At 45.5% G+C, this 576,716-nt stretch overlaps 4 protein-coding genes and 1 long non-coding RNA gene across 16 annotated transcripts; 2 read left to right on the top strand and 3 right to left on the bottom strand.

The window, feature by feature from the left end:
- Nucleotides 1-263: 263 nt before the first annotated feature.
- CD99L2 (CD99 molecule like 2) lies at nt 264-139,639 on the top strand. The gene is made up of 10 exons (XM_070290596.1): nt 264-453; nt 639-1,194; nt 96,984-97,046; nt 114,788-114,856; nt 114,974-115,069; nt 117,398-117,463; nt 129,401-129,439; nt 129,574-129,693; nt 134,394-134,459; nt 136,100-139,639. The coding sequence occupies exons 2-10, from the start codon at nt 1,128-1,130 to the stop codon at nt 136,162-136,164; spliced, it is 651 nt and encodes a 216-aa protein (XP_070146697.1). The 5' UTR covers nt 264-453; nt 639-1,127; the 3' UTR covers nt 136,165-139,639.
- Nucleotides 139,640-139,887: 248 nt separating this feature from the next.
- MTMR1 (myotubularin related protein 1) lies at nt 139,888-201,160 on the bottom strand. 5 transcript variants are annotated; one of them, XM_070290595.1, is made up of 17 exons: nt 200,833-201,141; nt 194,956-195,061; nt 184,138-184,161; nt 183,487-183,513; nt 178,103-178,178; nt 175,591-175,685; nt 175,076-175,183; nt 171,569-171,670; nt 171,168-171,251; nt 170,175-170,324; nt 168,545-168,733; nt 158,892-159,077; nt 158,021-158,227; nt 154,489-154,581; nt 149,476-149,589; nt 144,757-144,933; nt 139,888-141,997 (listed from the first exon to the last, which is right to left on the bottom strand). In XM_070290595.1, exons 1-17 carry the CDS (start codon nt 201,000-201,002, stop codon nt 141,836-141,838), a joined length of 2,070 nt encoding a protein of 689 aa, XP_070146696.1. In that variant the 5' UTR covers nt 201,003-201,141; the 3' UTR covers nt 139,888-141,835. The 5 variants fall into 5 exon arrangements, with proteins under 5 accessions (XP_070146696.1, XP_070146692.1, XP_070146693.1 ...); XM_070290591.1 differs by lacking the exon at nt 184,138-184,161 and having other exon boundaries at nt 200,833-201,140; XM_070290592.1 differs by lacking the exon at nt 183,487-183,513 and having other exon boundaries at nt 200,833-201,140.
- LOC138930403 (uncharacterized) lies at nt 144,548-148,459 on the top strand. Its single transcript, XR_011446179.1, has 2 exons — nt 144,548-145,277; nt 147,352-148,459. It is a non-coding gene; the product is annotated as an uncharacterized lncRNA (long non-coding RNA).
- Nucleotides 201,161-207,565: 6,405 nt separating the features above from the next.
- On the bottom strand, nt 207,566-390,589 carry MTM1 (myotubularin 1). Of its 5 annotated transcripts, none has more exons than XM_070290605.1 (15): nt 390,530-390,589; nt 273,692-273,764; nt 271,888-271,960; nt 270,037-270,131; nt 257,572-257,682; nt 253,209-253,310; nt 234,105-234,188; nt 231,484-231,633; nt 226,979-227,167; nt 222,648-222,833; nt 220,970-221,176; nt 220,069-220,161; nt 219,346-219,459; nt 215,323-215,499; nt 207,566-208,644 (listed from the first exon to the last, which is right to left on the bottom strand). In XM_070290605.1, the coding sequence occupies exons 2-15, from the start codon at nt 273,752-273,754 to the stop codon at nt 208,477-208,479; spliced, it is 1,812 nt and encodes a 603-aa protein (XP_070146706.1). In that variant the 5' UTR covers nt 273,755-273,764; nt 390,530-390,589; the 3' UTR covers nt 207,566-208,476. The 5 variants fall into 5 exon arrangements, with proteins under 5 accessions (XP_070146706.1, XP_070146702.1, XP_070146705.1 ...); XM_070290601.1 differs by lacking the exon at nt 390,530-390,589 and adding an exon at nt 297,064-297,131 and having other exon boundaries at nt 207,566-208,641; XM_070290604.1 differs by lacking the exon at nt 390,530-390,589 and adding an exon at nt 297,064-297,131.
- MAMLD1 (mastermind like domain containing 1) lies at nt 352,435-469,247 on the bottom strand. Of its 4 annotated transcripts, none has more exons than XM_070290599.1 (6): nt 468,870-469,247; nt 409,389-409,547; nt 390,530-392,206; nt 361,980-362,223; nt 355,817-355,901; nt 352,435-354,842 (listed from the first exon to the last, which is right to left on the bottom strand). In XM_070290599.1, the coding sequence occupies exons 2-5, from the start codon at nt 409,482-409,484 to the stop codon at nt 355,861-355,863; spliced, it is 2,058 nt and encodes a 685-aa protein (XP_070146700.1). In that variant the 5' UTR covers nt 409,485-409,547; nt 468,870-469,247; the 3' UTR covers nt 352,435-354,842; nt 355,817-355,860. The 4 variants fall into 4 exon arrangements, with proteins under 4 accessions (XP_070146700.1, XP_070146701.1, XP_070146699.1 ...); XM_070290600.1 differs by lacking the exons at nt 409,389-409,547; nt 468,870-469,247 and adding exons at nt 388,303-388,428; nt 468,215-468,479; XM_070290598.1 differs by lacking the exon at nt 468,870-469,247 and adding an exon at nt 468,215-468,412.
- Nucleotides 469,248-576,716: the final 107,469 nt, after the last annotated feature.

The following is a 576,716-nucleotide window of genomic DNA, read 5'->3' on the forward strand; positions in this document are numbered from 1 at the left end:
CATTTACAGATCGCCGCTGCAGATGTGAACTGGCGCTTTCAGTGCATTCATCAAAGCCTCGGGGAGCTGACCCTGGCCCTCTTTCGTCCCCGGGGCCCGCGGCGCTCTGGCTGCAGGTCGCCCCTCAACTTCCCTCTAGCCTGAACCTGCGGCCCCCGGCCTCAGGCTCACTTCCTCAAGACGTGCCGCTGTTTGCCAGCCATCAAAACGGGTTGTTTTTTTTTTTTTTTTCCCATCTCTGGGCAGGGCTCTACTGCAGGATCAGCCAAGTCTGAGTGCAGCCATGGTTCTGACAAGCAAGTTCGGCCAAGGTGACAGGGGCAGGAGCGCGGGTGCCCGGTCCTGGCGCCGCAGCTGGAGGGACCCCCAGGGAACAGCTCTTGACCGGGAGGACACCAAGGCCACAAGGGGAAGAGCCCTGTCCAAGGTCACCAGGCTGGCAGAACGCACCAGGTTCGTGCGCCGCCTCGGGTCCAGCTTCTGACCCTGGAGGTGTCCCGCGCGCCAGGTGGAAATCACTGCACACCTTCGCTGCCGGCGCCTCCGGCTCCCCAGTCACTTAAAAAAATTTTTTTTTTATTAATTAATTTTAATTGGAGTCCCCAGTCACTTTTTTTTTCTTTTTTTTTTTTTCCCAGTCACTTTTGACTCACAGCTCCAGGGCCGCAGGGCCCACCTCCAAGACTTCCTTCTCGAGGGCGGGGTGTGACTGGGCCCGCAAGTCGCGCGCCGGCGCTGGCCAGGACCCAGACCGTTCAACCTGCTGGTGCCCGCGGACCACGCCCCTCAAGCGCCAGCACCGCCCGCAGGCTGCGGCCCCGCCCCCCGCGCCGCCGTCCCGCCCCCGAGGCTGCAGGCTCGCCCCGCCCCTCGCGCCACAGTCGCGGTCCCGCCCCACCTCACCGGTCCGGCACGCCCTGGCTCCAGAGCTCGTGCGCGCCCCCATCCGCCCTCTCAGGGCCGCGCCGCGCGCGCGCGGCGCTTTTGGGCGGGGCCCTGCAGTGAGGGGAGGGCTCCTCCCCTTTCTGCTCCTCCTCCTCCTCCTTCCCCGCTCCTCCCAGACCTTCCCCCTCGGGCTCTCTCGCGCTCACTGTGCTCCTCTGGGCCCCGTCCGCCGGCTCCCAGCCATGGTGGCCTGGCGCTGGGCGTGCCTCATCTGCCTCGCTTTCTCCTTGGCCACACTTGTCCAGAGAGGTAAGGCGGGCCGGGGGCACGCGGGGTCCCCGCCCTGTAGGCCGGCGGGGCTGGGGGCCGGTGCCCCAAGGGCCCGGTGGTGCGCATGAGCGGCGCGGCCCCCGCGTGAGGGCCGTCTGCGGAGGCCGCCGGGGGGCAGGCGGGGCCGTGCAGGACGTTGGGTTAGAACTGCGAGTAGAGGGCCGACCCTGCTGTGACCCCTGTGGTGGGTGGGAAGAGACCCGGACCCTTCCTGGTGCCCGGCTACAGAGAGCGATAGCGTCCCCCCTTAAAATCCTGAACAGGGTTTCTCCACCAGTGACAACAGCTGTCCCCGGGAGATTGCCGTTGGGAAAACGAAGAGAGCACTCGTTCCCTTGAGCAAGGCTTCTCCAAAGGTGTTTCTAGGCCACCTGCAGCAGAAGCACCCGAGGAGCCTCTGGGGCTCACTCCTACTTTGTCAGGATCTTGGCGGGGATGGGGGTGGACGGGGAACGGCGGTGTGGAAGTCCGAGCCCCCGCAGCTGCTTCTGGCACCCCTTCCAGTTTTCGAGCCACTGGTGATGTTTTCTCCAGGAGAAGGAGAGAGCAAGTCTACCAGATCAAGAAAGCAAGTTCCAAGACCCGCAGCATCATCGTCTGGGACTAGTGAGGGATGCCGCATCCCAGGCCCCGCCCCTGACCTGCTGAGTCAGATTCTGCTTTTACTACCTCCCCAGGTCACAGGCACATTCAAGTTTGACAAGCATCTTAGAATAAATGCAGTCTGTGGCTAAAAATAGGGTCGCCAAGGAGTCCCAGCAAAATGTTCTTAGCTTGCTTATCTCATTTCCTCTTCAGAAAAAGAGGTTGAGGAAAACATTGGAGTTGAGCGCAGAATTGTGCTCTGAGCTCTCCTGACACAAGGGCAGATTTAGCTAGTGAAAAACACATGAGCTCAGCAAAAACAAAATCGTGTCCTATAACTGCATTCTAGTGTGGGTTATTTTATTATAAGGAACACTGGGAAACAGTAGACAGTCCAAGGCAGTTTTGCAAAAGATGCAGAAATGTTTCTCATGTGGTCAACCCTCCTGGAGTCTAGAAAAGAAGGACCATTCAGCATTCTACAAAGGTGCCATTCTAGACACGGATGCTGCAGCAGTGGACGAACTTCAGGCTCTGTCCTTGTGGAGCTGACATCTTGGTGGGGGAGAAAATGAGCACAGACTGATCATAGTCTATATACTATGTTGTCAGCACAGTGAAGCAAAACAAAGCAGGTTACAGGGTTGTTGACTTTTGTTCCATTTTTTTCTTTGGAGTTACAATTTTTATTTTGCTTATGATCCATTTGTGGCAAAAAAAAAAAAGTTTGATCACTTGATTGACATGCATCTAATGATATGGAACAGCTGGAAGTGGAAGCCCAAAAAAGTTAGAAAACGGATACTGCCTTCAAGGCTGTCTTCTGCAAGTCTTCAACATGGTAGGCACTTTGAGAAGATGAGGAATTTAAGTGATCGGGTCTCAGGTTTTCACCATCATGGGTTACACTGGGTGATTTATAGAGTGGTGGAGGAAATTGCGAAGGGGTGCAGCCAGCTTACAGAGGAAGAAGCAGAGGCACACAGGTGAAGTAACTTGCCTCAGGTGGCAGAGCTGAAATTTGATTCCAGGCTGTCTAATTCCAGTTCTTGCTTTTAAGCGCTAGGCATAATGCCTTTACACCTGGAGGTGGCCCTCCTACGCCTTACTGGCCAAGTGCCCTTGGGAAAGCCAGAACGTGACTTGGTTTGCTCATCCAGTTTCACATACAGACACACGCTTTAACTGCCCCAGGAGTTTGGCTTCTTAGGTACTATCCCCACTTACCAGATGAGAGGCCCCTGGAGACCCAGGATCACACCCATTTAGGATGGCTTCCTAGTGATCTTTTTACATTTCAATTAACGCTGAACCAGAACGATCTTTTGCTTCAAGGTAGGGACTCAGTTTCCTGGTTCTTTTGTGCAGATCAAGGTGACAAATCTGGGTTTTGCATTGGTGGTCCCCTCGGGGGATCCGAGCACTTTCAGAGCTGGTCTCAGGTCCCCACTGACTCTCCGGAAGCCCCAAAGTGGTGGATCAGGTGTGCCTGTCCAAGAGCCATTTTCTTCTTGGTCCTCAGTAATGAAGTGTGACTTAGAGAGCCCGGCAGGACTCAGAAAATGCTCAGAACCTCGAAGCAATGTGTGAAATCCTTCCAGGCTCTGGCATGTCAAGACAGACTTTAGGCTCCCAGGAGTTGAGAAGGCGGTTAAGGCATTCCTGTTAGTCCACTGTGTATTTTACTAGTTTTGAAAAATTGAGGACAGGTATGTCACCTGTCTGTACCGACAGAAATGGGAAGCTGTGCTTTTGACTTTCTGGGAGAAGGATCTCAGTGGTACAGGTGGGTGACAATCGCACAAGAGCTCCACTCCCTCTGTGTCTTCCACGTGCCAGGCCCTTAGTGCCTCACTCATTTACATTTCCTAACTACCCCCACAGTGGCTGTTTGCATACAGCCTTGAAAAGTAACTGAGTGGTAACCCATAGCTTGGATGAAAAACACGTGGTCCAGAAAGGTTTTGGACTTGAACTCAGGTTTATCTGCATAAGCAAAGGAGGGATTGTAAATGCAGATATACCCAGGGATGGAGCACGTCCTAGAAATGTGAGACGTGGTGAAGAATTTATGATGAACGTGTTGGCAGATAGCCAAGTGCCTGCTACCTTAAAGAAAGGTAGCCCAGGGACTTCCCTGGTGGTCCAGTGGTTAAGGCTCTGAGCCCAATGTCTGGGACATAGGTTCAGTCCCTGCTTGGGGAGCTAAGATCCCACATGCTACATACCTCGCCCCCCACCAAAAAACCTGTTTGTTTGTTTATTTGTTTTTTTAAAGAAGTAGCCCAGCCAAGAGGGCTGCAGAGCCAGCCTGCCCAGCCAGAACTACCATGACGCAGGGCAAGTCACTTAAATTCTTGGTGCCTCAGTTTCCTCATCTAGAAAAAATGGGGATAATATCACCATCTGCCTCATGGAATTGTTATTATGATTAAATGAGGACAAAGGGATGAAGCACTTAGCACAACACCTGGCTCCAAGTGAGCTCTGTGTCAGTAACTATTATTGCAAAATTTACACAGTGCAAACTTTGAAAATATTATACTAAATGAAGCCAGACACCAAAGCACACATATGGCATGATTCCATTTAGATGTAATGTCCAGAGCTGGCAAATCCATAGAGACGAAAAGTAGATTAGTGGTTGCTGGGGTCTGAGGAGAATGAAAAGTGACTGCTGAATAGGTACAGGGTTTCCTTTCAGGGTGATGGAAATGTTCTGGAAGTGGATAGAGGTGGTAGGTGTACAACCTTGTGAATGTACCAGGACTACTAAATTGTGTACTTTAAAAGAGTGAGTGGTATGTGGATTATTGTGTTGTTTAGTTGTTCAGTCATGTCAGACTCTTGTGACCCTATGGACTGTAGCTCCCCAGGCTCCTCTGGCCTTGGGATTCTCCAGGCAAGAATACTGGAGTGGGTTGCCATTCCTTCCTCCAGGGGATCTACCTTACCCAGGGATTGAACCTGGGTCTCCTGCATTGGAGGCAGATTCTTTACCATCTGAGCCACTGCCGACCAATATGTGGATTATATTTCTGTTTGAAACAAATTCACTCTAGTCCAAGCAGAAGAGATGAAGGAGGTGGCAGCATGTGACTCTGGCGCTGGTTGGGCAAGGGAGTGCATGTGTGCACAGGTTGGCCTCAAGTGCTGGTGGTGCTGGGATTCAGGCAGAAGCCCTGTGGGCTGACTTGGGCTGTTGAGTTTGAGCCAGACAGGCTGCAGGGGCATCTGCAGTGTGCCCTGGGACTGCCTCACCCTGCTTGCCTGAGTGCAGGAATGGTCCCTGCAAAGGTGCATCCTAGGCAGGGGGGACCCTTCCCTGTCCTGCATGGCTCAGGGATGCCCTTATGCACCCCAGTCATTGCACTGGACTAGCAGGCTCTAGGGACTCTTTGCCTTTTAGTTTGCCCTGTTTTGATTGGTTTTCAACCCCTTCCTCACTGGCAAAGGTCCCATCCTCGACCCCTCCATCACTTTGGATACCAGGTAACAAAAATGTGTGTGTTTGTTAAACACACACACAGAAATTGGCCAGGAGCTGGTGTCACCAGGCACTGAGGAAGAGCCTCAAGCTGCGTCCAGCAGAGATGACTCTGATGAAGGTAACAAGGCTCTTTGGCTGAGCAGGGAAGTGTGGGGAGCAGTTGATTTTTGGTTTTGTGAGTTCAGGAAAGATCCTTTCCAGGTGAGCTAACTTTCCTGTTCTGGGTTCTTCCCCAACCTGGTGTTGGTGCTTTCCTTGTTATGTGCCTGCTCCTACCCTTTGCACTCGATGTTATTCCTCTTCTGCTCTGTGTGTCGAGGTAGGGGGCGAGCTGTGGGGCTTTCTGTTCACCAACCCAGGCTTGGCCCTCCCTGAGGCTGCCTCACAGATTCACTGACTGGCCAGGCTTGGTTTGCATGTAACAGCCGAAAGCCATCCTAAACAGGTAGTAGAAATGGGTGAGAAAACCTTTTATGCACGTCAGGATTCCAAATGTTGGCAGCTCGGAAGCTATAGGGGCTTCCCAGGTGGCACTGGTGGTAAAGAACCGGCCTGCCATTGCAGGAGACATAAAGGACGTGGGTTCAGTCCCTAAGTTGGAAAGATCCCCCAGAGAAGGAAATGGGAACCCACTCCAGTATTCTTGCCTGGGAAATGCCATGGACAGAGGAGCCTGGTGGGCTACAGTCCATGGGGTCACACAGAGTCAGACATGACTGAAGAGACTTTAGCATGCCGAGCACGCCCAGGAAGCTATAGGAGGCAGAATTCTAATGGCTCCCAAAGATGTCTCTGGAACTTCTGACTGCTTGAGTTTACATAGTGATTTTGGCAGGCAAGGAGACGTTGGTCCTTGTCTTCTTTGAAGAGAGAATTCAACAGACAGACCAAGATTGCAAAGCAGCTACAGAATTTGTTAGAAACACAGGACACGTGAGAGAGCACACGGACCAACTTGTGGAGTAGGGTAGCTATGTCTTGGGTGACCCTCCTTTTGTGTCCCCTATGATCGTGTCATTTGCAGTTCATTATTTGGGCTTCCACCAAGCACAATTTTGGATCTTTTCCAGTGAGCACCAGAGCAGAACCCTCTGGGAGGAGAGGAAGCCACAATGTTGATCTTATAATATTACAGTGTGTCCAAGGTTACTAGAGGATGACTTGGGGCCCTTTCTGTGTGTGTGTCAAGCTGGTAACTGTCGACCACAAAAATGAGGCGGCTGCTGTAGGCTGCTTTGTCTTTTATCCAGTCAGGGTGCTTAATCCCTATTGGTAGTTTATGTCAAAGGATCAGCATGAAACTGGTTGCAGCAGGTTAACCCAGGGCCTATCTGTCTCCTCCCCCAATAGTAAAGGGGAATTAAGGTAGCAGATGAAATTAGGTTGCTGATCAGCTGAGCTTCAAATAAGATTCTCCTGGGTTATGCTGGCCAATGAAAGGGCAAGATTCCTTTAAATATGGAGAAATCACGGTCAATGTGATGTCCTGAGAGAAAGGTTCAGCTGGCTGGGGTCAGCTCTGAAGATGGAAGGAGCCAAGGAACACACACACAAACTCTCCCTTAGAGCTTCCAGAAGGAATGAAGCCCTGGTGACACCTTAATGTAGCCCAGTGAGACTACGGACTTTTGACCTCCCAAACTGTAAGAAAAAAGCATGTGTTATTTTAGGGCATTACATTTGGCATCATTTGTTACAGCAGCAAGAGGAAGCTAGGAGAAGCTAAGGGTAGATCTTGAAAAAACATAGCTTGTGATTTTCCTTTGTATTGTTTTCATCTGCCATTTAATTAACTTATTTGGCTGCACCAGGTCTTTGTTGAGGCATGTGGGATGTTGTTCCCTGACCAAGGAGGGGCGGAACCCAAGCCTCCTCTGTTGTCTTAGCCACTGGACTGTTGGGACCTAACAAACGCCATGATAGGCTTCAGGGACTAAGGTAGGACTCACAGGAAAGGCTGAGTCATTGCCCAGTGAGGTCATCCCTGCGGATGCCAGGACTTGTCTAATCAGCATACTCCCCGTAACCTGGTTTGAGTTTATCAGGACGTAAAAGACATCCCCCTGCAGCCAATAGCCAATTAGTAAATACCAGGAAACCCCTGCAGCCAATAAAGATTAGCCAATTAGTAAATACTAGGAAACTCCTGCAGCCAATCAGCCCTTGCCAACTCTCTGTTCTAAAACCTATAAATACTGCTGTAAATCTGGGCTTGGGGCTCCTTGCTCCACTCCACTGTATTGGATGTGGCAGGAGCCCTAGCTCGAGCTAGAAATAAAACCCCTTTATGCTTTTGCATTGCTATGGACGTCTTATTCTCTCAGTTTTGGGGACTCGGACTCTGGGCATAAAATGGACCATCAGGCAAGGCCCTATTTTGCCATTTTAAATCAATCCCCAATCTACTCAGAGTTCAGGATTTTAAAATAAATGTGCAGAAAATTGGATTGTGGTTAGGGCTTTCCAGGTGTCTCAGTGTTAAAGAACCCGCCTGCCAATGGAGGAGGCACGGGTTTGATCCCCAGAGTCAGGAAGAAGGAAGTGGCAACCCACTCCAGTCTCCTTGCTTGGGAAATCCCATGGGCAAGAGGAGCCTGGCAGGCTATAGCTCATGGGGTCGCAAAGAGTCGGACATGACTGAGGGCCTGAACACGACGTTCCTGGTGCAGCAGTGAACACTTTGAAACATCTAGAGGTCGCGCAGAGTCAGACACGACTGAAGCGACTTAGCAGCAGCAGCAGCAGTATGAGGGCTCTGAAAAGCGGTCTGTGGTCTTTTGCCTGGCTTTGATTTTAAACTGCTTCACAAGAAGATTTCAGACTGTGCCCTGTGTGGGGGGCCACCTGTATCCAGGGTCCCAGGATGTGTCCCCTGAAGGCCTTGCTCCCCCTCCTGTCCTAACAGCTGCACTGAAAGCAGGTGCAGTCTGTGGCCAGCAGCCAGGCCTTCTTTGTCTGGGTGGTGCCTGCCCCTTTGCTGAGGAGGTGGGCTGTGCTGCAGGCTCCCCTCTGTCCCCAGGCAGGTTGGGGGAGAGGACCACAGCAGGACTGGGTGGGCCTGGACGGCCACTGCACCTTCAGGTGGTTTTCAGCTCTGTTTTTGTTCATTTCCTACCTGGGTCTGCTCATCCGATGTCCGAGGGTTCTGTAACTTTGAAAGGAAAACACTTTGAAAACTGTTGTGGAAGCCCACAGAGTGCCCCGCCCAGTGAACATCTGTTTAAAGGAGCAGCCAGACAGCATCTGGCTGGCATTGCAAGGTGGTTCTGTGTGGGATTATTTTCCAAATGAGAGGTGGTACCCTCAGCAGGAAGCATTGTTGCAGTGCAGAATTCATGACCCCCCAAACAGTGCCAAGGCCACAGGCAGCTTGTTCTGACCTCCTTTTCACATTTATTGCTGCTTCAACTAGCCTGGGATGACGGAATGAACACAGGGCCTGCATTCCAGTGTGGCCCCACCATTTGCTGGCGACAGTTGCCTTATCTGCACCAAGAGGCTGCTGACCTCTCTGCTTTTTTGGCCTCACAGAATTGTTGGAGTAGCCAATTAACTGCTACTGCAAACAGGATGTGTTATCAAGATAATTAGCAAAGTTAGGCTCCCGGGAGGGGAGGAGAATGGGAAAGAGGCCACCTGCCCAAGGGCCACTTTTCTTGCTTGCTAGCCTGAGTTCTAATGAGCATTCAGGGTTTCCATTTACAAAAGTTTTTATTGACCAGAGCCAAAGTGCCCGCTGAATGAGTGAGCTGGGTTGAGTCCCAATGAGCTGAGAGGAAGAACTGTCCCAGGAGCAATTCTAATTTTGTTGTTCTTCATATCCCCTTGGCCTCTTGCAGAGTTCTAGGCTATCTTTTCTTTCTCACCATTCATTCATTTGCTTCTGTCAGTTCAGTTCAGTCGCTCAGTCGTGTCTGACTCTTTGTGACCCCGTGAATCGCAGCACGCCAGGCCTCCCTGTCCATCACCAACTCCCGGAGTTCACTCAGATTCACGTCCATCAAGTCAGTGATGCCATTCAGCCATCTCATCCTCTGTCGTCTCCTTCTTCTATAATCTAGCTAAAAAACAAAGGTCGGGTGGAGGGGAGCAAAAATCCAAAGTAGTAATACCTAAAAAGAAAGGAACAAAAACTGTTTCAATCTTTTGTTGGTAAAATACACCATACCATGTGGACTTGTAGTAGTTTGGGAGTCCCATTAATTTCTTTCTCACACTTGACCTCACAGCCCTCTCCCACAGCTGCTCCTGGCCAAGGTCAATGAAAACTTCAGTGTGGCTAAAGCGCAGGGTCATCTGACACCTCTGATCACGCCCTCCCCTGGAAGCACTTTCTCCTCTTGACTTCTGTAAGCCACAGTGGTCATTCCTTGCCATCTCATTCTTCTTCTCCTCTCTGCCTCAGGGCTCCTGGGCATGTCTTGGACATAGTCCACCTGCTTTACCTGTGCTTGCTTCTCAGGTGCTTTCAGCAGCCTCATGGCTTGAACTGAAATCCCATCTGCATGCTTTTGACTCTTCAGTTTCTATCCCCAGTCCTGATCTCTCTTGACCTTCAGGCTCCTGCATTCACCCTCCCCACATGGTCGTCTGATGCCTTGCTGGTGTTAAAAGTTATTGAAATCCTTCCATTTCAGCTCTTCTCTCCCACCAAGTCCTCACTATTTCCTCAGGATTTCCAGACTTCCTCACAATCCAGCAACCAAACGACCTGTGCCCTGCACAGCCATGTTAACTTATTTTAACATGATCCCTGCTCATTGGCATCACAGAAGACCCGGTGAGAGCCTAAGCTGCTGCTGGCTGCCTACAGACCTGCTCCTCCCACCTGTGTAACTGGCAATCCGTCCTGCTAGGGGCTTTGGCCACTTTTCCATGGCTATTTTCCTTATAGCCCGCATCTGAACTGTCAGAAGACTCACCTGTGACCACCCTCAACTCATCCAGACTTCCACCTCTCTTGACTTCCTCTCTGGCTACCTCCCTTGGCTGGGCCACCGTACCCTCTCATTGGAGCCCTGGCTGTGACTGGCAGTGACTTTCCCACAAGTGTCTCTGAGTCCACTTCTGCCCCCTACACTCCAGCCTCCACGCAGCAACAGAACCCTCCAACAGCTTCCAGTTGTAATGACAATAAATCTAAATCCCTACTGTGACCTACAAGTCCCAACAGAATGGGCACTACCCATTCTCTGACCTTGGCTCCCACCCCTGCCTGGGGCTGGCTTGCTGGTCCTCCAATATGCTAAGCACTCCATTGCTCTGGCATCTTCATGTTTGTCCTCCCCTCTGGCTAGAAGTTCCTCCCCCAGGTAGTTGCATGGTGGGTCTCAAGGGCTTTTGGAGCACTGCTGTCAAGGGGGAACAGCGTGGGGATTTGCCTTTCTCCGCCAATCGCTGTTTCCACGTGGAGAAGGGTCATGGAAGGTTGAGCACTTTTTACCCCCAGTTCAGTCCAGTTGCTCAGTCGTGTCAGACTCTTTGTGACCCCATGGACTGCAGCACACCAGGCTTCCCTGTCCATCACTAACTCCCAGAGCTTGCTCAAACTCATGTCCATTGAGTCGGTGATGCCATCCAACCATCTTATCCCCTGTTATTTCCTTCTCCTCCTGCCTTCAATCTTTCACAGCATCAGAGTCTTTTTTCCACTGAGTCAGTTCTTCGCATCAGATGGCAAAAGTATTGGAGCTTCAACTTCAGCATCAGTCCTTTCAATGAATATTCAGGACTGATTTCCTTTAGGGTGGACTGATTTGATCTCCTTGCTTTCCAAGAGACTCTCAAGAGTCTTCTCCAACACCACAGTTCAAAAGCATCAATTTGTTGGCACTCAGCTTTCTTTATGGTCCAACTCTTACATTCATACATAACTACTGGAAAAACTGTAGCAGCTATTGATCAGGGTTTCTCAACCATGGCACTGTTGACATTTAGGATTGGAGAAGTCATTGGCAGTGGCCTCTCCTGTGCATCATAAGATACTTAGCATTCTTGGCTTCTCCCCACTAGATGCCAGGAGTCCCCCCCACAAGTCTGCCAACCCCAGATGAATCCAGACATTTCCCAGTGCCTCCTGGGGACAGAGCCACCAAGGCTGAGACCGGCTGCTGTAGAGATTCTTTGTGACTGCACTCTTCATTTTCAGTATTTCTCATGAGTCACTGAAGTTCTGTCATTGTCACATTGCCCCAGGATACACGTTAGAGAAAAGCAGATCACAGCTAACCTTTATGGAGTGGTAGCAGCTCAAGCTGACTCTAGGAAAGCACGGTCAGCTCCTTGGTGAGCTTTGAGCTCATCCCGGTTTGATCAGGCACATCACCAATTTCCTTAGGTAGCTATTTTCTGCATAGATTCCCACAGGTGGCTCGTCTATTTTGTGTTCATCCTTATTAGTTTTCAATTTTAGCTGATGACCTTGTCTTTTTAAATATGTTTTACAATTTTCTGAGAACTGTTGAAAAAGAATAAGCAGAAAAATGAGCCAAAGACTTGACCAGGCAATTCATAGAAGAAGAAATCAAATTGGACAACAAACATGAAAAGATATTCAACCTCATTAGTAATTGGTGAGTTGCAAATTAAAGTGTAATAAGATAAAATTGCATACCCTCCTGTAAGCTAAAAATTATAATGAAGTCTGACAATACTAGGTGTTTACATGGTTACAAAAGTAATATGTGCTTTTTGTAGTAAACTTGGAAAATGTGGAAAACCCAAGGTTAACCGCTCTTAACATATTGGAATACAGTCTTTCTTTTTTTTGGCTGCGCTGTGTGGCTCACAGAATCTTAGTTCCCCAGTCAGGGACTAAATCGGGGCCCTGGCAGTGACAATGCTGAGTCCTAACCACTTGGCTGCCAGGGAATTCCCTAGAATACAGTATTTCAAAAGCATTTTTTTCTCTGTAGAAATATGTATTCCACATTATTAGTATTGAACTGTGTATAGCTTTTCCCCTTATTGTGAAATATGGCATATAGAAAAGTGTGCAAGGCCTTTAACAAACAAGTATAAAGTGAAGATCTGTGTCATCACCAGTCAGGCCAAGAAATAGAATGTTGACAGTACCCAGTGGACCTCTGTGTGCCCTACTGGTCACAGCCCCATCCTCCCCTCAGAGCTGACACTAGCCTGCCTTTTCTGTAGTCTTTTTTTTTTTTTTTTTGCTTTATTCTTCTACCATGTATCATGTGGCCCCGAATAATACAGTCTAGTTTGGCCTGTCCTCTAGCCTTGTAGAAATGGAATTACACTCTATATAGGCTTTTGACTTTTGCCTCTTTTCCCTCAGCATTACTAATGATCTGTTGTGTGTATTTGTGGCTCATTAATTTTCATTGCTATGCGTTCTTCCACTGTTTGAATATACCACAAGTAAAAAATTCATTATCTTATTGATGGCCTTTTGGGTTGTTTCCAGGTTTTGAACGTTTCAAACAGTTCTGGCATAACTATTCTTATGCAGATATCTACAAGTTCCTCTGGGGTACTGGTTCTTTTTTAATTTATTGAAGTATAGTTGATTTAGAACATTGTGTTAATTTCTTCTGTAGAGCAAAGTGACTCAGTTATACATATGTGTATATATATATATATTTTTTTTCACTATGGTTTATCATAGGATTTTGAATATAGCTCCCTATGCAATACAGTAGGACCTTATTGTTTACCCATTCTATATACACCAGTTTGCTTCTGCCAATTCCAAACCCCCACTGCATCCCTCCTGCATCCCTTCCTTGGTAACCACAAGTCTGTTCTCTGTGAGTCTGTTTTTATATCATAGATAGGTTCATTTGTCCCATATTTCAGATTCCACATATAACTGATACCATATAGTATTTCTCTTTCTCGTTCTGACTTCACATAGTATGATAAACTGTAGGTTCACCCATGTTGCTGCAAATGACATTTCATTCGTTCTTATGGCTGATTAGTATTCCATTGTATATATGCGTCTAGGGTACTGGTTCTTAAACTGTGGTCTGGGGACGCTTGGAGGACCCCCAAGGCCTTTTCAGGAGTCCACAAGATCTAGCTATTTTCATAATAACACTAAGATGTTAAATGCATTTTGCATTGTTTTCTAGTGTGTGTACAGTGTTTTCCGAAGTTGATATGACATGTAATAACGTTACTCTGGTGGCTAATGGAACATGTGCTTGTGTCTTCTTGTGGTTTAGATTTTTCTCAGATTTACTTTCTAAAGGATAAGTATCAATGGATATAAATCACATAAACAAAAGCTTTTTGAGATTCTCGATTTTTGAGTGAGAGAGCATTGCTGTCCTTGGGTTCTACTGAGGAGTGGCATTTCTGGGTAAAGTAGTCAATGTTTGTACCTTCAGTCTTATCAAGTGATGCCATACCATCTTCCAGAATGAGGTGGAAGTGAAAGTCACTCAGTTGTATCTGACTCTTTGTGACCCCCTGGACTAATACAGTCCATAGAATTCTCCAGGCCAGATTACTGGAGTGTATAGCCTTTCCCTTCTCCAAGGGATCTTCTATAAAATGGTTGTACCATTTTATATTCCTATCAACAGCATAGATATGTTTATGTTGAGTCACACCCCTCACCAACACTTGGTACTGTCAGACTTCAGTATGATTTTAGTTACTAGTGGGTGTGATTTTATATTTTTATGGTTTCATTTGCATCATTCTGGTTACTAATAAAGTTGGGCATCTTTTCATATGTTTATTGTCCAATTTGACTTTTTTACCAATAATCTAGTCAAGTCTTGGCTTGTTTTTATATTCTTTTTCTATGGTTCTCACTCTGTTGCTGATTAGTTGCTAAGTTGTGTCTGACTCTTGGTGACCCCATGGACTGTAGCCCTCCAGGCTCCTCTGTCTATGAAATTCTTCAGGCAAGAATACTGGATTGGGATTCCATTGCCTTCTCCAGGGGATCTTCTCAACCCAGGCATTGAACTCCAGTCTCCTGCATTGCAGGCAGATTCTTTACCACTGACCCACCAGGGAAGATTTATTTCCTCATGTGCTTGGTTATTTTTGGCTGTGTATTACTATTGCCCTTGAAATATTTATGTGGGGATTCTTTGAAGCCTAAGTCTAGGATAAATGTACCTTCTTCCAGAGAAGATTTCTATTTGACTTTGTCAGCTGCCTTAGGATATTTATTAGCCTGGGACCACCTAAAACAAATGTCTAATTATTTCTCTTTGTTTCCATAGCACCAAGGCAGCTTTCTTGCAGTCCTGTGGAGGTTGAATTGGGAGGGGGCAAGTTTGTTTGAGAGTCACTCTTAACCCCAAGGATGTGGTCCTCTGGTGTCCCAGTTTGATGTGAAAAGAATTTTCTATTAAATAGTTTCCTCAATTTAGGTAGCCATGGTCCTAAACTACAGTCCCCTTTCCTGTCTTGGAAGGTTGCCAAAATCAAAGACAAAATTTGTCCAGCACGGGTTCCTACATCTCTGGATTTCCTGCTGTCTCTTAGGTTTTGCCATCCATGCTTGTTATTGTTTTACCATTTTGCGAGTTCTTCAGGGCCATTAAGGGTATGTGTTTTAAAATCGCCCATTTTCAGTTCAGTTCAGTCTCTCAGTCGTGTCCAACTCTTTGCAACCCCATGAACTATAGCACGCCAGCCCTCCCTATCCATCACCAACTCTCAGAGTCCACCCAAACCCATGTCCATTGAGTTGGTGATGCCATCCAACCATCTCATCCTCCGTCGTTCCCTTCTTCTCCTGCCCTCAATCTTTCCCAGCAACAGGGACTTTTCAAATGATTCAGCTCTCTGCATCAGGTGGCCAAAGTATTGGAGTTTCAGCTTCAACATCAGTCCCTCCAGTGAACACCCAGGACTGATCTCCTTTAGGATGGACTGGTTGGATCTCCTTGCAGTCCAAGGGACTCTCAAGGGTCTTCTCCAACACCACAGTTCAAAAGCATCAATTCGTTGGTGCTCAGCTTTCTTGGTAGTCCAACTCTCACATCCATACATGACTACTGGAAAAACTATAGCCTTGACTAGACAGACCTTTGTTGGCAAAGTAATGCTTCTGCCTTTTAATATGCTGTCTAGGTTGGTCATAACTTTCCTTCCAAGGAGTAAGGGTCTTTTAATTTCATGGCTGCAATCACCATCTGCAGTGATTTTGGAGCCCAGAAAAATAAAGTCAGCCACTGTTTCCCCATCTATTTGTCATGAAATGATGGGACTGGATACCATGATCTTCGTTTTCTGAATGCTGAGCTTCAAGCCAACTTTTTCACTCTCCTCTTTCACTTTCATCAAGAGGCTCTTTAGTTCTTCTTCACTTTCTGCCGTAAGGGTGGTGTCATTTGTTCTTAATTGGAAGGGAGCTCCAAATAATCTATCCTGCTCTTACTAGAAACACAGATTGATGTATCTTTATCTTGTTTATGTGTGTAACCTTATATTGTATTTTCTTATGCAGTTAAAATAGTTTTCAGTACGTGACTTCTGATGGATATTAAGGTGGACTCTGGGTCTTTGCTTTTATAAATTACATTTCAGTAAACATTTGTGCATCATATTTGACTGAGGATAATGACAGGATGGCTGAGAGGCTGGTAGAGAGACGGTATGAATCTTAGTCAGTGCTCCATTCATGTCAGCTGTTGTTCCTGTTCTTATCACGTACACACATGAGGTGGCTGAGGGACCTGTGGAGGAGGAGACAGTCTTGTGCTGGGCTGTGAGGAACCAGCCAGACAGTTTCGGGTTAAAAGGAGTCATGCCAGGTGACAAAGGGAGCTGATTAAGGAATGTGATTGCTGAAGTACTCTAGGGGCCTGGCTTGAGTCACAAACCCTGACCTGGCAGCTGAGCCAATCCCAGTTAGCACAGGGATGTGAGACCTGCTACTGCGCCAAGATGCCACCCCAGAATGCAGCCAGGCTCCTCCACGAGGTGTGTTGATTCAGTGCCTCCAGGCACCCTGCTGTGTGCTGAATCAATGTGGAAGACTCTAGCACTGGCCTCGCTTTCAGAAGCTCCTAATGTGGTGGGTTCTCCTCTTGAAGTTGCAGATTGGCAGGGTGAGAGCAGAAGTTGTGACAGGGATGGCTGATGCTGGCTTGGATGTCTGCCATGACTGCGCTGGGACGGTGCCAGTTGGGAAAGGAAGAGGAGTCAGTCGAAGGCCCCACGGAGAGCAGGAGGGGCTGGCACAGGGCTGCCTAGCAGGCTCTGTAGGTCTGTTGTGGCAGGAGGTCTGGGCAGGATTGCCAGGAAAGGGCCCAAGCCAGAGAGTGGGATATGCAAGGCAGTGCAGTTCATCATGTAGAATAGAGATGGAGTTTCCTCTAGCCAGGTGAACATGCATCAGTATCTCATGCCTTTTTATAGGTCAGTAGTTTTCCATTGTATTGGTACAACACTTTATCCATTCATCAGATGATGGACACTTGAGTTATTTCTACTCTTTGGCTACTGTGAATACTGCGGTAAATATTTATGTACAGATTTTTGTGTGGACATATGTTTTCAAGAAGACTCTTGAGAGTCCTTTGGACAGCAAGGAGATCAAACCAGTCAATCCTAAAGGAAATCAACCCTGAATATTCCTTGGAAGGACTGGTGCTGAAGCTGAAACTCCAGTACTTTGGCCACCTGATGTGAAGAGTTGACTCATTGGAAGAGACCCTGATGCTGGGAAAGATTGAGGGTAGGAGGAGAAGGGGGTGACAGAGGATGAGATGGTTGGATGGCATCATCAACTCAATGGACATGAGTTTGATCAAGCCCCAGGAGATGGTACAAGACAGGGAAGCTTGGCATGCTGCTGTTTGTGGAGTCACAAAGAATCAGACACAACTTACCAACTGAGCAAAAACAATGCTTTCAGTTATCTTGGGTAGAATTGCTAGGTCATACGATAATGCTGTGTTATACCTCTTAAGGAACTGTCAGGTGAGTTTATATTCTTACCAACAGTGTGTGAGGGTTCCAGTTTCTCCCCATTCTCACCAGTGCTTATTTTCTGTTGTTTTGAGAAAAACATCCTAATGACTGTGCAGTAGTATCTCATTGTGGTTTTGTATTTCCCTGATGACTAATGAAGTTGAATGTCACCCCCTTCTCCTCCTACCCTCAATCTTTCCCAGCATCAGGGTCTCTTCCAATGAGTCAACTCTTCACATCAGGTGGCCAAAGTACTGGAGCTTCAGGTTCAGCACCAGTCCTTCCAAGGAATATTCAGGGTTGATTTACTTTAGGATTGACTGGTTTCCTGTGTTCATTGGGTCATATTCTTGAGTGAAAGTCTATCCAATGCAGAGAGTACTAAAGTGGGAACCAGGAGGTCTTGAGCTAACCATAGCCATGATCTGGTCCAAAATGGGCACTTCATATGGCTTGTTAGATTGATAGATTCCCAGGTACTTTATGGTATGTTGTTCCTGTTAGACTTATTCCCAAGTACTTTATATTCTTGTTGTAAATGTGATTTCCCCAGTTAAAATTTTAAGTAATGATTGTTGGCATTTAAGAAAGCTACTATCAGTAGTAGAAGAAATGGAGTAGACCTCATAGTCAACAAAAGAGTTCGAAATGCAATACTTGGATGCAGTCTCAAAAATGGCAGAATGATCTCTGTTCGTTTTGAAGGCAAACCATTCAATATCACAGTAATCCAAGTCTATGCCCCAACCAGTAACGCTGAAGAAGCTGAAGTTGAATGGTTCTATGAAGACCTACAAGACCTTTTAGAACTAACACCCAAAAAAGATGTCCTTTTCTTTATAGGGGACTGGAATGCAAAAGTAGGAAGTCAAGAAACACCTGGGGTAACAGGCAAATTTGGCCTTGGAATACGGAATGAAGCAAGGCAAAGGCGAACAGAGTTTTGCCAAGAGAATGCACTGGTCATAGCAAACACCCTCTTCCAACAACACAAGAGAAGACTCTACACATGGATATCACCAGATGGTCAACACCAAAATCAGATTGATTATATTCTTTACAGCCAAAGATGGAGAAGCTCTATACAGTCAGCAAAAACAAGACTGGGAGCTGACTGTGGCTCAGATCATGAACTCCTTATTGCCAAATTCAGACTTAAAGAAAGTGGGGAAAACCACTAGACCATTCAAGTATGACCTAAATCAAATCCCTTATGATTATACAGTGGAAGTGAGAAATAGATTTAAGGGACTAGGTCTGATAGATAGAATGCCTGATGAACTATGGATGGAGGTTGGTGACATTATACAGGAGACAGGGATCAAGATCATCCCCATGGAAAAGAAATGCAAACAAGCAAAATGGCTGTCTAAGGAGGCCTTACAAATAGCTGTGAAAAGAAGAGAAGTGAAAAGCAAAGGAGAAAAGGAAAGATATAAGCATCTGAATGCAGAGTTCCAAAGAATAGCAAGAAGAGATAAGAAAGCCTTCTTCAGCGATCAATGCAAAGAAATAGAGGAAAACAATAGAATGGGAAAGACTAGAGATCTCTTCAAGAAAATTAGGGATACCAAGGGAACATTTCATGCAAAGATGGGCTCGAAAAAGGACAGAAATGGAATGGACCTAATAGAAGCAGAAAATATTAAGAAGAGGTGGCAAGAATACACAGAACTGTACAAAAAAGAGCTTAATGACCAAGATAATCACGACGGTGTGATCACTCACCTAGAGTCAGACATCCTGGAATGGGAAGTGAAGTGGGCCTTAGAAAGCATCACTATGAACAAAGCTAGTGGAGGTGATGGAATTCCAGTTGAACTATTTCAAATCCTGAAAGATGCTGCTGTGAAAGTGCTGCACTCAATATGCCAGCAAATTTGGAAAACTCAGCAGTGGCCACAGGACTGGAAAAGGTCAGTTTTCATTCCAATCCCAAAGAAAGGCAATGCCAAAGAATGCTCAAACTACTGCACAATTGCACTCATCTCACACACTACTAAAGTAATGCTCAAAATTCTCCAAGCCAGGCTTCAGCAATACGTGAACCGTGAACTCCTTGATGTTCAAGCTGGTTTTAGAAGAGGCAGAGGAACCAGAGATCAAATTGGCAACATCCACTGGATCATGGAAAAAGCAAGACAGTTCCAGAAAAACATCTATTTCTGCTTTATTGATGATGCCAAAGCCTTTGACTGTGTGGATAACAATAAACTGTGGAAAATTCTGAAAGAGATGAGAATACCAGACCACCTGGTCTGCCTCTTGAGAAACCTATATGCAGCTCAGGAAGCAACAGTTAGAACGGACATGGAACAACAACCTGATTCCAAATAGGAAAAGGAATAGGTCAAGGCTGTATATTGTCACCCTGCTTATTTAACTTCTATGCAGAGTACATCACGAGAAACACTGGGCTGGGAGAAGCACAAGCTAGAATCAAGATTGCCAGGAGAAATATCAATAACCTCAGATATGCAGATGACACCACCCTTATGGCAGAAAGTGAAGAAGAACTAAAAAGCCTCTTGATGAAAGTAAAAGAGGAGAGTGAGAAAGTTGGCTTAAAGCTCAACATTCAGAAAACGAAGATCATGGCATCCGGTCCCATCACTTCATGGGAAATAGATGGGGAGACGGTGGAAACACTGTCAGACTTTTTTTGGGGGGGCTCCAAAATCACTGCAGATGGTGATTGCAGCCATGAAATTAAAAGATGCTTACTCCTTGGAAGAAAAGTTATGACCCACCTAGATAGCATATTCAAAAGCAGAGACATTATTTGCCGACTAAGGTCCATCTAGTCAAGGCTATGTTTTTTCCAGTAGTCATGTATGGATGTGAGAGTTGGACTATGAAGAAAACTGAGCACCGAAGAATTGATGCTTTTGAGCTGTGGTGTTGGAGAAGACTCCTGAGAGTCCCTTGGACTGCAAGGAGGTCCAACCAGTCCAATCTGAAGGAGATCAGTCCTGGGTGTTCTTTGGAAGGAATGATGCTAAAGCTGAAACTCCAGTACTTTGGCCACCTCATGCAAAGAGTTGACTCATTGGAAAAGACTCTGATTCTCTGAGGGATTGGGGGCAGGAGGAGAAGGGGACAACCAAGGATGAAATGGCTGGATGGCATCACCGACTCGATGGACGTGAGTCTGAGTGAACTCCGGGAGTTGGTGCTGGACAGGGAAGCCTGGCGTGCTGCGATTCATGGAGTCTCAAAGAGTCGGACACGACTGAGCAACTGAACTGAACTGATATATAAACTAAGAAGCTTCCTGCATGCATCTGCCTAAATAGCCTTACAGCGACGAGAGAGAATCACTCCCTTTCGATTCCACACCCCAGTGAGGTCACCAGTATCAATGATTTGGGGCCTGCTATTTCAGTATCTACTTTAAAAATGCATTTGCCCTGATGGCCTTAGTGAAACCTTAGAGTAGACCAATGGGGCAAATGACAGAAGCTACACTCCAGCTTGATTGAGAAAATAAAGGGAGATGAAGAGCAAAGACAGGGAGTGGAGATCTGAAGGAAAACATAAGCATGTTCTTCAGTCGGTTCAGTTCAGTCGCTCAGTCATTTCCGACTCTTTGTGACCCCATGAATCGCAGCACGCCAGGCCTCCCTGTCCATCACCAGCTCCTGGAGTTCACTCAGACTCGAGTTCATCGAGTCAGTGATGCCATTCAGCCATCTCATTCTCTGTCGTCCCCTTCTTCTCCTGCCCCCAATCCCTCCCAGCATCAAAGTCTTTTCCAATGAGCCAACTCTTTGCATGAGGTGGCCAAAGTACTGGAGTTTCAGCTTTAGAATCATTCCTTCCAAAGAACACGCAAGGCTGATCTCCTTCAGAATGGACTGGTTGGATCTCCTTGCAGTCCAAGGGTCTCTCCAGAGTCTTCTCCAACACCACAGTTTAAAAGCATCAATTCTTTGGCACTCAGCCTTCTTCACAGTCCAACTCTCACATCCATACATGACTACTGGAAAAACCATAGCCTTGACTAGATGGACCTTAGTCGGCAAATAATGTCTCTGCTTTTGAATATGCTATCTAGGTGGGTCATAACTTTTCTTCCAAGGAGTAAGCATCTTTTAATTTCATGGCTGCAATCACCATCTGCAGTGATTTTGGAGCCCCCCCCCCCCAAAAAAAAGTCTGACAGTGTTTCCACCGTCTCCCCATCTATTTCCCATGAAGTGATGGGACCGGATGCCATGATCTTCGTTTTCTGAATGTTGAGCTTTAAGCCAACTTTTTCACTCTCCTCTTTTACTTTCATCAAGAGGCTTTTTAGTTCTTCTTCACTTTCTGCCATAAGGGTGGTGTCATCTGCATATCTGAGGTTATTGATATTTCTCCTGGCAATCTTGATTCCAGCTTATGCTTCTCCCAGCCCAGCGTTTCTCATGATGTACTCGGCCTAGAAGTTAAATAAGCGGGGTGACAATATACAGCCTTGACCTATTCCTTTTCCTATTTGGAATCAGGTTGTTGTTCCATGTCCGTTCTAACTGTTGCTTCCTGAGCTGCATATAGGTTTCTCAAGAGGCAGACCAGGTGGTCTGGTATTCTCATCTCTTTCAGAATTTTCCACAGTTTATTGTGATCCACACAGTCAAAGGCTTTGGCATAGTCAGTAAAGCAGAAATAGATGTTTTTCTGGAACTGTCTTGCTTTTTCCATGATCCAGCGGATGTTGGCAATTTGATCTCTGGTTCCTCTGCCTTTTCTAAAACCAGCTTGAACATCAGGAAGTTCACAGTTCACGTGGCTTGGAGAATTTTGAGCATTACTTTACTAGCGTGTGAGATGAGTGCAATTGTGCAGTAGTTTGAGCATTCTTTGGCATTCCCTTTCTTTTGGATTGAAATAAAATCTGACCTTTTCCAGTCCTGTGGCCACTGCTGAGTTTTCCAAATTTGCTGGCATATGAGTGCAGCACTTTCACAACGTCATCTTTCAGGATATGAAATAGCTCTATGAAAGAGGGTGATGACTGAAACACAGAAAGTGATGGAATTGATTAATAGTTTAGTTTACTAGAGAGCAGGCAGTGAAAGTAGGAGTGTGGAACTGGTGGCAGGAAGTGTCTGGACTAGAGATATTCAAATAGTGGGCCCCTGAGGCCTTTGAATTGACATTGGGTTCATTGTTGTCTGTAAACACAGTAAGTGGTGCAGCTGGGTTATTCATGTACTGAAGTTAAAAATGCATTTAGATTGTTAGAACGACCTTTAGATGTTTTGATTAAACAAAATGCAGACATTTTAGAATCTCATGGGACAAGCCTTTATTAAACTATTCTTTCTAAAATTTCCTGTTTCCCTATGCATACTGTGGGTCAAAATTTCAAGTTAAAAAAGTCTATTGGGATTTTAATTGAAATTGCATTGACTAGGTTTATTTTTAGGAGAGCTGACTTTAAAAAAGCATTACATTTTCCCACCCAAACACTGGTTTCTTCACTGAGTTCTGTGTTCTTTTGCATCATATATCTTTCTTCATGTTCTATCTCACATTTCTCGTTAGACTTATTCCCAAGTACTTTATATTCTTGTTGTAAATGTGATTTTTCCCCAGTTAAGATTTTAAGTATTGATTGTTGGCATTTAAGAAAGCTACTGATTATATATATATATATATATATATATATATATATATATATATATATATATATATATATAAATAATTTTTATTGCTAATCACCTTACTAAACAAAACTTACTAAAAAACTTCTTCTAGTTTTTCACTTGATTCTCTTGGCATTTCCAGGTATATGATCATATCATCTGCAGACAGCACTGACTGGCCCTCCTCTCCAGTAATTTTCCCCTTAGTAATCTCTCACCTGATTCTCCAGGCTAGCACACCCAGGACTGTGTTAAATAACAGTGGTGCTAAGGGATATCCTTGCTTGTTTCTGACTTTGATTTGTGATATGTTGCTTTGTCTTACTAAGGATAAATCCTCACTCCTATTTTACAATCCCTATTTTGGGATTTTTGAAAAATCAGATTTAGACCCTGAATTGTATCCAGTGTTGGTCTGGTATCTCAAGATCTGTTTGTTTACCTTTAACCCATTAATATAGTAAACCCTATCCCTAGACCTCATCCTGGCAAGCGTTCCCGTGATCCCACTGTGCTTTGGTTGTGTTCTTTTTGAGTACATACTTGGGTGCTATTTGTGCACACAGTATTTTTATGTCAGTATTCAAAAGTGACATTGGTGTTCTTTTCTATGCTGCCTTTTCCAAGTGCCATTAAAAGATGGGACATTTTTATCATTTCTGTGCTCTAGAAAATTTGAACAGTAGAGAAATCATCTGTCTTTTGAGGATTACAGTAATTCTCCTGTGGATTGAGCCTGGTGCGTTCTTGTAGAGCAGTAGTCAAACATAGCTTTCTGATTTTTTTCCTCATGGTGCTCTATTTAGGTTTTCTCTTATATATGTATGTATATATACATATATATGTATATATAATATTCTGTATGTTAGGTTTTCTTTCTTCTTGGCTAATTTTTGAAAATTTATGTAGTTCTAGAATAATATCCATTTAATTCAGTTCAATATAATCTCCATAATGGCAGGATATTTTTTGTCTGTTGTGCTCACTGGTGTATCCCTAGGACCTAGAGCAAGGTAGGGCACATTGTAGGTATTTATAAATATTTGTAGTCTTTTGATTTCCTTTTGTGTTTTTTCTCATTCCTAATTCGGGTATCATTTCTTTTTCTCTTTTATTATGACTAGGTTAATGAGTGACTTAGCTCTTTTGCTGATGATTTTTTAAAATTTAGTTTTTAATTGAAGGATAATTGCTTTACAGAATTTTATTCTTTTCTGTCCAACCTCAACATGAATCAGCCATAGGTATACATACATCTCCTGCGTTTTGAACTTCCCTCCCATCTCCTTCCCCATTCCACCCCTCTAGGTTGACACAGAGCCCCTGTTTGGGTTTCCTGAGACATACAGCAAATTCCCATTGGCTATCTATTTTACATATGGTAATGTAACTTTCCATGTTCTCTCTCCATACATCTCACCCTCTCCTCCCTTCTCCCCATGTCCGTAAGTCTATTCTCTATGTTTCTCCATTGCTGCCCTGCAAATAAATTCTTCAGTACCATTTTTCTAGATTCCGTATATATGTGTTAGTATATGATATTTATCTTTCTCTTTCTGACTTAACTCCACTCTGTATAATAGGCTCTAGGTTCATCCACCTCATTAGAACTGACTCAAATTTGTTCCTTTTTATGGCTGAGTAATATGGTCCATTTAGTGAAGGCTATGGTTTTTCCAGTGGTCATGTATGGATGTGAGAGTTGGACTGTGAAGAAAGATGAGCACTGAAGAATTGATGCTCTTGAACTGTGGTGCTGGAGAAGACTCTTGAGAGTTCCTTGGACTGCAGGGAGATCCAACCAGTCCATTCTAAAGGAGATCAGCCCTGGGTGTTCTTTGGAAGGAATGATGCTAAAGCTGAAACTCCAGTACTTTGGCCACCTCATGTGAAGAGTTGACTCATTGGAAAAGACTCTGATGCTGGGAGGGATTAGGGGCAGGAGGAGAAGGGGACGACAGAGGATGAGCTGGCTGGATGGCATCACGGACTCGACGAACGTAAGTCTGAGTGAACTGCAGGAGATGGTGATGGACAGGGAGGCCTGGCGTGCTGCAATTCATGGGGTCGCAAAGAGTCGGACATGACTGAGTAACTGAACTGAACTGAATATTCTATTGTGTATATGTACCACAGCTTCTTTATCCATTCGTCTGTTGATGGACATCTAGGTTGCTTCCATGTTCTAGCTATTGTAAATAGTGCTGCAGTGAACAATGGATACATGTGTCTTTTTCAATTTTGGTTTCTTCAGGGTATATGCCTTACCATCTTCCATAGTGGCTGTATCAATTTACATTCCCACCAACAGTGCAAGAGCATTCCCTTTTTCCCACACCTTCTTCAGCATTTATTGTTTATACACTTTTTTTTCTTGGAAATTCCATGTCTTTTATTTTTTATTTTATTTTTTAAAATATAAATGTATTTATTTTAATTGGAGGTTAATTACTTTACAATATTGTATTGGTTTTGCCATACATCAACATGAATCCACCACAGGTATACACGTGTTGCCCATCCTGAACCCCCCTCCCTCCTCCCTCCTCGTACCATCCCTCTGGGTCGTCTCAGTGCACCAGCCCCACTTTTTGATGATGGCCATTCTGACTGATGTGAGTTGTTATCTCATGTAGTTTTGATTTGCATTTCTCTCAAAATGAGCGATGTTGAGCATCTTTTCACGTGTTTGTTAGCCATCTGTGTATCTTTGGAGAAATGTATGTTTAGGTCTTTTTCCCACCTTTTGATTGGGTTTTTATGGAATTGAATTGTATGAGCTGCTTGTATATTTTGGAAATTAATCCTTTGTCAGTTGTTTCCTTTGCTATTATTTTCTCCCATTCTGAGGGTTGTCTTTTCACCATGATTATAGTTTCCTTATCTGTGCAAATGCTTTTAAGTTTAATCAGATCCCACTTGTTTACTTTTATTTTTATTTCCATTACTCTAGGAGGTGGGTCATAAAGGATCTTGCTTTGATTTATGTCATCAAGTGTTCTGCCCATGTTTTCCTCTAAGAGTTTTATAGTTTCTGGTCTTATATTTAGGTCTTTAATCCATTTTGAGTTTATCTTTGTGTATGGTGTTAGGAAGTGTTCTAAATTCATTTTTTTATATGTAGCTGTCCAGTGTTCCCAGCACCATTTATTGAAGAGGCTGTCTTTTCCCCATTGTATATTCTTGCCTCCTTTGTCAAAAATAATGTACCCATAGGTGCAGGGGTTTATTTCTGGGCTTTCTATCTTATTCCATTGGTCTATATTTCTGTTTCTGTGCCAGTACCATACTGTCTTGATGACTGTAGATTAGTAGTATAATCTGAAGCCAGGAAGGTTGATTCCTCTGGCTCCATTCTTCTTTCTCAAGACTGCTTTTGCTATTCAGGGTCTTTTATGTTTCCATATGAATTGTGAAATTTTTTGTTCTAGTTCTGTGAAAAAGGCCATTGGTAGTCTGGTAGGGATCACATTGAATCTGTAGATTGCATTTGGTAGTATAGTCATTTTCACAGTATTGATTCTTCCTACCTAGGAACATGGAATATATCTCCATCTGTTTATGTCATCTTTGCTTTCTTTCATCAGTGTCTTATAATTTTCTGTGTACAGTTCTTTTGTCTCCTTAGGTAAGTTTATTCCTAGATATTTTATTCTTTTTGTTGCAATGGTGAATGGGATTGATTCCTTAATTGCTCTTTCTGATTTTTCATTGCTAGTATATAGAGATGCAAGTGATTTCTGTGTATTGATTTTGTATCCTGCAACTTTGCTAAATTCACTGATTAGCTCTAGTAATTTTCTGATACTATCTTTAGGGTTTTCTATGTACAGTATCATGTCATCTGCAAACAGTGAGAGCTTTACTTCTTTTCCAATCTTGATTCCTTTTATTTCTTAGTCTTCTCTGACTGCTGTAGCTAGGACTTCCAAACTTATGTTGAACATTAGTGGTGAAAGTGGACACCCTTGTCTTGTTCCCAGTCTTAGGGGAAATGCTTTCAGTGTTTCACCATTAAGAATAATGTTTGCTGTAGGCTTATCATATATGTTCTTTACTATGTTGAGGTAGGTTCCTTCTATGCCAATTTTTAGAAGAGTTTTCTGCATCTGTTGAGATGATCATATGGTTTTTATCTTTCAGTTTGTTAATATGGTGTATCACATTGATTGATTTGCTTATATTGAAGAATCCTTGCATCCCTGGAGTAAACCGAACTTGATCATGGTGTATGAGCTTTTTAATGTGTTGCTGAATTATGTTTGCTAAATTTTGTTGAGTGTTGCATCTATGTATATCAGTGATATTGGCTTGTAGTTTTCTTTTTGTGTGTTGTCTTTGTCTGGTTTTGGTATCAGGGTGATGGTGGCCTCGTAGAATGTGTTTGGAAGTGTTCCTTCCTCTGCAATTTTTTGAAACAGTTTTAGAAGGATAGGCATTAGCTCTTCTCTGAATGTTTGATAGAATTCTCCTGTGAAGCCATCTGGTCATGGGCTTTTGTTTTTTGGGAGATTTTTGATCATAGCTTCAATATCAGTGCTGGTAATTGGGTTGCTCATAATTTCTATTTCTTCCTGGTGCAGTTTTGGAAGATTGAACTTTTCTAAGACTCTGTCCATTTCTTCCAGGTTATCCATTTTATTCCTATATAGTTGTTCATAATAGTCTCTTATAATCCTTTGTATTTCTGCATTGTCTGTTGTAACCTCTCCTTTTTCATTTCTAATTTTGTTGATTTGATTCTTCTCTTTTTTTCTTGATGAGTCTGGCTAAAGGTTTTTCAATTTTGTTTATTGTCTCAAAGAAACAGCTTATAGTTTTATTAATCATTACTATTGTTTCTTTATTTTTTTATTATTATTATTTTTTTTTATTTTTTAATTTTAAAATCTTTAATTCTTACATGCGTTCCCAAACATGACATTGTTTCTTTTTTATTTATTTCTGGTCGGATCCTTATGATTTCTTTCCTTCTGCTAACTTTGGGTTTTTTTTTTGTTGTTGTTGTTGTTGTTCTTTTTCCACTTGTTTTAGGTTTAAGGTTAGGTTGTCTATTCCATGCTTTTATTGCTTCCTGAGGTAGGATTGTATTGCTATAAACTTCCCTCTTAGAACTGCTTTTGCTGCTTCCCATAGGTTTTGAGTTGTCATGTGTTTGTTGTCATTTATTTCTAGAAAATTGTTTATTTCCATTTAGATTTCTTCAGTAACCTGTTATTTAGAAATGTATTGTTTAATCTCCATGTGTTTGTGTTTTTGCAGTTTCTTTTTTCTTGTAATTGATATCTGGTCTCATAACATTGTGGTCGGAAAAGATGCTTGATATGATTTCAATTTTCTTACATTTACTGAGGTTTGACTTGTGACCCAAGATGTGGTCTATCCTGGAGAATGTTCCATGTGCATTTGAGAAGAAGGTGTATTCTTCTGCATTTGGATGGAATGTCCTGAAGGTATCAGTGAGATCCATTTCATCTAGTGTATCCTTAGATGAGAGTGTCAGGCCGTCTGGCTCTTAAAGGGGCACCCTGGGTAGGGTCCTCTGTAGATGAGTGCCTCAGGCTCTGATAGGGCCACCCTGGGTGGGGACCTACTCCTTAGATTGGCATGTGTGGCACTTAAAGGGGCACCCTGGGTGGTGTCCTACTGTGTAAATAGGTGGGTCTGGCTCTTAAAGGGGCACCTTAGCTGGCATCCTGCTGTGTAGATCAGTGGTTCCAGCTCTTAAAGGGGCACCGTGGGTGATGTCGTTCCAGGTAGATGGTGGCGTCAGGCTCTGAAAGGGCCACCATGGGTGGGGCCCTACTCCTTAGATGTGCACGTCAGGCACTTCAGGAGTCACCCTGGGTGGGGTCCTACTCTGTAGATTGGCGGATCAGGCTCTTAAAGGAGCACCTTGGGAGGGGTGCTACTCTGCAGATATGTGGGTCAGTCTCTTAAAGGAGCCGGTCAGGCTTTTGAAGTGGTACACAGGGTAGGGTCCTACTCTGTAGATCCAGGGTCAGGCTCTTAAAGTGGCACCCTGTTAGGTTCCTGCTCTATAGATGATAGCCTCAGGGTCTTAAACAAGCACCTTTGGTGGGGTTCTTCTCTGTACGTGGGCGTTTCAAGCACTTCAAGGGGCACCCTGTGAGGCATCCTGCTCTGTATATCAGTGTGTCAGACACTTAAAGAGGAACCCTGGGTGGGGTTCCTCTATGTACATGGGCCATTCAGGCATTTCCAGGGGCACCCTGTGAGGCATCCTGCTCTGTATATCAGCAAGTCAGACACTTAAAGGGGCACCCTGGGTGGGGACCTACTCCTTAGATGGGTGTGTCAAGTGGTTAAGGGGTCACACTGGGTGGGGTCCTACTCTGTAGGTCAGTGGGTCTGGCTCTTAAAGGGGCACCCTGGGTGGGGGTCCTTCTCTCAAGATGGGCGCCTCAGGTTCTGAAAGGGCCACCCTGAGTGGGGACCTAGTCCTTAGATCAGCGTGTGTGACACTTAAAGCACCCTGGGTGGTGTCCTACTGTGTAGATAGGTGGGTCTAGCTCTTCAAGGGGCAGCCTCGATGGTGTCCAGCTCTGTAGGTGAGTGGGTCCAGTTCTTATAGTGGCACCCAGGGTGGGGTCCTTCACTGAAGATGGGTGTGTTAGGCTCTGAAAGGGCCAACCTGGTTGGGGACCTACTCCTTAGATGGGCGTGTTAGGAACATATGGTGTCACAATGGGTGGGGTCCTACTCTGTAGATGGACAAGTCAGGCAGGTAAAGGGGCACCACAGGTGCGGCCCTACTCTTTAGTTCTGATGGTCTGGCTCTTAAAGGGGCACCCTGAGTGGGGTCCTTCTCTGTAGATGGTCGCATAATGCTGTAAAAGGGCCACCCTGGGTGGGGACGTACTCCTTAGATCGGCGTATGTGGCACTCAAGGGGGCACCTTGGGTGTTGTCCTACTCTGTAGATAGGTGGGTCTGGCTCTTAAAGGGGCACCCTCAGTGGCATCCGGCTCTGTAGATCAGTGTTTCTGGCTCTTAAAGGGGCACCGTGGATGGTGTCATTCTAGGTAGATGGTGGCGTCAGGCTCTGAAAGGGCCACCATGGGTGGGGACCTACTCCTTAGATGGGCGCATCAGGCATGTAAAAGGGCACCCCAGGTGGGGTCCTACTCTGTAGATCCATGGGTCTGTCACTAAAGGGGCACCCTGGGTGGGGTTCCTCTCTGTACATGGTGTTTCAGGGACTTCAAGGGGCACCCTGTGAGGCGGCCTGCTCTGTATATTGGTGTATCAGACACTTAAAGGGGCACCCTGGGTGGGATCCTTCTCTGTACTTGGGCCGGTCAGGCTCTTAAAGTGGTACACAGGGTAGGGTCGTACTCTGTAGATCGGTGGGTCAGGCTCTTAAAACGACACCCTGGTTGGGTTCCTGCTCTGTAGGTTGTAGCCTCAGGGTCTTAAACGGGCACCCTTGGTGGGGTTCTTCTCTGCACTTGGGTGTTTCAAGCACTTCAAGGGGCACCTTGTGAGGCGGCCTGCTCTGTATATTGGCGTGTCAGACACTTAAAGGGGCACCCTGGGTGGGGTCCTTCTCTGTACATGGGCCTTTCAGGCTCTTAAAGGGGTACCCTGGGTAGGGTCCTACTCTGTAAATCGGCAGGTCAGGCTGTTAAAGCGGCACCCTGGGTGGGTTCGTGCTCTGTAGATTGGAGCCTCAGGCTCTGAAAGGGCCACCCTGGGTGGGAGCCTACTCCTAAAATTGGCACGTGTGGCACTTAACAGGGCACCCTGGGTGGTGTTTTACTCTGTAGATAGGTGGGTCTGGCTTTTAAAGAGGCATGCTGTGTGGGGTCCTTCTCTGTAGGTTGGTGTGTCAGACACTTAAAGGGGCACCCTGGGTGAGGTGCTTCTCTGTAGATGGGTGGGTCAGGCTCTTAAAGGGGCATTCTGGGTATGGGGTCCTTCTCTGTAGATGGGCATGTCAGGATCTTAAAAGGCCACCATGGGTGTGGACCTACTCCTTAGATAGGTGTGTGAGGCACTTAAAGGGACAAGCTGGGTGGGGTCCTCCTCTGTAGATCAGCAAAGCAGGCACTTAATGGACACCTGGGTGGGGTCCTTCTGTGGAGATGGGTGCGTCAGGCACGTAAAGGGGCAACCCGTATGGGGTCCTACTCTGTAGATCGGCGGGTCAGGCTCTTCAAGGGGCACCCTGGGTGGGGTTCCTCTCTGTATCTGGCGTTTCAGGCTCTTCAAGGGGTACCCTGTGAGGCAGCCTGCTCTGTATATCAGCATGTCAGACACTTAAAGGGGCACCCTGGATGGGGACCTACTCCTTAGATGGGCATGTCAGGCACTTAAGGGGTCACCCTAGGTGGGGTCCTATTCTGTAGGTCAGCGGTCTGGCTCTTAAAGGGGCACCCTGAATGGGGTTTGTCACTTAAAGGGGCACCCTGGGTGGGGTTCCTCTCTGTAGATGGCGTTCCAGGCACTTCAAGGGGCACCCTGGGTAGGGTCCTTCTCTGTACTTAGGCCAGTCATGCTCTTAAAGTGGTACACAGGGTAGGGTCTTACTCTGTAGATCGGTGGGTCAGGCTCTTAAAACGGCACCCTGGTTGGGTTCCTGCTCTCTAGATTGTAGCCTCAGGGTCTTAAAGGGGCACTCTTGGTGGGGTTCCTCTCTGTAGATGGCATTTCAGGCATTTCAAGGGGCACCCTGTGAGGCGGTCTGCTCTGTATATCAGCGTGTCAGACACTTAAAGGGACACTCTGGGTGGCGTCATTCTCTGTACATGGGCCGTTCAGGCTCTGAAAGGGCCACCGTGCTGGGGACCTACTCAATCGATGGGTGTGTCAGGCACTTAAGGGGTTACCCTGGGTGGGGTCCTTCTCTGTAGATGGGCACCTCAGGCTCTGATAGGGCCACCCTGGGTGGGGACCTACTCCTTAGATGGGCGTGTGTGGCACTTAAAGGGGCACCGGGTGGTGTCCTACTCTTTAGATATGCAGGTCAGTCTCTTAAAGGAGCACCCTGGGTGAGAACTCTGTAGATGGGCGCTTTAGGCTCTTAAAGGGCCACCCTGTCTGGGACCCTACTCCTTAGATGGGTGTGCCAGGCACTTATGGTGTCAACCTGGGTGGGGTCCTACTCTGTAAATGGACAAGTCATGCACGTAAAGGAGCATCACGGGTGGGGTCCTACTGTGTAGTTTGGTGGGTCTGGCACTTAAAGGGGCACCCTGTGTGGGGTTCCTCTGTGTATATGGCGTGTCAGGCACTTCAAGGGGCACCCTGTGAAGCTACCTGCTCTGTATATCGCCATGTCTGACACTTAAAGGGGCACCGTGGATGGGGACTTACTCTTTAGATGGGCATGTCAGGCACTTAAGGGGTCACCCTGGGTGGGGTCCTACTGTGTAGGTCGGCGGTCTGGCTCTTAAAGGGGCACCCTGGATGTGGTATTTCTCTGTAGATGGGAGTGTCAGGCTCTTAAAGGGGCATTTTTTATGGGGGTCCTTCTCTGTAAATGGACAAGTCACGCACTTAAAGGGGCAACATGGGTGGGGTCCTACTCTGTAGGTTGGCGGTATGGTTCTTTAAGGGGCACCCTGTGTGGGGTCCTTCTCTCAAGATGGGCGCCTCAAGCTCTGAAGGGGCCACCCTGGGTGGGGATGGAGTCCTTAGATCGCCGTGTGTGGCACTAATGGAGTCAACCTGGTTTGGTTCCTCCTCTGTAGATCGGCGGGGTATGGCTCCTAAAGTGACACCCTGGGTGGGGTGCTTCTCTGTAGACGGTCGCATTAGACCTTGAAAGGGCCACCCTGGGTGAGCACCTACTCCTTAGATGGGCGCATCAACCACATCAAAGGGCACCCCCAGTGGGGTCCTACTCTGTGGATCCACGGGTCTGGGACTTAAAGGGGCACCCTGCATGGGATTCCTCTCTGTACATGGCGTTTCAGGCACTTCAGAGGGCATCCTGTGAGGTGAACTGCTCTGTATGTCCGAATTCTGACACTTAAAGGGGCACCCTGGGTGGGGACCTACTCCTTAGATGGGCGTGTCAGGCACTTAAGGAGTCACCCTGCATGCGTCCTACTCTGTAGTTTGGTGGTCTGGCTCTTAAAGGGGCTCCCTGGATGGGGTCCTTCTCTGTCAATGGGCAGGTCAGGCTCTTAAAGGGGCATTTTGTTTATGGGTGTCCATCTCTGTAGATGGGCCCATCAGGATCTTAAAAGGCCACCATGGGTGTGGAACAACTCCTTAGATGGGTGTGTGAGGCACTTAAAGGGACAAGCTGGGAGGGGTCCTCCTCTGTAGATCGGGGAAGCAGGGACTTAAATGGACACCCTGGATGGGGTCTTACTCTGTAGGTCGCTGGTCTGGTTCTTAAAGGGGCACCCTGGTCTGCAGATGGACAAATCAAGCACCTAAAGGGGCACCACAGGTAGGGTCCCACTGTGTAGTTCTGTGGGTCTAGCTCTTAAAGGGGCACCCTGAGTGGGGTCCTTCTCTGTAGTGGTCACGTCAGGCTCTGAATGGGCCTCCCTGAGTGGGGACCTAGTCCTTTCATCGGCATGTGTGGCACTTAGAGGGGCACCCTGGGTGGTGTCCTACTGTGTAGATAAGTGGGTCTGGCTCTTAAAGGGGCACCCTCGATGGTGTCTTGCTCTGTAGATCAGTGGGTCCGGTTCTTAAAGGGGCACCCTGAGTGATGTCCTTCTCTGAAGATGGGCGGGTCGGGCTCTGAAAGGGCCAACCTGGGTGGGGACCTACTCCTTAGATGGGCATGTCAGGCACTTATGGTGTCAAGCAGGGTGGAGTCCTACTCTGTAGGTCAGCGGGTATGTCTCCTAAAGGGGCACATTAGGAGTGGTCTGTCTCTGTAAATGGACAAGTCAGGCATGTAAAGGGGCACCACTGCTGGTGTCCTACTGTGTAGTTCAGTAGGTCTGGCTCTTAAAGGGGCACCCTGGGTAGGGTCCTTCACTGGAGATGGGCGCAGCAGGCTCTGAAAGGGCCACCCTGGGTGGGGACCTACTCCTTATATCGGCATGTGTGGCATTTAAAAGGGCACCCTGGGTGGTGTCCTACTCTGTTGATCAGTGGTTCCAGCTCTTAAAGGGGCAGACTGGGTGGGGTCTACCTAGGTAGATGGTGGCGTCAGGCTCTGAACGGGCCACCCTGGGTCGGGACCTACTCCTTCAATGGGCTGTCAGGCACTTAAGGGGGACACCCTGGGTGGGGTACTACTCTGTAGGTTAGGCTCTTAAAGGGGCACCCTGGTTGGGGTCCTTCTCTCAAGATGGCCGTTTTAGATTCTGAAAGGGCCACCCTGAGTAGGGACCTCGTCCTTTGGCGTGTGTATCACTTAAAGGGGCACCCTGGGTGGTGATCTACTATGTAGATTGGTGGTTCTGGCTCCTCAAAAGACACCCTCGATGGTGTCTTTCTGTGGAGATCTGTGGGTCTGGTTTTTAAAGGGGCACCCTGGTTGGGGTCCTCTGGAGATGGGCACGTCAGGCTCGAAAAGGGCCAACCTGGGTGGAGACCTCCTCCTTAGATGGGCGTGTCAGGCATTTAAGGGATCACCCTGGTTGGGGTCCTACTCTGTAGGTCGGCAATGTGGCTCTTAAAGGGGCACCCTGGATGTGATCCTCTGTTGATGGGAGGAGCAGGCTCTTAAAGGGGCAACACGGGTGGGGTCCTACTCTGCAGGTTGATGGTACGGCTCTTTAAGGGGCACCCTGTGTTGGGTTCTCCTCTCAAGATGGGTGCCTCAGGCTCTGAAGGGGCCACCCTGGGTGGGGATGGAGTCCTTAGATCGCTGTGTGTGGCACTAATGGAGTCAACCTAGATTGGTTCTTCCTCTAGATCAGTGGGTATGGCTCCTAAAGTGACACCCTGGGTGGGGTGCTTCTCTGTAGATGGTCACGTTAGACCTTGAAAGGGCCACCCTGGGTGAGCACCTACTCCTTACATGGGCACATCAACCACATCAAAGGGCACCCCCAGAGGGGTCCTACTCTGTGGATCCACGGGTCTGGGACTTAAAGGGGCACCCTGCGTGGGGTTACTCTCTGTACATGGTGTTTCAGGCACTTCAAAGGGCACCCTGTGAGGCTGACTGCTCTGTATATCCGCATTTCTGACACTTAAAGGGGCACCCTGGGTGGGGTCCTACTCTGTAGGTTTGTGTTTAGCCTCTTAAAGGGGCACACTAGTTGGGGGTCCGTCTCTCAAAATGGCCCTCTCAGGCTCTGAAAAGGCCACCATGGGTGAGCTCCTTAGATGGGCTGTCAGGCACTAAAGGGGTCACCCTGGGTGGTGTCCTACTCTGCAGATCGGCGGGTGAGGCTGTTAAAGGGGCACCTTGCGAGGGGGTCCTACTCTGTAGATATGAGGATCAGTCTCTTAAAGGAGCATCCTGGGTGGGGGCCTTCTCTAGTTGGCCCGCCTTCTCTAGTTGGCCCGCCTTCTCTAGTTGGCCCCCCTTCTCTAAGCGCTTTAGGCTCTTAAAAGGCCACCTTGTCAGGGTCCCTACTCCTTAGATGGGCGTGTCAGGCACTTAAAAGAGTCACCCTGGCTGTGGTCCTACTCTGTAGGTCCCTGGCCTGGCTCTTAAAGGGTCTCCATGAATGGGGTCTTTCTCTGTTGATGGGCGAGTCAGGCTCTTAAAGGGGCATTTTGTTTATGGGGGTCCTTCTTTGTAGATGGGCCCATCAGGATCTTAAAAGGCTACCATGGGTGTGGGACATCTCCTTAGATGGGTGTGTGAAGCACTTAAAGGGATAAGCTGGGAGGGTCCTCCTCTATAGATCAGGGAAGTAAGGACTTAAATGGACACCCTGGATGGGGTCCTACTCTGTAGGTCGCCGGTCTGGCTCTTAAGGGGGCACCCTGGGTGGGGTCCTTCTCTGCAGATGGTCGCTTCAGGCTCTGAAACGGCCACCCTGGGTGGGGACCTAGTCCTCTGATCAGCATGTGTGGCACTTAGAGGGGCACCCTGGGTGGTGTCCTACTGTGTAGATAGGTGTATCTGTCTCTTAAAGGGGCACCCTTGATGATGCCTTGCTCTGTAGATTAGTGGGTCTGGTTCTTAAAGGGGCACCCTGAGTGAGGTCCTTCTCTGAAGATGGGCGCATCAGGCTCTAAAAGAGCCACCCTGGGTGGAGACCTACTCCTTAGATGGGTGTGTCAGGCACTTATGGGGTCCAGCTGGGTGGGGTCCTACTCTGTCGGGCGGCACATATGGCTCTTAAAGGGGCACCTTGGGAGGGGGTCTGTCTCTGTAAATACACAAGTCAGGCATGTATAGGGGCACCATGGGTGGGGTCCTACTGTGTAGTTCGGTAGTTCTGGCTCTTTAAGAGGCACCGTGGGTGGGTCCTTCAGTGGAGATGGGTGCGTCAGGCACCTAAGGGGGCACCCTGTATGGGGTCCTAATCTGTAGATATGCAGGTCAGTCTCTTAAAGAAGCACACTAGGGCGGGAGACCTTCTCTAGAGATTGGCGATTTAGGCTCTTAAAGGGCCACCCTGTCTGGGGCCCTACTCCTTAGATGGGCATGTCAGGCGGTCTGGCTTTTAAAGGGTCTTCTGTGTATGGTCGTTCTCTGTAGATGGGCGCCTAAACTCTGAAGGTGGCACGCTCGGTGGCATCCTGCTCTGTAGATCAGTGGGTCCGGTTCTTAAAGGGGCAACCTGAGTGAGGTCCTCTGAAGATGGGCACATCAGGCTCTGAAAGGGCCAACCTGGGTGGGGACCTACTCCTTAGATGGTCGTGTTAGGCACTTAAAGGGTCCCCTGGTTGGGGTCTTACTCTGTAGATCAGCGCATCAGGCTCTTAAAGGGGCACTTTGGGAGGGGTTTTTCTCTCTAGATGGACAAGTCAGCCATGTAAAGGGGCATCAGGGGTGGGGTCCTACTGTGTAGTTCGGTGTGTCTGGCTCTGAAAGGGGCACCTGGCGTGGGTTCTTCTTTGTATATTGTCACGTCAGGCTGTGAAAGGGCCAAACTGGGTGGGGACCTACTCCTTAGATGGGCTGTGAGGCACGTAAAAAGGCACCCCGGAGTGGTCTTACTCTGTAGATCCGTGGGTTGGGCTCTTAAAAGGGCAACTTGCGATGGGTCCTACTCTGTAGATATGTGGGTCAGTCTCTTAAAGGAGCACTCTTGGTGGGGACCTTCTATGTATTTGGGCGCTTTAGGCTCTTAAAGGGCCACCTTGTCAGGGTCCCTACTGCTTAGATTGGCGTGTCAGGCACTTAAGGGGTCACCCTGGGTGGAGTCCTACTCTGTAGGTCGGTGTTCTGGCTTTTAAAGGGGCACACTGGATGCGTCCTTCTCTGTTGATGGGCGGGTCAGGATCTTAAAAGGCCACCATGGGTGTGGACCATCTCCTTAGATGAGTGTGTGAGGCACTTAAAGGGATAAGCTGGGTGGGGTCCTCCTCTGTAGATCAGGGAAGCAGGCACTTAAATGGACACCCTGGATGGGGTCCTACTCTGTAGGTCGCTGATCTAGCTCTTAAAGGGGCACCCTGGGTGGGGTCCTTCTCTGTAGATGGGCATGTCAGGCTCTTAAAGGGGCACATTGGGAGTGGTCCTTCTCTGCAAAAGGACAAGTCAGGCACGTAAAGGGGCACCACGGATGGGGTCCTACTGTGTACTTCGGTGGGTCTGGCTCTTAAAGGGGCACCCTGAGTGAGGTCCTTCTCTGAAGATGAGCAGGTCAGGCTCTGAAAGGGCCAACCTGTGTAGAGAGCTCTTCCTTAGATGGGCGTGTCAGGCACTTAAGGGGTCACCCTGGGTGGGGTCCTACTCTGCAAGTCGGCAGTCTGGCTCTTAAAGGGGCACCCTAGATGTGGTCCTTCTCTGTAGATGGGAGTGTCAGGCTCTTAAAGGGGCATTTTGTTTAGGGGGGGTCCTTCTCTGTAAATGGACAAGTCAGGCACTTAAAGGGGCAATACGGGTGGGGGGGGGTCCTACTCTGTAGGTCGACAGTATGGCTTTTTCAGGGGGACCTTGTGTGGGATCCTTCTCTCAAGATGGGCGCCTCAGGCTTTGAAGGGGCCACCCTGGGTGGGGATGGAGTCCTTAGATCGCCGTGTGTGGCACTAATGGAGTCAACCTGGTTTGGTTCCTCCTCTGTAGATCGGTGGGTATGGCTCCTAAAGTGACACCCTGGGTGGGGTGCTTCTCTGTAGACGGTCGCATTAGACCTTGAAAGGGCCACCCTGGGTGAGCATCTACTCCTTAGATGGGCGCATCAACCATATCAAAGGGCACCCCCAGAGGGGTCCTACTCTGTCGATCCATGGGTCTGGAACTTACAGGGGCACCCTGCATGGGATTCCTCTCTGTACATGGCGTTTCAGGCACTTCAAAGGGCACCCTGTGAGGCAGACTGCTCTGTATGTATATCTGCATTTCTGACGCTTAAAGGGGCACCCTGGGTGGGGACCTACTCCTTAGATGGGCGTGTCAGGCACTTAAGGGGTCACTCTGGGTGGGGTCCTACTCTGTTGGTTTGCGGTTAGGCTCTTAAAGGGGCACCTTAGTTGGGGTCCTTCTCTCAAGATGGCCCTCTCAGGCTCTGAAAAGGCCACTGTGGTTGAGCTCCTTAGATGGGCTGTCAGGCACTAAAGGGCTCACCCTAGGTGGAGTCCTCCTCTGCAGATGGGCATGTGAGGCTGTTAAAGGGGCACCTTGCGAGGGGTCCTACTCTGTAGATATGCAGATCAGTCTCAAAGGAGCACCCTGGGTGGGGACCTTCTCTGTAGTTGGGCGCTTTAGGCTCTTAAAAGGCCACCTTGTCAGGGTCCCTATTCCTTAGATGGGCGTGTCAGGTAGTTAAGGAATCACACTGGGTGGGGTCCTACTCTTTTGTTCAGTGGTCTGGCTCTTAAAGGGGCTCCCTGGATGGGGTCCTTCTCTGTCGATGGGCAAGTCAGGCTCTTAAAGGGGCATTTTGTTTAGTGGGGTCCTCCTTTGTAGATGGGCCCGTCAGGATCTTAAAAGGCCACCATGGGTGTGGAACATCCCCTTAGATGGGTGTGTGAGGCGCTTAAAGGGATAAGCCGGGAGGAGTCCTCCTCTGTAGATCGGGGAAGCAGGGACTTAAATGGACACCCTGGATGGGGTTCTACTCTGTAGGTCGCTGGTCTGGCTCTTAAAGGGGCACCCTGGGTGGGGCCTTACTCCCTAGATGTGCGTGTCAGGCACTTAAGAGTTCATCCTGGGTGGGTTCCTACTCTGTAGATCGACCAGTCAGGCTCTTGAAGAGGCACCTTGGGAGGGGTCCTTCTCTGCAAATGGACAAGTCGGCAGTAAAGGGGCATCACAGGTGGGGTCCTACTGTGTAGTTCTGTGGGGTCTGACTCTTAAAGGGGTACCCTGGGAGGGTTCTTCTCTGTAGATCGTCACGTCAGGCTCTGAAAGGGCCTCCCTGAGTGGGTACCTAGTCCTTTGATGGGCGTGTCAGGCCTTATGGGTTCAAGCTGGGTGGGGTCCTACTGTGTAGTTCGGTGGGTCTGGCTCTTAAAGGGACACCCTGGGTGGGGTCCTTCACTGGAGATGGGTGCATCAGGCTCTTAAAGGGGCACCTTGTGAGGGGGTCCTACTCTGTAGATATGCGGGTCAGTCTCTTAAAGAAGCACACTAGGGCACGGGACCTTCTCTAGAGATTGGCAATTTAGGCTTTTAAAGGGACAGTCTGTCTGGGCCCTACTCCTTAGATGGGTGTGTCAGGCGGTCTGGCTCGTAAAGGGGTCTCGTGTGTGGGGTCATTCTCTGTAGATGGACAAGTCAGGCATGTAAAGGGGCACCACAGTTGGGGCCCTACTCTGTAGTTCGGTAAGTCTGGCTCTTAAAGGGGCACACTGGGTGGGGTCCTTCTCTGTAGATGATCTCATCAGGCTGTGAAAGGACCACCCTGAGTGCGGACCTACTCCTTATGTCGGCATGTGTGGCATTTAAAGGGGCACCCTGGGTGGTGTCCTACTGTGTAGACAGGTGGGTTTGGCTCTTAAAGGGCACCCTTGGTGGCCTCCTGCTCAGTAGATCAGTGGTTCCAGCTCTTAGAGGGGCACACTGCGTGGGGTCTTTCTCGGTAGATGATGGCTTCAGGCTCTGAATGGGCCACCCATGGTGGGGACCTACTCCTTAGATGGCTTGTCAGGCACTTAAGGAGTCACCCTGGGTGGGGTCCTCCTCTGTAGCTCGGCTCGTATGGCTCCTAAAGTGGCACCCTGGGTGGGTCCTTCTCTGTCAATGGGCCGGTCAGGCTCTTAAAGGGGCATTTTATTTATGGGGGTCCTTCTCTGTAGATGGTTGCGTTAGGATCTTAAAAGGTCACCATGGGTGTTGAACATCTCCTTAGATGGGTGTGTGAGGCACTTAAAGGGGCAAGCTGGGATGGGTCCTCCTCCGTAGATCAAGGAAGTAGGCACTTAAAATGGACACCCTGGATGGTGTCCTACTCTGTAGGTCACCAGTCTTGCTCTTAAAGGGGCACCCTGGTTGGGGTCCTTCTCTGTAAATGGGCGCCACAGGCTCTAATAGGGCCACCCTGGGTGGGGTCCTACTCCTTAAATGTGCATGTCAGGCACTTAAGGGGTCACCCTGGGTAGGGTCCTATTCTGTAGACGGGCGTGTCATGCTCTTAAAGGGGCACATTGGGAGGGGTCCTGCTCTGCAAATGGACAAGTCAGGCACATAAAGTGGCACCACGGGTGGGGTCCTACTGTGTAGATGGTCGCGTCAGGCTCTGAAAGGGCCTCCCTGAGTGGGGACCTAGTCCTTTGATGGGCGTGTGTGGCACTTAGAGGGGCACCCTGGGTGGTGTCCTACTGTGTAGATAGGTGGGTCTGGCTCTTGAAGGGGCACCCTTGGTGGCGTCCTTTTAAGTGGTTCCGGCACTTAAAGGGGCACACTGCATGGGGTCTTTCTAGGTAGATGCTGGTGTCAGGCTCTGAAAGGGCCAACCTGGGTGGGCACCTACTCCTTAGATGGGCATGTCAGGCACTTATGGGTCCAACCTGGGTGGGTTCCTACTCTGTAGGTTGGAGGGTATGGCTCTTAAAGGGACACCTTAGGAGGGATCTGTCTGTAAATGGACAAGTCAAGCACATAAAGGGGCACCACAGGTGGGGTCCTACTGTGTAGTTCGGTGAGTCTGGCTCTTAAAGGGGCACCCTGGGTGGGGTCCTTCACTGGAGATGGGTGCATCAGGCACCTAAGGGAGCACCACTTATGGGGTCCTACTCTGTAGATCAGCGGGTCAGGCTCTTAAAGGGGCACCTTTTGAGGGGTCCTACTCTGTAGATATGCGGGTCAGTCTCTTAAAGAAGCACCCTGTGGGGGGAGCGTCTCTGGAGATTGGCTATTTAGGCTCTTAAAGGGCCACCCTGTCTAGGGCCCTACTCCTTAGATGGGCGTGTCAGGCGTTCTGGCTCTTAAAGGGTCTCCTGTGTGGGGTCCTTCTCTGTTCATGGGCACCTAAACTCTGAAAGGGGCACTCTCGGTGGGTCCTGCTCTGTAGATCAGTGGGTCCGGTTCTTAAAGGGGCACCCTGAGTGAGGTCCTTCTGTGAAGATGGGTGGGTCGGGCTCTGAAAGGGCCGACCTGGGTGGGGACCTACTCCTTAGATGACCGTGATAGGCACTTATGGCGTCACAATGGGTGGGGTGCTACTCTGTAGGTCGGCGGGTATGGCTTCTAAAGTGGCCCCCTGGGTGGGGTCGTTCTCTGTAGATGGACAAGTCAGGCATGTAAAGGGGCACCACAATTGGGGCCCTGCTCTGTAGTTCAGTAGGTCTGGCTCTTAAAGGGACACACTCGGTGGGGTCCTTCTCTATAGACGGTCACATCAGGCTGTGAAAGGGCCACCCTGGGTGGGGACTTACTCCTTATATCAGCGTGTGTGGTATTTATAGGGGCACCCTGGGTGGTGTCCTACTGTGTAGATACGTGGGTTGGCTCTTAAAGGGGCACCCTAAGTGGCGTCCTGTTCTGTAGATCAGTGGTTCCAGCTCTTAAAGGGGCACACTGGGTGGAGTCTTTCTAGGTAGATGGCGTCAGGCTCTGAATGGGCCACCCATGGTGGGGACCTACTCCTTAGATGGGCTGTCAGGCACTTAAGGGGTCACCCTGGGTGGGGGTCCTACTCTGCAGATCAGCAAGTGAGGCTCTTAAAGGGGCACCTTGGGAGGGGTCCTACTCTGTAGATATGTGGGTCAGTCTCTTTAAAGGGGCACCCAGCATGGGTCCTTCTTTGTAGATGGTCATGTCAGGCTCTGAAAGGGCCACCCTGGGTGGGGACCTACACCTTAGATGGGTGCGTCAGGCACGTAAAAGGGCACCCTGGAGGGGTCCTACTCTATAGATCCACGGGTCTGTGACTCAAAGGTGCACCCTGCTTTAGGTTCCTCTCTGTATATGGCATTTCAGGCACTTGAAGGGGCACCCTGTGTGGTGTCCTGCTCTATATTTCCACATGTCTGACACTTAAAGGGGCACCCTGGCTGGGTACCTACTCCTTAGAAGAGCATGTCAGGCACTTAACGGGTCACCCTTGGTGGGGTCCTACTCTGCAGATCAGCGAGTGAGGCCCTTAAAGGGGCACCTTGCGAGGGGTCCTACTCTGTAGATAGAAGGGTTACTCTCTTAAAGGAGCACGCTCGGTAGGGATCTTTTCTGTAGTTGGGCGCTTTAGGCTCTTAAAGGGCCACCTTGTCAGGGTCTCTACTCCTTAGATGGGCATGTCAGGTACTTAAAGGGTCACCCTGGATGGGGTCCTACACTGTAGGTCGGTGGTCTGGCTCTTAAAACGGCACCCTGGATGGGGGTCCTTCTCTTTCAATGGGCTGGTCAGGCCTTTAAAGGGGCATTTTGTTTATGGGGGTCCTTCTCTGTAGATCGGCGCATCAGGAATTTAAAAGGCCACCATGGGTGTGTGAGGCACTTAAAGGGATAAGCTGGGAGGGGTCCTCCCCTGTAGAACAGGGAAGCAGGCACTTAAATGGACACCCTAGGTGGGGTCCTTCTCTGTAGATGGTCGTGTCAGGCTCTGAAAGGGTGGGTCAGATGGTGGGGACCTAGTCCTTTGATCAGCGTGTGTGGCACTTAGTGGGGCCCCCTGGGTAGTGTCCTACTGTGTAGATAGGTGTGTCTAGCTCTTAAAGGGGCATCCTCAATGGTGTCTTGCTCTGTAGATCAGTGGGTCAGGTTCTTAAAGGGGCACCCTGAGTGAGGTCCTTCTCTAAAGATAGGCACATCAGGCCTGGATGGGGTTCTACTCCTTAGATGACCGTGATAGGCACTTATGGCATCACAATGGGTGGGTTGCTACTCTGTAGGTCGCCGGTCTGGCTCTTAAAGGGGCACCTTGAGAGGGGTCCTTCTCTGTAGATGGGCACCTCAGGCTTTGAAAGGTCTACCCTGGATCGGGCCCTACACCTTCAGTTCAGTTCAGTCACTCAGTCGTGCCTGACTTTTTGTGACCCCATGAATTGCAGCACGCCAGGCCTCCCTGTCCATTACCAATTCCCGGAGTTCACTCAAACTCATATCCATCGATTTGGTGATGCTATCCAGCCATCTCATCCTCTGTTGTCCTCTTTTCCTCCTGGCCCCAATCCTTCCCAGCATCAGACTCTTTTCCAATGAGTCAACTCTTTACACCTTAGATGGGCGTTATCAGGCACTTAAAGGGTCTCCCTGGGTGGGGTCCTACTCTGTAGATCAGTGCATCAGGCTCTTAAAGGGGCACCTTGGGAGGGGTTCTCTCTAGATGGACAAGTCAGGCACGTAATGGGTCACCAGGGGTGGGGTCCTACTGTGTAGTTCAGTGGGTCTGGCTCTGAAAGGGGTGCCTGAGGTGGGTCCTTCTTTGTAGATGGTGGTGGGTCAGGCTCTGAAAGGCCACCCTGGGTTGGGATTTACTTCTTAGATGGGCGCATCAGGCACTTGAAAGGGCACCCCAGAGGTGTCCTACTCTGTAGAGCCGCGGATCTGGCACTTAAAGGGGCACCCTGCCTAGGATTCCTCTCTGTACATGGTGTTTCAGGCACTTGAAGGGGCACCGTGTGTGGCGGCCTGCTCTGTGTATCATTGTGTCTGAAACTAAAGGGGCACCCTGAGTGCGGACCTACTCTTTAGATGGGTGTGTCAGGCACTTAAAGGGTCACCCTGGGTGGGGTCCTTCTCTGTCGATGGGCGGGTCAGGATCTTAAAAGTCCACCATGGATGTGGACCATCTCCTTAGATGAGTGTGTGAGGCACTTAAAGGGATAAGCTGGGTGGGGTCCTCCTCTGTAGATCAGGGAAGCAGGCACTTAAATGGACACCCTGGATGGGGTCCTACTCTGTAGGTCGCTGTTCTGGCTCCTAAAGGGGCACCCTGGGTGGGGTCCTTCTCTGTAGATGGGCACCTCAGGCTCTGATAGGGCCACCCTGGGTGAGGGCCGAGTCCTTAGATCGCCATGTGTGGCACTAATAGAGTCAACCTGGGTGGGTTCCTCCTCTGTAGGTCAGCGGATATGGCTCTAAAGTGACACCCTGTGTGGGGTGTGTCTCTATAGAAGGTTGCGTGAGGCTCTGAAAGGGCCACCCCGGGTGAGGACCTACTCCTTAGATGGACACATCAACTATGTAAAAGGGCACTCCCGGAGGGTTCCTACTCTGTAAATCTGCGGGTCTGGCCCTTAAAGGGTCACCCTGGATGGGGTCCTTCTCTCAAGATGGCCGTCTCAGGCTCTGAAAAGGCCACCCTGGGTGGGGACCTAGTACTTTGATCGTGTCTGTGGCACTTGAAGGGGCACCCTGGGTGGTGTCCTACTGTGTGCATAGGTGGGTCTGGCTCCTAAAGGGGCACCCTCGATGGTGTCTTACTCCATAGATCAGTGTGTCTGGTTCTTAAAGGGGCACCCTGGGTGGGGTCCATCCCTGAAGATGGGCACGTCAGGCTCTGAAAGGGCCAACCTGGGTAGGGACCTACTCCTTAGATGGGCATGTCAGGCACTTATGGGGTCCACCTGGGTGGGGTCCTACTCTGCAGCTCAGAGGGTATGGCTCTTATAGTGGCACCCTGGTTGGGGTCCTTCTCTGAAGATGGGTACATCAGGCTCTGATAGGGCCACCCTGGGTGAGGACCTACTCCTTAGATGGGCATGTTAGGCACGTAAAAGGGCACCCCCGGAGGGGTCCAACTCTGTCAAGCCACGGGTCTGGCACTTAAAGGGGCACCCTGCGTGGGGTTCCTCTCTGTACAAGGTGTTTCAGGCACTTCAAGGGGCACCCTGTGAGGCGGCCTGCTTAGTATACCAGCGTGTCTGACAATTAAAGGGGCACCCTGGGTGGGTACCTACTCCTTAGATGGGCGTGTCCGGCACTTAGGGGTCACCCTGGGTGGGGTCCTACTGTGTAGGTCGGTGGTTAGGCTCTTAAAGGGGCTCCCTGGTTGGGGTCCTTCTCTCAAGATGGCTGTCTCAAGCTGTGAAAGGGCCACCCTGGGTGGGGACGTAGTCCTTTGATCAGCGTGTGTGGCACTTGAAGGGCCACCCTGGGTGGTGTCCTACTGTGTAGATAGGTGGGTCTGGCTCCTAAAGGGGCACCCTCGATGGTGTCTTGCTCTGTGTATCAGTGGGACGAGTTTTTAAAGGGGCACCCTTGGTGGGGTCCTCTGAAATTATGTCAGGCTCTGAAAGGGCCAACCTGGGTGGGCACCTATGCCTTAGATGGGCATGTCAGGCACTTATGGGGCCAACCTGGGTGGGTTCCTACTCTGTAGGTTGGGGGGTATGGCTCTTAAAGGGGCACCTTGGGAGGGGTCCTTCTCTGTAAATGGACAAATCAGGGTCATAAAAGGGTACCACGGAAGGGATCCTACTTTGTAGTTTGTTGAGTCTGGCTCTTAAAGGGGCACCCTGGGTGGTGGTCTTCACTGGAGACGGGCTTGTCAGACACCTAAAGGGGCTCCACTTATGGGGTCCTACTATGTAGATCGGTGCTTCAGGCTCTTAAAGGGGCACCTTGTGAGGGGTCCTACTCTGTAGAAATGCAGGTCAGTCTCTTAAAGAAGCACCTGGGGCGGGGGGGTGGGGACCTTCTCTGGAGATGGGCGATTTAGGCTCTTAAAGGGCCACCCTAGGTGGGGTCTTTCTAGGTAGATGGTGGTGTCAGGCTCTGAAAGGGCCATCCTGGGTAGGGACCTACTCCTTAGATGGGCGTGTCAGGCTCTTAAAGGGGCACCTTGTGATGGGTCCTACTCTGTAGATATGCGGGTCAGTCTCTTAAAGGAGCACCCTGGATGGGGGCCTTCTCTGTTGATGGGTGCTTTAGGCTCTTAAAGGGCCACCTTGTCAGGGTCCCTACTCCTTAGATGGGCGTGTCAGGCACTTGAGGGGTCACCCTGGGTGGGGTTCTACTCTGTAGATGGGCGGGTCAGGCTCTTAAAGGGGCATCTTGGGAGGGGTCCTTCTCTGTAAATGGATAAGTCAGGCATGTAAAGGCGCACCATGGGTGGGGTCCTACTGTGTATTTCGGTAGGTCTGGCTCTTAAAGGGGCACCTGGGTGGGGACCTAGTCCTTTGATGGGCGTGTCAGGCACTTATGGGGTCACCATGGGTGGGGTCCTACTCTGTAGGTCGGTGGTTTGGCTCTTAAAGGGGCACCCTAGGTGGGCTCCTTCTCTCAAGATGGTGCCTCAGGCTCTGAACGGATCACCCTGGGTGGGGACCGAGTCCTTAGATCGCTGTGTGTGGCACTAATGGAGTCAACGTGGGTGGGTTTCTCCTCTATAGGTTGGCGGGTATGGCTCCTAAAGTGACACTCTGGGTGGGGTGCTTCTCTGTAGACGATCACGGGAGACTCTGAAAGAGCCACCCTGGGTGAGGACCTACTCCTTAGATGGACACGTTAGGCACGTAAAAGGGCACCCCCCGGCAGGGTCCTACTCTGTCAATCTGCGGGTCTGGTGCTTAAAGGGGCACTCTGTGGGGGAGGGGGGGAGTTCCTCTCTGTACATGGAGTTTCAGGCACTTCAAGGGGCACCCTGTGAGGCGGCCTGCTCTGTATAAGGGGTCACCTTGGTGAGGCCCTATTCCTTAGTTGGGCATGCCAGGCACTTAAGGTGTTACCCTGGGTAGGGTCCTACTCTGTAGGTCCATGGACTGGCTTTATAGGGGCACCACGGGTGGGGTCCTAGTTTAGTTCGATGGGTCTGGCTCTGAAAGGGGCACCCTGGGTGGGGTCCTTCTCTGTATATCCACATGTTAGACACTTAAAGGGGCACCCTGGGTGGGGTCCTTCTCTGTAGGTGGGCGTATCAGACACTTAAAGTGGTACCCCACATGAGGTGCTTCTCTGTAGATTGACGGTTCAGGGTCTTAAAGGGGCATCCTGGGAATGAGGGTCCATCTCTGTAGATGGGCACGTTAGGATCTTAAAATGCCACCATGGGTATGGACCTAGTCCTTAGATGGGCGCGTTAAGGCATGTTAATGGGCACCCTGGGGGGTGCTATTCTGTAGATCAGCAGGTCTGGCACTTAAAGGGGCACCCTGGATGGGGTTCCTCTCTGTACATGGCGTTTCAGGCACTTCAAGGGGCACTCTGTGAGGCGTCCTGCTCTGTATATCAGCATGTCAGACACTTAAAGGGGCACCCTGGGTGGGGTTCTTCTCTATAGATGGGCGGGTCAGGCTCTGAATGGGCTAACCTGGGTGCAGTCCTTTTCTGTAGATGGCTGGGTCAGGTTCTAAAGGGGTACCCTGGGTGGGGTCCTGCTCTGTATATCAGCGTGTCAGATAGTTAAAGGGGCACCCTGGTAGGTGTCCTTCTCTGTAGATGGGCACGTCAGGCAGTTAAATGGGCACCCTTTGTTGGGGCCTTCTCTGTAGATTGGAGTGTCTTGTACTTAAAGTGCCACCCTGGGTAGGGTCCTACTCTATATATTGGTGGGTCAGGCTCAAAATGGCACCCTGGGTGGGGTCCTACTCTGTGGATCAGCATGTCAGGCACTTGAAGGGGCACCCTTGATGGGGTCCTTCTCTGTAGATGGGCTTGTCAGGCACTAAAGGAGCACCATGGGTGGGGACCTACTCCTTACATGGACATGTCAGGCACTTAAAGGGGCACTCTGGGTGAGGTCTACTCTGTAGATGGGCATGTCAGGCTCTTAATGGGCCACCCTGGGTGGGGACCTACCCCTAGATGGGCCTGTGAGGTAGTTAAAGGGGTACCATGTGTGGAGTCCTGCTCTAGTTGGGTGAGCCAGATGTTTGATGGGCCAGCCTCTGTCCAGTTGCTGATGCTGGCCTGTGAGGAGAGATAGGCTATGGTGATGGCTCCACCGCCTATGCATGACTTAGCAGTATTGCCTTGCTTCCATGGCTGCCTGGTTTTCCTCCACAGGCATTTCCCACCACAGTCTCCTCCCTCATGTCCCCTCGGTCAGTCTCTCCAAGGTCAACAGCAGTCCTCACCCTGGGATAGCTCCACAGTCCCTAAGCTCCAGCTCCCAGCTACTGCACCTTCCAGGGAACCTGTGTGCCTGTCCACGGTATGTATGACTGAGGCATGGACTGTCTGATGCTCATTCCATTTAGGCCGCCGCAGATCAGATGTTTCACTCTCAGCCTTAAATGTTTCTCCTCTGACTCAGATAATTGCCCTGATGTGGGGAGTGGACCCCTGCTTCAGTTCCCCCACCCACCAAGGGTAGGTCCAGTCCTAGTAACACTCTTGTTTTCCCCCCTAGTTCCTTCGTCCTACTGAGTTTTGCATGGTTCTGTACTTTTCTGCTGGTCAGGTACTCCTGTCTACTCTCAGCTGGTGTTCTGCATGCACTTCCTTGCTGATGATTTTTAAAGAAATGTAGGCAGTAGGGAGCAAGTCATCTATTAGAGGGAAAAAAGTAAGTGCAGTTTACTTGACCCTGCTTCATGACAGTATTTGATGCCAGAAGATGTCACAGCAATACCTCTACATAATGTTAAGGGGAAAAGTTTAGGTCAGGTAGTCATTCTCATGGAGAGGTGATATAAAGGCATTCGGAATAATTGAATACTTCCTGAACCCACATGTTGATAGCTTTATTTGTAATTATCAAATGCTTGAATCAGCCCAAATCCCCTTTAATGGCTAAATTGATAAAGTGTGGTACATCTACCCTGTGGAATACTACTAAGCAATGGAAAAGGAACAAACTTGATATGCACAACAACCTAGATGAATCTCAGATGTAGTATGCTGTGTGAAAGAAGCCAGTCTTAAAAGAAGACATACTGCATTATTTCATTTCTATGATAGAAGCAAGATCCGATGCTGTAAAGAGCAATATTGCATAGGAACCTGGAATGTCAGGTCCATGAATCAAGGCAAACTGGAAGTGGTCAAACAAGAGATGGCAAGGGTGAACATCGACATTCTAGGAATCAGCAAACTAAAATGGACTGGAATGGGTGAATTTAACTCAGATGACCATTACATCTACTACTGCGGGCAGGAATCCCTCAGAAGAAATGGAGTAGCCATCATGGTCAACAGAAGAGTCTGAAATGCAATACTTGGATGCAATCTCAAAAACGACAGAATGATCTCTGTTTGTCTCCAAGGCAAACCATTCAATATCAAAGTCTATGCCCCAACCAGTAATGCTGAAGAAGCTGAAGTTGAACGGTTTTATGAAGACCTACAAGACCTTTTAGAACTAACACCCCCAAAAGATGTCCTTTTCATTATAGGGGACTGGAATGCAAAAGTAGGAGGTCAAGAAACACCTGGAGTAACAGGCAAATTTGGCCTTGGAATGCGGAATGAAGCAGGGCAAAGACTAATAGAGTTTTGCCAAGAAAATGTACTGGTCAGAGCAAACACCCTCTTCCAACAACACAAGAGAAGACTCTACACATGGACATCACCAGATGGTCAACACCGAAATCAGATTGATTATATTCTTTGCAGCCAAAGATGGAGAAGCTCTATACAGTCAGCAAAAACAAGACGGGGAGCTGACTGTGGCTCAGATCATGAACTCCTTATTACCAAATTCAGACTCAAATTGAAGAAAGTAGGGAAAACCGCTAGACCGTTCAGGTATGACCTAAATCAAATCCCTTATGATTATACAGTGGAAGTGAGAAATAGATTTAAGGGCCTAGATCTGATAGATAGAGTGCCTGATGAACTATGGAATGAGGTTCATGGCATTGTACAGGAGACAGGGATCAAGACCATCCCCATGGAAAAGAAATACAAGAAAGCAAAATGGCTGTCTGGGGAGGCCTTACAAATAGTTGTGAAAAAAAGAGAAGCGAAAAGCAAAGGAGAAAAGGAAAGACATAAGCATCTAAATGCAGAGTTCCAAAGAATAGCAAGAAGAGACAGGAACGCCTTCTTCAGTGATCAATGCAAAGAAATAGAGGAAAACAACAGAATGGGAAAGACTAGAGATCTCTTCAAGAAACTTAGAGATACCAAGGGAACATTTCATGCAAAGATGGGCTCAATAAAGGACAGAAATGGTATGGACCTAACAGAAGCAGAAGATATTAAGAAGAGGTGGCAAGAATACACAGAAGAACTGTACAAAAAAGATCTTCACAACCCAGATAATCATGATGATGTGATCACTAATCTAGAGCCAGACATCTTGGAATGTGAAGTGAAGTGGGCCTTAGAAAGCATCACTACAAACAAAGCTGGTGGAGGTGATGGAATTCCAGTTGAGCTGTTTCAAATCCTGAAAGATGATGCTGTGAAAGTGCTGCACTCAATATGCCAGCAAATTTGGAAAACTCAGCAGTGGCCACAGAACTGGAAAAGGTCAGTTTTCATTCCAATCCCAAAGAAAGGCAATGCAAAAGAATGCTCAAACTACTACACAATTGCACTCATCTCACACACTAGTAAAGTAATGCTCAAAATTCTCCAAGCCAGGCTTCAGCAATACGTGAACCATGAACTCCCTGATGTTCAAGCTGGTTTTAGAAGAGGCAGAGGAACCAGAGATCAAATTGCCAACATCCGCTGGATCATGGAAAAAGCAAGAGAGTTCCAGAAAAACATCTATTTCTGCTTTACTGACTATGCCAAAGCCTTTGACAGTGTGGATCACAATAAACTGTGGAAAATTCTGAAAGAGATGGGAATACCAGACCACCTGACTTGCCTCTTGAGAAACCTATATGCAGGTCAGGAAGCAACAGTCAGAACTGGACATGGAACAACAGACTGGTTCCAAATAGGAAAAGGAGTACGTCAAGGTTGTATATTGTCACCCTGCTTATTTAACTTCTATGCAGAGTACATCATGAGAAACGCTGGGCTGGGAGAAGCACAAGCTGGAATCGAGATTGCTGGGAGAAATATCAATAACCTCAGATATGCAGATGACACCACCCTTATGGCAGAAAGTGAAGAGGAGCTAAAAAGCCTCTTGATGAAAGTGAAAGAGGAGAGGTAAAAATTGGCTTAAAGCTCAACATTCAGAAAATGAAGATCATGGCATCTGGTCCCATCACTTCATGGGAAATAGATGGGGAAACAGTAGAAACAGTGTCAGACTTTATTTTTCTGGGCTCCAAAATCACTGCAGATGGTGATTGCAGCCATGAAATTAAGACGCTTACTCCTTGGAAGAAAAGTTATGACCAACCTAGATAGTATATTCAAAAGCAGAGACATTACTTTGCCAACTAAGGTCCGTCTAGTCAAGACTATGGTTTTTCCTGTGGTCATGTATGGATGTGAGAGTTGGACTGTGAAGGAGGCTGAGCGCCGAAGAATTGATGCTTTTGAGCTGTGGTGTTGAAGACTCTTGAGAGTCCCTTGGACTGCAAGGAGATCCAACCAGTCCATTCTAAAAGAGATCAACCCTGGGATTTCTTTGGAAGGAATGATGCTAAAGCTGAAACTCCAGTACTTTGGCCACCTGATGGGAAGAGTTGACTCATTGGAAAAGACTCTGATGCTGGGAGGGATTGGGGGCAGGAGGAGAAGGGGACGACTGAGGATGAGATGGCTGGATGGCATCACGGACTCGGTGGACGTGAGTGTGAGTGAACTCCAGGAGATGGTGATGGACAGGGAGGCCTGGTGTGCTGCAATTCATGGGGTCGCAAAGTGTTGGACCCGACTGAGCGACTGAACTGAACTGATGACATTCTTGAAATTACATCATTAAAGAGAGAACAGATTAGTGGTGGTTAGGAGTCTCAGGTAGGTGATGGGAAGAGGAAAGGTGGCAGCGAAGTGGGTATGGTAACAAAAAGGCAGCATAAGGGATACTTGTGCCAATGGAACTATTCTTTATCTTGATTGTGGTGGTCACATGAATCTACACTTGTGATAAAACTGTACCGTACTTAATAAATACAAATGAATGCAAGTAGAACTGGGGAAATCTGAATAAGAAGGGTGGCTTATATCAATGCCGGTATACTGATTGTGATAATGTAGTATTTTGCATAATATGACCTTTGGGGGAACTAGGCAAAGTATACAAGGGATCTCTTCATTTTATTTCTTAACATTTTTTAGTTAAATATACAATATTTATTATTGGAGAAGGAAATGGCAACCCACTCCAGTGTTCTTGCCTGGAGAATCCCAGGGATGGCGGAGCCTGGTGGGCTGCCATCTATGGGGTCACACAGAGTCAGACACGACTGAAGTGACTTAGCAGCAGCAGCAGCATACAATATTTATTAATATAAGAACGTAGAGTTAGGTGAAAAAATACGGATAACACTTTTTTTCTTTCGGTGTTTAAATTTTTTAAATTGAATTATAGTTGATTTACAGTGTTAAGTTTCAGATGTATAGCAAAGTGACTCAGTTATACATACATAACTATTTTTTTTCAGATTCTTTTCCCTTGTAGTTACAACAGAGTATTAAATAGAATTCCCTGTGCTATGCAGCAGGTCTTTATTGATTATCTATTTTTATATACAGTAGTGTGTATATTAATCCCAAACACCCAGTTTATCCATTCCCCCTGTATTGTTTCTTATAATTGTGTGGTAGTCTAGTTATCTCAATAAGATTTTCAGTGAAAAAATGGAATGCTTTGAAGGCTATATGTCACTCAGAAACCCTCTTGGGGACATCTAATAATAACACAAAACCACTAAGCAAGAGGTGATTCAAAGTAATGATTCTGAGCAGGGGATTTGAGAGAGGGCAGAATTGGCAGTGGGCACGGCTGCCTTCCAGCAGATCTCCGGCTGATTGATCGGGTAGAGAAAGGTGTCTGGCAGGAAACTCTGGGCCCAGAGCTCAGAACCACTTTGAATGTGGGTATTTCAGTTTGGAGTTAGGGGCAGTAAGAGCTGACATCACAGGAGGAGGTGGGATCTAGTTGGGAGAGTGGGCGAACCTGAGCGGTGGCTCTCTGGGGAGCCCCACCATTGAAGGGGTGGACAGAGTAGCTACAGAGAAGATAAGGCCCGGAGGAGGAGGGTGGCATGTGGTTTCAGAACAGTGTCTCAGGGAAGGTTGCTCAGTGGTGTCAAAGGTGGTGGAGGGTCAGAAGGAGGAGCCCTCAGGTCGGCCATGTTCCCGTCCTCCAGGTGTCGCCATTCTCAGCCATATATTCTCCTTACACTCCTCTCACCCCGAAGCCCCTCTTACCTCTCACTGCCCCTCCCTAACCTGGCCTTCCTCATCTGCAGCCTCTTCCTCTTTCTTTGTCCACTTCCAGCCACATCCACCCCTCCTGACTGCCCTGTGCTCCCTGCGAACAGCCAGCCCCTGCACCCCCGAGGCTTGACTTGGGAGGTTTCCTCTGCCCCAGGGCCCTCTCCTCTGCTCCCCTTTCTGATCTGAGCTCAGCTGCCCCCAACTCACTGCAGCCTGGCAGGTGGAGCTGGTGATGGCTGCTGTGATGTTGGGTCACCTGGCACACACAGCTGTTGTAACCCCATTTGTTTCAATAACTCCACCCTGGGCCTGAGATCAAGAACTCTGCTTTTCTCATCTTTCTCTCTCTCCCAGTCCCTGGTAGGTCTTCAGTGTTTGGTGGCTAAATAGTCCTGCCCTAACTGGTTGGTTCTATAATCCTATGAAAAGCATTCACTGAAGGATTACCTTTAATGAAAACTCTTAGGTCATTGACAATCTGATTGGATTTGCAGAAATCTGAATTCAAGCGGCAGGCTCAGAACGCTTCTGTTGTGTCCAAGCAAACCCTACCAGCCCCTGGAAGTATGCCCTGTTTTGCTTTTGGGCAGTCAGGCTCAGAGCCTGGTTAGGGGCCAGGTGTATTTATAGAGAGCAAGACAACCGCCCTCCCCTCCCTGCCCCCACTCCCTTTGTGGGCCAGTCAGCAGCCTGGTCCCCTGCATTCTCTGACTCCAGTCATCTTCCCACTGGCTTCCCCATGACTCTCATCCTGAAATTCAGATTTCCTTTTATTTAATGGCTTAAAAATTTGATGTCTAATTCATGTACCAAGAAATTCACCCCTTTAAAATATACAACTCAGCAGCACGTAGGACACTGACAGAGCTGTATAACTGTCACCTCTCTCTAGTTCCACAACATTTTCATCACCCAAAGGTGAAACCTGTATCATTAAGCAGTCAGTCTACATGCTCCCCTCCCCCTGCTCCTCAGTTCAATTGCTCAGTCATGTCCAACTCTTTGCAACCCCATGGACTGCAGGAAGCCAGGCCTCCCTGTCTATCACCAACTCCTGGAGTTCACTCAAACTCATGTCCATCACGTCAGTGTTGCCGTCCAACCATCTCATCCTCTGTCATCCCCTTCTCCTCCTGCCTTCAGTCTTTCCCAGCATCAGGGTCTTTTCCAATGAGTCGATTCTTCGCATCAGGTGGCCAAAGTATTGGAGCTTCAGTTTTAGCATCAGTCCTTCCAATTCAGGACTGATCTCCTTTAGGATGGACTGGTTGGATCTCCTTGCAGTCCAAGGGACTCTCAAGAGTCTTCTCCAATACCACAGTTCAAAAGCTCCTGGGCACCTCCAATCAGCTCCTTGTGTCTGTGGATTTACCTATTCTGGATAGGTAAATGGAATCATGCAGTGTTTGACCATTTGCATCTGGCTTTCTTTCACTTCTTATAAGGTTTTCAACGCTCATGCAGATTGTGGCCTGGCTCAGTCCTCCCTCTCCTTTTTATCACTGAATAACATTCCATTGTGTGGATAGATCACTTTCTCCTCTCTGTGAGACCACCGCTACAAGCTGCCTTGTTAGTGGACATTTCCCAGGGCTGAGGTGAGAGCCGAGGGACTAGTTATCAGATGACTAAATGGAGGGTTCCTGGTCGGCGATTCTGGGTTGTCTTCTTATTTTCTCAGTGGAGATGCCAGTGGGAATCTTCCCTTTCTGGGCTTGGCGGGTAGGCAGCTGGCACCCCAGGTGGATGGGAGCTTGCTGTGTAAGAGGGAAAGGCTGCGGCTATTGGGGCTGTGGGTGGGGAAGCGACCAGCGGACTGGCTGGAGCCAACCTGAAAAGGCTTCTCTTCCAGGTCCCAGGCCCATCTGGGTCACCAGCTCCTCTTCACCAGCTTTCCCAGTTTCTTTGGAAGGAAGATGTCCAGCTTCTCTGTGGTGAGGGGCTGCACAGAGGCCAGGGAAGCAGTAGGTCTGAGCTCGGTTCCTTAGATTCCTCCTCGTCCCTCTCCTGCCATCTTCCTCCCTCACACTGACTTGAGGAGGGGGAAAGGGGCCTTCACTACAGCTTCCACACTTCCTTCTGGACAGAGGACGTGCTCCTGAACTTAGCTCTTTCCCACATTTGTTGTCACTAATACCGTTTTTATTGGAAACATGTCATACTTAGAGATTTGGGTGAATTGGCACTTGTATGATATCACATCCCACAACCTAGTCTTTTTATTTAAGTACTCTTTTGTGTTCTTCAGTACATTTGACCCTTGAATGATGTGGGTTTGAACTGTGCAGGTCCAGTTATATATTTATATTTTTCAATAGTGAATGCTAGAACCAGTCTGTGACTGGTCGAATTCGTGGATGCAGAGGGGTGACTATATAAGTTGTATGTGGATTGATTAACCCCCGCATTGTGTGAGAATCAACCATAATGTTTTCATTTTTTTCTTCACTTAGTTCTAGTATAGTTTTAAGTATCTTTTGAAATTAAGGTATTATTTACCTACAGTACATACAAAGGGCTTTACATACACACAAAGATACATAAAAAACAATTTCCCCTTGTGGCTCAGGTGGTAAAGAATCTGTCTGCAATGGGGAGACCTGAGTTCAATCCTTGGGTTGGGAAGGTCCCCTGGAGAAGGGATAGGCTACCCACTCCAGTATTCTGGCCTGGAGAATTCCATGGACAGTATAGTCCATGGGGTTGCAAAGAGTCAGGCATGACTGAGTGACTTTCATTTACATACAATCAAATGCTCAGATACTAACATTTTCAATAATGTTCCACAGTGGTGTTTTAAATTTTTTTGTGCACTTTGTTCTAGTAAGGTTCTTAAATTTTTTTTTTTTGAGGTATGATTTACACATAGCGAAATGTGAGGGTATTGACGAATGCATGTCCAGACAGAACTTTTTCATCATCCCCAAAACTTCCCTCACATCACATAGCATCCCTCACCCAAGCAACCACTGATCTGAGTTTTATACTGTAGGTTAGTTTTGTCTCTTCTAAAATTTCATAGAAATAAACCATACCATATTTACCCTTTTGTGACAGGCTTTTCTGATACAGTATAATGTTTTTTATTATAATATATTATAATGTTATAATACATGTAAGCTGTTCCTTTTCTTGCTGAGCAGATTTCTATTCTGTGGCTGCATCAGGTTTATCCATTCCCCTGTTCACAGACTTTTGGGTTGTTTCCACTTTGCACTGTTACTGTTGGATGGAGACCTGGGAGTGAAATTGCTGACTCATGGGGTATGACTGAGCTTAACTTTTAAAGAAAGTGGTAGCTTTTCCCAAACTGGTTGTACCATTTTCCACTTCTACCACCAGCGTGTAATTGTTCCGGTCCCCCCACAACTTCAGTATTTATTTGGTGCTACTCAGTTTCTCTTACTTGGATGTCTATTCTGATCTTATCCACCTTCACTCTTTCAGAAGTTTGTCCTGGGATTGCCCATTTTCCCCCACCTTCCTTGTTCCTAGTGCTTGTCTGAATGTACTCACTTGTGTGTGCCTTTCCTGATATTCCCCACTGGTTTTGAGAGATGGGGATATAAATGTGCTTGGTGTCCACCATCTGGAACAGAAAACCTGGGCAGATTTTTCGTTATCCCAGCAGTCTCTAGAGTGGCATCATGTCTTGAAGGTCTCTGTGAGAAAGGACCAACTGTTCTCCCGTTTTGTGTTCTTCCTTTTTTCTGCATTTGTTTTCAAAGCAGCAAAGAACAAAAAAAAAATATGATTCTTGTTTCTTCAAAGCTTTCCAATAAAGGAGTATTAAACTTTCAGCCTAACTTTAGTGCAGGTCCAAGAATAACTTGCTTAAGAGGAAATGGGATTGTTGATATTTTATGTGATTTTAAATGTTAGAAATCTTTTCATGGGTAGGATTGAATAGAAAATCTCTGAGATGCAGGTTGAAGGTGAGGGGTAGGAATTGTTTCTCTAGGTTCTGGGAATACTCAGCCTGCAGCCTGCTGTCAGGTGAGTGACTGGCACCATCTCCTTCCTGGCTTTTCTTTTCCTTCTTAGGAGTAGCTGGTGCATGGTCCCCCTAGTCACATCTTCAGGAAAATAACTGATGCTTTTCCTTCCCTCCTGGGGTAATACAGGCTCTCTCCAGAGGATTCAGGACTCTGGAGCTGGTGAGGAGGGGGCACAGTGGGGTAAGGCTGTGACTATCACAGACTCTGTAAGACAGTGATAGGAGGTGTCCTTTCTTGTGGCAGCATTGCCTGGGCCAGTGGGAGTCTGTGACCAGGCATTAAAATATGTCATCACCAAATAAGTTTGGGGCTTGCAGTATTGCTGATGTTGTGATGGTGTCAGGAATAGAGCATGATACATCTTCAGAGCACGATGAACAAGTTTGTGTGGCACTAAACTGCCAGGAAGCAGTTCCATAAGCTGGAAGGTGTTGCACTTTTTTGCCCCTGCCTTTGAAAGTACAGCTCAGAATCTCTGCACTGTCATTTGTCCACCTATCTCTCGCTGTCTCTCAGCCCATCGGGAACATGTTGGAAAATACAAACATGCTGTTGGAAAGGAGTATGCCAGCCTAGGAGGGAAGCTCAGGGTGCCAGTCCAGGTTGTCTGCCTGCCAACTCTACACCCCTCCCTTCAACAGAACTTAGAGGCTGCAGGTGGGGTGGGGAGAGCAGCGAAGAAACCTAATTATGCAAATTTTGATCTTAAAGCCTTATTCATATGTTTCCTGGCAGGCTGTTCTTTAATCTCAAGAGTAAGATTGCTCAGAATTACCATATATTCCAGTTAATTGCATTAAAATTATAGCAAAGGTTGTTTTTGCTATAATCAAGAGTGATTTTGATTAATACTCATGAAATCAAATGCCTCACCAGCAGTGGGGAGAGAACACCCTTCCCAGTCTGCTGGCCCTTCTCTTTCTTACCCACCCCTTTTCCCAGAGGCCAGAGATGCAAACCTGTTTGAAAGGCGTTTCTTTTTTAAACCAACTTGCTTACATGGCTGGTCATTTGTAAAGAAAATTTCTCAAAGGGGGAGTTTGATTATTGGCCTCTGTGTTTAGTGCAAAGGTTATAAAACAGCTCTTTATTGAGGGGGGCAGAGAGAGGGCCCAAGCAGAGGTCTCAGCTGATAACAGTGACAAGAGCACGTGCCATCTTGTGGTGGGCTCTGTGTGACCTGGAGGAGATTCAGGCAATCTGTGGAGTGTCTGCTGGTAGCTCATTGAGCACCTTGGGAAAATGTGGAAGACGCATGGCTGCCCTTATGGGCAAGGCATTAGAATCACATACAGGCAAGACAGACACAAAGTGGAATGAATTCCAGAACAACGTATCCACACGGTGCTTAGTTAAAGGACCGTGGTAGTGACAGTGTGCATGAAAGAAATGGCTGGATTCCAGAGAGATTTGTTTGCAGGTGGAATGAGTGACCTCATTGATGGGTGGTGAGGGGGAGAGAGGAGTCGGGTAGCATAACACCCTCCTTTCCAACTGGAGCAGCAAGAACTAGTGGTTCCAGTTCCTCGGTTGGTATGCATTCAGGGAGCCTGGTCTGGGGAAGGAAAGGAGAATACTTGCTGTTGACCCTGTGTGGAGGCAGCCTGGGGAACCAATGGGAGACTCTGGAGTGCTGCTAGGCTGTGCCCTTTCACCCCAGGGCTGTGACTGTGCCATGCTGAGCACTGTCACTCACCAGTGAGGGCTAGGAGCAGACCCCAGCCATGGGAGTGTTTTGGGATGTGATGGAAGATGAATAATACCTCGCATGGTGCGTGAGAGGGAGGACACACTACAACACCCATGAGAAGCCTCTTCCAGGGCCTGCTGTCTGCTGTAAGAACCCCTAGAGGGAAGACAGCCTGTGATCTTCCCCATTAGCAGAGTGGTTAAGAGTTGGATTTGGCAAGGAGGCCCAGAAAGAGTTCAGCCAGTGAACGACCTGTCCGGATTGACAGGGCAATAACTTCCGAGATGTTTTGTGTTTCAGAGCCCTTTTACTTTCTGAGAATTGTACCTTGGGCTACTGTCCTGGGTACCATGTCCTTGAAATATGGCCAGCTCGAGGGAGGAGGAAGTTGAAGTTTTGCAGAGGGTCACAGGGCATGTGAGGTCAGAGCTTTGGAGTCAGCACCTCCTGTGTGGCAGGCTCAGAAGCAGCTCGGGGACCCCCATTTCCCATTCACTGGTGAGGAGACTGAGGCTTAGGGGTGAGTGTGCTCATGGTGAGGTGATGGTGGCCTGGGCTAGGGCTGTAGACAGAAGTCAGGAGGTCTCAACACGAGGTGCCAACCGAGTCATGGGCCTGGACCATATCACCGTAGGGAGGGAGTTGAAAAGGAAGGAAGGATGGAAAGGCTGCCAGCACATGTAAAGGCTGAGGCAGAGCTGCCAGTTGGGAGCCAGGGCAGGGATGGCCAGAGAGGTGGAAAGAAAATCAGAAGAAAAAGAAGTCATGTCTGTGTTCCAGCTTCCATTCCTGAGAACGGTTTTCAGGAGCGGTTGGCAAAGCCACTGTTGGCAGGGCTGGTGGCTCCCTGGCTGCTTTGGGGGACCTGTGTGTCAAAGGCAGTTCAGCTCCACAAATGGGTCCCCAGCCTAGCAGGTCCCTGTGCCTCTCCTGCTGGTCACACCAACCAAAGCCCCCTAAACTAGCCATGAGGTTCAGGTCAGGCCTACTGGTAATGACCTGTTGTACATGGGGAAACCCTTCCCTGGTGCTACTCAAATCCACAAGGGACCTCTGGAAGTGAGCAAGAAAGTTCCACAGCCAGTCCTATCTCCCTGTGTTTTCACTCTCTCATCCTGGTCCCCAGATAACACTTGTCACTGTCATCCTGTTGATCAGTTCAGTTCAATCGCTTAGTTGTGTCTGGCACTTTGTGACCCCATGGACTGAAGTACGCCAGGCCTCCCTATCCATCACTAACTCCTGGAGTTCACCCAAACTCATGTCCATTGAGTCAGTGATGCCATCCAACCATCTCATCCTCTGTTATCACCTTCTCCTCCTGCCTTCAATCTTTCCCAGCATCAGGGTCTTTTCAAATGAGTCAGCTCTTCCCATCAGGTGGCCAAAGTATTAGAGTTTCAGCTTCAACATCAGTCCTTCCAATGAACACTCAGGACTGATCTCCTTTAGGATAGACTGATTTGATCTCCTTGCAGTCCAAGGGACTCTCAAGTGTCTTCTCCAACACCACAGTTCAAAAGCATCAATTCTTCTCCGCTCAGCTTTATTCCCAGTCCAACTCTCACATCCACTCATGACTACTGGAAAAACCATAGCCTTGACTAGACAGACCTTTGTTGGCAAAGTAATGTCTCTGCTTTTGAATATGCTACCTAGGTTGCTCATAACTTTCCTTCCAAGGAGTAAGGGTCTTTTAATTTCATGGCTGCAATCACCATCTGCAGTGATTTTGGAGCCCAAAAAAAGAAAGTCTGCCACTGTTTCTACTGTTTCCCCATCTATTTCCCATGAAGTGATGGGACCAGATGCCATGATCTTAGTTTTCTGAGTGTTGAGCTTTAAGCCAACATTTTCACTCTCCTCTTTCACTTTCATCAAGAGACTCTTTAGTTCCTCTTCACTTTCTGCCATAAGGGTGGTGTCATCTGCATATCTGAGGTTATTGATATTTCTCCTGGCAATCTTGATTCCAGCTTGTGCTTCTCCCAGCCCAGCGTTTCTCATGATGTACTCTGCATAGAAGTTAAATAAGCAGGGTGACAATATACAGCCTTAACGTACTCCTTTTCCTATTTGGAACCAGTCTGTTGTTCCATGTCCAGTTCTTACTGTTGCTTCCTGACCTGCATACAGATTTCTCAAGAGGCAGACCAGGTGATCTGGTATTCCCATTTCTTTCAGAATTTTTCACAGTTTATTGTGATCCACATAGTCAAAGGCTTTGGCATAGTCAATAAAGCAGAAGTAGATGTTTTTCTGGAACTCTCTTGCTTTTTTGATGAACCAGTGGATGTTGGCAATTTGATCTCTGGTTCCTCTGTCTTTTCTAAAACCAGCCTGAACATCTGGAAGTTCACGGTTCACATATTGCTGAAGCCTGGCTTGGAGAATTTTGAACATTACTTTAGTAGTGTGTGAGATGACTGCAATTGTGTAGTAGTTTGAGCATTCTTTGGCATTGCCTTTCTTTGGGATTGGAATGAAAACTGACCTTTTCCAATTCTGTGGCCACTGCTGAATTTTCCAAATTTGCTGGCATATTGAGTGCAGCACTTTCACAGCATCATCTTTCAGGATTTGAAATAGCTCAACTAGAATTCCATCACCTCCACTAGCTTTGTTCATAGTGATTGCTTCCTGAGGCCCACTTGACTTCACATTTCAGGATGTCAAAGGCATTTCCCCATGTACAACAGGTCATTGCCCGTAGGCCTGACCTGAACCTCATGGCTAGTTTAGGGGGCTTTGGTTGGTGTGACCAGCAGGAGAGGCACAGGGACCTGCTAGGCTGGGGACCCATTTGTGGCTCTAGGTGAGTGATCACACCGTCATGATTATTTGTGTCGTGAAGATCTTTTTTGTACATTTATTCTGTGTATTCTTGTCACCTTTTCTTAATATCTTCTGCTTCTGTTAGGTCCATACCATTTCTGTCCTTCATTGAGCCCATCTTTGCATGAAATGTTCCCTTGGTATCTTTAATTTTCTTGAAGAGATTTCTAATCTTTCTCATTCTATTAATTTCCTCTATTTCTTTGCACTGATCACTGAGGAAGGCTTTCTTATGTTTCCTTGCTATTCTTTGGAACTCTGCATTCAAATGGGTATATCTTTCCTTTTCTCCTTTCCTTTTTACTTCTCTTGTTTTCACAGCTATTTGTAAGGCCTCCTCAGACAGCCATTTTGCTTTTTTGCATTTCTTTTTCTTTGGGATGGTCTTGATCCCTGTCTCCTGTACAATGTCACAAACCTCTGTCCCTAGTTCATCAGGCACTCTGTCTATCAGATGTAGTCCCTTCAATCTATTTCTCACTTCTACTGTAAGGGGTTTGATTTAGGTCATACCTGAATGGTCTAGTGGTTTTCCCTACTTTCTTCAATTTCAGTCTGAATTTGGCAGAGGAGTTCATGATCTGAGCCATAGTCAGCTCCCAGTTTTGTTTTTGCTGACTGTATAGAGCTTCTCCATCTTTGGCTGCAAAGAATATAATCAATCTGATTTCAGTGTTGACCATCTGGTGATGTCCATGTGTAGAGTCTTCTCTTGTGTTGTTGGAAGAGGGTGTGTTATGACCAGTGCATTCTCTTGGCAAAACTCTATTAGCCTTTGTCCTACTTCATTCTGTACTCCAAGGCCAAATTTGCCCGTTATTCCAGGTGTTTGTCTTCCTAGTTTTGCATTCCAGTTCCCTATAATGAAAAGGACATCTTTTTTGGGTGTTAGTTCTAGAAAATCTTGTAGGTCTCCATAGAACCGTTCAGCTTCTTCAGGAATACTGTTCGGGGGCATAGACTTGGATTACCATGATATTGAATGGTTTGCCTTGGAAACGAACAGAGATCCTTCTGTTGTTTTTGAGATTGCATCCAAGTACTGCATTTCAGACTTTTCTGTTGACTATGATGGCTACTCCATTTCTTCTAAGGGATTCTTGCCCACGGTAGTAGAGATAATGATCATCTGAGTTAAATTTACCCATTATAGTCCATTTTAGTTTGCTGATTCCTAAAATGTCGACGTTCACTCTTGCCATCTCCTGTTTGAACACTTCCAATTTGCCTTTATTCATGGACCTAACATTCCAGGTTCCTATGCAATGTTGCTCTTACGGCATCAGACCTTTATTCCATCACCAGTCTCATCCACAGCTAGGTGTTGTTTTTGCTTTGGCTCCATCCCTTCATTCCTTCTGGAGTTATTTCTCCACTGATCTCCAGTAGCATATTGGGCACCTACCAACCTGGGGAGTTCATCTTTCAGTGTGCTATCTTTTTGCCTTTTCATACAGTTCATGGGGTTCTCAAGGCAAGAATACTGAAGTGGTTTGCCATTCCCTTCTTCAGTGGATCACGTTTTGTCAGAACTCTCCACCATGACCTGTCTGTCTTGGGTGGCCCTACATGGCATGGGTCATAGTTTCATTGAGTTAGACAAGGCTGTGGTCCATGTGATTAGATTGGTCAGTTTTCTGTGATTGTGGTTTTCAGTCTGTCTGCCCTCTGATGGAGAAGGCTAAGAGGCTTATGGAAGCTTCCTGATGGGAGAGACTAACTGAGGGGGAACTGGTTCCTGTTCTGATAAGTGGGGCCATGCTCAGTAAATCTTTAACCCAATTTTCTATTGATGGGTGGAGCTGGGTTCCCTCCCTGCTATTTACCTGAGTCTAAGGACTTCCCTCGAAGAAGGCAATGGCACCCCATTCCAGTACTCTTGCCTGGAAAATCCCATGGATGGAGGAGCCTGGTAGGCTGCAGTCCATAGGGTCGCTAAGAGTCAGACACGGCTGAGCGACTTCACTTTCACTTTTCATTTTCATGCATTGGAGAAGGAAATGGCAACCCACTCCAGTGTTCTTGCCTTGAGAATCCCAGGGACAGTGGAGCCTGGTGGGCTGCCGTCTGTGGGGTCGCACAGAGTCGGACATGATTGATGTGACTTAGCAGCAAGGACTTCCCTGGTAGCTCAGATGGTAAAGTGTCTGCCTACAATGCGGAAGAGCCAGGTTCAATCCCTTGGTTTGGAAGATCGTCTGGAGAAGGAAATGACAACCCACTCCAGTACTCTTGCCTGGAAAATCCCATGGACAGAGGAGTGTGATAGGCTACAGTCCACGGGGTCGCAAAGAGTCGGACACGACTGAGCAATGTCACTCACTCACTCAAACTATGGTGGAGGTAATGAAGATAATGTTGACCGCCTTCAAGTTGTCCCATGCCATGCATGCACTGCTGCACTCAGTGCCCCCAACCCTGCAGCAGGCCACCACCAACCCACCCCTCTGCTGGAGACTCCTGGACACTCACTGGCAAGTCTGGGTCAGTTTCTTGTAGGGTCACTGCTCCTTTCTCCTGGGTCCTGGTGCACAAGGTTCTGTTTGTGCCCTCCCAGAGTCAGTTTCCCCAGTCCTGTGTAAGTTCTGGCAGCTCTATGGTGGGTTAAAGGCGACCTCCTCCAAGAGGGCTTCTGCCATACCCAGGTCTGCTGCACCCAGAGCCCCTGTCCCTGTGGCAGTCCACTGCTGACCCGTACCTCCACAGGAGATGCTCAAACACAGTTCTGTCTCAGTCTCTGTGGGGTCCCTGGGTCCTGCTGTGCACATGGTTTGTTTGAGCCCTCTTAGTGTCTCTGGTGGGAATGGGGTTTGATTCTAAATGTGAATTCACCCCTCCTACCATCTTACTGGGGCTTCTCCTTTTCCTTGGACGTGGGGTATCTCCCCACAGCTGCTCCAGCACCTACCATCTTACTGGGGCTTCTCTGACCTTGGACGTGTGGTATCTCCTCACGGCTGCTGCTGATCTTGGACGTGGAGTATCTCCTCTCAGCCACTTGCCGCAGTACCTTGGAACTCTGCCGCCTCCTCCACCTTCCCCGTTTCATTGCTAAAGTTCACCCATGCACCTGTTGTTTTTCTTTGAGGTATAATTCATGTACCATACAGCTGACCCTGAGAAAGATTTTGGTGGGAGGTTTGAATAGAGACTGCCACATTGTGCCCCCTCCCTCTTGCAGCATTGTGCTCAGCACTGCAAAGACAGTGTCTCCTGGAGTTGATGTTTTCAGTAACTACTCTTAGTTAGGATTTATTTTTCCCCTGTGTGTTTCTCCTATTTTGACTTAACTTATGAGGCCAGAGCAGGGTCTCTTTCTCCAGGCAAAGTCAGAGCTGCTGGTCACCACAACGAAGGCTAACCCAGTTTCTTCTCTTATTGACATATTAGTATAGTAGTATGCTACGTTTGGCACAATGAGCCAATATTGATACATTATTATTAAAGTCCAACCTTTTATTCAGATTTCCTTTGTTTTTCATTAATGTCTGTCTTATTCCAGGGTCTAATCCCCTCCCTGGCATTTTGCCTCTGAGAAATACTGAGCTGAAGAGTCAAGGATTCCAAGACTGCACTTCCCAGTGTCTTTGGGTCCTCCATAGCCTGAGTGGTTGAAGGTTTCCTAACTTGGATTTTTAAGAACACCTCTAGCCAAACTTCAGTGTAGGTTTCATCTTCTTTTTCTTGTTGCTGTTACAGCTGATGGAGTTCAAGGTTACTCAGTGATGCTGCTTCCAGGTATGCCTATGGGCAAGTGCATTACTGCTGGGGAGGGCAGAGTTGCCATTTCCAGAGTATCTCCTGTGCACCAGTCCCTGGGATGAGTCCAGGCCCTCTGCCTTGTTAGTCTTTCTCTCCTAGCTCTCTAGTGAGTAGAATGGAGTTCAGCTCACTCCAGAGCCCTAGCCCACTGTCACTATGGGGGCCTTGTGAGGCTGCTCTTTCCTTTTCATTGTTTCTGTGTCTCTTCATCTCCCATTCCCATGTCCTTTCCCCTCCCCTCATGAAGCACTTGTTCCTCATATGTCATTAAACACACACATGTCCCTGTGAAATTTTAGGAGTGTGTGTGATTTGCTTAAATTGGACTGTGCCCTTCTGTTCCTTGTTTGCATTCAATACTGTGTTTCCTGGATTTCTTCATCTTGCTACATTGGGTTTGTTGCTTCCAGCAGCCCTAGGGTGTGCATATATCATTGCAAGCATCGCCATGTTGTACCTCAGTGCTCTGCCAGTCATGGACCCCCACCTAAGTTGTGCCGGGTTTCCCTCCTTGCATTTGGTACTGCAGCAAGCATGCTCCTCTGTGTGTCTGTGGGTCCTATGCTTGAGACCCTCTCTGGGATACATGCCCAGGAGTGGGGCTGTGGGTCAGGGGTGCACATATGTGGATTCATCCAAGTGCTGCCCGCTTGCTTCTACAATGGCTATACTGGTTCATACGCGTACCAGCAGGACCTGTAGGATTCTTTCCAAATCCTAGCTTTATTCATCTCTTTCATTTTTGCCTTCACTATAGTATAAAGGGAACATTTCATGCAAAGATAGGCTCAATAAAGGACAGAAATGGTTTGGACCTAACAGAAGCAGAAGATATTAAGAAGAGGTGGCAAGAATACACAGAAGAACTGTACAAAAAAGATCTTCATACGATAGTGTGATCACTCACCTAGACCCAGACATCCTGGAATGTGAAGTCAAGTGGGCCTCAGGAAGCATCACTATGAACAAAGCTAGTGGAGGTGATGGAATTCCAGTTGAGCTGTTTCAAATCCTGAAAGATGATGCTGTGAAAGTGCTGCACTCAATATGCCAGCAAATTTGGAAAATTCAGCAGTGGCCACAGAATTGGAAAAGGTCAGTTTTCATTCCAATCCCAAAGAAAGGCATGCCAAAGAATGCTCAAACTACCACACGATTGCACTCATCTCACACACTACTAAAGTAATGCTCAAAATTCTCCAAGCCAGGCTTCAGCAATACGTGAACGGTGAACTTCCTGATGTTCAAGTTGGTTTTAGAAAAGACAGAGGAACCAGAGATCAAATTGCCAACATCCACTGGTTCATCAAAAAAGCAAGAGAGTTCCAGAAAAACATCTATTTCTGCTTTATTGACTATGCCAAAGCCTTTGACTGTGTGGATCACAATAAACTGTGGAAAATTCTGAAAGAGATGGGAATACCAGTCCACCTGACCTGCCTCTTGAGAAACCTATATGCAGGTCAGGAAGCAACAATTCTAACTGGACATGGAACAACAGACTGGTTCCAAATAGGAAAAGGAGTATGTCAAGGCTGTATATTGTCAACCTGCTTATTTAACTTCTATGCAGAGTACATCATGAGAAACGCTGGGCTGGGAGAAGCACAAGCTGGAATCAAGATTGCCAGGAGAAATATCAATAACCTCAGATATGCAGATGACACCACCCTTATGGCAGAAAGTGAAGAGGAACTAAAAAATCTCTTAATGAAAGTGAAAGAGGAGAATGAAAAAGTTGGCTTATAGTTCAACATTCAGAAAATTAAGATCATGGCGTCTGGTCCCATCACTTCATGGGAAATAGATGGGGAAACAGTGTCAGACTTTATTTTTGGGGGCTCCAAAATCACTGCAGATGGTGATTGCAGCTATGAAATTAAAAGATGCTTACTCCTTGGAAGGAACATTATGAGCAACCTAGATAGCATATTGAAATGCAGCGACATTACTTTGCCAACAAAGGTCTGTCTCGTGAAGGCTATGGTTTTTCCAGTGGTCATGTATGGATGTGAGAGTTGGACTCTGAAGAAAGCTGAGCACCAAATGATGTTTTTGAACTGTGGTATTGTAGAAGACTCTTGAGAATACCTTGGACTGCAAGGAGATCAAACCAGTCCTTCCTAAAGGAGATCAGTCCTGGGTGTTCATTGGAAGGAATGATGCTAAAGCTGAAACTCCAATACTTTGGCCACCTCATGTGAAGAGTTGACTCGTTGGAAAGACCCTGATGCTGGGAGGGATTGGGTGCAGGAGGAGAAGGGGACGACAGAGGATGAGATTGCTGGCTGGCATCACAAACTGGATGGACATGAGTTTGAGTGAACTCCGGGAGTTGGTGATGGACAGGGAGGCCTGGGGTGCTGTGATTCATGGGGTTGCAAAGAGTCAGACATGACTGAGTGACTGAAGTGAAATGAACTGATAGAATAAAGTGGTATCATTGTGCAGAACAGCTTTGATAAAAGTTTCACCTCCTTGGTGCTACCCATAGTGCTTCCTGCATGGGTGTGCAGGTGCTTTGCTATCTCCTAACTGGGGAGGGATTCTGTATTCTGGTCAAGGGCCCTGTGTTCCCTGTCCTTCTTCCCTCGCTGTCTCTTCCTACTTTTAGAAGCTTCTCTTAAGGTTACAGCTTCCAAGGAGTCTTACCAGATTCCCCCTACCTTCTCTACTCCTGACTCTGAATTATCCTAGAATGCTTAGGTACTGTGTGCTTGTATTGCTTACCTCAGGCTACTGTAACAAAAGACTTTGTGGTATTTTGTTATAGCACCACAAACTGGAGGACTTAAAACACCAACAGTTTATTTTCTCATGATTCTGCAGGTCTGAATTAAGGTGCTGGCAAGGCCATGCTCCTTTGCTCTTTCTGAGACTCTGAGTAGAATGCAGACTCTTCCTCACTTCTGTTGGTGGCTGTCAATCCTTGGCTTGCAGCTGCAACACTCCAGTCTTTGCCTCCATCTTCATATGGAGTTCCTCCTGTGTCTGTCCAAATTTCTCTCTTCTTATAAGAATACTGATCATTTTAACTTGATCACATCTGCAGAGACCCTGTTTCCAAACAGGGTCACATTCACATGAATTTTGGGGGGACACTATTCAACCCAGTACAGTGTTATAGGTAGATTTCATTACAGCAAATAGAAGTACAGTTGACCCTTGAACAACACAGGGGTTCAACGGCCCTGACCTCCCTCACAGTTGAATATCAGCTCTTAGTTTCTGTGGTGGCCATGTACCTGTGGTTCCTCTACACCCGTGGATCATGTAGTCCTGTAATTTTTTTATTGGTAAATAAATACTCAAGTATAGGTGGACCCACACGGTTCAAAGTCACATTGTTCAAGGGTCAACTGAACACAAAAAGCACCAAAAGAAGACTGCTCATGTCCTCATGGAGAGACAGCCTGGAAGTCCACATGGCTGCTCATCTTGAACCAGTGCTGCAAGGTGCACATGGACCTGTAAGATGGGTGCCCACTGCATTCTTGGTTTACTTGCTGCCTTCGGCTGGTTTGTGCTTTGGTCTTCTCACTTGAGAATAGGAATATAGTCAGCTTACCTTTAGGGAGTATTTTGATAATTCACAAGATTAGCAAACCAAATTCCTTGTGGATAGTTGGTCCCCACAGGAAGTTCCTCTGTGTGTTTTGGCTTAGAGTGACCAAAAGATGTTTTTCTCAGGTAAATGAAAGGCTCGGTAGTTGGACTGCTCTGTTCATTGTTGTTAGCCTTGCATTGCACAAATGCCTGGCAAGTATAGTAATTGGAGAAGGCTGCACAAGTGACAGAACAATCGTGTAATGTTCACAAATGCCAAGTTGTAGTGAAGGTCTAATAATATAGTAAATGTGAATTATGGACCATAATTATGGCCTTTGTCAGTCATATTACCCAATTAGAATATATGTAATTGCAAGTAGGTCTCTCTCTTTAAAAAAAAAAAATAATTGCTTCTTGAAATACGACATTACAGGGTTAGCAGAATAGAATACGGAAAGATTTCCAAGTGAATACTTCATGCCTGTTAAGAACAAAGGTGGACACTTGGCCTCTTTTGAGCAGATGTGGGCTGTTCTGGTGAGTTCTTCGGACAGATAATGTACTATTCTTGATATTCTCCAGGCCTTGGATAAGGTCTGACACCAAGTAGAAGCTCAGCAAAGGTATGTGGGCAGAACAGATCAACATGTACCTAGAAGAAAGGAATGGAGTATCAGTCTCCTGTAGCTGCTGTAACAACTTACCACCAACTTGGAAAGATCAGTTCAGTTCAGTCATTCAGTCGTGACCGACTCTTTGCGACCCCATGAATGGTAGCACGCCAGGCCTCCCTGTCCATCACCAACTCCCGGAGTTCACTCAAACTCATGTCCATCAAGTTGGTGATGCCATCCAGCCATCTCATCCTCTGTCGTCCCCTTCTCCTCCTGCCCCCAATCCCTCCCAGCATCAGAGTCTTTTCCAATGAGTCAACTCTTCGCATGAGGTGGCCAAAGTATTGGAGTTTCAGCTTTAGCATCATTCCTTCCAAAGAACACCCAGGACTGATCTCCTTTAGGAAGGACTGGTTTGATCTCCTTGCAGTCCAAGGTACTCTCAAGAGTCTTCTCCAACACCACAGTTCAAACGCATCAATTTTTCAGCCCTCAGCTTTCTTCATAGTCCAACTCTCATATCCATACATGACCACTGGAAAAACCATAGCCTTGTCTAGATGGTTTTTCCAGTGGTCATGTATGGTTGTGAGAGTTGGACTGTGAAGAAAGCTGAGCACCAAAGAATTCATGCGTTTGAACTGTGGTGTTGGAGAAGACTCTTGAGGGTCCCTTGGACTGCAAGGAGATCCAACCAGTGCATTCTGAAGGAGATCAACCGTGGGATTTCTTTGGAAGGAATGATGCTAAAGCTGAAGCGCCAGTACTTTGGCCACCTCATGCAAAGAGTTGACTCATTGGAAAAGACTCTGATGCTGGGAGGGATTGGGGGCAGGAGGAGAAGGGGACGACCGAGGATGAGATGGCTGGATGGCATCACTGACTCGATGGAAGTGAGTCTGAGTGAACTCCGGGAGATGGTGATGGACAGGAAGGCCTGGCGTGCTGCGATTCATGGGGTCGCAAAGAGTCAGACACGACTGAGCAACTGAACTGAACTGAACTGTCTAGACGGACCTTTGTTGGCAAAGTAATGCTTCTGCTTTTCAATATGCTATCTAGGTTGGTCATAACTTTCCTTCCAATGAGTGAGCGTCTTTTAATTTCATAGCTGCAATCACCATCTGCAGTGATTTTGGAGCCCCCAAACATAAAGTCTGACACTGTTTCCACTGTTTCCCCATCTATTTCCCATGAAGTGATGGGACCAGATGCCAGGAACACAAATATATTCTTTTACATTCTGGTGGTTGGAAGACTGACATGGGTCTCAGTGCGCTCAAATGACAAGGCTGCGTTCTTCCTGGAGGCTCTAGGGGAGAATCTCTTTGGCTTTTCCAGCATCTGGAGGTCACCTTGTCTCATGGCCTCCTTCCTTCCATCACATTGACCTTGACCCTCCCTCACCCCTGTTTTTACTGTGTGATAACCTTGGGTCTATGCAGATACTCCAGGATAATCTCCTTATGTCAGCAGCCTTCATCACGTCTGCTAAATCCCCTTTGCTATAAAAAGTTACATAGTCATAGGTTCCCAGGGTTAGGATGTGGACATGCTTGGGATCCTGCCTACCACAAGGAGTGTTGGTTGTTATAACATTGACTTTTTCATTGTGTTACATTGTTTTTGAAAAATAGTTTTGTTTTTACCTATTGAATTAATAGCTTTTCAGGAAAGAGGCATCATCCGTGGATAAATACAGCCAACATTTTGGTATATATTATTCCAGACTTTATGAAAATAAGAAATGAAAAAAAAATACAAGAGTTTCATGAGGTGGGGTGATGGGACCAGTGGGGGTTGGGGAGAGATCCTTTAGGCCTGCAAAGGCTTATTGCAAGGATTTAAACATACTTTTTTCCCCACAAGGGGTGTATATCTTATTGTTTTTAACAGCTTCACTGACGTATATTGGACATACTATAAACTGCACACATTTAAGTGTACAGTTTGATTAGTTCTGGCATATGGGTACAGCTGTGATGCCATCACTACAATCAAGGTCATGACTATCTGCAACAGCTCCAGAAGTTTCTCTGTCCCCCTAGTAATCTTTCTCTCCCCTTATCCTCATCCACAGGCAACCACTGATTTGCTTGCTGTCACCACAGTTTTTTCCATTTCCTAGCATTTTGTAGAAATGTGGTCATACAACATTTACTCTCTTTTTTCGGTCTGGCTTCTGTCACTCAACATAATTATCCTGAGATTTACCCATGTTGGTGTGTATATCAGTCATTAATTCCTTTTCCTCCCTCAAATGAGCCAAGTCTCCTTTCTGAAGGTTGATGTTAAAAAAAAAAAAAAAAGACAGGCTAGGTGACCTTGAGTGAAAAATGTGCTGAATGCCCACTGGACCCATGCCACACCCTGCATTACCTTAGACCTCTCAGACCCCCTCTCTGTGGAGAACATGACCATGAACCAAGTTAGAATTCAACTTGCTGAATCTGTTCCTTTATTTGACAAAGGCACCAAGACAATTGAATGAGTAGCACTGTGTTGCAACGTGGGTTGTGACATAGATGTCTTGACATCTGCCTGTTGTTTGCATGTACTGGTTGGGGATGCAAAGTATGTTTCTGACTGGGGGATCCATGTTAAGTGCAATTGGGGGATAAACATAGTCTAAAGTTGTTGAGGTACTTAAAGGTGAGCATGCCTGCTGCTGAGCCTGGCTTGGATCATGTTTCAAGAGGTGCATTTGTGCTGGAAAGAAGCTTAGAAAGTAGATAAGTGGGATTCCACTTCGTGGCACTCATCTAAATCCCCAGCACCCACCACCAGCGTGTCTGCAGAGGCATAAGCACAGAGTGGTAAAATAAATAAATAAATAAATAAAAAAGTGGGGGGAAGGGTCAGCTGAACAGCTGTGATTTTATTTTGCATCGTATTAATTCACTTATTTGATTTATATTCCCCCATAGAACTGGCTGATTTAGGGATTTAGTTGACCAAATCAAGCAGACACAGGCTTGGATAAGTTCTTTGAAATTGCCATATAACCCAGGATAGCAATCTCCCATTTTCCGCAGATGTGAAAAACAGCAGTGGTGGGGGCAGAGGGCCCTCACTGCTTCTGAGGATTTGTGTTGAAGGATGAGCCAGATTGATTGCCTCCTTCAGTGATAAGCTAGCCCCAGAGGGAGTGATGGAGCAGGATGTATTTATACCTACAGGCTGGCTTGTTCTGTGTTTTGACACTGTTCCTCAGATTGTTTAGTCAGTGTTTATGGAGCACCAGACAAGCGCCAAGGGCTGTGGTCCCTAATCGTGTACACAGGCACTGAATTTGAGCATGGTTGTTGATAGAAGCCACAGTCTGCCATTGGGTATATCAGGGAAAGAATTAAAGCAAGCTGTTTCCTGCTTGCTTTATGATACACACAGACAGACTCATGGAGAAAAGTTGTACAAGTGGAAGGAGGGTATTGGGGAAGAAGTGAGAAATACGGCAGGACTCAGATGTCTGAAGGAGTGTCATGGGCAATGGGACGGGCTTATTCTTTTATAATCCCAGAGCTTCAGGGCCAGGTTTGGCATAAACACAAGGAAGTTTCCAACAACCTGGCTCTTCTAATGAATGACTCAATAGCACCTGCCTGGTACCCCAACCCAGGTGATTCTGAGAGGGAAGAGGTTTCTATTCTCAGTCAGCCTGTCCCTCTTGGCTGGGAACCTCTGAGTTATATGGGGAAATGAGATTTCTGTATTTTAAGGGATGGTTGATGAGATAAGATTTCAGATTCTGCCCACAGTTAATATGCCCTGAGATGGTTGTCTGTCTGTGGGGTTTCTTTTCAAGAAACCACCACTTGCTGCTATTGCTTGCTAATTGTGGTTTAAAAAAATAAACCCACCTAACCTGAAGTTACCCTCTTAATCATTTCTGATGGTATAGTTCAGTCCTGTTAAGCATGTTCATGCTGTTGTGCAACCACATCTCCGGAATTTGGTCATCTTATAAAACTGTTCACATTAAACCACTCCCCATCCCCACTTCAGCCCCTGGCAAGCCTCATTTCACTTTCTGAATGAATCTGACAGCTCTAAAGTACCTCATGTACATGGAATTACACCATGTTTGTCCTTTTGTGATTGGTTTCTTTCACTTAGCATAATGCCCTCAAGATTCATCTATGTTATCCCTTGCTGATTTATATTTTGTCTCTCCTACGTTTTCTAAGATTTCTACAATGGACATCCCTCACTTGAAAACAAACAACAAAAATTGCATAACAATGAGAGGCATAGTACAAACAGGTAAGCAGGGGCCAGGTCCGTTGGGCCTTGCAGGTCATAGTTAGTCATATGGAGTGTATATTCCCTGTAGTGAGAAGGTCTTGGAGGGTTTTGAACAAAGAAGTGATGTGTTGTGCTATCTGTTATTTGTCTCCCTGGCTGATGTGTGGAGAATGAGTTGGGATGGGGAGCAGACCTGGAAGGACCAAGAAGGTGACTCTTGTGGTTGTCCAGGCAGAATATGATGGCTGTTGGTGGAGATGTGGGGAAGTGGTTGAGGACAGCAGAGGGCATGTGGTAGGATAGAGAGCTCCTGATGGTATGGCTTGTGGGTCTGGGAGGTATCTGTCCAGGATGACGTGCAGATTTCTGGTCTAGATGGTGGAGAAGGGGCTGTGTCACCCAGTGAAACAGATGAACACAGCCAAGGGCTCTCAATTGGAGGGGCAAGTGCAGGCATTTGGTTTTGCATGTGCTGAGTATGAGGTGGCTGTGAGACATCGAGGGCTGATTGAGAGGGGAGGGAGTTGGAAGCATCAGACATGAACACCCTTTTTATAAGTTTGGTTATGAACAGGAGGAGAGAGAAGGCAGTATTGGGATGTACAGTCAAAAGAGAGATTTGAGTATGTTTAAAATAGATAGGCTAATACTTCCCAAGTTGATTTACAGATTCAAAGCAATCCCAGTTAAAATCCCAGCTGCCTCTTTTGCAGAAATTGACAAACAGATCCTAAAACTCATATGGAAATTCAAGGGACTTAGAAGAGCCAATCAGTCTTGAAAAGCAAGAATGAAGTTAGATGGATTCACATTTACTGATTTCAAAAAACTTATTATTAATACAACACAGCAGAATTCAGGACTAGGTGGCACTGGTACAAGGATAACCATAAAGATCAAACAGACTCCAACAACATATTAAAAAGGTCATACACCATGACCAAGTGGGCTTTATCCCAGGGATGCAAGGATTCGTCAATATCCACAAATCAATCAATGTAATACACCACATTAACAAATTGAAAAATAAAAGCCATATGATTATCTCAGTAAATGCAGAGAAAGCCTTTGACAAAATTCAACATCCATTTAAGATAAAAACTCCCTGGAAAGCAGGAATAGAAGGAACATACCTCAACATAATAAAAGCTATATATGACAAACCCTCAGCAAACATTATCCTCAATGGTGAAAAATTGAAAGCATTTCCCCTAAAGTCAGGAACAAGACAAGGATGCCCAATCTCACCACTTTCAACATAGTTTTGGAAGTTTTGGCTACAGCAATCAGAGCAGAAAAAGAAATAAAAGGAATCCAGATTGGAAAAGAACTAGTACAGCCACTATGGAGAACAGTGTGGAGATTCCTTAGAAAACTGGAAATAGAACTGCCATGTGACCCAGCAATCCCACTGCTGGGCATATACACTGAGGAAACCAAAATTGAAAGAGACACGTGCACCCCAGTGTTCATCACAGCACTGTTTATAATAGCCAGAACATGGAAGCAACCTAGATGTCCATCAGCAGATGAATGGATAAGAAAGCTGTGGTACATATACACAGTGGAGTATTACTCAGCCATTAAAAAGAATACATTTGAATCAGTTCTAATGAGGTGGATGAACCTGGAGCCTATTATTCAGAGTGAAGTAAGCCAGAAAGAAAAACACCAATACAGTATACTAACGCATATATATGGAATTTAGAAAGACGGTAACAATAACCCTGTATGAGAGACAGCAAAAGAGACACAGATGTATAGAATAGTCTTTTGGACTCTGTGAGAGAGGGCAAGGGTGGGATGATATGGGAGAATGGCACTGAAACATGTAAAATATCAGATGTGAAACAAATCGCCAGTCCAGGTTTGATGCATGATACAGGGTGCTTGGGGCTGGTGCACTGGGATGACCCAGAAGGATGGGATGGGGAGGGAGGTGGGAGGGGGGTTCAGGATGGGGAACACATGTACACCCATGGTGGATTCATGTCAATGTATGGCAAAACCAATACAATATTCTAAAGTAAAATAATTAATAAAAAATATCAATGGAATAGAATTGAGACTTGGGATATAAACCCTCAAATTTATGATCAGTAGAACTTTGACAGTGGTGCCAAAACAATTCAGTGGGGGAGAGAATCTTCAATAAATGGTTCAGGGACAACTGGATTCCTATATGCAAAAAATATTGAAGTTGAACCTGTACCTCATACCATTCACAGTAACTCAAAATGGATCATAGGTCTAAATGTAACAACTAAAACGATAAAACTCTCAGAAGAAAATATAAGAATAAATGTTCATGACCTTGGTTAGGCAAGGGCTTTTTAGATAGGGCACAAAAGCACATGTGGTAAAAGAAAAATTAATTGGACTTCAAAATAAAAAAAGTTTGTGCTTCAGTAGGAATCATCCAAAAAGTGAAAAGACAAACCCCACAATGGGAGAGAACTTTTGCAATTCATGCATTTGATAAAACACTTGTATCCAGATTATATAAAGAACTCTCAGACGTCAACAAACAAATACAACCCAATTGAAAAAAGACCAAATAATCTAGACATTTCTCTTCATGGAAATTTTCCTCTTTTCTTCTCACTTGCCCTGTGGCAAGAGGACTCTTTGGTAAGGAGAGTTTTCACATCTTCTCAGACACTCATCAGGGGATATTTTCCCTGAACGTGACTTCTGTTTTCTGACTGATCCAAAGGGTTGCCACTTGATCCAAAGACAGTCAGCCTTATGACCAGGAACAAATGGACGAGTAAGGAAGCACTTCAGAATGGAGGTTTGACAAAAAATTGAGCCAGGCCTGAAGTTCAAAAATGTTACTAGGGTGCTGTCGAATTTTATCATTTAAAACAAGAAATCTGAATTAATTTTTTAAATTGTTGAACTTTAATAATAAAGAATGTTTTTTGGCAACCAAGAAGGGGTAGATAACATTTAAAGAAATAATAAAAAATAATAATTTGAGTTTTGAGGTCTATTAAATTCATTGTCTTCTAATATGCAAACACAAGCTTGTTACAAAGTTTTTTTTGAAAACCTCAGTGCTTATATGAGAAAGTGTATAGATTTCCTTGACAGAAGATCTGTCTGTTTACTAGTTAAAGAATACGTTTTTAAGTGTTGGTTCCCTGAATGTAGATGGTCTTGCATTTGCTAGAAGAGTAGGAGTTAATTTGGGGCAGTGAACTGAGTGCTATTATATAACAAGGCCTAGTGCTATGCTCCCATCTTCAAAGTTTCCAGTCATATATGAGAGTTACAGGCCCAGATGTATCTGATGCAGTTAGAGTGAAAGATGGATGACCCATGTGATAGGTTTTACTTGGCAAAGGGGGAGAGCATTAAGGAGCTCCATGGAGCAAGCATTTCTGAGGATGCTGATGGCCTCTATAGGATTTTGGTAAAGAAAGCAGTGGGTGTGGAGGCAGCAGATAATGGTTGAGTTTAGAATGGTATGCAAGGAGTTTGGACTTGATTCTGTAAGCAAGAATGAAGAGAAATTGGGAATTTTTGAGTAACCGAGGGTGACCCAACTAGGTTTTTAGATATAGCAAGATATTTTTCTGGCAGCAGAATAGAAGATGCAAACTAAGGAGGGCATTTAAAGGGCTGTTGTGTTCATTGAGATGAGACTTTAAGGGAGTGACTACAAAAGTGCAAGTGATGGAATGAATACAGAAATATTTTGGTGGTAAAATAGGCACAGTTTGGTCATGGATGATTCATAAACGAGGAAGGATGAGTCAAGAATAATGGCCATGCTGGACTTTCCTGGTGGTCCAATGGTTTAGAATCCTCCTGCCAACACAGCAGAGTTCTGGTTGTATCCTTGGCCTGGGAAGATCCACATGTCATTGAGCAACTAAACCTGCACACCCTGGAGCCCACACTCCGCAACAAGAGAAGCCACTGCAATGAGAAGTGTATACATCACAACTAGAGAAAGCCTGAGTGCAGCAACAAAGGCCCAGCGCAGCCAAAAATAAAAATAAATGAAGAATAATGGCCATGCTCCTGTCTCAGTGCCTAGGTAGGTGGTGACGCACTCACTGGAGCCCTTCTGTGTAAAGAGAGGAAGCCCAGCTGGGAAGGTGAGGGAACACAGCAGCCAGTTTGAGCATGTTTCTCTGGAGCTGTGGAAATCTCCCCTGCCAGGTCAGGTAGCATGACCTACTGTACAGTTGGATTTGGGGAGAATGGTCTGGGCTGGGGATGGCCACCTGGGGCTGACAGTGCCTTTCTCTCTTCACATTGGCCTGGTCAAGTGGTAAGGCCAAAATCTCCATGGGCCTGTCAGGTGTAGACTCGGATTTCACTGCCAATCCTACTCAGTAATGTGGATGGGGAAACCCCTTGCCAGTGCTATACCTCACGACATACTTGCATTGCCTTTGAAGTTGACTCGAACAGGTCAGGTGCTCAGTCCAGGTGGGCTCTTGCAGGGCCTATGATGCATCCTGGGCTTTATGAAAACATATGTGAACTCCATAACGAGCTGTATGTATTACAATGAGATTCTCCTTTGTTTAACAGAAACACCCCTCCCCTGCAACTATATCAACATTTTGATGGATTCTCTTTATCTGAGAAATGAGTGGGTTGGACTTGATGATCTCTGAGGTCTTGTTCAGCCCTTCCTGGCTCTGATTTGAAAACTTCCAACTATGCAACATCAACCAGAGACAGCGTCCTCATTTAAGGAATTACACAGTTTTTTTTTGAAAAAAAATTTAAGTATACCAATCTCCACTTGTGTTTATGTTCATTGGCTAAAGGGGAAGGAAATGGCATGTGCACTGCTTATCATTAGTCATGAGCTTGTGGCTTAGCAGTGTTTGAGGATGGCTTTGTAACAGTCTTGTGCCCTGATTTCCCAGGCTTAATATCACATTGGTAGGACCTGAATGTGATCTACATTTATATCAGATACTATGTAAATGTAGATCAGAATGTGGTTTTTTTCCTCTCTGCATCTATTAAGCTTTTGGACATTTTAACTCTCACCTGTAGGCTATTTATTCACACATGTTTATTTAGGGCCTTCTACTTGCATATTTGCCCTTCAATTCTACTTTACTTAATACCAAACATAATAATAACTGATAATTGAGAGACTCCTATGTTTCAGACAGTGGGCTAATCACTTTATACATAATGATCAATTTAATCCTCGCATCAACCCACTGCAGTAGAGTCTCTTGTTATCTCCATTCTACACATGAGAAAACTGAGGCACAGAGCTGTCAAGGCTCTTGTCCAAGGTGTTTCTGCTGGTGAGTGGCAGAAGGGGACCTGAACCCAGCTCTTTAAACTCCAAAGCTGCATCAGCACTGAGATCCTCACATGTTGTCTTGAAATGTCCTTGGACTAGAGTTGGGAAGCCTTAGGCTTCCTTTTTTATTTTTTTTTAAAGTTGGAGTATAATTGCTTTATGGCAACCCACTCTAGTATTCTCGCCTGGAGAATTCCATGTGCAGAGGAGCCTGGTGGGTTACAGTCCCTGGGGTCACAAAGAGTTGGACACGACTGAGTGACTAACACACTATAATTGCTTTACAATGTTGTAGTTTCTGCTGTACAACAGCATGAATCAGCTATACATATTCATATACCCTCTTCCTCTCGGACTCCCTCACACCCCAAACCCTATCCCGCCCCTCTGGGTTGTCATAGAGCACTGAGCTGAGCTCCCTGTGCTATACTGCAGCCTCCCACTAGCTACCTGGTTTACACATTACAGTGTATATATGTCAGTGCTACTCTCAATTCGTCCCACCTTCCGCTTCCCACCCCATGAGGCTCCAGTTTTTTACTTGATATCAGCAGGGCACTTAGAGTCTTGCATTGCTTCTTAGAGACTGGCCCCAAGAGCCTTTTGTTTTAGGGCTGTCCCAAGACCCCACGCCTCCTGGCACATCATCCTGACAGTTTATTTGTTCACGGTGGCTTTGTTTCCATCATGCCATCCACCTTATTGCGTTGAGGGTCAAGCAACCAGATATACCTTCAGTTTCCATATGAGGACTTCCTATGAGGTCAAGTGAACACTGCAGGACCCCCAGTCAGTGAGTGGCTGAGCTGTGACGAGACATCGGATCTGTTGGCTCCAGGACTATTTCTGTTTCCACTGCCAAATAATTAACTGCTGTGGCCCTCAGCTTCCCACCTGATCAGGTGTCTGATCTCTGAGGTCCTGGATACCCCAGTTGCAGAGCTGAATGCTGGGGGCAGTACCTGGTGAAAACTAGTACATTTAAAAATTGAGATGTAAGTTGCATAACATAAAATTCACCAGCTTAATCTGGTTTATAGTATATTCTCTAGGTTGTGCAAGCTTCACTACTATCTACCTGTAGAATATTCTCATCACCCCAGAGAGACACCACACACTTATTAGCTGTTAACCCTCATTTCCTGGGCTCCTGGTGCCCAGTCCAGTTTTTAATTAATTAATTTTATTTTTTTGGCTGAGGACTCTCCTAGATGTCAGCTTCAACTTCTGTGGAAAAGGTTATCCTTGCAGGCTTTCCAAGCACCTTTGGAATTTCCTCTGAACAGCCATCATGGGCAGCATGTACCTTTCTGTATGGAAATAAAGAAACTGTCCTTTCTATTTCTTAATCCTTTTTCTGAAACTGTCCTTTCAATCGGCAAAGTGACTTAAGCAATTTGTAAAGCAAAATTCCTCCCCCAACACTGAAAATCAAGCTACTTGCCATGTATGCAGGACACTTAGATGCTTCCTGGAAATACGTAGAGAGACTTAGCCATGTCACCTGCATCTCCATCCTTCCCTGGACTGTGCCTGGCATGAGGTGCACCCTGTGAATATGGGGTGGAACCGCAGATGTGTTGATGGCAGTGGTTGTTTGGGACTGAAATGCTGATCCCTGCTTTCTGGTAAACTATTGCCTTTGCGTCATTCTTGTCCTCTCTGGGAGTGCTTTAAATTTATTCATGAAACTGGTGGGAACTCAGGTGGCAATAGCTAAATCCGTTTAGTAATCAGAATCAGAGGGAAGCCATTTTCATGTTCCCTCACAAGGCTGCAGTGCCTAGCCAACCCAGAGAATATTAATTACTCAGCATGCTTGGAGGTGTAAAAGAGTAAATTTATCAAGACACATGCGTTTGAATCTAGACTGAGGCCACAAGATTTAAAATGGGGCAGAAATTTGGGGAAATCTGAATGAGCATAATTTAGCATTTTCGGTTTGCTCCCACCCTCTCCAGCACAAGGCAGGAGACAGAGAAAGTGTGTTCACAGAGACATTTGTAAAATTGACCATCCATGCCCATGACTTTGCGGTGGCAATTTCCCATAAGCAGTTTTCAGGAACATGCCCGTGGTCGGCAGGGAGCCCCTACTGCAGCAGGGTGGGAAGTTGTTTTTCTGACCTGCAGGTTTCCCTTTTATTACTTAGCGGCCCAATGGTCCCCTGCCAGAAAGCCAGGGAAGCACAGGGTTTTACAAGCAGCTGCATCAGCTGAGGTCTTTATCACATTAAAGTGGAACGTCCTTATTCCATGGCTCATTTCAGGTTCAATCACCCTGTGCCCCCACCCTCTGTCTGTAGGTTCAATCTTCTGGGGATGATTTTAGTCTTATCCCCTGAACCCAGATGATCAAGGGCCTTGTGCCACAGTTATGTTTACTGGGTTATGATTTGAATTTCATTCTGGCCCGTCTTCTAGTGTGGATCTTCCCTGTACTTGTTAACGACCTCGCTGGTGATCAAATTAGTTTCCTTTCAGATAAATAACTCCATTCCTTTGCAGTTGTGGTGTTGCCGCAGGCACTAGCCCCAATGTCAGGCAGGTGGATGTTGTCCAAGCTTTCTTGGACAAACTTAAATATAGTTGGAGTATTTATGGACGCTTCACTCAGACAAGTGAAATCCTAAGATTAGGCAGCCACAACTTACCAGTCTCAGACGTCCCTTGGGTTCTTATTCACCAAAAAATGGCAAGGTTTGAAAATTTGAGAACCAAAGCAGTTTAGGTGAATATTTATTCATTTAGGATTTGTACTGGACCTTTGCAAAAATATTGAAAGCTCCTTATATGAACAGAGGAAACAGGTGGAAGGGAAACCATCATTAGAGAGCAGGGTGATGGATGTGAGCGGGCATTTGAGAGGCATCCCATCTCCCTGACTGAGTTGTGGCTTTGCCTCTGACATCTCCAGTAAGCAGAGATCCTGGCTGTCCATGCAGTTCTTCATCCAGCAGTAGGGAACAGACACATTGCTCTACAGGGAGGAGCTTGCTCTTGGCATGAAACCCAAATGGATTTGTTACAAAGTAGCATCAGGTACAATCTACTGGTAGCACTCTCACAGCTTGGGGACAGTTTGGATGATCACAATGAACATACCCTTCAGGGAGCGCCTCCTTCCTGCCAGGCCCCGTGCCTGCTTCCAGCAGCTCACTGTCTAGAGCAGTGATGATGGCTGATTCTCTGTCAGCCCCTCCAAAACAGTCATCCCCAGCCAATCATGGCTGTCAAGCACTTGGAAGGTGGCTAGTGTGAGTAAGGCACTTGTTTTTAAAGTGTTTATTGAATTTTAATTAATGTGAATTGCAGCATGTAGCCAGGAGTTACCGTGGCCAGGGCAGGTCTAGAGAGAATGACTAAACAAGTGACCAGAGTGGGTGTGCTTTCAGCCTGAACTCAGTGGACAAGCGAGAGGACAACAGTGCGTGGGGTGGGGGTAGGGTGGGGGCAAGGGACAGGAAGTGATGAAATCCTCATGAAAGATACTCAAGGGGTGCATCAGTTGCATTGGCTCTCTCCTGGATTAGATGTTTCCATCAAGGCTTTGGCAAGTGCCAGATCTCAGCCACTTCATGGCAGAAGCCTCTAACAAGAGCCTGCTGTGCCTGGTTTTATAGCCCTCATTAAATGCGCCCTTAGCTTTAGACACCAGTCACCCAGGCACGGTGGGTCAGGTTGCAGTATGAGATGAAGTTTGTGTTCCCTCCCAAAGGGGGACAGTCCACTTCAGGACAGACCCGGGCTGCCGGGGTGCCAGTGGATAGAACTGGCACTTTCCTTATTATATATTTTTTCTCAAGGACATACACAGGCCCAAGGGTACCATTTCCAAAGTTTTGCCTTATGTGAAAGGATGTTTTCTGATGGGTGTAACCAGCTCACGATATGCTTTCTCCATTAAAAATTTGTGGCCCTCTGTGTTGGAAGTAACTTTTCTGCCCGATGCTGGAGCACCAGCGTCACAGGCACAGAGATTTGGGCCTTGTAAATTGAGCCTGTGATGAGTCAGCTGGTTTCGACTGCATGTCTGGCACCAGAGGGCAAATCAGTGGCCTTAGCACAGAGGATTCCTGTCTGCCTTCCACCCAAACTGAGTCATTTAGTATAGGTCACATAGAAGAGTTGTAGGATATAGCCTATATCTCTTCTTTTTTTCTGATATGGAGCTATCTCCCTGATAGTTTTATCTTTTTATTGAAGTAAAACTGATCTACAACTCTTAGTTCCAGGGGCACAGAATAGCAATTCTATATACTTCTATACATTACAGAATGATCCACAATACAGCTGTATTTAGGACCATTTGAGGTATGGTATATCTCATGAGAATGTTTCTTTCCATCTTGATTTTAGCAGCTGTGTTTGGTTGTAGGCTCTGAAGTCTTAATAGCTTGGAATGTAAATTGAAATTTTGAATGGTTTTGTCCACAGATCATTTGGGTCCACTGAATTCAGGATCAGTGAGGGGTTCATAAATCTGCAAAATTGTGTTATTCCTTTTTTTATTCAGGTATAGTTGATGTACAATGTCATATAAGTTTCAGGTATACAACATATTCATAATATTTATGAATAATTTCATTTATAGTATTAGGAAATATTGCCTATATTCTCTATGTTGTACAATATATCCTTGTAGCTTATTTATTTTATACCTAATAGTTTATACTTAATCCCCTACCCCTATCTGGCCCCTCCCCTGTTTCCTCTCTTGGCTGGTAACCACTGGTTTGTTCTCTATCAGTGAATCATTTTTGTTATACTGGTTCACTTGTGTTTTTTAGATTCCACAGTGATATCATACAGTATTTGTCTTTCTCTGGCTATTTCACTTGGGATAATGTCCTCTAAGTCTATCCATATTGTTTTAAATGACGTTATTTCATTCATTTTTATGACAAATATTCCATTATATGTGTTTATATTAGAGAGAGAGAGAGAGAGAGTGTTTTGAAGAAACATCCAATAGGATGATTGGCTTATGATAGAAAACTTTAAAAATTATTTATTATTACAAGATATATCACTTTATATATGAGATTAAAATTTTTTAAAAAAAGGATTCAAATTAATAGTAAAAGTTTTCTTTCTCTCTGACCCCTTTTCTCATTCTGTAAACATAACCACTGTTACCAGGCTGTGTGTAAGCTTCCATCCAGAAGATTTTTATGGCTATAAATGTAGATATTCATGGAAAAAAATCTCCCTGCAACTTTATTTAATACTGTATCTCGGAGCTCTCTCCCATGAGCACATAGGCTTATGCCTTTCTTCTTTTTAATAGATTTAATTTTTTATATCAGTTTTAGGCTCAGAGCAATATTGAGCAGAAGGTATATAGTTTTCTCGTATACCTCCTGACACATACACAGCCTCTCTCATTACCAACACCCCCCCTCACCAGAATGTTATCTTCATTACCATTGATTAACCTATATTGACAGTATTATCATCACCCGAAGTCCATAGTTTGAATTGTGTTTCACTCTTGGTGGTATTGAATTCTTGTCTGGGAAATCCCATGGTCAGAGGAGCCTGGCAGGCTATAGTCCGTGGAGTCCCACAGAGTTGGACATAGCTAAGCATGTAATGGCATGCATCCACCATCAGAATATCATAGAGAATAGTCTCATTGCTCTAAAAATTCTCTGTGCTCCACCTAGTCATTCTGCCCCTACACAGCCCCTGGCAACCGCTGATCCTTTTTACTGTCTTCATATTTGTCTTTCTAGAATGTCAGATAGTCGGAATCATACACTATCTTACTTTTACAATTGGCTTCTTTCTCTTAGTATGGGCATTGGAGGTTCTTCTGTATCTTTTCATGCCTTGATAGCTTATTTAATTTTAGTGCTGAATAATATTCTATTGTCTTGAATGTAACACAGTTTATTTATCTGCTCACTTACTGAGGGACAAAGAAGCCTGGTGGACTACAGTCCATGGGGTTGCAAAGAGTTAGACACGACTGAGAGACTAACATTCACTTTCTGAAGGACATCTTGGCTGTTGCCAAGCTTTCATAATTATGAATGAGGAAATTATAAACATGGTGCAGGTTTTTGTTTGGACATAAGTTTTTAACTCCTTTGGGTAAACACGAAGGAGCACAATTGGTGGATCATATGGTATGTATGTGTTCTTAGAAAACAGCAAACTGTCTTCCAAAGTGACTACCATTTTGCACTCCCAGCAGTAATATGATTTCCTTTCATTCCACAGCCTTATCAGCTCTTGGTGTTGTCCATGTTCTGGATTTTGGCCATTCTCATAGGTGTATACTGGTATTGCAGTGTTTTAATTTGAATTCCCTATTGACATATGATGTGCAACATGTTTTCCTGTGTGTATTTGCCATCTATCTGTCTTCTTTAATGTGTCAGTTAAAGTCTTTAACCCATTGTTTTCACTTGGTCTGCTTTTGTTTATGTGTATAGCTTTAGCAACCTCCTGACAAGGCATACACCAACTCTGACTCACACAGTTCATATCTTTTTTTTCTTTATCTTTTTCCACCTCAGCATGCTTAATGTATAATTGACAATGTGATGATTTGCTACATGTGTATATTGTGAAGTGACTGCCACAACAAGATTAGTTAACACATATATGCAGGTCAGGAAGCAACAGTTAGAACTGGACATGGAACAACAGACTGGTTCCAAATAGGAAAAGGAGTGCGTCAAGGCTGTATATTGTCACCCTGCTTATTTAACTTATATGCAGAGTACATCATGAGAAACACTGGACTGGAAGAAACACAAGCTGGAATCAAGATTGCCGGGAGAAATATCAATAACCTCAGATATGCAGATGACACCACCGTTAAGGCAGAAAGTGAAGAGGAACTAAAAAGCCTCTTGATGGAAGTGAAAGAGGAGAGTGAAAAAGTTGGCTTAAAGCTCAACATTCAGAAAACGAAGATCATGGCATCTGGTCCCATCACTTCATGGCAAATAGATGGGGAAACAGTGGAAATAGTGTCAGACTTTATTTTTGGGGGGGGGGGGCTCCAAAATCACTGTGGATCGTGATTGCAGCCATGAAATTAAAAGATCCTTGGAAGGAAAGTTATGACCAACCTAGATAGCATATTCAAAAGTAGAGGCATTACTTTGCGAACAAAAGTCTGTCTAGTCAAAGCTACGGTTTTTCCTGTGGTCATATATGGATGTGAAGAAGGCTGAGTGCTGAAGAATTGATGCTTTTGAACTGTGGTGTTGGAGAATACTCTTGAGAGTCCCTTGGACTGCAAGGAGATCCAACCAGTCCATTCTAAAGATCAGTCCTGGGTGTTCTTTGGAAGGAATGATGCTAAAGCTGAAACTCCAATACTTTGGCCACCTCATGTGAAGAGTTGACTCACTGGAAAAGACTGTGATACTGGGAGGGATTGGGGGCAGGAGGAGAAGGGGACGACAGAGGATGAGATGGCTGGATGGCATCACCGACTTGATGGACATGAGTTTGAGTGAAGTCCGGGAGTTGAGGATGGGCAGGGAGGCCTGGCACGCTGCAGTTCATGGGGTCGCAAAGAGTCGAACATGACTGAGCAACTGAACTGAATTGCATTTTTTTGTGTGTGTCTGGTGAGAACATTTAAGATCTACTCTCTTAACGATAGTGTATAATATTCTTGAAAATTGCTAATTATAGTTATCATACTATACCACACACTTATTAGATCCCTAGAACTTATTCATCTTGTAACTGGAAGTGTATACCCCATGGCCAACAATGATCAACATCTCCCCATTTCCCCCACCCCTGAAGTCCCTGGTGGCCAACCACCATTCTACGCTGTTTCTATGAGTTAGGTTTTTTAGACTCTATGTGCAGGTGGAATCATATAGTTATTTGTCTTCCTCTGATTTTTTTCACTTAGCATAATACCTTCTAGATATATCCATATTGTTGAAAAGGCAGAATCTCCTTCTTTTAAATGGCAAGTAAGATTCTGTGGTGTGTATGTATATACCACATTTACTTTATCCATTTGTCTATCTGTGGACGCTTAGTTTCCATATCTTGGCTATTGGGAGTAAGGCTCCAAGGAACATAGCTTGGGGAGTGGTGGTGGTGGTGCAGATATCTCTTTGAGATACTGATTTCCTTTGTTTTTGCAATATGCCCACAAGTAGGATTTGATGGACCATAATTCTGTTTTTCAATTTTTGAAGACCCTCCATATTATCTTCCAGAGTGGCTGAGCCAATTTACTTCCTACCAGCAGTGCCTAACGATTCCTTTTTCTCCACACCCTCACCAAAACTTAGCATGTTTTTTTGATTCTAGCCATTCTAACAGGTGTGAGGTGATACCTCATTCTGGCTTTGATTTGCATTTCCATGATGATGGATATTGTTCAGCATCTTTCATATACCTGTTGGCCATTTGTATATCTTCTTTGGAAAAATGTCTGTTTAGTTCCATGTGAGTGACACAAACACACATTGAAGAAAAGACAATGTCTCTTCAAAAGTGGTTCTGGGAAGACTGGACAGCTTTTACATGTAAAAGAATGAAATTAGAACATTCTCTAATGCCATATGCAAAAATAAACTCAAAATGTATTAAAGTCTGTATTAAATGTATTTATGTACAAATGTATTAAAATGTATTAAATGTAAGACTGAACACTATAAAATTCCTAGAGGAAAACATAGGTAGAACACTCTCTGTCATAAACCTCAGGAATTAATTTTTGATCTGTTTACTAAAGTAAAGGAAATAAAAGCAAAAATAAACAAATGGAACATAATTAAACTTAAAAGTTTTTGCACAGCAAAGGAAACTGTCAACAAAACAGAAACCAATGCACTATGATTCATTTTGAGTTAATGTGAAAAGTCTAAGGTCTGTGTCTGTTTTTTTTTTTTGTTCCATGTGGCTGTCCAGGTGTTGTAGCACCATTTGTTGAAAAGACTGTCTTTTCTCCATCGCATTGCCTTTGCTCCTTTGTCAAAGATCAGTTGGCTATGTTTATGTCAGTCTGTTTCTGGGCTCCCTGTTCTGTTCCATTGATCTCTTTGTCTCTTGCTAATACCACAGTATCTTAACTTTATAGTAAGTCTTGAGATGGGTATTGTCAGTCCTCTAACTTTGTTCTTTTCATTCAATATTGTATTAGCTATTCTGGATTTTCTTCCTCTCAGTATAAACTTGATCAGTTTGTCAGTATAAACTTACAAATCAGTTTGTCAGTCACAAAATCATTTGCTGACATTTCAATTGTGATTGCACTGAATCTATAATCAAATTGGGAAGAACTGACATTTTGACAGTATTGAATCTTCCTATCCATGAACATGAAATATCTCTTTTCTTTTGATTTCTTTCACTAGAGTTTTGTAGTTTTCTTTATATAGATCTTGTGCATATTTTGTTAGATTTCTCTAAGGTGTTTATTTAGGGGAGGTGCTGCTAATGTAAACAGGGTCGTGCTTTTTGTTAATATTTCAAATTCCATTCGTTCATTGCTGGTACATAGGAAATCTACTTATATACCCTGCAACCTTGCTATAGTTACTTATTAGTTCTAGGAGTTTTGAGTTTTGGGGTGGATTTTTTTCGATAATCATGTCTTCTGCAAAAACAGTTTTATTTCTTCTTTCCCAGTCTTTATACCTTTTTTCCTTTTCTTGTTTTATTGAAGTAGCTGGGGCTGACAGTATGATGTTGAAAAGCAGTGCTGAGAAGGGACATCATTGCCTTGTTCCTGATTATGTTAGCTGTAGGTTTTTTGTAGATATTCTTTATCAAGTTGAGGAAATTCTTTTAAACAGTTGAAGAATACTTCATTGTATTGAAGAACCATATTTACTTCAACTATTCTTCAGTGAACACTTGGTCTGATTCCATTTCTTCTTGTTCTTGTAAGCAGTACTGCTATAAACATCCTGTACGTACCTCTTTGGGCACATGTGCAAGTATTTTTCTGTAACATGTACCTAAAAGTACAATTGTTGAATTGAGAAATATGCATATTTAAATTATTTTAATTGTCTAAATGTTTTAAGAATTATAGACCTGCAGGAAACTTGCAAGTACAGTGCAGGGACCTTCTTTTTTCCCCCTAATAAGTTGAGAAGATGTTACCATACCCTATAATCCTTCCTCTCACAACATACTTCAGAGTGCCTTTCCTACAAACATCCTTTTGCATATCATCAATGTAACCATCTGAATCAGAAAATGAATGCAGATCCATTAATACTACCTAATTCTCAGATTCCATTCAAGTTTCACCAGTTGTTCCAATATTATCTAATACAAGGAATTCCCATTTACTATTCACCTAGATTTCCCAGTTATAGCACATTTGCTCTGGTGTACGTATTTACCTTCAAATACTTTTCTTCTGAATAATTTCAGAATCAGTCCCAAATATGATACCCATTATCTCATGATATTTCCGTATACATTTCCTAAAAATGAGGACAACCGTCCTCTATGACTATAGTACATCCATCAAGATCAGGAAATTGACAATGAGCCAGTATTACCATCTGGTCCACAGACCTCATTCAAATTTCACTCATTGTCCCACTGATTATAGTTATAGGTTCAGGATCCAGTCCAGGAATACCTGTTGAATCTATCTATCATAATTTCCCTGATCTCAGGGACTGTAGTCTCTCAATACTTGTTCAATGCTGAAAGCTGTTGCCTCATGTTTTGTTCATTTTATGGTTACTTATGATGGGAAGGCTAATCTGATACCAATTATTTCATCAAAGGAAGAATTGAAAGTCTACTTTAGAATATTAGAAGCTGGGTTATTAAGTGCATGACTTTTATTGGTGGATTATATGATTTAAACCCTAAAATATGTCACTTTTCCTCTTTAGAGGTTTAGGTCTTAAATTTTATCTTGCCTTATATCAATATTTTTTTTCCTTCCTGTTAGCACTTGTTATATCAGTTCAGTTCAGTAACTCAGTCATGTCCAACTCTCTGTGACCCCATGGACTGTAGCATGCCAGGCTTCCCTACCCATCACCAGCTCCCGGAGCTTGCTCAAACTCATGTCCATTGAGTCGGTGATGCCATCCAATCGTCTCATCCTCTGTCATCCCCTTCTCTTCCTGCCTTCATTCTTAGCATCAGGGTGTTTTCCAATGAGTCATTTCTTTGCATCACATGGCCGGAATATTGGAGCTTCAGCAGCAGTCCTTCCAATGAATATATTCTGAACTGATTTCCTTTAGGGTTGACTGGTTTGATCTCCTTGCAGTCCAATGGACTCTCAAGAGTCATCTCCAACACCATAGTTCAAAAGCATCAATTCTTTACCACTCAGCTTTCTTTATGGTCCAACACTTACATCCATACATGACTAATGGAAAAACCATAGCTTTGATGAGAAGGACCTTTGTCAGCAAAGTAATGTCTCTACTTTTTAGTGTGCTCTCTAGGTTAGTAATAGCTTCTCTTCCAGGGAACAAGCCTCTTTTAATTTCATGGGTGCAGTCACCATCTGCAGTGATTTTGGAGCTCAAGAAAATAAAGTCTGACAGTGTTTGTATTGTTTCCCCATCTATTTGCCATGAAGTGATGGGACCAGATGTCATGATCTTAGTTTCTTGAATGTTGACTTTTAAGCCAGCTTTTTCACTCTCCTCTTTCACTATTATCAAGAGGTTCTTTAGTTTCTCTTCTCTTTCTGCCATGAAGGTGGTGTCATCTACATACATGAGGTTATTGATATTTCTCCTGGAAATCTTGATTCCAGCTTGTGCTTCCTCCACTCAACATTTCTCATGATGTGCTCTGCATATAAGTTAAATAAGCAGGGTGACAATATCCAGCCTTGACATACTCTTTACCTGATTTGGAATCAGTCCATTGTTCCATGTCCAGTTCTAACTATTGCTTCTTAACCTGCATACACATTTCTCAGGATGCAGGAAAGGTGGTCTGGTATTCCCATCTCTTGAAGTATTTTCCACATTTGGTTGTGATCCACACCGTGAAAGGCTTTGGCATAGTCAATAAAGCAGAAATAGATGTTTTTTCTGGAACTCTTTTGCTTTTTCAATGATCCAATGGATGTTGGCGATTTGATCTCTGGTTCCTCTGGCTTTTCTAAATCCAGCTTGAACATCTGGAAGTTCTTCATATACTGTAGAAAGTCTTGCTTGGAGAATTTTGAGTATTTATTAGCATGTGAGATGAGTGCAATTGTGCAGTAGTTGGAATATTCTTTGGCATTGCCTTTCTTTGAGTTTGGAGTGAAAACTGACCTTTTCCAGTCCTGTAGCCACTGCTGAGTTTTCCAAATTTTCTGGCATCTTGAGTGCAGCACTTTCACAGCATCATCTTTTAGGATTTGAGATAGCTCAGCTGGAATTCTATCACCTCCACTAGCTTTGTTCTTAATGATGCTTCCTAAGGCCCACTTGACTTCAGACTCCAGGATGTCTTGCTCAGATACCATTGTGGTTATCTGGGTCATGAAGATCTTTTTTGTATAGTTCTTCTGTGTATTCTTGCCACCTCTTCTTAATATCTTCTGCTTCTGTTAGGTCCATACCATTTCTGTCCTTCATTGAGCCCATCTTTGCATGAAATGTTCCCTTGGTATCTCTAATTTTCTTGAAGAGATCTCTAGTCTTTCCCATTCTACTGTTTTCCTCTATTTCTTGGCATTGATCACTGAGGAAGGCTTTCTTCTCTCTCCTTGCTATTCTTTAGAACTCTGCATTCAGATGGGTATATCTTTCCTTTTCTCCTTTGCCTTTTGCTTCTCTTCTTTTCTCAGCTATTTGTAAGGCCTCCTCAGAAAACCATTTTGCCTTTGTTTTTCTTGGGGATGGTCTTGATCACTGCCTCCTGTACAGTGTCATGATCCTCTGTCCATAGTTCATCAGGCACTCTATCAGATCTAATCCCTTGAATCTATTTGTCACTTCCACTGTATGAAGGTAAGGGATTTGATTTAGGTCATACTTGAATGGTCTAGTGCTTTCCCCCACTTTCTTCAATTTAAGTCTGAGTTTGGCAATAAGGAGTTCATGATCTGAGCCATGGTCCACTCCTGGTCTTGTTTTTGCTGACTGTATAGAGCTTCTCCATCTTTGGCTGCAAAGAATATAATCAGTCTGATTTTGGTATTGACCATCTGGTGATGTCTATGTGTATAATTGTCTCTTGTGTTGTTGGAAGAGTGTGTTTGCTATGAACAGTGCGTTCTGTTGGCAAAACTCTGTTAGCCTTTGCCCTGCTTCTTTTTGCACTCCAAGGCCAAACTTGCCTATTGCTCCAGGTGTTTCTTGACTTCCTACTTTTTCATTACAGTCCCCTATGATGGAAAGGACATCTTTTTTTGGTGTTAGTTCTAGAAGGTCTTGTAGGACATCATAGAACCATTCAACATCAGCTTCTTCAGCATTATTGCTTGGGGCATAGACTTGGATTACTGTGATATTGAATGGTTTGCCTTGGAAAGAAACAGAGATCATTCTGTCATTTTTGAGACTGCCCCCAAGTACTGCATTTTGGACTCTTGTTCACTATGAGGGCTACGCCATTCCCTCTAAGGGATTCTTACCCACAATAGTAGGTATAATGATTATCTGAATTAAATTTACCCATTCTGGTCCATTTTAGTTCACTGATTCCTAAAATGTCGATGTTCACTCTTGCCATCTGTTTGACCACTTCCAATTTGCCTTGATTTATGGACCTGACATTCCAGGTTCCTATGTAATACTGTTCTTTACAGCATCAGACTTTACTTCCATTACCAGTCACATCCTCAACTGGGTGGTGTTTTCACTTTGGCTCTGTCTCTTCTTTCTTTCTGGACTTATTTCTCTACTCTTCTCCAGTGCCATATTGGGCACCTACCAACCTGGGGAGTTCCTCTTTCAGTATCCTATCTTTTTGCCTTTTCATCCTGTTTGTGGGGTTCTCAAGGCAAGAATACTGAAATGGTTTGCCATTCCACTGGGGATCCAGCAAAGGACTGTGAACCCCTGGGAATTTGACTTTGGAGGCCAGTGTGATTTGATAACAGAACTTCCACAGGACTGAGAAAGCAGGTTCTTGGAGGGCACAAACAAGACCTTGTGTCACCAGGAGCTGGGAGAAAAGAGCAGTCCCCACAAGAGACTGAGCCAGACTTACCTGTGAGTGTCCAGGTTTCTCCAGTGGAAGTGGGTCAACAGTAGCCTGCAGCTAATTTGCTAATAGTTATATAACTCCTTACTAAAAACTAGTAAGGGGCACCCTTTCTGCCCCGTTCTGATGTCTATGTCAAAAGCTTTCTCTATTCCTTTTATACTTTAATGAAACTTTACTACACAAAAGCTCTGAGGGATCAAGTCTCGTCACCGACCCCAGATCAAATTCTTCTCCTCCAGAGGCCAAGAATCCCGGTGTCGTTCATGGCTCATGGCAACAACCTTTCAATAGGAAATTTACTCTATTTACACTCACTTTTTATTAGCATAGTTATACATATCCTTGTGTTAGACAATATGGAAAGTCCATCTTTTTTATTTAATGTATTTTTTGTTTTTTCCATTTGGTAACTTTTGTTGAATTTTAGTTGTTGGTATTAACTTTTCATTCTTGAATAAGTTAGAGGTTATACATCCTATATCTCTTTTTTTAGTGGTTACCTTAATTTTTTTGCTATAGGAAATAGATATTTAAAAATAAATTTTTAAGAACAGTTTTAGATTTACAGTGCAAAGCTAATACAAAGAGTTCCCATGTGCTCTACACCTAGATTATTGTTATTAACATTTTATATCAGTACAGTACATATATCACAATTAATGATCCAACACTGATACACTGTTATTAAAGTCCAGATTCAGATTTTCTTAGTTTTTTACTTAAAGTCCTTTTTCTGTCCTAGGATCTGATCCAGGGTACCACGTGAATTTCCATCATTACATCTCCTTTGGCTCTTTAAGCTGTGCCAGTTTCTCAAACTTAGTTTTTGACAGCCTTGAAAGTTTTGAGGAGTATTCAGTTCAGTTCAGTTGCTCAGTCAAGTCCAACTCTTTGTGACCCCATGGACTACAGCACACCAGGCTTCCCTGTCCATCACCAACTCCCAGAGCTTGCTCACACTCATGTCTATTGAGTTGGGGATGTCATCCAACCGTCTCATCCTCTGTCGTCCCCTTCTCCTCCCGCCTTCAATTTTTCCCAGCATCAGGGTCTTTTCCAATGAGTCAGTTCTTCTCATCACATGGCCAAAGTATTAGAGTTTCACTTTCAGCATCAGTCCTTCCAATGAACATATTCTGAACCTATTTCCTTTAGGATTGGCTGGTTTGATCTCCTTGCAGTCCAATGGACTCTCAAGAGTCTTCTCCAACACCATAGTTCAAAAGCATCAATTCTTCACTGCTCAGCTTTCTGCTCCAACTCTCACATCCATACATGACTACTGGAAAAAACCATAGCTTTGACTAAAAGGACCTTTGTCGGCAAAGTCATGTCTCTGCTTTTTAATATGCCATCTAGGTTGGTCATAACTTCTCTTCCAAGGAACAAGTGTCTCTTAATTTCTGGCTGCAGTCACTACCTGCGGTGATTTTAGAGCCCAAGAAAATAAAGTCTGTCAGTGTTTCCATTGTTTCCCCATCTATTTGCCATGAAATAATGGGACTGGATGCCATGATCTTGATTTTTTGAATGTTGAGTTTTAAGCCAGCTTTTTCACTCTCCTCTTTCACTATTATCAAGAGGCTCTTTAGCTCCTCTTCTCTTTCTGCCATGAGGGTGGTGTCATCTACATATCTGAGGTTATTGATATTTCTCCTGGCAATCTTGATTCCAGCATGTGCTTATCCAGCCCAGCATTTCACTTGATTAGTCAAGTATTTTGTAGGATGTGCCTCAGTTGGAGTTCTTCTGCTCTTTTCCTTGTGATTATACTGGGGTTATGGAGTTATCCTTCCTTGAGGAAGACCACAGAGGTTTAGTGCCCTTCTCATCGTATCAAGGGAATATAGTATTGGGACTTCTGGTGGTCCAGTGTTAAGACTTGGTACTTCCACTACAGGGGGCACGGGTTCCATCCCTGGTCAGGGAACTAAGACTCCACATGCTGTACAGCAAGACCAAAAAAAAAAAAAAAAGGGCAAGGAATATAGTATCAGTATAACTCATCACTCTTAATCTTAATCTTGATCACCTGGCTGATGTAGTGTATATGTCAGTTTCTCCACTGTGAGGTTTCTTTTCTCTTCCCCACCCTTTATACTATAATGTTGGAAGGGAGTCAGCACTTATGGAGAGGAGAAATGTCTACATAAATTAATGTGAATTCTTCTGTTTTTATGTTTTTGCTCAGTCATTTATATCAGCATAGAGTCATGGATATTTATTTTATACATAGGGTCATAATCCAGTACCACTTTATTTTGCTACTTTAAATTTTTCCAGCTTTAGCAATTGAGAACTCTTTTCTGTCAGTTCTGTGCCCCTTTGACATATACCCACCAATATAAAATATTTTTAAAAGTACTTCCTAGCACTGTAAGAAGCTCAGATCTCATCTAGATATTTCCTGTCCCAATTCTAGAATCAGCTATGTCTCCAAGGAGGTCTGGTTCCTTTTATTGGAGAATTGTATTTAGAAACCAAATCTGGGTGCCAGGTGTGTTCATTGCTACTTGGGTGTTGTTGCTTCTAAGCCTTTTCATCTGACAGAGCAAGGGGATGTATATCTGAATACTAACCCCATGTATATGCACATGTTTGAATATTTCTATATATATATATATATATATATATATATATATAGCTAAACATTATTCATACTGCTGTCTCCAATTCTAGTCAACTGTCATATGAATCTCTTTCTAATTCTCTGGTCTGTAACCTCCCTCTCCAGCAGTGAGAAACCTGGCTTCTGTAATCTACTGTCCATTTACTTCAGTATACGTGCAAAGTGGTTTGCTTGAGACTTAATGTGTATACCCTGTGGGAAACTACATGCCTACCTAGAGGGAAGGAAAGCTGTCAAGTTCAGTAGCAATCAGGGTTGGGCAGATGGGTCCACTTCTGAGGATAAATTGTGAAAAACTCTTCTGCACAGCCTTTTTAGTTATGTGTCAGATACTAGCCTAGGTGTAGGTGCTGGGGTTGGTGGCGGGGAGCAGGTCCTAGGTTGCCAAAATGCCGAGTAGCCTTTGTATGAGAGTTGGGATGGGGTGAAAGAACTTGGCTCATTATCAAAAGTCATACTATGAAGAAGTTTTTTCTATAAGGTTATATTAAATACTTCATTTTTCATACACTTGAACCTTCAGTCCTCTAGTGGACTGAGGACTGGTTTTTTTTTTTTTTTTTGGTTTTGTTTTGTTTTTGCTGTTGTTTTGGAATCAATAGATTGCTTGCTGAGGGATATCAATTCAGTGTATCTTTGGGTGGCTTCAACTGATTTCCTTTTGTGGAATTGTCTTCATAACACTGTCTAAAGGGAAGTGACAGTTACAAGAGTATATTTATATTATTTTATTTCTTTCCAAAAGAGTTACATTTTAAAATCTTTTTTTTCTTTTTAATTTTCAGGATCTGGGGACACTGGTGATTTCCGTCTGGAGGATGCAGTGGAAGGAACTTCTTCAGTAAAGCGTGAGTAGTAAATCAGAATATTAAATGCATATAACAGTGCTTAATATGCACTACCCATTTAGAATACATATTCAAGGAAAACAGTAGATGGCCTGTTTCACTTAATCAAATCAGTTCAGTTCAGTTCAGTCACTCATTTGTGTCTGACTCTTTGCGACCCCATGAATTGCAGCACGCCAGACCTCCCTGTCCATCACCATCTCCCAGAGTTCACTGAGACTCACGTCCATCGAGTCCGTGATGCCATCCAGCCATCTCATCCTCGGTCGTCCCCTTCTCCTGCCCCCAATCCCTCGCAGCATCAGAGTCTTTTCCAATGAGTCAACTCTTCGCATCAGGTGGCCAAAGTACTGGAGCTTCAACTTTAGCATCATTCCTTCCAAAGAAATCCCAGGGTTGATCTCCTTCAGAATGGACTGGTTGGATCTCCTTGCAGTCCAAGAGACTCTCAAGAGTCTTCTCCAACACCACAGTTCAAAAGCATCAGTTCTTCGGCGCTCAGCCTTCTTCACAGTCCAACTCTCACATCCATACATGAACACAGGAAAAACCATAGCCTTGACTAGATGGACCTTAGTCGGCAAAGTAATGTCTCTGCTTTTGAATATACTGTCTAGGTTGGTCATAACTTTTCTTCCAAGGAGTAGGCGTCTTTTAATTTCATGGCTGCAGTCACCATCTGCAGTGATTTTGGAGCCCCCCAAAATAAAGTCTGGCACTGTTTCCACGGTTTCCCCATCTATTTCCCATGAAGTGATGGGAAGGGATGCCATGATCTTCGTTTTCTGAATGTTGAGCTTTAAGCCAACTTTTTCACTCTCCTCTTTCACTTTCATCAAGAGGCTTTTGAGTTCCTCTTCACTTTCTGCCATAAGGGTGGTGTCATCTGCATATCTGAGGTTATTGATATTTCTCCCGGCAATCTTGATTCCAGCTTATGTTTCGTCTAGCCCAGCGTTTCTCATGATGTACTCTGCATAGAAGTTAAATAAGCAGGGTGACAATATACAACCTTGACGTACTCCTTTTCCTATTTGGAACCAGTCTGTTGTTCCATGTCCATTTCTGACTGTTGCTTCCTGACCTGCATATAGGTTTCTCAAGAGGCAGGTCAGGTGGTCTGGTATTCCATGTCCTTCAGAATTTTCCACAGTTTACTGTGATCCACACAGTCAAAGGCTTTAGCATAGTCAATAAAGCAGAAATAGATGTTTTTCTGGAAGTCTCTTGCTTTTTCAATGATCCAGCGGATGTTGGCAATTTGATCTCTGGTTCCTCTGCCTTTTCTAAAACCAGCTTGAACATCAGGGAGTTCACAGTTCACGTATTGCTGAAGCCTGGCTTGGAGAATTTTGAGCATTACTTTACTAGCATGTGAGATGAGTGCAATTGTGTGGTAGTTTGAGCATTGGTTGGCATTGCCTTTCTTTGGGATTGGAATGAAAACTGACCTTTTCCAGTCCTGTGGCCACTGCTGAGTTTTCCAAATTTGCTGGCATATTGAGTGCAGCACTTTCACAGCATCATCTTTCAGGATTTGAAACAGCTCAACTGGAATTCCATTACCTCCACTAGCTTTGTTCGTAGTGATGCTTTGTAAGGCCCACTTGACTTCACATTCCAAGATGTCTGGCTCTAGATTAATCAGATATACCATGGTTATTATAATTTGAATTATTTAAAAGAAAATCTGGATATTTAAAATCCTTTGTTTCCTTTATGGAGAATACTAAAAATGTGTAATAACTGATCCAGGATTTTCTCTGACTCAAGTCATAGCCCTTGCTGGTGTGACACCCCAGCAGTGACCTCCAAGAACTAGCTTTTTCTAGCTCAGAAAAAGATACCTTGAAGTGAATAAGGGATTTGTTTCTCTTTTTAGATCTTTTTATAATGACTATTCTTTATGTCATGTCTGTGTGTAACCTCTCAAATGCTAAGCTTTATCATCAATTTCTCTTTAAATTTTTTTAAATTTAAATTTTTCTCTCAAGGTTAACCATCCTTTTTTTCTTTTAACTTTTCTTTTTTTTTAAATTTATCTTAACTGGAGGCTAATTACTTTACAGTATTGTGGTGGTTTTTGCCATACATTCATATGAATCAGCCATGGGTGTACACGTGTTCCTCATCCTGACCCTCCCTCCCACCTTTCTCCCCATCCCATCCCTCAGAGTCATCCCAGTGCACCAGCCCTGAGCACCTGGTCTCATGCATCGACCCTGGACTGGTGATCTACTTCACATATGATAATATAAATGTTTCAATGCTATTCTCTCAAATCATCCCACCCTCGCCTTCTCCCACAGAGTTCAAAAGTCTGTTCTTGCTGTCTCACATATGGGGTCATTGTTACCATCTTTCTAAATTCCATATATATGCATTAATATACTGTATTGGTGTTTTTCTTTCTGACTTACTTTGCTCTGTATAATAGGCTCCAGTTTCATCCACCTCATTAGGACTGATTCAAATGCATTCTTTTTAATAGCTGAGTAATACTCCATTGTGTATATGTATCACAGCTTTCTTATCCATTCATCTGCCAATGGAAATCTAGGTTGCTTCCATGTCCTGGCTATTGTAAACAGTGCTGCGATGAACATTGGGGTAGACGTGTCTCTTTCAATTCTGTAAACCATTCTTTTAAACATGCATGAATACTTAGAAAGTAAAGCTGATATTGCTTTGGTCCCTCCTCATCCTGTAACACCTGCTGTCATTCCCCAGAGGGAATTGCCTAAGCCAATTTGGGATATGCTGGTCCCAATTAGTTTTCTCTGCTGTTATGAACATCTATACATATAGGTTGTTCAGTGTTTTATGTTTTACCTAACATGTGTATGGCTTCTTCACTTCAGTTATATGTATATATTTCACAACTTAAAAAATTAATATGTATTGAAGACCTGAGTAAATATAGCTCTCTATGGTAGTTTCCTTTGTTACAGGATGTTGTAACAAAGTACCACAGACTGGGTGACTTAAAACCACAGAAATTTGTTCATTCCCAGTTCTGGAGGCCAGAAATCCAAAATCACAGTGTTGGCAGAACATACTCCTCTTTGAAGGCTCCAGGCGAAGAATGCTTCCTTGCCTAACCTAGCTTCTGGTGGCTCCAGGTGGTCTTCAGCTTGCAGCTGCGTGGCTCCTATCTCTGTCTCCATCTTCACTTGCCCTTCTCCTTCATGTATGTGTCTTCCTCTCAGTCTTTTATAAGGACACTTTTTGTTGAATTTAGAATCTACCTGGATAATCTCAAATGATCTCATCCCATGATCTTTACTTAATTACATCTGCAAAGACCCTTTTTTCCCCAAGTAAAGTCACATTCATAAGATTAGTACTTGGCTATATATTTTGAGAGCCACCATTCAGCATACTACATTTTATATCTCATACACAAACGTTTGCTTCATGAAACTGGCATTCCAGTGGTATGGCTTCAGCCATGGCCAGTGATGCCACTTCTTACTGGCAGACATGTGGTTTGTTTTTATTTTGCACAGTTACACATGGGACTTAAGTGAGCATTCTTGTCTGTTTCCTTCGTTCTCAAGTATAATGAAACTACAAGGCCAAAGGGTATATGTATTTTATACTTTAATAGATGCTGACAAATTGTTTCCAAAATGATTGTGCCATCACGTACTCCCACTGATACTGTTATGAGTACCTTTTTCCCCAGACCTTCATCATCACCAGATTTTACCAATTAAAAACATTTTACCAGTATGATGGACAAAAGAGATCCTATTTTTTGGCCATTTGCATTTTCCTCTTTGAATTGTCTGTTCATATCCTTCCCCCATTTTTCTGTCAGGTTGCTTGTCTTTTTTTTTTTCTAATGAGTATGAAAGGTCTCTTTGTATATTCAGGATTGAGAAAGGCAGGGACTCAGGAATTAGACTATGTGTGTCTGAACTCTGCCTCTGTCACTTATCAGCTGTTACCTTGAGTGAGTTATCTGACTTTCTTGCACCTCCATTTCCTCATCTGTTGCATGAGGTTAATAATAATAATAAATTAGTAATAATTGTAAGAGTTCAATGAGATGGCCCCTGTGAAGCGTTTAGCAGAGGGCTTGATACAAGGTGAGTGCTCAGTGTCAGCCATTATTATTGTTATTTGATTTTATTGGACGGGCTTACTGTGGCTGGGCCTCTGGTGTAAGAGTCAAACATATATGATGAATGTACACCTACTTAAACTGATCAACAAAGTCAACATAATTCCCGTTTAACCTCCAGATAGAATTTTTGCAGATATAGGCTGATCCTAAAATTCATATGCAAATTCAAGAAACCCAGGGTAGTCAAAACTGTCTTGAAAAAGATGTTGGAGGATTCACACTTCCAAATTTCAGAGCTTTACTACAAAGCTGCAGTAATCAAAATACTCTGGTATTAATCACAAAGGTAGACATAACTCAGTGGAATAGAATTGAGAGTCTAGAGATGAACTATTATATCTGTGGCCAGTTGAATTTTGACCAAGGTGCTGAGACTGTTCAGTGGGGGAAGGAATGGTCTCTTCAATAAATGGTGTTGGGACAATTGGATATCCACATACAAAAAAGTGAATTTGTACCGCTGCCTCACACCTTATACAAAAATTAACTCAAAATAGGCCATATACATAAAAATGAACTTCTAAGAGATTTATAGTTTTGTGTATGGTATGAGGTGAGAGCCTTGAGCATTCTCAGGCCTTTCCTGAGCATTTCCATAGTCTTATACATGCAGATGTCCTTTTAGATTCCCAGGAAAATCAATATAGTTAATAACAGTGATGGTTTTAATGAAATCGTTTAACATCTCCAAAACCAAACATGACCACACAACAAAACAAGCATAGTACATGTAAACACACACCCAATTTGTAAGTTTGTTAATTTCCTGATGGAGGACTTTTTAATATTTCTGTCCCTTTCTCAGTTGTGTGCCAGCCCATCTGATCTTCATCAGCGCCCATTAGCCAGTGTGTCTGGGACCACCAGAACATGTGTCTTTGGTGGAATGGCATCCTTTAAGACCAGGACAATCTGCTGTCCTTTTTTTTCTATCTTAGCTTGCTTCTCATGTGACTGAGATTTCCGAGAGATAGGCTCATCCGTCTCTCCTTGGCTTAGTTGTTTTTCCAGTTGGAGAACATTTCTCCTTTTTCCATTGTATATTTTTTATTGCAAGAGTCCCTGACACCTCGGTCAGGGTATTTGTATGTGACATCCATTCATCAATATTGAACAATGTTTACTGGGTGCTTGCTTGTTGCCAGGCACTTCCCCAGGAGCTGGGCATGCCACGTGGACTAGGGCGTTGCCCTCAGGGAGCTCTTTTCTCCAGAAGGACACAGTACATATAACAATTTCAGATGTTACGTCATCCAGTGCACTCCAGTGTTGTGGAGTGCACTGGAGCAGATGCAATAGGGTGATGGGACAGGGAGGGCCCAAAATAGGGGTGACGACTTTAGATTAAGCAGTAGAGGCCTCTTGCAGGAAGGGTGATAATATGCAGGAGCAAGAAAACAGCCTTCAAGGCCAAGTGATCAGGTCTGAGAGCTGCGAGGCAGCAAAGAACCTCATGGAGTCTGGGGCCTAGAAGGTGGCCTGTGTGGCTAGAGCATGGACAGTGTTGGAGAAAAGGAGGAGCAGTTGGCAGGGGCTGGATCATTTAGGGTGTTAGCAGGTATGGTGACCACTTTACTATAAGTACAAGGGGAAGCTCCTGGAATATTTTTAAAGCTTTATTTAGAGAGAATTCCCATACCATACAACTCACCTATTTAAAACATACAATTTGATGTTTTCTGGTGTATTCACACAGTTGTGTATCTATCACTATAGCCAATTTTAGAGCATTTTATCACCTTAGAAGAAATCTTGTTCCCTTCCCTTAGTGACCCCTGATTCCTTGATTCTTCCTCTACCCTAGACCCCTTGGCAACCACCAGTCTCCTTCCTGTCTCCCTGCATTTCCTTGTTCTGGGACATGTCAGTGGAGTCATATAATGTGTAGACTTACATTTGGCTTCTTTCACTTGGAGTAACACTTTCAGGGTTCACCTTGTTGGTTTCAGAATTTTGCCCCTCCCTCTCCCCGGCCTTCACACCCTTTTTCCTCATCTCTCCCTTTTTCACTCTGTGTGCAGTCATCTCACAGGGGGACCCGCTTTTTCTTTTGCCAAATAAAGCTTTTTATGAGTGCCCCAATTTTCTCCGAATGCCATTGGCACTGTCATAGAGCCATACCCAGGGGAAGCGGCCCAGCTTATTGACTGTTTGGTTGTGGCACACCTTACAAAGAGGCACTCCCAGCAGGAGTGCAGTGTTGCTGGCTACATTCACTGAGCATCAGAGAATCCTTGTTAAGTTTGTCATTTTGAGCGAGGCTTCACAGAAACAGATGACTATTTTAGGAGCTCACTGCTTTGATGACCTTGGCCTACTCTTCTAATTCCTTAATAAGTAGCTAGACTTTGCTCATCTCAATTGTTGATGATAATAAATCCCATTTAAAGGCTCACGATGAGAAAATCTGAAGTTAATGGTATCTTAAAAAAGTACACAAATCCAACATCATGCTCTGCATCACCACAGGCTCAGGCTCTGACAGAGCAGCTGGTTCCCTAGACATACAAGGAACATATACTCTTGAACTGGCACGTGTAGTTCTTCAGAGAAACCAGGATCCTCCAGAAACTGGGAGTAGTAGGGTAGAGTTCCACAAAGCCATCGTGATCACGATGCTATGGCATGGCTTAAGGATAGACATGTAGATCAATTGAACAGAAATTAGAGTCCCAAGTCCTTAACATCTCTGTTTTTTTTCAAGCTGGAAGAACTATTTTTTACACAAGAGCTATATGAATCATGGATTTTAAGCTAATAATATGTAAGTCACAATTGCTTTTCTGAATATTGCACAAACAGCGGTTTCAGTAATGTCATTTCTCTTTCCTAACTATGTGTGTGCTAAGTTGGCTTCATTGGTGTCTGACTCTTTGCAACCTTATGAACTGTAGCCTTCCAGGCTCCTCTGTCATGGCAATAATACTGGAGTGGGTTGCCATTTCCTACTCCAGGGGATCTTCCTGACCCTGGGATCAAACCTGCATCTCCTATGTCTCTTGCATTGGCAGGCTTTACCACTAGCACCACCTGGGAAGCTGTACATATAACTATACACATAACTATACATATCACCATAATACAAGATATACATAAAGAGCCTCATTTAGACAGGTAAGCTGTACTTCTTCATTTTTAAAAATTTTTATTTCATATTGGAGGATAGTTGATTAATAATGATGTTAGTTACAGGTGTACAGTAAATACACCTTACAGCCATACCCATACAAATATCCATTATTTTTCAAGTTATTTTCCCATTTAGGTTATTATAGCATATTGAGCTAAGTTCCCTGTGCTATATGGTAGGTCCTTGTTGGTTATCTATTTTGTACTTCTTCATTTTACAGGTACAAAGTCAAATGGAAATTATAGATATAAAACTATCTCTAAACTGATGATGTAGATTTTTTAAAAAAAAATACACAATGACAGCACATATCACTTGTGGTTCCCTTACCATAAAAATCCATCTACTGATTTGGCCTTCACATTGAAATAGGCATTACACTTCACATTGAAGTATACACAATGCCTTCCCAAGGAAGAACCTCTTTGAGATCCTGATTTCCTTTCTTTTGGATATATATCCAGAAGTAGAAATGTGTATTTAGATCTTCTACACCTTTTTTGATTGGGTTGTTTATTTTTTGATAGTGCTAATTTTAATTTTTTTGGGGAACCTCCATACTGTTTTCCATAGTGGTTACACCATTTTACATTCCTACTGACAGTGTACAAGGAGTTCCTATGCTCCACATCCTCATCAACACATTTATCTTTTTTTTTTTTTGATAGTTATCTTCCCAGCAGGTATGAGATGATGTCTCATTGTGGTTTTGATTTGCATTTCCCTGATAATTAGTGATGTGGGGATCTTTTCATGTACTCAATGGCCATTTGTATGTTTTCTTTGGAGAAATGTCTTAAGTCCTTTGCCCATTTTTAAATTGAAGTATAGTTGATGTACAATATTATGTAAGTTACAGGTGTACAATTTAGTGGTTCACAATTTTTAAAGGTTATACTCCATTTATAGTTGTTATATAATATTGGCTATATTCCATGTGTTGCACGATGATATATCCTTTGTAGCTTAGCAGTTTGTCCCTCTTAATCCCCCACCACTATCTTGTTCCTCCCCCTTCCTTCTACCCCTGGTAACTACTAGTTTGTTCTCTGTGAGTCTGTTTCTTTTTTTTTATATTCACTAGTTCTATTTTTTTAGATTCCATATATAAGTGATACAGTATTTGTCTGTCTGACTTACTACACTTAGCATAATACCATCCAAGTCCTTCTGTGTTGTTACAAATGGCAAAATTTCATTCTTTTTTATGGTTTCCATATCTTTAGCTATTATAAATAATGCAGCTATGAACATTGCTGTGCATGTATTTTTTTTTTTTTGGATTAGTGTTTTGGATTTTTCTTTTTGAAGTATACACAGAAGTGAAATTGCCAGATCATATAGTAGTTCTATTTTTAGATTTTTGAGAAGCCTCCATACTATTTTCCATAGTGGCTGCCCCAATTTACATTCCAGCAGCAGTGCACACGGGTTCCCTTTTCTTCACATTCTTGCCAACAATTTTTTGTGGTCTTTTTGATGATAGCCATTCTGACAGATGTGAGGGTAATCATTGTGGTTTTGATTGGCATTTGCCTAATGATTAGTGATATGTCTCTTTTCATGTGTCTATTGGCCATCTACATGCCTCTTTTGAAAAAAATGTCTGTTCAGTTTTTCTGCCTATTTTTTAATCAGGTTGTTGTTCTGTTGTTGAACTGTATGAGTTGTTTGTATATTTGTATGTTAATCCCTTATTGATCAAATCATCTGTGAATATTTTCTCTCATTCAGTAGGCTGTCTTTTCATTTTGTCAGTGGTTTACTTTCATATGATGTAAGTTTTAGTATGTTGTTTTTATTTTCATTCATCTCAGTGTATTTTATGATTTCCTTTGTGAGTTCTTCTTTGACCTATTGTTATTGGAAATGTACGGTGTAATTTCCATATAACTGGAAATTTTTCAAATGGCCCTATGTTAATGATTTCTGTTTTCATTCCACTGCGGTTGGAGAACACAATTTGTATGATTTCAGATTTAAAATATATTAAGATGTGTTTTGAAGCCTAGCATGTGGTCTGTCTTGGAGAATGTCCCATGTACAATTGAATAGAATGTATTTCCTGCTTGAGGGGATGTGTTCTATAGATGTCTGGTAGATCTGGTTGATTTATAGTATTGCTCAAATCTTGTATTTTCTTTTTGTTATAGCTATGATTGGAAGAATTATATTGAGATATCCAACTATTATTGTTGAACTGTCTTATGTTCCCTTCAATTTTGTCATGTTTTACTTCGTATATTTTGGGGACTCTATTGTAAGGTGCACATATGTTTAAAATTTTATGTCTTACTGCTGTGTTTATCCTTTCATCATTATAAAATGTTACTCTTCGACTCTTGTAACAATTTTTGTCTTAAAGACTATTTTATTTGATAATAAATAACTCTGGGAGAGGGAGAGGGTGGGATGATTTGGGGGAATGTCACAGAAACATGTATAATATCATATAAGAAACGAATCACGATAATAGTATCACTCTTACAGCTCTCTTAAGGTTGCTATTGGCATAGTATAACTTTATCAATCCTTGTACTTTCAACTAGTTTCTATTATTGCTGTTTTTTTTTCTGAGTAGTTGATTAATGATTGAGTGACTCCTGTGTGTAAAGCTAAACCTGTTTCATCTCTGCCTCTCCCATTACTTAAATTTCATTTCTCTCTACTACCTCTAGTTGTAGGAACAGTTACAGCATAGTCTCTTTTTTGGTTTCATTATTTTAATTTTATTCTATTTTTATTTTTTAATATAAATTTATTTATTTTAATTGGAGGCTAATTACTTTACAATATTGTATTGGTTTTGCCATACATCAACATGAATCTTCCACGGGTGTACACGTGTTCCCCATCCTGAATCCCCCTCCCACCTACCTCCCCATACCATCCCTCTGGGTCATCCCAGTGCACCAGCCCCGAGCATCCTGTATCATGCATTGAACCTGGACTGGTGATTCGTTTCTTATATGATATTATACATGTTTCTGTGACATTCCCCCAAATCATCCCACCCTCTCCCTCTCCCACAGAGTCCAAAAGACTGTTCTATACATCTGTGTCTCTTTTGCTGTCTCTCATACAGGGTTATTACCATCTCTCTAAATTCCATATATATGCATTAGTGTTTGCATATGTTTGGTGTTTTGGTGTTTTTGTGTTTTGGTGTTTTTCTTTCTGGCTTACTTCACTCTGTATAATAAGCTCCAGTTTCATCCACCTCATTAGAACTGATTCAAATGTATTCTTTTTAATGGCTGAGTAATACTCCATTGTGTATATGTACCACAGCTTTCTTATCCATTCATCTGCTGATGGACATCTAGGTTGCTTCCATGTCCTGGCTATTATAAACAGTGCTGCAATGAACATTGGGATACATGTGTCTCTTTCAATTTTGGTTTCCTCTGTGTGTATGCCCAGCAGTGGGATTGCTGGGTCATATGGTAGTTATATTTCTAGTTTTTTAAGGAATGTCCACACTCTTCTCTATAGTGGCTGTACTAGTTTGCATTCCCACCAACAGTATAAGAGGGTTCCCTTTTCTCCACACCCTCTCCAGCTTTTATTGTTTGTAGACTTTTGGATAGCAGCCGTTCTGACTGGCGTGAAATGGTACCTCATTGTGGTTTTGATTTGCATTTCTCTGATAATGAGTGATGTTGAGCATCTTTTCATGTGTTTGTTAGCCATCTGTATGTCTTCTTTGGAGAACTGTCTATTTAGTTCTTTGGCCCATTTTTTGATTGGGTCATTTATTTTTCTGGAGTTGAGCTGCAGCAGTTACTTGTATATTTTGAGATTAATTCTTTGTCAGTTGCTTTGTTTGCTATTATTTTCTCCCATTCTGAAGGCTGTCTTTTCACCTTGCTTATAGTTTCCTTTGTTGTACAGAAGTTTTTAATTAGGCTCCATTTGTTTATTTTTGCTGTTATTTCCAATATTTTGGGAGGTGGGTCATAGAGGATCCCACTGTGATTTATGTCAGAGAGTGTTTTACCCATGTTCTCCTCAAGGAGTTTTATAGCTTCTGGTCTTACGTTTAGATCTTTAATCCATTTTGAGTTTATTTTTGTGTATGGTGTTAGAAAGTGTTCTAGTTTCATTCTTTTACAAGTGGTTGACCAGTTTTCCCAGCACCAATTGTTAAAGAGATTGTTTTTTCTCCATTGTATATTCTTGCCTCCTTTGTCAAAAATAAGGTGTCCGTAGGTGCATGGATTTACCTCTGGGCTTTCTGTTTTGTTCCATTGATCTATATTTCTGTCTTTGTGCCAGTACCATACTGTCTTGATGACTGTGGCTTTGTAGTAGAGCCTGAAGTGAGGCAGGTTGATTCCTCCAGTTCCATTCTTCTTTCTCAAGATTGCTTTGGCTATTTGAGGTTTTTTGTATTTCCATACAAATTGTGAAATTATTTGTTCTAGTTCTGTGAAAAATACCATTGGTAGCTTGATAAGGATTGCATTGAATCTGTAGATTGCTTTGGGTAGTATACTCATTTTCACTATATTGATTTTTCCGATCCATGAACACAGTATATTTCTCCATCTATTAGTGTCCTCTTTGATTTCTTTCACCAGTGTTTTATAGTTTTCTATATATAGGTCTTTAGTTTCTTTAGGTAGATATATTCCTAAGTATTTTATTCTTTTCTTTGCAATGGTGAATGGAATTGTTTCCTTAATTTCTCTATTTTCTCATTATTAGTGTATAGGAATGCAAGGGATTTCTGAGTGTTGATTTTATATCCTGCAACTTTACTATATTTATTGATTAGCTCTAGTAATTTTCTGGTGGAGTCTTTAGGGTTTTCCAAGTAGAGGATCATGTCATCTGCAAACAGTGAGAGTTTTACTTCTTCTTTTCCAATTTGGATTCCTTTTATTTCTTTTACTGCTCTGATTGCTGTGGCCAAAACTATGTTGAATAGTAGCGGTGAAAGTGGGCACCCTTGTCTTGTTCCTGACTTCAGGGGTATTGCTTTCAATTTTTCACCATTGAGGATAATGTTTGCTGTGGGTTTGTCATAGATAGCTTTTATTATGTTGAGGTATGTTCCTTCTACTCCTGCTTTCTGGAGAGTTTTTATCATAAATGAATGTTGAATTTTGTCAAAGGCTTTCTCTGCATCTATTGAGATAATCATATGGCTTTTATTTTTCAATGTGTTAATGTGGTGTATTACATTGATTGATTTATGGATATTGAAGAATCCTTGCATCCCTGGGATAAAGCCCACTTGGTCATGGTGTATGATCTTTTTAATATGTTGTTGGATTCTGATTGCTAGAATTTCGTTGAGGATTTTTGCATCTATGTTCATCCGTGATATTGGCCTGTAGTTTTCTTTTTTGTGACATCTTTGTCTGGTTTTGGTATTAGGGTGATGGTGGCCTCATAGAATGAGTTTGGCAGTTTACCTTCCTCTGAAATTTTCTGGAAGAGTTTGAGTAGGATAGGTGTTAGCTCTTCTCTAAATTTTTGGTAGAATTCAGTTGTGAAGCCGTCTGGGCCTGGGCTTTTGTTTGCTGAAAGATTTCTGATAAAAGTTTTGATTTCTGTGCTTGTGATGGGTCTGTTAAGATTTTCTGTTTCTTCCTGGTTCAGTTTTGGAAAGTTGTACTTTTCTAAGAATTTGTCCATTTCTTCCAAGGTGTCCGTTTTATTGGCATATAATTGCTGATAGTGGTCTCATGATCCTTTGTATTTCTATGTTGTCTGTTGTGATCTCTCCATTTTAATTTCTAACTTTTTTTAAAAAAATTTAAATTTTATATTCAGTACAAATGTTTATTTTTGCAATGAGAACTGCACACACACACACACAAAAACTTTTAGTATGTAAGTGAAAAGTCTACGAATTCCCTTCTACAAATGTCTAAAGTGTTTAATACAAGTCTCAGATTCACTGACATAATTATTGACCAAGCGATCCATGCATACAGTATGGGCTCATACACACCTCTTGCTCTTGTATAGAACTAAGATTTCTAGTACTGTGGGAGGGGTTGGGAAGTGGCCAGAAAAATTAAATAGTAGATCCAAGTTCTAATTACAACCCAGTTAGAGAAACACCCTTCAAGGAGGTGTGGAGAGGGCCATGGCAGAGTTAAATCTTTAGAAGGAAGGTGCAGACAAAACCGTTTCTCCAGCTAAACAGACTTGGCCTGGGGAAGTTTCTGAACAAAACACAGAACAAAAAATGAGAGTGGGATGAGAAGGAAGAAACCCCATGGAACCAAAATATAAGTCACACTTGAACCAGCACAGTGGTTTGTTTCTCCCTCTGTTTCTTGATGAGTCTGGCTAATGGTTTGTCAATTTTATTTATCCTTTCAAAGAACCAGCTTTTGGCTTTGTTGATTTTTGCTATGGTCTCTTTTGTTTCTTTTGCATTTATTTCTGCCCTAATTTTTAAGATTTCTTTCCTTCTACTAACCCTGGGGTTCTTCATTTCTTCCTTTTCTAGTTGCTTTAGGTGTAGAGTTAGGTTATTTATTTGACTTTTTTCTTGTTTCTTGAGGTATGCCTGTATTGCTATGAACCTTCCCCTTAGCACTGCTTTTACAGTGTCCCACAGGTTTTGGGTTGTTGTGTTTTCATTTTCATTCGTTTCTATGCATATTTTGATTTCGTTTTTGATTTCTTCTGTGATTTGTTGGTTATTCAGCAGCGTGTTGTTTAGCGTCCATATGTTGAAATTTTTAATAGTTTTTCTCCTATAATTGAGATCTAATCTTACTGCATTGTGGTCAGAAAAGATGCTTCGAATGATTTCAATTTTTTTGAATTTACCAAGGCTAGATTTATGGCCCAGGATGTTGATCTATCCTGGAGAAGGTTCTGTGTGCTCTTGAGAAAAAGGTGAAATTCATTGTTTTGGGGGTGAAATGTCCTATAGATATCAATTAGGTCAAGCTGGTCTATTGTATCATTTAAAGTTTGAGTTTCCTTGTTAATTTTCTGTTTAGTTGATCTATCCATAGGTGTGAGTGGGGTATTAAAGTCTCCCACTATTATTGTGTTATTGTTAATTTCCCCTTTCATACTTGTTAGCATTTGTCTTACATATTGCAGTGCTCCTAGGTTGGGTGCATATATATTTATAATTGTTATATCTTCTTGGATTGATCCTTTGATCATTATGTAGTGTCCTTCTTTGTCTCTTTTCACAGCCTTTGTTTTAAAGTCTATTTTATCTGATACGAGTATTGCTACTCCTGCTTTCTTTTGGTCTCTATTTGCATGGAATATCTTTTTCCAGCCCTTCACTTTCAGTCTGTATGTGTCCCTTGTTTTGAGGTGGGTCTCTTGTAGACAATATATAGAGGGGTCTTGTTTTTGTATCCATTCAGCCAGTCTTTGTCTTTTGGTTGGGGCATTCAACCCATTTACGTTTAAGGTAATTATTGATAAGTATGATCCCATTGCCATTTACTTTATTGTTTTGGGTTCGAGTTTATACACCCTTTTTTGTGTTTCCTGTCCAGAGAAGATCCTTTAGCATTTGTTGGAGAGCTGGTTTGGTGGTGCTGAATTCTCTCAGCTTTTGCTTGTCTGTAAAGCTTTTTATTTCTCCTTCATATTTGAATGAGATCCTTGCTGGGTACAGTAATCTGGGCTGTAGGTTATTTCCTTTCATCACTTTAAGTATGACCTACCATTCCCTCCTGGCCTGAAGAGTTTCTATTGAAAGATCAGCTGTTATCCTTATGGGAACCCTCTTGTGTGTTATTTGTTATTTTTCCCTTGCTGCTTTTAATATTTGTTCTTTGTGTTTGATCTTTGTTAATTTGATTAATATATGTCTTGGGGTGTTTTGTCTTGGGTTTATCCTGTTTGGGACTCTCTGGTTTTCTTGGACTTGGGTGATTATTTCCTTCCCCTTGGGAAGTTTTCAACTACTATCTCCTCAAGTATTTTCTCATGGTCTTTTCTTTTTGTCTTCTTCTTCTGGGACTCCTATGATTCGAATGTTGGGGCATTTAACCTTGTCTTGGAGGTCTCTGAGATTGTCCTCATTTCTTTTCATTCGTTTTTCTTTTTTCCTCTCTGATACATTTATTTCTATCATTCTATTTTCTACCTCTCTCCTATCTTCTGCCTCCATTATTCTACTATTTGTTCCCTCCAGAGTGTTTCTGATCTCATTTATTGCATTATTCATTATATATATTCATTATATATTGACTCTTTTTTATTTCTTCTAGGTCCTTGTTAAACCTTTCTTGCATCTTCTCAATCCTTGGCTATTTGTCTGTGATTCCACTTTGTTGTCAAGATTTTGGATCATTTTCACTGTTATTATTTGGAATTCTTTATCAGGCAGATTCCCTATCTCTTCCTCTTTTGTTTGGTTTGGTGGGCACTTACCCTGTTCCTTTACCTGCTGGGTATTCCTCTGTCTCTTCATCCTGTTTATATTGCTGTGTTTGGGGTGGCCTTTCTGTATTCTTGCAGTTTGTGGAGTTCTCTTTATTGTGGAGTTTCCTCACTGTGGGTGTGGTTGTACGGGTGGCTTGTCAAGGTTTCTTGGTTAGGGAAGCTGGTGTCAGTGTTCTGGTAGGTGGAGCTGGATTTCTTCTCTCTGTCACTTCCAAGGCAGTTCCCTCTGTTTTAGCTTCTTCTGTTTGCTGGTCTCTTCAGTGTCTAATTTCCGCCCTGACACAAGGAAGTGGTGGTGGACACTTTTTTAGGCTCACTTGTCCAGTCATGCTGTGGGGAAGGAGGGACACTGCAAACAAATAACACTGGCGTGTGCTCACAGTGTCTCGGCCACACTGGGTTTGCCCCCGCTCACGGCGTGTGTGCTTTCCCTGTCTACACTGCTTAGGCTCTAGGTTGCTCTGCTGGGAACTGTCTGAGGCCGGCCCTGGGTTGTATGAACTTCCCAGGTCTAAGCTGCTCAGGTTCAGGTATTCGGGTAGTCCTCAGAGGCGCACTCGGTTGGGCCTGCGTTTTGTGCCCTTCCCAGATCCAAGCAGCTCAGGTGATGAGGTGTTTGGCAAGTGCAGTCACTGCGACTTATTGCCTCCCTCATCCCTGCCACTCAGATTTCTGGGTGTACAACCGGCGCACCTTCTCAGGCGGATATTGACCATCCAGAATCCCAAGAAGTCTTGGTTAGCAACGAAGCCTGCTTGCAGTTTGGTAGATAATGCCTCACCAGGGCCTTGATTGTCCCCTTCTGGCTCTGGCTGCCTGTCACCGGAGGGGGATGGTCTGCAGCCAGCTAGCTCTGCTCAGTCCTTTGTTCTGTGAGCAGGCCTGGTGGTATCTTAGGTTAGGGCTTTTCGAGTGGTAGCTCTCCCACAATCTGATTAGCTAGCCCCAGTTAGTTCCCTCAGATTGCCCTTGAGGCATTTAGGCTGGTCCTTACTCTAAGCAATGCAGCCCGTGCCTCCCTGCCCAGCCCCTGCTTGCTAGTGGCGGATGCAGACGTCTGCGCTGTTTCTCCACTGGGGGAGTTACTATTGGGCACGTAATCTGTGGATTTTATTTATTGATTTATTTTTCCTCCCAGTTATATTGCCCTCTGTGGTTCCAAGGCTCACCAGACTCGGCAGTAAGAGTGCTTCCTGGTGTTTGGAAACTTCTCTCTTTTTTAAGACTCCCTTCCCGGGACGGAGCTCCATCCCTACCTCTTTTGTCTCTTTTTTTGTCTTTTATATTTTTTCCTACCTCCTTTTGAAGACAATGGGCTGCTTTTCTGGGTGCCTGATGTCCTCTGCCAGCATTCAGAAGTTGTTTTGTGGAATTTACTCAGCGTTCAAATGTTCTTTTGATGAATTTGGGGGGAGAAAGTGATCTCCCCATCCTATTCCTCCGCCATCTTAGGACCACCTCTAATTTTATTCTATTTTTAAACAGCATAGTCTTGTTGCTTAAGGAAAGAAAGTATTGGAAAATTATGCATGGCATGTCATGTAATTAATGTGAAAAGTCCACAATTTAAAGGAATATGGTTGAGCTGAAAGACCTAGTATTACAGCAGTAACCACACTTATATAAAATATTTTGTTGGTGTTATAACCACTTTCAGTTTATGAGACACTCCCATACTCAACTGGGAACATAATGTCACTTCACCCCTGGGTGGTGTTATCTGTGACTATGGTACCAGGTTAAGAGTGGTGGAAACCAAGGCTTGGAGCTCTCAGGGGTTGTGCTCAAGCTCTGGAACCCCCTGAAGCATGTGATCATCTCCTGTAGATGTGGGCTCAAGTCCCAGCTCCACTAATCAGCAGATTAATCAAATGTGGGATCACGTCCATCTCACCATCCATCCTCTGAAGAAAAGTGAGCAGAACTTGTTTCATCTGAACCTTGCTACATCTCTTGGTCATCCTCAGAGGCCTTGGAGGGGACTCAAGGACCAGGAGTGCTGAGCTCATGCTGTGACTTCCTGACCATACCATGGCTGCTGTGTGTTGTTGCTAAATGTGCTCCTCTTGCTGTCTCCCTTCCCCCTTTTAGAGAGATGGGATCATGTCACCACCACAACCAGGAGACCTGGAGCGACCAGAGCTCCAGCAAAGCCTGCAGGTAACACGGCTGTTCTGAGGAGGGCACAAAAGAAAGATTCCGTGGAGCTCGCTGTGGGGTGGTGTCCAAATGAGTGACCTATGATTTAACCAACTGACTTTCTCATTTATGTTGTAGGGCCCCCTGCAGAAGATGATTTTAACTTGGCTGATGCCTTGGATGATCAAAATGATCATGATCATGACCGCAAAAAGCCAAGTATAGGAGGAGGAGGTAAGTCCAAGTTGGCCCAGGCCAGCACTGTAGCTTTCTGGTCAGGGTGTAGCTCCTTAAGTACAGCAACCCACAGAGCTACTCCTCCTGGCCTGGCAGGGCTGGGGGTACTTCAGGGCCCAGCAGGACCTGACAGCAGTGGCTGACAAACATTTGGTCTCAGGACTCACCAAGTTATTGAGGATCTCTATTGAGATGTGGGTCACATCTATTGATATTTATCATCTTATATTAAACCTAAAACCAGAAAAATTAATTAAACATGAACAACAATAAACACACATGTTAACATAAATAGCACATTTTATGAGAAATAACTATGGCAAGATAAAAAGACAACTTAGTGAGGAAAAGTGGCATCATTGTACCTTTTGCAGATTTCTATAATGTGTATCTTAGTAGAAGAGCTAGACTCTCACATTTCCTGATGGACTCATTTGTGATATGTTGTTATGGTTGTGTATTTGAAGGAGGTCTGGCTTCATAATAGATATGCTATTGTAAGGGGAAGAATATTTTAATAGACTTTTCAGATCATTGATTAGTATCATTTTTTTGATAAGACACCCAAACTTGACTACTGGTTGTTTCTTATAGGTTAAGTGCAGTGTAGGAGATGAAACCATATCAGTGAATTTTCCATACTCGATTTCATTAAATTCCACAGGGACTCTCTAATACCTTTTAATGGAACTTTTACCCATTCGTGGTTTTGTGCATTACACTTTGGTCATTTGGAAAATATTGATGTTCTGAGGTCTTTTGAGCTTCAAATAATGCCTTATTTCGTTATGCAGTGTCCGAAATTCACATTTGTTAATGTCACCACCCATCTCATTAGAAAAAGTCTTTACATATTAGAAAGCTGTTAAACTCACAGTGGTAGATATAGATTTTTCAAAATTCTTTTTTGTTTGAAATTTTAACAAATATTGCCAGTGGTATTTTTTAAAGGGACAGCCCCATTTTATTCATTTTCAAGAAAGCATCTGCCAAATACTCAAATTGCCATAACCATAGTTAGCACATCGTTCTTTCTTTCTAGTAAAAGTGATCTTCCATGACAGAAAGCAGCTAATACAAAGCAAAATTGAAACAGTCACACATGTGCTTCTTGAGACAACTATAGGACTTTGGAGTGGAATAGAAATGCTTTAAGCGTGCTTCGCATTTCATCACACAGAATGTTAAAAGATGTGTACTCCATGGTTGAGCTGTAATAAAATAACTTTTTTGGTTTCCTTGATTAGTTTTCTATTGTTGCATAACAGATTATCACAAATGGTTTCCTTTGGTGAGGAGTTCAGCAACAGCTAAGCTGAGTTTTCTCTTCAGGGCCTCAGGCAGCTGCAGTCATAGTGTCATCTGGGTCTGGGGTCTCAGCTGATCTTGGGTTGTCATCCAAGACTTTTTCTAATGAGATGGGTGGTGACATTAACAAATGTGAATTTCGGACACTGCATAACGAAATAAGGCATTATTTGAAGCTCAAAAGACCTCAGAACATCAATATTTTCCAAATGACCAAAGTGTAATGCACAAAACCACGAATGGGTAAAAGTTCCATTAAAAGGTATTAGAGAGTCCCTGTGGAATTTAATGAAATCGAGTATGGAAAATTCACTGATATGGTTTCATATGGTTTCATATGGTTTCATATGCTTATTGGGAGAGAACCATTATCCTTGCAGTTCTAGAATGAATGGTTTCTTGCTTCTTTAAAGCCACCAGGAGAAAAACAGAGATGAGATGGGGAGAGTAGGGAAATTGGGCAGGGGTGGAGGTGGGGGAGAGGAAGACAGTCTATTGTTTCTAGTGTGTGACCTCAGGAAGGTGTCAGCTGTGTTTTGAAGGGCTCACTCGATTAAGTTCAAGCCCCCCAGGAAAGTCTCCCTTTTGATTAATGTGAAGTCAAACTGATCTGGTTACTGTAGAGTCCCTTCATCTCAGCATATAATATCAAAATGGCAACCCACTCCAGTGTTCTTGCCTGGAGAATCCCAGGGACAGAGGAGCCTGGTAGGCTGCTGTCTATGGGGTCGCACAGTCGGATACGACTGAAGCGACTTAGCAGCAGCACCAGCATTATATGCATGGGGTGAAGCCATACCATGCATGGTCCCCCTGCATTCAAAGTCAGGGGATGCTGGGGTGTATACACTGTTGGGGAGGGATTCTGGGGGCCCCTTGAGAGTCTTGCCTAGTGCATTCATCACAAACCCTGTTCAGTGGCAATCACTTTCTGGGTATGTTAGACAACATTAAGTAACATTTCTTGTCACTGAGAAATGTTTTTGGGAACTGAGATGTGTGTTTCGTTTTCTCCAGGTTTTTCAGACAAGGATCTTGAAGACATAGTAGGGGGTGGTGACTACAAACCTGACAAGGGTAAAGGTAGGAGCATCGATTTGTCCAAATGCCTTATTCTCACTAAAGACAGGATTACACAGCAGCCAGGTTGGAAGAGTGGTTCTCAGCCAGCCCCTGGGGCTTCACTTGGAATGATGTAGGCTGTGCAGCTGTGGGGGGAGGGGGATTTACAAGACTAATTTACATGACTAAAAGCTACATATTTCCCCTGATGTTCCTTAAGCCACTGCACAGGATAATGTGTCCATACTAGCAGATGCCATTTGCCAGTTGGCACCAGTTATTGTACCTGAAGTCAGGGGACTTGTTGGGCACAGCCTTCCCAACCTGGGGAGCCTGTCACTCTTGGGATGGGAGGAGCGAATCTCATCATGAGAAGAATTATTTTTAAGACACCCATAGCAAGTCAAATATATTTTAAAATATCTTTTGATTTTGAAATAGTTTAAGGCTCACAAGAAGTTATAAAACTAAATAAATAAATTGTTCAGGAGAATTCCTGTGTACCCTTCAACCAGCTTCTCCTGATATCCTAACAAAATTATAGTTACGTTGTCAAAACCAGGAAGCCAACACTGGTACATTGCTGTTATTAAGTCATATATAGACCTTACTCAGATTTCATCAGATTTTGTATATACTCGTGTGTGTGTGAGTTGTGTGTGTGTGTATACATGGACTTATGTGTCAATGACATTTTATCACAGGTAGATTTGTGTAACTGTAACTATAGTCAGGACACAGAACTGTTCTATCACCACAGAGAAACCACCTCCTGTCAGCCCTTCATAGTGATACCCTCCTCCAAGGCCAGATACTTTTCATTCCCTCCAAGTCATGCAAAGATTTAAACCTTTAATCTTAATATGTTGTCAAGATCTGACCTTAGTATGGAGACAGTGTTAGCCAGACTTGATGTGGCAAAATTACTTGCGGTTGTAACCTGTTTTGGTGATGTTATAACTCATCATTAATGATTGAAATTTTTACAGTTGTAATTGTGATGGTAACATGTTGTGATGCTAAGTTGTGGCTGTAGCATTTTGTGGTGATTCCCTGTTGTGGTTGAGACTGTGGTTATGAGTATAACAAATTCTGAGTGTAACATGTCATGAGTATATCTAGTGTCAGCCTGCTACATTCCCCATAGTTCAGGCTGTGTGCCTTTCATGTGGGAACAGTGTTGTCTTCTAATTAAAGGATACTGTAGTCAAATCAGTCCGTCAGAACACCTTTCCAAACAGTTCCATTTTGAATAAAAAGTTCTGAAAACCTCTAAATGAAACTCACAGGTGTCAGGAGAACATGGAACATTTAAAGGGCAAACCCAGCAAATTGGCCAATTACTCCCAGTGACAAATGGTATTTCCAGATGGTGAGAAGAGAGTGGTAGCAGCGTGTGTAAGCATGCACACAAATGAAAGTCTGAGTGACATGTCAGGGGATTTCCTTATTAGCAAGGAAGAAGTGTTAGGAAATTCTTTAATTAGGCTCATATTTGAACTTCTCTTGTAAAGGATAATCAATTGTTAGCGTAAGTTATACCCTCTGTCATTATAGGTGTCAGACAAAAGAAAGTAGAGAGTCTGGGCAAAAAAATATGAGTGTGAAACTGAAACATAGGTTATGATAAGAACATGATGAAATTCTCATACACTCTCCTCTATGCAAACATGCTAATGCCATGTATGAAGATAAAACATTACATTTAAATAAATGTTGATCTTCAATATAAAACAATCCTAAATAATGAATTTTCTAACCTTGAGTTTTAGCATTTAGACTCAACCATAATTTGGGAGTGTATTTCTGAAGTAGTGTGTTATCTGTTATATATTTTTTCTCAAGAAAACATTTCTAATGGCCCTGTAGGGAAAACACAGACAGTCTCTCATCAGCAGGTCCCATCAGCTCTGGTGCCATCAGCCTCCTCCTAGTATTTTCACTGACTGCATCTCCTGATTGTCCCCTATGTGGTCTGTTCCTCAGTGTATGCAAGCCTCTACTCCTATTTCCCCAGAGCTGCTCTTTCATCTCCAGTGACTTCTTGGTGGTCACAGCCCTCTGCCCCATGTGACCTCTGCAGCATACTTTGCTGACCACCTCATTCTCCACATTCTTTATTTCTGGGTCCTTCCTGGCACTCTCCCACTTTCTTGGTCTCATTCACGTCTTCTTCCTAAATACTGCTGCCTGCTGGGTCCGTTTCCTTGGGCTTCCAGTTTGGTATGTCATTCTCTTCCCACTGAGGAAGAGAATTAGAAACCAAGATCTGGATGTTCAGTATATTCTTTAGTGGGATGTTGCTACTTCTAAACCCTTAAACTGGGCAGGCCTATGAAATAGGAAGTATATGGATGTATTTTAAACCATATACACGTATGTATCTATAATTATTTCTGTATCTATTCATCAGCATCTATGTTAACCTAAACATGAGTTCATACTTAAGCCTTTTGGCAGTAGATCACAGTTGGAGACATAGTATTCTTTTCTTATTGATCTTTAACTTCCGTCTCTGACAATGAAAAACCTACCATCCATCAACTATGTGCTTACTTGCTCAGTTCTGATACTATACATGTATATAGCACAACCAGAATTGTTCATCCTTACTCCTTGAGAAACAACTTTACCAATTACAGTCCAGTGTTTGTTTTTCTTCTTTAGGCTTTGCCTTATAGTGTCTGTCAAAATACCATTTGTTAAAAGTTGCTCACATAACTCATTTATTACCCCTCCATTCAGTGCAGTTTTTACACACATTTATAATGTAGATACATTCATTTGTCACAGTCTACATTCCATCCTGGCATCTCCCACTAACCTGGTTGATATTTTGCTTTGTTCTTTTGCTTGTATACATCATTAAAGGTTATTCCTTGTTATATGTATTCATATGGATTTTTACAAATGCATATAGTCATATGTCTACCACCCAAGTAGCATACAGAACAGTTCTATTACCATAAAAATTCTCCTATACACTCCTTTGGTACTCAGCCACTGTTTTTCCCCAACCGTAATCCATTCTCTCTTAGCGCAACCACAAATCTGTTTATCATCTCAAGAGCTTTGCCTCTTTCTAGAATGTCATATAACTGGAATCATACAGTATATAACCTTTACAGACTGGCTTATTTCACTTAGCAATGTGCATTGAAGGTCCTTTATGTTTTTTCATGGGTTGATAACTCATTTCTTTATAATAGTATTCCATTGTCTAGATATACCGCAGTTTGCCCATTCGCCTGTTGAAGGACATCTTGGTTGCATTTAGTTTTTGGTGACTATAAATAAAGCTGCTATAAATATTTATATACAGGTTTTTGTGCAGACATAAGTTTTCAGTCCACTTAGGTAAATACCTAGGTATATAATTGCTTGGTCACATGTTAAATCTAGTCTTACAACAAACCTCCCTGTGCTTAGTCGCTCAGTCATATCTGACTCTTTGTGACCCCATGGACTGTAGCCTGCCAGACTTCTCTGTCCATGGGGATTTTCCAGGCAAGAACATTGGAGCAGGTTGCCATGCCCTCCTTCATTGGATCTTCCCAACCCTGGGATCAAACCCAGGTCTCCCTCATTGCAGGCAGATTATTTACCATCTGAGACACCAGGCTATCTTCTAAAGTGACTATATCACATATACCCAGAGAAAACCATAATTAAAAAAACACATATTCACCCCAATGTTTGTTGCAGCACTGTTTACCATAGCCAAGACATGGAAGCAGCCTAAATGTCCATCAACAAATGAGTGGTTAAGATATGGTGTGCGTGCATGCAGGCTAAGTCACTTCAGTTGTGTAAAACTGCTTGCAATCCTATGGACTGTAGTCTGCCAGGCTCCTCTGTCCATGGGACTCTCCAGGCAAGAATATTGGAGTGGATTGCCATGCCCTCCTCCAAGGGATCATCCCGACCCAGGGATCGAACCTATGTCTCTTATGTCTCTTGCATTGGCAAGTGGATTCTTTACCATTAGTGCCACCTGGGAAGTCCCAAAGATGTGGTACACATATACAATTGAATGCCATTAAGTCATAAAATTCTGAAAGAGATGGGAATAGCAGACCACCTGACCTGCCTCTTGAGAAACCTATATGCAGGTCAGGAAACAACAGTTAGAACTGGACATGGAACAACAGACTGGTTCCAAATAGGAAAAGGAGTACGTCAAGGCTGTATATTGTCACCCTGCTTATTTAACTTCTATGCCGAGTACATCATGAGAAACGCTGGGCTGGGAGAAGCACAAGCTGGAATCAAGATTGCCGGGAGAAATATCAATAACCTCAGATATGCAGATGACACCACCCTTATGGCAGAAAGTGAAGAGGAGCTAAAAAGCCTCTTGATGAAAGTAAAAGAGGAGAGTGAAAAAGTTGGCTTAAAGCTCAACATTCAGAAAACGAAGATCATGGCATCCCTTCCCATCACTTCATGGGAAATAGATGGGGAAACCGTGGAAACAGTGGCAGACTTTATTTTGGGGGGCTCCAAAATCACTGCAGATGGTGATTGCAGCCATGAAATTAAAAGACCCTTACTCCTTGGAAGGAAAGTTATGACTAACCTAGATAGCATATTGAAAAGCAGAGACATTACTTTGCCAACAAAGGTCCGTCTAGTCAAGGCTATGGTTTTTCCAGTGGTCATGTATGGATGTGAGAGTTGGACTGTGAAGAAGGCTGAGCACTGAAGAATTGATGCTTTTGAACTGTGGTGTTGGAGAAGACTCTTGAGAGTCCCTTGGACTGCAAGGAGATCCAACCAGTCCATTCTAAGGGAGATCAGTCGTGGGTGTTCATTGGAAGGACTGATGCTGAAGCTGAAACTCCAATATCTTGGCCACCTGATGCGAAGAGTTGACTCATTGGAAAAGACTCTGATGCTGGGAGGGACTGGGGGCAGGAGGAGAAGGGGATGACAGAGGATGAGATGGCTGGATGGCATCACTAACTTGACGAATATGAGTTTGGGTGAACTCCAGGAGTTGGTGATGGACAGGGAGGCCTGGCGTGCTGTGGTTCATGGGGTCGCAAAGAGTCAGACACGACTGAGCAACTGAACTGAACTGAACTGAAGCCATAAAATAGCCATAAAAAGCACAGACATCACTTTGCCAACAAAGGTTCATATAGTCACAGCTATACATTTTACAGTAGTCACGTACAGATGTCAGAATTGGACCATAAAGAAGCCTGAAGGCCAAAGAATTGATGGTTTCGAATTACTGTGCTGGAGAAGACTCTTGAGATCAGACCAACCAATCCCAAAGGAAATCAACCCTGAATATTCATTGGAAGGACTGATGCTGAAGCTCCAATACTTTGGCTACTTGATGTGAAGAGCCAACTCATTGGAAAAGACCCTGCTGATGCTTTCCTTCATCTGGAAAAGATTGAGGGCAGCAGAAGAAGGTGGCAGAGGATGAGACAGTTAGATTGCATGAGTGACTCAATGCACATGAGTTTGAGCAAACCCAGGGAGACAGTGGAGAACAAGAAAGCCTGGCATGCTGTAGTCCATGGAGTCACAAAGAGTCAGATACAATTTAATGACTAAACAACAACAGCCATAAAAGGGAACAAAATTGGGTCATTTGTAGAGACATGGATGGACCTAGAGACTTATACAGAGTAAAGTAAGTCAGAAAGAGAAACGCATTGTATATTAATGCGTATATGTGGAATGTAGAGAAATGGTATAGATGATCCTACTTGCAAAACAGAGATAGAGACATAGAGAAAAATGTATGGATACCAAGAGGGAAAGGGGGGGTGGTGGGATGAATTGTCCCTAGTAAGAGTAAATTGCAGTTTGAAATATGTTGTACCAGGGATTTTCTAGTACAACAGAAGGCAAATCTAGACTCTTTGGTATGTAGTTGTGATATAAAATTGTGAACTCAGAAGGCAAGTGAGGATGCAAAACATACTGTCCGTGAAAATGAAGATCCTATCAGTGACCTGTGAAATAGCCTCTTTGAACTGTTCCTCCAGTTGTAAGCAAGTAGAGGTGGATGGATTTGCATGAGGCTTGCATGTTTTTAAACATCTTAAAAAAATCATATGAAAAATACTTATTTATTATTTCCCCATCTATGGAGACTCACTAGTAATACTCAGGGGTATATGTACACAGTACCTTCTTTTTTAAAATTTATTTGTTTATTTATTTAGTTTTGGCTATGCTGGGTCTTCAGTGCTGCATTCAGCCTTTTTCTAGTTGCGGCCAGCAGGGGCTACTCTGTACTTGTGGTGTGCAGGCTTCTCACTGCTGTGGCTTCTCTTGTGGTGCACAGGCTTCAGTAGTTGCAGTGCACAGGCTTAGTTGCCATGTGGCATGTGGAATCTTCCCAGACCAGGGGTTGAACCCATGTCCCACGAATTGACAGGTGGATTCTTAACCACTGGACCACTAGGGAAGTCCGCAGTCATGTCCGACTCTTTGCAACCCCATAAATTGCAGCACGCCAGGCCTCCCTATCCATCACCAACTCCTGGAGTTCACTCACACTCACGTCCATCAAGTCGGTGATGCCATCCGGCCATCTCATCCTCTGTCATCCCCTTCTCCTGCCCCCAATCCCTCCCAGCATCAGAGTCTTTTCCAATGAGTCAACTCTTCACATGAGGTGGCCAAAGTACTGGAGTCTCAGCTTCAGCATCAGTCTTTCCAATGAACACTCAGGACTGATCTCCTTTAGAATGGACTGCTTGGATCTCCTTGCAGTCCAAGGGACTCTCAAGAGACTTCTCCAACACCACAGTTCAAAAGCATCAATTCTTCAGTGCTCAGCCTTCTTCACAGTCCAACTCTCACATCCATACATGACCACTGGAAAAACCATAGCCTTGACTAGACGGACCTTTGTTGGCAAAGTAATGTCTCTGCTTTTCAATATGCTATCTAGGTTAGTCATAACTTTCCTTCCAAGGAGTAAGGGTCTTTTAATTTCATGGCTGCAATCACCATCTGCAGTGATTTTGGAGCCCCCCAAAATAAAGTCTGCCACTGTTTCCACGGTTTCCCCATCTATTTCCCATGAAGTGTGATGGGAAGGGATGCCATGATCTTCGTTTTCTGAATGTTGAGCTTTAAGCCAACTTTTTCACTCTCCTCTTTTACTTTCATCAAGAGGCTTTTTAGCTCCTCTTCACTTTCTGCCATAAGAGTGGTGTCATCTGCATATCTGAGGTTATTGATATTTCTCCCGGCAATCTTGATTCCAGCTTGTGCTTCTCCCAGCCCAGCGTTTCTCATGATGTACTCGGCATAGAAGTTAAATAAGCAGGGTGACAATATACAGCCTTGACGTACTCCTTTTCCTATTTGGAACCAGTCTGTTGTTCCATGTCCAGTTCTAACTGTTGTTTCCTGACCTGCATATAGGTTTCTCAAGAGGCAGGTCAGGTGGTCTTCTATTCCCATCTCTTTCAGAATTTTCCACAGTTTATTGTGATCCACACAGTCAAAGGCGTTGGTATAGTCAATAAAGCAGAAGTAGATGATTTTCTGGAACTCTCTTGCTTTTTCGATGATCCAGCAGATGTTGGCAATTTGATCTCTGGTTCCTCTGCCTTTTCTAAAACCAGCTTGAACATCTGGAATTTCACAGTTCACGTATTGCTGAAGCCTGGCTTGGAGAGTTTTGAGCATTACTTTACTAGCATTTATTAATCTTTTTAAAACCAGCTTTTTTTTTTAAATTCAGTAATAGCCTGAATATTTTTTTCTGTCATTAAGGAGTCCTGTAAAATATCATGTCAACTACTGCATAATATGTTTTGCTGTGACTTTTTTAAATGAGGACCTATACTTGTGCAGAAGGGGTTTTTCCTGCAGCTTTTTACTAGTATACACAGTAATGTGATGAACATCCTCATCACCAAAAGCACACAACCATAATCGTGTGTCAGATAAATTCCTAGAACTTGAACTGCTGGGTCACCGGAAGTGTAAATTTTTAAACATGCAACTCTTTGAGTGTACTACAAAATGGTTTTCCATGACAATTATACCAGCTGCCATTTCCACCACTAAGAAGTAAACAGTTTCCTGTTTGCTCATATACTCATCTTTATTGGATATGTTAATTTTGTCATCTTTGCAGATTAGTGAAGTGAAATAGCTGAATCGTATCTGACTCTTTACAACTCCATGGACTGTAGCCTACCCGGCTCCTCCATCCATGAGATTTTCCAGGCAAGAATACTGGAGTGGGTTGCCATTTCCTTCTCCAGGAGATCTTCCTGACCTAAGGATTGAACCCTGATCTCCCGCATTGTAGGCAGATGCTTTATGGTCTGAGCCACCAGGGAAGTCCTGTGCAAAATTCTGTCTTGTTTAAAATTTCCATTTCTTTGAATCCAAGACATGAAACATTTCACCTCTGTCTTATTAGACACTCTTACTATATTATGTGAATTGCCTGTTCATGCCTGTTGCCCCATTTTCTACTCATTTATGTGTATGGGCTTCTTTTATGTTAGGGATTATTAATCCCTTTTTATACCTTGTGAAAACATGTTATTTACCCATTCATCACTTGATGAACCTTTATATTGTTTCTGTTTTTTTGCTTTTACAACTAATGCTATGATGAAATCAGCATACCAGTTTTTGTGTGGTCATGTGTTTTCAATTCTCTTGGGTATACACATCTAGAAGTGGAATTGTCCAGCCTCATGGTAACTCTTTGTGTTTACCTTTGGGAGGAACCACCAACCTGTTTTCCACAGCAGCTGTACCATATTACATTCCCATCAGCACTCTATGAAAGATCCATTTTCTTCACATCCTTACTAACACTTATTTACCTTTTTTAGATTCTAGCCATCCTAATGTGTGTGAAGTGGTATCTCACCATGGGTTTGATTGCATTTCCCTGGTAGCTAATGGTGCTGAGCATCTTTTCATGTGTTTATTGGCTATTTGAATATCTCTCTGGAGAAATGTCTTCATTTTCTTTGTTCATTTTAAAACAGAATTCTTTGCCTTTTTACTGAGTTGTAGAATTTCTTTATTCTCAATATTCATCCCTTATCAGATATAGAATTTGCCATTGTTTTCTTCCATTCCATGGATTGTCTTTCCCTTTCTTGATAATAGGTTATGAAGTACAAAGTTAGTTGATTTTGAAGTTTAGCCATTTCCCCTTTTGTTTCTTATGCTTTTAATAGTGAAGTTTTTACTTTTGGTATGATCTTTCCTATTTCAGGCTCCAAGCTTGAGGGCCAGGTTTAGAAAGTCATTGCCTACCCCAAGACAATATAAATGTTGTTGCACATTTTCTTCTAGTGCTTCATCTATTTTATATTTATTGGAAACTTATTTCCATGGGTAGTGTTGGTTTGGATAAATCTGTTATGCCAGTGGGTCATCGGTTGTCCCAACAGCATTTTTTGCATGGTATGCCTTTTGTAAAGAAAGTGGATTCAGCCTGTGCTCAGAGGAAGTAAACAGAGCACAGTAGTCAAACAGGGATGAAAACCATGACATTGGCTTGGCTAACTTCAATGGCAAACCTTTGTGGCCAAGTTCACTTCAGATTCATGGAACTGGAAGTGGTGGGAGGAACTAGAATGACTGCAGTTTTGTTTTCCGATTGTTCTTTACCCTCACAGTATCTCAGCCCACGTGCCCATCTGAGCAATAGGTCACCCACAGGATGTGATCACATGATCACGTGGGTTTGTTTTTGAGAAGGGAATACCATTTGCTTGTCATCTTCTTAGAATAATGCTTTTGTCCAATAACTGAGGTCAGATAGGAATTCCTAGACTACAGAATTGAGCATTTGTATCTCTTTGACATCCAAGGGAAGCCCTCTATTCCCTCTGCATGCCCCTCTAGGCAGGTTTGGCAGGGGGCCTCCAGTTTTCTTTTCAAGTAACACCCTCATAGCTCATGGCCATACAGATCATGAGGTACAAGTTGTTGTAGATTCTTACGATCAAGAATTAAAAAGGAAAGAGAGACTGGGGAACACTCAGCTTCATTCCAGTTCAAGGTGAAAGAAAGAGTGGATAGAGTTGCTCATTCCTGGGCTTCCCTGATGGCTCAGACGGTAAAGCATCTGCCTGCCATGCAGGAGACCTGGGTTTGATCCCTGGGCTGGGAAGATCCCCTGGAGAAGCAAATGGCAACCCACTCCAGTATTCTTGCCCGGAGAATCCCATGGATGGAGGAGCCTGGTAGGCTACAGTCCACTGGGTTGCAAAGAGTTGGGCACAACTGAGTGACTTCAGTTTCACTTTTTACCTGGAAATCTAGTGATGTGAACACGTCAGCAGAGGACATCCGTGTGGGGGCTCACCACTACCCTTGACGATGGCCACCTTGAGCACAGAAGGAGGGAGCAGCGATGGGCCAGTGCAGCTAGACTCCAAGCCCTCACAGGCTACCTCATTGCTGACTTGTTAACATACAGGGTGACTCATGTCCTGCTCTCTGGTCTGCTTTCTCCAACAGCAGTGATACTGTTTTTGAAAATGCTGGTGCTCCTTGTTTTGTAAATACTCATTCATATCCAATCAGGGATATCCATGAAACACATTTGACTCAAGGATTCAGCCCCAGGTGGGAACATAGCAAATCTCATTTTCTCCCTCAAGATTCTTATTTTTAAAAATAGACTATTTTTTAGAGCAGTTTCACAGCAAAACTGAACATTGTACAGAGTTCCCATACCCCCCATACACCCACAGTCTCTCCATTAGCAACATCCCAAACAGGGGGTACATTTGTTACAATTCATGAACCTACAGCCCCCCACCCAGAGTCTTTGATTGGTGAAGGAAATGTCAAAGGTCATTGCCTCCGGCATCCGGGAGCAGTTTCCCCCAAGAACCCTGGGCTCTGGGAGTACAGTCTCCCTTCATTAATGGGCTTGTGTTCTGAGATGAATAGGGCACCCAGGAAAGAGCGCTCAGGGCTAATTAAATGTCCCAAATGGTATCCCTTGCTTGTCAGGGAGCTGCTGTCTGGGCTGTATGTGTGCTGGTGTGTGTGTATGTTCTCTGAAATTCAACCACGTCTAAGTTTTTGTGGCCACCACTGCAATCAAGAGAACAGTGCTGTCACTGCAAAGGTCCTTCCCATTTTTCTGTTTTAATCAGAGCCAACTGCCTCACTCTTCGCTCTCCCTAACCCCTGTCAACCACTAATCTGTTCTCCATCTCTGTGATATTTCAGAGCTTTTTGAATTTCAAAATCCTAGAGAAGGGATTGTCAGCTTGCATTGTTTTGTGTTCCACAAACAACTCACACTATATGCCAAGCTAGAAGTAGATGGCCTTAAAAAGCTCTTGATTATCACTTAATCCTGTGTACCTAAGTTACCAGAGTAGAGGCATCTGAATTTGAAGAAAAGCATGTAAAAGGGCTAAGCACAAGAGGAAAGGAAATTGAAATATTAACCATAAATCTCTTTGAATAGTAGGATGATGAATTGTTTTTATACTAGTCTTTCATCCTTTTTTAAAACAAACTTTTACATAGCCGTGATTCTGGAATTAGAAAAACAGTAAATGTATGTTACCGGAGGCACTAGGTGCACAGGACCCACAGTGTTGGCATTTAGAGTCAGGCTTGCCCCGCGTGAGCTCAGCTCTGCCACCTGCTGGCAGATTCCTCACATGCGCACCTTCACTCTGTGGGGTGTTGTGGATGGTTGCAGGGGGCACCTGCCCCTGTGTATGGCAGTGCTGCATGTAAAGAGTCAGGATACTACATGCTCTCAGTGCACGGTCACTCGTTTCAAAAATAAAAAGCTCCCCCTCAGCTTGGGCAGGTGGCAGGCATAAGGAAGCAGGTCTTGCTGTAGTCAGGGTGAAGCCCCCTGGGGCAGAGATGAAGAGGGGTCTCAGTGAGTCAGGAAGGGGCTGTCACTCCCGACCCTGAGCTGGTGGTCACAGGGGACACTGACTGCTTTTGTCCTTTATGCAGGTGGTGGCCAGTATGGTGGCGGGGACAACTCTGACTCTGGTGAGTTGGGAATCCTGAGGTTTTTGTGGAAACCACAGGGGGACACTGCTGGCTGCTTGGGTCTCTGGGCAGCCTTCCTGACCTTCCTTTGACGGCCACCTCTCTCCGTGCCTCCCCACCCACCCTCTGCCCAGGAATGTCAGCAGAGACTGGCACCATCGCCGGTGTGGCCAGTGCTCTGGCCATGGCGCTGATCGGTGCTGTATCCAGTTACATCTCCTACCAGCAGAAGAAGTTCTGCTTCAGCATACAGCGTAAGTGGACCCACCTGCGGCCATGCCCGCCCACAGCAGAAGATGAACAGAGGGCCAGGGCTTTGGAGGAGGAGAGGGCAGCACTCTGAGCAAGCTGAGATTCAGCAGACTTCCCCGGGGTGAGGTGGAGGTGGGGCTGCACTTTTTAAAGCCCTTGGAGACAGACCTAGGCTGAACTGAAGTATAAACCAGCCTGGAAGAGAGGATTGGGGTGGGCCCAATGACCTCGGTCTTCCAAGGGTGACCACCAGGCTTCTCATAGAACAGGAAAGAGCCTCTGGATTTCTATGTGGCTTCGGATCTTGCCCAAGGGGACATGGGGCCTTTGGCGACAGGAGGCAGATGTCCCCCAGACCTCTGAGTCCCAGCAGGTAGCATTGTTGGGCCTGCCAGCCCACTCCTCACCCTGGCGACCCTTCCCTCCCTCTCGGATCCCAAGGAGCCCCTGGCTGCTGCCCAGGTGCCCCTGCTCCTCCCCTGTGAGCCACAGAATCTTAAAATACATGGAATTCTGAATTATTTGAAAGGACTAGGAATGCAAGAGGAAGAGTTTTGTCATATTGGTGGCTGTCATTCTAGGTTGTAGCGTGAGTCTGTCCATGGTGTGTGAATGGAATAGTTACAGATGGAATCTGTGTCAGAAGCCCGCCTACAGGCACCCTGTGTTAAGGGATCCACACAGGGATGCCATTGAAGGCGAACAAGACCACACTCAGTTGTTTTACAAGCACGGTGTTGATGTATTGCTGTGTGCAGACTGTGTCTCTGGTTGAAGATGGGAAATCTTTAGTTCAAGTAAGGGAACCTGACTCATCCATAGTTTCCCTCTTTCCTGTGGCTCAGGACCATCTCCTGTGAAGTTTCCCCTGCCCTTGCTCTGGGCCTCTGCCCTTAATTCTAGCCTGGAGCTGAGCTTCCCAGGAAATGGACTTGGGTCCTAGAATGCTTTGCGTGTAGCTATTGCCAATGTCTCCAGCCTGATTTTCCATCTGGCCATGACATTTGGTGCTTCTACTCTTATACAATGTCCGTGACTGGGGCCACGGCATACAGCTCTGCAGGCTGTGCACGGGAGTACCCCAGGGACAGCACGTGTCTCAGTGCACAACCTGCACAGCTGTTCATGGCTGCCCTGCTATAGCTCCAGGGCTTGGTTGTGTAGAGTGGTGTGAACAGTCAGAAGGAGTACAGAACTGCAGGTGGGGTTGGCCTTAGAGCTATCACTTGTCCCAGCTCAAAAGCAAACAAGCAGCTTAAAACAACAAACCTATTGTCTCATGGTCTGGAGGTCAAAAGTTCAAGATCAAGATGGCAACAGCACTGGTTCCATCTGAAGGCTGTAGGGGGAGATCCTTTCTTCCTCTCCCAGCTTTTGGTAACCCCAAGCATTCTTTGGCTTATGGCCACATCACTCCAATCTCTCTGTGTCATCTTCTGTCTCTTAAAAGGGTACTCGTCATTGGCTGTGGGCCGCACCCTAAATCCAGGGTGATCTCATCTTGAGATCCTTAACTTAGTCACATCTGCAAAGACCCTTTTCCCAAATAAGGTCACATCCACAGGTTCCAGGGATGAGGACATGGACAGAGGCTTTGGGGGCCACAATTCACCCCAGTTCAGCATTGTAACTCTAACAGTGAGATGAGTGCAATCCATGGTTCATCAAAGACATGCCCACAGCAGAGTTTGGCCAGATGGCTCAGGGGCCACTGGGTGGCTTGGAGACTTGAAATTGCATGTTGGATAAGAGAAGAAGTAAAAGCTGGGCCTGCAGTCAGAGTCAGAATGGCTTCCCATGCTCACCAGTGCCTGACCCTGCTCAGCCTGGATCACTGCCCCAAGCACCACCACCTCCTGACGGGGCATCATGGCGGGTACCTTCAGTTTGTAGATGAGATAGCGGCTGAAGGGACTGTTGAAGGAACTCAGTGCACATGGAAAGCGATAAATCCAGAAGGAAAGAGTGCTGGTAGGTAGCAACAGGGAGGATGAGAGAGGTTGATTTCCAAACTGAATAGATGTCTAGATTGTGTCTGTCTCTGCAGAGACACTCAGGTGAAAGTACATTATTTTCCCACTTGTTTCCTAAAACAAAGAGGTGCAAGTTTCTGCTAGTTGGATTAGCAGTCAAAACCCAATAAAATTTGAGAATATGAAGGCTTTGGTACACAGAAGTCAGTGAACTGTACAGCATTTGGGGGACAATAAACCTGTGATACTGAGGTGGCAGGACGTAGATGTGACCTCTCTCAGGCCAGGGAGGGGGGCTCTAGGGGTTAGGGTGTTGCTGGGCCACGTGCTGGGGGTCCTGGCCCAGGGAAGCCAGCATGCTTGGAGGGCTGACAGGGGCTCCCAGGAAGCTCACAGAACCTGTGGGCCTCTCCCAGCCTCCCACTTGATCTGAGGGCTGGCCCCCCAGTCCTTTCCCTTCAGTCTGTCAGTGATGTCTTTGTCGTGGCTGAAACCACACCCTCCTGCGGGTACCATCATCAGCCCCGGTTTCCTTTGAAGGAAACCGAGTTCAGAGCATCCTCCACATCTGAAAAAGGCCCCCTCTTGCTTCTGTGTCTGTCCCCTGTGCTAGCAACATCTTCTTCCAAAGCTGTAAGTTGCATCTGCTCCTGTGTCCATGCCTCCCCTTATGAATCCCTCCGGCCCTCCTGGGTCCTTCTGTCCCCCCGATGTAACATCAGAGGGGTCCCCGTTCCTGGGGCTTGTGCTCTGTTCCGTTGCCAAGTCTCCTTGTCCTACATCTGGGCAGTTCCATCAGCTCCTCCCCCCGCCTGCCCTGGGCTCCCTGCCACTTCTCTCTGCTCTGAACAGCCCACGGGCCCTGTTTCAAGTGTGCAGGGACTGCTCCCCCTGGACCTCCCATGTGCCTCTGACCCAGCCCCTGAGCTTGACATTCAAAGCCCTTCATGGTATGGTTCCATCCACATCCCTTCTGCTCTCTCCCTGTGGTCCGTGTCCCCAGAAGCCTTTCTGCACAGCTGCACTGACTTCCCTGAGCATGCACCGCTCTCTCCAGCACCCTGTCCAACATGCCCTCTCCTCCCCTAGCAGCTTTCATCCTTTGGGCCTGGGACACCCTCCCGGGCCGCCTTCCTGCCCTCCAGCCTGTGGGAGGATGTCTGTCTTGCCTGCTGCCACAGCACCCTCTGCTGACCCACTGTGCAGCCCATGGCGTGGGATGGGGGCTTGTTGGTTTCTGTGTCACCACCCCATCCCATCACTCTGAACTGTCGACACCTATGGGTGCCTATGTGTGTGTTTCATCCACTGAAGTGTCCCTGGCCTCTGTGTTGGGGTAGCATCAGGAGGAGCCCTGTGGATGTGTGTAGGGGTCAATCCCCTGAGAAGCCATTACTTAGCATCTCCCATCCCCACCCTTTCTGTTAAGCCTCAGCCACTCACACAGGGAAGTAAGTCGGAGAAGGCCAAGCAAAAGCCACTCTGCACCCGGTGCACGGGGATGCCCCGGGGAACAGCACATGACTGCTAGGAGGGCCTGACCCTGCCTTGGTGCTCGGGGCCTTGCAGTCTCTCCAGCCACCAAACAGGTCCTGGCCTTGGGGACCCTCTGCTTCCCCTGTCTCTGCCCTCCAGCACCAAGGGTCAGTGTGTTGCGCGGAAAGCCCACCTGGCTTGTTGCCAGGGACTGAGTTTTTGCTCCAGGGTCCTAAGTTTTGTGTCTTGCCTTCAGATGCAGCAGAAGGTCAAGGTAACGACGTGCTCTGACTTACTCATTGTTCCCTTCTGCTTTGGTGTCTGCCCTTCATCACCCACCACCCTCCTCCCTCCCCTCCATGCTGCTCTTGTCTCCTCACCTTGCTCCACCCCATCCTGTTCCCTGGCACTCACAACCATCTTTCCTTTTCCCTGATACACGTGGGCATTTGGGCGTGGCTGTGTCTCAGAGGTGCTGGGGCTGGGGTGGAGGCCCTCTCTAGGACTCAGATGCCCACCGGCAGTCATCCCTGAGGAGCAACCAGAGCACTGCCCATGGGCAGAAGACAGTGAGGCACATGCCAGCTTGGCATCTGAGCACCCAGTCGGGAGGCCCAGGGCGCCCCTCCGTGTGCCTTGCTGGCCCAAGTGAGCGCTGACCACACCTGCTAACTAGCCACACGTCCATCTTTCCTGGGCCCGCCTGGTGTTCATCTTGAGCCCGGCAAGGCCCAGGGCAGGCAGGAACCTGAGTGCAGCCCAGGATGGTGGAGTGACTCACACTGGCGCCTGCTCAGTGGGTTCGTGAGAACCATGGCCCGATTTTCCCATAGGCCCAGGGCTCTGATGAGGTTTCTGGAGATAAGACATGGACTCTTGAGTCTCCCCAAGCAGCAGCAGCAGCAGCAGAAGACGTGGGATGTACTCAGCTTCATAGAGTCCCCAAACTGTATTTGGACGTTAAGTGAGGAGAAAGCCCCCAAACTGACTAGACCAGAACAGCTGTCAGCAGGACCTGGCTCTCCACACTGCAGCAAGGACAGACTTCTTCCCGCTGTCTGCAGGAACCCGTCCAGCTGAGAACCCCTGGCCAAGGCAGCACGTGTGGGTGGCCCAGGGTTCGGGAGTCTGAGTTCATTAAGGGGCTTGGGTTTTTTTCGCCATAATGGAGGGCTTGGTCAGGAGTTGTCCATCATAGCCAGGGACCCTTTGCTTCTGTGTCAATCACCAACTCCACCCTTGGCCTTTTGCAGAGGGTCTCAACGCAGACTACGTGAAGGGGGAGAACCTGGAGGCCGTCGTATGTGAAGAGCCCCAAGGTGAGGACTTCTAGTCACTTTCCATTGCTGAAGGCCTCCTAATGGCTGGGCCAGCACCGAGCAGAGCTGTGCTGGGAAAGCAGGGGCTCAGAGGTCTCCGTTCCTAAAACTTCCAGCCAGAAAGATGGGCTACAGAAGTCAGGGGCCCAGCACTCTGCTCTCCCCAACCAGACTCCAGCCTCCTGACACTGGGCACGCCAGGACCGCAGTCAGGGCCGTCTGCACACTGAGGGGCACCCTGTGAGTGAAAACACACACACTCCCAGCCAAATGCCCACAGAAGCTTGTGGGAAATCTCTAGATGGAGTCCCAGGCCCTTTCCATTTGAAAACTGCCAAAGGCAACAAAGAACTTATAAAAAAAACACAGACCTCCATAATGGGAGCCCCTGCTTTCCCCCACCCTGTTCTGTGTTCATCAAGCACTCCTAGGTATCAGAACGCCAGCCATGACAAGCTGTGTGGCATCAGGCTTCTGGCCCAGGGTGGCCAACCACTCAAGGCAGATGCAACCTGTGGCCCCAGAATGCCAGCAAGACGGTCAGGAAAGGCTTTGTGGAGAAGAGGGCAGGCCACTTTCCATCACCCAAGGCCCGGGGGCTTGCAGGTCAGGGTGGGTGTGAAATACAGGAGCTGGGGTGTGTCTGTCCTGGGATGGGTGCCAAGGTGGCTGCCTGGTGGGCATAGGGGTGCCCCTGGGGATGTGATGGGCAGGGCTCCATGCGGTGGCTTAGAATGGTCTGTGGCAGCGCTGCACTGTCTGGATGCAATAGCCCAGAATTTCAAACATGGGAAGATGGACTCCATAGTAGCAGTCACTGTAGTCGTTCTTTTAAACTCTTGGCTACCATCATGTGAGTATCGCCATGTACCAGGTGCTGTGTTACATGCTTTATTTAAAATACTCCTCCCAGGGACTTCCCTGGGGGTCCAATGGTTGAGACTCTGTACTTCCAATGGAAAGGGTGCAGTTTCGATCCCTGGTCGGAGAACTAAGATCCCTTGTGCCTCAAGGCCAATAAAAAGAATATAAAACAGAAGAAATATTGGAATAGATTCAGTAAAGAACATAAAAAAAAATTCTTTAAAAGATTCCTCCCTTCGAAGTTCCCCAGCTGTCCAGTGGTTAGGACTCTGTGCTTTCACTGCTGAGGGCCCAAGTTCAATCCCTGGTCAGGGAACTAAGATTCTGCAAAAAAAAAAAAAAAAAAAGAATAAGAAACTTGTCCCAGTTGCTCCAGTAGAACCATTCCCAGTTTGGGTGGGTGGTGGTTTAGTCACTAAGTCATGTCTGACTCTTGTGACCCCATGGACTGTAGCCTGCCAGGCTCCTCTGTCCATGGGTTTCTCCAGGCCAAAATACTGGAGTGGGTAGCCATTCCCTTCTCCAGGGGATCTTCCTGACCCAGGAATCGAACCCAGGTCTCCTGCATATTGCCAGTTCACAGGTGAGGAAATGGAGGCCCAGGTGGTCACAGGGTCCCTCCACTCCTTCCTTCTCTCGGGGGGTACAGCAGCTGCCACAGGCCAATCATCCAGGACAGACAGGCAGGGAGCCAGGTTTCTGTGCCCAGGGAAGGATGTGGTTGTCTCTCTCTGTCTTCATGTGGCTCCCTCCTGACGGGCATCTCATGTCCCTAGTGAAATACTCGGCCCTGCAGACGCAATCCGCGGAGCCGCCGGCCCCTGAGCCACCCCGGATCTGAGGAGCAGAGGATGCAAGGCCCCGCTCCGCTGGGCAGGCCGTGGGCACACGGGGCCGCTGCCAGAGACCCAGCTCCTTGTTTCATCTGGACCCATGGCTGCCACACCGCTCCTTCGATGTCATTGGCTTCTTGTCGTCCTCAGTTTCCCAGACATAGCTCTGGGTGTTCGTGAGTCTGGCTCGTGTGCCCACCCTGCCACTGGGCCCCCCAAGAGGCTTGCTGCCCAAATCCGAGGCTGGCCCCACTGAAAGCCAGGGCCAGCCTCGGGTGCCCAGGGTTGATGCCTCCCTAGGCCACCCTGCTCCCAGGCCTTATCAAGCTGGGGAAGGGGAGACTGAGCAGAGGGAGGGCCAGAGGATGGGCAGGAGTGTGAACCCAGGGCCCTGTGGTCCCCTCCACGCTGCATTGACTCACCAGGTGGGTTTCTGGAAAGGCTGTGGGCAGGGGCCTGGCCGCGAGGAGTGTACTGGTGAGCGCCAGGAGACAGTGCGGGCACACACACCACACCAAGGGGGGTTTTATCTCCATTCCTCTTTCCACCTCCAGCCCTTACGCTGCTGGGCTCCCTGACTTTTCATTTACTGAAGTGCAAACTTGCATGTCACAGTATCCCCGCCTGGATGTGTAGGAATCTCCTGGATGTATGTGTAGGAAGCTGTGGCTCTCAGGCCCAATTCCCCTATGATGCCAGGGCATCGACGTGGTCTCCAGTCTGACGTGATTAGTTTCAGGAATCACTTATTCTGCGGCATTGAGTTTCATACTGGGGCCGCGGAGGATTCCCCACCCCGCTCCCATGTGTGTTCTTATTTTGGTAGCAGGAGCTACACATGACAGAATGAGCGTCAGAGCCTGAAATATGCCCACTGTCTGCTTGAAGATGTCTGTGGGAGGAGGGGAAGGGGCATGGTTTTGGTGTGGGCACTCATGTGACCTGAGCACACACTGGTCATCCGCTGGCCTGCCTGTGATGGAGATTGCTTGGGGGCCTGGGGGCACCCAGACTGGAGGGTTATGTCTGTGGTGGGCTGGAGCCAGGCTGTCTTCCTGGAACTTTTCGTCTGGCCACGTGTGATCCTGATCTCCCCTGGGTGCTGCTGTCAGGCTGAGCTAGAGTCTAGAGCGCCTCTCCCCATTTATGGATGAGTTTGCAGTGTTAGAAAGCGCTTCTGGAAGCCTCATGTGAGTCTTCTTCACATGCTACAGGACGGCTGTGTGTGGACTCTTTTACATCCACCAGACTGGGACAAGACAACTCTGACTTTAGGGAGACAGTTGACATCAGAACAGACCCTGCAGGTCAGACTGCGTGTGCCTCCCTCGTGTGTTCATGTTATGGAGAGTGTGTCATGGGCCCCGCATCATGCCCATGCCAGGGGGGCTCATGCCAGGCCGGCCAGATCGTGTGTGGCCAGGGGTGAGGAACATTGAGAAGACGGCTGGAAGTGAGCCGTGGAGGCAGTGCTGGTGAGCTCAGCCTGTTTCCAGCACCTCCCTGGCCTGCCCTCGTGGACTAATGTCCCCAGCCCTGACCGGTGCTGGGCTGGAGGCCACTCTGAAGGACTTTTGCATTGGTAGCCTGCTGTCACCTAAAGAGGGTGACATCAGGGCCCCGGAGTCAGGAGGGATCAGGGCAGCACTCATCACGTTAGGAGGGCCGCTCACCACCATTTGCAGGCACTTCAGAGAAAGACACAAGGCAGCACTTGTGCGTGATAAGAGGCTCTCCCGGCCACCAAGAAGTCTGGCCGTTTATAGAGAAGTCACAGTCACAGTGGTGACTAGGAAGGGAGCCATGTGGCCTGTGGCATCCTCGGCGTGGCTGGGTGCAGTGCCCCCGGTGGGCCACCTTGGCTCTGCAGCAAGGCGCATCTTCTGGTGAAGACCCTGAAATCCTGTCGGTGATAAGAGTCAGCGCTCTCTGTGGATCCGTTTGCTCGGTACCACTGACTTGGGTTAAGAGAGACCCATCGCGCCCTTCCTTGTCTGTCTTAGTGCCCCTGCATTGAGCCTGGAGCCCAGTACCCAGCTCTGCGCTGGTGACTGGGGCATTGAAAGTCACTCAGCCATCCATTTGCAGAGCTCCCATCCTGGGGCCTGGGGCAGGGCATTGATGCTGATTCTTGGGAGCTCTCGTAGCTGTGTCCACCTGGAAGCTGTATTGACTGGCTTGGGCCCATCCCAGGTGGTAACGGAGGTAGCAAGTATGCTAGAATACTGACCATATCTAATTGCTGTCAGTTTAACTGGGGGAGAGATGGGGGACTCAGTGTTTATAACAACTCTGAGCTCCTGAAGGATGGAGGCAGGGCACCCTAAGTGTCACCCAGAGAGTGGCACCAGGCCCACCGTCTTGGCTGCTTGGGGGTTAGTCCCAGTTCTCTAAGAAACAGTGGAGACCGATAGCAGGATCCCCTATACTTTTTCTTTGCTTGTGTTTGAGGATGAATTGTAAGCTCTCTGATGTTTGCATTAAACAAAGTGGAACCTTATCGATCCCTGGTTCTGCCGGTGTGAAGGCACGCCCTTTGTTAAGTGATGCTGGTTTCCCTAATTCATTATTATGGACCCAAAGGCCTTTCTTGAGAGGGTCAGGGTTCTGGCACTTCCCCTCATGCTGAGCAGCTTAGAGTCAGCCTTCCTGGGGTGGTCCCTGCATGACAGGGAGCTGAGGTCTGGAGATGTCATGGGGGTAGGGAGGCGCAGAGGCAGGCCCCCGACTCACGACTCCTAAGCCCACAGTGTTGTCTTCTTCAAAGAAAGCCAGTAGCCAGGGTCCACTCGGGTGACATGTGACTGAGCCATAGAAAGTGGAACAGGGCCAGGGTGTGCAGGCAGAGTGGTCTGCTGGAGGTAGAGCTGCCCTTGTCACTCCATGAGGAAGATATGGGGGCTGCTGGGAGGGTCTCACAGTGTGATGGCATTTTGTGCCGTACCAACCTTGTAGTAAAATAGCACCAAGTCCTCTAAACCAAGCCCCCATGTGACTCTCCCGTGCAGAAGTTGTGGCCCTCCCAGCCTTGCTGCTCGGTGTCGCTGCTGGGGCCCCCACACCTGCGTGGAGGACAGGGACATCAGGCCTTAGAAGAAGGGGCCTTATATGCAGGGGCCAGCATGGTTTCATCCAGGCCTTTATAGCTCCCATAAAGGCCAGCACTCCCTCTGAAGACTCTGGGTGGGGACCCTGTGGCTCCCCATAAGTCTGTCCCATTTAAGCTCTAGGACTCATGGCCTGGAAAGCTGGCCTGGCCTCCTCAGGGCCAAACCTGCCTCTCAGTGGGCTCCAGCCCTGTCCTCACATCTTGAGTGTTTTCTTAAGGTGTTGCCGATTTTAGAGTAGTTACCTATTTCAGCCAACACACTCAAGTCTTAGGGTGAATAGCATTTACCACTTAGAAAATGAATTAAATCATGTAAGAGTACTTTACATGTATTGACTGTGTTTGACACATAATAAATTTTTGTGTAAGTAAAATGGGCTTTCCTGGTGGCTCAGATGGTAAAGAATCTGCCTGCCAATGCAGGAGACCCAGGTTTGATCTCTGGGTCGAGAAGATCCAATGGAGAAGGGAATGGCAACTCCCTCCCATGTTCTTGCCTGGAGAATCCCCACGGACAGAGGAGCCTGGTGGGCTATAGTCCATGGGGTCGCAAAGACTTGGACATGAATGTTTACTAATTTTCCACAAGGGAAAAATTACCAAAAATAAAGACAACAAAAAATGAGACCATGGAGCAAACATTATTTTAATTACAGATTGAAATACAGTGCATCAGATGAGGCAAATATCATACTGTACCAGTCTTTAAAAATCTGAACCATAAAGGTTTTACATTCTAGTACACTTAAATAAAACCAAGAAAGAATTGCTTACATAATAAAACTATATTTCAAGTTGTTTTAGAAACAGTTCTGTGCTAGGAAGACACAAAGGAAATGCTCTATTGTGCTGCTCTGAAACCAAATGGGAGCTTCTAGGGGTCCTCCTAGGGCCCAGCACGTGGAAGGGGGAGGGGTGGAGTGGGGCAGCTCCCTGCAGGTGCAATCCCTGTGGCAGGCTAGCTGACCTTGACTTCTCTGGTTCTCACAAACATCATCCAGTCCACAACAAGGTTAGTGGTCTTAGTGCAGCGGGGGGATTATGTATAGATATTTCCAAGGAAAAAAATGGGTCCCCGTTTGTAAGAAATCCACATATCAATGAATAATCCAGCATACCCATTCATAAATAAGGTTTTAGCTATTCTGGAAGCAGGAATCAAAAGTTACATCAATTAAAATGCAGTTTAGAAACAAATTCCCCAGATGGTAAAAATGGAGACTTTTTTTAAGGTTATCAAATTGCATAGAATAAATATACCTTACAGATACCAGATAATTTTCTATAAGAATCAGAAGGTTCCAAGTTGAAAAACATCTATTCTCTTAAGTATTTAAGTGTAAAAAAAATGTTTGTTTTCAAAACTAAGGTCAATATGGAGGGCTTTGGGTAGCATCCAGTAATTTGAAACCAACCAGATACTACCATGAAGTTGCACTCAGGTCTCCTCCACTCAAAGGCAAGCTTAATTCCTCCAGGGGGATGGGGTCTTGGGGGCTGGCGGGTATGGGCGCAGTGCTGGGCACAAGGAGGAAGAGGGCAGAGTGCAAATGTGCAAGACTCTGACTCGCCACCCAGAGCAGTTCAGAGCTCTAGTGCTAGTGGATGGAGCGTCTGATGGTCAATGAATGCCTTCTCAGACTCATGGAGTCCTGGAGCCCAGAGACAGAAGCCGTGAGATGGGCAGGAAAAGGCCCGAGAGGCTCTGAGACCAGGAAACTGAGGGAGGTGAACACTCTGCTTTTGGCATCCAAAGTCACAGTGCCGTGGTGGCTTTAAAGTACCAAAATGCAGTGACAAGAATAAACTGAGTTTGAAGGGATCTTGATGAAACGAGAACTATTACTTCAGACAGCAGGTAACAGGTGAGAGAAGACCCGCTTTGACAGTCAGCTGTCAGCAGTAGCAAGGGGGCAGGGGACAGGCGCCTGGGCTGCCTCGGGAGGCAGGTCCCACAGTCAGGGGAGGACAGGACACATGGTCCGAGGTGACCACATTCAAATGAACCACGTCAGAGTTCGCATGAGCTTAGCTTGACCGCTGCTCACCCAGTTCAGTCAAGCAGGTGTCTCCTTCGGTGACTAAACATTAAAAAAAAAAAAAAAAAAAGGACATAGGAAAATAAAGGTATGTTTCTCTTTTTAAAAAATACCTTATATGTACACACTGGTAACTGATGCAGCAGGACTGCTGGCATGGGGAAATGGTGATGGTCTGTCTTCCCCAGCCAAGAGTTAACTGTCAGGCCCCAGGGTTTGGAGCTAAGAGCCGAAAGAGGCCCTGTGGCTGGCAACACAGCCTTTAAAAGGGGGTGGTGGGTTGGTTTTTCACAAGGATGTCCCATCTTGAGCCTGAACCCTGCATTCTACTCGCCCAAGGGTCCCCCACATGGCCCTGGGCAAGTGCTGGCAGGAGGGAAAGACGTGCTGATGCCACAACAGCACTGATGAGTGGGGGCCGTCCCCTAGCACAGATCCGTCACTGGTGGGAAGTGCCACCCAGACGAGGCGGGCACAGGGCTTCATGAGGAACGTCACAGGAGCCCCGCCTGGGCCACAGGGACAGCGGTATCAGACTGACGTGTGCACGGGTGTCACTGAGTGCGATGGCGAGGAGCCCCGCTCCGACGAGGCTGAGGCGCGCGCCGCCACTTCCCGCTGCAGGTCCTCCACCCGCTTCTGCAGCTCTGCGCGGACGGCCAGCAGCTCCTTGAGGTTCTGGTGGGTGGGCGTCTGCAGGTGGAGATGCAGGTCAGCCCAGCCCCAGCCTCCTGACCCTCACCCCCCACCTCTGCCCAGGGGGCCAGGGGCCCGCCCTGGGAGTTGTGGCTTGGCTGAAGCATGGGGACTCCATTCTCCCTCCCAGGGGAGCCAGACCCCTGGAGGGGCCCAGGGCCAGGTGATCCCCTCTGGGCCTGAGCTGCCAGTTGGCAGCATGGACCTCACACTGCTGACGGAAAACCCTCCCTCCACCGTGAAACTGTGTTCGGCTTCATGAGCGAGAACAGGCACGAGCAGAAGGCCCTGGAGAGGGCAATGCTGGGAGAGGGCCCGGGCCCCCGGCCCCTTGTCCATGTTCACAAAACCTCTGGCAGCCTCACCAGCACCCCCGCCTTGCCTCACCCTCTTGGACCAAAGAGGGATGAGAGGGGCCTTACCAGGGTGGAGGTCCACCAGCCTGAAGCTTGGGGTCATGGCCCCCACGTTCTCCTGCACTCAGCTCACAAGCTCTCATCATCACCTGCCACAGCCCTTGTGAATCTCAGCAGACCGGGGTGGGCAGATTCACCAGCTGAGGGGGCACGGGGTGGGGGTCTGGGTAGCTCCCCCTTGGCCCCTGTCCATGATCTCAACAGAAGCCTCTAGCCTGGGTCCTGAGCCCCAGCCAGGCCCTGAGACGCCATGGACACCTTCCAGGTGCTTCTTCTTGCTGCCCTGAAGGTAAGACCCTGACCTTGTGTGGTCTGACCCCAGCCTGCCTCCCCTGCTCACCTTTCACTGGGCCCTGCCCCTACTCCCCTCCTTCATTCTCAAACCTCCCAGGTTTTGGCAGATGCCTTGCATTCGCTGGCCCTTCTACCTGGAGCTCTCTCTCCTCTGACCCTTTTCACTCACACACTGGGCTTCATCCTGTAGGGACTGGCTGGGTGGGAGTCCTCTCGGAGACCCATCCCTACCGGGCCTGCGTGTTTCATTGTGCCCTCCCCAGAGAGTCCGGGAGCTGTCCCATTAGGGATGTGAGTAGTGATCACCCCGGTGGAGGAAGAGGGGAAGCAGGGGACAGATGAAAAAGGGACTAGACTGAGAGTGAGTGACCAGAGACGTGAGCACATGAGAGAGATTCAAGACAGAGGGACAGGTCCAAGCAATTTGGCTAGGTGCGGTCAGGGAGGCACCTAGGTGTCTCCAACACAGTAGGGTGCTTGGGAAGCAGCCCGGAAGAGGCTTGGAGCTAACTCCTGACTTTGGCCCCAGGAAGGAGGGAGGGGGTGGTAATGTGGGAGTCTGATGGCAGAGACCCCCCCAAATAAGGAAAGTTGCCTTAGTTGCTGATTCCAGAAGCCGCTGGGGGGTGGGCAAAGCTCCTCTCTTAGCCTTGGGCCTACTTGTTATGTCCCTGCTGTGGAGGACTTGATTCCACTTGCTTTGCAATCAAGTGGCCATTACTAACCACCTGCTATCAGGGTCAGAGAGAGGAGACCATGCAGGTGAGCACACAGCTTCACACCTGCCCAGGCTGAGACACTCATCTTACACCTCCATGCAGCCTTTCATTCTGTTTTCTCATCCACTGTGTTCATTTACAATAAAGCAGAGAAAATGCCCATCTAGGAGCCAGTCACCCAGTGCTGCCATGTATGAGATGAAAGCCAAAAGGGTCCCAAAGGAAATAACACACAAGATGTCAGCAGGGCCCTCCTCCTCAGAGAAAAGATGCTTGTCCCCACCACTTACCCTCTGTCTGGCCCAGCTCCCTTCCCCCCCACTGGACACCAGCCTTCCTGCTGATCCCTGTGCCGGTCTCCACGGCCTCCCTCCTTGTTCCTGAACTGCACTGCTAGAGGGAGCTTCCTGCAACCCCAAGGGTGGCTCCTGCAGCCCCCAGATCAAGTCCAAAGGCCTGGACCTGCGCACCTTGGGCCTCCAACATCACCAAGGCCTGGCCCACTCCCCAACCTGCTCTGGGCCCAGGCCCTCCACTACAGGACTGTCACGGTGCTGACTTTGGCTGTGTGAGTTGGGAGTTGCATGAGGTGTGGGTGTCACCCACAGAGGGAAGGGGCCAGATTTGGGAACCATGCTTCTGAGGCAGTCTTTTGAAGGCCACGGCCAACTGTTAAGTGTCCACGTGCCATGGGACTAGTAAGATGGGTGCTTCTTCATACAGGCATGAGCATAGGGACTGATGGCTTCCTGGCCACAAAATTGAAAACCTGTATTTACAATACTGACCACTGACATTGTCTAACTATACTGTTAGGTTTCGTGGGAAAAGGGCTAAGACTATCTCCCTGGTTTCAGATATTCTTAATAAAAGAGCATTTTACAACTCTTAATAAAAGTTGGTTTGTTTGCTACTCAAAACATACATTCAACCCAGGATCTGGGTGGGTGGTAGGTAGAAATGTGCTCCAGCCCCAGTGATGCTCAGTGTGTCTGCGTCAGTGTGGACACGCCGGCTGCCCTCATCGCTCAGACACGGGAAGCAGCTAATGGCCTTATGTCTGTGTTAAACATTTGCCTCATGCATGGTGACAGAAGCTGGGCCCTCAGAGGGGGTGCAGGGGAGGGGCAGAAAAGGTTCTCAGGGCATCGCCTGCCAGCATGGTGAGAGGCCAAGGGCAGGGAAAGCATTCTGAGGAACGAGGCGGCGAGTGGGTAGGAAGCAGTAACTTAACAACTCTTCATCAGCTCTGTGCTTTCATATATTCTACACCACCATCTTTCCTTGGGCAGAAAGATACGCTTTTTTCAAAATGAGAAAAACATACCTGAGGCCTCATTCGTGGATTCCATCGCACGTAATAGTTTACCCATAATTCCAAATGACTCAGACTAGCAACAGGATAGAGGACATGGTTCTCATAATTCACAAAGAAGGGATTAGAAAATTCATCCAGCTGGCTATTGATATATGACCATAAAGATACAGTCTTTGTAGATACATCCTGAAAACCAAACAAGGAATACAGTGAAAAAAAATTCAACTTTCCTTCATATCCTCAAGAGCTCGTATCAAGTAGAGAAAAGGACTTGAATAATGAAGTGAGTTCAAATGATAAAATCAGGAACATTTATTAAGCCCCACCCCACCCCACTGTGTGCATGACCTAGAGGTGGAGCAGTCTCAAAAACATACTGCTGAGTGAGATGACATCTGGTGACTGTGACTATGTGAAGGCAGAACGAGAACTTTCTACCAACTGCAGGATGATGGTGCCCCTATTTAACAATACATTTTTTATTCTTTTTTGCAGCTTGCTCTTGTGACCCTTAATATTAAGGACCATAGGTAAATTTACAGATAATATTCCTTTCACTGGAACGTCATGACTATCTGAGGGTAAAGCCTTATATAGAGAACGTATCATTAAATTATAGATCACCACCTCCCAATTTTACAGTACATTGTCAAAATGACAAAATGGTGAGGCCAGGAGTGCTTTCCACCAATCTGCTGACTACTCCCCAAGTTATCTAGACAGAGGAGATTCAATTAGGACTGTTTCATATTTTATAAGAAACAGCAGCAATATTTCATGGAACCCCAAATAGCCAAAACAATCTTGGAAGAAAAGAACAAATATGGAAATCTCACACTTCCCAATTTCCAAACTTACTGCAAAGCTGCAGTAATCAATACAGGTGGTATTGGCATAAGATGGATAGACATCAATGAAACAGAATAGAGAGTACAAACTGTCACATTTATGGTCAACTGATTTTCAACAAGGATTCCGAGAAAATTCAATGGGAGACTGTTTCAACAAACAGTGCTAAGAAAACTGGATAAAGGTTCGATGCATGAGACAGGGTGCTCAGGGCTGGTGCACTGGGATGACCCTGAGGGACGAGATGGGGAGGGATGTGGGAGGGAGGTTCAGGATGGGGAACACATGTACACCTATGGCTGATTCATGTGAATGTATGGCAAAACCCACCACAATATTGTAAAGTAATTAGCCTCCAATTAAAAAAAACTGGATAACCACATGCAAATAAGTGAACCCTTACCTCCTGCCACATACAAAAAGTAACTCAAAATCGATTATATACTTAAACATAAAAGCTAAAACTATAAAATTCTTAGAAGAAAACACAGGCTTAAATTTTCATGACCTTGGCAATGAAATCTTTGATAAGTTAGACTTCATCAAAATAAAAAACTTGTGTGTTTCAAATGACACTACCAAAAACGTGAAATGACACTGCAGAGTAGAACAAAATATTTGCAAACCATATCTGATAAGGAACTTGTACATATAAAGAACACATAAGAAACTCTTCTCACTCAATAATAAAATGACATGTGTGCATGCTGTGTTGCTTCAGTCATGTCCGTCTTTGTGACCCCATGGACTGTAGCCTGGCAGGCTCCTCTGTCGAAGGGATTCTCCAGGCAAGAATACTGGAGTGGGTTACCACGCCCTCCTCACAGATAACTCAAAAATGGGCAAAGGATCTGAAGAAACATTTGTGCACAGACATATATAGATGGCCAATAAGCACGTGAAAAGATGCTCAGTATCATTAGTCATCAGAGAAACACAGATGAAAATCATGATGAAATACTCCTTCACACCCACTGGGATGGCTAGAATCAAAAAGATAAACAATAACAAGTGTCTAAAAAGATGTGAAAACAGGACCCTAAGACATTGCTTAGGGTAAATGTAAAATGTGGCAACTACTTTGGAAAAAGTCTGGTGGTTCCTCAAAGGGTTAAGCATAGAGCTCCTGGGTGTCTACCCAACAGAAGTAAAAGCATATGTCTTCACAGAACCTTGAACATGAACATTCATAGCAGCAGTATTGGTAAGAACCCAAAGTAGAAACAACCCAAATGTCTATCTGCTAATGACTGGGTAAACAAATGGTGGTCTCTCCATATAGTGGAATATTATTCACTCATAAAAAGAGGATGAGGCACTGGTATATGCTAATTATCCATGATCTTTGAGAACAGTATGCTTAGTGAAATAAGTCAGACACAGGAAGACAAATACTGTATAATTCAGTTTATATGAAATATCCAGAAGAGGTGAATCCCTAGAGACCGAAAATAGATGAGTAGTTGCTGGGGCTAGGGGGAGGGGGATTGGGGAGTGTCTGCTATTGGGTATGGGCTTTCTTTTTTGGGGGGATGAGAATTTTAAGAAATTAGATGGTGGTGATGATTACACACTGAATATACTAAAGACCACTGAATGGCCCACTTTAAAGGGATTAATTATATGGTATGTAAATTGTATCTCAAGAGAGATGATTTTTTAGACTACATTTTGATTTAAAAAAAAAAGACCAAAAGAGTTTAAATTCAACATATGAACTATATTCTTCTGTTGATTTTTTTTCTTTAAAAACAGCTTTATTATGCTGGAGAGGGTGTGGAGAAAAGGGAACCCTCCTACACTGTTGGTGGGAATGCAAACTAGTACAGCCACTATGGAGAACAGTGTGGAGATTCCTTAAAAAATTGCAAATAGAACTACCTTATGACCCAGCAATCCCACTGCTGGGCATACACACCGAGGAAACCAGAATTGAAAGAGGCACATGTACCCCAATGTTCATCACAGCACTGTTTATAATAGCCAGGACATGGAAACAACCTAGATGTCCATCAGCAGATGAATGGATAAGAAAGCTGTGGTACATATACACAATGGAGTATTACTCAGCCGTAAAAAAGAATTCATTTGAATCAGTTCTGATGAGATGGATGAAACTGGAGCCGATTATACAGAGTGAAGTAAGCCAGAAAGAAAAACACCAATACAGTATACTAACACATACATATGGAATTTAGAAAGATGGCAATGATGACCCTGTATGCAAGACAGCAAAAAAGACACAGATGTGTATAACGGACTTTTGGACTCAGAGGGAGAGGGAGAGGGTGGGATGATTTGGGAGAATGGCATTGAAACATGTCTACTATCATGTAAGAATCGAATTGCCAGTCTATGTCCGACACAGGATACAGCATGCTTGGGGCTGGTGCACGGGGATGACCCAGAGAGATGTTATGGAGAGGGAGGTTGGAGGGGGGTTCATGTTTGGGAACGCATGTACACCCGTGGTGGATTCATGTCAATGTATGGCAAAACCAATACAGTATTGCAAAGTAAAATAAAGTAAAAATAAAAATTAAAAAAAAAAAAAGAAAATACCTAGACAGCCTAAGGAGAAGTTGGTATTCTGAGCCACTGGCATTAGAATAACAGATAAAATTATCCCAGGATGTTTTCTTCAGATGCTCCCCCAGATGCAGCCCCTTCCTAATTGCACACACAACCTTTACAAATATCTATATGATGGTTCTACGTTGTGTTATGATTTATTTGTCTGTGTTATTCACAAGTACATAGCAATATATGCCCAGTGTGGACTATATGCTCAAAATACTTGTTGAATGAATAAACTAATTTTTAAATACCAAGAAAAAAAATAAAAACAGCTTTATTGAGGTAAGTCATATGCCATTGAATTCAGTCTTTTTAAATTCCTATAGGCCTGTAGGAATGTGGATTTCATCCTGACATCAGTGGGAAGCCACAGGGAGGTTTCAGGCAGAGGCCCAGAATATGATGGGACTGAAGTTGGGGAATGCCCATCTGGTTACTGTGTTTGGATTGAGTGTGGAGGTCAGAAATGCAGGGAGCCAAGCTCACTTCTGGGTAGCTGCCTTAGTCCAGATGTAAGACAGGGTTGGGGGGCTTCAACACGCTTGGAGCAGTGAGAAGCGGCCAGATTATAAATCCATCCTGGGGACAGGGCTGCCAGCACTCACTGAGGGACTGAATGTGGCAGCTGGGATGGATGGGCAGAGGTGGTACTGAGTGGTGGGATGCAAAAGAGAGAGGAACAGGAAAACAGCATTTAGATCCCTGAGATGGACGAAGTCACCTAGACAGAGAACAAGAGGAGGACCAGGGCCTGTCCAGGTGACTCCAAGTTTAGAGATGGATTAAAAGGGAAAAGACTGAATGGGGAAGGCCAGCGAGGTTGGGGAAAACCACAGAGGGTGTGGGGTGAGGGAGTCATCAGCTGTGGGGAGGCTGCTAAGAGAAGGGGAGGTGGCCACTAGGGACCTGCTCTTTTCTCCTAAGTTCTCGAATATTCCACCAGGCAGAAGTCCTTTTCTCTGAACCAGAGGACACTCTTGAAACTGCCTTCTCCCAATGCTTCCTCACTTTTGATCATCTCTGTCTTTTATCCCTAAGTGAGGAGAAAAGGAAGAAGTAAATCTAATGGAGAAGCTTGATGGAAAGCAAGTTGAGCTTGCTACCTTGAGAGAAGGGGCTAGAAGATTAGACACATGCACTGGGGCTGGTGAACCCTGGGAGGGCATTTAGTGCCAGCCCTCCATTTACAGACAACAGAGGGTGAAGCCCAATGTCCTCTCCATTCAGCCCCCTTTCTACAGTGGCATGTAAGGGACAAGGCCCTCCAGCAGTCAGCAAAGCCAGGGGATAGAATACACTTACCTCTTTGAGTCGTTGCTGTTCACAGTTGCACAAAAAAGTCCCAAAGAGACAACTATAAAGGTGATCCAAAATTGTAATCAAGAAGAGTTCATTAAACTCGAATGCTGAAGGAAACTTAAATGGAGAGAGAAATAAGGTTTAGTTTTGAAGTTCAAATTCTAGAACAAACTGGTCAAAGGCTGCTAAGCTACAACTTGGAATATAGTCAAACATGAGAAGGAAAACTGGCCCATGTAGAACTTAATTAGCTATAGTTTCCAGTTCAAGCTTATAGGTCTGGCAGAGAAACAACCTGAAGCAACAAAAACTGGTGTGCTTTTCAGTGCCTAAAAAAGCTTACGGGGCTTCCATTTCTTGCCATGATGATAGAAGAGCCTGCATTCACCCTTCTGCCAGAAACAACTGGCGAGTGGGACACTTGGCAGGGCCGTGGGACTGTGATGACTCCCTGGCCTAGAATGGAAACCAGTGAGGTAAGTCCTACTGTTGTCCTAGCTTCCCCTTTGGGGGCACATTCTGAGTGAAGAAAGTTGGGGGGGGGGGGCGGTTCCAGGGAAGCGATTCAAGAAGAAATACAATGTCTTAGCAGTATATAATGTAAAAGGGGTAACACCACATGACCAAGTGGGGTTTGTCCCAGGAATGCAAGGCTGGTTTAAGATTTGAAGATCAAGGTTACTAAAAAAAATCTATTATAGTAATTCACTATATTGTGGCTCAGCTGGTAAAGAATCCACCTGCAAAGTGGGAGACTTGGATTCAGTCCCTGGGTTGGGAAGATCCCCCGGAGAAGGGAAAGGCTATCCACTCCAGTATTCTGGCCTGGAGAATTCCATGGACTAATAAGTCCATGGGGTTGCAAACAGTCAGACATGAATGAGTGACTTTCACTTTCACTATACTAACAGAATACGGAAGAAAACCACATGATACTCTCAGTTGCCATTTTAGCTTATTCTTCATGGGACTTAGCACAATTACAGCAAAGAATGACCATTGCCAAGAGGTTCTAGCCAGTAGCTGACATTTAGTAGCCATGATAGAGATGCTTTGCAAATGGTAACAACAGTCCTAGCAACAGGTGTGTACTGGGAGCTGACCTTGTACCAGAATTCTAATTTAAAAACATACTGAAATATTCATCACCTATTCAATGAAGCAAGGCCAGTTAGAACAAAACCAAATAGAACTACTCAGCATTTTTGTGTCAAGTGTACTTTAAAGATCTGTTCCTTAATCAGAGATGTTTGCACGCTATTGCAACTAATTATGTCATCTGTAGGGTGACAACCAGGGTCACCAACAGAAAGTTTATTTTTGAAGTTTATCTTTAGTACTTTACTAGGCCAGAGACAAGCTTCTCAATTAGAAACAATGGTCAACACAGGTCTGTCCAGACTTCATCAAAAATTGTTCTTTTCCTCACTAGGCAAGCAGAAGTTCTGCTCAGCTGCCCTAGATTAAGACTTGTCTCTCTCTACATTAAGGACTGCTTTCAGAGAAACACACAACTCTCTTCTAGGGAGCCCCATGAAAATACCACTTCTTTAGAAATCTCTTGAAACTAGCTATGGATATTGTTCTAATGTTCTTAGAGGAACTAAATCAATGATGAACTAAATCAAATAAATCAGGCCAAAATGTTAAATATAGCTCCTGGTTAATCCTGTCTCAGTCTTTAAGGTTGCTCCTTGCAACTCTGTAAATGGCCTCACCTTCCAAATGGCTGTCTTTTAAAAGGCCAAGTACATTGTGTCAATTCTTCCTAGTATTTTTCCATGAAGCTTGGTTATATTCTATTAATAAGTTATTGGCACCAAGAAATTTATGAATTTTAAGCAAAATATAAGTTATGTATATTCTGAAGCTTTATTAAATAAAGGATAAAAATGGAAGGCCTGTATTTCATTTTCAAACATTTAAAAATATACATTTACCAATAGCACAGCAGAGCTTCTACTGACATAGTTTTGAAGTCATATGAGTCTTTATTCCTAACCCTGAGCCCGCAATCTGGATCTTGGAACTTGGTTCAGGGTGTTCTGTCACCACCAACCGCAAGCCTTACTCTGGTCAAGTGGTGGGGAGCAGGTGTGGGAGGTCAGGGTAGGTGGGCTCAGCCCACGCCCTTCAGCACCCACATCTACTCAAGTTAGCTCAGAAGTGCTCTTCACTTTCAAAGGGCACAGTGGTGGGAAATAGTCCATCAGCGGAAGTACCGACCTCTAGAGTGATAACAAATAAAAGAGTAAGCCTCTGGGATTCACTGTTGTTTTGGACTCTTCTGGAAGCTATACCATATACTTTAAAAAGTGTGGTCTCAAAAACCCATAGAAATCCATAATGAAATTCTGCATCTCTTGAAGGACAAAAACAACAATGATTAAACTGATCCAAAAGGGTAAAAAAGTCTGTTCAACTGGGGTTATTGCAGAATGTCTTTGAGACTGTTGTTTAGAGTCCTTCAATTACTTTTCCCCTCAATTCCTTTGATATCAGTTTGTGCACACAGACTAGCTCATTTTATTCTGATGTGTCTAAAAACGTTACACTGACATAGCTGATTTAGCAGCAGGAAACCTAAAAATAAGTTAATCTTGTCACATTAATGCAACTTTTCTAACAAGCTGCATACCTCATTCACTTGTCAATTTAGATAACGATAGTTAGACTGATCATTGATGTGCCTCATTCTAACAATTTTAAAAGAAATTAATTATACAAATTTCATGGACAGAATCTTAAAGCTGTAAGAGGCATCTGAAATCTTCTAACCCAAACCTCTCATTTTCTTAAAAATTCAGCAAACGTTACAAAAATTATATAGATTAGACGTGAAAATAGGTACTAAGCAATATGAATAATGGAAGTCAGTTTGAAGATATCTCACACACACTCTTTGTCTAGGCTTTTGGGAGGAATAAGCTACTTCACATTCACAAAATTTGGGCTGATCCCTTCAGAAACATCAGAATTATCTTCTGTGTTCAGCCATTTTATGTAATTTTTCTAAAACTTATTTCATACCTTCTAATCTTAACCTGAAGGAGAAGGCAATGGCACCCCACTCCAGTACTCTTGCCTGGAAAATCCCATGGATGGAGGAGCCTGGTGGGCTGCAGTCCATGGGGTCGCTGAGGGTTGGACACGACTGAGCAACTTCACTTTCACTTTTCACTTTCATGCATTGGAGAAGGAAATGGCACCCCACTCCAGTGTTCTTGCCTGGAGAATTCCAGGGACGGTGGAGCCTGGTGGGCTGCCGTCTATGGGGTAGCACAGAGTCGGACACGACTGAAGTGACTTAGCAACAGTAGTAGCAGTAGTCTTAACCTGAATGTAACCATCATCTACTTTTGTTGCTGACTTGGCATCAATACAAATAGCCAAGTACATGGCACTACAAAACAGTCAGACTTCAGGCCAGCCTCCATGCCTTTTGAGTATGTGTTTGCTGTTACCTGTTACTCATACCATCGGGTGCCTACCTCCGAGACCAGCCTCTTTCCATGCCCCAGCCCTCTAGCTAATTGGGTGCTTTGAATCAGCTGGGAACTGGCACTTTGATAAGGCAAGAGCCCAGTCAGCTTGGGGAAGCTAGCTTTAAAACAATCAGCCTCAGTATGCTGTTCTAAGGGAGGGCCTGAGGACTCTGTAAAATTTACTTTGGCTGCTTAGACCACCACCCCACCACAGTTTTTCTCGAATTGCCATTCTCTCGTGATCCCTGGTACTCTAGCAGCACTGCCTGGGAGCTTGTTGGGAATGCAGAGTCTCAGGCTCTTCCTTGGACCCACGAATCAGAACTGTGTTTTGGTAAGACTTCAGGGGATCTGTGTGCACCATGAAAGTTGAGCAGGATCCCTGGAGGGCTTCTGAAACAGAGTGCTGCCCGCCACCCAGTGTTATAGGTCTGGGGAAGGGCCTGAAAACCTGCATCTCTCAGTACCCGGGAGGCTGAAGCTACTGGCCTCAGGACTGCACCAGGAATCACTTGCCAGGGTTCCTGGTCCTCTCAGAAGCACCTGGGGTACTTTTAAGCAGCGCACACACCCAGGCCTCTGCCCAGGCCCAAAGAAGGGTCTCCAGGGCTGGGGCTCAAGCAAGTGCATCTTTGCTAGAAGATGGTCCTCTCCACGTGCCTGAAGCAGCCAAGGCCAGACCTCCAGCTCAACAGGAAGGCAAGAGCCCAGGCCATGCTTTACTATCCTCCCTTCCCCATAATCCCATCCAAGCAGGTGCTTGGGGAGGGCTCTGCCTTTTGTTTACTTTCTCCCTCCCACCACATCTCTGCCTCTGTTTCTGTTTCCCTCCTTTCTCTTTGGCACGCTGGCCTCACTCTCTGACTCTGATTCCAGGTCCATTTCTCTGGCACCACATCCTATGATGAGGATCAGATCCTAAGCTCAGGTTCTGATGTTGGGGATGAGGGAAGAAACAGCACATATCTTCTGGCTGAGTAGCTTGGGGAAGGGGGACCCCTGCATGGGTAATGAATGAAAGGACACTCGGCAGCCTCCCATCTGCCCCTGGCCCTGGGACACTCCCTTCCCTCCACACCGAGGGGTGGGAGGGGCTGTGGCCTGGGGCTGGGTATGGAAGGTCCTGGATTCCCTGGTCTCCACCCCTTTGTTCAGTCACATCCCCATTTCCAATACTTGGGAATCTTCCAGCACCTGCTTGGCAGGGGTCTACACATGCTCACCCTGACAGAGGGGGCAGGTAAAAGAAAGAGTAGGACGGAGGGCAGGGGCAGCTGCTGGACAGCATGACTGACCAAAAACCATATGCACAACAAAAGCACCTTTTGGTATAAAGTTGGTTGTTTCCAATTTTATGCTTATATTTCCAAGTCATTAGAATCGAACTGAGTTAAATAACAAAAGGGGTCATATTTAATACACACACACAATCTTCACTTTAAATGAACATGAAATTAAAGTTTGTCTTCAACTTTTAAGATTATGTTTGGATCAGGGTATAAAGGTCAGAAATGGACTTGAAACCTCTCACCTGTCTCGTCATTTGCCAGACACAGTCAATAAACTGAAGGAATATAGGGGATCGGTCAGCATCTGCATGGTTGTCATTGCCATGGCCCACTCGCTGAAGGGAATCAAGAGGTTAAACAATTTAATGTATGCCATGGTCCTCTCAGAAGTCACTTTAAATTGCCTAGTGGCAAGAAGCATGTCTCTTTTGTATGTCCCAAGGCCCAACAGAATTCCTGGCACATAAAGGGCTCTCAGAAATGTTCATTGCACTGAAATGACTTCCATTACTTTTAGGAAACAAAATTTCAGTTTACATGTTGATTGTTTTATAATTTTGCTTTAATATAGTTGAGATCAACAAGTTATAAGCAAATGGCCGGTCAACTTTGCACTCCAAGTGATGGGGTCAACCCCAGCCACCACACTGAGTGCTCCGTGTCAGCCTGGGATGGCAATTAGCAGCTCACAGAGCACATTATGATGGTCATTTTCTCCACAAGTGTAGTTTTCCTCCCCCATTTTTCACAAATGTCAGAAAGTTTGAGAATCAAAATAACGATTAACAGTCTACAAGTTTAAGCCAATTCAGCATGACTCAGACAATCTCAAAATCTCACTCTTGAAATGCAAATATTACCTTGCAGCAGGCCAGGTAATATCTCTGAATTTTTATTCTTCCAAGTTTTAAGATATAATGGACATCCAGCATTGTATGTCATACTTTTAAATTTTTTTGAAGCTATTAATAGATTCATATTAAAAGGTAAAAGATAATTTCAAATACATAAACAGGACTGAAAAAAACACTGGAAATGTCAACTTAAAAGACCACCCAGGAGTGAGCATTCTAACAGAAACTTCAAGTAATTTGGTGACTAAGCAAAAGGATGAGAAAGTTATGAAGATACAAGGCAATCACCACACAGGAAGAGTGACAAATACTGGGCCTATGAAACCACCACCAGCCAAGACAGAAAAAGAAATGACCAAGTCAACAATGAACATCTCAGAGGAAGTGTATTGCCTTCTTTTTTAAAAAAGACAGTTTAATTGTAAGTGAAATATGCATAAGAAATTTACCATCGTAACCATTTTAAGTGTATAGTTTAGTGGCGTTAAGTACATCACACAGTGCCATCACCAGCATCTGTCTCCAGGAGTCCCAAAACAAAAACTAGCTGGCTGACTCCCAGCTGCTGGGAGTAGGCTCACCTCAACAAGGCAGTTATAAGAAGGAAATCATCTTTTAGTAAGTTGTCTGGACTAATATATGAAGGACAGTACAGAACTGAAGTGTTGATATTTAAGCATTTATATTCTCATTCTAATAGCCATATGATCTTTTAGAGTAAGAACCAGAAGTCAGTTTTGTTTACTGGATTTTTCTTAACAGCTAGTATAATTCACAATTATGGACATTTAAGAAAGTTACTACACTTGCAAATGATTGACTCCCTATTCCCCTCCCCCAGTCCTTGGCTCCCCTCATCTTCCTTTGTCTCTACAGATTTGACTGCTCTAGATACTACAAAGGCACAGAATCGTGCAGTTTGTCCTTTTGCACTGGCTTCTTTCCTTTAACATAATGTCCTCATAGTTCATTCACATTGTAGCTGGTGTCAGAATTTCCTTCCCTTTGAAAGCTAAATAACATTCCACTATGTGGATAGACCACACTGTTTACCCCTTCATCTGTCGATGGACACTAGGTTGCTTCCACCTTTGGGCTATTAGTGAATTGTGCTGCTATGGACATGAGTGTGCAAATAAGTGTTTAAGTCTGTTTTCACTTCCTTGGGGTATATACTCAGAAGCAGAATTGCTGGATCATATGGCAACTCTATTTTTAATTTTTTGAGGCACTGCCATACTGTTTTCCAAAGTAGCTGCACACGTTGCCATATTTCTGTACTTCTCTATAATTTGTGGAAACTGCCCCTGTATTTAAGGCACATGGGGAAGTTTTACACTGACGGTTCACAATTTAAGATTTGTTCTTTCCCTTAATAGACAGGCACTGAACTCTTACAGTGCATGCAAGGCACCCCTCCTCCCAGCCCTCAGGATTTCAGGCAGTTTGATGGTATCCAGTAGAGGTACCCGGAGTATACCAAGACACATGGGACATAGCATCTGTGCTAAATCAATAATTCACTTGTGGTCTAGTCATAGGAGAAGACCTGTAAATAACAACAAAAAAAAGTGTGCCTGGAACTTCCCAGTATGAAATGGGTGTGGTAGGGCCATGGAATAAGCCAGCACCCCAGGATGGGCTGTGAGAGCGAGCTGGGTGGGACAGTCATGAGGCACAGCCCTGGTGGGAGCTTCTTTTGAGATAAAGCTTGAAAGACAAGTTTCTGACTGGCCAGGGGTAGATTCTATTAGAAGAAGTGCGGGGCGGGGGGGGGGGGGTGGTGGGGAGAGTGAGGATGCCATAAGTAGAGGGACACGGTTGAGACAAGGGAGGAAATCTGGGCACAGAAACACCAGGTATGTGTGTGCACGGACGAAAGGCAGCGTGAAGACATGGCAAGAAGGCAGCCATCTACAAGTCAAGGAGAGAGAGCTATCAGGACACACCAACCCTGACAGAACCTTGATCTTGGCCTTCCAGCCTCCAGAATGCAGACAATAAATTCCTGTTAAGCCACCCAGTCTTGTGCTACTTTGTCTGGCAAAATCTTATACACCAGTGTTCACAGCAGCATTATTCACCAAAAGGTAGCAACAACCCAAATGTCCATCAACAGGCAAATAAACAAAATGCAGTATATCCACACAATGGAATTCAGCCACGAAAAGGAATTAAAATTTGACAGATGCTATAACATGTATAAACCTTGAAAACACTGTGCTTAGTGAAATAAGCCAGTCATAGAGAGACAAATAACGTATGACTCCACTTATGTCAGAATTTAGAGTAGGCAAATTCAGGGAGATGGAAAGCAGATTAGTGGGTGTGAAAGGGAGAGGAAATGAGGAATGACTGCTTAATGTGTACAGGGTTTCCTTTCATACGTGATGAAAATGTTTTGGAACTACAGAGAGATGGTGGTTGCACAACACTGTGAAAGCACTAAACACCACTGAACTAATATTTTAAGATGGTTGATTCTATGTTATATGAATTTTACCTCAATTTTTATTTTTTTTATTTTTTTTTAGTTAATTTTTTTAATTTTAATATCTTTAATTCTTACATGCGTTCCCAAACATGAACCCCCCTCCCACCTCCCTCCCCATAACATCTCTGTGGGTCATCCCCATGCACCAGCCCCAAGCATGCTGTATCCTGCGTCAGACATAGACTGGCGATTTAATTCTTACATGATAGTATACAAAGGCATACTGACACGGAAAACAAAGACTGCCCTACCAGAGATATATTAATACAATGCTGATGTCTATAGTATTCTCTTATGGCAATTCAGTTCTCAGAGCACAAAGCCCTCGTGTATGTGTATCTGTGTGTGTGTATGAGACGTGTGATATGCATGCGCATATGATGGAACAACAAACAGTGAAACGTGCACCTCACCGTCTCAACTCACCAGTGCAAACCTATGTCCAAAGCTTATCCACTCCTTCTCTATGAGAGCCTCGAATCCTTTAATGGTGCGGTAATAACTGTCCAACATCAGCATGGCCAGAGATGTCAGCTGAGCTGTTCGGTCCCAGCCATCACTGCAGTGCACCACGACTGAGGTCTTCCCGGATTCTACTTTATCAGCAATTCTTACTGCCCCAGCAAGAAGCATCTTCAAAAAAGAAGGCACATTAAATCAGGCAACATTTAATTTCCATTACAGCAAAAAGTCCCCTGGTGGCTCAGTGGTAAAGAATCCGTCTGCCAATGCAGGAGTCCTGGGTTTGATCTCTGGGTTGGGAAGATCCCCTGGAGAAGGGCATGGCAACCCACTCTGGTATTCTTGCCTGGAGAATCCCATAGACAGAGGAGCCTGGTGGGCTACAGTCCATGGGGTTGCAAAGAGTTGGACAAGACTTAGTGACTAAACAACAACAAGAACAACAGAGCAAAAATAATTCTGTGGAGAACACTGGAAGTTCAAGTCAATAAACAAACAATGGAATCAATTTAAGAATCACTAGGAAACATTAGTATCCTGGTGGAAGTGGGGGCAGAAACTTACATTAAGGAAAAACTACACTAGTAAATAGGGTCCTTTACCAAAGGGCCACAAAATACTTTAAAAACCTGATGTGAGGAAACTATTATCCCTATTATGTCAACAAAGACCACAGTTTGGATGCTGTCTATGCAAACTATGAAAGCCCAAGTACATAGCAAAGATGCACTCATTTGCAATGCGGGGAAGACACCTGGAGAGAGACAGATAACTTTATGGCCATCCGCAGAGAAGTCTTAAGCAGATGGTGGGGAAGGACGGGCCTTCTCCATACCCGAATGTACTCTAGCCAGTGGGTCCCATCTACGTTGGACAGCCAGCGTGCCTCATCAATGGCCGGGTACGCAATCTCCTTCAGTTTTCGCAGCGACTCTCTCATGACGTGAATGTTGTGAATCTCCAGGAACATGAGTTCAGCGTTTGGGTAGGCACTTTCACTTTCATAGCCCCCACCCTTTGCCTGTGAAAACAAAAGACAGACGTCACTTCATCTCAGTGAATTTTTACTGTTCTTCTGCTGCTGCTGCTGCTAAGTCGCTTCAGTCGTGTCCGACTCTGTGCGACTTCATAGACGGCAGCCCACCAGGCTCCACCATCCCTGGAATTCTCCAGGCAAGAACACTGGAGTGGGTTGCCATTCCCTTCTCCAATGCAGGAAAGTGAAAAGTGAAAGTGAAGTCGCTCAGTCGTGTCTGACTCTTAGCGACCCCGTGGACTGCAGCCTACCAGGCTCCTCTGCCCATGGGATTCTCCAGGCAACAGTACTGGAGTGGGTTGCCAGTGCCTTCTCTGACTGTTCTTCCTAGTGCTGCCAGATAGAGGCCACTCAGAAAGCCTCAGACTCATCTGTGTATCATAATAAGCCTCCTACATCCTTGTATGAGTTTCCCATGGTTGCTGAAAGTACCACCAGCTGAGTGGCTTATAGTGACAGGAATGTCTTCTCTCTCAGTTCTGAAGGCTGGAACTCCAAAATCAAGGTACTGGCAGACCCGTGCTCCCTCAGAACCCTCTTGGAGAGGATCCTTCTTTGCCTTCTTCAGCTTCTGGTGGCCCGGGATGTTCCTGGTTTACAGATACACTAACCTCTAGCCCATCTTCACATGGTCTTCTCTTTGGGTCAGTGTCTCTTCTTATAAGGATTAGTACCCACCCTCATTCAATATGGGGGCTTCTCTGGTAGCTCAGATGGTACAGAATCTGCCTGCAATGCAGGAGACCCAGGTTTGATGACCTCCTCTTTTCACTTGATTACCCAATTACTTAATTTGCCAAGACCCTATTTCAAAGCTGGGCTGCAGCCACAGGTGCCAGGAGTTGGGACTTTAACACATAGTTTTTAAATGGAAACATAATTCGACCCACAACAATCTTCTGTCACCTGTCAGCAGTTTTAAAATGATTAACAATTAGATCTTATACAAGGTGAACTGGGTTTTAAAACCTTCTGCCATCTATCTAAATAAAAAGGTTGTACTACTGCAAATCTGTACAAAATAATTTGTAAATCTCTGAGATTTAAGTAATTTAAGTAAAATAAAATGCAAATATAACAAAAAAGACAATATGGCTCACTCTTTGGTAATCTGATAACAAAATCTTGTCCATAATTAGCTTATACTTTGTAGAGGTCAACATCCAAACCACATCTGTTATAAGAATAAGTGAAAGTAAAAGTGTTAGTCACTCAGTCACGTTCAACTCTTTGTGACCCGATGGACTGTTGCCCACCAGGCTCCCTCTGTCCATGAATTCTCCAGGCGTGAATACTGGAGGGGGTTGCCATGCCCTTCTCCAGGGCATAGAGAAACTGAAACCCCAATACATTGCTGGTAAAAGTTAAAATTATGCAGTCTCTGTAGAAAAAGATTTGCCAGTTCCTCAAAAAGTTAAACATAGAACTACCATATGACCCAGAAATTCCAGCTCCCACAGAACTAAAAACAGGTATTCACATGAAAACTTGTATGCAACAAATCGTAGCAGCGATATCCACAATAGCTAACAGCTGAAAGCAATCCAAATGTCCATCGATGAATGAGTGGAGAAACAAAGTATGCTGTATGCTTACAATGGATTATTTCTCAGCTACACAAACGAATGGAGTACTGCTTCGTGCTACAACAGAGAAACCATGAAAACATCATGCCAAGTGAAAGCAGCCAGGCACCTAAGACCAGACAGGGTATGATTCCATTTATATGAAGTGTCCAGAAGACAGCAATCCACGTGGAAAGTATTAGCGGTTGACATAGGTTGGGGAGAGGGGAGGATGGGGAGTGACTGCCAGTAGGCACAGGGTTTCCAGCTAAGGCTGTGGAAGCATTCTGGAATGAGACAGTGGTGATTGCCACATAACACTGTCAAAAGACTGGAAGGCACTGAATTGTAAAATTTGGGATGGTTTCTGGAGGAGGAACACAGCGTTGGGCTTTGGGTGATGGAGCTGTCTCGGGGAGCAGGATGCACAGCTCTGCAGCATGAATGAGGGGGCTGGGTGGTGGCTCTGGGTGTGGGTCCAGGGCTCAGGGCCAGTGTGTGTGGCCAGGACAGAAGTCAAGGTCAGAGGAAGGCCAACATTCAGGGAATGCAGAGCAAACGAGACTGAGGAGAGCAGCTAGAGACTGGAGTATAAAGAGAAAAGGGAAGAGAGTCTTTCAAAATCGAGAGGGTACTCAACTGCGTCAAAAGCTTGACAAGAAGGCACTTGGTGGCCTTACTGTAAACAGTCCGGAAACAAGAATGGTGGAGCCAGCTCCAAGGGGAAGGGGACAGGGACTGGGGAGGGCTTATCTGCACAGATGGACAGACTTCGTGGGAGCCAGTTGGCATAGGAGCAGGCTGGGCAGAGCCAGCAGCAGTCAGGGGAGGACACAGGGGTCCATGAGGAGGTGACCTTCATTTCCAGGCTGTGGGGTGCAGTGGGATGTGGGTTCCAACTGTGGGGTGCAGTGGGATGTGGGCAGGTGGGGGCAGTTCCTGTCCGAGGGCTGGTGTGTTCTGTGCAGAAGCAAACACAGCCAGCAGTCACGGATGAGAGGCGTGGGGACAGGCTGACCTGGCCCCTGGGGAGAAGGTGGGGAGCCCAGCCCTGAGCCTGAGGTTCTGCTCAGCAGTCCTGGTATGGCCCTGGGGCAGGCGGGCAGCAAGGAGCAGGGGAGCATGCCTCAGCCCGAGGGTGCAGAATAGGGGCTGCAAACACGACTGGTAGGGAAACAACAGCACGGAATGACGGAAGACTCTCCGTCCACTGCGGACAACACAGCCTATACCCTAGTCCTGCCTGTGGGGCACAGTGACGTTTTTCATAACAATATCCTTTGTACCCACTGAAGATGCTGCTGGTTGAGGGATTCAAGGCACAGGCTTTGGTGGCAGGAGCGTGGGCTTTATCATCCCAGCCCTGCCCCTCCCCCAGTAGCTCACCTTCTGTCTGAGCCTCAGATTTCTCACCTGAAATACTGCAGAGGCTCACTATGGGAATTAAATACTAACTAAATTTAAACTATCAAATGAAAGCTAATCTGTGCAAGGCTCAGCACCCCTTACCCACTACTCGGCACCTTTGTATTATGACCTCCCTCAGCACCTACCATGCAGAGCCTTGAGACAGGCAATGACTTGGACCTGGTCCCACCAAGGAAGCCTGGAGGCTGGGGCAGAGGCCCCATACCCAGTAAGTGCATGAGTGCAGAAGACACCTGCTTAGGGCTGGTATTAACCAGGAGAACCGAGTTAAAGCCAATGGGTTGCCTGAAAACTGATTACTAAAGCTCCAAATAAGACAAATAACAATCAGAAAGTGGGAGAAATAGAGCATGAGTGCCTACTCTGTGCCAGGACAGAGAGCAGGCACCTGGAGGTCTGGAGACAGAAGAGGGTAAGGAGAGTGAGAAGGGACCTGTAGGTAAAGAGCAAGTTAGCCAAGATGTCGGTGGTCAGGCAATCTCACCCCATAGCCTCTTGCTCTCACCCCACGTTTTGTAAATACATGGTTATGTAACAGCTGAGATAACTTACAGCACTGTGCATGCGTGTCATGATGTACCCGTTTGGCCATGGGCCACCCTTGCTCTGTAAATATATATAAGCTCCACCTGAAAATTCCTTGTAGGTTATGGCTGCACCTGCTGGGTCAACCACGAGAGAATACAGCATGTCTGGTGCTATGGCCACCCCACCCGCCATGAGAGAATAAATATGTCTGCAGTTCCTACAGCTCCTTGAGTTTTCTTCCAGCTCCCCTACTCACACCTTGCCTACCCTGGGTTCAGCAAACAATATGAACAGTGAGACAATTGGCAGGCTGATACAGTGAGACAGGGCCCCACATATACCCCAGCAGGAATGGAGTGGAGAGGCTCAAACTTCTGGAAGATGTGATCCTGCTGGCCAGCCCTCCCTCTATGGGGGCAAAGCAGGGTTCCAGAGAGAAGCCAGCTATGTTGGGACACTGGTCCCCACTGGCTTCCAAGTCCCCAAGAGTCAGCTCACAGCAGTGGCAGCAGGGCCATCCTCAACCCTCAGGGAAAAACAAGAGTCACAGCCCTTGGGAAGGAGGTGGCTGAAGAATGGCTCAGGTTTCATGATTACAGGCCAGCTGCTCAGTGCCTAATGAAGGCTCTTCAACCACCAGATGCAGACCCTAGGCAGTGGGGAGGATTCTCACGTGAAAATATCAAAAGTTTCACAGAGGGTGGCCAATTCCCAAAGAGGCTAGCAGGACAGGATTTCCACATACTCAGACACCAAAGGCCACACAGCTCCCCACTGCTGCAGACTGAGTGTTTATGTCCCTCCCAAAATCTCCATGTCACACTGAATCCCCAGTGGGACTGTATTAGAAGATGAGGAAGGTGGAGCCCTGACGATCGGGACAGCACCCTTCTAGGAAGAGACAGGACAGAGTCCACCCCTTTCTGCTCTGGTGGGGTGAGGACACAGCAAGAACATGGCTCTCTGCAAGCCAGGGCATGGGCTCTCAGTGCACACTAACTGCTGGCACCCTGACCTTAGATTTCCAGCTTCCAGAGCTTTGAGAAATAAGTGGTACTGTTTATAGCTACCCAGCCTATGATATTTAGTTATAACTGCCCAAGCTGACTAAGACACCCCTTCCTCTAATCTCCCCCGACACTCATCTGTTGGCATCTGGGACCTCTCCCTTCCCTTCACTGGGTTCCTCTATTACCTGCCCCAGACAGCATTTCAGGGGCTCTTGTGCCAGGGCCCTGCACCTGTGACCTACACTCCTTCAGTAACTTCATCCCCTCCTATCCAAGGCTGCAATCTCCACCTGACATGCTACCGGGCCCCGGTCTCAACCTCCAGTCTGACCTTTTTCTGAGTTCCAGAGCTGTATCCTCTCCACACAGGCTCCTCAACTTGTAACAGCTTAAAAAGAAATTCCTTCCCTTCCCTTTCACTTTCCCAAGAAGAAAGCTAACTTAAAGCTGGCCTCTGTAATGAAGTCAGGACTTCTGAATTAACATCCAGTGCCACTCACCATCAGGTCCCCCATGGAAAGACGAGCCTGCCCACCCACCAACAGCTCTTTGTTCCAGTTGGGGAGCGGCTACTGTGTGGCAGCCCAGTTCTGGGGATCCAGGTGTGCTCAGTACCCTCCAGTCCCTGCTGTTGAGGGGCAAGACACATACTGGGTGAGGAATTGGCAGTGTGCTGAGGACTACAGAAAGGAAAGAGCAAAGCACCCTGGCATGGGAGACCACCCTGGGGAAGTGACATTCCCACTGTGACCAGAAGGACGGGGCAGTGGTTAGGTGCACATGTGGAGACTGGGAGATGGCACTGGGATATGCTGAAGGAACTGAAAGGTGCCGCCACAACTGGGATGTGGGCCTCAAAGGTGTGGCAAGGCTGGAAGGAAAGGGCCTTCAGCTTGGAAGGCTTCAGAGGCCCTGTGCAGAAACTGGTTGTCATTGCCTCAAGGCACTAGGGGTGCCCAGAGCTGGACCTTTAGAAAATCCCTCTGGCCATGATATGGAGAAGGGGTGGAAGGGAGCCTCTACAGAGTACCAGCAAACTGAATCCAGCAGCATAGTAAGAAAATTATTCATCATGACCAAGTGGGATCTATCCTAGAAATGTGAGGGCTTATATGAGTACAGTACTAGGTGGCAGTAACAAAGCACCACAAAGCAGGTGCCCTAGAGTGATACATTGATCCCCTCACAGCTCTGGAGGCTAGAAGTCCAAGATTGAGTTATTGGCAGGGTTAGTTCCTTCCAGAGGCTCTGGCTTCCAGGGTCTGTGGCAACTCTGGGGGCCACTTGACATGTAGCTGCATGGCTCCAATCTCTGCCTTCACTGTCACATGGTCTGGGTCACTGTCTCTACACGACCTTCTTAGCAGGACACACATCATTGGGTTTTAGGCTTACCCTAATCCAGTCTGACCCCATATTAACTAATTGTATCTGCAAAGACACAATTTCAAAATAAGGTCCCATTCTGAGGTCCCAGAGGATCATGAATTTGGGGGACATGCTATTCATACCACTACATCAGTCTACATACAAAAATCAGCCAATGTATCGATAATACACCACATGACATAGAATGAAGGGGGAAAGTACATGATCAGATCTATTGATACAGAAAAGGCTTCTGAAAATCCAATATCCTTTTATGGTTTTTCATGATAAAACCATTCAACAAAAACCTAAGAATTGAGGGGAATTTCCTTAACCTGAACAGGGCATGTATGAAAAACCACAGCTAATATACCCAGTGTGAAAGACTGAAAACTTTCCCTTTAAGATTAGGAACATGATAAGAATTCCTGCTCTCACCACTTGTATTTAACAGGGTCCTAGAGAGTAAGTACCCTTCTGGCTGCTAGATGGGATTCTGCCAGATTCATGAATCACCTAATAAAGCCAACTGGATATTCCAAAAAATAAAACTAAAAAGCAAAACATGGTACTTGAGGTTCTTGCCAGGCAATTAGGCAAGAAGAAGAAATAAAACACATCAAGATTGGAAAGTAAGAAGAAAAACTATCTCTACTTGCAGACATGATATATATAGACAAGCTAATGGGGCCTTGGACAGATAAATATCCTTGTCTGGTTCCTAAACACATACACCACTAGAGTTGAAATCATTCTAGACGTGCAATTTGGTGTCCAGCTCCTATCCCCTCTGTGTGGGATAAAACATAATGGACTGCTCTAGCTCCATTGGATGTTTAGAGATTGCCTCCGTGAAGGTAGCTTTTATCATGTTTTTTACAATTTCCTGGGGACAGTACTACAGTAGTGACAGGAAGCACTCTCAGAAAGACCGACAGGGGTCACTGGATTCACCAGCTGTGGGGAGCCAGGGGAGCTGACTGATTAAGCATGACTTTTTATAGGAGGCTGAAAAATGCCTCCCCCTACCCCACAAAGATATATACACCAAATCCCTGGCAACTGTAAATGTGCCCCCTTTTTATAGGTATGATTGAGGTTCTTGAGGTGAAGAGAGAATCCTGGGTTATCTTGGGTGGGCCCTAACTGCCATTCCAAGCATCCTTGGAAGAGAGAAGAGAAGACACAGAGACACAGGGAGGGGGAGGCTCTGTGAAGACAGGGGCAGGCACTGGAGTGCTATGGCCGCATGCACAGAGGAGCTGCCAGAAGCCCAAAGAGGCAGGGAACGGATCTCCCCAGAAAGCTTCAGGAGGGCACTACAGCCAGATCCCAGAAGGGTATGAGGATAAAGGTGCGCTATTTTAAGCCACCAAGTTTGCGGTCCTTGGTTCAGCACCTCAGGGAACTCAGGTGCTGTCCATCTTCCTCCTTGTCCTAGTCCTCTCCCAGCTTCCCTGCCTCAGTAGCTGATACCACTGTTCATTCCTCTCACCCCATTTCCATCCTGATGCAGCCCTCTACATGAGACACCATCACCCCCACCCACCCCACCCCCTGTTACAGAAGAGGCTTCTGGAGCGGTTAGGTAACTTGCTCAGGGTTCTACCAAGCACCAAGGGGCAGAGCTGGGAGGAAACTCCAGGTGTAACTGAACGCAAAGCCAAGGGTTGTCACTACCCTGCCTCTTAGGCTGGTCTGGATATGCTTAGCTTTTGTTGCCTGGGAGACAACCAAGAGGGGATACCAACCAGATGATGGGATATAAATCCCATTTGGACCTCCGTAGGGATCAGGACGGGAGAGAAACTTGGGAGGGCAAACTCAACACAGAGGCAGTGCTGAGAGTCAGGGCGATGGAGGAGATGGCACAGGGAGATTTGGCAAAGGAGAAAAGAGGACCCAGACTGGGTTCGAGGCATGCTGCCATCTGCCAATTGGGAAGAGGGAGAGGAAGCAGGGAAGGAGGCTGAGCTGGCCAGGCTGCAGAGAGAGAGGTCGTGGGGCAAGAGATGTCATGAGAGCCAAGAGCATGGAGCCATCCACTCTGGGTCAGTAGTGAAAACGACCTGAAAGTTCAGTAGTGAAGTTAACCTGAATGAGTTCTCAGGGACAGGCACCCATACAACCTTCACATGCAGTCTAGGGAGGAGGTATGCTGTTACTCCCAGTTCAGAGGAGGTGACTGCAGTCTAAAGAGATGCAGTGCCTGCTCACAGTCACGTACAAACAACCATCTGACCACTATGCTCCCTCAGTGTGAGCTGGACATCCCCCACCCTAAGGCCCATGGTGGGGGCTGCTGGGCAGTTTGTGTGTATGGCCCATAGCGGCACACATGTTAAGGGCACACCTGATGGCTTGTTTGCTCTTTGAAGTCTTGGGAAGGGCTCCGTCCGACAGTGAGACGGGGAAGTAGGAGGTTGGCTTTTTGGAGGACGTGGGCAACAATGGAATAATCACTGAAGAAAGCAGGGGCACAAGCTGCCAAGAGAAACAAATACCTCCAAGCACTGCTGAGGTGAGGCACAGCAGGGGAGCCCTCAGGCACTCCCCTTCTTGCCCTTTTCATAAATGACATGCTCAGGCATATGTCAGATGTATCTTTCCACAGATCATCCAAAACCGCCTCAGATGCCACCTCCTCTGTGAAGCCTGGCCCAGTGGCACAAGCTCCACCAGAATGGTGAACTCTGCCTACTAGGAGCACCTTGCCTCATCTACCTTGGAGTCTCCCCAGCACTTGCTCGCTAGTATGTGCTCATCACATGTTTGTTACCCGAGTATCATTTTACAGGTAGGCATGAGTTAATGCTGGGAAAGATTGAGGGCAAGAGGAGAAGGGGAAAAAGGAGGATGAGACGGTTGGATGGCAACACCATCTCAGTGGACATGAGTTTGAGCAAGCTCTGGGAGATGCTGAAGCACAGGGAAGTCTGGCATGCTGCAGTCCATGGGGTCGCAAAGAATCGGACATGACTGAGTAGCTGAACGACAACATGAGATGGTAAGGGCTGTCCCCACCATCCCGATATCTGAAATTCCTCATGGAAGGGCCAGGACTCTGACTGCCACAGGCCTGCCAGCAGGACTGCACTGTCAGCAAGTCATATGGGGAAAATAGAAAGGACTCCACTCAGAGCCTTTCCATTGGAAAGAGGGCATTGGAGGCTGGGCCGCACAGCCCCGCCCTGTCAGCTGGTGGGATTGCATGGAGCTGGGTGCCTTGTTTCATACAGCTAACTCCGTTGGTACAGAGCTTCAGGCCAGATATGAATTGGTCAAGTAATCAAAGGTTAAAGGGACTTCCATGGGCCTCACAATCCTTTCACTAAAATGCTTACTAGATTCTCTGGGTGATCATTCTCTTTCTGGGACTTCACTTTCTGGGTCAGCAGACAGGATTGTGGAGGGGCAATGAGAAGACCAGGCTCATGAGGGCTGGAGATCTAGGAGGCCCGCTGTGGACTGCTCCACAGGAGTCCACCTTCATGGGGCTATCTGAATGGCATGATGCTTTACAAACAGTTGATAGGAAGAGCTTCTGCAGTACCTTGTTTGTGTCGGCGACGCTGTTTTGCCGGGCATCAAAGATGATGAGTTTGTGAGCCTGTGCATTAGCATCCATTATTGTTTGCAAGTACTTCTCATCTTCCTTGCAGCGCTTATCATTGGGACCCACAAGCGGCTGGCTGCAACGGGTAATTGTCGCCTGGCTTTCTGGATGAATCCATGACAACACCTAGTGTTTGAAAGCAACAAGTATTAGTATGGTCCTAAACCAATATGTGCTCTAATGTACCTGTGTGTATGCTCAGTTTCTCAGTCATGTCTGACTCTTTGCAACCCCATGAACTTAGCCCTCCAGGCTCCTCTGTCCATGCAGTTCTCCAGGCAAGAATATTAGAGTGAGTTGCCATTTTCTTCTCTAGGGGATCTTCCCAACCTAGGGATCGAACCCAGGTCTCCTGGGTCTCCTGCATTGGCAGGCAGATTCTTCAGCACTGAGCCACCAAGTTCTTAAGCACACCTGCTTTTTTTTTTTTTTTGTACTTTTGTCAAAAGGGACGGTTCAGCCTGAAGACAGTGTGAAAGTAGCCATAAGACTCAGTGTTTGGATCAGGCTGAAAGGAGTCTGACTAAGTGAACTCTAAAAAATCTCCTTTGCCTTTAAAATTCTAGGATTCTAAGAAAAACAGAAACTAAATCAAACCATGACTAACACCAAGCCCATTTCTATCTGATCAACTGATTTTGTCTTCTCATTTAAAAACACCTTTGAATCTCAACTGTGACTCAGATGGTAAACAATCCGCCTGCAATGCAAGAGACCTGGCTTTGATCCCTGAGTTGGGAAGATCCCCTGGAGAAGGGCATGGCAACCCACTCCAGTATTCTTGCCTGGAGAATCCAATGGACAGAGGAGCCTGGTGGGGTATAGTCCATGGGGTCACAAAGAGTCAGACACGATTGGGCAATTAACACTTGGATCTCAACAACGGCGTACATGGCCAGATGAGGACAAAGTAAACAGTCTCTTGTAAAATCTAAAGCTATATCCCCAAACCTACCATTTTCCTCCAGTGTCCAAGACACTTGGGGTCAACCAGATGGCACATGCAGGGCTCAAGACATGCACTCCCTCCCTAACTGTGGTTCCCTCTCTAATATGTATCCCCAGTGTACACATATATCCAAACTCACCAAACTGGATCCACTAAACATGTGCAGGGTTTTTTGTATACCAACAAATCGTTTAAAATACTTCATCCCCTGTTGGCTACTATTTCTTTCTGCAATGGTGGCCCTCCCAGTACAGGTATAGCCTTCCCCTCAGTATCTAAGAAAGAATGTATTTTCTCCAGGATGATTCAGTGACACCAGTGACACAAACTGTCAGCACACTAGCAAGCTTAGCCCTCTGCTATCTATACCATGTTTTGAAAGCATGACTGAAGTTACCCTGGTACTTAGTAACATGAACTCATGGCAGGTGGGATCATAGCAAGCAGACAAAATGCTTATATAATTAGATAGTTATTGAGAATCAAAGATATGTTCAGGTTTATAGACTTATTTTTCTACTTTCCATTTTCTTCATGAGATTTCTTCTAACTTGCTTTTCCCCATATTAGACCAAATACAGTATATGTTCATATCTAAATAACATTATTATTACTTACCGGGATTCTACCTTTTGCTCGAAATGCTGCTACTTTTGAAAGATCATCATCTTTTACACTAGTTGGCACAACAATGATGGCAGGGTAGGTGTCACAGAGCTCATAATTACTGTTTACTTTGGATATTTTCCAACTTTCATTTGGCAAGCCCTGCAAGGTGTCAGAGGAAAGTTGGTGGTGTGTGTGGGGACCATACTTTTATACTTTCAAAAAGTACTAAGCATGAACCACATCCAATTATTTTCTAGTAAAACCCATTTGTAATTCATTGTTCATTACTGCTTAAAAGATTAAATATAATTTATTTTATATAAGCCATTGCCTACCTAATTCATTTTTTTAAAAAATCTAATGAAGCATAATTTCCAAACATACTAAAACATGCAAATTATATACTTGAATTCCAGTCCTATGTATTTCTTATCATGTTTTTTATAACAAGTGAGCATAGTGTTGTTCTTTAAAAATACCCACGGAAGTCCTTTAGAGAAACAGAAACTTCTTTAAAATGTCTAAAGGAATATAAAGTCACCGTACCAAATATAAGGTGTGGACCAAGAGTAAATGTCATGAAAATAACGTCTCATTGGAATATCTTCAAACTAACAATGCACTAAAGAACTTCTAGGTAGAGAAACGCCATCAGACTGACATAGCCATGTCTTATACTTATAATCTAATTTAAGCCATTGCTTTATCCTTACTATACAACTTAGTATCAGAATACCTAATAAAAACCATCTGGTTGGTTTCTTTGTAACCCTTCCCCTCGTCCTGGTACTTCATTTGCCCTCTGAAAAAAGGAAGAACAGCGGCACAGCTGAAGGTACGGTGCAAGGAGAAGGGGCATCCAGAGCTGAAGAACCAGCAGACTAGGTGAGTTACACCCACGGACAACTTTTTGCAAAAGGTTTCTTCTCCACTACATTTCTACCATTTTAGGAAAAAGATGCTCAACCTATTATTTTCCAGTTGATAAGCATCACACTTTACCTGTCTTTTATATTCAGATACTGGATCATAAACTTTCCATCCATTCACTGGAAATTTTTCTTTATAGTTGAAGGCAAAGAGTGTCTGGATACAAAAGCACAAAATAGACATGTCAGCATCTTTGCACTGTCACATGCACACTACTAAAGCTTTTCATTCAGTTATGAGCTGAATGTATTGAGTCCTACTTTAATCTATAACATTTTGTAAAACAACAAATTTGAAGTTTTCTTCATCATTACACAGAACTGACACAGTTTAAGTACTCAATGTTAGTTACCAACAGAGGGAAAAGAGATAAAGGAAACCTCTGGAAGAAAGAATAACTAACCATGACATTTTTAGACTGCCACGAAGGCATTCAGACCCGCACAAAAAGAAGGTTATTTCCATGTACTTACCTGCCCATTGGAAAGAGGAAATGCATGTTTGTTGAGGTTTTCAAATATCCCTAGTTTACTCTGTTCTTCCTGTTTATAAGCAAGTCGCAAGTTCCTCATATCCTGTTAAACAATTAGCAAACCTCATTGATTAAACATGTATTGAGTACCTATGAGGTAGACCTCATGGTATGAAGAGACAAAATATTTTTATTCATTTCTCACAAAATGTAATTGGCCCTCCATATCTGCATGCTCCATACCCACAAATTCACCCAAGCATGGATCAAAAACATTGGGGAAAAAAGTTCCAAAACACACAACTTGTCAAGCAACTATTTACATAGCACTGACACAGCACTAGGTATTTAAAATGATGTAGAGATGATCTAAAGTACACAGGAGGATGTGCAGAGACTGTATACAAATATGATGCCATTTTACATTTGGGCATTCATGTCTCCAGATGTTGGTATTTGCTGGCGAGGGGGTGTCCTGTAACTAGTCTCTGGTGGACACCAAGTGGTGACTGGACTCCATTTTACTCCAACTAACCAAAGGCAATTCACAAAACACCTCCAACAAGATAATAAATTGAGGAAAATGGAACAAAGGGGAGGTGTTAGGGGGGAAAATTCATCAGATGGAACCAGGAGTAAGGTTAGTACATAAAAGTGGTACATCAAATGGTGTGCCCTTCTGTGCTAAAGGTGTGCCATAAAATCAGTTCTGGCTTAAGCTGCTCAAAGAATCAATTATGGAATTCACACCATCCATCAAATAGAAATCCAACAGAGGTTTCTCCTCTGAACTCGGAGCAAGGATTCTATGTCATGTAGAGACGGTGGCTCTCAGTGACTTCCTTACAGAAATTACAATGTTGCTTCTCAAGATAAGTATCTGAAAGCCCCCTGCTGCACAAGCTGTCAGCCTGAAGCCCAACTGGAAGTTGTCAGGAGCAAGGCTGACAAGGTGGTTCAAAGGGTGCAATGTCTTCCCAGGACTGGCTTGAGCACTACACCCTGACCTTTCTAAGCCTACGCTCTTTGTTAAAACAGGAATCTCATTCTTTAATCTTACATGGAATTCAAAAATAAATATGACCACAAACAAATTGAAGCAAAAGCAATTGGGGAAGTGAGGAAGGTATTGCTGTGGTATTATTTATAACAGTGAAAGAATGGAAATAACCTAAATGCCTATCAATAAATAAGGGCTGGCTCAATGAACTACAGTACTACTGATGGCATACTACAGAGCTAATGAAAACAAGAAGTGGTTCATTAGGTACTGCTAGCAAGGAATTCCAAGATAATAGTTGAGGGTGGTAAGAAAGGTACAGAACAATGAATGTAACACACGACCATTCACATTTTCAGACACAGGCTTGTATGCAGAGGCCATCTATGGAAACTGGTGCCAGTGGGTGCCTGCACAGAGTGGATCAGAGTGGCTGGAGAGAAACTTACTTTTTGCTACACACAGTTTTTGTACTTTTTGAATTGCATATCACCTGTTTAAGCATGGTCCTGGTAATTCGACACTGAAGAACATTTTTAAACTGCTTTTCACAAAGACTCACCTTGGCCACACACACACAAAAAAATATCATAGGAAAGCAACTACAGGACACCTGCCTAAGTGATGTAACTTCCTGCTGTGCCCTCCCGCCAAGCTACTCTGGCTACACACATGCTCCTCAGTTGCTGACTGAGCTGACTTGCTATATAGGATTGCTCAGTTCAGAAAGAGAAGGCAATGGCACCCCACTCCAGTACTCTTGCCTGGAAAATCCCATGGACGGAGGAGCCTGGTAGGCTGCAGTCCATGGGGTCGCGAAGAGTTGGACATGACTGAGCAACTTCACTTTCACTTTTCACTTTCATGCATTGGAGAAGGAAATGGCAACCCACTCCAGTGTTCTTGCCTGGAGAATCCCAGGGACAGGGGAGCCTGGTGGGCTGCTGTCTATGGGATCACACAGAGTCAGACATGACTGAAGCGACTTAGCAGCAGCAGCAGCTCAGAGGCAAAGGCATTGCCAGCAAAGACAGAGCATGTGTGAAGCCCCAGGAGTCTGAGTGTGGCAAGGGTTGGCGGGGTCCAAGGCAGGTGGGAGCAACTATAGGAATGGGATGGCAAGAACAAGGGGAGGTGGGCTGGAGTGGGAGCCGCCAAGGAAAGCAAGCCCGCTCACACCATGGGGTCTCCGTGTTTTCCCTCTAGCCCAAGGGCAGCTACTGAAGAGTTCTGAGTAGGTAAATGACCTGTTCCACAATTACAGAATTGACTCACCCACCCCACCCTTGGCTTTAAGTTCTGCAGAGGATTCCCACTGCTCTGCCTGTGGAGAATCCTGGAGAATCAGGACTGCCACCATGGACCCGAGGGGAGGACAGCCACATGTTGCTCGAGAGATGCTAGGAAGCCAGCAGATTTCCGACCCGGCACAGTAAAGGCTTATTTGAAAACGTGAGTTCAACTGCAGTCTAGGGCCAACCAGCAAGAGCCTCACTCAGAGATATGATGGAGGCAGATAGACTGGCAGGAATCTAATCCAAACCCCAAACTGGGAAGGGACCTGGATGGTGCTGCAGACAGGATCTCTTGCCTGGTATTTTAGGTGAGGTTGTTAGTGAACTGTATTCCACAAGGCAAAGTCATTGGAATTGAAGTAAGGTGTTTCTTAAATGACTTTGTTGTTGTTCAGTTGCTCAGTTGTGTCCTACTCTTTGCAACCCCATGGACTGCAGCTTGCCAGGCTTCTCTGTCCTCCATTGCTCAGAGTTGGCTCAAATTCATGTTCATCTTTCATTAGTCCTCATCAAAGCTGTCACACAAATTTTACTTAATCCATTGGAGGAAAGGGACAAAATCAAAATTAAGCATGGCTCAGGTGCAAATTCCAACAAGAAACTCAACTGTGTTTTTAATCACAGAATTTATGAATATTGTTGTCCCTTTAGGGATTCCTGGGTAGCTCAGTAGTAAAGAATCCACCTTCCAATGAAGGAGACACAGGGGATGTGGGTTTGGTCCCTGGGTCAGGAAGATCCCCTGGAGGAGGAATTGGCAACCCATTCCAGTATTCTTGCCTCGGAAAATCCCATGGACAGAGGAACCTGGCGGGATACAGTCCATGGGGTTGCAAAGAGTAGGACACGACTGAGCAACTGAGCACGCACATGCCCACTGTCCCTTTAGGAAGTCTCTGACTGAAAACTAGTATTATAATGACAAACTGCCAAAAAAATACTGATCTCTGCTTTCCACTTGATTTCTCTGAAATGTAACAAATCATGTCACCACCTAGGTTACAGGTCCATGTTAATTGGAACACTTCAACAGAAAAGAAGCAGTTTACTTCAACAGCTTATATAATGGTCTGAATTGGCTGATGAAAGGTTGAAGAGGTTTGTGTCCCGAAGGCATCTGAGTGACTAACGTCCAAATTATTCTTACTATCCAAGAGTCCAAGGATGTTCCAGCTGGCTGCCCCATCTCAGTTTCTCTCTGTCTGCACCGTACCTTGCACACGATCTCTATGCCACAAGAGTTGTCTCCATGGCTTTGTGCTCCAATCTTTTCAACTCTGCTGATCACTCCCAGGGGGACATCGAGGACGAAATGTGGGTCCTGGGTTCACAGATGAACATGAATGCCAATCAGTGTCAGTCAACAGAGTTTTCCAATTCAAGTCTTCACTGGCTAAAAACATGTTTGCTTCTTACTTTGATTTTCCTCTTGGTTCTGGCTAAGACACCAAGGTCTGGTTTATCACCTACTTAGTGATGTAGATGTCAAGAGTATAATTAAACCCCACCCCCACCCCCTTGTAAGTGTTACTTTAAAGTGTTACTTTACTTTAATACTTCTTTTCAACATATAAAATCTGCTTGCACATCTTATAATGGGCACATTTTAAAACTGACTCTCAGTTTCTCTCAGAGTGGTAGGATTTCAGGATACTTTTTACTATCTTCTTTATTATACGCTTTCTTCTGCAACATTTTAAAAAATAAAACCCATTTTTAAATACTCACTCTCTCTACATTCTTGAAGTACATCTTAAAGTCCGTCACTGTCAGGGTGCCAGTCACTGCTCCCACAAATGGGCAGATATACATGACGTCTTTCACTGAAAGAAAAAACCCCAAATAGCATCTAGTGCCATTGGCTTGTGTTTCAATAAATCTTAACATGAGTTTCCACAAATGCGTGATTCTAGTTTTCTAGGAATTTAAATTTTTTCATTACTTTAAATAAAGGCATAGATGGATAGTCTTCTAATAAAATTCCATTTTAAAAACAAAAGTCTTATTTGCTACCTAGTGAGGTTTTAAGTAAAGAGCCTCATAATAAGTTACATTTTGTCATTTCTTTCCAAATAGTTCACATTTTCCCTGAGTGATAAATTAATCACATTCAAAAACATATTAATTAAACTCTGAAGATCCTGGGCTACATTTCATAAATCACTACTAATGAAAACTAACTAAAGCTAAACACTGTCCCCTGAAACATCTCCAAAAAAACTGCTTTACAGATGGCAAAAACCAAACCCACATCAAGGAAGTAGGGAAAGACTTCTTTGCTTCAAATTCTTCATCAGCTTCCATATTTCTTAATGTTTGTATCAATATCAACATCCTTCATATCAAAATCAACAACACATATGACTCCTATGAACGCTGGGACGCTCACACCAGTCACAAAGATACCACATCTTCCCAATGTTCCCAAAGTGCTTTTCCACTAAAAGTGCCATTCCACTGAAAGCTCAAGAATGGACACAGTCACTGATGAATCCAAGGGGATAAATAACAGCACTAAAGCTGTCATTCAGCCAAATTCTCAAAACACTTATATTAAACTTTTATAAAACTCATTATGTACTGAGTGGCTCCTATTGTTGGGGTTCTAGGTATAAACGACAAGATTCCTTCCTACTCATCAGGTAACCCCTGAGGGATACTACACAGAAAAGCACCACAGAGCCTGATAAATGTTATCAGAACCATGTGGACTTGATGTGATAAGAGCTCAGAAAAGGAATGACTTAATTCAGCAGGGAGGCTGGAGAAGGGGAAGGGAGGAGAGGTTAACAAGTTGCCAGAGGTTAGTGTGGCTGGGTCCAAGGGTGCACGAGGACGATGGGACACGAGGCCAGAGATGACTTGTTCATCAGAGTTCATGGCAGTATTATTTGTAATAGCCAAACAACAGAAACAACCCAAGTGTCTGTCAATAGGTGAATGGATCAGCACGCTGTGATGTATCCACACAATGGAATATGACCCAGCAATGAAAAGGAATGACTGCTGACCACAGCACTCATAATATGGGTGAATATCACTACAATTAAGCAGAATGGGATAAGCAGACATAAGGACATACTCAATGATTCCATTTCTATAAAACTCGAGAAAATATCAACAACCCTCTAGAGCTTGGGAAAGGGGCAGAAGGTATGGGTGAGAGGGATTATAAAGGGCCCTAAGGAAACTTCTGGGAGGTGATAAGCATATTCATTATCTTGACTGTGATGGTGGTTTCCCAGGGGTATAAAAGTGTCAAAACTCTTCACATTCACTTTAAATCTGTGTAGTCTGTCTGTCTGGAGTAGAAGGAGAGGCATGATAGAATTAGCTCTGCATTTTAGTCCCATCATTCCCAAAACAACACAGAGGCAGGGCTAGAAATGCTCCCAGAGGAGGAAAGGCCAGAGAGGCCGGTGGAGCACCAGGAGTGGATGAAGTTCCTGAAGCCCAAGAGAGAAACCGTTTCAAAACTCAGGTTGGGATGGACAGAGCCCAGAGCCACAAAGCAGGCTATCACAGAGGAAGAATGTGCGTGAAGGTCCTGGCAGGAGAGCCCAGCTACTCAAACACAACATGACCATGCTCCAGGACTGGGCACGTGCCTCTGGGAGGGAGCCAGGAGGGAAGAAGGCGACACTGAGCCTCGCACACCAGGCTGCCAACCCTAACCCCGGCAATCGTGAGCTGAAGTGGTCCCAGCTGGCTGCCCTCCCACCCAGCCTGGCACAGTGGACCGCCAGCTCAAATGCCTAGCCATCCACTGCAGGCCTCTGCCCTTATAATCCAGGGTGGGCGCACATGCCCTTTTCCTGCACTAAAATTGTACTTTCGGGACTCTTCAAAGCCACTAAAATTTCTTTGCCAAGTTCTCAAAATTGCCATTAAAAGTATGATGTGGATCATCCCTCAGGACCTTTTCCTTCAGTGAAGGCTTCCAACAAATCATCGAACTGACATCACCGTGAGAGTCTCACTTGCCTCAGTTCATGGGGCAAAGTTGGGCCCCTCTTCTGTTGGTACTGCCACCCGAGACTCACTTGGAGCTTCAAGGGATCCTCTATAGTCCCTCGTCTCTTAAGGTCATGATGACAGGAAGAAGGACAAGGTCTCATCCATTTGTCCCCAAATTAAAAGGATTTGGCTGATCTCCAGCACATACATCACCTGTGCTTACGACTAATGTGCCATGTCATTTTACGGATCTCCATGAGCAAAATGTACTCGTTAAACTTACCAATGGCCTTGATTGATTCTCCTGGGAAAAGTGGCGCTTCTTCCATCTGTGCCAGCTTATTTCCATCCCTTAGAGCCTGGCGAGAAACCAAACACGAGTAAATCTCCCTTTCCATCTGTAAACCTGGGAAGAATGGTAGTGCTCTGTGCTCTTGCTATGAGGCTACAGAAGCGTGCAAAATGTATGCCCCCCTCCCCTTACAAGACAATTTCAAAGCTCCGCATCACAGGACACCATGCTGCATATTCGAGCAAATTGTTACACATACTTAAAGTTCACAGTTAGAAAGCATTAATACAGAGATGGTTTGACATGACAGATAGATACTGTAATCACTACACAGACAGCTATTACAAGGTGCCTCCAGAATTTGGAAATAAGGTCAAAAAAGGTTACCTTCTGAGCGTGAAACTAGTACAAATAAAATCATTAGATGCAGATGCTTAAGCAGCTGTAGAAATGGCCCAGCTATAAGAGTGTGTGGGAAACCCCAAAGTCTAATTTAAGAAAGCAGAGAGGGTCTCTTACTAAGGAAAGCCCTACTCTTAAAGCCTTATTTTATAAAATAAGAAAGCTTCCCTACTCCAACCCAGCTTCCTGCAGCTACACAATGTGTAGGAGGGAGGACAGGCGAGTATGCTTGTCAGTGTGTATACAGGCCACGAGAACGTGCCCTCAACTGGCAGACAAGAGTATTTCATCCACTCCTGGGGAGCAGGGTGTGTTGTTCATCAGGCTTTTCTCCCCTGTCAGTTCACACTGCTGATTCCACGCTTACCGAGCAAATTCCTAAAGAGGTCTCAGGGTTCCTGTTACAATATTACCAGGAAAAGGATGTCTTGGATGGCTGGAAGGATACATGCCCACATTTCTAAATGTCCAGATTGGCACTATGAACCATTAGAGCCAGTCTCTGGCAAGCCTGGTTGGATAGCACCAGATAACTCAGGGGAGCTGAGAAAATGGTGTTCTTGAACTACAGATCTAGGGACCACAGCCTGAACTTTGTGCCTATTCCAAGGTACTGCCACCTTGTCCAATACTGCCAAGAAAACTGGTCACTTTCTCTGGGGATCTCTGACATAATGTGTCATGAAGAAGAGCAAGGTGTTCAAAACCCCAGAAATTCCCAAGCTGTGTTTCATAGAGCACTAAATTCCCAAGAGATGCAAATAGGATTTATTTGGAAAAGTTTGGGAAATGCTGGGTTAAAGGAAACAAGTTTAGCTGGGTTCTTTTTTTTTTTTTTTTTTTAGTGAGACAAATCTTTAGCATGTTAATGCAGGCTGGATCCGCCAGAGGGCGCTAGAGTATGCTGCATTTCCCCTACCTCATCCATCAGGGGCTGCTTTCTCCAAAAAAATACCTGTTAACATCAGGAGGCCACTAGTGTTGGGCAGAAAACAGAGTAGATAGTCCTAAGTTTTCAACATAATTTTATGAAGCAAAATACTAAAACTTGTATCTTTTATAATTCTAGTCAAAATTATTGAAAATTCAAAATAATTATTTTTCACAGTTATAAGAATACTTCAATATATTTTATAAAGGGTCTTAAAGGTCCACTTAAAAACACTATATAATAGGTTCATCCATTTTTATAAAATAAGAAGGGAAAATGTCAAAATATAAAGAGCGAATTCAACGCTAAATGTTGGTCAAATGATATTTGTTTGGGGAGGGCACAAAAATGACACAGTTCCTCCTCCTACAGATTAGTGTTCATCATCACCTCCAAGCAATTTTACTCAGTTTAAACTTTTAGTCCAGATTGGTTTTTAAGACACTTCTCAATCAACATTTTTAGGGATGCAGAAAACTGTTAAAGGGGACACAGAGAAGTGTTTGTGGATACATTTATATTCATACCTGTTTTGGAAATACAGCTTTGACACAATAAAGCATAAACCAATATTTATACTTTTCAATGTCCAGTTTTAGAAACACTAAAAATCACCAATCTTCACAGAGGCCTTATTTTGAAAGTCTTCTTTCTTTAATTTATTGCCTAACCTAGTGACTGATTTTATAATATAGTTACAAAGGAAGAAAGCTATTTTAATCAATATTCAAGTTTTAAATAACTTCAAATGTTATACTTTTAAAGCTTATTTTAATGGCTAAATATTATCATATAGACTTAAAACCATTAACTGATATTCAAAAATAAACGGGAATAGGTTATTTTAAAATATATTTACTAAAGCAAGCTGTTCTAATCAACTGAATTTGGAAGAGGTGGGGGAAAGTCTGATTCACTTTATAGGAAGTCACTTCACACACTTTCAAGTCCTCAACCCAGGACTAACTAATAAGATGCCATTGATGGGAGGCAGCAGTGACTGGACCATTTTGAGAATGTACAAGACTCTCAAGATAGAGGCTAGGGATCAAAGGTTTCTCTTCTAACAGTGACATTAAATCTGGCATGAAATATCCGTGCATTTATATGAGGCATGAGACGTGTTGATGGGATAGACAAACCTCTCACTAAAAATAGTTAAATCTGGGACATGCTTTGTACATGATGAAAAGGCAACTATCAGAATAAAACAAATCATTGATCCCACTGCTTCAGATCTCCCTATAAAAAGTTCACTGTGTACAGGAAAGACATTCAGCTTTAGCATAGGAATTCGAGAGGAGAATGGATCTTAAAGCCTCATTGTTTTGCGAGGACAGTAGATTCCCTCTAAAAAGCCAGTGTTAGGAGATAGGACGCACACTTGTGCTATATTAAGCTTTGACTGCAACTTCCAAGTTGCACAGGACATGATTTGACCCTTGATTTATCCAACCCATGTATATCATTAAAGAGGAATGTTCTTATGGATAAAATATGTCTCGTGAATACACCCAGCCCTCTTGGGGCCTCTGCTCCAAGTGTTGCCCAGTTGAGGAATTCTCTCTGATGATCTCAGCCCAGACCTCTGCTGGTGACCTGGAAGGTCACCAACTTGCTGGCTCTCCACTGCTTTCTCCTCTTGAACCCAGGCTGCTGGGTGGATAGTTTCTGTAACAGCTGCCTGCCGAAAGCAGTGGTTTTCAAACGGGCCTCTGCAAGGTACTTCCAGAGTCACCAAAGGAGGGTGGGCTGGGCAAAGGGACAGCTGAGCACTGGGAGTTTCCCATGCTTCCCTGGAGCAGCTCCTCTAGAGGTTTCATATACTCAGTTTCTACATAAGCTTTGGGGAAAGCTCTGCTGCATTAAATCTCTCCAGAGTCCAGAGGCACTGAGCAAAGAGCAAGTACTGAAGAAACCTCGATGAATGATTTTTTTTTTCCTTCTGCAAAATACATGGACTCATTCCATAAACACCTACAGCATGCCAGGTGCTGTGCTGGGTACAGACCTTGCAAATTTGAATAAAGAAAAGTCTGCACCCTTGAGGAGCACCCTGAGTGTGTGCATCTGCCCCTCTAAGTCTTTGTGAAGGCGCTACAGAATCGTGTTGTGACTGAGGCTCATTATTCCCATCAGTAAATCTACTTGGGAAAACTGAGAGGCAGAGATGAACAAATTTCTGGTTGACAAAATGTTGGATAAACCAATTTTTGCAAATAATGTCATAATGGAATCTACCAAACTTGGACAGGAGAGTGCTACTGTAGTGGAAAAAGCATTTGCTGGTTGCCTAGAAATCTAGTATGAAATGGCTTCTAAATGCACGGTCTGTAACTACAAACAGATGAACATGTACAACTTGCCACCTGATCAGCTTCAGCTTCAGAAGGGTAGCCATTGTGTTCTTCCTGAATCTCCTGCACAGCACCAGGTGCATGGACAAGAAAAGGCAAAGGGGGGGAAAGAGAAACACGTGCAAACAGACAGGTGAAAGGACAGAAGTTCTTTCTTAAAGAGACAGTAAGCATGTAACACACCTTTCATGGTTTTGCAAATACCAATATTTTCCCCCTTGGAGTTAAGGAAGGAACGTGGAGGCCATCTATAGCATCCTCAGCCTAAAATGGAGTATCTACTCTGTGTTTGTGTTGGGGTGTAAAATGAAAAGCAACAAACATCATGGGTTACACAGAATGTACTGTCTTTTTAAAATCAAGCAATACTGCAGCGTACAGCAAAGAATCAAAATCACAGATGCATAACATGCTCATAGAAAATAAATCAGACCACAGAGACCGGGCAGCGACCAAAATCCAGCCAAAATCCAAAGGCGGTTCGTAGACATGTGTTTTTAAAAGGAACTATTATGTTGCCCAGAGGTCAATGCCACTGGAATTAACAACATTTCCACACATGCACATGTGCATATCACATGCTGGGGTCATACATATGCAAATACATACAAATGCTCTGTTACTTATTGCTTATTGCTAATTAAATACTGTGATTTATGACTCAAAATCATATTAAATCTAACTACAGTATCAATGTGCTTCAAAAAATAGCTAAAATATCACATATATTTATCTAAATTTTCTAATCCCTTTACATGTACTACTATTCTTACTTTCTTTATAGAATGAGCTTTTTAAACCCTAAAAACTTGGACTTTTAGTTTAGCCTGTGGTATAATGAGCATGAATATTGAAGATGACAAAATTATAACCCCTTTTAAAAGTTATATCAATGCCATTCTCCCATGTTGATGTATGGCAAAACCAATACAATATTGTAAAGTAAAACACAAAAAAAAATTAAAAAATAATAAATAATGTATTCCTAGGGAAAAAAAAAACAAAAAAAAGTTATATCAAGTCTCTGAGGCTGAAAATATTAAAATTTAGCATCAATATATTTTTCCTTCAAGAAACTTTGATCCCAAGGACTATATTTCTTTAAAAGGCAATCAGTGAATAAGTAGCAAAGCTTTAAAAAAAATTTACTCTTCCCCACCTTTCATTTTTGTCAGTAAAATAAAATAGTTACTTAAAATATTTTTATAGTTTATCATCAGGTTGAATTTAGTACACAGTTGGTACTGCTACCCTTCAGAGCAGGACAAATTGTTAAACACAGCCAGTTTTTTGAAATTTCCATTTTTTTAATACAAAGAAAATGGAATCATTCTTTGATAAAAATTTTAAAAACAGAAGAATGAATGACCAAACAACCAAAAAAAAAAGAAAAAAAACCCACATAGCATTTCAAAGTCCATGCAAGTGTAAAGCCAAACACTAATAGTTAACAATGTGAATCAATGAAAGAAAATGATTCCCATGAGCAAAAGAAAACATGGTGAAAACAAAATTAAACAAAGATAAACCAACTAGAATCCAAGAATTTGATTTAACCTGCTTATTTTTAAAAGTTTAAAACCAAAGTCACTAAATGATTCTGTCAAAATCCACATTGTTTTCATTTAATGGAACAAGGTTAATTTTCAACATCTGATACTCAGGTTTAAATGCATGCACATTACCAATCTTTGTCTTGCTTTATGAACATTCTGAAATAAAGGGAAGGAAAATCATGAGGAAAATATAAACTATAATCCACTAGCTATAACAGCTACGTCTGTATTTTAAGAAATACTAAATGGGGCTGATTTTGCTAAATTCATCTTCAAGATTGGCACTTCTGTTTTTGGGATTCAGCATGCAAACATGAAATCTTACTTGATCTTGTAATCAAGACTTGAAATCTTAGATTGCCTACTCAGGATGGACAACTGACCACTTTGTTGTTTTTCTTGTTAATAAATACTCTAGCATGAATTATGTGATGAACACGGTTAAATGAACAGGACTCTGTAGGCCTAGACTTATAAACCCCATGCCATGAATACCCACTTGGTCAGAATTCCTGTAACACAACAAAAGTCAGTATTGCACACTGGAAACAAATTTTAGCACCCTGCCCTCACACACATTGGCTTTTTCGCATATGAAAACATCATAACAAATAAAGCATTTCTAGTGAACACTGAAAGCTATGACACAGCAGAGCGAATTGATCTGAGTGACTCATAAAACCAGTGAGAAGGCAAAGAATACTAAATAGACTAAGTGTCCGATAAAGCACAGAGACACACAAGGCGGAGGCCCATGTGCTGAAAACCAAATATCCTTACCCTTATATCAGGCCTCCTGAAAACCTGTCAGTTAAAACACAGAACATCATCATCATGGACGCATCACTATTGACCTGTGAAAGATGCTGTTAAGTTCGCCAGCCCATGCTCTAAGAAACATCATAATACTCCAAATAAAACCCAGCAGGTCGATCCTAACATGTTTGCCCTCTAAGTTTCATTCAATATCCAATCAATCCTAACACATTTGTCCTGTAATTTGTAGGCAAGTCTATGATTTGGAGAAACTTATCGCCCTTAGCCTAAGACAAACTACATTATTTTAAACACAAACCCCTTCTGTCAAGGGCTATTACAAGACAGTGTGAACAGGCTGTGTTTGAAAAGTTCATTTGTGTGTCTGTTGGGAATACTGAACACATTTTCCCCATAGAAACAATGATATAAAAAGGTGGTTCTTCTCCCAAACCAGCCCACAGAAACAAAACAAAACCGAACCAAGAAACAACAAAAGCGTCCACAGCTGGCGTGGAGCACAGCTCAGCCACGATGTTAATGGGATCACAAAGCCTAGTTAAGCACAATCTTAATCTGGCTTCTATAGGAATTCTATTTCCAATCTGCACTTGGGACTCCAGAATTAAACCCCCCAATGTGGCCGCCTCAGAGGTAGAAGTTGCCTCCCTCACTTTAGCCCAGCCCCGACTGCTGCACATGGAAACGTGCAGGAGCATTCGGGAAACGGCCCGGAGAGCCAATGGAACTTTTGAAAAGCGAACAGTGCTGACAGTCTGAGGAAGGCTTGAATCATCTGTTCCCCACTCTTGACTCCGAAACCCGATCATCATTACATACGATAGAATGCCAGAGATTCTACAGAAAACATCATTTAAAAAAAAAAAAATCACTGGAGGGTCTTATTAGCTTCACAGGTTTTACTCAGGATAGATAAGAGGATCACGTGAATATGAGGACACACTTCAAAAAACGCTATTAAAAGAAAATACGCTTTGAAGGAAAAAAGGTGTTGGAACTAAGGGATGCTATAGCTCAAAGGGAATTAAAGCCCAGAAATCCCTAAATATAGACTATTTAGGCTAAGAAGCTTAAATCTGCCCCTTTTTTTGAGGAGGTGGTGGTGATGAATATGTTTATCTTAATTGTGGTGATAGTGCCATAAGGGGGCACCTATCAAAAACTCATCAATTTGTATACTTTAAATATGTGACATTTATCATTTGTTAATTACAACAGAAAAGTTAGTACAAAATACATAGTATACACGCTTATGTTAATTTTGAAAAAAACTCAAAATGGGACATCCACGGTAATAAAAAGTCAAAATAGAGAGGCTCCCCTCCCCAACTTCATTTGTCAGTGATAACCACATTTAATGAGAATTTTTAAAATTATGCCTCCATAACCATAAATATGGTTACATCACTACTTCTTTTTTTACTTAGTTAATATTTATTCATCTATTTCAGAAGCATAACTAAAATTGCATTAAATTCCAGCAGTACATTTCACACATATATACACAGCATACCATGAAAATGATGTATTACTTAATAATTAAAGTTTTAGTATTTATAATTAGAAACAACAGAAGAGTTCAGTGATGAGGCACAAATGTCTAAAAGATTGAGGTATTATTTATTTCAATGAGATATAGGGATAGGGAGTATCGTGACTTACGAGATAAAGTGAGCATTGTGACTAGCACATTCCTAGAACATATATGAATTTTTTATTAAAATCATTATATAAGGTGAAAATTTGTAAAAGGTAATGGTTTCATGTGTGTGTGTGTGTGTGTGTGTGTGTGTGTATGTGTAAATTAAGTTCCAAATTTGCTTTGCTATATAAATCATAAAAATTTCCTTGAAGGTAAGAACATTTTTCAGGTAGAGAGTTGGCATGCAACTTAAGATCTATATACATTTGTATATTATCCAACTATAACATAAATCATATTACCAGAATTTTTAAATGTTGACAAAAACTGAACATAAATTATAAAATTGTGGAACAGTTTGGAAAGTTTCATTGTATAATGTATAAATGATACCACTACTTCTTGACTTGTTAGTTTCAAACAGTAGCTAGTGACCTAGCTAGATGAGGAAACATGCTTTCTCACACTACTCCCTCCCTCTTCCCAATCTGCTGATTGAAATTGTAATTTCTAGTCCCTTTATTGTCCTTCTGCAGCAGCTGCATCATTAAAAAAAATCACGAAATGATTTTTCGGTGGCAGCCATTCTTCTAGGAGCCTTGTATGTACTAACATTTTATTCTCGGAACAACCTTGTGAGATAAAAACTATCATGGGCCCCATTTCCTGATGAGAAACCCAAGGTCCAGTTAAGTAATCTGGCCAAGTTCAAGGTGTAGAGCAAGTACTTATACCCAGATAGTCTGCTACACCACCTCAGTGTGGTGCCACTGTAATTAATGCACAGGAACTAAAGCCATCCAGTGTACCTCCACTCCCTGTTAACTCTCTCCAGGGTGGGTGAAGAAAGCAACAGTATGACCTCTTCCCTCGCTTCTCCTTGCTCCCTCCAAACCTCCACTCGAGCATGTTTATTTTCACATTTGCTCTGAAACTGCAATTAATTTTATAATGTTTTGTCTATAAAGAGATAGTAACAATTGACAACTAAAAAACAGCACTACAAGCAGCATCCCTGGGCCTTACATGTGAATGTGATTCTGATCAAAGGCAGAGAGCAGTGGTTTGAAGTCAGGAGGCTGAAGCCTCTCTCTGCGTGCCCACACCCAGCCTCAGTTTCTACACGTACAAAAGGAGAGGAGTCTATGAATGGCTGTGAGGTCCTGACCAGTCCCCAAACCCGAGGAGCCACTTAAGCTTCCTTGGAAGAGTTCAGAAAACTCGGTGTGGGGTTGGGGGGGCGGCAATCAGCACAATGGTTAAAGCACAGCTCAGAAGTCAAATCCTGCAACCAGTGCTAATGGCCCTCAAGACCTCAGGCAGCTTCACAGGCTGTATCATTTTTTACATCATTTATCCTATAAGGAACTGGTAAACCTGTTTACCTGGGTTCTGTCAGTTGCTCTAGCAAATGATAGCCCCCAATTTGTAGCCAAGCCAGGCAGAAGTTCCAGGTAACCTGGGAACCCACTACCTGAAACTGGAAAACTGAAGTGAGAAGTTTTGTGGACTGAGCCCTTAACCTGTGGGGTCTGCACTAACTCCAATGAGTATCAAAACCAAACTGAATCGTAGAACACTCATCTGGTGTGGGAGAATTTGCCAGTGTGGGAACAAACTGGTGTCACAAGTCTGGTGTCACAAGTGTTCTAAGTGGGTGAGGATTCCAACCTAAGCTGACTGGTGTCAGTATGATACTCTTCATCTCTACACAGCCCTACCTAAACCTGTTCCCTTTCTGAGTTGGCTGACGAAGGGCCTCAAGGCTCATGCCCAGAATGCCCTGTTCTACCTGTCTGGCTCCTCCCACCACACCTTGTTTCCTTGTCTATTGCAACCACTCACCACAGTTCAACTTGTACTGTATTTTTTTTTTGAGTCTCTTTCCTCTATTATGAATTCCATGTAGCCCAGCCCCTGTGCACATTAGGTACTCACATCATGTTTTTGGAAGTGGACCTGTGTTCAGCAATTATAATACACTCCTCTTGTACTCATTTTTACATATCATATACATTTTCATAGAGTAATAGCATACCGTAAATGAGCACTGCATGCATTTCACACATATGCTGCCCTTTTTAATACATTAAGCCTCCGCTATAACATCCACTTTACAGATGAGAACACTTGAGGCTCAGCAAGATAAAGTAACTTGTTGAGCAGCTAGTCAGGTACAGGGTGGGACTCAAGGCAAAGTGCCCTGACTCCAAATTTTATGACCTTTTTTATAAACCATATGATTCTAAGTCAAATATCAGTTTTTTAATAAATGTTATCTTTGAGCCTATGCCTCTAAGAGTTTCTTTCCATGAAAAGACTGTAATAGTGGAGTAAAAACATTCTAACATTTTTATTTGCATAACTATATGCTTCATTTAAATAATACTTCTGATATATCATGACTTGTTGGAAATATTAATCAAAATTTATTCTACATGCAATATAGAGTCATTCAGCAGTCTATAAAAATCTTGATCTTTTAAAAATTTAATTTCTAATTTTGAGATAACCGCTGATTCATAAGCAGTTGTAAGATTAAGAGAGATTCCATGTACCATGTCACCAAATTTTAGTTGTATATTATAAAACTACAGAGAACAGTACCAGAACCAGGGCCCTGACACTGACACAGCCAAGATGTAGAACAATTTCCTCATCACCTAACATTCCTCTTTTATGGCCACATCCAATTCCCTCCCAGCCCTTCCCCTTCTCAGGCCCCAGCAACCACTAATCTGTTCTCCGTTTCTATAACTTTGTCATTTGAAGACTGTTACACAAATGAAGGGCTTCCCTGAAATCTCGGATGGTAAAGAATCCACCTGCAATGCAGGAGAGCCAGGTTCGATCCCTGAGTCGGGAAGATCCCCCAGAGAAGGGAATGGAAACCCAATTCAGTATTCTTGCCTGGAGAATTCCATGAACAAAGGAGCCTGGCTGGCTATAGTCCATGGGGTCGCAGAGTGGGACATGACTGAGCTGCTAACACAGTTTCACTACACAAATGAAATCATACAGCATATGACCTTTTGGGAGTGGCAATTTTACTCTGTGTAATTCTCTCAAGATTCATTCAATTCTTTTCTCTGCCCTCTCTATTCTGCTGTTGAACCAATCCACTGAGGGTTTAGTGTTTTTCTTTCTTTTTGTGTGTGTGTTTTTTGGGGAGGAGTTTTTTCATTATTATATTTTTTAGTTTTAAATTTTCCATTTGGTTCTTATCTCATATTCTTTGCTGAAACTTTCCTATTTTTTGTCTCTCACTTTCTATATTTTTATTGCATCAAACATATCTGTAATTGTTTACTGAAGCAATTTTATGATGGCTTCTTTAAAATCTTTTTCACAGAATTCTAAAATCTGTCATCTTGGTTTTGGCATCTACTGATTCTCTTCATTCAGTTTGAGATCTTTCTGGCTCTTGGTATTATGAGTGATTTTCAATGGAAACCTGACCATTTTGAGTATTATCAGTGTGTGGGTCTTACCTAACCCTTTTGTTGTAGCTGTTTCTCTGCCACTGCTCAAGCAGGAGGAGGGTGGGGAGCAGTGCCTCATTACAGGTGGGTTGGGGTACAAGTTCAGTTTCCCCTCTCAGTCCCCACTGACATCAAAGGCCAGGGGTGTCCTAGCTATTTCTGGGAGAGGGTGAGAGTTCCAGGGTTCAGTTAGGCTTCCACTGATACCTGCCCTGCTGGGAGTGGCAGGAGCACATCTGACTGATAGCACCGATACCACAGTGGGGGTGTGGCTTCCCAGCTGATAGGTGGTGCTAAAAACCCTGACTGTCCACCAGGCCTCCCAACACCATAGCTGCCATGCTTGGTGTGCCTCGTTGCAGCCTGGTGAGGGTGAAATCTAGACTCCCCACTTGGCCTTGCTGGTGGGTGTGGGGCTGCAGCTTTTTCTATGGTGTTTGGCTGGAGCACAGTGGTTAGTGTCTGAAAGTTTTCTTTTTACTCGGCTGCCCCTTCCTGTCCTTTGGAGAGAGAGACTATGCTTTTGTTGTCTGCACCCATTGGCATTTCTGGGTTGCTGGCTTCTTCGGCAACAAGTCTGAGACATATGTTGTAAAAAAAAAAAAAAAAAAACAACCAGGGACATTACCACCCCATTGTTCCTTGGGTCCTGAGGTCCCTAACCAGTCTACCTTCTTCTACCTTTCAGGGCGTTATTTTGTTTATCTTATAGATCATGTCCAGGGTATTTATTTATACTGAGAGTGCAAAATAAGAAAAAGTACATCTGCTCCATCTTTCCAGAAGCAGAAGCCCAAACCTTGATATTTTTAAGAAATAATTCTACCTACAAGTAATCCTGAGAGATAGGACAGTACTCTGCCATTATAGTGATTACAAACTGGAGGCCTGTTGCTCAAACAGGCAGGAGCACGGTTGTTTTTATAATTAAATTGTTTCTAAGGGGACACACTGCAGTCTCCAGTTCTCTACAGATCTCACCCATGTCTGTTTAGCTTGTTAGCTCTCCCCTGTAGACATCTGTGTTTGCAAACTCTGATTTAATAAACAGATCATGAGGCCAAGCTATCAACAGTGGATTATGCCCATGGATTCAAAATGATCATGCTCAAACTTCCCTCTTTCTAGACTTGTACTCAATTTAAGAAGTATTAACTAAGATCAAACTCAAGCATAATAAAGCCTTCCCCACACACTGCATCCCACTTCCCTCCAAAGCCCTTCTGGAAATTTTTGTTCAGGATCCAGAATTTAGTCACTGTACTAACCTACTAAATGATTAAATTTAGTACAAGACCCTCTCCATTTTCTCCTTTTTGTTCAGAATATTTAAAGAAGAGATCTAGCTACTGTGTGTGTGATGATGAGAGTAGGAGAAACAGGAGGGACAGAGGGGTGATGATGATGGTGGTGATGGTGCTGATGGTGATGTTGGAGCCAGAGGAAAGAGAACGATCACATTAAAACTATGGTGTCCTAATTTCCTGAAGGCTGGCCAGAATCAAATCCTTTTGGACAAAACAAAATTGAAGAATGTTCTAGAAAGAAAGGAATTTTGAGACTTTAAATCTAATCCAAACTCTCATCTTTACACAAAAGGAAAGTGATACTCAGAGGTTATACAAGGTTACAAAGCTAACCAGTACAGTCTGTATGGCTCCACCATGTTCCCTCTTGGCCTAGTTCTGCTTTGCAAACAATGGAAGCTCATCAACTTTGTCACTTCTGCTGACAGTTCCTAAAAATGTTTCATTACAATTTATGACTGTATTTTTTTCATCTAATCTTTGGAACATTACATTCAGATCTTGTTCTTAAATGTTTTGACAAATTCAAGAGAGAGATTTGTACTCTTTCTTAGCCTGTTAAAAATGGAAGCAACTGAGTTAGTAGTAGGGTAGGCAAAGAAGACATTTTATTACATTTCTTCTAGTAGTCTTAATTATCAGGTAAATCTTCAAGATGACTTGGTATTAAGGCATACATTTATTAATTTAGTTAATCCATAATTCACATAATAGCTATCTACTCTTTCAACAGGGACAATGTTTTCCAAACTTCTGGCATCTTATTACCACCTGTACAAGTCTAGTTTGCTATACCTGTATGTCACCTGTACTAATATTAGTATTTATGTTGACTTTAAGTCCACTATTTTTTCATATTTTGCCTGGCTTTAAGCAATAACATCCATCTATTAAATCACAAGTCTGATGTGCCAGTTTTTCTACTATACATTATAATAATTATATAACTGTTAAAATATGTTCATGTGCATATCATCTTAACTCTTTTCATGTGACACCAGTGTTATTCTTGGGTGATCTGATCACCTTGGGTGATCTGACCCTAAGCTGTCAATTTATGATACGGGAAAATAATAAAGCAACTGTACTTTAAAATCTAACATGAGTGCTAATTATTCAGGTTTGTGGGAATATACCAGAAATGTATGGTATCATCATCGATTTCAACAGATACAAACCTAGGGAAGCCAAACTTTTCACAATTTATTGTACACAAGAAATACATAAGATCCACTCTTCCCTGCCCTCAGAGATTCTGATTCACTGAATGGGATGCAGACCATGGAAGCTGCATTTCTGCAGGCATCCCAGGGAACACCCAAGGGCCACATTTTGAAAAATAGTGAACAGGAAGGCAGAACAAAATTCTTAAAATCACTCTAGCTTTTCAATAGGATGACTTGGGTTCAAATCCCAAGTCTAACTGCATGATACTAGTGTTATTGCTTAGTCATGTCTGATTCTTTGCACCAGGCTCCTCTGTCCAGGGGATTTCCCAGGCAAGAATACTGGAGTAGGGTGCCATTTCCTTCTCCAGGGGATTGTCCCGACCCAGGGATCAAACCCAGTCTCCTGCATTGAAGGCAGATTCTTTACCATCTGAGCCACCACAGAACTGAGTCACTTAATCTTTCTGAGCCTTGCTTTCCTCACCTGTTAAGCGATGATTATAATAAATGCCATCTCACTGGGTTGTCTTAAGAATTAAATGGATGAGATGTCAAAAAAAACTATGACAAAACCAGAGAGCCCTACATCGGCTAGAAGGCTTACAAGGGTGAGGATGCTCTCAGCAGCTACAACTGAGAACACAATCAGCATTCCAAATCAAGATGCAAGGGCTCTGTTCCAGAAAAACATCTGCTCCCATTTCACTACCGACATTGAGTCTACTATAATAAACTAACCCCCAAATTGAGTGCCTGTTTCAAATAAGATATTTGCACAATACATAATCTCAGGTATTATTATTGACTGATGACTGCATGCTAAATCCTCAAGGAATTGTATCTAGGCCTCAGGGCCAATGCCAGGCACAGCTCCCATGCCAGAGGTGTCCCAAAGGCCTGTTTGGGATACTCTGATTTCAAGAACTACTTTATACACAGCAGGTAAAATTATCTGTGGTTTAGAAACATTTTATGCTTTTATTATTTAAAAGAACTCTCTTCTTAAAGAAAACACAACAACTCCTGAATTATTAACGTAACACCAAATTTGCAGACTTGGCTGCAGGACGAATCTAACAGACAGTGATTAAAAAAAAAATGCTCTCACAATGCTGCTGCTGCTGTTAAGTCGCTTCAGTCGTGTCCGACTCTGTGTGACCCCATAGACGGCAGCCCACCAGGCTCCTCTGTCCCTGGGATTCTCTAGGCAAGAATACTGCAGTGGGTTGCCATTTCCTTCTCCAGTGCATGCATGCATGCTAAGTTGCTTCAGCCGTGTCCAACTCTGTGTGACCCTATGGATGCAGCCCACCAGGCTCCTCTGTCCATGGGATTCTCTAGGCAAGAATACTGCAGTGGGTTGCCATTTCCTTCTCCAGCTCTCACAATAATTCATCTAAAATTTTAGCTATGATCTGATGTAGGTACTTAAAATTCAATTTTCAAAACATGGAAAAGCATTCTTTTTCTCTGAATACCATCTGTTAAACCATTCCAACATGAGCTAATTCTGCTATACAAAATTCGTAAATAGACTAAAATTTAAAAAAAAAAAACTTTAGTTGCTTCATGTTAGAGTATAGATTCAGTCTTATCTATTCATGTAGAGGTTAGATAGCTATCACATGGTCACCATTCTTTTCTAGAACCCACATAGCACTAACAACTATTCAACAATAAATTAAAGCATTACAGGTAACTCATAACTGTCCGTAAAGAAAAATTAATCCAAGGTCCGAGAGCCATTCTCTGCTAGTAGGGTACTGGAGCCTCTCACTAGTGGGGCAGTGTCTCAGCTATGGTGGGGGCAGGAGGGCACCTGGGACCGGTGGGTCAGCAGCTGTCCAGTGCCCAGCCACTCAGACACAGGTGACGCAGCAAACACTTCTCCTACCTGGAAACAGCATATCTGCGCACCAGCTCTTGTGGAACAGGAGCCCCAGCTGCTCCTACGTGGGCAAACACAAAAACCAGACAGCAGGGAAGCCTATCCAGAACTATACTGCCACTCTTTCGGCTGGGCATATTATCCAATCTCTATTCAGCCACAGCCACGCCTTCCTCTGGGAGGCATAATCGATAGTATCCGGTGGCTTGGATGAAGCAAGTCAAACACCATAGCCAAATCTCAATTACACATCCCCTGGAGTCAGTTTCTGCACTTGTTACAGGGCAAGCTAAAGAGGAAGTGAGGTGAGAGCCCTTCAACAAGGACAGCTATTAAGAATGACTTAAGATCGTTATCACAGCTCTTGAACTGCTTGTAAGATTTGATCCCTGGCAAGGGCCATGATTTTGAGAGCTGTTGACTCAGGGTACTAAAACATAATTCGTCCATACTTGTGAAAATCTATTCTCTCTTACCAGTGGGCAAAAATGACTATAATAAACTGAAACCTCAATTCAAGCAAACTCTACTACTGAAATTAAACATGGTTTCACTGAATGTACCTGTTAATAGTTCCTTGACATTAAAACAAAGTTAGTCTTTAGCCTTAATAAAGATGGAGCACACAAGCATTTTATTTGTTAATTGATTCAACAAAAATTTATGGAGCACCTGTTATGTTCCAGGATCGTGCTGAGGGAGCAGTGGTGAGAAAAAGCCCCAGTCTCTGCTGACAAGGAGCAAGGAATTTATCACTCTTAACTTTAGAATAAGCAGGGAATCCAACTTTTAAAATAAACAAGAGATTTCTCAATTCAATAAAGACTAAAAAATGAGGCTGCCCATACAATATTCTTGAGATTTTACAAGTTTTTTTTTTTTTTTTGCATTCCAGTATCACATATTAATGTTGAAAACCTACAGGTAGTATATAAATACAGAAACAAACTGTGAAGTTAGAGAAATCCTATCAGATGTTTTCTGAAATTCAGAATACTAATAAAAAATATAGGCATTTATTATAATCAAATCTAAAAATGTAATACATAATAAAATATATAATAAGATAATAAAGTGGAACTGGATTTTCAAAAGAATGATCATAATCAAGTCAACTTTTCCTCTTGGTTATGAAACTATGATCACATATACTTGATCCTGGTAAAAATGTCTCTTCTAAAGTTCAGATCTAACAACAGAGGACATTTCACCCTTGTTCCCAAGCAAATGGCCAGTGAGCATCAGGGGGCCAAAGTCTTATTTGAATTAAATTTGCAAAGCTTCTTGCCTACTCAGTATATTGAAAATGAATTAAGGACTCAATTCTGCTTACCTTGTAATCTCTGGATACATTTTCTGATGTCACTGAACCTGAAATCTGACTAGAAATTGTAGCAGCTATAAGCTGTTTACACCATTCAACATGTGATCCTGTAGGACTAAAAGAAATAGTGCAATTAAAATATTTTAAGACATAGGCTCTGAGAAAAATGAGCACGGACTAGGGATATATGTACACTTCTTTTTTCGAAAACGAACTTCAATTAGGCTATTTGGTTACCTTTACATTTACTATAAGAACTGAAATACCGACTGACAACTAGGAAGTAAGAGTAGGTTTCAAGGTGATTTGAAATAAACCAACTAATTTATTTTAAGGTTAAGATTCTAGACCTCAGACAGTTAAGCATGTTATTTTCTAGCCTTTAATGAACTATTACTCAGTTACAACTATACAGAGTGAATATTCTCAGTGTAAGTAGAAAATTAATTCTAAAATGAAATATTTATCTTACAGCATATGCTCTTCACAAGTGCAATCAATTTCATGTTGGTAGCTTTAAATCTATAAAATGAGATTAATTTCAAATGAATCAAATTGACTGTTAATGGAACAAAGCTGATTGCAGGATTTTAGAAAGAACAGATTAGAGAAGTTATGTCCTATGTGTAGTAATAATGCAACCTTACATTTCTGTAAGTGCTTTGACAACTTACAAAAGGCTCTACCAGTCCATTATTATATCAGAGTCTGACAACCACAAGTGATAAGAAGGCAGAACAGGGACGAGCCGACAGGTTTGAGATGAGAAAATTGAGGTGCAGAAGTGACAAGGCCCATCAGAAAGTGGTAGGCCTGCCTCCAGCTCCACTGGGGCTGTCCTTCCAGGATGCAATACCACCAGTAATGACCAACTCATGGAGCCAGAGGGCAAAAACCCAGGCCAGTGCCACAGATGCCCGCCACTGCCTTATACAAGAACACAACAATGCAGAGAAGACGGCATCTCCCACTTGCATGCTGCTCTCAAGTGTCCAACACATTTCTGCACATGGCCTCACCCGAGCCTCACAGTGACCCACCCTACAGAGGAGAAAACTAAGGCTCTAGTGTTTGACCAAGGTCCCGTGGTTGGTAAGTGGTCAGGCTCTTCTCACCTGACTTAAAGGACCATGTCAGCAATCTAGGCACTGAGGGAATTAAAAATGGCCCCCAGAGGCCAGGCTCCTCTCTCAACTCACGAAAGCACGGAAGAAATCAAGTTAAAGGGCATAAGATACTTATGAGAGTTTACCTCACAGGTAGCTTTCACTGCGAAGAATGTTTCAGACCTTTGAAAATCTCATCACTAATGAAATCCACACTCGTGTATTGGAAGGACAGAAAAACCTGGAATCCCTAGGCAGTGTGTAAAATCACCTAAATAGTAAAATAAAGACACTTGGCATGCTCTACCAGTGATCTAAATTATATTCTCTGACCAAGACAGCCCAGAAAAAGATAATTAAAAAATATAGGCATTTATTATAATCAAATCTAAAAATGTAATGCATAATGGTTGTCTGCGGGGCTGGAAATATAAGTCAGAATATTCACTGAATGGGCAGACATTCCTATCATACTCTAAGAGCCTATTTCCCACATTTAATAACTTAAGAGAAAGGAGGAGGGGGAAAGGAGGGAGATTGGTTTCCTTTTAAAGGCTAAGTCACCTTTATTGCCTGGTTCTATCATACTTCTCTTGGCATGCTACACTTTTTTCCGTCAGCACCCACTCCTGATAGCAAATCTAACAGTAGGAACCTGCCTGTTCACCCAACACGGGGGTGGGAGGGCTGTTGTTACCCTCTGCCAAGCATCCTCTCTCCTTCCTTCTGATAAGGATGCCTCTGAGAACTGTAGGAAATTGCCCCTCCCCATTTCATCAGCAGGAGAAGGAAGGGGACACTCCCTTCCCGCCCCCACTTGGAGGGGACTAACCCAGGTCGCCAGGCCAATCCCAAGCTTTCCCATTGGATCAGAGGTGTTCCCAGCCTCAGTGCTGCTGAAGGCCACTCCCACCTCACCACCTTGAGGAACCCACAGAGATAAAGAGTAAGACAAGGAAAAAAAAAAAAAAACAGAGAATGGGGAGCCCCAACCACAGTGCTTGCAATTCTGGCTGTAACATGCCCGTGGCCATCTTTCCCCCTGTCCGCAGCAGTGATGGAGCCAAGAAATTTCCTTCCCAGCCGGAACTAGAATGATTTGTGGTTTTTATCCCTGCAACCAAAAGCATCCTGGCCAACAGAGTTATTAACAGTGTGGTATGGTGGACTGGTAGACAGGAGGCCTGGATCCGGGTCCTGTTTCTGTCACCAGCTTGAGCAAACCACATCCTTTCGCAGGCCCACAGCTTTGTCAGCATTTAGAGAAGTACAGTATTCAGAAGAGAGAGGAGGGCCCACAGTCCACGGCTGAGCCACACCTGCAGAGCCAGGGTCTACTCTGGGCACAAGGACAGGACTGAGAAGGCCATGTTTCCTCTCCTGTCTCTGCTCTTTGCACAGCGTAATCTCCCTGCACGCTCCTGGTGACAATAGCCAGCTGCAGCCTGGGGGTCCCCAGCTTTGCTTCTCCAGCCTGGATGCTCTTGATCCAGAGGCCCAGGATCCCATGGGACAGCTCCACTAGTCAGTCCCAGAACCCCTGCCAGCTCCACGTGTCTAAACTAGTCTCAGTCACCCAGCCTGCAACCTGTTCCTCCACCCTCATGTTTCCTAAGCCAGGGAAAAGCAGAACCTCACCCAGGGACCTCAGACTCCAGGGCTGACATTTACCTTGGGGCCCATACTCCTTTTCACTCTCACATCTGAATGCTCAGGTCTTGTCACTCTTACCTGCTAAGTATCATGAGAAGGCACCTTGCCCACTCCTATTCCAACTCCCTTTTCCAGAGAGAGACACCCATCATTTGTCCGGGTTCTCCTGCCTCATGAATTTAAGCTCCACCTCTATGCCAGTGACTCCCAAATTCAGGTCTCCAAACCAGACACCACCTCTGAACTCCAGGCCTAAACAAACCAACTGCCTCTTTGATATTTGCTCTGGGACATCCAACTGACATCTCATTGCTGTTCTATCCAGGGTGAGTGCCTGCGAACTTCCTAACCCTGTTCCACTTAGAGGCTTCTCCATCTCGGCCACACCATCTTCCACAAGCTAAAGACACTGGAACTGCCCTCAATTCTCCCCTTCTCCTAGACAATTGCCACCCTGCAGCAAACCCTGCTGGCTCTACCCTGCAGATGTCCTTCAGATGATATGTTAAGCTTGACCACTTCTCCTTTCCTCCAGCCCGCGGCTCCACTCGAAGCCACCATCCTCTCTCATTCTGACGACTGCAACAGCCTCCCACCTGCTAGACTCTCTGATTCAACTCCTTCCCCTTCCGGTCTGTCATCCGCACAGCAGCCATGGAGACCTTACTGAAATCTACACCAGGTGTTGTCCCTCCTCTGCTCCACGCCACCCACTCCACCGTCTGTGGCCCCTGTGACCTGACTTTGTCCTCTGCTGCGTCTCCCCAGCATCCTCTGTGCTGGTGACACAGGCTTCAGCCTAGAGTGCTGTCACCCAGCTATGCGCATGACTAGGCCCCTCTTCAGGGGCACTACTGAAATGCCACTTCTCTCCGAAAGGCCTTCCCTGACCACCCTACACCACACTCCCAGCACTGCCCAGAGTGCACACCCCAAGCCACTTCTATCCCTCCCGGATGACTCTTGTCCCCCCACACCTATCACCATCTAACACAGAACACATGTGATTTGGTCTTTGGTTTCTCTCTCCCACTAATGGTGACCCACGAGGGCAGGGATTTGTGTGTGCGTGTTCCTAGCTATATCCTCAGGCCTAGCACAGTGCCAGACACAGAGCAGGTTCTCATATTCACAGAATAAATGACTGAGAGAGGAGCATTTCCAGAACCTACTTAACCTAACTCAATGAGACCACCCTGCCTCCAGTCCCTTCACAACACTACTGCATGGCACTTGTTCTCAAATGCAGAGGCCACCCTGTAGCTCCCCTGATGGAACTCCTCTTGTGGCCTCCGTAACTAGGTGACCATATAATTCCTTTTCCAAACCAGGACACCAGTGTGAGTTGCAGAAGGATACTACTGATAATCTCACTGGCCCAACCAGTACTCTGTATCATCTGGAGCCAAAGAGACCACACAGTCCAGTCTACTTGTAGCTAGGGTGGTTATTAAAAATGCAGAATTTCAGGCTCTACCCAGGAGGTGGTGGATCAGATTTAGGGTGGGACCCAAGAGTCTGTATTTGAATCAAGCACTAGAGGTGATTCTGACTCAGGCTCTACAGAGCTGCGTGGAGAAGCACTGGCCCAGAAGACAAAGGCATGGCTCCTTGGAAGGCACACAGGCCCCATCAGGATCTAGCCCCTGCCTTCCTACAGGCCTTTACTACCCATTCCCCACATCTAGCATCCAGCCAGGATATGACACACGTTTCACTCCAGTGGCCAAACAGTGCACCCTGTCCGTCCCTACCACTAAAAATGAAGTGAATACCCTACCTCTGGGTACCATAGTGCAGTGGATCACAACTGAGGTGGTAGAGCCCTTTTTGAAAAATTTTAACACCTAGGCCTCACCCAAATCTCCTGAATGAGAAGCCTCAGAAGTGGGGTCTGGCCACCTGGAGTTCTTAAATAGCTTCTCAGATGATTCCCATGCACATGTCATCCAGAGCGATTCCAAGCACACCTCCACCCTGGCACTTATCACATTTGGTTTCAATGGCTGTTTTATTTGTATTCTCCACTAGATGTTAAGCCAGAGTGCAAAAGCCGTCTGCCATTACTCTCCAATTCTCCAAGCACTCATACATCATAGAGTATCTACAGATAGTGCAACCCTGACCATTCCGCCCGCTATCTTAGCTGTGATTAGTTTTCAGAGAAGCTGACCACTTGGGTAATGACTTTATTAAAACATACTGTAATTACACAAAGGGAGTGTTTCTTGTTGTTCCTATGCCTTTGGAAACTCCCCAAAGTTTATCTCACTGGAGTGACTAAGGCAGGAACCAACATCTAAAACTGTCCTAGGGGCTTTAGGACCGGGATGCCTTAACTCACTCTAGTGTCAGTGAAATGCCCAAAATGAGGGAAAGCTACATACTCCAGGAGATGGGATCACCAAACTCTTGTCCTCAGAGGGTCAGGGTGGCCCTCCCACTTAGATCTGGTCGGTTTATGCTTCTAACTGCTTGATCTTAGTTCTCTGCCTGTGGGCTTAGTTCTCAGGCAGTGGCCTTACGTGTTTGTGAAAACAATGAACTGGTCCCTTCAAAGTGTGAAGAACTGAAAGTAAACGCTGATGTGTTCTTGCATCAGGAGCAGTTTGGAAGTTTTCCATCGAAATGAGGGTATCTTTGCCTCCATCTGTACCAGCTCCGACACCCACGGGGTTCCACCCCCCAGTACCCCCTCACAATCCCCACGTCAAAGCCCCCAAGCAGCGGCGGCGGGATTTGGATCTTGAGATCACTCGAGGCAAGGTCATGCGAAAAAGGGGGCGCCGTGATGAAAATGCCTCCCAACGATTTGTGGCCGGGGTATCGGCCGCCGAGGCGGCTCCCAGGTGCAGTGGGAGGCGGCCTGGGCCGCGGTTTGACAGCTGCGAAGCCCCTCGAGGTGCGGGGAAGCTTCCGCGAGCTGTGAAAACGAGCCAGGTGCGAGACCAGCGACCAGGCAGGGGTTCGCGGGGCTCCGGAGGGGACAGGGAGGGGACAGGGAAGGGGAGACGGGAGGCGGACTCCCCGGCTCGGCTTCAGGCCGGCGAGCGGGGAAGGGGCGGCCGGGCCTCGCGCGGGGCCCTCGGGAGTCGGGGAGTGGTGGGGGCGGCAGGGCCCCGCTTACCTGTCCAGAGTCTCCACGCTGGGCTGCCGGGAGCCGACGGCGGGACCCCCCGCGACCCGAGGGGGCCTCCTGCCGCCCGCCGGTCCCAGGCCCAGGCCCCCGCCGCTCTCGCAGCCCGCCGCCGCCGCCGCCGCCGCCGCCGCCGCCGCCGCCGCTGCCGCCCTGTCCATGGCGCGTCGAGCCCGCCGCCGCGGGGAAGCCGCAATCGGGAGGGGAGCGGCGCCCCGGAAGGTCCGGCAGCGCGCCTCCGGCGGCCCCGATCTGCCGCCCGCCCGGCTCAGACGGCCGCCGCCATTAGCTGTCACCTGGCGCCCGGCGTTACCCACAAGGCCGCGCGCGTGGGGGTGGGGGGCGGGGAGGGCGGTGCGCGACCCGGAGCCTGGTCCCCAGCCCCCTACCCCCAGCCCCGCCAGAGCCCCACCTGGGCCACCGGCCCGCCAGCCGGCGGGGTGAGGCCCGGGCGACCTGGACACGTCCCAAGCCACTCGGGGTCGAAATCGACCCACGACTTAGGCAGAACGCGCTTTGCTCGGGAAACTCCTAGATGCAGGGTTAAAGAAGAAAAAAAGTTTAAAGTAATTCTAGTATTCAGTACAATTCGTTTTCCATCAGTTTTCCTTCCTTAGAAAAGTTTTGCGGTGGGAGAAGCCCCAACGCCTGTGGGCCTCCCTGCTCTTGACATCTCCAACCCCGAGCAATCCCATACATTTTAGCAACCTCCCCTCACTCCGTTCTTAGCCGCCCTTTCACGCACCCACAAAGCCACCTCCCCGCCATCTGTAGGGCAACCAAGTGTTCTGATGCCGCCCTCGGAACATCCGCCCTTAGTTTATATTATCAGCAACGTGTAACTTCTGTCGGCTAAATCACCGCTTGCGGAAATCAAGTCCAAATCTGATGATAAAGGCATTTAGGATATTTGATTCCTGCTTTATATTTATTTTCCTGACCATTCTATTAGGGTTTGCATATCGAATGGGCTCACAGCCCGTTACCCACCCCTGATTTAGTTGGAGGTGGGAATGATGGCTACTGCCCCTTGCCTGTGATTGTCCTGGGTATGACTTCTGACCAAAGTCTGGCCAGTGAAATATAAAGGCAATAGTTTGCATTCTGATAAAAGGTAGACCTGTAGACAGGGAGTTATTAGTTCCCATCCCAAACCCATCTTGCCCTCTCACATTGATAACTTCCAACTGAACTGTGAGAATGTGATGCTTGAAACCCTAACAACCCAAGAGGGGATGAGACTTGGGTGAAAGGGTGGCAGGGTGAGAAGAGTTAGGAGGAAGGAAGGGCAGATTTCCAGATATACTGGAGACCCACCTCTTGCTGGCTTCTGGTTTTCCAAAATTATTAAATAAAATGCTTAAGTATTACAGATGGAATGTTTGTCTCTCCCCCTACCTCCACCATTTATATGTTGAAGCCCTAACCATCAAACTGGTATTGAGGTATTTGGAGATGAGGCCTTTGGGAGGTGATTAGGTCATAAGGCTGGTGCCCTAAAATGTTTGGATTGTGCCTTTCTAAGGAAAGATGCCAGAGAGCTTGGACTCTCCCTGCAAGGACGCACTGAGGAAAGGCCATTTGAGAACATAGCATGAAGGCAGCTCTCTGAAAGCCAGGAAAAAAGCTGTCCCAATTATCTCAACCTTGCCAGAATCTTGATCTTGGGACTTTCCAGGCTCCAGAACTGTAAGAAAATAAGTGCTCGTTGTTTAAGGCACCCAGTCTCTGGTATTTTGTTATGGCAGCCTGAGCTAAGACACCCACTTTCAGTCCAGTACTTTGTTAAAAGGAGGTATGGGCATCCTACCCTATCTGCTCTGAGCTTTGTCAGGAAGAAAATGGTGACATTTTAAACATATCCTAAGTCTCATACTCTTCAAGGAGAATCAGGCCAAAGAGGAATCCATTCAGCACACCACTGCTTGTACCTGACTACCTGAGTGATCTGCAGCCTGACAGGTCCTCTCCTGATGTCTGTTGTTTCTGTTGGTTCCCACTGAGGGCTTTCTATCTTTGCTTTTTTTATACTGTGTGTTCATTTTACTTTTAAAGTTATTTTTGAGAGTTCCTAAAGAAGCCTAGGACAAAAGTGTGTTACTAGATATTAATATTTACCAGATAATGCCAATCATCTTCAAAGCAGTCTATGAGAGTTCCTATTGGCCCATCTGGTCAATGCTTGGGATTGCCAGACTTTTCAAAGTTTTGCCAACACATGGGCGTGGGGTGGTATCACTGAGGTTCAAATGTACATTTCCCTGATGAGATATGACCAAACTCCTACTTAACTAAGAAGACTTGGTTCTTGACTGCATTCCCAAGAAATTCCTCCTTGATCCCCTATCTTGGCCCCAAAGCCACTCCCCTCCATCTGCCTCTATTGAAGCAGGTTGCACCCTGCCTGGGAATTACCAGTTAACTGGACTGTCTTCCCACTAGGCCAGACATTCCTGGAAGGAGGCCACTGTTTTATTCATTTTTGTTTCCCAACAAAGGTCAGCTGACACAGGTCTGGGTCATAGGAAACAGTATTTGTTGATAAATACTATCTAAAATATTGTCTTGGACTTTCCTGGTGGTCCAATGGCTAAGACTCCGTGCTTCCACTGCAAGGGCCATGGGTTCAATCCCTGGTTGCGGAACTAAGATCCTGCATGCGGAACTAAGATCCTGCATGCTGTGTGGTGCAGCCAAAAAATAAAATATTGTCTTAAAAACACACACACACACACACTTCTGGTTCTCTGTCGCATCTCTAAAATGATTTTTTTTTAAACCCTTAAAAACCAACCCTATCAATTTTATGTTGTGGGGAGGCTAGATAGTACCGAGTTTGGCACATATGCCACTGATACTTAGCTCCCTTTCTCCCATTCAGGGGCCAAGGGAGTTGGAGAGACGAGGATAGAAATAGGGAATAAAGTCAGAGGCAACCCAAAGTCTAAATTTTGCCTACAATGTAACTAAATGAATTGAGCTACTCATTTACCCAATTGTGAATCACTGTGGACCTAGTAACAGTAGAGTGTGTCTGACCTCTCAAGGCTTGCAGACCCACCTGCCACCTGCCACCAGGGACTGGGCTGTGTAGCAGTATCACAGCTTCCTAATACCTAGAACCTTGTCCATGTTACCTTACGCAGCAAGGGGGCATGAAGATTGCCGATTCTCTGACTCTGAGGTGGGAAGAGCAGCCTAGGTCATCCAGAGAGGCCTAATAAAACCACCGGGGTCCTTTACATGTCAACAAGTGAGGCAGAAGAGTCAGAGTTGAGAGATTTGAAGGCACCGGGCATTAGTTGCCGGAGGAAGGTGGCCACTAGAGGCTGGAAGAGGCAAGGCAAGGACTCTCCCCTAGAGCGGCCAGAGGAACACAGCCCTGCTGACACCTTGACTTTAGGCCAGGGAGGCTAACTTCAGCCCTCTGACCTCCAGAACTGTAAGAGAAGAAATGCGTGTGGAAGATAATAAATCACCACTAAGTTTGTGGTGATTTCTCACAGTGGAAATGGGAAGCTAATACATGGGGCCAATGCCCTCCTGTGCCATAAATATTGTATGTGCTAGGTGATGAAAGTGTGTTTCTGAAAAGGGCTATGTGCCTTGTAAGGAATCTTCTAGCATGAGCAGTCCCTATCCTCACTGAGCAGATGGACACTAAGGCCTCCTTGCAGGCCTCCAGATCCATGGCATCTGGGAGCTGGTAGGACCTCACATCTTCTATACAAGAAGCAGGTCCACAGCCCAGACGGAAACCCAGGTCCCCACATGGCCTGACCTGGGTTCTTACTAATACATGTTTGTGACATAAAGCACCCGAAATGAGATGAACAACCTTCTTTTGTAATTTATGTGGGATGCACTGTGGAATAGTCCATTTCGAAAGCACATACATAATGACCATTGTAAAGGAATAAGCCATGTTGTCTGCAGCTACTAGGAAAACAAACTGCTACATCTTAATGGTCATATCTAAACATTTTGACCAGGAGTGTGCAGGGAGATTGTGCTGTGCAAAGAGCAGACTTTATTAATAATTCTTTAACTAAGTTATAAATCTACCAATAAGTGTCAGAGTATCAGACTCTTATTTCAAAAATTGGTATTCTGTCCAGCAGTATGCTTTAGAGATTCTGTAAACCTAAAAGAATTCAACTGCAGTCTATTTCAACCATTAGGTTTTCCCTTGAATGTACTAATCCTCATGTTCTTATTTGCTGCATACATTTCTTTCCTTTGAGTGTCCCCAGAATTTACTTTAATAGCCATCAGTAACTATATCCTCTAGTCCTAGGTGTATATACTCTAATAAATCCCTGTATTTTAAGAACATTCCCTTTATAATAGTCCTACCAGATGGCCCTAGTGGTAAAGAATCCACCTGCCAACGTAGGAGATGTAAGAGACATGGGTTTGATCCCTGGGTCAGGAAGATTCCCCTGGAGAAGGAAATGGCTACCCACTTCAGTATTCTTGCCTGGAGAATTCCATGGACAGAGGAGCCTGGTGAGCTACAGTCCATGGGATCGCACAGAATCAGACACAACTGAAGTGATTTAGCACACACACACACACCTTTGCCTAAAGCTCCCAAAAGCCACATGAGCTGTGCACATGAGTGACAGCTGCATTCTGTAGAGAGGACTGCAAGTAAGGAAATATTGGTCAATGGACTTTCCAACTTTTGAGTATCATTCTATCCCAAATGCATGAGGAGGAGCTTTGCTGTCTTATCACAAATAAATCAGAAATACCATGACTATAGTTAGATAAAACCTGTTGTATTATCAAAAATATGTATGATTCCAATTACTTGAAGGTCTGCCCCAGAAGAGTTTATTCTATTTCATTCCAGAAGGCAGAGCTAAAGCTATTCAGTGGGAATCCAAGAGAGGTAGCACTCAGTTTGGTGCCTGCATACATCTGTTTCAGTGTTCTGGAATTTTGGGCACGTGGGTGAAGCCCTGCATCCACGGTGCTCTCCTCGGCTGAACAACAGAGACAAGAGAACACTGATGGCCGTGAAGGCACAGTGAGGGTGAAACACAGCTGTGCCTGAAGAAGAACCTGCAGAGTTCTATGAGTAAACCTACTCATAGTTTTAAGTGAGATACTTACTCTTTTAAGAGTCCTATTCAGATTTTTTAAATGGTAAGTGAACTATTATAACTATTTAGTATTCTTAGCACATGCATACATAAACAATTTCCAGTTGGCAGCATCTGAAGAATTTTCATATTTCTTACCTAAAGAGACTTTGAGTATGACTTATTTCAGTCTCTCAATCTCCCTTAATATCAACTGCTACATTCTCCATCCAGAGTCTACAGTCTCACGTCTCTGCAACCCAGCACTTTTGTGAAAGCTATCCTTATGTTAATAAAGACAGCTGTGGTTTGACACAGAAAACAGACTTGTGGTGGCCAAGGGGCAGGGGAGTGGGGGAGAGATGGGAGTGGGAGTTTGGGATTTGCAGATGCAAACTGCTATGTATAGAAGGGATAAACAACAAGGTCCTATTGTATAGCACAGTAAACTATATTCAATATCCATACTACACCATAATGCAAAAGAATAGGAAAAATATATATGTATAACTGAATCACTTTGCCATACAGAAGAAATTAATACAACATTGTAAATCAACTATACTTAACAAAATAAATTTAAAAAAACACAGGTCATTGTGTTGTGCTGTGCTTAGTTGCTCAGTTGTGCCCAACTCTTTGTGACCCCATGGAGCCTGTCAGGCTCCTCTGTCCATGGGGATTCACTAGGCAAGAATACTGGAGTGGGTTGCCATGCCCTCCTCCAGGGGATCTTCCCAACACAGGGATCGAACCCAGGTCTCCTGCATTGCAGGCAGATTCTTTACTGTCTGAGCCACCAGGGAAGCCCAAAATAAAGGCACTTGTGGCTTAAAATCTGCATTGTTAATGTACTTAAATTTCCAATATTGTTGGGATTTGGGGACAGCCCTATACAAGGTTGCTAGTAAGATAAAGAGCATGTGAAATAGATTCAGGAAAAGCAAATAAGATGGGCAACATGCACATTTAAGACACATACACTACAAAGTTACAGCCCTGGGAATAGAGTGCAATGTTTAGTTAATATATTTATTACAGCAGGTCTTTAGTCATTATTGCCATGAAACAGTTGTCATGAAATTTCACAAAATCCTTTCAGCTATTAGTATTAGCTTTTTTTTTCTTTTTATGGAGTGACACTTTGTTAATTTATGAAATATTTACAGCGTTTACAAAAAGCAAGAAACTGTTCTAATAAAACTTCTTATACATACAAAATTTATACATTTAAACTACTGCATTTGAGATGTCTTATTTGGTAAACCATTAAGCTATGACATAAAATAATTTACAAAGATATATTTAATCTCTCTTAATTCATTGAAAACAAAACCATATTAGCTATAAATAGACCTTTACAAATCATTGTAAAACACATTAATTGCTTTTTAATTCTAGCCTTAACTTTTACAAATATACTGACTAAATGAATTAGTTCAAATATCAAATAGAACTGCATTTGAAATTGCATTTAATGCTACAAAAAAAGAAAAAAAACCTGAAAAAGCAAACCGCTGGGTACTTCAAGTAAAAATCTGTAGAACCAGTTTTTATGCACTCCTGGGTGGGAAAGGGTGTCAAACACCATTGAAATTCATAAACACCATACTTTCAAGAATACGCTCAACAAATGTACATCTGCGGCTTTTATTTCAGAGGCTGCTGCTCTAGGGACAGCTCACACATCCAAGATGGTCAACCCGACACTTTGGCAGATAAGCTAGTTTGACTAGAGCAACATTTGCGAAAACATTCACATAAGCAGCATAATGCATCCAACATCTTCAAACAGTGCTAGAGAAGGGCTTTCCACCACCTGAAAACAGGTCAGAATTCTAGGCAAGCTCACGAAAGAACTTAGGAAACAGAAGTGGCAATGTTAAAAATAATCAAATCATATTTAACTGGGCCCTATCTTTTTTTTAATATAAAAATATGCTTCTCTTTGGAAATTAGGGGAAAATACTTCATATTCCAAAATTTCAAAATAATGGAAAACTCATCTACACAGCTATTTCTCAAGTCATCACACATATGATGGTGTGAAATTTGGCAATTATTTAAACACCTTGTTTTTGGATCATGCCTCGGAAGCTGAGCTCAATTTGGTTTTGGCAGGAACACACATCTTTCACATTTAGGTTCATTTTAGATCACCCAAAGCAACTATTATAAGCAGTCTGAGGAAAATCCATCTCATAAACATACATTTTCCCCCTTTAGTTAAAAATGTCATTGTTCCAATGAGGCCCACAAAGTACATATTGTACACATAATATTTCTGAAGAGGTTGAAGAGGTAAAAATGATTTAAATATTATCTTTCGAAAACCACTTTTGGAAGGTATCAGGATTTTCCAAAACCCCATCTGGGCTCCTTTCTTCCGATTGCCGTGTAGACACTGTAGTTTTCTTGCAATATGTATTCTAGAAGGCACATATTCAAGAGTTTAAGATTATGTTAGTTCAAGTTCTAAATGGAGGCAAATAGTTTAACCTACTTTGTACAGAGGCCCCAAATGAAAAGTCTGCTTTTTTCTTTATTAGAAGTGAGTCTGCACATGGGGCATCATTTGTGAAGGGCTAGAAGGTGAGGCTGAGGGATCAGAAAGCTTGGCAGAGTTGGCAAGCTGCAATTCGTCAAGGCGCTTGATGTACTCATCGCGTAGGGCCAAGAGTTCCATGTAACGCTGCTCCACTGGGTTTGGCTGCTGGACAGAAGGAAAGATGTGAGTGCTTTCTGCCCCCCATCTGCTGTGCCCCCCATCTGCTGCAGCTGCTGCTTTCTGAACAAACCCTGTCATTGGGGGTTAATAGACATCATTTCCTTCAATACTGCACAATTTGCAAATAGGGAAACGCACAAAGATTCATGATAATAAAAAGATATCCAGCTATCTGCCACCAAGAAATAACTCACACACACAGTTCCACACACATGTGTCACCATCTTTTTAAAATGCATCTATCCAGGCATAGGTCCGGGCTGCTGTGTCACTTGTCCCCGCTGCACTCTGAGAGGCAACAACCCTTCTCAGGCTGGGGTGCAGGCTTCCTTCCTGTGCAGACTTGCAACCCTTTTTCTCTAAGTGAGTATCCAGAAACAAAATACAACATTCTTTTCTACTTGGTAAAACTGGACCTCAACAGTTTTCTCTAGTTCTCAATCTACATTTTGATCTGCCACTATGTTTCTGAACTGGATCTCAGTTGAGTTCCATGGAATACATAAACCACGGCTGTTCTATCCATCCCCCACAGGGGGATAGCATCACCAGTATTACATGTGATGCTGGGCCATCACGTCTCCTCAGGCAAGTATATGAATGTTACCTGAATGAATTGTTCTGGTGGGTGGGGAAGGAACTGCTGAAGAGGACAGTATGAGCGGTTCCACTTGACCACATGCAGTCCGACTGTTCTCTGAGGGGAGGAGATAATCTTACCGTCTCACTAGTGGTGCCTGGCGGTTCCTGGTCACCAGTGCTTGGCAATGTAAAAGAAATAGTTTTTGCCAATTTGATGAGTATAACTTGGTATCTCATGGTAGGTTTAGTTTGTATCACTGTGCCCTAACACAACTTTTAACATTCTACTGTCCATATTAATGTATAGCAGAGAACACTGGCCCCAAGGGGCCGCCTAGTGTGAATCTCCAGTCTGCCAAAAGTCTACTGAAGTGCCTTTCTTTATGGCTAGTGGCTTCTAGAACTATCCTGCTTTCCACTGCATTATAGCTCAGTTGGTAAAGAATCCGCCTGCAATATAGGAGACCCCAGTTTGACTCCTGGGTCGGGAAGATCCCCTGGAGAAGGGATAGGCTACCCACTCCAATATTCTTGGGCTTCCCTGGTGGCTCAGCTGGTAAAGAATCAGCCTGCAATGTGGGAGGCCTGGGTTCGATCCCTAGGTTGGGAAGATACCCTGGAGAAGGGAAAGGCTACCCACTCCAGTATTCTGGCCTGGAGAATTCCATGGACTGTATAGTCCGCGGGGTTGCAAAGAGTTGGACACGACTGAGCAACTTTCACTTTCACTTCAAGCTGCGTGCTGAAGCTGCAAGTACCAATGAGGAAGCCATGAAGACACTATGCTGATGAAGAAGGCTACACCCTAGATCTGACTTGTAGTGCTCTTTGGGACTTGCATCAGAGAAGACAGCAGGAGCTAAGACTGTATTCATTTCCTGTGGCTGCCAGACTCTAGGGGAGGAGACTTCATTGCCTCTACCAGCTGCTGGCAGCTCCAGGCTTCCTTGGCTTATGGCCGCAGCAATGCAATCATTCTGTTTTTACACAGCCTCATCTCGTGTATGTGTCTGGCTTTCAAACCTTCCTCTCTTTTCTCTTATGAGGACACCTATCCTCGGATTTAGGGCCTGAATAAATATAGGAGGATCTCATCTTGATATTCTGAACTCAAGTGCACCTTTTTCCAAGGTCACATTCACAGGTTCCAAGTGGATGTGTGTTTCGGGGGCCCCCATTCAACCTACTACAGCCTGCCAAGACCTGACTGGTGCTCTCCTCAGCATTCTGCTTACAAAGGGGCAGGGTTTGGAGAAGTCTCCTCTTCCCTCCGAGCCCCTTCCTTCCTGTGAGCCCCTGTTCTTTTTACTGTATGGCTCTGTTTGAACAGGAATGCGTGTAGAGTGACTGATGCCCAGTAAGTGCTGTGTACCGCCCCTTGATATCCTTTGCCTGTTTTTCTCTGTATATGCTCCACTGAGAGCTGGACACTGCTCCAGGGGCTCAGGATTCAGCAGTGAATGTGCGTGCTCAGTCGTGTCTGACTCTTTGTGACCCCAGGGACTGTACAGCCCACCAGGCTCCTCTGTCCATGGGATTCTCCAGGCAAGAATACTGGAGTAGGTTGCCAGGCCCTCCTCCAGAGCATCTTCCTGACCCAGGGATCAAACCCAGGTTTCTTATGTCTCCTGCATTCCCAGGTGGGTTCTTTACCACTAGCGCCACCTAAAGGAGGCCCAAACGTCCACTTCTGTGGTGTTTCTCTTCCAGCAGGGGGAGACAAACAGCAGAAACAACGATGACCCTGGGAGGTCCACAGGATGTGGAAAAGTAAAGCATGGCGGGAGGGACAGGGACACATGGGGGTGGATGACACTCTTATTGGGGTGGTCGGGGTGAGGCACCTTGACAAGGCGACTCTTGGGGGGGCTGCGGGGAGGGAAGGGAGGTGGCCAGGCAGATGGCTGAGGGTCTCAAGGCTGAGCAAGGAGCCCAGCGTGGCCAAAGCAGGGTGTGTGAGAAAGAGGCATCAGTGAGGAGGCTGGAAGCCCTGCAAGTTCTCCTGACAGCCTGGGACAAGTGGCGAGAGAGCAGAGAGGGCGAGGATGACTGTGTGGTAAATGGAAGCTCACCTACAGGGACAGGAGTGTTTGCTGGGGATGGGTGTGTGCACGACCTCTAATGTGGTCAGAGTCTCACGTGTACAGACACATATGAACACCTACCGCACTGCACACTTTGAACATGTGCAGATTATTATGAATCAATTATACCTCAATAAGGCTGGTTTTTAAAGTGGGAGAAAAGGATGACATTCAGGTTTCTGGCCAGGGCGTGTAGGATGGAGCTGCCAAGCACTGAGATGCAGAAGCTGGTAGGAGCAGCAGGTTTGTAGAAGAGGACTCCATGTGCACTCCGTTTGCTGTGCCAGGACCATAGACCACTAAACATTTACCATCAATGGTCCATTCTTCCCCCTCCCCAGCCTCCACATCTCCGGTCTCTGTTTCTGGGTTCTGTTCTGCTTCAAATAACTCCTGACATGTGGCGGGGCAAGAGTTTCCTCAACACTCTTCTCCAAAATGCTCTTGGCTATTAAAACTTCTCTTTTCCATATGACTACTAGAATCTATTTGTTATTGTACCAGCAAGACAAGAAAAAGAAATGAGAGGTAAAACAATCATTTTTGTCAATGATGGACAAGGCTATAGAGTTAGAAAACTATTAGAAATAAAAAGATCATTCAGTCTGGTAGTGGGTACAAAAGATGTCTAGCAGTCATTAGCCTAGAGACAAAGAGAACCAATTTAGAGATATAATAGAAGGAAAGAGTCCATTTGTGACAGCATATCACAGGACAGAACAGCGAGAAATGAAATTCATAGTGAAGTGACTGTAAATCCCACACCTCAATGTGTCCCTCGGGGAATGAAGTATGAAGTAAGGAGCATGCCAGGCACAGGCAGTCAGTGGCTACACAGGTATTTTAGGCTTAAAAAGCTTTTCATATTCATATTCCTTTCTAACTTTTCTATCAGAAATAACTTAAACCCCACCCAGGTAAGCCTGTGAAGATCTGTCCTTGTTGTCATCCTAAGTAAAACAGGATCTGCCTGGGGCAACCCTGGTTCAGAGCCACGTGGAGTGCAGACGTCCCCAAAGGACAATATGCAACATACCAGCAGCTGAAGGTCTCACTTAGGTTTACGGGACTAAATTCTCCATTGGCTTTTGGCCTGAGAAACTTCCTCATATTAAATAAAAGTACCAAATTTGCTTCTTCACAGTTTGTCAAATATAAGAATTGGTCTTGTCATCAACTCTCAGTTTTGAGGTTGTAGCAAAGGCCAGTGGATTCCACTTTTAAAAAAGCACATTAGCCCTGCCTTCTTCTTGGGGAATAGCTCACTATGGGGAGAGGCTGGATATGTTTCTACATTTTTCCACACCAATAGTTTACCATAGTGCTGTGAATGCCCCCGGCATTCAACAACTGCCTGTATACCAACTGGGCCACACAACTGAAGAACAATTTCAGTAGTTAAGTATATTCTTTTAGGTTTACATTATAGAATTTGAAAAGTCCTGTGTGACTGGATTGTAATCTATTTCTGTATGAAATACTGTTCTGCATAAGATCTTTTGGGAAATGTGATGCACTTAGTTCACATTTCTCCTCGAGCTCGATCATCAACTTCTGTTCCTGGGCGCCCCTGCAGTCTGGGAGCTCCTTGTGGACAGAGACCAGCTCTTCTTAATCTCTGGGTCCCCCCAGTGCCTGATGCATGGTATTTGGCAGATGAAAATCCAAGGTGCTGAATGACATAAAGATCTGTATAGGACCCTTGACATTCAGAAAATCTATATAGGAAGGGTGACTTATTTTCTTGGAGTAAATCTCACAGATCATAATACAGACCAATCACTGTCTCAAAATAGAAACCTCAATCAAAGAAATGTTCACTCCTACCTGGCTCAGTTCCATTTGGCTCAGTTCTGGGAGAGTAAGGGGGAGAGACACATCACAGTAAGTTCTTCCAGTGATGTCGCTGAAAACCTGACTTGTCACACAATTGTCATTACCTTTGTATGCCATCAGTGAATTGCTCTAAATGCATGGAATTTCAAGAGCTTCTCTAAGTACAGATGGATGAGGAGAAGAGACTACAGAATCTGTACAGACACTATCAACATTTTCTAATCACCAACAGTTATTTTTTTAAAGCCATGATAAATACAGAAAAGGTAAAATTTATAGGACAAACAGGGCTCATTATATAGTATTTTTTAACCAGCAAAGAAATATGTCCTGTGTAACAGTGCTTAGAATCTTGGGAAAATTCCTATTTCCTCTTTATTTGATGTTCCAAATGCTCGAACTATAGCTAAATACACTCCCTCTGTGTACTTCTCAAATCCTAAACTAAACAAGTGAATGTTCTCAAGCCCTGGAATCTGTCACTTTCCAAAAAATCATACATTTCAACCATCATGAAACTGCAAAAGGCTTTCAGGCAAGCAAGCAGAGACCTTGAAACAAGAGGGCCAGCTTAAACGTGCATCTCTCTGGTGGGAACAGGGTACACACACTGGCGTGTAGCCAGCTGCCTGAGTGGAATAAACAATCCAGAGTCAGACTGAGCACCAGGCCCTTTTATTGCCTGACTATGTGTAGTGGGATTAAAGCTGACACTTATGTAAGACTGGCCTGGGAGAACAGGTATTCAACCATCCTAACCGCAGGAAAGTGTGCAAACCTTTAAAAAGAGTGATCACAAATACTTAATATTTACAGTGCTTAGAACAAATCGCTCAATGGATGTACTGCTGAGCCCTCAGCAATAGGCTGGACTTTCCTTCTGATCTTGGATGCAGTAGGAGTGGGAGAAAGCCTGACTGTGCCTTTAATAAAATGTGGAGTCTTTTGCTTCAAAAATCACCGTTTCCATGTTTGACTGATAAATGGCCAATTGACTGTACTATCCTTTGACAGATCAATTATCTTTATTTTAGAAGTAAAGACTTTCAGTAAAAAGCATTCTGATATTAGTTGACAAGTAACATACATGTGACTAGATAATAGAAAATGTTTCTTTTCCTTGAAGGATCATCTCAGCCTAGTTTCTGGAAAGAACCTTCTTATGAGGTGTAACAACTTTTAGTCATTAAAAGAAATCCTTGACTATGAAAACTCAGAAAATTTCCAGAGATTTAAATTAGTTTACATCTTATGGTATAGATGAACTTATATGCAAAGCAGAAACAGAGACACAGATGTAGAGAACAAACTTATGGATACCAAGGTGGGGGACAGGGGTGGAATGGATTGTGAGATTGGGACAGACATGTATATACTACTATGTACAAAACAGATAACTAATGAGAACTGACTGTATAGCACAGGGAACTCTACTCAATACTCTGTGGTGACCTGAATGGGAAGGAAATCCAAAAAATAGGGGATATATGTATACATATGGGCTTCCTGGTACCTCAGGTGGTAAAGAATCCGCCTGCAATGTAGGAGACGCCAGTTCGATTCCTGAGTCAGGAAGATCCCCTGGAGAAGGGACAGGCTACCCACTCCAGTATTCTTGGTCTTCCCTGGTGGCTCAGACAGTAAAGGAGCTGAATGCAATGTGGGAGACCTGGGTTTGATCCCTGAGTCGGGAAGATCCCCTGGAGGAGGCCATGGCAACCCACTCTAGTATTCTTGCCTAGAGAATCCCCATGGACAGAGGAGCCTGGTGGACTGCAGTCCATGGGGTTGCAAAGAGTCACACATGACTGAGCTTCTAAGCATAGCACATGTATACACATAGCTGAATCACTTTGCTGTACAGAGAAACTAACGCAACATTGTAAAGCAACTATACTCCAATAAAACATTAGCTTAGATTTTAGTTTTTAAAAACTGCATTACTCATATTGGCAGGAAAATATTAGTTCAACAGCAATCAAAATAAATGGTTTAGGCATTAAAAACAGTTTTTAACTGAAATTGGGATTAAAAGCAAGTGTCATTTTTTTACTCTATTTTTCCTTTCATAATATTTTTAAATAACTGCTACATAACATTATCAAAGTCCCAAGCTAGTACTCATTCGACATCACTATATTCACAATGCTACTTCACTTACTTGTTGCTTGATTCTGGGGTTCCATCTAATATAGTAATTCACCCAAAGTTCCAAGTGACGCATACTGGCAACTGGATATAACACTCGATTGATTTCCTTAGTGTAGAAGGGATTTTTGAATTTGTCTTTATTACTGTTGATCAGTGACCATAAAGAAACGGTTCTTTCTGTAACTTTCTAGATGAAAGAGAAAGTGGAAAGCCTAAGTAAAAACACACCCCAGTACACAAACCATTTTTCAGGCTGCGGCGATACGGCTGAGCGTCAACTTGAATCACACATGTACATTATCCCCATAATAGCTCAAAAAGCCTCCTGTGCCTGGAGTGCTGAGCACCACTTCCCGATATTTGCATACATAATGGCTCAAGAGCCTCTGTTTCTGCCGGAAGAGAGAGGGGCAGGATGCTGTAACATTAAATGCAATTCACTGACCTAAGAAAACTATTCCTGGCTGGGAAAACATTCACGAACAGATGGGCACCATGCTCTTTTGAATTCAGCAGCAAGGAAAAATTATCACAAGATCTCACTGACTTTTTCCATTTTTGTGTTTGTTCAAATTACAAAATCTTAACCTGGGTCTACTTGACAGTTTGCATCTAGATAGTTAGGTTAATAAAACATCCAGAGGTTTAATGCATCATGCCAATATCCAGATATTTGAAACACCTGGATACCTGACTTCAGTGAAGCTTCACTTTTTCCATCTGGTACCCATCATTTCATACAGATGTTCATATCTTCACTGATTTTCAATTATAGTTTTGTTTTTTTTTTTTTTTTACGTTCTGACCATAAATAGAGGAAAATCAAAACTTGGGAAATAAAAAGGCAAGTATTAAAACTATTGAAGGCAGAACTGGAAACTCTTCCTGGTGATGAGAGGTTCAATAGGGAAGGGACATATGTACACCTATGGCTAATTTATGGTGATATTTGACAGAGAACAACAAAATTCTGTAAAGCAATTATCCTTCAATTAAAAAATATGTAAATTTTTTTAAAAATCAAGAAGAAAGGACCAATAAGATAAAAGTGGAAGCTGAAAAGAACAGCTTGAAATAAGTGACTGAAGAAATCCCTTGAACATACAGATTTTGTGAATGTGAATAGCAATAACAGCAGCATAATTTTTCCTTCTTGGGATCCACCTAAAACTTCTTTTGACCCTTTTGGATGCCACAATCTACACTACTGCTGCTGCTGCTAAGTCACTTCAGTCGTGTCCAACTCTGTGCGACCTCATAGACGGCAGCCCACCAGGCTCCCCCATCCCTGGGATTCTCCAGGCAAGAACACTGGAGTGGGTTGCCATTTCCTTCTCCAATGCATGAAAGTGAAAAGTGAAAGTGAAGTCACTCAGTAGTGTCCAACTCTTAGCAACCCCATGGACTGAAGCCTACCAGGCTCCTGTGTCCATGGGATTTTCCAGGCAAGAGTAAAGGACTGGGGTGCCATTGCTTTCTCCACCACAATCTACACTGCCTTGTCTTTATTTGCATGCTTGTTTTTATTTTTATACATGCACACAGTTGACTTAAAGTCAAACAGCTAGACAAGGTTTGTTATGGAAAAAGCAGTCTCTCACCTTTCTCCCCCAAACAACTGTGTTTGACTTTTTAAATGTATCTGGTTATTTGGTACTTACCTCCACATCTTGGAGAAAACTATCCTCTTGCTACTTGTTGACTACACATTTACAGGCATTGACTCTTGGTACTGTCACAGGGAGAACGGCTCCCTGGTACTGTCACAGGGAGAACGGCTCCCACCCCACGCTGCTGTGCTCACACCCTCTGCCCTGCCTGGGAACCCCCAATATATACTGTAGCTTTGATGAGATCCATGTTTAGGGTTTAGATTGCTATGACTCAGCAAATCCTGAGGTCCCTCTTCTTGGGCTAGTCACTTTCTCCAGAGAAGATTCTTTCTGTTTTTTAAAAGTTCAGTGTAGTTCATATACCATAAAATTCATCATTTTAGTCTACAGTGGTAGGCTTTTAGTACTTTCTTCGTGGTGTGCAACCACCACCTCTGTCAAGTGCTAAGACATTTTCATCATTCCCAAAGGAAGGCCAGTACACACTAAGAAGGAACTCCCCATGCTCCCCTCCCTCAGCCCCCTGTCAACCACTAGTCTGCTTTCTGTTTCTATGGACTTGATTTTCTAGACATTTCAGATAAATGTAATCATATCATATGTGCCTTTTTATGTCTGACTCCTTTCAGTAAGCATATTTTCAAGGGTCATCCTTTTGTGATGTGGGTGAGAACTCCATTCCTTCTGATGGCTGGATAATATTCCATTGAATGCAGAGACCACATTTAGTTTGTCTGTTCATCAGCTGACGATGATGAGGTTGTTGAGGCCTTTTAGCTATTATGAGTAGGGCTGCCCTGCACTAAGTTTTTGCCTTACCCCTGTTTTCCTCCCTCTTGGGTACATACCCGGGAGTAGAAATGCTGGCTCTCATGATATTTTACACCCCCACCAGCAACATCCAAGGGTTCCCTTCTCTCTCCTTCCTTGCTAACAGAGAAGGCTCCTACCTGAAAGATAAGGACCTGCTGCCAGGATGTAAGGAGTCAGCAGGGGACATGGGTGGAGGCCCTCGCAGGCCAGCTGTTCCATTCACTCAACCCCTGATGACACCTGGAGACCTACCACTCTTTTTCGAGAAGAAACCTCTGTCCTCACCTCCAGAGATGGGTGGGGGTGATCCAGGAAAGCTGCCTGCTTATTCTAAACACACCTTCAGGGTATCTCATCCCTCCCCCTTTGCCCCAGAAGCCCTGAGTCATCTGGGGTTCCTGCGATGCAAAGTGGACTGGTTCTTGCCTTCCCTACTGCTGGTATGAGATTCTCAAGTGAAGTTATTTCCCACTTATCTACTATCTTTCCAGCTTCCAAGTTTGTTGCTGTGTCTCCTTTCTTATTTCCCCCTGTTCTTGTGGGTTAATACCTTTTAAAAATTTTCCCTTACTGACATTTTTATGGCGTTTTGGGAGGGTGACCTTGCACGCCTTTAATAGCCATGCTTACTCCAATAGCCAAGATATGTAAGCCACCTAAGTGTCTATCAACAGGTGAATGGGCAAATAAGATGTGCCATGTATATACAATGGACTACTACTCAGCCATAAAGAATCAAGTGCTGTCAATTGCAGCAACATGGCTGAACCTGGAGGGGACGATTATGTTTAGTGAAGTGAGAAAGAGAAATACTGTATGTTTTCACTTATATGAAGAATCTATAATACAAGTGAAGAAATGTAGTAACACAGAAACAGACTCACCAATATAGAGAACATACTAGTGATTACTAGTGGGGAGAGGGAAGGTGGGAGGGGCAGTACAAGGGTAGGGGAGTAACAGGTACAAACTAAATAAGCTACAAGGATATATAGCATTGGGAAATATAGCCATTATTTCATAATAACTTTAATGAGCTGAAGCTGAAATACCAATACTTTGGCCACCTGATGCAAAGAACTGACTCATTTGAAAAGACCCTGATGCTGGGAAAGACTGAAGGCGGGAGGAGAAGGGGACAACTGAGGATGAGATGGTTGGATGGCATCACCAACTCAATGGACATGAGTTTGAGTAAGCTCTGGGAGTTGGTGATGGACAGGGAAGCCTGGTGGACCCCATGCTGCAGTCCATGGGGTCGCAAAGAGTCAGATACGACTGAGCGGCTGAACTGAACTGAACCTTAAATGGAGTATAACCTATAAAACTATTGAATCACTGTGTTACATGCTGAAACTTACATAGTATTGTAAATTATCTATACCTCAACAAAAAAATTCTTACTCTCTGAGGGAAAAGTCAACATCTTACTCATGAAGGCCATACCACAAACTCAATAACCTCTGGTTGAAGTGAAAAAGCGTGAGGTACAAAATGAGACACTCTGCATTCACCACAAGCCAAGCTATCAAATTCTTTGTATTTCATGGCAGACTAGACACATTTTGGTGACCCTTTAACTAAAAAGATGAGCATTTTTCACTCACCTGTTTCTCGCGAGCAGATTCACAGTTGTATAAGAACGTACCAAAGCGGCAGCTATACAAATGATCCAAAATTGTAATCAAAAACCGTTCATTGAATTCGAAAGCTGTAGGGAACTAGACAGAAACAAATGGGTAAGGAACACATGAAAACCTGAGGCTGATCTCATAGAGCTCAGAAGAGGTGCATAATTGTTCTGGGGGGACAGCTGAGGCTGAGGTCTGCAGCGCCCTACGGCTCATCTGTTGGTGCTCTGCCCAGGGCTGGAGAGCATAAATGAGCATCAAGTAAAGGAATAATGAGTCAAAAAGGGAAAACAAGCCCATTTTCTGGGTTCTCCTGAGCGTACAGGATATTTGAGGTGATTTACTTATTTATAGCAGTCTAAGGGAGCAGACATGCCCATACACAAACACCAGCATAGGATAAATTGGAAAAGATGGCTGGTGGTTTCAATTGTACTGCTTTTCCATTAGCAGAGAGAGTGTAGTTAAATATTAAATTTTAAAAACTTTATTATGAAAAATTCCAGTCAATATAAATAGTAGTGAGGATTTAAAAAGTGAACCCCATGTACCCATCACCTGGTGTCCAGAATTATTTGCACATGGCCAAACTTGTTGTATCTCTAACTCTACCCTGTGTTACTCTGACACAAATCCCAGATATTGTATAAGATATTTAAAGATGAAGTCAAATGTATTTTCATCCAATGTATCTCTTACCTGCTTTGACATCTGCCATACACAATCAATAAATTGGAGAAAAATAGGAGATCGGTCAGCGTCGGCGTGGTTTTTATCACCATGACCTATTCTCTGAAAGGAATTGATGATTTGTTTTAAAACTGAGAAAGGTATAACCCACAAAATGTGACAGTCACAACTCAGTAATCTGCCTTCCAAACACCAAGTTTCTCAGAGAGTGAATAGTACTTTTCCCCATGGCAATAAAGAAAATAATGTAAGGTTTCAAAACAATGGAAATTAGGGAGATAAATTTCTATAAAATATCAATACAAACTGAGAAAGCATCAAATCTTGAAACCATATCCAAAAGGGTATGATTATTATAATTAAAAAATTCTTCTTAAAAAAGTTCTTTCTCGAAAACAAGTCAAAAACTTCACCATTAACAATGATTCTTTCTACTTAACAATGCTGTTCACAGTACTTACTTGTTCAAAATACTTATTCAAAAGGTGTCTGGAAACCAGACCTGCAAACAGACATTTTAATAGGTTCTCTTGGTCTTCAAAATATCTATCAGAAAATAGCAAAAGCCTCAACAAAAAGTCTAGCATATCTACAAATATTTGGCTCTAGTAGTTATAACATTAGTTGAGAAAGGAGTATCTTCCTTCTTTTGTACAATTTCAACTGAAACACTTTCCATATCACTTTCAAGTGAAACTGTAAATGGCACAGATGGATGAACATGTCTCCTGAAAAGACTGGCTAAACCCAAAGCGCCACATATTTTCAAACCTGCAGAGTGTTTTTTTTATAATACTACTCAGATTTTCTTTTTAAAAGGAAATCAGTGGTTTCACAAACTAGTTTTTTTTTTTTTTAAATCCCAGGTGGTAATGACCAGATAATTTAAAAATTAGTTTTGTTTACTTACAGATGCGAATTTATGTCCAAAACTGATCCATTCTTTTTGGACCAATATTTCAAAGCCCTCGATGCTCCGGTAGAAGCTGTCCAACATCAGCATGGCCAGGGACGTCAGCTGGGCTGTCCTGTCCCAACCATCACTGCAGTGCACCACCACCGAGCTCTTCCCCGAGGAAACCTTGTCTGCGACCTGGATGGCTCCCGTCAAAACAAGCTGGCAAAGAAAAACATGCGAGTAAATGGCCAGCTGGAAGGGACTGCTTAAATTTGAACTTAAAGCCTTTAACCCTAGTAAAAAGTCCTGCTTTAAAATAACTCAACGTCTAGAACGGAAAAGGTTCTGAAAATGGAAGGCCAGGAACTACAAGGCTTGTTGCTTTTCCTCTGCAGAAACTAATTTCAAAGACAAAGTGAAAGTGAAAAGTGTTAGTCACTCAGTCGTGTCCAACTCTTTGTGACTCCATGGCCTAGAGCCCGCCAGACTGCCCTGTCCGTGAATTCTCCAGGCAAGACTACTGGAATGGGTTACCATTCCCTTCTCCAAGGGATCTTCCTGACCCTGGGATCAAATCCACGTCTCCCACACTACAGGCATATTCTTCACCACCAGGGAAACTGAGGTAAGTAGGTATTAAAAAACAAGACAAACAGACACAAAGCCAAACTACATGTCAAACCTTCTTTCACATATATGATTATACAAGTTCACTAGGGCTATTGTAATAGTGTTACACAGACTGGGGGCTTAAATGACAGAAATGTATCATCTCTTAGGTCTGGAAGCTAGAAGTCCAAGATCAAGGTGTGGGCAGGGTCATGCTCCCTCTGAAGGCTCTAGGGAAGGACCTGTTCCAGGCTTGTCTCGAAGTTTCTGGTAGTTCCTGCCTTCTGGCAGCATAATTCCGATCTTCAGATGGTATCTTTCTGAGCATGTCTCTGTGTCGAAACTCCCCTTTTCATAAGGACACCAGCCTTATCGAATTAAGGGTCCACACTACCCCAGTATGAACCTGTCATAACCAATCACATCTACAATGACCCTCTTTCCAAATAAGGTCACACCCTAAGGTACTGGGGGTCAGGGTATCAACATATAAACTTTGGGAGAACACAAACGCATATATAAGCTCCCCAACCAGGGATCAAACCTGCACCCTCTGTAGCGGAAGCACAGACCCCCTAACCACTGGACCACAAGCGAAGTCCCTTGTTTGTTTACAGAAATAAATTGAAGTTTCTAAAGTTGTTAGTTTCCTCACATAGTTTCAAGTTCTTTTAAAAGAATGGAGGTTTTTGATGCCTCTATCAAGACGAAGGATTGACTATAATAAAAACACGAAACTCATTCTTTAAATTAAGTCCACTGAGATTAGTTTTAATAAAAACGATGGCTCCAGGTTCTTGAAGGTCGTATGCAGTAATGGTTACATAAACCTGGGGGAAAGGCTCAACTACTCGCTATTGATGAGTTGGAAAGTGACATCTCCACAAACTCTCAAGAATATCTTTACTTTGGGTAAGCAAATTGTAAAGAAACACAAACTGTCGGCCCTATACAAAAAATATTCTTTTTCTCACTGTTCAATTTTTTTTTTCAATTTAAGGAATTAAAACAATTTCCTGTTTCACTGAACAATTATTTTCTTTTTATATATATACATCTTTTTTTCAAAACTTATACTTGCCTTGATATGTTCCAGCCAATGAGTAGATTCCAAACTGGACAACCAATGAGATTCTTCCACATTAGGATAAACAATGTCTTTGACTTTTTTCAAAGATTCCCGCATAACATGAATGTTATGAATGTCTAAGAAGAAAAGTTCGGCGTTATGATACACATCATCACTTTCATATCCTCCTCCTGTTGCCTAAGAAACAAGATATACAAAACAGTAAGTTGGGTTTTCTATTTCTTCCATTACTTAGACAAATATTTCAAAGGTTATTAGTCCTCCAAATCTTAACCTAAAACTTTGTAACTTTGATTAAATAATTGATGTGACTCGACTTCCTATCTGACACTAGGCCTCAACAATATTAATCACACTCTGAGCTGGAAAAAAATGATGGGGAGCTGGCAATTTCTTGGGAATCTGTATTTGCAAGAAAAAATCATTTTCAAAATGTTCCCTAATTACTAGCTCTTCTTCTGGATCTGGAAAGGCAAGAGCTGGTTCTGAATGGTTCTCATCTTCTATCTGATTTTAACAGTACTCCAAGGGCAGGCTCACATGGGACACGATGAGCTAGAGGAAAAAGACAGGCTTTAGAGACAGACCCAGGTGGATAACTCAGCTTCAGCCCCTCTTTGCTGTGCAACCTGTGGCAAAGCACTTAACCTCTCTGAGCCTCAAGGTTGTCTCTTGAAGAACAGGAGATACTACTACTGAGGTCTCCTAAGATTAAAAGGAGCTGGGCTCTATAACAGCTAACACCACCCACCATTTAATGAGCCTCTCTGACATCCCAGATATGGTGATTCTTGCTTTACATCATTGTACCTAATTGTTACAACAATGCTACAAGACAGGTATTACTATCTCAATTTTGCAAATGAAAACAGATGCTATTTACCCCCAAAGTCAGAGGTAAGCAGTAGAATTTAAGTCATCTGATTTCAAAGCCTGAACCTTTTCTAGTGTCCTGTGACTGTCCAGGTGCTATGCAAAAACATCAGGGATAGTGCTGCACATGGTTGGTCCTCGAAGGACAAAAGGTTTCAAGAGGAGATGAGATGGCCGCCACCTGCCACAGTGCCTGCCAGCATCAACCTGTCAGGGTGGGCGTCACTTCCCCTTCACAGGGTCGTGAAGATGCCTGTTTTCCACAAAGACAAAAAGAAATGCTACAATTTTGTTTAGGAACTTTGCTGATTTCTGCTCAATGTTTGAAAATGCCATGGAACACATGGCCCCTGGCCTTTAAAGAAAAGGTTAAATCATTCAGGAACCTGTGAAGAAAGCAAGAAAAAATGGAAGGATGCCAATTAACATCATAAAAACATATGAATATGTAAACTCACAAGGTAAGTAAACAGTCAAAGCTGAGGACAGACAAACCACATGCCTGCCACTGCCACAGAAAACCTCTTCTCTTTTTATTTACAATAATTTGTAGCTCAGGACAGAAGGGCCAATACATCCTACAGTTCTTTCCCAGGGTTAGTCACAGAGAAGGTTTCCTGCAGTAGAAGTAAGGCTACCTACCACTTGAACTTCAAATCTAGAGACCTATGTACAAGCCAGAGGCCTTGATCTCCACAGACTCCAGGTGAGAAATTGTTATTTACTTAAATAGTAATGTGTTTTTAAAGCTTGCTACAAATAGCATCAGTAGTAGATACAAATATTCACTTTGTTTTTAAATAGCTATCAGCTAACGAATATACACACACATGGGTCACATTTCAGGGAATAACACCTTGCAGCTGCAATCAGAGGTCACAACAGGAGTATGCCTGTTCCACTGTGAACTAGCTCTGCAAGCCTCTCACACAACGACACACATCACCTTCCCATGGACACGTGGCATGTGGTTTGTAAACACTTACTGATTTTTCAAAGACATTCCGAATGCTGGAGTTCCTTTTTTAAATAACTGAAGATGATACACAGAAAAAGTAATAATTCATTGCCAAAGTTTCTGCCAAAACAGACATTAATACAGCCCCACTTTAATTCATCACAGGGTGCTGAATCTTGTCTGCCTCTGGGTTTTGTTTGTTTAATTTAAAATGCTTGTTACATCTGGGGTTGTAAATTTCTAAATATCCATAGGGGCAGAACAATTAGGTTCAAAGAGAAGTCAGAAGGGTAAAAATCTATTAGTCAAGCACAGATTGAGTTACCAAAAGTTCAAAATCTCCAATTCAGATTAGTTTTGAAGTTTTCTTTTCAGTTCTCCTCAACAGAAAAGAACAACCCAAGTTACCTAGTACAACATACAGACTGTTGCCATGGATACAGATGGCTAGAAAGACACAGCTGAGAGAGGAGGGGACCCTGAATGTGGTTTTTAAAGACTGATGCACAGATTTTTCAAGCCTAGGGTTTTTTTCCCATAATATTTTCCTTCCTTTCATTCCTAAACAGACTAGACACAAAGGCAAATTTCCTGAGTCTTAAAAAGGCATTCAATAATTCTACTGCTACAAAAATGAGCTTTAGAGTTAATATGATAAAGGTATTCATTTTATGCATTTTATATACCTTAAAATATCTGTTCTAAATACCTCATTTTAATGTTATATCATATCTGTTTCAGGCTAAATGTATACATGGAAATACTTCATTTTATGCATGTATTCAACTCTGAATTATACATGAAAGATAGCAGAAATATAAAGGTAAGGATAATACAAAAAGATATTCATATGTGGGCTGAATTTACTAAACATTTTCTTCTAATTCCTAATCTACTGATTGATTTCACTGCATGATTGCTTTATGGATAATTTCAAAATCATTTTCATTACCTAAACCCAAATCAACAGCAGTAACAAATAGCTGGTCCAAAAATACACGAGGGGCAAGGGGCTCCCCAGGAGTAAAGGTGTCAGGTGCATGATCTATGAGCAAATAATTGTGAATGGCGCTCCATACACACGCCCATGTAGAGAGACATTACAGGGTTTGTTTAGGAAACTACCACATCTAGGTGAGTTGCTTCAGGACTTGTTTTGCTTTCAGGCTCTTGCCTTATGCTTTCAATAATGCAAGATGCCAGGTAAACGACTTCGGGATAAGCAAAATATCCAAGATGATGAAATGTAAGCCTACATCTGACCAGCAGCAATAAATCTGAAAGTTGGGATGGGGCAGGCCCACTGTGAACATGTATAAGTGACAACTGGCAATGAAAAAAGGAAAAAAAAAAGTTGAAACTGAATGTCAAAGGTATTTCTGAGTCTGGGACCATGTCGTGCAGGGGCAAACAGCCTTCGCAGCAGCTGCTGAGGGGCCCTTGCAGGCAACACTGCCTTATCACTTTACTGTAGGTGCACTCAGCATACTCTGCGTAAGAAGGCCAAGGAAACCCCAGAGAAAGAGTTATCTGAAAACACTGACACCAGGGCTTCCCAGGTGGCACTAGTGGTAAAGAACCTGCCTGCCAATGCAGGAGACATAAAAGACCCAGGGTTCCATCCCTGGGTTGGGAAGATCCCCTGGAGCAGGGCACAGTGACCCACTTCAGTAATCTCACCTGGCGAATCCCATGGACAGAGGAGCCTGGCAGGCTAGAGTCCATACAGTCACAAAGAGTCAGACACGACTGAAGTGACTTGGTACGCATGCACAAATAACTGTAAAATTCATATACATGGAGCTCCTCATTTCTTGGATTATCTCATATAATTGAGAACACACATTTCTGAGTATAGAGACAAGACTGCTTAGATAAAGCTACAAATTTAGGATTTTAACAATTACAGCTTCTCACAATCCCCACAGATGCCTCCCTAGTGTATACACTGAGAATGACATAGTGTTGACATTGAGGATGACCGTCAAAAGCCTAAAGGGCTCCAAAGAGATTCTAATACATGCCTGAGATCTCAGCCAAAACTCAAGTTCATTACAGCTCTAGACTTGCCTAGTTTATCAAAAGTTGATTTTCATTTGATTTTTTTTTTGGATTTTTCTTTATGTGTACCATTTTTAAGGTCTTTTTTGAATTTGTTATAGTATTGTTTCTATTTTATGTTTTGGTTTTTGGCCATGAGGCATATGAGATCCCAGGTCCCTGACTGGGGATCAAACCCACACCCTCTGCATTGGAAGGCGAGGTCTCAACCACTGGACCACCAGGGCAGCCCCCTTCATTTGATTTTAAGGAAATCAACTTTTCAGATATGTTATGATTAAAACTACTTTCTACCTTAGTGAACTCATTTCCTGATCTAAGCAAAGTTTAATGAATTTAAATCCACATGTTGACAGCTCATGACAACAACATTCATGTAAAACACTGCACTCTGTATATAAGGTAGAACCACGTCATGAAATACACTCACCTTGTTTGCCACTGCATTGACATTGGGTCTTGCATCATAGATCGTGAGTTTGTTAACTTGTCTGTTTGTCTCCCTGATGACGTCGAGATATCTCTCATCCTCTTTATTTCGTTTACCACTCATACCAACAAGAGGCTGACTGCAACGCACAATGACGGTCTTGTTTTCGGGATGGATCCACGACAGCACCTACGGTTGGTTCAGAAATTTTAAACCATCAAGAAAACAACTAAATCTCAATTAAAACCATAAAAAAAAGAGAGCCCTAACAATCATGATGAAGTGAAACTGATTTTGCCAAAACAGGATATTTGTTCACCTCTGATTTCCCTGTGTGCCCAGAAACACATGTTTAACCGTTAGGACGATTCAGAGCCAATGAGAACAACTAATTGCTTGACTAGTCTTTTCTCAATTTGCACCACATCTAAAAATGTTAAATGCTAACCTAAAAATAGTTACATCACTTGAAATAGAAAGCTTCAGACATTTTATTTTAGTCTTGCAGCTTGCACCGGATTTGTCATCACCCAGAAACAATTTCAGTAAAAGGTGAGAGGTAAAGGAAACCAGCCCTGGTCCTGTCTCTATAATCTCATGTCTGCAAGTCATTTTCCCAATAGTCTCGATTCTAGAATCTAACACGGAAAACCCAAAGGAAGCAAACAGAACCTCAGGACAGCCATAGAGCTGCCAGGGTCTCCATAACGAAGCTTGGACATCTGCCTCCTGGGAGAGCCCTTCAAGCTTTTTCTCAGAATCAACCTTCTCTAATTTTACACACAAGCCCAGCACACTTTGCTACCTGGTATCTCAGCTCATAGCACCTAAGAAACAAGATCTGTAAAAGGAAGCTAACAATGTAACATAGCCAAAGGTACAGAACTGTCCACTTTCAATGACTGAATAGTTTGACAGGTGAACTCTATCTCAATAAAGCTGTTAAAAGAAAAAAGAAACAATACAGGAGCTGGGAGGTAAGCATGGTGGGTGACAGCATGAGCTCTGGGACAGGCACACCTCTTGTGGTGGCTCTGACCTGGGTACTGAGCTCACGGCCTCTTGTCACTTCCTTTCCCTCTTTCATAAAATATGGAGCCACGTGATGGTGTGGCACTGTTGGGAGGACAAATGGAGAACGCATGGACCCAGCAAAGGGTATAAAAACCCATGAAAATCAGGCACAAAAACCGCAGAAATGTTCGCGCTCACTTAATACAAAGCCAAGGACACTGTCATCTTTGAAGTCACCTCCCCACTCTGGCAAATTACAGGCATTGATGTCCATAAAAATGGAAGTGTATAACAGGTTAGTGAGAAGAGATTATATGGTAATATGAATGAATACTCATTCAACTGAGTCTCTGCACCTGCCAGGGCCCAGTCAAAATACCACTGTGGCCTTGACTGAGAGTCCAAAGGCTCAGGACTGCAAGCCTGGGTACAAGCTCCATTTTTTAATCTACAGTGTGGAAGTGAGACGTGCCCACCCACCTCCCATGGCTTGGCCTCCAAGAGAGAAAAGAAGTGAGATCACTTTTACGTATCTATATACTTTTTTTTCAGGTTTACTGAGATACACTTGACCTACAACAATAGGTAAATTTAAGGTATACAATATGTTGATTTGATACAAGATCACTTTTTTTTTTTTTCTGGCCACACCAGGTGGCTTGTGAGATCCTAGTTCTTTAACCAGGGATCAAACTTGGGCCCTCAGCAGTGGAAATGCAGAGTCCTAACCACTGGACAACCAGGCAATTCCCCAAATGAGATCACTTTTAAAAGAGCAAATTGCTGCATATACAAGACATGTATTATTTGACAAAGACCCTCATTCCCCAGTGCTCTCTGCTCTTCTTCCCCACTTCTCTCTGCTTGGGAGATTTAAGACTGGAATCAACAGGCCATGTTAAGAAATGCTATTCTTATGAGTTGTTTTACCTCTTACTTGCTTTTTCTTCTTCTTTTCTACCTTCATAAAAAGGATGCTTGCTATATAGCTGGACCAGGTACAAATAATATAAACTTCACAACATCAACTACCATGAGTGCTTTAAAAGTATATGCTATTATATTAGGCTATTCTTATTGAAGTTAATATGTAGAAGCCATAAATAATTAATAATGTACACAAAGATTTAGCCACCAAAACACGGTTTATAATAGCAAAAGGTTAGAAAGAAGCTAAATGTCTCACAATAGAAAACTGATTGACTCCATATACTGGCACATGAGCAGAGTCAACAGTGTGGAAGCTTCTTTCCAAGATAAATGCTAGGTAGAAAAAGCAGATTGAGACACAAACCACAGAGTAATTTCTTTTTTTTTTTTTTTAAATAAAAATGTGTATGCATAGAACAAAGTCTGGAATGACATATATCAAAATGTTAAGTGTGGTCCTCACTAGGTGGCAGTCTCCGTGATCTTTAACAGTATTTTTTAAAATGTCTAAAATAAATAAATATATGTTACTTATATGTTACAGAATTCAATAACATTAAAACCAACCTATTGGAGAACAAAGGAAAATGTACCCATTTAATGGGAACATTAATGTATATGGGTTATTTTATTATTCAGTGATATTTTATAACACCATACATCTTATTTATGGATAACATAATAAGACTGCTTTCTCATCAATTCTTTTTGTATGTTTATGAGTTTTTTTTAAAGAACTGAATATCAAATATTAATGATTTACTATTAAAAAGGAAATACATTTCCTGGGTTACATTCAAGAGTCTGGTGATTAGGAGTTGTATCTGAAAGAGTACATCATCCATTATTAGATATTATTAAGCACTGTAATCTATAGAGAGGGGATGGAGAGTTTAGCCTTAAGTTTTTTTAGGAAAAATAAATGCAAATCGGTGCCCATCACAAGGTAAGGAGGATCAATAAAATGGCTAAGTAAAAAGCTAAGCATTCTATTTGCTCTACAGTGGGTTTCCATTCACTCAGAACTGTGGGAACTGCTGAATAAACATGGCAGCCTGAGCACAGTGGACTTGGCTCAGTTGTTTCATTTCCTCTTCTGCCCTTAATCGCATGAAATTCACACACATGTACATGTGTACTCACATGTACTTTTGACACAGTAGATGTTCAATAAATACTCATTGAATGAAGGAGTGAACAAAATGAACCCACACTATCCTAACCCTTTCTCCTGTGGGCAAGGCATGTCTTAGCTACACAGCTGGCCAGAAGAGGGGTGGAGTCTGTGGCTATGGCACAGAAAAGTATGTTTCAGCAGAGCAGAAGAGGAGCGCACTGGTAACTCTGCTTCATTAGCACAGCATTCTAGCAAAATGAGCTAAAGACCATAATTCCAAGTATAATATATGCCTCATGAAGATATGAACAGACACTTGCCCTTAGCGAACCAAGTGCATTTTAAGTTACAATTCATATTATGCTGCTGCTGCTGCTGCTAAGTCGGTTAGGTCATGTCCGACTCTGTGCAACCCTATAGACGACAGCCCAACAGGCTCCCTCATCCCTGGGATTCTCCAGGCAAGAACATTGAAGTGGGTTGCCATTTCCTTCTCCAATGCATGAAAGTAAAAAGTGAAAGTGAAGTCACTCAGTCGCGTCTGACTCTTAGCGACCCCATGGACTGCAGCCTACCAGGCTCCTCCATCCATGGGATTTTCCAGGCAAGAGTACTGGAGTGGGTTGCCATTGCCTTTTCTGTATATTATGTTGATACTACACAAAAGTTTCACACAAATATTCTTTTAAGGACAAAAATGTCTAGACTTGGAAGTCAAAGGTGACATAACATTAAAGTTTAATTTCCTCAACTTCTTTTTTTCAAAATCAAAAACAATATACTTATTATGAGATGCCCTGAAAACTAACAGAGGGGAAATATTCTCTAAATTTTTAGTCAATATGATTTATAGACACTTTAGTCAATAAGATTTATAGTGCAACTCATCCATAAATATTTAAGAACCGAAATACTACTTTATGAACTAGGTCCAGTGATACTGTAACATACTGTTTGGGTTAATCTGCACTTGTCTCAATATTGCTAATGGTCTGAATGCAGCTTACAAACGTGATGCAGATAGATGAATCCTAATAAAGGTGCTAAGTAAAAGCCTGTAATTACAGGCTCCATAACACAGGGTATTTCTAGTGTTGTTTCTAACGTGTCAGCTGACACTGACCAAGAGCCTCACATCTGTTAATCACTGTGCTACAAAGAGAGAAGCCACAGAGACCCTGTCCTCCCCTCTTCCTTCTCACCTGGTGTTACCTGTTCCCTCTCCTATATAAAAACTACTTGAGTTCATGCTCTGTCCTTGACTGCAAGCTTCTATGGGGGCAGGTGACATCTTACTTCTTTCCCTATTTGGCCTGCTGCTTTGCACTCAGAAGACATTTGATGATAACTTGTGGGACTGAAATTCCAAAACAGCCTTTCTCTGAATTACTTGACTGCCATTCTCATGGCACTCTTTACAAAAGACATGAATTGCAGTACTCACTGGAATTCGGTTTCGGGATCGAAAAGTTGCAACTCTCCTAAGATCTTCATCAGAGGCACGATACGGAACCACCAAGAGAGCTGGGTAAGTGTCACACAGTTTGTAGCACTTATTAATAAAAGTGATTCTCCAATGGTGATTGGGCAAGCCCTGCAGGAGAAAAGGGAGTTCATGTCAACACGGAGGACTCCTCTCTGGGTCTGGCCATCGCTGGGTCTCCTTTCTCCTTTCGAGCAGAAGGCAAACGTGCGTCTGACAGCAGAGTGATAACACTCTACTGATTCCCAATAAGGGAACCAGATCAGTAATCCAGACAACACAACACAAGACAAAACACAGGTGGGCTCCAAAATTCTAAACTGTCATTGATAAATGCAAATTCTGTTCAACTTGAGATCTTCCTTCATTTCATGCCAAACTCTTCTCTACTTCTTGTACAGAGAAACTCAAGCTCCTCCCCCCCACTCACTCACACACCTTAAAGAAAAGTACATTGTGTAATCTTCATGTGTGTCTAACTGAGGGTAGAAAAGCTATCAGGCAACTTCTACCCCCTACTCAAAACAGGGAGAATACTTCAACCTGCTCCAAAGTAGAAAGAAGCTAAGCTTGTAAAGAAATTCACACTGTATGTCATTGTCAATGTATGGCAAAAACCACTACAAGGTTGTAAAGTAATTAGCCTCAAATTAAAATTAATTAAAAAACTAAATTCATAGAAGGGAAGTAAGGAAAACCCCTCTGGGGAGGCTCATTTTTTGGGGATGGGTGATTGCCCTATGGCTTGTGTGACAAATAGAGTCATCTGCATTTGAGGCGGCCTGCTAGTGTGACAGGGACACACGGAAGACATCTTCCATCCTACCGCCTACTCACAAAATTGGATCTAGTGGGGACAAGGTCCAGAGGTGCTGGAATAACTCCCTCCCCACACTCACAAATACAGAAGTACACACACAAAAGTGAGCCATGTGGGTGCTTGTTCTGGGAACAAGCATTGTACTTGTCTTTAGGTCTGGCCCCATAGAGTCCAGACCAAGCAGATGAGTCTGAAGTCAAGTCCAATTAGAGAGTTACAAGTCCCATCAGAAAGGTATAAGAAAAAAAGATGGAATATAATGGCAGTCTAGAACAAAATACCTTCAACAGTTCATATATGCATGCAAGCTTAAAAACAGGAATTGTTTTGCTTCAAGCTAGAAGCTTTGACCTACAAAATAAGTCTTAATACTGTCAATAATACTCCAAAATTAAGGTACAAATAGTTTAATGCATAACACTACAGAGGTCTCCAAAACATGCAAGATGTTTCAATGGTCCTTCTTCTGCCTCCATATATAACCCAGAAGACAGGTTATTAATGAGAGGTATACACAGCCTTTGAAAATGAAATAGTCTAAAGCTAGCAACAGGGCATACTACTTCATATATGTGCTCCAGAGATAAATTTCCACACCTGCATGTCTGATCAAGACTAAACAGGGAACTCAGCCAAGAGGGCTTGTAGTGGAAGTGGTGGCTTAAAGGTTCTCAAGTCTAGTGTTTTGTGATTTGACTTTATACTCACTGGGCTTGATTTGATTCTCAAACCTAATTTGACAAAACTTCCCAATTATTTTATAAGCTTTATAGAATGAGATTTAGGAAAAATCTCATCACAAAACTCCTAGCTGTCCCATGATTTAGTTATAGCAGAGGTCAAAGTGCAGCTCTTATTCCATAAAAGGCATGGGAATCTTCTTAAAAATGCCAGGAGACCTTCACCTCTGAACAGCAACAATACTCAAAGCCTCCTACTTTATTGTTGCAAATAAACATGCACATGGGTAAAGTTTACTAAGAGAGCAGTAAAGGCAATTCTCATATACAGTCATCAAAGCTTGCCTGGAAAAGTCATCATTACAGTTCTAATTCATTTGAATCTCTAAGCCAAAATGAATATAACTGAAATCTAACTGCCAGTAATAGTTACGCTCCCAAACACATAAATACATTGTGACATCAATTCCTGAGTAGTAAGATATAGAAGCTTAGCTTTTCTAGACTCTGAGTATTTGATTCATTTCATGGACAACATATAATGGATGTTCTTTGTGTAGTGCGAAGAAAACGAAGTTAGCCATGCAACTGTCAATGCAGCTTCAACATGGCCCTGTAAGAGCTTGTAGGCTTCACAGTACTAGATAGACAGAATAAGCCATGTTATACTACTGCTAGGAAAAAAGTATTTAGCAAGGGTGTTGTTGCTGCTGCTGCTGCTAAGTCACTTCAGTCATGTCCGACTCTGTGTGACCCCATAGACAGCAGCCCACCAGGCTCCCCTGTCCCTGGGATTCTCCAGGCAAGAACACTGGAGTGGGTTGCCATTTCCTTCTCCAATGCATGAAAGTGAAAAGTGAAAGTGAAGTCGCTCAGTCATGTCCGACTCTTAGTGACCGCATGGACTGCGGCCCACCAGGCTCCTCCGGCCATGGGATTTTCCAGGCAAGAGTGCTGGAGTGGGGTGCCATTGCCTTCTCTGAGCAAGGGTGTTACTGATTCTCAAAGAGCATGACCAAAGGCATATATCCTCAGCAGGCACATTTGAGATTCTTCGTGTGGTACAATATCTACTGACTTACCTGCCTTCTGTATTCTTCAACTGGATTATAAACGGTCCATCCATCCACGTTAAACTTTTCTTCATTTAAAAATGCAAATATCGGCTAGAAAAGGCAAAAAAAAAAAAAAAACAACACAGAATGTCAACTTCGGTGTAAAGGAATTAATACTCTACTAATACCACAACCTTAGATTTTTATTTTATTTTTTACCAGATTTGCCTACAATGAAATAACAACCTAATACTTTTTCTTCTTAGTTTTTTTAAACATTTACTTATTTTAATTGGAGGATAATTACTTTACGATATTGTGATGGTTTTTGCCATACATCAATATGAATTGCCCATTAAGCCAGAAATAACAATGGCAAATTCATGCTGGACTTATGCTACCCTCTATCTTGATTAACCATTACTTTTGAGACCACAGTTTTCTATGACTAAAACATGACTTTTTCTTTTTTTAAGTTTTTTTTGTAAATTAATTTATTTCTTTTAATTGGAGGCTAATTACTTTACAATAAACATGACTTTTGGTGGTTTGTTTTCAAAGTGCTGTTGCACAAAAATCAGACTTCTAGACCCAAAAATGCCTATCAATTTTAAGCAGTATTAGCAATCAGTCAGGTAAAAGACACTTTAAAAAAAGAAAGAAAAAGAAAATCCAGCAATGATTAGTAAACAGTGCCACTGTCTCAAAAGAGACCAGTGATGCATTAATCTATTTAAAAAGAGACAGAACATTAGGAAAATTCTTAATTAACTTCTCTGTGAGTTCTGAATCAATGCCCTGATCTCTGAAACGACACTCATCTCTTCTCTATGCTGATTCTCAAGGTGACATTAAGGAATTTCATGGCTTCAAATACCATCCATACCCTGGATTCCTAAATATCTATCACTCTGCAGCCCCACTGTGATCTTCAGACTTGGCCACACAAGTGACTGCACCACAGCTAGAGGACTGGGATGTTCACAACTCCCACCCAATCCTGCTCCTCCCAGTCTCCCCATTTCAGCAGATGCCAGCCCCATCCTTTGCACCTTGGCTTATCCTTATCACTTCACTGCTAGCACCCTGGTTTAAGGCTCTGCCACTTCCACTTGGATTATTATAATAACACCTCCTAACTCTGCTTTCATCTTTACACCTAAAGTCAGAGTAGTAGTGGAACAACCTAAGTCAGCTCAAATCCTTCCCCTGCCCCCAAATCCTCCTGTGGGAGCTTTTCATCTCACTTTGGGTAAAAGTGGAAGTACTTGCAATGCCCCTGTGGCCTTCGCCATCTGGCCACGTCTCCCACGATGTCTCTGCTCCTCTGCTTCGTCAGTCTGCTCCAGCCATGCTGGCTTTTAGTGCTGCTCCCCAAGAGCACTAAGTACACACCAATCTCAGGGCCTTTGTACCTGCTGTTTCAGTTGTCTGGAATCCTTGCCTTCATGGTTTCCTCCCTTATTTCTTTCACATCTCTGCTCAAATGTAACCCTAATCAACGAGCCTTTCTCTAACACCCTACAGAAAAACAACACACACCCTCCATCAACAGCACCCCTCATCCTCCTTCCCATTTTATTTCCATCACTTGTGACCATTTGACATGTATTTACTTGTTTGTTACTGCTGGACCCCTACCGTCCTCTAGACCATGGGCTCCGTGAAGGCAGACACTTGCTTTCTTCCCATCCTCAATCCCCAGTAACTGAACAGTATCTGGCCCACATAGGTGGAATACATATTTCTTGATCAAATGAAGATGGAGAGCTTTACACAGCCCCTGCACAAGCACTTTCTCTGGGGGCACTTTTCCTCTAAGTCTCTTCCTTCCATCCATCAGCCTAAGGCCTCAGGTGCCCCTGACCCCGTTATAGAGAATTATAGAGAATTTCTGGAAAATCATCACTTAGCAGCATTGGTTTTCTGTATTTAAGTGGCAAGAGGTTTAAGGTGAAAGCGGATCAGGACCATGATCTCCAGAAGATCTTCTTAAACTTTCCAAAGCATATGGCCCCCTCAGCAGGTCTCAACTCTGCACTAGGCCCCAGTGCTGTCTATTAGCAATGACACTGATCTAGCTGTACGATTATTGAGGCTTTAGGCTGATAGTGAATCCACAGCAATACTTGATTATTCAGTACCCTTGGGGAAAACAAATGATTTCTGTTAACTGACGTTTAACTCGAAGACAGAGGGACCTTTGGTGAGACGAGCACTAAGATGCATAGCACACATCTTTATCCATACACAGCATCTACAGAAGATGCCCAAGCATCCTTTTGGTGACATCATCTGAGCACCAGATACTGCACCTGTCAGGACCTTGCCTGGGTAAATACTCAAGACTGCTGAACCTTGTGCCAGTGGGATGCATGTAGATGACATGAGGCTGTACTGTCACTCGCTTTAGAAGAAAACCTAGAATCTGCTTTCTTGAAATAAGTTCCTAATTTCAACATGGTTTTTGTTCATTTTTTTTTCCTGGTTTTTAGTTATTTGCATTTTTCCAATGAAGCTTAAGCAAATATGGTGGCCATTCAAGAAGAATAAAATTACTCACTCAAAAAGGCCAGATAAAGCTTTCTCTCCAGAAAAATAATGTGTATTAATGCCAAGAGTGTCCTCTGACTTGCCAGCAGCACTTTCAATGTAACTTACTACTTCTCAACCACTAAAAATAAACCAACTCTTTCTTTGCTTCCAATATCCTCTTGCATCCTATATTAAAATTACTGGTAAGTGTAAGGTAAGTATACAAAATTGTTATCATCAGGAGCTATTTCCATAGTTTCTTTTATAACTCATATAAGAACTGTCTGTATCATATGGGAATGATACAGTGTCCTCAAGATAGCACAACCTATCAGGTGGCCTTTCTCACGAACTAGCTCTAGAATAACACGTCACACTCTGAGTGATGTCTAGATATACAGGACGAGTCCATGACTGGCATCCTTGACTCAGGAAACATACCTATGGGAACTCTGTGGTGACACTTGATGCTAAGAGCCACACTTGGACCTCAAACATTTCAGGCAAGTTTATGAATCAAATAACAGCCAGATATTTCTTGCTATGAAATACACAGCAAAACATCTAACACTGAACTGGAGCTTAAGGTGGAAAAGAACAGATGTTCAAGCCAATATTTTAACTATCCAAATAAATTAGCTTACAATTACAAGAAAATACTTTTTCAAAGTATAACTTGCTAGTTTAAATAGGAAAATACAATGTGAACACTGAGCTGTCACTAACTCTTTGGCTCTTCTGAAGTAAGCATTCTATAAGAAGCAACACTGACATTTTCTAAAGTTGAATGTACAGGAATTACTTCCCAGATATTTTAATTTCTACCCTTTTCCCCCCTTAAAGATTAAGATAAGAGAACAAAGCAAGAGTTTAAAAATACAAGCTCTCAGTCGAGTAACATAAAGGTGGATTATTACCAAAAAACTAAGACTACTAAGCATTAAAGCAAGGATATCATCACCCATTCATCTTTACCTCATTATCAAAAAGTACAGAATTCCCTACAAGTGATTACTTGTTACAAGGCTAATTACAGCTCCTGCCTGAAAATGGTAAAACCTAAAGTTAGCAGCTTACATTTCTTGAGGATTTTACCTGTTATTTATTTTCCCTTATAGACATGTAGTTTTTAAGGCTTTGCGTCTCTGAGAATTTGATTTGCAGGATGCCATTTTCCACAGTGATTCCTACCTACAGCCCTGGGTCAGGTGGGGACACTGTTTGGGAATCACGAGTTCCATGGTGGGAACCACTTCTAGAGACTGTCCCTCGTGGGAACGCACAGGGAGTCAGGTTCAAGGTTGGTGATGACGTGCCCTCAGTGACCCCTGTCCCTGCACCCATCTTGCTTCCCAAGAAGGATTCAATCTCAGCTCAGGGAGTGGGCAGGGGGTTCAGAGATGGGGTTGGGGTTTCCCCAATGTGCCAGGCACTGCCTGGGCCCCAGCTCACCTTGCTGAATCAAGACCCTCCGGGGGAGGGTGGTAATGCCCTGATCCTGAAGGCCCATGGATACACCAGAACACTAGGAATCTTCTTGAGGGGTCTGTGTGCTCAGCCTATTTGAGGGGCTGCTTGACTTTTTTCTTTTTTTACGTGATTTTTGAAATAATTATAGATTGACAAGAAGTTGCAGAGAAAGGTACAGGGAAGGCCCATGTGCCCTTTACCCCGCCTTCACACGTGAGCATCCTGCATAACCAGAGCCCAGTATCAAAGTTGGGCAACTGACATCAGAAAACAGACTCAAGTGCTCACCCTGGCTTCATATGAGCATGTCTTCCTTTATTCGGCTCTGTATGAATATTTGGGCATTTCACCAACTCAGATTCCTACTAGTCAAGAAATACCAGGCATGGAGACTTAAAAAAAAAAAAAAATCTTGTGCATTTTTCCAGGATTAAAAATAGTACAATGTAACATTTGAAAAATGTTAAAGGACAAAGTTGAGATGAAAATCTCCAATTTCACACTAGGGAAAACAACTCTGACAAAGAGAATGTAACTTGTCTTTTTAATTTAGCTCCGTTTATCACTGTTGTGTCTTGTGGGAGCAAAAATCTGAAATGACAGCAGATTCTAGCTTTCACTTAATTAGCCATCATTTTAAAATGGCACTTATATAAAGATGCACCAACTCGCTTTAAACATCTAGATTGGATTTATTGTTATTGAGTAGATTCTATAAATACGGAGTGATTCATGAGCTTCCTTCTTTGAGGAGGGAGAACTGTGTCACTGAGTTAGGATTCCTAGATCTCACAAAGGGCCTCACAGACAGCCAAAGCCTTGTCGCACTGTCTCTCAGAACTGGATTTTTGAGTGTCAGATTTAGAAGAATTAAATACCACTGAAGAGGGAGACAGTTACAGAAGAAAACAATTTTCACAGTATTCAAGGAAGTAAATTGATAAGCTCTGTAAGATATAATAGTGCTTTCAAATGATGCTGTCACCACACAAAGCATGGTCATCAGTGGACACAATTCACTGCATCTCTGAGACCTAGCTTTAAAAATTCAGGAAACCAGTCACTAACTCTTTCGGGATAGAATTCTGCAATGTTTAAACAAGAATCTGAGGTATTTTTTCGTAATCTTATTTCAAAATTGAAGACATTAGCCTTTTTCAAACTTTTCATCTACCACTGAAGGGTGCAACAATGTAAAATTATCTCAAGAAACAAGACCACTTCGTATAAGAACAATAATGCTTTCATTCAAGTTAGGAGGAAAAGTCTAAAATTTTAAGGAAGAATGATAGGAGGTGCTGAAACTTGGCAAAGTTTATAATTCTAAGCAATGGCTTCATGCTTGATACAGCTTTCAGCCCTTTACTATGATTAGACATAGTAAGAATTTGTACAACTGCATCAAAAGTAATTTCATCCAAAAGTCTGATAAAAGCCTCATAGGTCAAAAAGCAACCTGTGCATGAATTACCATTGCTACTTCTGTTTGCATAAATAATTCTCTTAGTTCTACCACTATCTTTTTCCCTGGAGAAAATGGCTTTAATATTCTTGAGTCATATAGTCACTTATTCAGGAAAGGACTACAAAAGTGCACTTGAAATGTCATTTCAATCATTTTAGAAAAAGAACATTCTTTACTATTTGTCAAAATCATAATCATTTAAGGCTGACATTTCTCAGGGTTCATATGTGACATCACTTTTCACTGTAATTCTCTCTCCTGATAACTTTGGCTATGTCAATGAAAATGCCAATGATCAAATCCAGGTCTACCAAATAAGCCTCTCCCCAGGGAAAGCTTCAGATCTATGCAGCCACTGGCCTCCCACATACCCACACCTGGTTGTCCCCTACAACCTGTGCTCAGCACAGCCAAAACGAACTTGTCTTCTCTTCTTCATTCTGTTCCTATGTTGCCCATCTTGACCACTGGCCCCACCATCAACCCATTTATCCAGGATGGATTCATCCCTATCATCCCATTTCCCCTCATAACTATAACTGTCAATCAACCAATTCTACTGATCTGATCGTCTTGATCTTTCTCAAATCTGTTCTCTACTATCCCTCTCCACTGTCCCATTTTAAGGACTCATTATCACATACCGAGGGGCAAATTATTAGAAATGATGTTAACATCCATCAACAGAGGATTAAATAAAGTATGAGACAGTAAACAGAGTATTAACAGAGTGAAGAAGCCCACTTGGTAGGCAGTATGTATTGGAAAATTTAGAAAGCAAGCCATGGAGGTGCATATGTAGCATGCTTCATTAGGGTCAAAGGAGGAAGGAATATAAATAATGAACTACCTGCATAGGTTACTATCACTGGGTGGACAGCAATATGCTGAGAATGTTAACTAAAGGGTGCTGGGAGGGAGATATTTTTACTATTTTTACTGCTGTAGTTAGTTCACTCTACTATAAGAAGATACCTGGCTTAGAAGAACAAACTAACTCTCACAGTTCTGGAGGCTGAGAAGTCTGAGGTCAAGGAGCCAGCATGGTCTAATTCTGTTGAGATCCACCTCCTGGTTTATAGAGGATGGCCTTCTTGCTGTACTGCACACGGTGAAGATGTGAAGTCTGGCCTCTTTTTAAAAGGGCACTAATCCCATCATGGGACACCACCCCCATGACTGCATCTAAAGCTAATCACTTCCCATTGCCCTGAAGGTTAGAGCTTCAACAGAAAATTTGTGGGGACACAAACATTCAGTCCTTTAATCTTTCCTTACTTTTCAACCATGCATACATTAGTCATTTAAAAAAAATCAACATAAATGCTTGCTGAATCAAAGCCCTTTCTAAACAGGATATTCTTATAGGTCACTTGGTGGCTGCTAGCTCCTGTTCATTCATTCCACTGACATTATTAGATACATTTAAGAAACATTTACTTAGCAGACACTATCTCTTATGAACAAGGTATTAAATAGATAAAAAGAGAGTAAGACACCACTACTGTCTTTAAAGAGTTAGAAATCCTCTGAAGGAGAGAGATGAGGAGGGAGCAGCTACTGTTCACGTAAAGAGAAGCAGGTTAAGTGCCCTGAAAGGTACAGATTAAGTGCCATGGGATGCCAGGGAATGCCAGAGTTACTTCTGGACAGGCAGGCCTGGAGGGGCGCTAGTGGCATGGGAGATCACCTGGAAGGGTAAGACGACTTTGGACATGGTAACTATGAGGACTACAAAAAAGTCAAAAATGGAAGAAAACACAAGGCCATCAGCAAACACCTTGGTCTGGCAGCCAGCCCACAGGTGGGTAGAAAAACAGGAGACCATGGAGAGATGGGGCCACATGGTAGACAGAACAGAGGTTTGCATTTACACTGACAGGGAGGGATGAGGGGCTGAAGTTTCAGAAGTGAAGGGGTGAAGACAGTCTGAGCTGCCTCCCAAGGGCAGCAACCTGACAGACAGCACGTGTAGAGTGGGCTGGATCAGAAACAGAAGTACAAAAATCAGCAAAGGCACCATCCCCACAGCCAGAAAAGAAGAGATGGAAACCTGAACCAAGTCGGGCTGGGCATGAAGAACACTTGGATTTAGTAAATGTTACAGAAAAGGGAAATCTCCCACTGACCCTGATTTTGGAGCAGAAGGAAGATGGGGAGAAGGAAATGCAATAGAGAAACTGGCAGTTCAAAGGAAGCTTGAGGGGAAAATGAGAGATTAATTTTTAACAAAGGTTTAGGCGTCAGCTGAAGTCACTGAGCAGCTAATGGGAAACACAAAGCCATGAAGGCAATGCTGGTCAACACAAGAACAAAAAAGACTTGGGGTAGCACAGAGCAAGGATGGACTTTTCTAGAAAACCCATATTTAGACGTCAGAAGCGAGCTGAGGAAATGGAAAAGGAGGGCCAGGAGATTGACACCTCAGAAGCCACAGGAGAGGTGTCTGCCAGCGTGATGATCTAGATGCTCTAACTGATATTTCTGCTGACAACATCTAAAACTGCTGGACAAAACAGAAACCCTTTTTAAAAATGCACTCATGAGCCTACGAGGGAAGAAGAGACTCTCAGAAGCCCAAGCCAAACTGTGAATGGAATGCAGAGAACAAGAAGAGTGGGCAGGACTGGTTTCTGCGGCCTCTTAGGCTCCAGGAGATAAGATGTAATGCCCTGGGCTGGCCAAGATGGGTGTCAAACTGGAAACTTCCTTCAATAACACTGTACCCTTAGGGCAAGGACAAACAGGAAACAAATTCCTGAGACTCAGAGGGAACTTACCTGCCTAGGTGACCTGTGCTGAGCAAGGGAGCCTACAGTACAGGGCTGCCAAAACTCATATAACTTTCATGGTCCCAAAAATATCCTGCAGAGAATTTAATCTGTGAGTGCCCCAGGCTGGGAGTGCCCCCCAAATGCCTGGCAGAAGAAAATGTAAGACTGCCTTCAATCCTGGCCCTGGAGTCTTCCCACAGATAAAGGCCCAAGGAATAAGTCCACAGGCAATCATCACCAACAACCCAAGAAAGTAGGCCCCACAAGCCAGGAGACCAGGCCTGGCTGAAGAGAGAGGTGGTGAATGAAGTGGAAGACCCAGCAGCCCCGACACAAAGGGGATGCTCTGTCAATTCTAACTTGGGACATCTGGTGGATATTTTATAAACATCTATTGCAGCTATTCAATTTAAAAACAAAAAAAAAAAAAACCTTTGAATGACAGTGCGGTGGAAGAGGCCAAGGTCTTACAGTCTACCAAGTAGGAAAACTTGTAGGGCCTGGAATCACTTTCAAAACAACAGTTTCGATGAACTTATTTGCAGGGCAGCAATGGAGATGCAGACAGAGAGAACAGACTTGTGGGCACAGTGGGGAAAGGAGAGAGAGGGACAACTGGAGAGAGTAGCATCGAAACATATACATTACCAAATATAAGATAGATAGCCAGTGGGAATTCGCTGTATGACTCAGGGAACTCAGACCAGTGCTCTGTGACAACCTAGAGGGGTGGGATGTGGTAGGAGGCGGGAGGAAGGTTCAAGATGGAGGGGATATATGTATACCTATGGCTGACTCATGTTGATGTATGGTGGAAACCAACATGGCATTAAAAATTTTTAAATTTTAATTGGAGGCTAATTACAATATTGTGGCGGTTTTTGCCATACATTCACATGAATCAGCCATGCCGTGTACATGTGTTCCCCATTCTGACCCTCCCTCCCACGTCCCTTCCCATCCCATCCCTCGGGGTATTCCCAGTGCACCAGTCCTGAGCACCCTGTCTCATGCTTTGAACCTGGACTGGAGATCTATTTCACATATGGTAATATACATGTTTCAATGCTATTCTCTCAAATCATCCCACCCTCGCCTTCTCCCACAGAGTCCAACAGACTGTTCTTTACATCTGTGTCTCTTTTGCTGTCTCACATATAGGGTCATCATTACCATCTTTCTAAATTCCATATATATGCATTAATATACTGTATTCGTGTTTTTCTTTCTGACTTACTTCGCTCTGTATAATAGGCTCCAGTTTCATCCACCTCATTACAACTGATTCAAATGCATTACTTATAGCTGAGTAATATTCCATTGTGTATATATACCACAGCTTTCTTATCCATTCATCTGCTGATGGACATCTAGGTTGCTTCCATGTCCTGGCTATTATAAACAGTGCTGCAATGAACATTGGGGTACATGTATCTCCTCAATTCTGGTTTCCTCGGTGTGTATGCCCAGCAGTGGGATTGCCAGGTCATAAGGCAGTTCTATTTTCAGTTTTTAAGGAATCTCCACACTGTTCTCCATAGTGGCTGTACTACTTTGCATTCCCATCAACAGTGTAAGAGGGTTCCCTTTTCTCTGCACCCTCTCCAGCATTTGTTGTTTGTAGACTTTTTGATAGCAGCCATTCTGACCAGAGTGAGATGGTACCTCATTGTGGTTTTGATTTGCATTTTCCTGATAATGAGTGATGTTAAACATCTTTTTATGTGTTTGTTACCCATCTGTATGTCTTCTTTGGAAAAATGTCTGCTTAGTTCTTTGGCCCATTTTTTGATTGGGTCATTTATTTTTCTGGAATTGAGCTGCATGAGCTGCTTGTATATTTTTGAGACTAATTCTTTGTCAGTTGCTTCATTTGCTATTATTTTCTCCCATTCTGAAGGCTGTCTTTTCACCTTGCTTATAGTTTCCTTCATTGTGCAAAAGCTTTTAAGTTTAATTAGGTCCCATTTGTTTATTTTTGCTTTTATTTCCATTACTCTGGGAGGTGGGTCATAGACAATCCTGCTGTGATTGATGTCAGAGAGTGTTTTGCCTATGCTTTCCTCTAGGAGTTTTATAGTTTCTGGCCTTATGTTTAGATCTTTAATCCATTTTGAGTGTATTTTCGTGTGCGGTGTTAGAAAGTGTTCTAGTTTCATTCTTTTACAAGTGGTTGACCAGTTTTCCCAGCACCACTTGTTAAAGAGATTGTCTTTTCTCTATTGTATATTCTTGCCTCCTTTGTCAAAGGTAAGGTGTCCATAGGTGTGTGGATTTATCTCTGGGCTTTCTATTTTGTTCCACTGATCTATGTTTCTGTCTTTGTGCCAGTACCATACCGTCTCAACATGGCATGTAAAGCAATTATCCTCTAATTAAAAATAAATTAATTAAAAAACAACCCTCCCCCCCCAAAAAAACCCAACAGTTCCCCCAAGTTGCAAGGCAGGGAGTGGAAGGGAGGATGTGAGCACCAGCGGTGAGCACTGTGCTTCTGGACATGGAGGGTGGCACAGGGAAGGGGAGGGACAGTCCAGCTGGGACCACAGTCCCCAGAGATGGGCACAGGGAGGATGGCTGGGCATGTCTCGAGACCAGGGGAGAGGGCAGTGGAGAGAGACAGAAAGAAGACAGAGGGCCAAGTCTTGCAGGAGGCAGGAAGGGAGGAGCTTTAAAAGCATGATTAGACCCTCTATGAGCCAAGTTTACTATTTATTTAAGAAAAAAAATGTCCTGGTTAGAAAAAGAGATGGAGAACTAAGCCACCCTTGGGTCTCAGGCCGCATCCAGGCTGAGAGGCGAGTGCACATGTGTAGCTTCTCATTCAATTCCCGGGTGAAAATGAGCTTCTGGTTGTTGGCTATTAATCTGTAATCAGCCTAGAAACAAAGAGTCTGCTCCATTTCAGTCTGGTTTACAACCTCAAAGCACAGAAAAAGTGCCCCAGGTCATTTATTCTCGGTTTGTAATATCAAAAAATAGGTGTATCCTCCCAGCCCCGTGTCGTATCCTTTATGGAATTATTTCAGTAGGCAAGCACCATGAGATGTGCCATGAGAACACAAGGGGAAATGGCACTGCTCAGACCACATGGCAGGGCAGGCTGGGGTTCAGTGAAGCCAGGAAGAAAGACAAGGGCCCTGCTCGCTGCTCTCCACAGAAAAGGCCTTGGAACCCGCAGTATCTCCTTTGGGGTCAGAGCCAGTGGATCTTCTCCCCTGGACCCAGAAGATGGTCAAATTTACTAAAGCAAACACCAGAAGACTTTGCAAGTCTCTGACTGCCAATCAGGTCACAGGAGAACAAAAAGTAGGAAATAAGGCAATACTGCAGAGCTGAATCCAGAAAGGGGGCAAGTGCAGAGACACAAACCTGAGTGAGCCATGCTACTCCGCAAGCAGTGTCACAGGTAGAAAGAACAGAAAACAACTTCTGAAGAGCTCTGTGTATTACCTGGCACCGCTGCTCATACATCCCATTTCTACTTAAGATGCTTTTTGGCTTTCATGCTCTCAAATAGAAGACTTTCAACTAATCCTTTGGCAAGGTACAAGCCCTCAGTTGGTTAATGAGACTACTAACTGTTACCTGTGGAGCACCTTTCTTTTAAAGGGCTTAAAGTGTCCCACATATGATCACAATGACTTTTTTCATATACTTGGGAAGAGTGGGTCAGAGTAATCATCCTTATTCTCACCACCTGCTGGGAAACACGGGGCGTTAAGAACAGAAGCACTGACATTTATTGGGCACTTACTGCGTGCCAGGAGCTCTTGTAAGTACTTTTCATTTAATCCTCACAAAACCCCTGTGGGGTGGAGACTGTTATTATCCCCATTGGAGATGAAAATGCTGAAGCACAGAAATATTACATGATTTTCAAAGTTGCGAAGCAGGTAAAGGACTCAGTTGGATTCACACACGGACCTCTGGATGCCTGGGCCCCATGCTGGCAACCACCCTGCAGAAGGGACCTGTGAATGACTCCTCCCACTGAGCCTCCCCGATCCAGGCCACTCGGAGCCTGGCAGCTGGGTCTCGGGCTCCATTTCTTCTAGCTCTACATTTCCCTCATGTGAATCTACAGACCATGAGTTTAATCATACACTCAAGCCCTTCATTTAAACAAATGTCAAGAAAATCCACACAGACCTAAAGATACATTTAAGCGACTGTATTAGTGCATGCTGCTGCTGATGCTGCTAAGTTGCTTAAGTCGTGTCTGACTCTTAGCAACCCTAAGGACTGCAGCCTACGAGGCTCCTCTGTCCATGGGATTTTCCAGGCAAGAGTATTGGAGTGGGGTGCCATTGCCTTCTCTTGTATTAGTGCATAAATAAACTTAAAACACAATTTATTCTACATATTCTATCATTATCAAACGTTCTAGACTATGAGTAACAGAAAGCCAAAGACTTTATACCATGATCTAGACACACACAGATAACAGATAGAGATGCTCCTAATATTTTCATGACTCAATAACAGATTGGGATTCAGAATTTAAAAAAGAAAAACTCCCATCTAAAATTTGTATTATCTCTGATTATTCCATCTGAGTAAAACAATGAGCAAACAATAAAGGAAATCAATGAAAGAGGATCTTTAGCATTGAACATACCACTCCAACAATTAAACTATTTTTCTGTAGCAGTATCAGGCTCTGTTCATATGTACACCTGCCTTTAAAAATCAACCATGATATCAGAGGCATTGTCACATTTCTTATCATAAAAATGTATCATTTCCTTAGAACTAGTATTGATTTGGAATATCGTTTGAAAAAATGGTACGATTTCTACTGTTTGAAAAGCAAAGCAAAAATAAAACAAGAAAATAAATGCCCCAGTTCAAATAGAAAGTGCAGTCTAAACAATTTTCAAGCCTTAATGGATTGACCTAATATAGAACCAATCACGGTAATGGTTTGGGATCCACTGTGTGTGGCTAAACGGCTCAAGGTCAATTCAAAGTTTCAGTCCTAACTGAACACACTGAGTGGTGAAAATACTAATGGGGAAGAAGGCAAGAGAGCCAGGGCTGGTGTGAAAGAAAAAATCTCACTCATATGCCGCTTGCCTCACAGCTCGATTTGGAACCCAGCTCTCTTGGCCTCCAGACACCATTTCACCGACACAACTGCTACGTTACTTCTGGCATCCAGTGCCAATAACAATCACTGAGATAATCTGCAGCTGCTTTAGCAGTTTCAGTAATATTAACAAAGTGCTATTTTTCAAGCAGGGGCCCTTTGTATTGTTCCATGCAATCAGGCTTAGATTACGCTTCCAGGAAATCCCTTTCTGGCACACTCTTGCATTCCCCACTGTGGCAGTTGGGAAACTTTTCTTCCCCTCCTGTCTCAGAGGAATAATTGTCCCTTCTCCTTTCCCAACCTGCCCTGCAAAATGGGCTTCATCCCACGGCCCCACCCCACCCCATTTTCTGCTCAGGAAAGAAACCCTCTTCTCTCTTGCTTTCCCCTGCCCACCATCTTCATTCACCTTTTTTGGATCCTCAGGGAAACACGTCTTCCCTCCAGCTGATTGCTACCACTACTTTGTTTTGAAACACTCTTTGCTCTCTCTTTAAACCTCCATCAACTGGCTCCCATCCCCACCACTCAGACCACCTCCTGCGATTCAAAAAAGTTTAACCAGTGTATGCCTATACTGGACACTGCGGGGGCAGGATGAGGAAAGAGTGTCCCAGCCTCAAGCAGTCCACAGTTAGGGGGTCCAGTCCCCAAGGACCTCCTCCTGAGCGTCCTTCCCACCCCCACAACCTCGCACATCCATCACCACCTTCTCAGAGCTCGCTCTGCCTTTGGCTTCCACAGACCCCAACCTGCAGGCTCTCCCCATTACCTCTCTCACCATCATTCTCCTTGCTGGCTTCTCTGGTACATACCAGAGCTCCTCAACCCAGGACCTACAAGTGAGCTTCCCAGGGGCTCCAAGTCCCCTAAAAATTTACATCCAGTTTTGTACCTAAGTGTGTCTGTCAGTGGAGGAGAAACCCTAACTTGCACCATGTTACCAAAGGAATCCATGACTCCAAACAGATGGAGCATCACAATTTCAGGTCTATACCTCTGGACTCTCTTCTAAGAGGTGGGCCTGCAATTGCTGCTGGAAACTCAAAAGGTACTAACTGGCCCTGCGAGCAAAAGAGAATTCCCCATCCCTCCTTCCTCGCCCCATCTCCTACCTGCTTCCCCAAATGAAATCCGTTTTTTACTTCCCTGCCCTGCAGGATCACGCCGCAGACCTCAGAAGGAAGGATGACTCAGCCTTCCTCCCAGTTCTCCGAGATCAAACTACAGCCCAAGCAGGTGGTCTCTGCATGCATCACCAGCATCTTGCTTGGTCCTCCCTCTGACCCCACTGCTGGCTTCATTTATTTCAAAACCTTCACTAAGTCTCCACGACTTCCCAAGGTACAAGCTCCTGAGTCAGCGGATCCCTCCACCTGATGCACCCAGCTCTTGCCCCCTCCTCCCATCCCATGCTTTCTGGCGACCCTAATAAGCACTCTTCATGCTGCCAACTTACCCTCCCTAGTGCTGAGGGTCAGGATCTTGCCTTTGCCTAAAAAACCACCTCCTCCACCATCCCTGTCCACAGGAAATGACAACCATCCTCAAGGCCCAACCCAAATGACTATCAATTCTACGCAGGCTTTTCCAGCTGGACCTGTTCCCTTTTTCCTGGGACTCCCCAGCCGGCTTCCCTGGCCTCTGAGGGCACTGGCTGTCGACCAACCTGTGTCAGAGCCACACACGTTTGTCACATCACTTCTGTCACATCCCGAGATGTAACCAGGTCGCATTCATCCTACTACAACTTCTTGTCATCTGCCTTCATGCCCCCCCCCCACTACCCTGAAATGAATTTGCCTGATGAAATACCTGCACACATTGAATGGAATAGCAGGGGCTAATATTCCAAAAGCTATGTCAATAGCTGATCTGTTTTTATCTGTATTTTCTATTGTTTTGGTGAATAGTTTGGTTTTCTTTTTTAAGATGACTTTCAGTGGTTAAAACTTAAGAGAATTTAATTTTCCACAACTTTGTATGAGCCATTCGGCTCCCGTTTTTTCCTCCAGTTTTTCACTTTGTTGTCTTCCTAAACAAAAGAGTAGGGATGCCTAGCACAGACACAAAAAATAAAGCAAAGCACCCCTCTGTGGACCACTCCAATGATAGCAACCCAGAATCCTATATCCTCTGATAACATACCCACAATATCCAGAAATCCAGCCCAAGTGTCTCCACAGAATGAAATTTTCCTTCACTTTCCTCTAAACCTGTATTCATTAAAAAAGCCGTCACCGTACATCTCCCATAAAGAAGTGATTATGCTGAGGTTAGAGAGGTAGATAAAGCCTGATCCCGCCTTGATAAGCTCACAGAATAGGAGGGGGATGGGCAATTACTACATAATTACGACAGAAGGCAGACTGAGGGAGGTAAGTGCTCCAGTAGCAGGACCTACAAAGTCCAAACAAGTGACAGGTGTGATGAACTCCAACCAGGGATCACGCATGGTGTGGAAAAGGATCTAGGACTGAGCAAAATGGTGAGGGATGGGCTCTAGAGAGATGAGGGGACCTCAGGTAGAGGTGAGGGACGGGGAAGCCAAAGACTGAGTTGAGAAAGGTCTATGTATACCAGAGGGGCACAGGGCCATCCTATGAGGTTGGAGTCTAGGGTATAAGCCATGGGAAGTCACTGAACATTTTTTGTGTGAAGGGAGGGACATAGAGTGACATGATCATACAGTACTTAAAAAAAAGACAGCAGCACTGTGGAGGATAAGTTGGAAGGGAAGTGAGTTGGGAAGCACAGGTAGACGGGAAGAAATATTCGAGAGTTACTGATAAGCAGAACCTGGGCTTCTTCTCTCGTGGCTCAGATGGTAAAGAACCCATCTGCAAGGAGACACAGGTTCCATCCCCGGGTCAGGAAGATCCCCTGGCGAAGAAAATGGCTACCCACTCCAGTATTCTTGTCTGGAGAATTCCATGGACAGAAGAGCCTGGCGGGCTCCAGTCCATGGAGTCACAAAGAGTTGGACACAACTGAGCGACTAACACACAATAAGCAGAACCTACAGGATTTGAAATTGATGCAGCTAGAGAGGCAAGGCAGGGGAATGAGAAAGCTGACTTCATAAATAAAATACATGGATGTAATGTACAGCATAAGGAATATAACCAATATTTATAATAATAAAATGGAGTATAATTGGTAAAAATACTAAATCACTATATTTTATACCTAAAACAAATATAACATTGTAAATCAACTGTACTTCAATACAATAAATAAGTTTTATGCCTGATTGGGGCAGGGTACTTGACTTCAAGTTCTTGAACCTGAGAAACTGAGGATCATCCAAATTGAGGGATATGTAGGCTGAAGAATAGTTCTGGTGAACTGCAAAGAGGTTAGGGAGATGGTGAGCTTGTGATTCTCACAGACTTCCAGAGGAAGGTGTTTGAGAGGTTCATTTAGATTCACTTGAGGCCAATGTCAAAACTAGATTTAGAAATTACCCATATGGCAATGACAGCTTAAGCTATGGATTAAACAAAATCATCAAGGCAAAGTGAGTAACAAGACAAGAGGGTTGATAGGGAACCACCACCAAGATGTCTACACTTAAGGAAAAAAACAGAGGCAGCGGACACTAGGAAGGAACAGTCAAGATGGTACAGCAACACAGAAACAGAGAGTGGTCAAAATTATTGAATGCTTGGGGGAGATCAAAAACAATGAAGACTGAAGTGAGTCACTAGATTCAGCCAGAGAGAGGTCTCAGTTCCAAGGAGGGATCTTCAATAAAACTGGATACTAGAATGGTCTGGGGGAATGAATGAACCAGAGATGTGGAGAGACTAGAATGTTCTTTCCAGAAGTTTGGACTGAAGTAAGAAATGGGATAGTAGTTTAGGGGAAAGCTGGTTCAACACTTTAACCTGTTTTTAGGGTGAAGCGAAGTGAAGTAAAAATTGTTCAGTCATGTCAGACTCTTTGCGACACCAGGGATGAAACAGTCCATGGAATTCTCCAGGACAGAATACTGGAGTGGGTAGCCATTTCCTTCTCCAGGGTCTCTTTCCAACCCAGGGATCAAATCCAGGTCTCCTGCATTGCAGGTGGATTCTTTACCGTCAAGTAAAACCAAAAGGAGGCAAGAAAATCCCAGAGAAAGGAGATGACTGATCAAGCAAGATCACACAGGAGATGGACTGAGGCCTCAGCTCCTTCACACCTGTTGTGTGAACCATCTTTACATTTCTGATTATGTAAGGCCAGATATGCAAAACTCAGGACAGAACCCATCCCCTCAATTAGTTTTCCTGGATTAGATGTACATTCTCACTTTCACAGTAATTCCAAAGATGTATTCCCATTAAACATTTTATTCTAGTCATTTAAAATGTTAATATTAAAATATCTTTTAAATCACATATTTAACCAATAACTGACAAAAGTCTTAACATGTATTCAACTCTTTGATATCATTATATTTGCTGTAAGTATCACATTTGAATCTCCAATCAACACATGACTCACAATGAGTACTCCAGATCCCCCTAGACCACCAGTCTTTGTATAACTGCCCTTTCCATTGGTCATAAATTTCCTTTGATGGAAAAACTGTTGATGAAATTCAGGCAGAAAGAAGCCATGTCTTGTTAGAAAAAAAGTCAGGCCCCTATTGCCCCAAAACAAACAAATAAGACAGGTATAGGAAGAAGAGTTTCATCACAAAGCAGTTCTTCTATTTAATGATCTCTTCCATCAGCTTCAGTCTAGCTGGAGCACTGTTTATTCTATACTTAAAGGCATATATTTATTTAAAGAATTATTCCCCTGCTCTCCCCTTGATAGATGTTTGCCTTCAAGTTTGTTTAAAGTCAAGCAGAGGATCCTGTGATAAACCAAAATGGAAACGAATACGAAAAAGTGTATATATATATATATATATATGTAATTGAATCACTTTGCTGTACAGCAGAAATTAACATGCCACTATTAAATCAACTAAACTTCAATAAATTTTTTAAAAGACATTTAGAGAAAATGCTGAGAACACTATCAAAAATAAAATCAATAAATCTTTTGAAATTTAAGTTTCAAATAAAACAACAACAACAACAAAAAAAAACAAACTCAAGCAGCAGAAGTGAAGGAGGCGTTAAAAGGACAGAAGCCAGGAAAAAAAAAAAAGAAGGCAAGATCAAGGCAGAATACAAAGAAAGATGGTTTGAAGCTTATTTCAGTCCCTCGGTAAAACAAGGTGAGATTACTAAGTCTGCTAAATAGGAAAGAAAAGTTCTAGATATACACAGCCCAAAACTTGTTATGCACTAAGTCATAGGTTATAAGCAACAAATGCAAAATAAGTCTGTCCTGCAAATATATAGTGAACCCCATGAAATGACATTCAAAGTGTCAGTCCTTAAAAATAAAGAATCTGCGCCTAAACCACAAATCCGGATTTGAGAACTACAACAGCCCTTGGGCTCAGAGCACTTGCTTCCACATATAACTGGAACCACAGAAGCCTGACCCACCTCACTCTCAGTTCCCAAGCTGAGGGCGATGAGCTCTGGGATGCGATGTCACAACACTTCACGGACATGCCTGTGGTCACCTTGCCACCTTTGGCCTTTGGGAGAGGGCTAGTCCAGGTAGAGGGCAGGTTCGGAGGTGGCAGGGGTCACTTGCACTGAGCCACCCCATACAGACTGGCAGAGGAGAGGCTTGTGCCCTCTGGGAACAGGTCAAGCTTCTGTAGTAAACAGCCTCTCACACACACCCCACTGGGGAACGCAGCAGAGGAAGCAAAGAAGGAGAACCCGGGAACCTACCAAACTGTGGGCCAGTGGGAAGGCGTATCTTGTGAGGATCTCAAACATGTCTCTTCTGCTGTGACCCTCCTGTTTCAGCGCGAACCTCAGGTTTCTCAAGTCCTGGGGGCAAAGGACAAACGTGCCAGTTCAGTCTGCAAACTGAGTCACGTTCGTTAGCAAAAAACCTATTCTGGAAGAAGATCGACTTACCTGAAGAGGCAACAAAGCTAGACCACTAAGAAAATTACTTTGTTTTGTACCATATCTTGAAATATCTGGTTTTAAGAACCCCTGAAAATATTCCCATCATCATCATGATTGTAAAGACAAGACAACTCACGTTAAAGAGAAGACGGAGTTAAAGTTCATTTGTTAAAAAGAAAAACCAAACCTTGCCTAGTGTATCACTCCTGTGTCTGTCTAACTGCTTTCTGAGGTATTTTAATAATAAAAATTTTATTCATAGGACTTTTATCAAATGTATATCTGCCAAAAATATTATTTCAAAATTGTCATTAAAATACAGAAGCTCTCTCCCTCTCCCCTCATGCTTTTCACTTTAAAGTCTCCCTTTTAAAAATTAGGAAATGACTGGCATTTTAAGCTCTCATATAAGTAACATAATATTATTTTGTTATACAATTTTACTTTTTTTGTTTAAAGAAAATCACATTTCATTGGAACGATATGGTGTAACTTAGATAAAAAGTATAAGAGCTAAAATATCTGCTGTCAGCAAATAGGAACCAGGCTGCAAACAGCCAGTTTCTCTTTAGGACTGTACAATCAGAATTTTACTTTTACAGGCTTCTATAAAGACCACCTTAAGATCTACCATAGTACGAATGACTATGCTTCTAGGAACTAAGAATTAATGCTCAAAACCAGATTTTATAGATAGTTTCCAATACATATCTCTTCAATAAGCAGGGAAACCTTCTTTCAAACTGAATTCAGTAAAGTAAGTAAAATAAAATAACCTCCCTTAAAAATCAGTTTGTATTACCCAGCAAAAGATATAACGTTCTATCATATTTTTGAAGCTGGCAGTTTTTGAGGTTGTCTCTTAAATCACTCATGGTTCTGTGGCTGAGTGATGGCCGTCACCTCCTGCATTGCACTTTCAATACTTCAGGAGTGAGACAGATCCAGCCCCTGCCCTCTCCGATTTTCCTAAGTGCTTTTTCACTTGTTATCTCAAGAGCACTCTTGAAGCTTCCTAAGTCTTCAACATGCAGGAGACAAAAGCCTTGCTATACACATCCCCAAATGCAAGGGGCAGTGAAGGGAATGTAAGGAACCAGGCTCTCAGGCCTTTCATCAACGACCCCACACCCATCTCTCTATACACATGGTATCTACTGGGCCTCGCCAGCTCCAGGAGTCCATGCTTTCGTTTTTAAAAGCACATAACTTAATAGTGGAAGACAGAGGAGCCCGGCATGCTGCAGTCCATGGCATCACAAAGAGTCAGACACAACTTAGTGACTGAACAACAACAACAAACTTTGTAATATCCCAAAACTGATTCACAACATCTTCCAAGAACATTGAGACACAAGTTGTTGTCTCGTGATGCAAAGCACTAGTCAAGTGGTAGGAAAAAAAAATCACTTCAATAAGATGATGTGCTTTTAAGGGGTTTACAAAGAGCCTGAAATACAGCAGTGGCTAGCTGAGGATCCCCAGGGCTCACAGATGCATGAAGGATCTTCTTCCCATCAGCCTTGGTCCCAAGGATAACATGATGCCCTTAACCTCTGAACCAGAAACTAGACCATTTCTAAGTAAATCTTTATTCTGGTCCATCGGTGATTCAAACCACGACTTTCAATGTGCCAAAGCACAAGTTATTTAAGTGCCTTGGTGTGGCCATCTGATTCAGGTGGAATTCAAAGACAGGGAGAATCACTACCTTGTCTTGCCAACAAGAAAACTGAAGTGGAAAAGGCAAGTGAGTCACAGGGGGCTGATCACCAAATCTGAGACAGGACTATGGGCATATACTGAGGAGTAACTTCAACCTGGTCTCCTAGAGCCTGACCTAGATGGGAAGGACACCTGGGGAAGAGCCACGTGGCAGAAAAGTCTCGCCACAAGACCCTTGGTGTTCAGCAACTGGGACACGTGGTGCTGTGCCAAGCCTCGAGATAACAGAGTAAACACAGCCCACTGCAACAGCCCGCTGCAATAGCCCTGATGAGATGGTCTGGCTCTGCTTTTTTAGTTTTTTAAGCTCCGAGTTGTTGGTAGGGGCTGGCATGGGCTTAGGGGGTAAGAATTCCTATATTTGGAGCTGTCTTCTCCTTTGTTTGTAGATGACAATCATTGGGACTTCTGTCCAGCATGAGCAAGCTGCCACTGGTAAGCAGAAATCCCCAGGTGCGGCCCTGGTGGAGACAATCTGTAGGGGTTCCACATTCTCATTTTGAGAAAGCAGCGCGGTGGGACTGTGGTTAGTGACTGCAGATGAAAGGGGACCTGCGGGAGACAGGGGCGAGCCGTGTACCACTGGAGCAGATTCTCTTTCTGTCACCCTCAGGTCTGTTCCTGAGAAAACGGAATTCGACTCTCACAATGTCCTGTGTTTCCAGGGAGATAACAGAATTAAAAGGTTGTACTACAACGTGGTTCTAGGCCACTGTCTTTGGGCTTAATACTAATTCCATGAAATATACATATGGAACATTTGAAAATTATGCCTGCCAACTTGTTCCTCAGCCCCATGTTCTTACAATACACAATCAGAGGGTAAGAATGTGCTTTGTCTTGTTGATTTGGGTGATTCATATTTAAATACAAGTTTTGCCCATTGACAAGGCAACAAATTGGATTTTTTCAATCCAATTAGAATGAGAGTCACTTTGAAATCACAGGAAAAGCAACCTCATTTTCCATGAAGTGCTGTAATGTAACAACTCTCCCCCAACAGATTCTTCTATGCAAAAGAGAAAAACCTTCCTCAAAAGTAAACCCCCAATTTCTAGGCCCCAAAGGGTAGAAAGTAGCTAGGATTATAGATGAGGTATTAAGGGAGTGTGAATTCTACCAAAATCAACAAAAGGCTGCCAAGGTGGGGACTGAGGGAGCATTTCAGTTCAAGTCTCATTATGACACAATCCTTCACTTTCTGATAGAGTGTACTAGTCTTGATCTTTTACAAACTGGCGACAAAAACGTATTATCTTCAAAATCCAAAACAAGGTACAGGAGATTGGCTTTAAGAAACCACAGTGCACAAGACCAAGAAAAGGAGACATGGGCCAGGACTGTGGCTCCTCCGTCAGCTCCCTCAGGCACCTGCAGGCAAGGAAGCCCATTGAGCAAACACCTCCTTTCTCATCCACAGAATGAAGGACTCGGACTGGCCAGAGGTCAGCACACTTCAGCCCAGGTCAGTCTTGGTGTGGTCTTCAAGCTAAGATTGTTTTTTATATTTTAAAAATAAAAATAAAAGACATTGTATTTTGTTGAAAAAATAAAATACAATGAAGAATGTATGACAGATCCTACTGGCCCACAAAACCTAAACTATGTGCTTTCTGGCCCTTTACTGATCCCTGTACTAGACTAAAGGTCCCAGCCTCTGGAACACAGCCTTCACCAATTATCTTACAGTAGGACCTGAGGTAGAACCCAAAGCTTTGCCTTTGTCAACCCAAAGAGGGCTTCCCAGGTGCCCCTCATGCATATCTAGCTGTGGGAACCACCTGGACAGATGACCTCCAAACCCCTTCTAGATCTTTCTAGGACTGGGTACTATAGTCTTCTAATATGGAATACCCAAGAAAGAAGTTTTCTGGTAAGAAGGTTTATTCTGTTGTTTGCAAAATTATTATCTCACTGGATTTGGATCCCAACTCTGCCATTAGTTGGGTCTTCTTAGCTAAGTCACCAAACTCTTCTTAGCCTCAGGCTCCACATCTACAAAATGGGGACATCACTGTTCATCTCAGAAGGCTGCCCTGAGGCTTTAATGCAAAGACCCTAGCATGTGTTTAGAATGACAGAGATGCTCAATAAACAGTTACTACTATAGCTGACTGAATGTTATCATCATTAAATCTCTGCCATTCCCCATGCCTGACATGGTGTGGAGGTGTCTGGCTAGAGACACATCACACAAAGGGACACTAGGAGCAGACTTGGGCAAAAACTGACTGGCTCAGGTCCTCATGCTTGGTGACAACAGCAGGTTTCTTTCATAGGAACTCTTTCCCTAGAAGATTCTGGAACGCTTGATCATGAAGGGAGAACCACTCCAGGGCCTTAGATGAACAAGGGTCTTTGAGTTTGTCTTTTAAACATACATTCACTTTTTACTTATCATTCAACACTAATGTGACTTTTTTTTCCCATAAGAAAGTACTGAATCTCTTACTTTACAAGTAATATCTAGCCCATAGGAGTTCTCTCCTCTACTTGTGGCGCCTCCCATTTTTTCAATTCTTGAGATCACACCCAGAGGAACATCAAGTATTAGAGCAGAATCCTGTAATGGACAAAAAGACACAAGTCAATATTTCTGTCAGTACAATTAAACAATCAAAAGCATACTTTTAAAAAACCCACGTGCTTTCAGGGCATTTTTACCTTGGTCCTTTTACCACCTTTTATGAATAAAAATATGATAGTGATCACACAGGAAAAAGCAAGCATGAGAAAGTCAGTTATGCAATCAAAATGCATCCCCTATATGGGCTTCCCTAGTGGCTCAGAATGTAAAGAATCTGCCTGCAGTGCAGGAGATGTGGGTTCAGTCCCTGGGTTGGGAAGATCCCCTGGAGAATAGAATGGCAACCCACTCTAGTATTCTCGCCTGGAGCATTCCATGGACAGAGGAGCCTGGTGGGCTACAGTCCATGGGGTCACAAAGAGTTGGACACGACTGAGCGACTTACACTAAACATGTGCCATTGTGCACTGCCTGCAGAATAAAGACTAAACTCACAGGTACACAACTCGGGGGCCCAGGATGTGGCTCCCAGCCTGCCTCTGCGGGCTGCTGTCCCACAATGTTCTACACTGCAAGTAAGTAGATACCTTCATAGTTCTCCAAATATTTTGTCTACAGTCAGGCCTACAGGCTCTGTGCACAGTGTTCTCTGCCTCACATGATCCGGCTTTCCCAACTACCAACATTCTGCCCTGGCTTCAGACCTGGCTCAGCCAGCATCACCTCTAACAATGCCCTGCTTCCCATCTGATCACAGAGTTGACCACTGCCTTCTCTTCGGTTCTACAGCACTCAGTTTGGATGTTATTACACCACTTGCTTCTAGTCTCGTCACCATGAACTTCCACGTCTGTATTCCCTCATTAGAAGCCAGGCATCCAGAAACAGTGTATATCTTAGGCACAGATGTTTTTCCCAAAGAAGGGCCTGAGTGCATTATCATGCTTCTCCATCATTCCTTACCCAATACTGGACACAAGGGGTCCAGAGGACTGCTGGCATGAAAGATGGAATAACGTCAGTAAAGGCACACCAAGATCATCACACCAAGAGAACAGCAGCTGCCATGTTCAGAATATGTCATCTGGGCCAGGAACCACAACTGGGCCTTTGACTGCATTGTCCTGACAACCACTCTGGACACAGGTGAAGTATTCCCATTGCCTGATGTCATCACCAAGGCTTTAAAAAACTTTGGCTAACTACAGGGAAAGGTTGTGATTCAAGCCAAAGTCTTGGAACATACATCAAAAGAACCATAAAAATGGTCCTAACTCTTTGAGCCCACAATGACACTCCTCTGACATTATCTTACAGCTATGGAGCAATAGGAGGAAAAGCTACATGTGTGAAGATGGAGCCAGAGGTGGCCATCAGGACAAAGAGTATTATAGTCAACTTGATGGAAGAGCACAAGCTACTAAAATAATTATGGTACATGGAAAAATAAACTGAAGTAGAAAAGAAGCAGCAAACAAAATACACTGTGACTCCAAAAATGGAAAATATATATTCATATGGACAAAGGTAGAAAGGGCTATAGAAATTTTCAGTAATCTAATATTTTCTTTAATGCTGTGTTAGATGACTTTGATAACAAAAATTTTTAAAGCTGCCTATTGGGTCTTTGTTCTTTAAAAGATGTCCTTTGTGGTAGAATACAAATAAAGGGAATTTTTGCTTTTTACCTTAAATCTCTGTAAAACAAAATACAAGAAAGTAATCATTTCTTCACAAAATAGAAATACCACTCGTGGGTATTCTAGAAATTTAAAAAGTCAGTGTTGTGTGTTCATGCCATGGACTACTGCTCAGCTACAAAGATGATGAATTACAGATACATGCAACCACCTAGAAGAATCTTGAGGACATCATGCTGACTGGATAAAACCACTCTCAAAAGCTCATGTGCTCTATGGTTCCATTCATACATTTCTTGACACAACAAAGTTGTAGAGCTAGAGAACAGAGAAGTGGCCACCAGGGCTGAGGGGAAGTAGGGCGTGGCTATAAACGGAGTTCTGCATCCACAGAGGAGCTGCATATTTTGACTGTTGGTGGTGGGAACATGAACTGACACATGGCATCAAATGTCATCAAACTCTATGCAAAAACATGGCAAAAATGAGTGTGTGCAAAACCCGTTGAAATTCAAGCACAGTCAGAGTCTTAGTTAATGTTATTGTGCCCCTGGATGTTCTGGGTTGGATAAAGCAGTACAGTTAGTGGAGAAGCTGAGTGATGGGCACCTAGGACCTCTCAGGGACTCTTCTTCCAAGTTCTTGAGAGGTCGTATTTCAAAATAAAGTTTAAAAAGTGTGACAGTATGGCTATTGCAGCACTGTTTGTAATAGCCAGGACATGGAAGCAACCTAGATGTCCATCAGCAGATGAATGGATAAGAAAGCTGCGGTACATATACACAATGGAGTATTACTCAGCCATTAAGAAGAATACATTTGAATCAGTTCTAATGAGGTGGATGAACCTGGAGCCTGTTATACACAGTGAAGTAAGCCAGATAGAAAAACACCAATATAGTATACTAACGCATATATATAGAATTTAGAAAGATGGTAACAATAACCCTGTATGCAAAATGTATAGAACAGTTTTTTGGACTCTGTGGGAGAGGGCGAGGGTGGGATGATTTGGGAGAATGGCATTGAAAAATGTATATTATCATATGTGAAACGAATCGCCAGTCCAGGTTCAACACATGATACAGGATACTCGGGGCTGGTGCACTGGGATGACCCAGAGGGATGGTACGGGGAGGGAGGTGGGAGGGGGGTTCAGGATGGGGAACACTTGTACACCCGTGGTGGATTCATGTTGATGTATGGCAAAACCAATACAATATTGTAAAGTAATTAGCCTCCAATTAAAATAAATAATTTTTTTTAAGAAGTGTGATGATATGGTTAGCATGGTGTAGAGAAAAGAGCACAAACTTGAAAGTTGGACAAAAAGAAGTGTCAAATTTGAGTTTTAATGTTTATTAGCTGGATGACTCTGGCAAGTTACTGTATCTCTCAGCTACATTTACCTGCAAAATAGGTGTGATTAGAGATAATGGACTTAAAAGTACCTGGCATGGTGCTTGGCACATGGTAGCTAGATAACAAAGGAAGTTATTATTATTATTATAAAGAATATCCTAGTATATGAAAGACATAACTGCGCTTCGCAAAAACAGTGAATCCATGCTCCAGCAAGCAGCTACAGGGCTTTGTTACATGGCTTTCCTCTTGGAAAGGAGGCATTTTCTTAACTGGCACCATGGGGTGAGACCCCTCACTCCATAACTGAATTCTAAATGCTTACAGAAAAAAGACACTTCTCAGTTACAATGTACATATGTAACTGCATATGATAATGTTTTTTCTTCTCAATATCATGTAGTTATTAAACTATCAAGCACCGTTACTACACTTAGATTATATTGAAATTTATGAGTTATGTAATTTATACAGTCTATTCCACTGCACTCCTAAATATCAAACTTGTACCTAAAAAAAACAGAGACACTAAATAAAAGTCTGATATTCTAATATCAAGATGGAAGCAAGAATGCAAATTTTAAAAACAGAAGGATTAGAAGTGAGTGAGACCGTACTGTTCTTTGCCACTGTATCAAGAAAATTCTACACTTCTGATTACCTTGATCCAACACAAAGCAGAAAATTGGACACCGAGGAGAACCAGCCAGCTCCTGACCAAAGACACCCACAGTCTAATGAGGCTACCTACCATGGTCTCCCCGAATGACAGGTTCAAGATCAAATAACCCAGCAGGCCCAACTGGAAGATCTAGGAATAGGAAAATCAGCTTAAGTCTTTAGAAACCTGAGTCACCACTATCTGAATATCATTAAATATTTAATGATTCTCAAAGGTCCATTCTAACGCTAAATTCTATGCCTCTGTACCTGTAAGTATCTAAACTAATTGAGAAGTACACATAACAGTCTAAAAGATGCAATTCTCTGCCTTCTCTCTCAAGTGCATACTGACTGTCAGAAACTGTACTGGATGCTTGGGACCACGGAGAGAAATAAGATGTACATGTCATCCTCACAAAGCTCAGGGCCCAGTCTGGGAAATGAGACACATGCACCCAAACAGCCAAAATGCCAGGTTGTAAGTGCCAACAAACCTAGACAGTATTAAAAAGCAGAGACATTACTTTGCCAACAAATGTCCATCTAGTCAAGGCTATGGTTTTTCTAGTAGTCATGTATGGATGTGAGTGTTGAACTATTAAGAAAGCTGAGCACTGAAGAACTGATGCTTTTGAGCTGTGGTGTTAGAGAAGACTCTTGAGAGTCCCTTGGACCACAAGGAGATCAAACCAGTCAATCCTCAAGGAAATCAGTCCTGAATATTCATTAGAAGGACTGATGCTAAAGCTGAAACTCCAATACTTTGGCCACCTGATGCAAAGAACTGACTCATTGGAAAAAACCCTGATACTGGGACAGAATGAAGGCAGGAGAAGGGGATGACAGAGGATGAGATGGTTGGATGGCATCACTGACTCAATGGACATGAGTTTGAACAAACTCCAAGAAATAGTGAAGGACAGGGGAGGCTGGCGTGCTTCAGTCTGTGCGGTCACAAAGAGTTGGACATGACTGAGCAACTAAACGGCAACGAAGTGCCAAGAGGCATTTTAAAAATCCAGATGAAGTGGGATGAGAGGTCCAAGATGGCAGGATGACTTCTTCCTGATTGGGTCACAGCAAGGTCCTGCTGTGATGGCAAAGTTATAGACAATCCTTAACGGGTGGAATAAAAGCAGGTGAAGGTTGGCCTTCCAAAAACAGGTCATGGTGACAGTGGCTACGCATGTGGGAAAGCATGGGAACTTTGTTTACAAAATACAAAAACAAGTGGGCTGGGTTTAAGATCGGGTAGCAGGGGAATCCCCTGTGGAGTATCCCGGAGCTTGGATCAGGGTGACTGGGATCCAGGAAATGTCTTGGGAAGCAGCCTGCAATGGCAGAATGTTGCTGCATGCAGATGCACCCAGCAGCCCTGAGTGCCCCGCACAAGCCAAGGGAGGGGATGCCCGTGCTCTGCAATCTTGGAAGCTAATGCTGCCAGTGCTGCCACATGCTAATGCTGTGCAAGTGACATGATCGCCATGAGGATCTGAGAGCAAAGAGCAACCGAGCTGGAAAGCAAGAGGAAGAGACGAGTCAGAGGGACAAATCACAGAGCAGGCCCACATGTCTGGGACAATGGTGGTCCCACCAAGAGATGTGAAGGGCACAGGGGTGGGGCTGAGAGAAAGATTAACACTGTCAATTTTAGGCACACTGGGTTTAAGCATCTAAACACAGGGAGGTTGACTGATAATCAAGTACAGATATCCAGGAGGCAGCCGGAAATGCAGAAGTGGAAAATCCCAAGGGCCCCTCAAACTCCAAATGGCCAGAACTAAAGCACACGATGTTTCTCTCTCTAAACTATACCTTCCTCTGTCAATGGCTGGCACTCCATCCACCCTGTGACAAAAGCTGGAAACCTACCGGTCACCCTTCACATTCCCTTCTCCATTAGCCTTAATCCAATCTCCAGGTTGACTTTCCTTCTTGAGTCTGTCACACATCAGGCTCTCAAGTAGTGAATAAAGAATGAAAGATTGGGTCTGGCACTATCGAGTTGGAAAGCAACTGACAAGTGAGAAAGACGACGATAAGGACAGAAATACAGTTAGGGGGTAGGAAGGAGAAATGAACTGCAATAAACGCAAAAGGCAGAAGCAAGAGAAGAGTCAAGGACGCATGCAGAAAAGGACAAAGAAGGTGGAATTAACCAACACACTACCGACTTTTCACTGCAGAGAAGGTGAAGAGCAAAGAGTCCACCAGGGTCTGCAGATCTGAGCAAGAAAAGAGGAGCTTCAACACGAAGCACGGGCCAGACCAAGAAGTGAAGGAGTTCCTAATCTTGAAGCAGCAGCAGCATGTAGGGACTCATTCTTTAAAAATCCTAGCAAGGAAGGGGCAGAAAGAGGATCGTAGTATTGGGGTAGCAGGGAGGCAAGTTGTTTTAAAACAGAGACTTGAGCAGGTCTGCGGGTCGGGGAGCCAATGAAAACCACGTGCGTAAGACACCGAACTGTGGGGCACCACGGCACCAGAGAGACTAGAAAGAGGAAGGCTCGCTTTGTAAAACAAGACCTCCTGTTCCTTCCTTGGAGATGGGGAGGAGGTGCAAAGGACAGGTGAAAGCTGATGATAGATGATAAGGGAGATTTATGGGAGCTAGGGAAGACAACTTTTAACTTTGCAACAGAGCACGAGATGAGGTCAGCAAAGGAGCTTGGAGGGGTCCATCACTGAGGTGGTGTGGGATGTGATACACTGATCTGAGATGGAGAGAACTGCCAAAGCAGCCACAAGCCCCTTCCAGGGTGTGTAAGTGCAAACTCATAGTGGAGTTCATTCCTTAAATCCACTGAGTGACTTGCAACAGGATGATGCAGTAGGACACAGCCTCTCTAGCTTGAGGACTAACAAATTGGGAATGGATGGCAACAAGGGGCAGGAGGATTTGGGGTATCAGCAGGGACTGTTTTAACCTGAAAACCTCATTCCTTTTGCAGCAGCAAAATAAAGAGATGATTTAAGACTAAAATTTAAAAGAAAAACTATAGTTCAGATCCTACGTTCCCATTGACGTTCCTACTTACAAACACACTAGGATTTTTTTTATTACAGTTTTCTTAGCATTATTTCATCTCTTTTAAAATGAAAAAAGGTGTCAAATCCATTAGACAGAAGGAACGAAAAAAGGACAATCTTGAAAAGTTTCCAACTTTTTTTTTTTTTTTTTAAGAAAAATACTACAGGAATCCTTTTGTCCATGCTTGTAATGAAGTGGCTATGCCTTCTCTCTGCAAGGGAATACACGCCTGGCTTTGAAATGTGCACAATGGGAGGTAAACTTTGCCTCCCTTCCGGGTGGCGCCCAACATTTACAGCTCCAATTATAGAAACTGTGGAACCTACTTGCTGCCACTCTTGCCAGATACCCAGCTCCTTGGTGGCACAATACCTCACACCTGGCCAATGCACATTTCAGAACCAGATATTTGAGAAGCTGAGTCTGATGGACATGAGCGCTGCCCATCCACCTTGATCCCCCCAAGTCCTGTGTGCATACTGGTAAACCATCAAAAAGCAAAGTCAACAGACTCCGTCTTGGTAGTCTCTCCCAGAAGTACTTTTACCCAGAAAAAGTTAACATGTGTTCTGTCCTCAAAGAGGGTCTTGGACGGTATTCATGAATCTGTAGCGAATACTCTGCCTAAACAATGAAATCACTGTGATCCTATCTTTTAGAGGAAACCCTAACGAAAATGTCTCCTTGAATTTAATCCAGGAGAGTTTTGGCCCAGCCAGGCGCCTGGGGTCTCTATCAGGTGGTGAGAAATGAGAAGCTGGGGGCAGAAGAAAGGTCAGTGCTAGAAAACCAGGACCAGGGCGTGAGGGAAGGGGCCGGGCAGCTGCCGTCAGATGGGCTGAGTGTGTGGGCCAAGGCTCAGCAGGCTGTGAGGAGCTTTGCTGACAATGTTATCTGGGGAGAACTGAGTGCAGCCAGGGAGTGGAGGAAGCCTCTCGGAGAATGAATAGAGAGAAGGGTGCCAAGGCCAGGGGCTGGTGGAAGGAGGACCAAGTGAGAGGCCAACGATGCTCCCATGTCCAAGGCCTGTGTTCTCCCTGGGGCTGCCGGTGACCTTCCCCAAACCTCCCCGGAGCCCCTGTTCCTTTTTTATCTCACTGAACCTTGCAACGTTTCACTCTGTGGCCCACTCCCTTCCTTCTAGATATTTCTCTCTCCTCCCAAGCGCCCACTCCCTGTCTGAGCCGGTCCTCTGTTCTGACTGTGGCTTCTGCTCTTGCCCACCCCACCCCCCCACAGATGCGGTCCCTGCCCTCAGGCTCCCTCCACAGCTGCATATCCGCTGGTCTCATGGCCCCCCAGGAAATCCTGTATGTGCACCCGCTACTGCTGTGACACCCGTGTGCTTGGACTTCCGCGGCTTCAGACTCCTGTTCTCAAGGCTCCTGAGCCACTTATTTACAGCTTGCACTCGCACAGCTGTCATTCTGCATACGCACACATGTCTCCCACAGCCGAGGCTTCAAGCCCCTCCTTCTCCTCTGATGTCTATTTCCATGGATGGGAGCAGCTCCGACCACTCAAGCCCAAGACCACAGGGATCATCCTTAATTCTACTCTTCTCTTTGGCTCCCAGCTCCAAATGCTACCCAGCCTTGCTCACAGTGGTTCCTTCCTTTCTACTGCAACCCAGACTCGCGTAGGACAAGCTCGCTTAGAAAACAAAGATAACTTCCTGGATGGTCTCTCCGCCTCCAGTCTTCCCTCCCCTAATCTGTCACACACGCTGAGACCTGACTTCCCTTCCTGAAACACACATGGGCTGTGTTGTTCCCCACGTGACACAGACACTGGTGATTTACGAGCCGCTCAAGGCTGGCAATGCTTCCAGCTTCATCTCTCCCCTCCCCATCCATGCTCCCGCTCTAGCACAGCCCTCAGCCAGTCACCAGACACTGGGCTCCTCCATAGCACTGTACATGCACCCTGTGGAGGCTCCTCTCTCTCTCCCTCCTGTTCAGGTAATGGTCTCCATTCACCAAGACTTGGTTCCCACATCACCTCCTCTAGAAGGCATTCCATGACTCAGCACACAGTTACCCTGCTTCTGTCCTGTAATCTAACAGCATGATGCACCCTTTGCAGGCTCTGCCAGCTGACACCACACTTGCTCATCTCTGTGTTATGCACCCAGCACCATGGCAGATTCACCCTGGTGCTGAGTGTCTCTGGAATGAGGATACAGCCGCCTGAATGAACATAGGGTTAATCTGTTTTGTTCATGAACCTGAGCACCTGAGCTGAAGTATTCCTGGGAGGGAAACTGGAAGTGGTGCTGCTCCAGGAGTCCGCAGACAACAAGAGTATTACAGGCCTAACCAGCCCTACTGGAGTCACGAGATCGAAGCCAAGCCCAACCTCGAGCACCAAGGTCAAAAGGAGGAAACAGGATTTCTCAACTCAAAAGCAATGGTGGTGTTCAGGATGCCATGACTAAGTGCTGTCCACGCTGCCTGCTGCCTCCCCATCACTTAGAGCACAATGCTGTTGAGTACCTCCTGTCTACATGGAGGACCAGGAGGACCCCCCATTACTGATGGCCACAGAGACATTGGCACATAGATACAGCTGAAATCCTTCACTGCCACACGCCATGCTCTGTCCTAGGTCTCAAGAGCACAGCAGTGAAAAGACACAAGGCACCCCTGGCCTCAGATGGACTGGAATGAGGCTAAGCAGTAAAATATATAAAGTAGGAGACAGTGAAGAAACGAATAAACATGAAAGGGGGAAAGGAAGAGGGGGAGGGATGTTAGACGTTCAGAGTGGGCAGGGGAGGTACCCAGTAGTAAGTCTTAATGTGGGAACAGGCACTCAGAGAGGGAGTGAGGGCCATGATGGAAGCTGGTAAAGGCTCTAGGGAGGACATGATTTTTCAGTGGGTTCTGAGGGACAAGAGGGCATCCAGGCACAGAAGGAACAGCCCAGAAGGGCCTCACAGGCAGGGAAGAGACGATGGCACAGGGAGAAGCGCTGTGAGTTGAGGGAAGAGAACTAAGAAGGATTTTTCTTTCCCATGAAGGAGAGTGGATTTTATTCTGTGGGCAACAGAGATCCAACAAGAATTTCCAGTAAGCCAGTCAGAGTAGAGTAGGGAGACCCCAGAGGAGGCCCAGGGGAAGAAGGCCGAGTGGCAGCCCAAAGACCACTGTGTCCACCAGCCCAGGACATCACCTGATGAAACAAGACACCTGACTCCCGAGTCTGGCCGTGCTCCCACTGCAGTGTTTACATACCTGAACCACACAGGTATCCGCTTCCAAAGGCCAGGGACATGACGGCTCTTTGTCAAATATACACGAAACATTCACATTTTGCAGCAGAATCCACAATTAATGTTTGTATTTAGGACTTCGAGAGACACTATGATGACTATGTTTTGAGGCCTCTGCATAATCCCCCAAATGGCTTGCTTTATACTATGTTTTCTGCCATTAGCTGCTTGCTTTTATACTTGGACTAAATGCTGTGGCCAATTGGTCAAAATGTTTATGTAAAACTTGGTGGAAGAAGAAAAAGATAAGCAGTTGGTATCAAGTGGGTCTTTTCTTCACCCACTGCGTGCTAATCCCTGGCCTCTGGAGTGCCATATAATGACAAAATAAATAATGCCAGCTAAGAGCTCATCCAATTACAAAAGTAATGCCTGCTCCCTCCAAGTGGGAGGAGGGAAACAAGCATGTCCAAATATCCCAAGTATTAACACTCTTGGTGTATTTCTTTCTGCTCTCTTTTTGACATACAGTTTTTGTTTGTTTTCCACAGTTGAGATCACAGAACAGACACAATCCTGTCACAGCACTGCAGTTTAAATAATTTCCCCAGTTCATCAACAGTGACAGCACGAAATGGAACCAGGCCTGTGTGGCTGGTCAACAACCTGCTCTAATTTCATTTTTGATGATTATTGCATACATTAGCATAAAATCTCTCAGTGTGTCCCAATTTGACACTTGGGAGCTGTACAGAATGAGTCTCACTTTGGCTGGCCATATTATATTGTGTAGTATAATACAGTATTGTACTGCATTGTACTGTATTATAATTAGTTCAGCCTATATGTCTATTAACTTTTTAATCCATCCCACCTGATTACTGGCTCAGATAAGCTTGAGCCCCTGTAAAGACAGACCTCTTCCGCCCTTCACCGATACTACTGGTTTTTATGAACTAAATGTTACCTACACTAAATTTTACATTAGTAGTTTCACTCCAATATCTTAGATTAAAACTACTTCAAACCCCTTCCCCTTCCCTTTAACCACCTTCTGAGTCAAAGGCTTGATGCCAGTTACAGAGTCTATAGCTCCACCGAAGTGTACTGCCACCATGTTTCTTTGTCAGGGTCAGGCATATGCTTTGATTCAATCAAGACAATGTGTCAGTAGCACTCCCAATGGGTTTCTTTCTTTCCTGGTACTTAATCACCTGTTCAAATGATTAATTCTATGATACAACTGCTGCCAAGGGTTGAGGGCATCCCTGGTGGCTCAGAGAGTAAAGAATGCGCCTGCAATGCGGGAGACCTGGGGATTGGGAATGGCTACCCACATTCAGCTCACTGCTCTGTTACGTTTCAGAATCTTTCACATTCTGGAAAACTAGAACATGTGCTCAGCTCCACTCTTACTTAGAGGTCTGAATAGATTCACAAAAATAAAAGACCAAATCTCAGGACCATGTGGACCTAGAAACACGACAGAAGTGGGCTCCCATAGCGAAGGCAATAAGAGTAATAAACAGCATTTTTCAGAATTTGGACACAAAAATGAAAATAATATTTTTAAAAATCAAAAGATGCAAACTAATCCAGATTAGAACTGTTCAAAAGAAGTTGTGGGGTAAAAACAGTAAAACAAAAGCTAGATTTCCCCCCCCCCAACAGTCTCAACATCTCCTGTTTATAAGCTGATGTTCAGCTCCTCTTTCATGTGCCCCAGACCTATTCATCCTTGGCTTGGTCCACCTCATCAAAATACAACTGGCCCTTCAGGCTGACCTGGGTAATGGGAACCCACCACATCCACCATAGGCCCTTCTGGGACAGCCATAGCGGCTGTTCATTCACTCTTTCCCTTCTGGAGCATCTCATGTCCAACTCATTGTTCCATCAGTGGAACATTCCTTGAAATGCCATGCAATAAAAGGTAGAGTGGTACTCAGCCACACCACAGACATCCTAATTTTAAACCACTACCTGGTGTTCTGTAATTGAACACTTGGAAAATTCTAGACCAGTGGGCCTACACAAGGGACTCACATCAGCATCCTTGTCTGTGATGTTTTAAAAAAAAATGAGCACTGTGCTTGGACCACAGACCTGGACATTTGGATGCAGTATCTCACAGCATCTGTAATGGCTGCTAAGTGCCACAAGTGGTTCTCAACGGTGCTTCTGGTAAAGAACCACTGTTCTCCGCCTAAGGAATCTCTCCAAACGAGCAAACAGGTACAGTTACCAAATCCCCCTCACCATATTATGAAGGACAAAACTTATTTTAATTCACTCTATTCCTACATTTACAGGTGTTAGTGTTAACATGAGCTTTGCATAAGCCAAAAATTAAGAGTTGAGAAGCAAATATATCCCCCATGTTAATCTGATCCACAGCCAATCTTGCAAGGTAGAAGAGAAACAGTTTAGCATTATCTTTAACATTTAGGGTCATCTTTATGGTCTTAGATTTTACTTACCGTTTCCAAACTTCTTAAATAAAGACGATAATTTGTGATGTAAACTCTTCCCTTAATGGGGCCATTGAAAGGACATATGTAAATAACTTCTTTGTCTATTAAGATAAAAAAAGTACCCTAAAATAATGGAAATATATACCAAGATACACAACAAATGGCACTACTTTAATATAAACTATTTGGCTAAGAATAACTACAATTTAAAAAATCACTGAAAATGTCTAAAGCAAGCACTGGCAATGTTTCTACATTACCATGCTAGGTAGAGTGGAGCTGAGGGAGAACAGGGGGAGGCAGGGCACATATCACCTGAGCTTACCCACCATGCTGCCACTACCTAAGGACAAGACCCTAACAGCTAGAGAGCAGAAGTGAATAAGGGTACTGGTGCTGCTACCTTCTGGTGGTTGTCAAGGTAACTATTGAACTGCAGGCTTCAACCAGAGGATGGCAATTCACACAGGACAGTCTCACAGACTCTCCCCCAGATTGGGTCTGAGGTTTGCCAACCTCTAATCACACAAAACATTGTGATGTTTTTAATAAGTCAGCAGCAGAAATGTTGCTATACTCTATTCTTTCTCTTTTAATCGTCCAGAGAAGAGTGGAGCTAGATTCATGTCACACATTTAAGTGATATGAAACAGATGGCCAAGAAATTAGTATATCTTTGGTAGAATCAAACATAAGGAGAAACTAAATCAGGAGAATTATTATAATAAAATGTATCTTTGTCTTATTTTTCAAGGATGTCCTTGAATGTGTTAACGGCATTTGTTTATTTACAATAATTTTTGAAACCCCTTTCTCCTCAGGTGCTAAATGAAAAATATCCAGTAAGTCTACTTCATGCTAATTCAATCAGTTACTACCTCTGTGAAGGTTTTAACACTGATACAGAACTAAAACTTCATATGTGAAGATGATCAAAAGTAAGATATTCTCTTTGTTCTTATCCACAAATGAGGATGGAAACATGCCACCCATTTCCTTTTCAAGACTAGGATCATGTGTGCAAGCCTGTGGACATGGAGTAGTTCTTCGTTGTGCATGGCTAATTCATTCATACAGGTATTATATCTATGACCTTAATCTGATTAGCACCATGGTCTCAGTCATTTAAGCTAAACAACCCAGATTTTAGTAAATAAACCAAAAGGTTCTCTGAAGCAGTGGTAACTGTATCATCACCAAATGGGGATCTGAAATGGGGATGTCAACTCTAATTAAAAAAATGTTAATGCTCATAATCTCAGCACTTTGCTTAGAAGCTGTCAGGTGCTTCTGGATTAAGCCAGAATGACCTAGTCTTTCCAAAGTAGATACCTTCCTCTTAATAAGAACTTACAATGAATAAAGTAAAACAAAAATCAGAATGTTACATCAACATTTCTAATTTTAGCTACCTGGCAAATAAAAGATATTTTTAACCAATATGTCTCCTTATATTTCAAAGAAGAGAGTACTTGGACTTTAAGCCTCGAAGTTGATCGTTTTTAAGGATACATGATAGGCTGGAAAATCTTAATACCAGTTTGTTCTTATAACCTTAAACCATAAGAGCTTATAGCTCCAGTGAGAGACTTGAAAGATATAATCCACATTTTTTTTTCCAAAATAATTCTGACTTGGTACAGAGGAAAAAAAATATCATTGTCATGGAGAGCATGAAGCTCAAGAGAACTCTTTGACCAAGAAACAAACGCAGAGAGTTCTCACTATATTAACACTTTTAAACAAAGCTAGCCTATTTGTCTAAATGTGACTTCAAAAGAGTCAGAGGGATTGAAGCCACCTGGCCCTCCTAGAACTCTCATGAATCTATGAAAATCCTAACCTCACAGGCCTTACCAGTAATGCGAATCTCTCCTGGCAGTCGAGGAAGAGTTTCTCCCACATCCCGATTAACTCCATCCCTAGAAGTCTGGAAACAAAATGGTGTCATCAGAAGTAAGGACATGACATATGCACAGGATGTTAAGCAACAACCAGAAATATTGTTTGTAAATAAAAAAATTAGAGACATAGTGACCATTATAGAAAACTGGCACAGAAAATCAAAACAACTAAAATATACAACTTAGCATTCAACATTCATTAGCTGTGTTAACTTTTAGTCTGTAAAAACATTAGCACACTTTTCAGTGACATTAATTAAACACCCCTTCCAAGTGCTTTACAGTTAACAGTGATCAGGAAAGTGATAAAGTAAATATTAAGCGTATTCTATGCTGTTGTTTAGTCACTAAGTTGTCTCTGACTTTTTGAGACCCCATGGACTGCAGCACACCAGGCTTCCCTGTCCTTCACTATCTCCCACTAAGAGACAGAATTCACTGAGTATATTCTATAGATACACATATATTGTGGCAGCTTTTTTCCATATTATTTAGTCCTATTTTGTTGAGAGAAGGAATGAAAACTTCATTTCAATGGGGCCTTAGCTGAGCAACAGTAATTACAGCATCTTCTCACACGTCAGAAAATAACAGTTACTACACACTGGGTTTCCTATTTTACTAACATCTTTTCTCATGTAAGTAACTAGATAAGAGGGCAAGGAGGCCTGTCATTGAACTTTTGAGCCAACCAGAGCCTTGGAAACCATCTACACACAAATTCTTCATGTGACTCTACTATCTCTCTAGGCCTTCTGCCTTTAGAGGTATCCTCATTCATTAACTGCAGCCACTCTGCCAACCAGGCAGTATAAACCACTAAAGCCACGGTGAGTTCTGTGAGGCTAATTTGCCGTGTGACTTGGATGCCTGGGAAAGGAGTCTTTCAATCTATTCAGCTACCCCGGCGGATAAGTGCAAATGACGTGCTGCCTGTGTCCACTCTAGGACGTGCCAGACACATCACTAACATCTGTTTGGGAAAAGGGTTTTTTAAACCGCTATTTTTCATTCATTTTTTTTAAAGCTGTTTTCCAAAGTCATGCTGCAATCATTTCATGTGTGAAGCTAGTGATCCTTGCCTCAAAGGAGTTTTGTGACTATTAAGTGAAAGAAACTGCACAAGCACACTTCTGAGAATTATCAGGGGTTATGCAAATGTAAAGTAGTATGAAACAGGGGAAGTTCCGCTTGTGAATTTAGGTGAGGGATAAGCTGTCAAAGAGGGGGGCTTTGTTGGATTTTTAGTGGTTTTACCCCTTTTTGTTCAGGTACAAAATAAAAATTCCTAGCTAATTTTCAATATGCTTTAGTGCTTGCAAGCTGAGCATTTTATACCTAGGAGGGCAAGTCAGATTGTTCTTAGGCAGGAAAGCCTCCTCAATATTGAGGAAGATGTTAATATCCTGCTTGGTAGGCCCTGGTCTTCCGAATTCATCTTCAGAAAGCTTTCAGGGGCAAGAGATTCCCTAGTATCTTAAATGTAATGTCTGGCAGTGGTTCACAAGTCAGAGGTTCTCAAAAATGAAGTTATATGAAAGGATTTACAAACAAAGCTCACTGAACACACCTAAGGCAGTCTGTCTTTTATGGAACGAGATGGGTTAACAAATAAAACTTTGTGTATCAAAGAATTTGCATTATGTGAATGAATAATGAAATGAATAATTCAAGAAACCCAGAATGAACAGCTAATATTCAAATATGAAAAGAGAAATGCAGAGAAAGGTATAAATAAATCTGAAAACTCAACTTACCCTCTTAATAGACTCATTCTCCAAGGAGTGTGAATTATATTTGGAAGCTGGTGCTGAGGCCATACTGGAAACTCTACCAAGAAAGACAATGAATTCAAGAAATCAACAAAATTGTATGCAATTTCAAACATGCTGCAATTGAGTACAAACAGGAGGACACTTGACAGGCGCTGTTTCCCTCGTAGGAATGAGACACATGAAGGACCAACCACAGCACAGCTCATGGGAAAGGGCTCCAATGAAGGTGCAGGGAACCGTGAAGAAACAGAGAAGGGGGAGTTCAGCAGAAGACACCACACGTGTTTCTGTCATCGGAGAAAACTTAATGTTTATTAATTATGCTGCTGCTAAGTCACTTCAGTCGTGCCTGACTCTGGGTGACCCCATAGATGGCAGCCCACCAGGCTCCCCTGTCCCTGGGATTCTCTAGGCAAAAACACTGGAGTGGGTTGCCATTTCCTTCTCCAATGCACGAAAGTGAAAAGTGAAAGTGAAGTCACTCAGTCGTGTCTGACTCTTAGTGACCCCATGGACTGCAGCCTACCAGACTCCTCTGCCCATGGGATTTTCCAGGCAAGAGTACTGGAGTGGGGTGCCATTGCCTTCTCTGATTAATTATGCAACAGGCTTCAAACATCCATACTTCTTAATTTGTAAAGACAATTAAGAGACAGCCAAGCAGAGAGATAAAAAGGACAGACCATTCAACTTACACTTCCTTCCCCTGTAATAATTCTGTCTTCTCTCAATTAAGGCAAGTTAAAGTGGCATGGATTTGATGGAAATCAAGTTAGTAGGATTTGATTTAATCAGCATTTTCTAGGGAACGTATATATTTCATTTAAATAAAGCATATTCATCCCAGTTCAGACATAAATGACTTCCCTAGTGGCTCAGATGGTAAAGCATATGCCTACAATGCTGGAGACCCGGGTTCAATCGCTGGGTCGGGAAGATCCCCTGGAGAAGGAAATGGCAACCCACTCCTGTACTCTTGCCTGAGAAATCCCATGGACAGAGGAGCCTGGTGGGCTACAGTCCATGGGGTCACAAAGAGTCGGACACAACTGAGCGACTTCACTTTCTTTCCTTCTTTTAGACATAAACGAAACCATCATACGCAGAACACATACAATTACCTTGTTAACCCAAGGGTTACTTTTGAAGATGATAGCAACAACAGGAAACTAAGCAATGCTTTGGCTATTTTATTTATCAAAGTTAATGACAGAGAGATACATATGAAGTCACTGGTGGTTAAACCATACTCAATTTAGCAAGACAGTTGTGAATATTTATAGTGGTATTTTTTTTTTTGCTAGGCTCATTTAAAGACCAACTAACAAAATCTGGCATGGAGAACACTACTACCACTTGGCACAAAACTTGGAAATTTGATAGCTGTGTGCCTCTGGTCAGTGTCCTAAAGAAATGCCTGAGAAAGGTGACAAAAGATGCAGATAAACGTAGCCATCAGGGCAAAGATGCATCGAGACAGCCAAATGAGAACAATCTTTCAAGATTAGTGACTCTGAGCTTCCGCCACCAGAGCTCAGCTTTCCAAGGGCAAGGGTGGGAGTCCATTTGGGTCATGGCTATCTCCTGGCACACAATGACATACATAGCTAATTGGTGAATGAGTGACTAATTATGTGCAAAATACATACTACTGTGAAACATCACTACACTGTGACCTTGTATATTGGTTCACCAAATCCCAGAACACTGGAACTAGGAAACTGCTGAGGCTGAAACATGAACAGTTGGGGAAATAAAATATGTCTTTATACAAAGGAATACTAAACTTAAAAAACCTGATACTATTAAGAGGTAGCACAATATAAAATTAGAAATAACTTTTTAAAAAAGATTAATGAATAACTCTAGAATGAATTAAATTCAGACAAAATAGCCTTGAAAAACCACTCTAACCATAAATTCAAATCCAATCAAAATAACCCATTATTCTCTGAGACAGCAGAGTCGATGAGATGGACTGGATAGATAAAGTCAGATGTTTCTGCCCTGAAATTATTCTATCAACTAAACAATATTACATATTTCAGGGATTTTTTAATTAAGATATAAAATTACTTTTAGTAATCATATGCTCTAATATTTTTATAAGTCAACATTTTCAAACACATGTTAAATTATTACTGTCAAGTAAATGTAAGACATTTCAAATGCTGGGCTATATAATCGACTCAGTCTTCACCAGTCTGTTTCTAAACCACAAAAGAAAGATAAATCTTCCTGTTTTCTTCAATCCTCATTTAAAAAAAAAAAAAACAATTTAAAATGAACTAAATATAACAGAGGAAAGTCTTCCTTTTTTCCTTATTTTTAACTACCTAATTGAGCTATAACTCATATACCATACAACATACCCATTTCAAGTGAACAACTTAATGGGATTGCACCACCACAATCAATTTTAGAACATTTTCACCACCGCCACCCAAAACCCCATACCCATTAATAGTCACTGTCACTCCCCATTCCCCCGGCCTCGATCACAAATTTGCTTTCTATCTCTACAGGTTTTCCCATTCTGGACATTTCATATAAATGGAATCAAATAATGTGCTGTCTTTATGTCTAAAGCCTTCATATGTAGCATTATCCTAGAAACTGCTACTATTAAAAGCTGAACTGAGTGCAGAACTGAGAAATCCAAGGGTCTGAGTAACATGGGTTAGTTCCATGATGATATCTGCTTTCAGATCTCATCAGTGAACCTCTCTTTGTTGAAGGGTTCCAATGGACAGTACACAAGCTGGAGCAACGTGAAGCTGGACAGCATGGGTATTGAGCTGACTCCATTCAAATCCCAACTCTGCAATTCATATATTTGACCTTGAGCAGATTATTTCACTTTTCTGGGCTTTGGTTGCTATTACCTCTATCTTACTACAGCACAGTTGGGCAAAATGAAGCAACATACTGAAGGGCTTAGAACAGTGCCTGGTATATTTGTTAACAAATTATTAGCATCCTTTTAAATAATGAGAGGATAATAACTGAATACTGATGCCATAAGCGATTCTTCTACACATTAGTCTTGACCCCAGAAATACTAGGAAGAAAGCTCACTACTACAAGGATAGTGCCATGGCTGGTGGTGACCCAGCTGTAAAGCTTCTCTTGAAAAAGTACATGAAAATACTGTCTCATTAGGAGCCTGGGAAGCAGAGCAGTGCTGTGGAAAATGTGCTAGACAGATGAGCACAGGCCCTGCGCTGGCTCTAACTTATCAAGCATGGAACTTATCAAGCATCCATATCTTTATCTATAAAATATCTGTTGCTCTAAATGGAGTTCAATAATAATTAAAAGCTACAGCAAAGTTTACAAAGGCCAGGTACCCTTTTGGTTATAGTGTATTTTGCCCCAAACCCCTAAAGATCAGCTTTAATCCTTTTTATTTTAAAAAACATTGAATCTGAGCTACCCTGGCTTTAAAGTGAAAATTGACACTTAATTCCCTATATATATGCTAATTTCAGGAATCTAACCAAAGGTAGATTTCTATCCTTTTTGATCCTGAAAAAAACTTCTGATGATTTAAGCCCAGTCCTCTCCCATTGGGCTTCCCTGGTAGCTCAACTAGTAAAGAATCCTCCTGCAATAAAGGAGACCCCGGTTCAATTCCAAGGTCGAGAAGATCCCCTGAAGAAGGGATAGGCTACACACTCCAGTATTCTTGGGCTTCCTTGGTGGCTCAGATGGTAAAGAATCTACCTGCAATGCAGGAGACTGGGTTTGATCTGTGGGTTGGGAAGATCTCCTGGAGGAGGTCATGGCAACCCACTCCCATAGTCTTGCCTGGAGAATGCCCATGGATAGAGGAGCCTAGTGGGCTAGAGTCCATGAGGTCATAAAGAGTCAAACATAACTGAATGACAAAGCATCTCTCCCATTACAGAGAAGATGACAGGAAAGCCTAGAAGGGGTGCAACAAGGCTCTGGCGTGAGTCTGAGGCAGGACGAGCTCCAGACAGGTCTCCTAACATGGTAGTATCCTTTCCACCCACAGACAAGTGCGTCCAAGTGATTTCTATTTCTAAAGAAAGCAGGTTAATGAGACTGGTCCCAATCTCAGGAGAGAAGGAGTTTTAGACTAAAAAACAGTTAAGAAAACTTATCTAGGCAAGCAATCTTTGGGACCCACCCCCAACCCCTTCAAATAAAGCTACATAAAGGTGGCATCATTTAAAAACCTTTTAAAGTCACAAAGTGAAAAAGTCACTCAGTTGTGTCCAACTCTTTGTGAACCCATGGACGGCAGTCCATGGAATTCTCTAAGCCAGGATACCAGAGTGGGTAGCCTTCCCCTTCTCCAGGAGATCTTCCCAATCCAGAGATCAAACCACAGGTTTCCCGCATTGCAGGCAGGTTCTTTACCAGCTGAGCCACAAGGGAAGCCCAAGAATACGAATACTGGAGTGGGTAGCCTATCCTTTCTCCAGCAGATCTTCCCAACCCAGGAATCGAACCAGGGTCTCCTGCATTGCAGGCAGATTCTTTACCAACTGACCTATCAGGGAAGCCTGAAAGTCACATGGCCTCAGTTGTGTCTCTTTAAATTTAAGACAACTAACCTCAATGGTCTCATGGTATCTCCCTCTGTCTCTCCCTCTGTGTCCCTTCACCTCTCTTCCCCCTGTCCCTCTGTCTCTCTGCTCTTTCCACACACACACCCGTCTCCTTTCCCTACCACTTACCCCCTTTCAAATAATCTGTTATTACTCTCCACCCCTTGCATACCAGAACACAAGCCCCCAGAAGAGAAGGATTATGGTCTGTTTTATTTAATGCTGCAGTTTCAACTCAAATGGCTCAGAGGTAAAGAATCTGCCTGCAATGCAGGAGATGCAAGAGACGTGGGTTCGATCCCTAGGTCGAGAAGATCCCCTGGAGAAGGAAATGGCAACCCATTCCAGTATTCATGCCTGGAGAATCCCATGGATGGAGGAGCCTGGCAGGCCACAGTCCACGGGGTCACAAAGAGTCAGACACAACTGAGTGACTAAACAACAAAGCAGCTACAGTACCTGGTACAGTGCCTGGCAGCCAGTAGGTACTCAATAGGTATTCGTTACATGAATGAACGAACTGCTGTTTGCGTAATATTTCCTTTAAGTCAGAAATGTATGCAAGCTTAAAAAAGGGGTAGAGCCAACCCTCAGTTAACCAAGATGCTCGAGGCTCCATGGCTCTGCGCATCAAAACGGCAGCACAGACTTCTCACACTCTGAAGCACCATAAAGAACTTGCACCAAAAAGAACTAACATTCTGCACTACAGACTTAGTGTTGGAAGAGATATTGGGTTGGCCAAAAAGTTCGTTTGGGATTTTCATAAACTGGTATCAAAAAACCTGAATGCACTTTTGGGCCAACCCAGTATTTCAAATTAAGATACAAAGATCTCTTCCCCCACGTCCTTCTTCCAGACTTAAAAACTGCTCCCCTCTCTGTTGCATATGGAAAATAGGATTTCACAAAACACCTGCGGCAGATGTAACTAGAAACACTCTCAAATAAATGAGGGCCAGTTTTACCCTTACTGGAAACATCTCAAAGCAGCAGAATTGGAAAATAAATTTGACCTTCACCTCATTGGGTTTCTGTAAGCAAAATCTAAACTCCAAGGGGAGCTCAGTTGCCATGGTCACCAATTTGCCATCAATGGCCCTTGATTAGGGGTTTTCCTGCACTCGCCATGTACAAACCGTGAGGAAAGGCACACAGGCCATCATCTTTGGATCTTATTCGCTGTGCTTTCTCACTCTATATTGCTGTTTAAATAAAATTAAAGGATGATCTCTCTCTGGAGGCTCCCTTGAAAGCTTTGGAAACCTACCTAGTCTGCAAACCAACTTCAAAAGGCTGCCAGCGAGCAAGAAGTCATGTGTGAACAGCTACTGAGGCCAGAATTCCAGGTTTTTCGAAAAGAGCATTCTTGACTTGGAAGTCCGTTTCGAAAAAAAGAAAACACTAAATACTTAGGGCAGAGCTGCTCAATACTCCCAGACCCAATGCTCCAATTTCTGTATAGCCCCTTTGGCTAGCCTGTAATGAAAGTCATGGATATTATCAACCCAGCCATAATTTTTTTTAAAAAAGCCACAATTTAAAAAAAATCATCAATATAATGGCTGACCTCCAGGATAAAGGAGAAATAAGATGACAGTGATAATAACCTACTTTTCAATACAAATTACCCTAGATACAAAAACACTGCCCCCTCGTTTCCAATTTGGCCTCTAGGGGGAGTTTCGCCCCCAGTGAGAACCACTAGCAGACTTCTGTTCTGCACCTGAATGCAGGACAGGCTTTACAAGACTAAGTTATGCTGACTTTTGCATTAAAGTTGCTCTGACTGTAGGCCACCTCAGAGCAAGAAATGAAAAAGATATGTTGAGATGCCCTCAAACAAACCACCCTGAACCAAAGACAATTGTTCACGCCCCAGCAATTTAGAGACCAGGTACAATCAATTCAACCTCTATACTTGTTCATCCCACATGAAGACAAACGATGATCTGCAAAAGTAGGAGTTTATTTCATCTTATACATTTTTTACAGATTTCTTTTGATGTGGACCATTTTTAAGGTCTTTATTGACTTTTTTTTTTTACAATATCGTTTCTGTTGTTTTCATGTTATGCTTTTTTGGCCATGAGGCATGTGAGATCTTAGCCCCTTGACCAGGGATAAAACCCACAGTCCCTGCACTGGGAGGTGAAGTCTTAACCACTGGACTGCTAGGGAAATCCCTTTATACATTTTTCTTGGAACAAGGGTTGCAAACTTTTTTCTGTGAAGGGCCAGAAACTATTTTAGGCTTTGTGGCAGCCACAGGCAATACGGAAATACAGGGGTGTGGCCGTATTCCAGCATGATTTTATTTACAAAAATGGGCTGCCACTCTGTCTTCAACTATTAAAGTATTTCCAAATGAACTTTCTTCAGCCAAAGTAAATAATAATCATGCCCTTATAAACTAACATATAAGCCATTAACCCCACCATTCACAGCTTATACCTTGCAAAAACATACTATGACCAGCTGCAAAATTTGTGTGACACAGTTGAAAAGAGGAAGGGATTCTGTGTTCAGACCAGTTTGGCTTTCAAATCCCAATTTTGTCACTCGATTAATAACAGTCATTCAATCTTGGACAGACTGCAGTTCTCTGTATGTGGGGCATGATACTACCTACCTTCATCGAGTCATGATAAGGAATGTGTAAAATGCTGGAACAGTAGATGGCAAAGCAGAGGCACTCAAACACCAGGTCCCTTCCTCGTAGAAAGAGATGCTTTGAAGCCATTTCTCAAAGTGGTGCTAACACACTAGGCTGGATTTTCCATAAAATATATGCTATCTAACACTGCCTAACCATTCTGTACATACATTTGCTTTCTAAGATAATCCATCTAATCTTGACAAAGCTCTGGACAGCTTTAAATCAGGTTACTCTCAAAGCATGCCTGCTTCCATTAAAAAAAGAAAACACTTGACTCCTAGCCCAGGGATTCCCTACATGGAGATCTTGCCTGTTTACCTTCTATTCTGACTCAAGGATACAGAAATACACCAGAAGTATCAGAGTAGGTCCAACTATAGTTATTCCAAAAGGGTACCCCCATCAATTGTAAGTGGCTTATTGTCCAAATAGACACCTGCAATACATGTGTTAGAGCCTCTCGATTTGTTTCAGGACTCAAGGGATATTGTTTTCATGACTCTTCTTTGGAAATTACAAAATGTTAAATCATATTTCATTTAGAAACTCACTCTTTGTGTCATTTTAATATTTACTATTCATTTTAAAGATCACAATACACTTACTTCCACTTCTTTAAATGTTTCAAAGACCTTTTGGCTAAAAAAATACACAATTCAGAATCAGTGAGAATGCATTTTGAATCATTTCTCCAGTGGTTAGTGATAGATCTGAGCTGATCCATTCAGCCTACTTCTTGGTCCCCTCATGACAAATGGCACATCTTCAAGACAGCTGACTGGCTCCAGTGGCATGTGTGGTGGCCAGGGAACAGAGTAACTTTAGAAACACTTCATAACTTGAAATTGGTATGCTGAAGCAACTATTAGGAAAGCCAGTTACCATCAGGTTAACTTTTTTTTTTTTAACATAAAAAGGCAACCTAGTAAAATATACATACATTTAAACAGATCATTAAATTCACCAATGGATTTTGTAACCACCAAATACCTGCCTGTAAACAAAGTTTTAAAATAGGAACAAGATCAAGTTCCCCATCCACCTGCCAATTCCCAAACTCACGCAGGAACCCAGCTGATCCATCTGCTCCATGACAGAACTGTATTTGGTCGAACTATTTTCCCCTAGGAGAAACTATTCCCCAAAAGTATATTTTCGATTTATAATTGAAAAGGACCTTCTTACGCAAAAGTTAAAATGGTAATTGTTGAAGGTAAAACCCATATGAAGAGCCACAGCTATATCAGTGATGAAGGTGCCAGTTCAGAACACTGAACTTCCCACGGACCTTCCCAGACAGGGCATCACTGACAATGAATCCAATGGGAATTAGCACTAGAGGGGAAGGATCAGAAAGAAACTGAAGAGCAGATGTGCAATGTCTAGAAAAACAAAGAGAGGAGAGAAGGTTGGAGATGACAATCTGCCATTTGGCCCAATTCCTTTCAAGCATGTTCACTGGGAAGAGAAGCAAGAGCTGTGTTGGCATCGGGTCTTTAGGTACCCGCTTCATGACAGAGGATGGGTCTGCCCATGTACACACGTACACCCACAACACACACGTTTCATTTCTCTGTATACTGCAGAAATTCCTAACATTTCACTTCTTGTGCTGTACAGTATTTATCTATTTGATGACATTTTGCATCTCTCTGGTAGATCAGAGTTTCAAACTATGTGGAGAAGATGGATAATGGATGAAAATGGAGGCAATGCTACCATTTGAGATGAAATGAAATCCCAGGGTTGTCAACACTCTAATTCAAGCAGCAAGCGGGGCAAAGACAAAATAATGGATGGGTATCTGGGGCTGCTGAAACAAAGTACCACAAACTGGATGCTTAAAACAGAAATTTCTTCCTGCACGGTTCTGGAGGCTACAAGTCTGCAATCAGGACATTGGCAGGACCATGCCCCCACCCCACCTCACCTCTGGAAGGCTCTAAGGCAGAGAGGAAACTTCTTTGTCCCTTCTAGCTTCTGCTGGTTGCTGGTAATCTGGAGAATTGTTTTATATAATCAAGATTGCTGGGAGAAATATCAACAACCCCAGATATACAGATGATACCACTCTAATGGTAGAAAGTGAAGAGCAACTAAAGAGCTTCTTGATGAGGGTAAAAGAAGACAGTGAAAAAGCTGGCCTAAAACTCAACATTCAAAAAACTAAGATCATGGCATCTGGTTCCATCACTTCATGGCAAATAGATGCGGAAACAATGGAAACAGTGACAGACTGTATTTTCTTGGGCTCCAAAATCACTGTGGATGGTGACTGCAGCCATGAAATTAAAAGATTCTTGCTCCTTGGAAAGAAAGCTATGATCAACCTAGACAGTGTATTAAAAAGCAGAGATATCACTTTGCCAACAAAGGCACATCTAGTCAAAACTATGGTTTTTCCAGTAGTCATGTATGGATGTGAGAGCTGGACCACTAAGAAGGCTGAGAACTGAAGAATTGATGCTTTTTCTTCTTTTTTTTAATTTCTTTTTTTAAATTAAGTAATTTTTTGGAGGCTAATTACTTTATAATATTGTATTGGTTTTGCCATACATTGACATGAATCTGCCACGGGTGTACATGTGTTCCCCATCTTTTGAACTGTGGTGCTGGATAAAACTCTCGAGAGTCCCTTGGACTGCGAGGAGATCAAACCAGTCAATCCTAAAGGAAATCAACCCTGAATATTCATTGGAAGGACTGATGCTAAAACTGAAGCTCCAATACTCTGGCTACTTGATGTGAAGAGCTGACTCTGGAAAGACTTTCATGCTTGGAAAGATTGAGGGCATGAGAAGGGGGTGACAGAGGATGAGATGGTTGGATGGCATCATTGACTCAACAGACATGAGTTTGAGTGAACTCCAGGAGATAGTGAAGGACAGGAAAGCCTGGTGTGTTGCAGTCCATAGGGTCGCAAAGAGTTGGACATGACTTAGCAACTGAACGACAACAACAAAAACAACTCCAGAGCATGGTGAGAAATTCTAAAAAGAAAATGGAGATAAGTCTCCAAGGAGCTAGCAACTGAGGTGGGAAGATGAATAAATATAAGACAAGTTAAACAGCAATAAAGACAATGAATAGGTATGAGTTAAATACACAAAGCAAACTGGTTTCCATTTACTGATTATCCGCTATGTGCCAGGCACTGTTCTAAGCACAGATGAACTCCTTCGATACTGCCAACAACCTCATAAGCCAACTACTAATATTCCTTCATATGAAAACACCCAACCCTGAGAATAGGAAGGTTAAATGTGTCCACTAAAAATGTCTGCAGCTGGAAATCAAACCCAGGCAGCCTGGTCCTCATCCCCACTATACCCACTAACAGATGTCTGTTGCTCTAAATTCTCTAATTGATGATCAAATTGAAAAATGAAAATGTTATGCCTCCTGCTTACACAGCTGAATAAAAATTTTTTTTTGGAATTCCATTTCTATGTAATAAAATTTGATGGTCACAAAAAAGAACATTAGCCTTCATTTTAAGCATGATTAACCAAACAGCAACTCCCCCCACCACACACACACAAATCCATGTCTGTGAGATCCTGAGGCAGTATATTCCCTCTTGTTTAACTGCAGTAGTACTCTGTATCATGAAAGAGTCTTTTCAAACTATATTTAAAAAGAAAGACAAAGTTTAATGAGGGTTCAAAATGTCTATCAGAGCACATGTAGCTAGATGAGTTATTCTACGAAGTTGTCCCTTTGGATGGTATGCACTTATTCCAGCAACACAGTCACTATGAAAAATATTCTTCCAATTCTTTTGAAATTGCTTTTAGAGCTTAAAGCTACATAAGACACCATCTCATGAACTTTTACCATATCTCAATTTTTAAACAAAAAACAATGCTTCCCACAGCACGAGTGCCCATTCTCTTTTAATAGAGGAGGCACAAAATGGTTTTATCTCGAAGCCAAATGCCAAGTCTTTACTCACAGGATATTTTGTAAAAGTTGTTGCAATCTCTGAAGGCAATTCCAAAGAAGAGTTCCAAATGGGTTGGATAATTTTGATTTGGAGCTATCGGTCCCTTCTCTACAAGGGCTAGAAGAAAAAGCAGCAAGTTGGGTTTTCCAATGTTGCCTAGGGTCTCCCAATTGTTAAAAATGCTGGGCTTCATACTCCTTAATTAGTCCTAATTTATCAATACAAGGGCAAGTTGACCTTGAAAGTTAAGAGATCAGCAGCAGGACTAGTAGCCTGGGCAACAGGCCCTTTGCCATAGTAGTTAAAGGAGTGTCTAAAAGGGAATCTACAAAGACTGGCTTCATTAAAAAGCCTTGGAATTTCAGAAAGAGAGACCTGCGGTTGTATATTATCATATGTGAAACAGATCGCCAGTCCAGGTTCGATGCATGAAACAGGGTGCTCGGGGTTGGTGCACTGGGATGACCCAGAGAGATGAGATGAGGAGGGAGGTGGGAGGGGGGCTCAGGATGGGGAACACATGTACACCCATGGTTGATTCATGTGAATGTATGGCAAAACCACTACAATACTGTAATTAGCCTCCAATTAAAATAAATAAATAAGAGACCTGCGGTGACTCAGAGCATGGACAATGGTATCTTCCTACTAGGGGCAGTTACCTATTATTCCAGCCACAAATACAAGCGGCTATCCATCCCTGCTCTACACACACACACACACACACACACACACACACACACACACACACACACACTCATCAAGAACTTGGCACTATTAGCAGGTAGAAAGCTTTAATAGATATAGAAGAAATAATCTAAGAAAAAAGGCAGAAATAAGGCAAGGAGATGAAGAGGAACCAAAAGCAGTGTCAAGAGACTGGTAAAGAAAGAAGGTAAAGAAATTCCAGTACCCTAAAAATGACACATATGAATCTGATACAGAATTGCCATGGCTTTTGAAGGAGCAATATAGTCGGCCCTCCATACCTGTGGATGCATAACCCACAGATATGGAGGGCTGATTATGCAACTTGAGCATCCACGGATTCTGACATTTACAACGGGTCCTGGAACCAAACCCCTGTGAATACTGAGGAATGATTGCATATGCTGCTGTATAGAAAAAAAAAAAAAAAGAATTCCCAGGCTCTAGTTGGAAATTCTACTATCAACACAAGGATAAAAAGCTGGGTACTGGTAGTTGATAAAAGTATGAATGTGATGATATGTAGTCAACAGGGCTATTCTTGAGGTATACTATCTTCCTGAAGATTATATCTGAGACATACTCCTACAAACATAATTCAGCATCTAATAATTTTTTTTAAATCTCAGCAAACTAGGAATAGATAAGGTAACCTATGGAAAATCTATAACTAACTACTTAATGGTGAAAGATGCAATGTTTTCCCACTAAGTGTGGGAACAAGGCAAGGTTAGTTGCTCTTATTGCTTGCATTCAATATATTTTAGAGATCCTAGCAACTTTAATAAGACAAGAGAAAGAAATAAAATATATAAAACACTAGAAGGAAGAATTGAAATTGTGTTTGCAGACAACATGATCATTCATATAAAAAATCCTAAGAACACTACAGAAAAACTACTAGAACTAGTAAATTTACTAATAAGTAAAGTAAGTAACGGAGAAGGCAATGGCACCCCACTCCAGTACTCTTGCCTGGAAAATCCCATGGATGGAGGAGCCTGGTAGGCTGCAGTCCATGGGGTCACTAAGAGTCGGACATACTGAGCGACTTCACTTTCACTTTTCACTTTCATGCATTGGAGAAGGAAATGGCAACCCACTCCAGCGTTCTTGCCTGGAGAATCCCAGGGACGGGGGAGCCTGGTAGGCTGCTGTCTATGGGGTCACACAGAGTCAGACACAACTGAAGCGACTTAGCAGCAGCAGCAGCAAAGTAAGTAAGTCTGCATGATATACATTATCAACATTAAAAATTATATTTGTATCACTGGAAAGTGAAAGTGTTAGTCACTCAGTCATGTCCAACTCTTTGAGACTCCATGTACTGTAGCCCACCAGGCTCCTCTGTCCATGGAATTCTCCAGGCAAGAATACTGGAGTGGGTAGCCATTCCCTTCTCCAGGGCATCTTCCCGATCCAGGGATTGAACCCAGGTCTCTGCACTGCAGACAGATTCTTTTTCATCTTAGCCACCAAGGAAGCCCCATTTGTATCATTAGCAATGAACAAATGAACACTGAAGTATAAAAATATCATCTGCATAAATAAAAATGAAATATTTAGGGACATATTTAACAAAATGTGCACGAGATCCATACACTGAAAACTATAAAGCACTGCTGAGAGAAATTAAAGGCCTAAATACATGGACAAACATATCATGCTCACAGATGGGAAGATTCAATATTGTTATGTCGTCAATATTGATCCATAGATTCAACACAATCTCTATCAGTTCCCAATAGGCTTTGTCATAGAAACCAACAAGATGATTCTGAAATTTATATGAAAAAGCAAAGGACCAAGAATGGCCAAAATAATCTTGATGGATGGGAAATAAAAAAAGAACAAACTTGGAGTACTTCCACTACCCAATTTCCAGATTTGCAATACTTCAATAATCAAGACTGTGTAGTTCTGGCCTAATATTAGACATAGAGATGAACAGAACAGAATAGAGTCCAGAATTAGGTCCATCTTTTGGAGGTCCTAGGAATGGTCAATGGTCTAGACTTTTACACAAATGATGCTAGAACAATTTGACATTCATATGGAAATAAGTGAATCTTGACCCTTACTTGACACAACATACAAAATTAACTTGAAATGAAGCACATAAGTATTAGTTTTATACTGTTGCATACAAACTTAGTAGCTGTAAACAACACGTTAATTTTCTCACGGTTTGTATGGGTGGTGGGTCAGAAGGCCAGGCATGTCTTAACTTCATCCTCTGCTCAAAAGTCTCAGAAGGCTGCATACTCAAGGGAAGCATACACAGGGTATAAACATGGTGGGGCAGCAATTGCAGGACCACCTTTAGGTCAACCTACCAAAACAGGTCTAAACAAAGAGCTAAAACCGCAAAAGTCTAGAGGGAGACACAGGGGGAAATCTTTGTGAACTTATGTTAGGCAAAAGTTTTTTAGAGAACACAAAAAGCATAAACCATAAAAGAAAAAACCCAATAACTGGACTTCATCAAAATTAAAAATCTTTGCTCTTTCAAAGGCACAGCTAAGAAAATGGAACAGTAAGCCACAGTCCAGGAGAAAATACTTGCAAATTACCTAATTAAGGCCTTGTATCCAAAATACATAAAGAACTAACGGACAATCCAATAAGAAACAGGCAAAAGATCTCAGCAGACACTTCATCAAAGAAGATATACGAATGGTCAAAAAGCACATGAAGACATACTCACCATCATTAGTCATTAGGAATATGCAAAATAAAACCTCAGTAAGCTACTATTACACACCCACTGGAATGGCTGCAGTTTAACAGAACAGACAATAACAAATGTTAGTGAAATGTGACCCAAGCAGAACTCTCATACTTGACTCTGCCACTGGGATGGGAATGCAAATTGGCACAGACACTTTGGAGAACAGGGTGACAGTTTCCTGTAAAGTACAAGAAAGTACCCTAAGCATATGGCCCAGCAATGCCACATTTAAGTGTTTACACAAGACAAATGAAAACATGAAGCCACACAAAGACTTGTAAGCAAATGCTCATGGCAACTTTACATTCATAATTGCCAAAAACGCTGAATTAACTCACACGTTCATGAACTAGTGAACAGACATATTGTTATAGCCATACTACGGAATAGTACTTGGCAAAAGAAAGTCAAAACTGCTGATACACAACGAATGACAAAACATGGATGAATATAAAAAGCTTTACACTAAATGAAAGAAGCCAGCCAGCCACACAGTGCTTAGCTATATAAACCCACCCTTGACACACTTAAAAGAACTACTAGTATTCAGACCACATTCTCTGACCATCATGCAGCTAACTTAGAAATCACTTTTAAAAAGTTACCTAGAAAACGTATTTGTAAATTTAAACACAAACTTCTAAACAACTCACAGGTGAATGAAATAATCACAATGGAAATCAGAACATATTAGAACTAAATAATAGTAAAAAGACTATGTTTTGAAACATCCAAGCAGCAAAATAAATCCAAAGAAAGAAGAAAGGAGAAAATGTAGAGTAGAGAGATTTCCAGGGTTTAAGTGAAGAAAGCAAGAGGCTGAAGAGTGTATGTAGCATGCTTTTTTTGGTGTAAGAAAAGGGAGGAAGTGCAATGAGTGTGTGTCTGTGCATGCACACCAGCTCAAATTTGCAAAAGAAACATAGAAGAATGAACTAAAAACTAATAACGTTGATTAGAGTGGCTAGGAGAAACAGCATGCCTGGCAGGAGACATGAGTGAAACAAAAGCTTTTCAGAATATACCTTGATATAAATTTGACTTTCAGATTATGCAGTTTCATTAAAGTTAATCAGAAAGAAGCTTGAGAATATAATTATGCTGATTCTTTTCTACACAGTGACAAACCTCATACTGCATAACCACAACCGATAAACCTTTGCTAAGACTTATCAAGAAAAAAAGGAGAAGGCACAAGTAAACAAAATGAAGATTTAAGAATGAAAAGACAGATGTAACTACAGACATGGCAGCTAGTAAGTGTTAGTTTGAAGGATTTCCACACCAAAGCACCAGGCACGGCTGGCTCTGGGGCAAGTTCTACTAAATATTCAAGGAACAAACAACTCCAATTTTATACAGTTTTCCAGAGACCAGAAAAGGGAATGCTCTCATTCACTTTATAAGGCTAGCAAAAAGGTACTAAACTAGGCAAAGACAGTAAAGCAAAATTAAAGCACAATCTCACTCACAAATACAGATGTAAAAATCCTGAAGAAAACATTACCAAACCAACCCAGCAGTAAGAAATAACATCTATGCCAGCCATGCAAACCTGGTTAATGCTACCAAGTTATATGAGAAAATCCCTTAAGATAGCCCATCGCATCAACCGGTTTAAAGGGTCAGGGACAAATCTCCATATAGGCAGAAACGGGTTGATAAAACTCAACATCCAAAAAAAAAAAAAAAAAAGACCTCAACATCCATTTGCAGCAAACACCCTCCCCCCTCGTGAAAAAAATGGCCATAACACTTTGTGGTGAAATTCAGAAAACATCATGCCTTCTCGACTACAGATCCTGGGCTCCACCTCAAACCTATTGAATCAGAATCTCCAGGTTGGCTGCCAGAGAACGTGGAGTTTGGGAACCACCCTCCAGTGATTCTGGAGCACAGGCTCCTAGGAGTCCCAGCACGGCTGCCAGCATCCTTGTCACCTGCCTGCAAGAGGAAGCCCGTCCCTGTCCCTCAGAGTCAGAATCTGCACTTCAGCCCCAAGGCCGCCGGTTTTCGGCGCTAGAGAAGCTGGGGACAGCTGCTCTGGAGCTGAGTGGCCCGCCAGAATCTCCCAGAAGACTTTTTTAAAAATGAGGAGGTCTGATCTCTATCACCCCTCGCCGCCAGCCCCATCAAATAAATCTGAATGTCTGTATGGGGCTGGGACATTGGGCCCTTAAGGCTCTCCAGGTGATTCTAATGAGCAGTCAGGGGGACAAACCATGGGGTGGCAGGCCCACAGCAAAAGGGAGCATCCATCTGGGGGCTCCGCTGAGCCAGAGAAGAAGTGTCCCTTGAGTCCTTTGAAGATGCCCCCAAGAAAGAAGTTTGCATTCCTCACCTCTGCCGACCACAACTTCTCAGTATACCTTACCAAGTTGAGGCCCAGAGAGGAAGTCTCGGTGAAGAAGTGGGGATCCAAATGAGATCGGAAGAGCACACCAGGCAGAGGGCTCTGCAATGAGTACAGCGACCGACCGTCAATGCAACTTACTACCCAGGCAGCGGAGGCTCCAACTGCTCTTCCGGGCTCGACAGCAAATCTGATGACATCGTCAGCAAACCAAGGCCAAAATGTATCTCTCAAAGCTGCGCTGTCCAAAGCTGGAGCCACTGGCAAGCGGAGCTTGAAACATGGCTAGTCCAAACTGAGGCCTGCTGCAGATGTAAAATACATGCTGGATTTCGAAAACTTCATGCAAATAAGACGAGGGGAGCATCTCTCTGTCATACTGATTACATGTTGAAATAATATTTTGGATATATTGGGCTGAATAACATACATTATAAAATTGACTTCATCTGTCTTTTTTTGATGTGGCTACTAGGAAAACGGATGACACATGTGGCTTGAGTTATTTTTCAAATGAACAGCGTGGTCAGTCCCAAAGGATCAGGAAGCAAGCCGGGATGCGAACTGCTACTCAGACCACACTTCTCGAATTGTAATTTACATACAGATCAGCTGGGGATCTTCTTCACCTGCAGATTCTGGTTGTGCAGGTCTGCGGGGGCCTAAGAGTTTGCATATCTCCTAAGTTCCCAGGGGCAGGGGCATCAGAACAATTTTATCAGCAAGGAAAAACTGTTTTGTGGAGCAGGCCTGATGGGAGGCTCTGGAGAAAGGATCACATCACTTCAGAGTTGATAATAGCGAAGAAAGGAAATGGCCATCAGGGTCACACTCAGCCTCAACTTGAAAAAATCAGTTGTTAAGCCTCACACCAAGGGCTACAGAGAGGTGGGGGCCAGCTCTGACTGCCCTCCATCTGGGACTCCCACTCGCTCCGACAGACCCAGCAGCACTGCCTTGTGTGAGGCAACACAGGACCAGGAAGCTCAAAATGGAACTCCAACTGAGGGCTCTTCTATCCTTCCTGCCACAGCAACAAGGATCGCACCCTCCCGGGTGCAGTGAAACCAAGTGCAAATCTTTCTTTCTTCTCATGGTGATGCATGGATGGTACTGACCCATCTCGACCAGGGGCACTGCTGCACAGTAGGGACAGTTCCTCTTCCAGTCAAACAGCTGGCTGATTCCAGGCCTGCTGGAATGAACCCTGACAGCTCTGTCCCCACCTAAGTCATCCCAGGGCCACAAGGAACTTGAGGGTCATACAAGGGCATTTCAAGCCCCACCGCCTGATGCTAAGAATCCCCTTTATGACCCACCCCACCCCCTGAAGGTGAAAGCAGGACAGCCTGAGGGTTAGCCCATTACACTGGGAGAGGCTCTGGGAAGCACACAGTGGCCTCCTTCTCACAAAACACCCAAGGACAAGATAGCAACATGTAACAGTTATCACAAGCTGAAGAAAGGCATCCTGTGCAGCCAAGGTCTGAAGGCAGGGAACAAGAGCTGATTGAGTTACTTTTATTTTTACTTTCAATTATTACCCTTCAACTTCCCTTACTCCTCCTTACCCGCCCTCACCGCCCCCCCAAGACATCAGCAAGCAAAGCAAAAAAACAAACCTACACTCAAACGGCCAGTGACAACAGTCCCCAAAGAAATGGGTGGGTAAACAACCCATGGGACCTCTCCCCAAACAGGACTCAGAGCTTTCTTATTCATTGGTTAGTTGATCATGGAAAGACTAAGCAGGAGCTCCCTTTCATCTAGTACCAGGGAACAGGATCTTTAGACCAACAACAGAGTTTGTTGAAATGAACACACCCCAACAATTCTAAGCTACGTGCCCTTGTCCAGTTCAAGTCAAAGAACGTTCACTAAAGATCTCCTTCATGTATGGGGCATGTTAGGGTTCTCTTGCCCAGGAAACTATCTCCAACCTCAGCTTATGGAGTCATCTCAAGATACTGAGAAATATTCAAAGAGCACTTGGCCCCCATCCTGTTGGAAGGGAAGGTGCGGTAGACCTGGAGAGCAATGAGTCCCTGGATTGCTTCCAACCTCAGCCCCAGGAGTGGAGGATCTCGGCAGGGCATCAAGCTGCATTGAGAAGCTGAGGTAAGCCGTTGATTTGAAAAATGAAAGCCTTCCATTCTGAAACAGAAGAGGCAGGCAATATTCCCTGGTGCAGAGATGACCTCACTATTGCCCTGGGATTGTTGGTGACACAGCACTAGCATTTTAGGAATCAACAAAATGGAAGCTCACACAGTGTACCAGTGGCTTCAGGTCCATCCGAGAGAGTCAACAAAACACGTGCATGTTTCAATGCTGACAGAAGTGGGGTTGGGCAAAGAGATCACACCCCCAGCGAGGATGCACCAAGAACCGGAAGGATGCTGCCCTCTCACACCAGTTCTCCAAATAGCGATGGCTTACATAACACGTGGATGCCATAATAATAATGCCCTACAGTCAGCAAAGGATGCTGATGCACACTGGCTCCCCTGAAGAGCTCTGGGATCTTGGTGGTGCAGGCGGCCTTAGCTCTATCTTACAAAGATGAGCCAACAGCAGCGAGGAGAAAAGACTTGTCCAGTGTCACAGGGCTAAGAAGGGGCTTTCTACCATCTTCCACAGACACAAGGCTCCTTTACTCTTCCCTGCTCCTTGGGTAGAAATAGAAAGCACTAATGCATGATGTCAATTTTCTAAAGAGATGCCTGCCACATTCTTAAAAAGAAAAGGATGCCACTCTCCTGGTGGTCCTGTGGATAAATCCACTGTAAACATTTAATATAAAAAACTATCCTCTGACTACAGGATGGCAACTGGATCTCACCTGACTAATGCCAACTGGGTCTCCTGGTCCTCTCTGGCTCTCAAAGCCGAGGAATGGAAAGAAAACCTCTCTTATTCTTGTCTATAGCAACAAACAAAATATAGGCTCAAGTAATTTCTGAGTCCAGATAGTAAACAGAACTTAGGTGGGCAAGAACTGTGTGTGCTGCTGACAATGTCACCTTAAACTCAATGCTGGGGTCAACAATGAAATGCAGAAAAATGTCTAGAAAATCACGCTCATTGGATTTCCAAACATTTAATGAGACAGGGCTAATATTGTTCTTCTTTACACCCGGGGCAGATTCATGTTGATGTATGGCAAAACCAATACAGTATTGTAAAGTAAAATAAAGTAAAATTTAAAAAATAAATAAATAAAAAGAAAGGAGTCCCACGTAGCTCACACCAGTAACAGTTAACATTTCTTAAGTGCCTACTACGTGTAAGATGCTATTATAAGCATCTCATATACCTTATCCTGCAGGGCTGCCAACAACCCTGGGAGGAAGGGGCTACTGTTACTATCTTCATTTTACAGAAAGGGAAGCTGAGGCACAGAGGTAAGGAGCTCACTTGAAGTTACAAAGCCAATAGTACAGCCAGGACCCAAATCCTGAGTCAACACCTTAAAGGCGAACAACAGGGGCTGTCCCCTATCTGCCAAAAAGGAATAATGAACCGAGAAACTAGAAAATAAAGAAAGCAGAACTTCAAAGAGGTCAGAAACAGGGAAGGGTAATTACTAGCTAGTAATGAAAACAACCTCTTATTCTTTTATAAAGTTGAAAAAACTTTAGAAATAACGAGAAACTCTGGCCTTTTGAAATCCTTGGCCACCATTTCAGATTGTTGCAGAAGCCTTGAAGAGGCTCCGCTTTCTCCTCATTTTGCAGTCCTCAATAAGAGTAAGAACCCCATGTTCTTTCAGTGGTTTTTAAAGTAACTACATTTTGTTAATCCTTTCATTTAGGAACAAAGAATATTGGCATATTTTTTGGTAACTTTAATGATTTTTTGGAACCTGTAAAAATGAAAACCTTTTCTTTGACGCCACTGAACATACAGAAAAGGAAAGAACTGAGAGGGTACTAAGCAGATGAACTTTGTTAAGTTACCATTTTATTGGCACTGTTCTTCTGAGGAAGTTGGGTGCCTCTTGACTCTAGAGCTAATTTCAAAATGAACTAGTTTCTTTACTAAGCACAACACAAGGATTGAGGTCTCCTTCCCAAGGTAGGTTCCCAGTACAAACCAGCATGCAGGAAGAGATAGCTGTGTCAGGTAGCTCCCAACCAGCAGACACTGGCATAGGATTAACACCCAACCCTTACCTCAGTCAGCAGGGCCTTTCGTAGCAGGAGTGAGGCAGCTACTGAGACAATGAAGGATTAGAAGCTCACTTCCCTGGGTGTTTGAAACCACTTACTATTTGCCTGGGGTAGGGCAGAGGGAATGCAAGTAAAAATGAGGCTGTGACAAACTTACCATCCAAGAGGCAATCACTGGAGAAATGATGACCTCCCAAAGGATCTTCTGGATTCAGACAGATTTACTTTTAGATATGGTGATTTGCTTTAATGGCGCAGCAGCTGACCATCTAACACTAGTGATGCTAAGTAATACCCAACCCCCTCACAAGCATGCTGGCCTGCTAGATGGTCATCTCAGAGTTTCAGAGCTCTGTTCTTCCTCACAGTGCTCATCTCTGGTGGAAAATATATCATTGTTTATTTTTTTATTGTCTGCTTCCCCACACAGAAGCTCTAGAAGGCAGGGACCTTGTCAGTGGTGCTGTCTGTTATCTTTCTAGCACTCAGCACTCTATAGGCACTGCATGGGCAATCTGGGTTTAATGAAAGAAACCAATGACAACTTGATAATCAATACAACTTAGAACTCTAAGGTAAGGAGACCAATGGTTACTGGACTTAGTAGACTCTAGTAAGTCATACTAGACTTGACCCTGCATGCATGGTCAGCTAAGTCATCTCAGTCGTGTCCAACTCTGTGACCTCATGGAGTTCTCCAGGCAAGAACATTGGAGTGGGTTGCCATGCCCTCTTCCAGGGGATCTTCCTGACATGGGAACTGAACTTGCATCTCATGTCTCCTGCATTGGCAGCGGGTTCTATACCACTAGTGCCACCTGGGAAGGCCCAGACTTGATCATACTAGACTCTAAAAGCCTCTTCGAATGCTCTCCACTTCCAAGTACCTCAAGAAACTGTTACACACTGGCAGGATCTCTGATTTGAACTTACTCCATGCTGTGGAATCCCTTGACGCTTCGCTGGATTTTGTGAAAGTCAAAAAGTCATTCAGAGTCAAATCTAGTGAACAAGTGATCATGCCCAGTATATATGTTGGGTGAAAGGAAAATGTGTCTATAAAAGAAGGCTTAAGAGTCTGGTAAACTGGTTTTGAAGGCAATTCAAAAAAATGGTTTGAACTACAGCAAAGTCGCTGGCTCAGTCTCCATAGACTCTAGGGTGGATACTTTACAAAGAACAAAACTGAGCTGTGATAAAAGCCACCCAGGCTAGAGGGATGCTATGATGTCCCCAGAAACTTGACTTGTGATATAAATTTTGCCATTAACTTTGCCACGTTAGTTAACCTCTCTGGGCTTTAGCTTCCTTATCGAGCAAACAAGTGAAGTATACACACTTAAAGGTCCTAGCCAATTCTAATATACCCTGATTCCATTCTTGTGCAGGTCTACTATGTCTGTTTAAAAACCGTCCCAATCCACTTCGCTTCATACTTTGCATGCCTCTATAAAGCCAGTGATTTAGTTTTTGCAGCAAACTGATTTCATATTTGCTTAGGCAAAAACTAAAATTAGTTTTCACTTCCTGAGCGCAGCAAGACAGTTAAGGGAGGCCACTCAGCAAAGGGCGCTTGCAATCGTGCCTGTATATACTTCCGACTGCGTATCAAGGAACTAACCGTTTGCTCCTCAAATCTCCCGTCAACTGTTGCAAAAGCAGATAAAGCTCCCGTGTGTGACACAGAACACCAGTCGGGAGCAAGGCTTCGCGGACAGTGCCGGCCGGCGGCCCCTCCGCCGGACCCACGGGGGATGAGGCAGGCAGGCATCCGCCCCGCCCGGAGGGTCAGGGCGAGGACCAGCCGCGGCGCGGCGCGGGGGAGGCAGGGCGGCTGCCCAGCCCGTTTGCCGCCCCGGGACGGGGAAGCAAAGTCCGGGCAGCGGCCGCGACGCCCCCACTCCCCCACCGTCCCGGCCCGCCTGCCCGATTCCTGTCCCGACCTTCGCCCGCTGCCGGCCCTTGGGCAGGGAGAACGAGAGAAGCCAGAGGCACCTGCCTGCTGCTCCCCGGCCCCAGCCCTGGCTGGCCGGGACAGCGAAGGCACTCGGGCTAACCGCCCCCCTCCGCACACTCCTGAGGGTGCTTCAAGGCCCCGTGGGACCTGCCGGCCCCAGGAGTCACAACTTCGTCCTCCCTGTCCCACCACCACGGCTTCCCGCAGTACCCGGCTCCGAGCCAGGCCAGCCGCGAGCGTGCACCCACCTTGGGGTCCAGGCGCCACCGCCGTTGCCAGGCTGCTCGGCTCCCGGGCCCTGCTCCGCCCCCTCCAGGCCCCGCCTCCTGCAGCCTCCCCGCCCTTGACCACCGCCCGCCGCCCTCCTCCGCGAGCCGGTTGGTGGGCGTGCGTCACGTGCCAGGGGCGGGGCCGGTAGAGGGAGCCGGCTAAGCCCGAGGAGCAGCTCCTGTTCGCCCAGGAGGCTGCTGGGAAACCCTCTTTTAGGGGCCCGGTGCGTGGAAGCAGCTGGGAGTTGTAGTTCTAAATACAGTACCGGGAATGGGCGGGACCAAGATGCTAGGGGCCACCCTGTTGAAAGAAGTTGGGCTAGACTCCGAGCGGAGGCTGTTGGGTAGTGTAGTCCCAGAATTTTTCTCTGCGTCTCGCTGTTTTTCCCCAGTAAAGGGGAAATTCAGAGGGAAAACTTCTCTAGATAAAACTTCAGCGGGCGTCGCTAAACTGAGCTTTTTGGGGACTCAGGGTTGGCTGTGTGAAGCTGAGATCCTATAAAGGAAAAAAATTTCACTGACTTCATGCCACGCCAGCACCCTTCCACTCTCTAGAGACATAGTGAAAGGAAACATTTCAGGACAAAGTTCCCTCTACTTTTTTGAGGTGCAGGACAGGCGATCATTAATTCAGTAAAAAGAAAGGAAAAGAAAAAAAGACAACTTCAGGAAGAGAATTCAGTGCGTAACAAAAAAATAGTAAAAGAGTAGTATTATTACTGCAATAGTCCTTGGGTTAAATTATAATTATACTAAGCAGCTCAGGTAAGTGACGGTAAATAGGATTACTTTAACACGAACTTTTTGCCTCTTTCTTACTACTCCAGCATCAAAAACATGATACCACTGTGTGTGTGTAAATAAGCATATATCATTATATCAATATATATACACACACATATTAACCCTATTGAAGATTCAAGACTTCTCATCTGAATAACAAGGCCCTTCAAACCCTAACCCCACCTACTCATCAGCCACTTCTCCCAGTGTGTCTCTTCCCTCTCCACTCCAACTTCTGGTCTAATCACAGCCAACTTCTTTCTCTTCTCTGAATGCACCGCTGTTCTTTCCGCCCTCCAGCCCCTTCCACTTGTTCCTTTCTCCTGGATTGGCCATACTCCTAGAAAGGCAGCAGAATAGCGCTTGCTCCAGGACAGGCAGAACTAGAAGCTCCTCCCAGGGCTCTTCTCATAGCACTGATGTTACTATTTGCTTACCAGTCTGCCCCGTCAACTCCCCTCCCCAGACTGTGAACTTCTTTGAAGCACATTCATTTTTGTACCAGATATCAAAGGAAGCTCAGTAAAAGCTTCTTGACTGCATGCATTGCATGCCCCACAGGCTCCCTGGCAGGCCACCAAGTAACCAGATTCCCAAATCTGTGAGTCCTGGAGCAGAGGGAGAAGGACCCTGTGGTTGGGTGGAGTGAGGGCAGCAGCTGGGTGGGAGGCGGATGAGGCTGAAGCCCTTTGCTCACTGGGGATGGGGAGGTGGGAAGGAGGGGTCAGGGTACAGAGCAAAGACACTCCTTGTCCTAAGGAGGTGGTGACTGAAGATTTCACCACCACCTCCAGCCTGGGCCCAGCCCTGACCTAGCTTCAGCTGGAGAAGGAGGCAGCCCGATGGAGAAGGACAGTCTCTGGCCTGTGAAATGGAAGCGGGGACTCCTTCCTGCCTTCCCACCTCATGGCTTAGGTGCAGGATCACTAGGGGAGAGAGGTGAAAGCACTTTGAAAATTGCCAAGTTGGAGCCCTGCAGAGGAGTTCCCACTGTGCCCTTGGTGAGCTGGTGGTATTCTTGACCAAGACCTGCCCTACCTCAGGTTGGGGTGGCAACTCACAGGCCAAAGTATTGGGATGGCCAAAAAGTTTGTTCGAGTTTTTCTGTACGCTGGTATGGGAAACTCGAATGAATTTTTTGGTCAGTTGAAACGTGTGTGTGTGTGTGTGTGTGTGTGTGTGTATTGGGGGTTCTTCAAGCTTCCTTCTGTTTCACAGGGGCACACATCTCTAATCCAGGGCCCTGTGGAGAGGGAGGGGCAGCCGTAGACTTGACAGCGGCTGCTCCATCGGAACCTTTCTGGGTGGAGCATAACATCCCACATCCATCCTTCCCAAAGGCTGCCTGCTTTTGCTAAGACACAGAGCTGCCTATGCCCTGGGGCTCCATCCTGTTCTCCCAAGTTGGGAGAAGTAAAGCAGGCAGGACCAGGAGGGGCCACACCCTTGGCCTGACTAGGTGTGCCCCTCCCCACCTCCAACCTCCTGAGGAGAAGCAGTCCTGAGAGAGGAAATGGCCTGTTTCCTACCTCTCTCCTTCAGCACACTCATTCCAAGGTCCCTGGTGCTGGTGCTGACCCCCTCCAGTCCCCACCGTGCCTCGGCCTGATGCAGGCTGGGGACTGTGACCACCTTATTCTGCCAGGTTCCCTATATAGGGCCTGAAGTGGTAGAAGGTGGAGGAAAGAGAAAGACATCCTTATAAAAGAGAAAGCTCAAGATGGAAGTGGTTAGAAATGAATACTTTTCAGTGTAGCTGCAGGGCCCTGGGCTCTGGCAGAGAGTGCCTAGAGTCTGGAAATTTGGATCCCAGTCCCAGAAATTTTATAGACAAGCTGTTAGCCTTGGCAATGTCACCTCACCTCTCCGATTGTTAGCTGCTTCCTCTGAAAAAAGGAGTTGGAGGCCATTTCCCAGGATTGCTGTGTTCTAGTTCATCAAAGACAGAGGGGAGGGTGTTGTACAGTGTTGAGGCAGCAGCATGCCCAAGCTGCCAGGTGGCTGCTGGCAAGAGGCAGGAGAGGGAGGAGGCAGGCCCCTGGGCATCCGCATGAAGGGCCCTGGGCTCATTCTAGCTCTTCCATTTGTTGAGTGTGTGACTTTGGGCAAGTACATCTCTCTAAACCTGGATTTCCTCATCTGTGAAATGGGGATATTAATGTTTACTTCATAAGCTTATTGAGCAGTATAAACACATGAGTGCCTAGGACTAACTTCTGCTTCTAAAAGAACCACGAGGTCCTTCTGTCTTCTCCTCCCCACCCCTGCCCTTTATTTAGAAAGTAGCCTCAGGAGAATGGTCCAGGCACTTTGGAAAAGTTTGGCAGTGATTTATAAAGTTAAATGTATGCACAACCAAGTAGTATCACTCCTGTATTTATCCAAGACACATGGAATCTTATGTTCCTAAAAAGATTTGTATTCAAATATTCATAGTTGTCTTTAAAAATAATGGTCCAGAGGTAAACATCTCAGATTCCCATCAACTGATGCATGACTATAAAGATAGGTCCACACAATGCAATACTACTCAGCAACAAAAAGGAAGAACCACTGAAACATGCTACAATAGAAATGAATCTCAAAAATGTTATGCTAAGTAGAATAAGTAATACACAAAATGTTATATACTGTATGATTCCACATATGTTACATTTAGGGAAAGGCAAAACTATACTAACAGAAAGCAGATTTGTGGGGCCAGAGATATGGGAAGGGGATTGACTGTGAAAGGGCAAAGAAGGGAATCTTGGGGGTGGTGGACATGTTTTATGCTTTGACTGAGATGGTGATTACATGATTGTATACAATTGCCCCAAACTCATTAAACTCTAAACATGAACTAGGTAAATTTCCTTGTAGAAAAATTGTACTTCAGTAAAGTTGAAGTTTAAGGAGTGGGAGGAAGTAGCCTCAGTTAAGTTTCCTGAGGCTGTCCACAACTGTTCATCTGTTTTTGTTTGGTTGGTTGGCTGGTTGTTTTCAAAAGGCCCAGGGCCTTGAAGGGGAAAGGGTGGTGAAGCTTGCCCTACACATACCAAGGGTGAGCTGTAAGGCAAAAGCTTGGGTGAGGCTAGGGAACAGTCATCACCAGGAGAGGATGATGGCCCAGCTCTGCAGGTGTGGGATGGGGAGTGCTTACCTGGATGGAGGAGGCCGGAGAGCTGAGCCTAGAGAAATAGACATGATGTTCGTGGGCTTAGGGACAGGAAGTTTGCAGTGCTTTCTTTCTTACCAGTGAGCTGGGGTGCACACGGACTCCAGGGCACCGTGGGGTCCACCCGGACCCTGTGTTCATCTGTAAACCAGAGTGCTAGTGCTGCTGTTTCCCTTCCAGTTTCCCACCTAACTCAGTGCTGAGTCGGGGCCTCCTTAAAGAAGCCCCGCTGGTCCACAGTGTCTATTTTCCCAGGTGCTGGGTGGAGTCTGAGCCAAGGAATGGAACAGGAAAACACTTACACACAGAGAGAAACTCAGACTTTTTTTCCCCAGGGCGTTTTGGACACAGGGACCAGACGTGCAGGGATTATGACATCACAATGTTTCCATGGGCCAACCCTGTTTGTCTCCCTCATCATCACTAGGCAAATAGAGGGTGTTCAGGAATGGCTTTGAGGTTAGTCCACTAGCAGCCTGGTGAGAAAATTGCCCCAGGCCCCAGTGAGATCACACGGCCAAACAAAGCCATTCAGAAGAAAGGTCAACTCACAAGACACCCTCCCTCGGCCCCCAGTTATGAATTTTATTTACAAATCTCAGTTTCGTACACTAAAAATTTTTTGAGGAAGTAAGCCCCATGAGGAATTATTTCATGATACATTAAAGTATGTTTTATTCAAAACAGATGTTTAAAAAGAGCTTCATCTTTTTATTTAAAGGGGCTGGGCTGATTTATGTTGAGGAAAATAGCATGCTACCTTCCAAACACTGAGAAATTTAGAGATCCAAGATCAAAATTGAGCGAGAATATATGAGAGGGAAAAATGACAGACGAAGAACATGAATCTCAGCAATTAGCCACTGAACCTGAATAAAATTTTATTAGTGAAGATTAACTAATCAAAAAGAATTTTTAAAACTTATGAATAAATTTAACCAAGGAGATGAGAGACTTTTACAGTGAAAACCACAGAACATTGCTGAAAAAATTAAAGATACAAATAAATGCAAAGACATCTGTGTTCATGGATTTGAAGATTACATATTATTAAGATATCAATAGTACCCAAAGCAATGTACAGATTTAATGCAATCTCTATTGAAATCCCAATGGCATTCTTTTTGAAGAAATAGAAAAATCAGCCCTAAAATTCATATGGAATTTCAAGGGACCCCCAAATAGCCAAAACAATCTTGAAAAAGTAAAATAAAGTTGGAAGACACACACTTCCTGACTTTAAAACAGTAATCAAAACAATGTAGTATAAAGAGAAGGCATAAAGAGAGACATATAGTCCAAGAGATAGAATAGAAAACCTAGAAACAAATCCTCACATATAAGGTCAAAAGATTATTAACAAGGGTACAAAGATCATTCAATGGGGAAAGGTCAATCTTTTCAATAAATGGTACAGGGAAAACTGGATAGCCACATGCAAAACAATGAAGTTGGACCCTTATCTTACACCACACAAAAAAATTAACTCAAAATGGATTAAAGGCCTAAATGTTAGAGTTAAAACTATAAAACTCTTAGAAGACAACAGAGGGAAATCTTGACATTGGATTTAGTAATGATTTCTTAGATGTGACAACAAGATCACAGGAAACAAAAGTAAAGGTGAAGGTGAAGTTGCTCAGTCATGTCCGACTCTTTGCGACCTGGTGGACTGTAGCCTACCAGGCTTCTCCATCCATGGAATTCTCCAGGCAAGAATACTGGAGTGGGTTACCATTTCCTTCTCCAGGAGGTCTTCCCAACCCAGGGATCAAACCTGGGTCTCCCACATTGGAGGCAGACGCTTTAACCTCTGAGCCACCAGGGAAGCCCATTAGACTACATCAAAATTTAAAACTTCTGTGCATCAAAGGACACAATCAACAGAGTGAACAGGTAACCTAGTGGTAAGGGAGGAAGTATTTACAAATAGCATATCTGGTGAAGGAGTAATATGCTGAATGCACAAACGACCCCTACAACTCAACAAGAAAAAAGTCAACCCAATAAAAAAGTGGGCAAAGAACTTGAATTGACATTTCTCCCAAGGAGACATACAAAAGACCAATAAGCAAAGGAAAAGATGCTCAAGGTCGCTAATCATCAGGGAAATGCAAATCTAAATCACAATGAGATCTCACATCACACCCATTAGACTACTATCAAAAAAAAAAAACAAAAACAAAAACCAGACAAACAAAACTCCAGAAAATGACCAGTGTTGGTGAGGATGTGGAGAAATGGAACCCTTGGGCACTGTCAGTAGGAATGTAAAGTGGTACAGCTACTATGGAAAAGTATATAATTGTATGGTGACTCCTCAAAAAGTTAAACACAGAATTGTTATATGATACAGCAATTCCACCTCTCAGGGTAAATACTCAAAAGAATTGAAAGCAGAATTACAAAGAGATTTTTGTATACCAATGCCCATAGTAACATTTTTCACAATAGCCAGTGAAAAGTGAAAGTGAAAGTCATGTCTGACTCTTTGAGACCCCATGGACTATACAGTCCATGGAATTCTCCAGGCCAGAATACTGGAGTGGGTATCCTTTCCCTTCTCCAGGGGATCTTATCAACCCAGGGATCAAACCCAGATCTCCCTCGTTGCAGGAGGACTCTTTACCAACTGAGCTATCAGGGAAGCCCACAATAGCCAGAGGTAGAAGCAACTCAAGTGCCCATCCATGGATGAATGGACAAGCAAAATATGGTCTATACCCACTACAGAGTATTATTCAGTCTTAAAAAGGAGGGAAATTCTGACATCTGTTACATCACAGATGAACCTTGAGAACATTATACTAAGGAAAATAAGTCATACACAAAAGGACAAGTATTGCATGATTCCAGTTATGTGAGGTACCTACGTAGAGTAATCCAATTCACAGAGACAAAGTTGAAATGGTGATCACCAGGAGCTGGGGGGAGGGGGATGAAGAGTTATTGCTTAATGAGCGCAGTTTCAGTTTTTCAAGATGAAGTGTTCTGGAGGCGGGTTGCACAACAATGTGCATGTACTTAACATTACTCAACTGTACACTTAAAAATGGTTGAGATGGTAAATTTGATGTTATGAGTATTATGACACAATTTATTGAAAGATTAATTAAACCTCCACAGTAGCCTGAGCTAAAGGGACCAGAAACCTAGATTTGTTGACAAGGTCCTCTGTGGTCCATCTCAGATGGGATTGTATCAAGATCAGCTTCCACCCAGGACCGGAGGTCCCATGTCCTGCTTCAGAAACAAAGCCTCCCACAGGGAGCCAGAATTAACCAAGAGCCCCGGTCCCAGGCGACTGGAAGGATGAGGGAAGCAAGCACATAGGTCCTTTCCAAAATAAATACTACCACCTCTTCTTTGTGTCATTGCCAAAAACTCGTGGGAGTTGTAGAGGGAGATCCTTTCCCAGAGTGTCTTCTGGACTCTTCTTCTCCACTCCAGAGGAAAAACACCAGGGAGAAGGCTGGGGTGGGCAGGATACAATGGAACGGCCCTAGAGCGGCTTCCTAAGAATCACACCCATCACGGGTGGGGAACTGAAGGAGTTCTTTGGGAAAGTGCCTCTGAGAGTCTGAGAGAGGCGCTCCATTTCCAGTTAGAGCTTCCAGGGATCACTTCTAAGACATCATCAGCCAAGGGGGGGGGGTGGGGAATGTGCATCCCCCCAAACGAGACTGTAAGCCCTGAGTCTTCAAGCCGAGGCCTCTGGGGCTAGCTCTTTGTGAGTAGGATGGAGCCCCTGCCATCTCAGTCCTACAGCTGTCCCTGTGGGGCCTCGAGGGAGTAAAACACGGGGTGTTTCTAGTGACAGCTGCAGACCACCCACCTGCCCTTCCTCACACCATGGGGCTGTGAACTAGGCCGACATGCTGGGGAATGAGAGGGCTGGCAACTTTTCAGACTGCTAAGGAAGCACAAGGAAAGCCCCGGCCTCAGGGCTGCACATGGGAACCTGCTTGGGCTAAGCACCCCCTCCCAACCCTCACTACTGCCACCAACACAGAACACGGAGCAGGCTCTCTGTCTAGTAACAGCTTAAGATATAAGCTGAGATATAATTTATACATGATAAAATTCACCCACGTAAAGTGAAGTGAAGTCACTCAGTTGTGCTCGACTCGTTGTGACCCCATGGATACTCCATGGAATTCTCCAGACCAGAATACTGGAGTGGGTAGCCTTTCCCTTCTCCAGGGGATCTTCCCAAACCAGGGATCGAACCCAGGTCTCCCACATTGCAGGTGGATTCTTTAATAGCTGAGCCACAAGGGAAAGCCCAAGAAGGAGTGGGTAGCCTATCTCTTCTCCAGGGGATCTTCCTGACCCAGGAATCGAACCAGGGTCTCCTGAATTGCAGGCAGATTCTTTACCAACTGAGCTATCAGGGAAGCCCCGTGTAAAAGGTACAATCAAATGGTTTTTAGGGTAGTCACAAAGCTGTTCAGTCATCACCACTAAGTACAGAATATTTCAACATCCCCAAAAGAATCCCCATATCCATGAGCATTCACTCCCCATTTCTCCCTCCCCATTATGGAACACCAGACTGGTTCCAAATAGGAAAAGGAGTATGTCAAGGCTATATATTGTCACCCTGCTTATTTAACTTTTATGCAGAGTACATCATGAGAAACGCTGGGCTGGGAGAAGCACAAGCTGGAATCAAGATTGCCAGGAGAAATATCAATAACCTCAGATATGCAGATGACACCACCCTTATGGCAGAAAGTGAAGAGAAACTCAAAAGCCTCTTGATGAAAGTGAAAGAGGAGAGTGAAAAAGTTGGCTTAAAGCTCAACATTCAGAAAACGAAGATCATGGCATCTGGTCCCATCACTTCATGGGAAATAGATGGGGAAACAGTGGAAACAGTGTCAGACTTTATTTTGGGGGGCTCCAAAATCACTGCAGATGGTGACTGCAGCCATGAAATTAAAAGATGCTTACTCCTTGGAAGGAAAGTTATGGCCAACCTAGATAGCATATTGAAAAGCAGAGACATTACTTTGCCAACAAAGGTCTGTCTAGTCAAGGCTATGGTTTTTCCTGTGGTCATGTATGGATGTGAGAGTTGGACTGTGAAGAAAGCTGAGCACCGAAGAACTGCTGCTTTTGAACTGTGGTGTTGGAGAAGACTCTCGAGAGTCCCTTGACTGCAAGGAGATCAAACCAGTCCATTCTAAAGGAGATCAGTCCTGGGTGTTCATTGGAAGGACTGATGCTGGAGCTGAAACTCCAATAGATTGGCCACCTCATGCGAAGAGTTGACACATGGGAAAAGACTGGGAGGGATGCTGGGAGGGATTGGGGGCAGGAGGAGAAGCGGATGACAGAGGGTGAGATGGCTGGATGGCATCACCAACTCGATGGACATGAGTTTGGGTAAACTCTGGGAGTTGGTGATGGACAGGGAGGCCTGGCGTGCTGTGATTGATGGGATCACAAAGTCGGACACGACTGAGCAACTGAACTGAACTGAACCATCCCAGGGAAACCACCAATCAACTTTATCTATATATAGATTTGCCTGTTCTGTACATTTCATAGAAATGAAATCATATAATGTGTGACCTTTTGTCTCTGGCCTCTTTGACATACTATAAGGTTCACCCATGTTGCAATATAAATCAGTACTTTTTAAAATTGAAACAGTTGATTTAGAATATTATATTAGTTTCAGGTATGTACATGATTTCTTTTCATGGCTAAATATGTTCCATTGTATATATATATACCTACTTTATTTTGCTTATTCATTCATCCATCAGTGGACATTTGGGTTGTTTCCATTTTTTAGTTCTTATGAATAGCACTGCCGTGAATACTTGTGCACAATTTTTTGTGTGAACCTACATTTTCATTTATCTTGGATATACACACTTAGGATTGGAATTTCTAGGTCATATGATAACTCTCATGTTAAGCATTTAGAGGGACTTACAGTCTCCCTAATTGGCTGGACCATTTTCCATCCCCACCAGCAATGCATTAGCATTCCAGTGTCTCCATATCCCCACCAACACTTGTCATTGTCCGTCTTTTTTTTTGTTCTAGACCTCCTAGTGGGTGTGAAATGGTACCTCATGGTGGTTTTGATTTGCACTTCCTGGTGACTAATTATATTTACCATATTTTTCATTAGCCACTGACCATTTGCACATCATTTATGGTGCAATGTCTATTTAGATCTACTGCCCACTAAAAAAAATGAAATAATAGCAAATGAAGCAACCGACAAAGAATTAATCTCAAAAATATACAAGTAACTCCTGCAGCTCAACTCCAGAAAAATAAATGACCCAATCAAAAAATGGGCCAAAGAACTAAACAGACAGTTCTCCAAAGAAGACATACAGATGGCTAACAAACACATGAAAAGATGCTCAACATCACTCATTATCAGAGAAATGCAAATCAAAACCACAATGAGGTACCATTTCACACCAGTCAGAATGGCTGCGATCCAAAAGTCTACAAGCAATAAAGGCTGGAGAGGGTGTGGAGAAAAGGGAACCCTCTTACACTATTGGTGGGAATGCAAACTAGTACAGCCACTATGGAGAACAGTGCGGAGATTCCTTAAAAAACTGGAAATAGAACTGCCATATGACCCAGCAATCCCACTGCTGGGCATACACACCAAGGAAACCAGAATTGAAAGAGACACGTGTACCCCAATGTTCATCACAGCACCGTTTATAATAGCCAGGACATGGAAGCAACCTAGATGTCCATCAGCAGATGAATGGATAAGAAAGCTGTGGTACATATACACAATGGAGTATTACTCAGCCATTAAAAAGAATATATTTGAATCAGTTCTAATGAGATGTATGAAACTGGAGCCGATTATACAGAGTGAAGTAAGCCAGAAAGAAAAACACCAATACAGTATACTAACACATATATATGGAATTTAGAAAGAAGGTAATGATAACGCTGTATGTGAGACAGCAAAAGAGACACAGATGTATAGAACAGTCTTTTGGACTCTGTGGGAGAGGGCAAGGGTGGGATGATTTGGGAGAATGGCATTCAAACATGTATAATATCATATGTGAAACGAATCACCAGTCCAGGTTCAATGCAGGATACAGGATGCTCAGGGCTGGTGCACTGGGGTGACCCAGAGGGATGGGATGGGGAGGGAGGTGGGAGGGGAGTTCAGGAGGGGGAACATGGGTACACCCATGGTGGATTCATGTTGATGTATGGCAAACCAATACAATATTGTAATTAACCTCCAATTAAAATAAATAAATTTATATCTAAAAATTTAAAAAATAAAATTAAAAAATGGAATTATTCACTTTTCTATTGTTGAGTTGCAAGAATTCTTTATATATTCTGGGTACAGGTCCATTATCAGATACATGATTTGCAAATTTTTTCTCCCATTCTGTGAGTTGTATTTTCACTTTCTGCAAGGCTTCTGTTGAAACAAAAATGTTTTTCATTTTGAAGCCTAATCTGTCTATTTTTTCTTTTGTCACTTATGCTTTTGGTTCCATATTTAAGAAATCATTGTCACATCCAAAGTTATGAGGATTTACCATTATGGTTTCTTAGAAGAGTTTTAGTTCTCACATGTAGCTCTGTGAGGCACTCTTAATTAACTTGTGTTTGATGTGAGGGAGGGGTCCAACTTCATATTTTTCTTGTGTATATCCAGTGGCTTCACCAACACTTGTTGAAAAGACTATTCTTTCCCACTGAATGGTTTTGGCACCCTTGTTGAAAATCAATGACACTTGATCTTGAGTATGTGTTTCTTTCTGGATACTTAATTCTAGTCCATTGATCTCTGCACGTATAGCCTAATGCCAGTACCATACTTCTTTCTTTCTCTTTTCTTTCTAGGATCATTGGGAAGGCCACCTTGGATGGCACCTACTATACCCAGTGCTTTCAATTTCCCCAGGCCCTCTCAAACCTTCTTCTCTGGTCCACACAACAGCACACAAAGACAAACAAATTAAGTGATTATCCCTCTTTTACAAATGAAGAAACCAAGGCTCAGAGAGGCTATAGGTAGCTCAAGGTAACTGTGCAGGTAGACGGCAGAGCTGAGACCACAAACCAGTTTTCGACTATAAACTCAAGCTCTCTCCTGGATAGCCCAGCTCTCTTTAAATAGTGAGACTTTAAAGACATGCTATTTGACCCTTCAAGATAAACGCAGCTTCCACAGCTCCTTTCGCTGTTCTGGCTCATTTATACAGGTGGGATAGTCAATGTAGCTCATTTAAGTGAAAACATTTTACAAACTCTCAAGGACTAAAATACACATGGGGAGTCACTAGTCTTGGGTTTCTACAATGCCTGTTGCCTGAAATCATCTGGATCAGGGATCAAAATGGGCCACATCCTGCACCTTCCCCCTCACTGCGGCTATTGCTGGACAGCAGGCTAGTCACTACTTCACTTGTCCATCCCAGCAGAACAGATAATCTGAGATCTACGATTGTTCCAGTTGTGTTTATTGTTCAGGAAGCCCCCAGCATCACATGGTATTCCTTCAGGGAAAGAAGAACATACAATATCCTTTTATGACTCCTAGTATTGTTCAGCCACTGAGTTATGTTCTTAAATTAAACATGATTTCAATGAGCAGTCATTGAGCCCTTGGATGTTCTAGACACAGTAGCAGGTGCTAAAGGGGAGAGAGAGGATGAAGACACGGCCAAGATCAGCAAAAGATGACAGCTTTACAGGCAGGACAAGAACGGAATCACTTGTGATGCTTCTTCATTCAAATTGTGTGCAGGACACAGACCTGGTCCCTGCCACCACTGGGTTGGAGCAAGTACTGAGTTACCATCATGATAATACCCAGCTAAATATCTCATTACAGCACAGGGTACAGACCATGAAGGGAGGGGAGCCCATGGGGCCATGAAAGCAATGGCCAGGGCCAGTTAGGACATCATGGGGGTACCCCTGAGAAGAGGGTATATGAGCTGACATGACATAGTGACAAGTATTGTGCGCTGGAAATGTACAAACTGCCCTGGGGACCCAGAGGACAAACTAATGAGAACTTGACTGAGGTTGGGTACATTTCACAGGAGCAGTGATGTTGGATGTGGGCTTCTACCAACCAGGAGAAGTTTACCAGGTAGAGAATGATAGGAGGCTGGAGTGAGCACAGAGGAATGCTAGCGTGAATACAGGGTACAAATATGGATGCCTTTGAAAGGGGGCAGTGTTCACTATTATGCTGCCATGATGGGTATAAGCTGGAACTGTCCCCAGAAACCCAGATGCGTGATTCTGCCAAGCCAAAGCACACGATGGCAGTGGTGAGGGTGCTGGGAGCGTGTAGGCAACAGAGCCGTTAAAGCAGCAGTCCCCAACATTTATGGCGCCAGAACTGGTTTCATGGAAGTCAATTTTTCCACGGACTGGGGGTGGGGCAGATGGTTTCAAGCACACTATATTTATTGTGCACTTGATTTCTAACCTAATACCAGCATTGATCTCATAGCAGCACTGGTCTGCTGCCCAGAGGCTGGGGACCCCTGAATCAGAGTGTGGGCTTGGGGGTGAGGGGTGGATCTGGGGAAAGCAAGCACATTACCTGGTTAAGGCTTTGGATCCAAATATTAATACAACAAACTGAGTGGCTTAAGCAACAGAAATGTATCCTCTCAGCCCTGGAGGCCAGAAGTCTGAGACCAAGCTGTTGGTGGGGCTGTGCTCCCTCTGCAGGTGCCATGGAAGGATATGTTCCAGGCCTTTCTCCCAGATTCTGGGGGTCTCTTGGCGTGTTTTTGGCAGTATCACTCAGACCTCCACATGGCATTCTACCTATGTGCGTCTGTCTCTGTGTTCAAATGTCCCCTTTTTCATGAGGACACCAGTCATTGGGTGAAGAGCTGCTTTCCAAAGACCTCATCGGGTTACCTCTGTGAAGATCCAAATGAAGTCACATTCCAGGCACTAGGGATCAGAATTGCAACATCTTTGGGGGAAAAACACAATTAAGTTGTTAACAGTGAGGCAGAAGATGGCAACAGCTGTGAAAGAATGCCACACTAAAGAGTCTAGGCATCCCGAAGGTCATAGGGAATTACTACCAGTTGGTAAGCTGGCACGCAGCACAGTCCATTTCAGAACAGTCACCCTGGCAGCCCAGCCCTTCAATTTAGTCCAATTAGAGTTGGACAATGCTTTTGAGGCTTTTTTTTTTTAATCGTTATTATCCTTACATCCACAAAAACACCTTTTTGTCGTATTGCACTTCCCTTTGGGAAATCAAAGAAAGCAAAAAATGCATCCTGAAAAAACACAGGATCCCTTTAATAGAAAGGGTAATTCCTGGGGCTTTCCTGGCTTCACATTCCAATGCAAGGTGTCTGAGTTTGATCCCTGGTGGGGGAGCTAAGATCCCACATGCCTGGAAACCAAAAAAACCAAAACATAAAAGAGAAGCAGTATTGTAACAAATTCAATAAAGACTTTAAAAATGGTCCACATGAAAAAAAATCTAAAAGAAAAAGGGTAGTTCCTCACTCACCAACCATCTTCACCACCTGCCTTGCAAAATAACAATTGCCCCCTCCGTTAAAGTACAGGTGTAGGCCAACTCTTTGTGAATGCTAGTGGGGGCGGGGATTGTAGAATAAAAAGCTGTGTCATTTTACAGGGTGAATTTTAGTGATGGTTGTCAATGCCTTGGTGCTGTGTGTGATGTAGTAACTAGCACTGAAAAATCTCATCTGCCTTTAATTCCTGACTTAGGCCAGAGTTGTTTCACCTTTATTTATTTATCTATTTGGCTGCACTTGGGATCTTTGCTCTTCATTGTGGCATGCAGAATCTTTTAGTTGTGCCATGTAGGATCTAGTTCCCTCACCATGGATTGAACCCAGGCCTCCTGCACTGGGAGTGTGGAGTCCTAGCCACTAGACCACCAGGGAAGTCCCATGACCAGGGTTTCCACATGGCTCCTGGTGCCCAAGAAGGGCTCATCTTGGACCCTTTTATACTTGTCAGATTTGTCTGAAAAAAATTCCTTGTACTCTTTTGCTAGAAACTGGGCAAACTTGGGACTTTGTGCCCATGACTGGCTTCTCTCAGCCGAAGGGCAAGTCCTTTGGGCTATTAAATGGATTTTATTAAATTTATTCATCTGGCAAATGTTTATTAATCAACTACTGTATACCTTTAGTCAATCCTAAAGGAAATCAGTCCTGAATATTCATTGGAAGGACTGATGCTGAAGCTGAAACTCCAGTACTTCGGCCACCAGATGCAAAGAACTGACTCATTGGAAAAGACCCTGATGCTAGGAAAGATTGAAGGCAGGAGGAGAAGGGGAAGACAGAGGATGAAATGGTTGGATGGCATCACTGACTCAATGGATATGAGTTTGAGTAAGCTCTGGGAGTTGGTGATGGACAGGGAAGCCTCGCGTGCTGTGGTCCATGGAGTCACAAAGAATTAGACATGACTGAGTGACTGAAGTGAAGGGGCGTAGCATGCAGCAGTGGTCAGGGTGTGTTTCTGAGGTAATGCTGTTAGAGGGCACTTTGGTGATAATGGAAGCCACTTTGAAGCACACTTCTGTCAATTAAAAATATTTTCATAACTATTAATAATAGCTAATAAAGATTTGTGTCGGCAGCTCTAGAAAGGCCTTCCAGCAGGTCTCTGCAGACCCCTTATTTAGACTTCTCTCAAAAATGGAGGGACGGACCACAGCTGATCCCATGTACCATGCATGGCCAGAGTGCTGGGGGGCCCCTGGGCTGCAGAAGGCAGTGGGGAGAAGTCTACATGAGAGTGAGGGAGGGATGTCTGGATCACTTCCACTCCCCCACCTCCCTCGTTAGGGCAAACACGTCTTGCTCACAGTGCCCTCTGCATACCCTGGCCCAACCAACCCAGGGTGGCCAAACACTAACCAGCACAGCCCCACCCCTCTCTCCCCCCACCAACCCATCCTTCCTGTACTCTCCTCCTCACAGCATCCAGGAGGCTGACAGGGAGGAGGGGGAGAGTCAGGCCCAGGCCAGGTGGGTCAGAGTGCTCTAACTGGGGGAGCTGTTGTTGGGAAACCTTTTGAGAAATCCGTCTCGGTGAGATGTGCAGAGTGAATAGTCATGGTGCGAACACAGCGTCCCCAGCCTGCGGCCCACAGCTTCCTGTCTGAAGGCCATTTATTTGCTCTGACTCCGAGTGTCCATTTCTTGAGCCCTGAATATAGCTTCCCATATAGTACCTTATGAAACCCTCACAAACACCCTGCAAGGTCTGGATGATTACTAGACCCGTTTTAGAGATGAGGAAACAGAGGTTCAGAGAGGTTCGGGGACCATCTTAAGGTCATATGGCTCTTAAGTGGTACACAGAGTGATTTGTAGCCATGATGACCCCATCTAGAGCCCACGTGTTCCCTCCATCCTGTTGTGGACAGGGCAGGTTGGGGTGCAAGCTTGGCACTCCAACCTGCCCTGGGCGGCTGCCTCATTTGTGTGTTCATTGTGGTTGTTTACCAGTCCCTTCTAAGATGGATGCACTACTTCCCAAGGCCTCCAATTCCTATAATAAATTTATGGGAACTAGAAAAAAGGCACTGCCCCTACCTTCCTGCGGAGGGGGGGGGGGGGTCAGGGGGTTGTGCCTGTTTCAGGAGTGATCTAGAGCTTTAAAATACCATCCACCTCTAAAATATTTCTAACGTGTACAAAAGCAAACAAAATTATTGCTAGTTTGCAACTTCTTCCTGTTTGTATCTTCATTCTAGGCCACAATAAGTTCTCGTTTTCTGTGGGCTGTGTTCATTTTGTGTGTTCCAGGCCTTGTATAACTCACATCCAGACAACAGCGATGCCGACTGATGAGGCTGGATACCCCTTTTGTCCATGTTCAGTGCTCCTCTGGGTTTAGAGAGCTGTTGCAGTTCCTGGGGGCCACCCCTGCACCCTGGGAGCCCTTCCCCTACTTGAACCCAAGCCCTGCAGGGGGAGATGAATTCCACAGCTTCTCAGGCTCTCTGGGCATCGTGCCTGGCATGGAGGTTGGAGTCTCTTCTAAAAATCGTCTCCAGGAAGCCTCTAGCCTTTAAGCCTTTATTCCTCGGGTGGGACTCATCCTAATGCTTTTTTCCCCCTTTCCCCAATTGGGGCTGTCCCTGCTTATCACACAGTGTCCAGGGAACTACTGGGTACCAATCACCACTCACTCCAAGTTGCTCCTGACACAGTTTCATTCTAGGGGGAGTTCCAGACTGGGGAATCTAGTCAATGCCTCACCCCCTGCTCTTCCCAGACAGTGTCCCTTTGGGCCATTCCCACATTCCCACCCTCGCAAAGTTCCCAGATTTAGAAAATAAAGAGATCCCCCATTTACATTTGAATTTCATGTAAACCATGACTATTTTTAGTATAAGTACATTCCATAAAATATTGAGGATATACTTATACCAGAGTGATCCCTCCTCCCCTGTTTGTTTATCTGTATCTCAAATGTACCTGGGTGTCCTGTTTTTAACCGGATACTTTGAGCCCCGCAGCCCAATGACTCACACCCCTTGCTGGGGTTTGCACAGGGCAGCAATTTTGGCTGGTAGCTCATGCTGGAGCCTGAAATGACTGGTGTTAGTGATGGAGTTGGGAGTTCCCCAGAGTTCTCGTAAACAATTCTGCTTCACTCTCCGTAGAAAACCCAGGCCCACTCACACTGCGTTTGGACTGGCTTCCAGTATAATTAGGGGTTTTCTCCTTTTAGTTTTCACTGGGTTTTCAGAGCTTCTTGAGGGCTGGGACTGATTCATCTTGACTCCAGCCCTTCACTCTCTCCAGCCAGTCCCCCATAAAGCGCCCGGCAGAATTCAGAACTCAGTCTGGGAACAGCTCAAAAGAACACCCACAGAGATAAAAGACCCTCTGATGGCATCTCAATACAAAGGGCTGAAATGAAAGGCCCGTGGGCCCGTTTTATCCACTAGAATGGCAGGTCCCTAAGGGCAGGATTCTCACCTGTCTCCGACCCTACTCTATCTCTGCCCCTAGTAGGTGTCCAACACCCAGCAGGTGCTCCGTAGACACACTTGGCCCACCGGGTCTCCTACCCACCTCCGCTAACATGTCAGAGCTGCCTGGTCTCCATCACCCCTGGAGGAACTGAGTTGACAGTGATCGGCTGTGAGTCCGCGGGCTAGAGGGCAGCGGGCGGAAGGCCGAGGGGCGCACGTGGCTGGGGGCCCGGGGGCGCGGGCGCGGGCGCGAGCGCGAGCAGCGAGCAGGCCGCGGAGCGAGGCTGGGGCCCCGAAAGGCAGGAACGGGGCGGCAGCGCGCCTGGGACTCGGAGAACCCCGCTCTGTCGCCCGCTGGGCCTGGTCACGTGACCCGCCGGCCAATAGGGAGGCAAGGAGATCCGCTGTCAAGGGCATGGGGCGTGGGGGCGGCGAGGCCTGGGAGGGCCGGGCTTTCCGCGGCAGCGCCGCGGGTAGGAGGGGGTGGGCAGGGGAGGGGCTGCCCGGGATGGGGCTGGGACTACCGGTCGAGCGGAGTCCGCTGGGAACGCGACTCCCAGGGCGGCCCGACCAGGAGGCGGCCTCTCAGGAGCTGGCTTGTCGTCCCTCCCGGGACCCCCGTCTGCTGTGCTGGCGGACAGCTTCTGAGGGTCCCCTCCTACCTGTCTCACATACCTGGAGCCTGAAAGAATGGAAGAGAGGTACCCGATGGTTCTTGAGGGGACACCCCTGACCTTTCCCTGTGGGCAGGGCGGGCTGGATCACTTTGCCCACACCTCACACATAGCGCCTGGTAGGTGTGCGTGGACCCAAGTGTGTGTTGCTGAAGAAACAGGGGTTGATTGAATGAATGAGGCCTGGCAATTGTTGCAGAGGCTGAGGGCTGGCCTCTTGGGGGGATGCTGTGGGTCATCACGGGTGTCTGGGTCTGAGGGGCTGTGAGCATTATGCAGTGAGAGGAAGCTGCCATTCTCTTGTTCCCTAAAGGGATGACCTCAAGCCAAATAGCCACAGTGCCCACTTTGGGGGGACATCGGAAGTCTGAACAATGTGATGATGATACCTCTGCCTTTTGTCCTAAGGTCCGTTTCTTCCAGCACCACTGTTCCCAGGCAGAGACACTCATGGGGTCCACACAGCCACACTTTAGGGGTCCTCCAGTTCAGCAAATCAACTGTGGGAGCCTCCTCCTTCCACCAGAAGCGAGGACCCCTCCCTCCCCTGGACCTCCTGCACTTTATGTCTTGGTGCCACTTCCTGGGTATGTCCCATCACCTAGAATCTGAGAAACCTGGGTTGACATCCTGGCATCCCCGCTTCCTAGCTTCTGTTTTTGAGCCTCTTCATCTGCACCTGTGAGCCTAGGTGGTGCTACCGGTAAAGAACCCACCTATCAATGCGAGAAATCTAAGAGATGCAGGTCCCATCCCTGAGTCTGTCAGATCCCCTGGAGGAGGTGCATAGCAACCTGCTCCAGTATCCTTACCTGGAGAATCCCATGGACAGAAGAGCTTGATGGGCTACAGTCCATGGGGTCACACAGAGTCGGACATGCCTGGAGCGGCTGGGCACAGATGTACCTCACCTGTAAGATGGGATGTTCATAATAGCACTAGGATCATGACAAGGTCTGAACGCAGTGACTCCTACAAAATGTCTCGTACAGAAATGGGCCTCGGCAAATGGCAGTCTGAGGGCTGCTGGAGGGCAGGAGCTGGATCTTCTTCACTCACTGCCCTGTGGTGCTCCAAGGCCTCATGGGCACTCCCTGGAAAGGTGTTGAGTGAGCTGTGGCAGTTCTGCCTTGCCTGGCCAGCTGCGGTTCCCAAACTGGGCAGGGCTGAGCTTGCAGGCTGCGGCTGGGGCTGAGGGAAGAAGGGAGGCTCACCAGTGTAGGGTAGTATTTCCAAAAGTCCCCACCACTGAGCCTAGTTTGGGTCTTTTTTAGAGCTGAGTGTGGAGAACTCCCTTCCTGGGTGCTAAACCCACAGACAGGAATCAGCGTGCTTGGCCATCCCCCTAGTTCAGTGGCATCCACAAGATGGCTGCTTCTGGAGGGCTGGGCAGATGGGGCTGGAGCTCAGGCAGCCTTGAAACCCTCCTGCTATTTTCCTAGTGACCTAGATTTGTGGCCAGGTGCCAGTCTCACTCCTGGCTAGTTTGGCTGGATCCAGGGTTTCCAGTTTTAGCAAATAAAAATACAAGATGCCCAGTTCAATTTAAATGTCAGATAAACAATGAATAGTTTTTTAAGGGTAAGTATGGTCCATTCCATCTTTGGGACATACTTACACAACGACATTTATTGTTTCTCTGCAAATCTCATGTAACTGGACTCCCTGCATTTTCCCTGGCAAACTTAGCTGGAGCTTGTCCAGACACTGGGGACTGGAAGGGATTCAATTTTGGGGTGGGGGTGGGGGGAGTGGAGAGGGAAGGGACAGCTCCCACCCAAGGCACTTTGAATTGATGTCAGAACAATGGCAGGGGTTGTTCTGTTTTTCTTTGCATAGAAAAAGAGCATTCCATGTCACTCAAAAAGAAAACAGAGCAGTGGATTGCAGCTCTGCCTTGCTCGACTGATGTTGACCCAGAACATGCCTAGACTCTGAAAGGGATATTGACTCTTAGACAAGTGGCTCTTTCATCTTTCTCTGCACCTCGCCTTCTTAGGGTTGGTGCCCACCACCCCGTGGCCCATTTGGAATATGCTCGGGATGGGATGTGCAGTGGCCATTTGCCTCTCCAGAGGTGCCTGTTCTGCTGAGCTATTCGGATGCTCCAAGTACAAAGACCACTTGGTCAAGTGGCCTGATTGGCAGGCTCAGGAACAGATATTATAAAACAAAGAAGGGTAGTTCAATTTCCCGAGCACCTCTGAAGCATCAGGCCTTTTATGTCACACAAGTTCTAATCTTTACAACTCTGAGAGGCCATGCCATCATTCCCATTTGACAGATGGGGAAATTGAGGCCCCTCAAGAAAAAAGCCTTGTGGGGGGTCATATAGGAAGTGAGAGGTATAGCTGTGGTTCAGACTTTGTTCTCTCTGAATCCAGCACCCAAACTCTACCCCATCCATCACCCTGCTCTGTGACCCTTGTGCCCACCAGCTTTCTGAATCCATGCTCCAGGCCTTGGTTTCCCTATTTAGTAAATGAGGGTGGGGACAGATGAAGTGATTCTTGAGGTCTTTGCAAAGATTGTCTTTCACTTACCATTTTCATGCATTTGCTAGTTGCTTGGCTTAAAACCCAACATTAAAAAAAACTAAGATCATGGCATCTGGTTCCGTCACATCGTGGCAAGTAGAAGGGGGGGGGGAAAGTGGAAGCAGTGACATTTTTTCTTTTCTTGGGCTCCAAAACCACTGAGGATGGTGACTACAGCCATGAAATTAAAAGATGCTTGCTCCTTGGAAGGAAAGCTTTGAGAAACCGAGACAGAATACTAAAAAGCAGAGGCATCACTTTGCCAACCAAGGTGCATATTGTCAAAGCTATGGTTTTTCTAGTAGTCATGTATGGATGTGAGAGCTGGATCATAAAGAAGTCTGAGTGCCGAAGAACTGATGGTTTTGAATCGTGGTGCTGTAGAAGATTCTTGAAAGTCCCTTGGACTGCAAGGAGATCAAATAAGTCAATCCTAAAGGAAATCAACCCTGAATATTCATTGGAAGGAGCGATGCTGAAGCTGAAGCTGCTATACTTTGGCCACCTGATGCTAAGAGCTGACTCATTGATAAAGACTCTGATGATGGAAAAGATTGAAGACAAAAGGAGAAGGGGGCAGCAAAAGATGAGATGGTTAGATAGCATGACTGACTCAATGGACATGAGTCAGATCAAATTTTGGGAGATATTGGAGGATAGAGGAGTCTGACAGTCTATGAGGTCGCAAAGATGGAGCATGATTTAGCGACTGAACAACAAATGTTGCTGGAAAAGACTTCTGAGGTTGTTGTCCTTTGTCTTTGTTTTGCTGAAAGTTTTCACTTTCGTCTCAGGTTCAAAGGATTTGTTAACAAAATAAGCCGCTCATTATATACAAATAAATAATACAGTTATTTATTAGATAATTATCTAGCTTACTTTCAACATACTAACATTAAAAGAAAAGAGAAATACAAAGAAGATACATCACCAAATTGGGTTTTGACCAACATCCAGGCTTAATCAGCGCTGGGAAGTCCCGTGTCACAGCACATCTGGGGTCCCAGTTGGGAAAGGGGTCCCAGGCAGAACATCCTCTCCATGGGTGAGACTTCAAAGATTGCAGTTTGGGTTCCTGTTTATAATCCCAGGACGGACGCAAACTGATATCATCATCAATCTGTGACCAAAATGCAAGCCTGGTTTCCTGTTAATGCTGTTTGTTTTGTCTTGTAAAGCTTGAAAGTGAAAGTGAAAGTGGCTCAGTCATGCCTGACTCTTTGCAACCCCATAGACTATACAGTCCATGGAATTCTCCAGGGCAGAATACTGGAGTGGGTAGCCTTTTCCTTCTCCAGAGCATCTTCCTAACCCAGGGATCAAACCTAGGTCTCCTGCATTACAGGCAGATTCTTTACCAGCTGAGCCACAAGGGAAGCTTGTAAAACTTGGAATGTTGTTAAGCCTGGGGCTTGATTTGCCAGGTCCCTGGTTAGTCAGGTCCCCTTCAGGGGCTCAACAATCTCAAGATTCCTCCCCCATCTTATCTAAGGTGCTGCAAGTCTTGTATTCACAGCAAGCAGGTTAGAAGCAAGGTCAGAGGCCTGCTCTGCATTGTCTCTGGATCCTAAACGAGACTATTTATTTAATCTCCATAACAGTCTTAGAGCAAAAAGACTGACAAACATTCATATTGCAAAAACTAGCCAGTGACTCACCATCCCCTATAGCACCTTTCATAAAAGAATGTTGCCCATATCCTGAAATATATAGGATAGTCCATTCTTGGGACTCTGACCTTTAACAGTCCATGCCTATAGAGACAAAAAGTTGCAGTACAGAGAAGAACATTTATTATTCTTGTTGGAAGTTTATAGGAATATCCTGACCTGATTCAGACACCAAGAAGTTTGCAACAACCAAACTCACCCATCCCTCCCCTGGCCTTTAACAATGCTTTGCTGAATCCCTTTGAGAATGTCAGAGTTTGGGGGCCATGAGTCACCCACCTCTTTGCTTGACCTTTCTCTCTTCCAAACTCTAGCATTTCAATTTGTTTGGCCTCACCGTGCATCGGGCACAAGAACTTGTGTTCCTTCAAGTCTTAGCTTAAATATCATCTCCTCCAAGAAGCCTTTATTGACCTCCCTGGCTAATGTCCACCCCACCCTGGTTGTTCTCTTTCAATGTCTACATAGTACTAGCCACTACTGAAATCAGGGCATGTGTTTGTTTTCATGGAGGTAAAATTCACATAACCATCTTAACCTGGACAGTTGAGTGACATTTGGTATATTTACAATGCTATGCAATCATCACTCTATTAGTTCCAAAATATTCTCATCACCCGAAAAGGAAACCTCATCCCCATTAGCAATCACCCTCCATTACCCCGTCCCCGGCCCCTGGCAACCACTATCTGCTGTCTGTCTCTAGGGATTAGCCTCTTCTGGACAATACACATAAATGACATCATACATTATGTGACCTTTTTGTTTGGCTCCTTTCACTCGGCACAGTGTTTTCAAGATTCTGGCATATTATAGCAGCCTCCAGTACGCCATTCCTTTTCATGGCTGTATTATATTCCACTGCATGTATCTAACACATTTTGTTTTTCCTAGTCACAAGCAGATGGACTTTGGGTTGTGTTCACCTTTTGGCTATTGTGAAATTTACTGTTATGAACGTTAGTGCACAGGTTTTTGTGTAAACGTATGTTTTAAATTATTTGAGGTCTTTAGCAAGGAGTGGAGTTGCTGGGTCAAACCATGACTCAATGTTTAACTTTTTGAACAACTGCCAAATTGTTTTCCCAAGTGGCTGCACTCCTTTACACTCCCAGCAGAAATGCACAGGGGTTGCAATTTCTCTACATCCTTGCCAACAATTGTTATTATTTGTCTTTTTGATTATAGCCATCCTTGTGGGTGTGAAGTAGTAGATCATTGTGGTATTTTTAAATTTCTTCTGTGCTTCCCTCCCGAATGTGGGATTCACGAGGCCAAGGGTCACATCTGGCCTGTCTTTTGCTATACCCAGCTCCTGGCCCTGGCACAAGGAAGGTTCTTAGCACCCAGAGGTCAAGTCATTGCATGAGTAAAATTGTTCTCGCTGAATCCTCCACTCACAGGGCCTGGCACAGAGAAGGCCAGCAATGGCTGTGTGTTTTTGTCCTTATGCAGTGGCCCTGTGATGTGGTTTGGCCCCTGGGAGAAGCGGCTTGCGAGGACCACCCAAAGGGAAGGATCCCAGCCTTGTTGGTTGGGGCTCAGAGTGGTGGTCCTGCCCCCATGGGACCTGGAGTAACAAGGCGGGGACTGGAGTAGGGGCTCAGTCCATGACAAAGATCCCTGTTCCAAGTGACAGATTTCAGAGAGGTAAACAAGAGTAAACAAGGCTGCAGCACCCCCAGAAGCACTGGTTCACAAGGGGAAGTCCCTCTTTATAACTCTGCTTGTAGCAGCCCCTTGGAATGTTACTTCTGGCCAGGCTTTCCCATCTCATATTGCCCTTTGGGATTTGGAGACCAGACTCTGGGCTAACAGCCTGGGGAGACTGCATCTCTTTAGCTGGAGCTTCTGGTAATTATCTCTCAGTTGCAACCACAGGGATGGGGAGCTCCTCTCAATGCCTGGGAGGGGAAATAGGGAAGAACAAATGTGACTCCATATTGGATCTGCTTCTTTTACTTTAACCTTTGTATTCTATTGCTTTTGCTACAAGTTAAGAATGTTGTCTATAGCTTGAAATATACAGAATGGCCCATCCTCAAGGCTCTGACCTTTAAGAGTATAACACTTACCCATTCATATAGAGATAAAAAGTTTTGGAACAGAGAATAATATTTGCTGGAGGCTTATAGGAACATCATGACCTGACCTACCTTGACAGCTGCAAGAACAAAGGATTCTGACACTGAGAAGTCTGCAACAACCAACCCTACTCCCTCTCTTTTTAATATAGAAGAAGACTGAATTCTTTTATAAATACAACAGTATGTTGTACACTTGAAACCAATATAATGTTATATGTCAATTATATCTAAATTTTTAAAAAGTAGTAAAGTATCTGGCTTCCATGGTGGCTCAGACAATAAAGAATCTGCCTGCAATGGAGGAGAACTAGGTTAAATCCCTGGGTCGGGGAGATAACCTAGAGAAGGGAATGGCCACCCACTCCAGTATTCTTGTCCTGGAGAATTGCATGGATAGAGGAACATGGCAGGCTACATTCCATGGGGTTGCAAAGGGTTGACCATGACTGACCAGCTAAGCACACAAATACAATAAAGAATTACTTTATTTCAAGGTTCACCATCAGTTCAGTTCAGTGGCTCAGTCGTGTCCGACTCTTTGTGACCCCATGAATCACAGCACGCCAGGCCTCCCTGTCCATCACCAACTCCCGGAGTTCACTCAAACTCACGTCTGTCGAGTTGGTGATGTCATCCAGTCATCTCATCCTCTGTCATCCCTTTCTCCTCCTGCCTCCAGTCCCTCCCAGCATCAGGGTCTTCTGCAATGAGTCAACTCTTTGCATGAGGTGGCCAAACTATTGGAGTTTCAGCTTTAGCATCATTCCTTCCAATGAACACCCAGGGCTGATCTCCTTCAGAATGGACTGGTTGGATCTCCTTGCAGTCCAAGGGACTCTCAAGAGTCTTCTCCAACACCACAGTTCAAAAGCATCAATTCTTCAGCACTCAGCCTTCTTTTATAGTCCAACTCTCACATCCATACATGATCGCTGGAAAAACCATAGCCTCGACTAGATGGACCTTTGTTGGCAAAGTAATGTCTCTGCTTTTGAATATGCTATCTAGGTTGGTCATAACTTTTCTTCCAAGGAGTAAGCGTCTTTTAATTTCATGGCTGCAGTCACCATCTGCAGTGATTTTGGAGCCCCCAAAATAAAGTCTGACACTGTTTCCACTGTTTCCCCATCTATTTCCCATGAAGTGATGGGACCAGATGCCATGATCTTCGTTTTCTGAATGTTGAGCTTTAAGCCAACTTTTTCATTCTCCTCTTTCACTTTCATCAAGAGGCTTTTGAGTTCCTCTTCACTTTCTGCCATAAGGGTGGTGTCATCTGCATATCTGAGGTTATTGATATTTCCCCCAGCAATCTTGATTCCAGCTTGTGCTTCTCCCAGCCCAGCATTTCTCATGATGTACTCTGCATAAAAGTTAAATAAGCAGGGTGACAATATACAGCCTTGATGTACTCCTTTTCCTATTTGGAACCATTCTGTTGTTCCATGTCCAGTTCTAACTGTTGCTTCCTGACCTGCATATAGGTTTCTCAAGAGGCAGGTCAGGTGGTTTGCTATTCCCATCTCTTTCAGAATTTTCCACAGTTTATTGTGATCCACACAATCAAAGGCTTTGGCATAGTCAATAAAGCAGAAATAGATGTTTTTCTGGAACTCTCTTGCTTTTTCCATGATCCAGCAGATGTTGGCAGTTTCATCTGTGGTTCCTCTGCCTTCTCTAAAACCAGCTTGAACATCTGGAAGTTCACAGTTCACGTATTGCTGAAGCCTGGTTTGGAGAATTTTGAGCATTACTTTACCAGTGTGAGATGAGTGCAATTGTGTGGTAGTTTGAGCATTCTTTGGCATTGCCTTTCTTTGGGACTGGAATGAAAACTGCCCTTTTCCAGTTCTGTGGCCACTGCTGAGTTTTCCAAATTTGCTGGCATATTGAGTGCAGCACTTTCATAGCATCATCTTTCAGGATTTGAAATAGCTCAACTCAAATTCTATCACCTCCACTAGCTTTGTTCCTAGTGATGCTTTCTAAGGCCCACTTGACTTCACATTCCAAGATGTCTGGCTCTAGGTGAGTGATCACACCATCGTAATTATCTGGGTCATGAAGATCTTTTTTGTACAGTTTTTCTGTGTATTCTTGCCACCTCTTCTTAATATCTTCTGCTTCTGTTAGGTCCGTACCATTTCTGTCCTTTATTGAGCCCATCTTTGCATGAAATGTTCCCTTGGTATCTAATTTTCTTGAAGAGATCTCTAGTCTTTCCCATTCTGTTGTTTTCCTCTATTTCTTTGCATTGATCACTGAGGAAGGCTTTCTTATCTCTCCTTGCTATTCTTTGGAACTCTGCATTCAGATGCTTATATCTTTCCTTTTCTCCATTGCTTTTCACTTCTCTTCTTTTCACAGCTGTTTGTAAGGCCTCCCCAGACAGCCATCTTGCTTTTTTGCATTTCTTTTCCATGGGGATGGTCTTGATCCCTGTCTCCTGTACAATGTCACAAACCTCCGTCCATAGTTCATCAGGCACTCTATCTATCAGATCTAGTTGCTTAAATCTATTTCTGACTTCCACTGTGTAATCATAAGGGATTTTATTTAGGTCACACCTGAATGGTCTAGTGGCTTTCCCTGCTTTCTTCAATTTAAGTCTGAATTTGGCAATAAGGAAACCATAATCACAGAAACCAATCACTGAAACCATAATCACAGAAAACTAGTTAATCTAATCACATGGACCACAGCCTTGTCTAACTCAATGAAACTAAGCCATGCCCTGTGGGGCCACCCAAGATGGGCAGGTCATGGTGGAGAGGTCTGACAGAATGTGGTCCACTGGAGAAGGGAATGGCAAATCACTTCAGTATTCTTGCCTTGAAAATCCCATGAACAGTATGAAAAGGCAAAATGATAGGATACTGAAAGAGGAACTCCCCAGGTCAGTAGGTGCCCAATATGCTACTAGAGATCAGTGGGGAAATAACTCCAGGAAGAATGAAGGGATGGACCCAAAGCAAAAACAATACCTAGCTGTGGATGTGACTGGTGATAGAAACAAGGTCTGATGCTGTAAAGAGCAATATTGCATAGAAACCTGGATAGGTCCATGAATCAAGGCAAGTTGGAAGTGGTCAAACAGGAGATGGCAAGAGTGAACATCGACATTCTAGCAATCAGCAAACTAAAATGGACTGGAATGGGTGAATTCAACTCAGATGAGCATTAAATCTCCTACTGCGGGTAGGAATCCCTTAGAAGAAATAAAGTAGCCATCATGGTCAACAAAAGAGTCTGAAATGCAGTACTTGGATACAGTCTCAAAAATGACAGAATGATCTCTGTCCGTTTCCAAGGCACACCATTCAATATCACCATAATCCAAGTCTATGTCCCAACCAGTAACGCTGAAGAAGCTGAAGTGGAACGGTTCTATGAAGACCTACAAGACCTTTTAGAACTAACACCCAAAAAAGATGTCCTTTTCATCATAGGGAACTCGAATGCAAAAGTAGGAAGTCAAGAAACACCTGGAGTAACAGGCAAATTTGGCCTTGGAATGCAGAATGAAGCAGGGCAAAGGCTAATAGAGTTTTGCCAAGAGAACACACTGGTCATAGCAAACACCCTCTTTCGACAACACAAGAGAAGACTCTACACATGGACATCACCAGATGGTCAACACCAAAATCAGATTGATTATATTCTTTGCAGCCAAAGATGGAGAAGCTCTATACAGTCAGCAAAAACAAGACGGGGAGCTGACTGTGGCTCAGATCATGAGCTCCTTATTGCCAAATTTAGACTCAAATTGAAGAAAGTAGGGAAAACCACTAGACTATTCAGGTTCACCATGGATGAACCTTAAAAGCATTATTCTATGTGAAAGAAATCAGATATAAAAGGCTACATATTCTATAATTCCCTTTAAGTGAAATATTCGAAATAGGCAATTAAACAGAGACAGAAAGTAGATTACTGGCTGGCAAGGACTGGGAGTGGGATGTGGACTAATGGTTTGATAGGCACAGGGTTTCCTTTTGGGATGATGGAAATATTTTGAAAATAGGAAGAGATGTTAGTTGAATAATATGGTGAATATACTACATGCCGCTGATTTGTTTTAAATTGTGGATTTTATGTCATGAATTTTTAAAAAAGCAAATTCTCTACCCAATGCTCCTTTGTTCTCAGGATGGCAAGTCCTCATCAGGGTTCAGTTTCAGGCAAAGGTATGAAAATGGTAGGCAGCTTCATGCCAGGAATCACTAGGCTTTGGCATAAGAGTCCACTCAGGCCCTGTAACCCTACTAACGGCTCAGGGCCATGGAGCATCCCCGGCCACGGCTTCCTGGCCTTTGTCTACCACCTAAACTTAAAATATCATTACACCCACTTGAAAAAATGTAAACAATAAGGAAAGTTATTAACTCATAACAGGAAGTCCAAACATAGGGCAGGCCCCACAAGCATTCAGATTTTTCTGCCCTTCTTCACTGTCAGCCATAGTATTCATCCAAAGGCTGACTCCCCCAGGTCCCTCATATGGCAGCAGATAGCAGCTCCGGCTCTGTGATGTCTTGTTTGCATCCATGGATGAAAAAGCCAATAAAGGTTCTGATGGGCCTGCTTAGTTCACAGGCTCACACCTGGATCAGTGACTGTTTTGGAAGGAAATGCCATGTGCCATTTGGCTTGAATCTAGGTTCCCGCTTTTCACCTGAACTTCCCAACTGCAGATGTGGCCAGGCCCCTACCCAGCCCCGGGCTGAGTCAGGCCTTCTCTTCTCGGGGCTCCCCCCGTCACTGGGCTACCTTATCACAGCACTGCTGCCACTGTCTGTTCATGGAGGTTTTTTCTCACTTTCTCTCTGGGATGATGAGACCCAGAGGTGGGGGCTTTCTCTAATGCTCTGGGGCCCTAGGGCCTGCCCCAGAAGAGCTGCTTTGTATTATTTGCTGAATGAAGGAGAGGATAAGTGAGTGGCTGAGTGGGTAGAATACTGGGGCTAGGAAGGAGTGGGGGTGTGCAGAAGCCAGAGTTGAAGTGGAATGTGCCTGTGTGTGAGTGCTTGCAGCAGCTTTAAGTCCCCAGCACTATCCTCCCATCTGGAAGTCCTGAGCTGCAGCCACAGGGAGCCCTGGGTGACCAGAGGTCGGGTTGGTGTGGCTCCTTTAAGTAGCTGGGCCCACACCAGGTCTGACCCATTCCCCCCTCTCTCAGACTGGCCCTTCCTGGCCACTGACCTCACCCCTCCTTCTCCAGCCTGTCCTTGTGTCACCCTCTGAATTTGACATGCCCTGGTGCCCTCTGGTTATGAATAATACTCCAGGGTCATGTTAAACGTGCCTGTGCCAGCCCCTGCATCTCTTCCCAGATGTGCAGTGATATAAGAGTCATCACCCAGATTCCCAGAGGGCGATGGGTTGGGGTTTCAGACAGAGGGGCTGCTGCCTGAGGGGTGGCAACTCTGAGGCCCAAGTCAGAGTGCAGTGCAGTACTGAAGCTGCAGGGCCCTCTTTCCAGGGAAATCTTAGGTGTGTCCCTGTAGAAAAATGAATGACAGGACTTGCTATAGCTGGGAGTTGGGGACAAGAGCCCTGCCTTCTCAGCTCCCCATCTCGTGCTCCATGGACCCTGAGGCTCTCAGCCTGTGCTCGAATCTCATCTCTGCCACTTAGTCATTTGGTGCCCTGAGAAAGTGGCCTTGGCTTCCTAAGCCTCTGATGGATCATCTGTAACTAGATGGGAAGGGGAGAGCAGGGAGAGTCTTTGCCTCCAGGGATTTTTGTGAGCATTGCTTGGTGTGCTCAAGGAGGCTGCTTGGCACTCCTCCCTGCATTCTGAGGACCCCTTCAGAGTGAAAGCCCACTTTTCCTGTAGGTACCCCTACCCTTGCCCAGCCTGCTTCATATCACCTGTGTTCCCTCCCCATCTCTGCATCCACCCATCCTCTTACACATGTGACATGTCTCTGTCGGGCACCCACTATCATAGAGGTATTGAGCTGGGCATGGAGACCTTCATAGTGTTCTTAGGATCATACAGTGTTGGGAGAGCTGGACTAGGAGAACCTCCTTCTCCCACCTCCCACTGGTGCCATGGGTCTATTCACCTCTCCCCACGGCCCCTGTACTTGCTGCAGGGGAGGCTCCAGGGTGTTTCCTGATGCTGCTGGGAGAAGCCAAATGATGCTAAGTTAGCCTCTTGACCTCTCCCTACCTTGGCCAGACTCCTCTGTCCATGGTATTTGCCAGGCGCAATACTGGAGTGGGTTGCCATTTCCTCCTCTAGGGGATCTTCCTGACCCACGGAGGGAACCCAGGTCTCCTGCATTGGCAGGCAAATTCCTACTGCTGAGCCACCAGGGAAGCCCCTCATGACTCTTATAAGGGTCCCATTCATGAGGTTCCACCTTCATGATGTCATCTAGTCTTAATTACTTCCCAAAGGCTTCACCTCCAAACACCATCACATTGGAGGGAAGGGCTTCAACATACAAATTATGGAAGGACACAGACATACAGTCCAGAGCAGGCCACTTCCCCTGCCGCAAGCATAGGTGTGGTGAGTTAGGGGCATGCCCCTCCAGTGAGACATTGAACCTGGGCCAATGGGACCCTACTGTGGCATGCTGGGATGCCAGGTACAGACACAAACTTCTCATGTGGTCACAGATACTAATCCTAGGCCCGCCATCCTGGGGTATGCACAAATGGAGGTGCTTGGAGACTCTTAGCTGAAAAGGGTTGTTGGTTTTCTGATTATCGCAAGGTCAGGACACTGGAAGTATATGTCGTTGGCTTCTCCTGGAACGCTCTTCCTTAAGCAGATTCTCTGAGGTCTTTCCTGTCTCTTCGTATACATCACTCCTTCCAGGAATGAGCCATCCCTTGTACCCCCACCCTGGCCAAGTGTGGCCTTCTCCCTCGTGCTTTTACAACTCCCTGAGCTTGCCTTGGCTTAGACAATGTACCATCCTGTAGTGAAAGTCGCTTAGTCATATCTGACTCTTTGCAAACCCATGGACTGTAGCCTGCAATGCTCCTTTGTCCATGGAATTCTCCAGGCAAGAATACTGGAGTGGGTAGCCATCCCCTTCTCTAAGGGATGTTCCCAAACCAGGAATTTAACTGGGGTCTCCTGAATTGCAGGCGGATTCTTTACCTGCTGAGCCACCAGGGAAGCCCAAGAATACTGGAATGGGTAGCCTAGCCCTTCTCCAGGGGATGTTCCCAAGCCAGGAATTTAACTGGGGTCTCCTGCACTGCAGGCGGGTTCTTTACCTGCTGAGCCACCAGGGAAGCCCACCATCCTGTACTATCACACCTTTTCCCACCATGACCCTGTGTTCACTTCCTGTTGTCACTTATACCTAGCTCCAGGCCAAGGACTTAGCATACAGTACATGATCCCAAGCATGAATGAGTGAGCATTGCACTGTCTTCAAGGGAAGGAAAGACAGCCATACAGACCCCACCAAATGCCTCTGACCATTCAAGCACAGCCCTGGCCACTCAAGTGGTAGGAGGCAGGGCTCATGGCCAGGCCTAAGGGCGGGTAGAGGCCTTGGGTTGCTGCCTGGCTGCAGTATGCAAGGTCTTGAGCCTCCACAGGGGTTGGGAGCACAACCCCCCACCCCCGCCCCACCCACCGCCCCCCCCCGCCGCCCCCCCGCCCCCCCGCCCCGGCCAGGGACAGCATGCGCCGCCAGGAGGAACAAGTGCCAGTGTTAGGAGTGGGAGTGAGCAAGGCCAGAAGAGCTGGGGAGAGCCAGGACTGCCCCACACCGGCCTGCAACCTGAGGGCAGTGTGTGAGGAGGTGTTTCATGCTCCAGGGGAAGAGGGGAGTCGTGAGTGCTTGTCAGTACCAAAAGACAGCCTGGAGCCACACCAGCTTTCTCCAGCTTTGATCCCTATCTTCCTAGAGGGTAAATTTTACTCCAAAACTGGGGGGAAATAGTTAATGTAACTAGTCAATAACGTAAAGATTAGTTTTTTTCTTTTTAAACAGACATGGATATAGTATGCTTTTGAATGCAAACTCCATATGGATTTTTTTTCTTTTTGTAGGTTTACAATAGTTTTTTTTTTTTTAAATTTTAGTGGAGTATAATTGCTTTATAATGTTGTGTTAGTTTCTGCTGTACAAGGAAGTGAATCAGCCATATGTATACATATATCCCCTCCCTCTTGGACCTCCCTCCCACTACTTCTCCAATCATTTGGATTTTTGAGCTATAACATATTAGGTATCAAAATGAAAGCTTTGGGCTATGCCCCAGATCGTCCTCCAGGGCTGCATCTCATTCTGTTCAGTTGTTAGAGGGACACAGCTGAAAAACGTGAGGGGCACTGGCATGCTGGAGGCAGGGCTTGAATTTCCATTTTCCTTCTTCCCATAGCTTGACCTTCTCATTGATAAAATCGCTTAGACCTCCACTAGGCAATTATATTTTTAATTTAATTTTTATTTTTTATTGGAGTATAGTTGATTTACAATGTTGTGTTAGTCTCAAGTATACAGCAAAGTGATTTAGTTATATATATATGTATTATACATAATACATATATAATATATATATAATTGAGCAGGCAATTCCTTCTTTTTATATATACTTAAAGTCTTTATTGATTCAGTTGTAACAGCAACTGTTGGTGAGAATTTAATTTTTTCCCTAATTTCCAAACACTTGCTAGTTTGGAAGGACAGTTCAAAAAACAAGTAACAAAAACCTAATCATGGAGTCTGTCAGGACTGCCTCGGGACTACATGGTGCCCTCTGCTCTCCACTGATGACAATGAAATGGACAGGAGGGGTAAGGGAACACCTACATCAAGAGGGATGAGGGGAAGACCAAGGACAGTACTGGCATGCTCCTCTTTTTCACTCAGAATGGAGGGAACCGGGCCACCGGTGGCACAAAGACAGGGAAGGGCAGCGAGCAGGCAATTCTAATACTTGGGAATGATGCCTACCTTTGAGATGGGCCCAGGACGAGAAACTAAGGAAAGACAGGGGGCCCTGCACCAACTCCCCTGGGGCCAGGAACCCAACCACCTCCCTCCACCCCCTCACCCTGGCCCCGCCACTGGGCACCCGCACCGGAAGTGTCTGCTTTTGTTGTCTGGTGAAGGGTGTGCATGTTCCTGTGCTTCTGGGGTGTTTGCAGTGCTGGGCACCAGGCTGAGCTTTTACCCCTATGATTCTCTGCCATCTTCCTCCCAGCTCTAAGCGAAGTTCTTGGCCCTCTGGGGCTTTGGAGATAGAGGGGGGCCAGGGCTTGAGGGCCTGGGAAGGTTCTAGTTTGGACACTGATTACTGATGGGCTGCCCCCACCCTTGGAAGTGCCCTTGCTCCCTCCTCCCTGGCCACCCCAGCTTCTGGGTCAGCTTTCCCTGACCTGGACTCTACATGACCTCAAGCAAGACTGACTCAGCCTGATGGCCCCTCTGCTCACTTAGCCACACTGACTCTGTCAGGGCCTGATGTCCACCCTTAGTCTCCTGTCCTCACGCAGGTGTCATCATTCCCAAGTATTAAGCTCACCTGCTCAAGCACCACCCCACCACGATCTTCCCAAGGGTGAAGTCTAGCCATGGAGGGAGGTTGTATTAGTTTTCTGGGGCTATCATAGCAAAGCCCCATGAACTGTAAACAACAGAAATGGGTTGTCTCTCAGTTCTGGAGACTGGAAGACGGAAATCAAGGTGTAGGCAGGGTTGGTTCCTTCCACGGGCTGAGAGGGAGAACACATTCCAGGCCTCTCTCCCAGTGTCAGGAACTTTGCTGGCCATCTTTGATGTTCCTGGTCTTGTAGAAGCATCACCCTGATCTCTGCCTTCATCTTCACTTGGCCATCTTCTCCCTCTGTGCTTCTCTGTGTCCACGTTTGCCATTCTTTTAAGGACCCCAGTTGTATTGGGTGAGGCACCCACCTACTCCACGGGGATGTCATCTTATCTAATTACATCCACAGCAACCCTATTTCCAAGTAAATTCACTTTCCAAGGTCCTGGGGGTTAGAACTTTAACTTTGAGGGGAGGGAGATCTGCAATGCAACCCATAACAGAAGTGTAGTGGAAACTCAAGTTCACCTGATGCCAAACGCCACCTTTTACACCAGTATGCTGGTGCTTCTCAAATTTTGTCACCGAGTCTCCCTAACAACTGAAGAGCAGGGCCTGCACTCCCTGGGTGTCCACTGGAGGAGCCTGAGTGTCCACCCCAGGACCACACTCCAAACGTGCCTTTGCTCAGGGCCACCTCCTGCTGCTTCACATGCCTTGGTCTCCCTTTTGCCATCCTACCCCCACCCAGGCCAAGTCCAGGGTAGCTTTCAACTACCCCATTTTTTCTAGAGTTCTAATATTGATATCCCAGTGCTTCTTCAGGAAAGGAGGCCTGGGAGCCTCCATGCAGAGAGGATTCCCATTGGTCTTCTCCCCAGAGCATCCCTAGTGGCAGCCTTCCTGCATCTCATTGCCCCGCCGTCTCTGCCTTTCCCTAGACTGAGAGCAATGTCATTCTGGCCAAGGCTTTTGGGTTTGTTGGAAGCTTCCAGATTGCATCTTGAAGAACAACTGCCATGTGGGGGAGGAGCACGTGAAGCCTTTCCCTGAAAATGTGCCTCCTCATTCTCCCGGTCTGTGTCCATCAGAGCCTAAGGTTTCCATGATTGCCTCTGCTGCATGTAAACCTTGTGCATTTATTTGAGACAGTTCTCAGGAAAGCACGCTCTGATTTAATTCCTTTCAGTCACACTGTTATACCACTCTACCCTATTTCTGCCTAACAGTTTGAGCACTGGAGTGCCTTGATTAGAATAATCAATTCTGGATCAAGAAACAGCCTCCCTGGGAACGCAGAATCCAGCCAAGCACCCAGATGCTGAGAAAACAGACCTCTCTTTCCAGTCGCCTCACCCAGACCTCAGGGGAGCTGTGCATGGTGGGTTCCCCAGTCCCCAGGTCCTGCCACCATGACGAAGGAAATCAATTTTGATTGGATCCTTCCCAAAGGATTTATGGAGGCAGGTGGCCCCTCCTGCATAGCAGCTGCAGGTTGGAAGTTTGTCAGCATTTTCCCATGATCCCGGTGGTGGCAGGTGCATTTGAGGACAATCAGGAGTGTGTGATAGATAACAAGAGGTGAGTCGTTCACACTCTGGGAGAACCAGGCCAGCTGCTTGCTCTGTGGGAAGAGTCTCACTGGATCTTTGCAAAGATTCTCCAGGGCAGGTCTCATAATGATGCCTATGTTACTAACGAGTAGACTGAGGCTCAGAGAAGGAAAGTAACTTTGTGATAATGCAGTTAGGAAGTGGCAGTGACCAGATTCAAACCCAGGCCATCTGGCTCTGTGGTCCCAGAATAATTGAGAGACATGTGTACCCCAGTGTTCATCACAACACTGTTTATAATAGCCAGGACATGGAAGCAACCTAGATGTCCATCAGCAGATGAATGGATAAGAAAGCTGTGGTACATATACACAATGGAGTATTACTCAGCCATTAAAAAGAATACATTTTAATCAGTTCTAATGAGATGGATGAAACTGGAGCCGATTATACAGAGTGAAGTAAGCCAGAAAGAAAAACACCAATACAGTACACTAACACATATATATGGAATTTAGAAAGATGGTAACGATAACCCTGTATGAGAGACAGCAAGAGAGACACAGATGTATAGAACAGTCTTTTGGACTCTGTGGGAGAGGGCGAGGGTGGGATGATTTGGGAGAATGGCATTGAAACATGTATAATATCACATGTGAAATGAATCACCAGTCCAGGTTCGATGTATGATACAGGATGCTTGGGGCTGGTGCACTGGGATGACCCAGAGGGATGGTATGGGGAGGGAGGTGGGAGGGGGGTTGGGGATGGGGAACATGTGTATACCTGTGGCAGATTCATGTTGATGTATGGCAAAACCAATGCAATATTGTAAAGTAATTAACCTCCAATTAAAATAAATAAATAAATAAATAAATATATATATATATATATATATATATATATATATATATATATATATATATAAAGAATCACTCTGCTGAGCTGACTGTTGCTGCTAGAAAGAACTTGAGACTTTGACTGAACCCCTTCGACTTGGTGAGGAAATTGATGCCTGGGGAGGGAGAGGAGCCTGCCCAAGTTCACAGGGCACATGTGACGTCACAAGTCCCTACGGAGTGTGGAAAGTGAGTTGATGGGCACTGGTGGTGGATTTAGTGGGGAAGGCTAGCCCTTTGGGGAGGTCCACCCACTGCTGTCCCTTCAAGGACACCTGGCAGTGGCATGGCTGCCAGAGGTGGTGGGCAACAGCAGCAGCAGAGCAGAGGGACAGGGGAGTCATGTGGGCTGCAACAGAGGTCAGCTTCTGGCTGGCCCTGGCAAGTGGTAGCCTCCCACCAGCAGCAGGGGACCAGCTGTCCCCTTCCTGCCATGGGCAAACCTTGCTTTTCCCCCAAGTCCTCTTATGTGTCATTTGCTACCAGAGCCTGAGTTCTTGATTCCCACAGAAGGAGTTCTTAGCCATCCAGGGGTCTGTCTGAAGGACAACAGACCCTGGACCCTCTCCTCAAATCTTGGGAAGCCTGAACTAGGTACCCAAGGAAACCCCCTGATGTCTTCATGCTGGGAGAGTGCAGGGACCACCCAGAATCTGCCAAGCTTCTCGTCTGCAGAACCTCAGCTGGTGACTTTGATGAGAACTGTTGTGCTGGTGTGATGGTGCTGGGAACCCGATTAGAGTGACCTGGTGAGACAGTGGGAATGAAGACATGACAGTAGGCTATAGAGGGGAGTCTTCGAAGAACTTATGCTGAGAGTGGAAGCAGAGAAGTGAGGCAGTTAGCTTGAGGGAGAAAAGGAGCTAAGGAGAGGGATACAGGGAGAATCATCCAGAGGAGGGAGGGATTGAGTGCGCAGCAGTGAAAGCAGATAACCGGGATAAATGCAGGAGCAAAGCTCTTTTGAAGGTGATGTGACTGGGATCCAGGATTCTGGGGAGGGGCACAGGGACGGGTCTCTGTGGTAACAGCAGGAGAGGCAGTGTGAGCAGGTACAGGTGTGAGCCCATGGTAGGTATGTGCCAGTTACGGTCTGATTGTTTCTACTTTTGGGTGAAGGGAGGTGAAAATGTGGAATAGTTGTGTAGAGAAGTGGAAAAATACATAGACTTCAGGGGTGTCCTTGGATACTGGACAATGTGGAGTGTTCCTATGTTGGGGTTGTTATTATTATAACTAAGAAGACTGTTGTTGTTCAGTCACTCAGTCATGTCCAACTCTGTGACTCCATGGACTGCAGCACGCCAGGCTTCCCTGTCCTTCACCAGCTGCCGGAGCTTACGCATACTCATGTCCATCGAGTTGGTGATGCCATCCAAACATCTCATCCTCTGTCATCCCCTTCTTCTCCTGCCTTCAGTCTTTCCCAGCATCAGGGTCTTTTCTTTTCTTTCTTTCTTTATTTTTTTTTACTTTATTTTACTTTACAATACTGTATTGGTTTTGCCATACATTGACATGAATCTGCCATGGGTGTACATGAGTTCCCAATCCTGCACCCCCCTCCCACCTCCCACCCCATATCATCTCTCTGGACCATCCCCATGCACCAGCCCCAAGCATCCTATATCCTATATTGACTATAGACTGGCGATTCATTTCTTACATGATAGTATACATGTTTCAGTGACATTCTCCCAAATCATCCCACCCTCTCCTTGTCCCTCAGAGTCCAAAAGTCCGTTCTATACATCTGTGTCTCTTTTGCTGTCTCGTATACAGGGTTATCATTACCATCTTTCTAAATTCCATATATATGTGTTAGTATACTGTATTGGTGTTTTTCTTTCTGGCTTACTTCACTCTGTATAATCGGCTCCAGTTTCATCCATCTCATTAGAACTGATTAAAATGTACTCTTTTTAATGGCTGAGTAATACTCCATTGTGTATATGTACCACAGCTTTCTTATCCATTCATCTGCTGATGGACATCTAGGTTGCTTCCATGTCCTGGCTATTATAAACAGTGCTGCAATGGACATTGGGGTACATGTGTCTCTTTCAATTCTGGTTTCCTCAGTGTGTATGCACAGCAGTGGGATTGCTGGGGGCAGTTCTATTTGCAATTTTTTAAGGAATCTCCACACTGTTCTCCATAGTGGCTGTACTAGTTTGCATTCCCACCAACAGTGGGAGGGTTCCCTTTTCTCTACACCCTCTCCAGCATTTCTTGCTTGCAGACTTTTGGATCGCAGCCATTCTGACTGGTGTGAAACGGTACCTCATTGTGGTCTTGATTTGCATTTCTCTGATAATGAGTGATAAGCATCAGGGTCTTTTCAAATGAGTCGGTTCTTTGCATCAGGTGGCCACAGTATTGGAGCTTCAGCTTCAACATCAGTCATTCCAATGAATATTCAGGACTGACTTCAGGATTGACTGATTTTTATTTCCTAGCAGCCAAAGGACTCTCAAGACTCTTCTCCAACACCACAGTTCAAAAGCATCAGTCCTTCCAGTGAATATTCAGTGTTGATTTCCTTTAGGATTGACATCTCCTTGCTGTTGGAGGGAGTCTCGAGGGTCTTCTCCAGCAACACAGAAGCACACAGCACCACTGAGAAGACTTAGATAACACCATTTCTTGGCATCGCTGCCGAGCAGTGTGGTATCATGGTTCAGAGCACTGGCTTTGAACATCTGCTTCTTGGATTGGCCCTTTAGGCTGGGGAACTCTGACGGAGGCTCTTGAGTTGCCCAGGATCACACTGCCACAGAGGGACTGAGCTGTAACTCAAACACAGACTCTGTGTGCAGTCTTCCCCCTGGGCCGCCTGGCATCTCTTCACTAGAGAAAATGTTAAACACCAAGAAATAGCCAACATGCTTCTGCTGTTTAAAGAGGTTGTTTGGAAACATGCAACTTTGGCTGCCCTGCCCTTTGCCTCACGTTCATGTCTGGTTCTTCCAGCCTGGGTTTGACAGGGTCAGGAACACTCCCCAGCCTGCCCCTGCCAGGTTCCCAGGCTCCCCAACCCTTGAGCAGCTTGTCCCTGGCATCTCTGAGCCCCTCTCTTGGGGCCTGGAGCCCAGCCCAGCCCAGCTCAACTCTGTGCATCAAGAGCTTTGAAGAGAGACAGCCTTTGTCAGGCTGCCTCATTTTCCCAGAACTTTGAGGGGTGAGGCCCAGGACTCTCTTATGATAAAAAAAAAAAAAAAAACCAAAACAACTCCCCCCAAACAAACAAAAATACTGTTTCGGGGATCTTGAAGGGACTGGCAAAGGGGCAAGGTTCCACTTTACCAGGCACCCATGAAAAGCACTTGGCCCAGTGCTGGGCGTTCACAGAGGAAACACAGCAAACACTAAAATTGGTATGGAAAAGAACTTTAGAGGCAAAGATATTCTAAGGCAAACACAAAATCTATCAGAATTTGGTGTGGGGAGGAATCTTCCATTTTTAAAATGTTGTCAATGAGCTCAAATCAGAACTGTGACATTGAGTGCCCTGGGCTCCTGTCCTTGTCCTGGCTATATCCCAGCAGATCATGATTCTCTTTGGTGCACTGGATTGGAGAATATGGGCCCTGTGTCTCTAAGGCATCTACAGTACCCAGAACAACCCCAGAGGGGGCCGTTTGACTTTATGGGTGAACTGAAGCTCTGCCTCTTCAAGGAACATTTTTGGAGACTATTTAGCGTCTTTTTGATGCTCTCATGCTCCCTGGCTTTTTGGGTTTGTAGCAGGCCATTTTGATGACAGAATTGTGTTCTTCTGACTTTTATGAGCATGTCCCCAACACCTCACTGTGACTGTGTAGGTACATGCCAGGCACTGTCGTGTTTGCCTGCTAGAGTTTTAACAGGAATCTAAGAACCGTTGACACTGGCCATGCATATGGGCTTCACTTCTGTCCATCTGGGACGCCCTTCAGCAAGGACATTTAACAAAATCAGGCAGGTTGCTCACTGGCCTTTGGCAAATCCCCCTATGCTTTCTGTTCTACCTGGAGAGCCTCCAAATGGAATGACAACCTGGACTATCCCAATGGTAGGTAGAAGTTACAGAGGGGCTATTATGAGTTGGATGTTTCTGTCCCTCCCCACAAATTTATATGTTGAATTCCTAATCTCCAATGTGACTCTAGATGGAGATAGAGCCTCTGAGGAGGTGATAATGGTTAAATGAAGTCATAAGGGTGGAACCCTAATCCAATAGAGACTGTTCCATTACAAGTGAGGAAGAGACATCAGATCGCTTTCTCTCCATCCTGTGAGGATATAGCAAGATGGTGGCTATCTGCAAGCTAGCAAGTGGGGTCTGACCATGAACCAAATCTGCGGCCATCTTGATCTTGGGCTTCCCAAACGCCAGAATGAAGAGAAAATAAGTGTCTGTAGTTTAAGCTACCCAGTCCATGGTATTTTGTTATGGCAGCTCCAGCTGACTAAGACAAGGGCCTTCCTCATAGCTTGCCTTGGGCTGGGTTGGTGACCCCATTCTAGTGATTCCCATGTTGGAAGCGCTCTGAAGTTCCTGGTCTGGTGATACCACCCGTTCATCTCAGGTGGCACAAGGCAGAGACTGGCCCAGTCTTGGGCTGACTGTATGTACCATGGCAAGCTTGCTGGACACCTTGATGAGGCCTCTGCTCACTCCCCACCCAGGGACTGAGCAGATCCTGGCACAGGGGTTTCACTTTCCTAGAGGTCATCTGCCAATGGTAGGTTGGGGGCAGTGGACCCCCCAAAGTAAAGGCAACTCCCTGGCCTCAGTTGAGGCCCTGCATTTTCGTTCTGCGGCTTCTTTACTGTGAAATGAGGGTGTGGAGGTCGCCATTCTTCCTGTGACTCTTCTGCCTCTAGAGCCACACTTGGAGGTGAACATCTGAGGAGGAGAGAGCAGCTGGTAGCTGCCCAGGCCTGTTGCTGGGCCCAGTGGGGCCTCTGGAGGGTGTCTTTTGCTGTTGCATGGTGCTGCTGCCTGGTGGCTAAGCACAAAGGGATAAGAGGGCACTTGCTGGTTCTTTTCGACTCCTCTTTCATCACCTGCATGACCTCAGGTAAGTTGCTCTACCTCTGTGAGCACAGCTTCCTCTTGTGTAGAAGGGCCTCTCAGCCCAGCTCCTGAGTGTTGGTATGAGCAGTGATGATGCAGAGCTTGGTGTCTGGGCTGGAAATGTACAGCCGTGCAACTCTTCACAAGTGCAAAAACAAAGGGGTCTTTGTCAGGGACCTCATGGGCCTCCACTGAGGAGGGTGGTCTTGTCAGGTTGGAGGTCATACCTTTTAAAGTCATCAGTTCAGTTCAGTCGCTCAGTTGTGTCTGACTCTTTGCGACCCCATGGACTGCAGCATGCCAGGCCTCCCTGTCCAACACCAACTCCTGGAGTTTACTCAAACTCATGTCAGTTGAGTTGGTGATGCCACCCAACCATCTCATCCTCTGTCATCCCCTTCTCCTCCCACCTTCAATCTTTCCCAGCATCAGGGTCTTTTCCAACGAGTAAGCTCTTCCCATCAGGTGGTCAAAGTATTGGCATTTCAGCTTCAGCATCAGTCCTTCCAATGAATATTTAGGACTGATCTCCTTTAGGATGGACTGGTTGGATCTCCTTGCAGTCCAAGGGACTCCCAAGAGTTTTCTCCAACACCACAGTTCAAAAGCATCAGTTCTTAGGCACTCAGCTTTCTTTATAGTGCAACTCTCACATCCATACATGACTACTGGAAAAACCATAGCTTTGACTAGATGGACCTTTGTTGGCAAAGTAATATCTCTGCTCTTTAATATGCTATCTAGGTTGGTCATAACTTTTCTTCCAAGGAGTAAGCGTCTTTTGATTTCAAGGCTTCAGTCACCATCTGCAGTGATGTTGGAGCCAAAAAAAATAAAGTCTCTCACTGTGTCCACTGTTTTCCCATCTATTTGCCATGAAGTGATGGGACCGGATGCCATGATCTTAGTTTTCTGAATGTTTAGTTTTAAGCTAACTTTTCACTCTCCTCTTTTACTTTCATCGAGAGGCTCTTTAGTTCTTTTTCACTTTCTGCCATAAGGGTGGTGTCATCTGCATATCTGAGGTTATTGATGTTTCTTCCAGCAAACTTGATTCCAGCTTGTGCTTCATCCAGTTCAGCATTTCTCATCATGTACTCTGCATATAAGTTAAATAAGCAGGGTGACAATATACAGCCTTGACGTACTCCTTTCCCTATATGGAACCATTCTGTTGTTCTATGTCCAGTTCTAACTGTTGCTTCTTGACTTGCATATAGGTTTCTCAAGAGGCAGGTCAGGTGATCTGGTATTCCCATCTCTTTCAGCATTTTCCACAGTTTGTTGTGGTCCACACAGTCAAAGGCTTTGGCATAGTCAATAAAGCAGAAGTACATGTTTTCCTGAAACTCTCTCACTTTTTCGGTGATCCAACGGGTGTTGACAATTTGATCCTTGGATCAAGTCATACCTGGAGGTAAAGGTGCCCCTTCTCTCCATCACTTTCCAAGGTGGCATCCAGGCAGGCCCACGGGCTCCTCCCCTCGCTGTCCCCCACCACTGCTGCTCCTCCCAGGCCCTCACATGGGGAGTGAGGAGGCCTCTTAGCTTTCAGTTTCCCTGGACCACCTTCCTGTGCAGACCCAGCCTCCAGATAGCCCGCACGGGGCTCTAGTCCCATGGGGGAAGGTGAGACCCGCATGTGCACTTCTAGCTCTTCTTTTCCTTTCCCCACCACCCCTTTGGCCTGAAGTGGAGTGAGAGGCTGGGGGATGGGAGTCCTTACTGCCTCTTTTTCATCTTTTCTGCACATGTAGCACATAAGAAAATGGGCTTAGTTCTTGATATGATGACAGTGAGCACTGCATCAGTCAGGGTTCTACCATAGAAATGGAACCAGCAGGAGAGAGAGAGAATGTGTGTGTATTATAAGGAATTGTGATGCTGGGGGCTGGCTTACACAATTCTACATTTGCAGGGCAAATCTGTAGGCTGGAAACTCAGCAGGAAGTGATTCTGCAGCCTGCAGGCAAAATTTCCCTCCTTTTCAGGGAAATCTTAAGTCTTTGCTCTTAAAACTTTTCAACTGATTTTCAGCTGGATGAAGGCCACTTAGATGGTGGAGGGTAATCTCCTTTATTTAAATTCTACTGATGAGGGACTTTCCTGGTGGTCCAGTATCTAAGACTCCATGCTCCCAATGCAGGATACCTGGCCAGGGAGCTAGATCTCACATGCCACAAGTAAGAGTTAGCATGCCGCAACTAAAGACTCTATGTGCTGCAACTAAGACCTAGGGTAGCCAAATAAATAAATAATTTTTAAAGGGTCAACTGATTATAGATGTTAAACACATCTACCAAATACCTTCATGCCAACACCTACCTGAGTGTTTGATTATACAACTAGCCAAGGTAACAGGTCGTAGCCAAGGTAACAGGTAAAGCTGACCACCACAGGAGTCAAAGGAATTTAGAAGAAAAATCTTTACTCTGTAGATAAACTCTGGTTTTCCAGACTTTTATTGTCATGAACACAAGAATCCTATCTGGGGTATCATAAGTTGGCTTTATCTTTCTTGTTATCTTCTTCCTGTGACCAGAATATTATGGGTAGAATACCTCTCACAAAGAAATATGAAAGAGAATAAAACTTTAGTAAATTTTTAGCTTGACATTTTGCCCAAGGAATGATGTTTTTCTTTAAGATTACAAATCATTGATTAGCTCTAGTAATTGGGGCTGGTGCACTGAGACGACCCAGAAGGATGGTACAGGGAGGGAGGAGGGAGGGGCGTTCAGGATGGAGATCATGTGTATATCTGTGGCAGATACATGTTGATGTATGGCAAAACCAATACAATATGGTAAAGTAATTAACCTCCAATTAAAATAAATCAATTTGTATTAAAAAAATTACAAATCATCTCCTTGAAGGATAAAAAGAAGCAACTAAGAAAACCAGAGAGCTCCCCTGTACAAGGGTAGATGGTGGAGATTGTCCCCAGGGTGGATGGTAGGGTTGTCCCTGGGCACGATGGGTACAGACTGCTGGAAAAGTGCCAGGAGAGCCAAAGCTGAGAAAGAGATAAGGGCATGAAAGATGCTAAGGGCAGAGCAAGGGGTGTGGTTTGAGCCCTGGTTGGTACTTGATGACCGCAGAGGAGATGGGCCTGTTGCTTAAGGAGGCAGATTTAATATGAGCAGCTGCTAGAGGCGGAAGAGCAAGTCACTTCCTTATTTATTTCTCATTCAAAGGACAATCTCATCCTGCAAAGGGTCCAGCTAACATCACCATGTGGAAATAGCCACCTGAGACAGGGCAGGTGGCAGCCCCCAGCTGTCCTGAGGGACTTCTGTGTCCAGCCCCAGGCTGACCCCTGCTCATGGTCCTATGCTCCCAGAAGACTTGAGAAGGACTCAGGATGGAAAGAGGTCAAGGTGGTCATCTGTGTTAAGTAAATTTGCCGACTGATGCTGGGTTGAGGCTCCCTGGCCCCACACAACCTTTTCTTCTCTCAAGGGCCTCTGCCCCTCGAACCAGAGACCCCTCCCGGGCAGGGTCCCAGCCTGTTTCCTTGATCATCACAGCCCAGCCAGGGCCAGGTTGTGCCCAGGGGTGAGGAATCAGGTGCTAGGGCTCTGCCTTCAAATCCCCGCCTGGGGTGGTGGTGGAGCTTCCAGGAGAGGGGAGTGGCTGGTGTCCAGCACTGGTCACCAGGCTTCTCACATACTGGTTCTTATTTATTAGAATTTAATTTGATGGGAAAGGACAGGTTTTTGGATTAACAGTTTATCTTAATATAAGAGTTTTGTTTTTAAACCAGTTTTGTTGACAAAGAATTCACACAATGTGCTGTTTACCCATTTAAAGTGTACAAGTCAATCATTTTGAGTCGATTCACAGATATGTGCAGCCGTCACCACAGCCAAGTTGAGAACATTTTCATCACCACAAAAAGAAATCTTCTACCTTTTAGCTGTCACTCTCTTACCCCTCCATGGCCCCCAGTCCCTGGAGACCACTAATCTACTTTCTGTCTACTTGGGTTTGCCTATTCTGGACTTTCAAATGAATTAAATTATATATATTATATGTGAGTTTTTGTGACCATCGTCTTTCACATACCATCATGTTAAGGTTCATCTAAATTGTAGCATGAATCAGAATTTAATTCCTTTTTAAGGCAAAACACTATTCCACTGAGTGGCGAGACTACATTTTGCTTACTGACCCAATGAATATTTGAGTGGTTTCCACTTTTCAGCTACCATGAGTAGTGCTGCTATGAACATTTGTGAACGAGTGTTTGTATGGATACTTGTTTTTATTTCTCTTGGCTATTTCCCAGGAGTGTCAAATGGTATAACTCTACGTTTAGTCATTTGAGCAAGGTACTGGCTCATTTCCTCCTCACAACAGCTTTCTGAGGTGGATATACTATTATTATCTCATTTGGCAGATGGAGAAACTGAGGCACAGAGAACAGGAAGTGAACCCATGGAATTTGAACCCAGGGGCTCTGGCACCAGCATTCCAGGCTTCATGGCTGCCCTGTGCTGCCCTTCAGCTCAGATTCTGTCCAAGTCCCATGAGGCTGGAGTCCATGCTTACCAAGCCCACCCACTTCTGCTTGTGGGCCAGAGTGATCAGCATGCTGAGCCTTGTCCCCAGAGGAGCTTTGCAGCTGTGGCTATCCCATGTTTCAGAAAACACAGGTCAACAGCAGGCCCCTGCCTTGTTCCTGCCCCAGGGATACCCTTGGGGAACAGCTCTGGGGACCTTCTTCCTGATGGGCAGACCAGGTTACTGCAGGTGGCAAGAACTCTTATGAAAATATCATTGTGTGTGTGTGTGTGTGTGTGTGTGCACTCTCCTGGTCAGCCCCCTACATCACTGTCAAGTGGGGAGCCTGGCCTGGCTTCTTCAGGCATACTTGCCTCAGTTAGAGGTGGCAGTAGTGACTTGAAGGCCACTTCCTTCTGTATCATTTGAAAAGCAGGTTGAAGTGATGACACGGGGTAGTGGGTGAACAGGGCACAGAGGGCAGGGAGAAGCAGAGCCTGCACTGTGGTGAACCAATGAAGTCACTCAGTTGTGTCTGACTCTTTGTGACCCCATGGACTGTAGCCTACCAGGCTCCTCCATCCATGGAATTTTCCAGGCAAGAGAACTGAAGTGGGTTGCCATTTCCTTCTCCAGGAAGATCTTCCCTACCCAGGGATCAAATCCAGGTCTCCCACATTGCAGGCAGACGCTTTACTGTCTGAGCCACCAGGGAAGCCAGGGAAGCACTGTGGTAGGTCTCAGGTATGTATGTAAGGTGGGGGTGGGGGCGGCTCCTGCCACGCACTTTCTTTTTTAAGGCAAATTGAGTTTTAATGGTATGATCCTTTAAACACACGTATCTGCCACTGAAAATGGAAAGACGATTGGTATGGAGCAGAAAAATATTCACCTTAATGTGATCATGTTTATGTAAACAATAAAATGTCAAATCACCAATGTCTATTTCCAGCTCTCTTTGTTCCACCAGTCTTTTGCTTTCTACCCTTGATACTGGGTCTACTCTTATCATGCACTTTAGAATCTTAAGATACACATATGATGTGCCAGAGGAGGGAGAATCAATACAACGGGACTAAGCACACTGAAATCTGAAAGGCAGTCCCACAATGTAGGTAACGTTAGGTTTCAGATACCCTGGAGGGAGAAGGACAGACCTGAGAAGGAAAAAAGACAACTGCCATTGCAGAAACCTACCAGCTTTCCCCATCGTGATCCTAAGATTACTAGAGCAAAGTTTGGATATTAGCCCTGAAATTGAATCAAATCTGCTGCTAAGATTCTTTGGCAAGTGCTGCATCTTGTTGCTACTTGTCCATTCCTTAAAGCTTTCAATTCCTAGAAAGCATGTTTGCAAGGCAACATGCACGTTCACACCTATAGCCTATCTGATCTCCATCCTATGAGTCTTTACACATAAATTGCAGGTGCCTCAGAGTTTTTCTTTCACAGAGAAATGCCACATCCCATTTCTGGTTGGATCTTTTATTCTTTGGCTTGCTGTTGGAATATTTCTTCTAGTAGATAGGACTGATGGTCAGTTACTGAGCCCTTTGACTGGCTTTCTGGAGGAGGAAAGATGAGAGGATCTAAATAAGAAAGGAATGTTTGAGGCTCTCAGGTTGGTATAAGTTGGCTTTGGATGGATTCCATTCTAGCTTGAACAGCGGAACCCAGACTTCCACCAAATGAGAAGTTTTGCATGCTTTTAACAGCTGTATACTACTCCATCGAATGGCTTTAATTGGCCCTTATTTTGGACACTTGAATTGTTTCCGATATAGGGCTAGGTCTGACAACACTGTAATCAACAATTTTGTTCACATATCTTTGAATACCTATGTGAGTTTCTCTGAAAAAAACTCCTATCATGTCCAAAGCCAAGCCAGTCATACTCAATCTTGCAGTTTTAAATACAGATCTGTGGGTCCCACTCTAGCCCCTCCAAATGATATTATTTGAGGTTAGGGCACAGGAAGGTGTATTTTTCAAAAGCTCCACGGGCAGTTCTGATGTATGGCCAAGGTTGAAATTCTCCCAATAATTGTTAAGCTGTGCCCACAAAGGTTATATGCATTTGTCCTCCATAGAGGAGTGGAGAAGAGAGAACACATGTGTGCCCAGGCCCCAGCTTCATTGGCTATTGTCTGTTGTTATGCTTGAGACCAGATCGATAGAAAGGGCTTGACAAGGGCAACGGCAGAGCATTGTTGGTGCTATTGGCCTTCCTTTCATTACAGGGGAGGTTTAGCATCCTCTCTGTGTTCACTGGCAATTAACTGACTGTTCATATCCTTTGCTCATTTCCTCCTGCTGGGGCAGTTAGTTTTTTTCTTAGTGATTTGAAAGAGCTCTACCTGAATTTTTATGTAGTACATACAAAAGAATAAATGTTTATCAAGGTACATTAACTAAGAAGGTGAAAATAGAAACATTTAAAAAGAACAATTAAAATACATTGACAGACATAGAAACCAAACTTAGGGATACCAAAGGGGAAAGGTGGGAAGAGGGATAAAACTAGGAGTTTGGGATTAACAGATACACATTTACATGCATGTGTAGTCCCTTAAGTCATGTCCAACTTTGTGTGACCCTATGGACTGTAGCCTGCCAGGCTCCTCTGTCCATGGGGATTCTCCAGGCAAGAATACTGGAGTGAGTTGCCATGCCTTCCTCCAGGGGATCTTCCTGACCCAGGGACTGAACCCATGTCTCTTATGTCTCCTACATTGGCAGGTGGGTTCTTTATCACTAGTGCCACCTGGGAAGCCCCAGATACACATTACTACATATAAAATAGATAACCTATAAGGATCAAGTGTATAGCACAGGGTACTCTACTCAGTATCTTGTAATAACCTATAATGGACAAGAATCTAAGAATATATATATATATATTATATAAAACATAACTAAACATATATATTATATATATAAAACATAACTGAATCACTTTGCTATATACCTGAAACTAACACAGCATTGTAAATCAAGTATATTTCAATAAAAATTAGAAAAATAAAACCAATATTTTGATTTAAAAAATATTGAGACTATGGAGACAGTTCAGGTGAGCAAAACAGGTAAACGATGGTTTGAGTGATCAGTTTTTGCAAAATGGTGTCAGAAGGGGTGAGACAAAACCAATTTGTCTAGTTGTAGTGAGTGGCTGTTGAGGTGCCTGTAGTTTTGTGCTCAGCTACACTGGCTTCCAGAAAAGAAGCTGTAGGAAAATCAAACATTCCCCTGTCTTTTTTTCAAATTAAAAAACTGGTCTCTATGACCTTTTTCTCCCACCTCAAATTGTTAGACATTTATTTAAAAAGCATCCCTCTACTTTTAAAAACTGTTTTCCCCCCAATATTTGATTTTTAAAAATGTTAAGTCATCAGAAAAGTTTGAAAAAATGTATATGGAATCCCTACAGACCCACCTCCTAGAGTCTACGATTAACACATTTTTCTACTTGCCTGATCACACCTCTCTGTCTCTCTACCCATCCCTTTATCCACCCATCAAGCATCTTTTTAAAATGTCTTTCAAAGTCAGTTGCAGATATGAGTAAACTTCACCCCTAAGCACTCCAGCAGATCATTAACTAGAGTTCAATATTTGTTTAAGAGTTTTCTATTTTAGGCAATATGTTTTTAACAGCAAGATGTCCTGATCTTCAGCAAACCATTCTGAGTTTTGGCAATGCATACACATGTGTTAGCCACATCCTTAGCAGGATAGAAAATTGACCATCACTCCAGAAAGTCTCCTTGTCCCCCTTTCCAGTCAATCCCCATACTTGCTGTGAGGGTCCCATTGTTCTGATTTTCTTCACTTCTGATGACTTTTATCTATTTTAACTTTGTATAAATGGAATTATACAGTACCTGTGTTTTTTGAGTCTGACTTCTTTCTGGCAGCATAATGCATTTGACAAGTGTCCAAGGACTATCCCTCTGTGTTGATGCTGGTATTGCATTGCATGGATACAGTGGAGTTGCTTTTATCCCTTCTTCTATTGATAGACACCTGGGTTGCTTACAGTTTTTGGCTACTGTGAATGATATCATTACGAAATTCTTGTCGGAGACAGTCTACTACTTTTATTTGTAAATATTAAGTAAATCACCTTTTGTCAGGTGTTCCAAACCTTTTATTTTCCTAAATTTGTCATTTATCTTCTGACTTTCATGGTGTTTTTTCTGTATGTAAATTCTGCGTGGACAATTTTATAAAATTCTCCTTTATGGCTTCTGGATTCCATGTCATGATAGGAGGAGCTTGATCTACATTGATATTATGAAAATACCCACCCTTGTTTTCTTATAGTGCTTTTATGGGTTCTTTTCTCTATTTTAATCTTTGAATCTGAATTTTTCTTGATGTCAGGAGGGAGGTAGAAGATCCGTATTTACTATGCAGATGGCCAGTCAGTTTTTCCAGCACTGTGTATTGAGTCTCCCTTGCTGATCTGAAATGCCACTTTGCTATTGTCTTAATTCCCATATATACTTTTATCTATTTCCTTTCCACTGACTTATCTGTCTTTTCCTGTGCCAGAGCCACATTGTTTAAAATATAGTAGCTTCGCGATACATTTTAATATCTGATAGTGCTAGAACCCTTTCTGGAGTCTTCTTATTTAGAAGTTTCCTGGCAATTCCTGTCTTGTTGAACTACTAGATGAGTCGCCTTGAATCACTGTGTCATGTTCCAGAAAGGAATCCTGCTGGGGTTTTTATTGTGATCACAGAGATTTTGCAGATGGACGTGGGGGAGAAATCCCATCTTTCCAGGATACAGAAAGGATGAGAGAAAGACAAACATCGTAGATGACTCCCAGATCTGGACTTGAATACCAAGTGGATTTGAGGCCCTTAGCAGGGTGTGATGGCCACCTTCCACTGAGCAGAAGGCTTCCCGAGCGTGCAGGGATCCTGAGAAGTTCACCTTAGACCTTCAGAATTGGAGATATCCAGGGGAAGTCCTTAGGGAGAAGCAGGCCCTCAACACCAGCCACCCCCGTTCTTTTTGGAGTCCATCCTCCAGCCAGAATGGAGGTACTGGCATGACCCAAGGCTTCCCTTGTGGAATCAAGACAGACTCCAGGGTCTTGTCCACCTTGGGACCCCAACTCCTCCCTCCCTGCCTAGTTCACTGGGCCCTAACCACTGACTTTTTCCCCCTTCCTCCCCAAATTGGTATGTGCTCTTTCCTCTTCTGGGAAGATTCTTGCCCAAGCTCTTTCCCTCTTATCCTTGTTCCCTCTCATCCTTTCATCTCAGCTCAGATTTCATTCCCTGACAGTAAAATCACTCTTTCCTGAGTGTCCCCACCAGCCCGATCACACTGGGGTCTCTCACTCTCTGCCCCTTTTGTGTTTCCTTTATAGATGTTAATGCAACTTGTTGTGATTGTCTTTGCTAATGTGTCAATCATCTGTCCCCCTGTCAACCTGGCTAGGCTACATGGGCCAGTTATTTAATCAAATACTGATGTGAAAGTACTGTGGAAATGTGGTGAATATCTACTGTCAGCTGATGTGAAGTAAAAGAGAATATCCTGAATAGTGCGGCTTCAGCCACACTGAAAGGCCTTCAGGACAAAGCTGAAGTTGTCCTGAGGAAGAGAAAATTCAGTCTGTGGATTGCAGTCCCAGCTCCTGCCCGAGTTTGCAGCCTGACAGCTGGACACCCTGATAGCTTGTCCTGTGGACTTCAGACCTCAGACTAGGATTTACACCATTGGCTCACTTGGTTCTCCGGTCTTAGGAACGACACCACAGGCTTTCCTGGGGCCCCAGAGCAGAGACCACGAGACTTCTCAGCCTCCATAAGTGTGTAGGCTGATTCTTTATGGTAAATCAATCTCCTATTGGTTTTGTTTCTTTGGAGCACACACACACACACACACACACACACACACACACACTCGTAATCTACTCCTGGTACTGTTCCTGTGCATGACCTTGACAGATGTACTCCCTGGTTTACTCCATTAGGCTGGGGACCATGTCTGTCTACCCGCTGGTGCCTGGCACAAGCATGCTTGTTGAGTCACGGAATGGCCAATGGCCTGTGCTTCTCCCAAAGTCTGTGTCCACTTTCAGATCCCCTGACTTTCCAGGCTGAAGGGGCACTGATGAGAAATGGACCTTCAAGGGGCTGGAGCCTGCTTTAAGGGAGGATGGAGGCCTTGGGGTCTCACATAACTCTCTGGCAACCTCCAGCATTTCCCCCAGGACTGGCCTCAGAGCTGAAGAGCAGGGTGATGGGACAGGGTGTGTAGAGAGCACCTCCCCACTGGTGACTGCAGGTCTTTGTGTACCCATGGGGAGACCTCAGGCCCCACCTGCAAGGTCCTCCTGGCCCTCCCAGTGAAGGACCTGCACAGGCCAGGGGCCTCCAACCAAAGCTGCTGTCTGAAGCAGGTTCAGGGCGAACCCTCCTTGTGGGGGTCATTGAGCAGCATCTAAACGCTTTCATTCTTTGTTGCCCAGACACACCACGCTCTTTGTGGCTGGGCTGTCAATATTCTGAGATGCTTGGAGGCTAGATGCAGGCTCAGGAACCTGTTTGTCTCCCAGGGTAGAAACTGGAGGAAAGAGAGCAAGGGAAGAAGGCCTTGCAGGTGAGAGGAAGCAACAAGAGAAAATGGACCTCATAGGGGAAGAAGCATCCCAGGGGACTCCCAGGAGCCAAGGGGCAGTGCTGTTCTGGAAGGACCGAGAAGCTTCCATTGGGTTTATGGCCGGGAGTTGGCCCTTTGGGCAGCCAGTCTACTTGGGAAGGAGCAGGACAGGGGTCAGATAGCTCTGGGCTGACAAGAGTCAGGGGAGGAGTGGCAGGATATCAGAGCTGCAGCTGGATGGGCTGAGATAGGTGAAGACCTTTGCATATGGCCCAGTTCAACTCCCTTGGGAAGAATCCAGCAGAGAAGAGGCTGACGGTGCAGGGGTACAGGAGAGAGGGCAGCTGAGTGATGGCACAATGGTGGGAGCTGCCATCTCTGGGCAGGGGTAGCCTGGGACAACCACTGCTAGGAGGAACAGGCTGGAAGGGCCTGCTGGGGCCAGTGAGGTCAAGCAGCGTCAGGTGGCAGGAAGTGCTGGAGGTGCTGTCCACTTTGGCTCAGCCTTGAGATCAATATGTGATTGGGATGGGAAGTTAGCTCAGGAGGCCAAGCTCAGCTTTTATTTCGGGACTCTGAAGGCTGGCAGAGCTGAGGAGGCTCTGCTGCACTGGCTGGCCTTCAGCACCCCAACTGGTTGGCTGTGAGCAACAGTTTCTGGGCAGGTGAGTCCTGCTACCCCTGAGCCCACTGAGGATAGGGGACAAGAGAGGTGGGCCCAAATGCCCCAGTCAGGCCCTGAGGGGCAGCTGGGGCCTGCCTGGGGCCTGGCACCACTGAGGCACTTGAGTTAACACAGGGGGAACAGAGGCCAAGCCCCTGACATGGAGTCATGTTTGGAGCTGCGGGACACTCACAGGACGTTCCCATTCCCCAGATCTACGAGGAGTGCTCTGCAGGAAGCAGGAGGGGCTGTGTGAGCAGGCGGGTCAACCACTGGGGCTTTGGGCCCCTGACTGCTTCCACCATCCCTTTGGCCCACAGACTAGGGAGGTCTGCCTCTACCCCTGTGGATTTTTGCCCCCAGTAACAGCCATTGAGTGGTGCGTGGGGGCATCTCCTTAGATGCTTCTTAGAGCATTTTAGGCTCCACTGGACAGGACAGGACAGGCCTGCTGCATTGTACCTGCATTCCTCAGCCCCCAAAGTCATTCTGTTGGAACATCCTATACCTTGACGATGAGTAGGTCTTCTCCCTGCCAGTTATGGGGCTAAACGTGTGTATTCAATTTTGGTTACATGTGATCGCAGCTGGTGCTTCAGCTGCACTTTTACAGCACATAGTGTGTGCAAAGGGGTCCCCAACTAGCTTCCTCGCTGCCTTTGGGGAGATATGGTTCCATATGCAACCTCTGCCACCTATGCACCAAGTCTTGGCACCTTGTGGGAGAGGCACAGGTCCCATCTCTTTAGGATCTGCTTCAAAATGGGGCCACATTTCAGTGAAACTCTGTAGAAGCCACTTTCTTGCTGTGAGTGGTTTGCCCTAGTGTGAGGTGACAAGAGCACTTGTTTTCATGCAGTTTAAATTGGAAACAGCCTGCAGCCAAGATGCTGCCAGCAACTGCTGGTGGGGAGGGTGGGGAGAGGAGGAGGCCAAGCGGGGATTGGGCAGCAGATCAGGACTGATGGGTCGGGAGAAGCGGGGCCCAGAAACGGGGCACCGAGCTTGAAGGGGGCAAGATGGTGGCACACCTACTATGTCCCGTTGGCCCAACATCCCAGACCACCAGGCTCTACCCTCTGTAGTGCTCAGGAATATCAGGGTTGCCCTTAGTTTAGACCTTGGGGGAAGGGCAAGGGACAGGGAGGGGAAGGGTGGGAAGACCATTTTCTCCCGGGACCATGCCTTCACCAGGGTTTTCCTGGATCTCTGTGTGAAGTGATGGAATTTCAGTCTCCAGGTCCCTGCAACCTCCAGCCACCCTTTGTGGGTAACCCCTTACATGAGAGACATTGGATCTTGAATTGGCTGTCTCCCTCTCAGTGGAAAGAGGGTGGTGATGGGGAACTAGCTTCTCAACGCAAGCCTCCCCCTGCCCCCTGCCCCCAGTGCAGTTAGTCATCTTAGCGGCCTACACCATAAAGGATGTGCTTCTATGCTGTGATGTGAAAGGATCGCAGTGCAGGCTACACAAACTTCTTGCCCCTCTCCTCTCAGTGCCCAAGCATCCCAAGACAGGGAGCACCATCAGAAAGAACCAAAGACACCAGCAGGCTTAACTGACATGGGTTTGTAGACTCTGAATGCCCCCTGGGAAAATGAAAACACAGAGGTACTTTTCTCCTGTTTATTACAGAACGAAGAAAAAAAAACACTTGCTTGAAATAGATGCCAGATTTCAAATGCAGAGGCAAAATACCAAGTAGCAATTAAAATGTCATTACACAGAGTCTGGACATTGACAAAAGTTTACAGGACAGTGGGTGTGGGTTTTCTATAAGACACTTAAACATACGTGATGAAAACTGCAAATAGAAAACATCAGTGACAAAACCCAAATCAACTATTCATGTTTACAGACTCATTTTTTTCCCCAGACCACAGAGCCTTACATCAGAACAAATACTGAAAGGCCTTAAATCAGGAGCATCTTGCCTCCACCCTGCAAGGTGCCCGTTAGAGTAGTACAAACTGTGAGTGATAAAGGGTAGAACCCTCAGAGATGCCCAGCTCACAAACTCTCTTTGCTTCTCTCAAATATCCAGAACTCTCTGCTGCTGCTAAGTTACTTCAGTCGTGTCTGACTCTGTGTGACCCCATAGATGGCAGTCCACCAGGCTCCCCCGTCCCTGGGATTCTCCAAGCAAGAACACTGGAGTGGGTTGACATTTCCTTCTCCAATGCATGAAAGTGAAAAGTGAAAGGGAAGTCGCTCAGTCGTGTCAGACTCTTTGCGACCCCACAGACTGCAGACTACCAGGCTCCTCCATCCATAGGATTTGCCAGGCAAGAGTACTGGAGTGGGGTGCCATTGCCTTCTCTGCCAGAACTCTCTACCTCCTGGAAAATAATTCCTCTGCAGGCTACTTAATGATAAAATGGCTTGTGCTGTAACAGGCTCATCAGGAAAGAGCTAGAAGATGCTGCCAAGGTTTGCAAAAGACATTAAGAATCACACTGGGCGATAGAAGTTTTAGTGGAAACGGGAATAGATGGCCAAGTGAGTTTCTATTTGGCATTTGTCAGTTTGCACAACATCTCTTGGTCACATCCACCACTGCATCAAAAGCGCAAGCAACTCCGCCACCTGGTTTGATAAGGTATGGCTGGAGTGAACAACACAGTCTGCATATTTGAACAATGTAGAATACACACGGACAATGGCATAATAAACAACTCTGTTGAAACGAAAGCTGTCATCTTAATTACAAACTCACAAAACGCAGTATAAACACTTCTGTCATGAACGTTTAGGAAAACCATGTACAAAATTTTCAGATATGTACAGGTAGCTTGAAAAATCACCAGATTTCCATTTTGTCACAGGTAGAGAGAGGGATGGGTGTGGGCTGCCGCCCCTCAAATTGTAATGAGGCAATAAGCATGTGGCTGTGTGGGGCCAGTGGTAAATTTGCTATGGACTCACATCACTCCCCAGAGTGATGGCCACGTGGAGGTTTCTAGGGCATTTAAAGCTTGTCAGCATTCTGGGGGACGTGGCCCACACTCTGGGCCTTGGCACCCTTGTCAGCAGCCTGGTCTTCTACAGTGCCACTGATCAGCCTCAGGTTGCCCATCCAGTCTTCATCTGGGCTCTCGGTGGAATCCATCATGAAAGTGTCGAAATCCACTTCAGAACAGTCAGGAAGTGAAATAAGATCGTCCAGTGGGGACTGGGACGACGACTCAGATGGGCTCCCTGTTCTGTCACAGGGACTGGCCGGGGACTGGCCAGCAGCCACGATGGAGGGGGCAGCAGTGGCAGCCACAGAGCTTGGTGGCTCGATGGCCTGGATGGGACTCTCAGGCCCGAAGCTGACCATACTTTTCTGGAGGGACTTGGTGGCATGTGGTGTGGGCACGGGGCCCTGCACCGGGCTCTGCCTGACACTATTGTTGCCTAGCAGGCTGAAGCTGGGCTTGGCGGGCGCAGGACCCACCTTCTGGCTAGGTCTGCCTTCTAGGGCCACCCGACTAGGGGACACAACTGCCTGCTGCAAGGGAAACACTGGGGCTTCCAGGGAGGTTGTCACAAGGGCCTTGGCAAAGATGGCACTGCTATCATAATGCTGCTGCATGCCATGAGCTGCTTGGTTCAGGGGTGGCTCCCTCAAGACTGGGGTGTGCAGAGATGCTGCTGCCACCACCCAGGAAGTGCTGTGGAGTACGGTGGACACTCCTGACATATGCGGCTGTCTGAGATGGTGAGGACCCAGGGCCTGGCTGCCCAGGGGCCTGGCATAGAATCTAGGCAGGGGCACTCCTGCAGGCGCAGCCTTGGGTATCCCCATGTGCTGGTAGATGGAGCCGAGGCTGCCCAGGGGGTTGTGGCCCAATTGTGAGGGTGTGGGAAACGGGGGTCTGAAGCTGAAAATCTCCTGGCTTTGCTGCCTGATGGGTGAGGCCATTCCTGAACTCAGACTGCTATGAAGGAGCCCAGCTCTGGGTGGTATCATGCACTGGCTGGGTGGGGAGCTTGCCTTGGTCCGGCTACACTTAGAGATGACTTGATCTTGGATGGCTACCGAAAGAGAGAAGCAGGGGTCAGTTCCAAAGGTGTCTTCCACTTGGGCTGCAGTGGCCAGCAGGGAGCCACTGGCCCAGCACTGACCTCTCACCTCCTGCCCTTGGCTCCTACCGAGCATCCTCCTCTCCCCTTGTTCCTCCACCCTCAGCCTGGACTGCAGTTCTTGGGGGAAGCCCTCCTAGACTCCCTAGGTCTGTGCTCACAGCTCCCCTCCACCCAAGAGTAGATCACGTTGGACTGAAAATGCCCATAGATTTTAAGCTCCATGAACGGGGTCTGGGCCTGCTTTTATAAACCCCATACAATCCATACACAAGCTTGGTACCACCCATCCCCTGAAGGATGTCCACCTCTTGACAGTGGCCTGGAACTTGTCTGCCTGGTTCCTGCGGCTAAGGCACACCTGACATGCCACTCCAGCTTGAACAGGTGGGGGCATTCAGCTGGTATTAGGCCCGAAGGAAAAGGGGGTTTTGCAAGAGAATGGAGGAGTGATAGTGCTATGGCGCCACCAGGCTACAACGAAGATGCTGAACACTCATTGGAAGGCAAGCAGCCTCCTCCGAGCCCCAGGCAGGAATACCCCTATCCTGGCCCAATGTCACTACTGGCTGGGGACAACTGCTTAACACGTCTCCCAGGCTAGTTTGGCAGAGATCATCTGTAGTGTTTGGCTAACAGCTGTATCTTCAGCCAATCAATGTTGATTACATGGTTGAGTCAATCTCTTCAATCAAACAGTGATTTCAGAGTCATTAAGACTGGGCCTTCAATTGGGACTCTACTGACACTTTCCATGCGACAGATCCAACCAAGGTGCCATGGAAGTGCCTCACAGACCTACTCTCTTTTCATCAATGCTTTCCAGAATCATCTCAGTAATGGTTTATGCTGGAGGGAATTCTCCCCCAACCTCACACAGTTTCCACCACTCACCCCTTTGAGAACATGGACTTTTAACTGTTTACCTTGAAATTGACTCATCCGTTGGGCGATACGTGAACTGCGCTGTTCAGGGGTCATTGCCATAAGACCTGATCTCTGCTTCTCTCGCTAAGTAGAAGATGAAAAAGAAGTGTTAGATTCGGGCTACCAATAAATTCTAGCCTTGGTGTTGCTGTGTGGAGACTCAAGACGTGACTTTGGTGTAGCAGAAAGCATGAGTGAACACACCAACAGACACTCGCATGCATGCCCCACCCTCCCAAGCAAAACTCCACAGGTATGGATACAAGTAGGATTCGGCACCTGAGTTAAAAAGCAATTGAGACAGCATAGGATGGGGCGGAGACACAGAGCTAAACAGCAAGAGCATGGAGAGAAAAGGTTTAGGCATTCTCGATGTCATTCTGCTCGGGATAGGGCAGCAGTGAGATGCAGTCACCAAAGGAGGAAATGTGACATTAGGCTGCATTAATAGAAGCAGAGTATGTAGAAGGAGGGAGGTGACAGTCCTACACTCCTCTGCTTTGGCCAAACCATGTCGGCAGTGCTGACAAGAGTTTGGGCAGGCCAGTCTCAGGGAGACCCAAACTGGCTGCACCCAGAGGACACTAAGCAATGGGGCTTGGGCTCCCAAACACGTGGGCAAAGAATGGCTGAACCAACTGGGGATGTCAGGGGTGGGGCAGAGCAGCCTTTGGGCTATGTGGTGGTGGGTGCCCAGGGTGTCATGGGGAAAAGGGCCAAGGCTCGTTCTGGGTGGTCCTGTCATGAAGAGCAGGGGTGATCACTTGCTCACATGGATGCATTGCCCAACACCCAGAGGAGTCACTCATTCCCAGCTTCCCTTCACTTTCCTGATGGGCAGCAGCATGGGTGACGGGAACGGGCTTCTGATCTCCATCTCCAAGCTGGGTGGGCACAGAGAAGAGCCAAGCTTCAGGGCTGCAGTCCCAGCCCCAAGTCTGGGAGCGCCTCGAGAGGCCCACCACCAGAGAGCCAGCTGAGGGCCTGCAGAAGGCATAACTTGCCCCAAGACCCTCAGCCCTTTGGTGCCAGGCTGTGGCTGGGCCCTGGGTATGACTCAGAGTCCATTGCTCACCAACTGCCATTTCTCTCCCTTTCTGTGCTCCTCCGTGTGCCAACATCCAAGGCAGCCCCATCAGGGAGCACATCTCCCTGAGTTTACTTTGGAACTGCATCCCCCACACCCCTGCAGAGGCCAGAAGAAGACTTGACCAGACAACACAGGCTGCCCGGGTGGCCTGCTTCACCGCTCTTGGATGGCTAGCGTGTAAAGGGGCTGGGGCAGACGGCCGGTGCTTGGGAGAGTGCCCGGCTCCCAGGTCTGGCGGCAGTTCCCGGCCTCAGTTCCTGCCAAGGCAGAGGACGAACACGAACACGTGGCAGTGGGCGGACTACCTGGCGAGCGATTTCAGCATCCTGCCCTTAGCTTGCTTCCTGTCCAAGCTCTTGCCTCCCTTCCCCTGGGGCGGCCCTCTTCCTGCTAAAGCATGCCGTTGTTGCGGGGGCAGGACCCGAGGATCACAGGGGTCATAAGATCGCCAAGGCCATGCCGCTGGGAAGTCGGGGAGATGGGGGTTGGGGGGGTTGCTGGGCTCTGCCTGAGATGCTTAGGGTGGGCAGGCATTTCTGAAGGCAGCTCTCACCTCTGGTCTGCTCAGTCACCCTCCTACTGCGCCAGGAGATCCGGGCAGAAAATCTATAGCCCCAGCTTACTGATGTGACAGCTGAGGCTCACAGAGGGTCAGTGACGTGCTCCAGGCAACACGGCTGGGTAAGTGCAGTGTCTCCCAGCTGCAGGTCCAGTGCTTCCATCTCTCTAGCCTGCTGCTTCTGGGACCGGCTCCTGGGCCCTCTGTCTACACCAACTCTAATTCTGTCTACACCAACTCTAATTCCATCCCCACTGACTGCTCCATTAGGTTCACCAAATGACACAGTAGTACAGGGTGGGAGAGGGGCAGGTGGTGGCTACAGAGGGCGATGCAAGAAAAAGCAGGGAATGACAACGATGGGCCCAAGAGTCCAAAGGGAAGGAGATAGAGAGGAAGACACCCCCAGGGCCTGGGAAACCAGAGTGAAGGCGAGGCTGGGGCAGGGGTCAGAGTGGAGGAAGTGGGCAGTATCTGCCAGATGACAGAAATTGCTTCTTAAAGGGTTAGGGTTTCAGGGACAGTGGGATGTTGGCCAGCATTCATCCAAGGAAGGAGAAAAATCTGGCACATCTAGAGTTGAAGGGAAAGTCTAGTCGGGGCCACAGAAACTCCAAGTCCAAACAGAAGGGCTGATGCTGGCCATCCGGGGGTGTTGCTGTCAGGCAGGAACCTCTTCATGCCACTGGGGCATGGGGGGGCACCGCCAGCCTTCTGCTCCCCGCCTGGCCCCCGTCCCTGGCAGAGCAGCCAGAGCGTTCTCTCCAGGCCCCCCAGGAGGCGGCTTCCTTTGTTTTGCAGACAGAGGCCCCCATCCTTTGTTCTCAATCAGTGTGCTCCAAAGATAAGCCCCAAGAAAATAGTTGTTGCCTTTTGACACTGACAATTAGGATCGTTGGAAAATAGAGAAAACAGGAAATGACAAATGTTTTCAGTGACCCAGAGGAAGTGATGGCTGAAAGTGGCTGCTTAGTGACGGACACTCTGAAGGATGGTTACAGAGGAGCTCAGGCAATCACTGCTTTTCCTAGGACTGCGGGTGGTTGTCATGGCACTCGAGATTGCTGTACAGGTGATACCGACGGGGCAGTGGCAGCTGGGCTCTCTGGGAGCCTAGGTGTGCTTCCCCACGTTGTCCCCGGAAGGAAGGAAGTCTCCCAAAGAACGTGGGCCCAGGCTCCTCCTTCCATCCGGCCAAGGGACCACCCTCAGAGAGGCCTCAGCCAGGATGGTGATCCAGGAAGTCCTGGGACTGCTTTTCTAAGCTTCATGCTAAGGCCAAGGAAACTCTGGGGCTCACTTGAGGTGTAGCATTCCATCCAAGTGTGCTAGGCATAGGTGGAAGAGACAGGCGCAAGGCTGGCCCGAACCCCCCACTGCCTCCCAACACAGCAGAACCCAACACACAGCTACCCAGGGGCCAGGCCGCCCTGCGGGCCTCAGCCTTCAGCCACCACGGATGGGGGTCTCTTGTGAGCCCCCGAGCAGCACCTGATACAGCCTCTCTCCACTGCAGCCCATGCATGGTTTCATGACAGAGTCAACCCCTTCATAAGGCCATGGACACGTTAACTGGATGGGGGATGGGACAGAGGCAGAGGGTTGGCAAGACCCCTACATGGATGCCCACGCTGGCTTCCTGGGCTTCAGGTGGATTCAGCCTGAAATTACTTGGCCCATGATCCCCAGGAGGAGTGTGTTCTGACTGGGAAGGGCTTCCAAACGAATAGCTCTGACAGATGAGGGATGGAGTCTAGGGAGGAAAGGGGGGAAGGGAGAGAAAGGGAGAGGGAGGGAGGGAAGGGACAAAGTGAGGGGGGGTGAAGGAGGAGAAAAAAGGGCTGTGTGTGGGGTTTCTTTTTCCAGCATTGGGGCGCTCCTGCCTCCTCCCCAGAGCGCCACGCACAGAGCAGTCTGCAGGTAGCAGAAAACATGCAGCTCTGTGTTAGAGGCTCAAAGGTTAAGGAGCTCCAGTGTGTGGGCTGCTTTGTTCAATACTCCACTATGAAAAGTACCTTCTTTGGTAGCTTTTGGAAGCCAAATTTGGAAATGGCTCACTGACTCTTCTGACTTTTCCTTTGGAATGACAGGAAGACAGCATTCTGCATGGAGATCTGAGTTCTAGGGGCTCCCACAATGCCCCTGGAGGGGGACTTCTCAGAACTGTGGGCCATGAAGATGCTTCTACCCAAGCCCTGTTTGAACGGCATGGATGCTCTTAGGCTGACACTGTCCTCAGGCATCCTTCAGACACAACACAGGCTGTCCACAGTGAATGCAGGCCCGCTTCACCATGTCCTAACTCTCCCTCCTAACTCTTGGAGCCTGTGACTCAGCTTCTCTGGAGTGCCTCCAGATGGGAGTGCTGAGGGAACCCCAGAAGCCAAGGCAAAGGCAGGCCATACCTGTTGTTTCCGAAGGCCTTGGCTCCGTGCCCTTCCCTGCCCAGTGGGGGGATGGGGAAGGCAGCCTCACTGACTCTGGGGTCCCCAAAGCAAACTGCTAGATCCCGGGTGGGTAAAGAGGGTTTACCTGGTAGCCCAGTGAGCCCCCGTGTCAGTAAACTGACAAACACATCTTGTGGGTCTACCATGGGACCTAGTGGGTCTACCATGGGTGGGGCTCTGTACCAGCCCTGGGGTGGTACTGTGTGTGTCTACTCTCAGGAAGCTCACCATGGAGGGAGAAACCAACAAATAAATCAATCAAAGGAAATCACAACCTCAGAACAAAGTGAAGGGATGGGGAGGGGAGGCATGGCAGAAACCCGGGCTCAGGGCTTGGGGCCAGAGGGTCCATGGGGACATGCAGGTGCTAAGACAGGAGAAAGCTGAGGGTCTCTCTTTGGCCCTGGGGGCCCCTGGAGCAGGAGTCAGGGACCTCCCCTCAGTGATGGTGCTGTCCTTGGGTTGGATCCAATCTGCAGCTGCCATTAGTAACTTCACAAAAATCACTGCTGTTGAAAATGACCGCCAGAGAGCTGGAGGTCGCCTTTTCTCCTCTCCACTTTCTGTCTTTGCAGTTGACTTCTGACTCCAGGCATCTCTCCCGGAAGGGCCAGACTTCCATGCTGTGAGTGATCTGGCGGCAGAGGAAACAAATGTCTTTGCAGCTCGCCTCTCTTCTCTCCCGGAGGTGGGGGCCTGTGTCCTCCATCTCACAGAAAGTCTGGCCTTCCTGAGTCTGGGCTGAGCTGTAGGTCCTGTCCCTCCAAGCCTTCCCCACCACCCCACCCCAAGGCAGGCCCAACTTCCATAGCTTAATAGTGAGGATCTGAGGGCCAAGATTCTGCCCTGCCCTCCACTGTTGAGTGGAAGGGTTGGCTTTGAAGAGAGATAACATGCTGGGGAAAGGAGTTCGCAACATCAGCTCACTCGGATCTGTCGTTTTTTGCCTTCTGGGGACATGGAACACCAGGGTGGAACTCAGACACATCCTGAGTGGACGATGTCCCCATTTGTTTTTTGCTAATTCTCTTTCTTTGGCAGTCTTGTGCTGGACAAGCCGAAGAGCAGTGACTCTGACAGCATGTAGGAGAAGGGTTAAAAAAAAAAGAGAGAGAAATCGATAGCCCTTGAAAGGAAAGCACTGCTTGTTCCTGCAGGCCAAGGCCTGTGGGATGGGAGAACAAGGCCACACAGATAGAAGCAGCATTTCCATTAGAAGCCAGAATCCCAGAGGTCATTTCAGCTGGATGAGCATCCTCTGATCACTCTCTCTCAGCAAGTGCTCCTTTCTCTACTTTGCTCTGCAGAGAGGGCTGATGTCCTGCACATACTGATATGTCATGCACCAGAACAACTAGTTCATGAGCCAAACAAAAGTCTCTGCAACGTCTGCTCGGACATCATCTTGCTGTCATGACCACTAATGCAACTCCTTAGGATGAGTCAAGCCATTTCTTCCAGAATCTGGAGGACGATGCAAACTCACAGCCCTCTTGGCCAGGCCTGGCTTGGCTTTCTTCTGCCTGCCCTCCTCGAGTGGGGCCATCTGACTTCCCACTTCGTGAGGTGCACACGAATCTCAGGTGGGGTCAAAAAACACCTCGGGGTGTGGAGCCCCAGCAGATGGCTGCAGAGGCAGCTCCCAAGTGCCCGCCAGCTATGGTGTAGGCAGGCACCAGGCCGGGGGAGGTGGGGTGCGGGCCGAGATTTGTAGTTCCAAAGGCGTAGGCCCTGTCCGCCTACAGTTCACAATCTGGTCACAGGGACAGACAGGCAGGGAAGGAACTGGGGTGCTGGACGGCCAACAGCAGGGAGGGAGTGACTGTCCCCGGGGTGATGCCCACTTAGTCTCCCTCTGCTGGCTTGGGTGGTCTCTTTGCCAAAGACTGACTGGGATGCAGCAGAGAAAGCTCTGGACATCTCTCCGAGGTGCACAGAGCTTTATGGGCCGGGCTGTCACCTCCTCTGTTCCTCCAACAACACTGTGAAGCAGGTGGGCAGGCTGAGCAGGGGACTGTGCCCAGTTGACAGATGAGGAAAGCGAGGCTGGGAGGGGAGTGACTTACCAACAGCGTCGCAGCTAGGCAGTAGTGGAGCGGGCACCTGCCTCCAGGCCTTCGGATCCCAGCCGCCCCAGGGCGCTGCCTCTGAGGTGCTGTACGAGGAGGTGACTCGGGCCAGCTCATGAGCAAAGGAGCTGCTGGGCAGGAAGGACTCACTCCCCAGGGCCTGGCAGGACGGGGGCTGTCGCCCGAGGCTGACCTGGGGGGGCCTGGCTTCCCCAAGCTTGCAGGCTTTGTCTACATGAGTCTACAACAACCATTGAAGAGTCTGTCAGCGGCGTGGCCACAACTTGCCTCTGACTACTCCTGTCACTGCCCTGACCGCTTAGACGGGGGTCATCTGGGGCTTTGATTACACACACCAACTAGCCTGGGCCAACCAAACCCAGAAGCTCTGCGTTCTTAATTGTCTTGGGTCACAGACTCCTCTGAGAAGTCTCTTAAAAGCTATAGTCTCTCTCCACAGAAAAAGCACTTATGCTGGTGTCTCTCCCTTCCCAGCCCACCAACATTTTATATATAATTTCAGGGGTTTTCTGGACCACTTACTACCCATCCATGGGTCTCAGTTAAGGAGACTCTGCCTCTATCAGTCACTGTCTGGTTGGAAATGGGCATCAGGCTAGGTCAGATAGCTGGTTCATCAATGCCCAATCCCAATCTGTCCCCATGCTCTCCCCCTTAACAGAGCACACCATTCTACACTGGTCTGTAGGTACATGTGTGTACACGTGCTGAGTAAGGTGCACAACCAGGCAGTCAGGCAGGAATCTCCCAGCAGCCCTGAGCTGCAGCCCTCAGGCACTTCACCCTGCCGGGGCCCTGAGGATTAGGGACTTTTGTGTGGGTGGCCCCTCATAATGTTTTAGAAGACAGGGATTTCATCTGAATTGAACATCTGACCCCATTCTTTCAGCCAAAGGCAATTAAAACCCTCACACTTGATATCCATGTCAGAGGAGGCCGCAAGACTCCATGGAGGTGCTGAGGGAACCCCGACCTCCTGCTGAACACCTGGCCACGGGGTGCCCAAGATGACCAGGGGGAGCCCACCCTGAGGAGAAGCTCTTTGTATGTAAAGCAGCCTCTTCATTCACATGCTTTTCATACCTGAGCTTCGAGTGATCACCCGTGTCTTATCAAACATCCCAGTAGACAGGGAAATATTTATCTCCCGATCCTCAGCTAAAGAGATGGAGTCAATTCAGTAAACATGACTAACTGCCTACAGTGGGCAATTCTCTGTGATGGATGACAAGACACTAGATATTTGGATGCCTCATCTGAATTGAATTAATGGTAAAAACTGCCACCACTGAACTGATCAAGCATTTGCTAGGTACCAGGCACTAAACCAAGTGCTTTTGATCCTCAGTCTCACTCAACCCTTGAAACAGCTGTATGTGAGGCAGGAACAATTACTGTCCTTATTTTACAATGAGGACACAGAGGCCCAGAGAGGTTAATGAAGTTGCCCAAAGTCACACAGCTAGTAAGTAGTAGAGGAGGATGCAAATGCAGGTCTGCCTGGTTCTCAAGTCTACATGGAGTTTGGCACGGTGCATGCATGCGTGCATGTGTGTGTGTGATTAGCTTGTCATATGGAAAACAAGTCTGAAATGTAGATACTGTTCAAATGTGCCATTAAGAGAAGTACAGGCCAGGTTTTACGAGGGTGCCCCAGGGCAAAATTTTAAGAACGACTTAGGCTCAGATGGTAAAGAATCCACCTGCAATGTGGGAGACCTGGGTTTGATCCCTGGGTTGGGAAGATCTCCTGGAGGAGGGCATGGAGAATCTCCATTGCAGAGGAGACTGGTGGACTACAGTCCATGGGGTCACAAAGAGTCAGAAATGACTGAATGACTAAGCACAGCACACAAAGATGGGATTAGGAAGAAAATTGAACTATTTTGAGAGTTTTGGAGATGATACTCTTCTCCCCAAAGAAATACAAAACCAGAAAACCACATGGAATATGCTTAGCAACTGAACTCCGTACATGTGGGAGAGAAAATACCTTTGCCATTCTGACGACATACCCACCATGGAGGGCCCGGCACCCCTCCACTCGGGTGGGTTGCATCAGTGCAGAGCCAATCTCACTGACCACCTGCAGCTTTGCTAAATCAAGCTCCAATTTGTCCTTGAACCAAGGTCATCTGGGATATGAGCAGAAACGTTACTATCTACAATGGACTATTCTTTGTGCCTGCATACTGAGCACCTTGGTAATTTAAAACACTGTTTTATAGCTATGGAGGGGTTTTTGCAATCCTGATATGCAACTATTCCTAGAGGTCTCATTCCTCGCCCACCAGATGACGCCATAGTCGGAAAGCAACGAGCAGGGCTTATTTGCAGGGAATTGAAGCATTGTAAGCTTTTGCTTAGGAGTCCCTGGTAGCTTCATGTGACTGGTAGGATATTAGTGATGGGTCAAGAAGCAAGACCCCTCATCAGCAGGAACATACGCTCCCAGTGCCTTGGTAGTTCATGAGGCAGAAAAAAACCTGCCGATGGCACATGGAAATTACCATCAGCAGAAGATGCCCCAGCAGTGTGGGCAGTTCTGTTTCAACAACAGTTTGGAACAGGCCAGCAGCCACCCATTCATGTGGAGCAAAATGGGAGCAGGCACTTGGCAGACCAATGGGATCCTTGGTTAAAAAAAGAAAGATATAAACTAAATGAGATTCAGTCGAGACTCTGATTGACAAGGAGGTTTGTAGCTGATGTTCATGCATCTTCTCTATTTATTTCGACAAAGAAACCTCTGTCCCACACACCCTGTTATCAGGAGGCCCAGGTTCCAAGGAAAAGGTGGTAGGGATGTTTCAACTCCTAGAGATTTCCACACATAAGGTAAACCCATCTCTCTCTTAGGAATCACTGAAAATCTCAGAAAGCAGGTCAGTCGATAACTGGTGGACAATGATTTCTACCTCTTGGATTGGCTGGTTCCACGTGATTCCAAATTTCAGAGAATCAGATGAATAGTGTCTGATGCTGGTGCCCAGTTTCACAGAGCTCACACCCACTGGGCTTCCCATGCTATAGAACATGCTAGAGAACCTGCTGGAAAAAGGTTGTCTCTGGCTCTCTCCAATGGCTTGCAGATACTTACAGCCCCAAGCACATCCTGTAAGCTCTGTTATTAGGGTTCATTGTCCCAGGGCTTCCCATCTTCTTGGCAGCCAGGTCTCCCGCCCCACTGTGTCCTGTACTCTATGTCCTGTACTCTAATCTCCAGTCATACCTATCTCCTTGGAGCTCCCCAGACAGGCTGCCACATGCATTCAGCCCTCTGTGCTCATGGTCCTTAGGGGTCCTGCATGTCTTTGGAGATCCACCCTGAGAATTCTGCCTCTCCTTTGGAGAAGAAAATGGCAGCCCACTCCGGTAATCTTGCCTGGAGAATCCTCATGGACAAGGAGCCTGGGCTACAGTTCATGGGGTCGCATAAAGTCAGACAGGACTGAGCAACTAACACTTTTTGGCCCAGCGCTTATGGCTGAACACCTCTGACTGACTGAACATCCTTGTTGTGCCAGTTCAGTTCAGTTCAGTCGCTTAGTCGTGTCTGACTCCTTACGACCCCATGAATCGCAGCACGCCAGGCCTCTCTGTCCATCACCAACTCCTGGAGTTCACTCAGACTCACGTCCATCGAGTCAGTGATGCCATCCAGCCATCTCATCCTCTGTCATCCCCTTCTCCTCTTGCCCCCAATCCCTCCCAGCATCAGAGTCTTTTCCAATGAGTCAACTCTTCACATGAGGTGGCCAAAGTATTGGAGTTTCAGCTTTAGCATCATTCCCTCCAAAGAAATCCCAGGGCTGATCTTCTTCAGAATGGACTGGTTGGATCTCCTTGCAGTCCAAGGGACTCTCAAGAGTCTTCTCCAACACCACAGTTCAAAAGCATCAATTCTTAGGCACTCAGCTTTCTTCACAGTCCAATTCTCACATCCATACATGATCACTGGAGAAACCATAGCCTTGACTAGACGGATCTTTGTTGGCAAAGTAATGTCTCTGCTTTTGAATATGTTATCTAGGTTGGTCATAACTTTTCTTCCAAGGAGTAAGCGTCTTTTAATTTCATGGCTGCAGTCACCATCTGCAGTGATTTTGGAGCCCCCCAAAAATGAAGTCTGACACTGTTTCCACTGTTTCCCCATCTATTTCCTATGAAACGATGGGACCAGATGCCATGATCTTTGTTTTCTGAATGTTGAGGTTTAAACCAACTTTTTCATTCTCCTCTTTCACTTTCATCAAGAGGCTTTTTAGCTCCTCTTCACTTTCCGCCATAAGGGTGGTGTCATCTGCATATCTGAGGTTATTGATATTTCTTCCGGCAATCTTGATTCCAGCTTGTGCTTCTCCCAGCCCAGCGTTTCTCGTGATGTACTCTGCATATAAATTAAATAAGCAGGGTGACAATATACAGCCTCGACATACTCCTTTTCCTATTTGGAACCAGTCTGTTGTTCCATGTCCAGTTCTAACTGTTGCTTCCTGAGCTGCATACAGGTTTCTCAAGAGGCAGGTCAGGTAGTCTGGTATTCTCATCTCTTTCAGAATTTTCCACAGTTTATTGTGATCCACAGTCAAAGGCTTTGGCATAGTCAATAAAGCAGAAATAGATGTTTTTCTGGAACCCTCTTGCTTTTTTGATGATCCAGTGGATGTTGGCAATTTGATCTCTGGTTCCTCTGCCTTTTCTAAAACCAGCTTGAACATCAGGAAGTTCACGGTTCACATATTGCTGAAGCCTGGCTTGGAGAATTTTGAGCATTACTTTACCAGTGTGTGAGATGAGTGCAATTGTGCGGTAGTTTGAGCATTCTTTGGCATTGCCTTTCTTTGGGATTGGAGTGAAAACTGCCCTTTTCCAGTCCTGTGGCCACTGCTGAGTTTTCCAAATTTGCTGGCATATTGAGTGCAGCACTTTCACAGCATCATCCTTCAGGATTTGAAATAGCTCAACTGGAATTCCATCACCTCCACTAGCTTTGTTTGTAGTGATGCTTTCTAAGGCCCACTTGACTTCACAGTCCAGGATGTCTGGCTCTAGGTGAGTGATCACACCATCGTGATTACCTTGGTCGTGAAGATCTTTTTTGTATAGTTCTTCTGTGCATTCTTGCTACCTCTTCTTAATATCTTCTACTTCTGTTAGGTCCATACCATTTCTGTTATTTTTGTGCCAAGTCTTAATCAAAATTAAATCCCTCTGGTGCCCACACAGTGCCTGACATAGGCAAAGGGTTCAACAAATATTTGGAAAATCCAACCAACTTGACTCTGCTGAGTTTGGCATGATGTCCCAGGCACCTTGGAAACGATAAACTAGTGAAGGCTGTGCTAGCTTCTTTTGGGGATGATCATTAATGATAAACTGAGCATTGACTCTCATTTTAAGCACATCAACTCATCCCTTTCCAATGCTGTTGTGTTAATAAAACCCATCAGCAGAACAGAAAACATAATCACACTGTGGAAATAACATCTGTTGACATATTTATTGGACTAACTGTGCATGTACACACATATTTGAGACTGTCCTTAGTTTGCCAGACCTTCCTGGTGGCTCAGAGATTAACGCGTCTGCCTGCAATGCAGGAGACCTGAGTTTGATCCCTGGATCGGGAAGATCCCCTGGAGAAGGAAATGGCAACCCACTCCAGTATTCTTGCCTGGAGAACCCCATGGGCGGAGGAGCCTGGTGGGCTACAGTCCATGGGGTCGCAAAGAGTTGGACACGACTGAGCGACTTCACTTCCTTTCTTAGTTTACAAGACAAGGAAGTGGAGAAAGGTTTACCCAGGACACACAACGACAAGGTGGGTACAGACCTGGATCTGATTTACAGAGTGACTAAAACCCAAGCATCTGCTGGGTTTGGGAGAACAGGGCTCCTTCTTTGCACATGGAGAGAAGCAGCTGGGTGTCCTTCATCCACACTGGTGTAACTCCATGTTGCTGGCTATTCTGTGACCTCACCATAGCGCAAGTAGGCCCTGGTGTGAGAAGCTCAGATTATGACTAGCCCCCACAGATACTCAGGATGCTCTGCAAGAATGCTCTGGCTTTATCAATTACTAACTGGATTAGATCTTGGCCCAGTCTTTGCCATGGAGGTCTGAAGGAGGTGCATGTGCATTTGCAAGGTTATAGTTGTTTACTCTAACTCCAGTGGCTTCTAGGAGCTTGTAGATTTCTAGACTTACTCATTCTGAAAGTTTAGGCAACAAATCCTGAACTCCTCCATTTCTTTACTCACCATGTAGCAGAGGTGAACAGAGAGAGCTCAGGAGGTACTGGAAACTTTGTGCATGTGTTAGAGGCTCTCAGAGGTCAAAATGCCAGATAAGTCAACAGTGAGATGAATATGCTAAGGTACTAAATGCCATCCAGACAGCCCAACGAGGGCAAGGCAGACCTGTGGAAGAAGCTGGATCTTTGAGCAAACTGTTGACTATTCCTACATGTCAAAGAGAAGTGACAGGAGACAACTTTGTAAATATGAAGCAATGCTTTGGGAAACCAGGAAAAGGTAATGTGAGTCAGACTTGTTGGCCCCTTGCCATTACACTACTTGGCCAAATGCAAATGGGATTTCACTGTATTACAAGCATGCATCTATTGATAACACTACAAGAAGTTTTACAACTCTAGCCTGAGATTCTGTAAGGAATAGAATCCCAGAAGTTCAGCAAGCAGCATGTCCCACAGAATGCTGACATGAGACTAAACCTCCCAGAAGGAAGAGAATGTGCTCTTCAATATGGTAGCCCCGGCCACACGTACAAAAGCACTTCAAGTGTGTCAGGTGCAAATGAAGAACTGAATTCTTAATTGAATTTACTTTTAATTAACCAAAATTTAAAGAGCCACATGTGAATGTTGACAACAGTATGGAGAGTATAGCTCTTTGGCCTACTGGCTAAGAGTACAGGCTCTGGAGAAAGAGGGTCTGGTCTGGGCTTGACTCATGGATTGAACACTTCTTAGCTATGTAATTGTGGGGAGGCTGCTTAACCTTTCTGTGCCTTTATATTCTCATCTGTAAAGGGGAAGTCATAGACATGCATCATTCATAGAGTGGTGGGGGTTACAAGACTTCATGGAGTTAACACATGTGCAGTGTCTGTATGTTATATTCTCTGAAGGTTGATTTAGTGATGATCTTAATTAACAATAACACTTCCGCCATGTATCAAGCACTTTTACAGTATTATGAGTTTTACATGGGCTAGCCTGGATTTGTGGGAGGAGGTGAGCTCCAGGTCCTTCTATTCCACCATCTTGATCCACTCCTCCTAGAACCAAACACGCTCTAGGCGTGGTCTGATCAATAGCTCAGCAGAGCTGTCACTTTTCCTATCTTTTTGTAAAACAGACTAACAACAATAATAAATTACAATGATGATAATATTAGAAAGATTTGTTGAGCACTGAATCTAAGGAACTGGGTTCAGCCCTTTCTTGGAGTCATTTCAATTAATTCTTAGAACAATCTGAAGAGGGAGGCACTGTTATGATCCCATGGTAAAGATGAGGAAACTGAGGCACAAAGAGGTTAAGCAACTAGCTCAATTGAGGTCACTTGTTAGTAAGTACCACGGCCTGGCCTAGAACCCAGACCTGTCACACTACAGAGGCTAGGCCCTGAGTTTTGCTTGCTCAAATTGCCCAAGTGGAACTTTTCCTATTTCAATATATAAGCAGACCTGCAGGAAGAAGACTCTGGAGGGCTGCTATGGTTCCATAGATGTGCAAGGGCCACTGGGTAGGCTGTTGTGCCACCAAGGTGTTCTTTTCTTTTTATAACAACTGTACCAAGAAATGAGAACTCCAGGTTGAGAGATTTCTGTTTTGATACATGTGGTACAGGGAGTGTGAAGTTCACTTGAGAGATTCTGCAAAAAAATTCTAGGGTAGCACGTATCCTATCTATTTGCTGGATCTAGGATTGGTTAAAATAGACGGTGTTCAAAATCAAGTTCCCTTCCTTAGTCAATCAAGTATTCAGACTTGGAAATTAACCAGTTAAGTTCAACTGGTAAACTGATATTTTGCCTGTGTGTTACTCGCTCAGTTGTGTCCAACTCTTTGTGATCCCATGAACTGAAGCCTGCCAGGCTCCTCTCTCCATGGAATTTTCCAGGCAAGAATAGTGGAGTGGGTTGCCACAACCTTTTCCAGGGGATCTTACTGACATGGGATTTGACCCAGGTCTCCCGCATTGCAGGCACATTCTTGACCATTTAGGGCTTCCCTGATAGCTCAGCTGGTAAAGAATCTGCCTGCAATGCAGGAGACCCCAGTTCTATTCCTGGGTTGGGAAGATCCCCTGGAGAAAGGATAGGCTACCCACTCCAGTATTCTTGGGTTTCCCTGGTGGCTCAGCTGGTAAAGAATCCACCTGCAGGAGACCTGAGTTCAACCCCTGGCTTGGGAAGATCCCACGGAGAAGGGAAAGGCTACCCACTCCAGTATTCTGGCCTGGAGAATTCCATGAACTGTATAGTCCATGGGATCACAAAGAGTTGGACACGACTGAGTGACTTTCACTATCTTTACCATTTGAGCTACCCAGGAAGCCCACTATTTTGCCTAAGAAAGAGAAATAACTCAAGAAGAGGAAAAAGTAAAGTCAATAATGTTTAAATCAATCAAGGAATGAAGGAATAAGCATCTCTACACTTCCCCTAATATACACAGCATTAATTTCAATGAATAAGCCTGTGACCTATTAACTCCCTGGGGTAGAGAGTGGGTACTCCTGTGTCTCCCACAGTGCCAGACACAGAGCAGGTCTACAATACACTCTTGACATTTAGGCTCGCTGTTTTCTATGGGGCAGTTCTAAGAGATGACCAGAGCCATGCCCGTCGGCAGTAACAATGGGTAATGGAGGAGGAAGACTGTGTGTTTGTTTGGTCAGGCTATGTGGGCCAATGGGAGTCACACTAGGAGCAAAGTGAGGTCAAGAGCACTGCTATGAGAAACATCAGGGACTGGGTCAAAGGGTACCAAAACTCTCCAGAGGGCAGAGCCTCTGCAAGTCAGGCTCTGACAGCTTCTGGAAGGTTCCTATTGTCTTATGATGATGAGGGTGATGATGACAGCTACCACGTATGAACAAAGGCAATGCACCAGGCACTGAGTGAAACTCTGTACAGTTTTTCTCTCACTTAATTCCCATGGCAACTCTGGATGATGGGTACCATTATTACGTTCATTTTCTAGTTGAGGAAAAGAAGGTTCAGAGAGCAAAGTAACTTGCTCAAAGTCCGAGTCAGAGCTGAAAGCTGAATCTGGGTCTGACCTGCTCCAAAATAAGAACTCTTAATTACAAATACTAAAGAATGCAATGTCCAAGGCATAACCCTTTTGCTTATGCACACCAAATCCTCCCCCCTGCCCCACAGTGTCTCCCCATTGGCTACAGTATGGTGTGTTGCCAGGCCATGGGGTTCCAAAGAAGCCCTCCAACTAACCACCATATTCAGGCAACTGAGGAAGGGAGCGGCAGGATATCCTCTGGAGCCTTCCGGATTGAGACAGCAGATCTAATGCATGCATCTAAATTCACTCCCTTGTGAAGCCCCACTAAAAGTGCCCTGACAATTTGGTTTGGTGTGGTTTTTAAAGATACAACCCTGCAAGAACAAGATGAATGCTTCAGGAGACAGCAGCAGCAGCCTTTCCCAAGCTCTGAAGTAGCTAGACCAAGGTTAACTGACTCCACAGACCCAGGGAAGCTGAATCACAGGCTGGGAGAGGGAAAGTGAAAAAGCAGCTTGTTCTAAATGGCAGGATGTTCAGCAGGCTTGGGAACAGCAGCCCCAGGTGGTCTCCAGCACTGGTGGGTGAAGTGGACACATGTGGCCAACACAATGGGGTAGATGCCTGGATGACCGCCCGCCTCCACATCCCTGGGTATCTGCCTCTGCTCTATGCTGGTGGAGGTCTGGCTTGACCATTTGTTGCTGAATTCCCTGCTCTGCCTTCCATATCCTGCTACCTGGATTAGCTGAGGACTGTCACTTCACCCCACAGAGGCATTGTGTTGACCTCCACCTGGAAACTACAGCGTCTGGAGGTAGGCTGTGGCAAGCAAAGCAAAGCAAGACAGCACCCCAACCCCTTGGGCCGTATTTCTTCTGCTTATCAGGGGTCCTGATGGTGGTGGGCTCTACCCACACTCAGATCCATTGTGCCTTCAGTCACTGACTTCCCTAAGAGGGGAGCAGCTGCTTTTCTGGAAGCCTCTGTTGAATAGTGACACAAGGACCCTTTGCTGCCTATGCACCCAGACTGTGCTTGCCACTTGGTTCTTCAAAAAAACCTGACTGCTTGTTGAAGAATTCAGTAATACATAATGAAACAAATAGAAAAGCAAGAGAACACTGGAAGCAGGATAGTGAAGGGGCACACATGGGGTCTACTAGGGGGTTGACAAGGTTCGCCTAACCAGTGGTGACACAAGTTTTCACTTTGTGGTTGTTCTTCAGTCACTAAGTAGTGTCAGATTCTTGGCAACCCCATGGACTGCAGCATGCCAGGCTTCCCTGTCCTTCACTATCTCCCAGAGCTTGCTCAAATTCATGTCTGTTGAGTTAGTGATGCTATATAACCATCTCATCCTTTGTCGTCCCCTTCTCCTCCTGCCCTCAATCTTTCCCAGCATCGGGGTCTCTTCCAGTGAGTTGGCTCTTAGCATCAGGTGGCCAAAGGATTGGAGCTTCAGCTTCAGCATCAGATGAATACTCAGGGTTTATTTCCTTTAGGAATGACTGGTTTGATATCCTTACTGTCCAAGGGACTCTCAAGAGTCTTCTCCAGTGCCACCGTCTGAAAGCATCAATTCTTTGGCACTTAGATTTCTTTGTGGTCCAACTCTCACGTATCTATGTAATTACTGGAAAAACCTAGCTTTGACCATACTTTTTCTTTCAATTGTTCTTCTAGGTCTTGCACACTTTTCTGTATCTATGCCATATTTCACAATAAAAGGAAAAAGTTATATATGCAGCTTGATGCCAGTCGTGAAATATATATATATTTTGTCATAGAAAAAAAAAATAATGAGCTACTGTATTCTAGCATGCTAGCAATGGTTATCCCTGGCTTATTTATAACTTTTATATTTATGGTGTGTGTGTTAGTCACTTAGTTGTGTCCAACTCTTTGTGACCCCATAGACTGTAGCCCACCAGGCTCCTCTGTCCATGGGATTCTCTAGGCAAGAATATTGGGGTAGGCTGACATTTCCTTCTCCAGGGGATCTTCCTGACTCAGGGATTGAACCCTGGTCTCCTGCATTGCAGGCAGATTCTTTACCATCTGAGCTATAGGGAAGGCCCTTTATATTTATATATTTTGCTATCTCATGGGGTTTGTGTTGTTGCTGCACGTTTCTGCATTTTCCAAGTTTACTACAAAGAGAATATATTATTCTTGTAATCAAAAGATCTTAAAACATATTGAAAAAAGACAACATTCCCATCAAAGATTTGTATGTATCATATAGATTTTAAAACAAACAACAACAACAACAACAAAACCCAGGACTCATGTAAGTAAAAAATATGGTGTTATGTCAAGGAAACAACTCAAGTTCATGTAAAGGTATCATCATTTAGAGGTTTAAAAAACTGCTTTGGAATTTAGGTCTTTTTTTTTTCTGCTGTCAACCCCAGTTCTTTCTGGAGATGTTCCAGTTGCTGTTGAAGAGGACAGGGTCAATACCATAAGGACCCAGTTCATCATACTTCAGGGGTAGCCTGGTGAACTCTTGCCAGGAATGTCAACCATTCCAGGGTTCATGATTTGGTCTCTGCCTTCTTTCCCCCAAAATTTTGACCATATGGACACACAAGTAGGTATTCCAATGACAAGTCAGCCTTCCTGCTGTCCCTATCACACAGCAACCTATCAGGTTTTCTTCCTTTCCTACTGGCCTGGGAGGAGGCATCCTTCTCTGCTTTCCTTTAACTGAAGGCCTCACCTTCTGTTTTCTTCTGACTTATTTTGTCTCCTTACAGCTACCTCTGGGAATCAAAAAGGTAAGCACAAGCATAATCTACTACTATGCCTGGACAGACAGATATCCTATTTAAGGGGCTTCTCTGGGTCTTCATTGCTGTGTGGGCTCTCCAGTTATGACTCGAGGGCTTAGTTGCCCCAAGGCATGTGGGATCCTAGTTCCCTGACCAGGGATGGAATCTGCATCTCCTGTATCCCAAGGTGGATTCTTAACCACTGGACCACCAGGGAAGTCCCCAGATATCCTTTTTGATGTGTGCTCATAGAAGGAGAATGAATTCATTGGTGACACCAAATATAAGCACAGTCTTCAAAGTCAACATCTGCAGGGTGTATTTCTAGTCAAGTTTGTATACTTCATCTGTAATAAATAATCTGCCTTCTCTAAATAAAGAAATTGTGGGTTTGGTTTAATTTCATTATAAATTTATATTCAATAATAGAGAATTAGAACATTGGGGATAAAGAATATACGAAGTTTGCATTTCATTCCCTGATTTGGAGCCACCTGCTTGCTTCACAATACAGAGTTCATGAGCACAGAGTCTGAGCTAGGAGTCAAGAGACTAAGGTACTCCTCGGACCAGGCATCCCAAGGCCTCACTAGATTTACACACCACAGCAGAGGGAAAATGTGGGGCTTCACTCAGACTGGCTCTTTAGGCCCTGCTGGGTGGGGCATGCTGTGAGCTGCAGGGGCTTCCACTGCCTTCCCCCAAATGCTTATCTCCAAACTCTGGGCATGGGAAAATGGGGAAGTGGGCTGCTGTCTGGAGAGAGAAGGCCCAGGGTGCCTGGGAAGGAGATACCTAGTTCCAAGGTACCAGGTTTCCCAGAGTGCAGGTAGGAGGAGTGTGAAAGCTTTGGCTGCAGTTGCCAGGGATGCTGAGGCCTCTCTATCAGTGTGTTTGTTTCATGTCAGAATGAGAAGGGCCCGTGGGACTCACCTACACCAGAGGTTCTCAAAGTGGGGGTGCTTGAGCCAGCAGCAGCAGCAGCAGCAGCAGCCTCTGGCAACCTGATAGAAATGTATACCTCTGGGTCCCACTCAGACCTAACAAATCAGAGCCCAGGACTTTGTACTATCACAAACCTTTGAGGACACTCAAGAAAGAACTACTGCTTCAATCCAACCCTTTCAGCATACAGAAGAGGAGACTGAGGGCCAAAGAAACAAGGATCCCTTGAGCCAAGGTCCAGCCTTGCTAACTCTATCCAGCGTGATGTGACGTGGATGCTGGGCTAGTGACTCCCATGTGCTGCTTTCCAACTCCCCCTTTTCACATGGGAACTATTTTTTTCCCCCTTTCCTATACCTCTGCTCTTTCTTTGCTAAAGTGAGTGTTATGGCCAGGGTTCCTGGGAACACGAGAAGCTACACTCTGACCAAACTGAATCCCTCTGAATCCCTTTGGGGAGGAAGAACATAGGTTTTCAGGAAGATGGAGCATTTTAGGAGGCACAAACAAGGGAAGGACGGAGGGTATAAATACAGTGACTTGGCTAGCACCTAGTCCTCCTATTCTCTGCAGTTTCCCTTCAGGCAGCCTCACTTGCCCTACAATGAGCAAGTGCTTTGGGAATATGGCTCCACCCAGGGTTGGAGAGCCATTGAGAGCCACTTACACGAAGCAAGATAGTGGATATGGTGCCAACACAGGCCACTGTACCTGACTGTACCAAGGGCTTTCTGGATAAGATGCTTCTGTGCTCTTCTGACAAAGCCTCTAGAAGCAGCTCTCTCTTTTGCTCCCCTGGAAGAGGGCAGGAGGGAGCTTGTAGCTCCTGGACTTGCTGAGGGCTACCCATGTGCCCACAAGGGGGAGCTGGCCTCAGGACGAAACCAGTGCTCCAGAAGGCCAGAGAGGCAGCAGGCAGAAAACAGCATCTCTGGGGACACTACTGAAGTCTGCCCAAGTGCTGGACTTGCACTTATAGGACTCAGTCAGTTCCCTTTATCTTTTCCTGTGACTTGCAACTCAGTATATCCTAAGTGCTAGCTTGGCCCCTCTGCCCTTCATGAGGTCTGCATTATGCCCTGGGGGATAGCTCATCTCTAGCAACAAAGCCTGGGGCCTATGGAGCCTGACTCAGCTTTGTGTCATCTTTCTTTATCCACAGACCAATTCATCTAAAGAAAATTCCAGCATCCCTCAGTTGTCTGTACAACATGATCCAGCAAACACACTGAATGCAGATCCCAAAATTGCTTCACTCACATCTCAAGTGTGGTACTCAAGCTTTTAAATACTTTATTTTGCATTAGTTGCATGTGATCCACATTTTAGTAGCAATAATCTATCTTAAACAGCATCAAGGATTCCTGGATCAAAATCAATTCTGATGCAAACTCAAATATGTATTGTACATTGTGGGTTTCTGTGATGAAAATATTTGACAATCCAAACTGGAATTCATCTATAGTAAATAACCAGTGCTACCTCCTAAAAGCAATTATTGGCACTGAACTCCTAAATTTTTAAATCCCTTTAAAAGTCCAAGAACATACCAGAAAGTCGAACTTTGATTTCAGAGGTAATAGCCATACACAAAAAATTAAAAGCCTGTAAGAGGTGTTGTTGACTTGGATGCTGATGGCTCTAGGAGGAGGCTTCATTCTCTTTCTCAATCCCTGGTCCAATACGATTGGTGGGGTAACTACAGAGCTTGGAAGAGTGATACTGACCATTGGTGGCAGAGGAAAGAGCCAGGCAGAGCAGATCTGTAAGATGCTGGATCTCTATGAGTTCTGAGGGAATCAACAGGGTCAAGGCCATTGCCAGAGGCTGCCCTTTTCCACCTCATTCTGCTCCTCTGATCTGTACCAATCACAAACTCTAACAGCTAAATACAGCAAGAGTGGGGATCAGGAGATCTTTCTGGAGGGTGACAGGAAGGAATCTCTGTGATGTAATTATTCTACTAAGAAAGACACGTCCAAATAAAAAGTGAAGCAAGAAAATAAAGGAAGCTAACAATATAGCTGTCAAATGACAAAAAGAAATCAAAACGAAAGTCCACTAAGATAATTTCCACAAAGGATATAATAGCCACCCTAATGGGTGTCAGGATTTTGTTTTTTGACAACATGAAACTAGAAAGTGGTATTTGAGAGCTTTGTCTGTTAGCATTTTTGAGCACTCAGCTTTGAAAGTGTTGCCTGGTAGAGGGAAATGTCATGGAGTTGTCCCTACTTATTCCCACTCAAGGAGGGTTTGGGGCCTCCCACACCTTTCAAAGCCTTGTCACATGGAAATAAATGATCATTACTCAAAATGGCAAATAAGGAGTATTTTCCATTCACCTACTGGCCTTCTGAATTGGCTGGCTTGGCAAATAGTCTTCATATGCTACCCAGATATGGACCTGTAGAGAACTCTGGGTCCCCACAACTCTGCTCAATTCCTCTGCTCAAAACTGGCCAAATATGGTAGCATGCAACAGGAAGCAAAGGTCAGACAGAACCTGCATGCTTAGCTTCAACTCCAAAGCTCCCCAAAGCAAAGCAAGAGTTGGAGTAATTTCTGATGTAGGGTTATGCATCTCTCAGGCCTTTGTGAGCATCTCTTGGACTGCCCACTTCCCTTTTTCCTGTGCATCTAGCATTCCATCACTGAGTCAAGGTCTATTAGCTGTGTGTGAGCCATGGTTCAATTTCTAATCTAACACGAAACTCAGTTAACACTGGGAGAAGGACCAAAGGATGGAAGAAATGGAGAAATGCCATCCTCTGTCTTAGAAGCTGTTATTCCATTGGGAGTCAGGAGCCAAGTAAGACTGCTCAGGGCACTGCATGGGTGCTCAGGACTGCCATGCACGTGGGCCTGGGGTGGAGATGTGATCTCTTTGGACCTTTACATTGCTTTTAGCTTTCAACAACCTCACTGCTTTGGAAGGGAGGGGCTAACAAGGTAAGCCCGCATCCAACAATAAAGCAGTGCTTGTCATTGTGGGCATAATTCACAAGATCAAATTAAAACCTAAACTTTTCTGACTGACTCTTTTGGAAGCAGCAGAAACTCCTTCTCTGGGGCCGGGGTGGGGCAGGGGCAGGCTGGGTTCTCTGCAGGCAGTGTTCCTCCATCTGGTGCCCCCTTCATACTCTAAGCTGCCAGGCTGGAGCATACACACAATGTCACTTTGCCCCGTGGGCCCAGGTTGTGGGATTTGACAACTCCCAAAGGACAGAAGAGGCTCAAAGTACAAACAGACTCAGGAGAGGTTTCCATAAAGCTGAGGCGATGGAAACAGCTATTAATGGCTATGGGGCCATTAATGGATTTGAGAGAGGGAAGCTGGGGAGGGCACAGGAAGGAGGGACAGTGATGCAGCAGAGCCCCTTAGGCACATCCTTTGCTCACCCATTAGGTCACACCTCTGACCCACAATGCTCCTCTGGCACCATCCTGCCCTCAGTGACAATGCTGGCTATAGGCATTAGGGCCACAGCTGAATGGGGCAAATCCACTGTGACTCGCCATCTGCCCTAGAGTTTTTCTATTTTGCAAACTTTTCATTTGCGATCATAACTGCAGCTGAGCGCTTCACTTTCAAATCTGTTTTAGGTGTGGAAGTGGACGGCGTCTCTGTGAGGTGGTCTATATTTTGGGTTTGTATTAATAGATATTCATAAGGAGTTACAGTTTAAAGGAAGACAACCCAATGATTTCTTTCTGTCCTCTTTATGACTCTTTGAAAATTGAAATCAGATTCCTTTCCTTGTTCTACAGTGACAAATACACAGGTATTTCAATGAAATTTAGTATTAAAAATTATATACTTCACTTTTAAAACACTTCATTTGGGGCATTCTGACTTCAGTCGGGTTCACTGCTTTTCAGGTATGTTAAAAGAAAACGAACAAACAAAAAGCCAAACAGCAACATCACAGGAGGTTTATGAAAATTGTTGCCTTTCTAGCTTTCATGAGTCAATTGTTTAGCAATTAAAAATTAAGGCTAGTGATCACCATAAAAGAGGCATCAGAACTGGGGCGGCGGGGCGGGGGGTTGCTTTTTGCATTCCTGTAAATTCTGGTGTTGACCTCACTGAGTAATGATTACTCCAGGGGCAAAATGTAATGATGCCTCATTGCAACGTGACATCTCACTCATTCTCGAGGTTCCCACAGAAAAGAAGCTTGATGTTTAAAAGGTTAGCATTTGATAGGCAGCACATTTTAAACTTCTGCTTTTGGCAATGGGATCATACTTATCAATAATTACCTTAAATGTAAATGGGTTGAATGCCCCAACCAAAGACAAAGACTGGCTGAATGGATACAAAAACAAGACCCCTATATATGCTGTCTCGGAGAAGGCAGTGGCACCCCACTCCAGTACTCTTGCCTGGAAAATCCCATGGACGGAGGAGTCTGGTAGGCTGCAGTCCATGGGGTCATGAAGAGTTGGACATGACTGAGCGACTTCACTTTCACTTTTCACTTTCATGCATTGGAGAAGGAAATGGCAACCCACTCCAGTGTTCTTGCCTGGAGAATCCCAGGGATGGGGGAGCCTGGTGGGCTGCCGTCTATGGGGTCGCACAGAGTCAAACACAACTGAAGCGACGCAGCAGCAGCAGCAGCATATATGCTGTCTACAAGAGACCCACCTCAAACCAAGGGACACATACAGACTCAAAAGATATTTCATGCAAATAGAGACCAAAAGAAAGCAGGAGTAGCAATACTCATATCACCTAAAATAGACTGAAATAAAGGCCATGAAAAAAGACAAAGAAAGACACTACATAATGATCAAAGGATCAATCCAAGAAGAAGATGTTAACAGTTATAATATGTATGCACCCAACATAGGAGCACCACAATATGTAAGACAAATGCTAACAAGTATGAAAGGGGAAATTACCAGTAACACAATAATAGTGGGAGACTTTAATACCCCACTCACACCTATGGATAGATCAACTAACAGAAAATTAGCAAGGAAACACAAACTTTAAATGATACAAATGATACAATGGACCAGTTAGTTATACCTAATTGATATCTATAGGGCATTTTGCTCCAAAACAATGAATTTCACCTTTTTCTCAAGTGCACATGGAACCTTCTCCAGGATAGATCACATCCTGAGCCATATAATCTAGCCTTGGTAAACCCCCCAAAATTGAAATCATTCCAAGCATCTTTTCTGATCACAATGCGGTAAGATTAGATGTCAACTACAGGGGAAAAACTATTAAAAATACAAACATATGGAGGCTAAACAACATGCTTCTGAATAACCAACAAATCAGAGAAGAAATAAAAAAAGAAATCAAAATATGCATAGAAACAAATGAAAATGAAAACACAACAACCTAAACCTATGGGATTCATTAAAAGCAGTGCTTAGGAGAAGGTTCATAGCAATACAAGGTTACCTCAAGAAACAAGAGAAAAATCAAATAAATAACCTAACTTTATACGTAAAGCAACTAGAAAAAGAAGAAATGAAGAACCCCAGGGTTAGTAGAAGGAAAGAACTCTTAAAAATTAGGGCAGAAATAAATGAAAAAGAAACAAAGGAGACTATAGCAAAAATCAACAAAACTAAAAGCTGGTACTCTGGGAAGATAAATAAAATAGACAAACCAGTAGCCAGACTCATCAAGAAAAAAAGGGAGAAGAATCAAATCAACAAAATTGGAAATAAAAATGGAGAAATCACAACAGACAACACAGAAATACAAAGGATCATAAAAGACTACTATCAGCAACTATATGACAATAAAATGGACAATTTGGAAGAAATGGACAAATTCTTAGAAAAGTACAACTTTCCAAAACTGAACCAGAAAAAATAAAAAATCTTAACAGACCCATCACAAGCATGGAAATCGAAACTGTAATCAGAAATCTTCCAGCAAACAAAAGCCCAGGACCAGACAGCTTCACAGGTGAATTCTACCAAAAATTTAGAGAAGAGCTAATACCTATCCTACTCAAACTGTTTCAGAAAATTGCAGAGGCAGGTAAACTGCCAAATTCATTCTATGAGGCCACCATCACCCTAATACCAAAACCAGACAAAGATGCCACAAAAAAGAAAACTATAGGCCAGTATCACTGATGAACATAGATGCAAAAATCCTCAACAATATTCTAGCAAACAGAATCCAATAACATATTAAAAAGATCATACATCATGACCAAGTGGACTCTATCCCAGGGATGCAAGGATTCTTCAATATTCACAAGTCAATCAGTGTGATACATCACATTAACAAATTGAAAGATAAAAGCCATATGATTATCTCAAAAGAGGCAGAGGAAGTGTTTGACATTTATGATAAAAACCCTCCAGAAAGCAGGTATAGAAGGACCATACCTCAACATAATAAAAGCTATATATGACAAACCCACAGCACACATTATCCTCAATGGAGAAAAATTGAAAGCATTTTCCTAAAGTCAGGAACAAGACAAGGGTGCCCACTCTCACCACTACTATTCAACATAGTTTTGGAAGTTTTAGCCATAGCAATCAGAGAAGAAAAAGAAATAAAAGGAATCCAGATTGGAAAACAGAAAGTAAAACTCTCACTGTTTGCAGATGACATGATCCTCTACACAGAAAACCCTAAAGACACCACCAGAAAATTACTAGAGCTAATCCAATGAATATAATAAAGTTGCAGAATATAAAATTAACACACAGAAATCCCTTGCATTCCTATACACTAACACTGAGAAAACAGAAAGAGAAATTAAGGAAACAATTCCATTCACCATTGCAATGAAAAGAATAAAATACTTAGGAATAAATCTACCTAAAGAAACAAAAGACCTATATATATAGAAAACTATAAAACACTGATGAAAGAAATCAAAGATGACACAAATAGACGGAGAAATATACCATGTTCATGGATCAGAAGAATCAATATAGTGAAAATGAGTATACTACCCAAAGCAATCTATAGATTCAATGCAATCCCTATCAAGCTGCTGCTGCTGCTGCTAAATCATTTCAGTCGTGTCCGACTCTGTGTGACCCCATAGACGGCAGCCCACCAGGCTCCCCCATCCCTGGGATTCTCTAGGCAAGAATACTGGATTGGGTTGCCATTTCCTTTTCCACAGAACTAGAACAAATAATTCCACAACGTGTATGGAAATACAAAAAAACCTCGAATAGCCAAAGCAATCTTGAGAAAGAAGAATGGAACTGGAGGAATCAACCTGCCTGACTTCAGACTATACTACAAAGCTTCAGTCATCAAGGCAATATGGTACTGGCACAAAGACAGAAGTATAGATCAATGTAACAAAATAGAAAGCCCAGAGATAAATCCACGCACCTATGGACACCTTATCTTTGACAAAGGAGGCAAGCATATGCAATGCAGAAAAGACAATCTCTTTAACGTGGTGCTGGGAAAACTGGTCAACCACTTGTAAAAGAATGAAACTAGAACACTTTCTAACACCATACACAAAAATAAACTCAAAATGGATTAAAGATCTAAATATAAGACCAATAAACTATAAAACCCCTAGAGGAAAACATAGGCAAAACACTCTTTGACATAAATCATAGCAGGATCCTCTATGATCCACCTCCCAGAGTAATGGAAATAAAAGCAAAAATAAACAAATGGGAACTAATTAAACTTAAAAGCTTTTGCATAACAAAAGGAACTATAAGCAAGGTGAAAAGACAGCCTTCAGAATGGGAGAAAATAATAGCAAATGAAGCAAATGATAAATAATTAATCTCAAAAATATACAAGCAGCTCATGCAGCTCAATTCCAGAAAAATAAATGACCCAATCAAAAAATGGGCCAAAGAACTAAATAGACAGTTCTCCAAAGAAGACATACAGATGGCTAACAAACACATGAAAAGATGCTCAACATCACTCATTATCAGAGAAATGCGAATCAAAACCACAATGAGGTACCATCTCATGCCAGTCAGAATGGCTACTATCAAAAAGTCTATAAAAAATAAATGCTGGAGAGGGTGTGGAGAAAAGGGAACCCTCTTACACTGTTGGTGGGAATGCAAACTAGTACAGCAACTATGGAGAACAGTGTGGAGATTCCTCAAAAACTGAAAATAGAACTGTCACACGACCCAGAAATCCCACTGCTGGGCATACACACCAAGGAAACCAGAATTGAAGGAAACACGTGTACCCCAATGTTCGTCACAGCACTGTTTATAATAGCCAGGACATGGAAGCAACCTAGATGTCCATCAGCAGATGAATGGATAAGAAAGCTGTGCTATACATAATGGAATATTATTCAGCTATTAAAAAGAACACATATGAATCAGTTCTAATGAGGTGGATGAAACTGGAGCCTATTATTCAGAGTGAAGTAAGTCAAAAAGAAAAACACCAATACAGTATGTTAATGCATATACATGGAATTTAGAAAGATGGTAATGATGACCCTATATGTGAAACAGAAAAAGAGACACAGATATAAAGAACAGACTTTTGGACTCTGTGGGAGAAGGCGAGGGTGAGATGATTTGAGAGACTAGCATTGAAACATATGTATTACCATATGTGAAATAGATCACCAGTCCAATTTCAATGCATGAAACAGGGCACTCAAAGCCAGTGACCTGTGACAACCCTGAGGGATGGGGTGGGGTGGAAGGGGGCTTCAGGATGGAAAACACATGTATACCCATGGCTGATTCATGTCAAAAGTATGGCAAAAACCACTGCTGCTGCTAAGTTGCTTCAGTCGTGTCTGACTCTGTGCGACCCCATAGACGGCAGCCCACCAGGCTCCACTGTCCCTGGGATTCTCCAGGCAAGAACACTGGAGTGGGTTGCCATTTCCTTCTCCAATGCACGAAAGTGAAAAGTGAGTGAAGTCGCTCAGTCATGTCCGACTCTTCGTGACCCCATGGACTGCAGCCTACCAGGCTCCTCCATCCATGGGATTTTCCAGGCAAGAGTACTGGAGTAGGTTGCCATTGCCTTTTCTGAGCAAAAACCACTACAATATTGTAAAGTAATTAGCCTCTAATTAAAATAAATTAATTAATTTTAAAATAAAAGGACCTGTGAGGTGTGCTGTGAGGTGGAGGAACATTAATGGTACTTAGAAATCAAAAAAGAAACTGAGAAAACAATACAATTTTTGGTAACATTAGTACCAAATTCTGACTGTTTTCCAAAATGGACTTTCATTTCCTGACAATAGAGAGTAGTTAGAATTTGTTCAACATGCAGATGTCAGTCCCTACATTATCAAAATCTATATTACACTGTGTATAATTTCATTTCCTTCAAAAGCAGCTAAAAAGTGTTTCCCCAAACTAAACAGTTCTTTGTTGTCCAATTTTTAAAAAGAAAGGAAACACTAAGCTTGTACATACAATCATGCTTAAAAGATGCTTTTTTAGTCAGATGTTCTTATCTCTGGTAGAGAAGGTGCGTGCAAGCTGAGGCCCGGCTCCGACCCAGCGGCTCTTTGAAATCTGACTTGCTTGCCCCGCTCCTTGCTCACTGCAGGCCAAAGCTTCCACCAGACACCTCCCTTTTGCATTTCAGCAGGATTAACCCTTGAAACAAAATCTGTGATGCTTTTCACCAGAATTAGTAAGAGACAAATGTGAAGAAACTTTTCTCATAACACAGGGGGTGTTGTCCTGCCTCTTAGCCTCAAAATGGCAGAATTAACAGAAGCAGATGAAAAAGAAAGACTTCAAGCTCAAGGTCATAGGCCCTTCCTCAACAATGTTTGGTGCATCTGATTCCAAGGGGGTCAGGTATTTTGGCAAGGTAGTGGTCACGTGCTTTTAGAGGGTCATGAACGACATACAGGCTAGGAGCAGACTCACTCGCTGCCATCTTTCTCACTGCCTGCCTCCAGTGGAAAATAGAGCCGCTGTCACTCTGACAAGAGTAGGGAATTCTCTCGGTCTAACTAACCTGGTTTTATAATTTTGGTTTTCAGTGGGCGGTCACAGGGTGAAGGGATAGATTGTCATTTGTAGTGCAAAGCTGGCCCTTACTCGCCTTTCCATCCATTCTGTCGACCTATCAGTAGCGGGCCCTCTGCATCTAGATGCTTCAGGTGGCCCCTGGGCTTTGGCAGGCAGCAGGGTTGGGGCCCAGCTGGTGCAGGCAGAAACGGGCACTCCTGACTCCTCCACTGCCCACCTAAAGTCATCCTGTGGTCCCTTTGTTACTCAGAACCCACATGGGGATGGTGCCACCCCTGCCTGGCTCCCAGCATCCCTGCCATCTTTGCTGGAAGGAGAAGGGCCAGCACTGTCCCCTCCCCATGGGCCAGGTGCTCAAGAAGCTTCTCTGCTCCTTTGTGGGGTCACCAGTCTGTGTCCACCCCTTGGCTGCTCCTCAGCCACCTGGTAAATGTCCTCCCTGACACCCACACTGGGAGGGCACTCCCCACCCATCCTCTGCAAGCCAGTACCCAACCCTGAAGCCAGAGAGGTATTCTGAGTTTCCAGAACTTTCAACAGCAGAGCTAACTTCAGCAGAGCATGCTAGTGTGCGAGGCCCATGCCGAGCATGCTGACCTCATTGCATTGAACACTCCCAGCAACCCCATTCGATAGGTATACTAGCATCTCCATTTCACAGATGGGGAGACTGAGGCCCAGAAAGGGGACAGAGCAGGCCAAACAAAGAAGTGGCAGAGCCAGGATTTGGATCTCAGTCATCCAGGCCCCAAGCCCAGCCCCTGCTTCACCTCCTGCCAAGACCCAAGGGTCAAGGCCACAATGTTCCTGGCTCTGAGCTGTCTCATTCTAAGGACAAGAGGGACTCACAAGTGAGGGTGACAAGAGAGCTTCCTCTAGGTCCCATTTCAGATCGAGGTGCCCAGAGCCCCTTCCCAGGCCTAGCCCCTCTAGGAAGGCAGATGGCAGTTCTCCTCATGAGCCCACGGCCTCCACCACTTTTGGGGGCTCTCCGCTCCCTGAGAACCAGAGATGTGCAGCTTGGAGTTAAAGGCAGAAAGCATAACAGACCCAGGCAAGGGCTTGTCTAGCCTTCGCCAAGGCAGGCTCCAGTCCCCTCTCAAAATCTGTACAAACCATATCACGGGCCTCTATGGTCTATTTCTCTGCAGCTGCTCCCTTCCCCTCAGTTGCCTCGGCCTGCCTCAAGATCAGATTTCAGGCATTTTGTTCTTATTCCAACTGGCCACCATCTACATCCCTCCTCCCTGAGTTGCTACCCATCCAGCTTTGCAAGCCCATGTGCACCTAGGGTGCTCCTGCTGCGTCTTGCCACTCTGAGTCTTCCAGAGCACAACTCCTATCTCCTGAACAGAACTGTTTTGTCTTTGAGTAAATGTTAGTGCCATCCTCCAGTGGCTTGATGCTAAAACTGAAGTCCTAACCCTGATTTTCACAAAGCCCTAAGGCATCTTCAATAGTTTTCAGTGAGAAGGGGCATGCAATTATGGAAACAAATTTCATTTTGCTTCACTTCGGTTAAAACCAGAGAAATCACCCAGCCTTGGGAGTAGGGTGGGGAATGCAGTGAGGAGATTTAGGGCCATTGAAATTCAACACACCAGGGCTATGTGTCTCGACTTCAAAGTCCTTCCCTTAGAAATTGTAGGTCCACATCCCTTATCTGTAGTTTCAAGGCCAAAAGCTCTGAAAGCTTATTCTGTTTTTGTAAATTTGGTGCCAAAATTTATTTGGGAGCGAAACTTGACCTGGGCTCAGTTAAATATTCTTATTTCTCTGCAAAAATAATAAAATGCTGCCCCAGATTCCACCATAGGATTGTGTGATATTTGGCATATGCAGCATATTATCTTGCTTAAGTCCCTAAAGTTCTGAATTTAGAAACACATCTGATTCCAGGGCTCTGAGACCCAAGTCTGGGAGCCTGGGCTGGCCCTGCCAAGCTGCAGAGTGTGGGCCAGGCTGCACCCTGAGCATGCTCAGTTCAGCATCTCCTATCTTCCAAGGCCAACAAAATGAATCCCAGCCATTTGCCCAGGTATAGCTGACGCTCAGAGGGCTTAACTGACATTGCTCCTGGCACACTGTCCACACAGTGATGGTGTCTGGACTGGAACCCCAGTCCAACTATCTCCAGTGCCTCTGCCACGCTTACTCGCTGCCCTGACACCACATGACATTTACCTTTTACCTCCAATGCAAGCAAGCAGTCCATTGAAATTGGATCAATCACTTAGCTGGTAAAGTGGAATCCCCCAAATTGAGCGAGACTAGTCTGCAACATGCTCCTATCAACAGCTGGATTTGGCATTTCTGCTGACTTGAGAATTGCTTTCTCACGTTCCATTTAGAAACTACTCTTTAAAGCAACTGTGATCTGGCTAAAAATGAATGCCCAGCCCTCCTGCTACCACCCACAGAGGTGTGATGAGCTAGTCAACACCAAAGAGGAGGACAAGAGTGTTTTCTGAGGGTTGGCTTGGGTGGTAGTAAAGCGAGGCCACCAAGTCCACCATGGTGGGAGCAAGAAAGCACGGACTTCCTGTCCATCCTGCAGGTGACCATGCTAAACACTCACCTCTTCCTTTCTCCCAGCTTCTCCTGCTCATAGGACCAGCACTGAATTCTTAGGATTCTAATTCAATGTGGAAAGGCCACAAGAAGGAACATAGCCCCACAAAAAGAACAAGATCTGGAGACTCAGGCCTAGGAGACAGTCATAGTGACAGCAAGCATCTGTTGGCAGTACTTTAGGTGCACTGAATGAACACATTTACTCCTCTAACAACCTATCATCACACCCGCTTTGCGGACGAGGCAGAAGTGAGGACGGTCAGGCAGGATAGGCCAGGCCCCCGTGCGCAGGGTTACGAGTGTGGCCTCTGCAGCCACACTCTGTGCTCTGGCCCTGACTGGCTGTGTGACTGCAGGCAACTCTGCAGACTTCTCTGTGCCTCAGTTTTCTCAGCTTTAAAGGGAATGCTAACAGCCTCTACCTCTGAGGACCACAAGGAGAAACAGGAGGGAAGAACTGGGTAGCACGCTCAGCCCCAGGCAGCACGGGCCCAGAAGGCGGCCCCTAGCAGCGGTTGTAGCCCCTTGGGCTTGGCAGAGGTCACGGGTGTTCCTCCTGGCCTCGGGAAGCTCAGCAACGTGCTCCTTCTCCCAAGCCTTTCCCCATCCCCACCTAGGGAATCAGCTGTGGTGGGAGAGAGGGTGGATTTTCAAGACCCTGAACATTAAGGATTCTCTCTCTGAGCCAGCTGCTCCGGCTCTGAGGCAACACAGTCAGACTACAAACACTCCCCACTGAAAACAAAAGAAACCAAAAAAGCTCACAATCTTAGATGGTGACACGGCTCCAGGCTGAGGATCCTGCCTGATAGGATAAGGGTTCCAGTGCTGATTCAGCTGGTGCTCCATCGAGCCAGCCACGGAAGTCCACGAGAACAGTTGGCAACACGCCTATAACAAAATCAAACCTAAGTGCTCCTGAACTGTGGACAAGGGCTGGCTGCTCACCCTGGCCACCCCCACGGGTGCACCCAACCAAAGACTGATCCTGGGTGTGGAGCGTGTGGCTCGTGAGGCTTCATGAGACCTGGATGAAAAAGACATGGTCTCTCTCCTCCTGGTACTGTCATGGCCATGGTCACCCAGAGCCCTCAGAAAAGAGGTCAGTCTTCCCCAGGAGTATCCTTCGCACTGCTCCATACCCAAGCCTATCACTTTATGGCCACCTCCTCAGCTTTTCTACAGAAGAAACAGGCAGGGTGGGAGACCGAAGTCCTGGGGGAAAGCTTGCGGAAAGCTTTCTTGCAGGGCGAACGGTGCCTGAGCCTTAGGAGCTGTAAGAGTGGGACAGGAAAGGAAAGGTGGGCAGGGAAGGCTAGACACAGGCAATGGTGGGAGTCAAGGCCAAGAACGCAGAGTGAGCCAGGAGCTGTAAACACTTAAAGACCCGAAGGACACTGGTCTAAGGAGATAGATGGAGCCAGCTGATGGGCCTCCAGAATTTTCTGAGCAAGTGTGAACATGATCAGGTCTGTCTTATAGCAAGGTTATGCTTAGAGAAATGGATGGTTTATTGAGGCAACAAGTTTAAGATGGTTTATTGGGCAAACTGAGTTTGAACAAAGATCAAGAGAGCAATGGTAAAGAAGAAGCATGAAGACAGGAGCCGGGGCAGGGAGACACCTGATGTGGCTCCCACTGACCTATCCCTGCCTCCTGGTACCCTCACTACCCTGTTGATCCCCCACTAGTATTCACCACTTCATGCTCAAGTCTAGTGAACAGAATGCTGCACACGTGATGCAATGTCACTTTCCAAACTAGGTTATACAGACTGGGGCTTTTGACTCACTGGCAACCTCCCCTCAACCTCTCTAGCTGGCATATTCTCTCTTGCTGGCATATTCTCTCTCGCTCACTCTGATGAAACTGGCTATCATGTTAGGAGAAGCTCTGTGAAGAGGCCCATGAGGCAAGGAACTGAGGGAGGCCTCGGGCCAGCAGCTCATGAAGAACAAAGGCCTCAGTCCAACAACCCGTAAGGAACTATTTCCTGCCAACAACCACAGAAGTGAGTTTTGAAGCCAGTCCTTCCCAGTTGAGCCCTGAGATGACCACAGCCTTGTGAGAGACATGGGGCCAGAAGGCCTGCTAAGCTGTGCCAAGATCCCCAGCCCACAGAAACTGTGAAGTATTAAATAGTACATGTGTGCTGCTTAAAAGTGGTTGTTTCAGGCCAATTTGTTACCTGGCCATAGATAACTAATACAGACAAGGATCAGAGCATGAAAAATGGAAACTGTGATAGATATCACCTGGTGAGAAGTAGATGAAGCGAGTGATTGAAAAGACTGCAGGAGAAGAAAGAGAAGTCACAGGGGTATTGAGAAAAGCACAGGCTCTGGGGCAAGACGGCCTGCCTTCAAATTCCTGCTTGGCTCCTTGCTAACTGTGTGACTCTGGGCAATGCTCTGAGCCTCAGTTTCTTCATCTGTAAAATGGGGATGTAAGAATAACTACTTGACACATCTCCAACCTTTTCATTTAGGACCTGCTTCAGCATCTGGTGCAGGGGTCAAGAAACAGCACACTGCCCAGCAGACATTTGCTGTGGCACTTCTAGAAGGCCCGGTTTGCAACTTTATGCCAGCAAGGACAAGATTTAAGTGCTTAGAGCAATTTCCTTGCATCCTATGAAGGCTTCACTGGTCCTGAGTGAGGGAATGTGCCTCATGGCCCAGTTCAGGAGAAGTGGATCTGTGCAATTCTGACCTGTCTGCCCTGGTTCCTTCCCCTGGCAGCACCTCTGGGTGCAGTTTTCTCCCAGGGGAGCTAAGTGACCTGCACAGAAAGTGAGACCATAACCTTGCCCTCTTTAATATTGTGCTTTGACTGTGCAGAATAACCCAACTTAAACAGACTTTTCCAGAGTCAAGCCCAGTCTCTAAAGAGCTACAGCCTGAATTTGCCTCCAAAGCCAGCTCTCAATAGCATGAAACACAGTTCTTATTTCCAAAACCAAGGGACAAAACCAGAGATGAGATCGGCTTACCTGTCTGGGCAGAGAAGGCATGGAATCCCCCGAGGCCAGAGACCGCTGAAAGCGCTGTGGTTGCTGTGTCACATGCTGCAGGAGGAATGAAGAAAGATCCGGCTGCTGCTGCAGCTGCAAGGTGGCCGTGGACGAGGCCGTGGCAGAAGAGGCCGGTGGTGGTGTGGGCTGCTGCAGGTAGTGCAGCAAGGCAGGCTGCCGAGATGTGGTGGGCACTGACGGCATCTTCTGGGGGCCTGGCTCAGAGATGAAATGTGACAAGGGCTTGGTGTTGCCGAAAGGAAAGGGCTCTGAGGCTCCCGGGCTGGGGCTGGTCAGGCCCTGCTGCATGATCATGTTCAGGGTTTTGGGCTTGTAGATAGCACTGGCTGGTGGCTGCGGCTGGCAGAGCGGATGAGTGGAGGTGGTGAGGCCCTGAATCAGGGGGCACTGTGCAGTGAAGGACTGCTGGGGCAGGCCTGGGCTAGACAGTGTCTCTGGGTGATAGGGGGTTAAGGGCCCCGTGTTGCTGGTGGGCAGAGCAGACATCAGGTGCCCCTGAGGGTGTTTGATGGTAGAGGACATCAGGTTGGCAAGGATGGAGGTCTGCGCGCTAAATGGTGGTGGCTGCTGGATCGTGGGGCTAGGGAACTTCTCCGGCACGTAGGGCCTGGCCGGCCCAAGGACAGTGCTGCTGCTGGGCGCCAGGCTGGACAGTAAGGCATTGGGAGAGCTCTGGAGGGTGCTCCCCGGCAGGCTGTTTGATGACATACAGGACACCATGAGCCCCTGAGGGCTGAAGGGCGACAGCGGCTGTGGTGAGACCACGGGCGCTGGCTGGTAAGGTGGGGAGAGGCCAGAAGGAGGCAGGGCAGACCAACTGGTGGTGGGGCCCAGCTGCTTCTTACTGGAGCCCTGCTTGCTGGCCGCCAGCGCTTTCAGCTGGTGGGCATGATGCCACTGAGACACTGGGAGTGGCGGTAGGGCAGCTGAGAGTGTCACCTGGGCCTGATTCTTGGCCTGCACAGTCGAGGAACTTGGAGAGGCCATCTGCTTACTGGCAGGCGTAATTGCATAGCTGAGCCCTGCAGAGGAGGGTGGGATCTGAAGCGACACCCCAGTGACCTGGCTGCAACTGGAAGCAAAGTCCTTGCCGGAACTGAGGCTCTCCAAGCGTGGCATCTGAACCGTGGGCTTGGCCGTCGCGCCTAAGGTTGCCGGTGGGTGGTGGTGTAAGACCAGCGGTTCTTCCGGCTTGGTCCCCAGGATTTTCTCAAGATCGAGCTCACTCTGAGAAGATTCTTGAATTTCTGTGAGCTCCTCCAGCAGATCTTGAAGTTCCTGATCCACAGCCGGTGCGCTGTTGGTTTTGTCATAGTAAGGAATAGAGGGGCCTTTCACTCCCATTTCTGCTGTTGATGGCCCTGCAAATGGTGGGCCCATGATGCTGCCATTCCTGGGGCTATTGTCCAGTAGTAACGGATGGCCAGGGGCTGCCATTGCTGCAGAACTAGGGTTCATGGGTAACGCAGGAACTTGCAGCTGTGCACAGGCTGTGCTGGGATGGGCACCTGGGCCCATTGAAAGGGTGACATCCTCAAGGCATGGTCTCTTGATTTGATTAGGGTAACCTTCGTCCCCCATGCCTGAAAGCTGGAAATCTTCTCCTTCCTGTCTCCGCTTAGTGGTTCCCTGTGCCTGGAAGAGAAAAGAGGAGACGGAGGGAAGAGGAGAGAAAGAAAGAAAGAAAGAAAGAGAGAGAGTGTTTATAAAGGCTTGGCACATTAATGCTATTGGACAGGAAACTTACAAGATAAAACAGATGTGTCAGTTTCAAGACTTACAGTTGTGAAAACTATACAATATAGTCTATTTTTAGAACCATGATGCTTTTTTGTTGTTTCATTTAGCCTATCTTGCTGGATTTCAGATAAAGCATTATGCTGTCTCTGTAACAGTTTTAGAAAGAGTTGTGCAAACTATATAATACAGTCTATTTTTAGAACCATGATGCTTTTCTGTTGCTGTTTCATTTAGCCTATCTTGTTAGATTTCAAATGAAGCATTATGCTGTCTGCACCAAACAGTACAGAAAGTCACTCACAGGATTTTCTCTGCCCCTTTGGAGTTTTTGGGCAGACGTTGGAGGGCAAAGAAGAAATTGCTAAGCAAGTTGCAATTTACACCTGTTTACGGATAGCCTGATTTTTAAAAATCAAACTGTGAGTTACACATTGAACATACATACTAAACATTTTTAGGTTGTTTCCCTGTCTTTGGTTACATGCATCAGGCTCCTGTGAGAAAACTGGCTACAGCACAGGCTTTGGAGGAATGAAGTAGACCTGGCATGTTCTTTTGGGCAGCTGTCTGAGAGACACTCTTTGGAGAATAACAACGTGCAAAACGGTCACTGTAGCAAGGCTCCGTGCATCTGTACACGTGCATACACGAACATTTCCAGGGACACACACTGGAAGAACGTGCATGCAACTCTGTGGAGTGCTCATCTCTCGAAGGTGACTGGCAACTCCATTTAGTCTATTCTCTGTATTTTTAAAAATATCGATCGTTTTTAATGGGAATGACTTGTAATCCCCCCTCAAATGTATAAAGCTTCCCAGGTGGCTCAGACGGTAAAGAATCTGCCTGCAGTGCAGGAGATGTGGGTTCAACCCCTTGATCGGGAAGATCCCCTGGAGAAGGAAATGGCTACCCACTCCAGTATTCTCCTGGAGAATCCCATGGACAGAGAAGCCTGGCAGGCTGCAGTCCATGGGGTCACAAAGAGTTGGACACAACTGAGTGACTAACACTTTTACTGTAATCCCTCCCCCCCAAATGTGCAGCTATCTAAATAAGAAATGCCTGTGCACAGATGCATCATCAGGTTGGGGCAATAGGAAGCAACAGGGAATGGCCCTAGTCTGTGATGTGCACTTGGGGGAGCTGCCTACCATTTATAAAAGTCTAGCCTCCAGGAATACAGCAAAGCACTTAGTAATGCAGTATTTCTTACTCATTTAAGGCTCATACGGTCATCCACAGCTGACCTGTAAGTGACCATGACCTGCATGTGAAAGTGAAGGGGGTGGAGCACAGGATTCTGTGGGAACCACCTAAACGTCAACGCTCTCGCAGCTCCATTTCCCCTGAAGCCCTTTCCCATGAAGAAACCTCTTTCTGACTTGGCAGGCTCAGCGGGGCATCCAGTGATGGTCCTGCGACATGCCCTCACATTTGGCTCACTGGAGGGCCAAGGCATGTGTGTGTGGGCCACCTGCTAGCGTGACAGTGGTTATGACTCTCACAGCAGAGTGGATGTCAAAAGAGGTCCCCTGGGACTGCACATCCAGGGCCTTGCTGCCCATCGGATTCACCTCAAAACCCCCAGCTTCCCGGCTCTACCACCACTGTCTCATCCGGGCTGGGGCCCAGGCCCCCAAACTCTGTCACAGCTCCCTGGCTGATTCTCAGTGGACTGTCAAGTTAATAACCACTGGCCTAGAGCATGGGTGGGGCAGGATGGCCTAGAGCCCTGGTCTCAAGGCAGACATGACTATGCATTGGCCTCAACACAGAATCTCTGAGTCCTGAGTTTGTTTATATAATCAGTGTCTTTTTAATTCTCATCTCATGATGCTGCTCAGACTACTATGGGAAATGAGACACAATCTCTGACGTCTAGTGACCCTCATTAATTGCTGGCTGGCATTACAGAGGGCAGATATGGAAGTGATCTGGGAATTCAACCCTGTCCTTTGAAGACGGGGGCCCTGAGACCCAGGGATGGGCAGCATGGCCAGAGGGCCCCAGGGGCGCCCGCAGATGCAGGGCCTGCATCCACCGCTCAGCTACCTCTGGACCCAGTCTTCATGCCCCCACAGCAGGATGCCAACCACCCCATCCCTGCAGGGCGGGCTCCCCCTCTCTGAGAGAGGGGACTTGCTTACTTCTCTGCCTTTCTTCTTAAGAAGTCTGCAATCCCAACAAAGACACTTTTGGGGGTAGCTCTGCCACCAGATTACTGAGGCCTGACTAGCAGGGGTGGGTGGGAAGGGGCTGGGGTGGACTGCAGGAGGCACACAGGAGGCCCTCCACTCAGCGGCCCCCCTCCAACCCAGGAGTGCTTACTATGGACGTGACCCATGGCAGGTGCTCAGTAAACAGCAGCTGAATGAATGCATGGCCAATGAACGCAAATGACCTAGCACCCAGAGAGCTGTTTCGTGTCTTCCTGGCCGTTCATTCAATAAGTTAAGGGCTGCAGACAAGTTACCGTGTTTCAGACTGAAATTTGGTCTCTTTTATTTTTGCCTGAAGACTTAAAAAGAAATCCAATATATCGAAAATAGAAATGTCTAAAATGGATCAGTAAGGAATGACTCAGTGTGGGCTTTACATAGGATCCCCTGCTGGGAGTCTGAGCTGGCAATAGCTATGCCCAACATGATGCTCTTAATGTCTTGGAATCAACGGAAGTTGAATGCCAGGGAAGTCTGCATAGCATCAGGTTGGGGAAGGATGGGGTTGGGGGGATGGGAAGGAAAGTAGGGAGGGCAGGGGCTGTGAGTTGCAAGAGCCTGGACTTCCTGGCTCATACTGTGGGTTTCAAGGTCTTTCATTTAACTGTGGGTTGGCCATTATCCTTTTGGTATTAAAGGAGCAAGAGGTAGGGAAGGTAGGCCACAACCAACAGATGCTAAAGTTAATAGTGGGAACCACTGGCACTGAAATGAGAGTATGTGCCCCCAACATTTCAGACACTCACTGAGTGCTGCCAAGCCACTATTCCCCACTCAGTTCCACTTTGCTAGTGGCTGCAGCTTTGCATTTTCAGATTTTATAGGGAGAGCTTTCAATGGTTGGCCTAAAGCACCCTGGCTCGACAGCCAGATCCCCAGCCAAGCCTAAATAAGCTGAAGGAAGTTGGCTGTGTGGACAGACGTACTCAGCCAGGCTACACCAGCATCTGCTTTCACCAGGCCTCTGGGAGGCGTGACGATCTATTGCAAGTTCAGTGTCTCCTCCATCAGGATCCCATGACTGCTTACTCATCTCTATTGCGAGAAATCGGCCTGGCTTTCCCTGCTGCTGGTGCCACGCTGACATCATGGCTGGGTCACCTGGGCACCTGGGCGCTGCCGCCACTGAGGTCAGCCTGTCTGGGCTGGGGTGCTTGACTGAAATGGGTGGCCACCCTTCTGATCAAGTGCCACAGAGAGCTTGCTACCCTGGAATGACTTCCCTTCTCAGCGTCATGTTGGGGGCAGCAGGTCCCCACCAAACTTCCAAACCCTTCTAAACAGCTTTACCTGTTGGCCATTTTCCAGTCTTTGTGGACTCCATACAGCAAGCCGTGGGCCCAGTACCCAGGCAGCCCCTACTTCCCCCAGGTGGGCCTTGTACTACCCATGACCCTGCCCTCTCACTGGGAGGGCTTTATTTTTTTAACAATAAGGGAATCAGTAGCCACCTGCAGGATTGCCAGAGACCACATCTCAACCTTCCCTGTTTACATGAAACAGAATGTGTTATGATCTGCTCATGGTCCACAGCTAGCTAGGGGCTAACACTAGCACTAGACCCCAGGAGGCCTGTGGTGTGGAAGGGGGAGGGCAAGTGAGGGATGGTGCCCTGGCATCTTTCAGAAAGGAATGACTTTATCTCCATCCACCAGGACCAGCAGAGTCCCATTTCATAATCGGGTAGACAAAGCCACCAATGTGATCCTCACGACCTGATAAACATTCATTAAAATGCATTTCAAAGCATGTGATGCCTTCCACGCCCCCTAAATAATGAGAAAACAAAGGCAACCCTTCTGAGAGGGGCCAACTTCAGCTCTGAAGTCAACATTATTTCTGTTCTGTCTGAACAATGACATATGGCAATTCTTCCCTTTCTACATTTTAGTCTGGAATGGCAAAAAAAAAAAAAAAAAAGGCAACAAAATCTTGGAAAATGGTCTAGGTTATAAGAGTACAGTCTGGGCTCAGAAAGCAGGCATAAATAGAAGAAAGAATATTTCATATATATGTATATATTACTTTCTCATATATATATATATATATATATATATATATATATATATATATAATTCCAAGTCTGGCAGGCTGCTATAAACACTTAATTTTGGACACTCTAGCTGGTGGTTTAACAAGAACACCTACAAAAGGCCAGCAAAAATATACACTATCCGTTTTGGCTAAGAATGTAGGAGGGTGTACGTGTCCAAGAGAGACCATTTTTTTTCCCTCCAGAGGCCCTGAGCAAAAGCATCACAAAGCTGGAAATCACCTGTGGTGGTGCAGTCTCCCCTTCCTCCCTCACTAGCGCCCCCTGCGTCTCAGCCAGGCCAGTCTGCTTTTGCTTCTCTCAGGCTCGCTCTCTCACAAGACTACCCACCCCACCGTCAACACCTTCCACGTGCTGTTTCATATGCTTCCAGTGAGTTGCCAGGAACCTCACACTGGCCAACGAGCTTGGATTTCAAGGCCTCTGAGACAACAGTGTTCCCCAGTAGACTTGCTCAGAACAGAGACGACATGGTGGGGCCTGGGCGAGGCAGCCCCAGAATAGAATAAGGGACGATGCGGCAGGACCAGGACAGGGTTTGCAGGAAGAGAGAGAAGCTGAACTAAATCCCCGCAAACTAAAGCTGACATTTCTGTAGCACAAACAGGACTTTCAGCAGAAAGACTTTTCAAAACTGTAAAGACCTGAGGCTGTGGAGAATCCTGGGGTGGATGGGAATGGCAGGGAATCCTGAATGCTGACTGGCTTCTAGAGGAGTCAGTTTGTCTCAGGAATGAATCTCTGCTAAGAGGTGGTTTGGAGCCAGAATCTCACCCGGGCTTGCCCTGAGCTGGCAGGCTTCATGCTTGGCAGAGGCAGGCTGGGGTTGATGGAGGAGGGAGCACTGGAGTGGCACCAGCAGACCTGATGGAAGTCCTACCACCTCCATCTACTGTGTGACTATGGGCAAGTCACTCCCCCTCTCTGAGCCTCGATTTCTTCTGCAGAATGAGTACACAGTTTGCTTGCCCTGGGTGCCTCACAGTATCTTTGAGGAATACACATCAGAAGCACTCATTGTCGCTGATGTCACTCCCCAGGCCCTGGTCCCCAGGCTGCCACGGTGCCCTCCAGTGTGGGCCTCGGCTTGCTCTCTGGCAAAGAAGTCACATCCTCTAGGATCCGAACATGGGGCTGAGAGTGGAAGGAGATGAGCAGCCTGGCACTGATGACACTGACCTGACAGCCAGTGGTGCTGCTTGCCACCACCCACCACTCGGGCTCCACCACCCTTTCTGCAGCCCTCAGCCATCCCAACATGAGTGATCTGAACAGCAGCCCCCACAGGTGGGAATTTTCTAGAACTGTGTTCTCCCTTTCTGTAGTGTAGGCATACCAGGTGGAAAAATTGATAGTTCTAACAATGGCCTCAAACTCACAGAGGCATATGGATTTAAGGGGCTCATAATTCATCCTGTACCACCCCCTAAGAAGCCTCCAAATAGTCCATCATTGACCAAGTGTTTCTCGAGTCTGAGCCTTGCACTCCTACACTGTCAGGACTGCTGGGCCCTTAATGCCTGGCCAATCCCCTCCCTTTCACATGAGGGTTCATGAGACACAGAGCCAGGAAGGGATATGCCCATGGACCAGTTCAGTTTCTCTGACTCCCAGAGAAACTCTTTCCACTGGAAGAAACCCTGCCCTGGATTCCTCCAAACACCTCCCCAAGTAGCATCATCAGGGGAAAAAGATGACTACTTGGGGGAGAAGAGAAAGATGGAGTCGTTTTCGAGTACCAGGATGGATTTGACAAGGTTGGTCTAGAGATCGAGCAGGTGCTGCCTGTGGAGCCAGACTAGAAGCTGAAGGTCAGAGGCAAGGGCTCTGTCCCAGTCTGGATGACTCTGCCTGTGAAGGACTCAGGTTAACAATTGTCATATGCATTTCACCTGAATTAGGCTGGTGTGCCCAGAAACATGCAGGGAAGGGGAAAGGGAAGGGCAGAGCTGAGGTTGGAGGCCACCAGGGCCACTGGGCATACATGGGTTTCTATATGTGAGGAGGGCAGAAGAGCCCTCAGAGTTCACTTAAGCCCAGTTTTCTCACTTGTCCCTGGGCTCTGTTCTCAGTACCATGTGGTGCGAACTCTCCTAGATCCCTACCCCACTCTGAGCCTCAGGTTCCCCATCCACAAAGTGAATAGGTCCCAGCTTTGGTAAGTTGATGTTATGACTTTCTACTCAGAGTGCTCCTGCAGAGAAAAGATAAATTATCTTCTCCCCCACCTAAGAGGTCCTTTCTCCTTGGGGTACAGATAGGCCAAGGAAAGTCTGATGGTGCATAAGTGTCCTTGCCATGGGCAGGACTCGTACAACACTTCCAATTCCAGACCCTCTTCAAGAAAGCACAACTGGCCCCAGCCCAGCTGGGGTCAAATTATGGTTCTGCCCCAAATATCTCTCCATGCCTTCTCAACAAGGAACGACTGGAACACAGTGTGTGTGTGTGTGTGTGTGTGTGTGTGTGTGTGTGTGTGCGTGTGCGTGTGGACTAGTCATGTTGATACTGAGAGTAGCAGGGCTGCATTAGTTGCAATCTCAGTCAAATGAACTGTGCTTACTTACACGTTTTATTAGAGTCCTACCAGTCGCCAGTTACCAGGAAGGCTGCCAGCTCTCCCACCATGTCTGAGGAAACAGTAATTTTAATGGGGGAACAGAAAACCAGTTGGGGATTGAACAGTAACCTCCTGCCCTGCACCCAGGTGCAGACCTCTGCTTCTGTGGGAATGGAAGCTGTTACAGGAAGAGAAGGTTGAAAGAACAATATTACACCCCTGTTTTTGTAAGGGTTGAAGGCAGGTCTTGAAGCTTAAGCAGAAGGGGACTTCACTTCTGCCTCTGCCCCAGCAATGGGCTAGATAAGATGGAGACGGGTTTTAGACCATGGCAGGAAGGAATTTTCCTACGTGGGAAACTCAGCAGCTGTGTAGGCATGGGAAGAATCCAGAGACACCTGACTCATCGGTGTATTCTGGAGGTCACATGCTTACCAAATAAGCACATTTTAGTGGCTGGGCACCAACTCCTGGCTCTAAAATACACAAACTGCCTGCAGATGTATGCAGTCCAATGAAGAGATCTTCGAGTCAGGCTGTTTCAGCTCTGATGTCATAAAACCAGAGGCTGGGAGGGAACATGGGATGACAAGCTTCAGGTCACTGCACAGATCCTCCACGTGCTTTAGGTCCTCTTTTTTTTTTTCCAGATTTATTGAGGTATGTGTGACAATAAAATTCTAATTCTTGAGGTTGTACAATTTGAATTTTTTAAAAGCACACAATGTGATGATTTATTGTAAGTATACACTGTGAAATGATTCAGGTCCTCTTTTTCTCAAAATGAGGCAAAATTCATAGAGCATAAAATTAAGCTTTTTTGAGTGTACAAATCTGTGGCCTCTGGTATGTTTGCAGTCCTCTGCCACCCAGATGGGGAGAGTGAGGCTGCTCACAAATCCGTTATCAGAATCACGTGAGCTTAGAGATGGAACGTGAGCATAGGGTCTGGCATGGTGCTCATATCAAATACATAAGTCTCTCTCTTTCCCCTCTTGAAAACCCAACCCTTTCTTGGTGGTCCTAAAATAGTCTGTAACACAGTTACTCAGCAGCATTTGCTGCTCGAGGCAGATCTGCCCTTACTCATTGGCGGCATTCCTGAACAGCTGTGTGCAAGGCTAACTTTTGTCAACCAGATCATAAATGCAACAAGAATTTGCCATTGGAAGGAAATCCTCAGTAAAGGCTTTTATGAAGTGGAAGATCTCTCATCCAAACTTATCTTTCTTAGAGGTGTAGCACTCAGAGGTATTGGCCTTTCTCCTAATGAATCTTTACTGACTTGCGGCTGCAGACATGTGCTGATGTTCCAGAGTTCAAGGCGCACAGCAACAAGAGCAGTTTTACGTATGGAGAATAATGACAACCTGAAACTATTCTTTTCTTTCACTGTGTGTGGAAGTGTCTGTTATGGCACCAGAGAATATGTCAGACAGCCTGAAAAATTTCCCCTGCCTCTGTGTGTGTGTGAATGTGATGGTGTTGGTGATGGAGGTGGTATTGGTGCTGGTAAATGAGGTGGTGTTGGTGTTTGGAGGTGGAGGTGGTGGTGGTGTTTGGTGGAGGTGGTGTTGGTGGTGTTGGTGGACGTGCTAACGGTGGTGGTGATGCTTTAACAGGTAGTGGCCAGGGTGCTGATGGTTAAGGCACGATTCCTACAGAGTGCTTCCTTTCTGGTCCACCTCACTGTAAGAAGCTGCACTGACTGGGCCAGGGGAAGACTGAAAGTGTTAACAATTCTGAATGTGTTATTAACAGAAACCTCAAAACTGTCTCCTTGTCATCACTCATAATTACCTTTTTCTCACTTGGAAAACTGAAGCTGAATTATTGGCAAAAACACAAGAGATTTTTGTTTGTTAAAATGCTGCCAATGAAGTAATTTTGTCAGATTTAAGTACAGGAAAGGGCAAGGCATTCTTAAGTTCCTTAGCTGTCATGTGGCTTAAAAACATAGGATGGACAGCACTCGGCTACTGTACTCTTAGCTCTTTGAAGCCATATATTCAGAAAGCAGACGTTGGATGTTGGTGTCTGGGGGCTGGCTTCCTGGAGATATTTTATACTGGCCAAGTTCATTGTTCTAAAGTCCAAAGGCTTGACTTAAAGGAGAAAGAAAAAGAGGCAAGACAATGCTGAGATTTTCTGACGGTGTCATGCAGGCAGCCCTAACACTAGACAACTTTAGTGCCTCAAGCTTACTCTAGAAAAAGAGAGTGGCACGGAGCATCTGTTCACTATAGAGAGGGAGGCTTCTAACTGTACAAAGCAGGGCTGTTTAGGGGACCCAGAACAGAGACCCTCTCAGAATAAGCACACACTGGGTAGAGGAGTGGGGAACCAGACTGCAAAGGAGCTGGAATTCAAGTGGGACAGACAGTACACAAAGAGCAAGAACAAGAACAGTGTGAGAAGGATCCTTCAGAGGACCGAAGGGGAGCGATGTGACAGGGTGTTCAGGAGGACGGGTGCAGAATGCTCCAGGCAGGAGGACAGAGGCCCTGGGGGGAAGCTCACAGCATGTTCCAGGGACAGGCAGGTGGTCAGTGTACTTGGTGCATAGCGAGCCAGGGGGACACCTGTGGCTCACAGAGAGCTTTGCCACCCTGGGAAGGAGGTGGATGGGAAGATATTTGCAGTGGGAAACCACTGTCGGGGGTGGTTGCACAAAGGAATGACCAGCTCTATTTGTAAAAGGTCTGCCTGGATGGTGATGGGAGAGCTGTGGCTCAGGAGAGGAAGCAGAACTCCTGGAGAGGTGTCAAAATCTGTGATAGTCCCTCAAGTGGCATAGACTGAGAGGAAACTATGGCCTTGGGAAAAATGATCCAAAGCCCAGTGATTTAGATTAGGGGCCACAAAACTTTCTGTAAGTCTCGAAGAGTAACTATCTTAGACTTTGCAGGTCATGTACTCCCTGCTGAAACTCTAGAATGGACAATATGTTAATGAATGGGTGTGGCTTGTGCCAATAAAACTTTATTTAGAAAAACAGGCTGCGGGCCACATTTCATCCATGGGTGGGAGTTTGCCTAGCCCTGACCTACCACACAGGCATCTACCCCAAGGCACAAAGGTTATTTCCAAATTGCCTTCCTCACACTGCAGGGGCACACATAGGCCTACTATTCACAAGACAGTAGCAGGCAACATTTTCAGAGCTGAAAAGTTTCAAGATTTCAACCATCATACAAGCTAGGTGACCATTTCTGAACTGGGTAAGGCATGCAGTAGTCTCAAATGCCACATTTAACCTTCACTAATGACAGTTGTTATTACTGCCCATTTGTTGGCAGGTGCTCTGTGGGTTCCACGAAAGGAAGGTTGGGGCTTCCTCCTCATCTCTGCACCCCCAGACTGCCTAGTCTTGTGACAGGGCTCAGCTGGCATCTGCAGATGTGAATTAAGCCACGGAATAAAAGATTTCCTGCGAATGACCCTGGTCGCTTCTATTCCCAGCACAAGGCCAAGAGGCAAGCACTTTTCAGAAATTATGATGAACTCACTATCTGGCCCCATGAAGGACACCCCTTTGCCTTTTTTGTGTTCAGGGCCTCTTGTGTTCGACAAAGAGGGTGACCTGGAGACTCTCTAAGGGATCTTCTAGCCAAAAGGGAAGGCAGCCACTGCTCACTGAGCATTCACTGTATGTCGGGGATGGAGTCAGGTCTCAGTGTCATGACAGCACCTGCCAGCTGACTGCCTTGGGGAGCAATGGGCCTGGAGAAGAGCTCTGGATGGGGAGCAGGAGAGGGATGTGCCCCGCAGCCCCAGAGGGACACAGACAAAGGCAGGTTGGTGCAGAGGGATTGGGGCAGGAGGGAGGGAGGGGTGGCACCAGCCACATGTGGGTCTTGGGTCTGGGTCCTTGGTAGTCAAACCCACCCTGGGCTCCTGCCTGCCTTTCTAATTTTGTTACTTTGGGGTTTGGTGATCTGGTGATGGGGGGAGGAGGGAGATGATGAGCAGAAAGGAAAGGCCAAGGAGCAGAAGGCAGGGTTTTGACAAATTATTGTACGTCAACTGCAGACATTAAAATCTGTAGGCCAAGCCTTAGAAGTTTATGCTTCCTGTCCCCAGGTCTAGAATTGGGCACCCCAGGGGCAGCTTATGACACACATCTCCACAATCTGAGCCACGCTGAGTTCTCCAGCTGGGGATTTTCAATGAAAGTAAGAGGCTTCATCCTTCAGAGGCCAACCCAGAGTTTGATGTGCCTGGGGCCTATGAACTAGGGCTGCCCCATGCCAGCCTGTACACACCCTAGCGGGCTCTCCTGTCCCCCTGACCTGGGGTCCAACATTGTTCATCCTGCCCCCACCCCAGGGAGCTCAAGCTCCAGACACCTGTCACCTCAGGCCTGACGTCAAGAAAGCTGGGGGCAGGGGCTGGAGAGGAATGCAGCCATGGCCAGTGTGGGCTCCTGGAAGTTCAGAAATAGGCAGTGCCAGTGAGTGCCAGCTGCTAAGTAGACCTGCCCCTTCCAGGAGCCTCCCCTGAGCGTGGACTGTGGTGGATTTTCAGGTCACTGCTGTGCTGGACGGTGCTACCCAGGCAGGACCTGGATGCAGAGCCCAGTGGTGTTCTGCCAGGCCAGCAGTGTGCTGCCCTCATGAGGGGCCAGGCTGAAGGCAAGGCCTCTGCCTGGGTGTTTGGAACAGGGTCCAGCCCTCCCTGCAGGAGGAGGGGCAGGAGGAAAGGAAGCAAACAGCTGCATGCTCCATGGGGGGGAACCCTCAAATAGAAAGGCGCACACACACTGTAGGCTGTGACCCAGAACGCTCAGAGTGGCACCACCCTGAGCTCCAAGGACACTTGTCTCCCATCACCCTTCTGAGTCAATGCCCATCTCTGATCATTTTTTTTTTTCAAAGTGCTAACAGTGTAATAACCTGTGTGGTTTACACTGAGTTCAGACCCATACCTTGTTCACAGTCATCTGACGCAGACAGAGGGCAGAGTCCCATGCAGGATCCCAGTAACTCTCAGGGACAGCTGCCTCCCCGAGGAGCTGATGCCTGGACTGCCCCCAATCCCCAGGTCCAGAAAGCTCCCTTCTCCTGGGGCTGGAGCCACACAGGCACCACGCCTGAAGCCTGCATGAAGCAGGGGACACCAGCCTGCCTCTCCAGATTTCTAAGACAGCTGTTTTCACCACTTAGCCCAGGACTCGGGTGGCTGTCCCTACCTCCCTGTGGGGTTTTAATTATACTGGCTCTTAGCTCCCAGGCTAGGCAGCTGGTGATGCCAGTCAGAAGATTCCAGGGAGCCATGAGTATGAAGTCAGGATGCCTCTCCACTCTATCTTTGTTTATGGGCCATCTGCCACTGGAGTGGACTGTCCAGGCAATCTAGGGCTCTGTTCTGTCCACTGCTACAGCCTGAACCCCAAGTTGTGCCCGACTGGGGAAGACTCTGTCTGTCTTAACTCCCAACTGGGGAATGGGAAGCAGGCAAGGAAGAGGAGCTTTGGAGTCAGAGCACCTGCGTTTGAGATCTGAGTTTCCAACCTACTGCCCATATAATACTGGGAAAGCCCCTCGGTCCCCTCCCTGGTGAAATGGAGATCTTGGTCCGCGTGTCACCAGAGTAGAGAAACTACTGTCTATGAAGGAGCATGCCCTTCTCCTCCCAGCTTCTGAGGACAGATCTGTTCCCAGTGAAGGAAGCCTGAGAAATCTGCCCTTGGCTGGGAGCTGCTGTAGCCCAGTGTCTAGCACAGGGCTGGGTGCACAGGAAGGACCCCAGAAAATTGGCAGGATGGGCCCTCTGGCTTCAGGAGTTAAAGAACTTACTCACACAAAGTGCCAGGCAGAGCCTGGGGATGAAATGCGGTGTCTCCTCACTGAGTCTTCACTACTCTTTTTGCAAATAAAAGGGTGTGCTTCCGGGGCTGCTGGGCACAAAGTCCCAAACTTAGCACAGCAGCAAGTGAATGGCCCTCCTCCTTTATCTGAAGCAGACAGACAGACAAGGCTCCTTTCTTCCCTTTCCTCAGCTCCCTTTGCATTTAGAGGTGAGAAGAAGAAGGGGTGAGCAGCTGGTTTAGGTCATACCATGGGTACAAAACAGGCTGCACTTGGGGCCACCCAAATAGGGACCCTTGATATAGCTCCCCTTTTCATATTGTTCATGGGGTTCTCAAGGTAAGAATACTGAAGTGGTTTGCCATTGCCTTCTCTAGTGGACCATGTTTTGTCAGAACTCTCCACCATGACCCATCTGTCTTGGGTGGCCCTACACGGCATGGCTCATAGTTTCATTGAGTTAGGCAAGGCTGTGGTTCATGTGATCAGTTTGGTTAGTTTTCTGTGATTGTGGTTTTCATTCTGTCTGCCCTCTGTTGGATGAGGACAAGAGGCTTGTGCAAGCTTCCTGATGAAGAGGGACTGGCTGTGGGGAAAAAAAGTTATAGTTTTTCCAGTAGTCATGTACAGATGTGAGAGCTGGACAATAAAAAAGGCTGAGCACCGAAGAATTAATGCTTTCAAACTGGTGCTGGAGAAGACTCTTAAGAGTCCCTTGGACAGTAAGGAGAGCAAATGAGTCACTCCTAAAGGAAATCCACCCTGAATATTCATTGGAAGGACTGATGCTGAAGCTGAAGCTACAATATTTTGGCCCTCTGATGTGAAGAACTGATTCACTGGAAAAGACCCTTATGCTGGAAAAGATTGAAGGCAAAAGGAGAAGGGGACGACAGAGGATGAGATGGTTGGATGGCATCACCAACTCAATGGACATGAGCTTGAGCAAACTCTGGGAGACGGTGAAAGAGGACATGCAGAGGACAGAGGACAAGCCAGGAGCATGGCATGCCTTTCCTTTTCTGACTGTATGTCTAATACCTTAAAGCTTCCATTTCATCTGGAGCTGCCTTATGAAGGGAATAGATGGCTGCTCAGAGCTGGGGAATCTTTACAACTTTGGGTGGGGTGTAGACTGAGACAGAGATAACTGAGTTCCAATTCCACCCTAGCTCCAAAACACACCCACCTGGCATGCTAGTATTTGAGACGTTTGCGTGCTAGTCATCAATCCACTCACCATGCTGGGAGAGGAATGGATGGAGATCTTAACTTCAAAAAGAGGGGCCAAATGTTTTGCCTCCTGTTAAAACTCCATACACTCACTGCCAGGACTGGATGCCTTATTAAGCTTGAGTGGATGCCCAAATGTTCATAAGGTAGAACTCCAGATCACACAAGAGTCATTAAGCAATCAGGCAGCTGAATGAATGAACAAATGCTGAGAAGGTGCTGTGCTTTCTTATGATAACTACTCCCGCCTGACATGTACTCAGGGTTTTGTGGTTTTCAACATGATTCAGAGCCAAGAGACAGCAGAGGCCATCAGCGAAGAAAGCAGGCTCTGAGCTCTGTTGTGTCTTAGCTCTGTGACTTTGTCAAGTTCCTTAACCTGAGTCTCAGTTTCCTGGGGATAGCCTCTTTATCTCAGGGTTATTCTCAGGATTACAGGAGATAAGGCACCCTGAATGCTTAGCAAGTGCCTGGCATCTAGTCAATTCTCAAATAAAAGTGGCTATTCTTACTCCTGGTTAATTTGATCTTTGTCCTCAGGGTGGGCAAAGGATGGCCAAAGCCCCATAGCTAGTTAGGAGCAGAAGCAAGGCTGGAATCAGGTGTCCTGAGCCCTGGTCTTAAGCCAAAAGCAATCATCACATCAGATGCATGTTTTCCTGAATGGGAACTCACAATGATTCACAGGGAGATCCCAGGGCTGTTTAAAAGAACTCTCCTTTGGGACTGATATAATTTTATGAACAGATCTTGACTTGAAATTAGTTTTTTGTTGGTCTGTTTCTTGGAAAAGGAGAAGAAAACCAGGTGAGCTGATGTCTGCATCAGACCTTCTCCACTGAGGATGCTGGCAGGAAGAGACGGTGGTGCTAGGGGCGTGCTTCCAGAAGCACACAGTTTCCCAGGATGGGGCTGTGGGGTATCATCCCTGGACACTAGAAAACATCCAAGGGAAAGCAAGCACAGGAAACAGCCAGGACCCCAGTCCAGGCCACACCTGAAAAGCACCAGCCCTGCTCCCGCCAAGGACTGCCTCTTGCTGCTTCCATTCTGGGTCCTGGACAGCAGGTTTCATGGTGAACTGACTGGCCATTTTGCTTTGAAACTGTCTCTGTCCACAATCAAGGGGTTGCTGAGCTACTCAGCATGTGGGGCCTGTAGGGCAGAGCTCCACATGAGTACCGGTTACCTTACTGAAGCTGCCGGAGTTGACCAGCCAAGAGAAGTCAGTTGTGCTCAAACCAAGAGCTGCCCCAGCTACTGGTGGCCACATCAGCAGTGCCTGGCTCAGCCAGGCCCCACATTTACCCATCAGGCACAGCCAAGAAGAGTGGGCTCCCTGAGTTTCAGACCCTTCAGAGGCCACAGGCATCTTCCAGGAAGATGAACGTGGCTTTTATTGCCAAGAGGACTTATCCGAGAGACTTGCTTTTGGAGCCTGAGGCTTATTTCTTTGGATTTGCTCAACTGAGGTAGGTCCTTGGTCTTCTAGGACAGCTTGGACTTTCGGAACCAGCTCACTCAGAGCCACAGAACAAGGGGTGTTGTGGAGGAGGGAGAAGGGCTGATTTTGATCAAGTCCAAGGTGTGATGCTAAAGCAATGCATGTGCATTTTTGGCCAGGCTTACAAAGGACTCTAAAGGCCACCTGGAAAGAGAAGCAAAGCCCAGAAATGGTGTGAGCCAAGGCTGTTTCTCCAGAGTGAGGGCGCGGGTGGCCGCTCGGAGGACATGTTCTTGGAGTAACACATCCTGCATCCAGATCTACACCAGTCAAAACCAAACCAGTTACTTAACTAGTTACACTTTACACAGGAGTGGTGGGGCTCATGGGGTAAGAGGAAGAGGATCCTGCACCTTCAACCCCCACCACAATCTTTTCTCCTTGGGATGGAAACAAGTGTGGAACAAATAAGAAATTGCAAGACCCACTGAAACTAAGCATGGTCTCTGGATGTTATCACCAGGAGGTTTTCCTTCACAGACTTAGTTCTTGACCATAAAAGAGAAGCAAGAGCTAGAAAGGGTAATGAGGATGGAGGGTGGAGGCTGATTCGGAAAGATGCCTGATGGGACGGCTGGGAATTTGGAGGACAGGATATGGGTAAGTAATTGCTCCCTCTCTGCCATCCCATCTGATTGGCATCCTTTTTGAGCTGGAAGTCCAGTAAACAAACTTTTGTAAATGTCTCAACTAGATACCACCTTCTCAATATATTTTTAGTGGCAGACAACGAGGCCAAAAAAGAGAAAAAAGATTTCAACCATGTCCTCACTCCCTGACAGCTGTGCAAAGATCAGAATTCTCACCTAAATAGAAAACTGACTTACTCAAAGTAGACTGCCCTTGGAATTGGAGAAGCTGGGCCCTCTAGTTATGTGAAATGACATTACCTCCAAGCCCCCAGCTCCCATTTCTCTGAAGAGGAAGGAAGCAGACCCACGGGTCTAGAAGAACCATTTCCTCTCTGCTCTATAATTGCCGAGATTAAGCAAGCCACTCCTTTGTGGACCTAATGCACTGAGATAACAGCCATTGTGCTTGCAGCACCTCCTAGTAACTAAGCTAACTTGGTAGACTAGTGAGTGAGGTTGCAGGCTTTTATTGTCAGAGTCAACCAACCAATGGCTCCCATGTCCCTTTCTAGAATCCTGGCTTCCCAAACTACTTTTGGAATCCCTAACTTTGAGTTTCACACTCATGGATGATGTCTGAGTTCCGAGGGAGGCAAGCAGAAATTTGTCAGTTGAGTTTTTAAAAGGACATCAGGGCCAGAGAGTCGAATGGGAGTATCTTTCAGTGCCCTACTCACTGGCTTCCTGTTCTCAGTGGTACTAGGAAGCTAATATAATACATTCAGTGCCTGACATCCCCAAATTCCTGGCTTCCATTAAGAGAAAAAGTAGACTTTTCCCCCTTTTCACCCTTCGTCTCTTCCTAGTTAAAGGAGTGTATGCAGAGAGAGCTGGACTGGGAATCCAGATGGAGCCTTGGACTCTCCTGCTCTTCCTGAAACTCACAAGGGGCAGGGTCAGCTCATCTCCTGGATCTTTTCTAGGTTACATTTCAGTTTCTTTACATTTGGGGTTGGTACCTTGCCACCAAGTTTGCACAGAGAACTTCAACAACACATCTTACGTTCAAGTTTAAGGTTAGAAACATTCAAAGCCCCCCTCCCCCCATAGCCCATTGTCTGACCGATTCTTGGAGCTTTCTGGGCTCCTGACGATTTCCCACCACGGCGAAATGGGGAAGCATGCTCTTGACTACAGGTCGACTTTTCCAGTCATCCATTGTTTGACCTGCAATTTTATTCTTGACTCTCCCAGGCGCTTCCCAAACGACCTAGACACAGGGCTTAGGGAGACAAAAAGTACACTGTCTTTCAGACACAAAGATGAGACCATTGACCCCGTGAATCACAGACTTGCACTCTGAGGACAGGTTTGGGTGGAGTTGGCTATGTGCAATTTTCTTGTCTCTCTTTCCACCCCACCACCCTCACTGAGCCCTTCCCACCTCCAGGGATGAGGGGAACTTCTGGTAGGCAGTTGGCTGGGATGAGATGGCAGTCTCTGGAGAGCTTAGGGATGGGTGGAGGAACAGCTCGATGTGACTAAATGACATTGGGCTTCAAGGCAGGGAAGGCTTTTCTGTGGGACACCATGAGATCTTCTGTTCTCTAACACAGAATTTTTTTTTTTTTTAATATGAAAACCAAGGTGGTTGGATCAGGGGATGGCTTAACTGCCCTTTCAGCTCTATTGAAGCCTTCGGTCCATAGAAGGGGCACCTGCCAACTCTGCCCCTGTGAGCACCCAACCAAGTGAGCAGACTAATAGGTCATAACCCGACAACCACTGGAAGGAAGCAATGGCTATTGGAAGGGGCTCACGAAACTCTGGTGCACTGGTTTACAAAAAGGTAACCGAACTGGCTGTGATCATGATCATGGCTGTGCCACCTGATGCCCTCTATGACAGACGAGCAAACACATGCAAACCCAGGGACAGCAGATGTGTTTTGTTTTATTTCTTTTTGTTTCTCAGGATGTCAACATGGAATTAGAGCTCTGCCAAAGAGATTCATGTGTGAGGGAAACTCTCCTTCCCTAGATCTCCTTGGCAGGACAAATACAGGTCTAAAATTTCCGTGTCCACATATCTGGCTCTGGAAATGTGCAGACGTACTTTCCCCATTCCCCCACTGCAGACAACTGAAACCTCTGGGTCTTATATATAAAACAAGCACCAGAAGACCCTGAAAGGTGGGGAGAAGAAAGCAAACTGGATAAGGACCTTGGGACATAGGGAATGACGCAGTGGCAAGCTCTCTGGGTTTTCTTTTTGCCTTGTAGACCCCAGACTGGGACTGAAGAAGCAGACAACCCAAAGTACCAATGAACACAGACAGAACAACTCCTGTAAAAGTCTCCTCTCTTTATTCAAAGGGCCAGAAAAGGGGCAGTCTCCCAAGACTGAAAACTTTTATGCAAAAGCCAGTCTTCTTCAGCTAAACACCACAGACAAAAGGGTGGTCCCACCCAGTCCCATCAGCAAAGGCCAGGTGGGAGCCTAGACTCCACTCCCCCAAACAGAAATGAGTCATCTCCCCTGTTCCTGCCAGGGTGGTGTTAAGAGGAGGCCGCACAGAGTCAGGACCTTTGCCCTTCCACAGGGTCATGAGTCCACATCCCATCCCTTCCAATGTCAGCAGAGGTCACATGGGGAACAGTAATGAGGCACTCTTACCCATTCCACCTAGGGTGGCATTAGCAGAAGCCCAGTGGGGAGCTGAAACTATCATCACTGCCCAGCAGCAATGAGAAGCTCCAGCCTCCTTGGTGACAACGAAGGCTAAGTGGAGAATCTGAATTTCCATAGCTACCTGGCAGAAATGAGACAGTGCACCCCTTCCCCTGCCAGAGCATTGTCAGAGAAAGCCAGCGAAACAGAAGATCTAAATGAGTGCTGAAAATCACACTTCAGCTACGGAAGGGGAATCAAAATATTCTCAGATGAATGAAAACTAAAAGAATTCATCAACAACAGACTTCTCCTAAGAGAATGGCTAAAGGGAGCTCTCTAAACAGAAAGGAAATGATAAAAGAAGACATTTTGGACATCACTGAGGAAAAAGGAACCATGGAAAGAGAGAGAGAAAAAAAGGGGGAAATAGAATAGACTTTCCTTTTCCTTAAAGTTTTCTAAATTATATTTGGCAGCTGAAGAAACATAACATTGCGTGCTGCAGTTCTAAATGTATGTGGAAGAAATATTTAACATAATTACATTATAAACAGAGGAGAGTGGTAAAGGGGTGGAAAGAGAGGTAAGGTTTCTATACTTCACTCAAACTGGTAAAATGCTGACATCAGTAGACCCTTATAAGTTATGTATATATGATGTAGTACCAAGAAACACCAAAAAAATGGCATCCAGAAACATACATGCAGAAACATCATACACGAATCAGCAAATGAAATTCTAAAAAATTTTCAAGTCACCCACAGGAATACAGGAAAAAGAAAGTAGGGACAAATACAGAAAGCAAACAGAAATTAAAAATAAACTGGCAGAATTAAGCACTAACATCAATAAGTACATTAAGTGAAAATGATCTAAATACAGCAATTAAAAAGAGACGTTGACAGAGTCAATTAAAAAAACCAAACATAACACAACCATATGCTGTCTGCAAGATGCTCACCTCAAATATAATGATATGGGCATGTAGAAAGTAAAAGGATGAAAAAACTTTTTAAAAACGAGCAGGGGTGGCTCTAGTAACATCAAATCACTTCAGAACAAAGAAAATGACCAGGCACAGTGAAGGGCAAAGGATCAGTCTACCAAGAAGACCGAGTAATTCTAAATGTGTATGCTCCAAACAACACAGCTGCATGATACATGGGTCAAAACTAACAGTAACTGAAAGAAGAAATAGAAAATTTGACATTCATAATGGAGACTTCAATGTCCTCTCTCAATAACTGATAGAACAATTAGAAAATTAGCAAGATATAAAAGAACTCAACACCACTGCCATCTAATAAGATCTAATTGATATTTATAGAACACTCCATCAAGAAAACAGTAAAATTTACATTTTTTTCAAGCATCCAGGAAATATATACCAATACAGACACTATTCGGACTATGAAACAATCCACAAAAATTTAAGAGTTGAAGTAATATATGGTATTTTCTCTGACTACAGTGGAATCAGATTAGGAAACAAAAACAGAAATAACAACAGGAAAATCTCCAAACACTTGGAAACTAAGCAACAAACTTAAAAAAAAAAAAAAACCTCAGGAGTCAAAGAGGAGGTCTCAAGAGAAATTTTTAAAATAAACTGAACTAAATGAAAATGAAAATATACTACATCAAAATTTGTGGAACACAAGTAAAGCTCTGCTGAGAGAGATATTTACAGTTATAACAGAAATGAGGGTAAGTCTAAAATCTATAAGTTTCCACCTAAGGAACCAAGAAAAAGGAGAAGAAACCCAAAGCAAACAAAGAAGGGAATATAAAAAATAGATATTAAAATTAATGTTGAAATGATATTAAAAACAGCCAACAAGCACATGTAAAGATGCTCAGTATCAAGAGATGTTAGAGAAATGCAAATCAAAACTATGACATACCACTTCCTACAGAGTAGGATGGTATAATAAAAAAAAAGGAAATAACAAGTGTTGACAAGAATGTGGAGAAATTGGAACACTCATACATTTCTGGTGGGAACTGAAACATTACAGCTGCTAGGGAAAGCAGTTTGGCAGTTCTTCCAAAAAAAAAGTAACAACATGGAATTACCATCAGACCCTGCAATTCCATCCCTACATATATACCCCAAAGAAATGAAGATCGATATTCAAATATTTCCATACAAATGTTCACAGTAGCATTATTCATGATAATCAAAAGGTGGAAACAACCCAAATGGCCATCAATGTGTAAACAGATAAACAAAATTTGCCTTGTCCTTAACACTGACTTATTCAGACATACCAAGGAATGAATTATTGGTATATAGATAAAACCTGCTATGTGAAACAAGTCAGTCACCAAAGGTCACATATTACATGATGCCATTTATACAAAGTATCCAGAATAGGTGCATTCATGGAGACAGGAAGCAGATTGGTGGTTAACAGGGACTGAGGGCAGGGACTAACTGCTTACTAGAGATGAGGCTTACTTTGGGTGATGTAAATGTTCAGGATCTAAATAGAGGAGATGGTATAGTACATTGTGAATGAACGAATGCCACTAATTTTCATTTGAATTTCACCTTTATTTGTTTGAAAAACACACCAAATACTGGCAAAAATGAGAGAAACTGGATTATTTATGCATTGTTGGAGAGAATGAAAAATGGCAAAACTACTCTGGAAAACTGTTTTGGCAGTTTCTTAAAAACTGAACATATAATTATTACATGCCCAGGATTTGCACTCCTAGGTATTTATCCCAGAGGAATGAAGACTTGTATTCATACAAAAATTGGCAAACAAGCATTTATAGTAGCTTTACTCAAGATAGCCTCAAACCAGAAACAACCCAGAAATCTTTCAATGGGTAAATGATTAAACAAACTGGTACCTACATACCATGGTATACCACTCAGCAATAAAAAAGACATGACTGTTGATAATGACCTGGATGAGTCTATAGAGAATTATGCTGAATGAAAAAAAAAGGCAATCCCCCAAACTTAGCCACTGTGTGATTCCATTTATATAACATTCTTAACATGACGAAACTATAGAAATGGACTAATTAGATGTTGTCAAGGAGTAAGGAAGGGGTTGGTGTGGAAGAGAAGTGGATGTGTCCATCAATGGGTGAAATGAGGGATTCATGTGGAGATGGACATGTTCTGTACCTTGACTATACCCATGTTGGCATCCCAGTTGTAATATAGCTTTGCAAGATGCTATCATTAGGCAAAGCTAGTTAAGAGGGCACAAGGGATCTCTTTGCATTATTTCTTAGACCTGCATGTAAATCTACAATTGTCTCAAAACCACAAATTCAGTTATAGTCATACAATCATATTATTTGATGCAGAAGAAGCACATCATGAAATTTAACACCTATTCATGATGAAAACTCTCAGAAAACCAGGACTAGAGAGGAACTTCCTCAACTTGACAAAAAGCATCTGCAATATTTCTACAGCTAACATCACATTTAATAATTAAAGATGAAAGCTTTCCCTCCAAGTTTGGTGACACAGCAAGGATAACTACTCTCCTCATTGCTCGTATCAAATCAATATGTTGAACATCTTAAACTTACACCATGTTGTGTATCAAATATATTTCCAAGAAAACAAAAAACAATAAACCAGAGACAGTACTGGAGGTTGTAGCTAGTTCATTAAGGCAAGAGAATGAAATAAAGGCATACATATTAGAAGTAAAACTATCTCTATTTGTAGGTGATATGATTTTCTACATGGAAATCTTAAAAAAAATTTACAAAGTATATCCTGGAACTAATAAGCAAGTTCAGGAAGGACTCAACATATAAAAATCAATTGCGCTTATAAGTGCCAGCAAAGAATGCATGGGCAACTGCGATTAAAAATACGGTACAGTTTACTATTGCTCAAATACTTCTACAGTGAAAATCAAGCAAATCACACCCAGGATTGTATACTAAAAACTATGAAACACTAATGAAAGATCAAAGATGCTATAAATGAATAGAGGGATATTCTGTGTTTACAGAATGAAAGACTCAACATTGTACAGATATCAATTTTTCTCAAATTGATACACAGCTTTACCAAATTCCTATCAAAATCCCAGCATGATTTTTGGTAGATATAGATAAAATTATTCTAAAATTTCTATGGAAATGTAAGGGAAGGAGAAGAGATGAAACAATTCTGACAAAGAAGAATGAAGTGGAAGGAATCAACTTACCCGGTTTCAAGACTTATTATATGACTGCATTAAACAAGACAGTGTGGTGTTGGCAGAGGGACAGACACATTGATTACTGGAACAGAACAGATTCCAGAAATAGATCCACATAAATACACCCAACTGAGTCTTGACAAAAATGCAAAAGCAATTCAGTGCAGGAATGGCAGCATTTTTAACACATGTTCTGGAACAATTGAACATCTATAGGCAAAAAATAAACTTCACACTCAATCTCATGCCTTACACAAAAATTAACTAAAAATGGACCAAAGAGTTAATTGTAAGATGTAACATTACACAAATTTTAGAAAAAGGTAGGAGAAAATCTTTGGGATGTAGAGCTAGGCAAAAAGTTCTTTCTTAGACTTGATAGCAAAAGCATGACTCATAAAAGGAAATATTGATAAATTACACCTTATCGAAAGTAAAATATTTGCTCTGTGAAAGACCCTGTGAATAGGATGAAAACATGACTAGGAGAATATACCTGCCAACCTCCTATTGGATAAAGGACTAGTATCTAGAACATATAAAGAATCTCAAAAACTCAACAGTAGGAAAACAAACCACCCAATTAGAAAATGGGAAAAATACATGAAAAGACATTCCACTGAAGAGTTTCTACGGAAGGCAAATAAGCACATACACAGATGTTCAATATCATTAAACATTAAAGAATTGTAAATTAGAACCACAATGAGATTCCACTACCTACCTATCTCTCTCTCTTTTTAGTCGCTAGGTCGTGTCCAACTCTTGTGACCCCACAAGACTGTAGCCTGCAGGCTCCTCTGTCCATGGAATTCTCCAGGCAAGAATACTGGAGTGGGTTGCCATTCCCTTCTCCAGGGGATCTTCCTGACCCAGGAATCGAAACCAGGTCTCCTGAATTGCAGGCAGCTTCTTAACCAACTGAAGTATGAAGGAAGCCCCACCTACCTATCAGAATGGCTAAAATAAAGAGCAGCGGCAACACCAAAAGCTAGTGAGAATGTGGATCATCTGGACCACTCACTGTCAGTTGGAAATGTAAAGCTAGCTACGCAGCTATAGGATGACACAGCACTTGCACTCTAGGGCCTTTATTCCAGAGAAATAAAAATTTATGTCCACACAAAACCTACCATTTTCAAACAAGCTACCCATTTAGCTCTAAGGGAAAAAAGACAAAATTGAAAAAAATAATGCTGCTTTGGCTCTTAAAGACTCCATTCTACTGATTTGTTGCCCTGCCTCTTCACGGTTCCCAGCAGCCCAGTGTAGAGAGGGCAGGTGATGGCAGCAGTCGGAGCTGTGTGGATGAAGGCAACCTCCTGACCCAGCATTGCATCACTACGCTTTGGGACCAGCTGGGCCAGGGGAGCATGGCCAACAGGAAACCCAGGTGAGAGTTTCCTGCCTGGAAACTGACTTTGGTCCAAGTCAGAAGGGGTCTCCCGCCACCAGCATCCCAGCGTCTCCAGACGTTACCTCGTTTCCTCTTTGCCTCTAGAGGAATCCAGGCCCGGGAACCAGCCCTCAGGCAAACCTTTCTGCCACAGCAGAGGAATGCTACCTTAGCACTCACGACACCAGCTCGGGCTCCTTCTGCCCTGGCAATATCCATGAACAACTGGACAGGAAGCCTAATGCCCCCCATTAACAGAAACCCAACCCCAGCAATGTTTCCAAGCACAGTCCAAGGTTGTGGATGAACTCTCAAATCATCTGCTACACACACTTTTCATTTCAGCCTCAGAAATCCATGTGAATTCAGCTTTCTCTATTCACGTTGGCTTTAATACAGAGAGAAAATGCCACCCCTCTGCCTGCATCATCAAGTAAGTCCATGCTCCAGGGAGAGGCTTGGTTCTGGGGTTCAGTAGCCTGTTGATGTTAATGGTGTGGGGTGAGGGGTGTCCACCCAGCTCAGGTTCAGGGCAGAGGATTGCAGGCAGTCTCTCTCCCCTTGAGCCCAGGCTTTGAAGGTACCCGAGGGACCCCAGGGTCATCACCAGCTCACTGCTCCCTGCCTTAGCCAAGGGCTCTAGTACCGATGTCTTGCTGTGGACTGTGGACTTGGCCAGACGTCTGATGTCCATCTCAACGTGCCAGTTGGGGTCAGATCTCCAGGCATGACAGAGGAAGGAAACAAACCAAATCAGAGGCACTTGGCAAGGAGGCAAGGGGAGCATAAGGATGGAGCAACCCTGAAGGATTGAAATCTTTCCAAGCAACAGAGTCCAAGGCCCTCCCCCAAGGAACTAAGGAGCAGAAAGCCTTGGGCTTCAGACTGAAAGGTACAAAGGCAAGCTACACAGGAAGGCCAAGTTGACCCCACATCTCTCATACTAGCTGCTTCTTCCCCTATGGTCCCTGGATTAGGTGAGGAGAAGAGTCCTGCTCAGCCATTCCCATAGGAATCTCTGAGACCATGAGATCCCATCCCAGGTCTCTGGCTTGTTGGGTGTATTTTCAGTTAGGATAGGAGACACTGGGATATTAGAGTTCTCATTTTTTTCAAGGGTGAAATTTAGCTTCCAAATGAAAGAAAAAGTCAAAAGACCTCTGGACTTCAAATGGGCTTACAGAGGAATGGAACCCAGCCAGTCAGGTGGAGGTAATAGGATGGCAAAATAATTCAAGTCTGTCTTCAGACATGTACACTGGTGTTAACATTGAATTGTGTCCCCCGCCATTCATGTTGATATCCTGACCCTAGTACCTTAGGGTGTGACCTTATTTGGAAATAGGGTAGTTACAGATGTGATTGGAGTAGGGTGGGCCCTTAACTTAATAGGGCTGGTGTCCTTATGAAAAGGGTACATTTGGACACAGGACGGTAGCCTTCCTGATACCTTAATCTCAGACTTATGCTTTCTGCAAATGTGAGAAAATTCTTATCTTTGGTTTAAGTTTGTGGAGCTTTGTTATAGCAGCGCTAGCAAACTCATATACCAGGGAGAAAAATGCTAAAGGGAAGGCACAGGTCCCAGTGAGGCTGGCCTGTGTTCACAGTCAAGGGGGCTCCCTCGGGGAGCTTCAGGGCTTGTTACTCTTTGGGGGTAAAGGATCCTCTCATTTGGATGACTAAGAGCTGGAGTGTTCTGAGCCCAGGACCATCTGTGACTCTTGGCACTTAAAGAACACCCAGTTCTGGACTCTTATTATTTGGCCTGTCCCACCACCTAAAGACAGGGACCTGGGCAGCTGAGAGCTGGAACATCCAGCCCAGGGCTCTGCTCATAGCGAGAGCATCACAAACTTGTGTAGACAAAACTGGCTTGGGTACAGGGCTGTGTGGAAAGTAAGAGGAAGCAACAGGAAGGAGGCACCTCCAGCGGAGAATCATAGGGTGGGCTGAATACATGCCAGGAGGCCAAGGCCACTGCTATTCTCCAGACCACCAGCAAAGAACGTCTGGTGGGAACAGATCCATCAACCCACTGCCATCAATCACAGCCACAGTGGGCTCTAATCATAGCAGATGACCCTGCTCTAAAAGGAACTGGCTGCTGTGAATTCTGATTTGCCATGAGAGATGTTGGTATGAAGGTGTAAGGAGTCAAGTGAGATGCCCTACTCCAGAGGAGCTTGTCCTGGGTGAAACAGGCAGAGCCCAGGCTGGGGTCAAGGGTGAAGAAGAATGGCCTTTGGATATTAGGAGAGTCAGGGCTTCGAAGCCCAAGAATAGGCCCTGAAGCAGGAAGGCTAGTTTCTCAGTCATGACTCCTTAACCTTGAAGACTCAGTTTCTTCACATGTAAAGTGCAAAGTTCTATATAGAAATCTAACAGCTACCACTGAGTGTGAATGGATTCAAACTTGGGTGGCCTAGAACCATCTGAAGGAGTCTTTCAGCCTAGAGCCTTGAAGACCTGTTGGACTGGAGTCGATATGTTCCTAAGAATGCATAACATGTTGTTCAATATTTCTGTGCATTTGAAAGGAGTGCTTTGAGAGTATCCAAGAGCCACAAGGCATATAATTACAGGTTAATAAATACCTCAATATTCTAAAACACTGCTTTCCGTTTTTTAAAAGTTGACTTGAAAAAGCCCAAAGTGATGTGGAGCAATTGGAACCCTCATATATTGCCGGTGGGAATGTAAAATGGTACAGCCATTCTGGAAAAGAGTTTGGCAGTTCCAGGATAAGTTAAGCATAGAATAGCCATGAAAGTGTGAAAGTGTTAGTCACTCAGTCATGTCTGACTTTTTGTGACCCTATGGACTGTAGCCCACTAGGCTCCTCTGTCCATGGGATTCTCTAGGCAAGAATACTAGAGTGGGTTGCCATTTCCTTCTCCCAGGGATCTTCCCGACCCAGGGATCAAACCTGGGTCTCCTGCATTGCTGGCAGATTCTTTATTGTTTGAGCCAGCAGGGAAGCCCCAAATATGACCTTATAATTCCATTCTTTGGTATAATACAGCCAAGAGAAATGAAAACAGGCCTCTACCAAAGCTTGTACAAGAATCTTCATAGCAGCACTACTTCTGACAGTGAAGAGGTGGAAACAACCCAGATGTCCACCAACTGGTAACTGGATAAGCCAAACATGGGCTCTCCATACAATGGAGTATTACTCAGCCATCAAAAGGCATGAAGTACTGGTACATCCTACATGGATGAACCCTGACAACAGTATGCCAAGTGAAAGATGCCAGGCACAAAAGACCACACAGAGTATGATTCCATTTATATGAAATGTCCAGAATAGACAAGTCAAAACAGTAAAACACACCAAATTGTATGCTTTCAAAGAGTGAATCATATGGTATGTAAATTATATATTAATTAAGCTTTTATAATAAAGACAAAATTATTATCACTCTCTAACTTGGGGTTTTAGAAAGTTGCTCCTTTTAGAAAAAGGATGAAGCAACATGTTATAAATTTGGGGAGACGGAAAAAGTTTCTATCCTGTACTCTGAGCAGGACTAGCCCCTAAATGACACAGAGGTGCTGGGACCTTTCCCACATTATCAATAAAGAACTTACAGACTTGGTTTCGAAATAATACCTCAAGATCTGGTTGCTGCGAATTCTGCTTCAGGGAACCACTGCAATCTGCCTCCTTTTGCATTTTGGATACTGCCACTGAGGTTATAAATGACTGGCCACCACACACACCCCTGAGAGTCCTGCACTGCTTGGTGATGAATCAGCTTGAGGCCGGGGGCTTCCAGCAAGTACAAACGTCCCACGGTCCTATGCAGTAGGTCCAGAGAGCAGACTTCTGCTTCAAAAGGAGCCGAAACTTGTACAAACCATGTCAACTGGGATCACTGTGTCTCTAGCTGGCCCCACCTGGAAACAGATTTGACTCCAAGACCGAGCAGCACAGAGTGTCCATCCGTGACATCAATCAGAACAGAGTTTTCTGCAACCTGGGGACATCCAGAAATGAGGGCATACCAAGACAGTCTTAGAGCAGGGATAACAATGCTCATCTTATCACATGATCAACTGTGGCAGAAACAGCCTGCAAGGTGATGCGAGGCCAAGTTTTGTCAAGACCTCATTTCTTACTGGACTTGTCCACCATCATCTTTTTCTGTTTTAGACATCATGCATTTTGAAAACTGAAAGTGCCCGGGGATTTAAAGTGGTAGTCCAGATGGGCCCTCTAGGTGCCAGCATTCCTGGGTGCTGAATGCCCACGAGTTCCCCCAAGCTTTCCCACAGTAGATGACCAAGGTGGGTGTTGTGCTGGAGGGAGCGTGTCTGGAAACTGTTCCAGTGTCCTCTCCAGGGCCAAACCTGCCACTCATATGTTGGTACACATACAGACACAGATGCACACAGTCACACATGCTCAGATAAACATACACAGACACAGGTACCAACAGTCACACATGTACACACAAATGCACACACAAATAAGACATCAGATGCACAGGTGCACACAGACACAGGAGGACAGACATAAACGTGTACACAGACATACAAAGGCATACACAGACACACACATTCAGAGACACACACAGAGACTCTCTTGCTTGCTCTCTCCCTGTTCCAGAAAGTACCCAAGCACTAGAGGCCCAGGGGAAAGACTCCCCTTCTCAGTAGAGGATGTCCCTATCAGTTCCAGTCCCAGGGCACCTGGCCCCTCGATCTTGCCATCCAGACGGGCTTCTGTTCACAAGCTCTCAGGCAGTGCCAATACCACCAGCACAGGGAAGAGAAACATAGCTTCACCCACCTCCCTCTCTGTTCACCCCTTGGCCCTGGCCCTAAAAGCCGACATGCAAGCAAGATTCCTTTCCTCTAGACTTAACATACAAGAATCACTGGAGATGCTGGGGTAGGGAGGAAGTGGTTTGGTTTTGTGGCAATTTCAGTAGGCAATAGCGTCAAGCTTATCAACAAGCAGGCAAGTGAACATTTGCAAAGTGTTTGGAGTTGGTGACCCAAAAGACATACTGAGCGGAACACTGGAGTCAGGAGACATGGTGTCCACTTCTGTCTCAAACAAATGACGGACTCTCTAACCCTCAGATTCATCTGCAAAGTGCGGCTGATACCCTTTGCTCTTTGCATTTCACATGTACTGTGTGAAGGCCAGATGAGAATCAGAACCTGAAAGTCCCTGGGAAAGAGGGTTGTGGGGAGTCAGCCCCTTTCTGCATTTCTGAGCAACAAAACTGAACAGAAGCTGTCACTTTTGTCCCCAGCTTCTATATACTCACACTTGGTTAGAGTCCTACAATGTTAGTGTGTGGAGGAAAACTAGAGATGAGAAGGCGACTTTCTTCTTGAACAAAGAGGAAAATCAAGGCAGAGACTGGTCCAGGATGGCATGGAGTGTTGGGCAGGGAGAGCTAATACTACTTGTTAGGCTCACTGACTCTGGAGTCAGGGTGCAATTAAGGTGAGCTGGGCTGGAGACAGACACCACATCTAATGTGCCCTTGGGTCCACATTCCAAAAGGAATGAGCCAAGAAGTCTAATACACCCCTGAGGCTGGCTCCCAGGCCATACAGTGACCTGACCTCACTTCAAACCATCAACAGTACTAAGGGTGCAGTCTTTCCCTGCCAAGGCCAGCTAACGCGCCATTTCACCTCTCCAGTGTTCACTTTCTTTCAATAGACCAAAGAGTTTGGCCTGGAGGACCCTACAAGCCTTGCCAACTGGCACTGCCTCGGTGGCCTTTCACGGACTAGGACTCCGAAGCCATAGTGCAGACTTCCTTCAGTGGCTGCCTGAAGATTCCTGGTGTGGCTGGGCAGGGTTTGGGGTCCCCACCTTCCACACTCAACCAAACACTCATGGGATCCCCACCCCAGATTCTAAACAAGGCCATCTGGAGATCAGAGCCCTGGACAGTGAATTAGGACAAGGCTGGAGAATTCACCAACCTCAGAGTCCAGAACACTCTAAAAAGAAAGAGGAAACAAGGAAGGTGACAGGTAAGAAATGTGGCACTTATCACCAGGCATTGCAAGGAGGCATCCTCGGAGGTCTGCACCCCAGTCCAGCCTTCTGTGTCCATCTACACTGTGGTGGGTTCAACTGAGAAAATGATTTAATAGGGTGTGTCGCAGGATGGGAGGGTGTGTAACATGTGGCATAGAGGAGCAGTGAGTTAAAAGAAGAAGAGAGCGATTAAAAAAAAATAAAGACAAAAAAAAAAAAGACAACTAGGCTAGAAAAGATTTGTGAAGAGTTCAGCTGAGTGCCAAAGAAGTGATGCCTTCGAAGTCTGTGCTGGAGAAGATTCTTGAGAGCCCCTTGGACTGCAAGGAGATCCAACCAGTCAATCCTAGAGGAAATCAACCCTGAATATTCATTGGAAGGACTGATGTTGAAGTTGAAACTCCAATACTTTGGCCACCTGATGAGAAGAACTGACTCACTGGAAAAGACTCTGATGCTGGGAAAGATTGAAGGCGGGAGGAGAAGCAGACGACAGAGGATGAGATGGTTGGATGGCATCACTGACATGATGGACAGGAGTTTGAGTAAGCTCTGGGAGTTGGTGATGGACAGGGAAGCCTGGCGTGCTGCAGTCCGTGGGGTTGCAAAGAGTTGGACACAATCGAGCAACCAAACAGCAACATGTTTAAATTGTCTTCCTGGGACCTCCCTGGTGTTCCAGTGGTTAAAACTCTGCACTCCAAGGCAGGGGGCCTGGGTTCGAGCCCTGGTCAGAGAACTAGATCCCACATGCTGCAACTAAAGATTCTGCATGCCACAACTAGGACCTGGCACAGCCAAGTAAATAAATAAACTTTTTAAAAAATAGTCTTCCTGAATACATTCCACTCTCCAGATGGATACTGGATAATAAGAAAAGGACTAGGGTTGCTCTTAAAGACTTCATATGAAATCCCATTTGATGGGAGGAAATGTGCTTTCACTACTTACTATGATGTAATAAATTCTCTCCATTCTTGGAAATGCCTCTCTGCAAGTATTTTAGATATTATTTCACAAATGAAAGAAAACAGTCAAGGCTGCTACCATCAGCTTTGGAGGAAACAATCTAATTTTCCAGATATTTATCTATTGCAAGTTGGCAACAATGGCTCCGGTTACTAAAGACAGCGGGAGAATGCCTGTACATTTCAGAAATGGTCCCCAGACACTTCCCTTTGAGTACACAGTCAACAAAAATGCACAGAAGCAGGCATTAAAAATGAATGCAATTTCACAGGCAGCCATTCAGATGCACGGCATGATAAAGAGGCAAGAGCAATGTGGTACAAATGAGCCTGGCCTCTAGAAGAGTAGGAAGGGAACATGCACACAAATATCTTTAGGAAGCTACTTCGGTTGATAGTGAGAGTGGATTTCTACAGTTCAAACTACACGAGTTCTATGGCTGGCCCCATGCCAAGTTAGGCTATTTATCAGGCAAAAACTACTCCAACCCATAAGCCCAAATGCTAAATAATACCAGGGTGAATAAGACATTTTTACTTGATCATAAGTGTCTTCCCTGAGTCAGAAAAAAACGATGTCATTTTGGAGCTTAAAACTGGGGGTTAGAAGCGTAGGGTGCTAGTCTATCAGGAGGAAGTAGGTTCTTGAAAAAGACCCATGTCCTCCTTCAGGCTTACCCTATAGTGCTCAAGGGACCCAGGCAGCTCTGTGCACCAAGAAGGTAGCCAGGAATCCCAGGGTTCTGGTTTCTCCTTGATTTTATTTTCTAAGTTTTTATTGGAGTATAGTTTCTGTACAATGTTGTATTACTTTTCTCCTTGGTTTTATCCATTGTATTTCTTCTAGACTAATGTTTTCAAAATCCAAATCAGGACCACCTCCATAATCTCAGCAGTCCTTCCTGCTCTAATTCTTTCAAGGATGAATATCTAACTCCATTGTGGGTCAAATACAAATATATATTTCTGTGCTTAATTCAAACAGCTAAAGCTTAAAAGCCACATTACCAAGATACATTACAAACCCACAGAACTTGAGATGCTTCAGAGGAGTATCAACCATTACCGAACCTCAACTGTGCACAGAAAGTGAAAGCCGCTATGTTGTGTCCAACTCTCTGCAACTCCATGGACTATACAATCCATGGAATTCTCCAGGCTAGAATACTGAAATGGGTACCTGTTCATTTCTCCAGGTGATCTTTCCAAACCAGGGATTGAACCCAGATCTCCTGTGTTGCAGACAGATTCTTTACCAGCTGAGCCACCAGGGAAGCCCAAGAATACTGGAGTGGGTAGCCTATCCCTTCTCCAGCATATCTTCCTGACCCAGGAATCGAACTGGGGTCTCCTGCATTGTAGGCAGATTCTTTATCAGCTGAGCTACCAGGGAAGGAGATATAGAATTCAGAAATTCACCAGATAAACACTTCTGTGCCAAGACTCTGCAGTTCATTCATCTCATCAGCCATCTGTGTATTCATGCAATCAAGCTGCCTGTGTTACACTGAGCTGTCCTTTCTCTTTCTCCTTATACTAAGCAAGTATGAGAGAGTTGTGGAGAAGGTGTAAGAAAAGAGACAAACTTTTCATTTTGTATTGCAGTTAAGGTTTGGTAAAGTCCTGTTACTTCTATAACCTTGGTGCATCCAGAAGGTACCATTTTAATAATGCTTTTTTTTTAATGGTAAGAAGCCTCTGGTGGTTCATGAAATTAATTTCATATTCATATATGAAATTGCTTTTTATGAGAGAGGATCTCTGCTGAGTTTCTCTTGGGCACTGGAAGTTAGAGGAGGAAGCCCCCACATCTTTAAAGGCCAATAAGGTCTCTGGTTTCTGTGAAAATGTTTTCCAACTGTCAAAGCACTTGTCAATGTACTCAGAAGAATCAGAATGAAATGAGCCCAAGGCTTCGTATCTAGTACATGGCAGTCTACATGCTGCCTGCAGGGTTGCACACAGGTGCTCATTATAACTTCTGAAGTTGGAATCACGAGCCCTGGGTTCAAGTCCCAGCTTGGGGAGGTCATGGGATACACTGCCTATATCTGGAGCGTGTTCATCACCCTGCCTTTCTCCAACCTGATGACCCTCACTTGTCTATATTGCTGGATGGAAGCTGGGGTACACCAGGGCAGACACTGAGGCCTAAGGCATGGTCACCCTGACAGCAGGCCCAGCTCAGTACTGAATCACCATCACTGAGGTCAACTAGAAGCTCCCAGTTTTTCTTCCTCAAGCCACAGTCCTCCCATCCCATTCTTGGGCAGATGAATTCAAGACCCAAACACAGGACCTTGCCTTTTGTTCCTGTTGAACCTCCCATGACAATCTTGGGTCATCAAGATCTCTTTAGATCCTACAATACTTTCACACTACAGAGAATCCATTGTCCAGGACTATGTCAGGGCTGGATATGGTAAGAGTGATTCTCTCATCTCATCCAGATCATTGAGAAAAAAAAAAAAAGCAAAGCAGGCCAAGAGGAACTTGCCTGGAATGTGCCTCGAGACTTCCTTCTCCAAGGGGGACATGACTCCTCAGCCTTTGGATTCGGTCATTTCACTAGTTACACAATCACATAACTGGGCTATAAACGAGGATTTCACAAGCCCTGCTGCCAAATGCTTTGCTGAGGTCCAAAACCACTTGCTTGCTTTTCTCTGCCCTACCTGCCTAGGGAGCTCCTCCAACAGAAAAGAATATTCTACCCAACGCACTCTCCCATGAGCCCGTGGGGACTAGGGGGGAGCCCCACTCCTGCTTTTGTTTCAGACATGCTCTGGGCTGGCTTCCTTCTCTAAGCACCCCCATGTTTGCAACTGCTCCAAGAACATGTTCTACAATTTTCTCAGGGAGCCGCATCAAGCTAATTAGAATCATGTAAGATATCCAGTTTAAGGAGTTTCTTTTCTGGAAATTTGCAAGTAGCTGGCCCACCTGGTGCTTTATGGTTCTTTTTGGCAGTTCTGCATGATCCAGAATGCTCTTCCCTGCTCTGTGCCCTGGGACTGTCATTCGTCCCAGCTCTCAAGGAATGGGAATGCTATGCAACCCCTTCATCTGTCACCATCTTCCCGTCGAGCTAAACCATATCACCAGCTTATATGACTCCCAGGTTGAAGGGCATTCTCTTCGACAAAGAAGCCTGAAGTTTTTCTCCCAAGAGCCTGGCTTCTCCTCCTGCAGATGAGTCTCTTTGCCAGCCCAGGACTCCTTGAGTGTGGGGTCTCCTTACCTTCTTCTCTCCCTTCGGTCACATACCCCAGTGCTTCACCTCTGACACGGATGCATCTTGGCTGCTTTGGTCTGATGCTGTGTTGCCTCTCCAGACAGTCTGGAGTCTTTGAGCTTATGTCTGGTTGGTTTGAGTTCATGGAACAGGGTTTCTTCTCATCTTCTCTGTGTTGTGCCTCTGGCAAACGGGTCCATTAAATAAAGTGGCTTCAGTTCCCCAGTGGCCTGCCTGCTTCTCCATCAGGAAGTGCAGTTTCTGCTCCTGGGGCTCTGACAGCTCCTACCAGCTGAGTTGCTGTGACCCAGGAAAGGAGGAACCAGGCCAGAGAAAGCTGCCCTGGTAGCAAAGAGCTCCACTGCCCAGGTCTTTAGGGCAATCCTGAGATAGATGCAGTGTGGGATACGGTGACAGCCTCCCTGACTCAGTGACAGATGGCCTCTAGGCAGCCTCCAACTTGTTGCAAATGACGCCACTGTTCGGCCTTGGCTAGCACTTCCCCACCTGGCTTGGAGGCCAAATCCAAGAGGCACTGGGTGCACCAAAGGCTGAAATGGCCTTGCAGCTGGCAAGACTGCACCTTGGCACAGGCAGTGGTGGTAACCAGTTGACCCAGCATGATAATGATCTCCCCTTCTCTGTAAACCTTGTGTCCCAGCTTGGAACCCAGAGTTGGGGTGGGGGTGGGGAGATGCTAATACACTTCTGGGTGGGGAGAGGCAAGCTGGTGTGATCAGAGTTGGTGCCTTGGAGCTTTCATTCCGTGAAACAGACAGAGCTGGGGTTTCCTTCCCTGAGGAAGGCATTTGGGTGGAGGAATGGGAACAGGGCACTGATCAGGCCTGGTGACACCAGTGAGCACATGGCTGCCTCAGTGTCCCCTCCATGGTGAAGTCACACACCCTTAGAGAGAGGACCTAGGGCTGGATCCAGACCTGGGTATTCCTTGAAGGTGGTGGGAGCCAGGCTTCAGATTCTGCCCCATCATGAGAGGTTGGGTGGGGAAGATCCCATGGAGGAGGAAATGGCAACCCACTCCAGTGTTCTGGCCTGGAGAATCCCATGGACAGAGGAGCCTGGAGGGCTACAGTCCATGGGGGTCACAAAGAGTCAGACGCAACTGAGCACAGACATACACATTAGGCAGTGCAGTAGCTGAGCAGTTAAAGCATGGACTCTGGTATCCAAAGGCCTGAGTTTGAATCCTAGCTCTGCCACTTAAGAGCTGTGTGGCTTTGGTGAAGTTACTCAACCTCTCTGTGTGTCTATTTCCTTATCTATAAAAGAGATGATAGTAATAGCATCTGCCCCATAGGGTTGTGACGAAGATCAAAGACACAGTATTCATCATGTGCTTTGTGTGGTCAGCCCTACCAAACATTTACTACTGGCAGGTCTTCCTCTAGGCCCCCTCTAGGTCCAGGCAAGGAACTTGGCCATGGTGGGCCTAGCCACTGGGTGGAGTAAAACATCAGAGCACAGAGAGCCATGCTGACTCTCTTTCTGTCCAGTCTCTCCACACTAGAATACGAGCCTATGCTATCTGCCAGTCCCTAGAAGAGAGCCCTGGAGAAGGTGATGGCACCCCACTCCAGTACGCTTGCCTGGAAAACCCCATGGATGGAGGAGCCTGGTGGGCTGCCGTCTATGGGGTCACACAGTCGGACACGACTGAAGCAACTTAGCAGCAGCAGCAGCAGAGAGCCCATTGCAGGGCGGGCACACAACGACCAGTGAATGAGCAGCTGTGGAATTCCCCCCTGGGGTGGATGACCTGGAAACAGGTGTCAACACTCAAACGTACTCACTTGGCTGTAACGACTTTGAGGTGACAGCAAAAGACACTGAAGCAGGCTTCAGACATTCTACTGGGTCAGAACCACGAGGTGGCCTAGGAGTCGGGGGCCTGCTCCCTTGCTGCAGGGCCTGGCTGTCCCTGGGCCTTGGCCTCAGTATCCCCTCTGGATGACAAACAATGTAAGGTGGGCCCTGCTCTGTGCCGTCCAGGAAGCTCCTTTCCCATCAGGGCCCAAAACACACAAGGCACTAGCCGAACAAGTTAGGCGAAGGCTTGGCTCACTCCTGTCAAATTCAAGGTCAGGCTCAATTTCTGATAGTCATATCCATACACCATTTCTACATCAACTCTAGGAGCCAATTTCTTGGTCTTCCTTTATAAAATGTTCACTTCCCTTCCCCCAATTCCTAACTTACATTTAAAGACATTTTGGGAAACAGGTACATTTTGACAAGAACAATTTGAAATCGCCACAGGTATAAACACAAGTATAGACACAGTTGTTTGGTTTGCTTGTGAGAGCCCCAGAGTCTGTGGAGAGGCCGCTTAGCCTGCACTTGATGTGAAGAGCATGGACCAAGCCATCCTGGAGAAGAGAGCTCGAATTCTTTTAGGTTGTTAACTTGACCACTAATGCTTCCAGAGACCAGATCTTGGCAGCAACGATCCCTGTCTGTATTTGTCATCTTTGGATAATCACAACAGGAATGGCCAGTGTGGATGCTGGGCCTGGCTTACTCCATGCTGCCAAGTGGCCAGTCAGAGGAATGGTCCCAATGAATGGAGTTTTATCAAGAGGAAAAGTCAGAGACCTTGCACTGGCGTAGGGACTATGTAAGGCTGACTGCCTGGTAAGGGAAGGAGTGGTGTGCCCAGGAGCATCAAACTGATGGTGCCCACAATCCATAAGAATGGTTTCAATTCCACAGAAACTTCACCCAGGTGGGGAAAGCTCAACAGGCCACCCACAGTCTCTGCAGAGCTCCTCTAGGTGAGAAGGTGCTTGCCGCACACTTTCTCTTTTGGATCACCCCACAACATCCTCACAAGAGTGGCTGTCTGGTCCTTGCCAAAACTGGAGGGAGCTCACGATTTCTATAGCCCTCCTCCTCTGCCAGATTGCACATCTCCATGTTTTAAGTTCTCTGGCTGGCCACCTGCAACGTATTTCCTTTCTCCACCATGTGTTAGCACAATTCACAGGTGGAGAGCAGCATATACAAGTGGCTTATAGACTGTGGCAAGCTAGCAGAGAAGCATCTGAAAACAGCTCATACAATCAAATCCCAATGTTTAAGTAAACCACCATCCCAGGACTGACCCCCCCTCCACACCCCTCCAACCCATTGGCCTTGCAAGTCAAGCTACTCAGCACTTCCACTCACAGACATAAATCTCCACTTGTGAGTTCCGAAAACACCATCTAAGTCAACATTTGGACTCAAGGAATGTTAACAGGACTACATAATCAGGCAACTCACTTTTCTGCTGTGTGCCATTATAAAATTCTCTGGGAAGGATGCACTGGAATCTTACAGAAAAAAAGTTAACGTGGAAGTAAGCTACCAGTACATAGAAATCTTGGATTTTAAGTTAAAAAATATTGTACTCTGCAGATAAAGAGAACAGAGATTTTTCTTTCTTATCTGAGAACACATTCTTCTACAGAATTGCTGAAATGGAAGTAATTATCAAGAACTGAGAACATTCATCAAGAAAAATCTGTTCTTTCCTTGATCTAAAACTGGGTAGCTGGAAGAACCAATAGACTGAAAATGAAATTAACTTGGACTACAATTAGTTTTCTCCCCCCAAACCCTGATGTTTTACATTTCCCCCAGATACAGTATATAGGTTGTCCCACCATTATTATAGTAACAGTGGCCAACCCCCACCCCAGAAGTGTGCTGCTAAGTGTTTAACAAGCAGCTTCCTGGGGGAAAAAAAGCTCTGATTCAAGGTTCTGTCACAGCACTTGATGGATTTCCGCTGAAAATGTTCTCAGTGTGGCTGATTTTGAGCTACCAACATGATATCAACAAGCTGGTAAATTTCCTGAAAACACTGGCTTCAGGGAGTCAGTAGGAGTTCTAGTACACCACTGTCCCCTTGCTGTGTGTGTCCTCTGTGCCTTCTACTCTGGGATCATGGAGATAGCAAAGAGAAATCACCAAAGAATAAAGCAGGTTGCTACAACGGTCCACAGGCTTCCCAGGTGGCACTAATGGTAAAGAATCTGCCTGCCAATGCAGGAAACCAGGGTTTGACCCCTAGGTTGGGAAGATCCCCTGGAGGAGGAATGGTAACCCACTCCAGTATTCTTGCCTGGAGAATTCTATGGACAGAAGAGTGTGGCAGGCTACAGTCCATAGGGTCGCACAGAGTCAAGACATGACTGAAGTAACTTAGCACCCATAATGGTCCACACATGCTGCCTTTTGGTTGATAAACTCTTTCCATGAAAATAATTATTATAATGAACCTTTATGAAGGACCAACATAGTGCCAGGATGTTTGACAAATATTCTCTCATTTAACCGTCATGTCAACACTAGGAGGTAGGTCCTGTTATCATCCCTGTTTCACAGAGGAGAAAACTGATGTTCAGGGAGGTTCAGCAATTCACCCAAAGTCACACAGCTGCTAAGTAGGGGAGCTAGCACTGGAATCTAAGTTCCCTGCTTGTGCTTTGCAGTAAGAGGAAAGTGCAGTACAAGAAAAAGCTGTAAGGTCGACAATTTGACTCAGCTGAGGAGTCGGGGGAAAAAATATGCCTCCTAATTAAATAGGTTTCAGTGTTGCCTTAGCAGGGGACTCTTAACCTAGGACTCATGAACACAATCCAGTGAGTCTGTAAACTCAAGTGGGGAAAAAAATTACATTTCTATTTTCACTAACCTCTAACAGAAATTTAGCATTTCCTTCAATTATGAATGTTGGCAACAAACCACAGTAATATTTACATAACCTGTGGCTGTGTCGCCAAGAGAAATCAGAGATATTTTTGTTTCACATTGCAGTCATAGCAGGAATCTCCAAATATCACCACTTTGAAGTTACAGTAGTTATGAGACATACTGCTAGATCTTATTTAATGCTCTAACAAACACTTCTATAACTATGTCACAAATTTGTTTTCTTAGTAAGGTAATCATTTTGAGACTATTTTGATCTGACTGGTATCCTTTGTGATACCATTGTTTTCTTTTGTGCATTTTTAAACCATTTATAATTTTTTTTTTTACAAAGGTCCCTAAGATTCACCAGAGAGCCAAGGGCATTCGTAGCACAGAAAGGCTTAAGAATTCCAGGCTTGGGGAGGAATTTAAACAGCATCCAGTACTAAGCATCTTCCCTTCCGGGTTTGAGAATCAGCATGGCCCCAGTAAGCTCAGAAACCACCCATCACAATTGCTGTAAGGATCCTATGACCTATAGCCCCTTTGCCCCATGCGTGCACGTGCTCAGTCACTCAGTTGTGACTGACTCGTTGTGACTGACTCTTTGCGACCTCAAGGACTATAGCCCGCCAGACTTCTCTACCCGTGTAATTTTCCAGGGGGCCATTTCCTCCTCCAGGGGATCTTCCAGACCTAGGCATCGAACTCGCAGCTCTTGTGTCTCCTGCACTGGCCAGTGGGTTCTTTACCACTTGTGGCACCATGCCCAGATATAATGAGTCTTTTGATGGCTCGTTAAAGAGGTTCTTCTGAGAGCTCCATGTCTGGTTCCCAGAAACAGGCATGCTTGTTTATTTAGAATGGCTGGGCCCAATTGGACAGAGGCTGTGCCCATGGCCTGGGCTCATTGACGGGCACTCCAGCATTTTTCCTGGGTGAGACAGCTTGGTCTCGTGACTCAGTCCTTCCTGGGAAATGGCTGAGAAGCAACTTTCAGAGATGAAATCTGGAGTGGAGAGGGTGACAGAGGGAGGGGCTGGGGACAGGCTGAGTCACACCCCTAACCACTCTCCTAGGCTCTCCTGAAAGTGCTGTTCCATGAAAAGAGGGTTCTGTCCTGCTCTCTCAGGGCTGAATCACCCCAGGGCGGCTCAGCCCCTTTGCCTGCATCCTCTCAGTGGGGCCTCAAACCTGGCCAGTATCTGCCACAGAGAAAGTCTAGAACGAGTGTATTACTATTTTAGTGGAAAAATAAGCACAGGGTGGGTCATCAGGCAATAGGGGACCCACCTCCACTTGGCTGAGCATCAAGAGATCCCACAGATGCCTGCAAGATCCCGGGCACTTGCATTTTAACAGACTAAGGAAGCCAAGCTGCAGTTTGGGATTTTTGGAGCAGTTCAGTTTGGGCGGCGCTTGTTTTTGCTCATTTCTCCCCAGGCTCTGTGTGGTGATGGAGGTCTGAGGGCAGTGTGCCTTTCCTTCCTGACTTGCGTGTTTAGACTTCATTGTGCTGGAAAAGGAGGTCCTTGCATGAATTATTTTTCTTCTGAACAGCCCTACCACTCTCTGGCTATGTGACATGGATGAGACTTTACCCTTTCTGTGCCTTGGTGCCCCTCCTTTGTAAAAGGCAATAATCATGGAATCTTTTTAAAGGCACCAAGCATAAAGTGCCAAGGACCAGCTGCTGCCACTGCTCTGTGCAGCACCCGACACTCAGGCCTGGCTAAGAGTGCAGGCCCAATACCGATTCAGACCTTTCTCTTCCTTTTCATCCCTTCACTTTCAACCCAAGTGTGGCAAGAAGAGATAGCACTGCACCAGGGCAGGAAAGCCTCCAGTAAGTGCTGGTCTTGTAAATTTCAGAGATGAGAACTTTGCTAAGAAATGTCTGCAACACACTCCTTTCTGCAAATCAAGTAGGATGAAGCCTCAGAGCTGGGCTCAAGTTCTAGTCCTTGGAGTCAAGTACTGAAGAGGAAACTGAGGCCCAAAGAGGGGAGTGGCCTGACAGCACTAGCCCTGAAGCAGAGGTCTCCAGCCTCCAGGGCCACCAGTCCCCAGGCACTTTCTGAACACAACCCCTGAGTCACAGAGCAATGCCTGGCACATAGGCCTCTGTCCTGCAGGCAAGGGATTTCTATGAGAAGGCATGGTGTAATGCAAGCCTCCTTCCCACCTTGCCTCTCTCTGATCACCCTTTAGAGAGATAACAGGAAAAAGGAGTGCTTACAAAACAGTCAGTGTTCGAAGCAAACATGGCACCATGACCCTCTCTTTCTGACTCATTCCAAGTTAGAGGCCAGCTGTATGCCACCCAGTAACATGGCTTCACAGGTGGGCTCCAGGGCCCAGAAAACGGCCTACTCATTCTCTGCAGAGTTTCTGCTTCTTCAGCAGGCCGCCAGAGCCAGGCTCTGAGCACTTGGTGGTCCCTTCCCTCCCCTTGGCCCCAACAGCTCTCAGCTTCCCCTTCAAAGGGGCCACTTTGAGCCACACTGACATTCCCTATTCCCAGATCTCTGACCCTCCTCATCCAGTTTTCCCTTCACCACTTTCCCCCACTTCCCATCTTGTTTCATAATATAGAGCAAAGCTGATTTCTGGATTAAGCCCAATGTCTACTTTGCTGCAGAATGTGTGAAAAGCCCTGGACCTTGGCCAACCCCATAGAAAGCCATGGATTAAAAAAAAAATCACACCAGTGTGGAATGTGATATTATACAACTACTTTGAAAAAACCAGTTTTGGAATTTTTTTCAAAAGTTAAGAAATATACTTTAGGACCCAAGCATCCTACTGCTGGGTATTTACTTAAGAGAAATGGAAGAGTAAATGTCCACACTTATATTGACCATCACTGTACTGATGGTCACTCCAAATTGGAAATAACCCAAATATCCATCAACAGGTGAATAGATAAATAAACTGTGACATAATCCATACAACAGAATAATCCTCAGTGATTAAAAAAAAAAAAGACTGAATGATGGATACACACATGAATTGGCACTCAGTCATTAAGCTGAATGAAAGAAACCAGACCTCCCAAAAGAATCCCTATTCTGTGGTTCCATTAATACAAAACTCTAGAAAAGGCACTTATTCAGGATTGACAGAGAATAGATCAGTGGTTCCTGGAGGTGGTGAAGAGAGGCAAGAGAGAGGGGTCACCACTGGGCATAAGGAAACCTGGGGAGGTGATGGGTATCTTTGTGATCTTGACTGTGGTGGTGTATACATGTGATAAAACTAATCCAATGCTGCTTCAAATACATATAGTTTACTGTCTGTCAATTGTCTATTGAGGTCTCAATTACACCTCAACAAAGCAATGAAACCATCCCACCAGCAGCTCAGCTGGAGTGTGGGCGATATCTGGCCTTTCATAGGATGTGTTGATGTACTTTGCTTGGCATTCTGGTGGGCCTGTGCTTGCCCAGCTTCCTGGGTGATAGTGCCTGGTACAATTTCACTTGGACTTTCTGGAAGGGTCCCAGGAAGCCATCGTGTGAATGCAGTGGGCCTGGCCTCTTTCCAGTGCCATTTTGCCCCTGTCCACCACAGGGGGCACTTGATCCACCCAGGAGTGAAATCCAGGAGAGCCGGGCAATCTGGCTCTTCATTCCACATCAACAAATGAGAGCTGGTCTCCACTCACTCAGGCCTTCTGGGCTGCCTGGCCTTCCACAGGGTCATAGATAGGATTACAGATTTCCAAATTTTCAGAAACCAAGTAATAAATATAGTTTCAAGCCCACAATGACTGTCCATTGGGGCAAAAATCATGTAACCAATTTAGCCATTTTAGGGTGTACAATTCGCTGGCATATTCACAAGGCTGCACAACCACCTCTTCTGCCCAGTCCCCAGATATCTTCCTGACTCCAAAATAAGCCTTATACCCATGAGCTGCCACTCCCCATCCCCCACACCCCACCACAACTCATGGCAGCCATTAATTTGCTTTCTGGCTCTGTGGGATTACCTATTTTGGATATTTCCTATAAATGGAATCACAGAGCACATCTGCATCTGGCTTCTTGTCATTGTGGATGTCCATCCATGTTGTAGCATGGCTCAGTATCTCACTCCTTTTCTTGGTTGAGTAATATTCCATTGTATGTAATGCAATGACTAACCTTCTCAGAAAACTTCCAGTCTGTGTCCAAGACATACCACTTAAGTCACAGGGCAGAAGGAATCTGTAGATCTCTTAGACTACCATCTTGTTTTTCTGACAATAGCATGGGACTTCTGGCCAACGTGCATGCTAAGTCACTTCAGTCGTGTCCAACTCTTTGCAACCTTATGGACCATAGCCTGCCAGGCTCCTCTGTCCTTGGGATTCTCCAGGCAAAATTTCTGCGGGGGGGCAGGGGGGGTTGCCATGCCCTCCTCCAGGGTATCTTCCCAACCCATGGATTGAACCTGAGTCTCCTGTGACCCCTGCATTGCAGGCAGATTCTTTACTGCTGAGCCACTGGTGAAGCCCTCTGACCAACACCTAGTACTCTTTTGTTCTAATGAGCATCTCTTTAGAGAGCAACAGGGCAAGCGGGGTCAGAAATATAACCTCTTCTTAAGCCACCAATACAGCCATTGCCAGATTTTTACACCATGAATATCTTCTCCACATCCCCCTCAAGAAGCCCTGAGAGCCCATTCAATTGTTCTTTCATACCACTCATATTATTTTTCTGTGGCTACCATAACAAATCACCATAAACTGCTGCTGCTGCTGCTGCTGCTGCTGCTGCTGCTGCTAAGTCACTTCAGTCGTCTCCGACTGTGTGACCCCATAGATGGCAGCCCACCAGGCTCCCTCATCCCTGGGATTCTCCAGGCAAGAACACTGGAGTGGGTTGCCATTTCCTTCTCCAATGCATGAAAGTGAAAAGTGAAAGTGAAGCCGCTCAGTCGTGTCCGACTCTTAGCAACTCCATGGACTGCAGCCTACCAGGCTCCTGTGTCCATGGGATTTTCCAGGCAAGAGTACTGAGTGGGGTGCCATTGCCTTCTCCACACCATAAACTGGGGGGCTTTAAACAACAGAACTTAATTCTTTCCCAGTTTGAGAAGCCAGAAGTCTGAAATCAGCATGTCCACAGAGTTGGTTCTTTCTTCTCTCTGTGGGTCTGTGTCCAACTTTCCCTCTTCTTATAAGGACACCAGTTATATTGGTCTAAGGCCCACTCTAATGACCTGATGTTGACTTGATCACACCTGCAAAGACCTTATTTCCCAAGAAAGTCACATACCTAGGCTGTGGGGGTCAGGACTTTAGAACGTATCTTTGAGGAACACCATTCAAATGTGTGAGTTGTTCCCAACAGTAGTTCTACTACAGATTCTAGCCCGCATCTCTGCCCAGATGAAACATCCATCAGGCCTGTCTGTGGAGCAAGAAAGAATATCCATCCACAAACAGTGTTGATAAGGGTTTTTGGAAAGTTAGTGTTTTTTCGATCCTTACTCCTCACCCTCTGCCTTCTCCGCTTTCTTCCCCTCCTCATCCTCTTTTTCCTCCTTCGTCTTTTCCTCTCCCTCTCCCTTCCCCTAACCTCAGAGCCACTGGAGATGCTGTGGGAGAGGATGGTTGGGGTCATCTCAGAAAATGCTCTGCATATTAGCCAAAGAAATTTAGCCTTCAGTCTGTGTCCTGGGTCCTGGCAGAGCTAAGGTCACAACGGTGTTGTAGGAGACATCAGAAGCATATAAAGAGATGGGAAAGCACAACTGAATGAGGGAGCAGCAAATTAGGCAAGGGCATGGGCATGGGGAGGGTGCTGAACAAGCACAGGGGGGATGATTTTAAAAGAAGGTGATGTGTCTGAAATACATATGTACATTGAGTCAGACATGGCCAGAAACAAAATGGACTGCCACACAAGGGAGTGGGGGTTTCCTGCCCCAGAAATGTATGTTCAAGCATATGCCAGGAAAACGACTGAATGGAGAATTTAGGCATCATAAGTCTGGTGAGGCTAGGAAACTTTATGATTCTGTCTAACACAGGGAATTCATGATCACAGCTTCTAAAATGCTAAAGAATCAGGACTGCGTGACCAATTAGCTAGTGAGGGGGTGTAACAGCACAAGTTGGAAATAACGCCCCAGTTTCTGGTGAGTGTTACTATTATTGGAGTGAGGGTGCTGGTGGGCAGGGAGGAAGGGAAGTTAATCCTTGCACACAGTGAGCTGAGGGGATAAGAGGGCTACAGGCAAGCAGGTGGAACGGACTGAGACAAATCTGGGTTTTGAGCTCACATGACAGGCTGGAGACCCAGATTTGAGTCACAGGTGTACTTCCTACAACAACTGAGCAAGGAGGAGGCACACACAATAGGAAAGAAAACCTCTTTTACAAAAAACGATGAAGAAAATAACATCCTTAGGAAGAAACGAAACAAGCATGTACAAAACCTCTATGAAGGAAATGCTAAAACACTCTGGAATGACTTGAAAGGAGACATGAACAAATGGAAAGACACTTATTCTTTTGAATAGGGTGACTCAACGTCATAAAGATGTCAGTTCTCGCTTACTTAGTTTATAAATATCAAATGTAATCCAAATGAAAATACCAACAAGCTTTCTAATGCTGCTAGACAAGTTAATACTAAATTATATGAAAAACATAAACATACAAAAGTAGCCAGTAAAACATATTATAGGACTCTTCTGGTTCCCACCAAGATGGAGTAGCTCCATTCCTCCCAGGTCCTCCCTCATATAATTAAAAAAACCTTACACATCGCCCCAAAATGTGAATATACTTAATGATATTGAACTGTACACTTACAGATGGGTAAGAGGATAAATTTCACATGCTATGTGTGTGAAAGAATGTCAGTTGCTCAGTTGTGCACGACTCTTTGTGACCACATGGACTGTATCACTTCCAGGCTCCTTTGTCCATGGAATTCTCCAGGCAAGAATACTAGAGTGGTAGCGATTCCCTTTTCCAGGGGATCTTCCTGACACAGGGACCAAACCCAGGTCGCCAGCATTGCAGCTAGATTCTTTACCATCGAAACACCAGGGAAGCCCCACATGCTGTGTATTTTACCACAATTAGAAATGTTTTCAAAAGCAAACTGCAGAGACAAGCAAAGCCTGGACATAATACAACAAACAAACAAAGGAGGACTCTAGAAAGTAGAAAGAAAAGGTGGTCAACTCCATAGGCTTGAGTTTTCTGGGTTGCCTCATTGACTCTCAGATATCCTGAACAAAATGGGGCCAAAGCCTCCAGCAGGAAACCACAGGTGCGCATGCACACACACACATGCACACACACATGCACACACACACATGCACACACACATGAACACCCTCTAATAAAAGACTTTGCCCCCAGAGGATGGTGAAGAAGGTAGCCTATGACAGAAAAGTTTCTTGAACATCCTCACTCTACTCTAACCAACACCAAGAAAAGAGCCATCCCTCTCCTGTGGTTTCAGCCAGGCAAAGTGGGCTCCATGTCAGCCCAGCCCCAGCTCCATGTGAGCACATGTCTGCACTCGGATTCCTCCGCCCAGAGGTATCAAGGATCCAAGCGGACTCACAATGTCTCCCTCACTCAGGTAGTGTCGGCAAATCCAGAGGGGAGCTGAGCCTCCATACACACCTGGCAGACTTAAACAGCTGGTGTGAGTCGGGGTTCGTGGGCAGTAGACCTTGTCTCCCCAGGTATCAGGGGGATTGAATGGGAAGCTTAATGTCCACTCCACCCAGTGTCAACAAAATTGAACAAGGTCTTGAAAGTCAGGGCCTCTCAAGGTTCCCATCTCCACCTGATCACTGCATGAGTTAAAAAGGACTAGTGAGGAATTGAACATCCACACCCTCACCTGCAACAAGACTGAATGAAGCAGAGTACAGCAGGTTGACACTGCATTCTTCTTTCCCCCTCTCCTCACCTGGGGTCAGCTGGACCCAGAAGGAATCTGAGATTCCTCTTCTCACATGGCAGCAAAATGACAGTGTGAGTCAGCCACCCACTTCCCCCTCCCCAGAAGAACTTAACGGGGAAGCTGAGCTTATACCCCACTCAGAGGCAAGGCAAGGCAAAGTCCATGCTCCACTTTGCCAAGGAAGGTGTCAGCACAGCCCAGGGGTAGCTAAACATCCACCTCAGCCATCAGCAAGAAGGCTGTATCAGTTCAGCTCTCTACTTTTGCCAGTTTGGGGTCAGTGGGGACCAGCAAGAAATTGAACACATACATACCCAGCAAGCCCTCACATTATACCTCAGCAGGGGGATCACTTGCTAGAAAGTGAGATGGAATACCACCCAAGGTCTCATAATATAATATGCAAAATGTCTAGGATATAATTTTTTAAAATCACTCATTATACCAAGAACCAGAAAAGTCACTGTGTGAATGACTAATAATGATCAACAAATGCCAACACCAACATTATTCAAATATTGGAATTATTCAGCAAGAATTTTGAGGCAGTTATCATAAAAATGCTCAACAGGCAATTACAAATACTCTTGGATCAAATTAAAAAACAGGAAATCTCACCAAATAAAATTTATAAAAAAGAACCAAGTGGAAATTATACAACTAAAAAAAATACAATAAAAAATAAAACAACCCACTGAATGGGCTAATAAGTAGAGTGGAGATGAGAGAAGATAGAACTGGTGAAATAGAATTCACCCAATCTGAAAAATAGAAAGAAAATAAAAAAAGGAAGAGGAGGAGGAAGAAGTGGCCCTCAGGGATCTGGAACAACAACAAAAGTTCCAACATTTACATCACTGGAGGCCTAGAAGAAGAGGAGAACAATTGAATAGTCAAAGAAATAGTGGCTGAAATTTTTCAAAATTTGGTAAAACCATAAACCCACAGACTCCTGAATCCAAGATAATCCTAAATAGGAAAAATCCAAAGAAATTCATGCCAAAACACTCCATAATCAAACTTCTGAAAACTAAAAGACAAAGAAAAACATCTTGAGAACAACCAGCCAATACTGACACATTATGCATAGAGAGCTATCAATTCAAATGACAGGGGATTTCTTTTCAGGAACCATGTGCAGAAGGAAGTAGCATAACATTTTTAAAGTGCTGAAATAAAAGAATTGTCAACTCCAAATTATATATCTGGCAAAAAATATCTTTCAGGAGTGAAGGGGAAATAAGACATTTTCAGATGAAGGAAAACTAAGAGTTGTTGTTGCTAATAATCCCACCATTAAAGGATGGGTAAAGGAAGTTCTCTTACCAGAAAGGAAATGTCTTCAAACTTCATAAAGGAAAGAAGAAATTCAGAACAGGTAAAAATAGTGATAACCATAAGAAGCTATTATCATGAGTTTTTAAAATCGCATTTGATGGGTGAAGGAAAAATTATGACACCATTTCATCTGATACTCAATGTATACAAAAGAAATGGTTAACACAATTACACTTAAAAAGTGGGGAAATTAAAGGGATTTAGACGGAATTAATATTTCTATACTTAAAGTGATTAACATGTAGACTGTGCTATGCTGTGCCAAGTTGCTTCAGTCATGTCCGACTCTTTGTGACCCCACTGACCGTAGTCCACCAGGCTCTTCTGTCCATGGGATTCTCCAGGCAAGAGGAATACTGGAGTGGGTTGCCATGCCCTCCTCCAAGGGAATCTTCTGGACCCAGGGTTCTGTGATAAATTACTTATGCACACTGTTATTGGAGTAACACTAAGTGCTTACTAGAGTAACCATGAATAAAACTATGCAATGTGATATACTCAAAAACACTAAACAAAAATCAGGATAGATTCCTAAAATATTTCTAAGTAACCCACAAAAGTGCAAAAAAAAAAAAAAGAGAGAATCAGAGAAACAAAAACCAGAGAAAGCAAAAAGACAAATAATAAAATAGCACCCTTAAGCTGGAGGGTATCAATGACCACCTTACATTTATATGGTATAAACATACCAAATACAACACAAACACTGGCAAAGTAGATTTTTTAAAATGACTTTACTATATTCCATCTACAAGATACTCCAAATACAACAGCACAGGTAGGTTGAAACTAAAGGATGGAAAAAATATACCAAGCAAACATAATTTTTAAAAGACCAGCAGTAGTTATATTAACATCAGAAAAAGACTGCAGAGCAAAGAAAACTACTGGAAACTGACAGACATTATGTGATGATAAAAGAATCTGCCAGTAAGACATAATGTACCACACAACAGTCTCAAGACACATGAAGCAAAAACTGAGAGAGCTAACAGGACACACAAATTCATATTACAGTTGAGGACTTCAATGCTTCACTCTTAGCAATAGTTGAACTCAAGAATATCTAATTTATAAAACACTTCACCCCAAAATAGTAGATTATACATTTGTCTCAAGATACTATAGAACATATGGCAAGATAGACCACATTTTGGGCCTTAAAACATACCTCAACAAATTTAAAAGAACTGCAACCACACAGAGTATATTATTTAATCAAAACAGACTCTTACTAGAAATCAACAACAGAAAGAAATAAGGAAAATCTCAAAACACTTGAAGATAAAACAACACACTTCTAAGCAACTCATGGGTCAAAGAGGACATCTCAAAGGAAATAAAAATGCATTGAACTGAATGAGAATGAAAATGTAAGTAATAAAAACACGTGGAACATAGCTAAACCAGTGTTAAGAGGGAAATATATAGTGCTAAATGCATATATTAGAAAAGAAGAACAGTCCCAAATCAGTATCTAGGCTAAATCAATAATCTAAGCTTACACCTCAAGAGTCATGGAAAAATAAACCCAAAGGAGCAGAAGATAAGAAATACAAATAAGATTAAAAAAAAATCAATGAAACTGAAAACAGAGAAAAATCCATGTACACAAAGCCAGTTCTTTGAAAAGATCGGTAAAACTGACCTCTATCAAGACTGAAAATAAAGAAGACAAAAATGGCCAATATCAGAAATGAAGCATGGGATAACACTTACAAGACCTGGCAGACAGCAAAAGAATAATAAGGAAATATTATGGAAAACTCTACACACGTTAATTTGACAACTCAAATGAAATGGACCAGTTCCTTGCAAACCACAAACAACCAAAATAGATTATTTGAATAGCCCTATCACTCTTAAGGAAAATGGATTCACAGTTTAAAAATCTCCCCCCAAAACACTAGAACCAGGTGGTCTCACTGAAGAATTCTACCAAACATTAAAGATTACTTAATACCAATTCTATACATTATCTTACAGAAACTAGAGAGATTTTCCAATTCATTTTATTAGGTTAGTATTTCCCTGATACAAAAAATTGATAAATACAGAACAAAAAACTAGAGAACAAAACCCATCATGAACACAGATGCAAAAATCCTCAAAAAATTATTAGCAAATGACCACAACTCACACAATATGAATTATAGAACCCAAGTCACCCTATACTGATTTAAAAGATTAATTTGTAGTTTATAAACTCTCACAAAGGAAATCTCTAAACCTAGGCAGTTTCATGAAAGGATTTTACCAGATGTTTAAAGCAGAATTAGTACTGCTTTCATATAATCTCAGAAAACAGAAAAGGCAGGAAAACTCCCCATTTCATTTTATGACTCTGATACCAAAACCAGTCAGGCACAGTATAGAAAAAGAAAATTACAAGCCAATTTAAAAGACCTGAATTTTTTAAAAATTGGCAAATCAAATCCAGGAATATCTAAAAGGAATAACACAATGACTAACTGAGGTTTATCCCAGGATTGCAAGGCTGTTTCACTTTCTAAAAGTTAATACAGACAAGGACAAATATCATATGATATCACTTGTATGTGGAATCTAAAAATATAGTACAAATGAACTTATTTAAACTACAGAAACAGAATCACAGATATAGAAAACAAACATGGTTAAACAGGGAAAGGGGAAAGGATCAATTAGGAGTATGAGATTAACAGATACACACTGCTATATATAAATTAGATAAACAACAAGAGTTTACTGTATAGCACAGCAACTATATTCAACATCTTATAATAACCTACAATGGAAACTAATTGAAGAAAATAATATATATACATACACACACACACACACACACACCAAATCACTTTGCTGTATACCTGAAACTAACAAAATATTGTAAATTAACTATAATTTTAAAAAAGAGCAAAGTAAGAAAAAAATTAATTTGTATTATACACAATATCAACAGGCTAAATAAGAAAAATCACAGGATTGTTTTGTGCTTGATTTAAAAAAAAGAACTCTCATAAAAGAATAAAAAAGGGTAACCTTCCTTATCTTGATATAAAGCATCTACAAACTCCATAGCTAACATTATACTTAATGGAGAGAGACTGGATGCTTTCTCCCTAAGATCGGAAGAAACCAGGCAAGGATGTTTGTTCTCACCACTGGTACTCCACAAAATAACTGTAATTTTAGCTACTGTAACAGGTATGAGAATAAAGCAAAAGCCATACAAACCAGAAAGGATGAACAATGCCTGTCCTTATCTGCAGACAACATGATTGTCTACATGGAAGAGTCCAAAAACTTGACAAAAGAATTCCTAGAACTCTTACCTAATAGCAGTTCAGCAAGTTCAGCAAGGTTGGAGGATATAATATCCACAAACAAAAAACCAATCATATTTTTATATACCAACAATGAACATTTGGTAATGTTCAATTTCAAATAAAATTTCTAAAATTAAAAACACAATACTCAAAGTGAAGTCACTCAGTCATGTCCAACTCTTTGCAACCCCATGGATTGTAGTCTACCAGGCTCCTCCATTCATGGAAATTTCCAAGCAAGAGTACTGGAGTGGGTTGCCATTTCCTTCTCCAGAGGATCTTCCCGACCCAGGGATCAAACCCAGGTTTCCCACATAGCAGGCAGACACTTTACCATCTGAGCCACCAGGTCTACAACCCAGGTCTCCCACATTGTGGGCAGATTCTTTACCAGCTGAGCCACAAGGGAAGCCCAAGAATACTGGAATGGGTAGCCTATCCCTTCACCAGTAGATCTTCCTGACCCAGGAATTGAACCGGGGTCTCCTGTATTGCAGGTGGATTCTTTACCAACTGAGCTATCAGGGAAGCCCTCTACTGGCATAAGGATAGATGCATATAGATAGACCAATGACACAGAAATGAGGGCCAAGACCTAATCAAATTTGTAAGTGTTTGCACAAGTTCAGTTCAGTTCAGTTGCTCAGTCATGTCCAACCCTTTGCGACTCCATGGACTGCAGCACACCAGGCCTCTCTGTCCATCACCAACTCCCGGAGTTTACTCAAACCCATGTCCATCGAGTCAGTGATGCCATCCAACCATCTCATCCTCTGTTGTCCCCTTCTCCTCCTGCCCCCAATCCCTCCCAGCATCAGAGTCTTTTCCAATGAGTCAACTCTTCACATGAGGTGGCCAAAGCATTGCAGTTTCAGCTTTAGCATCAGTCCTTCCAATGAACACCCAGGATGGATCTCCTTTAGGATGGACTGGTTGGATCTCCTTGCAGTCCAAGGGACTCTCAAGAGTCTTCTCCAACACCACAGTTCAAAAGCATCAATTCTTAGGCACTCAGCTTTCTTCACAGTCCAACTCTCACATCCATACATGACCACAGGAAAAACCATAGCCTTGACTAGATGGACCTTTGTTGACAAAGTAATGTCTCTGCTTTTGAATATGCTGTCTAGGTTGGTCATAACTTTTCTTCCAAGGAGTAAGCGTCTTTTAATGTCATGGCTGCAATCACCATCTGCAGTGATTTTGGAACACAAAAAAATAAAGTCTGACACTGTTTCCCCATCTATTTCCCATGAAGTGATGGGACCAGATGCCATGATGTTAGTTTTTGAATGTTGAGCTTTAAGCCAACTTTTCACTCTCCTCTTTCACTTTCATCAAGAGGCTCTTTAGTTCTTCTTCACTTTCTGCCATAAGGGTGGTGTTGTCTGCATATCTGACTTTATTGATATTTCTCCCAGCAATCTTGATTCCAGCTTGTACTTCTTCCAGCCCAGCGTTTCTCATGATGTACTCTGCATAGAAGTTAAATAAGCAGGGTGACAATATACAGCCTTGATGTACTCCTTTTCCTATTTGGAACCAGTCTGTTGTTCCAAGTCCAGTTCTAACTGTTGCTTCCTGAGCTGCATACAGGTTTCTCAAGAGGCAGATCAGGTGGTCTGGTATTCCCATCTCTTGAAGAATTTTCCACAGTTTATTGTGATCCACACAGTCAAAGGTTTTGGCATAGTCAATAAAGCAGAAATAGATGTTTTTCTGGAACTCTCTATTTTTAATGATCCATCGGATGTTGGCAATTTGACCTCTGGTTCCTCTGCCTATTCAAAAACCAGCTTGAACATCTGGAAGTTCACAGTTCACGTATTGCTGAAGCCTGGCTTGGAGAATTTTGAGCATTACTTTACTAGCATGTGAGATGAGTGCAACCGTGCAGTAGTTTGAGCATTCTTTGGCATTGCCTTTCTTTGGGATTAGAATGAAAACTGACCTTTTCCAATCTTGTGGCCACTGCTGACTTTTCTAAATTTGCTGGCATATTGAGTATAGCACTTTCACAGCATCATCCTTCAGGATTTGAAACAGCTCAACTGGAATTCCATCACCTCCACTAGCTTTGTTCGTAGTGATGCTTTCTAAGGCCCACTTGACTTCACAGTCCAGGATGTCTGACTCTAGGTGAGTGATCACACCATTGTGAATATCTTGGTCATGAAGATCTTTTTTGTACAGTTCTTCTGTGTATTCTTGTCACCTCTTCTTAATATCTTCTGCTTCAGTTAGGTCTATACCATTTCTGTCCTTTATCAAGCCCATCTTTGCATGAAATGTTCCCTTGGTATCTCTAATTTTCTTGAAGAGATCTCTAGTCTTCCCAATTCTGTTGTTTTCCTCTATTTCTTTGCATTGATCACTGAGGAAGGCTTTCTTATCTCTCCTTGCTATGCTTTGGAACTCTGCATTCAGATGCTTATATCTTTCCTTTTCTCCTTTGCTTTTTGCTTCTTTTCATTTCACAGTTATTTGTAAGGCCTCCCCAGACAATCATTTTGCTTTTTTGCATTTCTTTTCCATGGGGATGGTCTTGATCCCTGTCTCCTGTACAATGTCATGAACCTCCATTCATAGTTCATCAGGCACTCTATCTATCAGATCTAGGCCCTTAAACCTATTTCTCACTTCCACTGTATAATCATAAGGGATTTGATTTAGGTCATACCTGAATGGTCTAGTGGTTTTCCCTACTTTTTTCAATTTAAGTCTGAATTTGGCAATAAGGATTTCATGATCTGAGCCACAGTCAGCTTCATTCATAATAATAGTCAAAAAGTGGCAACAACCCATATTTCAATCAATTGGTGAATGATACAACAGAATATGATTTGGCAATAAAAAGAAATGAAGTACTAAAACATGGATGAAACTTGAAAATACTATAGTAAAGCAAAGAAGTGCAGTCACAAAAGGCTGCCTATGTATGGCTCAAATTATAGGAATGTACAGAACAGGCAGATCCATAGACACCTAAACCAGACTACTGGCTGCTAGGGGTGGAAGGTGAGGAGAAGGGGAATGGCTGCTACTGGTGATGTGATTTCCTTTGGGGGTAACAAAAATGTTCCAAAATTAGGTAGTGGTGATGGCTGCATGACTCTGTGAATATACTACAAAGCACTTAATTAACACTTTAAATGAATTTTATGGTATGTGAACTATATAAAGCTGTGTTCAAAAAACACAATACTATTTACAATTGATTTAAAGAAAATGTGAAGTAAATCTAAGAAAATGTGCATAGAATCTGTGTTGAGAATATTACAAACTGCTTATACAAGAACGATTTAAACAAAAGAGGTGCACTGTATTTATTGATTAGACTCAACATAGTAAATATTTCCATTTCCTCGAATTGATCTGTGTTTTTAATGCAATTCCCATCAAAATCTCAGCAATATTTTTCTTGTAGCCAAGACAAGCTTATTCTAAAATTTGTATGGAAAGGTTCAGGTCCCAGAATAAAATGATTTTGAAAGACATAATATATGATAGGAGAAGGCACTGTTGTTCAGTCACTGTGTCTGACTCTTTGTGACCCCATGTACTGCAGCACGCCAGGCTTCCCTGTCCTTCACCAACTCCCAGAGTTTGCTCAAACTCATGTCCATTGAGTCAGTGATGCCATACAATCATCTCATCCTATGTCGTCCCCTTCTCCGCCTGCCCTCATTCTTTCCCAGCATCAAGGTCTTTTCCAATAAGAAAAGGGTCTTTTCTTTGCATCTGGTGACCAAAGTATTGGAGCTTCAGCTTCAGCATCAGTCTTTCCAATGCACATTCAGGACTGATTTCCTTTAGGATGGACTGGCTGGATCTCCTTGCAGTCCAAGGGACTCTCAAGAGTCTTCTCCAACACCACAGTTCAAAAGCATCAATTCTTCAGTGCTCAGCTTTCTTTATAGTCCAACTCTCACATTCATACATGACTACTGGAAAAACCATAGCTTTGACTATATGAAACTTTGTCAGTAAAGTGATGTCTCTGCTTTTTAATACACTATGTTTGTCATAGCTATTTTCCCAAGGAACAAGTGTCTTAATTTCATGGCTGCAGTCACTGTCTGCACTGATTTTGGAGACCAAGAAAATGAAATCTGACACTGTTTCCACATTTTCCCCATCTACTTTGCCATGAAGTGATAGGACTGGATACCATGATGTTCATTTTCTGAATGTTGAGTTTTAAGTCAGTTTTTTTCACTATCCTCTTTCACTTTCATCAAGAGGCTCTTTAGTTCCTCTTCATTTTTGGCCATTAAAGTGGTATCATCTGCATGTCTGAGTTTACTGATATTTCTCCTGGCAGTCTTGATACCAGCTTGTGATTCATCAGCCTGGCATTTCCCATGATGTACTCTGCATTTAAGTTAAATAAAAAGGGTGACAATATGCAGCCTTGACATACTCCTTTTCCAATTTTGAACCAGTCTGTTGTTCCATGTCTGGTTCTAACTGTTGCTTCTTGTCCTGCATACAGGTTTCTCAGGAGGCAGGTAATATGGTCTGGTATTCCCATCTCATTAAGAATATTCCAGTTTGTTGTGATCCACACAATCAAAGGTTTTAGCATACTCAGTGGAACAGAAATGTATGTTTTTCTGGAATTCCCTTGTTTTTTCTATGACCCAGTGTAGGTTGGTTCCTCTGCCTTTTCTAAATCTAGCTTGTACATCTGGAAGTTCTGAGTTCGCATATTGCTGAAGCCTAGCTTGAAGGATTTCGAGTATAATCTTGCTGGCATGTGAAATGAGTGCAATTGTACGGTAATTTGAACATTCTTTGGCATTGCTTTTCTTTGGAATTTGAATGAAAACTAACCTTTTCCAGTCCTGTAGCCACTGCTGAGTTTTCACTGCACATGGTATCAATATTTATTATGTAAAAAACATTAATCAGAACTGTGTGGAATTGGCAGAAGAATAGACACACAGATCAATGGAGCAGAAATAGACCCACATAAATGTGCTGCATTAATTTCTGACAAAGATGCAAAAGCAACTCAATAGAGGGACAACCTTCTCAACAAATGGTGCTGGAGCAATTGGCCATTGATATGCCAAAAAAAAAAAAAAGATGAATCTTGATTTATATAACTCACACTTTAAACTGAGAAAGCAGAGACATCACTTTGCTGACAAATGTCCATATAGCCCCACTATGGTTTTTCCAGTAGTCATGTACAGAGGTGAGAGTTGTGCCATAAAGAAGGCTGAGTGCCAAAGAACTGATGCTTTCAAACTGTGGTGCTGGAGAAAACGCTTGAGAGTCCCTTGGACCACAAGGAGATCAAGCCAGTCAATCCTAAAGGAAATCAGCCCTGAATATTTATTGGAAGGACTGACGTTGAAGCTGAAGCTCCAATACTTTGGCCACCTGATGCGATGAACGGACTGATTAGAAAAGACCCTGATGCTGGGAGAGACTGAAGGCAGGAGGAGAAGGGGATAACAAAGGATGAGATGGTTGAATGGCATCACAGGCTCAATGGATATGAGTTTGAGCAAGCTCCAGGGAGATGAAGGACAGGGAGGCCTAGCATGCTGCTGTCTATGGGGTCGTAGAGTCAGACACGACTGAGCAACTAAACAACACAATATCAGCTTCCTGATTTTGATCAACATTTTATTCTTATGCAAGAGAATGTCTTTATTCTTAAGCAATACACATTCAAGTATTTTGAGATAAAAGCACGTTGTGCCTGCAATTTATTTTCACACGATTTAGAAAAAGAAATGTGTCTGTGTGCATGTGTAAAGGGGGGAGTATATAAAACCAAATAAATGTGGTAAAATGCTAGTATCTGTGGAATTGAGAAGGTATGCAGAAATTATTTGTATTTTCCTGAAAACTTGGCTTGAAATCTGAATTTATGTCAAGCTAAAAATTAAATTTAGAAAGCTTAGAAGTGATCAGTTAACCCAGTGCAGAGCAGGTGTAGATAGAAGCCTGAGGGCCAACTGTTGGAAGCACTCACAGTTTACACATGGGTTTATAAGAGGCAGTGGGACAGGTGTCACACACATTTGGAGAATACTAACTATTGTTTTGATAAATTTCAAAACAAAACCGGAGCCGCCTTCTCAACAAACAACCTGTTGCAAACACCCCTCAGCGTGGCTCAGCGTGGCAGACACTGGCTGGTCTGCTGAACTCCTTGCAGGTCTGCACTCAGAACCTGGCCCACAAGACAGAAAAACTGAGAATAGGAGGGCTCCTTTCAGGTAGAGCCAGTTTGCAGAATGGATGGATGGGTGGGTGGATGGATGGATGGATGGACAGTAGATATGAGAGTTTAGATATAAAAGGCTACTAAATACTCTTGCTAAAAAAATATATATCAATTAGTGATGATTAGCAGTATTAGTTATTATAAATAATTTCAGCCAAGAGAGCAAAGAAAGCACTTTATAAAGTACAGTTCATCAGAGACCTGCTAAAAGGGGAACGTTTAACTTGAATAGTCTAGTTGTGTTTTCCAATATGGTAGCCACTAACCATATGTGGCTACTGAGCAGTTGCAATGTGGTTAGTCTGAATTGAGATGCACTATAGATGCAAACTATACACTGTAATGTGAAGAAATAGAATCATAAACCAAAAACTGTGTTTAATATCTCAATAATTTTTTATACTGATTACATGCTGAAATCATAATTTTAGATTTGTCATTGTTGTTTAGTCGCTCAGTCGTGTTCAACTCTTTCTGACCCCATGGACTGTAGCCCACCAGGCTCTTCTGTCCACGGGATTCTCCAGGCAAGAATACTGGAGTGGGTTTCTATTTCCTTCTCAAGGGGATCTTCCCAAATCAGGGATCAAACCCGTGTCTCCCATATTGCAGGTGAATTCTTTACCACTGAGCCATGCAGGAGGAAACCGCCATAAGTTTAGATAGATTAGGTTAAATAAAATATATTTTTCAAATTAGTTTCATCTGTTTCTTTTTTACTTTTTTAATGTGGCCACTAGGAAAATGTTAATCTGTATGCATGGCTCGTGTTTACGACTTGCATTATATTTCTCGTAGGCATAACTGGCCTAGGTAATAAATAGTTTTGCAAGTTTTTGCTCAAATCTTACCTTCTCAGCAAGGTCCTTCCTGCCTACCGTATTTAAAAGTGTACCCTTGACGTAAGAAGACTTATACACTGAGAACTACAGAACATTGATAAATGAAACTGAAAATGATTCAAAGAAATGGAAATATATCCCATCCTCTTAGACTGGAATAATTAATATTGTTAAACTGGCCATACTATTGAAAGCAGTCTACAGAGTTAATACAATCCCTATCAAATTAACCATGAGCTTTCTCACAGAACTGGAACAAATGATCCTAAAACTTCTATGGAACTGAAAAAGACCCAGAATTGCCAAAGAAATCTTAAAAAGAACAAAACTGGAGGCATAAACCTCCCAGATTTCAGACAATACTACAAAGCTACAGTAATCAAAAGAGTGTGGTACTGGCACAAAAACAGACATCAATGGAACAGACTGGAGCCCAGAAACAAACCCACACACAGAGAAAAGACAGTCTCTTCAGCAAGTGGTGTTGGGAAAGCAGGACAGCTACATGTAAACTAATGAAGTTAGAACATACCCTTATACCATACACAGAAACAAACTCAAAATGACATGACACCATAAAACTCTTAGAAGGGAACATAGGAAGAATACTCTTTGACATAAATCACAGCAATATGTTTTGGATCTGTCTCCTACAGTAATGGAAATAAAAGCAATAATACAAATGGGACCTGATTAAACTTAAAAACTTTTGCATGGCAAAGGAAACTACAAACAAAATTGGAATCAGAGAAAATATTTGCAAGCAATGTGACCAAAAAGAGATTAATGTCCAAAATATTCAAACAGCTCAATATCAAAAAAATTTTAAAAACTCAATCAAAAATGGGAAGAAGACATTTCTCCAAAGAAGACATACCAGTGGCAAACAAGCACATGAAAAGATGCTCAGTATCACTAATTATTCAGTTCAGTTCAGTTGCTCAGTCATGTCCTAGATAAATGCAAATCAAAACTACAATGAGGTATCACTTCACAGTGGCTAGAATGGTCATCATCAAAAGTTTACAAATAATAAATGCTGGAGAGGGTGTGGAGAAAAGGGAACCCTCCTACATTGTTGGTGGGAATGTAAATTGGTGCAGCCACTGTGGAGAAGTATGGAGGTTCATTAAAAAACTAAAAATAGAGTTGCCATATGATCCAGCAATATCACTCCTAGGAATACATCTGGAAAAGATGAAAACTCTAATTTGAAAAGATACATGCACTCCAATGTTCACAGCAACACTGTTTATAATACCCAAGACATGGAAACAACCTAAGTGTCTATCTACAGATGAACGAATAAAGCAGATGTAGTGTATATACACAAAGGAATACTACTCAGCCGTTTAAGAAAGAATGAAATATTGGTATTTGCAGCAACATGGATGGACCTAGAGATTATCATACTAAGTGAAGTCAGACAGAGAAAGACAAATATCGTATGTTATTACACATGTGAAATCTAGGAAAATGATACACATGAACTTTGGAAAGCAGCAACAGACCCACAGACACAGAAACAATCTTATGGTTACTAAAGGGGAAAAGGGTCTGAGAGGGATAAATTAGGAGTATGTGGTTAGCAGATACAAACATATATACAGAATAGACAGACAACAAGGTCCTACTGTATAGCACAGGGAATGTTCAGTATCATGTAATAAACTACAATGGAAAAGAATCTGAAAAGAACAGTTGCTATACACCAGAAACTAACACAACATTGTAAATCAACTGTACTTGATAAAAATAAAGTACCTACTCAAGAGAAAACAAAAGTGCACCCTTGCCTAACATCCCCCAACTCCCTTCCCTGATTCATTTTGCTTCAAGATACATCACTTCAAACATATTATAGGTTTTACATATTAATCTTGCTGTTATTTGCCTCCCCCACTAGACTATCGTCCATGAGGGTTTTTTTCTGTTTTGGTCACTCTTATATCCCTGACACGTCATTAATTGGCATAAGCTCTTTCACCATGAGTATTTAGTAGCCTTTTACGTCTTAACTCTCATGTATCTGCTTATTCTACCTTCCATCCATCTGTCCACCCATTCATTCATCCCCATCCATCCATTTTCCAACAGTGCCTGGCACAAAATAGACACATACACACAAAATCTTTGCTGAATCAGCTTTTCAAAATGATTTCTGAACAGTTCCTGAACTGACCACCATCCAAGTTCCAGTTTCATCCTGACCCCACATTTCCTGTTGTTCAAGGGGGAAAAGAGAGGCAGCCTGATTATCCCTGTCCTCAACCCCGAGAGGGTCCACAGGAGAGAGAAGGGTCTTAGGCACTGCCCTCTTTTCCCACCTCCCTTTCTGCTTTGATTTCAAGGCCAATGCTCTTAAATCTGTGTGAGGAGGAGGGAATAGATACATTTTTCCAAACGGCAGACAGCCTTCAGGAACCATGTGGGCAGAGAAGCACATATACTTTAAAGTGCTAGAGTGATTTTCATCTTTTTTTTTTAGACTTGATGTCCCCCTTCCTCTTTCAGACAATTACTGAAATTAACCACTAGAAAAGATTAAAAGGTCATATAATCCACTAGTCAAATCACATTCTCTAAATAGAACAATCCAAACCAATAAAAAGAAAAATCTCAGACAGCCCACCATCCCTCTAGGCCAGCCCCTCACTATAGTGAAGGGGCCTACAGGGCCCAGAGAGGGGAAGGGACTTATCCAAGGCCACACAGTGAGGCAGCAGAGCTGAGCCGGGCATCCAGGCTGCCTCCCTCTCAGACCAGGATCTCTCCAACTCTACATCCCCATAGTAGTCCTGTCCCAGGCCAGAGGAGGTGGTGGCCAGGCCCAGAGAAGAGGTGGTTGGTTGGGCCGGAACCAAGAGGAACAGTCCTAGAGCTGCTGACCCTGTTGGGACAAGCTGGGTGGAGTTTGTAAGAACCCCATGAACTACAGGTGGCCAATACATTTATATAGTTAGAAAACCAACAAACAAGCAAACCTGGTAAGTACAAACTGGTGCAAAAGCTGCTCTTAGACAAGACAAACTGTTAGTCACTGCAAAAATCGGGGCTGGGGTAGGGCTGGAGGCGTGGTTCTTTTTGTTTTTTTCTCATAATGAAAATTAGAAAATATGAAGTCAAACCCAAAGCATCTTACATGTTTAAATTAAAATCATTTAAAATAATAAGGTCCCAAGGACAACCCTGCCCCCATTATTAAAAAAAAATCTGATTTACTTAAAATTAGGCCATCAAAAGTATTTAGCTGTGAACAACTCAGGTTCTGGGGACAGAAATGGGGGCAAAAATCCCTTTTTGATAAGCTACTATTTGATGGTTAGAAATGAAAATCTCTCAGTCCTCTATTCTACTGACTACAGGCCCACCCCAGCTGGAAGCCTGGGTGCTTCTTCTGTAAGGGTGTGTGACCTATGGGGTGGGGCAAAAAGCCCCCAGGTGGGCTGAGAGCAGGAATGCCTGAGTCCAGGATCAGCTCAGCTCCTTGTGGCTTGCTGGGGGATCCGGCCCCAGCATCCTCATGTGTAAAAGCAGGGGTCTCTAAGGGAATTCATGCTTTCCCCATTCTTTGGAAGTGAAAGCCACTCAGTCATGTCCCACTGTTTGCAACCCCATGGACTATACAGTCCATGGAATTCTCCAGGCGAGAATACTGGAGAGGGTAGCCTTTCCCTTCTCCAGGGGATCTTCCCAACCCAGAGATCGAACCCAGTTCTCACGTATTTCAGGCTGTTTCCTTACCAGCTGAGCCGCAAGGGAAACCCCAAAATACTGGAGTGGGCAGCCTATCCCTTCTCCAGGGGATCTTCCCAAACCAGGAATTGAACTGGGGTCTCCTGTATTGCAGGCAGATTCTTTACCAACTGAGCTGTCAGGGAAGCCCATGCTTTGGCCCTATATAAATCCATATCCACTTTTTGTTTTTACCCAAACTTCTGCAAGTCTTCTCTTCTCCGTAACAGTCACAGTCTCCACCTACCAAACTAAAATGAAACCCCCACGCTTTCAAGCCTCAGTTCAGTTCAGTTCAGTTGCTCAGTCGTGTCCGACTCTTTGCGACCTCATGAATCGCAGCACGCCAGGCCTCCCTGTCCGTCACCAACTCCCGGAGTTCACTCAAACTCATGTCCATCGAGTCAGTGATGCCATCCAGCCATCTCATCCTCTGTCGTCCCCTTCTCCTCCTGCCCCCAGTCCCTCCCAGCATCAGAGTCTTTTCCAATGAGTCAACCCTTTGAATGAGGTGGCCAAAGTACTGGAGTTTCAGCTTTAGCATCATTCCTTTCAAGGAAATCCCAGGGCTAATCTCCTTCAGAACGGATTGGTTGGATCTCCTTGCAGACCAAGGGACTCTCAAGAGTCTTCTCCAACACCACAGCTCAAAAGCATCAATTCTTTGGCGCTCGGCCTTCTTCACAGTCCAATTCTCACATCCATACATGACCACTGGAAAAACCATAGCCTTGACTAGACGGACCTTAGTTGGCAAAGTAATGTCTCTGCTTTTGAATATGCTATCTAGGTTGGTCATAACTTTTCTTCCAAGGAATAAGCATCTTTTAATTTCATGGCTGCAATCACCATCTGCAGTGATTTTGGAGCCCCCCAAAATAAAGTCTGACACTGTTTCCACTGTTTCTGCATCTATTTCCCATGAAGTGATGGGACAGGTCATTTCAAAAACAAATTATGATTTCTGCTTTTCAAATATTGTAATTAAAGTGTTAGTTGCTCAGTCATGTCTGACTTTTTGTGACCTACATGGACTATAGCTCACCTGGCTTCTCTGTCCATGGGGATTCTCTAGGCAAGAATACTAGAGTGGGTAGCCATTCCTTTCTCCAGGGGATTTTCTAACCTAAAGATTGAACCCGGGTCTCCTGCACTGCAGGCAGATTCTTTATTACTGAGCCACCAGGGAAGCCTGGCAACTCAGAGAAGCATGAAATGGCAGAGGGGATGGGCAGAGCATTCAGATTCCCCTCATCAATCCCTTCACTGTACAGATTGGGAAACTGAGGCTTCTAGTGGACTTGGAACACAAGTTGGCCAACCCCTAGGTGAATATTCTTCCCACTGTGGAACTAGACTCAGAAATTTGGTTGCAAACAGGGAATTTGCCAAAGGGCAAACACAAACTGCCATACTTTCTGATTGAAGAAGCACTGCTGTTTCAGTTGATGATGTGATGATGTCTGAAATTACCAGGTGGCATCTGCTTCTCTGGTGGCTCAGTTGGTAAAGAATCTGCCTGTAATGCAGGAGACCTGGATTCAATACTTGGATCAGGAAGATCCCCTGGAGAAGGGAATGGCTACCCACTCCAGTATTCTTGCCTGGAGAATCCTATGGACTGAGGAATCTGGTGGGCTATAGTCCATAGGGTCCCAAAGAGACACGACTGAACGACTAACACTTTCAGTATCTTTCACCGTTCAGCTATCTGCTTTCCAAGAGCCTGTACTCCAGATAAGTAATGACGCTAAGGCCAAGACATTTCAGCAAAGGATGGGGTGCGGTTACCACACCACATGATAAGCCGGTATTGAGCATCCATGTTCATCATCCTCTCCACTGAGCCAGCCTGGGGAATCAGCTAGTTCAACTAAAGAAAGAAAGGGTGTGGGAACACCTCAGTTTGTCTGCAATCCACTCCAAAGCCAACCAGCACTGCTCTTTATAAAGGACAGGGAAAGCCCAAGCTCCTTCGCAGATCCCATCTGCTAATTTCCATGGCAGGCAGAGGCGGAGAATCCTCCACAGCGCTGGGCCAGGGACACACCCCCTGGCCCCACTCCAGAGCCAAAGAGGGCTGGGCAAGCAGGACCCTTAACCAGGCATGGCCTTGGGAACTGTCTAAATCCCAAGACACATGTGCCCTATCCCTCCCAAGCCAGACTCTTTTATGCTAACTTGCCTGCGTGTAAATTACACGACCTCAAAGGAAAGGATGAAAGGACACTCATGTCGAAAGAGACCTGCTTTTCTTTAATTTCTTGGGCCAAATGGGAAGGCAAAATGAAGAGTAACCAGTCAGCAACCTGAGAGTGTGCCCACACCTGCTGTTTGTAAGAGCATCTTACCAACACCATCTTGCTGGAATCTGCCATGATACCATTAAGCTAGATAGAGCTGGCCTTCTCATATACCTATCTGACAAATAAAGACACTGAGGGCAGCTTCATGAACTTGAACAAATCCCACAGGTGGTCAACACCCGGCACCAATAGCAAAACTCACTGTTCTTCCCACCACAGCACAGGAGCAGCTGCTGCTGCTAAGTTGCTTCAGTCGTGTCCAACTCTGCCACCCCATAGACGGCAGCCCACCAGGCTCCCCCGTCCCTGGGATTCTCCAGGCAAGAACACTGGAGTGAGCTGCCATTTCCTTCTCCAGTGCACGAAAGTGAAAAGTGAAAGTGAAGTCGCTCAGTTGCGTCTGACTTTTTGCGACCCCATGGACTGCAGCCTACCAGGCTCCTCTGCCCATGGGATTTTCCAGGCAAGAGTACTGGAGTGGGTTGCCATTGCCTTCTCTGCCACACCACAGGATTTCTGCCCAAATAGTAACCAGCAATGGTGCCACACTGAAGCATTCTTAACCCATCTCAAAGGACCCCTGAGGGAGCTATGAATGGACTTCCGGAAAGGTATACGAGCCCCTGAAATTAGACACACCATTGCATTTAATTCTCAAAGAAGTCCATGAGCCACACAAGGCAAAGAGCTGACCCTGCTCTAAAGAGACAGGAATCATTTTAGGTATGAACTGGGGCTCAAGAATACACAGAAGAACTGTACAAAAAAGATCTTCACGACCAAGATAATCACGATGGTGTGATCACTCACCTAGAGCCAGACATCCTGGAATGTGAAGTCAAGTGGGCCTTGGGAAGTATCACTACAAACAAAGCTAGTGGAGCAGATGGAATTTCAGTTGAGCTATTTCAAATCCTGAAAGATGATCCTGTGAAAGTGCTGCACTCAATATGCCAGCAAATCTGGAAAATTCAGCAGTGGCCACAGGACTGGAAAAGGTCAGTTTTCATTCCAGTCCCAAAGAAAGGCAATGCCAAAGAATGCTCAAACTACTGCACAATTGCACTCATCTCACACGCTAGCAAAGTAGTGCTCAAAATTCTCCAAGCCAGGCTTCAGCAATACATGAATCGTGAACTTCCAGATGTTCAAGCTGGTTTTAGAAAAGGCAGAGGAACAAGAGATCAAATTGGCAACATCTGCTGGATCATTAAAAAAGCAAGAGGGTTCCAGAAAAACATCTATTTCTGCTTTATTGACTATGCCAAAGCCTTTGACTGTGTGGATCACAGTAAACTGTGGAAAATTCTTCAAGAGATGGGAATACCAGACCACCTGACCTGCCTCTTGAGAAACCTGTATGCAGCTCAGGAAGCAACAGTTAGAACTGGACATGGAACAACAGACTGGTTCCAAATAGGAAAAGGAGTACGTCAAGGCTGTATATTGTCACCCTGCTTATTTAACTTCTGTGCAGAGTACATCATGAGAAACGCTGGGCTGGAAGAAGTACAAGCTGGAATCAAGATTGCTGGGAGAAATATCAATAAAGTCAGATATGCAGACAACACCACCCTTATGGCAGAAAGTGAAGAAGAACTAAAGAGCCTCTTGATGAAAGTGAAAGAGGAGAGTGAAAAGTTGGCTTAAAGCTCAACATTCAAAAACTAAGATTATGGCATCTGGTTCCATCATTTCATGGGAAATAGATGGGGAAACAGTGGAAACACTGGCAGACTTTATTTTTTGGGGTTCCAAAATCACTGCAGATGTTGACTCCAGCTATGAAATTAAAAGATGCTTACTCCTTGGAAGGAAAGTTATGACCAACCTAGACAGCATATTAAAAAGCAGAGACATTACTTTGCCAACAAAGGTCTGTCTAGCCAAGGCTATGGTGTTTCCAGTGGTCATGTATGGATGTGAGAGTTGGACTGTGAAGAAAGCTGAGCGCTGAATAATTGATGCTTTTGAACTGTGGTGTTGGAGAAGACTCTTGAGAGTCCCTTGGACTGCAAGGAGATCCAACCAGTCCATCCTAAAGGAGATCCATCCTGGGTGTTCATTGGAAGGACTTATGTTGAAGGTGAAACTCCAATACTTTGGCTACCTGATACAAAGAGCTGACTCATTTGAAAAGACCTTGATGCTGGGAAAGATTGAAGGCAGGAGGAGAAGGGGATGACAGCGGATGAGATGGTTGGATGGCATCACCGACTCAATGGACATGAGTTTGGGTAAACTCCAGGAGCTGGTGATGGACAGGGAGGCCTGGCATGCTGCCGTCCATGGGGTGGCAAACAGTTGGACACAAATGAGTGACTGAACTGAACTGAACTGAACTGGGGATCAAGAGAACAGCCAGGGTTGGCTTCTATGAAATCAAGCTCAGAAGAGTCTTGGCAGCCAGGTGGTCCTGGCCATGTTCCAGTCTCAAGGACAGAACAAGCTTTATGTGGGCAGGATGCCATGGGGCTGGGGAGGGGTTCCCCAAAAAGGGCTTTCTAACTGTTGAACCCCTCCTACCTGCACCCTGAAGAGCACATGCTCACCAAGGAATGACAACCCTTACATCCCATAATTCCAAGAAGAGGTTCCAGATTCTCCCTAGTAAAGAAATCACAGGGCTCAGTAGTCAAGAAATCACCTGCAATGCAAGAGACGCAGGAAACATGGGTTTGATCCCTGACTCTGGAAGATCCCCTGGAGCAGGAAATGGCACCCCACTCCAGCGTTCTTGCCTGGAGAATCCTATGGACAGAGAAGCCTGGTGGGCTACAGTTTATAGAGTCACAAAGAACTGGACATGACTGAAGCGATTTAGCACACACACAAGGGAATCAAATGAAGGCACAGAGGGTGAGGACGGTGCCTTTTCAGGTAAGGGCGAATGGGCAGATCTAGGATGCAGAAAGGGAAAAATTGGGGGACTGAACCCAAACTAGTGTGCTTAGAATTTTGCAAAGGGCCAACCCAAAGGCGCGACTGAAAAGGCCAGGCAGGCTGTCCTCAGCCCCGGTGGAGCAAGGGTTTCAGACCTAGCCCTGTCTGTCTGGGTCCTGCCTTTCAGAGGACGGACTGAGGATACTAAGAGAGGCAATGCCAGCTTCTAGTTCTCGACTTCTGGGTCAAAGCATGTTCTAAAAGGCAAAGGGGCCTTCCCTTTTGGGGAGGAAATGAACAGGGATCATGCTTCTCAGCTCCTGAGACAAGAGTGTGTGTGTGTGTGTGTGTGTGTGTGTGCGCGCGTGCGTGTGTGTGTACAAGTTCAGCTCTGCATGACTTCCCCGGGCAGGCAGGGAGGTGAGGCCCCACAACCAGCTCATGTGTCCAGATGCGAAGGACTCCTGTCTGAGAAGCCAGACTTCCCAGCCACCCTGGGGTGGGGAAGTGGTCTCTTAGTATTAGCCTGCTGCTGCTGTTTGGGGATAAAGAGACCTGCAGGGCTGCCCGGGGGCTGCTGCTCTGGTGGGAGGGGCAAATGGAGGGGGAAGGAGAGTCGCCTGCATGGAGCATCCCTGTAGCTTAATCCTGCAATTTCACTGTCACTGAACTCTGAACGGGTTCTGCCTTGGGAGCAGGCCCTTGGGAGGCTCCAATTCGATAATGGCCTCACCTCTGCTGAGGAACCAGACCTCACCACCTGCCCTATTAGCAGACAGGATGGGATCCCAGGCTACCCTCCTGTGCAGGGCATTAGTCATGCGCCAAAGGCAACATACAGGCCATAAGTCGGAGCACTGGCTGCCCCACTGGGATTAGTGCAGTGACACTCTCCATATTTTCAGGGGTCATTTTGAGGGCTGTGGCTGCGAGGACCACAATAATATCATAACATATAACCATAATGCTCTGTACCCCATCACTGGCAGATCGCTAGAAACAACCAGACTATTCACTTTCATTCGAATGTCAGCACCATTATTTTAACACCAAGTGTGCCTGATTTGACTCCATATCCCTCCACATGGATGTGAGAGTGGTGGCAAAATGAAATGGCATACTTCTTTGAGCTTTTGTTACAACATGTTCATGTTGCAAACTGTGAAGAAAATGTAGTAATTAGAGGTTAAATTAATCCTTGACAGACAAGCAGCTTAGAAACGCCCTCCTCCCCAAACCCAGCATAAAGCACACCAGTCTTTCAGAATTAGACACGCAAAGCATGTGACGTTGGCAACCGCACTGAAACTACTGTCCCACTTAAAATTCCAAAGTCGGCGTTGCAACCTCCAGGGGCAGATCTTACACACTGAGATCTCATTAAGAACAAAACCCAAACAACCCCTGCCACTGCCAACAAAGCCCACCCAGCCAAGCCCTCCGAGGGGCTGGTGGCCCCACACTCCATCAGCAACTTGAAAACAAGATATGACACACGCCTTTTGGAGGCACCACAGCCTTGGCCCTGTCTGATCCTTCACTTATAACCTCCGATTTCAGCTGGAAGAGAAAAGCCCTGTGACTCTACAGAAGAGGAAGGGGGGGCCCAAAGAGGAGGCCCAACTTCCCTGAGGCGGCACAGTGAAGGGAGCCCTAAGGAAAAAGAAGTCCAGTCTCCCATTTGCAGGTAAGTACCAAGTTTGGAATGCCTGCTTAGCACGCATGGGACTTTCCTCTTCCAGCCTGAACATTCTGTAAGCATCTGAGTGTGCAGGTGCATTAGTTCACCAGTGCCAGTTCTCTGCAGGAACTGGGGTCAACTGGCCAGGGTGTCTCCAAAAAGGAAGGTAAGGCTGGATCCTGTCCTCTGTGCCATTTGTGTGACTTGGGGGGTGGGGTTCAGGTTCAAACACTGGCAAAATGGAAAAGCACTGTTAAGGATGGGGAAGAGGGCTCGGGACAGCTGGACAGAGGACTTGAGATTGTCTGAAGCATTCAGCGTGACAACTTAGAGCTGTCATCAGGCCTTTAGTTCCAAAAGGCCCAAACTTCCTCTCCAGAGATGGAAGAAGGCACAAGCCGGGTTCACCGGGTCCTTCCAAGGCAGATGTCATTCTGCAGCTCAGGCCCTGCAGCCTTCAGGGGCCTCCTCTAGAAGCAGCAGAAACCAAGTCCAGATCCTCCCAAGGCAGACAAGAGGAAGAAGCGCAGAGTGGAAGCTCACGCTCAGCTTATCCTCCTCTGGGCCTTGTGGAACAATTCTCAGTCTTAGGAAAGCAACATTTCCCAGTTAACAGGTAACTTACTGGGCAGAGCAAGCAGCAGGGCACCCTGGAAGGGGAAGGTGGTCGGGATGCCCTATCGAAGCTGGGGTTGGGCTGTGTGCCCAGGGGCATGGTGTGGGTCAGAGGGCAGCCAGGGCAGGACTTAAGCCCTGTCCCTGGAAGGCTTCACTCTGGGGAGCCCACAGTCAGCAAAGCCCCCCACTATACCTCACCCCACAGTGACAAATCTGATTGCTTTGGGAATTATGAAGAAGTCAGATGAAATTGGGGAGCTTCTGTGAATGGGGAGAAAGAAGAAAGCAATGAGTGGGAGAGGAAGGGAATCCAACTGTCTTTTTTTCTTTTCCTATCCCCTCCCCTTGCAGAAAATGCTCCTGGTGCTTCAGCTGCCAGGCTGGTCTATTGAGAGCAGGAACCCGTGGGACTATGCACTGAAATCCTGGCAGGTAAATAGTGTAACACAAGCCAAGCCCCTCATCTCCTCAGGGATCCCCCCCACTAACTGCCCAAGGGCTCACCGGAGCCCGATGTTCTTCCTCTGCGACACTTGCAGATGAAATTATGACACAGTGATGACAGAAACAAGTAATAAGCACTGCCATAAAACCCAGTCAGGTTCGTACAGATTAATGAAGTTTCTCGCCTCAAAGTCCGGAAGACAGTTCAGGACTCAGTGTCTGCAAAATCAGACTGTTCCCACTGAGCTTGGTGATGCTGCTTTCCTGCCATACAGTTGACTGCTGCTGCCTAGGTTACCCCAGTGGCTGGCGTTCTGAGAGGTGTATGATGGGAATTGGTTTATTGTGCTGATCCATAGTAAGTGACTCCTGTTCCCCTATCATTTATCTCCCTCCCCAACCACATCTGGGTCGGTCTATTCACGCTCTCAGCATTCTATCTGCTCCAACAAACACTCAGCCTTTTCTGCTTGGATAAGGAGATTTTTTAGTTACATCCATTATATGTGTATCAACATTTATGGCAGCAAAATAATTGCCAGAGAGCTCAGAGGACAAAAGGTCCTCCCTCATAATGTGATTGGTAAAGAAAAAGAAAAAAATCAATATTAACATCAAGCAGGACAGTGGCAGATTCTTACATGGCTGCTGTGTCCTCCAAGTTGGAATCTGATTTTTTAAAAAAACATCCAGCTGGACTAGGAAGCAGCGAGTTCAGAGCCCATACTCCAGTGGGACACATGTGTGGAGGGGGAAGGCCTTCTTGTCTTTGAAACCTTGACTGAGTAACTGCAAAGCACCAAATCTGTTCCATACTAGATGGGTCCTTTGGAGACATGCCAGTCTAATTTCAAAGAGCTTGAGTCCCTTTATCTGGAAACCAACCCAGTGATGAGGTGGCTGGCCGTCAGCAGGTCCTCAGACCACCAGATTAGGGGTACCAGACAGGAAGCCCTGCAGGTTGCTTTCTAGCCTCCAGCCTCCATGTTTCTGGGTTAGCAGTTCACATGGGTGAAGACTCAGAGAGGGAACACTTTTCACTTCTGTGTTGTTTGGATTGAGCTTCTGCCCTTTTTTCTTCCTCCCTCTTCTTGCTGCCCCTCAAAATCTCAGCTCCATTTCTTTACCTATCTAGCCCCTGCCCCCACCCCAATAGTACTTCAGTTCCCCAGAAAATGACTATTCCATTCACAAATCACAGAATGTTAGAGCTGGAAGGCAGCTGGACTCCAAGGTCATGGTGGGGGGAGGGAGACAAGGAGGGAGGATGGACTTGCCCAAGATCACTGTGCCAGTTAGTGGGGAGATTGTTCTAGAACACAAGTTTCCCAGCTCCTAGGCTAATGATCTCTCGAATGCCTCACTGCAGAAAAAAAAAAAATCAGAATCTTGGAAAAAGTTTATGGCAGATAGGAAACCCCTTTAAAGAAGGCGAGTGATTCTGCTGTCAGAAGAACCACTTGCCCAAGATCAATTTCTGCCCATTTCCAAAACTTAAACAGCAGTTGAGCTTCCTAGGGAGAATCTATTAATAGGCGTATTTTAAGCCTTTAGGTGATCCTCTTAAAAGGAAAAAAAAAAATGATATTAAATGTGCTGGCCAACCTTGACAAAATCCCTTTCCTTAGTGCAAAGAATCAACCACGGTAAATCTCTCACCTTAAGATGCAATGAGTGCATGGCCTCCGCCCCCACCCCAGCAACAGGCTATTTCCTAGTTGAGTTTAAAAATTCAATGACGTTCCTATTTCAACCCACACATCTGTGTGACTGTCAGCGTCAGTGGCAGGAAAACAGAAGTAACCCTTTGCTAATGATTTCCTAACATGGAATTTCCTCGTATCTCAAGTCTTTCTTTTTCCAATGCCAAACTGTTTTCTTTTTTTTCCCCCCTTTCTCAAACACATTGTACTGAAGAAAAACTGAAAATGGTCCCAGGCACAAGATGATGCTTTCTAAGGAAATCTTACAAGGAAAAGCTGAAGCTCTTTGTGATATTTTTAAGAGGTGGGGAGAGAATTGCTAGTTTTTCTAAAGCCAGTACCAACAAACCAGAGATTTCCTTCTGGGCATCTTGGAATCTCTCAGCCTGGCTCTCTTTCCCTTCTCCCGCCTCCTTCCCAAGTTCCACTTTGAGCAACATTCATACACCAGTGCTAAAGCTAACACGCTCAAGCAGAGGGGGCACGCGTGGGAGGAGGCCAAAGGCCCTCAGGGCCAGGTACGATCTTTGCAGAACTAACGAAGCACAAAGCAATATAGGCGCCCATGACGTTTCTCCTCTGGAGAATATCCTATTTAATATGCACATTGGGCACAGAGAGAAAAGAGGTCTGTTACTTTAAGGGGAAGTCGCTGATTAGCTGCTTGGGCTGGCAGCAAACAGCTGGTCTGTCCGGCAGGTTCAAGGCCATTTCAGCGTCTCTCTTATGGAGGCACCATATGTTCCATCTCGCACATCAGCAGCTTTATTTTCCAATGATCTTGTTCCAGAAGGGAAGCACAAAGGGAGAGGAGAAGGTAGACCCCGTGTTTACCCTTTGAGTACTTTGCTGTGGTTTTTAGATGCAATGGGGATGTGTATGTTTCGAAGGTGGGGATAGTTAACGCTTCTGCTTCTATTCCAAAGACCAGAGAACAAATGTCGGATCAACAGTTACGAATACCCTCCAGAGACTGGAAGAGAGTGCAGTAGGGGAAGGACACGTGAAAAGGCACACATACTACGTGGCCAGGAGATTAAAAGGGAAGATGGGGTGGAGGCGAGCAAAAGAGTTCTGGAGGAATCTGCTCAGGAGGACCGACCAGTTCGGGCCCCACCTACTTCTCCTGATTTGTCGATTTTTCTTATGGCCAGTATTCCCTTTCTGAACAAACTTCACAAGTAGACCCGCGGACCCGTCAGGGGGGCTGGGGCGGGGCCAGTCAGGCCGACAGGCTGGCTAAAGTTTACCGCAAACAGTATGTTTAACATTCCTCAGCGCAAAACCAACTTCCCGCAAGTTTGGGGGTGGGGTGGGGCAGGGCAGGTGTCAGGGGCCGGCTGAATCCTCACTCCAACTAATGCCGGGAACCCGTGGGTTCTTAACACCCTCAAGTGCCCGGCCTTGGATCCCTACTCAGGCGGCCTACTCTTAACAGTCCAGAGGTGCGCCCTCGTCCCCACTGCCGGCCCGGGCTGCACAAACCTCGCAGAGGAGGTGGCAGTCCCAACTCCCTCCCTTCATGCAAAGGGGCCGCGCGGAGCGTTTGAACCCCTGTGTAGGGGGCTGCGGGCGGCGGGAGGGCGCAGGAGGAGGGAGGGGTGCAGTAGCGGGGTGGCGAACGCCTCAGAGTTGCCACCATCGTCTCAGCCTTCGTCTCAGGCACCAGCAGGTGCGATAGCCACCCTGAGTCCTAACGGCGAGGGGCGCGGGCTGCAAAGAGAAACCGAGGCAAGGGCGCCCCCTATGCCTGGGACCGGCGAGTGCAGCGGCGAGCGGCGAGCGGCGAGCGGCGAGCTGCGTCCGCCCATCCTGCGGAGCGTGCGCCGCCTCTGGTCCCCGCGCCAGCCCGCTAGCCCAGCCGCCCGCCCAGCCGTCCTGGCGGCGGGGGGGCCCGGGTGTCCACGGCAGGACTGCCCGGCGCACTGCCGGCGCCAGGAGCCAGGGGCTCCCCACACCTTCCGAGATTCCTGTCGAGCGGCTTCGAGACCCAGCGCCCTCCCCCACCGCCTACACTTGCCCTCCTGTCCCAAGCAACTCGAAGCCACTGGGAGGCAGCCGCCTCCGCCCCTTGCCTCTGCGTCCCTTTTCCCTTCCCTCTCTCTAGCCTCCAGGGAAACAAAGGGGCTTTTTATAAAGCGAATTGGCGGCGGCGGCGACGGGGATGGTGGGGGGGAATCTATAAAGACAACAAGAGGCTGGGTGAGGGATGAAGCTGAGCGGCCTCCGGGAGCCCCAAGCGACCGTGGCGGCCAGGAAGCCCCAGCGGGAGCGCGGTCGACCCCCCTACCCCAGTCCGTGATCACTCAGGTGGGGGCCCGCACCCGCGGAAGGCTAGGCTGCCCCGTTGAGATGCTGCTTGCCGGCTCGCCGAAGCCTGGGAACCGGATCTCCCCGGCCGCGGGACCCAGGCTGGGCGGCGTGAGGCCCGCGGGTTCTCCCCTGGGAGACCCGGGCCCTCTGCTCTTCCCAGCTAACTCTTTCGAAATTGCTCAGGCTTGGGGAGAGTTTGCGTCTTTGTTCCAGCGAGGCAGCCTCTCGTACACCCGGCTCACTCGCCCTCACAAAGTCCCGGAGCTGGCCTTGGTCGGCTACCGGCAAATGGCACGTTCGCCGTGGGGACGGCGCCCTGGGGGGAATTCCTTCTGCTGCCGAACAACGACAAGCCACCCCAGCAAGTAAAGCCGCTTCTCTCCACGTCCCTGAGCCATCCTGTGCTCCTGCCCACGTACACACTCACACCTACAATCGGGGTGCCCCAAACGGCCGCACCCGGCTGCAGGGGCACGACGGGGCGAAACCCCGGCCCGAAGTGCGTCTGTTTGCTCAGGTTTCGACGACTTCAGGGCAGTTTTCTGCAATATAATCCTATTAGTGTCTGCTCAGTCCGCATTTAATTATGGATCAAAATCAGACGGTATGGCCAGCTCTCCAAGAGGCTTCCGACACGCTGCCTCGGGACGGAGCCTGGCCGAGCCAACTGGCCGTGAAAAGTATTTGGCGGCGCTCCGGGGGGCTTCCCGCCCGCCCTTGTTGGCGCTGGGTTGTGCCGCTGCTCCGAGGCCTGGGAGCTCGGGTCGCGGGGGCGCCGGGAGCTCCGGGCAGGAGCCCAGTCGGGGCTGCCTCCGGCCGCCAGCTCTGCTCGGGGCTGCTCTCCAGAGGAGAATTTGGCAGGGAAGGGAGCGAGAGGCGGCGGGCTCGGCGCGCGCACACTCCACACTCCCGTTCGGTGGCGGCAAACTGGCTACGGGTGGGGGTGGGGGGTGAATCCTGCGCCCAGCGCCCACTGTCGACTGGTCCAGGCTCTGGGAGCCAGGATGCGAAGGCAGCGTCGCCAGTGGCATCCGGGCAGCAAGCGGCTCCGGGTGCGCCGGGACCGAGCGGGAGCCTCCTGGTGGCCCAGCGCGGCTGGGGGAGCCCTCGTGGCCCGCGCCCCTCTGCCTTCCCTCCTCAGTGCTTGACTGCCCCTGCCCAATTCCAGACACCTGGCGAGCAATGGGGCAGGCACAGGCCACGGTTCCGGGCGATACGAGCTGCGCTCCGCTCGGCCCGGCCAGTTAGAGAAGCGGGCGACCACGCGCAGCGCCAGGTGGGCCGTGTGCTCGGAGCAAACTTCGGGGTCCCCCGGCCCTCAGTAACCCGGGGCCTGCGCTCCTCCGCGACGCAGGCCACAAGTGGGGGCCACAAGTGCAGCTCGGCGCCCCCAGAGCATTCGGACCTCCCGCGCCCGCCCTCAGCCTTACCGTGCTGCGGAGCTCCCGCGGCGGCGGCGGCGGCGGCGGGGGCAGTGCCCAAGGGGCAGGCTGCCGCCAGCGCGGGCAACCTGGCCTCCGGCGCCTGCCGAGCGGCCCGGCTGGGTGGCAGATCTCCCCCGGGTAGCGGCCGGTGCCCCCCGAGCCCGCCCGCCGCCAGCCGCTTCAGCTCGCGGCCAAGTTCATGCCGGCGGCGCTGCAGCGGCGGCCTCAGTCTGCTCGCTCCATTCCCACCGCCCGGCTCCGCGCCGCGCGCCCGGAAGGTGGAGTTTCGGGGGTTTAAGTTACTGATAGGCATTTCTCACTGCTGTGTCACTCGGGGAGGAGGAGACACGCACGCCGCACACTCACACACCCTCACACTCAAGGCGACGAGCGGCTCCGGCCTTAAAGGGGAAGCCGCGCTGCCCCGCCCGCGACCCCGCCGGACCGGGAGTCCTAAAACGCCAAGTTCCGGGCCCGCACCGGGCGGGGGGCAGCGGAAGGCGGCGACCGCCAGAGGGGCCTACCGGGCCGTCCGGCCACTCTTTGAAAAGGAAAGCGGCCGCAGGCTGGCCTCCCTGTGGTCGCCTCGCTTCTCCAGTCAACTCCAGCCAGGGCAGCCGGGCAGCAACGGGAGGCAAGGAAGGGGCACGGGGACACTCACCTCGGTGGCTCCGCACGCTGCAGGAGACGATCGGTGCCCTAGGCGGCAGGTGGCTTGCCTAGACGGTGCGCCGCTGGCCAGAGGCGACAGCGGAGTGACCGAGCGTCCCCGGGCACAAGCGGATGGAGCTGGCCGGAGGGCAGCAAGCGGGGCCCCGCGCGCGGCAGGTATACTTTCCGCTTCTGGGCTGAGCGAGCCGGTGGTGTGTGCCCTGGTAGGACGCAGAGCGAGCTGGGAGAGCGGGAGAACCAGCACTCACCAGCGACAGGGCCGGCGCGTGCCAGACCAACGGAGACCGCAGGAGGCAAGAGAGAGGGAGAGATCGAATCCCAGAGTGGCACTGGTGGAGAGGACGCCGGAGCGGGGGAAGTGAGACACAGTGCGGGGCGGAGGGGGGAGAGAGACAGTGGGGGCGGGGGTAAGAGAGACACGGGGGAGCGGAGGCAGAGAAAGACAGTGGGGGGCGGGGGGGTGAGAAGAGACAGTGGAGGCGGGGGGAAGAGGCACAGTGGGGGTGGGGGAGGAGAGACAGTGGGGGCCGGGGGGGAGAGAGAATAAGAACTGGCAGCTCCCTGGAGAACCCCTATTGTCACCCGGGACAGAGTAACAGCTTCAGGTAGCCAGTTTCACGCCCGTCCCCCTTTCCCTCCCCCGCAGAGACTGACCCGCAGCCGCGGCCCCGGCTTCCTCTCCCTAGCCCCGGGAGAGCGCTCACCTTCTTCGGGCCGCTGCCGGGCGGGGAACACAGGTCTCACGGCCGCCGCGTCGGCCCGCCGGCTCCCGCCCAGACGGCCAAGGTGTCCCGCGGTGACAGCCGTAGAGACCCGGGCTCTCAGGTGGCGACTACCGAACTGCACCCGCCCCCGCTCGTGGCCTAGAGGCGCCCCTCCCCCGGGGGCCCCCACCGCCCCCGCTCCCACCCGGGTGCGGACCCTGTCTCGGCCTCCCGCCGGCGTGCTCGGCGAGGAGCCCGGGCGCGCCAGCCAGTCTCCCGCCTCTCTGGCCCCGGGCCGGTGGAGCCCCCGCGGGAGCTGGGCTGGCCTGGCCTCGCGCCGCGCAGGGTTATCCTGGGGCAGACACCTGCGGCTTCTGCAGGAACACAGCTTCTTCGTGAACTGCCCGGCGGCGAGCCGGAGCGTGCCGCCCGCCCTCTACCCACCCCCTACCCTCCGGGCACCAAGGCCCGTGGCTCCCTTCCCCGTCTCCCCGGGGGGCTGGCCCGCGCCCCCCATCCGGAGTCCCCGTCTGGGCTGCGTCTCCTAACCTGAACTTCCCGAGTGGCGGCGGGGGCCGAGCCCAGCCCGTGGACGCCGCGTCTGGTCCGACAGCAGCAACGCCGAGTGCAGCCCCCGAGTGGCCTGCGGAGTCCCGCCTGCACCTCAGAGGAGCAACCTGTTAGCAGCACATCTGGTCACGACTCGGCCGAGTTGCGGGCCGGGAATAAAAGGGAGAGCCCGCCGCCCTTTCGGCCCCTCCTTCCCTCCACGCCCACGCCCTCGGTCCGAGGGAAGCGCCGAGCCCCCTCACAGGAGCGAACGAAGTCCTTTCGTGGGCTGCGTAGGTGTTCCCGAGCAGAGCACTGGCCTCGGAGCGTTTCCCGAAGTTTCCTGACGGAGGAGCCACGCCCGGGCCCCCGCCGCGGGCGCAGGTGTTGGACTCCTGCTCCTCCGTCCCGGTCCTGGGGCGAGTGCGGCCCAATGGGGGAGACGAAGGTGCGCGGCCCTGCCGGGCTGTTGGGAAGGAATCCACCTTGGCCGGGCCCCGCTGGGGCTTCCCTGGAGAGGGCCAGCGGCCAGGAGAACGTATCGCGCTCTGGTGATCGAAACGGATCGCAGTTCCTTACCTTCGGTCCCCACTAGGCCGCAGTTGGAGACCTGGGGCCCTAGCGGGTCGGAGTCCTGCGGGGACGGGGGTCATTCTAGACTCACCGCGTCCCCGTAAAGCGAGAGCAAGTTTGCATCTTGAAGGAAATTGGATTAAACAAAATGGAAGCAGGCATAACTGTTGTCTATTACCGAGTGTTGCCAGTGGTTTTAAAATTTGCTTCCCGCCCACCTCCAAGTGCACTGATCCTGGGGGTGGAAAACGGGGATCCGTTCTCAGGAGCCTTCCCTCCACCCTCGTGTCACTTCTCCACTTCCTCAGTGGACCAGGTGGTCCTCACTTCCCCACGGGACCTGGGAGTCAGGGAGATCCCAGGCGCACCCGTGCCAGAGGATCCACAGCCCACTTGGCACAAGGGCCTGGATGGCCACTAGACATCTCCAGCTCCACAAGGCGTGAGCCAAACTCCTGACCGTCCCTGAAACACACTTCTCCCATAGTCTGTTCACCTTAGTTCACCTCGGTTCCATCCTGCAAATTCCCTACAGTTTTCCTGGATTCCTTTCTTTCGCTCACACCCCACATCCAGAGAGGCAGCATCTTCAAAATGGTTCCATGCTCCCAGTTTTCTCCCTTCTGCCACTGCTACCCTCTGTGCCCAGCCACCAGCATCTCCCACCTGGATTATTGCAGTAGCCCCCTGAAAGATTGCCATTTCCTACCTCCCTCGTCCTCTTCTCCCCTGCCCCAGGAAGGTCTTCTGCAGCAGCTCCCGACTTCTCCCAACCTGGATGTCACCATCTTCCTTCTTGCCCTCACTTGCTCTGCTCCAGGCCTTCTGACTCTTCCTCAACACACAAGGTACATCTGTCCTAAGGGCCTTTGCACTGGCTCTTCTGTGTGTTGGAATGCACTTTCCCAGATAGCCACTGGGTCCACTCCCTCCTTTCCTTTCGTCTTGACCAACCTTGGCAGAAGTCACCTGGCCAACCTATGCAACAGTTCAAAGCTCTATACCCATCTCTGGCACTCCCCTCTGCTTCCCTTTGTTTTCTCTCTAGTACGTAACTAGCTTAACTAACTGACCTGTCTATAGGTTAGATCCCAAGAAAGCCGCCATCAGTGCCTGTTTTGCTCACTGTTAAATTCGTAGCTGGAAAATCCCATGGACGGAGGAGGCTGGTAGGCTGCAGTCCATGGGGTTGCTAAGAGTTGGACACAACTGAGTGACTTCACTTTCACTTTTCACTTTCATGCATTGGAGAAGGAAATGGCAACCCACTCCTGCGTTCTTGCCTGGAGAATCCCAGGGACGGGGGAGCCTGGTGGGCTGCCGTCTATGGGGTCGCACAGAGTCGGACATGACTGAAGTGACTTAGCAGCAACAGCAGCAGTGAATTCGTAGCTCCTGGCATGGTACCTGGCACAGAATATCTGCTCGCTGAATGTTAGTAGGATTCTGTTTTCCTGGAACATTTCAGGAAACTCTGGGAGCCACAGGATTGTACACACACACGGGGAAAGGGACCCATAGCTGTCGTTACATTTTTTAAGGAGGTTTATGAGACCAGTCTCGGATCATGTCACCAAGGGACACTGTGGCCAGATGTGTTGTGGCTCTTTCAGTTCCTGTTGGAAACAGAGGTTCCCTTGTGGTTTTTGCCTTGAGTACTCCAAGGCTAATGGAGAAATGGGAGGCAGTGAGGAAGAGGACTTTGTACTCATTGAATAGACTGGCTATGAGACCCTTTTGTTGCCCCAAATGTGGACCAGGTCTGGAGCTAACAGCTCTCTCCATGCATCAAGGTATACTGTGTACTTTACATGCATGAGTCTATTTACCCAGTAGATGCTAAGCTGTTGTCATCTCTGCGTTCTCGATGAGGAAATGAGAGGCTCAGAGGAGGGGGCATGTCTAGGGTCACGTGACTAGAGAGTGGCCAAGCAGTAAGCAGTTTGGCCTCAAAACTTGGGCTGCTTCCATCTGTCAAGTGGCTGCTCACATTTAGCGGGAGCAGCCCTGGACTGTGGGTTCAGGCAAGGAAAGGAATCCTGCAGCCTCTCCAGGGGCTGCCCTTCCCCAGGGATCTCCTGGCCCTGTTGCTTGAGAAGCTGCCAAGCAAAGGGTCAGACTTGGGCTATGGGAGTTCAGGGGCACCATGGCAAGGCCAATGTGGGCCCTGCCTTTGGTCTGATACAAACCTGTAGCTCAAGAGATAAGAAAACAGTCAGCAGACACCTCTCATTCATAGGCAGAGTCCTGTGAACATACAATAAGTTTTTCCACACTCATGTGACAGGTGTGGGGCTTTAACTGGGCAGCTTCTGGAACTCTGTGTCGCCTGCATAGGTGGGGGCCCTTGGAGAGCAGGCATGCTGACTGCAAGTATAGCAATTGCTCTGTTCGTCAGTACACCCTTGCTCCAAAGCCTCCTGTGGCTTTCTACTGCTGATAGCACTAAGTCCCAACTCCTCAGCCTGGTGTCCCACAGGTGGACCTCAGCCTTCTTCCAGATTCATCTTCTGGTGTTTTCACACATGCTCCTGGGCCTTCTGCCCAGTTGGATTGTTGATTGGACACCAAACAATCCTGGTTCTTCCAACCTCTACACTTTGCTTATGCATTTCTGCCTAGGATGCTGGCTATCCTGTCAAAATTCCATCTGATTTTCAGGGCTCCTCTCAAAAGGCTCATCCTCCTTGAAGCCTGGCTCAAGTTGCACCACAGCACAGCACCGGTGGTAAGCACTTTTAAGATTCACAATGGAAACAAATGGGAAATTGTTAAAATATTGATTATAATTTCCTGGCGACTTCACCAATTTAAAAAATAGGAACCTTTAAGAAAAAAGCCTTCATTAGCAAGCGAGTAGTTAATTAAAGGGCTGGAGAATGGCTTGCATCGATTTCACCATGAAACCAGAAAGCTGTGGCTACACATCAATTTTTCTCCTGAAGCTCCTTGCTTACCACAAATGCCACTTTCAGAATGCCATAGGTGGTATCATCAAAGGGTAGATAAGGATGGGAAATGGTTTTGGAAACAGATAGATAAATAATTTAGGTAATTAACATAAATCCAGATGACTGCCAGTTTTCCTCTTGCACCATACATACAATTGAAAGACACTGTCAAAGCTCTTATATAGAAAAAAGTATGCAGATGGCTTACTAATTATTACTCTCTATGCGATGACTTTTTTTTTTTCCAACAGCACAGGCACGACTCAGGCCCCACATGGGAAGAGGCTCCACCCACTATTCTAGGACCCTTCAGAACATTTGCAATTTTGTGATTAGAAATACACACACCCACCAAAATCCAGGCCTGTGGCTGTCCTAGCAACCAGCTAGGCTACTGCCGCACCATCGCTACAATGGTTCAGAAGGTTAATATGACCTAACGCCAGGGGACCAGCCAGAGCCCTGCATCAAGCAGGCATACTGTCCAGGCAGACATTGGGAAAAAAACAAAAACAAAAACACAAATGGACAACGTGCTCCTGCTGTTCTTGGTTTGGAAAACACAATCATCTTAACATTAAAAGTAGCCCAAACTGTTGGCGCACCCACTCTGCACCAGGGCCTGTGCTTCACATCATGAGCTCATGAAGCCTCATAAGAACTAATTTCAGAGTGGTGCAGACTGAGGTTCAGAGACGTTCAGCAACTTGTCTTGAGATCACGCAGCTGCTCACTGGTGAAACCAAGATTTGAATGTCCTAGGGGGTCTGCTACAGCGGCCTCCAAAAAATTCCATGAAGACAAAACTCACCAGGGAGATGGGAAATAAAAGGCACTTCACATGTTACCAGCTCTGTGCCTGTAGCTTTGCTAGTTGGCTGGCTTGCACTGCCTCATGAAAAAGGACTGTCACATTTTCAGCAATTTTGTGAACTTGTTGATAGGTCTTGGTAGCTTGTAATTGACCATGGTAGGAGTAGCTACACTCCCAGAAATGGGCACAAGTACAGGCTGGCTGTAAACGTTGAGAAACATTCCATTGCATACAGACATTAGAGCCAGACTGCCTGGTTCAAATCCTGGGATCACCACTTGCCATATGGCCTGGGGCAAAATGGAGACCTTAGTCTGCCAAAGGGAGATAATCACAGTGCCTGTCTCATTGGCTGGTTGCAATCATTAAATAAAAATAAATCCATATAAAGCACCTGCCACAGTAGAAGTGATGGGCTACTGTTTGTAAAAATAAGTATACTTCAATTACTCCTAATTACTATTATTTTTATTATTACTTCATCTAGAGAACAGCAACATGTCCTAAATATTCTCTCTGCCTCTGGTCTTGTGCCCTCCAGTGCATCCTCCTCACAGATGCGAGGGTAAATTTCTAGAACACAGATCTTACCTTGTTCCTCCCTTGCTCAAAATATTTCTGTGGCTCCCTATTATCCTCAGGGAAAAGTTGCTGCTCCAAAATATCAAGATCTCTTAGTCTGTTTGGGCTGCCAGAACAAAGTACCCTGGACCAGGGGCTGAAACACCAGAAATATATTGTCCCCCAGTTCTGGAGAGTAGATGTCTGAGATCAAGGAGTGAGCAGGCTTGGTTCCTTCTGAAGGCTGTGAGGGAAGGATCTGTTCCAGGTTTTTTCCTTGGCTTGTAGACAGCCATCTTCCTATGTCTCTTGACATTTTCTTCTTTCATTGCACACCCTGTGTCCAAATTTCCCTCTTTTTGTAAGGACATGGGCAGTATTGAATTAGGGTCCCACTCTACGCTAGTAGCATCTCACCTTAACTAATCACATCTGCAATAATCCTAGTCCCAATAAGGGCACATTCTGAAGTACTGACAGAACATCAACACATACATTTTTGTGGGACACAATTCAACCCATCACCATCCACCCTCTGACCCCTCAAAAGTCCATGTGTTTTTCTCACATGAAAAATACATTCAAAATCTCCAAAAGTCTTATCCCAATTTAGCATCAACTTTCAATCTAAAATCTCATCCACATATCATCTAAATCAATTATGGGTGAGACTCAAGGTATCATTCATCCTGGGCCAAAATTCCTCTTCATTTGTGAACTTGTGAAACCAAGTAACAAGTTATCTGCTTTCAAGATGGATGTGATGGTTATGTTTATGTGTTAACTTGACTGGGTTAAGGTAGGCCCAGAGAGCTGAGTGTCTATGAGGCATTTGTGGAGGATATTTGCATTTGCATCAGTAGACTAAGTAGAGAGACAGACCCTCAGCAATGAGGGTGGGCATCATGCAACCCATGAAGGGCCCAGATGAATCAGGTGAAGGAAAGGCAGACCCCACTCTTCTCTTAAGCTCAGATGGCCATCTTTTCCTGCCCTAGAACTTCAGAGCTCCTTGTTTTCCCACTTTCAGACTCTGGGACTTAGTCCAGTGGCTCCCTTGGTTCTCTGGATTTGGACTGAATTGTACTGTGGGCTTCCCTAGGTCTCCAGCTTGCAGATGGCAGATCGTGGGACTTCTTGGCATCCCTACCATGTGAGCCAATTTCTATCATAAATCTCCTCTCCTTTCATCCATCTATAATCTGTCATCTCCTACTGGCTGTGTTTCTCTGGAGAACCCTAATACAGCGGGACAGGCAGAGGATAGCCATTTCCATTCCACAAGTGAGAGATTGGCAGGAAAATAGGGACCACCTGGTCCCAGGAAAGTCCGAAACTTAGCAGGGCAAATTCCATCTGATTTTAGGTTTTTGAATAATCCTCTGGTTCAATGGTTTGCCCTCCAGGTTTGTCCTTCAGCCCCCACAAAAACAACTCAGGCAGTGGACATAGCCAACAAGTGGCTGTTCCAAAACACATTGTTCTTTCACACCTCCGTGCTGTGCACTCTGTGTTCTCCAAGGGCTGCAGAGGGCCCTCCTTTCATGGCTCACTTGGGCCACTCCTCTCAGCCATCAGGCCTCAGCCAGAGCTTTTGTTCTCATCCGTGTGGCCTTCATGGACCCCCATCCCCCACCCCTGCCCGGAGGCCAGGAGAAGGAGCTGCCTGTTTACAAAAAGCACCTTGGCAAGTGAGCTGCTCTTTGACGGGGGTGGAGGGGTGGGGGTGGGTTAGGGGGGATCAATGAAGGATGAGGGGATGGGATGGAGGGTGGAGGTGGGGAGAAGTGGGGTCCTCACCACCCTGCCCTGTAACTATGGATATGCCACACTAGACTGGGGACCCCAGGAATTCAACTTGTTGTGTATCAAGTCTCAGCCCAGGGCCAGGTGCAGAGCTGTTGTGCCATACATAAATGCTTTTGCTGAGCACTTCCTGTGCAGAGTGTTGGACTTAGGCTGAGCATGCTTGGGAGAACAAGAACGGACCATCTCACACTCATCATTAGAGCCAACTGAAGTACTGCTTTGCAGAGCCGCAGGGCCCTTGGCTGCAGGCGCTGACACCTGACACGTCGTAACTCATGGGATCCAGAGATTACACGACACAGTGTAAAGGCAAGCAACCAGAAGCCAGCCGACTTTCAATCCAGGCCTTGCCACTTCGTAGCTGTGTGACTTGCCCCTCTCTGTGCCTCTGTTTCCTCTTCTATAAAATGGAGCTTGTTGGGTGCCTACCTTACAGGACATGTGTGGACTCAATGACTTCATATCTTTCAGGTGTCAGCTGTCGCTCAGCTACAGCCAGTTTCAAGCTGCTGCTTCTGCTGATGCAAAATGCTTGCCAAGGGCTAAGCATGCTCATCTGCCCAGGGACAGGTCTGGGAAAGGCGAATCTCAAGGGCCCCTCCAGCCCTCACAGGGCATCTGCTCCTTGCATGAGATGACCAGAGTGCACTAACAGGCAACAGGGACAAATAAATGTGTGGATGTGGGGAGGGGGATGGTAACACTGGACGTTTGTTGGTGGCAGCTCCATCAAATGGTAAGAGGCCTGGCTTGGGAGGCAAGACCCTGGGTTCCCAGCTCAGGCCTGTGCCTGACCCAGTGTAGGACCTGGAGCAAGCTCCCTTCTCTCCCTGGGCTTTACTTCCTGCTCTCCACAGGCACAGACCTCCCAACTGAGGCATTTTCCAGAAACGCCCCCTACTTGCCTTGGTAGTTGAGAGACCTGTCCTGGGTTGCAGGAGGCTACCGATTGCGATTGCGTTGGAGCTCGAGCTATGCCTCCACCCTCCTGCCTCCCAGCCACACAGTGTGTCTGCCAGCAGGGAAGCGCTACTGCCTTAAGGAATGAGTCTAGATGTCACCTGGTGCAGTTCAAGTAATGAAACCAAAGGGCAAGGCAGTGCCTTGCTGATCTACCCTGTGAGCTGGGACACTCGTCTCCCCAGCCCCTTCTCCTGAGCGCAGGGGCAGAAGAGGCCAAGGAGATGCTTTGCTACCCAAGTACATTCTCTCTGGGTACCTCATCTCTGCCCCAAGACCTAAGAGCCTCAGGACCTAAGACTTGGTGCAGTCTTCTTGCGCCTGCCTTGTTGCCCAAGGCTTTTCCAAGATGGCACTATATGGGGAACTACGGTACTGGGCACTAGCCAGGAGGAAGAGAGTGTGTGCTTTACATGGGACTGAAATGTCCCTGCTGTTCAGAGAAAGGAGATTCAGAGAAGATGGCAAAATTGGTGCCTTTTGCAGCAGCCAAATTTCCATCTCGTTGTTGTATGCTGGCAACGTGATGCCCAGAGCCAGATCACACAGGCTGGTGTCACATTGCCTCAGCAGCAAAACAAACAGCATTAGTAATCAAGTCCTCTGGATGTGGTGGCAGATGCCTGGCTGGCTCGGGAGGGCCATACTGGTCACTTTAGAGTTTTGGGGTGGTCAGCAAGCCAGATGTGGTGCCATGCTGAGCCTCAAGCAGGGCTCAGCTTCTTTCCCGTCCTTCCCTGTCCCCAGCCCTGTCCCACAGAAGCCGTCCTTCCCAATATGCGTCATTGTCCATCTCTGAGTCCTGTCCCTTTTTGGCTCCTCATTCCTAAAGACCAAACGTGGTAGTGTACCACATCACGGGTGCCACTCCACCGTGCTCAGTGAAGCTGGTGGAATCACAGTGGAAGCCTCAAGAAAGCTATGGAGTATAAGTTCTGTAGGGTGGCCACAAGGGACTGAGTTTCTGTGCAGTGGGATGAACAGCAAGCCAGACATTTCCTGCCCACTCTCCCAGCCAACACCATGCCAACCCCTCTTGCTGTCTGCTTGTTCCTGATAATGAAATGGCCATTTTGCCTGTGTAACGTTACTGATTTTATTAGTGATTATTGATGTTCAATTGTGGTTTCCTGGGACTGTTGGATGGAGCAAATCAAAGGCATCTCCATCTCCATCCATTCACCTGAGGCTGTGGGCTCGGACATGAGCACACACTGACAGTCCTTCCACTCACTGTCTTCTCAATAATCCTCCATCTCTCTTCCTCCAAAGTCCCAGCTACAGATGGGAGCAGATAGGGCTTTAAGCAGTGGCACTGATTATTTTTTTTCCATGGTTCCGACTGATCTCAGGACCCACTCTGCCCCCATTTTCCCCTGGAGGAAATGCTGGGTGGTATCTTTGGCAAGCTCTAATAGCAGAGACACCTAAGTGCAGACTCCTAAGGTCTGGAGGCAAAGTCATTCCTTCTGTGACAGAGGTTTTCCTCCCTTTAGAAAACAGCTCTTGGAGTGCTACTGTGCCTTGATAGAGAGTGTTTGACCGTGGAACCCCAAGTAATCATAAGTCTGCAGTTGTCCATCATGAACTAGGTATTATTAAATCCAGTAAATCATAAGGTCAGGTAAGTACATCGTTTGTATGGTGAAAACAGAATAATTGGACGTTGGATCCAAGAAGGTCCAGAGATTCAAGTAAATGACACAAACAGATGGTCTAGACTCTTGTGTCATCTACATCTCTTGTGTTGACCACACCATTCCATCAGCTCATCCCTATAGCTTCATGGAGTTTCCCAGTGACCCGCTGATGGAGGTTAAAATTATCTGGGCTTGGCTCTCAACTGGCTTGGCACAATGTATTGGTAAAAGCTCAAAAACAAGTGGACTGCAGCTCCATTCCAGCTATATTCAGTGATAACATAAAGAAGGGTGATAAAGGGAAATACTCTTAGTGGGTGGAGTTGCAAGTGACAGAGTTGGTTATCAACCTGATGTGGCGGGAGAAGTGGTCTATAGACCACTGAATGGGAGTGATTGCCATAGCTTATGGTCATGTTTCGAATTTTGCCCACCTTCCAAATTCACGTGTTGAAGTCCTAAGCCTGGTACCTCAGATTATGAGCTTACTTGGAAATAGAGTCATCGCAGATATAATTAGTTAAGATGAGGTCATATCGGAGTAGGGTGGGCCCTAATCCAATGTGACTGGCATCTGTATAAGAAGGGGAAGTCTGGACACAGAGACACACATAGTGAAGAGATGCGGGAAGAGGTGACCATCTATAAACGAAGGAAAGAGGCCTGGGACTAATCCTTTTTACAGATCTCTCAGGAAGAACCAACCCTGCTCACTCCTTGATTTTGGACTTTAAATCTCTAGAATCTGGAGACAGTACATCTCTGCCCTTTAAGCCACTTTGTTATGACAGTCCAGGCAAATTAACACACTAGTTGGCTAGGGGCCCAGAGGGAACATGCTTGGAAAATCATGTTCATGGCCAAGACGATGCAGGAATGGGCATGGGATTCACCAGGATGACCATGAGGCCAAGCATCACTTGTAGCACTGGGCATGATAGAATAGCCCATTAAAGGCTTATCAAAGATGCTAGTTTGGGAATAACACAATTGGCTCGAGGGGCTGTCCTCCAGGATACAGTAAGGACACGGACCCAATGGCTGATATACAGTCTCCAATAGCTAGGACCCACAGGTCTGGAAGCTAAGCGCTGGACCTACAGAGGAGTGGGCCTTCTTACGGTCACTTCCGGTGACCCCTTTGTGAAATCCGTGCTTCCTGGCCCTGAAGCAGGAAGCTTCCTAGCCTTCAGGCAAATTAGAAGTTCTGGTTTGCTGGGATGGATTTTTTGCCCCAGGGGTCACAGTAGCAATTCCATTGAACTTAAAGCTGCAGTGACCATCTGGTCAGTTTGTGTTTCTCATGCCTGCAAGCCAGCAGGAAAAGAAACAAGGGGTTAGGGCTCACTATAACAGTGATGGGGACTAGTATGTTTCAGTTCAGTTCAGTTCAGTTCAGTTCAGTTGCTCAGTCGTGTCTGACTCATTGCGACCCCATGAATCACAGCACACCAGGCCTCCCTGTCCATCACCAACTCCTGGAGTTCACTCAGACTCATGTCCATCGAGTCAGTGATGCCATCCAGCCATCTCATCCTCTGTCGTCCCATTCTCCTCCTGCCCCCAATTCCATGGGGGCGTTTTCTTGGTGCTTCCGTGTCCAATAATAAATGTGCACAGGCAATTGCAGGAACCGTGGCTCAGGGCAAGGCAGCCACAGGCTTGAACTCCTCAGGGGTACAGGTGTGAGTCGCCTTCCCAGGCAAAAAATACAGAGCAGCCGGAGGAACAGAGGGTGGAGGAGAGTGCAAGGGCTAGCAGTTATGGCCCTAGCATCAGCTGTTGCACTGGGGACTGTCGCTTTTCCACGAACCTTCTTGGATTAAAAAGTCTCTGCAGATGTTGCAGCTGGTCAGCACCCTTAAGGGGCCTCTGGGTAGATAGAGTGGTCTTGGACTTGAAATGTCTTGAGGAAGAATTGAAAGCATTTTCTCAGAAATGAAGGCCCCATATGGTCCCATGGGAGGGGACATGATGGAAGGCCCCTCACTTCTGTTCCTTTGGGTCATTCTCCCCACCACATCCTCATACATAAGGCTTTGTCTTAGTTTCGACTTTCCTGGGAGTGCAGGCTGAGGGAGTAAGCACAGGCCAGCCCTCACGGCGCTTCCAGACTGGCTGGAGAGGAAACAGGACATTATGTAGCTGGTGTAATGTCTCTCATTCAGTACAGCAGGAATGCGGGAGATCACAGCAGCCTTCAGTCATCTGGGGGAAGAAGGCCTAGGAGGGCTTCTCTAAATTGTGACACATGTCTTGTCAGGAGAAAGGAGTGTGGGCTGGGCCGTTGCTCTTGAGGGGAGTGTTTTTTCAGGGCTGAGGGAGTGGGGGTGTGTCCAAGACTGTTGGATGTTTCAGTCTTAGAAGCAGAGCTGACTGTGGGGAAGGGGGGCAGCTGGAGCTGTGAATTCTTTCTAGAAGAAGTGAGGCCTTGCAGGAGATGAGGCACAATGGGGTTCAGGACCCAGGGGGATAGGTCTCTATCCACAAAGGAAACAGCAGCCCTTTTCCCTCTGAGGTTGAAGAGAAAGAAGAAGGGGAGGCTGCAGAGGGTGGGTATGCTGCCTTAGAAGTGGCAAGGACCTGAAAGCCTCAAGTTGACCGACTCGGCCCTTCTCTGTGAAGCCCAAGTTGAGTTGGCCTGCTCTCAGCGAAGCCGAAGCTGAGCCTGTGGCTGGCCGAGTTGGGTGGGGCTAGGGCCAGAGGAGGCTGGTGGTGGGCTCCGGGCAGCTGCTGTGGAGGATTCCAGGGGATCAAATAGATGGAAGGAGTGGTCCTGCCCCTAGAGGAAGGCCGTGTAACTCTGCTGAACAAAGAGGGCTCATCCTCTGTGCCCTGAGTTGCTCTGAGTTCACCTTTCCCTCCTTTTGATCCCATTGCGTTCTCTTTCTACCACCCTTTCCGCTCTCTCAAATGCTCCCGTTCCCTATCCCCTTGGCCTTTGCAAGCAACATGCAAGCAACAACTGGTCTCAGATCCCACCCCACCAAGCCACAATGCACATTCTTCAAATTGCAGTGTAGAGCCCCACCTCTAAGAAACTATCTCTGTGATTAATACTGACCATTCTCGAACCTCTGAGCAGAAGCCTCGCGTCCTATGTACTCCTGTAATTCCGGCTGCTCTTCGAATTTAGCCAGGACCTAGTTTTGGGCTCCTGTTAGAGCGTTAACTCTGAAGGGCAGGGGAAAATCTCTTGCCCCCAACCTCCCAACTACACAGGAAAGAAGTCTCCAGACTTCCTTGAGGGGTCAAAGATTTTCAGAGGTGAGCCTGATCCAGGAGGACAAGACTGTTCCGGGGTTCTTAAGCCAAGTCCAGACAGCCCTAGGACGTCCAGTAGGGGTTTCAGGTCATTCCTGAGACCTTTGGATTTGGATGCAGAATATTATGTATACATATGAGTGCATGTGTGTCCTTCTGTGTCTTTTTCTGCGGCGGGGGGCGGGGGAGTTCTATAACTTTCCTCAGCTGTTCAAAAACGTCTGTCACTCCCAAACAGCCCAGAATCACTGCTGTAAACTTTTCCTGGAGGACATAGCCTGCGGGGAGCCTGCACCCCACTACACAACTCATCGGCTGTTACAGTGTTGAATCCAGACAGTCATATGTTTGCTGCTCCCAAGTCCCTGGGCCACTGCTAAGGGTATTGTGGCCATAGATATTTGCACTCAGCCGGAAGCCACTCATAACATTCCCAAATATACCCATGAATGGATGACAACTAATAGAGACCCAACCAGGTTTATGAGTCTAATAGAAATTTAAAAAATACTAACCTTTCAGAGTTGGAGAAGGCCATTTAAAGGCCACCAAGTCCAATATTATTAGCAATGTGCCCTCTGGAACACAAGTTGTACCAGATGTTAATAGAATGGCTGTTCTAAGAGAAAAGGTTTCTGAGATCAAAAAAGTGTAGGAGATTCTGCTTTAAACAACATTGAATGGCACTCTTTCCAGTAGGACTTCTCAGAGTCGTCATGAGATAATGGAAGCTGTGAATTGCAGGAGGGAGGTAGGGTGTTGCTCAACTGTAAAGTGCTATGAGATGCGTTTGCAGAGTATCTGGCAGAATAGCAGTCTTCCATTGACCAGGTTTGTATCAGAAACCATTTCCTGAGATCTGGGGAGATCTGTTCACTCCCTATTTAATTGGAGAACTCTGCTGGCCATGTGAGCTTCTTTGGAGATGTGTAGAAGGTGGGGGCAAATGGAGGTGTTTATCTCACTACCCCGAGTGTAGGGAGGACTTCGGTCCCAGATGCCGCCCCAAGCACTTGATAGTTATTTATGGTAGCCAACAGGGCTCAGGGCTTTACCAAGGGATTGGCTCATGAGATTCTGGGGGCTGGATAGCCCCCAATTTGCAGGACAGGCCACCTGGCTGGAAAGGTGGGCAGAGTTGATGATGTAGTCTTGAGGCAGAGTTTCAGCTGATTAGGGCAGTCGGTGACAGAGGCAGGACAGCCAGCTCCACAGGGTGCAGCTATCATTTGAAGCAGCCTGCTGACGGAGAGTCATGCGTCTCTGGCTCTCAAATCAGGCTTTGGGGCTGAAGTTCAAGGTCCAGCTACGGTCTCAGCCCAAGGGGGCTGTTATGCACCCCTCCCCAAGATTTTTCCACCAACAGGAGATATTCCTACAAAAGCAACAGAAACTTGGCAACAGGCTGGGCCCAGCCCCCAAGGGTTTTATTTGCCTGGGTGTTTGTTTGGAAGAGTCTCTGGGTGGTGTTTTGCAGGGGTCTGTGTACTCAGGCCTGTGGGTGGGGGCATGCAAACCTCCTGCCTGGCTGGGCTGCAGAGTGTCAACACCCCTTGCAAGAGCCATCCCAAAGACCTGGAGCCTGAATCTCAAGCGAGGACTGTGGGTTCCACAGATCCCAAATGGACATGTTTCTGGGAACTGCCCCAAACTGTCCTCTGTGCTGGTGGGCTGGGGCTGGGGGGGGGCAGAGGAGGGGGTGTCCCTTGGATTGGGCCTGTCCCAGTAACCTCAGAAGAGACCAGCCCCCTCTCTGGCCTCAGCCATCCCGTCTGTATGATGCTATGGGAAGATAAGAATGATCATCAGGGTGCTCTCCATCTTAAAACTGATCTTAACAGCAGAATTTGAAGCCCTCTCTTTCCCAGGTATGGAGAGAGGTGTTCCAGAGAGTTCTATGGAGGACTCTTTCTGGAGTTGGGTCTCAGGAACTGGCTGCAGATGGCTAGTAGCTAAGCACAGCTTGTTTGCACACTTGTGTAAAACAAACAAACCCACAAGGTCAGGCACGTCATTCCAGGCACGAGGGATGGCAGTGCTGAGACAGATCAGACGGGAGGAATCAAGACCTTCGGGAGGCCCAGCCTCTAAGATTCCTCCATCCTGGCCTCCCTCCCTCCCCGCCAGGCACAGGTCAACTCGAACAGCTGAACAAGGACACCAGACATGTCCTCTTGGATTGTCTGGGGAGGGGGCTGAACAGCATCATTGTTCCCATGTCACCCCTCACACGGAAAACACCCTCCCCCATTATGCTGAAAGAAAAACACCAGGATTCCAGGAAGCAGTGCAAATCGGTGTTGACCTTGGAGCCCCAGAGCCATGGAAGCAGTTTGCCCTCAAAGCCGTGTTCACTCACTCTTTCCTTCTGGGCCCCAGGGTAGCTGATCCCTGACTCTGATCACAGGGACTGCAAGAGACACCCTGGCAGGCAGCCCTGACCCATGCCAAATATAGAAGGAAGAGCTGGCTCAGCCAAGGTGCTCCAGGGAGGCATCCTCTGCAAGAAGAAGAGCCTGGAAGCCTTAGTTCTTGTTCTTGCCTTGGCCTCCTGGACTTCCATAAGAGGACTCTCAGGTATGCACAGTTCCTGACAGGTTGACAGACATGTTCTAGCCCATTCCATTTATCCATTCATCCATTGATTCTTAACATCTGCTATGTAATTTATCAAGACCTGGTTGTGTGCTGGGCATCAGAGGTGAAGTGATGACAAGACCCCCTCATCACGACCCTCCTGATACTTTCCATCCTGCACCGGAGACAGATGAGGAACAAAGAATTCCAAGAGGGGTACATGTTTCAAATGCTACGGAGGTCTGCAGCAGTTCTGAAAGGAGTTGTAAAGCACCATGGTCAACACCGTGTGGTTAGAATAAGGCAAGCTGGAGCATTGGATTCCTCGTGTCCTGTCTCATTCATCCACTGACCTCGACCAAAGACAAGGTCCTGCACTGGCTTCCTCTTAAACCAGGTGACGAAGCAGAGACCTTGGCGAGGTCACAAGAAGGCCAAGCCATGGATAATCAAGACCACTTACCAACATTCACTTGGCGTCCATGCTGGCTGGCAGGGCCAGGCTCAGCCCTGGGACTCCTGACACTTGGGAATGGGACAGGGTTACAGAGACTTGAAGGGGCCCTGTTGGACTGGGGCTGGGGATAGAGTGACCTGCCTCAGTAGTGGGTATCATGGATGTGCATGTGTTTAGCTTGTAAGGGGAAGCAACCATGCTGGGTCCCTCCTGTGTACAAGAAACTTTCATGTTACAAGTAAGGAAGCCAAGACTTAGAATGGGTAGGCATGTGACTAGCCCAGTGTCACTTGGCTAATAATGACCAAGCTGGGAGCCAGCCCCACTTCATTGGGCCCCATGGTCTATTTTACCTGCATTGTGCCATACTGCTTCAGAGGGTTTTGAAGGGAAGAGGACCTGGTGTTGACTGTCCCCAGCATAAGGGAGTTCGGAAGGCATCAAAGTGTCAAAAAGGGGCAGGGGGGTGAGGCTGTGTGTCTCCAAAGCCACCTCCTTGTACCTCTCTGCCCTGTTACAGAGGTGTCAGTCTGTGCCCGTGACTTTCTACAGAGTGGGGGCTTGGCTCATGCCCACTGAGCCAGTTTTCCCAGAAATTCTCAGAAAAGTCTGGAACTCTGGGACAGACCTCTCCCACTAAAGTACTGTTCCCTTTGCTCCTGCACTAATTTCACTCTCCCAGCAGCTTGCCCTACTGATAAGGTCTACCAGGAGCAGGGAGCCCTGTCCCCAGCCCTATGACCAGACCCATCAGCCTTCCTCCCAGCTCGGGGTGGGGCTAATAGGTAGGCCCCAGACCCTGGCACTCAGGCCTACCTTTGATGTGCTAAATCCTACAGTTTCAGGCCAGAAAGCTAGCCACACCCAGATATGATGGCTCATTGTCACTACCCAGACAATCTCAGTATCTCCATCACGAGGAGTCCCATCCATTCCAGGGATAAATCTGTCACAAGAGGAATTTGAGGAATTCTTTAGGCTCTCAGATTCCACCTTTTTTATTTTGGGGTTGAGGAAAGAAGGGGTGGCAAGTATGAAACTGTATCCTTAGCCCCAACCCTGGCGTCAATGAGAGAAGGATGGTTGGGGAGCTCATGCTGGGAGCCCAAGGGAGTGATGGCCCCTCTCCCAGCCTCACCTTCTCCTTACTCACTGCGGCCACCATGTCCCCACAGCCATTTCTGGTTTAGTCAGACCCCTCTGGATCCCGGGGCCTTCGGGTCCCTCACTGCCCTGGGTGGGGCTTCTCTGGGGGCCCTACTGCCTGCCCTGGAGGGGGCATCCCAGCGCTGGCCTCTTTTGCCCCCCTGCCTTCATCCTCAGGCCCGTCCTGTGGGCGTCTCACATGCCCACAACTGTCCTCTGCCCCGGGGTTGCTGCACCCCCCTGGTCCTCTGTGATGGCCAGGTGGGAGCCCGTGGGGAGGAGAGGTGGGCACTGCCGGCTGTGTCACCGTGTCTTGTTCCACCTTGTGGGGACAAAGCCATCCCAGTGGCGTTGTGGCGTGGGGTGCCCCTTGGGAAGCTGGTCATCCGCACAGGGACCTATGTGGGGCCAGGATGGCTGCTTCTGAGACGCATCCTAACCTTTTAGGGACTGAGACCCTGGCAGATGCCACCTTCAGTAGGTGACCAGGGTTGCCCAGACTGGGCCCAGAGTCTCTGAGGAGAAATCCTCCCACCGGGTCCCAGCATTAGACTAGCCCCTTCTGGTGATCGTGTATGAAGCTGCCGAAGCTTCCACAGTCCATGGGCACCTGGGGAGGCCCTGCCAAGGCCCTGGCCCAGGACCCAGGGACCCTGTGGTGCCCTGACTTGCATGTGACCTTGGGCACAGCCCTGCTCCTGTGGGCCTGGTCTCCCTGCCTGTCAGTAGGTTGAGTGGCATGGGGAGAGGGGTGCTGGCTGACCTGAAGGGCCCTGCCTGTCCCACCCATAGGCCCCTGGGGACTGGGACCAACCTGCTCAGGGCTCCAGGTGTGCCAGGACCTGCCCACTGGGCCAACCTGGTCAGTTCTGACTGCCTGCTGCCCTGGAACAGGAGGCCACACCAGCCTGGGCCCCTCTGAGTCCCCCTTCAGTCCCACCATGTCTACAGGAGCCACCATCCACATTGTGGATTGTGTGGGTCCCAGGGCTTACCCGGGGACACCATGCGTTCTGCAGGGGTGGTGACCAGAAGCCACAGGTACAAAGGGCACAGCGGAACAAAAGCTGGTTGATCTCCTTCAGGCTGGGGCTGAAAGATGCCCCCACCTCCCAGGCTACCACCCTCTGGAGTCCCCACTGCAGCCCTGGGAGGCAGTTTCTTGCTGTTGCCACTGTGCAGATAAGAAAACAGTTACCCATGGCCACACAGTGCCCAGTGGGGGTGACGCTGGAAGCTAGTATTCCAACCCAGGTTTGCTTGACCCCAGTTCCTTAAACTGCTGCCTTCTCGCTGTGCTCTGAGAACCCTGGGAACTGAGACCCTATCTGAATGCCTGGCCCACCCAGTGCACAGCGCTGTGCCAGGCACATGGCAGACATCTGGATAGATCTCCTGGCTACAGGAGCCATCAGCCCACTAGACTGGAAGCACTGCCCTGTCCAGGCCTGTCCTGACCTGTGGGGTCTGCAGCAGGGCAGCCTGTTTTTGCAAAGGGGCTTCTCTTGCCTTCCCAGGCAGCAGGGGCTGGTTCAAGGGTGGTGAGAACAGGCTCAGAGGCCCTGGGCTCTCTGAGGAAAGGAGGAAGGCCATGTGGGCTCCCAGCACCCATTTAAGTGCACATTAGATCCCAAGGGAACCCCTGAACCCATGAAACCACAAGGCCCCAATGACTAAATTTTGGGATCAGGGTGGGGCTGGTAGGGAGGAGTGAGGGGGGATGTCTTCAATTCTTCCAAGGAATTTCACTTCTGGAGATAAGCATAAGTTACAATCCATTTGCAGATAATACATGCCTTGAAAGACAGATTGGTGGCTTGCATGGTCATTGTACCCCAACTTTAATTAAACCTTTTAAAACGAAAACCTGCCTGGCATTATTTTGCTAATTGACCTGACCTGGTGAAAGAAGGCCCTGTCTGGGACTGCAGTGATTGTTTGTAAATACAATTTATTTCTGCGGTCTTGCCCAGCTCCCTATTATGTATTCAAGAAGTGTGTGGGCTCAGAGCCAGTCATCACAAAGCAAAAAGTAATAAAACCTCCAAAGACTCCTTCCCCCGCCTCCCCATTTCTGGTCAGACTCCGTCTCAGTTCCCTGTCCAGCGGTGGGGATTTAGAAGTCCCAGTGTCCGCTGAATGAGCAGTTGGAAGGCTCGCCAAGTTCACAGGGCCGGGGGTGGGTGGGGAGGCTAGTGGCTGGCATGAGCAATATGGCATGTGGCTCATTCATTAAGATTCCCTTTGGAGAAACCAGTGCTCGTGGCCAGGGCAGCCCTGTAGGCTCATCTCCTTGGTGGCTGTGGTGCCCTGAGCTGCAGTGGCATTTCCAGAACCTCAGATCTGGCTGCCCTGTCCATTGGCTGCCCACATATCTGGCAGGAAAGTCAGTGCCCAGAGCCTTGGCGCCCTGGCAGCGGGACAGGGCTTGTGTGACGGCCTTCCTTGGGGCATGAATTAGGCTCCAGTCAGGTGCTGTGGGGCTTTTGGGACATGATTAGGTTTAGAGAAGGTTGTGAAGGCGCAGCTTCCCTGATAGGATGAGTGCCCTTATAGAAAAAGAGAAATCAGCACACTCCCCACCGTGGGAGGACACAGCGGGAAGACGTCTATCTATAAGCCGGGAAGAGAGGTGACAACCAAGAACCAAATCCACCAACACTTTGATCTTGGAAAATGTCTGTTGTTTAAGCCGCCATCTCTGGCACACGCACACACACATTGCATGAAACCTACAGGTGCATATGTGTACATGTACACATCAGAGAAGCATTCACATGTCCACCTGCAGACACATCCACATCCAGAAGCACACCCACATTTGTGTGCCTGCAACCACAAGATGCATGCACACAGTACGTACACGTCAACCCCCACCTTCCAACTTGGGTACCCCAGACCTCTCTGCTCCTGGGCGTCCAGTCAAAAGACCACTCTGGGAATGGAAGCCAAGACCAAGCAGACCTGCAGTGTCCCATTCATCCTGCAGGCTGAGACTCTGAGTAGCCTTTTCAGAAAGACATGGAAAATCCTGTCCTAGGTCTCCTGGATGGGACAGCACTCCCAAAGGGAGGGCATTTAAGTCCACGCTTTCATATTCACTTGCACCACCCCACTGCCAATGTCACTGGCCTGGAGTGCCCAGAAAGGGGCACTGGGAAGGGTCCAAGGAGCAGCAACTGGAACTCTGGGGTGAGGGGAGGGCAGGCAGGATTGACTCTGGCCTATGGGCGTGTGTGTGTGTGTGTGCATGTATGTCAGAATATGTGTACACATGCACACTAGCATGTGAGTGTGAGTATATATGATTATGTGTCTGTGTGTGTGTAAATGTACACACATGTGAGAGTGTGTGTGAACTGTAGGCATCAGCCCTTGCTGGGCACCCTTGAAAATGCTGAGTCACCGAAACCTCCCCTCCAGTTCAGGCTAATGTAAGCACCTCTAGGGGACTGATGAACTGGTTCTGGGACCTCAAAATCCATTAGAGGGGATGGAGGGCATTGTTGGCAGAACAATGGCCTCCCCTAAAGATGTCAGCATTCTAATTCCCCAAACTGGGAAGTTTGTCACTTCTGTGACAAGAAGGACTTTGCAGATGGGATGAAATCAAGGATCTTGAAATGGGGAGATTTCCCAGCTTATCTAGGTGAGCCCCAGAGGTAATCATAAGGGTCCTTAGAAGAGGGTCTGAGTGAGAACTAGGACATGTGACAAGGGAAGCAAGAGGTTGGAGTGACATGAGGAAGGGCCAGGAGTTGTGGCAGGACATAAGGAAGGGCCAGGTGATGTGGCTATCTCTAGAGGCCGGAAGAGGCAGGAAACAGACACCCCTCGAGCCTCCAATAGGAACAGAGCTTGCTGACACACTGATTTTAGCTTGATCATACCCATTTCAGCCTCCTGACCTCTGGAATAGTAAGAGCATAAATGTGTGCTGTTTTAAGCCACCAAGCTGGTGGCAACTTGTTCCAGCAGCCACAGGGAATTCGTACAGGAAGGAGTGGGCTCTTTAGGACTAACTTTGAGCCAGGCCCTGCGCACAGGGGTTCACAGCAGTGCTCTCATTTGACTTGCAGAATGGTCCCCGTGGGCTTCCCACTCCAATACCTAAGTGACAGAGGGCGATCCTGGGAGAGCAGCTTGTCCATGTTCACCCAGCAAAGATGTGGCAGCACAAGGCCCAATCTGGGCCTGCTGGGCCTGGGCTCTCTGCTCTCTGAGCTGTAGGGGAAGGGGACCACCAAGGCCAGAGGGTAGATTCCAGGGTCATCTGGTGCTGGGGCAGGAAGGCACTGCTCTGGATTTGGTGGGATTCAACTTCTGTCACCAACTCCTCCAAACACCTGGGGCTGGCCAGGCATCAGGGACCACCAGCAGCCCCCTGCCCTGGCAGCAACTCTCTGTCTAGCACCATATCTGGGTGTTGGTCTCAAGCTTCGGTCAGAACGTCTCAGGAAACTGTGAGGCAGCCACCGCCATGGCCAGGCAGCCTCGTTCTGTCTCGAACAAGGGGATTCTTGAATGCCTTTGCTTAGGCCTGGCGGATCAAACACTGAGCCTCAGAGAGGGAAAGGGCCTTTGCCAAAGTTCACCCAATTGGGTCAGTGTCAGATCACCGCACAGCCTGAGGCTCCTGACTGCCAGCAGCTCACACTTGTTGGCTGAGATCATTGGCTGTGATTTATGGGTCAAAGAGGCCCAATTCAATAGCAGGCCCAAGCAACACCCAGTTAGCCTGTTAGTGTGGTGGCCAGCAAGGCAAAGTGAATTTCTTCACTGGCCCTTATGAGAGCTGTTTGAATAATGCAAGAAGGTGTTAGCATTGATCTGGGAGGCTCGCTTCCTAGCTGCTTGGGTTAGCAGTGATGACTGTCTGGCTTGCTCACTTTATGGATCATGTTACCTTCTCCTTTGTGTGACACCCCCATGGGGAGAAGAGCCAGAGCAGAGGAGGGCTGCACAAGCTTCCATCTCACCAGACTCGAATCTGGGGGTGTGGGGGAGGAGAAGCAGGCCAGGGAAAGACCCTCCCAGATCGGGGTCCTGCACTTTCCTTTGGCTACCAGGACCCTCCTTTGGGGCAATGCCAGAGACAGACTGATAGCAGCAGCTGTGTCAGGAAAACAGAAAGATGGGTGCGGGCTCCAACTCACTGGGGACCCTGAAGGCTCTCCTGCAGTTTCTAACTGGTGTTGCCGAAAGTAGGTCTGTACCCTGGGTCCCCCACTCCTAGTTCCATCTTCAAGGGCAACCCCAGGTCTGTGGATCTCAGATGGTCAAAGCTGAGGTCCTGCTCCCAGGGGAAATGCAGAAGCTGGTGGAGGAGAAAGAGGGAGCTGAGGTCCCCCCAGGGCACACATCCCCGAGAATCATGAGTGAGGATCTCAAGGCTTTCAACAATCACCCCCAAGTGTGTGAAATGGATCTTACCCCATTTCACGAAAGATGAAAGTTAGACTGTTGCCAGAGATGGGACCCCACAGAGAGGAGATGGACCAATGGTAAACCACATGCTGGACAGGCCCACAAGGGGCCCCTTGTCCCCTGCACCACAGGTCAGGGTTTCTCATTGACATACATCCTCATTTGGGCACTGCTATATCTTCATTTCTGATTGATCTTCTATGTATTTCCCTGATTCCAAAGTGGTTAATGGTCTGTAAACACATTCTTTAATATACCTGGCGGCTATTTAGTCAGTGCAATCTTTTTTTATTATTCCAATACAGTGTTTCTCAAAGTGTGGTTGACAAACCAGTGGTAATTGTATCACCTAGAGCTCCTTAGAAATGCAAGTTCTCAGGCCATGCTCCAGCCCCAAATAGATTGAAGCAGAGATTCTAGGATTAGGGCCCAGCTGGGACTGGCTACATCACTGGTGGTGTGTGCTTAGTCACTGAGTTGTGTCTGACTCTTCAACCCCATGGACTGTAGCCCATCAGGCTCCTCTGTTTATGAAATTCTCCAGGCAAGAATACTGGAGTGGGTTGCCATTCTGTTCTCTAGGTTTATCTTCCTGACCCAGGGGTTGAACCCGGGTCTCCCGCATTGCATGCAGATTCTTCACCATCTGGGCCAACAGGAAAGCCTCAGTGTGAAATGTAAATGCCAGATCCCTACTTCAAAAGTTGTAAGAATTTCAGGAAAGTGTCAGCAGAGCATTCAACCAAGCAGAGATCGCATGCCCATGAACCTGCCTTCAGCCCATGGTGTTTTCCCAAGCCTTTCAAGTCATCTGATGCTCGCTCATGAGTGAGGACTACTGCTGTTGAGATTTTTTTCATTTGAATAGTACTTATGAGTTAAGGCAAATTTGGAAAATACAGAAAGATACAAAGAAGAAAATTTAACAGAATCGAAGATGATCTCATATTCCAGAGACAATCAACTGTTAACTTTGCATCATATTTCCTTCCTGTTTTTTTTTAAAGCACAGGTTTTGGATTTTTATATGCACATGTGATCCCACTGAATATACCCTTTTCTCTTCACTAACATGCTATTGGAAGCATTTTCTGTGTCATCACCTCTTTGCTGTAAATATCACTTATAATGGCTATGTACCTGTGTTGGCCATCTTTTATTCTCGTATCCTCTCCCCCCACCTTTTTGTTCTGTTGTGGTGGTCTGAATTCACCTCAGCTGCACCAGACAACCCCTACTTTCTGTCCCAGAGCTATTTTACCATAGCAGTCTGATTAACCACTTTCAGCATGTGTGCAAATCTGGACATGTGAGTCAACACTCACTAAGGCATTCTTTGGTAAACAGATAGTCTTTTCTTCCATGTCTTGGGCAGACAATTAGACACATACTATTGGGTCTTTTGAATGTCCCCAGCTAGTCAGAGATCCTGACCAGCCCACAGCAGTGACCAACGCAATAACATACCTCCCTTCATTCTTTCCCGTACCCCCTCCTATTTCCTGGGACCACTTCTCTAAAGAAACTTGTGTCAGACTCTCCTTCTGAGGGGACTACATGCCTTGATAATATTCTTTCAATCAAGTGGGTAGAGCTTTGCTGTCTGACCCACTCTCAGTTGTAGGCACTTGATCGGTTCCCAGTTTTTCTTGGTTTTATACCAAAGTGGATCTTTCTGGGTGTGAAGCTTTCCTGTATACAAGTCAATTTCCCAGGACAGAATCCGAGAGATAGAATTCATGGCTCAAAATGTTGGGCGTTGTTTAGGCTCTCAATCCTGCACTGTCTAAAGAACAAGTCAGCTTTTGACTGGTTGAGCCAGCTTTACTTCACTGATAGAAAGCCTCTTAGGAAGCTCTCCTGGCCTGAAGGTATAAGAAGTATGGCCTGGACACGGTTCTCACACCATCCACTGAGCATATGTGACAGGGTCAAGTCAGAGGCAGGGGGTGGGAACACAGGAGTCTTAGTTTCCTGTGGCTGCCAGAAAAATGTACCACAGGCTGAATGGCTTAAATGGCAGAAATGTATTGCCTCACACTTCTAGAAGCTGGAAGTCTGAGATGAAGATGCTGGCACTGCTGATTCTTTCTGAAGCCTATGACGGAGAATCTGTTTCTTGCTTTTCTCCTAGCTTCTTAGGGTTTGCTCACAATCTTTGGCGTTCCTTGTCTTGTAGAAATATCACTCCAATGCCTGCCTTCATGCTCACATAACATTCTTCTGTATGTATGATGTCTCCAAATTTCCCCTCTATATAAGAACACCAGTCATGGTGGATGAGGGTTCCAGACTGCTTCAGGATGATGTCATCTTAACTAATTACATCTTCAAGGACCCTGTTTCCAAGTAAGGCCACATTCTATCTATCTAATCTATCAATAGATCATCTTAAGAAATTGGCTCACATGATTTCTGGGAGCTGGCAAGTCAATTTGCAGGACAGGCCTGCAAGCCAGATACTCGGGTGACAGTTGATGCTGTAGTGTTGGGCTGAAGGCTGGAAACTCTGCACCTCCATGGAATTAGAGGGAACCAGGCAAGACTCCTCCTTCCAACCACAGCCCCAGAAGCACTTGGGAAGTTATAGGTTGAGAGAGGCATGGTCCCTGTCTGGTAGTGGATGTGGAGTGGAGCTTGTCCTGAGCCAAGGCCCTCCAGCTACCAGGTCAGCACAGGTCCTTGCCAGTGCAGGAGCCCCAGCAAGATCAGAAGAACCACAGATTAGAGCCCAGCCAGCTGATCTTTCCTTTCTCAGAGAGGATGCTGAGGCCCAGAGAAGACAAAGGTCTTGCCCGGAGGTCACAGAACAAAGAAGCTGCAGTCAGGCCTGGGACCAGGTACTCTGGAGTCCCATGCCCTCTCCATAGCCCAAACTTGGCCAAAGCCAGAGGGAGTGACCTCCAGCCTCCCGAGGCAGAGACATACAACAAGGTAAGAATCCCAGTGACGGCTGACCTCAGTGAACGAGTATGCTCACACCACAGCTCTGCGTTTAAGGATATGGAACTCACTCTGGAGGTTACATCTTGGAGCCAGCAGATGCGGATTGGGTCCATGTGGCCACTGGATCTTGTCATTCTATCAGAGCCTGTGAACTCGCTGTCTCCTCCCTTCAACAGACAGCAGACAGAAACAAGAGGGGTGAGAGCTCTTGTCTAAAGCCGCACAACTAACTCGTGGCAGAGCTCCCCCAAGCTCTTAGACACATTGCTTGTCAGTGGACAGAGGAGCCTCTGACTTGGCATCCTTGGTTGGCAGGGGAGGGGCGGAGCCAGCTGGAGGCTGAAGGCCACACCCAGAAGTCTGGGCTCCACTGCCTGCTCAGAGACCAAGAAGACAGCTGCAAGCCAAGTGGGCAGGAAGGCCCTGTTATCAGCGTTCAGGTTGCCTGTCATTGGAGGAAGTGTGTTTTCTGCCCTCAATTGAGGGGAATTCGGGAGCCCTGAAGACAGTCACTTAGTGCAGGGTCTTCCTGCTCCCCCTGGGTCAGGGCTGGCGTGCCGCTGATTTCAGGGGTTCAGGGAAAGGATGGGCAAGTCCACATGAGCTCCAAGTACATGAGAGAAGTTGTGCTCTGAATCTGGCAGAGTATCCTGTTTGATTCATGAAGTAGAGTGAGAGAACTTACACGCGGCTGTCCTGGCAAGCTTGGAAAGTAAGAAACAAAAATCGCTCAGCCACAACATTTTCTAGCGCAACTTCAGGCAGAAGAGTTATGTAATTGTCACTTAGTCATACTATCAAATATACAAACTGCCAGGTTGATAACGGGGTGGAGGAGGGTGTGGGGGGATTGGCCTGGGCGACAGCCCCACCTCCCAGATCCTCAGGAACTGGGTGCCTGGCAGCAGCCATAGCCAATTCCAGGCCAAGGAGCCTGAAATTGGGAGACAAGAGAAGCCAGCTCCCCTTTCGTCCAGCCTCGTGTGCCCCTGACAATGGCTGGAAACAGGAAGCCCTGCCTAGATCCCCTAGATGACCATGGCAGTCCCAAATTTGGGAAGACAGATGGCCAGGGAACCTGGTTTCCTGAGGCTTATTGAAGGGGCTAGCTCCAGAGGTGCCCTGGAAGAGGGCTGGGCTTCAGGCTGCCCCCCACCTCCAGTCTCCAGGGAGCCTCACCCCAACATCACCACCATGGACAGCCTTAACCTGGCTTCTGGGCCATGATCCTGCTTGTAGTTGAAGGGCAAGTAAGGGGTGACGACACTAGAAACCTCAGCGCCTAAAGAAAAGTGGCATTCCTTATGCTATGCAGCCCTGATCCAGATTCAGTTGCTGATCTAAGAACTGATACATACTATACACACACACACGCACACACACACACACACACACACACACAGAGCACGAGAGAGTACTGTTGTACTGAAGAAAAAAAAACAAGAAAATAAAGAAAAAAAACTGCTCTGGGAGTGGCAAGGATAAAATCTTCTCAGACCATTTCTGGCTATTAAGAAAGCATGAAGCCAACTCTGACCACACATAGGGCAGCTTAACGCCCAGGAAAGGACACCAGATTGACCTCAGCAGCCTGGTGCCAGTCCCTGTTCTGTCACTTGTTAGCTCAGTCACTTCGGGCTCATCACTAGCTGAGCCTCAGTGGCCGTAACACTAAAATGAAGGCGGAGGCCTGTGAAGTGCATTCTCATGACTGCCACACATTTTCCCAGGTGTCCTCCAGCTTTCCCGTCTCTGGTATCACTGCTGACTGAGTTTCCAGGTTGATTGCAAACTCAGCTCCCAGCCTGGTCACTGCCTCTCTGTGCTTGATCCCCTGTGAGTCCAGCTCCTCTGACTGGCTCTTCTGGGCCTCTGCTTTCTGTTTCAGGGCAGCACAGAACAGCCTTTGGCAAGATGTGAACTAGCCCAGCTCTATAGAAACTCTCTCTTTTTCATGTGCCGTCACAAAGCAAACCTCCAGCAAAGATACTTCCCCTCTTGCTTCCAAAGGCAAGGACAGACTGCCGCCTTTACTTTGATTCTGGTCCTGAAGTCCCAACACTTTCACCTTCTTCTGGCTGGATGGGTACCTCTAAGGCTTTTTCTACAGTCTCACTCCTTTTCACATCTTTAGGCTCACATTGGTAACTGCCTCCTCCAGGCCATCTCCAGAGCTCGGAGAAAGAGAGTAAGAGAGGGAGAGACAGACACACATGCTTACACTGACAGAGACACAGTATGGGAGTGAGAGAGCTTTTCAGAGACAGACTGAGCCTGTGTGAGGGGCAGGCTGGTAAAAACAGGTGTGAAGAAGAATGTGATGACAGAGAGAGCTGGGGGAGAGGAGGGAAAGGGGCATTTGGTTTCAGTGGGGAGAGCAGTGGCCTTCCCCATTGGCTCAGCGGTAAAGAATCCTTTTGCAATACAGGAGCTGCAGGAGACCCGGGTTCGATCCCTGGGTCAGGAAGACCCCCTGGAGAAGGGCATGGCAACCCACTCCAGTATTCTTGCCTGGAGAATCCCATGGACAGAGGAGCCTGGCGGGCTGCAGTCCATGGGGTTGCAAAAGAGTTGGACACCACTGAAGCGACTTAGCAAGCATGCATGGGGAGAGCCGATGGGAAGAACGATGGAGGGAAGCTACACTGTCAGCACAAGAGGAAAGGAGGAAGGAGAAAGTCCAGGAAGGCAAGGGCAGGAACGAGCTCAAGCTGGGACTAGGCATCTGGGTTTCCTTTATGAAAGAAGGTGGCTGGGTGAGTGTGCTTTTCGTTAGCATCCATCCGCTTCAAGCTTGGGCCCGAGCAGGAGGTGTCATATTTACCAGCAGGGCCAAGGTCCTAAGGTCTCTCAGTCCACAAGATTCACACATGATTTACCTTTTACTCTGGTGCCTGCCAAGTACAGAAGGCTCTTTTGGGACCCTTCCAGTAATTGCAGTGTCCCTCCTGTGTGTCCCTCATAATTCCTCCAGGTTAGCCTCACATCCTTGCTAAGGTGTCCTCTACTTTCTCATCTTTGTCATTTTTCCAACTTGAAATTTCTCTCCTGATCCTCTCCACCCCATCCACCGTTCTAGGTAGTAAATCAAATGCCATCTCTTCCATGAAGTCCTCCTAAACTTCCCTGAGGGTAATGAATTGCTTCACTCCCTCTTCTCCAGGAGCAATTTGCTTTTTTTTCTCATTTAACTCTTCTTTGTTCTGCTGTGTGCTTCCTGTTTTCTAATTATGCAAGCATGCTTATGGAGACAATCAGGCAAAAACTAAAAAGCATCAACAAAAAAGCTAAAGGAGAAAACCACCCATAATTTCCTTTCCAGAAACAACTACTATTAAGATTTTGCTATATTTTTTTCTAGTTTTATTTCCATACATAGTATCTTTGCTGTATATACAAATTTGTATCTTGAAGCGGAGGACTATTCATGTTATAATTTCTGCTGTAGCCATTAACAACATTCAGAAAACTCAAAAGGAGGGTGCTTTTGAACTGTGGTGTTGGAGAAGACTCTTGAGAATACCTTGGACTGCAAAGAGATCAAGCCAGTCAATCCTAAAGGAAATCAGTCCTGAATATTCATTGGAAGGACTGATGCTGAAGCTGAAGCTCCAACACTTTGGCCACCTGATGCGAAGAACTGACTCATTGGAAAAGACCCTGATGCTGGGAAAGACTGAAGGCTGGCAGAGAAGGGGATGACAGAGGATGAGATGGTTGGATGGTATCACCGACTCAATGGATTTGAGCAAGCTCTGGGAGTTGGTGAAGGACAGGGAAGCCTGGTGTGCTGCAGTCCATGGGGTCACAAAGAGTTGGATATGACTGAGCGACTGAACAACAAGATGAGGAGAATCTAATGTTTTTACTCATGTCTTCAATTTTTCTGTTGTACTTTTTTTCCTCCTAATGCCCCAAGATTCCTTTTATCACTTTTATTTAGAGACCTTTCTCTAGCCATTCTTTTAAGATATGTCTACTGGTGACAAAATCTTTTAGTTTTCCCACAGTAAGATGTGTATTCTGGATTTAGATTTCTAGAGTGACAGTTCTTGAAAAATGCTGTGTCACTTCTTTCTGGTCTTCATGGTTTCTGATGAAAAATCAGCTGTAATTCAAAAAAAATTTTTCCCCAGTAAGGAAGGTATTAGTTTCCTTCACTCCTTTCCAGAATTGTCCTTTGTCTTTATTTTTCAGGACTTGATGTGTCTTGGCATATATTTCTTTGAATTTATCTTGTTTGGGGTTCACTCATCTTCTTGTATCTGTTGGTTTGTATCTTTGGACAAATTTGAAAAAATTTCCAGTCATTATTTTCTGAATACTTTTCTGACCCACATTCTTTTTCTTCTCCTTCTGGGACTTCAATAACATGAATCTTTAACAGTCTTTCCCTATAGTCCCATCAGCCCCCAAAGGCTCTGTTCATTTTCTTCCAGTCAATTTTCTCGGTTGTTCGGATGGAGTAAATTCTATTGTCCTATCTTCAAGTTCAGTAAAAATCCTCTGTCATCTCAAATCTACTATTGAGTCCATCCAGAGAGATGTTCATTTCACTTATCACATTTTTCAGATCTAAAATTGCATCTAGTTTGCATCTCTTTTTTATATCTTCTATTTCTTGGCTAAGTTTTTTATATTTTTATTTGTTTCAAGCATGTTTGTCACTGATTGCTGAAGCCTTTTCATGACAGCTGCTTTCCCATTCTAGTTAGATAATTCCAATATCTGCTTTTCTCAGTGTTGATGTCTGTTGATTGTCTTTTCTCATTCAAGTTTTGATTTTCTTAGTTCTTGGTGTGGCAACTGATTTTGATTCTATCCTAAACATTTGAGGCGTTGTGTTCTGAGGCTCTGGGTTTTATTTAGACCTTCTCTTTTCTCACACTGCTCACTGGGCAAAAAGGACTGCTGCCTTGTTATTGCTTGGGGAGGAGTTTAAAAGATCAGGCTTTCCATTCAATTTTCTTTGACCCCCAGAGAGTGAATGGGTGAGAATGGACACCTTGTCACTGCTGGGTGACAGTGACAATGGGTGAGTGGGAACTCAGGTTCTCTATTAGGCCTCTGGAGACTCCTTCTTGGCTGAAAGGGGAAGGGACACCTCCTTACTGCTTCCCTTGTGGCCTCCATGACACAATGAGAGGAGATTGCTTTAGTGCTGGAGGGGAATAAGACCCCACCCTCGAGGGTGGAAGTATAGGCTTTCCACTCAGACTCTGTGGATCACAGGGTGTGGGGTGGGTGAGGGTCACAGGTTTTCCACGATGTGTGGGTGAATTAGAGCAGCTATTTCTTAAAAGTTTGTTGCTTTTTTATTCTCTTCCTTTCCTGGTCCTTTGGCCAGAGAGAGCAGACTTTTGTTGGGGCTTTTAAAAAATCTGCTCGTATTGAAGTTTCTGGTTGCTGGCTTCTTCAAGTTTAGGACAATATGAGACAGAGACACCCCCCAAACCTAGGGAACCCAGCAGTGTTGTCCCCCAGTTTTTTGCTGGTCTACTTCTTCTCTCCACCTTTCAAAGTCTTCTTATATTTGTTTTATGTATATATATATATGTATATATATATACACACAAAATGTCCACTGGTTTTTGCAGTTTTTAGTGAGAAGGATAGGAAGAAGTATCCATTTTATCCCAACTGGAATTGATCTCTTTCGACCCTTATAACAGTCTTGTAAGGCAGGTATTAATGTTATGCCCATTTTATGGATGAGACAACTGAGGTTCGAGGAGGTCACCCAAATACCAAGTACTAGAGCCAGGCTAGAACCCAGGGCTCTTAACTCCTGGTGCAGAATGTGTCCTGTGATGAGGTACATCTCCATAAATTCTGTTTTTTCTTGATGCCCAGTTGCACTCGGGTAGGGCATAGTAAGAGGAGTTCAGCTTGTCAGCAGGTAACTCAAGGACTTTGTATCAGAGACAGGGCCCAGGGCGGGCAGTAGTTGTAGAGTTTCAAATCAGAGGAGGTTTGTCCCAGAAGTGGTGGTTTCTGGGGCCAATTTGGAGTAGGCAATGGCTCTACTTTCCATGCCTTCTTGGGGTAGGGAATGGGAACCTCTCCCCTGCCCTCATTCATGGACAGTGTGGCTCCATATTTCTCAGCAGAGGATCCAGGTTCACAAACAGGGAAGGCCATGGAGGCATCAGGTTGAGAACCAAGCCAAAGTCTGACAGGGATTTCTAAGCATCAGATGTGCGGCAACATTCCTGGGCCCTTCTCTTGCTCTTTGGGCACCAGTGGGTGTGGTGGGGGAATAAATAGGGCTCACCTCTGATGGCCACTGCCTCTTTATGTTCCCAGAAGCACTTGCCTACGTGTTTTTTCTTTGATTGGTGTATAACTGCTTTACAATGCTGTGTGAGTTTCTGCTGTACAATGAAATGAATCAGCTATATGTATACGTATATCCCCCCTTCCTCTTGGACCTCTCTCCCACTCCCCTCATCCCACCCCTCTAGGTCATCACAGAACACCAAGCTGAGCTCCCTGCGCTATATCACAGGTTCCCACTAACTATCTGTTTTACACATGGTAATGTGTATATGCCAAGCCTATGCCTTATCTCATTAGAAACTCATCTTCTGTTACTCTTGTTGGCCCCAGTTTATGGATGAGGATACTCAGGCCAGAGAGATGAGGTGACTTGCTAAAAGTTCTGCAGCTTTTAAATGCTTGTGCAGCTAGCTGCCCCTCTCTGTCCCCCACCCCCCACACTACCGCATGATTGAGAAGACCCTTGGGTGTGGGCTGCTCTACCTAATTCAGACGAGTCATCAGCATCTAATTCAGTGCCTGTCACAGCACTGAGCGAGAATTTTCTGTTTTCCTCCTGCCCTAGCTCAGTTGTAGATGGGGTCCAGGCAGGAGCTGGCACCCACTAGACCAACCCTCACTCTTGTGCAAAAAGCCAGGACTAGGTGTGGGTGGAAGGCAAAAATGAGGGGCTAAAATCCCAGGCCATCTGACCTTGGGGCTTGTTGACACATGGCTTCCTACTGCAGAGAGACCAGGGAATGGATGACCCAAGGCTTGGTATTAGCCCAAAGGGGCACAGTGGGGGTCCCCAGGCAATGAGGGGCTCTTTATCCAGTGTTTAGGAAATGTTTCTTGTGGCTGTGCCTTTTGCAACCTCTCCTCCACACCCCACCCTGGGCCCTTCTAGTGGTACCAAGTCAGTGACTTCACACTAATTACAAGCCCTCAATTACAGAGCCCAGACAGTGGCTAAGACAGACATATCTCATATTACATCTTTTTGGACTAAGCTGAGCTTATATATGTGCTGCTAAATAGAAATATTGCCATCGGATAAGATTCATAATAAACTGCTGCTTGCTCAGAGCGGGGAGTAGCTCAGGAGACCGAGGGAAGAGGATTCGTCTGGCTCCTCCACAATGAGGCTCTTGGTAGCATCTAATAAGCCCAGCAATTTGTTGTTCATGGCCACACACACACATACGCATGTGCGCGCGCACACACACACACACACACACACCAGCAGCAATTCTCTGCTGTTGTTTTTCTCCCTCAGGCAGGAGGGGAGCTATTTACAGCATTGGGGGATGTCTGTGGGGCGATGGAGCTCACGGTGGTTTTGGTGTGACAAAGGTCTACTTAGAAAGAAGAAAGTCTTCTACTGATGAATCAAATCAACTTAATGTTTCTTATTTCTCCTCAGAGATCAGTGAGGATTTTCATTTAACCAGGACTGTGGAGCCTGAAGCATTTGCAATTCTGTTTATAAAATTATATTTAAATTTTTTGGCCTTGCAGCAGAGCATACAGGATCCCCCTGACCAGGGATTGAACCTGCTCCCTCCCCCAACATTAGAAGTGCAGCGTCTTAGCCACTAGACCACCAGGGAAGTTCCTGAAATTCTTGACTGAACTCTCCACACCCCTTGGCCTGGTACTTCTTGCGGATGCTCACCTGAGTCACCATTTGCTGAGCGCGTGCTAGGGCCTGCATATTGACATAAGCTCTTCCTGACTCTTGACCACCCCCCAGCCAGGGTGGCTTCAAACAACAGAAAGTTTTCTTTCACGGTCTGGAGTCCAGAAGTCCAAACTCCAGATCGTTTGGCTTATCAAGGTGTCAGCGGGGTCACAGTCCCTCTAGGAGATCTGAGGGAAGTATCCACCCCTCACCCCTGCCTCCGCCTCTGTGGACGCCTCACCTCATCTTTGGTGTGTGTCAAATCTCCTTCTTAGAAGTGCACTTGGGATTCCACTCATGGTTCATCTGGATAACTCAGGAGCATTTTCCCATCTCAAGATCCTAAAAATTAATCTTGGGATTTGGCCATGTAAAGAAATGACCCCGGATTCTGGGGATTCGAGCCTGGTATCTTTGGGTGATCCTTTCCCACCTGCCACACAGGGACGTTTATTGCCAGTTCTTCAGGGGGATGAGGTAGGGAATGGCCCCCTGGCAAAAGCATGATGGAGCTTTGAACACTTGTCAGGTCAGGACAAAGGTGTGGAAAGACAGTGGGTCCACGTCGGGTTCTTCTTCCTACCTCCAACCAAAGAGCAGCCCAGAGCCAGACCCAGAATCAGGGTTCATATAGGCTAGGAGGGAGGCATCGGATGGAGGATGGATGGATGGAAAGGGTGGGTAGACCAAACAAAGTGTGGATACATGGACAGTGCGGGACAGTTGGACCCACCAACAGGTCCTGAACCCCTCATCCTATCTGTCAGCATTTCCCCATCATCAGGATGGCTGCATGTCTCCTGGGAGTGCGTTTTACCCCAGCCATGGTCCCTCTTCCCTGGGATCCAATGTTCCTCATTTGCTCTGCTCGTTGCTTCTGATTCAGAGCTGAAATGCCTTTAGAAGTACAATCAACAGTCTCTTGGGTGATGCTCCCCAGCCCAGCAAGGATGGAGATCAGATGCCACATGCATGGGTGTGCACCTCTCTCTGCTCCAGGACCAGTTTCATGGGAAGGCTGGAGTCCTGGCAGATAGGCCTCTCTGCATCTCTGTTGAATTCCCCTCTAGCGTGGCTCCTCTCCTGGCTGGAGCTGAATTCAGGCTTTTTTTCCCCCAGAGAGCATGTCCCAGTCTCCATGGAGCCCTCACCACCTCTATTGAAATTCAAGCTCAATGACAACACTGTCATTGGAAGAAAGTCTCTCTCTCTTTCCCAGATGTCCCATTCTCTTTAGACTCCTCCCCAACTTGGTCAAATGAGTCTGGGACTTTGTTACTGCACTTAGCAGAATCCACTTTCCAAGTGATTTCTGAATTTTGACAGCCTCAAGCTCCTGACAGCCACAACGTTCGGCCACACAGAGGTAACCACTCGGATCAGTTACAACGCTTGTGTCTGAGCCTGAGCCTGAACCCTGAGTGCCTTCAGAAGGCATAGCATGTTTCTGAAGCCGCCCCTCTGTGAGTCTGAGCCTTATTTTTAAGCCAGTTCTACAGAGATGAGTGATTGTATGTGGTAGATATAATAGAAAGAATGGAGCTCTTGAGTCACAGATAGACCCTTGTCTCTCAACTACCTCTCTGACACCTGTGTGACATCAGGCCTGCCACAGAACCTTTCTGAGCCCCTATATTCTTTATCTGAAAGTGATGGTGCTGTGGTCCCTACCTTCTAGGGTTATTGTGGGAACTGAATGGGATAATGACCATCAGGGAATACAGGGACCTCCTCTGTTCTCTGTGGCATGTGAAGGGGCATGGTTAGACCTTGAACCCCAGCTCTTCAAAGTGAGCTCTCTAAGGCTGGGCCCACTGGGGAGAGTGGGGAAATAGCTGCGGAGGACCAGTCCCAATGTGGATGTGAGCATGCACAGGGAGGGAGCCTTGGAAGGAAGCACAGATGTGTTCATAGGGCAGGGCTGGTCTGGGAGCAGACGAGCTGCTCAGAAGGCTGAGAGGGAAGAGGGTGCTGAGGTGTGGGCTGTGTCCAGGGCCCACTCACACCCTCCTCAGAGCTCAGAAGCTCTCCAAGACCACTCAGGTCTTGCCTTAGTCAGGATTCTCCCAAGAAACAGACCCCAAAGGAGATTATCTTTCTATCTATCTATTGTCTTAAGAAATTGACTCATGATTTCTGGGGGCTGGCAAGTCTGAATTTGTAGGACAAGCCAGGAGGCCAGACACTCATGTGAGAGTTAATGTTTCAGTCCTGGGGCTGAAGGCTGGATCCTCAGGCAGGGTTTCTGTGCTGCTGTCTGGAGGCCGAATTCCTTAGCTCTGTCTTTGCTCTTCAGGCCATGAACTGATTGGATGAGGCTCAGCCACATTATGGAGGATAATCGGCTTTGCTCAAAGTCAACTGATTTCAATGTTAATCACATCTAAGAAATACCTTCACAGAAACATCCAGTCTGGTGTTGGACCAAACACCTGGGCACTGTGACCTGGCCATGTCATCACATGTAAGCAGCCAGCATGTGCATCCTGAGTTTGGCCGCTTGACAACATGCCCAGCTGCCCTCAGCCTTTGGTTGGGGCCAGCTCTCTGATGAGAGAAGCCAGTCCCAGGAGCCTAGGTGCTGCTTTTCAGAAGTGAGATTGTGACATCATCTTTTGTGCATGCTAAGTCACTTCAGTCGTGTCTGACTCTGTGGCCCTATGGACTGTAGCCAGCCAGATTCCTCTATCTATGGGATTCTCCAGGCAAGAATAATGACGTGGACTGTCCTTTCCTTTTCCAGGGAATCTTCCCAACCCAGTGATCAAACTTAGGTCTCCAGCATATTCTGCATTGCAGGCAGATTCTTTACTGCTGAGCCACTAGGGAAGACACCTGAATGATCTGAGTGGGCCCTAAATGCAGTCACAAACTTCCTTAGAAGAGAGGGATCTGCCACAGACATGCTGAGGAGAAGGCTGAGTGAGGATGGTGGTAGAGACCAGAAGGATGAGGCCACAAGCCGAGGAGGCTTAGCAGCCACCAGAGACAGGAAGAGGCAAGGCCCCAAGTTGACTCTGGAGCCTCAGGAGAAGATATGACCTTGCCAACACCTTGATTTCAGCTCAGTGACACTGATTTTGTACTTCTGGCCTCTAGAACCATGAAAGAATAAGTTTCTGTTGTTTTTAGCCCCCCAGTTGATAGCCCTATGACACTAACACCGGTGGGCTGATGTGAATGCCCTTCTCTGGGAAAAGGAGGGAAGATCATGAATTGGCCATGCCAGAATGATCTGGAACAATCTGGATCAGGTTACTCAATGATGGGGAAACTGAGGCCCAGAGAGGGGAAGGGTCTCAGAGAGGGAGGCGGTGGCTAGCAGAGACCAACTCCAGTGTCCCACCTCCCAGGCTTGATGGGGGTGTCGCCTGACCATTCATTTTTGTTTGCTCTCCAGGGAATCTCCATCTGCCTATGGCTTCCCCACCCTTGATCTCTTTACAGCTCTTTTGTCCTCTCACCTGGGCCTCCAGCTTCTCATCGGCAGGGCCTGCTCCCTCACTCAGACTCCAGACTTTTGCCTGAGCCCCAGGTTCAGCTCCCCTGGCCAGCACTCCCTGGCTGTGGACAAGCTGTGCTCTAGCTGACTGTGCTGCCTGAAGGCAGTCTCTGACCTGGCACCAGGACACACTTAAACAACACCGACGTTAACACCAAATGTACAAAGCTGCTCCTGTCTGCAGCCTCAAGTGGTGTGTTCTCCTTAGCTGGCCACTGTGAGGGCCAGCCCCGTGTTTGGTAGGCTGCAGCCTTTCTAGGATTGTCCAGTCCAGATGCCGAGAGAGCAGGCTGGCAGGCAGGCAGGAAGGCTGGCACTCCCAGTGACCTCTCACTGTGTGGCAGCCTAGCTACCTGGCATGCAACATACCATGCAGTGGGCCCTCAGGTGACAGGGGCCCCTGATCATCCTGGGCCACACCCTGCCCGCACCCTGCTTGCTTCACAGGCACCACGGTCTGGCTGTCTGGTCCTGAGCACTGACCCCGTGGCCGCTGCCTCCCTGGGACCATGACAGCCCGCCTTGCTATATTTATCCCTGGGGAGAGATGGAAAAAGTATCACTATTCACTTAAAAATAAATGCCATTTCCTAAGGAAGATACCAACTGTCCTGTTCAGGATGGGTTTCCTGGCTCTCTGGATTTTATCTTATTTTTTTTCAAGGATCACAATTTTATTTGTAAATCCCTAGGAAAACAAAGCCCAGACTCTGAATTATGATGATGACCTTCAACTTGTCCTCATGCAAAAATTGACGCTCACGAACCCACTTGGAAATCTGCAGATGAGGCTCCTGAATGTTCAAAACATACACTGTCGCCCAACACCCAGCCTCTTGGAAGAGGCCTCTCTGGGTGACAGAGCAGCTGTCAGGGGGACCCACTCACTGCTCCAGAGACGTGACGTTGGTTTCCTGAGCTGTTGCTTTCTACCTCTTAAAGCATCAAATCATGATTAGCCTCATGCTCAACTTGGCCTGAAAATGACTCATGCAATGGCAGAAACTTTTACCTTTGGGTAGCTCTGCTGCCATTCAGGGCTTCTTTGTGGGGAATGCCGACCTGCTTCTGGATGCTTCCACAAGAGAGACCTCAGGGTACCATCTTGCTCTCAGTCGCAGGCCAGCCCCCTGGAGAGCTGAGGACCTTGTTCACAGTACTCCATGCCTGCCTTGGAGACTGTGGGCCTGCATCCTCTTCCTGTCGGGGGCCTATCCCCCTAGAACACTACTGTCTCTCACCAGGCCTCTTAGAACCTGGAATCCAAAGTGAGCTGAGCCATCAAGGGACAAAGAGCCGGGGAGCAGGACTCTCACCTCCTTCGTTCTGGGGGCTCCATCTTTATAAACACACACCACGGCTTGTCTGGCTGCCAGGATTCCCTGCTGCCAATGCCCACGTCCATTGCCATGTTCTGAGGCACCTGCTCTGGGGCCTCTCATTTCAGGATCTCCTATTTCTCCCTCTGACTATGTTTTGTTTGGCCCAGTCCCCCTGAGGGGCTCTGAGGCTGGAGTTGTATACTTGGTTGCCCCTTTCACCTTGGCATCACCCACATTTGATGCTTATATTTCTTCTCTCATCTTCTGGGGTCAGGTTCACCTCCTGTAAACAATTATGGGAGCTCCAAACCCTACAAGCATACCTGCCAGGTAAGAACTCGGAGGTGATGTGACCCCCACCATGTACAAGAAAGAGATCGATTCCAGCTAAGGAGCCTGCCAAGCATGTCTCTGTGGAACAGTGTTGACTCTCTTATGGATTGCCAGTAGGCTCTTCTACAGGAGGAAAGATACTTTCTAGTTGTCTGAGCTAAAAGCCTTTTGGTCAGGATTGGGTTAAGATGAGGTCTTGTCCCAGGGGATCTTACGCTGGGACCAGTGCCAGAGTTGTGTTCCCTTGGCATGAATTTCCTATGTTTTATTATTCTCATGTGGCTCCTGAAGGAAAGTACCATAAACTGAGTAGCTTGGAATAGCAGAAATGTCTTCTCTGGATGCCAGAGATCTGAAATCAAGGTGTTGGCATGGCTCCGTTCCTTCTGGAGGCCTTAGGAGGGAATACTTCCTGGCCTCTGCCAGCTTCTGGTGGCCACCAGCATTCCCTGGCTAGTGGCCACATCCTTCTACTCTCTGCCTCTGTCTCCACATGGCTATCTTCCCTTGTATGTCTCTTTGATACAAATGATGACATTTAGGACCCATCCAGATAACCCATGATAATCTCTTCATCTCAAAATCCTTCAGTCAATAACATCTTTTGCCATAGAAGACAGTATTTACAGGTTCTGGAGACTAGTACATGCACATATTTGGGGGCCACCATTCAACCCACTACAAACCTCCAGGATCCCCTGGTAACCCCAGATTCTGACCGCTATGCTGGGAAGGCCCTGATTCCATTTCCCGTGTTGACAGTTCCCCATCTGATGTGCAAACTGAGGCTGTAGCATGACATCGCCACAAGTGGGTGAGCATCTGCCAGGCTGCCAGGTGGATGGGCCAGAAGGAGATGGGTTGTAGGTCCATGCAGTCAAGGGGAGGATGCTTGTCTGAGGAAGGGTGAGTATTAGCAGCTGTTCATCTTTAAGTGCCAATGGACCTAGGGCTGGAAGACAACATGTGTTTCTTAATGGACCTGTAAACCCTGAAAATGCCCCAGGGGGCTGAAAAGTGGTACAGTAGCAGAACAGACAATGATTCTATGTGCTACCCCCAAAGTGTCAAACCCAGAACTGGGGGCCATAATAATAGTCCATACAGCACATAAGTTATGCAACTCTTCAGATAGAGGTGGCCTTGAGCTTGGCCTACTCCTGGTTGCTTCCTGTTGGACTCCCCCATTGGGAAGACAAGGAAAGAAGACTCTGGTCTTGTCTTTCCCTCCCCTCCTAAGCCAGCTACTCTGAACCTTCACTCATCTGCTTCTGCCTGGACCAGTAGAAGACCCTTCTGTCAGGTTTCCTCCTCCCTCTTCATGGTCAGCAGACTAAAGAAAATGTAGCCTATTTCTTTGCTGTGAAAAGTGGTCCTCTCCCTCCTCTTATGTGTTGTGGATCCCCTTGAAAGTGATCACAGCTGTCCAGCAGATGAGGCTACTCAAACTGGGAGGAGTGGCCTGACCCAGCCATCAGACTGGACACCAGCTGGCAAGGCCATGTGGGTGGACCAGTTGGCCACCAGCTCTGCCTGTAGCCATTCAGGGGACCTGGTGGGGAGGCGCTGGGTGAAGGATGAAGTCTGGAATCCTCATGGGGGATTGCATGCCCTGCCAACTTCAGCTAGTCAGTCTGCCTTTCCTTGATTCATTGATACCTCAATCTTCCACACTGGCCAGACTGGCACTTGAAGTCTTTTCAATGACTCCACATACACCCTTGCCCTGTGCCTTCATGTGTCTTGTCCTGTCACACAGATTGCCTTCTGCTCTGCCAAGTCAGATCTTTCCCCAGTCTTTCTGGGAGCTGCCCTGTCCAGGAAGCCTTTCCTGATTGCTTTAGAACCTATTTTAATTCATTTTGCTCCTTCCGTGGTTATTTAGTTATTGTGTGTGTGCATTTGTGTTGATTCTCCAGCAAACCTGAAGGGCAGAGACCAAGTCTTGCTCTTCACTCCAGCCCCCTCCAGCCAGCTCAGAGCCTGGAAGGCAGCAGGTATTCAATAAATGATGGCAAAATGGACTTGACTGAGGGAGAGAGTGACCTTTCTCAAATCTAATCATGCCTGAATTAGACACAGCTGCAGCTCTCTTGGAATGAGGACAAGGCTTGGGGTCAGGCTCTGCCTGGTTCTCAGTCTGATTCCCTCCTCTCCCTACTTCTGGGGCAGCTTGCCCCTAGTCTACAGGCTCAGTCCCAGGAACCCAAGAGCTTTCATGGGGCCTGGAGCCATCCTTAAAGCCCAGCCCAGTTCATTCCATCTCAGCCTAGGCATTGGAGCACTGGTCCCTGCTGACTGATCTCCAGATCCTGATATGTGGCCTGCTTATGAGCCACTGCTGGCCTCAGTTTACCTGCTTGTTACAATGGGCTCAGCTTTGGCTCCTACTCTAATGGTCCTCCTTAGGGCTGCTTCTATGTTGCTTGGGAATTGCTATGGACTGAATTATGCCTTTAAAATTAATATGTTGAAGCCCTAACTCTCAATGAGACGGTATTTGAAGATGAGGTCTTTGGGAGGTAATTAGGGGAGGATGAGATCATGGGGGTGGGGCCCTCATGATAGGATTATGGTAAGTCTCCTACATATAAACCTTGAAGTTGCAAACTTTCAAAGATTTGAATGCTCCCCTATATGCCAGCAGTTATACTGTACTACTATACTTTTCAAGGTGCTGTACTGTAAGATTAAAAATGTTTTCTTTATTTTTTGTGTTGGTTTATGTATCATTTGTGTTCTGTCCATGGTATTCTCCAGGCAAGAATACTGGAGTGGGTTGCCATTTCCTCCTTCAGAGAATTGTCCTCCTTCAGGGGATTTCCCTGACTTTGAACCTGCATCTGCCTGCATCTCCTTCATTGCAGGTGGATTGGATTCTTTACCAGCTAAGCAATCAGGAAAGCCCAAACCTATTACATAGTACAGTACTATATAGCCAACTGTTTTAGTTGGGTACCTAGGCTAACTTTGCCGGACTTATAAATGAATTGGACTTACTAATGCACTCTCAGAATGGAACCCATTCATATGTAGGGGATTTACTGTAGTGCTCTTATAAGGAGAGAATTGAAAGCTTCCTCTTGGTCTCTACCATGTGAGGTCACACGAACAAAGCTCTCACCAGAACCCAACCATACTGGCACCTTGATCTCAGACTTCAATCCTCCAGAACTGTGAGAAATGAAGTTCTGTTATTGAAACCGCTCAGTCTACGGTGTTTTGTCACAGTAGGTCAAGAAGACTAAGACAGGAGCCCATCATCGCCTATAATAGACTGAGCAATGCCTTTTTCCCCCAACCACATCCATGTTCTAATCCCCAAAATCTGTGAATTCTACCTGATATGGCAAAAGGGACTTTGCAGATATGATCAAGGATCCTGACAGGGGAAGATTACCCTAAATTAACTGAGTGGGCTCAGTCTAGTCACAAGGGTCCTTATACACCAAAGAAGGAGATAGAAAATAAAGAAAGATTTGAAGACACTCTGCTGCTGGCTTTGAAGGTGGAGGAAGGGGCCATGAACCAAGGAATGTGGGTGCCTCTAGAACCTGAAAAAGGCAAAGACAGATACTCTGCTTAGAGCCACCAGGAGAAATTGGCCCTGCTGATAGCTTGATTTTAGACTTCTGAACTCCAGAACTGTAAGGGAACAAATTTGCATCATTTTAAGCCACTCGTGTTGTGGACATTCATTACAGCTACTGTAGGAAGCTAATACACAGCCCCATGTCTGTCCTGGCCTCAGGCACTGGCCAGACATAGCCATTCCTCCTGAAACAGTGGCATACCCTGTGTTCTGACCAGCACCTGCCTCAGCTTGGCCCCAAGTTCTTCCCAAGTGATGCATGGGAGTCTTCCAGGCATGCCTGTGACCCTAGCCTTCCTCTGCCCCGGGACCCAGCCACCAACTCCCACACCCCACTCTGCTGACAAGCCAAGGACCTAAGCGAAGAAAGTGGCTTCCACATTGTTCCCGTGGGTTCCTCCATCAGACCTGGGGCCTCCTGCTCTCTCCTTTTAAGGGAGGCAAGGCAGAGAATCTTAGCAACTTATCCTGGATTGGTTAGTTGAGGCTCAGAGAGGGTAAGCAGTTGTCCAAGGCCACACAGCCTATAGGTGGTAGAGCATAAACTGACCCCAACCCTTCACTCTGCTGTATTTCTGCCTCCTTCATCCCTCTCCTCCCCCTATCTGCTGTTTGCCCACATGGCCTCTTGAGCTCAGGTCTTTGGGTAGACTGAGGCCACTATTCATCCTGTCTTGTAGGAATTGCACTGGTGCCAGATATTTTTAGGCAAACAAAAAAGGTTACAAGGCTGAAATAATTGCCCTCATTTTGAATCGCAGAGTCTTTTTAGATAAGATAATCTTGTGTGGCCCCAAAGAGGCTCCTGCCTGCTCTGCTGACTAGGATGGAACAGGCCCAGGTAATTGCTTCTGTGTAAAGACCAATTTGTCCAGGGAAATGAGCATGGGTGAGGTCATGAATTAACACATTGAAAGCGGCACAGAATACACAGGAAATGGAAAAGAAATTGGAGCCCTCTGCCCGCCTTGCTTTCCCCACGCCAGAGTCCTGTCTGACCAGCTGACAATTTCTTTCCTCTCTGGACCTGACTCCAGTTAGTCCGAAAGAAGCTGAACTGACAGGATCCCTGAGGGCACAGAGCCCCAATAGGCAGAGGGAAGGAACCTGGAGGACAGCGGGGCTTCTCCTGGATGGAGCACGGGCTCCCATGTGGGCCAGGGCCACAGACTCACTAGGGCTCTCTTCTCATGTGGGCCCTCAGGTCAGGAGTGGGTGCTTGTGAGGACCTGGGGACCAGAATCCAACAGGCACTTTGCAGGGAAGCTGTCCTCCCATGAAGCCTCTGGGCTCTGGGCAGCCTGTGGGCCCTGTCTGGCCTCTGGTGCCCCATTTGCCAGCCCTGTGCACTCGTTGGCTGCATCCCTGGCTCCCGAGGCAGGTGGGTGCTTGGGGCCCTCAGATGGTCAGCAGGCTTCTGCCCCTGGGCATGGGGCCAGCTTACTGATTTGCAGTTTTCTGCTTCTGCCCTTGTGCCTGCGGCTGTGACACAGGCCAGGCTGCCTGGTCCCCAGGGTCCCCGCCTGCTGTCACCCACTGGCAGGTAATTTGAGGCATGTGCCTTCAGGATGGCCTGGGAAGCAGAGAGGTGAGATGCTGGAGAATGCAAGAAACAGATACCAGCTCTTCTATCCGTTTTCGAGCCCCAGTGCCCCAGCTGGGAACCCTCTCTATGCTGGGCGGGTAGGCCCTTGCTCGTCTGTTAGAAGAGAAGCAACAAATTCCCAGCCAGGCAGAAATGCCACCTGGGGCTCTGGGGCAGGGGTTTTCCCCATCAGCCTGGGGCATTGCTGGTGACACTCTTGGGGCCACAGAGTGACCCCATATTCTTGGCAAGGCATAGCATCCAGAGACTGACAGGCTTGGCCAGGTGACAGGTGGCCCCATCACTCTGTCAGGACTGATGGGGGTGGGGCAGCTTGAAGGCATCTGGAAGTTGTGTCTTTTCATTTGGGAGGGAGACCGTGGTTTCTGGACATGGTGTGTAGCCTCCATTTCTCTCTCAGCTTCTTGAGGGCACAGAGCAGGTCCGACTCCCACTTGGATCTTGGAGAGTGTGTTCTGTCACTCCACCTCACCTGGACGTGAGGGTTCAGGGCTCATGATACCCGGGAGGCTGAGGTGGGAGACGATTCCACTCCCATTGGAATCGATTGGCAGCGATCTGGTGCTGCCGTGGCTCACCCTTCAAGGAGTGTGCGGCACACAGACCACGTGGCAGACACCTGTAACCCATCCACACCCTGGAGGCATTTCCACTTGCTGACAGGAGAGGGTCCTCTAAACAACTAAGACTTTTAAACTCCAGGAGAAGGAGGGCACTGGGTCTCTCCTTAGGCTCCAACATGGACAGACCCGAAGTGGCTGTGTCCAGGCTCAGTGGGATAAACACTGTGATTAATTAGTGATGCCAGGCATGCCCGGCCAGCAGGAAGGGGCTGATGGCAAGTGTTTAGAGCTCTGGCCATCCTTGGTCAGGGAGGCTCCCGGGGATGTGCAGAGCATGTCAAAATTTTCTAAGGCCAGATCACCGTGGCCTCTGGTGCCACTTCCTAAGTCATATTCATTCTGTGGTGGAGGCAAGAGGGAGACAGGTATTTACCAGCAACCCCCTTGTTTCCAAAAATGCCAGATGGGTCTGCATTTTCATTGCTATGGTAGCGGCAGCTCTGGGCCCCAAAGGTGCAGTGACACCAGACAAGAGGGCTGGCATTTTTCTGTGGGGAAGAAAACTGAGTTACCACCATGTGATGCCTCTTCCCGTATCCCCCTGTGGCCTCTCTCTTCCATAGCAACTGAGGTCAAAGTTATTTCTTAGAATTGAAAGAGAATCAATATCCCTTGAGAAAAGCCACTGTTTTTTCTAATCGAAAGCTTCTCAGTGGCCGCCACTGCCAGTGATTCTCCAGGCCTGGTGATTCTGCTGTGATCAGTCAGACTGGTGGCTGAAAAGGTCCCAAAGACCCTGCCAACCTTTCATTGACCAACCTTGCCTGGATGTGTGGCATTCAACCAAGAGAGTGTGCTGACCTGGAAGGGGTGCTCTGTGGGGGCTTCCCCAGTCATTGAGACTAAAAAGTACATTTTTCCTCCTTTTAGACAAACTCCTGGCCTCAAGAGACTCATGAGGACTGTGGATTGATTTCCCAGGTTTCTCTCTGCTCCCTCTCCAAACTCACATGATGGTAAAGAAATAAAGAAAGGCCTATATCCACAAAATGTGAAGTGGGTGTGAACTCAAGTGGACCTTAGGAAGCATCACTATGAACTAAGCTACTGGAGGTGATGGAATTCTAGCTGAGCTATTTCAAATCCTGAAAGATGATGCTGTGAAAGTGCTGCACTCAATATGCCAGCAAATTTGGAAAATGCAGCAGTGGCCACAGGACTGGAAAAGGTCAGTTTTCATTCCAATCCCAAAGAAAGGCAATGCCAAAGAATGCGCAAACTACCACACAATTGCACTCATCTCACATGCTAGTAAAGTGATGCTCAGAATTCTCCAAGTCAGGCTTAAACAATATGTGAACCATGAACTTCCAGATGTTCAACCTGGTTTTAGAAAAGGCAGAGGAACCAGAGATCAAATTGCCAACATTCAGTGGATCACCGAAAAAGCAAGAGTTCCAGAAAAACACCTATTTCTGCTTTATTGACTATGCCCAAACCTCTGACGCTGTGGATCACCACAAACTGTGGAAAATTCTTCAAGAGATGGGAATACCAGACCATCTGACCTGCCTCGTGAGAAACCTGTATGCAGCTCAGGAAGCAACAGTTAGAACTGGACATGGAACAACAGACTGGTTCCAAATGGGAAAAGGAGTACAGCAAGGCTGTATATTGTCACACTGCTTATTTAACTTATATGCAGAGTACATCATGAGAAATGCTGGGCTGGAGGAAGCACAAGCTGGAATCAAGATTTCTGGGAGAAATATCAATAACCTCAGATATGCAGATGACACCACCCTTATGGCAGAAAGTGAAGAAGAACTAAAGAGCCTCTTGAAGAAAGTGAAAGAGAAGAGTGAAATAGTTGGCTTAAAGCTCAACATTCAGAAAACTAAGATCACGACATCCAGTTGCATCACTTCATGGCAAATACATGGGGAAACAGTGGAAATAGTAGCAGACTTTATTTTTTTGGGCTCCAAAATCACTGCAGATGGTGACTGCAGCCATGAAATTAAAAGACACTTACTCCTTGTAAGAAAAGTTATGATCAACTTTACAGCATATTAAAGAGCAGAGGCATTACTTTGCCAACAAAGGTCTATCTAGTCAAAGCTATGGTTTTTCCAGTAGTCAAGTACAGATGTGAGAGTTGGACTATAAGGAAAGGTGAGCACAGAAGAATTGATGCCTTTGAATTATGGTGTTGGAGAAGACTCTTGAGAGTCCCTTGGACTGCAAGGAGATCCAACCAGTCCATCCTAAAGGAAATCAGTCCTGGGTGTTCACTGGAAGGACTGATGTGAAGCTGAAACTCCAATACTTGGACCACCTGATGAAAAGAACTGACTCATTTGAAAAGACCCTGATGCTGAAAAAGATTGAAGGCAGGAGGAGAAGGGGAAGACAGAAGATGAGATGGTTGGATGGCATCACCGACTTGATGGACATGAGTTTGAGTAAGCTCTGGGAGTTGGTGATGGACAGGGAGGCCTGGCGTGCTGCAGTCCATGTGGTTGCAAAGAGCCAGACACGACTGAACGACTGAACCGAACTGAACTGATACTCACAAAAAGGGAAAAAATGGGAAAGGAGGCAACTACAAGCAAGAGATGCTTCTGGAAAGTTAATGAAAGAAACCCAGAGGACTAGGAGACAGCAACCAGGCAGACGCAGGGGGTGGAGGCACCTGGGTCTGGAAAATGGGGGTGAGATAGGGCTGAGGACAAGAGCAAAGGTTCAGAATGTGTATCCAGAGTAGCTGCTCTCTAATCTCCTACCTTTTCATACTGTTCATGGGGTTCTCAATGCAAGAATACTGGAGTGGTTTGCCATTCCCTTCTCCAGTGGACCACATTTTGTCAGAACTCTCCACCATGACTTGTCCATCTTGGGTGACCGTACACGGCATGGCTCATAGTTTCTTTGAGTTAGACAAGGCTGTGGTCCACGTGGTTAGATTGAAGGGGACGACAGAGGATGAGATGGTTTGATGGCACCATCGAATTAATGGACATGAGTTTGGGTAAATTCCGGGAGCTGGTGATGGACAGGGAGGCCTGGCGTGCCGCAGTCCTTGGGGTCGCAAAGAGTTGGATATGACTGGGTGACTGAACTGAACTGAATCTCCTCCCTGAACCAGGGCACCACCACCCTAATAGAAGACAGGGTGTTGACTGGCTGGACAGGTACCCAGGTGAGCCCATGGGGAAGAGCTGACTGAAAACAGAAGTTACTTGAAAGCCTCGTAACTGATGGTGAGAGAACCCTTGGCTTTCTCTGCTTGGCCTCCAGAATGCCAACAGCCAGCTTTATACTCTTCCAGGCAAAAGATGGGAGGACACCTCTTAGGGGGATCGGCCAGCCCAATAATGGAAACAGTGAAACCTGACTTACATAACAATGGTGCTATGGTTTTACTGGGAGTTTGGGGTAGAATCTGGATGATCCAAGAGGCAAAGGCTTATTTTTTTTGTGGTAGGAAATCAATTTTCTAAAATTGTGAAATCAAGAAACAACAGTCAAAACATGTTATGTAGAAATATGAAAGTACATTCTAGAATATTAAGAGCTACAAGAGTTGAAAGTGGTTGCCTCTATGAGTAGGCATTTGGGATTGGGTGGGGGCAACGGATACCACTTTTTTTAATATGTGTCTGGTGATCTATTTAGCTTCCCTGATGACTCAGTGGCAAAGAATCTGCCTGCAATGCAGGAGACACAGGAGAGATGGGTTTGATCCCTGAGTCAGGAAGATCCACTGGAGGAGAAAAAGGCAACCCATTCCAGTATTCTTGCCTGAAAAATCCCATGGACAGAGGAGTCTGGCGGACTACAGTCTGTGGGGTTACTAAGAGTCGGACACAACTGAGAACACACAGCACACAGATGATCTATTTGACTTTTTATACTATTTGACTTTTTATATTACTATATACAAGTCTGTTTGACTTGTAAATACTATTTACAAGTATTACTTTGAGAAAAAAAAAATCTTGACAAGAGTTGCTTGAGCCAGATGAGCAATTCAAGTGCAAAGACTTAACTGACGCTTGAATGTCAGGGGGCAGGCTTCTGGCAAGACGATAGAGTAGCAAAGTAACTTGTGTGAGTACTGGACAGGCTTTGGCTCTGCACAGAGCAATTTCTTTTCCATAGTATTGAGTCACCCCATCCCCTTGTGTACCTGTTACAGGGAAAGAATCTGTGGCCTAGAGAGAGGAAGGGGCTTTTCACCATCCCATTACCGGTATGGCAAGGCCAGGATGGAGTCTGCTTGGCTGTCTTTCTAGCTTTTGCCCCCAACCCACCTTACTTGTGACCACAAAAGCCATATCCCACACAGGCTCCACAGCCACCCTCAGAGGTGGAGCCTCATTTTGTGGATATGGCCACGGAGGCACAGAGGGGTTAAGTGAAGGTTAAATATAGTGTGGAGATGGGGAAAGCATTGATGGATAAGATTTATGGAAGAGACAACACATGGGATGAATTTTTGTAATTAAATTTTTAATTTTGAGATAATCATAGGTTCACATGCAACTGTAAGAGAGATCTCACAGTCTCTTTACCCAGTTTGCTGTGATGGTAATATCTCACAAAACTAGAATGCTGTATCACCACCAGTGTATCAATGCTGATACAGTCAAGACACACAACAGTCCCATCACCATAGGATCCTCTTGTTGCCTTAACATATCCCCACTTATTCCCCTGGTCACCTCATTCTATGCTTAAGCCCTGGTAACCACTAGTTTGTTCTTTACTTCTATAATTTTTCCATGTCAAGAGTATTGCATAAATGGAATCATAAAGCAGGTAACAGATAAGGATTGACTTTTTTCACTCAGCATAATTTTCTGTAAATCCATGAGTCATGAGTGTCAAAAGTCTGTTCCCTTTTAATTACTGAGTAGCATTCCATGGGATGGATATACCACAATTGTGTCCATTCACCACTGCCCAGCTGCAGGAATCTCTTAGTCCCCCAGTGCTTCAGTTTTCTCCTCCGTAGATCTAGTTAGTAATTGCACTTACCTCCTAGGATCATTACGAGGAATACATGAGTCAATATTTGGAAAGGTCTTAGAGTGGTACCGTATATGCACTAAATGCTACCTAAATGTTGGTGAAGTAAAATCCAGATGCATGGGTGGAGGAGTCTACCTTGGATTTGTAGAAGTAGCAACATTTGTAGAAGTAACTCTCCTGATCAGAAGACAGATCATCTGAATTTGGTCTGAAAATCAGAAAGCTGTATAAACCCTTTTAGAGAGGTTGTGTTGTCTACTTAGGGTAAATGGAAAGACATTTATAAACTTGCTGTTTTTCACTCTTTCTTTGTTTAGAAGTGGGGACATTATTGCCAGCTCTTTTCCTGCCTCCTATGCACAGGGTCACTATCCATCTCCATCTCCATGTTCAAAGCTCTCCCCAGCAGAATGGCATTGAGATTCCTTTGCTACACCACTAGCATTTTGACTCCTGGTCAATACATCAACCTTGTTTATGTCAGGAGTTACCAAATGCCCAAAACAAATGCTTACTCCAAGGGAAGCTGTTGAACTCATTCCTGAGCTATGCTGCTTCTCAGCCTTTGGGGCCCAAGTTCCTTGATAAGTTCTCCATTTCTTATCAAGGTACTGGAGGTGAAGATTTTGGCTAACTTGACTCCATTGTGTGAAACGAACTGCCAAGACTTGTTCAATGTAACTCTTGCTGATTCCAAACCCAACATGACTATGTGTGAATCCCAGGGAGGTCCATGCAGCCTAGGTGGTCTTGGGAGGGTGGCATTTAAACCCACTCCTGTCAAGCAAGGATCAAGTGAAGGGGTAGTTTGTGGAGACCCCTCCTTCTCACTCTAGCCCCAGCCTTTCCTGCTGGGGCTGGAACTTAAGACTGGAACTTTAGACTGGAACTTTAACTGGGAATTGGTAAACCAAGTTGCACTGGAGAAAAACTGGGATCAAATATGGGGCAAAAGGGTTTGTAGTGCAAATTGCATTTCTATGCTAATTGTAATCTGTTAATTACTTTCGAGAAAGAGGTAGAAAAAAGCGAGGTTCCCCACCTCTACATTCTGAGGAAACCCAATGCTCTGTGTGTGCACTGACTCAGCCAGGCATGCACGATTTCAAGTTGGCAAAGGCACACATCGAAACGTATCACTATATTTAGAGATAATAGAGTTTTTCTTTCTTAAGGCTTGATACAAACTTTGATTACATAGCATTTCTTCAATTTGTTGCTATTCAAAAAAAAAAAAACCATGGGAACACCATGGCGAACAATGCTTTTAGCATTTGCATTTTCATTTGCATATTTTAATTTCCCTGACTACAGCTCCACATCTCGTGGGCAGTCCCTATGGGAAGGAGAAAATACTTTCAGGGTAAATAATATCTTTGGGGGTGGGGTTGATAACAGTTGAATTTTGTAAGTATAGGCTTTGGAGATAGCATGTAGATCTTGAGAATATTAGAGATTCTCCCCAAGACAGGCTGCCCATGCCATGCCTGGCTAATGCATGGAGAAACTTGCTGCCAGGGTCCCAGGTAATCTTCAACTTCTCCCACTCATAGAGTTTCCAGTGGTTAGCAAGTCATCACAGAGGCTTCAGCTGACCAGATCTTGAAGGACAGGAAGGCCCTGGAAGCCACCTCGTTCTCCCTCTGTGGGGCACAGATGAGACCAGTGAGCCAGAGGTAGGCTTGCAACCCGGGGCTCCTAGCTACTAATACTTTCATCTTCTCATGAAACTGGACTAGGCTGCTTCTCTCCTGGGAATAGAATCAGAACCTTGGCTCCATGCTCCAGCTCCAGGAGATCTATTCATGGCTTCTTACTTTGTACGTGAAACAAAATAAATCTAAAATCCATACAACTGGAAAATCAAGACAGTCTCAATTCCATATCCCATTGTAACGCTGTGTATCAACATGGAAAACACGTGGGGCAAACTTTTGCCATCTCTAGATCGTGTTCTCCATAGAAACAACCAGAAAATGAGGGACAGGGAAGTGATTATGTTTTAGCTACACATTCACTGTGAATAGCATCATGCATGTGTCCACTCTGAAGATTCTGGGATGTCAGATTTACCACCTAGAGTCATGTCCACAGGGGACTCTAGGTCTCTTGGGAGAAGCACCAAGACTGAAATTTGGATTCCTGTTACACTGGCATTTAGGAGCTTTGAGAACCTGGCTGGAGGTTGGGAAGATTAGGCAGAGTGGATTGAAATGCTCCCTTAGTGATGAGAGGGCTGAGGGTCACATGCCTTTTCTGGGATGCTGGTAAGGACACTGGAGGTGGTATCACTGAGGTGATCTCTCCTCCAAAAGTGGGGGCAATCACTCCAAGTTTCTTCAGAGAGTGCTGCTCCACATGCCAGGCTGTATGTCAGGTGCTGGGGTGCAAAAGCAGGAGAGAGAATAATGAGCAAGCAAGAAATTATAATAAACCCAAAGAACCAGACTTCATGATAGGGCAGTGACCATTACTACAAACAGGCCAAACTCCAAAGACTGACTTTGGAGCCAAGTAAACATTTCCCATCATTTGAAAAAAAACTTTAAATACATAAAAAAAAAAAACCAGTCCCTAAATATCAGAAGTAAAATGAAAAACAAAAAATTAAAACTGGGTAGAAGAATGATTCCAAATGACTTTAAAACACAGTGATTTGACTAATTATCCCTAATTGGATTTAACCTAAGGGAAAAAAGAACAACAGAAAAATCTTAAAGTGTTTTCTGAAATCATCTGGGTATACGTAGTGTTAGTTTTGTTATTCTGAGATTGTTGCATGTTTTGTGGGATAAGTCAACCAAGTATTCTGGTTTGATTGGAGGGATGAAGTTAAACAAAAAACCATGGAGTCCTGAGTCTGAATTGGAAATATCAATATGGATTTATAACTTATTTTCTCCCCAAAATATGCCCTTACTGTTTCTGAAATGCCCTAGAAACAAATAGCAAACCCACTGGCAATATTACCTCAGGCATCCAGATCTTAATTTCTAAATACCACTTGTCACTAAAAGGAGCCAGAACTTCTTGGGGAAATAACTGATACCAGATCCGGGCCAGGAAATGTAGCAGACAATTGCAGAACATCTTGTCACACCAGAAAGCAAAGCAGCTCTCAAGGACTGCAGGGGTTATGGCAAAAGGACCCAGGAACCAATCTGCATAGTCTCCTGCTGGCCAAAGGCAGGGCACTGCACATCAACAAGGAACACATTAACCATGTTGAAGTCTATGAGAGCCTCATGACACCAGAACATTTTTTAAAAGACCTTGGTTTCCTTGGTCCTCATCTTTGGAAGATGGTATGGAACCAACTCCTGATTTGAAAAACTGGTAAATAAAGAGAAAAGCAAACATTTCTCTGGCTTTTCCTATGTAAACTGTTCTTCAGGATAACCAAATAGCTGATGAGGGGAAGTTTCTTTTTATGGAAGGAGTCAAAAGTTGATAAATGAGGGAGGAATGGGAGAAGTCAAGCATCCCCATGACACAACCTGCAAATTGTATTCCCAGTGCTCCAGTGTCAGCTGTATTCATCTGTGAGTACATATGTGTATTTATTTCTATAGCATACAGATGTTTCCCTTGTCTGGTTGGTATGGCCACCATCACAGTGAACAGAGTGAACAATTCTTGCACCACAAGGACCCCTCATCTAAGTACTCCCACTTCCCCCACCCACACCCATCCTCAAGCCTCTGGTGACCACATATCTATCCTCCATTTTCAAAGTTTGCCATTTCAAAAATGTTAAATAAGTGGCATTGTACCATATGTTGCCTTTACAGATGAATCTTTCCACTCACCATAATTTTCTGAAGATCCATCCAAATTATTGTATCAAAGGTTTGTTTCTTATTGCTGAGTTGTATACTATGCTGTGGATGGATGTACCACAGCGTGTTTAACCATTCCCATAGGATGATACTCTACTATGGGGCTATTTCCAAGAAAGTTGCTCGAGCCTTCATGAAAATACATATTATTCTCCTGGGATTAATACCCCAGTGTGCAATCATGCAGTTGTAGGGCACTTGCATATGTGAACTACGTACATACGCTTTTCTCAAATGTCTTCAGCAGTTAGAGTTGCATACTGAATCTAGGGCTTTGGACTCCCCATCTAGTGCTCTTTCCCCATCTGCTGCCCCTCAGCCCACAGCAGCCCAATAGAATATCTGTGAGCTGGCCTGAAGCTTTGAGGGGTGGGGGCAGGGAGAGATCTTTGGCCACAACAGCTCACAGGAAACTGCCTGTGCCATGCAGCATATCAACTGGCTTTGCACGCACCCGGCACAGATGTGTCAGGCCTAGAGACACAGACACCCTTTATGAGGCTTGCTCAATGGCAGTCTGTGAGCCCAGGGTTGCCCAGCCACCTCCTGGCCAGGGGCATGCTGGGTAACTGCCAAGCCAATGACAGAGTTCACACTCACTGGCCTTCGCTCCCCCTTCACGTTGACTGGAAAGTCTCCATCTTCCACGGCGTCAGTGGGGACACTGCAAGCACAGTTGCCCGTTGGCAGGGCTCAGGCCACTCTTCATTGTATGCGAGCTGTGGGCATTGGGCTCTCATTCCACAAACATTTATTGAGGAGCCACTAGGTGCCCAGGAGCTCACCAGCACAGGGCGTGGGGCTGAGGGAAGCTTGGGGATCCTTCAGTATGACTCAGGAGGGACAGAGCCCAGCCAGATGCTGGGGGAGGGAAGGAGAGCTGGCTGTGGAGGGCTGAGAAGGACCTGCAGAGTATGACAGGAGTGGGGAAAGCCTACTGGGGCCCTGGGAACAGCCTGTGCCAAGGCCAGGAAGGCTCCATTCAGGTTGTCCAGAATAGAGAGTAGGGAGGTGGTGGCAGAGGGAGGGATGAGGCTGGAGCCTCAGTGAAGACCTGCAAGGCTGGAGGAAGGGCTCTTGAAGGAAAAGAGGCATTTTTAAGCAAAAGCAGAGTGGGGATTGCAATATCACCAGAGTCATCAAACAGTGGGATTACTTTCCACTCCCAACCATCCTTCATGACAACACTTCGATAACATCTGTTATCAGTGTGCATTTCCAGACAAGCGATTTGAACCTGCCATGATTAATGGGCCCAACCGAGTTGTAGGGTGCAGATTCCAAGAGAGCTTGTGACAGCAGTCCTGTCATGCTGGGTTGTGCCCAGATCTGAGACCATGCCAAGCCTCTGGCTCCAGAGCGCCTCACCTATAGGCATGTGCACCAGGCCCCTGGAACAGGGCCCACCTGCAGGGGGAGCTATCCCACGCAGTGTCTGCTGCCCAGGCACCTGTTGGATAGGCCATGGGCCAGGGCGTGGGCTATGGCCTGATGGGGAGCACACAAAACCAAATGGTGCACGCTCAACATCTAAGGTGTTTCTTATCTGGTGGTGAGAGGTGGCCCAGCCATCCAATCTCTTTCAGTTCAGTTCAGTTCAGTCACTCAGTTATGTCCGACTCTTTACGACCCCATGGATGGCAGCATGCCAGGCTACCCTGTCTATCACCAACTTCCAGAGCTTACTCAAACTCATGTCCATTGAGTCGGTGATGCCACCCAATCATCTTATCCTCTGTTGTCCCCTTCTCCTCCTGCCTTCAATCTTTCCCAGCATCAGGGTCTTTTCAAATGAGTCAGTTCTTCTCATCAGGTGGCCAAAGGATTGGAGTTTCAGCTTCAACATCAGTCCTTCCGATGAATATTCAGGATTGATTTCCTTTAGGATGGACTGGTTGGATCTCCTTGGTGTCAATCTCTTTCACACCAGGACAAATGACACAAGTGACAAGTCATAGTAAATAAGGCCATTAGGTAGCTCATCTCATTGAGAGTTCATTATGGGCCAGACCCTGAGCCAAGCACTTTCGTGATCTCCTCCCAAATCCTGTGGAGTGGGCCCTATTACTAGTACCATTTTCCAAACCAAGAAGCCGAGGCTCTGAAAAGTGAAGTCAGTTGCTCAAATTCACACCTAACTAGGCTTCAGACTCTGGACTGGCTGACTTCAAAGCCCATGCTCTCTCCACAATAGCACACCTTGGATACTATTCTTCTCTTTTTAACTTAGAATTTTGAGATTATCATAGACTCACAGGAAGTTTCAAAGATACTACACAGAGATCCTGTGCAGCCTTCATCCAGTTTCCCCCCGTTGTTCCATTTCATGTAAGGACAGTACAATTACAGAATCAGAAAATCGATATTGGTACTACTTGTGTATAGTTCTGTGTCACTGTATCACATCTATAGACTCTGGCAACTACCATGACAATGCAAATGCAGAACTATTTCACCTTACAAAAATCTTCCTTCTGCTATATTTTCTCCCTCTGTCTCTCTCTTTCTTCCACTCCTTCTCTCCCTCTTTCCCACCCTCCCACTACCCCTAACCCCTGGCAACAATTCATCTCTTCTCCATCTCCATAATTGTTTCATTTTGAAAATACTATGTAAATAGTTTTTTTTCCCCGCTAAGAGTGATGCCCTTGAGATCCATCCAAGTTTTTGCATGTATCATGAGTTCATTTCTGGTTATCACTGAACAGTTTTCTGTGATGTGGGAGGACCACAGTTTGTTTATCTGTTCATCCATTGAAGAATATATGGGTTGTTTCCAGTTTGGAACTAATACAAATAAATCTGCTGTGAATATTTGTGTGTAGGGTTTTTTTTGTGTGTGTGAACAATAAAGCTTCATTTCTCTAGGAGAAATGCCCCAAAGAACAATTTCTGGGTTATGTTGTAACTGCATGTTTAACTTTATAAGAAACTGTCAAACTGTTTTCCAAAGGGGCTATACAATTTTATACTCCCACCAATAATGTCTGAGTGATCCAGTTTCTCAATATCCACTCCAGCATTTGGGGTTTCCACTGTTTTTATTTTAATCATTCTAATAGTTTGCAATGATATCTTATTTTGCTTTAATTTGTACTCCCCGATGAGTAATGATACCGAGCACATTTTCATTTACCCTATTTGGATTATTTTCTATGAAATGTCGTTTCCTATCTTTGCTATTTTCTAATGGGAGTGGTTTCTTCCCATTGTATGTATTTGAGAGCTCTTTACATATTTTGGATACATGCCTATTGTTAGACATGTGGTTTGTAAATATTTTTTCCCAGTCTGTAACTTGTCTTTTCATCCTCTTAGCTGGATCTTTCCTAAACAAATTACTTAGGTTTAATGCAATTCAATTAATCAATTTTTTCTTTATTGATTGTGCTTTGGGTATCAAGACTAAGAATTCATCAAGCCCTAGGTCCTGAAGATTTTCTCCTATGTTCTCTTCTGAAGGTTTTTTGTTGTTGTTCAGATGCTAAGTCATGTCTGACTCTTTGCGACCCCATGGACTGTAGCACACCAGGCTCCCCTGTCCTTCACTATCTCTTGGAGTTTGTGTGAATTCATATCCATTGAGTTGGTGATGCTATCTAACCATCTCAGACTCTGCTGCTCCTTGCGTCTGCCTTCAATCTTTCCCACAATCAGGGTCTTTTCCAATGAGATGATTCTTTGCATCAGGTGGCCAAAGGATTGGAGCTTCAACTTTAGCATTAGTCCTTCCAATGAATATTAAGGGTTTATTTCCTTTAGGATTGACTGGTTTGATCTCCTTGCAGTCCAAGGGGCTCTCAAGAGTCTTCTCCAGCACCACAATTTGAAAGGATCATTTCTTCGGTGCTCAGGCTTCTTTATGATCCAACTTTCACATCCATACATGACTACTGGAAAAACCATAGCTTTGACTATATGGACCTTTGTAGGCAAAGTGATGTCTCTGCTTTTTAATATGCTGTCTAAGTTTGTCATAGCTTTCCTTCCAAGGGGCTAGCATGTTTTAATTTCATGGCTGCAGTCACCATCCACAGTGATTTTGGAGCCTAAGAAAAGAAAATCTGTCACTGCTTCCACTTTTTCCCCTTCAATTTGCTATGAAGTGATAGGACCTGATGTTTTTTTAATGTTGTGTCTCAAGCCAGCTTTTTCACTCTCCTCTTCCATCCTCATCAAGAGACTCTTTAGTTCTTCTTCACTTTCTGCCCTTAAGAGTGATATCGTCTGCATATCTAAGGTTGTTGATATTTTTCCTGGCAATTTTGATTCCAGGTTGTGAGTCATCCAGTCTGGCAGTTCACACGATGTACATTGCATGTAAGTTAAGCAGGGTGACAATATACAGCCTAGACATACTACTTCTCAATTTTGAACCAGACCATTGTTCCATGTCTGGTTCTAATTGTTGCTTCTTGACTTGCATACAGGTTTTTTTGGAGACAGGTAAGGTGGTCTGGTATTCCAATCTCTTTAAGAATTTTCCACAGTTTGTTGTGAAACATGCAAAGGTTTTAGCATAGTCAATGAAGCAGAAGTATATATTTTACTGGAATTCCCTTGCTTTTTCTATGATCCAACGAATGTTGGCAATTTGATATCTGGTTCCTCTGCCTTTTCTAAACCCTGCTTTAACATCTGGAAGTTCTCAGTTCATGTACTGTTGAAGCCTAACATGAAGAATTTTGGGCATTACTTTCCTAGCATGTGAGATGAGTGCAATTGTGTGGTAGTTTGAACATGCTTTGGCGTTGGAATGAAAACTGACCTTTTCTAGTCCTGTGACCACTGCTGAGTGTTCCAAATTTGCTGGCATATTGAGTGCAGCACTTTCACAGCATCATCTTTTAGGATTTTAACTAGCTCAACTGGAATTCCATCATCTCCACTAGCTTTGTTGGTAGTGTTACTTCCTAACGCCCACTTGACTTCACACTCCAGGATGTCTGGCTCTAGATGAGTGACTACACCATTGTGGCATCTGGGTCATTAAGAAGTTTTTTGTATAGTTCTTCTGTGTATACTTGCCATGTCTTCTTAATATCTTCTGCTTCTGTTAGGTCCTTGCCATTTCTGTCCTTTATCATGCCCATCCTTGTATGAAATATTCCCTTGATACCTCCAATTTTCTTGAAGAGATCGCTAGTCTTTCCCATTCTATTGTTTTCCTCTATTTCTTTGCATTGTTCATTTAAGGAGGTCTTCTTGTCTTTCCTTGCTATTCTCTGGAACTCTGCATTCAGTTGAGTCTATCTTTTCTTTTCTCCTTTGCCTTTTGCTTCTCTTCTTCTCTCAGCTATTTGTAAGACCTTCTCAGGCAACCACTCTGCCTTCTTGTGTTTCTTTTTCTTGGTAATGGTTTTGGTCACCGCCTCCTGTACAATGTACGAACCTCCATCCATAATTCTTCAGGTTCTCTGTCTACCAGATCGAATCCTTTGGATCTATTCATCACCTTCACTGTATAATCATAAGATATTTGATTTAAGTCATATGGCCTAGTGGTTTTCCCTACTGTCTTCAATTTAAGCCTGAATTTTGCAATAAGTAACCCATGATCTGAGCCACAGTCAGCTCCAGGTCTTGTTTTTGCTGACTATATAGAACTTCTCCATCTTTGGCTGCAAAGAACATGATCAATCTGATTTCAGTACTGACCATCTGGTGATGTCCATATGTAGAGTCATCTCTTGTGTTTTTGGAAGAGGGTGTTTCATATGACCAGTGTGTTCTCTTGACAAAACTCTGTTAGTCTTTGCCCTGATTCATTTTGTACTTCAAGGCCAAACTTGCCTGTTACTCCAGGTATCTCTTGATTTCCTGCTCTTGCTTTCCAATTCCTTATGAAGAAAAGGAAATCTTTTTTGGTATTAGTTCTAGAAGGTCTTGCAGGTCTTCATAGAACCGTTTAACTTCAGCTTCTTCAGCATTCATGATTGGGGCTTAGATTTGGGTCACTGTCATGTTGAATGGTTTAACTTGGAAATGAACCGAGATCATTCTGTCGTTTTTGAGATTGCACCCAAGTACTGCATTTTGTACTCTTTTATTGACTATGAGGGCAACTCTATTTCCTCTAAAGGATCCTTGCCCACAGTAGTAGATATAATGGTCATAAGAGTTAAATTGATCCATTCCTGTCCATTTTAGTTCACTGATTCCTAACATGTTGATGTTCACTCTTGCCATCTCCTGCTTGACCATTTCCAATTTACCTTGACTCATGGACCAGGTTCCTAATGCAATATTGTTGTTCTTTACAGCATCAGACTTTACTTTCACCACGACGTATTCAAAGCTGAGTGTCATTTGCTTTGGCCCAGCTGCTTCATTCTTTCTGGAACTATTAGTAATTGCCCTCTGCTTTTTCCCAGTAGCATATTGGACAGAAAGCTTTTTAGTTATATGTTTTACACTGAAGTCTATTGGAGTTCCTTTTTGTATAAGGTGTGGAGATTAGGTCTAGATTTCTTTCCTTTTCTTTTTGCCTATGGATGTTCCTACACCATTTCTTGAAAATATAATCCTTCCTCCACTGAACTGCTCTTGCAACTTTGTAAAAAATCTGTTGGATGTATTTGTGTGGGTCTACTTCTGGGTTCCCTGTTCTTTTCCATTGATCTATGTGTCTATTCCTCTGTTCAAGCCACACTCTCCCAATTATTATGGTTATACAGCAGGCCTTAATATTGAGCAGAGTAATTACTCCTACTTTATTTTTTTCTTTTCCAAAATCATTTTAATTATCCTAGTTCCTTTGTTTTCCATATAAATGTAAGGATAATATTGTCCACATTTACCAAAAACTTACTTCTGGGATTTTGATAGGAATTGCTTTTAATCTGTGAATGTATTTGGGAAAAATTGACATCTTCACTATGTAGGGTCTTTTAATCTCTGAAAAGGGTATGTTTCTTCATTTATTTAGTTCTTTGATTTCTGTCATCAGCATAATGTAGTTTTCAGCATAAAAGTACTGTACTTGTGCTGTTATATTTATAGCTAAGTATTTCTTTCTTTTTTTGGAGTGATTGTAAAGGTTATTGTGTTTTTGTTTTGTGGGTGTGTTTAATTATGGTTTCTACATGCTTGTTGCTAGTGTATAAAAATAAGATTAATTTTTATTTGTTGGTCTTGTATCCTGCAACATTGCTGAACTCACTCATTACTCATTTTGTAGATGCCTTCGAATTTTTTTACATGAGCAATCATGCCATCTGCAAATAGAGACAGTTTTATTGCTTCCTTTCCAGTCTGTATTCCTGGTATCTCTGTTCCTTGCCTCATTAAGCTGGCTAGAACTTCAGGCCTATGTCGAATGAGATTTGACTTGTTCCTGATCTTAGAGGGAAAATATTCATTGTTTTACCACTAAGTATCATATTAGCTGGGCTTTCCTGGTGGCTCAGATGGTAAAGAATCTGCCTGCAATGTAGGAGATGCAGGTTTCACCCTGGAGTCAGTAAAAGATCCCCTGGAGAAAGAAATAGAAACCCACTCCAGTATTCTTGCCTGGGAAGTCCAAGAGGAACTTGGCAGGCTAAGTTCATGGGTTCGCAAAGAGTCAGACACGACTGAACAACTAACGCTACTACTACTATAATATTAGCTGTAAGCTTTTTGTAGATGTTCCTTATAAAGTTGAGTAAGCTCCCCTCTGTCTTAATCTGCTTGGGCTGAAGATATCACAGACTTGGTGGCTTTAACAACAAACATTTATTTTTCACAGTCCTGGAGACTAGAAGTCCAAGACTGAGATGCCAGTGGGGTTGGTGCCTAGTAAGAGTGGTCTCTCTTGGGTTGTAGATATCACTTTCTTTTTGTATCCTCATATAGACTTTCTTCTGTGTGTATGCAGGGGAAACAGAGACAGGGAAAGAGAGAGAGGTCAATTTCTGGTGTCTCTCTTTTTATAAGGATACCAGTCCTATTGAATTGGGGTTCCACCCTTATGACCTCATTAAACCTTCATTATCTCTTTAAAGGCCTGAACTTTAAATACATTCTGTCACATTGCAGGTTAGGGCTTCAATGTATAAATTTTAGGGAGACATATTTCAGTCCTTAACACTCTCTACTCTTAAAATACTTATTTTTTTTAAAGCAGGAATGACTGTTGGATTTTGACACATGCTTTTCTGTGTTGATCAATGTGATTTTTCTTCTTTAGCATGTTGATATAATGGATTACATAGATTGAACTAGCTTTGCAAGCCTGGAATGAACGCCACTTAGTCATGGTTTATAAATATGTTCATACAGTGCTAAATTCTATTACTAACATATTTTCAAAGTGTTTATTTCTATATTTATAAGGGATAGTGATATAAAGTTTCCTATTTTTTGTACTGCTTTTGTCTAGCTTTAGTATCAAGTTAAAACTGGCCTCATAAAATGAGTTTAGATTTTCTTTCCTCTTCTACTTTCTAGAAGACACTATAAAGTTGGTATTAATTCTTCTTTAAACCTTCAGTTGTTGTTTGTTGTTTTTTGGTAGAATATGCCAATTAAACCAGCTGGGTCTGGAAGTTTCTCAGGGGTCTCTTTTTAAACTATGGATTCCATTTCTTTAATGGTCATGGTGGCTCAGACAGTAAAGAATCTGCCTGCAATGCAGGAGACCTGGGTTTGATCCCTGGGTGGGGAGTAGTCCCTGAAGGAAGGGATGGCTACCCACTCCAGTATTCTTGCCTGGGAAACCCCATGGTCTGTCCATGGCGTCACAAAGAGTCGAACATGCCTGAGAACTAACATATACATGACTATTATATTGTTTTTCATAAAGGGTAACTTTTGGATATTTGTGCTTTTGAAAGACTTGGTCCTTTACATTGAAGTTGTCAAATTTATGCATATAAGTTATTCATAGTATTCCCTTGTTATTTTTTTGACAACCGTGGATTCTGTAGTGATAGCTTCTGTTTCATTTATTATATTGGTATATTGTATCTTGTCTTTTTCTTTATCAATATTGCTAGATGTTTGTTAACCTTAATGATATTTTTAGAAAACTAGCTTTTGTTTCATTGACTTATGTCTTGTTTTCTGTTTCCAGTTTCATTGATTTCTACTATTTGGGCTTATTTTGTTGTTCTTTTTTAGGTTCTTGAAGTAAGAACTTAGGCTGCTTATTTGAGACTCTTCCTTTTCTCTAATATATGCATTTAGTGCAATAAATTTCCTTCTGTGCACTGCTTTGGCTGTGTCTCACAAATTTTGATATGTTGTATTTTGATTCCTACTTTGATATACATTATGTATACTTTAAATTCTTTTAAATTTATTTAGATTTGTTTTATGGCCCAGAATATAGTCTATCTTGTGAATATTCTGTAGGCACCTGGAAATAATTCTGCTGTTGTTGGGTGAAGTGTTCTGTAACCACCAATTAGATCCTGTTGGATGATGGTGTTGCTGAGTTCTTCTACATTCTTGCTGATGTTCTGTCTGGTTGATTTATCAATTATTGAGAGAGGGCTGTTGATGTTTCCAACTATAATTGTGGATGTATCTATTTTCTTCTCAGTTTTATCAGTTTTTGCTTCACATATTTCGCAGCGTTGTTATTTGATGTGTAAACATTTAAGATTGCAGTGTCTTTTTGGTGGATTGACCCATTTATTATTATATAATCTTTCTCTCTGTCTTTGGTAAATTTCTTTGCTCTGAAGTCTACTTTATCTGATAATAACATAGTCACTTCTTTCTTTTCCTATGATATTGTTTTTACATCTTTTTATTTTTAGCCTATTTTTATTGTTACATTGAAATGAGTTTCTTATAAACATCATATAGTTGGGTCATTAGTTTCAATTCAGTTTGTCAGTATCTCTCTTTTTATAAGTCCATTTTGATTTTTCTATAATGTTTTTGGGAGTATCTATCAGGAAAGGGTGTCAACACTTTACCAATTTAGAAAAATGTAGAAATTCTACCTCTTTTTCTGTCCCTTTGCCTTCCCTCACTTTGTAGTGTAATCGTCTTAGATATTTTACTTATATTTGTTTAGAATCCCAACAGATAATGTCATAACTTTTGACTCAATTGTCTAACATGATTTAGAAAGTGTAAGAAGAGATTAGATTATTATTAACACTTATATTGTTATTCTTTCTATTGTTCTTCATTCCTCATGTTCCAAGCTTTCTTATTTTATTATTTACTTCCCGTTTTGAGAACTTCCTTTAGCCATTTTTATAGGGTAAGTGTGCTGGTGAAAGATATATTCTGTTAATTTTCTTTTGTCTGTTTTTTTTGTTTGTTTTGTTTCATTTTTATCTGTTTTATTTGCTTATTTCACCTTTATTCTTTAAGGTTATTTTCCCAGAGTATATAATTCTAGGTTGACAGTTCTTTTCTTTTAGCATTTGAAAAATGTTACGCCACCTTCTTCTTACCTCTGTGATTTCTGAAGAGAAACACACTGTCATTCAGATCATTGTGCCTTGCAATGGACTGAATATTTGTGTACCCCACCCCAAATTCCCTGGTGGCTCAGAGGTTAAAGCGTCTGCCTTCAATGCAGGAGACCTGGGTTCGATCCCTGGGTCGGGAAGATCCCCTGGAGAAGGAAACAGCAACCCACTCTAGTATTCTCGCCTGGAGAATCCCATGGACAGAGGAGCCTGGTGGGCTACAGTCCACGGGGTCACAGAGTCGGATATGACTGAGCGACTTCACACACACACACTCATCCCAAATTCATATGTTGAAATCCTAATCCTCAATGTGATGTTATTTGGATGCAGGGCCATTGGGAGGTGATTAGATCATGAGGATGGCACCCTCAGGAATGGGATCAGTGACCTTCTAAGAAGAGACACAAGAGATCATCTTTCTCTTCACCATGTGAGATCATAGCAAGAAGACAGCCATCTACAAACTTGAAAGAGGATTTGCACCAGAACCCAACCATGCTGGCACCCTGATCTCAGACTTCCCAGCCTTCAGAATTGAGAAATAAATCTGTGTTATTTATACCACCCAGTCTATGGTCTTCTGTCATTGCAGCCTAAGCAGAGAGAACCTGGGAAGAATGGGGTTATTCCCTGTTGGCCAGACCTGCTGCTGCTAAGTCACTTCAGTCGTGTCCAATTCTGTGCGACCCCATAGATGGCAGCCCACCAGGCTCCCCCGTCCCTGGGATTCTCCAGGCAAGAGTACTGGAGTGGGTTGCCATTTCCTTCTCCAATGCATGAAAGTGAAAAGTGAAAGTGAAGTCGCTCAGTCCTGTCCGACTCTTAGCAACCCCATGGACTGCAGCCTACCAGGCCCTCCACCCATGGGATTTTCCAGGCAAGAGTACTGGAGTGGGGTGCCATTGCCTTCTCCGTGGCCAGACCTAGAAGTCCCTATATTTTATTAAAGTAACAACAATCAGAAGAGCAACAAATCCATATTAAATGTTTGCTATGGGCCAGGTATTCTGTCTTCTAAAAGCTTTCTGTATGCCATCTCTTTCTATCCATCCAACAAGGCTGTAAAGCAAGTATTGGCATTCCTATTTGACAGATGAGAAAACTGAGTCTCAGGGTTGAAATGACTTAAGGTCACATAGCTAGTAGTTGCCCGAGAGCTATCTGACTCCTGAGCTCCATCATAAATCTCCATGATGAAAGGCTTCTTAGATCTAAGAACAAACAAATTGCAGTGGGGATAGAGAGGAAAGTGAGATGAGTAATTCCTGGGGAAAGGGCAGCTGTCTGCAAAGGGAATGGGCACACACATTTCTTGAGTATCAACTCTCACGCAAGCACTGTATCAGTCATTTACATGTCATGGCTTCAAGGAAGGCTTCCCAGAGGAGTTGACACTACTCCTTAGGAGATAAGTGGGATTCCCATCAGCAGAAAAAGAAGTGAAAGAAATTATAGTTAGATGGAATGCATGAACCAAATCAGAGATGCTGGAAAGCACAAAGAGAGCTCGCCAAATGGAGACCACCTTGGGGCTGCGGAAAGATGGAGAAGGGTAGCTGGAGAAGTGTGTAGGGTCAAGTCACAGAGGGCCTTGAGAGCCAAGCATAGGTGCTTGGGCTGAGTGAAGTTGGACAATGGGAAGCAAGGACAACGTGTTCTGGTCAGATGCAAGGTCAAGATGGTCCTGTGTGTAGCCGCATACCTCTCTTTTTGCCTGTGGCTTCAGAGAAGTACAATTTTGTTTAGGCTGAAGAATGTAGTTCCTGAATACATAATATTAAAGTTCTGACTAGATCTGACAATTTCAGATTAATGAAAGAGCAGGTCCAAACATAGGGAAAGGTACAGTTCCCTAGAGAGGAGTCAGCTGGGAGGTTGCGTATCATGGTTACTTGACTCAGAACCCACCCACAAGCAGGCCTGGCCTCTGCACCACTTCAACCCCAATCCATTACATGCTGTCCCTCCAAGGGAGAGGGAGAAAGAGCCTCCAAAGCCCCCAAAGTCCCTGTCCCAGACAAAGGCTTCTTTTCAATCCGGAAAGAATGAATGAGCTGCTCTCAGTTGTGCCTAGAATCTTCTCCCTCTCTGACCATGGGCAGAGAATGCAGGGCGTGAGGCTGGATGGATTCAGTTGCCGAAAGCTCCGCCTAGTGTATGTAGCAGGGGCTCAAAATAGACTCGCTGAGTGACTAGATTGGCTAATCATCCTTCAGACTGGCATTGTGCATCATCCCCCGCCCGGACAGCATATTTCTCTGGAATTTAAGTCCTCCCCACAGGCTGCCAGGCAGGGTTTCCAGCCCCACTCCACAGACGAGGAAGCTAAGCTGCTCAGTGGGAAGGAAGGAGGGGACTGGGTGAAACTGAGCCCCTTAATTGGGTCTTCCACCCAACAGGATTTCCCACCCATCTCTGACTGGCTCTCCACTGGGCACCTCACCTCTCTGGCCCTCAAGATTCCCAGCTTCTGCTCTTCTCTCCTCCAACTGGAAGAGACAACCAGTGCCCAGCAGTGCCCTCCTTGGTGCACTTACCACCTGGGGCACCCGTTCTCCCCACTGCCTCCTGAGCTGTTCAATGCCATACTTGCTGGTCTCCTGGGTGATTCCTGCCTTTGGTCCTGGAGGGAACCTCGCCTGCAGCTCCTTTCTGTTCCTCAGCACAAGGAAGCTCCTCACCGCTGAGTGTTCAGAAGGCAAAACCAGTCTTCAGACAGACCCTGGCACCTGGGCAGTGGTCACAAGTGCCCAGTTATGGAACAGGTCCTGTTTTGGGGTACCAGACAGATCTCGGTGTGAATCACAGCTCAGCATCTTACTTGGTCAATCATTGTGCCCTTTGCCTGTGGTTCTCACAAAGGACCAAAAACTCTAAGGCATTGACATCCTTCCACTATGAACTCCATACCTCAGTGAAGGTGCTTGGTAGCAAGAGAGGCTAATGGGAGAAACAACTGTAGTCAGCAAGGCCTTGTTCTACCACCATTCCCAGAAAATCAGCCCGGAGGGACACTCCAGTGTGTGCCAGGGCCACCATGAAGTAAGGTTGCTCAAAGGTGTCAACAAGCAGCTTGCTTCCTGCCCATCCTTTTCCACTTCAGGCACTGTGGATGGTGAACTCAGCAGAATCTGGGAATCTGGACAGATTCCTCCCAGATCCTCCAGGGTAAAACACTGAGACTTGGAGGACTGGTAGGGGTAGGTACTGCTTGGGAGGATGGGAGGTGACAGAGAAGCAGAGCAAAGTGAGATGGGAGGTGGGGGCCAGGAGGGGCTGTGGCCCCTCAGAGATAAGGCCTGTGGGGTCCCAGACCTGGAAGGCAAGATGAGTCCTGCCACAGCCTCTCAGCGCCCCCCAGCACAGAGTCTCACCAGATGCATCTGTAAGAAGAACCATCTTCTCCCAGAGTTGAAAAGGAAGAAAATCCATCGTTCTAAAAGAATGGCCGAAATTTCCTGAAGGAGCAGAAATGAAATCTGGAAGAGAAGAGATTTTAGCAGACCTGATATGTGCTTTTTAATCTGCTAGCTGATATCTCTAAACTAATTTCCAAACAAAGAGAATAAAGAGCCAGCTGGGCCTCTGGGGACACTCATATTTTCTGACTGAAAAGCATATCAGGTCGGATGAGAGTAAACAGACCCTCAGCCTCAGCATCACCCTCGATGAGCGCGGCATGGAGGAGTGGGCAGACTGGGGGTGGGAAGCCAGGGGGTGGGGGACCAGGAGAGAGGCCACTGTCAGTAATAGGTGTGCCTCACTCCTTGCCTTTAAGACTGTTTATTTTCTAAATAACTTCTGAAAAATTTCCTCCCAATGTTTCTGAGTTCACTGGCACTGGCATACCCAGTGAGGAAGGGGCTGACACTGAGTGTCAGGGCAAAGTTGCCTGGAGACCCAGATGGGGCATCTGATGACATGGAAGTGAGCCCTGGCCCCACCATCCCTTCCCCTGTCCTGACTAGCTGTGTGATTTTGTTGGGTTCCTTGACCTCAGCTTTGAACTCTCTCTGGCCTTTGTCTGCTCCAAACCTTTCCTTGGGTTCCCATTGTCCTCAAGGTAAATTTCAAGTCCCTTAGAATGGCCTGCAAGGCCTTGCATGATCTGGCTCTGCACCAACCTGGCCCTCATGGGCCACTAAGCCTTGCTTGTCATTGGATTCCCAGTCTTTTGCTTTAAGATTCTTCTCTGTTGCCTACTACCTTGGTGGGATGACCCACTCCCATGGCTGTCTACCCCACTCGACTGAAAACTGATGGCTTGATGTTCCCACCACACCGCCCAACCCAATGAGCTTGGGACTGCATTGATACACATGAAATTCAGATCCCTAAAGGCTGGACTTCTCAGGCCCTGTGAGTGTCCTGTGGAAGAGGCTGACTTTCATGGCCTGCAGGATGGAGCTAGCCCTGAAGGTGCACAAGTGAAGCCATGTGGACACCCAGTTGCTGTTCATGCTGAGGTGGGAGCCTCTGCTGATTCCTAACTCACCCTCATGTGGGTGGAGTCCTGAGAACTGTTGACACCTTGGTAGCCTTTCTTCTTCCCTCTGACTTTGGTCAGCATTGGGTAGTGAGAAGCTGGTGACACTGAGAAACCACATGGCAGCTCCATGGAAGAAGTTTTCTCTGTCCCCTTGAGCACAGCCCTTTGAGACGTGACCCCACGTCCTTCCCCTCTCAGCCCATAGGACTTAGGTGGGTGCTGCCCCCTTTGAATGTAAACTGACTCCAGCCATTGAAACAAATCATTTCAAATTACCAACCCAAAGGAAAGGGGATTCATTTGTCAAAGGAAAATAATGACCCTACTTCGGTGCACCTTGCAAAAACAGTCATATCTCAACACAGTTGACCCTGCATCAAAAAGCCTGGGGGATCCACCAGCTCTGCCACCACTTGGACTGTACCCATGAAGCTATGCTTGAATCCTGAGCCCTCAGCTGGGCCAAATCTAAGTCTTTGAAGCAGCATCCTGAATGTCATCTGAATTTGTTATGAAACACTTGACTAGCGTTCCATTCAGTATCTTTACTCTAAATACCAGGTTTTAAAAAAATTCTTTTCCTTCTGACCTTGGGGCTACTGGGGAAAAAGACACTCCATTGAAGAGAAAAAAAAATGCTTTCTTTTTTTCTGATAATGAAAGTTCTGGAATTCTCTTTGTGTTTTCTTTTTTCACTCTGGCTGCCAGTAAACTCCTGACATAATTTAATGTTTAGTCCTCAAATTATGTTATCACTTGGAATGATCAGGTTGCCTTCTTCCTCTCCTTCTAATTCTTTACTTTTTCTCAGTATTTGTAGTTTATCAATACAGTACATTGTCCAATCTCCCCTTAATCCTTCGTCTTCCTTTCTCCAACCTGGTTGGGGAAACTGAGTCCAAGAAAGCCAATAAAACTTGCCCAAGGTCATGGCCCAAGGAATGAAAATCTCCTTTCTCAGTTACTCCTTTGTCTCGCTGCAGACCTACTGCCCTTCAGTTTTACAAATGGGGAAACTGAGGCTCAGAAAACAAGTGACTGATAACTTTCCTTGGCCACAGAATTCCCGAGATCCCCATAGGTGCCCAGCTTCTTGATCTGCCTGCATTATGGCACGAGTGTGTGTTGATGTGTATATTTCAAGGGAAGGAGAGAATCCATGCTCTCCTCTGGTAAGCCATGTGTTGGTCTTTGCTGTGTAAGTAGGGCAAGGTTGGAGCTACAAAATAGCCAAGTCTGTGGCCTAGTGAGGTGTTTATAGCAAGGGATTCTGGGATAGCATCAACCACACATTGAGGACCCAAGCCCTCAGGCAGTGGCTTGGGAGCCACTGCCTGAGTCAGCCCTCCAGCCTGCATGGCACTGAATAGAAGGCATTCCAGATTGCCCTCCCATCCACTTCTGAGTCCACAGCATCCCATGCTTATCTAATCAGCTGTTCACACACAGCTAACAATGGCACCCTGAGCAGGGCTCTCAGCCGTGCCAACACCCGCCTATCCCAGTGCTGGGCAACAGGCCTCAGCAGCATAGTCTAAACACTTCTCGAGGTTCTAGGTTGGGGCTCTGGTCTTTGGAACTGAGCCCCTCCTCCCACCGTACTTGTCCTGATAGTCACTGGAGAGTATTATATCTCACAGAGGAGCCCAAGCAGGGGGAAAGATACCGCCAAAACTGGGAGTGGACTCTGCCATTGGAAAATGGAGGCTGTAATTGACTCCATTAGAATTCAAAAAATAAAATGTATTTCCAGTGATTAACTGGGTCTATTTATAGACTATGAGGCCTGAACTGTGATATTTATAGAATGTCATCACATTTAGCAGTAATAGCACAATTACATGTTTATGAAGTAATGGTTTTGCAATTTTTCCTAGAATTCTCTGACATTTAGATCTGGAAATTTTACATTTTAACAAGTAAGAACAGCAGCTATTTATTTAAGGGTGAACAGCAGAAACTGTCTCCTCTGTAACTCCTTTAACTCCCAAAGCCTTCAACCCCCCCAGTTCATTTTATGGTGAATAATCTACCTATTTTAGCGGAGTTCTGCCTCCTTAAATGATGCCTTTTGCTGCTTGGAATTGTCACATCCTTGAATCTTCCTCCTTGGGATTGGTGCAGAACTGTTTCTCCTTTTCCATGATGATCTAAGCAAGGTTAAAAGACCAAGACAAATGTTTCTATAATATGCAAAAGAATACTGTGGAGGTGAAATGACATCCCTTGTCACCCTGCCCCCCTTTGCTCCAACTCATACTTTAAGACTTGGTGTGGCAAGTGGTGGGAGTGGAAATTCTCTTTGGGTTATTTGATCTCAGCAGTAAATTAACATAACCAGCTGGGGCACCCGCTCCAGTATTCTTGCCTGGAGAATCCCATGGACAGAGGAGCTTGGCAGACTATAGTCTAATAGTCCATGGGGTCGCAAAGAGTTGGACACTACTGAGCAGCTAACACACACACACAAGGTTCACACATGAGTGCTGACCCCCAAATAAATAAATAAAAATATAACTCATACTCTTTTCCTGTTCCACATGGATTGGAAAACCGGTAAAAAATGAAGAGAACTTGGGGGCTTAGATGGGAACTCCAAGGGTGATCCCAGCTTGGATAGTCACAAATTCCAAAACTTGAAGGACTACTGGTCTGGCTCTTCGTCCTCCTTGAGGCCTGTTTTCAGGTCCACAAAATACTGAGGCATCAGCTCTTCAGAATGAAACATAAGTGCATGTATAGGAAGTCCAGAGTTGAGGAGGTAACTTCTCTTGCCTTCGGCTTCTTCAGCAACGAAATAGAAAAACGATTCTCTGCTCCATTTCCGCTCCAAGTTGTTGCATCAGCTAAGGAAAAGGTGGACATGAACATGCTTTGCAAACCAGGAAGTGCTTCATGGGTGTGTGGATTTCTTAGTTTTTTAGACGGAATCCTCTCGCTTTCCTGTCTCTGCTTAGTAGACAAGCAGTGGTCCCCTAGAGCCAGTGAGCTGGCTTTGTGGTGTGGTCCATTGTCATCTGATGTTTATCAGCTTAAATAGGCTATGGGCCTGGTGGGCTAATTCTCTGGTTGCTTTCTGCCCCAGCCTCAAACCACCAGCTCAGGGAGAGGCCACTTCCCTGACCCACGTGACAGGGGAGCAGTGGGTACCTCTGGCCCTGCCACCTGTCTGCTCTTAGGCAGACACCAGACCAGAGCCCAAGATGGCGATCAGTCTGGACTGAGTTCTGATCCTTGCTCTGTCTCTTACCTGCTGTGTGGCCTAGACCAGTTAGCCACTCAGACCTCAGCCACACCCATCAAATAGATAAGAATTATTTTGGCACGCAGTAAGTTTTGGCTTCAGTTTAAATAATTAAAATGATTTCAACATACAATGACTAGGCACACACTCTGCTAGCCACGGAGCCAGGTAATAATCATCACTAGCATTGGTTGCATGCCAGGCGCTCCCTGTGTCCTCACCAGTGCTAGGAGGGAGGCAGTGAGACTTGCCCAAAGTCACACAATGAATGAGGTGGCAGATTGGGACCAGAGCCTGCACACCACAGAGCCTGTCTCTGTGTCCCTGCTGTCCCCTGGAGCCAGTGGAGGGGCCAACTGCCCACAGGTTGCCACCAGCACAGCTGCCCTGACAGCTTCAAGAGGAAGTTTGTGTGGGCAGCATCTCCATTAACAAGCCCATCTATGGCCCAATAGACCAAACCATGCGATCTTTCTCAACCCCCTTGAAGACTGTGGGCCAAGGGACACACAGATCCCAGGATGGTTCCTGGCCACCCTGTGTCATCATATTTAGGTCTCCCAAGGGTGACCATCTCAGTCGTAGCTAAAAAGCCTGTCCAGCCCTTCCCCAGCCTCCTCCTGGCTGCTGCTGGGCAGAGGCGATGTCCAACTTGGTGTTAATGATTAACGCACAGCGGTGGGATCACAGAGCTGCCGAGAGTCCTGTGTCCAAGAATGAACCGCATTGCTAAATCAGCGAAGACAGTTGCCAAGGTAACCCCCATGTAATCTGTTTAACCGGCTCCCCAAACACCAATCAAGGTCAGATAACGCACTCGAGCACCATATGAACACACTCAGACGGCATCAAGAGTTGTAGCAAGGCAGTCAGGAAGAAGAAACCTCATTAGGAAGAAGGGGGGAAAAGACAGCCTAAATTTCATGTTGAAAAGTGTTAATTGGGAATGTAGTAAGCTCGGGTAGGGGCTGAGTGCACCATTTGGGGCATGTCCTGGCCTTAGAGGAAGTCACTGGGGGTCATTGGTGAAGAGCTGACAGGGTCTTCCCACTTAGGAGCAAAACAAAAGGCATGGCTAGACTAAATTATTCATTTCATTGAGTGCTTTATTCACTCAGAAGCTTGTATTTACATTTTCACCTAACAGGGTGTTTTTAACCCCTTGTAGGGATCTCCTTACCTGCCTAAGCCTTCCTGGTGGCTCACATGGTAAAGGATCTGCCTGCAATGCAGGGACCCAGGTTCGATCCCTGAATCAGGAAGATCCCCTGAAGAAGGAAATGGCTACCCACTCCAGTATTCTTCCCTGGAGAATTCCATGGATGAAGAAGCCTGGTGGGCTACAGTCCATAGGGTCTCATGACTGAATGATAACACACACACACACGTTTACCTGCCTGGCCCATTGAACCACTAGCACTTCTCAAAGCTAATGTTAATGCTGTGCTCAGTGGTGTCTGCCTCTTTGCGACCCCCTGGTCTGTAGCCTGCTAGGTATGTCTGTCCATAGGATACTAGAGTGGGTTGCTTTTCCTACCCCAGGGGACCTTCCCTAGCCAGGGATCAAACTTGAGTCTCCTGTGTCTCCTGCATTGCAGGTGGATTTTTACCTGCTGAGCCATCAGGGAAGCACTTCTCAAAAGTCTGTAAAAATTTCTTAAAAGACTCTGTGGGGCCATTACAATTGTGTTTCCTCTTCCCTCACCCCACAACCTCTCTGGAGAGTGGTCAGGGGATGCCACATGGCAGACTTGCTGTCGAATACCTTCCCCTCTCAGGCTCTGAAAGAAAGGATCCTAGACAAGAGGTGGGAAGAGAAGAGGTGAGGCCACAGTCACACCACCCCTCCCTGTCCCTGGGCTGGCATCAGGCCAGGAAAAATAAATGAGGCTGGCCTCAGAGGAATCAAATCTCCTGGCCTCTCGACCCCTTCTTCGGATTGGTTGGGGCCCTTTTCAGAGTCTCTGGCCAGTTACAGCCCTGGGTACTGACCTCCCTCCTCATCCCCCACCCCCTAGTCTATTTCCCAAACTCCACCCAAGTCATCATAGTGAACTTGCCTCCCACAATTCCATTGTGGTGCTGGGCATGGAGGAGGATCTCTGGAAATGTCACTGAATTCCATGGCCTTACTCCTTATGCAGCATGTTCCGAGACCTGGCCCCATGCCCTTCTAGTCCTTCTTTGGAGGAGCCCGAGCCCTCTGGATGGTGAGCCCTGGGAGCAGCAGATGGGCATGTCCATCAAACCTTATCTCTGAAGAAGAGCAGCATTTTTTTTTTTTTAACCCAGAGGCCCGACCCAGTCTCAACTGGTCAAGTTTGTGTCTTAAACCCTCTTCTTCAAGTGTGATTTACTTGAAGAACCACGAGTGGGCACTCTGAGAGCTGAGTGAGCTCTCTGCATGGACAGTTTCCTCAGAAAGTCAGCAGCTTGTGTCTAGAGTTGGGCCCATCAAGCAGAATGCTTGTGCCTTTCACGTTCCATGATGGAAAGGCTTCCCAGACCAACTGAAATTCCCCAAGGGGGTACAAAGTGAAACATGGGCAGTACCTCTGGGACCTTTGGGCCATCACTTCCCCATCTGTCTGGAATCCAGGGAAGGGGGCCCTAGGACAGGGGACAGATCCCCTGACAGCATCCTCCTTTAGTTGGGGAGTAATCAGCCAGTGCTTCAGTTCAGTTCAGTTCAGTTTAGTCGCTCAGTCGTGTTCGACTCTTTGCGACCTGATGGACTGCAGCACACCAGGCTTCCCTGTCCATGACCAAGTCCCAGAGTTCATTCAAACTAATGTCCATCGAGTTAGCGATGCCATCCAATAATCTCATCCTCTGCCGTCCCCTTCTCCTCCTGCCTTCAATCTTCCCCAGCATCAGGGTCTTTTCAAATGAGTCAACTCTTCGCATCAGGTGGCCAAAGTACCAGAGCCTCAGCTTTAGCATCAGTCCTTCCAAAGAATATTCAGGACTGATTTCCTTTAGGACTGACTGGTTTGACCTCCTTGCAGTCCAAGGGACTCTCAAGAGTCTTCTCCAACACCACAGTTCAAAAGCATCAGTTCTTTGGCACTCAGCTTTCTTTATAGTCCAACTCTCACATCCATACATGACTACAGGAAAAACCATAGCTTTGATTGGATGGACCTTTGTCAGCAAATTAATATCTGCTTTTTAAAATGCTGTCTAGGTTAGTCATAGCTTTTCTTCCAAGGAGCAACCCTCTTTTAATTTTATGGCTGCAGTCACCATCTGCAGTGATTTTGGAGCCCCCAAAAATGAGGTCTGCCACCATCTCCACTGTTTCCCCATGTATTTGCCATGAAGTGATGCGACTGGATGCCGTGATCTTAGTTTTCTAAATGTTGAGCTTTAAGCCAACTATTTCACTCTCCTCTTTCACTTTCATCAAGAGGCTATTCGTGAGTTCTTCACTTTCTGCCATAAGGGTGGTGTCATCTGTATATCTGAGGTTGTTGATATTTCTCCTGGCAATCTTGATTCCAGCTTGCGCTTCATCTAGACTGTCATTTTGCATTATGTACTCTGCATATAAGTAAAATAAGCATATAAGTTAAATCAATTGTGAATGTGGACATGGGGTCCAAGGTCTTGTGCTAGAGAAGGACAGGGATACAAGAATGGAGGGGACATTTTGTGATTCCACAAATATATGTACAGTCAAGGTCCTGGCTTCAACTGGGTATTTCAGATTTGGCCAACGGGGTCCTTTCAAAGTTCATTTCAGATGGTGTAGTGTCTTTGATATATTTAACATGCACCGACCTGGGGACCACTGTTCTCATCTTTTTAGCTTCAGCATCAGCCCAGCAGATCCTAAGCATTAAAGACTTTTGTAGACAGGTACAGACAGAAGCCTTCCTGTCCTACAAATTTGCTTTCTGATTGGCAGGGAGGCCACTCTCTTGCAAGATTCCAGATCAAGGGTTGAAGGATTGGTGTTGGTGGGATCACTTCCAGAACAGGGAGGATGACAGCAGCCTTCTTACAGTAACGATCCTAGAAGGATGTTCACATCAGTTACTGCTGCCTGGCTGGGCAGAGATGGGAGAGGTCTCTTGCTTCTCAGCACAGTATCCTTCTCTCTCAAGGGTTCCTTTGCATCCCATCCTCCTCAGCCAGAGCCAGGGGACCAAGAAGCAGGGAAATAGGATGAGGCCAGGGGTAGGCTGACACCCTATTTCCTGCCATTTCCCTTGCCTATGCCTACCCCTCTGGCCTCCCACTGTTGGACTCATATAAAAGAGTCCCTCCTGGGAAAAAAAATCTGTTGACAGATGAATGGATAAACAAAATCTGCCCTGTCCATACAGTGGAATATTATTCAGCCTTAAAAAGAAATCCTGACACCTGCTATAACATGGATGAACCTTAAAGACATTTGGTTAAGTGAAATCAGCCAGTCACAAAAGGACAAAGACTGTATAATTTCACTTTTAGGAGGTCCTTGAAAGTGAAAGTTTGCTCAGTTGTGTCTGACTCTTTGCGACTGCATAGACTATACAGTCCATGCAATTCTCCAGGCCAGAATACTGGAGTGGGTAGCCTTTCCCTTCTTCCCAACCCAGGGATTGAACCCAGGTCTCCTGAATTGCAGGTGGATTCTTTACCAGCTAAGCCAGATTAGCCAAAATCATAGAGACAGAAACTAACATGATGATTGCCAGGGACTAGGGGAGGGAGAAAGGGGAGTTAACGTTTCATGGGGACAATCTTGTTGTGCAAGATGAAAAGAGTTCTGGACATGGATGGTGGTGATGGCTGGACAATGGTTAACATGCTAAATGTTATGTTACATAATTTTACCACAATAAACAATTTTAAAGCAAGAGCCCCACTTGGATCGGCTTGTAGGAAAGAAGGAAGACTGACAAATTCAGTGACATTTAGGTCAACCCACACATTCACACTCGCTTCAGCCAGGGACCACTGTTTTCTGAAAGCACTTTGATTCGGGCCAGAAAGCACTCTTTGATGGTGGCGTAGAGGTTTCAGTGCTTGTCGGGAGCCGGGTGAAATGGTGAGAGCTGTACATGAGAGCTGGACAAGTGGGCTCAACAGCATAGACTGGGGATCAAAACAAACAACAAGACTGGCCAGCAGAAATCCAAGGCTGGGGGGTGGCAGATACGTGGGCAGTGCCAGAGACAGGCTCCCGAAGGCTAAGCTGGAAAAGCATCAGACAGTGGGCAGCCCGGGTTCCTCTCTGGCTGCACGGGTCTGTGGCAGAGTCAGGACAGCGACTCTGGTCCACACCATGGGGCAGTGGCCTCTCTGGGGCAGGTGTGCCCTGTCCGGCTCCACTAGACCAGAGTGGAGCTACAACAGAGGGCAGTTGCTGGCCTAGGAGGTGCTGATCTGAGGCAAGTGGAAACAGCAACCCCCTAACCCCAAAGCAGACAGACCCTTTCTCCTCATTAAAAAGGCTCCAGCGGCAGGCTGATCATAGGTAGGAAAGTAGGAGGAGTTAATCTATTTTTACAAATGAAGAAACTGAGGATCTTCAGTGAGGAGAGGTGATTGCCCAAGGCCAAAGCAAGTAAGTGACAGAGAAAGGACCAGAACCCCCTAAATGAAGGGCTCTGGTTTACTGCCTGCTGTAGTATGCCATCCCCAGAATCCAGTGATCTGGAGGTGACCATTTCTTAAGTGTTAATTATACAGCAGGCCCTGGGTCAAGGGTTTTTATATATATTTAATCCTTACAACAACACCGAGGTGGTAGGTGCCGGGATTACCCTGATTTTACACAAAAGGTGATGGTGGCTCAGAGAGGTTAGGTGACATGCCCAAATCACACAGCCATAAAGTGGGATGCTGGAATTCCAACCACAAACTGTTTAGCTTCAGAACATGTATTCTTAACCATGAAGTTAGGCAGCTTTAGAAGCTAGAAAAGGATAGATGCCAAATGGTACCGATTCCAGATCTCACCAAAGTTAAAACCAAACCCGCATTTCTGATAGGAAGTGCACACCCCTAACTGATTTGTTTTACTTTGTTTATTGCAATTCAAAAAATTGATATAATTCACATATGATAAAATTCACCCGTCTAAATTGTACAGTTTTCCATGTATTCTCAAGGTTGTGCAGTCATCACTATTATCTGATTTCAGCGTATCTGTCACCCTAAGAAATAATTCGCAGATATAGAAAGGCCCCCTTGGTTCCGTGGGTTTGCAGTTATTTGGGGTATGCACCTAGGAGTGGAATTTCTGTGTCATATGGTAGCTGCATGTTTAACTTTTAGAGGAACTGCTAAACTGTTTTCCACAGTGGCTGCACCATTTCACATTCCCACCAGTGGTGTATGTGGTGGGGTGGGGGGTCCAGTTCTCCACATTCTTATACCACTTATTTGTGTTTTCCTTTTAAAAAATTATAGCCTTCCTGGTAGATGTGAAGTATTCTGTCATTGTGATTTTGATCTGCAGTTGCATTTTTGTAATGACTAACGGTGTGGAACATGTTTTCATGTGCTCATAGGCCACGTGTGTATTGTGTTTGGAGAGATGTCTATTCAGATCTCTCTTGCCTGTTTTTAATTGGCTCATTTACCTTTTTATTGTTGATTTTTAAAATATATTCTAGATATAAGTCCCTATCAAATATATGATTTGCAAACAGTTTCTCCCACTTACTGACCTTTGCTTCATACAGTCCAGAAATATCAGAGCTGGAAGGATTCTTTGGGATCACTTGGTCTCTGGATCCCCCTGTTCCTGAATGGCCCTTCAAGAATCCCAGCTGCTGTCATGGCAACCAAGTGGAAACAGGGCACAGAACGATGGCCAAAGTAATTTGTTCTTAAAAAAAAATTGTAAAATAAAAAAGTAACCTTTCCCCAGTCTGCTAAGGAAAATAGATTAAAACAAAACAAATGAACCATCCACAGACAGCCACCTTCAACAAACAAACAACATACCCAAGTCGGCAACACTCAAAGCCTCAATTCCATTCCTTACGTGGGGTAAGAACCACCTTGTTTATCTCCTTGGCTGGGAAAGCCTTACCTCTGAGACATTACAAATGAGATTTAAATTTAAATAAAATCTCATGCAAAACACATGTGTTCAATCAGAGCCAAGCCCCAACAAATAAGCTAAGTCCTTTTAAACAGGGTCAGCTCCAGCTGGGCAGGAGTCTACCCAGAGGTCATTCAAAAAGGCCCATTGTTAGGGAGTTGTATCCTGCCTGTGTATGGCTCTGGGCAGGGGGACTTGGTGGCTTCTTAGAAAAACAGCCAGACTGTGATGGAGCCTGCTGGAAAGTAGAAGCACCTGCATAGAAAATGAGTCACTCAACCAGCTCCTGAGATGAGAACCCACTATGGTACTCTGAAGACAAGAAGATTCCATCTGGCTGTGCTTCAAGCTCAGACTCTGGTCAATGTGAATGCATGTGCGCTCAGTCTTATCCGACTGTGTGCGGCCCCATGGACTGTAGCCCGCCAGGCTCCTCTGTCCATGGGATTCTCCAGGCAAGAATACTGGAGTGGGTTGCCATGTCCTCCTCCAGGGTATCTTCCTCACCCAGGGATTGAACCTGTGTCTCTTGCATCTCATGCATTGGCACATGGGTTCTTTACCACTAGCACCACCTGGGAAGTCCCTGGTCAACGTCAAGGTTAACTAGCAAAGACTACTAGATATTGGGAAAATGAGCATGTCTCTCTCAGTCTTGTGCTGCAATCTGTACCTGGGAGATAGAGATCTGTCCACCTTGGCCACAGCTGCTTCTTGCCCAGACTTACCTTCAGCCAGAGCTCCCTGGCTCTGGAGAAGATTCCGAAGTTAATGTTCACATCAGTCAGGGGCTTGTGTCTTTTGCTGCCACAGACCCTGCTGGGACCTGGGTCCACCCCAGGAATGTGCCCAAGTGGATGTTTATGGTCTGAAGATGTTGCCGGGCCATGGCATCTTAGCTAGATGTGAAGACATGCCACAGCTGGGATGGCACCCAAGATGCCCCATCAGTCCTCCTTCCAGAGCCCTCCCTTTGCCACCTTGAGGTTACACTCGCTGGTCTGGTTTGAAAGCCTGTTGGAGGGGCCGCACGCATCCAGTGCTGGACCAAATGGCTGGAATTGGTCAGTACTGGGCAGGACAGAGCCAGTCCAGCCCCACCCCCAAGAGGCTGAGGAGAGTTTCTCATGAGCTTGCCTCCCAGAACGAGAAGCACCCAGAACACGAGACACAGGAAAGTGAGAGCTAAGCCAGTACTGGGGCTGATGCTCTTCTGAATGGAGATCAAATTCTCACCAAGGAGACCTCTGTGCTGTTATTGGTGAAGAGAAAAAACAAAGTGCCAGCATCCCAGCCACTGTGAAATGGTTTGAAAGAACCATTTTCAATTTATTTTCAAATTTGTTTGCAGTAAACAAAAAACCCACTTCACTTTTGCTACCTCTGGGATTTGCATCCTAGCATATGGGCAAAGGACTCAGCAACACTACACACTTAACTCAAAAGAGCTCAAGTCCCTGAAAGAAGCCATTTTCTCCAAGGACTGGGGCTCACTGTGCCTAGGTGCATGGTGGAGAGCAGAGCATGGGTTTCCTGGTTTCTCTGGAACTTTCAGAGGCCTTGGACAACTTGTCTTCCTTCAATAGACTGGAGACTGAGTGTGCTAACAGTGAAACAGTGAGAACCCTCCTGAGGACTTCCCATCAGCCAGATACTGCACAGAGCAGCTCTCTCAGCTTGGCTATTTCTCACTCAAGCCACATCCATCCACCATGGTCACCAAGCATGGAAGGTCAACAAGCTGTTCACGGTTTTCACTGCTATGTGTGCACAGCATCTCAATCTGAAGGGATCACACTGAAATTTGCTTTGTAGTCTCATTTTGGGAAAGTCAATGATGAAAAACAGCAGTGTCCCCAGTTTTGATTTTCCACAATTTCCATGTTTGAACCAAGATCCTCCATCTTTCTCTTGGTCCCAGGTCCCCTCTTGTGCTGCCCACAGACTGAATTCTTGCCCTTTGTCCTCACTCAGAGACACTTCCGGGTCCCTAAGAAGAGACAGAGGCCTCTGCCATCTGAGGCATCAACCCCTTGTTGGATTTCTGGGATTTCCTTCAGAGCTACCTCCCGAGCCTCCTCTTAGGCCTTGTTGTTGTTGTTGCTGTTTGGACTGCAGCACACCAGGCTTCCCTGTCCTCTACCATCTCCCAGAGCTTTCTCAAAGTCATGTCCATTGAGTCGGTGATGCCATCCAACCATCTCATCCTCTATCACCCCCTTCTCCTCCTGCCTTCAATCTTTCCCAGCATCAGGGTCTTTTCCAGTCGGTTGGCTCTTTGCATCAGGTGGCCAAAGTATTAGAGATTCAGCTTCAGCATCAGTCCTTCCAATGAATATTCAGGACTGATTTCCTTTAGGATTGACTGGTTGGATCTCTGTGCAGTACAAGGGTGTCTCAAGAGTCTTCTCTAGCACCACAGTTCGAAAGCATCTCCTTCTATACTTTCTTTTTAAAGACATCTGATACCGTCTGCTGCTTTAAAAAAAAAAAAAAAAGAAGTAAGGAAAAATGAGAGCTGTGTATCCATCAGGGTACCTGGTGAGCTGGATTGAGGGCTGAGGCAGGCAGGGGATGAAGACAGCCCCTCTGATATCAGCACTCCTGGTGAGACCTACACTGGCTCTGAACAGATGGGGCTGATGATTAGGGGCAACTAGCACAGGAAACTGAGAATAAAATAAAACCTCATGATGGGGACTCAGCCCCCAGAGTTGGAGCCACTCTGGGTAAGGCAGTCAGTATTCTCTGAGGCTGCCGGGGTTGGCTTAGGGCTTTGTGATGGACATCTCAGATCCGCCCCCCTGAAAGCCCTATGAGGATCCTTGGTATGTGAGTGGGGCTCACCTGTTCACTGCACCCTTCAAAAATGGTATCAAGTCTGGGAAGTCAGGGTATTTACTTAAGCCAAGTCAGGGTGCCTGGACAACCTGCTCAAATCTACCAATAGCCCAGGACAAGTTGCCTCCCTGACCCAAAACGTGACCTGTCTGCACAAGGATGAAAAAGTGCTGGTCACTCAGTCATATCTGACTCTTTGTGACCCTGTGGACTGTAGCCCTCTAGGCTCTCTGTCCATGGGATTCTCCAGGCAAGAATACTGAAGTGGGTTGCCATTTCCTTCTCCAGGGGATCTTTCCGATCCAGGGATCAAACCTGGGTCTCCTGTATTGCAGGCAGATTCTTTACTGTCTGAGCCACCAGGGAAGCCCCCTGCCTGAGGCTAGCAGAAGGCTTCTCATGATGGATCCCAGCATGCCAAACCCAAGACATAGTGAACCTTATGATGTTCAAGGACTAAATAACCAAAACCAAGGCGTAACTTATAGTTTGCAGCTTCTGTGTGCCTGGACTGTGTGGCCCAGCCCTCCAGGCAACTTGTGTGTGTCCACTGTCTGGTTGTTAGCTTGCCTAACAGCACACACAGTCCTCCTCATCACACTCAGGCCCCAGCGACATTGCCCCCAGAGTTCCAGAAAAGTGGGGGAGGTTGCTGTGAAGTTGGAAAACAGGCTAGAACAAAGTAATTAAAACAAGCCCCCCAAACCTGACATCATGTATGCTTCTCAAAGATGGCTGTGGAAGAAATGCTTGGCTTAGAAATGGAAATGTTTTTCCAAGCTATGAAAAGGAAAAGTCCAAGAGTTGGGGGGTTCAAATGGGCACATTGATTAGTTTCCGAGAGTGACACAATGCCTTTGGAATGGCTGAGTTGTTCCTCTTCGTGGTTTCCCTGGGTGGCCAGCAGTGAGGGGAAGCAGCCATCATGTCCAGCCATTTGTCTGGGGGTGTGACCTGAGGCTTCTCTGCAGCCACCGCCAGGGCCCAGGCTCCAGGGGACTGGAAATGATGGACTGACAGGGTCTAGTAGCCAGTGAGGCCGTGGGATGATATTAAACCATCCAAGTAAGTGCTGCATCTTATCCAGTGGGGCCCACACAATGGTGGAAGTAGAACAACATAAATTATCAAAGAGAAAGCAGAGAAGAGTCAGTCCCAAGGTCAGGGTTTTTTGCCAAGAGGCAGAGGAATCTGTCACAGCCATCTCACCTGCAGATTGGAGGGCTGCAGCAGAGGGCGGTGGCCTGGAGGTGGGAGGGCTACGGCTGCCAGCCTGCAAGAACCAGAGATGCAAAGACAAAGCTGGCTATGTGCATGAGCGTGTGTGGGTCTGTGTGCACACGTACATGTGTGCATGTGTGAAAGTGCATGGGTGTGATGGTGTGCACATATAAATGTGTAAGAGTGCATGCATGTTTGAGTGTAGTGTGTGCAGGTATGTGTATGTCTGTGTGTGTCAGCATGTATATTCCACCAGTGAAAGCTTCCCAGCACTCCCCAGTTTCCTCTTTCCAATGCTGCAGTTTCCACCTGACCTGGATCATAGAGGTTCTAGAAGGCAGCTAAGTGCCCCTGAAGATGGCAGAGCAGTTGGGCAGCAAGGAAGCAGGATTCAAGATAGGAACAGGCATGATCCTGATCCAGAGTCCATGGCTCAGCGGCAATTCACCTTGAGCCTGGCTTTGGAAAGCCCCCCAAGCAGGCTGGGTCTGTATCACCAAGTGAGTTCTGCGTCTTCTAGACAAGTTCCTGCCAATGGTGTCAGAGGGCTCAGGGAGGGGAGGGAGCAAGCCGTCTTCATATGTGTGCCCGGATTGTCCCAGGAGACCTCACCCTGCAGTCACCACTACCCCCAACCACGGAGTAGGCCATCAGATACATCCTGGAGAATGGACCTTCCATAGTGGCCCAGAGGTTGCTGAGTCATGAGAGACAGCCAGTTCTCCTGCCAGTGATGCTATAGGGTCCTGTGCAGTGTGTGATAAATTAAAAGGATTTGCAATGAAAAGAGAAGGTGGGACTATGTGCACAGGCAGAAGCTGAATTAACAAACATGGAGTATAAAGTGAATGTAAACAGAAAATCACTGAGTCTCAGAGCTTATTCACCTAACTGGTCCTGGAAGAGGAGAGGACAACTCCCCTAACAGGTAAGTATTGTCACCATATTCCAAATTCACAGATGATGACACAGAGGCCTCAAGAAGGGAATTAACCTGACCCCTGTACTTCCCTACCCTGACCTGCTGGGAGTTACTTGCTGAGCGTGGATTAGAACCAAGGATTTCTGACTTCTATACTTTAGTTCTTTATTTCTGTACTCATTGCTTTGGGACTATCACACACTTTGAAACAAAATTGCAATAGCAAATAGAGGGGCTGTCCTTCTGGAAAGAACTTTGCCCCTGGCCCCAGGTCCCCTCCCTGGAGGGTGGGATGAAGGAATGGTCATAGTCCCAGTGCCCCTGTGGAGTGCCTGGTGACAGGTGGTGCTCAGTGGGTCAGCTCTGTGAGAGACTGTGACCAGGGTACCTACAAAACCCACCTCTACCACCATTAACATAGGGAAGCAGGGAGATGTGACAAGACTGGGTCAAGGAAGACCCTTTGTGGTAGGTTCAGCCTTTATTCCAAACAGTGGGATGCAATAGAAGGGTAGCATCACTGGCGGATGCAGACTCAAGGGGCTTTGCTGGCTGAGCACCAGTCTGGACCTGCGGAGACCAGCGAGGAGGCTGGAGCAGTGGAATAGACAAGAGTAGTGGGGGACTGGCTGTAGAAGGAGTTGGGAGAATCTAGCTTCCAGCCCCCACAAGAAACCCTCTGCCCACAAGGCCAAGTACCAGCTGAAGGACAGCAATGCTCATGTTTGTTTTATTAACTGGCTTTTTCAGCAATTTATATATGACAGGCTCCCTACAGAAAGGGTGTCAAAAGGGTGTCACTCTATTATGCGGAAAAAGTCACTTTAACAGGTAGAATTCAGTGAAATGGAGTCCTGTGAAAGCATAGACCCATCTTCCTGTTAAACTTTATATGGAAAGTGGAGAAAATTGATTTCAGAACCAAGTGCACTCATAATGCAAAAAGTATTCTTATTTCCTTCAGAAAACTCTAGCACTACACATAGGCATGTGGCCCCTCATCCCCCAAACAGAACACATCATTTGGATGCCCAGAAATATGGTGGCTCCAGAGGCAGTGTCGCTGGCTCCCAGCCATGCAGTCCCCATGCCATCAGCTCCACAACTTCTGCCAAAGTAACATGAGAAATCTTGGGGGATCTTGGGGTCAAACATCCAAAGGAGAGCATGGATTCCCAGAAAGAACAAAGTGCTTTCGTTCTAGACTCCACTTGACCTCTTCACCTTAGACTCCTTCTGGAGCAGCCATTTCTCTCTTTCTTGCAACACTCCCAACACCCCTGGCACCCACAGTTGTCAGGCTGCACCTCTTGGCTTTCCCTGTGGTGTTGAAGGCCCATCTCGGGTCTCCTGGTTGGCCCTGGCATCTGGGTGTGTGTACTGGGCACTGACAGTCTGCTGCCTGCTCCAACTGGGGCTGGTTTTGGTTCCACCCTGTCTCTGCCTCTACCTTCCTGGAAATCCCACAGCAAAAAGCACCCCTAAGCCTTCTTACCTTGCCTGGACACTCATGGACACCACAAGGGAAGGTCTGGTTGAGGTCCAATTTGGGGTTAAATTCAGGAAGATCCATGAGCCACCATCCTACTTTGCCTCCCCACCCAGCCCACCATGAGAGGGAATTCCCAAGACACCAGCAAGTCACCATTTATCCCAGGCTAATGAAGATCGCTAGTTTGCTATATGAAGCAACCTGGGGACAAGCAAAAGAGGTAACGATTGTGTTTTGTATAAGGGACTTCACTGACCTTCAAAGTGTAAAGTATTTGACATCTCATCAGCTCATAAACTGATGAGATGAACTTGAGCCTCACAGCTTCTGGTCTGGGCAGCTGCATGTCCACACTATGGAGACATCAAAGGCGAAGTGTGCAAATCAGAGATGGGGGAAGCACACTCCGGATTATCACCAGGCACCGCTGAACTGCAAACCAGCCCATCTGACCTGTAGAGTTAACCCCTTATTTGCAGCAACCTCAAATAAGGAAGCAGGAGACTCTGATCATGAAATAAATGCACATAGGTAAATTAACTTTCACCACTTTACAATAGTTTCCCCTTCACTGATTAAAGTCAAGGGTGGCAAAGAAGTGCATTATCCTGCTTGGAGAAATCTCCATTGGTCCACACTGTAGACCTTCTGTGATGAGACACCAGGCAGTGGCAGCGGTCCCCACAGTTTGATGAATTCCTGGAGAGTAGGAGGGTGGGGAAACTTAGAAGAACTGTGGCGTGCAGCCTTGGGTTTTATGGTGATGGGATCAGTTTCCAGATTGTCTTTGGCCAATAACTCTGACTCAGGGTGCTTCCTGGTGTCACTTGGCTCTGATATCACTCAGCCAAGATGGATGCTAATGAGAAGGATTCTGGGAGGTGGTCGTACACATGGCATCTCCTTTTGACTTTTCCTGAATTCTTCCGGTTGGTGATGGCTTATTAGTTCTATGTTCCTCCCTAGGACCTCCTGCCATAAAATAACTCATGCAAATAGTTTCTATGGTGCCCGGCCAGGGTGGACGGTTTCAATCAGTGGGTTTTCCCTAACAGAGGCACATTTGGGGGCAGCAAATTCTGCTCCCCTTGAATGCCTGGCACACTGGGCATCACTGGGGAGGGAAAGAGACTCTGCCCATAGGGAAGTCTGCCATCAGGAGCACCTTTGTCCTGGGCAGGGTGGTCACCTGGACCAGCCCTGCTGGGGGCCCTACCTCAGATACCCAGAGCTAGCCTGGCCTTCACCACAGAGCCAGTGGGCAATGGTGGGTTTGAGCATGGTGAGTGGGCTAGTTTGTCTCTAGATGTGGACATCCAAGTCACAGTGGCACTCAGACAAGCTGGCAGAGGGCACCCACAGCTATTAATACATGGCCCTCTTGGTGGCATAGTAGAAAAGGCAGGTATCTAGCTTCTGCTCTTCAAGAACTCATTAAGAAATTCATCATTCCCAATGGAGCAGAGTTATGGATAAAGCTAGGACTAGGAATATCGGAAGTTCAGAGCAACTTGCTCAAGTTCACAGTGCAAGAAAGAGGAGGAGGAAGAGCCAGAATGATGCCCAGCTTTCTGTCTCCCAAGGATTTTATCCTCCCTGCATTGTATGTGACCGTGACACTTGGCTCCAAGCTAGACCTGGACTTATAAAATGCAGTCTAGGGAGTCACATGGAACAATGGACTGGCTCAAAATTGGGAAAGTTCACAGCCTTATGTTAATGCTGTATATTGTCACCCTGCTTATTTAACTTCTATGCAGAGTCCATCATGCAAAATGCTGGGCTGTGTGAAGCACAAGCCAGAATCAAGATTGCTGGGAGAAATATCAATAACCTCAGATATGCAGATGACACCACCCTTATGGCAGAAAGTGAAGAGGAACTTAGGCCTCTTGATGAAGGTGAAAGAGGAGAGCGGAAAAGCTGGCTTAAAACTCACCATTCAAAAAAACTAAGATCATTGCATCCAGTCCAATCACTTCATGACAAATAGATGGGGAAACAATGGAAACAGTGACAGACTTTATTTTGGGGGGCTCCAAAATCACTGCAGATGGTGACTGTAGCCATGAAATTAAAAGACGCTTGCTCCTTAGAAGAAAAGCTATGACAAACCTAGGCAGCATATTAAAAAGCAAAGGCATTACTTTGTTGACAAAGGTCCATCTAGTTAAAACTCTGGTTTTTCCAGTAGTCACGTACAGACGTGAGAGTTGGACCATAAAAAAGGCTGGGCACCAAAGAATTGATGCTTTTGAACTGTGGTGTTGGAGAAGACTCTTGAGCATCCCTTGGACTGCAAGGAGATCAAACCAGTCAATCCTAAAGGAAATCAGCCCTCAATATTCATTGGAAAGACTGATGCTGAAGCTGAGGCTCTGATACTTTGGCCACCTGATACAAAGAGCTGACTCACTGGAAAAGGCCCTGATGATGGAAAAGATTGAAGGCAGGAGAAGGAGACGACAGAGGACAAAACGGTTGGATGGCATCATCGACTCAACGGACATGAGTTTGAGCAAGTTCCAGGAGATGTGAAGGTCAGGGAAGCCTGGCATGCTGCAGCCCCTGGGGTCACAAAGAGTCAGACATGAATGAGTGACTGAACAACATGAACAAGGGAGTCACATAGGCTAATTAATCACTGGGAGAGGAGAGACTTGGGGTTAGTTGGCTTCTTAATTGAGGAAGCAATTAGAAAGCTAACTCCGATGAGCAGGAAGAAGGAGTGGGTGCCAGTTCCCCTCAAACGTCTCCACTTATCTCACTGTACCCTATCCCTAGACATTGCCAAGCTCTTTGCCTATTGCTTGGCATTTGTGTGGTCTTCCCAGGCCTCTCACTGCCCTGGGGAATTGGAAGGAAGTGGTACCTACTGCCAGGTAGAGATGTAGAACATACTAGATGCCCTTGAAGGCAGTTGCTGAGCTCTTGGCAGTGTCAGAACTGGTCACCAGAGGTGGAAAACTCAGCAAGTGCCCGCACCTGGTCCTCACCTGGAGGGAAAGCTAGCAGGACAGGTTGGGAGCAGACATAAGTAGAGGCACAACAGAGGGCCCGCCAGCAGCAGCACCAATCCACTGACAGAGAGGCATGGGGCGTGGGGGGACACTGGAGGCCAGGGTGAGGGATACAGGTGTTCTGAGTTTCACAGAGAGGCAGGGGAACCTGCAGGCAGGCAGAGGTCAGTGCCATAGGCCCATACAAAATGCAAATTATTCTTCTCATTCTTTGGACTCACAGATTTTGAAGTCAGCTTTCCTTTTTTTTTTTTTTTGCAGGAGTGTTTATACCAGCACCTAGATGATCCCCTTCCCAGCATGCTTTGCAGCTGCTCCCCCTCCAGCAGCTTGGGAATGTCTGGCTGACTGCCTTCCCCCGCCCCTGACCAGACTATCTCCAGTCTAGTCCACAAGCCCCCCAATCAGAGGAAGGCCTCAGGGAGGAGCAGGGGCAGCCCCCACAGTCTGGGGGACTAACCTGGAGCTGCACCCACAGATCACAGGAAAGTTCTGGGACCCACATCTGCATCCACAAGAAAGGCTGACAATTTTCTTTCCCCAGAAATGCAACTTTGTAGATGTGAGGAAAGGAGTGCCCACTCCAAGGTCAGTCTCATCCACTCCCCCTCTAAACCGACATGAAGACATGACCCAGGAAGGAGCTGGGCTGCCCCCTCAGCTGGCTCCTGACTAGCAGGCTATGGTCTCCACACTGCACTAGAAGACTGACTCTGGGGGCCAATGCCCAGGGCAAGAGTTCAGGCCAGAAAACAGCCACATTCCTCTCATTGTCATTTGCAGCCTTTGTCTTGGAATGGCTTCATCTCTTCTTTGACTTAGTTCTGTGCCTTTCATGCAGCTAATGCGGGTTTCCATGGGGGTGTCCTTGGTGGCTACTACTAACAGAACAGGCTTGGGGGAGGGGAAGGCCTGTGGACATTCAAGCCATTTTGGAGTGCCCAGCGCCACATTCAATTCTCACACCCATTCGAGGAGGCAGGCATTGTTAATCGGTCCTCCTGAATGGGATTTTTGAAGCTCAGTGGGGTTGAGCAACTTGCCCCAAATCACAGAGCTAGTAAGTAGCCATCAGGTGGATTCTAATGCAGACTGTTTAATTCCAAAAGCCCGTGCTTTTCCCACTACTTGACCCGATGCTCCTGGGTGGATAATTCAGAATCTTGCCATCAAACCTCCTCTGGAGTCTGCACCCATTTAACACCGTCAAGTCAAGCCACATTTCCTGAGTCACTGCTATTCAGGCCAGTATCTGGAGGTGCAATCTTCAGCTAGGACATCTTTGTGCTGCCCTTCTTCCATAAAAATATAAACCCTAGGACATCAGGCATTTGCCAATATGCTCATTTTCACTCTCTAGTATCTGAAACTGTGCTGCCCAACCCAGTAGCTACTGGATCTAAATTCATCCAACTTAAACAAAATTAAAATCCCTTACGATTATATAGTGGAAATGACAAGTAGATTCAAGAGATTAGATCTGATAGAGTACCTGAAGAACTATGAATGGAGGTTCGTGACACTGTATAGGAGGTGGTGATCAATACCATCTCCAAGAAAAAGAAATGCAAAAAGGCAAAATGGCTGTCTGAGGAGGCCTTACAAATAGCTGAGAAAAGAAGAGAAGCAAAAGGCAAAGGAGAAAAGGAAAGATATACCCATTTGAATTCAGAGTTCCAAAGAATAGCAAGGAGAGATAAGAAAGCCTTCCCAAGTGAACAATAGAATGGGAAAGACTAGAGATCTCTTCAAGAAAATGAGAGATACCAAGGGGACATTTCATGCAAAGATGGGATCAATAAAGGAGGGAAACAGTATGGACCTAACAGAAGCAGAAGCTATTAAGAAGAGGTGGCAAGAATATACAGAAGAACTGTACAAAAAATATCTTCATGACCCAGATAACCATGATGGTATAATCAATCACCTAGAGCCAGATATCTTGGAGTGCAAAGTCGAGTGGGCCTTAGGAAGCATCACTACAAACAAAGCTAGTGGAAGAGATGGCATTCCAGCTGAGCCACTTCAAATCCTAAAGGATGATGATCCTAAAGCCCTGCACTCACTATGCCAGAAAATTTGGAAAACTCAGCAGTGGCCACAGGACTGGAAAAGGTCACTTTTCATTCCAATCCCAAAGAAGGGCAATGCCAAAGATTGTTCAAACAACCGAACAATTGCACTCATTTCACATGCTAGCAAAGTAATACTCAAAATCCTCCAAGCCAGGCTTCAACAGTGCATGAACCGAGAACTTCCAGATGTTCAAGCTGGCATTAGAAAAGGCAGAGGAACCAAAGGTGAAATTGCCAACATCCATTGTATCATAGAAAAAGCAAGATAGTTCCAGGAAAAAACACATTTACTTTTGCTTCACTGACTATGCTAAAGCCTTTGACTTTGTGAATCACAATGAAATCTGGAAAATTCTTAATGAGATGGAAATACCAGAGCACCTTACGTGCCTCCTCAGAAAGCTGCATGCATGTCAAGAAGCAACAGTTAGAACTGGACATGGAACAACAGACTGCTTCAAACTGGGAAAGGAGTATGTCAAGGCTGTATATTGTCACTCTGTTTATTTAACTTATATGCAGTTCATCATGTGAAATGCCAGGCTGTGTGAAGCACAGGCTGGAATCAAGATTGCTGGGAGAAATATCAATAACGTCAAGTATACAGATGACACCACCCTTATGGCAGAAAGTGAAGAGGAACTAAACAGCCACTTGATGAAGGTGAAAGAGGAGAGCTGAAAAGCTGGCTTAAAACTCATCATTCAAAAAACAAAGATCATGGCATGTGGTCCCATCACTTCATGGCAAATAGATGGAGACAGTGACAGACTATTTTCCCGGGCTCCAAAATCACTGTGGATGGTGACTTCAGCCATGAAATTAAAAGACTCTTGGTCCTTGGAAGAAAAGCTATGACTAACCTAGATAGCATTTTAAAAAGCAGAGACATTACTTTGCTGACAAAGGTCCGTCTAGTCAAAGCTGTGGTTTTTCCAGTACTCATGTACACATGTGAGAGTTGGACCATAATGAAGACTGGGCACCAAAGAATTAATGCTTGCAAACTGTGGAGTTGGAGAAGACTCTTGAGAGTCCCTTGGACTGCAAGAAGATCAAACCAGTCAATCCTAAAGGAAACCAACCCTTAATATTCATTGGAAGGACTGTTGCTGAAGCTGAGGCTCTGATACTTTGGCCACCTGATACAAAGACCTGACTCACCGGAAAGGGCCCTAATGCTGGGAAAGATTGAAGGCAGGAGGAGAAAGGGATGACAGAGGATGAGATGCTTGAGTGGCGTCACCAACTCAATGGACACAAGTTTGAGCAAACTCCAGTAGATAGTGAAGGACAGGGAAGCCTGGTGTGCTACAGTCCACGGGGTTGGAAAGAGTCGGACACAACTGAGCGATTGAATAGCAAAAACAAAGAATTTAGATCCTCAGTTGTACTGCCCAAGTTACGGAAGGTTTTAGAACCATGCCTGGAGCAGAGGAGGCACTGAATTGACCTCTTCTGAATGTGGAATGAATCAAAGGAGGTGGAAGGCTCTGACTTTGTACATTTTCAATGGAGGAAGTACCATTCCAGGTGTAAGGTACAGCTTACCAAAAGCTTTGGTGGTGGTTTAGTTGCTAAGTCGTGTCCAGCTCTTGCAACCCCATGGACTATAGCCTTCCAGGCTCCTCTGTCCATGAGTTTCTCCAGGCAAGAATATTGTAGTGGGTTGCCATTTCCTTCTCCAACCAAAAGCTTTTCTGGTTTCTATTTCTAATCATGGTAGATGAGGTCATTTCGATCATTCTTCTCATTGAGAACAACTTGAAAAGCTGTGCAAAAGGGTAAATTTATGAGTAAGTGTAAATGAACACAGGCTGTATAAAACAATAAGAATGATATCAATATCATTGGGGTTTAGAGTATATACAGAATTAAAGTACACTAGTACTTAGGAATTAGAAGAGAGGAAGTAAATTAAAGCACTTTAAGGTCCTTGTGCATTCTCCGGGAAGAGAGTAAAGGTATAAATGAACATTAGGCTTTCAGAAGTCAAGGATGAGTGTTATCATCTCTAGGGCAATGGTTTTCAAAATGTAGTCTGGGAGCCCCCGGAGTCTCCAAGAAACTTCCAGTGGGTCTGAAAGATTGAAACTATTTTCATAATGATGCTAAGATATTAGTTGCCTTTTCAACTCTCCGTCATACCTGTACAGTTGAGTTTTCCAGGGGCTAGTCAGTCCTAAAGGAAAATCAAGCCTGAATATTCATTGCAAGGACTGACACTGAAGCTCCAATACTTTGACCACCTGATACGAAGAGCTAACTCATTGGAGAAGACCCTGATGCTGGAAAAGACTGAGGGTAAGAGATAAAGGGGGCGACCGAGGATGAGATGGTTGGATGGCATCACCAATTCAATGGACATGAGCTTGTGCAGGCTCTGGGAGATGGTGAAGGACAGGGAAGCCTGGTGTGCTGCAGTCCATGGGGTCTCAAAGAGTCAGACATGACTTAGCGGCTGAACAACAACAACAATGTGATGTGGGAGATCACAACAGTTTGAATGCAGGAGCAGATAGGAGAATTCAGCTTCTACTGTTAACATCAAGCCCATGTTTTGTTTTAGGGACAGCATATTATGCCTGGGGACTGAGCTTGTGTTTGCCAATAGTTCATTTAACACAGATTCACTGCAAGAATTGTAATTTTAGAAGCCAGTAGCATTCAGGGTAATATCTCCCAATAAGCCAATGATAGATTAATCACACCATTGTTCCAGGCAAGGAGAGGTGAAAGGAGGAAAGTGGAAATTCAGTTGAGGTGTGCCTTTTCTATGAGTTTTGGTTTCTCAAACCAAAGATGGAGAGATGGCTTTGTCAACAGAGCTGACATCCAGCTGCCAGCACAAAAATAAGAGTCCCTCGTTGCTAGGGAACAACACTGTGGTGTTGACCAGTGGGTAGATCTCTTTTCAGGGGCACTGCTTGATTTGTAACCACTTCAGGAAAGAAGTCGCTTTTACCAGGGCAGGAACTAATGTCCCAAGGTCTTTGGGGAGCTAGAATAGCAAAGGGTAACGTTTCCCAAACTGAAACTTTGGCTTGTCCTTACAAACTCTCTGTATTTATAGTCTAAATGCCCCTTGGCCATAGTTGCCTCTTCATCTGTTCTTATGGATAATAAGCCCCTGGCGGGGCCCCTCAGCTTCTGAACTCCTGAGTACTTATCAACAGATGATGTGATGACATCCTGACACAGCTTATTTCCTCATGATATCAAAACAGTTCTACTTCTGAAAAACAACTTTTTTGAGGGAGTCTATTGTTATAAACAAGTGACCAAAAACAGCTTCATTTAGATTGGTTCCATGTCTTGAGTATCAGTCACTCAGTTGTGTCTGACTCTTTGCAACCTCATGGATCGGTGCCTCTGTCCACTGAATGCTCCAGGCAAGAATACTGGAGAGGGTAGCCATTCCCTTCTCCAGGGGATCTTCCCAACCCAGGGATCCAACTTGGATCTCTTGTATTACAAGCAGATTCTTTACAGTCTGAGCCACCAGGGAAGCCCTATTATAATAAACAACTGAATGAAAACAACTTCATTTAGGTTGCTTCAAAGTTTTAGTTATTGTAAATAGTGCTGCTATGAACATTTGGGGTGTATGCGACTTTTCAAATTAAAGTTTTTGTGTTTTTCAGGTATATACCCAGGAGGGGGATTGCTAGATCACGTGGTAGTTCTATTTTTAGTTTTTTGAAGAACCTCCATATGAACCTCCATACTGTTTTCCATAGTGACTGCACCAACTTACACACCCACCAACAATGTAAGAGTTCCCTTTTCTCTACATCCTCACTAACATTTGCTATCTGCACACTTTTTGGATGATGGCCATTCTGACGAGTGTGAAGTAATACTTCATTGTGGTTTTGATTTGCATTTCTCTAGTAATTAGCGAAGATGAGAATTTCTTTCATGTGCCTGTTGGCCATACAGTAGCCAAGACACAGACATGGAAGCAACTCAGGTTCCCATCAACAGAGAAGTGGATTAAGATGGGGTATATAAATACAATGTAATATTGTTGTTGTTTAGTTGCCAAATCATGTCCAACTCTTTTGTGACCTCATGGATTGTATCCTGCCAGGCTCCTCTGTCCATGGCATTCTCCAGGCCAAATACTGGAGTGGGTTGCCAATTCCTTCTCCAGGGGATCTTCTCGACCCAGGGATTGAAATTACTCAACCATAAAGCAAAAAATGAAATTTTGCCATTTGCAGCAACATGAATGAGCTTGGAGGGCATTATACTAGGTAAAATAAATCAGAGAGAGAAAGACAAATACTGCATAATGTCACTTATATGTGGAATCTAAAAAGCAATGCTCACAAATACATGAACAAAACAGAAACAGACTCACAGACATAGAAGACAAACTTGCTGTTGCCAAAGTGGGCAGGGAAGGGGCAGAGAAAATGAGGAGTATGGGATTAACAGATGTAAACTACTATATATAAACCGGGTAAGCAACAAGGGTGTACTGTATAGCATAGGAAATTATACCCACTATCTTGTAATAACCTATAATAGAGTATATGCTGCAAAAATGAGAATCACTATGCTGTACACCTGAAGTGAACATAATATTGTAAATCAGCTACTCTTCAATAAAAAAAAAAACTTCACTTAGATCATAAACAAGTAGATTTGAAATCATATCAAACCAATCCACAGCAGCTAGACATTAAAGAGTTTTGTAAAAATGTAAAGCAATATCACTCTTCTCATTACATTTTTTTTGTTTAGAAGAATATAGTTATTTTTCATAACACAAATGTTACTTGTGTTGACATGTAATAGTGTATTATCCAGGGTTCTCCAGAGAAAAAGAACCAATAGGAGATATATATATGTGTATATATAGATAGATATAAATATATTGAGAGAGAGAGATTTATTATAAGGGATTGGCTCACACAATCATATGATCACAGAGGCAGACAAGTCCCTAAATCTGCAGGGGAAGCTGGCAAGCCCAAGACCCAGGTGTAGTTCCAGTTTGAGTCTGAAGGCTTGAGAACTAGGACAAATGATGGTGTGGGTCCGGTAGGCCCCAAATTAAAAGTTCTACTTTTCGAAAGACACTGCTAAGAGAAGCTAAGACAAGTCACAAACTGGGAGAAGATATTTGCAAATCCTTTGTCTGATAAGGGATTCATATCTAAAATACTTCAAGAAGTCTTACAAGTCCTCTTCTTACCTTCTTTTAGATGAATTGTTTTTATTACTCCTTTCTCTCTTTCCTCCATCCTTCTCAATTGGTGGTTATATCTCTCTATCTTGTTACTAGTGGTTGCCAATGTTTCAGGTCAAGTTTGAAGGCAGGAAAATGCCTCTGTCCAGTAGAAGGCATCGAGCACGAGAAATTCTCTTACTTGGGTGAGGGGCAGCCTTTGTTCTTTTCAGGCCTTGAGCTGAGTGGATGAGGCCCACCCACACTGGAGGGAGCAATCTGCTTTGCTCAATCTATCAATTTAAATGTCCTTCTCATCCAAAATTACCCTTGCAGAAACACTTAGAATGTTTGACCAAATGTGTGGGCACTCAAAGAATTAACACATAGATTTAAAAATAATTGTTAATGACATGATAAATATTTTTAAATGGTCTCAGTTTTAATTCTGACCTATTAAATGTAAACTTTGCTTTTTTGCCATCAATCTCACTGCTAGAGACAAAGCCTGATTCTTTGTGAGCAGATAGGTTTGTGCTAACACTTCCAATGGCAGGATATGAGGAGGAACAAGAGGTGTTAGTAGGGGAAGCATGGACCCCTAAGGACCCCTAAAAGATACTCCTAAGATACTCAGCCCAAAGGAGCTCTACTTGCTAATGTATCATGATTATTTCTATCAGACAATCTCTTCAACTCTCTCTCGTGCTCTCTCTCTCTCTCTCTCTATATATATATATATATACACACACACACATACACACACAGGCATGCACACACAGATTCATATCTATATACACACAGGCAGAACCCAGAACCACATGAAGCATTTCGATCAAGCATACACACAGTTTGAAGGTGGATGAAATGTTTTAAATGGAGATAGCAAGGTGATCTTTTACAGAGGTGCAATGGGGGAGTCGCGAGTTTGTCAGCTCACTGGTAAATGATTGTACCAAATGCAACGTGGGCAAAAAAGCAAGGATCCAAAATAACTGCCTCCCTCTGGCCTTCTGAGCACCTCAAGGGGCTGTCTAGTGTCACTGGACAAAGGAAGATGCCACTGAGATGTAAAGATTTTGGAGATGGGAACTGACACTGGGACTCCTTAATTTAGGAGATTAAGAGATGCTGATGGTACCTGGGCATTCATCTACCTGGAAGACAAAAGAGGCAGAAGGGGCCGCTTGCCTAGGCATATATAGGTGTGGGAATATGTGCTTCTTTGGGCTTCATGCTTACTTTCCCAACACGGCCATCTTCTTTACAAACAGTACAAACCGCTCCCAGCTGCACGGAGCTCAGGGTTGGCCAAGAGCTCTCCAAAAGTGCTCTCCAGCCTTCAAGGCATCTGGCTTCCCAACAACCACCAGGCTTGATGGCCCAACTCTTCTTCACATCCCCACCTGTGGCTGGAAAAAGAGACACAGCCAGGTCCCAAGATTGGAGGGAGGCCCCCGAGAAGACACTTACTGCAGGCTGCCCACTCTTAGCCCCGTGACACTCGTGCCCTCACCACTACACTTACAGGACTTTTACCAGAGGGTGGAGCCCATCTCCCCTCCTATACCAGGGGTGGGGGTGAGCAGAAGATGGAGGCCTGGGGTCTGTTTCTTGGACTCCTGCTGTCTGTCTACACCCAGATCTGGATCTTCTTCACTTTGCTGAGACAGCCAGCCCCCCACTGCCAGGGGACTGGGGGTGCCCTGGAGCCTCCTCTGGCTGTGCCTCACCACTGGCCATTTCTCACCTGGACCCCAGGTGTGCTGGACCCAGGTAATCTCTTTTCTCAACAAGAATGTACAGTTGAACAGCCAGACTCTTTCTGGATTGTGAGAAGACAGGCAACAAATAAGTTCTTAGCATGTGTTCAAGTGAAATGTGGCCTGTGAAGGCTTAGCAACTGAGCCTGCGGGTGGTCAGGGGACCCTGAAGGGCTGATGCACCTGAAGGACGAGAGCATGGGCCTGGGACAGGTGCAGAGGGATTAAGGTGGCTGAAGGATGATGCAGGAGGCTACCTGATATTTTATGAGGGGTTTAAAGCCAAGCTTAGCTGCAGCTTGGGTACCAGCTCAGCTGATGGACTTTCCCTGAGCCCCTGTGGCCTCACCACCACTCCACATGCACGAAGGCACAGACACACTCGCAGCCACACAAGGTCCTGTATGTCATGATATACAGACCCGGGAATCCAAAAACGCCCCTTTCACACACACACAGTTCAGTTCAGTTCAGTTCAGTCGCTCAGTTGTGCCAACTCTTTGCAACCCCATGAATTGCAGCACGCCAGGCCTCCCTGTCCATCACCAGCTCCCAGAGTTCACTCAAACTCACATCCATCAAGTTGGTGATGCCATCCAACCACCTCATCCTCTGTTGTCCCCTTTTCCTCCTGCCCCCAATCCCTCCCAGCATCAGTCTTTTCCAATGAGTCAACTCTTCAGATGAGGTGGCCAAAGTTTCAGCTTTAGCATCATTCCTTCCAAAGAACACTCAGGACTGATTTCCTTTAGGATGGACTGGGTGGATCTCCTTGCAGTCCAAGGGACTCTCAAGAGTCTTCTCCAACAACAGAGTTCAAAAGCATCAATTCTTCGGCGCTCAGCTTTTTTCACAGTCGAACTCTCACATCCATACATGACTACTGGAAAAACCATAGCCTTGACTAGACGGAACTTTGCTGGCAAGGTAATGTCTCTGCTTTTGAATATGCTATCTAGGTTGGTCATAACTTTCCTTCAAAGGAGTACGCATCTTTTAATTTCATGGCTGCAATTACCATCTGCAGTGATTTTGGAGCCCCCCCAAATAAAGTCTGACACTGTTTCCACTGTTTCCTCATCTATTTGCCATGAAGTGAGGGGACCATATGCCATGATCTTAGTTTTCTGAATGTTGAGCTTTAAGCCAACTTTTCACTCTTCTCTTTCACTTTCATCAAGAGGCTTTTTAGTTCCTCTTCACTTTCTGCCATAAGGGTGGTGTCATCTGCATATCTGAGGTTGTTGATATTTCTCCCGGCAATCTTGATTCCAACTTGTGCTTCATCCAGCCCAGCGTTTCTCATGATGTACTCTGCACACACACACACACACAAACACCCATACACAGATCCATGTGCACACTCTGTCAAGCCAGCCTCTGTTCTCTTACAACCTGGGCTTCTCTCTGCTGCAGCCTTTAGGGCACTGGCCTAAAAATGCCCATTCCTAGCACAAGTGCCCTGATTCCCTTCTGGAAAGACCCAGGGCAAGGGTGTCAGCGTATTATGCAGGCCCCAGAGCTGGGAGACGGTAAGGCTTCGTCTCTTCTGCTCCTCATAAACACCTTGCTGCCACTCATCAACCCTTCCTGCTGTTGGGTCACGTCTCCATGAGACCAGACCCTGCAGGCTTCTCCCCAGACACCCTGCAGCCTCTACTCTCCAGCAACTCTCTCCTATGGGAGGCCTTCCCTTCCCTGTGGCCCAGGCTTCAGATTGAGGTCTGTCCCAGGTGGCTCACTGCTCCCTGAACCTGGGCACCCTTCTTTCCCCGGCCCAGTCTGGATCCAGCAGGTTGATTATCTTCCTCTCCTGTTACCCTAACCCAGGAGGGGTCCCGCAAGCTGCTGTTCACAGCTGAGCCTAGACAAGTGTTATGGTTAGAATTGCGTTCCTCCTCTCCCCCTGCTAAAGATGTCAGGGGCTTCCCCTGAGGCTCAGTGGGTAAATAATTCACCCACAATGCAGAAGATGCAGGAGACATGGTTTCGATTCCTGCGTCAGGAAGATCCCCTGGAGGAGGAAATGGCAACCCAGTCCAGTATTCTTGCCTGGAGAATCCCATGGACAGAGGAGCCTGGCGAGCTACAGTCCATGGGTTCCCAAAGAGTTAGATACGACTGAAGCAACTGAGCATGCACGCAAAGATGTGAAAGTCCTAATTGCCCAAATGTGACCTCATTTGGAAATAAGGTCTTTCCAGAGGGGATAAGTTAAGATGAGGTGTTTAGAGTCGGCCCTACTGATGCTTTGATTTCAGACATCTGGCCTCCCAGTAGAGGTGCTGGGCAGGGAGCTCTGGTCTGATAGCCCAGTTCCACCCTCAAGCTGGTACACATTGTTCCTGGGAGCCCTGCCTGCCTCTCTGTATCATCTATGTGGTCCATGTGGTCTGATGCTCACACGTGCAACCAAGTCCTTCTTCAGCGGCCAACTCTTCAATGGCTCCTCATGGCCCCCAGACAAAGTCCCCGCTCCAGCCCCCTCCCACACCAGCGGGGCCTGCCTGGCCAGCCCCTGCCCACCCTGACAGCCATCCCCCACCCCAAGAATCTGGATGTCACACCTCCCTCTCCCTCATGCCTCTATCCAACCCATGACTGGGTGTGGCCAGACCCTCCTTCAGCCTGTAGGGCTCCATGGCCTCTCCCCCTACTCTGGCCTCAGCACCCCTGCCCCTACCTGGATGGCTGTGCCAACTTCCACTCTGCCCACACCGCTGCCAAACTGCACACCTTCTACCTCGCTCTATGAGGCAGCAGTGGGATCCTCCACATGCTTTGCTTACTTCCAACAGCCCAGATGGAGGGCTGGCTCCCTGGCCAGGCTGCAGAGCACTCTGCCTGTAGCCCTGTCATCCTTTTCCAGTCTCCTCACTGCCGTTGTTGATCTATGAGTGATCTCGGGGCGCTGGGTCATGGTGGCCTGGGTCCTTCTGGGAAAGCAGAAGGTGTGCTGCTGTGGTGGGGGCCTGGGGATCCTAGGAGGCCACTGACACCACTGATTTCTCAGGGAGGAGACGGGAGGGTCATGCTACTTAAATCCAGTTTCTCAACATTGTTTTTCAGCCCCAGATTCTAGAGAGTGCTTGGTGTACTTGGCATTAACAGACGACCCATGGGAGTGAATGGGTGTTTACACTGCTCATGTTCAGTTTAGTTCAGTTGCTCAGTCATGTCCAACTCTTTGCAACCCCATGGACTGCAGCATGCCAGGCCTCCCTGTCCATTGCCAACTCCCAGAGTTTACTCAAACTCATGGCCACTGAGTTGGTGATGGCATCCAACCATCTCATCCTCTGTCATCCCCTTCTCCTCCTGCCTTCAATCTTTCCCAGCAACAGGGTCTTTTCCAATAAGTCCGTTCTTTGCATCAGGTGGCCAAAGTATTGGCATTTCAGCTTTAGCATCAGTCCTTCCAATGAATATCAAGAGTGATTTCCTTTAGGATGAACTGGTTTGATCTCCTTGCAGTCCAAGGGACTCTCAAGAGCCTTCTCCAACACCACAGTTCAAAAGCATCAATTCTTTGGTGCTCAGCTTTCTTTATGGTAACTCTCACATCCATGAGTATGTAGTGTTCACTATTTGTGTGTGTCTGGGTGTGTGAATATATGTTTATTTTTGAGTGCATTGTCATGTATGTGCGTATGTGCATGTATATGTGTCTTTATGTATGTGTGTGTGTTCATGTCTGTGTGGATGCATGTGTGGGTGTGTATGGGTATATGAATGTGTGTCTATATCAAGGATGTTTTCCTGGATGTGGGTATGGAGTGTATTGAACACAGATCACATATCATGTATCATGTGTGTGTTGGACGTAGATATGTATGTGTCTGTGTGTGTATTCCGGGGAAGGCAATGGCACCCCACTCCAGTACTCTTGCCTGGAAAATCTCATGGGTGGAGGAGTCTGGTGGGTTGCAGTCCATGGGGTCGCAAAGAGTCGGACATGACTGAGCGACTTCACTTTCACTTTTCACTTTCATGCATTGGAGAAGGAAATGGCAACCCACTCCAGTGTTCTTGCCTGGAGAATCCCAGGGACGGGGGAGCCTGGTGGGCTGCTGTCTATGGGGTTGCACAGAGTTGGACACGACTGAAGCGACTTAGCAGCAGTAGCAGCAGCAGCAGCAGCAGTGTGTGTATTCATAGAGTTGAATGTATCAACACAGGTGTTGATGTTCTGTCCCTCTGTGTGTGGGGGATGTGAATGTGGATAGATGCGTAGATGTTTATCTATGACTTGGTGTATCTGCACAAGTGTGGCTGTGGGGTGTACATGGGGCTGTGTGTGAGGGTGTTCATATGTATGAGTTTGTGACTGTGTGCTTGTATCCAGGTCTATGACTACTGGTATGTGGATGTATCTGACTAGGTGTACAAGGATATGTATATTTTTTCTGTTCATGCATGTATGCATGTGTGTTGGGAGTGTAGTGCAGTGTATAGGTGTGTCTCCAAATCCAGGTGTATCTGCACATGTATGTTTATCGTGGGTGTGTGTGCATATCTGTGTGTGGATGTGAAGAGCTGACTGAAAAGACCCTGATGCTGGGAAAGATTGAAGGTGGGAGAAGAAGGGGATGACAGAGGATGAGATGGTTGAATGGTATCACCGGCTCAATGGACATGAGTTTGGGTAAACTCTGGGAGTTGGCAATGGACAGGGAGGCCTGGTGTGCTGCAGTCCACGGAGTCGCAAAGAGTCGGACATGACTGAGTGACTGAACTGAACTGAACTGTATGTATATCAATATGTGTGAATGCATGCATATGTGTTGGAGTACAGTTGAGTGTGTAGATGTGTGTCTATATCTGAATGTATCTGCACATGTGTGGGTGTGCATGCACACGTGTACATTTGTGTATAGGTATGTGTATGTTGAGAGTGGAGATGGGCGTGTGGATGTGTATCTGTATCTAACACTATTTGCTCAGGTGCAGATGCAAAGGCAGTTCATGTGTGTGTGTAGGGACTGCATTTGTTTCAGAGGGCTGTAGGATGCTGACTGCACGGGCACTGGACAAGTCACTAACCTTCTTTCTTCTTCTGTTTCCACATGTAGAAAATGGTAACAGTGGCAGTTCCTATCTCACAAGTTGGCTTTGAACATTAAATCAGCTTCCCTGACATCAGATATCTCTTGAGGGACCCCAGTTAGTGAGCTCGAAGAGAATCCTGCCTCTAACTCAGAATCGCACAAACTCTGACTTCTAGGTTGCCTGGAAAGTGCCGCAGGCAAAGGCAGTGAGAGGTTGCAGGCCTGGATCCCCTTTTCTGGGACCCCTGGCTCCATCCCCCTTCACTCTGGTCTGCCCAGAACCCCAAACTGGATGCATCCCATCAGGACGGTGACAACTCCTCAGCCACTGACTTCCACACTTGAGCCTGTCAGATGAGGCTGAGCAAAGAAACACAAAATTTAATAAAGCCTAGGAAACGGGAAAGCTCTCCAACCCAAATCAATCCTCAATGTGTTTTTAATTAAGTTATAGCCCTTGTGATTAAAGAGTGTAAATTTCATTACTGTGACCATTTATCAAAGAGTGTACCTGCTGAACCTTTGCAACAGACAGGGAAGAAGGCTTTTTATTTTCATCAGCAGCAAATGCCCTGCCTGTACAGTATCTCCATTGACTCATCATGGAGAATCATCACTCCTCCCAAGCTGCCACCCGCACAGTGATGACAAACCCACCCCCGCATTGCCCATCAATAGGCCAAGGCAGGTGACTATAAAATCTCCGATTAGGATCCAGTGCTTCTCCCACCCCCCAACCAGTCAGACTATCCTGCTTGCAAAGCCCAGCCCAAATCTCAGGAATCAGGGTACTTAGAGCAGGGAGCCTGAACATTTGCTAGTTTCTGGATGCATCTGTTCACGCATGTCCTTTCATTTTTTCAATGTTGTTTTATTGAAGTATTACATGCAGAAAAGTACCCGGATCATTTATGTACAACTAGGTTCATTTTACAATGTAAATGCACTTGTGCAACCAGAACCCAAGTCAAGAAACAGGACGTTAAGGCTTCCCCCAAACCACCATATTGCCTCCAGTGGTCGCTAATCCCCCAACCAATGGTAACCAGTGTCGTGAGTTCTACCAGTGTTTTCTTGTATATGTAATTTATTTTAATGGACTCATAGAGAACTTGCTTTTTTCACATCTAGTTTTTCTCTTTTACTCCACATTGTGTTTATAAATTTGGTATATGAACATGGCATAATTCCTGGAGGATGGCATGGCAACCCACTCCAGTATTCTTGCCTGGAGAATCCCATGGACAGAGGAGCTACAGGCTACTGTCCATAGGGTTGCAAAGAGTAGGACATGACAGAAGCGACTTAGCATGCAAGTATGCACATGGCACAATTAATTTACCCACTGTACCCTTGATGAATATTTGGGTTGTTTCCAGTTTGCACAATATGAACAATGCCATTATGCCCATTTATGCTCATGTCTGCTTGTGAACATATACATGTGTTTCTGCAACTTAGAATACTTGGTAGTGGAATAGATGCATCATGTATGTGTGTTTCACTGTAGGAGATACTGCCAGACTGCCATTCTCCAATGCGGCTGCAGAATTTATATGTCACCAGCAGTACATATGCAGTTTGGCTGGTCTACATCTGTCTGTAAGACTTGTGGTTGGGGACTTCCCTGGTGGTCCAGTGGTTAAAATGCCACACTTTGGCTGCAGGGGGTGCATGTGGGTTTGATCCCTGATTAGGGAACTAAGATCCCACATACTGCACAGGGTGACCAATATATAAATTAATTAATTAATTAACTAAAATTACTTTAAAAATTGCTTTATGGATAAGAAAGCTGTGGTACATATACACAATGGAGTATTACTCAGCCGTTAAAAAGAATTCATTTGAATCAGTTCTGATGAGATGGATGAAACTGGAGCCAATTATACAGAGTGAAGTAAGCCAGAAAGAAAAACACCAATACAGTATACTAACACATATATATGGAATTTAGGAAGATGGCAATGACGACCCTGTATGCAAGTCAGGAAAAAAGACACAGATGGGTATAACGGACTTTTGGTCTCAGAGGGAGAGGGAGAGGGTGGGATGATTTGGGAGAATGGGAATTCTAACATGTATACTATCATGTAAGAAGTGAATCGCCAGTCCATGTCTGACGTAGGGTGCAGCATGCTTGGGGCTGGTACATGGGGATGACCCAGAGAGATGTTGTGGGGAGGGAGGTGGGAGGGGGGGTCATGTTTGGGAACGCATGTAAGAATTAAAGATTTTAAAATTAAAAAAAAATTGCTTTAAAAAGACTTGTGGTCAGTCCACATTCTCATCAACACACTGTATTATCTGTCTTTTCCATTTTAGCCATTCTGCTGTGTGTGTAGTTGTCCTAGGTTTCATTTCTCTGGAAACAGACTCTAAGATACATGTTAGTGTGCAGGAAGTTTGTTAAGGTGCTCTTTCAGGAGCAGTATCTATGAGGGAGTGGAGGAAACAGGATTAGGCAGGGAGAAAGGTTAGATTGAGATGCAGTCACACCAAAGACCTCAGCTAATCCCGTGGAGAACTCTGGAGCTGGAGTGATCCTTCAGAACTGTTCCAAATTAGGGCTGGGTACTGAGATTTTGTACCTCCTTTCAACCAGTCATTAGATGCAGGCTTTGCCAGGGAGAGGAGGTGGCTTCAGGGTAGGTGGCTCTTTCCAGTTAAGGACAATCAGCAGGAGGGGGAACTCAGCTGTGGGCTGTCAGCACCCTTAGCAAGCAGAGAGTTGGATGCTTCAATCCTGAAGGGGAAATCTGGGAAGCACACCACAGAGCACACTACAGTAGTGGTATTGTATGGTAGTTGTTACTTGCATTTTTCTGATGACACCTGAGGTTGAACATCCTTTGGCATTTGAATGGCCTCTTTGGTGAAGTGTTTACTCAGGTCCTCTGCCAAATTTTCTACTGTCTTTTTCTTGTTGATTGTAAGAATTCTTCACATATTCAAGACAGTTCTTTGGATTTATATTTTGGACATATATCCCAAAAAACTATCCAGAATATATAACATATAAAGAATTTCTACAAATCGATAGGAAAAGACAGATATCAATAGAAAATGTGGCACATGGGCTGAGTAGATGTATATAGCAAATATCTTCTCCACTCTCTGAGGCTGGCCTTTTTACACTTTCATTGCTTTTTTAAAAAATAAAGTTGTTTATTTTACTGTAGTCTAATCATATTTTTAATGTGGCTAGTGCACTTAGTGTTTCATTTAAGCTGTCTTTTCCTAAATACATAAAGATGTTCTCCTAAAATATGTATATATCAATTTAAATAAAAGGGTATATATATATATATATACACATTATCTTTTTCAACTTGACCTATGACATGAAGTGAGAGTCTCAGTGTGGTTTTTCCATGATATTCAATTTACCCTTACTAATTTATTGAAGAGGCAATCTTTTTAATAAATCAGGTAATGATATATATGTGGCTTTGTTTCTAGCCTTATTATACTATTACATTTTAAAGTTTATTTTTACTGCCCTTGCATCAGTATTAATCACATTGTCTGATTTATTGCAACATTCTTGATATCCAGCTATCTAGCAGTGGAAAAAAGTTTTTTAAAGCCTGTTTGGATTTTCATTGGGATTGTGGTGAATCCATGCATTAATATAAGGAAGATGAACATATTTATGGTATTTGGCCTACCAAATCCATGAGTAATGGCATATTCTCCTTTTTAATTTAATCTTAATTTGTCTCAATGTTTTCTTGTCTTCAGTGTAGAAATTTTACACATTTTTCATTTATTTCTAGGTATTTGATGTTTTGATATTATAAATGGTTTATTTTCTAACTTTCATTTCTATTTAATTGTTGCTGACATATAAAATGTAACTGGTTTTTATATATAGACTTGGTATCTTGATCATAGAAAAAGCAAGAGAGTTCTAGAAAAATATCAACTTCTGCTTCGTTGACTACCCCAAAACCTTTGACTGTGTGGATCATGACAAACTGTGGAAAATTCTTAAAGAGATGGAAATACCAGACCACCTTACCCGCCTCCTGAGAAATCAAGTCAAGAAGCAACATTTAGAACCGGACATGGAACAACGGACTGGTTCCAGACTGGGAAAGGAGTCCATCAAGGCTGTATATTGTTACCCTGATTATTTAAATTATATGCATCATGCAAAATGCCAGGCTGGATGAAGCACAAGCTGTAATCAAGATTGCTGGGAGAAATATCAATAACCTCAGATTTGCAGATGACACCACCCTTATGGCAGAAAGTGAAGAGGAACTAAAGAACCTCTTGATGAAAGTGAAAGAGGAGAGTGAAAAACCTGGCTTAAACTCAACATTCAGAAAACAAAGATCATGGCATGTGGTCCCATCACTTCACGGCAAATAGATGAGGAAACAATAGAAACAGTGACAGACTTTATTTTCTTGGGCTCCAAAATCACTGTGGATGTTGACTGCAGCCATGAAATTAAAAGACGCTTGCTCCTCGGGAGAAAAGCTATGACCAACATAGACAGTATATTAAAAGGCAGAGACATTACTTTGTCAACAAAGGTCCGTCTAGTCAAAGCTATGATTGTTTCCAGTAGTCATGTATAGATGTGAGAGTTGGACCATAAAGAAGGCTGAGCTCTGAAGAATTGATGCTTTCGAACTGTGGTGTTGGAGAAGACTCTTGAGCATCCCTTGCACTGCAAGGAGATCCAACCAGTCAATCCTAAAGGAAATCAGTCCTGAATATTCATTGGAAGGACTGATGCTGAAGTTCCAGTACTTTAGCCACCTGATGCAAAGAACTGATTCATTGAAAAAGACCCTGATGCTGGGAAAGATTGAAGGCAGGAGGAGAAGGGGATGACAGAGGATGAGATGGTTGGATAGCATCACTGACTTGATGGACATAAGTTTGAGCAAGCTCTGGGAGCTGGTGATGGACAGGGAGGCCCGGCGTGCTGCGATTAATGGGGTCACA

Source organism: Ovis canadensis, chromosome X (assembly GCF_042477335.2).
Source record: "Ovis canadensis isolate MfBH-ARS-UI-01 breed Bighorn chromosome X, ARS-UI_OviCan_v2, whole genome shotgun sequence".
Lineage (NCBI taxonomy): Eukaryota > Metazoa > Chordata > Mammalia > Artiodactyla > Bovidae > Ovis > Ovis canadensis.

Coding starts and splice junctions, on each gene's coding strand:
- CD99L2 (XM_070290596.1), top strand. CDS start 1,128: ATGGTGGCCTGGCGCTGGGCGTGCCTCATCTGCCTCGCTTTCTCCTTG. Junction 1,195..96,983: donor GGCCACACTTGTCCAGAGAG/GTAAGGCGGGCC, acceptor TTTAATTTTCAG/GATCTGGGGACACTGGTGAT. Junction 129,440..129,573: donor CGGGGACAACTCTGACTCTG/GTGAGTTGGGAA, acceptor CCCTCTGCCCAG/GAATGTCAGCAGAGACTGGC.
- MTMR1 (XM_070290595.1), bottom strand. CDS start 201,002: ATGGACAGGGCGGCAGCGGCGGCGGCGGCGGCGGCGGCGGCGGCGGCG. Junction 171,252..171,568: donor TTCCTCTTTCCAATGGGCAG/GTAAGTACATGG, acceptor TTTTGTATCCAG/ACACTCTTTGCCTTCAACTA. Junction 159,078..168,544: donor GCGTCGCCGACACAAACAAG/GTACTGCAGAAG, acceptor TTGTTTTCACAG/GCAAAGGGTGGGGGCTATGA.
- MTM1 (XM_070290605.1), bottom strand. CDS start 273,754: ATGGCCTCAGCACCAGCTTCCAAATATAATTCACACTCCTTGGAGAAT. Junction 257,683..270,036: donor ATTTAAGAAGTTTGGAAACG/GTAAGTAAAATC, acceptor TGTCCATTACAG/GATTCTGCTCTAATACTTGA. Junction 222,834..226,978: donor TCAATGCAGTGGCAAACAAG/GTGAGTGTATTT, acceptor CTTGTTTCTTAG/GCAACAGGAGGAGGATATGA.
- MAMLD1 (XM_070290597.1), bottom strand. CDS start 409,484: ATGGATGACTGGAAAAGTCGACCTGTAGTCAAGAGCATGCTTCCCCAT. Junction 362,224..388,302: donor CCGTGTCACCATCTAAGATT/GTGAGCTTTTTT, acceptor TGGTTGTTGTAG/ACTCATGTAGACAAAGCCTG. Junction 355,902..361,979: donor GCCTAGCTGCGACGCTGTTG/GTAAGTCACTCC, acceptor TCTTCTACTTAG/CGAGAGAAGCAGAGATCAGG.